Raw genomic sequence first — 576,716 nt, 5'->3', positions numbered from 1 at the left:
AAAGAAAAAGATCTGTTTTGTCCTAATAGCCCACATTGGTCAAGAACAATATGGTTCTTCACCTCATTAGAGATGGCGATGGCCTTTCCCACCAACCTGAAAATCAGGCCACATCTGATCACACAGAGCCAAGTTACCAGCCTGCATCAGAACCAGTATTCTCTTCCTTTTCACTATGGCTCCTGAGGTGGTGAAAAAGCTAGAGACTGAGCATTTCTGAGCAGGTGAATCAATGCCTTATAAGCTACTCATGTGGAGCTGGCTAAAAGGGCAGTTTAAGTAACAGGTTCATAAGTCTGGTGGATCGTTTTACATGCCTCACATGCAAACTTGCCACCTTGTGGACCTGTCAGAGTCTTGATTACAAGCAGTTTTCTTCAAGGGTCATTTGGAAGCTTTTTCAGCATTCCATTAATAAACTGAAGATAATAGAACTTTTTTGCAGTTCCATGTCATCAGACATACATAGGTCTTGTTGCATATGAAATTTCCATTAAAGTGCTCCCTGTGTCATTGGATATTGATTATGGTCCTGATTAAACTGACAAAACCATCTTTTGAGCCACATGGTACATGTAAACTCAACTGTCTTGTTTTAAAGGAAATTGTCTTGGTGTCAGTGGTGTCAGCATAAAGAGGGTGTGAACTTCCAGTATGATTGATTTGCTTTAGACTAAACATTTCAAAGACAAGGCAGTGCTGCAGATTATTTTAAATTTCCTCAGAGTGTGCTGACAGAGTTTTGCTTTATTCAGTCAGTAATCCCTGCCAATTATTTCCCAGGTTTACATGTCTATTCCAGAAAGGCCTTTAACCAAAAGCTTGACGTTACAATGTCCTTTGGATTTTATCTGAAGGGCACTAAAGCCCTTACGTAGTCCAGCCCAGCTTTTTGTTTCGTTTGACATAGATGCTGCAACATAGATTTTGTTGTGTCTAATGGCTGTCTGTTTGCATTCATTATTGTTACAGCTTGACAGGCCTGCAGCATGAAGGTCATATCAAGTCCCAGTTCATATAAGGCAAACTTCTGATTTATTTCCATTCAGGAGGTTTGCAAGACAGCCACCTGGAGTTCTCTACATACATTCAGTAAGGATTATTGGTTTGAATCAGATACTAGGTAAAAGTCAGGATCTGGGTAGTCTGTGTTACAGAATTTATTAGGGTGTGTGGACTTTCCTGCACCCTAGTAATTTTGTTTTGGGGATGACAATGTTCATTGTTCCTTCTGCTGTTTGTTTTGACAGGTATATATACATAAAAAAATCTGTTATGGGAGATATCTCCTCTCCTCCCATCCCTTCTTCTTGTTCCTTTGGAGTGAAGAAAAGGAATTTCACAGCTTCATTTTCATTGTTCAATATTAAGCGTTTAGCTTCCTTTAAGAAAAAAGGGCCTTGGAACAATTACTGATGACTCTGTAGCATCTGCTCTATTTTTAAATTTGCTTTTTATAGCACAGTTTGAATCCCAAGTACATTCTCTGAATTGTGGATATGGTCAGTTGTTAGTTAAAGGTGTTCATATTTTTGTGTCTGTTTTACTAGTCTAATGTTAAACAGGCCAGTGTAAAGTGGGTTTTATATTCACTGTGGATAAAGATTTTCAGTAAGTCAGTGTTTGAAATTTTGAATTAGTATTAACCACTTTGTTAAGGGAATTGTTACTATTAGAGCATTGGTCCAAGCTCTAGATCAATGATTTTAGTAACAGTGGCCTTCAAATAATCTTTGTTTTAAGATGGTCTTTTATTAAAATATTGCTTTACAATAATAAAAATAAGATTTAATTACAAACTAGACAAAAAAGCCCATCCCCACACACAGCAGTACTACCTAGTAATTTTTCTGACACATTGTCTGTTTCTCTTAACCATGAAGCTAATGTTTTTCTCCCTGCAGTGTGTTGCTTCTTCATATGTAACTAGAGAGGATATTTCATTAGGCAGCAACTAAAATTTTAATAACCCAGTTCTTTTTTGACATACACATTTGACTCCACTTGACTTCAGTAGGAGCTGTGTATGGTACACACACTGCTAGCAACCACAGAATTTGGTCCAGTAAAGAAAAGTGTACATATTGACTCCCCTTACTCCTTAGTAAGATTAAAAAAATGTTTCTCTTAATATAGCAGTAAGTCTCTTTGGGACAGCATCTTGACTCAGCTAAATCTGTTCGATGAACTCCAGTGACACACAACAGACTTAAAGCTGCCTTTAGGATATGCCTATACTGCAATTAGACTCCTGTGGCTGGCCTGTGCCAGCTGACTTGGGCTCATGGGGCTCGGCATAAGGGGCTGTTTAATTGCGGTGTAGACGTTGGGCTTGGGTTGGACCCCCGTGCTATAGGACCCTGCATGGTGGGATTAACATCTACACCGCAATTAAACAGCCCTTTAGTCTGAGCCTTGGGAGCCCAAGTCAGCTGGCACGGGCCAGCTGCAGGTGTCTAATTGCAGAATGTCCCCTTGAAGGCACTGCAGCTGGTACAAATTATAACAGCCTTGAGACTGCTCTTAGTCACACTGGGAGTCAAACTGGTCTCTGGTTGGCTCTAGGATTTAGGGATGGCTTTAGGACATAAAGGTGGTGTAAAGATACCTTTTACTTCCCTTCTCCTTTATATCCTGTGCCAAGAGGAGGTCTGCTGGACCTGAGAGCCTAGCCTTTCATTTCCACTGTTCAGTTACTGTTCACGTTTCAAAAATTATGTTTTAATACTAATATATATGAGAGCATTTCATCTTCAGAAATGATCACTGCTGCAAATGCAGGTCTTTTCTGCTTTTTCTTTACAAGAATGTCATATTATGTTGTTACAGAAAATAATCGTTATATATGCTTGTGTGAGGATCCGCTTGTTCTGCCATAAATAGATGTTTATTTTCAAACTTAGATATCCTGTTTGAGGCCCTAGTTCAAAAAGGCATTCCTTGTTCAGGAATGATACTTAAGTATGTGCTCAAGTCCCACTGAAGTCAGTGCTTAAAGATAAGCAGATGCTCGAGTGCTTAATTATCCTTATAGTTAGAAAGTTTGTCATAATATCCAACATAAATCTCCCTTGTTGCAAACTAAGTCCAGTACATCTTGTACTATAGGTCTATTTAGATTACAAGTTCCTCGAGATACCTAGTGTCTTAGCACTGAACATAACGTCAACTCTAAATAGATAATGATACTACAGAAGGTGAAATCTTGACCCTATGGACTCTAATGGCAAAACTCCTATGGACTTCAGTAGGACCAGGATTTAACCCATGGTGCCATGTCCCATTAGTGAATCCCAGTTTATTTTAAGAAAACAGTACTGATTTTCTCTTGCTTGCCAGAGATTTGGTAAGCTTGGTATTTGTTGCTAAACGGTGGATTAAACAAGCCACTAAAAAATGAAAACAAGTGGTTATACACTATATATTCTTAGTGACACTGCTGACAACTGTACAGCCACCTCAAAGTCCTTACTTATGGGCACCCTTTAAAGAAGAAACTAGGAAAAACCACCCATATAATATTAGGCAAACACGCTCGCTATATTTTTTAAGTAAAGGTACGTATATACCTAATACACTGGAATTGCTTCTTTCAAACGTTCTGGTTCTTTGGGCAGTTAATATTCTTTTTAAAAAAACAGTCTAGAGTGGCTCTGAAGGGAGGCCTCTATTCCAGTTTCTTGTGTAAATAGTGTCTTTCATATATTCCATGAAAGGCTTTGTGGGAACCAGGATCTTTTCTTCTCTTGTCTTTTATATAGGACAGGCATAACTGAGCAAAGAGCTACATTTAAATAGCATTGAGGTTTAGACAAAAAAAAAACAGACAAAATTCAGAGTTGACATTTGGTCATTCAGTTGTGTCTTCACTCTTCCATCTCTACAATGTGATGCATTAAAGATTTGGGGTCTGATGTTACAGCTAGAGCGGGGTGGATGACAGTTTTCCCATCCTGCAAACATTTTCAAGAATTTGGAAATTTGTCCCTTTCTGCACTGGGACAAAACTTGGACCTTTTGAAGTTTTTGAGAGAAAGAGGGAGACTTGCACTCACTTGGGATGTGGGAGACCTGGATTCAGATCCCACTCTTCCTGATTTGGAGCAGGGACTTGAACCCATGTCTCCCATATCCATGTGAGTGCCCTAACTACCAGGTGTTTGGTTAGTTAGAGGTGGGTCTCTTGTGGTTTCAACCAGTAATTCCATCATAGACCTGAGAAACCCTTCTGACAGAACTTTTGTTGAACCCAGTATGTTTCCCATGAACGGTTTCCATTTCCAGAAATAAGCATTGTCCGATGAAAAAACATTTTGTCGAAAAATTCCCCACCAGCTCTAGTTATTCTGTCCCCTGTCTTTGACTTCAGTAGGAATAAAGACATTGCACCACTGGATCTTCAGTGCCAAACACAGATTTGAGACTCCTCGCTTTTGTTGGTTTGTATCATGTAAATATAAGATTGCGGATCACATTCACAGATTAAGATAATTACAGAAAAAAGATTTCCTTTTTTATAGCCTGAGTCCAACAACATTTCTCATACCAGAGCACTTCATTAAAATGTTGACATGATGCCAAACACAATGAATATCTTTATAAGCGTGGTTTAGATATTCAGATATGGTTGTCTGATTTGCAAATGTTTTGCACGTAAGACGTCATGCAGCTGAAAAATTCCAACATTTCCAGAGTATCTGATAAGCATGGCATGAGTTCTGAAGATCTGTTTCCCCTCCCATTCTGTGCCTCTCTTGTCTGTTTAAACTGTAAGCTCTGTGGGGCAGAGACTGTCTCAGGTAATGTTTGTACAGTGCTTAGTACAATGGGGTTTTGCTCTTGGTTGGGACTTGTAGGACTTCCTGTAATACTACTAATACTACTAATAATAAAATAATAATAATAAATATGCCTTCAAACAGCTAGATGGGACATACTTTGTGTAACTAGAATTTTCAGTCATAAAGAGGGTGCCTCTGTATTCTCTGACAGCTACCAGAGATGAAAAAGGGACTTGAAAAAACCTGCAAAAGGACTTAGAGATTAAGCTACTAGTGGAGGTTTCATTTTCCATTTATTGTGAGTTAGATGATAACAGCTGCTGTATAACTAAGTTGAGGGCCTGGTTTCTCCTAGTTGTGACAAAGACTAGAAAACTGAGGGTATCAGGCAAATTGTCTCACCCCCAGGACTTCTTATGAATGACAGCAATACAGACTGTGTGCATTAACAAAGTGTGCTTTAGTATAGCAAGCTTGAGCCACAATGTCATGTTAAAAAAACAATGCATTTCCTGATATTCATATAAAGCTTTAGAGAATCTTAGATCTATATTAATAAGGTGTAATTTTCAAATATGTGCGTGCAAGATGCACACACAAAATATGCTTTGTCTTTGTATACATAATATTCTAGTAGCGCTACCTTTTTGCTTTGCTGAAAGGAGCAGGAAGTGCCAATCATACTACTTGACAGTATGCAGTGATTTCATGGCTGCTCTCTGTTCTTTTGCAAATATTGTGCAATTAAAGGTTAATTACACTACACATTCTTCCATATTATTTGATAATACGCTCAAGGTTAGGAAAAAACCCTCAGTCACTGTTTAATGTTTATTTTTCAGATCTCATATCATCCTGCCTGTCAGAAAATAGAAGATCCATGTAATTTTCTAGTCATTACATGATACGTATAATAAGAATTACAAGGTCACTTGTTACAGCATAAATATAGTGTCCTTTGAGGACTACTTATTTGTTAGGAAGATAAAAAGGAGGGTGCCAAATGTATTTTTCTTTGTTCTTTCCATTTGTTTGCTATCCTGACCTTTTTGTTCCTCTATTTCAACTTGCAGATAAATACCTTTTACTCATTCATTTTCATTTGGTGATTTCTGATTATCAGATTTTGTCTCTTTTGTCTCTCTGGGCCTTCAGGATTTTTTCCCATTATACTCTCTCCTACACCTTCACTCCCTTTCTCCCTAACTCCTCCTGACAGGCCACATTACTGCATTTTGCCCTGTAGTGACTGGACATAGGAATGGAGTAATTTGTTTATTCAGTTACAGCTCCCATTCAATGTGGCTATACAAACTGTCCTCTCAAATGCTTCCTCCTGCACAGCCTTCCAGGGAGAAAAGATTGTTGCATGGCATGGGATGTACCTAATGCCAGCAGCGCAGAGCAAACAAGCTAGAAATGATATTTCTCTCATTATGATGACCTACTGCTTCCTCTGTTTTCACCAGAGTGAACTTTTCATTGCATAGTTCTGTGAGCAATGTGGTAGGAAAGGATTTATTTATTTTTGTCATTCTTGAGATCTGGAACCCACAGCATATCCCAAACTGTGTCACAAGGCGAGTGTGCTACATGAAGTCTGTATTGCTTAGGCTGCAATCCAATTTTTATTTGGTCTTGCTGACTTCTAAAAGATTATTTTCCCTCCATTTTCTAACAAACAATGAGGCTAATAGCAGCAGTTCTACGACATTGTCATTGCTATTATTTTTGCTCTTTTTATTATTCTTGTGGCTAGCAAAGATTGATTACTCTCTGATATGATTGATATGATTGCTCTCTATAAATATATCAGAGGGATAAATACCAGAGAGGGAGAGGAATTATTTAAACTCAGTACCAATGTGGACACAAGAACAAATGGATATAAACTGGCCACTAGGAAATTTAGATTAGAAATTAGACGAAGGTTTCTAACCATCAGAGGAGTGAAGTTTTGGAATAGCCTTCCGAGGGAAGTAGTGGGGGCAAAAGATCTATCTTGCTTTAAGATTAAACTCGATAAGTTTATGGAGGAGATGGTATGATGGGATAACATGGTTTTGGTAATTAAATATTCATGGTAAATAGGCCCAATGGCCTGTGATGGGTTTTAGATGGGGTAAGATCCAAGTTACCTGGGAAAGAATTTTCTGTAGTATCTGGCTGATGAATCTTGCCCATATGCTCAGGGTTTAGCTGATCGCCATATTTGGGGTCGGGAAGGAATTTTCCTCCAGGGCAGATTGGAAGAGGCCCTGGAGGTTTTTCGCCTTCCTCTGTAGCATGGGGCACGGGTCACTTGCTGGAGGATTCTCTGCTCCTTGAGGTCTTTAAACTACAATTTGAGGACTTCAATAGCACAGATATAGGTGTGAGGTTTTTTTTTTTTTTGTAGGAGTGGTGGGTGAAATTCTGTGGCCTGCGTTGTGCAGGAGGTCAGACTAGATGATCATAATGGTCCCTTCTGACCTAAATATCTATGAATCTATGAATCTACTCAGACCTAACCTTGAAGTTAGTTAGCTTTTCAACTATTTGGATGGAGGATTGACTCTGTTTAGAACAAAAAAAAAAATTACAGGCAATTGTATCTAACATAGAGAAGAAACCCATTCTAATGTGCAAGTTTGAAATATTGCCACGTCTTTCATCTAGTAATAGAGGCTATCTGGTTTGGAAAATGTATGCTAAGGGATCCCTGAGGCAGGAACAATTGGTTGTGCTAGAGTGGACCAAATTAGGTTGGTACCTCTCAGATCCATGTACAGCACAATATACTTGCTATTTATTCCAGCCATTTTTATATTTTTTTCCTCCTGGATAACAGAGTAACAAAGTATTAGCTTGAAACTTAAAAACATCACATGTCCTTTTAGATTATGACAGTGTCTTTAAATGTTAACATTAACCTTCTTTGCCTTATAACATTCAGTTCAAATACATGTGTGAGCACAAGACTGAAAAAATGTATACTGAAGCTGTTGCCTCTTCTTTTATTTAAAACATTTTTGTTTGCCTTTAGAGCATTTTTTTAAGTTACAGAAAAGATAGGAAATAATATTACTAGAGTTGTTTGAGATTTGGTTGATTAAGTACATGACACCTGAATCAGTTTTATACCACAGCTCTTTTAAATTGATGGCAACCATGGCTCTTTTGAATTGATGGCAATCACGCAAAGTATTATTCTACCTTTTAGATATTTGGCAACTTGATTTAATATAATTTTATAGTCCAAATGGTCCCTAGCGTGTTGTGTTCTGGCAGCCCACTCAACACCCTCCTCTGAAGGTAAAAGGATAGGAGATAATCCTCCACAACCAAAAGGATAGAAGATAATCCTCCACCACCTTCAAACTGAAACAGTATATTTTTCCTTGAAAATACAGTTTACTGTATTTGAAGAAACTATTGAAATAACTTGGGAAAATACAATTTTTGTTCCTTGCTTTAAAAATATGCATTAATTCAGACTTGGTTAATCCCACTTCAGCAGAAAGATGTGGAATATCACAAAAATAACTGACATTTACATAGCTGCTTTTAATCCAAAGATCCAAAAGTGCTTGATAAAGTTTATCATCCAACTTTTGCACCTGTGGAGTCTGGATTTAAAACTTGTGGGGAACAATGACACTTCTCTTCAAGATCAGAAATACGTGATATATTTTGATCCTATGTCTCGTCATTCTCAAACAAATGTTGTTGTTTTTGTACAGGATCAGTTAATTCCCAATTGTTCATGGAGTATCCCAGGCCATTGCTGTAGTTCATTCAAAATCTTGTTTCAAATTGAGCAGTGTTTGTATTTGGTTCTCTTCAAAAGTCCATTGCCATACAAAAAGGGTGTCAAACTCTTGCAGTGATGAGGGATAAATGACTTAAATTCCTTGGGACACAGCCATAATGTTATATAGCAGTTTAAATGTATAGGGCCAAACTTCTCCCCAGAACTTGCTGCAGCAAAGTTAACTGTTGCATTCAGCATCACCTGATTACTGCAGGTATAACCTGTTATTTGTTTGCTTTGCTTTGTTTTAGCAATGTTAGTGACTGTGATGGGGATACGCTGGGGCTCAACCCTCTCTGGGGTGGCGGGGAAGCCACACCAACTTGCTACACACAGTTGACTTTGGGGGAATTTGTCCGGCCACCGGAGTCTCCCTCGGCAGCCCTTGCGGTAACTGGAACGAGCACCGTAGGCCCGGGTCCTGAGTCAGGGCGGGGCATCAAATAGTAGTTCAGGCCCTCAGGCAGGGGCTGAGCAAATAGCCCAATGTTAGCAGGCCAGGCCCTGGGTCAGGGCAGGGGGAACAAATAGTCAGTAGCTCAGGCCCTCAGGCGGGCTGAGCAACACTTCCAAGGACCTGGAAGAGGGGGAGACTGCCACCCACGAGTTGGGTGGCAAGGAGGGGGACGCACGCCCACCTACTCCACTGCGTCCCAGCCCAGGGCCCTAGCAACGGCAAACGACCTGCTGCTGGGTCAGCGGGGATCCTGACCGCAACACACTGACATGGGTCCTGGCAGAGTTACAGCCAGACTAAGGTCGGCTGCCACCGCGCTGCTTCCTAACTCCCCTCCTTCTGGTACCTGGGTCCCGGCAGTGTTCTCCGGGGGGGTCCAGAACCATGGGCTCCTCGGGGCAGTGGACAAGCAGCCAGCCTGGTAACTCCCCTGGAGAGCTGGCACAGGGCAGGTCCGGGAACTCCCCTGGAGAGCTGGCGCAGGGCAGGTCCGGGAACTCCCCTGGAGAGCTGGCGCAGGGCAGGTCTGGCCAGTCTTGGCGTGGACCTGGGGCTGTGGGGTTTTCCCAGTTGCGAGCTAGGCTGGCTACATCTGGCCTCCCCGGCGGATGGTCCTCTAATGGACAGTGAGGGCCTGCCTTTATACTTCCAGGTCGCGCCTTTCTACTTCCGGGTCGCTGCCTGTCCCTCTGAGGGGCGGGCTCAGAGCTTCCTGGCTCCGCCCACTCTGGTGGCTGGAGGGGCTCGACCCTCTCTTGGGCGGCGGGGAGCCACACTGCCTCGCTACACACACACCCCCCTCAAGTCTGGCTCCCGTTCGTCAGGGCCAGACTCTTCCATCCTTCCTAGGCGGGACAGGAAGTCTGCGTTCGCATGGTCCTTACCAGCCCTATGCCGGATGGTGAAAGCGTAGGGCTGTAAGGCCAGATACCGCCACAGTAATTGATTGTTGTTATTTTTCATTTTCGTTAACCATTGGACAGGGGCATGGTTCGTGACTAATGTAAACGGAGCCCCAAGAAGGTAGTACTGCAGGGTATCACAGGCCCACTTCTCTGCGAGTGCTTCCTTCTCGATCACGGCATAGTTCTTCTCGTGAGGGAACAGTTTTTGGCTGAAGTATAGGACCGAGTGGTCGTCTCCATCCACGTCCTGGGACAGGACGGCCCCAAGCCCCACCTCCGAGGCATCGGTGTGGAGGATGAACCCCGTGTCAAAGTCCTGATTGTATAGGACTGGCTCCTGGCAGAGACATGTCTGGTGTGTCCGGAAGGTGTCTTCACAGTCTTGGGACCATTGCACCCGCCGGGGACTGTTCTTCGTCAAAAGTCCTGTTAAGGGGGCTGCGACGGAAGCAAACTGTGGAACGAACCACGAATAGTAGCTGGCGAGCCCCAGGAACTGTCGTACTTGGCGTTTCATAGTGGGTGGTGGACAGGCTGCCAGGGCTTGCACTTTCCCCACAAGCGATTTCACTTGTCCTCCCTCTATGGTGTACCCGAGGTACGTGGCCTTCTGCTGCCCAATGCAACACTTTTTGGGGTTGGCTGTTAGTCCCACCTGTCGCAGGGATCTCAGGACCACCGCTACGCATTCCAGGTGGTCCTCTCAGTGGCGGCTGTATATCACGACATCATCCAAATAGGCCACTGCATAGGCTTGATGGGGTCACAACAGGTGATCCATCAATTGCTGGAACATTGCCGGGGCCCCATGGAGGCCAAAAGGCTTCCGGGTAAACTGGTAGAGTCCCGATGGGGTCGCAAATGTCATCTTCTCCTTAGAGGTGTAGTAGAGCGGGATCTGCCAGTACCCTTTACTGAGGTCAAGGGTGGTAATGAACTGGGCCTCCCCTAGGAGGCCAAGTAGTTCGTATACCCGGGGCATAGGGTAGGCATCAAACTGTAAGATGGCGTTTACCCACCGGAAGTCTATAAAAAAGCACCGGGTGCCGTCGGGCTTGGACACCAAGACCACCGGACTGCGCCACTCACTCTGTGACGACTTGATGACCCCTAAGGCTAGCATGGCTTGTACTTCTTCCTCTGTCTCCTGTTGCATTCAGTATGGCAGCGGTCTGGTCGTCTCCCAGATTATCTTCCCCAGCTCAGTCTGGATAGAGTGACGGACCAGGGTCATATAACCAGGTAGTGCCGTAAAGGTTCCCCGGAATGCCTGTAGGAGACATTGGGCCTGCTTGCGCTGTTCCTCCGTGAGGGTGTCGCCGAGTTAGGGGCTGGCAGGGTCCTCAGTCAGGGGCGCGCGGGGACCCAACTCTGGATCTGCCAGTTAAGGGTTAATCAGCAGACCCTCCTGCTCTCGCCACAGTTTCAACAGATTCACGTGATACTGTTGGGTCTTCTTGCACCGGTCAAGATGATGGATCTTGTAGGTGATGGGCCCAACCTTCCGAGCCACCTCATAGGGTCCCTGCCAATGGGCCAGCAACTTCGACTCGCTCAATGGCAGGAGGAGCAGGACCTGATCCCCTGGTTCAAAGGCACGCACCTGCGCTTCCTGATTATAATTTTGTTCCTGTGTCTCCTGTGCAGCCTTCAAGTTCTGGCGAGCTAGGATTCAAGCCTGAGTGAGGTACTCCTGCAGCTGGAGGACATACTTCAGGAGGCCCTGGGTTGGTGAAGGGAACTGCTCCCATGTTTCCCACATGAGGTCCAACAGGCCCTGTGGATGGCGTCCATATAGCAGCTCAAACGGGGAGAACTTGGTCGACGACTGGAGTACCTCTCAGATGGCTAGCAGCAAGGGAGGGAGCAGTTGGTCCCACCAGCGTAGCTCCTCTGGGGGGAACTTCCGCAACATCTCCTTTAGGGTCCGATTGAACTGTTCCACCAGCCCGTCTGTCTGCGGATGATAGACGGAGATGCGTAATTGTTTCATCCCTAGGAGCTTGCAAACCTGCTGTAATAGCCAGGAGGTGAAATTGGTGACTTGGTCCATTAAGATTTCCCAGGGCAGGCCCACTTGAGCAAAGACCTTCACCAGTTCACTGGCGATGGTGCGGGCGGTGGTGCTCCGCAATGGCACAGCCTCCGGGAACCGGATGGCATAGTCAACAATGACCAAGACATACTGGAATCCTGAAGCACTTTTCGGGAGCGGGCCCACCAGGTCCATGGCCACTCACTCGAATGGTGTCTCCACTATGGGCATGGGAACTAGAGGGGCCCTGGGTACTCATGCGGGAGCGGCTAACTGGCACTCTGGGCAGGAGCTACAATAGTTTCTCACCTCCTGGTGAACACAGGGCCAGAAGAACCAGGTCAAAATCCGGGCAAGGGTCTTTTCATGGCCTAAGTGCCCAGCAGCAGGGATGTCGTGTGGGAGCTTCATCACGGCCCGTCGGTGACACCGTGGTACCAGCAGTTGCATCTGTGGTTCCTTCGTGTGGGGGTTGCGGTCGATCCCATAAAGATGGTCCAGGTGTAGCTCGAAGTAGGGCCACTGTATTGTGCACTGGGGATCGACCATGGTCCCATCGACCGCGGCTAGCTGTTCATGGGCACGGCTCAGGGTGGGGTCTGCTTTTTGGTCCCGGCAAAAATTGGTGTCGAGTTGGGGTTAGACAGAGGGCCCGGTCCAGGGGCCGTCTGTTTCCTCGGTCCCTCCCTCAGGTTCTGGGGTCCCGTCCTCCTCCTCTGGCAGGACCTCGGGATGCTCTCCTTTTAGCGCTGGGGTCGAGCGGAGGATCTCCTCGAATGCGGTCCTATCCCACCTCAGGATCACCGGATATGCAATTCAAGGGGCCAGGCCGACAACGATTCGTCCGGTGACCCTAGCCACTGTTAACGGGATCCAGGCACTGGGGTAGGGCCGTACATCGCCGTGGATGCATTGCATTGAATTGTTCCCAAGTTGGGGTCAGCCCAGGGTCCCAAAGCCTGGCGAATCAGTGTCTGCTCGCAGTCGGAGTCTATCAGGGCCTGTGTGGGATGGTCCCCAACAACTACCGGAACCGTGAACTTGGGAGCCTGTGGTATCCGGGCCCTGGTTTCCCCCGCACAGACATGGCCAAAGCTGCAGTCCATTTCTGTACAGTCTTGCTGCAAATGTCCATGTTTCCCACATAGAAAGCAGGGCCCGAGTTCAGGGCGACTGCCCTGGGTGGGGGCTCCTGGTAGGCTCCTGGGTACACCCCGACTGGTCCTCGGGACATGCAGCACAGTGGTTGTAGACCCTTGTCGAGACGGGAGTTCAGGGCGTCTGGCCTGAAGCCCTGAGCAAGCCTCTTGCCCGCGGGGTAGGTTCCACCGCTCGGTCAGAGGGCCCCCCTTTCCTTTTGGCATTAGGGCGCTGTGGCCTGGGTGGGTGGGCTCAGATGGCAGGCCCCACCGGCGCTTCGGCCTCAAGGAAGTCTTCCATCAGCATGACGGTGGCTGCTAACATCGCTGGCCGATGGCAGAGCACCCCAGGCCCATCCTCGGGCCGGGAGGATGTGGACAAACTGTTCTAGAATGACTTGCTCCGTGACCTCTTCTGCCATCCTCCTCTCCGGCTATAGCCATCACTTGCATGTTTCCTTCAGGGCTTGGGCCACCAGCCAGGGTCGGGTGCCTGTGGGGTATGTCTGACTTCGGAACTGCTGCCAAAAGGTGTCTGGGCTGACATCCAAGGTGTCCAGTATCGCTGCTTTTACCTGGTCATAATCCCTTTCCTTATCCATAGCCAGCCCCCAGTATGCCATTTGGGCAGTCCCGGTCAAGTATGGGGCCAACGGAGTGGCCCATTTGCCAGGGGCCCACCCAGCAACCAGCGCCACCCGTTTAAACGTCACCAAGAAAGTCTTGGGGTCATCGTCAGGTCCCATCTTGGTCTCCCGTCTGCGGCTCCGTGAGGCGCAGTAAGGCCATCACGAGCTGCTGCAGCTGGGCTCCTAGCTGCTGAATGAGCTGCTGCTGCTGCTGGAGCTGGGCGGCAGCCTGCAGTTGCTCCTGGGTCTTTGTCAGGAACTTAATTAGTCGATCCATCTCCATGGCTCTCTCAGAGTGGCTCTCCCCTCAGACCCCTTCTCACAGGGGCCAAGGGATCATGCCCATGTTCTCCACTACGTGTAAAGGGGCTAGGCCGGGGCTCGACCCTCTCCGGGGCAGCGCGGAGCCATACCCCCTCGCTACAGTGACTTTTATAACTGCTGCCATAGACTGGAGAGAGTTAATGTTATCAGTCCTTTGGGGATGGGTGTTGAGGGCTCCCATGCATGCATGTAATATCAACACATTACAAACTGAGCATGTCAGGTGATCTGGTAATCCCTCTGTACAGCTTAGAAATTCTGGTTTATATTATGGAGTTATTATGAAATGTTACTGTAAAGAATGGTTGTATCATGAATGCCAATCTGAACATGTATCCAGCATGGGATAGCAGGGTTGTGACATGTCCTCCTAGAACAGATACAATGGGAAGGTGCTTGACTTTGAACAACCATGATTTCACCAGCAATAGTTATACTAAAGAGCAGCTGCATCTTTAGAAAACCAGTTTTATCTTACCCTTTTGGATGGAGGATGGTGCACTGGAAATTTACCAGGGGTTGAACAAAAGAAGCCAGGTGACCAGATGGGAGTTTAAATAAGGAACACTCAGGGTCAGAGGACAACAGGTAGGAAGAGGAAGTGTAACCCACATACCTCCTGGGTGTGGGGTTCTGTCCCACTTAGTGGCAGTGAGACCACTTAGAGAGAGAGATTGAGTCTGCTCTACAGCCTTAGCTAATAGCCATGTGGCTTTTGAGGCTCATGCATTTAGCTCTAGAGACCCCAGGTTTGATCCTGCCCACCAACGACCGGGGTCTGTTGGTGTTACAGAAGCATTGGGCAGGAGAGAGTATGATGGCAGAAGCTGGGGGAAGGAAAGAGTGAGAAGCCAGCTTGCAGGAGGCAGGGAAACCTGTCTTTCTTTATGGACGCAAATGACCTCAAGGACTCCAGAGGTAAGGGTGAGATAGAGAAGGGAAATACATGTAGAGTTTATTGTTTTATATGATCCGTACTCTCTTGTGCTTTATATGATTTAGTAAGAGAACAATTGTGTTACACTCTGGGCAAACTGTCTCTCTGTGTTAAATGCTTTGCACCTACCGTGTTGCTCCCTGGGAGGGAGAAGCTGTAAACCAGAAGTTTCACACATTGGGATGGAATTCTGGGACACAGTATGTTGAAATATGGGGGAGTCTGAAGGGTCAGCACTGTGTTCAGAGGGGGTAGGCAGCTGGAAAGCAGGGTCCAGCTCTCAGGACTATGTGCTAGACAGCAGGTCTGTGGCCTGAGAGTGTGCCTAGGGTCTCTGAGATTGGGGTCATGGCTGGACTCGGTTCTGACTCAGGAGACTTAAACCACTTTGGGCTCCAGAGATCCAGAGATTTGTATTCCATTGACAGCAGTCCAGTACGTGGCACGCAAGAGAGCAGCCAACCAAATCTGTGACAGCATAGCAAATGATTCTCATTGGAGCAACCATTAATAGGTGGGAATGTGCAGGCTTTGTACATGGCAAATCACAGTTAGTTGTGGAAGCAGAAGAATGAAAATGGCCAGGTAGAGCAATATGTCAGTAAAGCCATAAAAAAACCTGATTTGCTCCCTCCTTTACCCCCCATTTTCCCCAAAAGGCACCAGTCAGACTGAAATAGGATTTCGGCTGTCCAGTTTGTGTCTAGTACACTGACAAGAGACAGGAAAATCACTTCTTCCTGAATCCCAGCTAAATTACATCACAACAAGATTTATGCTGCATATAAAGTGTGTAAATCCAGTCAGAATAGAGCCTTTTAAGTGGAAACCAATTTTTTAGTGTGTAAGTATCATTGATTTGTTAATCTGAGGATTTTTTTTAACAAACTGATTTGGATTAGCTAGTTACGATTGTATGTCACCTGCAAGTCTCTTGAATGCTGGATAGCTTAGTGACTAAAGCACTAGAAATTAACCTTTAAGGCCCCTGTCTAGAAATTAAATTATTGATCTTTAAAAAGGAATCAGGTAATCTCGTTATATAGTGTTTACTGTAGTCTGAGTCAAAAGTCCTACTATATAGGGTAGTTTATCATAATTGGCAATTTTTGTCCAGAAGAGCACAGGAGCTGAGCTACAATAGAAAGTAAATCCTATAGACCAGGCAGGAGAGTAATGTGAAGAATCTCCAAATGACTTGACACTTCAGGGTAGGCTGTTTTTTCCAAGCTTCTCTAAGAGCCTTCAGTTTTTATGCATGAAGTTGTATTTGTAGATTCAAAGATTTGCAATAAAAAATACATTCACAGCTCTTTGGAAACTCATGTCCAGTGGGATTCTAGAGCCACACACCTTTTCAGAAAGGATGAATTTCTGTTCCATAGTAAAGCAAACAAATGTGGAAAATAAACAGCAAATACAAGGAATAATGAAAGGAAAAAGTAATAGGGTTCAGCATTTGCCATATGAAGTATTAGTCAAAAAAACACCCTTTGGAAATAATGAATAAAATGGTAGAACAGAGTAAGTGTCACACAGTGTGAGAACTACTGTCATTACATTTCATAAGTGCAATTAAATCATCAACAAAGCGAGCAAATATTTAATCACATAGAAGAAAGCCATCTCTCCACCCTATTTTGAGTTTAAATAACCAAAGTTTCCCTTTGGCACCACTTGGGCCTAAATAAAAAACAGACAGAAGGTTTATGTGTAGGTTCCATCTTTAGAACTGCCCCCACTGAAAAAAAAATAAGAGTGAAAATTAAAGAGGCAGTAGTTTTGAAATTACTTATCCGCATGGTACATGTATTAAGTGCTAGAGCCAATGTCTATTTAAGTTGGCCTCTACAAATATTGAGATCTCATATCTGCAGTTTGTAAAGTGGTTCATATTCTAGTACTCTAGTCTGGCTATGGACTCAAATCTAAAAAATTCTAAACAATAGAAAGGACCTGAACAAAGCTTGTAGCTGGATAAGAATATAAGAACAGCCATGCTAGTTCAGACCAATGGCCCATCTAGCACAGTATCCTATCTGATGGGCCAGTGCAAGATACTTCAGAGGGAGTGAAGAGAACACGGTAATTATCGAGTGATCCATTCCCTGGTATCCAGCCCTCACTTCTGGCAGTCAGAGGTTTAGGGACACCCAGAGCATGCGTCCCTGACCATCTTGGCTAATGGCTATCGATGGACCTATCCTCCAGGAATTGAACTAATTCTTTTTTTATCCCATTTATAGGTTTGGCCTTCACAACATCTCCTGGTAATGAGTTCCACAGGGTATGTTGTATGAAGAAATACTTCCTTATGGTTTTTTTTTTAAACCTGTTGCCTATTAATTTCATTGGGTGACCCCTGGTTCTTGTGTTATCTGAAGGGGTAAACAACCCTTCCTTATTCACTTTCTCCACACCATTCATGATTTTATAGACCTTTATTATATCCCCAACCTCCTTAGTAATCTTTTTTCTACGATGAACAGTTCCAGTCTTTTTAATCTCTGATCATATGGAAGCTGTTCCATATCCTAATTATTTGTGTTGCCCTCCTCTGTCCTTTTTCCAATTCTAATATATTTTTTTATGAGCTGGGACAACCAGAACTGCACACAGTATTGCAGGTGTGAGTGTACCATGAATTTATATTGTGGCATTATGGTATTCTGTCTTATTATCTATCCCTTTCCTTATGGTACCTAATATTCTATTAGCTTTTTTGACTGCTGCTGCACATTTAGCAGATGTTTTCTGAGAACTATCCATGAAGATTCCAAGATCTCTTTTTGTGTGGTAATCAGTTGGGATTATGTTTACCTATATGAATTACTTTAGACTTATCAACATTGAATTTCATCTGCAATTTTGATGCCCCATCACCCAGTTTTGTTAGATCCCTTTGTAACTCTTCACAGTCAGCTTTTCACGTAATTATCTTGAGTAATTTTGCATTGTTTGCAAACTTTGCCACCTCACCCCTTTTTCCAGATCATTTATGAATATGTTGAATAGTACTGGTCCCAGTACAGATCCTTGGGGAACCCTGCTATTTATCTTACTCTACTGTGGAAACTGACCATTTATTCCTACTCTTTGTTTCCTATCTTTTAACTAGTTACTGATCCATGAGACGACCTTCTATCTTATCCTATGGCTGCTTACTTTGCTTAAGAGGTTTTGGAGGGGGACCTTGTCAAAAGATTTCTGAAAGTCCAAGCACATTATATCAACTGGATCATCCTGGTCCATATGCTTGTTGACCTCCTCAAAGAATTCCAATAGATTGGTGAGACATGATTTGCAAAAGCCGTGTTGACTGTTTCCCAACACAACATGTTCATCTTTGTGCCTGATAATTTTGTTCTTTAATATAGCTTTAACCAATTTGCGTGGTACTGAAGTTAGGCTTATTGACCTGTAATTGCCAGGATCGCCTCTGGAGCCTTTTTTTCAATATCGGTGTTATATTAGCTATCCTCCAGTCATCTGGTACAGAGGCTGATTTAAGGGATAGTTTACAAACCAAAGTCAGTAGTTCTGCAGTTTCATATTTGAGTTCCTTCAGAACCCTTGGGTGAATGCCATCTGGTCCTGGTGACTTATTTATCAATTTGTTATCAAATTTATCAAAACCTCCTCTATTGATACTTCATTCTGGGACAGTTCCTCAGATTTGTCACCTAAAAGAATGGCTCAGGTGTGGAATCTCCTGCACGTCCTCTGCAGTGAAGACCAATGCAAAGAATTCATTTAGCTTTTCCACAATGATCTTATCTGACTTTAGTACTCCTTTAGCACCTCAATCGTCTAGTGGCCCCTCTGACTGTTTGGCAGGCTTCCTGCTTCTGATATACTTAAAAATTTTGCTGTTAGATTTTGTGTCTTTTGCTAGTTGCTCTTCAAATTATTTTTTGGATGGTCTAATTATACTTTTACACTTGGTTGCAAGAGTTTATGCTCCTTTCTATATTCCTGAGTAGGATTTGATTTCCAGTTTTCAAAGAAAGATGAAAAGAAAAGTGTACACAAATGGGTGTGTACAAAGTAATTAGCGTATATATTGTACCTTAGAGAGAAGAAGATTTATCATAAAAAGTATAAGGGCTAGATTTTTAAAGGTATTAGGTGGGTAAATTCCAATAAAAAGCTGACCAAAGTTGACCACTTTGACACTGAATTAGTTGTTAGTGAAAAAAGAGAAGACAAAAACTGTTACAAGATATTCCCCATGTGTATTTATGAAAGGGAAAAAAGTTGCATGATATTATACTGGATTATTTGAGAACTTTTATGTAATCGTATAATTAAAGACTGGGAAGTGAGATCCCTCTGGTATGGTGGAACAGCTGCTTTCCGCTGCTCTGCCAGTGTAATTTGGCCATAAAAGTGCATGAACCTGCTCAGGGAGGGTCATCTCAATATGAAGGTGAGTCTCTGATGGCATAGTGCTGATGTAGGTGTTCTTATCCATTGCCACATGTAGTACCATGCCAATCATTAGCTCTCTTTTTGTCCCCTTGTGGCCATTGCATTCCAGAAATAAGTTATAGCAGCCATCAGAATGCTGTAACACAATGCAAGAGGTACAGCCTTCTGAGAACAACCTGAGGATCAGGGAAGTGCAAAGGTGAGTCACCTTTACATATCACTACCTCATAGGTACTCGATAGCCAATGACCTGGCCCAGGATTGTAATGGTTGTGCACGAGGGACAGAGTTAAGGTTATGCATATATGTGGTATGATATATCTAAGCAGAATTGTCTGCAAGGAGAATATTTTTTTCAGAGTTTTCCAGGAGATGTCAGCAAGTGTTCAAAAAGAGATATGTACCCATTTGGTAGATAATATTCAGTATTCCTTAACTGATGTTTTTGGGAAGCCTGTTAAATGTTGCACCCTTTCGATTAAAAAAACAACAACCCCAAACTGGAATGGACTCTAGGTGAGCAGTAAAGACGATCAGTTTTTCAGTAATATTTTAAATGCATTGCAGAAAGAGAGCCGGATGTTAAAGTGTTTTGTTTATTTCATATGCAAATAATAAGTTGTGCTCCATAAAAATGGATAGGCCATCTTTGATGTTTATTGACAGATCTGCAGCAATGCATTCTTTATGAAATAGCATTGCATTGCTAATAAAGTGATCCCAACAGCCGAGCTTGTGCTGCTTAATTTGTTTGCATGGAGTGATATTATAATTCTGACACACTGAAAAATTGCCTCACAGAGACTCATATTGCATTTGTTGCTGAGTGCATCTTTGATATAACATTTGTTATTGCGGTGCTTGGGGTGTCTTCTGAGGAGTAATATTGTAAATGAAGCTGGGTGTATTATCCCCTTAATGTAGAATGGAGTTTTGCATCCAATTTTCAGTTTATATCAATTCTGCCTAGCCAGCTATTCACTGTAAGTGTTCTGTTCAGAAGTAAGGCCATCATATCAGTGCACAATCAGGAAAATCCCTAATTTTCTGCCGTTGGGAGCACTGATGCCTTTCCAAGTTTTCTCTTTGTCAAACCAGCCGCACTAACTATCTCCAGTATTTATTACTGCCTTTTTTATAGCAGAAACATGACTCACCGTTTGTAATATAGGATCAGCTTGTCTTGCACATTGTTACTAAAATTATTCCTGAGTAGAGAGAGACTTAATTTCTTTTGTCCTGTATTTAACTTTAGATTTCATCCCCACATCAAATTATGCACTCAGGGACAAATTCTGATTCTTTTCACGCCAGTAGAAGTACAGGGAGACTTCAGTGGAGTTTCTCTGGATTTACACTGGCATAAATGAGGGCAGAATCTGATCCTTTGTGGGCATTTGTGTTCTGAGCTGCCAGTAAAATGTAAAAAGATTGTACTATGATGTCCTATTAGACTAGGAGGCCGGAAGGACAGTTTGTATTGAACACAGACATTTTTCATAATTATGTTGCCTGCAGGGTTACCACCTGTCCTAATTTGATCTGATTAAGGTGAAATGCAAAACTGTCTTCATTTCACAGAGGGTGGAACAGTGCCAGGTTCCATCACAGAGAGCGATAGAATGTGAATATATATATAGAATGTGAATACATATATTGCTGGTGGGGAGGAGGAAGGGGTATATTAGAAATAGCTAACGGAGTAAGAACTCAGCAGCACAAAAAGAATGCAGGTCACTTGTAAACAAATGCTTCACTCTTGAAAGTTCGGAGGTGATCATCTGCCGTTAAGATCTCTTTAGAAAGGAGTAAACCATAGTCTTTTGTCCAAATATTTTTGAGCTTTTTTGTGAGACATTACTTATTCCATGGCTTATTAAAATTCTCTCTTGGTTGGATGGGTTTTTGTCCATGAGCGTTTGCGTTTAGAGTAGCATAGGCTCGTTTCATTTACAGTCTGAACCACTAATGTAGCAGTCTAAATATTTGTCTAAGCTCTCAGTGAAAGACTTATGTTGGACTCATAAATGTTGTACAGCTATAAAGGAATTGCATGTGCTTTATGCACTGTTTATATAGAGTGACATCATATCGGGCAAAAAAATCCAGATGTAACAAAAGAAAGCTTTGCTATTTCTGGGTCACTAAATCTTATTTGCCATTCTACTCTCCAACAGTAATTGTTTAAGTAATACTTTGTGTGTTTGTATGTATTTGGTTTCTTCTTTCAGATTTTTGGTGAACATTGACTTTTACTCTCCTGGTTACAGTAAATGACCTTTTTTATATTCCATTTTAATTTCCTTTACAACAGGTTTTGTAATTAGAAGAGGTGGAAATCTGTGTTTGTTCTTTGGCACCTGGCCACAATTTTCTTGATGGCAGAATGGGTTATTCCACATTACATGGCCTGCATTGTAGCCTTATTTGGTGCAATATAAAGTGCTCATGTGACAAGGGATTTCATTGCAACATGAATTGCTGAGACAGCGCTCTCTCTCTCTCATTATAGAAGGGAAGTTTTTAAGTCAAGTTTTAAGTGCAACAAAAAATGTTTCCACTCAAAATCTGATTCACTGGACCTGCGGTATTATAATATACTTCTATTATCAAGCCATCAGTGGAAAAACTACTGTGTGAATTTTGGTTTCATTTCTATTTTAAAATCCTTTTAGTGCCTTCTACATTGCACTTGTTTCATTCTGGCATTCAGAAATGACAGTCTTTTCAAGAGATGGCCTTCAATAACCGGAAATGAAATTCTTAGATGGTTATTTTTGCCCTGTGTAGACTTTTATTCAGCAATAGTTGGGTTTTCTCTGAGAAGACAATTTCCACTCTTATAAAGTCTTCACCACATGCTGAAAGCTCCTGACCTCTCTCTTGCTTTCTGAAAAGGACTGGATCATCATCAAAGGCCAGTGCCAGCATGAAGGTGGGAATTCAAAAGAACAGAGTTTGCTTTGGAGATTTTGACTACTTTCTGAATAAAAGATGAAAAAAACCTTTCATGAATTGAGCTGATTGAGCTAAAAACCTAGTACACCAACAGTGCAAAACTCCTTTCAACCCAGATTGCTGCGATGAGATTTCCACTCTAACAAAGTTTATGCAGGTGAAGCCAGTAGAGAGATTTTATTCCAGGGGAAGGAGCTTAGAACCACTCCATTGTATCTCAGTTAAAAAGTTAATATTGTGATGAGTTTTGCTCTTTCTTTTTTTTTTTTTTGTATTGGTGGCGCCAAGATGTAAATACCTGTAAAAATAGGTTTTATAGCAATAGGTAACTATAAAAATCAGAACCGATTGTCGGGGACCGTGTCTGCAAAGTGTCTCTGTAAAATATGCAAAGAATGACATCCAGTTGGCACAAGTTTAGTAACTTTGTCGAGCTGTTGAGGGTCCTGGTTTAGTGTTCCATTGTGGATGGACAGTATGGACTCTGTTCTGACCTCTGATATGTAAGCACTATGCTCACTGACTTTATCAGGAACTGCATGGGTGTGCTTGAGGATAGAATTGGAACCTGGGAATGCAACACGAGTTGGTGCAGTCTGCTAAGTCTGCTCTGGAGTCTGGTCACTACATGGTCTCATTCTACTGAGCAATATTGAGTTGTTTGTTTTTTAGAAAATTTTAGATTTTGAGGAACTATTTGGATAGTTCACAGGCAGCAGTGCAGAGCATATCAACTACATTGCCAAAAATAGCATCCTGGCATTCTATAGTTCAGTGATTTAAGTGACGTTAAATCAATAATGTTTGTCCAGCTCTGTTCTAAATATTTCCTTAAGCCCCCCCAAAAAAACCCCTCCAACACAAACCAGTTATCTGGCCAGTTATCTTCTTTGTTTGTTGCAATGGGGAGAAGTGGTCTCCCTCAATGTGTTTTGGTGTTTTGTTTTGTTTTTTACTGCTACATGCAGCTGAGTTAAAAATTAATCCAGCCCCAAGCTGACTTTATCGGGGATACAATACAGTCTTTATAAATGACACCTTTTATTTGACAAGATTACATAGGAATTGATCCAGTGTAATACTTTTAATTGTTCTCAAAAATAAATAAATAGCATAGCTAGACTAATTGAATGTCACACAGGGTGTTACAGTGACTTGTAGTGGATACATGTATATTTTAATAAGCCTCTGATAATCAGTATAGCTATTTAATTAGAACATTTCTGATTTCCTTAGGAAATGCAACTTAATAGAGGCGGTATTTAGTATGTGTACAAAATACACATTTGTTATGTACTTTTGCTGGATTGTCCTAGCACCCTGTCAGGGACTTTGGGTTTTGAATGCTGGTCATCAGGGCTCTTAAGCACTCGGCAGTTCCAACCTCCCACCCTCTTAACAGCTGCTAGAATAGCAGCTGAACTCTAACAGGAGGACTCCAGTCCTAGGATCTGATGGGTGGAACCCTGAGGGTCCTGATTTGTCCCCAGCCTCTATTTAACCCAAGCACAGAAAGAGGAAGTTGTCCATGTAACTGGGTTCTCCCTGCTCAGAATCACTTCTATTACTGATCTCCAAGTAACCTGACCAAGTATGAAACTGCAGAAAAACCTGAGAGTCTCTGGATTAAGTTTAGAAGCGTGAGCAACAAGGGTGATGTTGTGGTGGGAGTCTGCTATAGACCACCGGACCAGGGCGATGAGGTGGACGAGGCTTTCTTCCGGCAACTCGCAGAAGCTACTAGATCGCACGCCCTGGTTCTCATGGGCGACTTCAATCATCTTGATATCTGCTGGGAGAGCAATACAGCGGTGCACAGACAATCCAGGAAGTTTTTGGAAAGGGTAGGGGACAATTTCCTGGTGCAAGTGCTGGAGGAACCAACTAGGGGCGGAGCTCTTCTTGACCTGCTGCTCACAAACTGGGAAGAATTAGTGGGGGAAGCAAAAGTGGATGGGAACCTGGGAGGCAGTGACCATGAGATGGTCGAGTTCAGGATCCTGACACAAGGAAGAAAGGAAAGCAGCAGAATACGGACCCTGGACTTCAGAAAAGCAGACTTGGACTCCCTGAGGGAACTGATGGGTAAGATCCCCTGGGAGAATAACATGAGGGGGAAAGGAGTCCAGGACAGCTGGCTGTATTTTAAAGAATCCTTATTGAGGTTACAGAGGGACAAACTATCCCTTTGTGTAGAAAGAATAGTAAATATGGCAGGCGACCAGCTTGGCTTAACAGTGAAATCCTTGCTGATCTTAAACACAAAAAAGAGGCTTACAAGAAGTGGAAGATTGGACAAATGACCAGGGATGAGTATATAAATATTGCTCGGGCATGTAGGAATGAAATCAGGAAGGCTAAATCACACCTGGAGTTGCAGCTAGCGAGGGATGTTAAGAGTAACAAGAAGGGTTTCTTCAGGTATGTTGGCAATAAGAAGAAAGTCAAGGAAAGTGTGGGCCCCTTACTGAATGAGGGAGGCAACCTAGTGACAGAGGATGTGGAAAAAGCTAATGTACTCAATGCTTTTTTTGCCTCTGTCTTCACAAACAAGGTCAGCTCCCAGACTACTGCACAGCATGGGGAGGAGGTGGCCAGCCCTCTGTGAAGGCAGAAGTGGTTCGGGACTATTTAGAAAAACTGGACGTGCACAAGTCCATGGGGCCGGATGCGTTGCATCCGAGAGTGCTAAAAGAATTGGCGGATGTGATTGCAGAGCCATTGGCCATTATCTTTGAAAAGTCATGGCGATTGGGGGAAGTCCCGGAAGACTGGAAAAACGCTAATGTAGTGCCAATCTTTAAAAAGGGGAAGAAGGAGAATCCTGGGAACTACAGGCCAGTCAGCCTCACCTCAGTCCCTGGAAAAATCATGGAGCAGGTCCTCAAAGAATCAATCCTGATGCACTTGCATGAGAGGAAAGTGATCAGGAACAGCCAGCATGGATTCACCAAGGGAAGGTCATGCCTGACTAATCTAATCGCCTTTTATGATGAGATTACTGGTTCTGTGGATGAAGGGAAAGCAGTGGACGTGTTATTCCTCGACTTTAGCAAAGCTTTTGACACGGTCTCCCACAGTATTCTTGTCAGCAAGTTAAAGAAGTATGGCTGGATGGATGCACTACAAGGTGGGTAGAAAGTTGGCTAGATTGTCGGGCTCAATGGGTAGTGATCAATGGCTCCATGTCTAGTTGGCAGCCAGTATCTAGTGGAGTGCCCCAAGGGTCGGTCCTGGGGCCGGTTTTGTTCAATATCTTCGTTAATGATCTGGAGGATGGTGTGGATTGCACCCTCAGCAAGTTTGCAGATGACACTAAACTGGGAGGAGTGGTGGATATGCTGGAGGATAGGGATAGGATACAGAGGGACCTAGACAAATTGGAGGATTGGGCTAAGGGAAATCTGATGAGGTTCAACAGGGACAAGTGCAGAGTCCTGCACTTAAGTTGGAAGAATCCAATGCACCGCCACAGACTAGGGGCCGAATGGCTAGGCAGCAGTTCTGCAGAGAAGGACCTAGAGGTGACAGTGGACGAGAAGCTGGATATGAGTCAACAGTGTGCCCTTTTTGCCAAGAAAGCCAATGGCATTTTGGGGTGTATAAGTAGGGGCATTGCCAGCAGATCGAGGGATGTGATTGTTCCCCTCTATTCTACATTGGTGAGGCCTCATCTGGAGTACTGTGTCCAGTTTTGGGCCCCACACTACAAGAAGGATGTGGAGAAATTGGAGAGAGTCCAGTGAAGGGCAACAAAAACAATTAGGGGTCTGGAACACGTGACTTATGAGGAGAGGCTCAGGGAACTGGGATTGTTTAGTCTATGGAAGAGAAGAATGAGGGGGGATTTGATAGCTGCTTTTAACTACCTGAAAGGTGGATCCAAAGAGGATGGATCTAGACTATTCTCAGTGATAGCAGATGACAGGACAAGGAGTAATGGTCTCAAGTTGCAGTGGGGGAGATTTAGGTTGGATATTAGGAAAAACTTTTTCACTAGGAGGGTGGTGAAACACTGGAATGCGTTACCTAGGGAGGTGGTGGAATCTCCTTCCTTAGGAGCTTTTAAGGTCAGGCTTGACAAAGCCCTGGCTGGGATGATTTAGTTGGGATTGGTCCTGCTCTGGGCAGGGGCTTGGATTAGATGGCCTCCAGAGGTCCCTTCCAACTCTGTTATTCTATGACCCTGCCTCCCTCCTGACACCTGACTTTCAGTTTGCCCTCTGGGCTGTCTCAGATTCTGACATCCTGGCTATCTGACCAGCCTGACTCCTGCTCTGACCACTAGGTCAGACTGCCCATGTCTCAGTTGTGACACACCCTTACTTTACGGGTAACTGGATATTCTGGAAATAGCTCCATGTCTTGTCCACCATGCCTCCTGCCTCTCTTCCTTCAAGTTCCCGTCCAAAACCCACTTTTTTCAAAAGCCTGTTATGAAACCTAGTCTTTCTTCAAGAAGTAATTAAAAGAAATATAAGCATACAATCCCCCCCTCAACACACACAAAGAAAATATCTCCAAACCACTGTTGCCCAGTTTTTCATGTCAAGAGCCACCATTAGGAGGGGAGGGGCAGTTTAAAGTTGCCATTTTCCCCTTCCTGTCCTCTCTTCAGTTTCAAGTTGTAAAGAAAACTGAATTGGGTGTCTAAAACTGGCTCCCAAATCAGCTCTCACGCTAAACACTGACGACATAGCTGCTCTGCTGTATTTTCAGAGAATCAGCTGGGCCTGGAGAAGGTGAATGGTGGCTTTCTTTTTTGAGTCCTGCCTTTAGTGTCCCCATCCCTCCGAAACACACCCATCAAACTTTCCCAGCTGATCCCCTAAGAAATGCCTCTCCTCAGCCCCATTGCCTGAAAGAAACACCTGTTCTTTTCCCCCTGAGAGCCCCCAGCCTGGTCTCTCTCCAGTCAGCCCCCATGAACTCAGCCCATCTCTCCCTCCGCAAATCTCTAGTGTTCCTAGGCACATCCACCAACCACCAAATATTTCCCTCCTTTCCCTCTGACTCCTTAATGGCACTGCTTCCCCTCAAAAATTCCTTCCTTTCTGACCTGCTCTCCCTAACTTGCCCACTGCCCCAAGTCAAATAATGAGCCTCTATGGCCTCTTCAGATCAGCTCCCTGCTGTTCCCTACTTCTTTTTGTGGGACTTGAGCTGCTGGTGTCCCTTTTCCTAGTGCTCTGTGCTATGGAAGACCCAGCTCCTCCTGCAGCAATTGCTGGGGTGCTTGTTTGGTTTCCCTCCCCATCTTGTGAAGACTGTGGCTCCAGCCCTCACTACCCGCTCCATTTGAGAGGGTACTATGTCTTCACTCCTCCTCTTCTAAAGAAAGCTGTCAGGGAGCAAACCTTTCAATAAGCAATCACATGCACTTTTTCCTCTTAAAATGGTCCCTCTCCAGGGCCTAAGTTAAAGGGCCTGAGGACCACAAATGGACCCTGGGCTACTGGTTGGGCTCTAAATAGATGTTGTGGAACTAACAAGGCATGCTTCTCAGTCGCTTTGCTTTTTGCTGCATCTCTGATGACAGATTTCATTGATGCATTGTCTGTTTAGAACCCAATCTTGCAATCAGATTCTCAGTGTTGCCAGCTCTCATCAGTCATGGTATATCGTGTTTTTCTTACAGCCTCAGCTGCTAGATTTAGTAGACTGCACGAGAATCTCAGCTTTCATTTAAAATAAAGCCAGTTTCTAACCCTCATGGTTCCTGATAAAAGTGTGAAAATGTGAAGCAAGTGCACCCTAACAGCTCAGAAACCAGAAGACAAACCAAAAGAACCCTATTTTTTAAAAAATTCCATGATTTTTAAGCCAATCTTATGAGGGTATTTTTTGCCTTAATGCGTGATTTTTTTAACATTTGTGGTTCAACAATACTGGATCTTCATAGATGATTCTTACGCCTACATGGAAATCTACTGACTTCAAGAGCTTATGCAGATTGCAGGCTTGAGGCCTTAGATTGTAAATTGTTTGTGGCTGGAATTTTGGTCAGTTTATTTACCTTAAAAAGACGTATTATATAAATATTATCTATAAGTACAGGATGAGTCTATGAATTCAAGCAGTTTGAAGTCTGGCTACATTATGATATTGCATTACATAAGCAGCATTTGAAACAGGGGTGGGTAAACTTTTTGGCACGAGGGCCACATCGGGGTTGCAAAACTGTATGGAGGGCTGGGTACGGAAGTTTGTGCCTCCCCAAACAGCCTGGGCCCCACCCTATCCACCCCCTCCCACTTCCTGCCCCCTGACTGCCCCCCTCAGAACTTCTGACCCATCCAAACCCCCTGCTCCTTGTCCCCTGACTTCTCCCTCCTGGGACCCCCCTGCCTGTAACCGCCCCCCCGGGACCCCATCCCCTATCCAATCCCCCCTTCTCCCTGTCCCCTGACTGCCCCAACCCCTATCCACACCCTTGCCCCGTGACAGGCCCCTGGGACCCCCCCATCCAACTCCGCCCTGCTCCCCATCCCCTGACCGCCCCCACCAGAATCTCCACCCCATCCAACCGCCCCCTGCTCCCTGTCCCCTGACTGCCCCCCGAGACCCCCTGCCCCTTATCCAACCCCCATGCCCTGACTCTCCGCCCCCTTACCGTGCCGCTCAAAGCAGCAGGAGCTTGCAGCCTCGCCGCCCAGCAGGAGCCAACTTCCTGCTGCCTGGCAGGAGTGGCAGGCCAGAGTGCTAGCTGGGCAGCGAGATGAAGCTGCGGGGGAGGGGGAACAGCAGGGGAGGAGCCGGGGGCTAGCCTCCCCGGCCAGGAGCTCAGGGGCTGGGCAGGACAGTCCCGCAGGCCAGATGTCACCCATGGGCCATAGTTTGCCCACCTCTGATTTAAAAAGTGATATTCAAGATTTTCCAAATGAAAACTATTGTTTATTAAGATTTGAAAACTATTATAATGACCTTCTTTGTGTGGGCTTTCTGCAAATAAATTTTTAGACCTCTCAGCATAGGCAATATTTTAAAGATAGGCTTTTACTCTTAATGACTACGTATTATATGTCAATTACCTGTCACTAGATAGTCTTCATCACTCCTGTTTCTGTTTTCATAAAGTACGATATTTATTCCATAAAATGGGCTTTCCAATTTCCCTAACTTCCCCTTTGTTCATATTAGTACAAATATTGTGACTGAGAAAAGCTCTGTTGAAACATCAAAGATTTAATTAACACCAGTACAATGAAGTCACTAAATCCTTTGACATCACTGTCTGCTTCCATAAGAGTGATTACCGTATCACAGACTCAGGCTTCTTCTTCACTGGAAATGACACGAGCAGGATAAAGGTCTTATATTGTATCAGTATTCTAATTAGTTGAATAGTTTGGAAGAGAACTAGGAAAATGACATGACAAATGAATGGACATTTATTATAGCTTCATGTTATCCTTCTTTTCCAGACATTTATAATTCCTCTCCCCCCCCCAGTCACATTTTTCATGTTTGTACTCAGCCCAAATATGATTTATTTTTATTTAGAACATTAGAAAACAATCCATTCCACTGTTAGTTACCAAGCATAAAATTGTTTTGGGCAATTTTAATACATTTAGAACATTGTATATTTGCAAGCTTGTTATGTAGAGACCTGGAATCTTAAAACTTTACCTGCCCTGTGTGAGATAGCTTTGCTCTGTGGGAAGAATTCCTTTGAATAACATTGATTTCCTATATTCTCTTCCTGCTAGGGAAGTTGGAATTTTAAGGCTCCAGGACTTGAGCCCTCAAAGAAAATCATGTGCTTTCTAAAGTTCAAAAATGTTGGTTCAGAAATAAACTATAAGCAAGTGCAAATAATATTTGCTGTGCATAAGGGTTCAATCCTGCAAGATGCCAAGTGCTCTTGGCTATTCATCTGTTTAAAGTTAAGTGTATGTTTCAATTATGTGCACTGCATTAATGTGGTGCTTTGCTATTAATATTTTAAATAATATTTATATTTATGGATACTCAGTTACTCTTTAAGTAGCGGATAATCATTTAAAAACTAATTTAATTTATATTTTTGCCAGCTTATGTAATATCTAAGTTAAAAGAGTTGATTTGAATTTTCCACTGCTGTTTACAAGGGGGTTATATGAAGCAATAATTTTAAATAAGAATAAAAAACAGAGGCTAATTCTGTCAACTTGTCAGAGAAAAGGTAAAGATATGGGCAATTAAATAGGTAATAGTTGGAATCATGGTTTAATAGCAAATGTAACTGAAACTGTGTATTGTTCGCAGCAATGCAAATCAGAGGATTCATGATGCTTGTCATTTAAATTGGATTTTTTTTAATTTTGCTTGTTTGGTCTTCTCTTGGAGATATCTCCTCTTATGTGATCTAAATGAAAGTATTTTTATAAAGTGAATGCCGCAATGAAGTGAGATGGCAGTTCTGACAGTGTAAATTCCTGTATCTTAAAATGTACCTTTCACTCACAAATTACCCACATATTAGTTTGAATGAAATAATGACATGAAGCGAGAATGAAGTAACTTTGAAAATTACTGAAACAAATAAATTGGGATGAACATTGCAATAGAAACAAAGAATTATTTTTAGTCAATTTTTAAAAAGATGCATTGAGGTCATCTGTTCAGATGCTGGTTTTCTGCTCACTCAAATGTTGGTCCTGATTCTTCATGCTATCACACCAGGTTTATGACAGTGTAACTCCTTTGAAGTCAACATAGTCACCACAGAGTAAAAATGGCATAACAGAATAGAGAATTAGGCCAACTGTGTACTCATTGGATCCTATTCTGCTTCAGCAGTAGGCAAAAACCTGCAAGGTCACGGCAGCAAAACGAAGTATATGAAGGCCTCCATCATATAGACCTGAATTTAGTTGGAAGAAGGAACTAGTAAACATTTTCAGTGTTGTTTTACCAGCCTGCAGATGAAATCACCCCAGTGTTTTGGCTTCTGATGAAAGGCATTTGTTCAGTGCTTTTGTCTTACTTCCTTTGATCACACTAGGTTTTTATATTTTTTGTGTATGTGTGTGGTCATTTCATCTATGTCTGTGGTTCATTTTTCAAGGCATAGTTAAGTGAGAAGGAAGAGAGGGAGAATAGAAAGTTACTGTAATTGATGAGGCTACAGTGCATTAGGGATTCTGTACTACAGAGGGCAGAAAAAATAATCCTCAAAGCATTCCACACAAAATAGCAGAAATCTGCAAAGTGCAGATTATTTATGCCATGTGCTACTGCCAGGAGCACATCAGAGAGCTAGAAATAATATTGATTTTCCCCCTAAGCTTTGGTGTTCCCGGTTTGCCAGTGAACCCCATGGATACCACACTTGCACTGTGATAATTGATGAGAAATTAAAAGGAAAATGTTTGAAGACTCTTATGGTTTTAATGCTCTTCAGTAGAATATATTTTTCAAAAACCCTTTCCTTTTGGTTTACAGTCTGGTTACAGTCTTCTTTACAAGTCATAGTGCAAAAACTAATCATCCCCAAAAGTTTCTTCAAAACTATTGGACATTATATAGAAAGGGGCCACAGTACTGGAGCATGCTTTACTAATGCCCACTTAAAGAAAACAAGCAATTGAAGTGGACATTTGAAATAAAATGAAGACACCCGGAAACATCCCAAGAGAGCAAAATAGCTGTTTTTGAACTTGTTCTTTTTATTGTGTGCCATGTTACTTCCTTATTTCCATTTTTCTAAAATAAAACTCCATTTGATTTGTTCACACAAGCAACATGAAGTTCTGATACATTGAAAGGACTTTTCACCAAGAAGTAGCTGTATTTGAATACAACGATTTTCAATACAGTTGTCATTTCTGAACTGCTGGCCACCATCTTGCTAAACAGTGACATTCAATTATCAGTGAAAGATAATTAGTATATTAAGGAGTATGAAGCTAAATGAAGTCGATACAGACAGAGTATGGGGAAAATAGAGAGAGAGATGTCAAAGATAATGCTGGAGTTGCAAGCCCAGCAAATGGTAAGGATAAAATGAAAATGAAAGGGTTATAAACACAGTTGAATTAAAATTCCCCTTTAAATTCAGTCAAGGTCATTTGTAGCACTGTTGGGGGAATAACTGATTTTTCAGTTTGCTGGCTGTTTTGAAAAATGGGCAAAAAAATAGTTTTGGGTCAACCCCAAGTGATTTTTTTGAAATTTTGGTGACTCTAAAAGTTGGGTAGAACAATTCATTTTGGATTGAATGAAACGTTTTGCTCAACCTGAAACGTTTTGTATTGATTTCAAAATTTTGTTTTCAAAACATAACATTTAAACACTTTGTTCAGAAAATGACAACAAATCATTGTGACTTTTATAAAAAGGCCTTTTTTAAACTGAAACAATTTGGCAAATTTGACATGAATTAATGAAATGTTTTGGGCCGCCCAAATCTTCATTTTCTGCTGAAAAATGTTTTGGCGGATAATTTTTGCCCAGCTGTAGTTGTACGTGCACAAACCTCTATGTGTATGGGGAGGAGGTGGACAAGGAAGAGGGTTTAAGGTATGAATTATTTTTAATAAAGGGGAAGAAACAATAGGACTTAACAAGAAATTTGAGACGAGTGAAGAATTATGATTGTTGCTATATGTTACAAGTGCTGCTGGATGTTTGTTGCTATGAAGCTCCAGTGCTGACAGAGATCCTGAAAACCATCTTCAGCATTATCTGTAGCCCACTAATGCTAGTCGGTGAGGATGAGATTGTAACTCTTGGTAGCTGCACTGGCTCTGGGGCAGGCACAAAAAATTTTAATTCCTCCCTTGCCATGGGAGAGGAGTAAATTTCTTAACCCCTTTCCACGGAGCAGCTTCCTTCCCCCTCCCGCTCAGGAATCAGGGCCTGCGGTAAACTAGTCTCCAGGCAACCTAATAAGCACAGCTGGCCTGCAGCAGGCTGCCTGATTAGCCATTTCACCTGATTGGCTGGAAAGGCCAGGAGACTGGCTCTTAAGCCAGCAGCAGCAGCAGCTGCTTGCTGGCTGTTCAGCACTCATATTAGCCACTGTGACTAGTCCAGTGTTGCCTTGTTCCTGCTGCTTCTGCCTTGCCCGAGCCCTATCCCTGCCTGAGCCCCCATTTTGCCTGTTACTCTGCTTGCTCCAGGTGATTCTGGCTCTGACGCTTGGCTCTGCACTCTGGTTCCTGCCTCCGGCTTTGTCTCTGGGACCCAGTTCCTGACGTCCAGTTTGACTGTTACCTCTGGCTTCTGACTGTTCCCTCCGGCTCTCACCCTGGTTTCTGACACCCACTCAACCCACTTGGCCTGTCTATCCACCTCCCAGTCACCTGACACCCCTCACTTATGTGTCAGGTCAGATACCCTGGTCGTGAGCAGGGGAGCATTGCTGCTCTCTGATCTTTCTTGTCCAGATTCTGGACTTCAGAACCCTACAACAAGGAGTATCAGGGGAGTGACCTCTGTTCTCCCCACTGTGGATGGAGTCACAGTCTGAGCAAGAGAGTGGGGGTGAGGTGAGAGCTTATTCCTTTTTCCCTGTGCTAATGTGTAAGGGCTGTGACAATCTAGCTCTAATCAAAAGCCTGGTAAACCTCTCTTTTTCCTGTATTTGGTTTGTGTTTTACTCCAAGGAGTGATAGTTACATGTGCTAAGTGGATTATACTGGAGACAGCCAAAAAGTATAGTGGTATCTGAGGCCTGCAAAATCTGTGAAATCCTGCAGGGACTCAAGGAAAGCTTGTGTTATGCTTAGAAATGGGCCCAGGCCATTATTTGGATCTGAATTGAGTTGTGTTCAGTTCCAGGCTTTTGATGAGAATCCCTCTAATTACAATATGTTGACTCCTACACTTAGGGGCTGGCAGTATTTTCATCTCTCTCTCTTTCCTGTTTGTAGCCCTTTAGGAAAAGCGCTAAGATATACAGAACATGACCTTTCAAAGCATTCCTGTGTGTTCTGAAACGTGGTAGGATTCGTTTGGTAGCTGGTTTTCAGTGTTCAGATGCCTATAGAACTGTAGCTTATCTTTCTAATTTGTTTCATGTAATCTTTTTTTGTCTAATGTGATCTGTGTATCCAGTCCTCGCTGCATCTACGCATGGTATACTGCGGCCCAAAAATACGAACAGTGAATTCTAAAATGCATTTTTTTGTTTCTTTCCAACAGCTGGCTGTCCAGACTCCTTGATTAAAGAGCTTCATCACTTCCGAATTCTGGGAGAAGAACAGGTGAGTTAACATCTCAAAGGCAGCATCATAGTGTCATGAAAGATAGATGCTAATGAGACAGTTTCTTTTCTCTCCAGGGAAGCAGAGTATGTCTCATGGCCCCCCAGTGCCTTGAAATGGGGAAGAAAAACACACAGGAGATGTGTGTGAGAATATTTTTTTTAATCTATCCATCAGCCTTGACAGGTTATTAATTGGTACATCTGCTATCTGCCACAGCTTTTCAACTCAGGATTCCAGCAGTAAACAGTCTCTGTAAAGTGGCAGATAGGCAAACAAGAAAATACAAGGATGAAGTCTACCTAAGGGATTGATATTTAAAGCTATCTTTGATATTATCTATATCTTTTTCTGGTCCAGAACTTTTCTTTATTTTTAAAAGCCTATTATTCAAAACTATAACAACATTTTGAATGTGTATAGCATTTTCTATATGAGACCCTCAAAGCACCTCATAAATATTAAACAAACTAAGCCTCACAACACCCAGGGGGCTGCGTTTTATGGCAGGGGAGCTGATCACCTTATCAGCTCCCGCGCTGCAAAGCACAGCCCCTGCTGGCACCACTCCATGCATGCCCAAGACTTGCAGTTTGGTGGGGGCAATGTGGCCACCTTCCCCCAAACTACATTAATTTTTAAAAGCGGGGGGTATGGTCCCCCAACCTCCCCAGTTCCAACGCCCCTGGCTGGATCCCAGTCAGACCTTTTCGGGAAGCCACAGTGAAGTGAAGAGGGACTGTAAGCCTACGCTTTCAGTCTGGATGGTGAGAGACATGGGTCTGCACCCGAGAGAGGTGACAGCTAGGAACTGGAAACCGTAAGATGTTGCCCTACAGGAAGACTGGTGTGTGTGTGGAGGGGTTTGGGGGGTGGGATGCAGTTAACCCTGAAACTGTGACACACCTAAGTACAGAGATTACTGTAGTTATGTTATCTACCCACAAAAGCAAAATTGTAACAAGTCTAATGATGACTTTTGTAACACTGCCTGGAACTAGTGTGCACGTTTTAAAATTAACAGTTGGGAAGCAACTAATGAGAGAAAGTCTTTGGTCTGAAAAAAAATGAAGAAAATGAAAATACATCTAAATTAGGAAAACAGGTTCTACAAAAGCCAAGGGGAAGAAAGGAAGGACTCAGGGAATTTTCTTACCCACATGACCAGACAGCACATATTTTACTTTTTTCAGTCTTTAAAAATGTGTCTGTCATATGCTGTATTCATGTGTACAATAGAAAACCATACTGCTTCCAACTTGCCCATTGGGACTAACAGTTTCTACCCATCTTAACTCCTTACATCCTCTTCAACCCATCCCCCTCTTAAAAGCCTAAGGAGGTGTTGTAGTAACCAGGCAAGGTACTAACGAACTTCAACAGGACTTTATTTTTAAAGTGGAAACCTCTTTACCAAGCTGCTGTTACACCCTCGGTAGCTCTCACTCCGTCTCCTCAATTTCCACCCTCCCCCTTCCTGTTTCCTGTCCCAACAGCCAGTGCTCCTAGTTCTAATAATTACAAGCAGCATCTAAACACCACATTCCCTCCTCTCTTAAGAAACTCTTCCAATTAAAGTAAACATTAATATGAAACAAGACACTATACTGTTCGCAGAAATATTACACTGAAAACTCTGTAGATAATACATAACATAGTCTCTAGTCCAGACAGGTGGTCATCTGGGTCTGACAGGCCATCGCTCAAGCCCCAGTTCCAGTGCAATGTCTTGTTGTGTTGATACTACGGTGAAGTCATCCAGTGCAGACTGGGTGTTGCCATAATCTCTTCTTGGTGCATAGGCAGGTGCAAGATAAGAAGCATTCCATACCTGCCCATCAGAAAGTCGATCGGTGTAAGGTCCCTTCTTCTCTATGATTTTAAGAGGAACTGTGAATTTATGGTTTTCATATTCTAATGAAGGAACCACATTCAAACTTTGGTTCCTTAGCACCCCGTCGCTTGTCTGTGAAAGACTTATACTTTGCTTGGTTCTGTTCAATTGTTTTTCTCACATCATCCTCGATTGGGGCATCAGGTCGTGCCTTTAACAGTCCAGCAATGTTCAGTTTAGTATTCATCTGTTTCCCATGCAGTAACTCTGTGGGCGATCTTTGCATTGTTGCATGTTGTGTAGTCTGGTATGCTTGCAAGAAATCAGTAGTGAAGGTTCTCCACAATCGCCCTTCCAGTTTAGCCGTTTGCAAACTCTCTTTCAAACTTCTGTTAAACCGTTTGATTTCCCCATTGGCTTGAGGGTAATATAGGGATGACCTTCTGTGTAAAATGTTCCTCTCTGCTAGAAAAGTTTCAAACTCCAGGGAAGTAAATTGACTACCATTATCTGAAACCAGTTCTTTGGGGTTACCTTCCCCGCTAAAAACTGAAGAGAAGAACTTAATTACTGCAGCAGAAGAGATTTGCGATGTAAATGCTACCTCAGGCCATTTACTGAAATGGTCTATTAAAGTGATGGCAAAACGGCAGTCACTTTGAGCAGTATCAAAGGGTCCTACAATGTCAATCGCCACTTTTTCCCATGCAGATTCAGGAACAGGAACAGGCTGTAATGGAAGGGTACATTTCACTGCTGTCTTATCATGCATTTGGCAAGTGACACAGGATTTTAGTCCAGCCTGTGAAATTGTATGCCTCAGAATGGAGAGTTCAGTTTGTCTAAATTTGCATTTGGACCTATTGAGCTTGAGGCCTGCTTTGCTGATGCAGTTTAGTACAGACTGCAGGTTATTGTCATGCTCCTCAGAAGTGTTTCCAAACACGATAATATCATCCAGATAGCACTGAACTCCATGTTGATTCTTCAGAATCAATGACATCATTTTTTGGAAGGCACTTGGGGCAGATGTGAGACCGTATGGTACATGTTTAAAACGGAATAGTCCCTCATGTGTAATAAATACTGTGAGGTCTCTGCTATCTTCATGCAACATAACCTGGTAGTATGCGCTCTGCAAATCAAGAGTAGAAAACATCTTTGCTCCACGGAGTTCTGCAAATACTTCTTCTATGTGAGGAAGAGGATGGCTGTCAATCACAATAGCTTTATTTGACTCCCTTAAGTCCACACAAAGGCGAATGCCTCCACCCTTCTCCGTCACTACTATAGGTGAAACCAATTCTGAGGAGTCAATCTCTTCAATAATGTCCTTTTGAACAAGTTTTCTCAGTTCCTCTGAAACAGCTTCCCTGACTGAAAATGGTAAGTGCCGTACAGGCATCACATTATTCCACATTTTAACTTTATGCAGAAACCCATAAGCACAGCCGAGTTTCTATTCAACCTGGTGTTGGGTCCCAGCTGAAACTGGTGTGTGTACCGCAAGAGTGCTTTGCTGAGGAAGATCAATTCGTCCATTAACTACCCTGAGATTTAAAGCAGCCAATAAATCTCTGCCAAGGATAGGAGTGCCTTTGTGGACAATGTAGAACTCTGCAGTTACACAGCAATCCCCAAAAGTAACTGCTGCTGGCAGGCAGCCACGTACTGGAATATGGTTTTTCAAATAGCACACCAAGTGAAGTTTGGGTTCAGTAAGAGACACATCTTTAAAGTAATGCAAATAGATGGAATCAGGTAGTATAGATACTGCTGAGCCAGTGTCCAACATTAGCTGAATAGAGTGTGGTTTGCCTGAGGGTATGGCGGAAACGTTTACCGTGCACTTTATTCGTTCTGGAATATGTGCAGTAGTCCACGCTCCATTTTGTCCATTTTGTCCACGCTCAGCACAGTAACATCTGGTATTGTAACTGCATGCACCTGTTGATTGAACTGACTGCTGTGACATACTTTAGCAAAATGCCCAATCTTTTTGCAATGATTGCACTGAGCTACTTTTGCCGGACAACCTGTGTAGCTTGCAAGGTGTTGTGGGGATCCACAGCGAAAGCATGCTTTTACTGTATTTTGAATTTGCTGATCTGGTGGTTTTTCATTAGTTTTCCTCTTGGAGTCGTTTGTCTGCAGCGACAGAGAACTTTTCTGCAAAGGAGTCACAGCCTGGACTGAGCCTCCTGTATCCATGCTCATTATTTTGGCTTCAGCTGTAGCTGACTCAATCTGAGTAGCAATGGTTATTACTTTTTCTAATGTAAGTTATGGTTCTTGAAGTAAGTGTTCTCTTACATGAAGAATTGTTGTTTTCTCAATGAGCTGGTCTCTGATCATCTCATCTGCCATATTCCCAAAGTCACAAGTTACAATCAGACTCCTCAGGGAAGCAATATACTGCATTATAGTCTCCCCTGTTTTCTGCTCACGCTGGCGAAATCTCTAGCGATTAACTACTACATTCACTTTTGGCACAAAAAAGTTCTTTAATCCAGTGAGTGCAGTCTCATATTTATCATCTGCAAAGGGAAAAGTGTAAAATATATGCTACCCTTCTGCTCCAAGGCAGTGGATTAGCAGAGCATGCTTTCTTACTTCAGAAATTTCTGTAGCACTGATTGCAAGCAGATAAGTCTCAAACATGGATCCAGGCAGTAAAAGCAATTGGAGGCTCACCTGGGCTTTGCAGAAAGGGTGCAGGTGGGTTCAGAGACAGAAGATCCCATCCTCATCGCTAAAATGTTGTAACAACCAGGCAAGGTACTAACGAACTTCAACAGGACTTTATTTTTAAAGTGGAAACCTCTTTACCAAGCTGCTGCTGCACCCTTGGTAACTCTCACTCAGCCTCCTCAACTCCCCCACCCTTCCTGTTTCCTGTCCTTTCAGACTCCCAACAGCCAGTGCTCCCAGTTCTAATAATTACAGGCAGCATCTAAACACCACAGGAGGATAGATGCACCTTGCAATATGATTAGTGTAGATCGGTTTTTAATGTCTCCGACACTGTGGTATCAGAGCTCACAGAAATTCAAATAAAGCAAATGTGAAATTCTCTCTCTCTCTCTCGCTGTACTAACTTCTCCTCCATCTGGGGCTTGATCCTGCGAGGTGCTGAACATGCTGACCACCAATAGCCAATAGGAGATGAGGATGCTTGGCACCTGGCAGGACAAACTGTTGGAGAACATACTGACTGTGTGTGCCTGGTTTCTTTATCTAAACATGAACAGTGAGGGTTTAAACCAGTCGGAGAACACTTCAATCTCTCTGGTCACGCAATCACAGACATGAAGGTCGCTATCTTAAAACAAAAAAACTTCAAATCCAGACTCCAGCGAGAAACTGCTGAATTGGAATTCATTTGCAAATTGGATACTATTGATTTAGGCTTAAATAGAGACTGGGAGTGGCTAAGTCATTTTGCAAGGTAGCCTATTTCCTCTTGTTTTTTCCTCCCCCCCCCCCCCAGATGTTCTGGTTTAACTTGGATTTAAACTTGGAGAGTGGTCAGTTTGGATCAGCTATTACCAGCAGGAGAGTGAGTTTGTGTGTGTATGGGGGTGGGGGGGATGTGAGAAAACCTGGATTTGTGCTGGAAATGGCCCACCTTGATTATCATGCACATTGTAGGGAGAATGGTCACTTTGGATGAGCTATTACCAGCAGGAGAGTGAATTTGTGTGGGGGGGGTGGAGGGTGAGAAAACCTGGATTTGTGCTGGAAATGGCCCAACCTGATGATCACTTTAGATACGCTATTACCAGCAGGACAGTGGGGTGGGAGGAGGTATTGTTTCATATTATCTGTGTATATATAAAGTCTGCTGCAGTTTCCACGGTATGCATCCGATGAAGTGAGCTGTAGCTCACGAAAGCTCATGCTCAAATAAATTGGTTAGTCTCTAAGGTGCCACAAGTACTCCTTTTCTTAGTGCAAATAGATGTTTTTTACGTTTAATTTGGGAGGTGGTAAATTCTGTGGTTATGCTGGTATCTGGTGAAAAGGAGTTCCATAGCAATGGGTCACCCACCAGAATACTTAGAGTGGTTGTAGAGAGAGTTGAATCTCAATTATGTGAACTCCAGAGTTCCTGATAAGTGTAGCTATCGTGATAGGCATTGTGCGAAAAGCCTATATCCTTAATAACCTCAACCTGGTGAAAGGTAGCAAGTTTAGCTTGACTCGTATAAAACTTTATAAAATTAAGCAAAATTAAGAGACAAACTGATACAACCTGGATTTGTTTAAACTGAAAGAACTGATTAGGAGTCTTCAAGTTTCCTGATAAGGTTACAAAATTGCTTTAGCGACACACCAGGTCAGTGCAAGAAACCGAAAGAAGTGGCCATAATTTGGATCACCAGATAAGTGTTTTGACTGGAGACAGTTTTAATAGATGAGGTGTCAACTAGAGCTGGTCAGAACATGCTTTTTGTATTTGTTCCCTCCTCCACCTTCCCCACATGCAGAAAATTGTGAGTTTTCAACAAATAAAGTGAAATTTTTGCTAAAAAAAAAAAAAAACTTTACCCAGAAAATCAAAATATTTTGTTTTGAAATATTGAAATTTTCCATGGAGAGCGGACACTTTTAATGACAAATTTAGTTTAGTCCAAAACCCAGGTTCCTGTTTAAAAAAAAGAAAAAGAAAATCCCAGTTTCAACAGACATTTTTTGAACAGTATCATCCATTTTTTGCACATTGTTTTACTTGGTAACTTGTTCAGGACTGTGGGCTGAACAGTTTGAAGAAGCTAACTTGCAGAAGAGGGATTGATTTTCCCTGTCATAGCTATAATTGCTTGCTTGAAAGAAGTGTTGTGTCACCACGCCAGAGCTAGTCTGTGTACATCCACCCTGTGCTAGAAATCATCCTTTCCAGCTGTGGTGCAGGCACATACTTAGACTGTAAGCCCTTTGGAGCAAGGGTGCTCTTTTTATTCTGTGTTTGTACAGTGCTAAGCGCAATGGTATCCTCACCCATAGTCTGGGTTCCTACGTGGCACCGCAACACAAATAATACATCTTAACAAGATAAGCCTCTTACCTAGAGCAGGCAGCCAATTTTCCTTCTTCCTGAAATGAAGCCATCCAGATGTTGTCTACTTCTCCTGTCCCCAGGTAGAACCTCTCAGAGTGGGTAGAGGCCTACCTTAAGTATTGGTCCTGGTGCATCATGCTGAGGGGTTTGGCGGTGGGGTACAGGTGAGTAGTAGAGCTGCTGGGACTTGTGGCTCGACAGGGGCGTGCTGGCCACTTCTGGGAGCGGCATGGGGCCGGGGCAGGCAGGGAGCCTGCCTTAGGTGCAGCCCCACTGCTGTGGGAGAGAACGGTTGACAGGGAGCCGCACTTAGGGTCCAGGGGAGCCACCACTGGCTCGTGGGCCTTGAAGTGAAGAACACTGGGCTAGAGAGCTCTAGATCTTGCTTTTGAGTGCCACTCTGCACTGGATTTGGATCCTCTTTTGTAAGGAGCTGACCCTCTCCAGATTTGACAGGCCTCATAGGTGCACTGGGTTAGGTCTGATTGTGCCCAGGGGAGCTCTTTAACCCATTCCTGACTGGGATGGAAACCTGTCCCACCACACGGTATATTCATTTCACTGCTACATGCTGTGTTTTGTTGACTTTTTAACTTTACTACTATTAACTGGTTTATGAAACATTTTTTATTGAAATACAGAGTGTTGGTAAAGCAACACAAATGGATGGCAACAGATTACTGCTCTGCCTCATCTGTTATGCTTTGAGAGGGTTCCTCATAGTCCTTACTAGTAAAACGTCCAATAGACCTGGGTGAAACTTTTACCTCTGAAATGCAGATTTGGGTTGGCCAAAACATTTCACAATTTCATATTTATTTTGGTTAATTGTTTTGGTCAGATATTTTTTTAAATGTCAAAATGAGCTGTGTTGACATTTCTAAAAGGAAATATGTATTTGGGCTAGATTTGCAAGGGGGCTTGTATGCCATTCACAAAAATGGAGGAGGCACAGATGGTACTGGTGCCCCAATTGTAGCCCAGTGGTTAAGGAATTCAGAATGTGGGAGACCAAGTTTCAAATTCCTGCTCTGAATCCGGCAAAGTGGGGACTAACAGCTTTCTCACATAAGTATTAGGGGGATGCCACTTTCTTTGGTTCCAAATTTCATTTACTTTTAATGTTTAAAAAAAGCAAGTAAAACGTCTGAGGCAACTGAAAAAGAAAACATTTTGTTTTTTATCCGAAACGAAAATTATTTTCATTTTGTTTCCAGTTTGGCTAGTGAACCAAAAAATTGATTATTCATACAGCTCTAGTCTCCAAAGGCAATCTTCTTCAGAAACACTTGCAGGAGAAGGGACATCCTAGTGTTTTGGCTTTTCATTATCTATCTTCTTGTGGTTTCCTGGTGTATTATAACATGAAGAAAATGCAGCAAGAGTGGTTCTGGTTGGTTTGGGTCTTCGTTGTGTAAGTTCTCCCAATGTACAAAGCTCTTGTTCTGTACAAACCAATAAACATAAAGAGAATCTCCAGAACAGACTGCCTCAGCAGAGCCAAAATCTAAACTTTTGCATGTTACCACAATTGAGATTTTAGCTGTTTGGGACTTCACCCGCCTGTCCCTCCCTCCCCCGTGAAGTTTGATTTCGTCATTCATAATCCTTCATTTTCACTTGGATAAGGTTCAGCCCTCTATCTAACCACTTCACTTCATAGGTACATGACAGATGCTGAGGACTGGGAGGAAAGATTTATTAGCTAAGGACCCGCTGAAAAATAAAACAGTGTAAGAAAGTCAGTCTCCTACAGAGCAGCTATTTGTCCTATGAGGCTGGCTTTCTCTGTGATTAAATGGAAATGAGTTCACGAGTAATGATATTACAGGCTGCTTACAAAAATATGCTAAAGATGCAGCAAATGTAAATGTGGGATCTGTCCAAATACTGTATAAGGCAAAGGCGGCAAAGAGTCTTGTGGCACTTTATAGTCTGTTAGTCTATAAGGTGCCACAGGACTCTTTGCCACTTTTACAGATCCAGACTAACATGGCTACTTGTATAAGACAAGTAATTCAACAACAAGCTAGAGAAAAGAGAGGGTGTGCTTCGATTCAGACCTAAACACTACAGTATACTAACACAGTAAGATTACTGGCAATCTGTATGGAACTGTGTTATGGATTCTTCCTAATGACTCTGAGAAACTTTCTTCTTTTTTTCCCCAAGAGTGATAAAAAACATGTTTAATTGTTTAAATGGAATATTGTGATTCATGAATAAAATAGCTATGTGTGAGGGGCAAAAGAGAAAACAAATAATGCAGGAGAAATCTGCTGCTGTACCTGAGTGCCCCCAACAGGACATAGCATAGAGAAAGCAGATGACAGGCTAGTGACAAGGAAAGAAGCTGCTCAGTAATGTATAGCTAGACCTCTCTGCTATATTGTCAATTCTGACAGTGTTGCATAATGTATTGGCCAGTTTCTTGATATTTTGACAGTGGAGTGATCCATTTTAACAGATCTCTCATTAGCTGCTGTTGCTGCAACTCATTGCAGTCTTTTCTTTGGGAACATTTTGGATGTTGTATCCCTTGAATCAGAGTAAGCCTTCTGGGAGGCACTCCATTCTTCAGCAAAATTCCTTTGTGCATTAGGAGATTTTGTGCAAAGGAGCCTCCCCAGTGTTGGAATTTTGCAGAAGCACTGTCCCAGGATGGTGTGTATCTGAACAATCTTTTGCTATGTGTGGTAGCTTTAAACAGCTGTTTATGTTATATGAGGTGTGACAGAAGTGCTGAGAGAATTCTGGGGTGTGTGTGTGTGTAAATAATCATAGAAATGTAGGACTGGAAGGGACCTTGTCAGGTCATCTAGTTCAGTCCCCTGCACCGAGGCAAGACTAAGTATTATCTAGACCATCCCTGACAGGTGTTTGTCTAAACCGTTCTTAAAAACCTCAAATGATGGAGATTTCACAACCTCCCTAGGTAATTTATTTTAGTGCTTAACTACCCTGACAGTTAGGAAGTTTTACCTAACTAGATCTCCCTTGCTGCACTTTATGCCCATTACTTCTTGTCCTGTTCTCAGTGGTTAAGGAGAACAATTTTTCACTTTCCTTTTTATAACTGTGAGGGATCTTGAGCTTCGAATGCAGGCCCATGTGTCCTTTGGCCACAACTGACACCCAGCAGCTCACCTGAGTAACCAGAAAAGGGAACCAGTGAAGTGCTGGCTTGCAGAGGGCCCTTACCCTGAAGCTCCTGATTGAGGGAAACATCCAACAACCCTGACTGGCTGAGGAGCTCTGTATAAACCAGGAAGCAACACAGGAAGTTGTCAGAGCAATTAGAGAAATCCCTGGCTGGCTGCTACAATGGACCCCTCCTGTTTATCTGGTTCCTGAATCCTGCATTCCTGCCTGCTTATGGTTCCTGTCCTTATCCCAGATCCTCCTCTATTCCCAGTTCTTGCTTTCCTGACATACTCCCTGGTCCCTGGTCTGACGCCTTACTCTTGCACTGGCTCTGGCTCTGATGCCTGGCCTTGGAACCTAATATGTCTCCAGCTCTGACCGCTAGGCTTGACCGCCCACACCCTGGTTATTGTAATAACAAACTTTTACATACTTAATGTAACATTCATTCATATTTTAAAAGAAATTTGCTGAAAATGTGCTTGTGCCCTTTTTGTACTATATTTCCATCACATATAGTACTGAATGAGTTTGATGGTATGAATATTTGTGGAACCAGTGAATTTTAAGTGTATGTTGAATATTCACATGAAGTGAATTTTGAACTCATTATCACATTACATCCATCCAATCAGTAAACAGGAATACGTCTGACGAGTTTAAAGTAGTCAACAGTTTGGAGTTTGAATTTCAAATATACTACTGCAACAAAGTGGTCGTAACTGTCTATGTACCAAGAATTACTCATATAAATTGTTAAGCAAATAATTTCAGTTTAGAAATTTCAAATTGAGAAAATTGTCAGCTGCCCCTGGAAAATTCACAAACAGAGAAAGAAATAATATTCATTAGATAAATTATTTGCTGTGGAGAATTTGCCCAGGTCTTTCCAATACCTAGGTAACCCTGAGAAAATTGTGGGCTGTTTTGTTAATATGGAGTTTCATCCTCAAATCTTTCTCTTTCAGGAATATAAGTCTCTTCCTATCTGTTGGCTACCTCATTGTCTTGTCCTCTCTCCCCTTCTCTTTTCCTTTGTTGACTCCATCCATTCCCTTGGCTTCAGCTATATTTTTCTGCCAGTGACTTCTGAATCCACCTCTCAGCACCTGTCCTCTACTCATCTGTTCAGCCTCAGATCTCCATCTGACTCTCAACTCAATCATTGTGTATGCCACCACAGTCCCAAACTCACTCTCTCTCTGAAACTGAGATATGTTTGCACTCCTGATCCCTCCCTACCACCTCTTATCTCTGTTCCCATTAACTATGTCATGAGCTTTACAGTGTCCCAATGTCATCACCAGTGACTTTTCTCTACTCCCACCAAATCCAGTCACTACCTCCTTTATGAATATCTTCAAAACATGCTCTCCTGACTACACCTACAGCTAGAATTCTTTTCTGCACCTTGGCCTCTCCTGATAACTCTAACCTTATCCTCTCTGCCTTCCCCAATACTCTCTTCTCCTTCCACACAATGTAAAAGTTCACTGTTAAAGTCATCTTGCTCTCTTCTGTCACTGAGAGGGCATCATGATATTTCTTAAATCCTTTCACTGGCTTTTCATCTCTAAACTGGAGAAAAAAAATCCAGTCTCCTGAACCTCACTGTCAAGGCCCTACATGCCTCTCTTATATCTGCTTTCATGTCCCACAGCCCCCTTCTCACCACCTATATTTTTCATAGTCTTCTCTCCTTGCTTCTTATTTTATTTCCTTTTCTCAGCTTCATGCCTTCTTTCATTCTGTCCCATAAACTTAAAATAATCTCCCCTTTTTTCTCCATCTTGCACCCTCTCCTTCAAATTCCTTCTTTGCAGCAATTTTCATCTACAAATCATCCTGCACAGGGCTTATCATTGGCTTCTTATCTGAAATATTCTCTTATTTTTAAGGGCCAGATTCACCTTGGTCTTTATGCTTTTGCACAATTGCAGAGGGAGCCCAAGATGCCTTATCTGGCATTTCATGGCCCTCAAGATCCAGGCAGAATTCCAGCCCAGGAACTAAGAGCACAGTTCCTTTCCTGCTCCCCATGCCTGCGTGCATAATGTCCCAAAGGGAACAGAGAGGAGGTGGTACCATAGTTTCACCCTTCCCCATCCCAGCCAGCCAACAGTGGGTGGCCAATAGCACAGGAGTTGTAAAGTGGCAGAGTGGTCAGTACAAATGAGGAAGAGCCAGGAACTCCTGAATTCTAATCCATCATCTCCCTTTGTGTGAATGTCAGTTACTCCCTCACTTCCTATTTATAATCATACTTACATACCTGATAGATTTTTTTAAAGTATTTATGTTAGCACTAGGTATCTTATATTTTTTTGGATTTCGGTATCAAATAATTGCATTATGTACATTTTAGATATATATTATAAACATGTGACAAAAATTACCTAAAATGCTAAGTGCACCTATAGACTAGGAGCCTCCAAAATTAATTTTAAAATATACAGGTGATTATTTGATTTATGGGAATAGTAAAAACAACCTGACCCTAGCAAGTGGATTTTTTCCCTCTGAAACACCCTTACTTGGAGTTTTAAAAAGTAATTAAATTACCTTTTAAATATTAGAAATTCTTGATTTGCAGCTATCATTAAACTTTAGTCTAAATTCCCTGGGAGTTGTACTATCAGATGTTCTTAGATACGTAGAAAGAAAAAGCAATATACATAATTTTTAAAATACAGAATTACAATATGCTTATGCTATTTTAGAGAGCCCTGGCAAGTAAGTAATGTTTTCAGAAACATATTTCAGAATGGTTTTGTTCACCTAGGTATTAGAGGCTTGTTTAATCTCCAAATCTTAACGCAGCTGAGCAGATTCTGATCCCCACTTACACCAGTTTTATGCTCATGTCGATCAGGAGTAACTCTGTTAAAGCCACTGGATTTACACTTAAGTGAGAGTAAAACCAGGCCTAATATATGGTGGCTAGAAAATCAGGAACTGTTCAGAGCTCCAAGTGGATCCCATGAAGGAATGGGAAGTGGGAGGGGGAGGATATTATGATTGTCCAGCTTCCATCTATATGCCCCTCTCCATTAGGAGGTCCCTGCTAAATCTATAAGTGCCAAACTGTGCATACCTCAACATCAAGATGTGGTGGAAACTGCAGCTTAAGTTTGTCTTTTTCATAGATTTCTCTCTGGGAAGGAATGATCTGGACTTCATTTAAGTGCTAGATAACCACGCTGGACTTTAGAAGTTCTCTGTTTAGCCTAAGAATAGATACAGTTCAGCACTGGCCGGGGCACTAGAAGCTTCTGTAGTCTGCTTTTCCAATGTAGTTCTACCCTGATCTGAAGGCACTACTTCAAGTATATAAAAGTCTTAGGTTCATTAAATCATTGCCTCCCCCCCCCCCCACCCCGAGACTGGCAACAAGCATGACATTTAATACCATTTCTGATCAGAGGTTTCGTTGGTTGGTATTTTACATAGACCTTTCATAGAGTTTAAGGCCAGAAGGGACCATCAGATTATCTAGTGTGACCTCCTGGGTTACACATACCATCAGATTTCACTTAAATACCCCATTACTGAGTCCAATGACTTCTGTTAGAAGTATTTCAGACTCAGGAGATTCAACTGCTGTGTGCCATAGGCAGAGAATAGGAGAGACTGAGGTGCCACCCATGCTGAATTTGTCAGCATATCATTTAGAAAGCTATCTATTCTTGTCTTAAAGACTCCAAGCACTGGTGAGTTACACTGTTACACTGTTACAATTAAACTCACTGCTAGGAAATTGCATTTCATTTCAAGATTGTATTTGTCTAACTTCAGCTTCCAGCTAGTGAATCTTGTTATTAATCAAACTTGTTTCTCAGCAAGATTAGAAGCTACCTCATTCCAGTGAATATCGTTTGCACGTATAAATACCTATACATGGTGATCAAATCACCTCTCAACCTTCTCTTTGATAAGCTGAATAGGTTGAGCTCCTTAGGCTTCACATCCTGAGGCTTGTTTTCCAGCCCCTGGATCATTTTTGTGGCCCTCCTTTGAACTCTTTCATATTTCCCATCCTTCATGAAACATGAACACCAGTACAGGACATAGTATTCTAGCAGTGGTCTTATCAATACTGTGTATAGAGGCAAAATTGCTTCCCTACTTCTGTTAGATATTCCCCTTCTTATACATCCAGAAATTGCTTTAGCCCTTTTTGCCACAGCTTTGCACTGAGAGCTCAAATTCAGGTGGTTATCTTCACTGATCCCCAAGTCCTTCTCTGAGTCATTGCTTTCCACACAGTCTCCCCCATTCTGTAGTTACAGACCTTCATTCTTTGTCTCAGATGTATTATCTTGCATTTTGCTGTATTAAGATGCATTTTTGTTGGATTGTGGCCATTTCACAAGGTGATTCAGATCAGACCTGTCCTCCTCATTATTTAGTACTGCACCAATCTATGTGTCCTCTGCAAACTTTAACACCAAAGAATGTTATATAATCATCTAGATAATTGATACAAATATTGAATATTGTTGGACCAAGAACCAGTCCCTCTGGAACCCTGCAAGAAATTGTCCTACTCTTTGATGTCTCCCCATTAACACTACATTTCGAGATTTGTCAGCAAGCCAGTTTTTAAACCATAGAATAATGTGTGTCCTGTTAATTCCACATAATGCAAGCTTTTCACTCAAAATGTCATGGGGAATTAAGGCCTTGTTTAGACCAGAGGGTTACGGCAATGTAAGTTACGCAACTTAAGTTGAAGTAGTTTACATTGACTTAACACAGTTTCTACACTGCTCTGTGTCATCGGGAGATGCTCTCCCATCAACATAGCTTCAATCTCTCATTAAGGTAGAGTACTGAAGTCAAGGGGCGAGCACTCTCCCATTGATTTATCGCATCTTCACCAGACCTGCTAAATCGTTGCTGCTGCATCAATCGCAGCAGTGCCAATTTAGCCCACAGTGAAGACATGTTCTAAGTCAAATGCCTTAGAGAAATCAAGGTTTACTATATCACCACAGTTTCTTTTTTTAAAAAAATCGGACCTGTTATCTTGGTTTTTGGGTTTTTGTGGTTGTTTGTTTTTTTTTTTAAAGAAGACAACAGGTTTGTTTGATAAGACATAACCTTCCACGAAATTATGCTGACTGGCAAAAAATCTATTTTTAGCCTTTAATTCTTTATGGATAGAGTCCAAAATTAACTTTCCATTATTTTATCCAGTATCAACATCAGGCTTACCTGGGTTATCCTTTAAACCCTTTTTAAATATTGGAACTACATTGATAGGCCTCCAATCCTTTGGATTTAGTCCAGGTTTCCAAGATTTATTTAAAAAAATAACAATGATGCAGAGAGTTCCTCAGGTAGTTCTTTTAAGACTCTTACGTGGAAGTAATCCAGTCCTGTGGATGTGAAAATGTTTAATTTGAGCAGCTGCTGACTCACATCCTCCTTTATCACAGATGGTAAACTTTCTATTCTATCCACAACATCATATGGATACTTTCTCCTGCTTCATTTCAAATACAGAAAAGAAATATCTATTGAACATTTTCTGCAGCATTATTTACAATTTTACCATCCACGTCTAGCAATGGACTTATACCTGACCTAGGGATTTTTGTTACTTTTGTTTCCTAATATGTTTTTAAAATGCCATCTTATTGTGTTTAATCTTACTGGCCATTGATATTTCATTGATTCCTTTAGCTTCCCTTGACACCTACATTTTTTAACTTGTAGCTTATATTCATTGCCCTTTTCCCCTGTTTTTCCTCCTTTTACATATTGATGTTTTATGTTTTAGCAGCGCTTCCAAATCTCCTTTTAACCAGTATGGCTTTTTGGCAAGCTTACCTTCTTTTATGTCTGTGGAAATGTGGCTTTTTGGACATCCAGTTGTTATGTCCTTGAACAATACACAGTTTTTGTAAACACCCACACTTTAAATTTTGGTTCCCAGTCAGTTATGCTAACCATTGCTTTCAGCTTTGGTAAATTGGCCCTTTAAAGTTCCAAATATACTAAATCCCCAAAAACTTCAAATACCCTCAGCTTTGTGATTACTAGCAACCTTGCTGCATTCAAATCTGTGTCATAATAGTGATAGGCTACCATGTCCCCTTTCCAGTCCCCAGAATGATCTGGTCACCTTCCAGAACTCCTCAGCGGATTTTTCTCCTGTAGCATTAATATATTTTTCATGCAAAAGACTTAGTTGATGGAGTGCTTGTCACTTAAAATTAAGCACAATTTTAAGTGTATTTTAAGTAGGGTGACCAGATAACAACTGTGAAAAAATGGGACGGAGGGTGGGGGGTAATAGGCCCCCATATAAGAAAAAGTCCCAAAAAACGGGACTGTCCCTATAAAAAGAGGACATCTGGTCACCCTAATTTTAAGCATTTTTTTAAATACTGTTAATTGGGAAATTTACACAATACAAGTTTTTTCCATGTTTGTTTATGCATGTATGAAAATTGGCAGTCTCCAGTTATTTACTTATAGATATTTCTATGGCCTTCATCATAGCAATATCTGAATGCCTCACAAATTTACATCAGATTACTTTTAAAGCTAGTTTCTAACAATGGTAGAAGGCTTGTGGTTGATTCCTTCCATGCTGGATGTCATTATTAAATGGTGGTTTGGGGAAATTTTAATTTCTTTCTGTTTATATGGCCCTCATCACCATAGTACCTGATGATCTCTCAGTTATTAATGGATTTTTATCCTTGCGACATCCCTGTGTGGTAGAGAAGTATCACCCCCACTTTACAGATGGAAAATGGAGGTGCAGAGTAGATCAAGTGTTTTACCTGAAGTTACCCATAACGTGTGTGCCTGAGTCAAAAATTGAATCCAGATCTCTTTAGTAGCTGTCCAGTCCAGTGCCCCGTCCATTAGATCATTCAGAAGTCTGTCTGAAATGGTGGAATATACCTTTATCCTAAGTATAGTTTGTTCAGTTCCAATTGACATTAAAGATACATCCATAAATAATGTATAAGGTGTTCATAAATGATAAATAGATGGGTAATGTTTTCACAGGTGTCAATGTGATTTAGGATCCTAAAACCTATTGTCATGTGTATTTTGCCTATTTCTAAAAATAAGTTAGGTTCCTAAGTCACTTGGACAATTATGAAAATTTCACCTGTTGTAAACATGTTACAGACATGAGTTCTATGTGTTACACATAATGCTAAGTAGAAGGTGTTAGAGAGTTCTAATCCATGATTGTATGCAACTGTCACAGGGTGGTTGGCCCCAGAGAATGAAGTGGATCCAGCTCCCCTGTGCCAGAACAGGTGCTTCCATTTGGTCATTTAAGAGGTAGGGCAGCACCTCAGTACTTTAAGAGACCCAGTGAATCAGAGCTGCTTGAGTGAGAGTGAGGAAAAGAAGCAGGTGAGAGCTGCTAGATACAGAAGGTGTCTCTTGGGGGAAGGCTGAAGGAAAGGAGAGCAGCAAGAGGGGTTTGCTAGCTGGTGTCCCCAAGGCAGAGAGGTAGGGCAGATCCATTGGAAAGGACTGATGGCAAGAGTAGCAGCACAGGGAGGTGCCTGCTGGCTCTAAGCCAGAGTGCCAAAGTTGAAGGCTGGAAAGGGTTAAAGGAAGGGGGAGCACTGGTGTGATTTAGCAGCTGACATCTCTGTACTGGAGAGCTGGACCCAGAAGAACAAAGAGAGGGTCAGGAGGAGTGAGGGATGCTCCTCTTGTGACGAAGATCACCCATCAGAGATGCCGTGGGGGTTCCTGCTAGGAAGAGTGGGGTTGCATTCCAGCTGGAAGGGCTGTGGGGGCCATCCTGAAAGAGGGACAGAAGAGGACCAACAAAGAATCCAGGTGTGGCAGAAGACACCGGAATGTGGTCTGTGTTACATCAATGGCCCTGAGGATATGTGATTTTAAAGATTACTCGTTTATCACCGCAGTGCAAATTATGTTTTGGGAATTTGAATTTTGAACTATTTGCACTGTGTTCTTGTAATAAACCCAGCCCCATGAAGAGGTACTATTGAAGCAAGATAGCCTAAAGTAGAGTCTGTGGTTTACCTCAGGGGAGAAATGGGTGCACTGGTCATGCCAGGGCCTGTTGCAAGAGGGCACTGCAGTTAGGGCTGCCCTCTGACAGCAATCTGTTGCCCTCTTGAATTCTATAGCAAATGATTTAAACACTTCTTCATTGTGTATTAACCCTTTATAAGCTATTTATAAATGTACCCTTAATATAAAGTGAGATGTTTTGTTCTTTAACCTTAGAATACAATGTATATTAGAATATAACTGATTTTTGTTATGACAGTAGACTTGTACAGTTCTGCTGCTTCATTTTCAGTTGATGTCTGGGCCTTTAATTGATCTACAGTATAGACAGAAAAGAAAAATATTGGCAAATGACACCTCTGTAAATGTATCTGAGCTCTAGAGGTGGGAGACAGGTTTGTAAGTGGATAGCCGAATGTGCAAAGCATTTAGTAGGATCTTCTCTGTTTTCCAATTGATCCATTTGTTTGGCTTTTTATGGTATGAAAATCATTCTTGACAGTGCTATAATTGTATAATGATTTGGCATGATTTCTGTGCTGAACCAGTATAACATGTCAAATTCGTTGGACAAAATATGATGCTTTTTTCCCAATGAACCCTGTAAATCCATTTTCCTGCCTATAACTTATGAAGACAGAATTGATTTTTGTCATGAAAATTTTTTTATTACAGTGGGGGAAATCTTGCTGCCTTCTTTTATGTCAAGTTTGAGACTGGAGATCATTTTCTCTTTTCAGCTGAGGATTTATAATGGAAATGCTGACAGACCCTCAACTGTAGTATTGCTGGTGTTTTTGTCTATAATAGGAAGCTACTAACAATCAAACATTCAGCACAATTGAATGTTACCTTTTAAGACAGGGTAAGACAATCTCCCTCCTCACCTTCAGGTCCACTCTGTGCTTTTACGAAAAATGAGGTCCTCAGAGAGCTTTGCAGCTGTGATTACCAGCACTTCCGTTCAAGGCCAGCAGAATGACTCAGAGCACTCAACATATTTACTGCAAGAATCACAAACTTGGTTGAAAATTGATAGATTCCAACATTAAATATTTATCCCATTACCCTGGGATAAATGGGTTCATGCATAATAATGTTAAACACCATTTGACTCGTTGAGCCCCCACGTTCAAGGGGACCTTGCAGACACGTGTCATATATGCCTCTCTAAATGCTGATGTCTTCAAATTCCTTTCTAACAAGAAGGCATATAAGATATTAATCCCCAATTTCCAACTGATTTGCTCATGCCTCTCATACACTGAATGATTCTTCTTTAAAAGGGTATTTCTCCAATTAGCTTTTGTATTTTGCTTTGTTCAATATAAAGAGAGATGGATTTTTTTATAGATTTTTCCCAACTGTTTGGAAAAGATTTTATAAAACAGGATATAAGATTATTATTTTTAACGTGGATATTATGTAATTTGACTGTGGCTTTCAAAACTCTCATACTTGTTTTAAAAAATACAGCGAAAAAGAATGTGTTACTTGTAGCATGTAACTCCTGCAAAATGATGAGGGGCTTCCTAAATTGTACCTGCAAAATGTGCATAGGAGCTCCTGTGTTTAAAGAGCTCATTTGCATCCTCCCTGTGTGGGGGGTTGGATTCATTGCTTCATTTTTCCATAGTTTTGGTGCGGTTGTGTTTTTGGTAATCCAAAATTGTCATGAGTTATATATTAGGTAGAATTTTAAGAAGTACTAAATCTTTTCATTAAAGCTGTAATTTTACACTGTGTTTTGTGGTATTTGCACTCCTTCAGCTCATTTCCCCATCTTCTGAGAAAATTCATCCAACTCATTTCCCTCTTGCCTTTTAGTTTTTTCTCTTTGATTTATTCATTGTGCAATGGGCCAGATTCACTGAGACCTGCTCTACACTGGAGTTTTACCAACTGCTGGTAGAGCTGAATCAGTGCAAAACCATATTTTAGACATGATTTAACCTAGTGCAAGCTGATTTGTATCCGTTTAGCTTATCCCAATTTGAAACCAGGGTGAGCTAGACCAGTTACTGCAGTGGCATAAAGCATGACTACAGTAGGAGTTTATACTTTTGCAGCAGCTACACCAGTGACTAAAAACCAAATGTACAGATCAGAAGTGTGAGTTGGTGTAATTTAAACTTCTTCTTGCACCTGCAGTATGCATGTTACACCATGTTAGATTCCATCTAGACCAGAGTGCCAAACTCATTCAGCAGAGAGAGCCAAACTCCACTTATCATTGTGGTCTATGGCCTGAGGCCTTAATTTGGGACTGTGTACACTCCATCTTCAGCAGAAGGCCCACTGACATCACGGAGAAGTGTACTATAGTTCAAGGGTAGAAACGGGCCTTTACATAATAACCAAACTTCTAGTTATTATTATTTGTTACATACTTAATTGACTCACTGTCACTCAGTGGGAAAATATGCCCACCATTTGGACCACTGTTATTTCTATCCGTTGTTTCTCTTCCTTCTTCTCCATCTTCCTTTCTGTTTCTGTCCTTCTTCCCTGTCTTTCCTCTCTGCTCTTCGCCCTGCATTTCCTTCCCTGCAGTTGCAAATTCTCAATTCCCACCTCTCTCTGGACCTTTTTTCAATACCCCATTTCACCTTCTACAGTGATTGACAGTGCAATGATGACATTAAAGTGTCATTTACTTGACACACTCAAGTGATGTGGCTAGAGTTCAAACCTGTCTCCTTTATTGTTTCAGGTTCTCTGCAGACTTAAGAAGCAAACACAGAATTGGTTTACCCTCATGTAACATTTTTAAGGTTTTCTTCACAACCACAAGGGCTAGAATTTTACTTTTTAAAAAATGAAAGCTGAAATTCTGTGCAATCTGAATATGTCAAGAGGGCTAATGGCCACATAAATATATATTGGGCTGGACTGATCTAGCCCACAGGCTGTATTTAACACCTGGGTTCCATCTAACTGTCTTAAGGTCTGTCTACACTCTGAAATGAATGGTGGTTTTTAAATGTGTTAACTAACATGCTGATTAAAATATTTTAAAACTTGTTGAGTTTGTCTAAATTTTCCAAAGATTCAAAATTTGGATGAAAATGTTCTCTGCATGTTTTGGTCAATTCTCCTTAGCACCTACTGTAGACAAAGACAGTCATGTTTAAAAACCAGTTCGCAGGCTGTGATTAACCCCAGTGATAAACCAGAGAGATCCTTATATTTCTTTACTTAGGATCAGTTTCTGCCACGCATACTCTGCAAGCAGTCCTGAAGTAAGGTACTGATTAAAAGTGACAGAGATGGTCCAATTTATACTTCTTTCTTAGACACATAACAGAGTGGTGTCATGGCTAAGGCACTGGGCTAGGACTCATAGGATTTGGGTTTTATTTCTGACTCTGACACAGAATTCCTGTGTAAACTTGGATAGGTCACTTAACTTTCTGGTGACTCCATCTGTAAAATGGAGATTCTTCCCTCCATGGTGTTGTGAGGCTACTTAATGAAAGTCTGTGAAACACTGACACTACTATGAGAAATAGAAACACCTACACATGAAATTAAAATAGTTACCCACAGAAAGATTTTGTGGCTCAGTTTGTCTATCTGGAATATGTTTTTCAAAAGAAAGTTGTCTTGTGTAATTGTGGGATACTTTTGGCTCTGACTCATTATACTGTTAATTTCTGACTACAGCTCTTTGATTTCCTCCCCCCAATTTGTATCTAATGTGGAATGAAGCATTGTGGCATTTACCCTGTGTCCTGAAACAATGTGGCAGTACTTTGATGTCCCCAAACATCTGACAAATAACCTGATTTTACTGTGTAAAAGAAACATCATAACTGCTGATTTAATTGAGCAAGATAAACCAGAGCGAGACAGTTTGGGATTTCCCCCCTTCTCCCCAGGCTCTTTGAACTACAGTACATGTATTTTTCCTTGCAGTACGACCGCTACCAGCGCTACGGTGCAGAAGAGTGTGTGCTGCAGATGGGCGGAGTGCTGTGTCCTACTCCCGGATGTGGTGCTGGCCTGCTTCCTGAACCAGAAGTGAGAAAAATCATATGTGAGCCAAGCAATGGACTGGGCTGTGGGGTAAGACTCTGCACTTTCCTTATAGCTCACTGGGAATCAATTGAGATTGCAGGATCTAACAAGAAGCTTAAAAAAACAACGTATTTTCTTTTCACATTGATGACTCTGAATTACCATTCATACCACAGTGAGATTCAGTAGCTTTCAATAAACAATTTTAATACCGTGCCAGAGCCTAGAAATCACTACTTTGTCATGTAGAGTATGTCCATCCCAGAATCCTTTGCTTTAATTGGTTTGAGAAGTTGCTGATCTAAGTAGTTACAGTGAGCAGTTGAACTGTGCAAATTACAAGCCAGGAGCTTTGACTTTTTTCTCCCAGCACTCAGCAAAATTGAATAAGATCTAGTGCAAACCATTTATTGTTGTATTAGTACCACCCTTCTTAATTAGAGAGGGGGATGAAGGGAGAGAGAATGACCAGTCAATGATACCTCAGTGACATTGTGTGAGTATTTTAAGAAACATAATGAAGATTAATGCAGAAAACTCTGTGCTTTATTATCTCATTAAACCCATTTTTAACTAAGGATGTGCAGAATGAATGGTATTTTTAGGAAAACAAAATAAGCAGCATTTAAAAATATGTTGTGCTAAGAGGTCAGACCAGGTGAATCAATCAGTCATTTTCTTGAATAAAATTACCACTGTATCTTAAAAGACAAGGGCTGGAGGGGAAAAAGTTCTATACACAAGGCTCTACTAAATGATAGGTTGAAGTGACTAACTGATGCTGGTACTAGGGGAGTCCTCTTGTGCCTGATATTATTCCTAAATTCATGCAGGTGGCGGAAGGAGAGAAAATATATATATTTATAAAATATCAGCGTGCTGTTGCTGTTGTCTTTTTGTGGTGGAAAATGTACTTTTTTATTGTGGTTTTGATGTTGCCCAAACTGATATCACAGAGGAATAATTGTTTGCTGAACTAGGAAGTTACTGTAACTTTTCTTCTATGAGTAGGTTAGCATCTCTCGACCTTGGTACAACTTCCTATCTGTCCATGCAGTGGTGCATGTAAAACATTAAGTTCCCCAGCTCTCTGAACTGGCACAGGGCTACAAAATAAAGGGTGGCGGTGGAAAAGAAATGAGAAACAAGAACGACTAAACAAAAAGAAATACCTCAGATTAAATTTCAGGATTGGTTAAAAAAGAAAAAATGTAGGGCTGATGATTAATCGCAGTTAACTCGCATGATTAACTCGAAAAAATTAACTGCAATTAAAAAAATTGTGATTAATTGCACTGTTAAACAATAGAATACCAATTGAAATTTATTAAATATTTTTGGATATTTTTCTACATTTTCAAATATATTGATTTCTATTACAGCACGGAATACAAAGTGTACAGTACTCAATATTTCTGATTATAAATATTTGCACTGTAAAAATGATAAACAAAAGAAATAGTATTTTTCATTTCACCTCATACAAGTAGTGTAGTGCAATCTCTTTATCAAGAAAGTGCAACTTATAAATGTAGATTTTTTGTTACATAACTGCACTCAAAAACAAAACAATGTAAAGCATTAGAGCCTACAGTCCACTCAGTCGTATTTCTTGTTCAACCAATCACTAAGACAAACAAGTTTGTTTATGTTTACGGAGATACTTGCTGCCTGCTTCTTATTTACAATGTCATCTGAAAGTGAGAACAGGCGTTTGCATGGCACTTTTGTAGCTGATGTGACAAGGTATTTACATGAAAGATATGCTAAACGTTCGTATGCCCCTTCAGCCACCATTCCGGAGGATATGCTTCCATGTTGATGATGTTCATTAAAAAAAATAGTGCATTAATTAAATTTGTAACTGAACTCCTTCGGGGAGAATTGTATGTCTCCTGTTCTGTTTTACCCGCATTCTGCCATATATCTCATGTTATAGCAGTCTCAGATGATGACCCAGCACATGTTCGTTTTAAGAACAGTTTCACAGCAGATTTGACAAAATGCAAAAAAGGTATCAATGTGAGATTTCTAAAAATAGCTACAGCACTCGACTCAAGATTTAAGAATCTGAAGTGCCTTCCAAAATTTGAGAGGGACGAGGTGTGGAGCATGCTTTCAGAAGTCTTAAAAGAGCAACACTCCAATGCGGAAACTACAGAACCTGAACCACGAATAAAGAAAATCAACCTTCTGCTGGTGGCTTTTGACTCAGATAATGAAAATGAACATGCATCGGTCTGCTCTGCTTTGGATCGGTATTGAGCAGAACCCGTCATCAGCATGGACACACGTTCTCTGGAATGGTGGTTGAAGCATGAAGGGACATATGAATCTTTAGTGCATCTGGCATGTAAATATCTTGTGATGCCAGTTACAACTGTGCCATGTGAATGCCTGTTCTCACTTTCAGGTGACATTGTAAACAAAAAGCAGGAAGCATTATCTCCTGCAAATGTAACTAGACTTGTTTGTCTGAGCGATTGGCTGAAGTAGGACTGGGTGGTCTTGTAGGCACTAAAGTTTTACATTGTTTTATTTTTGAATGCAGTTAGTTTTTGTACATAATTCTACATTTTGTGAGTTCAACTTTCATGATAAAGAGATTGCACTACAGTACTTGTATTAGGTGAATAGAAATATACTATTTCTTTTGTTTTTTTTACAGTGCAAATATTTGTAATTAAAAATAAGCATAAAGATAGCACTGTACATTTTGTATTCTGTGTTGTAATTGAAATCAGTATATTTGAAAATGTAGAAAACATCCAAAAATATTTAAATACATATTTTATTATTACTTAACGGTGTGATTAATCGTGATTAATTTTTTTAATCGCTTGACAGCCCTGATACAATCACCAATAATTTTTGCTCTACTCTGTACCTTAAAGTGATAAAAATCAAACTGCATTCTGTAGCTTGATTCTTCAACATTTTGAATCTGTAGTTGCTCTGTAAATAAAATGTACTTAATTTAAAGGTTGTACATATTGACCTGTTTAGCAAGCTGTTATGTTTTCTTTTAAGGACTCTCTTCTTTAGTAGCTACTGACCAGATTATGAGACTTGAATTTTATCTGACCAGTTGTTTTGGGTTAAGAGAAGAGGACACACTTCACTGAAGCAAAGTTTGGATATTAGCAAGGTCTAATGTACCACATTCTGGACACTCCCCCAAAATCCACACCCAAGCGTGAGAGAACAGGGGAGAAATTGGTGGCTCTGAGTCTCTCTCTGACTCTGCAGAAAAATAAAGTCCTTAGAGAAGATTTTTTTCTGCAGAACCCCCATGGCAGGAGTCATGTGATGCATTCTATGCCATGACCTCGGGACCTCAGGGTGTAGTCTACATGTATATAAGTTACCTGATTTCAGAATCAGGACCACAGATAAGAAGTTTTCTTTACCACCATGTAAAAAAAAGGGACAAAAGTTTGGCACAAGTATCTTTGCAGATAGTAGTATACCGTATATACAACAATTTACAAGTTCAAAAGAGGGCCATAAGACAAATGGTTGGCTGTTTGTGCATTTTAAGAGAGAAAGTATTAACTGTCTTTTTATATGCTTCCGTACAGTGTCCATTGCAATCAGGCTTTGATCCTTTTAGAGTAAATAAGAGGAGCACTGTGAATCTGGAGCTGTTTGTTTTTGACTGGAGGAGCATTATGGAGAAATCTTTTCCTCAGTTATGAACAGTGCTCCGTATGTAGTGGTGCCACTGATTGACCTTCAATCTTGGCTAATCCTTCACGCTTTTTATTACTCATAAAATATTAATTAATTTCCCAAGGTATTAGCATTATGCACTGTTTTGCTTTCATTGTTATTCAACAGACCTATCTCTCTACTTTTGCTGCTCAGATGTAAAATGTTGACATATTTAATACAAGAAAACAGCAACAAAATATGAAAGACACTACAGATTGTACCAACTGGCCTGGGTACAGGAAAAGCCGTGGTAATCAAGGCCCGTGAAAGCTCTATAAATAAAACATCTTTGTCTTGTTTTGTACCATCCTAGGATATTACTTCCTATATATCAAAGAAAAGCTTGGCATTAAAAACTGAGAACCTGCTGAGGTTAGAACTGAGCTCAAAGGAAGAGTATATTACTGGCTTATTAAAATGGATGCTTTAGTATACACACACAGTTCACACACCTGAAGAATTCATACCACTCATCTTAATTTATTATAGTGAGAAGTAGAAGAGACTTTTCAGGTTCAGATTTTCTCATAAGAAATGGTCCCTTTGTATCACTCCAGCAGCAAAAAAGGTTTGTAAAGCCAGCAGATCCAGCCAGACAGGGATTCCCTTAAAATGGAGGGGAAATCCTTGGATCATGTAGAGCCAGCATAGCTATAATTTAAGCCATTCTCTCTCCATCTCCACCTTTGGTGTAGTGTGCATATTGGTGGCATGGCTAAGAGCAAGCGTACGTAGCCAGAGTACTACTGTGCTCCAGTGATCCTTGGTAGCAGACCTTTCTACTTGTGGCCAGAGCCAGCCAGCCCTAAAGCTGCTCTAATCTAAGATGGGGACTGGGCTGGCTGTATAAATGGCTACAGGATCATGGAATCATAATGTGTATCTTTGTAGCCCTTCCTCCTGCCCCCCTCAGCTAATTACAGAATCCACAAGTGAGAATCTCAACCTTACTGTGACATGTTAAGTGACATGAGAAATATTGTACACTTGAAACAACAATACAAAAATTGACTCTTAAAATTCCCTCTGTTTTTCAGCAGATTTCATGTTCTGTAAAGAAAGTCCCACTGAATAACCGAGTTCTTCCAAAAAAAAAAAAATTAAAAAAAAATGCATTCCCTTCCTGCAAGGCAGGTGAAGTTTTAAGACTGCAGGTATTCTCTAAAAATAAATTATATTCAAGCACAATGTCTTATTATTAGTATTCCTTTTCCATAAGCCAAAATAGCTAAGGCTATGTACTGCATGTATCAGTTTTTTATTCTGTTTATTTCCTTTTTGATTATTTTTCCATAGTTAAGGAAGCATACACCAAAAGCAATCAAAATAGTCTGTATATCATCTGCAGTGTATTCTCTGGGGACTCTCAGAGCCCAGGAAGCCTGGCAGCCTGCAAGGGAGGCAGCTGGGGAGTCTGGGAGCCAGGCAACTTGCCTCCCTGCTGGCTAGCTGGTGGGCCACCGGTCAGTCTGCCTTCCTGCCTGCCTGGTTTATTTTGAAAGTTTTGACTGAGTCAACACATTCCCCCCATTTTCTGTTAGAAAACTGTTCCACTGGAAAATTTTCAACCAGCTCTAATGTTAAGTATAATAGCGTCAAAATGCAACGTACAAAACAAAATACAAATGCAGGTAGTAGAAAACAGCTTTGAGTTCATATAGCTGTCACTTATAAGTATTCTCTTTGACAAAATTCAGCACAAATGCAGTGCATTTCACTGGTCGGCATGCTCCTTATTTGTGGGGAACCTACCATCCTTAAGCCATTTGATTTTAGGACAATGTTTCATATTCAGTACCTTGTCAAGAATGATTTAAAAATCTGCCTAAGGAAGAAGACTTTATTTGCAAACAGGGAGCTGTTCAGTTAAATCACATGTGCCTTTATACTTCATCAGTGGACATGTAAAATTAGACAGTTTTAAAGATATTTAAAAATATAAAGACAGTCAAACCTAGTATTGGTATTTCAGAAAAATACTTGCAAGCCACATAAAATGGATTTTTTCCCCAAAACTACTAAGCTCTGTAGTCAGATGAGTGAAAGATAATGAGTAACAAAGAACTGTGTGTGTGCAACAATCTGAAACTTTGCCTCAGTTTTAAGATGAGGAAAAAAGTGATAGTAGAGCCTGGTACCCTAGATATGATCTCAGAGAGAGAAGCATTGGGTTTGTGAAAATTATAAAACAGGAAAAATACCTCAAGCCTTATACATCATTTGTGAAGCTTTAAAGTGGAAATCAGGAAGACAGCCAATATCCACTATAAAATTGAAGGGCCACTCTTCATTATTATAGTTCATATTTCTGTTCTTTTCCTACATTTTATTACATTTGTGCTTTTAAGAAGGTCTGCCATAAATACATTATCATGGACAAGGTAATGTTTGAGGATATTGTTGAGATTAAGGAGCTGACTCACAGCAGAAGTGTTTCAGGACATCATATTGTGACTTTTTTCAAGGGCAATGAAAATGAGACAGACATTTTCCATTATTGCTAAATGCTGAGTTGCTAGCATTATGCCACAAGCTCTAGGCAGTAATCATGTATTGCTTTCTTCTATTGAGTGGGTACTCTAGCCTCTAGAAAGTGGAATTCCATCTTGTTGACACATTATGCTTCAGTAGCTAAGCAAGTTGTTTCATTGCTAAAATATGACAAGCTTTCATAGAATGACTGAAATTCTCTTTTTTCTTCTGGTAATGTCTAACATGGTTTGTAATGATCTGTAAAACATAGGAGTCTTTAACATGTGGTGGAATACTGATGAGTTGAAATAACGCCCTTATCCTATAACAACACACTGAAATTAACATGCCGTACCACTGACAAAGAACATCATTTCCAGTGGCTATGCCTTGCAGTATTGAGATTCATTGATCTTGTGACAGATATGAAATTCAGATGTCAGCAGTGACTGGATAAAGCATTCTGGAGAAGGTTTCCATTAACAATGGGGACGATATTAGTTCTTAGTGCTAGAAAAAGCAAAACAAATAGTTTATATAAGGAGAACAAATCAATTACTTATACTCAGTTCAGTATGTCTAAGAATACCTGTTTTTTCTTTTTCCTCTCAGCTGCACAGAGAACTATCTGATAGAATGGCAGTAGAAAACAAATGAGTGTCTCTGTGACCCTATTTGTACTATGGCTAAAACTGTGCTAGCCTCGTATAGTTTCCCTAAACACTGTGGGAAGGCTTTTGGGGGGAAGTGAGCGGGGAGCACAGATGAGAGTTGCCTGATAATTGTACCAGCCAGATGCGTACAGGCTACCAACCTGTACTTTTACAACAAAGTTCTGACATAACACTATATTCACACTGGTCAGGAAAATTGTGTTAGGAGAAACCATGATTAAGTCTAATTATTGCTAGAAGTGATAAATCAAAACTGGAACCTGCTATCCAGTACTGTGTTTGTGCATGTGGAGGTGCCGGGGTGGGAGGGAATAAAACTGGATCCGTTTCTGAATCCACGCCGTTTGCTTTTGCAAAAGAAAAATAGAGCCATTTTATCCATTTCTGTATGAAACACAAATGGGCCAAAACTGGCACCACTTATGTTGATCCATTTTTAAGTTGAAAGTTGAAATAAAATGGGGTTCTGATTTAAATCACCTTTTAATTTTGGTTTTAGGGCTGTTTCCTGAATCTCAGTCCTTTACCTAGGCCATTAGACCACAGTGCTCCCCTGAAAAGTCATTTAAGATCTGATTTTTGGAGGTGCTCAACACCCTGATTTGCCACTGGCTTAATTAGGAGTTCTGGGTGCTCAACCTGCCTGCTTCAGTTTCTCCACCCGTAAAATGGGGGAAATGACATTTACTGTAGATGAAATGTGAAAGTGAACATGATAGACAATGTTTGTGGCTTCCAGTAGATCATCTCAAGCATTTATTTTACAGATTTGGAAAAGAGGCTTAGAAAGGAGAAGTGACTTGCCTCATAGACACTGTGATCTAGTGAGCAGAGAGAACTCTCAATCCCCTTCATTCTGTCTACTCCAAGCTAGTTGAGCAGGGTATCCAGAGTGATGTCTGGAGGAATGGAGACAGTCAGAGAGGTCTTCTATAGCTCAGCCATTATATTACATAACATTAATGAAGTCTGAAGTCCAGGTTTAAGTGGCACATAAAGCTGTATGCAATTGCAGGCTTGGCCTCTTTCACCAAGAGAAACTCCACTGAGTGGGTGCGGAGACACTGCAGACCACCTCTGATGGAGAGAGGTGTCACTGTATGGCCAGTCAAGTAGGATGTTGGGTGTAAAGAAAGGGAGGTAAAATCTGATTGCAGGAAGCTCCAGTGGATTCTTCTTGTACATGAAACCAAGCCCTGTCTGCCGGATGAATGCATATCCTGATCCAGCCTACCATTTCTAAAATCATACGAAAAAGGGAAAAAAAGAAACTCCAGTCCTAAAGGACTCCTCTGAGACCATAGGGAACATCTGAGGCTCTCCCCACTCATGATATGTCCTTGTAAACTGACTACATTTTTAAAATAGATAAGGCAAATAAAAATGAATTTGTAAATTAACATAACTGGCGATAAAGTGGTGAGATTTTGCTGTGAATAAAGATGTACATCACTGAGCCATAGGAGATGACCCAATAATGCAATCAACTAAGAATGTGTTTTCTGGGATTAGAGGAGATGAAAGACAGGATCCTAATTATGTAACAGGCTTATTTGAGCAATCTAAAAACTTTTCACATTTGACCAGGAATCCAAAACACAAGCTGAATGCAGAAGATTATTTATATATGCAAAATAAATAAATAAAATCAAAGTAAGCTTATATAGAGCCTTTCATGTGGAGGCATCCTCAGGGATTTTGGAGTCACACTATTGTATTATTGCATTATTGTAAAATGCAGGAGCTGCTTAATCAATGAGAAAAGATGGAATAAAAAGGCAGGATTAGAATAAGATTTAAGATTAGAATGAGCCTATTGACCTAACATCGTGGTTTAGCCACGGTAAATTCAAAGTTCTGAATCACAAGAATTAAAAGGATGTCCTCCTATATCTCGGGCTTAATTTTTGGAATAACCAATGGGCCAGTTTCAGAAGAACTTAAAAATAATCAGAAGGTTCAGAGGCAGCAGCTCCCATAAATAGATGCATATAACAGGTCCCAATGTAAGCATTGTTTTCTATAGTTTTTATGGCAATTCTGATCTGGCATTGTTCTACATCTACTTTATACTCATGTAAATGACTGCACGAGACAGAGTGGAGAATTAGGGCCTGAATCCACTCTGCAAATTAAAATGTAAAGAGTAGTAACAGTTGTATCCGACAGAGTAAGTGCCACCTAGGACTGTCAATCAAGGCATCTGCTGTGTGACCTTTGTGGGTCCGTATGCGCACAGAGGGGACTCGTGGATGGAGGTATGCAGGTCTCAGAATCTTGTTTATGGTTCATGTGACAGGTTCCTGTGTACCTAACCAATCAAGAGCTGTTGTAAATCCAACAGGGCTCAGACTCCGTGTTTCATTGGTTACTTTGTTTATATGTACTATGTGCTGTTACCAGTTCTTTGGAGCTATCTGCTGGTCAGGTTACTCCACCGTGACTCGCCTTGAAGTAGAGCTCTGGTGCCTATAGCCTCACACCCTTAATAAGGAATGTGTTAAGTACTTACCTGAGTTCCCAGTAGTCAGTACCCGGACGGACCAGGAGGGTAGCAGGTGGAACCTGAGGGAATTACTGCTTCCCAGAGGAAGACTAGGGGGTTAGCTAGATAGACAGATAACCCCCAACAGCAGTTTGTATAAATGTAGAGTCTGTGAAGACTCGTTTCAGAGAAGCAAATAATATGAAGCTCTGCCATAATGTAACCTTTACAAAAGCAAGCACAGTCCCATGTAACACACTGAAAACATTGGTCGAATTCTGGCAATTTTCCACTGGTTGATCAGAGAAACCCCTAAACAGTTTCTCTACATTGTTGTGAATGTTAAACAGGATTGTGATATTAGGACTGATCCCTGTGGCAGGCCATCATTGAGCGTGCATGGCTTGGTGACCGGGTCATCAAGGAACACGTGAAACCTACAATTAGTCAGAACTTCTCGGAATAACTTTATCATTGCATGGCATAGGATAATCTTGCTGGTTTGCAGGAGAAGGCCATTCCTCCATACAGTGTCACAGGTGGCAGATAAGTCTAAGAAAGCTGCCCCAGTCTTAAGTTTTCACTGGAATTCTCACCTCAGTGTGTGGTATTAAGGTTAGTGGTTGGTCAGTGCAGCTGCAGCTTGGTTGGAAACTCACTTGTTCATTTGATAACATTGCTTCCAGAACCTGCATAATCCTTGCCAGTAATATTCTTTCCCTGAGCTTGTACATCATGCAGAGAAGTGATATGGGTCAATACAGTGGTGGATTACTGGTGAGTTCTCGGTCTTAGCACTGGCCGTAGATTCTCACCAGATCCTCTGGACAAACCCTGAGGAATGGATATCAGAGAACAGCATTGCCTACCATTTCTGTCTCTTGGCTCTGAGGTTTTTAAGAAATTCCGGAAAAGACACCTTCATGTCCTGCAGCTTTCCCAAGTGGGAGATCTTTGTTTACCTCTTCAGCCATGATGGGCAACGATGTGGGGAATGAACCGACTATTTGTTGGCGAACTCTATGCATTTTGTGCTTAGTAGATTTGTCCTCTACTGCTTTTGAGTTCATAAGAAGCATTCTTGTAATTGCATCAGCTAATACATCAGGATTTTGAATTTTCACTGGGTTTTCAGCCCCATGCTGATGCAATAATAGCTAAACTTTGCAGCTGGAGTGAGTAAAGTCCAGAGCTTCAGTCATCTTGCCCTATCTTCGATAGCATGCTAAATTCACTGATTCTCATAAGGAATTTCAGTGTTCAGGTCTCCAGACATTTGGTAGTTCTTTAATAGCCTATCTTTTTTCATAGCCACTGGAGATGTTTTTTCGTGCAGTTATTTGAATGAGCTGGGTGAAGCGAGTGAAATTTTTGGGCTTCAGAGGAATCACATTGATGGTGGCCTGAATTGTGGCAATGAATCCTGGCCTGTTTGCCTTTTGAAAGTTCACTCATGGTTTGGGCAATGACCTATTTACTGGGAGTTAGTCCCAATGTGAATTATCACTGATTGAGGCTGACTGTGCAGTGGCGGGCATGGATGAGTGTTCACGTTGCACTCTATCAGTACCCAGCACAGGCGGGGGAAGCTAATGGCTCCAATCAGTGGACCAAATTCGGTGATGAATCCTGGCCCCGTGCCACCTGAAGCATGTTGTGCATTCCCTAAGAAGGAGACTGTGTAGAAAGTTAGCAAGATTGTGCTGCCTGACCCATTTTAAGGTTAATAATGTTCGCATTGATGGCCAATTTATCTGACTGTGATAAGGTTCTTACCCCAGAATCAAGCAACACAGAGCTAATACTATGGAGTTCAATGTCTTGTGAGGACTGTCAGGGTAGATGACAGGGACACTCACACTGAGGTCAAATTAAAGCCTTAGAGATCTTTATTAAAATAATGAACAAAGCCAGAAAGGACCCAAGCCACATAAAAAGGCAGAGATAATACAATATCAGAGTTATCTGTGGTAGCATTCTTTGCATAAGCTTTTAGAATTGCATACTCACACCCTTCCTTGAGGACCTGGTGGTAAGAGACAAAGGGGCCAGCCCTGTCTCTGACATGCCAATGGATCAAGTTCTTCAACTAGCTGAAGGATCAAGTAGTTGAAAGCAGATAGTGATGGAAGAAGCCCAGAAAAAAACTGACCCCAGACCACATCGTGGCTGCCCTGTTATAAGGCCTGAGCATCATCTGCTCATGCTCAGTCCTCCATGCCCAAATTTAGCTTTTCACCCACATAATAATGCAGTGTACTTATCCTACAGGGTAACATATTGATATGTGTAACTTCCATCTTAACTCATTATCATACTTGTTACCCCTTGCTTAAGGAGATTTGCGATTATTTCGTCCATGTTTCTTGCAGTAACATTTACTGGTACTTTCTAACTCTACCATTGAGCAAGCTCTTCTTAGTTCCCAAAAATCTAAAGGTAACCATAGGCCATTTATCTGTGCCAAAGACTACGGCCTACTTAACCACACTTATGCTAATTTATGCGTAAGCTAACATTTATAGGATACAGGCCTGAAAGTTTCTTGGGGTACAGCTGAATATAATGAAAACCAGCTTAATATAATAAAGACAAGACATTACATATAGTAGACAAGCTTGCCCTATTGGGCTACAAATGGTTCTGGATGTGTTCTGATGGATTCTGAACTGTGTCTTTGGTGAGGAAGCAGAGATCTGGATTGTAGTCTCTGATACAGTGGGCAGAATGAAAAGTGCCTTTTTTTTTGGCATTGAAAAGAAGGTATGTCTTTGTTTGATGACCATTCTGCATGTGTCTTGCCCTGCAGTATCATTGCTTCGATAGACTGAAATCATATGGTCACTAAAGAAATCACAGATGTACTTAGCCAGAAAATAAGATGTGGGTATGGAGGGAGAAGGCCAATTTGTATTAGGAGACTTATACACATTAACTACTGTTATCTTGCAAATAATTGAGCTGGCAAAGGCTCCGGAATTGCTCCTGGACTCGATCATGTCATAATCCTCAATGCCCTGCTTGAAGAGGTATATGGCAAGTCAATATCTTGGGTAATGGAAGGAAGCCTCCAGATTGTAGCTGACAATCCAGCAGCATGATTCTTGAGTGTCATCTTTGATATGGGTTTCTTGCAGTGCAATGATGTTGATCATAATATGAGCTAGGTAGTCACGTTTAGATTGGGACACACCTTCAACAGTCAATTGGCAAATTCGTAGAACTGGGTGTACAGTTCTCTTAAAGTGACTCTGGGAGGAGTACTTTTTGCATGGGAGCCATTTCCATTGCTGTTCAATCCAAGACTTTGGTGAATGACATTGATTATGCCTTGGCGCACAATAAGGCAGACCACAAGAAGGTTGTCATCAATCTTCCCCAAACATCATGACAGAAATTTGTCTATGCTGATGACATTTCTCTGACCACACCGACATGGGATTTACCTATCATAGAAGAAATCCTAACCCAGAACTTTAAAACCAAGGAAGCATATTTCTTATATTAGTGGCTAAATCCAAATCCAGCAAGACTCTTGTGTCAACACTCAGTCAAAACAATTGAGAAGCTAAGGTAGAACTGCATATGTACTTTCGTGGCCAGCAGATAAGATAAGATTCCACCCCCAAAATATCTTGGTGTGATATTATACTGAAACTCACAAACCACCAACACCTGAAAAACGTCCATGACAAAATACAGATCCATGTAAGCCTCATCCAGAAATGGGCAAGAACAATCTGGGGACCCAATATAAAAACTCTGTGGATCTCTTCACTGGCCTTTGTCTACTCTACCACAGAATACAGCTCACCTGTCAGGACACAGAGCTCCCATAAATCACTTGTTGACTCTGAACACCACCACGCAGATCGTTACAGACATGGTAAAATCAGTGCCACAACTGTGGCTTCCTGTACTGGTGTACATCCCCCCCCCCCTTCAAATGTTCGGTGACATGAGAATCCTTTAGGAGTCCCAGTGTAGTTGAGGGAATGTAGTAGATTGCTGACTCACTGGCGAAGTGCCTCCTGCTGGTTGTCTGGGAATTAGCTCAATTCCAGCACTCAGAGAGCCTCCTGCTGGCCGGTGTCTCTCCTGCCTCAGGCCCCTGTGTCCCTCCTGGACCCTGTTGCCCCTTACCTTGGGGTGCTGCCCACAGCAGTGCCCCCACACTCTGGGTCTCCCTTCCCAGGGGAACTCCCTCCCCCTGTGCCCACCTTGCCTCAGTGGCTACTGCCAGTCCTCATCTAGCCCCCTTTCTCTGGGGCAAACTGCAGTGTGTAATGGCCACTCATCACTGGCAAAGGGGTTGGACCAGCTTCCTCTGCCTATCCCCGGACTGCACTTCTGCAGCTCCAATACCTGCTAAGGCTTTTAACAAGGCTTCAGCCTGGGGAGTTGCCAGGCTGGAGCTCCCCAGCTTGTCCTGCCCTTCCCCAGCACAGTTCTGCTTCTGGTACCCTGGGCTCCCAGGTAGCTAGGTCCTTCTCTCTCCAAGGCTGGAATGAGACTAACCCAGCTCCTCCCTTATCCTTATATCAGGGACAGTTGTGGCCTGATTGGGTGTGTCCACAGCTGTGGCTGCCTCCCCAAAGCAGCCTACCTCAGCTGCTTTTAACCCTTTTTTCCTAGTAGTGAGGTAACTGCCCCACTACAGGGAACAAGGATCTTTCAGTACATGAAGACCTAAATAACATACTGAGATTCTGACACAAAGTAAAGGTTACTTCTGCAACCTTAGTTCTAAACCCTTACACATATGTGTTACAATATATTTAACTACATGGTCCCGTATTGTTGTTTTCTCATTTACTGTCCAGATTGGATGGTGCACAGTGAATGAAAAAAGTTCCATGCTTCACTCTGGGCCACTGGTCATGTATTAAAGTAAGGGAGTCCCTTCACCCCACTGTGTTATCTGCTTGGATTGCAAGTCCAAGCACTGGATGGAAAGTAGGCTTCATGGGATGGCTATTCCCACTTGCGAGCAAGCAGGCAGTGAGGGGCAGATATGGAGCCTTGGCTGGAACAGAGCTGAATTAGCATGACTGGGAGGTAATTTACACCTTGTAAAAAACTGCAGTAAATCTTTCCCCAGAAGCAAGGGACTGTGACTTTCTGAATAACAGTTCCTTCCCAGGGCATAGCAGCTATGTGCAATTTCTTATAAGATCTTTGAGCAAAGGATCATCATTCTATCCTCAGTTTGCAATTAAAATTGTGTAGAGGTAGAGTAAATCAATTGAAGACCATGGATTTACTTTGCATTTGCATCAGGGTAAGAGGAAAATTTGGCCCTCAGTATACAGGTTACAATACTTAATATACTACAATATGATATTTCTAGGTATTCTATATAAAATTGAGATAGACTGGCTGGTGTGCAACGAATGAGGCAGGTGTGCACTCATTGAACAGCAAAAAATAGTGTTAAAAGGTTTACAGATAATCTTATTTATTTAAAAACTGTAATTAAATGAAATTACAGAAAACAAATCATCTGTTTAAATTTTGTAAGTAGGAAGCAATTGTGCTGTGCACAGCTTTTCTTGTCACTTCTATTTCAATAAGTCATTTAACAATACATGTCACATGCAGAACTTTATTTCAAAACTATTTCAAATAAATAGCAAAGGCACTATTTCATAATCGGAGATCTCTGTGCATCATTTTGAAGTGTTAAAACAAAGCTGTTTTTCAATTATCAGAGTTCAAAAGAAACATCTGTAAATGTCTTAATTGCTGAAAATGCATCCATTTAATGTTGGATAACTCAAAAATGGATGAAGAGATGATGTTTATGAAATGTCAATTAAAAATCGACTCCTGAATAAGAGACTAAGCATTGAAAGCTTTAGTCCAAAAGGGAACATTTGGGGAAAGCTACAAGTGAGTGAAAGTAGGTTTAGGACAAAAGTTGCAGCTCAGTCTTAACAGCAGCATTACAGTTGCAAAGCAATAATACAGAGAGTAAAGAAAATGGTCTAAAGTCACAAATGATTGGTGAAAAGAAAATAAATTTAAAATAATGTATTCCAACTAAACAAGACATCTTTTGCACATTTTAAAAAAATACTCTGAATTTGGAGAACGAACATCTGTAATTCAGTGAGAGTTGTGAGAGATAATAGAAAGCTACAATACAGCGTGTGCTTAAAAGAACATGATGAAGAAAAAATAAAAGGGAAAATTCTGATGTGGATAATATAATATATCACTGAATGTGGAGGCCTTGACCAAGGGCAGAGTGTCATGGTTGGATAACCATGTCTCTGTTAACTCCATTATATCCACACATTTCTCAGAAATTAAATCATTGAAACCACTGGCTTTTCCCCCCCCCAAGAGCTCTTATGTTAAATTGGGTGACATGCACTGCAATGATAGAAAATCTATTCTGCTGACACTTACAAGACATGAGCTAAGAGATAAAGTGGAAAGTGTTAAGATACTGGTGGCTCACTTGTTCAAATGGAATCAGCTGGCAAAATTGCTTGGTTAACCTTGCCATGGTTTTCCCCCACACACAAAAAGCACAGCACAGTAATATATATTGGCCTTATCTTTCTTAATATTTTTAATATTTTATTTGAAACCAATACAAAAATCAGATATCCAACATCAAGATATGACAGTGATTAGCTCCTTGTAATACCTAGAGTAGATACATTAAACATGATTGATCCTTGGAATACACAAAATCCTTGTATTTCCTTCACATGCCGTTTAATCCTAACAACAATGTACAATGCTGAAGATGATCTGCAAAGGAAAAAATAATGGTTTGTGCCCTGTTCATTAAAATATATAAAGAAGGCCAGACAGGGTTTCTTTTACAGGATTGGGATGTGTCAAAAATGACTTTTCCCACTTATTTCTCCCTTTCAATTAAAAGATATGTAAAGTTTTATCTGTCTTCCCTTTTTTTGCTGGAGGACTTCTTGTATCTTTTGAACTTTCTGAGCCCTTACTTTAGGAGGTGGGCATGAATTTCTCATTTTAGAAAACAAGCCAAAAAACCCCCAAACCCACCTTTCAAGCCTTCTCTATACATCCTAAAGAAGCAAAAGGCACACACCAATGTTCTTTTGCCTTCACGGATAATTATTTTAATGGAACATATGCAGTCTAATAAAAATTTGAAAATTATCTTTCTGGAATTATTAGAATTAACAATGAAATTAAATAATAAGGCTAAATTAGGGGTCAACTGCCCAGAGTAAGGGGCAAGACATAGCTTCACAGCCTCAAGTGAGACCTGGGAAGGAACTGTAATCTTGGTTCTGGATTCTTAAACTTGTAAGGCCAGGGCATGCCTAGCTGTAGTTTAGCCATGCAGTGGAGTAAGGACAAGAAAGACTCACCCTGATTTGCCCAGCATGGACTCTCCATATTTTAGCTTGAACATGGGGAGGGAGACCAGGTTCTGTGCCACTGGTACTATTCCTCAAGCAAATGGATGGGGAGAGAGTGAAACGTTGTCTCCACTCGCCCCAAGGGTGCTGAGTTGGTGCAGAGAGGAAAGTAAATTAGACCCAATCAAGTGCTGCCCAGGTGGCAACATGGAAGAAATACCCACTCTCCATTCTCTTTGGCCACCTGCTCAGCCACAGTGAAACAGCTTCTACAGCCTCCCATCAGAATATCTCATAACCCAGTGGTTAGGGTACCTCACCTAAGAGGTAGCAGATCCCTATTCAAATCATTTCTCTCCTCCCAGGTGGAGTGGGGACTTGAACCAAGGGTCTCCCAAATCCCAGGTGAGTACACTAAGCTAAAAGTAATGAGGAAGCTGCTCCTGTTGCCTGGCTTCTCGCAGGAGCAGTATAGGCACCTCACTCCAAGAGAGGGTCCCTAGTTGTGAATTCCTAGCAGAGATAAGTGCATCCCTGCATCCCAGGCTTTGGTGCCTGTTTCCATGAGAGGGGTGGAGCTTAGCACACCCCTCTCTGGTTGGCATCTCCCATTCTCTACCTCAGGCAACTGCCTGCCTAGTGTGCTGGCTTCTGTGGGTCACACTGTAAGGCCCCTATCTCTGCCCATGAGTTGCACAGGAGCCTAAGGACCTCGTTCATGCTTTGTAAATCCAGTAATTTCCTAGGCCCCTAAAAGTTAGGCATTGCGATGCTCAGTCTAACTCCTTTTGTACATCCAGGGATATGTCCCTTTCCCTAAAGTCCCCTGCTCTTTTATTTGAGATTAAGCATGCAGAGTCCTCTCTTGGTGCCTCCTCCTAGACTGGAAGTTGGGGAGAGAGAAGCAGACCCGTCCTGAAGGCAGTGGGATGGGAGGAGAGAGGCCTCTGAAGACACCATTGGTAAGGCCCTGGACCTGTAGTTAGGTTAGGGGGTTGGGACTGTAGTAGCAAACTGAGGGGGGTGGGGGTAAGCTTCATATGGGAGATGGGGATAGGAGTCAACCTATGGGGGAATTGAGGCATCAGCACAATGGGAGTATACAGGGAGATAGGGTCAGTATATGAGTGGATGAGTGCATCACATTTGGGCACACAAAGGGAGGAAGCTACCTTGTGGGGATGGCTGGGGATTCCAGTAGCTTAACTCCCTGACTTGGACCTCACTGGCTACAGAGAGCTCTCCAGTGAGGGGAGAGAGCATCTTCACCCCCTTCACAAGCCTAAGTAATGGGGCTGCTTCCATTGGCTGGGAACAGCAGCTTACACCTGGACATTTGTGGGGGTTGGGAGTTGGAGTTCTACCTGCTACCCATGCCGAGAAGCTAGACTTTCCATCAGCATGTGTAGTAGCTCTGATTGGCTACCCTTCTCTAGCAAGCAGGGGAATGGAGAAAAACAGCCAATCAGGTTTGGTTTTCTTCACAGATGCACAGAAGAGTCTGAAAACCCATAGTCTATAGGGAAAACTCAGACATGTCAAGTCTGAGAGTCACTATAGGTGCATACAGAATGGTTAGATATGTAGTGCAGGGATGGGTGCGCAGAATGATAGGCTATGTGTATTTGGAATGGGGAGTTTTGTGCATGCAGAATGGATGGGTAAATGTAGACTGAATTGGGATAGTTGTGGTGTGAGTTATACCTGCAGTGTGTGAGAGAGTGGGCAAGGAAAGAATAGGAGTAGGGTGGAATGAGTTGGTGTGAAATGAACGAGAGTTGATATATAATTCTTAAATGTGAGGGGAGTATATAAATGGGACAAACAGGAAACATGTCTATACCATTTTATGTAAATCAGCATATATTAATGTGCATTATTGAAATTTATGGTAATTGGGATCTACTGGATTTTTGTTTTCAGATGTTTGCAGATATGAAATTTTTATCTCACACTATGAAAAAAAGTTTCATCCAGCCATAACATAATGTAATAATTACCTAGATTTTTCCAGGAAAACGTTTCTTGTTTGGAGAAGAGAGTGCTTTGTTGGCTGTCTATGGAGTGCCATTAATCTGAACCAGTAACTGGCCACGTCTTCCAGTTGTAGGAATGATTATGGGAATGGAAGAGGTTGTAACTGATGAGTTAAATAAATCAGAAAGGAAATAAACTTAGCAATAAATGTACATTGAAATAATAGCTTTTTATGCTCCTGTGGTTCCCACCAATGGTGTTTTCATAATATACATCACAAATATTCACTGTCCAGGGAAACACATTAATGGTATTGTATTGTTTTTAGTATGAGCCAAGTGGTGCTTATCCCAGTGGGATATGACATTAACTATTAGCAAACAATTTCTTACATGATTTCAGTCAACAGAAAGCTGAAGAGTTCAATCTCCATTTCAGAGTGTGACATGTAACTATTCAAAAGTGCATTAAAGGACATTTAACCCATGCAGAACATTCCAGCTGAAGAAATGGCACGTGGCAGATATCAATTGCTCTAAAACCATTCACAAATGTTACTTGATTACAAAAAATGTTATCTGTGTAAAATTAACATTTTCTAATTCACTCATTCAGGAAAATTATCATCTGGATTTTTCCATATGGATGACCAAATGTTGGCTCCTGAGTTTAAAAAAAATTACATCTCTACAGACTGAGGGGGTTTCGCAGAACTAACAACAGTTTTCTCTACGCACAAAAAAGTTAAACAAAACACACAGTAAATGAAGTCAGATTATCATTATATTTCGTATCTAGGTAGATATTTTTTATGTACTAGGGGACATTCTATTTTGAACTCTATAATCTTTGCCTGAAGACATATATGAATGATGATGCCAAAGATTTTGTGTGAAAAGGTCACTGCTTTGCTAAGACAAGAATCATCTATGCCAGTAACACATACATTAACAATTCCATATACTGTTCCTAGAAAACTAGGTAGTCATATTAATGGCCCCACATGAAACCAAAGGAGTTGATGTAGCAGAACTTTGCACCAGTATTAGTTGTGTCCTTATCAATACAATCAATAGTTTTCTTCAAGAAGAGTTCTGTATTTTTCTTACTACACTCCCAACCCTGCCGGGTATAGTATACCCTAGCACTGTGTGGAATTTTCTGCCATTGCAGCTGTCATAAATATAAAGGGAAGGGTAAACACCTTTAAAATCCCTCCTGCAAGAGGAAAAACCCTTTCACCTGTAAGGGTTAAGAAGTTAGGATAACCAATGAGGAGACAAGATATGACCAAAATGACCAATGAGGAGACAAGATACTTTCAAAAGCTGAGGGGGAGAGAGAAACAAAGTCTCTCTCTCTCTCTCTCTGTCTATGTGATGCTTTTGCCAGGGACAGAACAGGAATGGAGTCTTAGAACTTAGTAAGTAGTCTAACTAGATATGCGTTAGATTCTGATTTCTTTAAATGGCTGAGAAAATAAGCTGTGCTGAATGGAATGGATATTTCTGTTTTTGTGTCTTTTTGTAACTTAAGGTTTTGCCTAGAGGGATTCTCTATGTTTTGAATCTAATTACCCTGTAAGGTATTTACCATCCTGATTTTACAGAGGTGACTCTTTTTACTTTTTCTTTTATTAAAATTCTTCTTTTAAGAAACTGAATGCTTTTTCATTGTTCTTAAGATCCAAGGGTTTGGGTCTGTGGTCATCTATGCAAATTGGTGAGGATTTTTATCAAACCTTCCCCAGGAAAGGGGGTGTAACGTTTGGGAGGATTTGGGGGGGAAAGACATTTCCAAACGGACTCTTTCCAAATTATATCCCTGCTAGACGTCTGATGGTAGCAGCAATAAGTCCAAGGGCAAAAGGTAAAATAGTTTGTACCTTGGGGAAGTTTTAACCTAAGTTGGTAAAAGTAAGCTTAGGAGGTTTTAATGCAGGTCCCCGCATCTGTACCCTAGAGTTCAAAGTGGGGAAGGAACCTTTACAGCAGCATACTTGGAATGACCACAACCTCACTTCTTTTCAAACATTCAATAAATTGTGCTACCTCACTTGGCAGAGCAGCCAATTGCCAGCAACCAAGAACCACCTCTTTGCCCTCGAGATGTGTGTCACAGTTATGGGGCTAACTGCACCTCTGATCCCTCCAGGTCTCTTCAGGTGCACCCCCAATGATGTCTTAAGCCTCGAGCCACCATGTCTCTCTTTGGGTGGAATCATACAGTTCTCCTCCTCTGAGACCAGGCCCTGATCTGTAGCCTCCTATGATCAACTGTGATTGCCTCAGCAGGTGTGATTTATCTTCAGTACCTGCAGTTTTGTTCCCTTGGGGAGCTATGGCAGTGGTAGCCAGTAAGCAAATATGCCTTTTTAAAGCAAAGTATTATTCAGTCAGAATAAAAGCATGATGTTGCACTTCATATGATTTTATGAAAATATGATAATGAGTGTGAATATAATGTAACTGGAATATGCTTCGTGCAAAAAGTCTCTTGTAAGGTATCATTACAAAGCTTATAATCTACTGAGTGTGGTCATCCTATTTGTATAAATGTATCATTCTTGTATCTAAAACTAGAAATATGAAATATAACTCTGAGGTCCTATTGTAATTATGCAAAGTGTGGGCCATTAATGGTGGTTTGGAAACTTGATGGCTCCCATCAACTAGGACAATTGGTTGTAAGTGGCTCTGTTTACTGGCAAGCCTTCCTGTGAGTCAGGCCAGGAGGAATGAAGGCTTGGGGTCTCAAGGGACATGTGACCATGCCACCTGTTACTGGAATCCATCTTAAATCTGGCGCTTTTCCATTTAGAAGAAGGGGTGGGGACCCAGAGAGATGAAGATTCCCGCCTTGTGCCAAAGCTATATAAGGGGGTGGAACAGAACAAGGAGGTTCCAGTCATGAGAAATCCCCTAGTTACCACCTAAGCTGGAGTTAACAAGAACTGTACTGGGGAAAGGCCTGGGCCCAGACTAGGAAGGAATCCAATCTGTGAAAGAAGCTTATTGAAACATCTCTGAGGGTGAGATTTTATCTGTAATCAGTTTCTTTGTGTATTAGGCTTAGACTTGCGTGTTTTGTTTTATTTTGCTTGGTAGCTTACTTTGTTCTGTCTGTTATTACTTGGAACCACTTAAATCTAACTTTTTATACTTAATAAACTCACTTTTGCTTATTAATTAACCCAGAATAAGTAATTAATACCTGGGGGAGCAAACAGCTGTGCATATCTCTCTATCAGTGTTATAGAGGGCAGAGAATTTATGACTTTACCCTGTATAAGCTTTATACAGAGTAAAACGGATTAATTTGGGGTTTGGATCCCATTGGGAGCTGGGTGTCTGGGTGCTGGAGACTGGAGCACTTCTTAAGCTGTTTTCAGTTAAGTCTGCAGCTTTGGGGCATGTGGTTCAGACCCTAGGTCTGTGTTGGAGCAGACTGGTGTGTCTGGCTCAGCAGCGCAGGGTTCTGGAGGCCCAAACTGGCAGAGGTAGTCTCAGCACATCAGGTGGCAGTCCCAAAGGGGTCTCTGTGACTGAACCTGTCACAAAAAGCATCATAGAGAGAAAGATCTTCAAACAATAAAACAGACTGTATGCATGTCTGGCTTACCAGGAATATCTCCATCTTCCGCACGGGGATCCTGGTAGGTCTAAGCTTTCTATAAATCCCTGACACCGTTAGAGTGTGGGTGACAATATTGTCCTTTAACTCACACGCAAATTCTTGTTCCCCCTGCTTTTGGGGAGTGTTGCTTTAATTCTTACCCAGTCCTTTGATCACTTCTCTTCTCAGCGATTAAGTCACTTTTTAACTCTTCATAGCTGTTTGATCCTACTACTGGCAAGAAAGGTTCGCAACTTGTTCAAGACAGATACAGGATCCTTGAAGATAATAGCTTTCCCTGTTGTCTTTCAAGTGTGTGCCTGGCTGTTCTTATAAGGGAACCATTGTATTGCCTTCCTGCTTATTTTTTCCAACAGCAGCCCTACTAAGCTAAATTGATACATTTATACAGGAAAGCCTAATAACCCGATATACAGTAACTGCACCTCCCTGACCAGGTCACATACAGTATTCTTAAAATTATGTATAGGTCAGTATTCTTAGATTATTACAGAGCAGTTCCATATCTGCCACAATATGCTTCCTTCATAGCCTTTGTATCTGCATTAAATGTGTCTGAACTTGTCTCAGATAGGAATACTCCAACAATCCTAAAATGTTCCAAGCAGCTGTAGGTAAATAGCTGATGCTTCATCACAGAATCCTTAAAGTGCAGAAATGCATGGTTTTCCCGTTCCATTTTCGTTCTTGGCCAGGCTCCAGCCATGGCGTTTCTATTAGGCCTCCAGATCTGTCTGGTCAGAAACAGTGACCATTCTAGCTATGAGACTGTGAAGGTTTGCTACAGCCTGGGTAAGTCCTGCTTGATCTTTAGAATCAGTTGAGCATCCAGCTGGCACTAAGTCATTCTCACCCAAGTGGATCACCACCAAACACGGCACTGACCACCGATCATGTACCAGCTTTCACAACATGTCAAAAGTTGATCCCACAGTCTCTCTTAGGGAATATCAGGAAGGATCCAAAATGGCTGCCATACTGAATAAACTATGAGCAAACCTGAGCTGTTGTACCCAGAATATTATTAATAGTCTACATATCTCTGTAAACAGTTCTCTTCCCTTTCTTGTGCTGTGACTCTTAAATAAACAAACTGAAGAAATGTTGACATGTCCATTTTAATAAATAATTCCTACCTTCACCTTTTCTTTTTTAACATTTAATTTAATTTTTTCTCTGTTTTTTCAAACCTTGACCTACCCAGCTTGGTTTTGATCAACATAAATACATTGGATACTGTGCTGATTGCCATTTCCGATGTTTCTAGATTATTTGTTCAGACCCATAGCAGCTTTTGCCATGATGACCCAAGTTCAGAAAGAATAAATTCCAAATACAAACCAGTCAAGACTGAATGTCTAATATTGTGTGCAACATTGCAGAACACTTGTATGCTGTCATTGGACAACCATCCATATATGAAATCAGAGTTCATCTCTGTAGCAGCCTTCTAAATACTGCCACATAACTTCAAAAAGAGAGCATATTTCCCAGTGTGAAACTTCATGATAACATTGTCTTCTCCTCTCTCGTATGTTTTGATCAACAGAATTTGAATGAGTCTTTCATTGCTTTGAAACAATCACCCTCAAATGGTACCTGCCTTTTACTACCAAGACTTTAGGGAAAGCTCTGAGCTATAATAGCCCTGAAGAATTCCACTGAGGCCATCCAAAATAATGTCAAAAGGCAAATAGTATACATCTGGCAGTGACCAAAGCTGAATCCCTCCATCCTGATTGACAATGAGTCTCTCTCATTCTTTTAGGAGTTCAAATTATTTAAGGGGTAAGAGAGGTCCAAGATCTTTCTCTGGAATGCCACTGTTGCCCACTGCATAGTGACACAGGCTAAGCCAACCCAAGCTTCATGAAATTCAGTAAGCATTACAACACCTTTTGTGGTAAAATAGACAGTCTACCTAGTCTATATGTAGTCTGACATTGAAAAAATTAGTTCCATGTGTGTCCTATGCATCATTTCAAAAGCCACTGACTGCTCTAGTTACCTTGAGGTCCATACTGTAATCAGTTTTTTGTTCTGGTGAGGATTTGGTTTCAAATTTGGATTTCAGCTCTGTGGGTTGTTTTGTTTTTAATATGCCGTGTGTACTTACTGTTGTAGAGAACATAGCTGTCTAGGTACTTCCATTGATATGCATGTTAATAAAGCAGTAAATGCAAATGGAATCACAGGGGGCCACAACCATTAAAAATAAATCACAAGCCGTATCAATCCCCTTTCACAGAAATTCCAGAGAGGGGAAAAGGTAATTCAGAATCTGTCTATTTAAACTCACAAGCATTCCATTGTATTCTACCCTGAGGGGAAAGGTTTGTAGTCAGGTTGAGAAGGCAGGGCAGATGTGGCCATGAGACCCCTGGATCGTTTAGATTTAGAGGCCTCTGCATAGCATACTGGTCCTTCCACGCTACTTCTCAGTCTTCCTCCCTTCCGACAACCATTCTCTCTCACTTTGGCATCATGCTGCTCTTGGCTTTCTCCGGTTCTCCCCCATAGCGCTATGCTGACCAGCACTTTGGGGGTTGGGGGAGGCCATGCAAAAACCACAAAAATTGAGTTAATGCTCAATCGCAGTTTATATTTATATATTTATTTATATTTGTACCTGGAAATCTGTCGGGCTACCCCTGCTGCATAGAGCAGCTACTCCCTGGCTCTGTTCACCACTTTGGCATAACTTGCTCCCCACAAAGCCTCCAGATGGGGAACTTGCCAGTGAGCTGCTCCCATTCAGTAGGGTTCTTAGCATTTGCTCTGGGATTTCCATATTCTTGCTCCTCCACACCACACTGTATGGAAAAGCACTTTGGAGCAAAGCAGTCATACAACTCTCATCAAATAAGTGTAGAAGAGTGATAGCCTTTCTTTTGTGAAATGAGTTCTACTAATTTTTGCCCTTAAAATCAGTTTTTCGGTATAGGATTTCACATTTATCTTGAAATATATGACTGCAGTTTGATTCACTGATGTCTTTCCATCTTTTAGTTATATTGAATCTGTAGCAGTTAGCTATTCACACGCTATTTGTGTCTTTTGTGTATGTGGTCTTTTGCCTTTCTTTTCATGTCATTTCTTTTCTCCACTTATAGAAAACTCTGAAATGTAGCACTCACAACACTATTATTATTCTGTTTTAAATAGAACTATTTCTGGCGCATGTATTCTTTGAAGATGTTTTCACTGCTTTTCTATTTTATCTTTTCATGGAGAATCTCAAGTGATTTTACACAGAGAACAATGTGTGGTTATATACAATGCAGCGAACAATGGCATTGGGAACAATTGCATAGTATACAGACCCCCATATTCATTTAATTGGTCTCTCTTAGTACTATTTTGTTTTCTATTGCATTTTAACTTGTGCTGCTCTGGAAGTTTTTAATGTCTACACAGTATTATTCCTTTCAAATGGTTCCATTTTTATTTTAGTGACATCCACTAGTACCATTATAGTTGAGGGCTCTGTAAACAGCTTTTGTTAACCCTGTTTTTCTGATCTCCATGTTCAGGCATTTCATTTGAAATGGCTTAAAAAGATATATGTGTATGGATGGGTAGTGGTGGTGGTGGGTATTACACTGGAGAGAAGAATGAACTGATCCAAATCCAAATTTTCTCCCAAGTGGGGTGTGGTTCATTCCTGAGATTCTGGTTCAGGACCTGTCATAAATATAAAGGGAAGGGTAACCACCTTTCTGTATACAATGCTATAAAATCCCTCCTGGCCAGAGGCAACATCCTGTTAAGGGTTAAGAAGCTCGGCTAACCTGGCTGGCACCTGACCCAAAGGACCAATAAGAGAACAAGATACTTTCAAATCTTGGGGGGGGGAGGCTTTTGTTTGTGCTCTTTGTTTACGTGTGTGTTCTCTCTTGAGACTGAGAGAGGCCAGACAGAAATCCATCTTCTCCAACCCATCCTAATGCAAGTCTCCAATATTGCAACCAGTATAGGTAAGCCAGGCAAGGCGGATTAGTTTATCTTTTGTTTTATGTGAATTTTCCCTGTGTTAAGAGGGAGGTTTATTCCTGTTTTCTGTAACTTTAAGGTTTTGCCGAGAGGGGGATCCTCTGTGTTTTGAATCTGAATATCTTGTAAAGTATTTTCCATCCTGATTTTACAGAGGTGATTCTTTTACTTCTTCTTTAATTAAAATTCTTCTTTTAAGACCCTGATTGATTTTTCATTGTTCTTAAGATCCAAGGGTTTGGGTCTGTGTTCACCTGTACAAATTGGATTATTATCAAGCCTTCCCCAGGAAAGGGGGTGTAGGGCTTGGGGGGATATTTTGGGGGAAGACGTCTCCAAGTGGTCTCTTTCCCTGTTCTTTGTTTGAAACGCTTGGTGGTGGCAGCATACTGTTCAAGGACAAGGCAAAGTGTGTACCTTGGGGAAGTTTTTAACCTAAACTGTACCCTAGAGTTCAGAGTGGGGAAGGAACCCTGACAGGACCATGACCAGTGTAAAACAATGACCTAGTGCAGTTTCATATAGGTTAGTTAAAAAAAAATTTAGGGAGTGATTTCAGTCATACTTTTTATCTACCAGACTTAGTTCGCTACCAGTGATGGGAGGTCTGGTATTGCCAAAGATAGTGTCACTAATGGAGAGTTTCAGAAAAACCTAAGATACATAGATTGTCAGATACGACTTTATGCCAAGAAATGTTTGCACTAAGCTAAAGAATATTCTTGTGTTGGTATAAGTACATAATACACAGAGAACAATGTGTGGTTATAACTGTTTGATGGAAGTTGTACAAGGGCATCAAAGGGAGAGAAGAGAGGCCCTGACTCGTTGACTTCAGTGGGACTAATCACATGCTTAAAGTTAGGCATGTGTTTAAATTCCTTGAATTAGAGTCTTAGTCCTTAGTATGGAGCAGTACCTATATTTAATGAATGTGTACTGAGTTATGCCTTTTCCAGTGGCTATGAACAGGTTTCATTTTAGTTACTAATGGATGAGTATCTATTTACAAAGGCAACCATTATGAGATCTTAGGCATATAAAATATTTCTCTCATGGTTTTTCTGATCATATGACTGCAATCCTTACTTTAATTTTATGTTGTCCAGGCTGAGGGGAAGAGCTAAAGTTACAGTGTGGATTTTAATTTGGAGTTTCCTTTTGCATTAATGTAGTTTTGGCATTAGATGTTTACATTTGTTTGATTTTAGATTTCTATTGTTCATTGCCCAAGGTTATCTGTGATTGATTCCCACTACACACATGCCAAGCTGAAACTCATACTAGTGATAGAACTTTCTTGCATACCCTGTTATTTTTGCTAATATAGGGAGACTGTCCTTAGGGATTCTGGGAGCAGGCCTTTTTTTAATCTATTTTTTAGTAATGTAGTCTCTGAATGTTTTTTCCCCTATGAACTGTTTCAGTTTTGCAAACAATTCACATATTGAAGAAAAGTTAGAACAGAAAAGTTAAAAAGATGGATTATTTTATTTCTAGGTTACTCTTTCATTTAGAAGCAACTTTTTTTAAAAAAAAATTAACATTCTGATGGCTTCAGGTATGGTAGAAGTGGACAGATCAAGAGGATACATGTACAATTGTATCACTGTGCAGTGTCACTGTGCAGGGGGGAGGGATAGCTCAGTGGTGTGAGCATTGGCCTGCTAAACCCAGGGTTGTGAGTTCAATCCTTGAGGGGGCCGTTTAGGGATTTGGGGCAAAAATTGGGGATTGGTCCTGCTTTGAGCAGGGGCTTGGACTAGATGACCTCCTGAGGTCCCTTCCAACCCTGATATTCTATGATTCTATTATCTCCACCAGCCACATTTTAATTGTAGTTGCAGTAGCATCAGGACTTCTTATACACTGTACAGCAGTGGTTCTCAACCAGGGGTATGCGTACCCCTGGAGATACACAGAGGTCTTACAGGGGGTACATCAATTCATCTTGATATTTGCCTAGTTTTACAACAGGCTACATGAAAATAGGGTGACCAGATAGCAACTGTGAAAAAACAGGACGGGGTGGGGGGTAATAGGCGCCTATATAAGAAAAAGTCCCCAAAAATGGGACTGTCCCTTTAAAAATGGGACATCTGGTCACGCTGCATAAAAAGCACTAGCAAAGTCAGTACAAACTAAAATTTAATACGGACAATGTCTGGGTTTATACTGCTCTATATACTACACACTGAAATGTAAGTACAGTATTTATATTCCAATGGATTTATTTTATTATATGGTAAAAATCAGAAAGTAAGCAATTTTTCAGTAATAGCGTGCTGTGACACATTTGTAATTTTATGTCTGATTTTGTAAGCAAGTAGTTTTTTAAGTGAGGTGTAACTTGGGGGTACGCAAGACAAAACAGACTCCTGAAAAGAGGGTACAGTAGTCTGGAAAGGTTGAGAGCCACTGTTGTACAGTACTTAGTTGTGTACTGAGGCACTCAAGTAAGTGACCAATGTAGTTAACTTTCTGCACAATTAAAGGAAAATGATGGGGAAATTAATCTGTATCAATATTCAGGATATTTGTTCTCTTCTTTCTGTGTATGTCTACCTCTAAAGATACACAGAGATAGATTAGAGCTGATCAGATATTTCCATTAAATGTTACTCACTGAAATTTAAAATTTCTGAAAAGTTGACAAAATTCGAGCAATTTAGCAAAACTGAAATGTTTTGCTTATTGAGAATGTTATGAATATGCAATTTTTGCTGCAATTTTTTGTATTACTTTTTAAAATTTCAAGATGGTTTTGACAGTTAAATTAGTCACATAATATTTTGTCTGTTTTCCTGATTACTGCATCTGTCCCATGGGTTGGGATAATAACCACAGTCCATTTTGATTTTCTCAGCAAGAGTGGCTTCATTCTCTGTACTTTGTACCAGTCAGAAAAGGTGTGACAGCATCGGCAACTGAGAGTACTCTGTGCTGCTTTGTGTTGTGGAGAGTGTGTTTGTGATAAGCACTTTTGAAGACTAGGTGAGAGATTTATTGCAGGAGTGGGTAGGTGAGATTCTGTGGCCTGCATTGTGCAGGAGGTCAGACTAGATGATCATAATGGTCCCTTCTGACCTTAATATCGATGAGTCTCTGAGACAAGTCAAGATTAAGGGAAGTGGTGATCATTCCTGGTGGCTCCTTGAAGACATAGGCTGGGGGAGATCTCTTTCCATCAGAAAAAATGCAGAAGTTGTAGCAAGCCCCACTCGTTAGTTTCCCAGAAGAAGACAATACCAAGAAGCAAAGAAGAGCTACCAGAAAACAGTCTTTTGTAGGACTTTCAAACTATGAATCTCTGGAGGTTTTCCCTATCACTAGATGTATATGTAGGTTGGTTTTTTTATGATTTAAAGGGTGGTTTGATGTGTGTCAAGCTGCATGAATTCTGTGGTTTGCATGATTTTTATTTTATTCCTTTTGTAATAAGAGTGTCAGTTCATAAGAGTCTGTAATAGTACATCTACATTGTGGGATCCTGAACTGGCTGTCTCACCATAACAACATTCAATATTAAATTGCCTGCCTCAAGCATGTATAGTCCATTACATCTGTGCAAAGTGGATGTGCGGTCCCTGGCACAGATGTAAATGACTGCCCAAGTTGCAAGACAGTGACGAGTCAGGCCTCTGATATGCAATGCTTTGGGAATTGTATGTGCTTAAACATCAGTGTAAGTATAACATCTCTGGAGTTGAACTAAGAGGGCTGGGTTTGGGTTCTGCAGAACTGGGGTCAGTAACAATCCAAGTTCCAATTTGTCTGAAGCACCATGGTTCAGAGGTTTCAGAGTAACAGCCGTGTTAGTCTGTATTCGCAAAAAGAAAAGGAATACTTGTGGCACCTTAGAGACTAACCAATTTACTTGAGCATAAGCTTTCGTGAGCTACAGCTCACTTCATCGGATGCATCCGATGAAGTGAGCTGTAGCTCACGAAAGCTTATGCTCAAGTAAATTGGTTAGTCTCTAAGGTGCCACAAGTACTCCTTTTCTTTTTGCATGATTCAGAGGATTCTGATAAACGATCCCAGTTTTGAACCATCCCTAGACATTTTTTTTCTAAAATGAGCCATCTTAAATCTGGGTTTGGATTAGATTTAATTAATAGAGAGGTTTATTACAGAACTAATAAATAATGAATTCTGCAAAGATAAAAAGTTGAACACATGCATGTGACTGTTTAAAAAAAAACCTCACTATCATAAGATGCATACCCAAAGTTTCTGTGTTCCTTGTAATGTGTAGCACTACTTAGTTACGTTGAAGCTGTCACTATCAAAGTTACCAAGGTTTTTCTCTTTGAAATTTCCCTCCTCCTGAAAACGAAATGCCTGCCACCTAGTGTTATTAATATCTTCACTTTTTCATTTTTTTCCTACGAACTTGGCTGCAGTTCTTTGCAGAAATGAAAGCCCTTCGAATTGAAACTGATGCTCCCAGACAGTACAATGCTGTTGTCATATATGCATTTACATTTTCCTTTCTCCTTGGTCTCGCTATTTACTAGAAATACCAGCTTTCCATAGCCTTAAGACAGTAAGATTGTCTTATGTTGTGTACTTCTAGAAGCTGTTGTAATGCCCTGTAGGGCATCCTAGCTGTTGTCCTAAATTGAGATGACAGTGTTGCTCATATTAAATTTCCTTCTTGCTTGGCTTGGCATGCTGAGATCCATATCTATTAATGCAGGAGTGTCCAAATGTCCTGCTAGGAAAGCAATTTGTTCCTCAGTAGGGTTCCAGAGAAGCAGCTGGTGTAAGAAGCCAACAGAGGTGATGTTAGAGGCAAGTTGTGTATTTTCTTGATTTAATGAAAGTTTTTACTGATCTGTCTCCTTGCTTGTCCCCACCACTTGTCAACAAGGGAGCACATATCCATCTTCCATCAGCTCCTCTCCATCCCAACAAGCCTGCCATATCTCTTGTGTCGAGACAGGCTTTCACACAGCCTGAACCTCATAATAGGCACTCCAACAATGACAAACATGTTATTAATGGATTTTTAAAAAATGTCCTAGGGAGACAGCAGAATTTTGGAACATTTTTGCTAAATATCAGTTTTAAAACCTCCTTATCTCTGAGCCAAAGTTTATGGTCACACACGCACACAATGAAATACTTTTAACTTCTTAGGTAACTTGTGGAGCAGACTGCTAGGGAGTCTTATCAGTTAGCTTTTTCTGTCTAAATCCCAAGTGTCATTGTAAGCTATTTATTGAAGGATGGAGTTGCAATTATTGAATCTGGTTTGGTGATGTGCTCGTGTTAATGTGTCCATTAGCTACTTTTCAACAGAATTGCCAGGGGAAGCCTACATATAGAGAGTTACTGTGTATATGTGCAGAGGCTCTTAGCCCTGGTCTGTGCTAGGAGTTGAGGTCGAATTTAGCAGCGTTAAATCGATTTAACCTGCACCCGTCCACATGACGAAGCCCTTTTTTTTTTACTTAAGGGGCTCTTTAAAATCGATTTCCTTACTCCACCCCCGACAAGGGGATTAGCGCTGAAATCGGCCTTGCTGGGTCGAATTTGGGGTATTGTGGATGCAATTAGACGGTACTGGCCTCCAGGAGCTATCCCAGAGTGCTCCATTGTGACCGCTCTGGACAGCATTCTCAACTCAGATGCACTGGCCAGGTAAACAGGAAAAGGGCCACGAACTTTTGAATTTCAGTTTCCTGTTTGGCCAGCGTGGCAAGCTGCAGGTTGAGTGCAGACTCATCAGCAGAGGTGACCATGCAGAGCTCATCAACAGAGGTGACCATGATGGAGTCCTAGAATCGCAAAAAAGCTCCAGCATGGACCGAACGGGAGGTACAGGATCTGATCACTGTATGGGGAGAGGAATCCGTGCTATCAGAACTCCGTTCCAGTTTTCGAAATGCCAAAACATTTGTCAGAATCTCCCAGGGCACGAAGGACAGAGGCCATAACAGGGACCTGAAGCAGTGCCACTTGAAACTTAAGGAGCTGAGGCAAGCCTACCAGAAAACCGGCAAAACGGCCACTCCGGGTCAGAGCCCCAAACATGCTGCTTCTATGATGAGCTGCATGCCATTTTAGGGGGTTCAGCCACCACTACCCCAGCCGTGTTGTTTGACTCCTTCAATGGAGATGGAGGCAACACGGAATCAGGTTTTGGGGACGAGGAATATGATGATGATGAAGTTGTAGATAGCTCACAGCAAGCAAGTGGAGAAATCGGTTTTCTCGACAGCCAGGAACTGTTTCTCACCCTGGACCTGGAGCCAGTACCCCTGGAACCCGCCCAAGGCTGCCTCCCGGACCCGCCAGGCGGAAAAGGGACCTCTGGTGAGTGTACCTTTTAAAATACTATACATGGTTTAAAAGCAAGCATGTTTAATGATTAATTTGCCCTGGCATTTGCAGCTCTCCTGGATGTACTCCCAAAGCCTTTACAAAAGGTTTCTGGGGAGGGCAGCCTTGTTCTGTCCACCATGGTAGAGCACTTTACCACACCAGGCCAGTAGTGCGTACTCAGGAATCATTGTAGAACAAAGCATTGCAGTGTATGTTTGCTGGCATTCAAACAACATCCATTCTTTATCTCTCTGTGTTATCCTCAGGAGAGTGATATCATTCATGGTCACCTGGTTGAAGCAGGGTGCTTTTCTTAAGGGGACATTCAGAGGTGTCCGTTCCTGCTGGGCTGTTTGCCTGGGGCTGAACAGAAATGTTCCCCACTGTTAGCCACGGGGAGGGGGGAGGAGCTAGCCACGTGGTGGGGGGAGGCAAAATGTGACCTTGGAAGAAAGCACATGTGCTGTGTATGTAATGTTAACAGCAAGGTTTACCGTGAAAGAGTGTACCCATTGTTCTATAAAATGTGTCTTTTTAAATACCACTGTCCTTTTTTTTTTCTCCACCAGCTGCATGTGTTTCAAGGATCACAGGATCTTCTCCTTCCCAGAGGCTAGTGAAGATTAGAAGGTGAAAAAACGCACTCATGATAAAATGTTCTCTGAGCTCATGCTGTCCTCCCACACTGACAGAGCACAGACAAATGCCTGGAGGCAGACAATGTCAGAGTGCAGGAAAGCACAAAATGACCAGGAGGAGAGGTGGCGGGCTGAGGAGAGGGCTGAAGCTGAAAGGTGGTGGCAGCGTGATGAGAGGAGGCAGGATTCAATGCTGAGGCTGCTGGAGGATCAAACTAATATGCTCCAGCATATGGTTGAGCTGCAGGAAAGGCAGCTGGAGCACAGACCACCGCTACAGCCCCTGTGTAACCAACCACCCTCCTCCCCAAGTTCCATAGCCTCCTCACCCAGACACCCAAGAACGCAGTGGGGGGGACTCCGGCCACCCAGCCACTCCACCCCAGAGGATTGCCCAAGCAACAGAAGGCTGGCATTCAATAAGTTTTAAAGTTTTAAACTTTTAAAGTGCTGTGTGGCCTTGTCCTTCCCTCCTCCACCACGCCTCCTGGTGCTTCTCTCCTCCACCACCCCTCCTGGGCTACCTTGGCAGTTATCCCCCTATTTGTGTGATGAATTAATAAAGAATGCATGAGTGTGAAGCAACAATGACTTTATTGCCTCTGCAAGCGGTGATCGAAGGGAGGAGGGGACGGTGGTTAGCTTACAGGGAAGTAGAGTTAACCAAGGGGCGGGGGTTTTCATCAAGGAGAAACAAACAGAACTTTCACACCATAGCCTGGCCAGTCATGAAACTGTTTTTCAAAGCTTCTCTGATGCGCACCGCACCCTGCTGTGCTCTTCTAACCACCCTGGTGTCTGGCTGCGTGTAGCCAGTGACCAGGCGATTTGCCTCAACCTCCCACCCCACCATAAATGTCTCCCCCTTACTCTCACAGATATTGTGGAGCGCACAGCAAGCAGTAATAAAAGTGGAAATACTGGTTTCGCTGAGGTCTAACCGAGTCAGAAAACTGCGCCGGCGCGCTTTTAAACATCCAAATGCACATTCTACCACCATTCCGCACTTGCTCAGCCTGTAGTTGAACAGCTCCTGACTACTGTCCAGGCTGCCTGTGTCCGGCTTCATGAGCCATGGCATTAAGGGGTAGGCTGGGTCCCCAAGGATAACTATAGGCAGTTCAACATCCCCAATGGTTATTTTCTGGTCTGGGAATAAAGTCCCTTCCTGCAGCTTTTGAAACAGACCAGAGTTCCTCAAGATGCGAGCATCATGTACCTTTCCCGGCCATCCCACGTTGATGTTGGTGAAACGTCCCTTGTGATCCACCAGTGCTTGCAGCACTCTTGAAAAGTACCCCTTGCGGTTTATGTACTCGCCGGCTTGGTGCTCCGGTGCCAAGATAGGGATATGGGTTCCGTCTGTGGCCCCACCACAGTTAGGGAATCCCATTGCAGCAAAGCCATCCACTATGACCTGCACATATCCCAGGGTCACTACCCTTGATATCAGCAGATCTTTGATTGCATTGGCTACTTGCATCACAGCAGCTCCCACAGTAGATTTGCCCACTCCAGATTGATTCCCAACTGACTGGTAGCTGACTGGTAGGTTTTGATATGACTGGTAGCTGTCTGGCATTGCAAGCTTCCACAGGGCTATTGCCACTCACTTCTCAACTGTGAAGGCTGCTCTCATCTTGGTATCCATGCGCTTCAGGGCAGGGGAAAGCAAGTCACAAAGTTCCATGAAAGTGCCCTTACGCATGCAACAGTTTTGCAGCCACTGGGAATCGTCCCAGACCTGCAACACTATGCGGTCCCACCAGTCTGTGCTTGTTTCCTGGGCCCAGAATCGGCGTTCCACAGCATGAACCTGCCCCATTAGCACCATGATGCCCACATTGCCAGGGCCCATGCTTTGAGAGAAGTCTGTGTCCATGTCCTCATCACTCTCGTCACCGCGCTGACGTCGCCTACTCGCCCGGTTTCGCTTTGCCAGGTTCTGGTGCTGCATATACTGCTGATAATGCTCGTGGTGTTTAATGTGCTCCTAAATGTCAAAGTGATCTGAGTGGGCTCCGTGCTTGCCGTGGTATGGCGTCTGCACAGAAAAAAGGCACAGAACGATTGTCTGCCGTTGCTCTGATGGAGGGAAGGGCGACTGACAACATGGCTTACAGGGTTGGCTCACAGGGAATTAAAATCAACAAAGGGGGTGGCTTTACATCAAGGAGAAACAAAAACAATTGTCACACAGAATGGCCCCCTCAAGGATTGAACTCAAACCCCTGGGTTTAGCAGGCCAATGCTCAACCCACTAAGCTATCCCTCCTTCTGGTATTTCAGGCAGGACTTCACAGGGGGAGGGAGCGGGGAGCAAATGAATACAAAACAAATCTGGTCTATTTCTTGTTTTGATCCACTCCATCTATCTTTTACATCTTTGGCTGGCAGCGGACGGTGCAGAAGGACTGCAAGCCATCCACATCTCCTGCCTGCTCACCATAAGATGGTGCAATAGGACTGCCTGCAGGACTAAAGAGAATGACCTGGTCGAGTCACTCTAGTCCCTGCACCCATATCTGCCCAGGCGCTCCTGACCAACCTTACCGAGGCGGCCAGGAGAACCTCAGATATGATGAGGATGGTTTTCAGGCCTATTGTACCAACTGCTGCCACAAGGCAATGGGTTGCTGCTGCTGTGTAGCAATGCAGTACCCCGTCTGCCAGCACCCAGGAGACATACAGTGAGAGTGAGCTGAGCGGGCTCCATGCTCGCCGTGGTATGGCGTCTGCACAGGTAACTCAGGAAAAAAGGCGCAAAACAATTGTCTGCCCTTGCTTTCACAGAGGGAGGGAGGAAGGGAACCGAGGCCTGACGATATGTACCCAGAACCACCCGCGACAATGTTTTAGCCCCATCAGGCACTGGGCTTTCTACCCAGAATGCAAATGGGCAGCAGAGACTGCAGGAACTGTGGGATAGCCACCCACAGTGCAACGCTTCAGAAGTCGACGGGTGCCTCGGTACTGTGGACACACTCCGCCGACTACATGCACTTAGAGCATTTGTGAGGACACACACACAATCGACTGTATAAAAACGCTTTCTACAAAACTGGCTTCTATAAATTTGACCTAATTTCTTAGTGTAGACATACCCTAGAGTTTCTGGCAATCTGCAAAGTAAGCAATGCACAAGTAGGTTTTGATATGATAAACCTTTATGGCTATGGTAGTATCATTATAATCTGTTAATTAAGGAACCAAGGGTGTGCATATTAAACAGTGTTTCTTAATTAGAACTGTATTTATGAGTCTGAGGGATCCAGATTTGTAGTAACAGACTGTCATATTAATGTATAGTTTAAACAGTAGCTAATTTAGCATTTGCCTGGCAAATCACAACCATATAAAGTCCTGTCAATGATCCCTACATTAAGGCATGCCAAAGTACTACTTCAAAGGCAGCACCTCAGAAACTTCCACTGAGAGCCAAATTCATTCTTTTGTGTAAGATATGAAAAAACGCTTCAACTTTCAAACTTTGGCCTTAACTTGCTCTTAGATATTTCTTAAGTCTCTAAAAGTTGCATGATCTTCCGCAAACTAGGTGCTAAGAGATCATGTACTACTGTAAAATGGAGTTTCGGACTCAATTTTGAATCCCCATTTAATAGATTTAAATCTGATCTTTAATATTACTTTAATGTTATTTTAGTGTTAATTTGCACATGTATTAAGTGAAGTATACTTTAGTATTGTATTCTCTGGACTAAATTCAGGCCTGAGTAATTGGAGCAACTCCCACTGAAGTTAAGTTTCACTCTCCTACATCAGGTCTGAATGTAGCTCAACAGGAATTTTGCACAATCACATCACAAGTGAACTTGGTCCCCACAGACTACTAAACTGGTTTAAGTTACTCTTGCTTTGCTCACCTACTGACTGCTATATTTGTGCATGTTACAATACACTGTTTTATGACTAACTTATTTACCCCACCATTTGTCATTGCTGAATTTGTCCCTGGTAGTTCTATTTTTAATATCCTTTGGAACAATGTTCTATTCTGTAACAGATTGCTTAAATTGAAGTTGCCTAAGGCACTTGTAAATTGTGTACCTGATATACTTTATTGAAAATTGTATTGTACACCTAAGACCTGGCCCTTCTCCACATGCAGTCATTGACAAAACTTTGATTGACTTCATTTAGATCAGACTCAAACTCTGTTTGGAAGTGTCATAAATCCTCAGTGCATGACATAGGAAAATATGTATTCTGGTGTACTGGGCAACAGCTGAGATAGCAAACAGCAGAAACTGAATTTTGCTAAGGTAGATAGGAAATTGCAACTTAGAATTTATACTCAATTTAGTGGGTTGACTCTCTTAAAGAGACATATCCAAACTTATGTGCATTTCTCTTATGTCATCTCTTCATTCTGCTTTACTGCTAAAAAGATCTCTTCCGCAATTTGTGATCTTGAAATCAATACTTTCCTGACTAATAGGCTTTCTTCATGATTGTTTTTTCATACTGCATTGTTTCTGAGTGAACAATTTATTTGCCTTGCTCAAGTCTTCAGAACAGTTCACTGTGTGTATGCACATAAACCTTAACTTTCTGCCCCCTTATGTGAATGCATTATGATAGTCTTCAATTGCATAATCACATACAGTTTCTCAAATATAATGTATCACATGTTTTCTACATCCTTGTAAGTGCATCTCAGAAGTTACACAATGAATCACACAAGGACTCCACAGGACCCATTCTGTATACATTACATTCATTGTTTGTATGTGTGAGATACACACAGATGCTGCACATGTGTATCTAAGGTTGCAGAAAAATAGTTGATATTTTATTGTATTATTTTAGAAATAGTATACAATTAGACTTTTTCATAATTCATTTGCACAGCAGAGCAGCCTTAACTGACATTTCTTGACTTCTGAGAGCTTAGCCAGGCAATCTTAACATTCATTTAATGTAGTTTATTTTTAGAGACAGCACTTGTAGCAATGCCCATAATTAAGATTGTCTGCCATTTCCCATTATAAGCCCCTGTTTTTAGTTGCTTATAATTTTGCCAAACTCACACCACTCAAGCTGAAATTTTCCATGCTCTCTTGGCCTCAGACGGTTTTTTGTTTTGTTTTTAAATCAATCATAACAGTTTAGGCTTTTCTGAGAATGAGATTAGGAAAAATAAGTAGTTTGCCAATGTTAAACTTTTCCCCCCATTTATTTCTTTTAAGAGCAATGGCACCTCCATGCTTTGGAGCAGGAACTAAAAATTTGTCAGAGGGATGGTCCTGGAGTCAGAGTAGGGTTGACAACTTTCTGATTGCAGAAAACCGAACACCTCTGGCCTGTCCCTTCCCTGAGGCACCGCCACATCCCACCCCTTCTCCGGGGCCCTGCCCCCACTCACTCCTTCCCCCCTCTCTCCAACACTTGCTCTCCTCCACACTTGCTCATTTTCACCAGGCTGGGGTAGAGGATTGGGGTGCGGGAGGGGTTGAGCAGTCTGGCGGGGCGTGCGGGCTCTAGGGTGGGGCTGAGGATGAGGGGTTTGGGCTGCAGGAGAGAGCTCCAGGCTGGAGCAAGGTTTTGGGGTGCGGGGGGGGTGGGCTCTGGGAGGAAGTTTGGGCATGGGAGGAGGCTTGGGGGTGGGGCAGGAGACTGGGATGCAGGAGGGGGTGCAGGTGCTGGGAGGAAGTTTGGGTGTAGGAGGGTGATCAGGGCTGGGGCAGGAGTTTGGGATACAGAAGACATGAGGGGTGCAGGCTCTAGGTGGTGCTTACCTGTGGCGGCTCCCAGGAAGTGGCCGGCATATCCCTCTGTCTCGTAGGCAGAAGTGCGACCAGGCGGCTCTGCATGCTGCCCCGTCTACAGACACCGCCCCTGCAGCTCCATTAGCTGTGGTTCCCAGCCAATGGGAACTGCGGAGCTGGCATGCAGGGTGTGGGTAGCGGACAGAACCCCTCTGGCCGACCCTGCCCCTAGGAGCCAAACCGCTTCCGGGAACCACACAGAGCCAGCTGCTATGGCCAATCGGACTTTTAGCAGCCCAGTCAGTGGTACTGACCAAAGCCGCCAGGGTCCCTTTTCACCCGGGCATTCTGGTTGAAACCCGGATGCCTAGCAACCCTAAATCAGAGGTGCTTTACACATGAAAATCTATCCAGATTGAGCTGAGTTATAAGCCTCTGAAAATCACTATTTATACATGTTCAGTAGAGCTTGTTCCAAACATCAGCAGATTATTTCTTTCTCTCTCAATACACACATTCATTGAGACACCCCTCTCTGCCCTGTCTTGTCTGTTTATCCACCTGATGTGTCTTGTCATAATCTTAGACTGTAAACTATGTGGATGGGAATTGTCTTTGTTTTACTGAGGGCTTAACAAAAGTAGGGGCCTTACCCCATAGGGTTGTCCCTATCATAACAACAATTGTTGTGTATTTGTAAATATACATAATATACCCACACATAAAAGTATCTAGCAAAGGCCACCCATGATAAATGTTCATACATTTTATCAAAAATAAAAAAAAAATCATTTTGTGACAAAATCTTTGGAGATTTTTGACCTTATTTTGATAGGACACAGATGGTGTGCATTTAAAACCCAATTGAATACCAAAATGAAGCAGACAAAATAGCTTTGATATGATTTAGTTCAAATATTACTGATTTTTTTTAAAAAAATTTCCCTGTCAAAAGTAGATTTTGAAATATTGAACCTCTAGTTGTGGAGCTCAGCTGCAGAGGTGTCATAGTATGTTCATAAGAAAAAGAAAACATGAGAAATATCTGCCCTATACAATTTTCCAGCTTACAGCTCCGTCACAGATGACATCTACCATATTACATAATGAATGTGTTTGCACAGACTTCAGCACAGCCAAGCCTCACATTTTGCTGTTTTTATCTTCACAATGTCAGCTTCAGTATATTCTGTTTTTTAAGGATTATTCTTGTAGTAGAGGTTGGAGCATAGTGATAACAAAATACTATAATAACCAACTTTAAATAACCTTTTACTCATATACACTTTATTCAGTTCTTTACAAGTTATTGGAATAAATCACAAGCCACTGAGCTTTTGTACCATAAGATCCAGAGGGGTGCATGGCTAGGAGGCATTTCAAGTATTACATTCAAATCAGAATGTTAATTCTTTCTTTTTAGAGGTGGTGTTCTGTCCATTTTACCTTGATAATGAAAATTGGAGGGTTGTTTTGCTTGCAATATAGTAGAACGTCTGCTGTGGGGATTGCCAGTGAAACTGTTTCAAGGCCTCTCAAGGTGACTCCTACCCAATCAGAAAGTCACTGGAGGCAGCAAGTCAGATACTAGGGCTGGATGCGGCAGGCTTCAGGCACTGACTGTGTGCACGAGCTTATTTATTCATTTTTATATTCAGAACAAAAACTCCAAAATGCAGAACATACATAAATTATCTCAGCAGACATGAATTTCAAGTTAGAAATCTGTTTGTAAGTGCCCTGTTCTTCTTCAGGTTCTTATCCCTTTGTGTAGTGGGCTTCAGGTTGCGCATGTGCTCCATGCACCCAGAGAATTCTTCCTACCAGTGTCTGCTCAGTCCACATGTGTGCCCCTGCTCACTACTTGCTTTTCCTCAAGGGCATGGGGCGGGGGGCTGCTGGACAGTGCTTAGTTTGTAATGAAAGTGTTCCCGGGGCTCAAGCTGGGCAGCCAGAGCGCGGTGGTTGCTGGCTGGGCACCTAGCTCTGAAGGCAGTGCCACTGCCAGCAGCAGTTCAGAGGTAAGGGCATGGAATAGCCTTGCTACCCTTACTCCTGCGCTGCTGCTGGTGGCCGTGCTGCCTTTAAACTGGGCAGCCAGAGAGCAGCAGCTACTGGCCGGGAGCCCAGAGGTGCTGGGGCTATGAACTGCCAACCTTAGAGTGCCAAGGCTCAGCCCCAGCACAAATTAAGCACTGCTGCTAGAACACCAACATTTCAGTTTCTTCTCACCACTCATGATTGGGGGGGAGGGATAGCTCAGTGGTTTGAGCATTGGCCTGCTAAACCCAGGGTTGTGAGTTCAATCCTTGAGGGGGCCATTTAGGGATCTGGGGCAAAAATTGGGGATTGGTCCTGCTTTGAGCAGGGGGTTGGACTAGATGATCTCCTGAGGTCCCTTCCAACCCCGAGATTCTATGATTTGGGATGGAGCCTTAGTGTTCATTGCGCTTCTTCAGCTTATCTGTAAATAGTTGGGTTTTTTTAATAGAGATAGTTAACATTTACTTGTTAGTGTAGCGTAGTTTGTTTGGTTCCTTCCTTGGGGGCCCCACCTCCTGGATAGGGGAGAAATTATCCACCGTCCATCTGTTCTTTCCTGGTGGTGGGAGAATATGCTAAGTATCCCTAGCTTCAAGAGCTGAATGGAATGCCATCCTGGTAATGGGCAATCACAATACCTGTTTGTACTGCCTGGGGGAAACCAACATCCCTTCCAGATGCAGTATCTGCTGGTTTGTTTCCAAGGAGAATGAGGTAATCAAGGGAGTTTTGGCTCAGAAGGTTCCTCATGGAGAAGTCCATGAGAGCAGGTCTGAACTCTGACTGGGAAGCCCTTCAACCCCACATGTTGGCCTGAAGGAGGTAGGAGCACCCCTTGGAGTGCAGCTTCAGCCAATTCTAGGACCTCCGCTCTCTCTTCAGCTCTGAGACACTCAAGTGAGCAGAGCCGGGATAGAAATGGGGAAGGGAGACTCAGGCATTCCCATAAGGACAAGAGGAAAAGTTTTTTCCCATCCAAGTCCATCAAGAAGAAGCAGAAGGTCCCCATCCTGTTCCAAGTTGGGGGAGGCCTTGTGCTGCGAATTGGTACTATCCGGTGCCATGAAGGACTAGCCCAGGACTTCATCTAAGAGCAAGACCATAGTTTGCCCTCCAGTACGTTGGCACCTCCTGTGACTGAATTTGGACCAGCGCCCTCAGCACTGACTGCCCATGCTGTGGAGGAGGAAGCAGCTCCATCAACTCTGGCCTGCTTCTTGGAAACTGATGATCTGATGATTCACCTGGAACCAGAGTCGCTAATGCTGGCTGAAGTCCTGCATCCAGCACCAGAATGCCAGTTGGTACCAAAACTGCTGTGGTGCCCTTCGCTGACCCCCTTACCAAGCTGGGGTAATGCCAGACTTTGACTGGTACTGTTGACAAGCAGAACTGGTCATCATTTCCTCTGGCACTAGGAATTTACCCATTGGACTTGGGCTTAGAATCACTGGACATGGAAGGGAATACCAGGGTCAAGGAGACCTGTTCTTGGACTGTTTCCTGAGTTGCCCCTCACAGAGGTTGAGCCCAGACAGAGCTTCAAAGATGTCCAGGGTGTTGTTGTATTCCCTTCCGAAGAGGTACCCACTCTGAATGTGCTAGTGCCCACCATCTTGAGGACCTGAACTGATGGGGTCTGAGGTCCCACAATGGCAGCATTGGGACCCAGAAAATCCATGACCCAGTGTACCTATGCTATGGGGCTGGGGAGTCTCGGAAGCGTAAGGCTCCCAGGGGGAGAAAGAGTGCCTTCCTAGGAGCTACAGCAGCACACAGGAGGGGAGCCTGCGCAGGAGGATCCTGAATTGGTGACCTTGTCCTCATCCTCTCTAGATGAGGTGGTGATGGAAGCTTTCTTAAACGGGGGATAGAGGCCCTGCAAATTTCCCTGGAAGAGGTCTGTTTAGGAAGCTCTGCACAGGTTACTGGATGTCCTGAACAGCTCAGGCCTGAGTAGGGTGGTGCTGACAATGAACGAAGCTATCTTTGAGCTGTCCAAGGATGCCAGCCACGAGTGCACTGGCATCCAGGTGGGCAGAGGAGAGAGATTTTTGTGCCCATGAAGGGGTTACTCAGTACAGTAGGCAGAGACAGGCCAGATCTATGCATTATGAGAAGGAAGCTCAGAGAGTGGAGCTCTTTGGGAGGAAGGCATACTCGTCAGCCTACATCCAGCTTCGAATTTTCAAACTTGTTGTTGGCCATATATAACTTTACCACCCACAATGGACTCATCAAATTTACTAAGAAGGTGCCTCAGGACAATAGAAAGTAGTTTCAGGCCCTGATTAGCCAGGGAAGGCTCATGGCCAGATCTCCCTCCAGGCAGTCTTTGATATGGTGGATGCTGCGGCAAGGTTCAATGCTACAGTGGTAATGATGAGGCATTCAATCTCTTCATCAGGGATTCTGAAGGTGGTGCAATCAATGGTGGAGGACCCTCTATTCAAGTGTAGCAAAGTGTTTAGCACGAAGAATGATGAGTCCCTCTATTCATTAAAGAATCCTGAGCTGTGCTCCTTTCCCTCTGCATTTAGGCACCCGCAATGAAGCACAAGTCAGCAAATCACAGTTTAGGCAGAGGTCAGCCCCTCTGGCATTCCACCATCTGCAGCAGTATGAGCTAGCCTACAAACATCATACAGTTTTTGTTGATCCCCAACTCCCCTTCCCTATCCTCATTCAGGGACGCTTCTCACAAAGCTGGGTCTTCTGCAGGAGGTAGAGTCCCTTCTTCAAGAGGCAATAGAACCTGTGCCTTCAGCAGCAAGGAGTAAGGGTTTTACTCAAGGTATTTCCTCATCCCCAAGAAGATGTGTGGGTGGAGACCCATCTTGACCTCAGGGAACTGAACAAATTTGTCTGCTGTCTGAAGTTCAGAATGGCTACTCTGTCTTCGATTATCCCCTCAGTAGGTCATGGAGGTTGGTTCAGAGCCCTCGATCTCAAGAGTGCCTATTTCCACATAGTCATTCATCTAGTGCACAGGGAGATCCTGAGGTTTGTTGCCACTCAGCAGCATTACCAGTGGCTGGTGCTCCCCTTTGGGGTTGCAGAGGCATTGAGGGTTTTTGCCAACATTCTGTCAGTAGTGGAAACACACTTTTATTGACAAAGGGTCGCAGCACAGCCCTACTTGGACAAATGTTTCCTAAAGGTGTTATCTTGACAGGAAGCCAGAGTCATGCTCTTGGGCCTGTTCGACAGGCTGGGTCTCAGGGTGAACCTGGACAAGTCCACCCTGGAACTGAGATAAACTAGAGAGTTTGTCAGGGCTGGACTGAATGCAGTGTCAGCCAGGGCTTACTTGCCAGACAACTGCTTCCTAGCCATTGACGGACTCATATAGCCAAGCCAGATGAGCCCCAGGATGTCCGTGTTGTCTTGCCTGGCCCTGTTGGGTCACATGGCTGCAAGTACTCACACGACCCTATGTTAAGGTTCCTTCCCCACTTTGAACTTTAGAGTACAGATGTGGGGACCTGCACAAAAGACCCCCTAAGCTTATTTTTACAAGCTTAGGTTAAAAACTTCCCTAAGGTACAAAGTTTGCCTTGTCCTTGAACAGTATGCTGCCACCACCAAGCGTTTTAAACAAAGAACAGGGAAAGAGACCACTTGGCGACATCTTCCCCCAAAATATTCCCCCCACACCCTACACCCCCTTTCCTGGGGAAGGCTTGATAATAATCCTCACCAATTTGTACAGGTGAACACAGACCCAAACCCTTGGATCTTAAGAACAATGAAAAATCAATCCGGTTCTTAAAAGAAGAATTTTAATTAAAGAAAAGGTAAAAGAATTACCTCTGTAAAATCAGGATGGTAAATACCTTACAAGATAATCAGATTTAAAACATAGAATATCCTACTAGGCAAAACCTTAAGTTACAACGAGATACAAAAATAGGAATACACATTCCCTCCAGCACAGCTTATTTTACAAGCCATGAAACAAAAGAAAATCTAATGCATTTTCTAGCTAGATTACTTACTAAATTTACAGGAGTTGTAAGGCTTGCATTCCTGATCTGTTCCCTGCAAAATATGATAGACTACAGCCCATTGCACATTACACAGAGAGCCCAAACCCTTTGTTCCCCCCGCTCCAGATTTGAAAGAATTTTGTTCCCTCATTGGCCATTTTGGGTCAGGTGCCAGTGGGGTTACCTTAGCTTCTTAACCCTTTACAAGTGAAAGGATTTTGCCTCTGGCCAGGAGGGATTTTATAGCACTGTATACAGAAAGGTGGTTACCCTTCCCTTTCTATTTATGACACCCTATATCCAAGGCTCTGCCTCAGATGTCAGCAACTGTGGTTATGGACTGTATACACCCCGGCCAGACACAGCCTTGACTCAGTTCCCCAAAAGATCTTGGATTCCCTTGGCTGGTGGGAGGACAGGGGAAAGATGTACATAGGTGTCCCATTCAGTTTCCCGTTCCTGATTATGACTGTGACCACAGACACATCCCTGATAGATTGGGGGGACCACACGGAGAGGCATGTGACCAAAGGGACATGGTCCCCTCAGAAGTTAATATTGCACATCAACATGCTGGAGATAAGGACGGACCTGCTGACATGAGAGCATTTCCTCCCTCTCATTCACAGCCAGTCAGGTATCATAGCCTGGTGCTATCAGACATGACAGCAGTCTGTTATATCAACAAGCAGGGATTGGACAGTTCCTTGCAACTCCGTGTGGAGACTCTTTGTAACTGGTGTATACCTCTGCAGATTACCCTGACTGATGTCCATCTGTCAGGAGTTCAGAACACCCTGGCAGACTCCCTTAGTAGACATTCCTCCAGAGACCACGAATGGGAGGCCCTACTCTGCAGAAGGTGTTTTGGGAGTGGAGTCACCTGGCCACAGACTTGTTTGTGTTGGACACGGACACAAAGTGCAAGGAGTCCTGCTCTGGGACAGGGGAGATGTTGTAACTCAGGTGTTACCCAGGGTTTTTAGAACCCAAAGCAGTGGTAACTTAGGTGTTTCTTTCCAGGTGGTGTCAGGAATAAATTAATGGGGACACAGCTCCTCTATCTGATAAATGATTAGTACAAACAAGAATGCTTTTACCTAAAACTACTCTTGAATTAGGTCTCAAATACACACACACACACTCTCTCTCTCTCTCTAGGTTCAGAACATTCCAAAAATTTATATTTAACCAAAGTCTGAGGTGGTTTCAAGTAATTAATAACCAGCCTTCCAGGGGCCCTCCTTCTGTCCACTTGCTGGGGAGTTTAGGTGTCAAATCCTTGCCCAAATAAAAGCTTCCTTGGACTGCTCCAAAGTGTATTCTTTTGCCTATTTTTATAGCTAACTTAAACAAAGCACATAACTCATAGTGACTTCCAGTGGGTTACCATAGTAACCCTTAATGGGTCACCAATTTGTTTAATTTTAGCGAACTACTTATTTTTTCTTAAAGCATTCCTAGTATTTCTAATCATAACAACAATTACATTTATATGTCGGGGCATTTAAAACCAAGGTTGACTATCGAAATATTCCTTTCATTCTCATGTACATTAACTTTTTGTCCCATCCTCCCATTCTGATTAGCAGAACTGCAAACATGGCGCTGTTTGGCCTTACCTCTCAGAGTCTAACATTATCTCTAGCTATTTTATATTTGGTAGCTAGACACACAAAATTGCCGACTGCAGTAATATCAAGTTCTGGGGTTACACAGGCTCTCTGGGAGATGCTTTCCCCATATGATTAATAGATTCCAAGACCAAAAAGGATCTGGCCATAGAATTTCCCCAAACAATTCTTAGAGCATATCTTTTAGAAAAACATTGTTTTGATTTAAAAATTGCCAGGGGTAAAGAATCCACCACAGCCCTTGAAAATTGTTTCAGGGATTAATTTCCCGCACTGTTAAAATTTTACACCTTATTTCCAGTCTGAATTTGTCTAGCATCAATTTACAGCCATTTAATCATGTTATTCCTTTTTCTGTTAGATAGAGGAGTCCATTATCAAATATTTGTTCCCCATGTAGGTACTTATAGACTTTAGTCAAGTCGCCCCTTAACCTTCTCTCTATAAAGCTACATAAATTGAGCTGCTTGAGTCTATCACTATAAAGCATGTTTTCTAATCCTTTAATCGTTCTTGTGGTTCTTATCTGAACCTTCTCCACTCCTTCTTGAATCGTGGACACCAGAACTGGACACAGTATTCCAGCAGCAGTCTCTCCAGTGCCAAATACAGAGGTAAAATAACCTCCACTCTTATTTTAGTAGAGTTTATACATACAAGGATTGCATTAGCCCTTTTGGTCACAGAATCTCACTGGAAGCTCATCTTCAGCTGATTGTCCACCATGACCCCCAAATCTTTTTCAGAGTCACTGCTTCCCAGGATAGAGTCCCCCATCATGTAAGAACACCTACTTTCTTTGTTCCTAGAAATATATCTTTATATTTAGCTGTGTTTCAAACGTGGATTGTTTGTATGAGCCCAGCTTACCAAGTGATCTAAATTTTGTGTTATCTGCAGACTTTCTCAGTGATGATTTTGTTTTCTTCTAGGTCATAGATAAAAATGGGCCAAGAACTGATCCCTGTGGGGACCCCCGTAGAAACACACCCACTTGATGATTCCCCATTTACAATGATATTTTGAGACCTATCAGTTAGCCAGCTTTTTAATCCATTTAATGTGTGCCGTGTTAATTTTTTATTGTTCTAGCTTTTAAATGAAACTGTTGTGCGACATCAAGTCAAATCAAACTCCTTACAGAAGTCTAAGTATATTACATCAACACTATTACCTTTATCAACCAGACTTGTAATCTTATTTTAAAAAAACAAACAAAAAAACATAAGTTAGTTTGACAGGATCTATTTTCCATGGTGAGTAACCTTCCCATTCTGATTTCACAATCGTGTTACACTGATATAACTCTGTTGGCTTTAGAGGAGTTACTTCTGGTTTAGTATTAGGCCATACAAACTAGTTCAAAGAACAGAAAGAAAAGCACCCTGAATATATTAGATCAATGTGTTTATGCCACTTCAGCACCAAGCTGGAGTAAATCCACAATCCATGTTTTAAACACAGCTAAATGTAAAGGTACTTCTAGGAACAAAGAAAGTAGGTGTTCTTACATGATGGGGGAACTCTATCCTGGGAAGCAGTGACTCTGAAAAAGATTTGAGGGTCATGGCGGACAATCAGCCAAAGATGAGCTTCCAGTGCAATTCTGTGACCAAAAGGGCTAATCTGATCCTTGTATGTATAAACTCTACTAAAATAAGAGTGGAGGTTATTTTACCTCTGTATTTGGCACTGGAGAGACTGCTGCTGGAATACTGTGTCCAGTTCTGGTTTAACCAGTGTGGAGGCTATTGAGACGCAGTGTAAATTAAAGCAGCTCTGATGCTGCTCTAATTTACACTCAAGACTGGCCTGGAGATGAACAGCCCTAGAATAGGGGAAGGAAAAGTCACCTTTTCACCTACTGTGAAGCTCAGGATCTGAGCCGTAATGAAAAGATTGTTGTTTGTGCACTTGTTTTGTCTAAGGGTCTGATCCCATTGGAGTCAGTGTGTCTCCTACTGTTATTGTCAATGGAAATCTTTAAAATGAAAATGATTTAGGACGGGGACAAATTCTTATTCTTTGTAAAGCACAGAGTAAGTTTCAGGTTCTATTTTAGAGATGACAAATAGGAAATGATGAAAGTACAACGCCTCACGGGCTCTGTCTTAAGACAACATCTTCTGTGTCTCTAAATTCCATTGGTGTGTGAGGAAAAAGAAATGCCTCCTAATCATTTGTCAGATAATGCTAAGTCTTGGATTCTTTAGCTGTATTTTTAAGGTGAAATGGTTGGGTAAATTTACCACATACTATCATATATGCCTTCATGAGTGCCAGAAGACAACCAGAGAGGCACCCTTTTGGGCAAGGGCAAAGCGTGTGTATTTCCTTTTATGAGATTTATTTCTGTTCTTTAGTAGTGAGCTAGTTAGGATTCTTTCTGCTAATTCACACATGTTATTTAGCATTGGACTCTATTGCTGGCTGTTGAAACTCACTGAGGATTTTGCATTCAGCCCTTGCATACCTTCTGGTTTAAGCACTTTTAAGAAATAAAAGTTTAAGCACCTTTAGAAATAAAAATGACCACTATTATTGCCCCTATCATGTGACTTATTTGTTTCAGAAACTTACACTGAATATTCTTTTGTAATTTCTTTATCTTCTTCCTGACCCCTTCTATCTTATTTTGTAGTACTACTGACTGTTAGAGAATTACTACAATGGCATTTAAAGTATAGGTAGGGGTGTGTGTGTGTGTGTGTGTGTGTGTGAGTGAGAGAGAGAGAGAAAGGGAAAGCTTTTTTCCCATTTTAAAAAGTTCTAGCCTTCCCATTGGCTCTCTTGGTCAGGTGCCCACTCCCTTTTCTTTACCTGGGGGGACTTTTTAACCCTTTACAGGTAAAGCAAGCAGCCTCCAAGCGGGACTTGATAGCTAACTGGCTGCCTTGGTGTTCATAAAAGGGAGCTCCACCCCATTCATTTATCACAGAAGGACACTAGTGCTTCTCTCACCTCTTTTCTCTTGATTGCACCATTCAGCACACAACAGAAAAGTTGGGCTTTCTCACCCAGTCATATTTAACTTCACAAAATAATAACCAGTGATATAACTAACCTCCTGCAGCTCCACCGAGCTCAAAAAATTTCCTTGCAAGCATATATCTTGTGTCCAGTGAATATCCCAAAGATGTGTAAGAAACTCAAAGGAATATCAAACGAGAAAGAAAACACACATTTGTTGCATCCAGACAGATGGCATCAACAGAGAAAGATCTTATTCTCACTCAACTGTAATGTTCTCAGCAAGTGTCTCCATTAGAAGGACAGAATGAGAAGGAATAATAATTGTAAGATAACTAGGAACCTATCAGCAAAGCCAATCTGGCACAGAGTTACAAACAAAAAGTGCCACTTATGTTATTTTGAGGCCCTCAGTGCATCAATCAGTATTTCTCCTTCCAGTTTTGTTTGAATGAGGAACTCATTGCATTAAACAGAGGGTATAGGTTATTGGATGAAATCTGTCCAGAAATAAAGCCCATTTGGTTCACATTAACCAGCTGCTTGGGAGCTACTCAAATATTTTTGGAGCAATTTGGCACTAATGTTAATCACCCACATTTATGAAGCATACGGAGTGGTGTGACTGGTAATCTAACTAATCATTAACAGATTTATTGGTCAAGGTGATAATAAAATGGGCTCTATTCCTTGGAATTAAATGAAAATCTATGAGAGGAAAAATAAAGAGCATTAATGAAGGTGATGGATAAAGTGAAAAATGTTTAAAATTAAATTCCATTACAAAACTACAAATATAATAGCCATAATAAACAAAAAAAATTAGTAGAGGGTTGGGTTTTTTAAAATAGATAATGCAATTCCTTTGTTGATGCCTTACATGGAAACTGATGTTGCTCACCCATAATGCCAACAATATATGCAAAAGATTTCCGGGCAACTGTTTTATTAGGCAAGAATTCGCTTGTATTCCTGATGGGATTTAAAAAAGAAAAAGCCCAATGCATGTTGTTTAAAAAAAATTTAAAAAAAATCTAGAGCTGTCACTGGTACTTACAAAGCGATCAAGAAATTATTAGACTTCAGATATTTTTCATGTCAACAGTATACATTTGATCCTGAACAATTACATTCGCCAACTTGACTTACCCGGTTATGTAAATGATGGTGCTGTGCAATCGTACAGATTTTGGCTAAATTGTCAAGATTGGATCTCTACAGCATTCACTTACTCTGTGCAGTTGGTAGTTAGGTTAGTTAGTATAGTTCATTAGTGTGCTCAGTTAATAGTTGTAACTTATTCCACTGACTAAAAACTTCACTAAGCCTCCTCAGTGAGCCATAGCGCTACACCCGAGCTCCCGAGCTCATTCTGCATCAAGAATACCAAACCCCTCCACTGCTGAGTCCAGCACAGATGTCAAGAACTCCTCTACCCAGCTGTTCTCAGAAAGGGGTAGTAAGGAGCATCACTGTCAGGGTAAATGCAGAAAAGTGTCTCCTTCCTTGGTGCCTTGTAAGATGAGATAGAAGACCCACCATGTCTCTGGATCAGCTCATGTCCCTCCATCAAAAGGCAGTTCGTGGCCCAGATCAAGTCTCTCTGATGCCTTGGCACTAGCCGCTCACCCAGTATTTGTGACCCTATCTGAAACTGCAGTCCGCGCCGTCCCCTCTATTGACTCTTCAGTGTTGACGTCAGCACATTTGGTATCAGTAACTACATCACTCCATCACTTCCCCCCTTCAGAGCATAGCAGAGAGTTGTTTCTTGCCCAGGCACCTCACTCTCCCTCTTACAAGCCATGCTGGTGTGATAGGGAGTCCAGGGATTGCCCTTACAAGCACGGACCACAGGGATCTTATGGAGAACCATTCTTCATCTTTGAAATTAGAAACAAGGAGTATTTTATCCAGTTCTAGTCCCTTCCTACCCCTTACCCATCCTCTCTCACAAGATACTGTTAAAATGGGAGATGTAATCCTTTCTGTTCCTATTTTTTGTTGTTGTTGCTATAGTGTTTGAGATCCCCAGTCATGGACCAGGACCCCATTGTGCTAGCTGCTCTGCAAACCCTGACAAAGAGACAGTCCCTGCTCCCAAACAGCTAATAGTTAAGTATGTATAAGACAAGAGACAACAGCTGGATACAGACAAATGGGAGAGTAGAAGGAACCAATGAGACAGTATAGTCAACCTGATCTATCAGTGGTCTCACCTTGCCAACAGTTAACTACTGTCAGGTTTTTTGTAGGCTTTGCAGGAGATGGTCATTTTAAGAAGAGATTTAAAGGAGGATAGTGAGTTTGTTTTGTTAATGTTTATGGGGAGCCTCTTTCCAGTGTGGAATTCAGAAGAAAGGAGTCTTACTCCCATTGCTTTTTAATCACAAAGATGATGCCCCATTCTAGATTTAAAATGTCTTAATGGTTTAATTTGTCATTTCAAATTCAGGTGGTGAACTCTGGCCTCCATAATTCCCTAGTTAGTACCCCAAGAATGGCTCATAGCTCTTGACTTGCAAGTTGCCTATTTTCACGTGTCTGTTTATCCTGATTTTGAATAGGCACATCACACTACCAGTACAGAGTCCTGCTCTTTAATCTGTCCACAGCACCCAGGGTATTCACCAAGTTCTTTGCAGTTGTGGTAGCTCATCTCAGAAAACAAGGGATTAGGTAAATCCATATTTTGACATCTGGTTCATCTGAGGGAGATCACCCCAACAGATGAACAGGATCATTAACATGATCCTAGAACTTTTTAACACCCTGGAGCGCAAGATCAGTAGAGAAAAAAAAATTGTTGCTGACACAAAGGATAGAATTAATAGGAACTCTGTTAGATTTGAGATCAGCAAGAGCCTATTTGCTACAGGAGAGGTTCCAAACCATAATAGACCACATCAGTCATCTACAGGTTCATCTGGGGACATCTGTCTGAACATGCCTCAAGCAGCTGGATAAAATGGCCTCCTGCACTTCTGTTGCACAGCATGCCAGACTTCACCTACACTCCTTACAAGGATGGCTAAAAATAATATATCCTGCAAACATAACATGGTTATAAAGGTGAAAGTCCTGGGAAACGTCGTCTCCTCATTAAATTTTTGGAACGACCTTCTTTAAGTATGCAGCTGAGTACCACTTTCTCTACCACTACCTACCAAGACATTAGTGACAGATGCCTCCACATTCAAATGGAGAACTCATTTGGACACCCTTCAGATTCAAGGCCTCTAGTCCCCCCCAGAAAACTCATGTCCACGTAAATGTCCTGGAGCTTGGAGCCATCTATCTATTATGCACAGCACTACTATCTTTGCTGTGGAGAACCATGGTCCAAATAATGATGGAAACAAAATGGCCATGCATTGTGTCAACAGACAGGGAGGAGCACAGTTATCCTGGTCTCTGCCAAAAAGCTGTTTGATCATCAAATCACACCAGTTACTCTGTGTCTTCCAGGCTTACAGAATACCCTAGTGGAGCAGTTCAACTGATAATTCTCAATCAATCACCATTGGACTGTCAAGGAATCAATTCTATTGCTGGTGGGGATGCACAAAAATAGAGCTGTTTGACACATACCAAAAGAAGAAATGTTCTGTGTTCTGCTCTATAAAAGTTCAAGCCCAAGTTCCCTGTCTGACTTTCCTTATCTCATGGACATTGGGACTCATGTAGGCTGAGACGGGGGATACTCCCCTCTCTTGAGCACCTCCTGTCAGCTGGATACAATCGTGTTCTTTTTTCCTTTGCTGTCAGTGCCACCTGTCAGCTGCAGGTCTTCAGTGGTTCAGCCCTCAGGCCAAGTCAGACAGTCAATATACATGAATAAACTCATTTTTGGGTAACAAAGGTCCAACAAGGACTATCACTGTGCCCTTGTTAGTGTCTTCAGCCCTGCCTCTGAGCTCAGTTCTCAGCTCCTTCTGGCCTAACTTTAAGTCCTTCCCTGCCCTGCTATAGAGCACTGCTGCCAGGCCTTTCTCTGTGGAGACTCTATTTTCACTGGTTTTCACTCCCCAAACTCTCCAGCCAGGTCATCTCTGAACTTCAGTCTCCTTCCAGGGGGGTAGCCAAGGGTTCTCTAGACAGTCTGTCTGCCCTTACCAACCCTGTCCATGAGCACTTTCAATTCTAGCCCTTTCCTTGGGCTTCTATGTGTGCCATCTCAGGGCTTAGCCCCTTTCCCAGGGACTGGTGGGAGAATCCAGGCCTGCCCACTACTCCAGGCGCAACTCAGGGACCTTATGAACAGCAGTCACACATTGCTTCCTTCAACTCCTCCAACTGGATGCTACTGTTTTCCCTGGGCTTTTTCCCACCAGGTTTCTTTCCTGTCACCTTTCCTGTCACCTTTGAGTTACAGTTTTCAGGTCTGCTCTCTCCTTGCAGACAGCAAAATGCAGCCAGAACTCAACTTCTGGTTATCTCTCAACCTCTTGTGGCCCAAGCAGAGCACACTTCTGTCAAGGTTCCTCCCCCACTCTGAACTCTAGGGTACAGATATGGGGACCTGCATGAAAAACCTCCTAAGCTTATCTTTACCAGCTTAGGTCAAAACTTCCCCAAGGTACAAAATATTCCACCCGTCGTCCTTGGATTGGCCACTACCACCACCAAACTAATACTGGTTACTGGGGAAGAGCTGTTTGGACGCGTCTTTCCCCCCAAAATACTTCCCAAAACCTTGCACCCCACTTCCTGGACAAGGTTTGGTAAAAAGCCTCACCAATTTGCCTAGGTGACTACAGACCCAGACCCTTGGATCTTAAGAACAATGAACAATCCTCCCAACACTTGCACCCCCCCTTTCTTGGGAAATGTTGTATAAAAAGCCTCACCAATTTGCATAGGTGACCACAGACCCAAACCCTTGGATCTGAGAACAATGAAAAAGCATTCAGTTTTCTTACAAGAAGACTTTTAATAAAAATAGAAGTAAATAGAAATAAAGAAATCCCCCCTGTAAAATCAGGATAGTAGATAGCTTACAGGGTAATTAGATTCAAAAACATAGAGAACCCCTCTAGGCAAAACCTTAAGTTACAAAAAAGATACACAGACAGAAATAGTTATTCTATTCAGCACAATTCTTTTCTCAGCCATTTAAAGAAATCATAATCTAACACATACCTAGCTAGATTACTTACTAAAAGTAAAAGTTCTAAGACTCCATTCCTGGTCTATCCCCGGCAGAAACCAGCATATAGACAGACACACAGACCCTTTGTTTCTCTCCCTCCTCCCAGCTTTTGAAAGTATCTTGTCTCCTCATTGGTCATTTTGGTCAGGTGCCAGGGAGGTTACCTTTAGCTTCTTAACCCTTTACAGGTGAGAGGAGCTTTCCCCTGGCCAGGAGGGATTTCAAAGGGGTTTACCCTTCCCTTTATATTTATGACAACTTCCTTGCCACTTAGGTCCCAGCCAGGAACGGACATGCTGAGGCTTGCAGCTCCTTTTATCTGAGCTTGTTGTGCTCTGATTAGCTGCTTCCCTTTCTAGGCAGGCCTGGAAAACCCACCTTCTTTGCTCCTTTCCTGATGTGGGGTGTGATAGGACTACAAGGCCTCCAGCAGGGGGCCTCATAGGTCCTGGTACTCCCCATCACATATGCCTATCTGTAAATCTCATTAATACCATGGGCCCTGAGAAGATTCAGACCCCAGGTTGGCCCAAATAGTTCTGGTACTTTGATCTATTGAACCTGTCAGCATAGCTCCCGATCACCCTATCTGTTCTACCCAATGTTATTTTTCAGAATGAAGCTCGGGTCTTACATCTGGATCCACTTCATTACATCTGACAGTTTGTATGCTGGCTGGTTAACTGCCACTTAAAGTAGCTCTTCTACAAGGTCCAGAACATTTTGGTTTATAGGAGAAAAACTTCCACTAGGCTGTGGAAGCTGGGTGTTAGCTCCCTAGCATCACCAGCCTGACAACCACCCAGGCACTCTCCTCCATGCTACGCCAGCCCTGATTTCGCCTTCCTGGTTAACAATAGGTGTACCCCATCTCTGAGTCCCTTTGTAACATTCCCCTGTGATATCCAGCCACTCACACTGGCTACTCACCGAAATACCAGATCCTCTGTCCCAAAGAAGCAGTGTACCCCGATTCACCAGTTTTACCTTAAATCCCTTACTCCTGTAGAACACACAGAACTTGTAGTAAAACAAAAGATGTATTTAAGAAAGGATAGAAGTTCTACTAGAAATAAGATGGAGTGATGAAAGCAAATGGTTACAATACCAACAAAATCATAAAATGCAATCCTGGGTCTACACTTATTAATAGTTATCTTTCCTGTATAATATAGTGGGTTCCCGCCCCAAAGTTCAGTCTGGCTTTACAAGAACCAGAATAAATTTTTCATGAGAACACACACACTCCTCAAGATGTCTCCTTGGTGAATGGAGCCTCCCCCAACTTGTGCTACACTAAAACAGTCTTTTTGTCTTTATTCATAGGCAGGGTGATTCTCTGTCTGTTGTAGTGCTTTTTGTTACCTCCACGTCATTCTGATTGTTTCCAGCTGATAGTTTTTCACTGGAAGTCTTGGGATGGAGCAAAACTAGACAATTGAGCATAGCGTTGCATCACTGGCTAACGAGGGCAGAGTGACAGCTCACTCCTGTTTGAAAGGGCCATCACTGAGACATATTATTCCCTGGTGAGTAATTTTTACTCCAAGTCCATAAAGTATACTTTACTTTATTCCATAAATAGTATCTGTACACATGCGTCTTACAATGATTATGAATATTGACAAGTTACAAGCTTTCTGTAGACAGCTTACATTCTCTTAATAGATAAATATCCAGCATGACATGTATTTGGTGTAGTGAGTTTATCAGGTCTGAGGTGCAGGTTGTTTCCAAAGAACAGGAGACCCTTTGCCAAGGAACCTGTGTCACACCCACCCTACAGTGGCTAGATTGATCAAGGGTCTCATTCATGTGTTTTGTCCAGTCCCAGTCTGGGAGCACCCTCCATTCTGGGATCTCAACATTGAAGGTGCTCCCATTTTTTTCTGGATAAAATATAGATGACCAGGGTGACCTGAGTGCCATCAATGCCTGAGGCTTCCTACAGTCACTATAATGTTGACTGTGGAGGAGACAAACCTTGATTTCAATGGATAATTACAGCCCAGCAATCTAGAAGACAAAATCAGTAACAACAACAAGATCCATAGCCTTTTTTCCCCCTCACCAAACCCCATATGGGGCAATAAATTTAACCCTGTGCATTCAAGCAAGATAATACTACATATGTACAAATGGCCCCTGGCTAGTATAACCATGACTCTTTCCCGTCTTTTTGTATTTTTAACTCAGCAGGCTCAGTGCTGCATTAATGGGTTTTTTAATCATTATTTATTTATTTATTATTAATTTAATTTTCTAAGACTCAATGCTTAGCTGTACTGAGATAAGGAGGCAAAGGTGGCCCAGAGCTATGTTTTTATATTCTCTGATCCTGGGGCTGTTCCGGGGCCAAACTGACCCTTAGTGCAAGTTAGAGCACTATCTTATTATTGGGCCATTATGTCAGGGAGGATCAGGCAAAATGTAGGGGAATCCCAACTTCAGGAAGTTTCCCAGATGCTTTGCATTGCCTGGGCAGTGCAAAGCAGTCAGAACCTGAGTATCTGGCCTCTATCTATTTACAAATTATCTCATAACACATTTTATATGATATGACCGTTAAGCTTTCCAATGTACATACCAAGAACCATGAACAGTATAAATAAAAAAATATGTATCACCAATACAGGGAAGAAATAACTGAACCATTTAACTGGGTGAATGCAAACACTTATTGTTGTAACCCTTAACTTTCTTCTCCCCATTCCCTCCCTTCTGTTTATCACTCCCATTCATTATGTTAGATCTAAGGGGAAGATCGTTGAGGCACTTTCTTTTGTCCAAAGTGCCTAGTACACTTTTGGCACAAATAAAGTAATAGTCATAACATAATGAGTTTACAGATGTGCCCTTGAAAGTAGATGTAATTATTACTGTGATATACTAATACTAGAGCTCTGAAAGCAGCGAGCTACTAGTCTTCCATCACTCTGTAAACTCAGTACAATTGCAATAATGTGCAATCAAACTTTAATCCTACAGGTCAAACATATTTCTTTAGCCATGTAAATGTTGGCCAGGTTAGATTATAAACTGCTTAACCATAATTTATCTCTTGCCTCTCTGTGCTGCTTTTTATCTGTCATTTTTCCTGATTAGTGCTTTATAATCTTTTTTTTAATGAAAGAAGATAATCCAGTTCTACTGATGACTATGAGATCTCTACCTGCATTATATACTTTCACTGAACAACAAATTAATCCAGTATAAACAAATGTTTCCTTTATTTTGTTGTTTTATCTGAATGAAGAAAAGAATTACTACTATTTGATGTGAATGTATTAACTATTTGTTTTAAGTGAGGACAAATTGGAAGTTGCTGTGAATGAACATAAACCTGCCCTCAGCTTCAGATTTTGTTCAAAGATGCTTATGGGACCTTGAAAAAATTTAACCTTGGGAAAGGAGGAAGCAATAATAGATACTGTATATTGTTGCTGCTGTGCTGTTTCCCTCCCATCTCACCAACAAAAGCCTGCCCCCCTGTCTTTTGCATTTGATCTGACTGCTCTCTCAAATGAAATAGGGTGAATGGGGTCAGCTGTAAATCGAAAGAGCAAGAACAGGGAACATCAGCAGCTAGAACCACATAGGGCAAAAGTTATAGAAATGGGCAATACTCTACAAATAGTGTATAAAAACCCTGGTAGTTGCATTATATAGAAACTGCTCCACAATTGGAGAGACATAAGAATTTTAGTCTCAAAACTGTTCTACGGTGAATCCAGAGCTTCAGAAAAAAATAGCATTTAACTATTACTTCTCAAAATATATTTTATTTTCTAGCTTGTTTCTGACAATAACAAACAAAATATGGTATCATGAGCTGTTAACTCAGTTTTAAAAAGGATAATGGATCATTCTTCTTCGAGTGATGGTCCCTATATGTATTCTATATGTTGGGGTGCACATGTGCGCCAAAAGTGTTTCTTAGGCGTGTACGTTGACCCATACCTGTGTAATGCATCCCCTTGTGCTCGCAGCCGAGGGTATGATAGGTTATGCAGGTCGATGCCTCTCACCGCTGCATGGCCTGAGTCAGAACCAGCTGTTCCTTCATGTTCTTAGTTTTGACGAAGAGAGTGACTTTGTCTGTTCTCGTAGATAGTTGTATATAGAGTAGTTTAGTTTAGTTATTGATAGTTTTCTCCTTATTTGGGGACCGTTTTTCCCACCCCCCAAGACTATGCCCCACATTCCGGGGTTTAAAAACTGTGTTTCCAGCCTGCAATCATCCTCCATGAGCAACGAGAACCAGAGGTGTCTTTACTGCCTTGGCAAGGCTCACATCACAGCTCGTTGCTCCAGCTGTAAGTCCTTCCTGCCCCAGAAAGTTCAGGAGCTCCACCGCTGTAAATTTCTAATGGAGGAAGCAATGAGACTGGGTGCACACTTGGATCTGGGACCGTTGGACCCTTCCACTCCAGTACAGCAGCCATCACCAGTAGCGAGCGCCCTTCTGAGCACTTTGCATGCCCCAGATCTGGTGGTACCAATGGTGAAGGACAAACCCAGACATGAGAGTAAGAAGCAATCTCACGAGCACAAGAGCAGATCCTTGCAGCGGACTGCTCCGCGGTGCAGCGTTTCCTCCCCGAGCTGAGCCAGGTCGGGGTGAGATGTCATACGTGGATCTGTCTGGACCAGCACCCAAGCTTCCACAGGTGGAGGGGAAAGCTTGATAATTTAATGGTACTGACAGTAACCCCAGTACCTATGCATGCAGAGCACTCATAAGTGTGTGCATCACCCATCCTGCCGCCACATCCATGCCGCTCAGACAAGCCAGTCCCACAGGCACCACTGGGGCCCTCTGGTATCTCCATGGGCACTCCAAGGACAGGCACTCCCAACCGCCCCATTCTCGACCTTCAGCTGCTGAACACCTTTATCAGAAAATCCAAGTTGCATATGGTGATTCTGGCATCAATTATCCCATCTCTCCCCTGTGGGGCCTGGTTTGCAGCTCTTGACATGAAGGATGCCTACTTCCACATGGACATTCAGCCGCTCCACCAGAAATTTCTACATTTTTGGGTAGGACACCACCACTATCAATTCTGGGGCCTCCCTTTTGATATAACCACAGCTGCACGAGTCTTCACGAACGTTTTCACCGTAATAGCACCATAAATATCCCATCTCGGCTACTCCATATACCCCTACTGAGACAAGAGGCTCCTTATCATGCTTTCCTGACAAGAACTCACCTTTGCCATCCTCACCCTCTGCACTCTCCTGGCATCTCTAGGTATTTGCATCGATGAGGAAAAGTCAGTATTCATTCCTGCATAGACGATCTCCTTCATTAGAGCCCAGGCTTTTCTTTTGGCAGATTGATTCGCAACACTGACAGCCATTGTTGCTCACCTGTGTCACAAGACACACAACACAGTCCACCATCGTCTTTCTCTCCTTGGACACATGGCAGCCTGCACCTATGTAACACTGCATGTATGCCTGCATATGCATTGCTTCCTGATTTGGCTCCTCTCCATCTACAGACCCAGCATGGATGATATGGAGGCCAGGGTCCTTATTCCCTGAATGGTGCTCGCTTCCCTCACACAGTGAACTGATTCTTCCAAGGTCATGGTTGGCACCTCATTCGCCCCTCCCACCCCTAGGCTATATCACAAGAGATGCCTCCCTTATGTGTTGGGGAGCCCATCTAGGTGGTCACACAGCCTAGGGGGTGTAGACTCTATGAAAAGCCAGGATTCATATCAATGTGCTAGGACTGAGGGCAGTCTGTTTCGTGTGCCAGGCATTTCTTCCTCTCATCCTGTCCTGCCACGTTAAATTGCTTTCTGATAACATCGCAGCAGTTGCGGCACCAAGCGGGGCGGCACCAAGTCTTCCCCCTCTGCTCCAAGTCCATCCACCTTTGGAACTGGTGCATCAAGCACCATGTGATGCTCCAAACCACATACCTCACAGGCACCCAAAATGCCCTAGTGGACACTCTCAGCAGGACATTCTATCTTATATGTACTCAACCATGAGTGGGAGTTACACAATGCCGTTCTCTGATGCCACTTCCACAAATGGGGCACCCCCTGATGGGACCTCTTCACCACTCAACAGAACTGAAAATTGCCCCTTTATTGTTCCAGGGGAGCCATAGGGGAAGACTTGCAGAGCAACGCCCTTCTCCTCCCCTGGACAGGCGACCTGCACTACTCCTTTCCCCCCATTCCTCTCCTCCCACAAGTGCAGTGCAAGATCCACTGTGACAAAGCGACCGTGACCATGCCGAAATGATTTGTGGCCATTGCTGACTTATCCAAGGGCCAAGCCCTCTCCTTCCAACAAATCTCCAAATGGGTCTCGGTGTATCCATGAATGCTACACCACAGTCCAACATACCACTGCCTCATGGAGTCACAGAGCACTCTGCACAAGTGCAAGCAGCCACATCTGCCTGCCTCACAGATGGCTTGTGGCAAGACATGTCCTGCAGCAACCTGGTGCTCCATCCACACGTTCACATCCCACTACACCATCGCTCAAGCAGTGGCTACAGACATTGCTGTGGGCCAAGCCGTACTGAACAAAAATGCAGTTCCTATCGCATCCTTGCACCCACCTCCATGCTGATCACTGCTCACTACTCACCCATGTTTGGAATACATATAGGGACCATCACTCGAAGAAGAAGAGGTTACTTACCTGTAACGGGAGGTTCTTTGAGATGTGTGGTCCCTATTTATATTCCAATACCCGCCCTGTATCCCCTCTGCTGCGGACTTCCCTGCACAGCGGTAAGAGGGACACTGGAGAGGCAAAGACCCGCACAACCTATTATACCCTCTGCTGCAAGCACAAGGGGATGCACTACGTACGTATGGGTCAACAGACACCGCTAAGAACGCTTCCAGATTCAGGTGCATGCCGTGCATGTGCACCCCAAAGTACAGAACACATATAGGAACCACACATCTCAAAGAACCTCCCGTTACAGGCAAGTAATCTGCTCTTACATGAATACCAGCAGTTTCTGAGGATAATAAAAGATTCTGTGATTAATTATGGCAATTCTTGCAATTAGGCTTTCCGAGTGTACTTGAGTAATTAGTATCAATGTGGTAATGTAATATGTACCATTACACTTACAGGCTGTGCAATGTTGCTGAGCTTGCAGTGCTGTTGGAACCTTGATTTTGAATTTCCAGACTTTCTATTATTTTAATTGTGCAACCGCAACAGAGTAGCTTTTTGCACATGCGCAAACACACTACATATGTCTGGACGTCTGAACTATTCGTTTTACTTGAGAGCAGAAAACCAGCTGAAAACCTCATGGCAAAATCTATTGTGTGTACGTTTGAAAGTACAGTGGAACCCTGTTTATGTGATCTAATTGGTACCAGAGCCAGATCAGATAATCAAAAATTTGGATAATCAGGAACATGATCTGGGCTCGGGCTGTCAACCCCAGGGGAGATGGGGCTTGCTGCCGGGTTCGGTTAATATGGAGATCCGGATAATGGAGGCTCAGATAAAAGGGGTTCCATTGTATACAGAAAGTTTTTGTTTGTTCAGGGAGCCAAGAATAATCCCAGTATGGCTTCCCTCCTCCTGTGGGGTGGGATGGGTAACAATGTGGAGTGATGTATTTGAGCTGTGAATGTAGTATCATTCAGACACCAGTAAGAAAGAGAGTACTTCTCAAAGCCAAAGCACTTAAGCCAGGGTAAATAAGTAGCAGGCTGTTAGTGTTACTGCATTCCATGGGAATCACTTCTTGTTTCTAAGGTGAAGAAGATTAATGAAACTTCAGGTGCTGATGGCTATTACCAGCTACCTTGTCCTAAGTATCAACTGCATCTGACAGGAGCTTGTGGAGAGCAGCCATAGGCTATTTTGCTTTTGCTGAGACTCCCCTGTGAGTCTACCACCACTGTGGAATGAACTAGTTAGTTAAATATACCACCAGTAGAGTCAAATCACAAACTAATGTTCCGTCTGTGGTGTACTATGTATTGAGCCAGCATTAACTTGCTTGGGTTCCCCCCGTATTCACCCACTCCAAGGAAGATGGGGAGGTTCCAGGTAGGTGGCTGTTACATTTTATGGATCACTCAGACTGGTAAGGGGGTCTGTCACCACCTGCCCTGAACCTTGGGTGTCTTAATGCTATGCTGCTATAGCTCACTGATATGAAGCACATTGATATGAATCCTGGCTTCTCATAGCATTTACACCCCCTGGGCTGACACCAATAGCCGGTCTACAAGCATAAAGGTCTCACCGTGGCTTCCAACAGCCTAGTTACTCCTCGCAGGGTGACCACAACAGCCCCAAGTTCTTAACTACCAGATACTCAGACTTTCCCCCTCTGGTTTGTCCCTTCAGGGAAGGAGTGAAATCTGCACCCTAGTTATCAGATCACTTTGGGACTCCCACTCCACACAGTTTGCACAAGAGAGTCCTGTTTGGGGTAAAAATAAACAAAAGGTTTATTTAATAGAAAATCACAGATTCGAAGATGAAATAGGAAGGGGAAGCAAATACATACAGGTTACACAGAAAATAAACTCATAGCCTCAGGTTTTACACTTACAAATTAGATACAAAATCCCTTTTGTGATACAAGTTACCTATTGCCTTTTCTCACTTTCCCAGCATGCCCTCCGTTGCAGAGGCAGTCCAGCATTTAATGGACAGTAACCCGCCTAGATGCTGGACCTCGATTTCTGGATAGCTTTCACTTCAAACCCCTTTCCTTTTAACAGGGTTAGTGTGTGTAGGGGGGTGTCTTTCTTTTGGACCATGAGTACTTGTGGCACCTTAGAGACTAACCAATTTATTTGAGCATAAGCTTTCGTGAGTTACAGCTCACGATGCATCCAATGAAGTGAGCTGTAGCTCACGAAAGCTTATGCTCAAATAAATTGGTTAGTCTCTAAGATTCCACAAGTACTCCTTTTCTTTTTGCGAATACAGACTAACACGGCTGTTACTCTGAAACCTTTTGGACCATGGTGATTCATGATGAGGAAAATTCCCTTTTTTCTTAGTTTTCCAAGACTGGGATTTTCTTTTCGGTTTCAAGTTGTTTCAGTGTTTCCCCTCAACTTTAGTAGCCCATAATTTGTCTTTTCTTGGGTTGTACAATGCTAGGTGCTTGGTGCTAGTCTCTTGTGTTTGGGGAGGCAGCCCCTTCCTGCCTGGCTGACTATCTCCCTGTTGTGAGGTGGAGCTGAATGTTGCACAGTCTGCATACATATCTCATAATGACCATCAGGTTCATAATATAACAAGCTTTTATAAAATATTTTACTTGGCACATTTTTATACACAATAACCCTGTATACTGCCAGTTGATTCAATTGCTTATTCTTTGAGCTGGTTCAACCCCCCTTTTCTTCCCTTGGGGTGTCTGGACCCTGATTGTCTCAATAGGTGGTGAGGTGAGTTCTTGTCAGCACAGCCCTGCTGGAGCCATGCTGCTATGAAGTCAGGGATGAGCCAGGGGACCAGGCAGCAGTGCCTCTGGTCCTTTCTATACTTTACACTTACCTCAGACAGATCTCATTTGATCTGTGGGTTCTGAGGGTGCCAAACCACCTGCCACTTCTGCAAGGAGGATGATCCTTGATCCCCAAGTGAAAAAAGATGATGAATTCCAAAGGTGAGAACTTGTGTATCCCAGCATGCACAGAGGAGCAACCTTCTTGGGATCCATAGCTTTTACTTTTAAGATCTTAACCAGAATCCCTTTTCCTTTGGTCAAGGAGAGAAGAATAGGTTAATTGAATTTCCCTTTATAGAAATAAAATTGTCTTTTTGCTCGCAAGAAGATCAGTTAACTTCAACAACAAGTGACAGTGTTCCTAGTGGGAGCTACCCAAGTGTGTTTCTCACGATACAGTGAAAACTGTCTACTCATTATGTTCCAGTTCTTTAAGAAGCTTCCAAAGATGATTAAAACAAGTTCTTGCCTGCTGATAAAAGTTTTGTTATCCTGGATCTGACTTGGTATAATCTTAAATAGTTAATTATTTTTTTTAATTCGTAAGGAAGCATTATGCTGCTATATAGCCTGAAAGGATATCTTCAACTTTGCAGAACATTATTGGGTGGATGTGTTTGTTCCAGGTGTAACAATTAATGACCAATTGTGAACTACTCTGAACAAACTTATTTGTTCAAATTCAGCCCAGGTGGTAATGAATGAAATTTGTTACCCTCTGACTATTCAGTGAACTATGTGATGTGAATAGATGGGCTCAAGTCCACCTCCTAATGGGCACATTTCTTAATGTGCTAGCTTTGTGTGTATGTGCTGGTGACTTTATCCTCTAGTGGCTCATCCACAGAGAATTTGAGAGACTTATTACTACTTCTGCTAGCTAACAGAGTTAGACTCACAGAACCATAAGGCTAAAAGGGACCACAGGGGTCATCTAGTCTAACCCCTTGCCACGATGCAGGATTTGTTGTGTCTTACTTGTGCTTTCCTAGATGTGTTCTGTCTCTCAAGAGCAAAGAGGAGATTTTTATTCGCCAATGAAGTCAAGTCAATATCAATCAAGAGTATTCCCAACTCCAAGAATTCAAAAATAATTAGTTTGTCTTAAAAATCATGAGATTAAAAAATACATTTTGGGTTATTTTTAATTGCATTTTGGTTTTTGAGCTTTTAGGTTACCCTCAGTTCACATTTTCAAGATTTTGTCCTTAGCCATGAGGGCTACATTTTATTTAAACGAAAATTGTAATTCCAATGCAATCACTAGAGTCCAGGAACTGGGGCTTTGAGATGAGCACTAAACATCATACGACTCACAATAAAATCACAAGAGTTAACCACACGGAGTAAAGTCCACAAGATTTTTATATAGAGAGAGGATGTGCCAGCTTGAGTGGTTCCAAAGCAGAAAGTTATCCGCTGTGTTAAACATTGTATGTTTTTTTCCCTCTGTCTCATCAACTCAACATCCATTAAGGGCTTGTTCTTATTAAACAACCTGAACTATTACTTGGGTTCCCATATTCAAACGTCCTTGCTTGTCGCAAACATAAATTATGGGGACCCTTTAGGCACTGACAATTCACTGATTCAAATGCTCTCCTGTTAGTCTAATGAGCTAATAAAGACTTGCAGTTGTACGTGTAGCAAACACACAAAGTTACTGATCCTTCAACAGAGGCACTAACAATGAATTCCCTTTCGGTGCAGCTCTACTCTGAATGTGGCTTTGTAAAAATGGCACTTTGGCATTCCTTGGTTAGCGTGGCTCTGAGCTTTTTGGAGCAAAGGATTGTGTTTTTACTGCATGTCTGTACAGTGCCTAGTGCAATGGACCTCTAATCCTTCAGTGGTGCCCCTGGGCACTACTGCAATGGAAATAATAACAAATGATTTCCATATCTGGTACGCTTGCTTTACAAATAAAAGATATTTTTGCACTACAAACTGAGCCTGGATAGTGTCAAGCTGAGCTCTCTCCTCACACATCATTCCCAGTAATGAAGGTTCTGCAAGGACAGATCCATTCCTCTTTTATACCAATGCAACCCCAGTGTCTTCAGATGGGGCCCGCAGTGACACTTGTGGAACCCTGTTGCCTTAAATGTGAATACACAGGTGTAACTAATAAGAATGCAGCGAACAATTCTGTTTATGATGCACAAGAAGAAATAAAATCGAGATCAGTGTCGCTTTGCTGTGTTGGCCCCTGCAGTGCTAACAGCAGTAAAAAGCAGTTAAAAACATATTTTTCCACTCAAGTCAGCAGATAGGACTGAATACACACAAGAAACAAGTCTGTTGAATAAGACAGTTCCATTTTTACAGCATCACTCTTCAGAGTAGAAAAGCACTTTAAATAGTACAATCAGAGGATTAGAGTTAAAGGATTTATTTATATGATGTACAAATCCAAAATATAAAACATAATAGAGGAAAAGTAAAATAAAAGAGGATTATACTGAAAACACATGGCTGAAAACTAGCTTAGAATATTGTGGTAGCAGCAAAAAAGCTCATAATGGAAGAGGTTTTATCTCTTATTAAGAGTATTAAAACTTGCATCCTATGGGAACAAATTTTAACCTGGAGAAAGCAGGTGCAGCTCCTTGTTCCCGCTTTCATGAGGTCTGAATTTGGTCTGTTATTATTAAGTCTTAACTAGACTTCTATTTCCCTGACAAATCTTGTATCTGGAACCTACGAGTAAGAGCAAGCTGTATGGACTGTGTTGTTAATACGGTTGTAGGACCACTTCTACCTGAGAGTAATGATTGGTCACATATCCCTTCCACTAATACGTGTGGTTGACTTAAAATAACCTCAACTACTTAGGTTATGTGATTGGCAATAACTGACTTACCAGCCATTTACTGGAATTTCCATAAGAAGTTAAACCTTTGTCATCAGAGGGCCTGATCCTAATTTACAGTTAGTGTCCGTTACCTCTCTTTTGCCAGGAAAAAAACTCTCTCTTAGATAATATAGTTATCCAGTAAATTATAAAGCTGAGTGGCTCACCGTATGCGTGCTTATATGCATGCAGGAATGTACTATAGTTTAGAAAAGTTTGAGATGTGGGGTACAGAAATGTAAACTAAAAATAAATTCTGTCACCTCCAGACCACTTGCGAGCAAAAAGATGCAGTAGCATGTCCATATAGTGTTTTACTGAAATTCTTGAATACAAAAAATAAACTGGAAAAAGTGATCAGAAATTGATGTTCAGGTAGAGCTGCAGTTTAGATGTTCATACGAGAAATAGAGCCAGCCAAAAATTGGTATTTCTGGTTTCCAAGAAATTTCAGTATTTCAGAACTTGATTTCATTCCAATTTATAACAAAACCAATTTTTCATCATGTGTTGTGAACTAGAAATTCCAAAATAAATTTGTTTAGGAAACACTGGCACATGGTGTTTTTGAAATGAAATATGGTTGCTCGGATTGGTAGCTGTGGATGGAATTTCACATTCTTGTCAGTTTCACTGCTATTAACAGGTTTCAGAGTGGTAGCCGTGTTAGTCTGTGTCAGCAAAAAGAATGAGGAATACTTGTGGTACCTTAGAGACTAACAAATTTATTTGAACATACGCTTTCATGAGCTAAAGCCCACTTCATCAGATACATGCAGTGGAAAATACAGTAGGAAGATATATATATATATAGATATATATATAGATATATACCGAGAACATGAAAAAATGTGGGTTGCCATACCAACTCTAATGAGTGTAATCAATTAAGGTGGGCTATTATCAGCAGGAGAGAAAAAACTTTTGTAGTGATAATCAGGATGGCCCATTTCAAACAGTTGACAAGAAGGTGTGAGTAACAGTAGGGGGAACATTAGCATGGGGGAATAGTTTTTAGTTTGTGTAATGACTCATCCACTCCCAGCCTTTATTCAAGACTAATTTAATGGTGTTTGCAAATTAATTCCAGTTCTGCAGTTTCTCATTGGAGTCTGTTTTTGAAGTTCAGTATATAAATTCATTCCCACATCTGTTTGCTCACAGTCACATAGTAGTTTATACTAAAGCTGTTGAGATGAGGGCGCTTCCCGCTGTGTGGAGAATACTTACAACAGGGGATGTTGACCTGTAAATATAGTGCAAACGTTATAGGCAGCAGCCACGAATGATTTAGGCCCTTCATAAGATTGTTTTTTGTAAGTTATTTGACTTATGTATGCTATACTTCTCTATTGTCTGACTTATGCAAAATGAGCATCCTTCCGCACAGGATTCTCAGCATGCAATAAGGCATTCAGCAAGCACTGTACTTAAGAAATACCCACTGCAAAGCATGTGGTCTATGATGATAATGATGGGGCTTCAGTTTGAATGAGTAAAATATACAGATTCATGAATGCAAACTAGATATTTTTTTCTGAAAAGTTGGCTGCACAAGTCAAAGAAGTCTGACTTTGGCAGCTTTACAGAGCTAATAGTTTCACAAGGATGAAATGTTATTGAAAAACGTCTTCAGTGTATCAGACACACACATTTTCCTTCAACATTAAGCATGCATGTCATCTCATTCTGTGTATATTATTTATCGTTCAACCACATTTATTCAAGGCTCCTCTCTTTGTTTTACATTTGAATTCTCCTGTGTCCCTTTTAGCGCTCCCCAGAGCGTCGATTAGTATGGAATTTTCTTCCACATTTACTGCTTGTTTTATATATTGCATTGGAGCCACTCTATAATCTGATTCTAGTGCTATAGAACAGGCATCAGACTTTCGTGAACACCTGAACTAGTAGTCTCTTTTTTAGGGGATTTGAAGAAACCTAACATGACCCCTCGAAAGAGTCTAGTTTCACCAGCGGAAGCCTAAAGAGGGAGTGCCAGCAGTGGTTTCTTTATTTATATATTTTTTAAATTTAATTTTATTCTTGGCTGCATCAACATGTTCTTTAAAAGGGGGAGCAAAGAGGACCTGGGGAATTATAGACCAGTCAGCCTAACTTCAAATTTACTAAACAACCAATTTGTAAGTATCTAGAAAGTAATGGGGTTATAAGGAGTGGTCAGCATAGATTTGTCAAGAACAAATCATGCCAACCAACATAATTACCTTCTTTGACAGGGTTACTATCCTAGTGGATAGGAGGGATGTAGTAGATGTGATACATCTTGACTTTATTAAGGCTTTTGATACAGTCCCTCATGACATTCTCATAAGCAAACTAGGGAAACATGGTATAGATGACATTACTATAAGGTGGGTGCACAAGTAGTTGAAATACCATACTCACAGAGTAGTTACCAATGGTTTGCTATCAAACTGGGAGGGCATATCTAGTGGGGTCTTGCAGGAGTCAATCTTGGGTCCGGTACTATTCAATATTTTCATTAATGACTTGGATAATGGAGTGGAAATTATGCTTATAAAATTTGCAGATGAACCAAGCTGGAAGAAGTTGCAAGCACTTGGAGGAGAGAATTAGAATTCAAACCAATCTTAACAAATTGATGTTAAATGTACAAGATGAAATTCAATAAAGACAAGTGCAAAGTACTTAATTTAGGTAGGAAAAATCAAATGCACAACTAAAAATGGGGATTAACTGGCTAGGTGGTGGTAGTGCTGAAAAGGATCTGTGGATTATAGTGGATCACAAATTGAATATGACTCAACAATGTGATGCACTTGCGAAAAAGTCTAACATATTTTGGGGTGTATTAACAGGACTGTGATATGTAAAACATAGGAGGTAATTATCCTGCTCTACTCAGCACTGGTAAGGCATCACCTGAAGTACTGTGTTGTCCAATTCTGGGAGCCACACTTTAGGAAGGATGTGAACAAATTAGAGAGAGTCCAGAGGAGAGCAACAAAAATGATAAAAAATTTTTTAGAAAACCTGTCCTATGAGAAAAGATTTTTAAAAAACTGGGCATGATTGTTCTTGAGAAAAGGGGTGGGGGGACCTGATTAGTCTTCAAATATGTTAAGAGCTGTTATAAAAAGGATAGTAATTGATTGATTGATCTCTTTGTCCACTGTAGGTAGGCAAGAAGTAATGGGCTTAATCTGCAGCAAGAGAGATTTAGGTGAGATATTAGGAAAAACTATAACGGTAGTTAAGTTCTGGAATAGGCTTCCAAGAGAAGTTGTGGAATCCCCATCACTGGAGGTTTTTAAGAACAGGTTGGACAAACACCTGTCAGGGATGGTGTAAGTTAACTTGGTCCTGCCTCAGCACAGGGGGCAGGTCTTGATGATTTCTCAAGGTCCATTCAAGCCCAATGTTTTTGTGATTCTGAGTGTTGGGGAAAGTGCTTACCCTTAATCTATGAAATCTATAAATAAATAGCAGTTCCTATTTATTGCGGCTGTGTAAACCAGGGTAAGGCTTGGTCCCTTTTATGCTCCAGATAAATGGAAACTTTCTATGCTTATTTGAAATCCATACTACTAAGAAAATCAGCCAAACCTCACCAAAATGCAACTGTCGATACACAATGTAGATATTCGCTTGACTGAATATTGTGCTATCCAAATCACATACCTAGGGCTAGGTTGTGATTTGCCCTTGTGTGAGTGCCAAGAGAGCTTCTCCCTCCCAAGTGCAAGGACACATCACGATAGCAGTCCAGGGAGCAAATCAGCTGGAGAAGGGTGGGGAGAAGGGACCATGGCCCCTCTACACTGGCCCACAGACCAAACCAGGGCACTGAGAGGAGCAGTCTGTTCTATCCTAATAGATAATGCAGCGTGCACATCCCTCTTGAGAGACAGTACCAGTCTGAGGCACACTATCTCCTGGTTCTCCTCTTGGAGCAGTGCAGCTCCACATTGCCCCCCTGTGTGTAAAACACACATGCTAGCCGATATAAAATTTGTACTTCGGCATGTCAGTTATGGACCAGCAGAGTTCTATGAATGGCAGTGTTTATCTTCAGAGTTGAGAACCGGGAACACTATGTCCCACCAGGTTCATTCAAGGGAGTTAAAAAAACAGACCCCAAAACCTGATTTTTTTTAGGAGTCATGATTTTTGAACTCTTGGAGCAGCACTACCAAGACTGTGTCTGCCCAAACCTCCTCCTCCTCAGCATTTCCCCCTATTGTGGGGGTCGGGAAGGAATCTCTCCCTCTTATGGGGCTGGTAAGGGATAGGGGGTTGGTCAGATACAGCCTGTGGCTCTTTTCCCTTTCCTGCGGTATTTGAGAGGATCACCCTGCTATAGTGAGTAGGAAAGCTAGTCCTTTCTGCAACTGGGAGTGAGTGAGGAAGATTGCCAGGTGGCAACCAGTATGGCTCTGGCTTTCCCAGCTCTCCATGAACCCCAGCGGTTTCCCCATAGCATCTAGATTTGCTCCCTTCTATAGATTTGTGGGACAACTATCTCCTCTGTCTCTGCTGAGTAACTCTGGGGAGGAGTTGCTGGTTTGTGTTTTGTCTATCCATCCATTAATCCAGAAGGTGGTTTTCTTGTTTTGGAGCAGGGGAGGGTGTCCTGGGGATCTCTAATCAATCCCCTCCCCTTTAAAAGTAATTTTTTAAATTACACCAATAATAGACAATTATGTACCATGATCTTCACTCTTTTACAAAGTGACGGTAAGAGAAAAATTGAAGACAACTGCTGTCTGATGCACATGGTTCGAGGAGAAAAGAAAGAGTCTGTTGTTTTCTCTTAGAATCACGTTAATTGAAATCCACACCTTACAATCAGAACAGAACAAAGATGCTGTTGCCCTTTTATGTTAGCAAATGTTTAGGCATGTATTTTAACAAACATTATATACTGTGGACCTGATTCCCCTTCCATCTTTGCTGGTTTTAAACTAATATAAACTTCATTGAATTCCTCATGGTTTGCACCAGTGTAAATGAAAGGCTATTTTTCTTTCTCATATGGCCCACACTACTGTAGTATCTGAGCACCTCAGATACTGTATTTAACAACAACCCTGTGAGGTAAGGAGTGCAATTACCCCATTTCTACAGGTGGAGAACTGAGGCACAGAGGGCCAAATTTTTAATGGTATTCAGGTACCTTCCAATGTAGATCAGTGCGTATTCGGTTTTTCAGGAACACACAGGCACTTAACTCCCATTGAAATCAATGGGAGTTAGGCACCAAGGTGCTTTTGAAAATTCCATTGGGTGCCTGTCTGCATCTCTATGCATCTAAATACCTTTAAAGAAAAGGAGTACTTGTGGCACCTTAGAGACTAACACATTTATTTGAGCATAAGCTTTCGTGAGCTACAGCTCACTTCATCAGATGCAACTAACAGACTAACATGGCTGCTACTCTGAAACCTAAATACTTTTGAAATTCTGTCTCTAAGTGACTTACCCAAGGGTACACAGGCTAGCAAGTCAACAAATGGCGCATCCTTCTCATTGTGACCGCCATAACCAATTGTCTGCATTTCTGCATTACTCCAGTGTCATGGTGCTAAACATGGATTAGATTATTAGTCCTGGGAGAATTCTGCATCAAAAAATTAAAAAATTTTCACCAAAAATTAAAAATTCTATGCACAATATTTTAAAATTCTGCACATTTTATTTGTCAAAACAATACTACTTGATTACACCAGTTTCAATTATTTTGGTAATTTATTTCAAAATACCCATCAGCAACTGTCTGTAACAATACCAAGACACACACAAAATTCCCCCAGGAGTAGAGAGTTAAAGAAACTGCTATGACAACCCAGTTCCTGTTTCTCTGCTCCCTCCCGCTCCCAGAGCCCAGCCAGGAGATCAGACACCCGCACCCCTTCCAGCCCCAGAGCTCACAATCTGCCCGTTGTGAGATTCATATGTGCTTCTCCCTGATTGCAAATAAGTGCCATTAACTAAAGCCACTCTGATATATCAGTTGAAGCTACAGTTCAAAGCCATATTATATTACTTTCTGTTCAGTTGATTCAGGTACTGATATACTGCAATACTCTAGGGAAAATATTAAAATAGTGTTCAGCTGAAGTGTATGGTAGGTTATTACTCTTCAACGATAGATGAACTCTGCTTGATTTCAAGGTTTACCTCATTTGCAGCATATCTAGTTTAATGTAGACTTCTTGGCGTTATTGTCATTAAAGTGTTCTGAAATGACACCTAATAGATTTAAAATGAAAGGGAGACCCTTAATAGGATTTTGCGACAACAAAGAGTTTAATAAATAGGACAATGGTCACTCACAGATCTATTGATGGCTATAGAATGGCATGATGTTGAAAGAGCTTCCAAAGAAAAGCGGCTTTTCTGATGCTAGAAAGAGTTCATGCTGATGTCTCTGCTTCCATTTCACTGCTTTCTTTGTAACTAAACATTGAACATTCTTGTATTTTTATAACACTAATCTCTGGAGTAGAAGATTTTCAAAGCATCTGTAATCTCAAGATTGGCTCCCTCCCTCCATCTTCAGCTGGTAGGAAGCCCTCAAAAGTTTGTGAACAACTGAGATGTAAAATTTCAACTTCTCTCACTCTCTGGAGGAAAATTGACAAAGGAAGAGAATTGGGTGGCCTGCATACATGCTCCATACGTCCATTGGTAACAAGAGTTCAAGTGTTCCAGCTGTCACAGTTCAGGGCAACTGCACCTGTATTCCCTTTGTGTGGTCCCTCAAGGGCTCCACTCTAGGCTCCTGACTCCTCAGCCATCACCTTTCTTGGGCAGAGACCCATAGCTCTGTCCCCCTGACTGGTTTTTTTTCCAGGCTGTATGGTTCTCTGTCTACACAGAATATTCCCAGCAAACCAGACTGCCTAAAAAGTTAGAATCTGTGTTTTGCTTTTTCTTCAAAGGCAATGACCAGGTACTTGCCAGCAGTTACATGTTACCACATGACCCTTTATAAGCAAGTACATTTCTTCTTAAGGTGAAAGCATTCAAGGAAAAAATTGTATGCTAACAATCTCATCAGAGATCAACCCAAACTCCAACAAGGGCTTTGGTAGGTAGCAGACCTTCAAACCCCACCAAAGGGATTCTCTGTGTTTACAGGTTCATCAATGCCTCAGCTCAGAACAAGCAACCCATGCATAAATTAGTCTTTCCTTTATATGCTTTCAGATTCCAGGAACACGTAATCAGTAGACAGTGGTCCCTTCCTCAGGGCATAGCTTCAAAAGGCTATTTTTTTATAATGAGCGGGAGAGGAATTTGCATTCACCTCCTCCTAGATATTTCCCAGGAAATCCACTTTACAGGTATTGTCCTAAAAGACTATTTTAGTATGCCACATTGTTCAGTATAGTCCTTTGATCATCCAGGCCCACAATAATACAAACCCTTTGCATTTAATACAGTGGACCGCAACAATGCTGAAACTTAATTCCGTAAGTTTTTTTCCAGTGATACTGCAGAACATTACCACATCTCTCACACCAACTTCTGAAAAACATTGAAGTGCTTTGTGGTGTTGGCATTTCTACTTCATGACACTGCCCCACTCTCTCTGAAGCCAAACTAGATTTAACTCTTTGGCAGTGGCAAGACTCCTCTTTTCTGCTGCAAACGGACACTGAATTTTGGCAAACAGGAGATTCTGTTGCAACTTCAAATGCAGAAAAGTGTTCCAAATATATAGAATCATAGACTTTAAGGTCAGAAGGGACCATTATGATAGTCTAGTCTGACCTCCTGCACAATGCAGGCCACAGAATCTCACCCACCCACTCCTGTAACAAACTTCTAACCTATGTCTGAGCTACTGAAGTCCTCAAATCGTGGTTTAAAGACTTCAAGGTGCAGAGAATCCTCCAGCAAGTGACCCGTGCCCCATGCTGCAGTGGAAGAAGAAAAAACCCCAGGGTCTCTGCCAATCTGCCCTGGAGGAAAATTCCTTCCTGATCCCAAATATGGCGATCAGCTGAACTCTGAGCATGTGAGCAAGACTCACCAGCCAGACACCCAGGAAAGAATTCTCTGTAGTAACTCAGATCCCACCCCATCTAGCATCACATCACATGCCATTGGGCAAATCTACCACTAATAGTTGAAGATCAATTAATTGCCAAAATTAGGCTATCCCATCATATCATCCCTTCCATAAACTTATCAAGCTTAGTCTTGAAGCCAGATATGTCTTTTGCTCCCACTGCTTCCCTTGGAAGGCTGTTCCAGAACTTCACTCCTTTGATGGTTAGAAACCTTCGTCTAATTTCAAGTCTAAACTTCCCGATGGCCAGTTTATATCCATTTGTTCTTGTGTCCACATTGGTACTGAGCTTAAATACTTCTTCTCCCTTTGTGGTATTTATCCCTCTGATATATTTATAGAGAGCAATCAATATAAATGGTTTTATTAGGTTAAATATTCAAACAAATAGTACACTCTATACTGTAACATGTAATTGGTATGTGAATGAAATGCACTGTGTCTCATGATGCCAAGGGATTTCCAGCATGCCACAGGTTAAAGTGCTGGCACATAACGGAAATCAGGAAAGCTGCTTTGCTGCAGAATGTAAGTCAATCGTTTTGTAGAATACACAGTTCTTCCCTGCTTCCTCCTTGCTAAAGGGGAGCTGCCTCTACCCTCCTCTTTCTCCTGTCTTCTGAGAGATGGGTGGGTAAGACTTAATTTCCCCCCACCACCTTCTCTGTGCTGCTGTCGAGAGTTTGAAAAGAGACTCTAAGAGAGCCCAATAGTTTTCTTCACGAGTGAGAGTGGCTATAGTTCAGCCTCTCTTGGTGGAGAGTGAAGGGAGCTTGGAAGGAGAGCCATATAGCCCTTTCCCTTCCAAATCTTCTGCTCTCTGTCAGCAGCTACCTCTCTGCCACTAATATTTGCATCTTGGGTCAAACTCTGCTGACTGTGCCTAAATAGATCCCAATCTCAATAATGTAAAGGGAGATGTAAAGCCAAGCAGAGTAGAACACAGACCAAAATATTTCCCAGTTTATTCTCAACCCTGCATGTCTGGGCATAGCAGGGAAGGTGATTTCTGGGGGGTCCATATGGAAAGTCAATATGAAGCCAGTTCCATGATTTCAACATCATAGAGAACACAAGGACTTGCACTATGTTAAATGCTAGTAAATATATTGTTTGTCACTGTTTTACATACTGGTTGTGGTTACCAGGGTATGACTCAGTAGAAAAATAAGAAATCTTTTAGGAACAGCCATAAGATTGTATTCCAAGATTTTAAAAACAACTTCACTGTTAAAAGTTAGCTATAATAGCAAAAATAACTAGTAGTCAATTTAATAATAATGCTTAGAATTTATATAGCACTTCTCATGTCCAGAGCATTCTAAAGGCATTACATAATTAATCCTCAGAGTGACTCTGTGACATATGTGTAGTACACAGGAGCGCTAGTAAGAAATTGCTTTTTATTCTCTGGCCCCAATCACTTGGCATAGTTGAGGGTTATACTCAGCATGTACTAACAGCAGTGCTACCGCTATAACAGGTAAGTATTATTCACATTCTTACAGATGAGGAGGTTGAAGCAGCGAGATGAGACCTGCCCAGCGCCTTTGAGGAAATCACCATCAGAGCTCGGATTAGAACTGAGTAGTTCCTCATTTCTACTGCTGTGATCAAACTTCATCCTCTCTCTAAAAAACTTTATGCTTTTCTTCCATGCAGAATCAAAGGGCTTGATATTTCTCTCATTTACAGATTTGTAAATCATGAGTTATTCCATTACAATCAATGGATTTACATGGGTGTACATGAGAGAATCAGGCTGACAATGTAATGGGAGATTTTCAGAAGTGCCTGATTGATTTAGGAGCATTGACTTTCAGTAGACTCATAGATTTTGCGTCCAGAAGGGACCATTCTGATCATCTATTCTGATCTCCTGTATAACACAGGAGGAATTGTGCTCCTAAATCCTGGAGGTGCTATTGAAACTCTCCCCACAGCAGTGTTTGAATACTGTATTGCCTGTTGCAAGATGATGAGTCGGTTAGCGTGGTGACCATCTTAAAGTCCAAAGCTAAACATACGGATCCTTCACAGTCACAAGGCACAGTACCTAGCTGTCCAGTGTATGTTAAGTTCTGCTTTGCATATTAAGGCAGAAACTTATTGTACTGAAGTGGTAAATTAAAGATGTCTGAAGTGTCCTGCTAAAGAGAAAAAAGTGTGTAATGGCTGTTTCAAAGAAGCCTAGCTTTGTCTCATTATATGTTAGGGTAACTTAGATTTTTTCCCCCTGCTTGCCCCTTCTAAAATCCTTTTTCAACCCTCTTGTCCCCAACCTGCACTTTGTGGGCTAAATTCAGACATAGGATAAATAGACGTCTCTCCATTGTCATCAGTGGAGTTGTACCTGCTTACCTGTATTTAGACTTTGTGCCTTATCTGTAAGCTTTGGTTGGTATCCATAGCTGAGGCCTCAGGGTTCTTGGATTCTGTGACATTCTGCTTTAAATTCTGTAGCCGCTTCAGCTAAATTCAAAAATTGAAGTTTGGATTAAATATGATAAATAATACAGTGAGTACAGTGGCCCTTATGTTATTTATTTTGAAATTTAAATTCAATCCATTTTATGCTGACCACACACTTCCGGAATGCTGCATATTTTGTATTGACAACACATAATTACATTATGGAGGATATCAGCGGGGAAGCTGGCGGTTTCTCCCTCTCAGTAGGGGACACTTTGGGGCTTCTCCCACCTGGAGCTCGATCCAAAGCCTAATTTCCATTGACTTCAATATGGTTTGAATCAGGTTGCTGTGAAGGTATAGGAGGCGGTCTGGTAATTTGGGATAAGCATAGTATTTGGATATTTCTGCTAAAATGATCAGCAGTGAAATAGTGAAATAGCAGTATTGTGCCTTAAATTGGCATGATTAGGTTTCACAGGTAATACCCTTTTGAGATGAATAGGGCAATTCATACTTGTTCAAATTATTATTTCAGGATACCTGCAATCTCAGGAAAATAACACTGTTGTTTACATTTAGTTTTCAAGGTTTTCTTCTTAATCATGAAATCTAGCAACATATTGGGCCGCAACTTTAACTGGTGTCAAGAAAAAATGCAACATATTTAGCACCATGACACTGGGAGTAATGCAGAGATACAGACAATTGGTTATGGTAGTCACAGTGAGAAGAAGGATGGTTCTGTTGTTAGCTTGGTAGCCTGTGTGTCCATGAGCTGAGAATCTGGGCTCAGATCCTCAAAGGTATTTTGGCACCTAAATGGAGTTAGGTGCTTAAATACCTTTGAGGATTTGGGCCCTGGTCCAGTTTTTTAAAATTAAATCTTATATTTTGGAATAAAGTTCTGCAGCTAGAGGTGAAGTCACTGGATGTGGAATCACTGAATTTGCAGGGCTCTATGAATAGGTGACATCCATAAAAGGAACAAGCCAGAGTATTAATAAAATAATACTTTTCTATGCCCCTATTTTATTTATATATGTGTGTGTGTGTGTGTGTGTGTGTATGTATATGTATAATATTGTGATTGAATCTACATAGACAATCAAGTTAAGCATGTTAGTCTAAGTGTCTTAACCACTCAGTAGCTGAGGAAAGAACATTGTGCGGGTCTTGGCAATGGGTGCAGCCTGCAGATATGTGGCCTACATCTTCTAACTGATCAGAGGAGCAAAAGGGGAAGTCATGTAGGCTCCACTTACAGTCATAAGTAGAACATCTAATCACTCCACGTCTGAAGCAATTGAGATTTACGCAGTGATAGCATGGAAGGTCAAAACCAGGGATCTGGACAGTCACAAGATACTCTGTGTTTGAAGCTTGTTCTTGCCACTTGGAGGTGATCTCAAGGTTCCTTAGGACCAAGGACCTAGAGAGTTTGTCCAAATGGGGTGCCTTGTGTTCCGTTGGTGGCTCAGTAAATTAAACCCATGTTTAAACAGGCGTAGGTGTGGCATATCTTGCAATTTAAGGAATAAATTCTGCAGGGCTACTTGTCGTCTGATAACAATGCTTGATAGAACCTGCTACTGGGCCAGGTTGGGCAGTCTTCTGATACCTGTTGTTATACCCATACTTTCATTCAGCTGAGTGTCTACTAATCTGGTGTAAAAAGAGCTAAAATACACTGGGGAGCAACATTCTGCAACAGAATAGCACAAGGCAAGCCCAGAATGTTTAATGTCTGCACATTGGAGCTCCAGGTAGAACCAGGTGGCTTACTGATCAGGTTGTTTCTTGTCTTCATTTTCAGCGAGGTCTTGGTAGAGTGTTCCTTGCAAGTCAGTGTATGGTCCAGTGTAACACAGGTGTTAGGTCATGGTCCAGTCTGTGTCCTTCCAGGAGGATGTTGAGCTGTTTGTTGGCCTTTGTGTGGTATGGATGGAAGCAGCTGGAAACTGCCTTTTTGGTACTAGCTTAGGGTCTTCACCTTTTACAAGAGTGGCCCATCTCTGTCATGTCAGCATTCAGGACTTTTTCTAGATGACAGATATGCTGGTCCTGTACTGCTGGACAAATTTCATCTGTGTAAATAAAACACCTGGCAGTGGTGCTGGGAAGTTCCTTTGCAAAGAGATTGAATGTTGTTGCTCCAACTGAGCCCTCAGGTTTGGCTGTTTTGAGACCTCCAGGAGCTGTTTTTTGGTCAAAGTGAAATTTGAAAATGGCAGCCTCTCAACAGCAGTTCCACAGCCAAGACAACCTGCTTCAGTAGAACCAATGGCCATTTGTACAACAGGTCTGTATGCCGGATTGTGTCATATGCAGCAGAAATAGCTAGGAACATTGTGTCTGTCTTCTGCATGATCTGGAAGACATTCACAGTGTAGGTGGTGAGTGGTACTGTGGGTTAGTCTGAAACTTCCTTGATCTGCACTGAAGACATCATCAATGGTGGGGCCAATTCTTTGAAGGATGAACCTTTCAATTCATTTGTACATGGATCCAGCAAAGATATGGGGTGGTAACTTATTGCAATTTGGTGGTCTTTCTCAGGTTTTGGCCAGGTTATTATTTTTGCTCTGATCCATATCTTGGATGACTAAAGATAGAAAGATGGCTAGCCATTGTCTGCTAGTTTTTCCCAGGTTATTCAGGAATTTGGGGTAGGTGTAATGAAGCCCACAGGCTTTATCTGCTTTCAGTTTTGATTGCCCTTTTTATTTCATCTGTGGTGAAAGTCTGGAAGTCTTCTTTGGTTTCAGGTATGCACTGTTTGTATTGCCACTATTTCTTCACATCTCCTTCAAACTTTTTGTCCTAATCCACCTTTGTGACATTTATCAGGTGGGTTGTAGTACTGTTCGGAGAGACAGAGTAGCGATGTCATGCTGGAGGCTTCTGAGAAGCACCAAGTTTGCTGCTTACTGTCCAGGCTTGTGACTGAATCTTGACATGTTAAATTTAGTTTTGCACATTCATCATATAGGCAGGGAATGTAGGTCTTATGATAACCTCTTGGATTTGGCTTTGTAAATGTGTTTCGTGAACCATATGTAAGCTTCTTCAGTAAAGATGTTATGTAGGATGCAAATGATGTAGCAATCGGTAGATTGTGAAAAACTGGGCCAGTTTGCTTTCCAGTAGTTCCAGAGAGGGTTTTTATGGTTGCTCACAATAGGTATGGTTACTCTAACTCTGCGATGTTGACACTGTAGGAAGTTTCTCAATACAATGCTGCTAGTTTGAACGGTGCTAGTGGTCCAGGTGAGGTCAGGGGAGTAGTTTTGCTTCCATCCAGCAGAATAAAAAGTGGGGGCTCTGGTGCCAGCAGACGTGTGGTGGAGGAAGATGAAGTACATGCTGTGGGGGGTGAGGGGACAGTGGGACTACTGGCTATTAATATCTCCACATAAATAGCAAGATGTAGAAGCTTCTTCACATAACACAGTCAACCTGTGGAACTCTTTGCCAGAGGATGTTGTAAAGGCCAAGACTATAACAGAGTTAAAAAAAACTAGATAAGTTCATGGAGGATAGGTCCATCAATGGCTGTTAGCCAAGATGGACAGGGGTGATGTCCCTAGCCTCTGTTTGCCAGAAATTGGGAATGGGTGACAGGGGATGGATCACTCAGCGATTGCCTGTTGTGTTCATTCCCTTGGGGCACCTGGCATTGGCCACTGTCGGAAGACAGGATACTGGGCTAGATGGACCTTTGGTCTGATCCAGTATAGCCGTTCTTATGTATGTTCTTTTTGAATATTTGAGGTAGGCCAGTGTTGGTTAGAGGGCTTGTAAACCTGTGCCACTCTGAAATGACCAACTCACAATATCAAAGAGGGCTGAATTTGATGGGAGTTTATCCATTTCAGCAAGATCTACAGAAACATAGATAGCATGGCCATATTTGCTATACAAAAACCTTTGAAGTAAAGGTGGCTGTCAGAAAGGGAGTCAGCATGTCTCCTATAGATGGATTGCATATGTTATGTTTGGAGGCTAGGGACTGGAGAACGGAGCATTTAGCAGCTGAGAGACCTTCATGTTTAGGTGAAGGATACTCCGTGATGGGCCAGTGTCCAGGGTTTCTTGATCATGCTTAAGATGGCTCACATCGCCTGAGAGTCCATGCTTGCCAGAATCTAAAAGATTTGGCCTACTAGTTGCACCTTTGCTTTCCCCTGCTGAAGCAGGGTACTTATGGGGTATATGACAGGAATGCAACTGCATTATACCCCTTTTTGCCCCTTTTGAGTCCCACCATTAAGTTGAAATATTTTAAGGAGTACATTTGTAAAAAATTAAAAGGAATTTTCACAATAAAGTTCTCATTGACTTTACTAACAGTGCCTAAAACTCCATTGTTGTGCTTTTAAAAAAATACCTGTACATGTATTAACAATAAAATTCTGTCAACATGTAGAAAATAAACTCAGTGAAAATTTTAAGTGGATAATTGGATAGTGGATGCTCAATGCCTGATAGACTTTGTCTTATGATGAATGGCTCTTAAAGCAATGTTGATGCCTCCTGATTTAAACCATCAATACAGTGAACAAGAAGTGTGATGTAAAACCTTCCATAACAAAACAAAACAAACATCCTTTTTTCTCTGTAATTAATCACTGTACTCAGTACAGGCTAAAAGACACTGAAGTAGAGTTCCTCTCTAATCATTAACTGCACTGGTATATTAGTGCCCTTGGCTTTTCCTCAGGATTCTTCTCTATCTAGCATCATCCAAATTAATTAACAGGCCTAATGCTTGCTTCCTTGTATGTCTTGCTGCTTAATTAGAGTTACATGGGCAGGTTTGTATTAAAGTGAGTTCACCTCAGCTCACCCAAGAGTTTCTCTTTTAGTAACTCCTTTAAGCTGACTCTTGGTTTTGGTCTTCTTATTCATCATCATTATTGTTGTTGTTGTTTTATTATTATTATTATTATTATTTATTTTTCTAAATACCATCTAAACAGATGATGTGAAACAGTGAAGCATGATTTCATTCCATTGCTATTTCAGAATGTCCCACTAAGAGCCAGGAAAAAGTGTAGTGAATTCATACTAATTCTGGTTTCTCTGTAGTGTACTCAGAATTGACCAGTGTGTGACAGACAGATGAGTGCCAGTGACAGTTCATTAGGAGTTCAGCCAACGGACTGTTAACAGCTTTTCATACACAGTAACGCAACCATTTCTTCTCAAGCTATTTTAATCACCTTTGGCAACAGTGCGAAAACTACTGGGGATTTTCTTTAGCCATTTCAATTCTGTTAATACTACAGTCGGTTTAAACTCATAGGGCTCTTTTTGTTTCCTCTTCACTGCCATGTTTCCTGTGGAAACCAGTATCTGCAAATAGGCTCTCTTTAGAAGGGGTAATAATGTAACATCTGCTTCCATAAAGAGTTGGCCTCCGTGCAGGTAGGTCGTCAAAAAAGGATATCTTCTGCTGAGTTTAGCTGTGGCTTTTCTTTGCTATTTAACTAAGGTAATTTCAAGGCCTTGTATTCACTGCAACTTTTAACCACTGTGACAATGCACCTCTTTCATCACTTCAGGGTTCAGTGTTTCTTTCTTTGGCATTGGGGGGCCTGGACTAAATCAGGCCTTGTGATGGAGATGTACTTCCCACACGAGCCCTGAGAGAGCTGAATTAGGTCAAGTGGGCCCAATCAGCCAATTAAGCAGCAAAGTGTGTGGTGGGGGAGGATTTATACTATGAGGAGGCCACTAACTGGAAGCAAGCTCACCTGTGAGGGAATAGGCAGGGCTTTCATAAAGCCAAGAGACTGGCAACAGAGAAGGGGGCTGTAGGGTGACAGTCCTCCCTGAGGGAAGAAGGGATAGGAATATCTGAGACCTAGTAGACTCTAGAAGAAAGGGGTCTGACTAGAATGAGTAGAAACAAGGTAGGAAGTCCAGGGGCAAGAGCAATAAGGTTAGAGAAGCTGCAGGCCTTGACTACTTGGGAAAGTGCTCTGAACTACCACCTGGATTAGTTAACTAGAGCAGGGGTTCTCAACCTAATGCTATAAAAACTTGAAGGACCAATGGGGTGGGGCGCAGGGCTTCAGCTGTGGTGGGGAGCTAGGGCATAGGCATAGTTTGACTTCTATATTTGAGGGGGTAAGGTCTGGTGGGGCTCAGGGAGGGAGTGCCAGCCCCTGACCTCAGCAGACCACTACATTTCCCTCTAGCTAAAAGCCCTAGGACTGGTATTCGACGACCTTCTATAGGTGGCTTAACATGCTGGTATTTTGCATTGCGGGGAAAAAGCCCTATAACAGTGCCTGCATAAACAATTTGGATAGAAGTCCTTCCCATCAACTCTCTGTGCAGTAGAACATACCAATGGCTGTTGCTCCATATGTTAATATTTCTGTATCTCTTTTGGGCAGTCTGTCCCCCAGTGACAGTGCATATGATCATAAAGTACTAATACAAACACAGACAGTGTGTAAGGTATGGATACACAAACAACGCTGACAACATATAGATGTGTCTTGAAAAATGCTGCTCAGTTCAACCGTGTATGTTGCCACTTGGTCAGATGTCTCACACTGGGCTATGGTGGCAGTGTGAATGGCCCCAAAGAGACCATGTTGTGATTCAGAGGCCTACGTGTTTTTTGCCATCAGACCCAAGCCACTGTGCTAAATACGTTGAATGGAGAACTCTTCTACCTACGCTCTTATTGCTTCAGAAGTAATGCAATACCACAAACAAGTTTTCTTTGAGGTTTCCAGTGCACATGTGGCAATGCAGTCTTCCTGATCTGTCACCAGGCATTTATTGCTGTGAATTATTAGGGATTTTTTGGGGGAGGTGGGGGTTGTTTGTTTTTTTACCATGTATGTGCCAACAGGTGCAATCACATGTTGGAAGGCACGCGAAGCCAATTTTTCAGCATTGTCAGAGAGGACAGGCTTTCTACAGAGGAGCCAGCATTTCCAATTTTGCGAATGCTGCCTGTCTAAGCCTATATGGTCACTTGGCACCTAACCCCCAGTGATGCCGGCCAAGTAATTTAGAAGGCACATGTGTTCAGATGGCACAGCTCCACTGAATTTCATGCTTAGAGGCAACCAAGAGATCATCTATGAGCATCAAATGTGACTGCAGACAGTAGGATTTCAAGCCAAGGAAAGCATCCAAACAGCTGTCCATCCCTATGTTATGTACCTATGGTTAAAATGGAATGTGATTGTTAATCCTGCTTTTGCCTGGATTATATTTCACAATAAAAAATAACTCCACATAAGTAGATGCGTAGGTCCTGTAGGACAGAGCTTAGTGTTTTGGGGGCGTGGAGGGAGGAATTCTAATACCTCGCTGCTCTTTCAAATAGGAAGGATCAGAATCCCTGGCCTCCTACTCACTTTCTAGCCCAAGTGACATGCAAGATTTCAGCTTAAAAAAAATCCCCACTGTTTTCTATCAAAAGCAATTAGCGAAGAATGCAGATGTGTAAAGATCCCTGGTAGCAAAGCTTTTTCCAGAACTCAAATTTTCAGCATTGTTTTAGTCATCTTTTATGTACAGTAGCAAGAGTTAATGATTTCATCAATCACACTGGTGCCTTGTAAAACAATACAGGCAGAAGAGATAGGAAAATGATTACCATGGGACACTCCATCTAACTTTGGAGAAATCAACGTATGATACCGTGGATTACTTTGCTGTGGAATACAAAGTTCTTCCTCTGTGTGCTGTGCTGAGGGAGGGATTTTCAGCCAGATCTGCAGATGATGGAAATCACTGTAGCTCCATGAGCTTCAAAGAAACTATGCCAATTTACACTAGGCAAAATTTCTTTCCTATAAATCCCAAAAGAGCAGTAAATGAGGAAATAGAGTAGGATCTGTCCCAAACTAACAATACTATATATTCTATATGCTAAACAAAGAACGTTGATAGAACATTTGAAATACGTTAGGGCAGTTGGCATTTAGGGTAGTAGTCAGCTCAAGGTCACAGTAACCATGACAGCTATTTTACAATGACCTAGTATGTCATGGTGAACAGAGCCATATGAAGAACTTTGCACACCACGAGAAAGCAGCAAATGTTCCTTTTTTAACATAAAGGTAAATATTATTTATTAATTAAACACTGTCAGTCTATTTAGTGTAGTACAAAAACCAAAGAGACAGACGTCTGAAAGAGTTTATAAAACCCTTAGGTCAGCAACTTCTGTCTCTGCATCAAAATGCTTCACTGTGTTGCTTTTCTCTGAAGGGAAGCAGCGTAGGGGGAAAAATTAAGTACAAGTATCTGAAAAGTCTTCTCTGTAGTAACTGTAAAAGGCTGAAAGAAAGATCAAGAGATGGGATCCGGAGCAATATGTCCATGTTGTTGTGCTACCAAGGGCCTCATCATTTCAAAGGAGCAGGAAGGAAGACCTGCAACTCTTACCATTTCAAAAAGACAAACCTCTTTGTTGCTAAAACACTTTGTTCACCTCAAGGCAAGAAGAGTAGTGAGAGCCACTATCAGCAAAACTAGTGGCTTTGGAAAGGTAAAATGGATATTCTAAAGTGAGATTTGGTGTGAGACATTGAGAGAGTGAAATTCATCAAGTGCAAGAGAGCATTGCTTTTCATGTTTTTTTTTAAAAATTCAAAACAATGGGGATTCCTGTGTAGTATCTTGATTTACAAGAGCTATAGAAAAAACATAACCTACCTCACCACCAGTGAAAAGAGTGAAATCCCACCCCATAAAGCTGAGTGAGTAGGTGGAATCCCACCCCATAGAGTGGGGTGAGTCTATTTTGTCATTAATCACAGTTTGAAAGAGAATAAGAAAGCCATGCATGTATACTGCAGTAAATGTTAGTGATTTTGAAAGTTTATTCAGTTGGGAGCTTTGGATTTGAAAATAAGATTTCCAGGTGTCCGTTTTTTGACCAGACCGCCCCGTCGGAAAGGGACCCTGGCATCTCCGGTCAGTACCGTTGACTGGGGCATTAAAAGTCCGGTTGGCGGTGCTGTGGGGCTAAGGCAGACTAATCCCTACCTGTCCTGGCACCGCTCTGCGCCCCGGAAGCGGGCAGCAGGTTTGGCTGCTAGGCACGGGGGCCAAGAGGCTCCATACGCTGCCCCTGCCCAGAGCACCGGCTCCGCACCCCCATTGGCCGGGAACCGCAGCCAATGGGAGTTGGGGCAGGGTGTCTGTGGGTGAGGCCTGCCTGCCCTCCTGCCTTCCACCCCCCCCCCACCCCCGCCTAGGAGCTGACCTGCTGGCCACTTCCAGGGCTCAGAGCAGTGCCAGGAGAGGCAGGGAGTCTGCCTTAGCCCTGCTGCTCCACTGACTGGGAGCTGCCCAAGGTAAGTCCAGGGCCCTTGCCCCAGCCCTGAGATTCCCTGAAACCCAGAGCCCCCTCCTGCAACACAAACCCCTGATTCCTGGCCCCACCCCAAAGCCTGCACTCAGAGCCCATACCTCCTTCTGAACCTCAACCTGCAGCCCCCTCAACCCCACTCTCCAGCCTGGAGCCCCCTCCTGCACCCCCAGCCCACACTCCCAGCCAGAGCCCGCACTGCAACTCCCTGCCCCAGCCTGGAGTCTCCTCCCTCACCATGAACCCCTCATTTCTGGCCCCACTCCAGAGCCCGCATTCCCAGTTAGAACCCTCATCCCTTCCCTCACCCCAACCCCCTCCCCCAGTGCACTGAAAGTGAGTCAGGGTGGGGAAGAGGGAGCCACTGAGGAAGGGGGAATGTAGTGAGCGGGGGGTGGGGCCGTGGCACAGGATGTGGCCTTGAGGAAGGGGCGGGGCTGGGGTGTTTGGTTTGTGCGATTAGAAAGTTGGCAACCCAACTGGTAAACTGAACCTGAAAATGTCTGGAGCATCATAAAGGGGCTCTAAATACCCTGGACCCAGCCTGGGGAGAATTCCTCTAGGAAGAAACTGAGGAAGACAATCTTTCTTGTCCTTCTGAGGATTCTAATGCAAGCCCTGGTATAGGGGACATGCCAAGTGCTGCTCTAAATATCTGGGTTTTATCAATTTGTTGTAAGGGAAATGCAGAATCCTGGACTTGGATGTTGATAGGAAAGTTAGAATAGTTAATAACGTTAACTTATATCACTGATTTAGAATCATAAGTACTTTTTAATTTATTTTTATTTTCAAGTGTTGCAGTTTACCTTTAAAGAATCTTTTTTTTAACTACAAATGTCATTGCTAAAATAACCAAGGAGCAGAACTTGGATTCAAGTATCTATTTCTGGTGACAATATATAAAGAAAGAGAAGTCTGATTATTTTCCCTCCACTCTTTTATAGGATTACCATAGAGGTAGAGGTAGCCATTGCAAAAAAAAAACAAAAAAAAAAACCTTTTGATCGGGGTTAGATATACTGCCAATGTAAAACCACAGTGTCACTTTGGTTAACAGGCTTTTTTTCCAGCAAGAGGTACTTTAATGGGTGGTCAGACATGTAAATCACCCTATCTTTGCCTTGGGCCTACTAACTAATTTAGAAAGTCATTAACCACTCAGAAATGGAAGAGCATGTGTTACATTATCCATTTAATATCAAATCAGGTAGAAACTTCTACTGTAACAGTAAACTGCAAAAAATGTCTAAATCTATTTATAAACCTAAATGGAAGGCAATTCAAGCCTCAGACCCTGTTACAGCATCTATGATAAAGATTAAGATCACACTCATACCTATTTGGTTCATGTATTTAATTTGAATGTGAAAGAAGTTCAGGTTTGCTGCTAATTTGCTCTCTTCAACTAAAATACACTTTCACTGCACCAAAGACATTCTAATATATCAAAGAACCTCACTGTACTTCTCAGGCTTTCTTACTTATGCTATATATTGAAAGATGTGGAGCAATGTTGTGTGTAGTTGCATCCTGGCCATGACAAGTTCATATCCAGCCCCCACAATAGCCCCTTTTGTTGGTGTTTAAAAACCTATTTGTAGATGGAGCTTTAATTTTGCCTTTACGTGGTGTGTAACTAGGATTTTCCTATGATTTTAATGAGAGATGATGCTATGTGATCCTCTTATTTAATTTTTCAAGTCTGCATTGTCCTTGATGGAGTTCACCATATTTCTTGGGAAATTTTCCCAACTGTAAGAATGGAAATGGGTTCAGGTGACCAAAATGGGAGGAACAAAGTAAAAGCACATTACACTTTCTTCTATAGGCATTTGAAATCATGGAAAAGTGGGTGAATAAGAAGCCCAGCAGGAAGCTTTAACTTGCCCTCCTGGAGCTTGCTTAGCAGAGTATTTTGGGACAGATTTTCACCAAAATATCTGGAAAGAACAGATATGTTTAAATCACAGGAACTGTTTGTAAACGCAAACTAATTTTGCAAAATGTAAAAGTAGATCCAGGGGTGCTGGAACAATTTTTATAGTGGGGGTGCTGAGAGGCACTGAACCAAACTCTAAACCCTGCATTTAACGAAAACCACTTCAATGCAGGGTGTGCTGCAGCAGCCCCCGCATCTGTAGTTCCAGCACCTATGAGTAGATCACAAGGTTCACGAAACCTTGACTCACCTATTCATAATCTCAAGGCAGCAATCTGGTACTACACATTCATAGATCTATTTGTGGAGGATCTCTTTCCAAGACTCGAACGTCCAAAACAAGTGCAATTAGTTGTCCAACGTGAGTTCCAAATTAAAATGGAATTTAAATTGATTTTCCTCAGCTTGGCATGTGAAGATCCAGGATATGTGTCAGGAGTTTAATACCTGCAATTGCTTATTGTTGCCCTCCATATTTATTTATTTTATTATGCAACTTAGATCCCAGAGTGCTTCACAAATTGTGGCTGTGATCCCCAGCTAGTGTAAATTGACTTAGTTCCATTGAAGTCAACAGAGCTACACCAGTTTACATCAGCTGAGGATCTGGTTCTACATACATAGGTCAGCACTGATATCTTCAAAGTGAAGAGTTGCAGCCTGCTATCAAAGGACATTTTACTTTTTACAAAAAGTACCCGCATCCCCAGACAAGGCCTTGATTTCTAAGCTCTTCACTGAAAGACCCACACACAGTAAGGTGCCGGGAAGTCATTTGTCTGAAGTGAATGCTGCTAAAATTTGAATTGGTACTGAGCTCACTGAACCTTTCACCTTGTTATGAACAGCATTGCTTTAAAAGTCATTAGTAATCCAGCATTGTACCAATCTATGGCTGGTCTGTGTGCAAAAACCTCATGCCATGCAGAGGATTCACAAGAAGAACTGATACTCCATCCACCCGCAGTGCAATAAATAATTATAGGAAGTAGACCTGGGGTAGTCAATAGGTGGACCATGGGCCAAATCCAGACTGTCAGATGCTTCTGAATGGACCCCAAAATCTTTTTATTTACTTATTATCAGTATTGTTATTTTTTATTTTTTTTTCTCTGGAGTCTGGACCTTGACCAAGAAATTTGAACTTTGACAAAAAATAATTGACTACCCATGAAGTAGACCAAGTAAATGGGCTATGCACAGAACATTTCCCAGGAGCTGGGGGATGGAATCTTGCCTCTATCTAGCATATTAGTTATAATTCCACTTAGACAGTTATTCCCCCACAAGCAGCTTCCCATGGCTGTTGTATCCCCAACTTCCAAGGGGCATGGAGGGGTATTTAAATTGATGCAGATTCACCAGCTTTATTATCCAACACCCTCACCCCATCCCTCGCATGCTGAGGCAGAGAGAGACATTGTTGAGCATAAGCTCTTCACAAACTCTCTCAATTTCCACTCAATAGAGCCCCATGAGATCTGCTACATTCAGGACCTTCTGGACCCATGAAGGGGATGAGGGCAAGCTTCTTTAGATGATTCTGCATTTGTAAGTTTTCTCAGTATTAGCAGCAGATCTGTAGTCTGCTGTTAGGGATCACAGTGTTAAGTGAGTTGATGCTATAAATTCTTGAGTGTCAGGTGCAGAAGGCAGGCTAGCAGGTGAATGTTATTCAGTGATTTGTCTTAAAGATTCTGCTATTATTTTCTTAGTAGCTTCTTTGGGTGATTGATTCTTCCTGTATGGGATCAAATTGATTTGGGAGCAGGATTGACAGGCAGCATATTTAATGAAACATGTAAAATAGAGGTATCAAATTGCCACGTCATTGATCTGGCTTCCCTGACAGATTCAAATTCAGCACATAGTTCCAGTTAATGTTAAAATAAAAATACAAAGTACATTTATCGCCCATTTGGGCGTAGGGGTAATTTTCCAAATGTGAACTAACAGAGAGCTGTCTTACACAAACAGGAACATTAGCTTCAAGCTCTGAATTGACCCCTTTCACTTCAGTGATGAGCTACACTGAAGCTTAATGATGACATTTTACAGGCGAGATTTTCTAAAAATTTAATGAGGCAACTGCTAATGCACAATGTAGATGTATGACTAATTTGCATGTACAGTTACCACAAATACATGCATGAGTGGCCAAACAAACATGAGAGAGGAGTAGCCCTGCATAATTTTTCCCCACTTAATCTGAATGGAAAATGCAACAGTAACTTTCCTAAAAGTTTAGTAACTACTGCAGGAGCCTTATTATTCCCTTTATCCCTCCTGTTATCATCAGTGGCAGGTATACTGTGGATCACAAGTAGTATACGATCCTGAGTTTGTAAGCCCAGCCTGTGATTTATTTAAAATTTAATTTAGCTCTCTACATAGAAAGAGTTTGACATTCCTGTTCTACAGTACATCATCTGCTACAGAGATGGAAGAGGAAGCTGGGCTGTAAGTGATATTTCAAAGCTTACGAAATGGAAACAAAAGAAGATTTAGAGAATTCCTAGTATTGTATAGCCATTTTCCCCTGTAAGAGTAAAATCTACTTACTAGGTCATTGTAGAGCTGTGACAGGTGCAACAGGATTGTGTGTGAGCATGCCTGTGGCATGTGTGCTATAGATCAGACTTCATGACTCCAAGGAGCATTATAGAGTATACCTCTCAAATTCAACAGCTGTGAATCAACTGCAAAATGATACCATAGCTGTCATGAGTTACAAAATGTTAGTAACGGCAATTTGGCAATGCTTTTAATAAGAATCCAAAGATTGGTTACGATGGGAAAAACAAATAATTAAAAATGTACTGTACAAAAGAATCATTTGACTTAGGTTCCCTGTCCATTTCATGTATGACAATAGACTTAAATTGAATGTAGAAAAGGGGAAAAAATTCTTTCCATGCACAGTATGTTTGATTTAGGTGTCATGAAGTGCGATAGCAAGTTTGCTGATCAAGCATATGCTGTCATTTTAAGAAAGTGGCTCTGGTAATAGGTAGGCTACTGTTTCTTGGTGGATAAGGGTCATAGTGCCATGATAACTTCCCGGCACCTCAAAGATTGTGTTAAAGTTCAGTGATATGATATCACACTATGGAGTGCTTTAGAACTTGCTGACTGTTTTGCATTTCTTTCTAACAATATTAACAATTAAAATTTCAATCCTATTCTCCATAAAATATTTAAAAAAAACATACTTTTCTAAACTCTGCAAACGTTGTCGAAGGTTTCTGACACTCTTTAGACTTATGTTGTTTTCATGTTGTCTGTTTGTGTCTCTCCGTTTTTACACCTGCTTATCACCATGGTATCTGAGTCCCGGCATACTAAAGAGCTAAGTGCTGCTGCTCTCTCTAGTAGGGTGATATTTTATTTATAAACATATCTTTTGAAAGCTTTACTAATAAGAATAAAATGCTTCCTATTTTTTCTGTAATGCATTCCGAGCTTTTCTGGTAATGCAGAAGGTATTCATTTGCCATGTAATAGTTCAGCCTATGTCAAATAATGATTTTACAGGTATTGAAATCTTGATTCAATATTGCTGTAGGTGTTTTTATCATTTTCCCAAAAAGCTTTATACAGGAATGACAAGATGAGCACACTTCTTTTGTTTTGTGGATGTGTGCTGGTCTCTGAATAATAAACCTCCCGATGCTCTTGGTTATAATAGTGTAATATTGCACATGTAGAGCTCAGGATTTCCAAACTCGGTTTTCAGTAGCAATAATAACCTTTCATGCAGAAAAGGATTTGCATCTAATCATAGAGTTGGGTGCGCCTCGTGGTTCTGCTGCTCTGGCCAGTTGAGATCTTAGGCATTTCATCTCTGACTTTCAAGTAAAAGAACCATTGCTAACATGTTAGTGAACATTTTTGACTTTTGTAAGTATCCAGTTACAGATTTTTAAGAATGTCTCCTAGGGGTTTAACAATTGCTAAGGGGACACTATTGGAATGATCCCTTGGTGGGTGGTTGTAGATGTTCCGTGGTGGTTTTGGTAGGATTTTTTTTCCCTTTGTCAGATTCCTGAAGGGGTGTCTCTCTGAAGTCATGAACTTTAACATGTAGAATGGAGCTGCTATTAATGTAGGAACCTTGTTCCCACAAAGTCCATAATAAATTAAACTTCACCTGTATCAGTTTCTGTTTTAGCTCATGAATTAAATGCAATAAAAGTCTTGCTGCAGTGAACCAGATTGCTGTTAAATGAAAAGCCCCTGCTGACACATCCAAATGCGCATTCAGGATTTGATTCTCTACTCCATTGATGTATTTATATTCCATCTCTGCCTTAACTATGGAGATGCGATTAGCATGTGTCTGAGTTTATAAGGTGTGTATGTGTACACAGACTTTGTCTGTGTCGCACAAAATGTGTATATGTAACGAACTGTGAGATTATTGTTGTGTATTTAAAACACACCATTCCCTTAGTTGCCTGCACTCAGCCATATATTTTTATTTTCCCTATTCCTTTTTTCTTTTTGCTTTGTTAATTCACATTATAAAACTATAGGTCCCCTGCATTAGCATGCATGAGATCTCTCCCATCTTTATCACTATGTTAAGGACCATTAACTGTTGTTCTGTGCTTTTCTTTTTTTTTTAACGTTGTCTTTATATATGCCTTTTCCCCTTTCTCATATGCTGTATTTTTTCTATTTCTACAGGTACCTAACTTGTAATTACAATTTATTTTTACTGTTTTGAAATGGCATATTGTCTTATTTGAATAGTAATGATTGTGATTATTAGCTGTTGATTTTTTATTATATTGAATAATCATATAAAATAAAGTAAATATGTGGCATATGTATATCATACAGAGTCAAAATATAGGTACCGTTGGTTGGCATCAATATCTGTCTGGCAGTGGAAAGAGTGTGATACTGTCTTATTGTGCTCTGTAGAAAGATTAATATACTTTATCTCTTCATCTCTTCAAACAGAAAATCAGATCCTAATCCTGCTTTCTCTCTAAGGCAAGAATATGTACTCAGCTATTAGGATTTCTTCTTTTAGATTGTCTGAATTGTCAATCTGTTAATACCACAAAATTTAATTAAATTGTGTTCTCTCAGAAAAGCTGCTCATGCAACTAGCTTATTCTCATCGTTCAAAACATACAAAATGACCTTCCCCTCAGCTCATGTTCCCTTCCACCTTCCTCACTCAACAACTCTCTTCTCTTCCTTTCTCACTGATGCAGATGTTTCTTATCTGCTCTCCTTCTCTAACCCTTCCAGGTAGGTGCCCCGTCATCCCATCCCTTCTTTTGTTATCCCTCATGCCTTCCCTTACTCTTCCCCTTCTCACTCTCCTCTGGCTTTTCCCCTCACAGTACAAGCAGGGTTTAGTCTCTCCCATCTTAGGAAACCTACCTTTGAGCCTACTTACCTCTCTAGCTGCTGTCCTGTCTCCCTTGCATCTGTAAGCTCATTGAACATGCTTTCTACAGACACTGTGGAGTTTCTGTCCTCTAATTCAGTCCTAGACCCACTCAAATCTCACTTCCATACCCTGCACTCCATTGAAACTGCTTTCGACATTCTCTAATGGCCTCTTCCTAGCCAAAATTCAGAACCACTATTCTATCTTCATCCTCTCTTCCATGTCCACCACCTTAGACACTGTTGACCATGCACCTCTTCTTTAAATCTTGTCCTACCTTGGCTTCCATGACTTTCTCCTCTCATGGTTTTCCTCCTCCCTCTCTAATCGCTCCTTCAGTGGATTCTCCCTATTGCTTCTACAGCTTTCAGTTCTTTGTCCCCTTTTCTTTTTCCTCTAAAACTTATCTTTGTTAATCTCATCTGCAAACACAAATTCAACTGCCATCTGTATGCAGATGACTCACAGATCTACCTCTCTACTCCAGACCTGTCTCCTTCTGTCTAAACGAAAAATCTCTGCCTGTCTCTCTGACATCTCCTCATAGATATCTAACTGTCAGCTCAAGCTTAATATAGTTAAAACCAAGCTTTTAATCTTCCCTTCCAAACCCTGCCTGCACCTGCTTTCTCAATCACGGAGGACATCACCACCATCCTGCCTGTTATACCTGTAAACTGGGCATCATCTTTGACTCAGCCTGAATGTGAGGACCTAGTGAGAGGTCTATGTCTATGTCCTCTAGATTCTAAGATATGGCTTTTCCAGTTCATTCAGACAGCTAAAACTCTTATCCAGGCTCTTGTCACTTTATATCTCGATTACTGCAATATTCTTCTCTCTGCCTTTGTCAAATGCAATCTTGCCTAGCTCATATCCATTCAGAATGCTGCTGCAAAGTCATTTTTCTAGATTGTCCCTTTTACCATGTCACCCCTCCCTTTGTATCCCTCTACTGGTTCCTTCTTCTCTATTGCATCAAGCATAACCTATTGTATTCATGTTCAAGGTTCTTTACAGCCTGTCCTCACCCTATTTGTTATCTCTAATTCACTATCAAGGTGTTAACTCTCATCTCCAATTGGCCCATGATCCCAGCCTTTATTGCCCACTCATTAAATTTTCAAACAAACACCTTTGTGCTTTCTCCCTGCTGACTCACATGCTTGGGAGGAGCTCCCCATTAACATCTCCAAAACAAAGTTATCTTCCTCCATAACCCTCCTTAAAACTCTTCTTGGCTATCATGCTTCCTATAACTCGGAGGCCACTTGTGTGCTGACACCATTGACTATCATGTTGACTGATATTGTTACATTGTTTCCTTGAGATCCTGTGTCTCTGTATCTATCTCTTGGGCCAAGGACAATCTTTTGTTCAGTGTTTGTACAGCACCTAGCACAGTGGGCCCCGGGTTCATGTCTAGAGCTCCTAGGCACTATGTTAATACAAATACAAATAAAATAATGACACATGCTGGAGAAATAATGTGTCATTCAATCTAAAAGTTGATTTGCAGGACATTATTCCGATGTATTTTGTTCATGTATTCCTTGTAATTCTTCTTGGATGAAATTAACATCTGTGTAGAGGAGCAACCACTTATTTTCTATTTTGAGGACTTAAATGAAACTTAAGTAGTGCATAGGACTTATGCTGGGCCCTGCACAGTGGTGAATTTAATCTCTTCTGCACTTCTTAGTAAGCATAATTTTTAAAAAGGATTTTTTGTGTGTTGGAGTGTTCTGCCATAGAGATCTATTCCCAGCCTTGGTGATGTACCTGAACAATTTTTTTTTTTTATAGGATCTGGGCTTAGCCTCAGAATTCCTGAACACAAGTGAAATTTTGACAAGATGTATGTGGATGGTAAAAGTTCAGCACTAGAATGTTGAGGTTGCCTAGGGCTTTCTTTTGGGTTTGGATAGCACACACAATGTCATTATTTGATATGATAAACCTTAGTGTTTCTCGAGCAAATACCGCTAGGTGACCTTGTTGTTTCAGGAACATTTTTCTTTGAGGTTTGTGAGATCTGTTTTCTTTTTCAATGTTGACCTGTAATGACAAATGTGTCTGAGCTTATGTGATAAATATTACTGTAATTCATGTGAGTTTGCAGCTAATAATTGTTGCTTTTTATTACCTCCTCCCCAAACCAAAAAGATGACCTGCAGCTGCAATACATTTTAACACAAATACTTAGGATAACTAGATACTTTTGATAATGTTTGCTTGCTGCATATTATCATACATGATTTCTTTTTCATAGCGCACTTCATGCTGCTTGGAGACATACTTTGAAAACCTTATTCTCAAGCTGAATGGATATATTCTATTTTTGAACATTAGTAGATGTAGTCTCACTAAATGAATGATAGTAAAATTGTATATTTTCGACCCTTTTTATTGCTTTGATGTGTATAGATGCTATATTGCAATATTTGAGCCATTAATTTTAAATTATTAAAATTAATTCAAGCAGATTTTACTGTTTTAAAAGCAGTGGTTCATGACACTAAGCCCCATTGTTTCTGTGATTTAAATACTCCCAAATCCTGAGTCTGCGGAATGAGAGACCACCACAGTATTAGGGAGTAGATGTATCTAGTGTTTACAGCAAAGGTCAAGGACTGAAGGCTTTTGGATAATGTTCCTGGCTTTTGTCACTGACTCGGTGTGTCAACTTAGCAAATAGCTTAGAATATATTTTCTGATGTGGGCCTTTAAAATTAGACACCAAAATCCATATTTCGGCACCAAAATCACAGACTTCAGAGGTGCTAAGTACTTATTTTGTTAATAAAATCAGTAAATATTTCCCAATAAACTTTTCAGTGGTACTCCTCACTGTGACATATTGACACATCATATACATTAATTGACTTATCTCCAAACACACCTGTGAGGCGGAGTAGTAATATCCTAATTTTACAGATGGGGAAAAATTAGGCACATCAATATTAACTCCCTTTTCTCTGTCAGAGCTGGGAACAGAAGTCAGATTTCCCAAGTGCCAGTCCAATACCTTAACCACAAGAACTTTTGCTCTAGGAAAGGCTTCTCTTCACTATTCATCTCTGAAAATCTAAGTAAGGATTTTGGTGCCTAACTTCAGGTACCCAAAATTTAAAAATACTCACCTTATCAAGACAGGTTTCAGAGTAGCAGCCGTGTTAGTCTGTATTCGCAAAAAGAAAAGGAGTACTTGTGGCACCTTAGAGACTAACAAATTTATTTGAGCATAAGCTTTCGTGAGCTACAGCTCACTTCATCGGTTGCATACTGTGGAAACTGCAGAAGACATTATATACACAGAGACCATCGGATGCATTCAGTGGAGAATACAGTCGGGAGATTTATATACATAGAGAACATGAAACAATGGGTGTTACCATACACACTGTAATGAGAGTGATCACTTAAGGTGAGCTATTACCAGCAGGAGAGCAGGGGGAGGACCTTTTGTAGTGATAATCAAGGTGGGTCATTTCCAGCAGTTGACAAGAACGTCTGAGGAACAGTGGGGGGTGCGGGGGGGAATAAACATGGGGAAATAGTTTTACTTTGTGTAATGACCCATCCACTCCCAGTCTCTATTCAAGCCTAAGTTAATTGTATCCAGTTTGCAAATTAATTCCAATTCAGCAGTCTCTCGTTGGAGTCTGTTTTTGAAGTTTTTTTGTTGAAGAATTGCCACTTTTAGGTCTGTAATCAAGTGACCAAAGAGATTGAAGTGTTCTCCGACTGGTTTTTGAATGTTATAATTCTTGACGTCTGATTTGTGTCCATTTATTCTTTTACTTAGAGACTGTCCAGTTTGACCAATGTACATGGCAGAGGGGCATTGCTGGCACATGATGGCATATATCACATTGGTAGATGTGCAGGTGAACGAGCCTCTGATAGTGTGGCTGATGTTATTAGGCCCTATGATGGTGTCCCCTGAATAGATATGTGGACACAGCTGGCAACGGGCTTTGTTGCAAGGATAGGTTCCTAGGTTAGTGGTTCTGCTGTGTGGTGTGTGGTTGCTGGTGAGTATTTGCTTCAGGTTGGGGGGCTGTCTATCTGACTGTGCCCCCCCAGAGGCCCCACCCCCTGCACAGCCTCTTGCCCGCCCCCCGCCCCCTATCTGCCACTCTCACAGTGGGGAGGGGGCAGAGAGGAGCAAGCAGGTGGAGAAGATGGAGAGGAGAGAGCGGCGGGTCGGGCCACAGGGAGGAAAAGGCCGAGCAGGTGCGGGACCTTGGGGGGAAGAGGCCAAGTGGGGAGCACAGGTGGAGTGGGGGGGTGGGCGCATTGTAAACCCGGTACCCACATGCCACAGTGTTGTTGCTGACAGTTTCACCCAGAAAACTATACGGAGACGTAGTGTCTTTAAACTGGGACGTTAGTGAAAACAGCTTGTAGGTGAGTGCAATTCTTTTAATATGTTGTAATTCATGATAATATAATTATGTAGTTCATTACTATTTGAATGATTAAATTGTTAAGATACCAATGATAGAGACACATTCAATAACTAGGATATGAAAGAAGTGTATCAATATGCTCAAAATAGTCTCCCCCCAAAACTGGCAGAGCCCCCACCCAAACACCCACACCTCTTCAAAAGCACCCCTCGGCAAAAACAAAAGTCAGTGCCTCTGACAGCTGTAGAGATTTTAGTGATACTTTCTGTGTAGGATGCTATATAAAAATTAATTATAACGTATCTACTAAGCAATATTAGAGCTAAGGCTTAACAAAGCAGTATTTAACATACTTTTAGGATTATTTATATATTCCAAGACTGTACTAATTTTCCATAAGAGAAGCAACAGCTTTCCCACCACAACCCATCTTACCTAAGCAATCCAAGGGCTAATTCTGCCCTTGCATATATATATGCACAGTTGTTCGTGAAGCTAATGGAAGCCACCTATACATTTCTGAGGGTGGAATTCAGTCCCAAGAAAACAATTCCAAGGTCCTCTATAAAAGGTTTTTACTCAGACCAGTGCACTGCTAACCAGTAATGGAAGTCTTAGGGACACCAACATTTTCAAGAGCTGGTTGAATCACAAGGATTTTGGTCAATATCTGTTCAGTAAGGCTAAAACACGAATCTCATTGATGAAAAAAGCAAATAAAGAAGTAGGCTGAGCATTTGAAAATCTGTACTACTTAGGCTCCTTTGAAAATCTCAGCACTCGTGTATTTATTGCATGAAAAGACAAATGGCATCAACTAAACATGGGACAAAAAAAATTCAATAAATCCTCTTATTTTCTATCTATCATATCATTTATATGGCCCCAGCACCATAGTATGGTTTTATCCTCACAGCACTCTGCGAGGTCTGGAAATATAAATGTATCTCACTAAAGAAACTGGTGCTTAGAACAGTCAAGGCCCAATGAAACCAAATTGGGAGGGGGCCGAGGGAGTGTGTAAAGATGCACACACATCTGTTTATTATGTCCACTAGAAAATCTTTCAGAAAAACATTTTAAATATTACCCTTAAATCAGACTTGAAGCTGTATTCAGTACAAATCTGCAAAATATTTCTATCTGGCTTCAAAACAAACTGCAGAACACTCATATGAATAACATTTCAGCTGAACAAGGGATAGATCCTTATTCCTCAGAATCGAAATAAAGGCCAACAACACTGTAAACACAATTTTGTCCAAAGGGAAGAAAGTGTTACAGAACAAACTGATTGCATGGCTAGATAATGATAGCTACAGTGAATGTAGTGGTAAAAATATGAAGGTGTAGCATATCCATTCATTAATTATCAGTACATAACATAAATGTTGCTTTGTCAATTTTTATCCAGAAAATACTCTCATAATGAAATAATATTTCCTTTTCTTTTGTATACCCTTCCGAACTGCACCATTTTATCTCATAATGGGCTGTTGTACAATACTAAATATTTTATTTCTCTGTGTAGTACCCAGAGAAGTCAGATTATATCTGTTTAGATCCCAATAGTGGAAAAAGTTTAATTTCTCTGCTATAATATAGTAGGTACAATAGGTCATACTAGATAAAATAACATTTTTTTCCTGCCACAGCAGTGCGATTGTATCAGGAGCAGGCATTAGCTGCAAATAAAAATTTAGTCACCCATAAAAGTACTTCTCTTATTTTCAGATGTCATAATCTTTTGTAAAGATGTTTTTGTGATAAAGGGAGACAAAGAAAAAGAGCTGTGTAGTTAGACGTGCCAAACAACTCAAAACTATTGTGGGTGTTTTCATGTCTGGTTCACAGAGGTTGGATTAAATACTGAGGACAAAAATGATGTAGCTAGTTGGCTCAAAATGATGGCTTATAAAAAAAGTTCTATGGAGTTCTTTCAACCCAGATCCCATTTCTATGAGTAGCCTAAACTAATTTATAGTGGTATAGCAGAATTTCACAAATTCTCATTTAATTTGACAGAGCCCAGATCATTGACCTTCAGGACTTATTTCAAGGGCCCTATCTGTTTTCTTTTGGTTTTTTTAGGCTTTTTCTATTAAGGGTGTCTTAAAAAGGAAGGGTTGGAATCTGAGATGTTTTGTAATTCAGGGAGCTTCTTCTTTTTCTTAGTTGATGTTGATTTAGTGAGTGTATGAATATGATTTTATTGTTATTCCTTATACCTCAGTGTTCCAGTTTCACAATGATGGGTGGTCTAGAAATTAAAGACAGGTATACTTATGTGCCATACTTTTTTGTACACTGCATAAATAACACTCACACAAAAAAGGGGGCAACCCATTGCGGATCACAGAATTTTATGAATTCAGGTTAGTGCATCGCAAAATGTACTTTGTTCAAATGTTTTCCCATTTGCTAGACATTGATCCAGGATCAATACATTTCTGAAATAAAACTTGGTAGCTTCATTATTGTAAACTGTCACTTCTACTTGTGGTAGTCCACACTGATCCACCAAAGAAATATCCATCCATTTTCCACTATTTTACTGGGAAAGGCAGACAGCAACTTGGCATGGATGGCTTTTGAGTATGAAGGATGTAGTGAACACTTTTGTGTCATCATATGCAGGAAATAGAGTCCATCCATGGGTGACAGATATCTGGATAATTCTTCTGAGAGAAAATTATGACACTACCAATATTATTACATTGCCAACTATACCTCAGGAGAAAGAGGGTCATCTTGATGAGTGCTATTGGGCAGAATGGTACTAGTGGGAAGAGAGGAAGAGCTCACTTTATTATACCATTGGTGAGGGTCAGAGAAGAGACTATTGCTTGCATTAGAGAGCTCAAAGTGACAAGTTAGGGATTTTGGAGGTTCCCAGCAGCAGAAAAGAGAACACCACCTGGTAAACAGCACAGGCCAAAGTTATGGTTGCTGTTGACAGTGGTGTCTAGCCTGTGTAACTTTATCACCAAAATGACCATAAATGGCTGGGTGCCTCCTCTCTGAGAAGCAGCATCAAGTACACTACTGAGATGCATAGGTTCAGAAAAAATATAAATGAGATGCAGCATGGCTTAGGTGGAGGAGAGCTTTGTTCAGCACTGTACAGTGGTTGAGAGCGTGTACATCCATTGATAAGAAGTAGGGCTAATGAAAATCCAGAATTTCCATCTTGTGGGAAAACACAATATTTTAACATTTGGTTTTGTCCCATATTGGAATGAAAAGTTTAAATTTTGAAAATTTTTGACAAAAGAAAATTCTAAAACATTTCAATTTCAGAAATATTAAAATGTTTTGTTCTGACATTATTGATTGAAATGAAACATTTCATCATTCCTGAAACTGAAATGCTTCATTTTGTTTTGTTGAAATGACCCGAATCACTTAGTTTTGAGTCATTTCAACATTAAAGAGCATTTTCCCACTGTAGCATATTGCCTTATGGAAGTTGTAGTTCAGGACCTTCATGTTCCCATTCTTCCTTTCAGACAGGCTCCTTGGCCAGACTACATTTCACGTGGTGTACCCAGAGTCATGTGACCCATGATGACCCATGGAGAGCTTGGTCAGAGAGAAATCCACATTACATCATGAGAGATGTAATCCTCAGGGAGCTCAGCCTATACGAGAGAATAAAGGCCTGAACCACAACTCCCATAAGGCAATGCATTGATTGGGAAATGATATTTAATGTTGCATTGAACTGACTCTCAATTAAACAGTTTGGGTCAGTTCAACAAAATGAAGTATTCCAGTTTGGGTCACACTGTCCTGAAACAAAATACTTCATTTCACTTTTCCAGATGGAAAATCAGAATTGTTCTGCAAAACTGAGATTTTCCTGTGGAAAATTTTGATTTTGTGGAAACTTCATTTTCCATCAGAAAATTCCTGAGCTGACCAGCTGTAATGGGGAAGCAGAGCAGTATTGCCAGCAGTCCCACCAACCCAGGCTCAGTTACTTTGCCAGGGCCAATATGCAGGTGCTTGACTTGTTCCCTTTTCCCTGTAGTATGTCTTCCAGGAGATCGCTGCCACTCTCTGGTAGTAATTACCAGCCCATTTCTTCCCCCCTCCAAAATGCTGTGCCAGAACTTCGCTAGGTAGTGGTTTCAGTACAGCTTATCCTTATAAGGGTTGGAGGGTACATCTGATCACAGCCATGTGGACTAATGGCCAAACCACTGATTACACATTCATCAACACGCTATGGGTTAGCCCTAGCAACAGCAGCTTTCTACACACCACAATGTGCATGCAGAGATATAACACTTCATTGTCAATACGGTAATATGTTCAGAAACCACATGCTGTCAGAGACGAGAGTCTGGTACTCTCCTTTATCTCTCATGGGTTCTTTGTATCAGACAACAGCCAACACATGTGTTAAAGCATTGAGTCTGATTCCTGACTGATGCTCCTCAGGCCAGTGGATACTGGAACTGCCAAGCAGTCAGCACATCCCCTTCGGATAGGGGAGAGAATGTCTTGCATTACTGGATAGTGCCCTTTGTGGCTCATTAAAGAGCAGCACCGTGGTCCCCCAAATGCGTTTCTTCTTATTTTCTTTAGTTAGAAGGGCACTGGATGTGGTATGAGGCTATGATGGGTGAAGTCTAATATGAGGGGTAATTTGTGGCATTTTAGGATTTTGAGAGGAATGTAGTTGTTCCCAGGAATTTTCAGGAATTAGTTTTATTATTTGAGAGCATTGTTGGATTTTTGCTAGGAAAACAACCGTTGCAAGTAAGAGATTGCCCTGCTGACAAATAGAAAAAAAATCTATAAACAATAAAATCTAGTTACAGTTCAACACACTTGGAAGCATATGACAGATTAAAGACCTTCAAGCCTGCATTACAGAATACATTCATTCAGAATCACCATTGAACAATAGGAACATCTACTGATCCAGAGCCCCATCTCTTCTGTGTTAAAGTGGGTTACAGTCACAAAGAGTCTTTCTGCTCCATCCAGCGCTTGCAGCTATTCACTGTCTCTCTCACAGGCACACAAGGGAAATTGTGAGGCTTTTATGAGTTTTTCACCTTTTTGACATGTCAGATGCTAACAACTCTGCACACATTTTGGGAAGAAATAGCTAGATCACTTTGAGAAAATTTTAGTTGCTTTTCATATATGATTCAAAAGAAGGGAGAAAAAGAAAGTGTTCATGCTGTATGGTGCTGGGACCAAGGTTTATGACATTTAGGAAACTGTCTGAATCATCCGTGCAAGACTGCAATGATTGCAAAACATCATTCATGATTTTAGTTTATGTCCAAACGTGGAATTTGATAGAGATGAATTCAGAGGTGCCAAGCAGCCACCATTTGGAATGATGGATGTTTTTGCCTCTCGCTGGGATGTGTCAAGCCCAAGTGAAATTGCCCATCCTAATATCCAAAACCCGAAACTCAGTTTGTAATGATTTGCGCTTCAAAATGAAGATGATAAACATCGAGGGGAAAAAAGTCTTTGAGTTCAGATAATTCTGTAACATTAATTAATTGTTCAGATTTATAAAGAACATATAATGATAAAAGCCTCCATCCCAAGCTGAGTGCATCCCTTACACAATTTTAAAATCACAAGAGAAATGGCAAGCAGAAATCACTGAACCACAACATATGCACACCTGCAAAATAAGAATGAAAAGAAGTGGGGATAAAATATCTAACAACCATCTCTGGTGCAACAGCTCTTAAATAATGTCAGTATGGAAAGCAATGTCACCAGCAAATCACACCATCCTGCAAAAAGTTGTAATTACAGAAAAAGTGGAACTATTTTGCTAGAAAATGTAGGTTATTGGTCAGCTCTTCACCAGGGCTTTTCTGTTCTTCATTTTTATTTAGCTATTTTTATGTACTTAACAAATGCCACCAATAGCATGACCACATAGGAGCACACAGTAATATCATAGGCCGTATAAGTAAGCCTTTAAACAGGTAACTCTACACATACAAAGTTCAAACTTCTTGAACTTGTCTTCAAGGCTCTGTATCGCGCAACTCCAGCCTGCAAATTTTCCTTTTCCCCTTGATGCCTCTCCCAGTGATATTTGCTTCTGCACCTCTTCATACAGATGCCTCTGTGCTTTATTTCATGGTGACCTACACACCTTGAACACTTTCTCCAAATCTGTTTCTCAATCTATTCACTTTTCTCAAATTCCTCCTAAAGATTTATCTCTTTGGCAAAAGCTAAAAGAAGGAAGATAATTCAGCCCCCAGTCTTAAAGAGGTCCTTATTAGCCAAACCCTTTGCAATGTCAGGTCCTAAAATAGGAAACTAAAACTTAGAAGGGAAAAATATATTCACTGAGAATTATACACAAACTGAGGCTCTACGTGATCTTATTTATATAACCTGCTCCTACCCTAACCTGTGTCCCACTTGTTTGTCACCCTTACTTGTATTTCTAAAGGCTAGATTGTAAGCAGCTTGGAGCAGGGTTTTGCCTATCTGCTCTTCTAAACACCTACAACACTTCTGGGGACAATGCAAGTAACAGAATAATACTAATTAATGCATGATGTGACATAACCTGCATACTCTGAGATGCCAACGTGTGTCTAGGTAACATGCAATACATTAGAAGTATGCAGGACAGCACAAAGGTCTCCGTCAGTTTTCTTTATAAATTTGTTTTTCCATTTTTTTGTGAATACATTTAGCGATCATAAAAGATACAAAGCTGAGAGCCCTGAAAATTGAATTCCTCTTTCCACTAAACAGGTACACTGTGATACGAGTAGCAAAGGAAGTTGTCCCTGCCAATGAGTCTCAACCCTGACCTAAAAGGACGTGCCTCGAGGAGTGAGAGGGTAGTTTTGTTTCCATGGCCATTCGGTACTTGGTGTGTCCTCTATATATTCCAACAAGGGTGCCAATTGTGTTGGTGTTTAATTATATGGATGGACAATGCATTCTAGGAACGGAGCTGTAACTGATTTAATTTAATATGGTCCTCCATTTACCAGGGGGTATCAACTTTAGGTAAAAACTAACACTGGCCAGAGATGATGAGTCCTTTTTCAGAGAAAGGCCCCATATCAAAATTTACCAGTGTGACACATTAACAATGTGCATAATATCATAGAATCATAGAATAGAATCATAGACTATCAGGGTTGGAAGGGACCTCAGGAGGTCATGTAGTCCAACCCCTGCTCAAAGCAGGACCAATCCCCAACTAAATCATCCCAGCCAGGGCTTTGTCAAGCCGGACCTTAAAAACTTCTAAGGAAGGAGATTCCACCACGTCCCTAGGTAACACATTCCAGTGTTTCACCACCCTCCTAGTGAAAAAGTTTTTCCTAATATCCAACCTAAACCTCCTCTACTGCAACTTGAGACCATTACTCCTTGTTCTGTTATCTGCTACCGCTGAGAACAGTCTAGATCCATCCTCTTTGGAACCCCCTTTCGGGTAGTTGAAAGCAGCTATCAAATCCCCCCTCATTCTTCTCTTCCGCAGACTAAACAATCCCAGTTCCCTCAGCCTCTCCTCATAAGTCATATGTTCCAGTCCCCTAATCATTTTTGTTGCCCTCCACTGGACTCTTTCCAATTTTTCCACATCCTTCTTATAGTGTGGAGCCCAAAATTGGATACAGTACTCAGACGAGGCCTCACCAGTGTCAAATAGAGTGGAACGATAACATCCCTCGATCTGCTGGCAATGCCCCTACATATACATCCCAAAATGCCATTGGCCTTCTTGGCAACAAGGGCGCACTGTTGACTCATATCCAGCTTCTCGTCCACTGTCACCCCTAGGTCCTTTTCTGCAGAACTGCTGCCTAGCCATTCGGTCCCTAGTCTGTAGCTGTGCATGGGATTCTTCCGTCCTAAGTGCAGGACTCTGCACTTGTCCTTGTTGAACCTCATCAGATTTCTTTTGGCCCAATCCTCTAATTTCTCTCGGGCCCTCTGTATCCTATCCCTACCCTCCAGCGTATCTACCTCTCCGTCCAGTTTAGTGTCATCTGCAAACTTGCTGAGGGTGCAATCCACACCATCCTCCAGATCATTTATGAAGATATTGAACAAAACCAGCCCGAGGACCAACCCTTGGGGTACTCCACTTGATACCAGCTGCCAGCTAGACATGGAGCCATTGATCACTACCCGTTGAGCCCGACAATCTAGCCAACTTTCTATTCACCTTATAGTCCATTCATCTAGCCCATATTTCTTTAACTTACTGGCTGTGGGAGACCGTGGGAGACCATGTCAAAAGCTTTGCTAAAGTCAAGGAACAACACGTCCACTGCTTTCCCCTCATCCACAGAGCCAGTTATCTCATCATAGACGGCAATTAGATTAGTCAGGCATGACTTGCCCTTGGTGAATCCATGCTGACTGTTCCTGATCACTTTCCTCTCCTCTAAGTGCTTCAGAATTGATTCCTTGAGGACCTGCTCCATGATTTTTCCAGGGACTGAGGTGAAGCTGACTGGCCTGTAGTTCCCAGGATCATTCTTCTTCCCTTTTTTAAAGATGGGCACTACATTAGCCTTTTTCCAGTCGTCCAGGACTTCCCCCAATCACCATGAGTTTTCAAAGATAATGGCCAATGGCTCTGCAATCACATCCGCCAACTCCTTTAGCACTCTCGGATGCAGCGCATCCAGCCCCATGGACTTGTGCTCGTCCAGCTTTTCTAAATAGTCCCGAACCACTTCTTTCTCCACAGAGGGCTGGTCACCTCCTCCCCATGCTGTGCTGCCCAGTGCAGCAGTCTGGGAGCTGACCTTGTTCGTGAAGACAGAGGCCAAAAAAAGCATTGAGTACATAAGCTTTTTCCACATCCTCTGTCACTAGGTTGCCTCCCTCATTCAGTAAGGGGCCCACACTTTCTTTGATTTTCTTCTTGTTGTTAACATACCTGAAGAAACCCTTCTTGTTACTCTTAACATCTCTTGCTTGCTGCAACTCCAGGTGTGATTTGGCCTTCCTAATTTCACTCCTGCATCCCCAAGCAATATTTTTATACTCTTCCCTGGTCATTTGTCCAATCTTCCACTTCTTGTAAGCTTCTTTTTTGTGTTTAAGATCAAGACTGTTAAGCCAAGCTGGTCGCCTGCCATATTTACTATTCTTTCTACACATCGGGATGGTTTGTCCCTGTAACCTCAATAAGGATTCTTTAAAATACAGCCAACTCTCCTGGACTCCTTTCCCCCATATGTTATTCTCCCAGGGGATCCTGCCCATCAGTTCCCTGAGGGAGTCAAAGTCTGCTTTTCTGAAGTCCAGGGTCCGTATTCTGCTGCTCTCCTTTCTTCCCTGTGTCAGGATCCTGAACTCGACCATCTCATGGTCACTGCCTCCCAGGTTCCCATCCACTTTTGCTTCCCCTACTAATTCTTCCCGGTTTGTGAGCAGCAGGTCAAGAAGAGCTCTGCCCCTAATTGGTTCCTCCAGCACTTGCACCAGGAAATTGTCCCCTACATTTTCCAAAAACTTCCTGGATTGTCAGTGCACCGCTGTATTGCTCTCCCAGCAGATATCAGGGTGATTGAAGTCTCCCATGAGAACCAGGGCTTGCGATCTAGTAACTTCCATGAGTTGCCAGAAGAAAGCCTCGTCCACCTCATCCCCCTGGTCCGGTGGTCTATAGCAGACTCCCACCACGACATCACCCTTGTTGCTCACGCTTCTAAACTTAATCCAGAGACTCTCAGGCTTTTCTGCAGTTTCATACTTGAGCTCTGAGCAGTCATACTGCTCCCTTACATACAATGCAACTCCCCCACCTTTTCTGCCCTGTCTGTCCTTCCTGAACAGCTTATATCCATCCATGACAGTACTCCAGTCATGTGAGTTATCCCACCAAGTCTGTTATTCCAATCACATTATAATTCCTTGACTGGACTTTCCAGCTGTCAGTGCACCTTGCAGAGGCCTAACTTAATAAGAGCTAAATTTGAATGAATTCATAGGCAGAATTATACAGTTTAAATAGCTGAGGGGGGGCATTAATCAATGTTGTGCCTACCAAATTTTAATTCCTACCTGGAGAAAAATTGATAGTGGAAACAAGTCTAACTGAAGTTGTGTTTTGACCTAATACTCATGCTGGTCAAAGATATTACAGGGTGATTGTATATCATATAGGAGGGGTTTTTTCCACCATAAGTCATATGGGAAGGAACCTTGTGATGTTTTTGTCTTTCTCTGGAGCAGTGAGCCACTTGTATATTTTGTTGTGAAATTTGATCCCTGTTCAAACAAAATTCAACCTTTAAATTTTTGAAAATCGGGGTTATGCCTGAAAATGGGACATTTTCAGTCAAAAATTGATCTGCTTTCCAGCCAAACCTGCAATATTTCACTGGCTTTTCGTGTAGTTGGAACGCTTTTTGAAAATTGAAATGAAATGTGAAACCTTCAGATTTTGAGGCGTTCTAATTTTGTTTTGGATACTTGGCACATCTCTATCCCTTAGGGTCACATGGGTATATTTTACAGTAACCCAGGCCCTTCCAGCTGTAACTCAGTTCTTGTCATTTTCATTTTTTTCTGAGCAATAGTGTAATTGACAGTGAAATTCATACTTGTAACAAACTGGTTGACTTTCAACTTGTGCCACTCTAGGAGAGGTAGGTAAAGCATATTGATAGAGCACACTTTGTGCAGTAAGCTTCAGCCACTGCTTGCCTTCATTTTTGGATTTTGTTAAGAACAAAGGTAGATTATTTTACTACCCACTCATATTGAGCATTGGACATAGATTATTATATATTCTTGTCAATGACATTTCAAGAATTGTAATTTGATTAATCTCTCAACAGACTTTGATAGTTTTCTTTAAACTAGAGTTTAGGGCTAGATGGCAGTCAGTTCTGTGTGCACACACAGGTGAGTAAGGGGGATAAGGAGCCCTTTTACTCCACTGTGCTTACTCTAGATCATGGGTAGCAGTGGGAAGGGCAGAACAGAGTCTCTGAGTCACAGTCTGTTCCTGAAGCAGCACCGCTCTGTGCTGTCCCATCCATGGAGCGTATTGTTATTATGTATTTAATTTTGTGCCATCCAGGGGTCCAGGCATCTTTGACACTTTCTTTTATGTAATTATATACTTTAACAAACACTCTGTCCAATTTCCCATTGTACACAGTACCCCAAGCAGCAAATATTGAAACAAAACTGTGTCAGATATGTTGTCAAACTATGCAGTAGTTTAAAGAGACAGTCTCTGCGTTCTTAAGATTATTCCCTATAGCCAGTGCCAAGCTCAGTTGTAGACTTTGTCCATCAAAATGCCTTACAAAATCCAGTAAGTAATACACCTTGTCAAGGTTCCTCCCCCACTCTGAACTCTAGGGTACAGATGTGGGGACCTGCATGAAAAACCTCCTAAGCTTATCTTTACCAGCTTAGGTCAAAACTTCCCCAAGGTACAAAATATTCCACCCGTCGTCCTTGGATTGGCCGCTACCACCACCAAACTAATACTGGTTACTGGGGAAGAGCTGTTTGGACGCGTCTTTCCCCCCAAAATACTTCCCAAAACCTTGCACCCCACTTCCTGGACAAGGTTTGGTAAAAAGCCTCACCAATTTGCCTAGGTGACTACAGACCAGACCCTTGGATCTTAAGAACAATGAACAATCCTCCCAACACTTGCACCCCCCCTTTCCTGGGAAATGTTGGATAAAAAGCCTCACCAATTTGCATAGGTGACCACAGACCCAAACCCTTGGATCTGAGAACAATGAAAAAGCATTCAGTTTTCTTACAAGAAGACTTTTAATAAAAATAGAAGTAAATAGAAATAAAGAAATCCCCCCTGTAAAATCAGGATGGTAGATATCTTACAGGGTAATTAGATTCAAAAACATAGAGAACCCCTCTAGGCAAAACCTTAAGTTACAAAAAAGATACACAGACAGAAATAGTTATTCTATTCAGCACAATTCTTTTCTCAGCCATTTAAAGAAATCATAATCTAACACATACCTAGCTAGATTACTTACTAAAAGTTCTAAGACTCCATTCCTGGTCTATCCCCGACAAAGACAGACTATAGACAGACACACAGACCCTTTGTTTCTCTCCCTCCTCCCAGCTTTTGAAAGTATCTTGTCTCCTCATTGGTCATTTTGGTCAGGTGCCAGCGAGGTTCCCTTTAGCTTCTTAACCCTTTACAGGTGAGAGGAGCTTTCCCCTGGCCAGGAGGGATTTCAAAGGGGTTTACCCTTCCCTTTATATTTATGACACACCTATTAAGTAGATGAGCACTGCGAAGTATATTAATGCATGTTCAAGTTCACACATACGTGACCTGTATTAACCAGCAAATGTATATTTCATAGATTCATAACAGTTAGAGATAGGAAAGACCTATAGGTTATTCAGGTTATCTCCTTGCCAATGCTTATTGTTCCCTACAGAACACTCCCATACATTTGAATAGCTTCAGAGACAATGATTATTTTTCTTGTTAGATTGTTCTATAGTGTAGTTTGAGGATTCTCAAAGAACGGGGCAGGGCCACTGGGGACATGCAAGGATTTCGTTGGGAATTTTCAGTACTTCCACTGAGTTCCATGGAGGGCTAGAGAGATGGCCATAACAACCTGTATTGAGGTCCCCAACCCACCTTCAGTGCATGTTGGAAGGAGCATGTTGGCTGGATGTGAGATCCAGATAGTCCCATCATGATAGTAAATAATTATATTAGGGCAGTGTCCAAAGCCCCCAGTCAGGAATGGAGCCCCATTGTGCTGGATGCTATGGAAACACAGAAAAGGTACAATCCCCACCCTGAAGAGCTTACTTAATGCATTTTTCATTCCCTACTGATAGTGGAAAGAGAAAAGTGTTGACACTGAGGATCATGCTATCTGTTCTTAGCACAGGGAGCTGGATGCCGTCATGTTTCCTATTCCCATTGGAGCACTGAATGTACTGTGTGCGAAGGGAGAGAGAGATCTGGGGTGCTAAGTCTGGAGAAAAAGGACCAGAGATGGTGAGAGGGGGCAAGTGGTACAAATGGAACTGAAGAGAAGGATCCAGGACTTTGTGTGTGGAGAAAGGATCAGGAGAGAAGAAACAACTACTAGCTGCAGAGAGAAGGAAGGAGAGGAGAAAAGTGGCAGTGATTAGAGGTTGAATCAGAAGTTGGGCAATCAGAGGTAGATTAATGGATAGTGTCGGTAAGGGGGAGAGAATAAAGAGGTTTGGGGAAGGAGGAGGTGGTGGAGATTGGCATGAAATGTAAGCAAGAGGAGGAGGAGACAATAATGGGGACTAAGGAGAAATTGAAGGAAAAGGAGGATAAGAGACATATATTACATTATTTTAACATTAATATAAAGTGGAGTTCAACAATAAAATCCATGTAAATAGTGTGGGGTTTGTGTGTGGGAGAAATGGAGGGGTACAGAAACATTCAACAATGGTGGATATGGCTGGATTCCTCAACAAAGAATTTATCCTTCAGACACACGCTCATTGGTAAATTACACATACTAGTAGGCTGGGCACAGAGCATCAATCAGACCATTCAACATCTATCATGCCTGCCCTGACAATAGTTCATGCAGGATTTAAGTTCTTCGCAGCAACCCAAGCAAGGCTGAAGTAGGAGGGCAGATGGGAGGACCCACTGTAGTTAAAAATCAGTAAAAGCTGTTGGCGGTGGGGGTTGTCTTGTGAATCCTATAAAATGGCAGCAAGTGGTTACGTGTCAGTAAATATGAGAATCCTACACTGTCCAAAAACACAAGGCTTGTTCCTGTCCTCTAAGGGACAGTATGCACTGATGCTATGCCTACCCATAAGATTTGTGAGTATGATTATGCTTGTGTAGATAGTAGACGATTGTACATCATAGGGAGGGAACGAGGCTGTAAAATGCATTTGCCAGATTTGAAAATAGATTTATTTTAGATATTTTCAAAATATTTATATGTTTACATGAGTATAAATGAGTATTATATAATTGTACTTGTAATAAAAATACACAATTAGAGTTACTTTAATGTTAATGTTTACTGATTATTGTACATGAAATATAATTCCATGTAAACAGTATTAGGTACTGGATGCTGAGTGTTGTATCAAAGTAAAAAGAAAAATCCATACCACATTTGTATGTTTATCAGTACAGTAAAGCTCTAATAAATTGGTTTCTTAATTGTTAGCCAATTTTGAAGGGTATTTTTATTGTTATTGTTGAAATTTTTAATTAGAGCTGATGAATTCTGCAAAATCTTTTGCACAAAATTTTGCTGAATTTTAAAAAGAATCTGCTTTGGTTGTGTTCCCAGTTTTACTTGCGCAGATGTTCATGGAAAATGCATGTTGAGTCATGTGCCTGAGTATTTTATAGAAACTGAATTTTAAACACACATGAGTGGGGGAGTATTGATTCCTCAAAATGCTTGCATGTTCATGCAGTCAGGGAACAGAAACAATACCATGTAACTTATCTGACCTCACAAGTAACCAACACAGAACAAAAAGTAAATTGTATGTAAAGAATACTTGACAGAAGCTGTTTGCACCATTTTAAAATAGCTTTAAAAAATTGTGAAAAATACATTGAGTAATCTTGAATAAGGAATACATATGATCTACTCATAGATATTCCGTAAGGCTACATTCTTCAGATAAATTTGTTGGGAATTATTTACTTTAATTACTGTAGAAAAATCTGCTGTTCAGCTCTGAATGAGCATAACTGTTCCACATTCCATCCTGAATGGAAGAGCACTATAATACAAAATTCATCATTTACCAGCACTTACTGGTTATTTTAGTTCCAGAGAACATATTTGTTGTTATATATCAGGTAATAATTCTTCCTTCCCTCTCCCCTCAATTATTATGTACTACCACTGAAAAACAACACCTACTGGTAGAGACTACAACACTATTCAGCTCCTGGGATTGAAAAATGCTGCAGTTTTTTTTCATGTGTCTTGATTGCAAATGGAAGCACACAAGATGTCTTAGCTGGAGAAAAAGAAAAGGAGTACTTGTGGCACCTTAGAGACTAACCAATTTATTTGAGCATAAGCTTTCGTGAGCTACAGCTCACTTCATCGGATGCATACTGTGGAAACTGCAGAAGACATTATATACACAGAGACCATGAAACAATACCTCCTCCCATCCCACTCTCCTGCTGGTAATAGCTTATCTAAAGTGATCACTCTCCTTACAATGTGTATGAAAATCAAGGTGGGCCATTTCCAGCACAAATCCAGGTTTTTTCACCCTCCCCCCCCCCCAAACACACACACACAAACTCACTCTCCTGCTGGTAATAGCTTATCCAAAGTGACCACTCTCTTTACAATGTGTATGAAAAACAAGGTGGGCCATTTCCAGCACAAATCCAGGTTTTCTCACCCCCCACCCCCATACACACACAAACTCACTCTCCTGCTGGTAATTGTTCATCCAAAGTGACCACTCTCCCTACAATGTGCATGATAATCAAGGTGGGCCATTTCCAGCACAAATCCAGGTTTTCTCACCCCCCCCCCCCCACACAAACTCACTCTCCTGCTGGTAATAGCTCATCCAAACTGACCAGTCTCCTTACAATGTGTATGATAATCAAGGTGGGCCATTTCCAGCATAAATCCAAGTTTAACCAGAACGTCGGGGGGCGGGGGGGGGGGGGTGGGTAGGAAAAAACAAGGGGAAATAGGCTACCTTGCATAATGACTTAGCCACTCCCAGTCTTTATTTAAGCCTAAATTAATATTATCCAATTTGCAAATGAATTCCAATTCAGCAGTTTCTCGCTGGAGTCAGTTTTTGAAGTTTTTTGTTTTAAGATAGCGACCTTCATGTCTGTAATTGTGTGACCAGAGAGATTGAAGTGTTCTCCGACTGGTTTATGAATGTTATAATTCTTGACATCTGATTTGTGTCCATTTATTTTTTTACGTAGAGACTGTCCAGTTTGACCAATGTACATGGCAGAGGGGCATTGCTGGCACATGATGGCATATATCACATTGGTGGATGTGCAGGTGAACGAGTCTCTGATAGTGTGGCTGATGTTATTAGGCCCTGTGATGGTGTCCCCTGAATAGATATGTGGGCACAGTTGGCAACGGGCTTTGTTGCAAGGATAGGTTCCTGGGTTAGTGGTTCTGTTGTGTGATATGTGGTTGTTGGTGAGTATTTGCTTCAGGTTGGGGGGCTGTCTGTAGGCAAGGACTGGCCTGTCTCCCAAGATTTGTGAGAGTGTTGGGTCATCCTTCAGGATAGGTTGTAGATCCTTAATAATGCGTTGGAGGGGTTTTAGTTGGGGGCTGAAGGTGACGGCTAGTGGCGTTCTGTTATTTACTTTGTTAGGCCTGTCCTGTAGTAGGTGACTTCTGGGAACTCTTCTGGCTCTATCAATCTGAGAGTGAGTTTGTGTGTGTGTGTTTTGGGGGGGGGGGAAGGGTGAGAAAACCTGGATTTGTGCTGGAAATGGCCCACCTTGATTTTCATACACATTGTAAGGAGAGTGGTCACTTTGGATAAGCTATTACCAGCAGGAGAGTGAGTTTGTGTGTGGTTTTTGGAAAAAAAAAGGGGGGGGGGTGAGAAAACCTGGATTTGTGCTGGAAATGGCCCACCTTGATTATCATACACATTGTAAAGAGAGTGGTCACTTTGGATGGGGTATTACCAGCAGGAGAGTGAGTTTGCGGGGGGGGGGGGGGCGGAGGGTGAGAAAACCTGGATTTGTGCTGGAAATGGCCCAACTTGATTATCATACACATTGTAAGGAGAGTGATCACTTTAGATAAGCTATTACTAGCAGGAAAGTGGGGTGGGAGGAGGTATTGTTTCATGGTCTCTGTGTATATAATGTCTTCTGCAGTTTCCACAGTATGCATCCGATGAAGTGAGCTGTAGCTCACGAAAGCTTATGCTCAAATAAATTGGTTAGTCTCTAAGGTGCCACAAGTACTCCTTTTCTTTTTGCGAATACAGACTAACACGGCTGTTACTCTGATAGCTGGAGAAAGACATTGAGCTTGCAGTTGCCTTTTTGGGCAGGAAAAGGATCTATAAAAAGCAAACCCAGAAAAGTCAAATTACACACCAAAATTCAAACTATACTTTGCTTGTCAGAGCGATTGTGATTTTCATCTATAAAAAGTTGCTTCTGGGTGGTGACTCAAGACCCCGACATTTTCTATTTCAGATGTAATTTCCCTCATTCTCTTCTTCTCTGTTGTCAAAATTATAAAAAGAGACATAGCTTTCACAGTGCCTCAGCAGAAATCCTGTGAGCCAACACAACCTTTTCAGAATTCCTCTTTCTGATTTCTTCATATTTTGGAGTGAATATATGTTGTTGTGTTAGTTAGGGTTTTTTTCCTGTGTAGGAAGGTTTTGTTAAGGGTATGCTGCAAATTTAACCAAAGCATTTAATGTGGCAGTTCTTTCAAAAACCTCTGCCAGCTGAAGCTAACTGAGCTGCCTCTTTTCTTTACCTTCAAAGCACTTGGTGGACTCGATGTCAAATCTTAGTCATCAACTTTTGTCTGTGTATTTAATGAGCTATGTTTCAGATTAGAACCTTTAGTGCTTCACTGGTATATAGGAAAATCTTGCAGAACTGAATCCTACATTAAAACAGCAGTGATATCAATTATCTTCTTCCCTTGCTCAAATAAATATTTTCATCTAGTGGTCCAAACTCATCGTTGGGGGAACTCTGTGCAAGTCAATGGAGTTCCACCAAAGATTAATTTGGCCGATACCTTTTCCTCATCATGCAAAGATACACATATCTGCTACAATGGATACTGCAGCCAGCTTTCAGCTTGGGGCACAACCAGACCAGCTACTGGCAGTAGGGGAATGCCCTGTCCACTGAAGTTCCTTCCAGTTTTTTCTGCCTCCCCAGAGGCCTATGGCTCAGCAAATCCTCCCCCCACCCCCAACTGAGAGCTTTTCTGAGGAAAATTTCAATTATTTCATTTCAAATTGTTGACTAATGTTTATGCTCACTAATGTGTTTATTCCACAGCCATATCCCAGGGCTGTGATTGCCATTCGGTATATTGTCCTGTCAGTTCTGCTTCTTGCTTCAAGGAGAGATCTACACAGAAAAAAGCTGGAAGTGAAAGAAAGTGTTCATGTTTCCTGGCCCCACCTCCCTATCGAGCGTTTCATTGGGTAGTATAGTCGGCCTTGTAGGCAGAGTGTGTTTGCCCCCAACAAGCCAGGCTGGGCAGAATTGCCTCAGCCCCCTTCTTCTGCACAGGAAAGCCAAGTTAGATTGCAATAGATCTTGAACAGGTCTCGAGCAGAAAATTACATGTCCCATCTGTACTGTAGACATAACCTGCAACTGACAGAACTGGTTCTTCCTCCAAGCTGTAAGCAGGCTGAAGTACCTCATGAAAGCATCTGTGGACCTTATTACTCCTCCCCCTTCCCCCCCCCCCAAAAATGGAAATTGTCAGGTAAGCACAGATACATTGTCCTATTCCCTGAGTGAGTAAATATCTAACATTTTATTTTGAGATGGAGAGTACGCTGCTGGCCACAAAGGAAAATATGACAGTACAAAACTGATTGCTTACAGATGATTAGAGTCTGCACCATTAGAGTTTGGAGATTTTGAGGTATCTTCAAACTGTGATGCCTTATGTTTTTAACAGATTTTCTTTGATCCTTTAATAAAGAGAGGAGGAGAATACATGAGAGGTATAGTGTGGGATAAAGGTTTTGAGGACCGCCACCTTACTTATGAGTAGTGAAACCATGAGTGAGTTATACAGTCTCAATATATGCCAATTATCCCTTTATAATTTTTATAATCCCTTTTATTATGAAATCATATACTCTGTGCCATGTGTTGTTTGAAAAATCTATTTTAGAAAAAATCTTTTTGGTATAACTTTTTTGGTGTTCCTCTACTTTTATAGCCAAGCTGTTTTATTACTAAAGTCCAATTATAAAGCCCTCACTAGGAGTGAAAAAATATAACCAATAACAGTTTTGAAATCTTTAAAAATTTCCCAAATTCATTTTTCTATATATAAATTCCATCTTAAAAAAGCTATGCTAAGACAACATTATGGTTGTAAAGTAAAGAAAATGTCATTTAAAATTGCTATCACAACCTTAACTCATATGCCTAGTTATAACTAATATGCACGCTTGTCGTCTTGGTCACAATCAGTGGCAGTGTGTCTTAAGAGAATGGGATACAAGTCTTTTTGTATGGTGGTGCTGTTGCAACTAAAGCCCAGTCTCTCCATAATGTTTTATTAATTATGTGAACAGTGCATTATATGAGATGCAGGTGACATGGCTGCTGTAGCATTTACAGTTGTTATGTGGAATGACAAGCTGTGTCATTAAATCAGTGAAGCTGTCAGATATTTTTAGACAAAAGAAAGTGAATCCCTTATATATCTCCTTAGATAAACTTAGTGAGTTTAATATTCTGTGAATGGTAAGAGAGTTAATATTTAAAACTAAAATCCATTAATTTACAGCCTATGCATAATGTAGTCTTTGGCAACTAAAGAATTTCACTATGGTGCTCTGCTGATATTCTGATCTACAGAGACCATCCTCTGGTGGATGAGAGAGTAATTTGCCTTTCATGCTTTCTCAGCCTTGAGCTTCATCTAAAAAAGATTACCTTGATATATATAAAAAAAAAACCAATTCAAACAACATGTGGCACTTCTGCAATGCTGAGTGGATGCGGTTTAAGAAAAGGAGTAGTCTTAACAGCCCAGCTCATTTAGCTTTTGGTTTGATCTGTATTCTAACAAGTTAAAAGGTCAATGTAAGTAACTGTAGGAGGTATCTAGATCTGGTCCGGAATTTTTCAACTGAATGCTTTGTGACAACCTGGCACCCCAGTATTCACCACTGTCATGTAATTAGGTTATGCCTTGTGAGGTATCATTCTAAAAGTCTCCATCTGCTAGATGTTAATGTCTCATTGGATTGTATGTGCTATTGTCGTATGTGAAGTTACGAAGTTTGGCTATGTATGTGTTACTGAAACATATTGTGAGGTTGAAAACAGCCACAAGCAGCCTTTCAGATACAACATTAAAAAAACTAAACAATGTTAATGGCTTATTGAGGAATGCACACAAGCACAAGGATTATTCCAGGAACTGTGTACAATAGAAACCTCTCAGAGATAGCACTACACAATGGGAAATGTTTGACCCAGGTCACAGTAAAAGAGCTTTCCAGCAAGTGGGAAGAAGATTTAAAAGGGGGAAAATGACATTAGGATGGTACCTCACTCTTCCTACAACAACACACCTGGAAACACCTGAGGAACAAGGACTGAACTGTGGGAAGTGATGGTCCCAGGCTAGAGGGATTTCTAGCCGGTGTATGAAAACCTAAGCTGCAGAGCCAAGGCAGCTTGTGCCTTAAGAATCTACCAGCCTGTTTATCACTCAGGATGAGAATTTGCTAATTCACATCCGACTTGTCTAGTGTGTTAAGATTAGTTTGCGATTTTGTTTATTTACTAAGTAATCTGCTTTATTCTGTTTGCTGTCATTTATTATCACTTAAAATGTATTCTTTTGTAGTTAATAAACTTGTTTTTATTTTGTCTAAAACCAGTGTGTGGAAATCCTAACTGGAGGCAGAAAGCTGTTGTATATCTTCCTCCGCATTGAGGGAGGGGGCGAATTTCATGAGTTTATGCTGTACAGTTCCCCATGCAATGCAAGACAATATAATTTTGGGCTTAGCCTTCAAAGTGGGGGGGGCAACTTGAGTAACTGGGCAGTTCCTTAGCGATCCTTCCCATGCAGAGCTGATCTCAGCATCTCTGTGTGTAGCTGCAGCTGGGTGTGTCCCTACCTGTATGTGTGCTGGAGGGGGCTTGAGAGCTTGTCAAAGCAGTACAGTGTAAAGGGAGTCCAGGCTAGTGAGTCAAGCAGGCTCAGTGGTATCCCAGTTCCAAGTGGCATCCCGGGGGAAACCCGTCACATGTTTTTTACCAGAAAGTGCTGATTTGTCAAAACCCACACTTTTCATGGAAACATCTCTGTGTAGACATAACTTTCATTGGGAAGGTTTCTCAGGTCCAAGATAGAATTTCTGGACACAGAGAGAGAGACACACACACCAGAATAGTCCATACCCCGGCAGAGAAAAGCTGCAAAACCAGAGAGGAAAGGTGGGGGGCAGGAAGTTTCCCTATGTAAGAGAAGATGTCTGGGATGGCACAAAATTGAACAGCTGAGAAGTGAAATCATAACTCTTGTGAACTTTGAGTTAAACAAAAACCGCAAATCATGGGTGGTGTACCTTGAACATTTTGAGCAATTTATAGCCTGCAGTTCCATTCCAGGAAGACTGCGAGTTTCAATATTGAGGACAATGATGGGTCTGAAGGCATAAGGACTGCTACATGATCTATTGTCTCCAGCTGTGCCCAGAAATGCCACATGCTGCAAGTACTATGGCAATACAGGAATTTTTCTCTCCTATCTCATTGATGATAGCAGAAGAATATTGGTTCCATCAGTGACAGCAGGGAAGTAGAGAATCTGAAGCATATTTCATTGCTGCTCTAAGGAAGTTGTCAGAGCGCTGTCAGTTTGGACAAACTTTAAGTGATGCCTTTCAGTTTGTCTCTGGATTATGCTATGGTCAGATCCAAAAAAAGATACTCATTGTATCAGCGCGTTCATTCAAGAAAGGTGTTGAGGTATCCATTGCCATGGAAACCACAGAGGAGGATTCCCTGGAATTTTGTGTGAACCAAGCAATACGCATCATGAATCAGCAAAACAGAGGACCATGGGAACATAAGGAATTTCTGTACGGCCATTGTGCAGAAATTATGCATGCTGAGAAGGATTGCTAGACAGGTCACTTACAGGAAGTGCCAGAAAAAAGGACACATAGTTGTGACCTGTCGGACCATTAAATGATCAGCAACGCAGAGCAATCGTCCATCCAAGAAGACACCTGTGAAGACTGGGCATAAGAAACAACAGAAGTCAGAAACTCATAATGTGGAAAAAGACGAGTTTTAATAACACTGACCAAAACGTAGCGGTGCACGTGTTACCAGAAGCTGCATCATGGGTCACATTCTTGATCGAGAGAGCTCCTGCAAGAATGGAGCTGCCATCTCACCGACTTCTGCATCTGGTTATCACCGGACTTTGTTACAATTTTCTCTAGAAGATACCTCCACCACAGTTTTGAAGGCTTATACTGGAGAAAAGTTAGTCCCAAAAGGGATATTCCAGGTGAAAGTTCAGCTAGATGGACAATCAATCATTTTACCCTTGTATGAGATTGAAGGAAAGTGTCCACTATTATCTGGTAGAACTTGGCTTGAGATGCTCAAGATTAATTGGTTCAAGAACAAGGCAATCATGAATGCACCTCAAAACCTTCAAGAAATACTGTACAGACACTCCAAAGTTTTTGAAAATGCTCATCTGTCCAAGCTCTATGTGTCAGTGAAGCTCACTATTATGTATGACTACTAGACAAAATATTGCAAGTCCAGAGTAATGCCTTAGGCTCCAAAGCTCTGGTGGAAACCAGTTTGTACTGTTTAGTGAACATTAGAGTCTTGGCCCTGTTTCACTGGGTGAGTGGGCTACACCAGTTGTACCAGTGATCTAGAAGGATGACTTCATCTTGTGGAGATTTCAGAGTGTCACTGAATTTAGCTTTATGTTTGTTTACTACTGTTAGATGTTGGATTTGCTCAGTTCACACCTACATATGGAGACTAATCCGGCTTCTCACATATATCTCACAATCAACTTGCAAAAAGGCTTATTTTGTTACAACAGGATGCCCTTTGATATCACATTGGCACCTGTCCTGTTCCAGAAAGCCATGTATGAGATCCTGAAGGGACCCAACAGAGTTTAGTGATATTTGGATTACATCCTTGTTACAGAGGAAAGATCAAGAGAATCATCTTTGAAATTTGGACACTGTCTTGCAATGTTTGGAAGACCTTGGACTGATAGTACGTCAAAACAAATTTTGAGTTTTTCAAACATTCATTTGAATATTGTAGGCATGTATTGATGCCAGGCACTTAAGGAAATAGCCTGATAGAGAAGGCGATTCAAAGAACATGTCAGAGTTACAGTCATTCTTAGGACTGGTTAACTACTACAGTAAATTTCTGCCCAATCTAGTGACAATATTGGCACCATTATGTGAACTGTTACAAGAAAGAAAAAAAGAACTGGGCAAAAGAATGTGTGTGTGCATTTAAGGAAGCAAAGAAACTTGACAACAGCCAAAATTCTTACGCACTTTGATGACTCACTATCATTGCAGTTGCCTGGTGATGCTTCATCATATGTAATGGGTACAGTTCTTTCCCTCCTTTTTTCTGACAGCAGGGAGAAACTAATTTTCTTCGCTTCACGAACACTTACCACCCTTCAGAAGAACTATGCGCAAATACAGCACACATCTCTCAGCATTATCTTCAGAATTTGGCAGTTCCATACCTATCTGTATGGTAGACATTTTACCTTGCTGACAGATCACTGCCTGTTTAATTTCAATTTTGGACTGAAACATGGAATTCCATCATTAGTTGCTGCTTGTAAGCAATGATAGGAATTGCTTCTTTGAGCTCATTGCTATACTATTCAGTTCCATAAAGGGATTCAGCACAGCAACGTTGATGGGCCGTTGGGCCTGCCATGCTCAAGCTCCTGTCAACCCAAAGAAACCTTGGACGAAGTGTTTTCTCTCAGTTGGGTGGTTACGTTACCCATCACTAGCACAGCCATCAACAAAGAAACTGTTAAGGATGATGTGTTTTCTCTTGTAAAAGGACTGGTACTACAGGATACAGTGTAGGATCATAAGAATCTCCAGTTCACACAATTCATGTCATGTCAATCTGAATTATCTGTGAATCCAGGTTGCATTTTGAGGAGAATGTGAATGATCATTCTGAAATCAGTTCAATCTCATGTTTTGGAAGCTCTTCTTGAAGGTCCTTTTGGCATTGTACGAATGAAGGCCATAGCCCGGAGTCATGTCTGGGGGCCAGGGATCAACAAAGACATTAAGAGGAAGGTGCAATGTTGTCCTATGTGTCAGCAAATACAGCTGTATTCTGGTCCAGCTCATCTACAGTCTTGGTCATGGTTTCATACTCTTTGGACGCATTTTCATGTGGACTTTGCTGCACCATTAGAAGGTTATATGTTTTTGGTCATAGGTCATTTGAAATGACCAGAAGTTTTTAGAATGACTTCTACTACAGCTACCAAGACCATTGGATATCTTTGTTGTTTAGCCAGTTTGGTCTACTGTTCTAGTTGGGGGGGAACAATGGACCTCAATTCTGTTATGAAGAATTTCAGAGGTTCCTAACTTCAAATGGAAGTCAACACATACATTCTCCTCCATACCATCCTGCTACAAATGGACTAGCAGGACATTTAGTACAGACACTTAAGCATGCCTTAAGAGCAAACAAATCTGTTTGGAGTCATTAGTAGAAAATAGACACATTTCTTGCTTGTCTGCAGGAATATACCACATGCTACTACCCAGGAATCACCTGCAACTCTTTTCTTGAAGTGATCTTTGTATATCTGTTGGGACCTGCTTCATCCTGATATTGCCTCATGTAGCCAAATCCCAAACTATTCAAACTGATCGATGATGGGAAATTAATCATCATTCTTTACATATAGGAGATTTAGTGTGGACTCGCAACTGAAATGAAGTGAGTGAAATGACTACAACTCCTGATTTTGACAACTTGTTGGAAAATATTTTGGTACCAAATGCAGTTGATCCCTTATTAGATCTAGTGGTTTCCTTACCTCTGACTGTTTCTGTTGTTCAGGACAATGCCGCTGCCACCACCACGTTATCCCAAGAGAGTGTGAAAACCAGTGGTACACCTAAATTTATAAATTGTGGAGCCAGTTAGTTGCTATTCCAGGGCATAATAATCCCTTGCAATTTAAGAGTCTGCAATAGTCTCACCCACGATTTTTAGTTTGGTTATATAATGTTTTATGTTAGCCATGTAAACGATAATATATATATGTATTTGGAAAGTATTTAAAAATAAAGTGGAAGAATGTGATACCCTGTCCCTTTAAATATTTTGGTGCTGTGCACTCACCCTTCCCAATACAGAGCCTCATTTTCATTTTGGTTTCTGTTTTGCTGCCAGAACAATAAAGACACTACAGCCAATAGCTGTGTTTTAAATTACACCCCCCCCCATGTCCATCTCCTTCACTGTTAGTCCAAATATAACTGTCATGTTTTCCATCTTCTTTGGTTTATCAACAAGCTTCTTGAATTGTGGATACCAGAACTGGACACAGTGTTCTAGTAGCAGTTGCACCAGTGCCAAACGTAGAAATAACATAACTTAGCTATTCCTACTTGATATTCACCTGTTTATACATCCAAGGATCACATTAGATGGAAGAAAACCCTTTAATCAGAATCAAGAGTAAATGGCCTCGTTGAAGACAAAGGGGCTACTCATAGAGAAGGGCACTATGTGGGAGGTACTGGTAAGGGTAGTAGAATCTGGCCCTGTATGTCAATATAAAAATGGGGGGAAGTAGCAGTTGGTCATGGGTACTGGGGGAACAGAGTAAGTGGAAGAATCCGATTGGCTGATGCATGAAATATGCAGGTATTTAAGGCAATACTTGTCAGGTGGCTGACGACACAATTGTTACTCATTGGAGATTTTATAAGCTTCGTAAGTCTTGAGGAGGGAAAAGGAAGGATTATTTGGCTCCCAAAGAGCATTCTAAAGGTTATGTGGGGCACAACAACCCTCTTCAGACTCATGGGGGATGAAGGATGGGGAGGGCCATGACAACCCCCTAAGGTTTGTAGTGCACAAGGAATAGAGGGGGCCCTCAGTGAGCATCATAAAGCCAACAAATTCAGAGTTAGGTTAAACTTACAAGATATCCAAACATCTGAAAGTATGGTAATCCATTTAATTTACCCAAAATAGATTAACTATTTTCCTTTAGTGATCCAACCCTGTCATTTTACCTTCTTTGGTTTTCTTATAGCTACTTTATAATATGTGTTATTTTGGGATAAAGGACTTTTTCTAAGGTTTTAAAGAGACCGTAGACTGTGCTTTAAATTTTGAATACTGGCTGCACTTGTAAAACTCATAGGTGGGGCATAAAATGTGCATCACAGAACACTGGTTTATAATTGATTTCATGTTTCCATTGGGGAGCCACTAACTGTTTTCTCCATCACTGATTGCCACCTAGAATCATAGAGCCAACTCCTGTCAGCTGCAGGATATTTGCTGGAACTTGCTGAGCATCCTTGCCACTGTGTAGGTTTTGGGTCCTTAAAGGGGAGTGAGGAATGATTGCCTTAAGTGTACTATTTGCCAGAGCATCACTAAAGGGCTGGACTTAAGGTAGTTTAGTACCTTATCAATGAATTTCCATGCTTTCAGGTGGTGAGTTTTCTTGTAATGTAACTTTTAGCTTGGAATTTCCTAGTATTTTAATGGTTTGGGGATTTGTTTGTTTTGGTTTTGGTTTGGGTTTATTTTTTGCCAATGTTCCTCTGAAGGCTTTCACCCTTCCTTTGCTGATAAGTAAAATCAAGTTTAACTTCACCTCCACAAAGACTTTTGTGTGGGCAATTCCTTGATTTTAATCAGTAAGGGAGAGAAAAGGGCTGCAGAGGAGGGGAGGATCATTCTGCTTTTCCTGCTCACTCTCTGAGGTCTGCTGCTGCTCTTGTGCACCTCCTAAGTTCTGCAGCAAGGATCTCCTCTCCTGCAGATATTAGGAGGTGCTTAGGGTGATCTCTTGAAATGTGAGGGAAGGGGGAGAAATGAGAAGAGCAAGGGACAGAATGGAGTCCTGCTTCTGTGGGCCTTAGGAGATGGAACTGAGGAGTATCACTCCTCTGACAAACATTGTAAGAGACATATCATGGACCCCAAAACGTCACAAGATTTAGGGGGCTAATCAGAGGTCCTAAACTTCCTCTCATAGGCATTGGGCAATACGGAAACTGAGATTTTGACTTGCCCAAGACCACGTAGTGAGCCCAGTCAAAGACAGAACCAGGATTAGACATCAGTGGTTCTTAGTTCCCAACCCCTAGTTCAGTTCTGTAGACCATTTATCCTCTTCAGTATGATTTCTGCCATGGGAAGTGGAGAGATTGGTTGGGAAGAATCATTCAATTGCCAGAGCTCTCACAAATACCTTATAGATTACATACGGATATGATTATTTCAGACTAGTGTTAGAAACATTGAGGCCATATGATTATGTCCATGAATGTCATAGAATTTTCCAGTCAACGTGAATATCATTCACAAATTTGCTGCTTTCAGAAACATGCCTCCACTTCCATTAATGATAACATCTGTCCTGGTGGCCTCCACCACAGAAGAGGTAGACCAGATTAGTGAAATGCGAGGCCTTTTTGCCATTTGATACATATTGCCTGACTGTTTCAGCTTCTCTTTCGAGAACTTTAAAGTCAGTGTGAAGATGTGCACTATTTGCTTTCTATGGTCCAAATAAAAGGAGACTAGAGTACTAAGGCTATATCTAGACTGCATACTACTGGTGGCATCATATAAGCTACGTATAGCTACATGCTGCTGTGAGAAGCAGGCTGCATCTGCCTTGAGATGTGTAGCTAAATGCATCAGTAAAAGACTTTGGCAGTGGGGAGGTAGTGGGGAAAGGCTCTGCCAGCTACCCGGTGCTGGAGACTTTCTCTTCCAAATACCTCCTGCCAGAGTCTTTTCTCACTACTGGAGCCTTTCCTTGTGGTGGGAAAAGACTCCGGCAGTGGGGAAGCAGTGGGACACCATACTGCTAAAAATAGCAGTATAGAGAAAGGAGGCAGTGCTTCACTATGTGTAGAAAGGTGTGTAGTCATAGTGTTCAGGGTTCACTGCCTAAGCAGTGTCTTACTGTCTACACTATGGTTTATACTCATGCTAGGGGTGTGCAGTGTATGTATGTGCTACCATAAGGAGTGTGCAGTGTAGACGTACCCTAAGTTTGTTTGCTTGTAAGCTTCTAATAAATAGCTGGGTAGTAAATTATTCTGTTACAACAAGCTAATAATTGCAGATGCAGGCAAACATAAAGTTGCATCTTGTTGAGTTACCACCACTCCTGTTTTTCTATATTCCCTGTTGTTAATTCACTGATTTCCCTCTATCTTAGACTTGGATTTCTGGACATGCTTCCCAAAGAAGTGCTTCCAAACTATAGCAACATGCGTACCTCATTGTATAATTATCTCTGGGTTATTTGGATTCACTGTGCATGGGTTGTATTCAAATCTGCTTCCTGTATGTTTAAATGCTTAAAAAGAAATAAATGATTTTAAAAAAAGAAAGAAAGAAACAGGAAAAAATAAGCTATACTTTACTATTATTGCATAGGCCAAAATTGCTAGCATGCAATATATTTTAAAATATATACAAGTGAGATTAATTTCTGCGCACAGTTGTTTAGTAAATTATTCATTAATGTCTGTTTTAGGATTTTATGCTACCAGTACTACACATCATTGTAGTAGCTAAGAGTCTCTAGACTTCCTGTTCTGCAGTTTATTACCGCTGTAACAGTTACTGCTCATCCCTGTTTTTACTCCAATTACTCCAATCTCCTAGTTCTCTCAAAGTTATATCACAAAGCTTGTTTACTTTCCAGTAGGTTTTTGGGGATTTGGTTTGTTTGTATTCACAGGAATACTATTTTGCTCAGTTGATATATAAGGTCCTGACCCTGCAAATACTTACACATATGCTTTACTTTACTCACGTGAGGAATCCTACTGAATTTAATAGGACTACTCACATACTTAAACACATACATTACTATTTGCAGGATTGGGGCCTAAATCACTAGGCAGGCTTTTTTTTTTTTTTGTTTCATTCTATTAAGTGAAATTATCTATAAACCTTATACAAAAGGCCATATTTAGATACATGTCATGGATTCATCCATTTGAGAAATAAATACCCAGATAAGAGAATAATAATAATAGCTGCATTTTAACAGGACACTGTCAGGTCAAATTTGCCCTGAAATGTAGGTTTTGTAAAATTCTGCTTAAGAGAAATTTAAAAGCAACAGAAACATTCCCTTGGTTTTTTTTTTAATTTGCAATGTAAAGTTTTTTGTTTAAAAAAAAAAACAGAAAAAATATTCCATTGTAGATCTTACAACTCAGAAATTATGGCATTGTACTAGTGCAGAAGATGTGGCGCATGAAATTGGTAAGAAACTAACTGGAAACAAAAGCTGCATTTTAAGAGAAAACAGGATAACCCCTACAAATGCAGTTGATTTTAAAATTTTCAGTATTGTAATCCAAGGGGATTTTTTGAGACATAGGTTAGGAACCTTGCGCGTGCACACACACGCACACCAGACACTTTAACCCCAGCATTTCACTTGTGTGAACTTTTATGATGGCAGAGAGAGAAGTGAAAAAACAGCAAAATGCTGCCTGGGGCTTAGGAGGGTCAGGGGAGAGCTGTACTGAAATATGTAGCATTCGTTTGGCTTTTGTGCCTGGTATAACTAAGAAAGAGTTGAATCTCCCTGTTTCAGATATTCCGTAAAATACTTTTCAGCTGAAAGGCAAGCTGGGGTGGATCTGCTACTCAGATTTATAAAGATACATAGCAGTTCTGTTGATCTGAGGGAACTGTAAGAGCCTGGTAATGACAAGAGAGGCAAACTGATGTCAAAACCTTCTGTTTCGTTAAGCCTATACTGAAGATTGTGTAATTTGCAACTGACTGGGAAAGGGAATTGATTTGAAGCACTTGATTTTAATTCTGGTTTTAAATTCCTGTGCCATATATTGCTATTTACTACTTAATGTTATGCCAGTCTTGTTTTTCTTAAATAGACAATGGATTACATATCAGGGGGTCAGATTCTGTGCTGCTCTTCCAAGAGGGGCAGCACAAAAGATGTAGCCCAAAAGTGTGTGAGGAGGGAGGGGAAGGTAGCAGTAACCCAATTGTCCATCTTCTCACTTCTAGTCTGCTCCCAGGGCTGAAATGTCAGCCTGCATAACTTCAGCAGCCCAGCAGATTGATATAAGTTGCATCAGCCAGCTTCCGTTGCCTATTGCTTGTGGTGCAAGCCAGAAAGGAAATATCAATGCACATGTACAGATTTGCCATCTGGCTCCAGCCCTCAATGTGTCCCCTATGCCAGAGCTTATTGGGAGGCAGGAGGGGGCAGTGTAGTAGAGCCTGTGTTGACCCAACACAGTGCCTGCACTAGGGAATTCTACCTCCACCCCTTGAGGGCGGTTTACAGGCTGTATAAGCCACCAGAGTTGTGGGCAGTGTCACTCCATAGATGTAATGATCTCATTGGACCTTAAGTACATACCAACCAAATCATTTTCCTTTGAATAGAGATTGCAGTATAGATCTGTGAGAATGTTAAGCTCATGCCAAAAAAACACTTGAAGGATCTTCCCTTGTTTTGACTCATCCTTTGTTTAGGTACTTCACTCATACCCACAAAAGATTGTCAAACATGGGCTGAGGTTGCTTGCACAACTGGGAGGCCAGTAAACCTTCTTCACCCCAGCTGGCCAGTCTTATTTCCCTCCCATCAGCAAGTCCTTGTACCCCTGAAGATGTTTGTAGATATAAAGGGGAGGATCCACGGGCTCTTGTGGGAGAGGAAATGGGCATGCATAGGACAGAGAGAGGGGAACCAGCTGTAGGAATTTCTCTTTGAGATTTGAGTTGCACTTCATCCTGCAGAGTGTGCTTTGCCTCCATCCACTGCAAAAATGGACTGCAGGATTCTGTTCACAAAACCGTCCCAAACGCAACCCAGAAGGGATTACACAGTCCTAGTGGTTAGTTCTGTTTTGATACAGAACTTTATAATTCATTTTAAAAGAAACTATCCCCCAAAGATTGGGCTGGTTTCAATTCCAATCATTTATTTACTAATGTATGACCCCCGCGAGGCCATTAGAAGACAGCGTCAGTGTGATAATCATTATAAAATGGTAATTACAAAAAGTGTTTCCTAATTGACATGGTCTCTTGATCCCCTGTGTTATATGACAACAAACATCATCTCGTAACAGTACTTTGGCGAGCTATTAAAACGTGTAATGGGAATGTACAGTAAATGGTTCTCTTCAGTTCAATTATTTTAGCCTTTGATGGGTAGTTATTGTATAAAGGCACTGTATGTACATATTAATAGGCTACATTTGAGTGTGTCTGTCTGTTTGTCCTCCCACAGCATGTACAGGTACCACAACTCTCACCTGTTCAAGTGTATTTCATCATTTTGTCCTCAAATGGCTAAATAAATAAACCACATTGCTGACACCTCTAATGTTTGATTATTTTGTCATCTAGTGGTTGTAGGATATATAGGTTATAAACTGTAACACTACTACATGAGCAAAATGGTTCATGGCTTGCCACTAGTTGTTAATTACATGAATAGGTACAAAGCAGCCATACTCATTGTTAGCTTTCTTCCATATAATTGGCTTCCTGTTGATTGCTTGTCTCAGAGAGATCGCAGTTGTTTGTGACATCATAATTCACTCTCTTGAAAGTATTTCTGATGGTGCTAACCATGTGTTGTGGCATTACTGTGAATGAATCAGTAGGAGAGGAGATTGAAAGAATAAGCTATTATTTACACTCAGGCACCTTGCTAATCAGCTCACGTGGAAAAAAGATTTTTGCCAGAGCATAATGGAGATGATTAAATGGGGGAGAGATTTGGGAGTTGTTTATAGAAAAGTCCCTAAAGCCTTTGGACTAAAATACAGCTGCAATGCTGAAAGCAAATCAGATGCTGGATTTTATTGCTAGGGTAAACAATGTGAATCAAAGCCTGGGAGGGGGTGTTATTGTTACATGTGACACCAGTAACATTACATCAAAAATGCTATACCAGTATTGTGGACTATACCTTAGGGTAAAGTTGCTCTTGGAAAAGAGCAGCTAACATGATAACAAGCTTCAACTATTTAAGTGCTAAAATGTTTGGAAATATTGTGCTTGCTTCTTACTGAAAAAGATAGATTACCAGAAAAGTATCTAAAGTGTTTAGATTTGATATACAAAAAGCTAAACTGGATCTAGGTTTACTTTCTTCACTTTTGCAAAGAATAGAAAATGAAGTTAAGTAATACAAGAATTAGAAAACTGGAACATGATGGAGAAGTTTGTGGAATAATGAGCACGGTAACGATCTCACAGAATAGGTTATCAAAACAAACAAAAAATCTGAGGATGCATTAGTGAGTTTCCTTTAAAGGGACCTTTCTGCCTTTCAGAACAAAGAACTGAAAGAGGTTAGAGAGCTATGGGAGCACAAAAGCAAATGATGGAAAGAGCAAAACAAGGAACAAGCATAACAATGGGCAAGTAGTTCCATGTACTGCTTGTCTCCTCACTCCATCAGCAGATTTGCTCTATCAAACCTTCTTTATGATGAACTTCACTTTTTTATTGTTTAACTCCTGGGAACTTCTAGCAAGTCAAAAATTCATTCAGCTGTGAGTTCTTTGTTCTGTGTAAAATAAATTTAATTCCCATGGACTATGTGTTCTTAGTTTGTCCTGTTTGAATGTTGAGGTATTTACTAATGCCATAGTCATGCGCACTTGTTTATTTTAGAGTTTGGTACATGAGGTATACCCTGATCATCACTCCAGATAAAATAAGAAGAAAACATTTTTTATGCAGACTTCTGTACAACTATGAAGCTGGCTGCAAGAAGACATTAAGACAAGTAGTCTGGCAAGATAATTTAAAATGTCTGAGTAACGATAGATAACTCTTGCAGCTCTGCCAGCTGAAGATAATATTTACTTACAGATGGGTCAGGAAGGCCAGGTTTTGGTTTTGCAGTTGGATGATCTGGATATAAGGTTCAAGTCTCATTATTTAGAGCATCAGTTGATTGCCCAAAAGAATCATGAAGGAATTTTTTGTTCCATGAACTACACTGGGAGAACTTGCTAACTGCATTATGCAGGAGTTATTGCTAAAGCAGTGTGTGTTTTTGCTGGTTTTGCTTTGCAAAGGATTCATCTTATTATTTTCTTCGGTATCAAGGAGCATACTTTTGTGTATACAAACTCACAAGGCCAAACTCTGCTCTCAGTTACACTGTTGTAAATCTGGAATAACTTCTTCAAAGTCAATAAAGTTACTCCAGGTCTATAGCACTGTTGCACAGAGTAGAGTTTTGGGCATATGAGCTGTAGGTCTGTTTCAATAACCAAAATGCTAAATAGTAACTTATTCAAAACTGCTAAGGTATACCTGGTGCCACATAGAAACCATGCAGTTCACATGATTTTAGTGCAAGATCATAAATTAGACACAATTTATTTAAAAAATGAGCCCAGTTGATCCATGGTGATCTTCGGCTTGTAAGGAATCTTTTGAGGAATTGTGAGTTCAATCCTTGAGGGGGCCATTTAGGGATCTGGGCCAAAAATTGGGGATTGGTCCTACTTTGAGCAGGGGGTTGGACTAGATGACCTACTGAGGTCCCTTCCAACCTTGATATTCTATGATTCTGTGATCTGAGTTTTATGTTTGTTTCAAAACCTGACCCTATTAAGCTTCAGGTATGCTGGAACTTAGTGGAAAACTGTTGCACGGCCATAGTTATCGCTTTCCTCAGAAACAATTTGACTGCAGAATACCAACCTAGATAGAACTATGGCTGGATGCAGGGTAACTCTTACAAAAAAAAGGTATAATATATATATATATATTTGAATCCACCTTGAAGGTTAGTAAGGTTCCTGAGAAAGAAAAAAACAAAACAAATGAACTCTTCTAATCTATCCATTCTGCCATTTAAAAAAAAAAGGTTTTAATGAAAAATCTTGTGGGGAAACTGTTGTACTCGAATAGCATGAAGAATGCACATGACATTTCATTTCACTCACCTGTGACCTACCTATTATTTTTCTCCGCAATCCAGAAATGAAACAATTAATAAACTATTTGCTCTTTACTGGCCATGTAATTATTATGCACCCTATTTCTTTTGTTTAGTTGTTAAATTGAAAAAAGTATTCCATTTTTGCAAGTTTGGGGCTATTTTTTAATTTGGTAAGATACTCCAAGGTGTGTGTGTTACTGCAAGATAACACTTGAAGGTCACTGAAGTCATTTGGCTTTCTCTCATATTTTACAACACCCGCAAGGCATGTGTTATCTCAGAATAACACACATCTTGTCAAGTCTTACTGTTTCTGTGTTTGATGGACGAGCTTGCAGGCAGGGTCTCAACAGAATGCTACTTCAAATGTTTATAGCTTAGCCATTGTCTACAGTTCAGTGCTAAGATGCACATCCTTCAAATATCAGATATGTATAATGGTAAATGTTATACCAGTGTCAAGAAAGGGTGAGGTGTACAGGACCCCTGCTGCTTTAAGGAATTGGAAAAACAAGAAGAGTAGCAGTTTAAATGTAGCTGCCAATGGGGCTGGTTCAAGGGCTTTGGTGTCCATTAACCACATTCAAAGCACCACCAATATTTCATACTTTTTACTTTCTTTCCAATGGAAGAGGCAAATTTACAAAGACTGATATTAGCTCAATTCATCAATCTTCAGGCTTAAGAGATCATATCTTGGAAAGGCCTCCTACAGGCAACACAATATTTGTGTTTTAGTTGCATGACTCCATGTGTCTCTAATACAGACTTTTGAAGATGAAACTGCACCTCCATATTTTATGCAACAAGTATAAATTTAGGCTAGAAGCTAAGGGCCTGATCCAGCAAAGCACCTAAACGTATGCTTAAATTTCAGCATTACTTCTATGAGACTACTCACATTGTTCAATTTAAGCACATGCTTAAATAGTTTGATTGATTGGAACCTAATTCTTCAACTCAATCCACTGGGATTTAGGAGTCATATGTCTTGATTTCCCATATATTGCAATGCAGCTATATCCTTCGGAATCATTATGCAAGCAAAAGCCTCTAACTGGATTTTGTAAAGACAGTAACACCGGTCAAAAATCAAAAGCACTTTTTTTTTCAAATGAAAATGTGCTGTCATAATGTGTCCAAAACCAGTGAATGTGCTCAGCAGTCATTGATTTTATTAGTAATCAATGTAGTAAAATCATTGTATTTTATTTATTCATTTGGAGTATATGGAAATAAGTCATTTGTCATGAAAAATCTTTACTTATTGAATGTGTGTGTGTTTGGATGTTTTTGTCAACAAAAAATGTGTATGTATCTATATTTGACATGTTTTGGCAAGGTGAAGAGGTAGATAAATCAGATGCCCAGGATCAGTGCACAGATCAGAGGTAACCCTTGTTGGGTCTAACTTTCTAACCTTAATTAACTGGTGGTGAACCCAAAACATAATCCTAGATCTGAACACACACAGACTTTGCAAGCTTAAGGGAAGAGGGCTGGAATTTGAATTTATAAAATGGGCTGATCCTAATCCAGGGATTCATCCCCAACTCTTCCCCTTAAATGTGAAAAGGCTCAAAATCCAGATACAAATCAAAATTTTGTATCTTGGGACCATTTTAAAAACAATGTAGCAGCTGTGAAAATTGATACACACACGGTTTTCTAGTGGGAAAATAGCAGCACACTGTAATTTATTGGGGTATAATAAAGTCATTTTCTATTTGACAAACACTCATTTTCCCAATATAACACAAATATACACGACTCTGCTTATTTTTGCTACTTACAGAACCATCCTGCCTTCATGTGCACCCAAAATGTATATTGAAGTCAGAGGGAGTTTAGGGCAATCAGTGAACCCTTAATAAAGTAAATAAACTGCATGTAGGTGTCCAGCACAGGTCTCAGACCAGGGTTTGCTAGTTATCCTTTTTTAATAAAATGCTACTGTATTACATAGTAAGAGTTCCAAATATTGCAAGAACACAATTGTGAGCCATAGTAGTTTTGACCGTTACTGTTGAATACTTTAAATATATTTTGTAAGGGTAACCTTTCTGTGTTTTCTGTGTATGCTGACAGGTTGCCTTTAAAGCAGCAGAACAAAAATATTCCAGGGTCATACACTAACAGCGGCTATTTTTTGTTTTTGGGGGTTTTTTTGCTTTAAATTCCGGCTAGCAGAGAGAATGGAATTTTGAAGAAAAGGAAATGAAAAGAAAAAAGATGACCTTTCCCACTAGATTATAATTATTTCAAGATAAATGAAATGCTGGCCTAAACTATTTATCAGTGACCGTGTTATATACATCTTTCCTCTTTAAATTATGCATAAAACAACCAAGTATTGTGTACAATATCAACAACAGAATAGAACCACAGGCATTTGTGCTCGTGTAGTAGGGATTTGACACTACTGGCAGTTTCCTCCAGCAGGGTTTTGTCTGAACAACACTAGGTAGAGCTGAGCGTCTTATTTTTTTCTTGAGTTATTTTTTTACTATTACACAAGTTTAGTAATCCTGATTGCAGAATTCAGATTATGTCTAAACAGTTTATCGTTGTTCAATTTACATATAGTGCCGTAAGTATACACGGTTGAGATACAGTAGGTAAACAGCACCAAACAAATAACAAAGTTCCTGTCCCCAGGACAGTCCAGTCATGTATCTTTATAAGTGTAATGCCTCACAGCATAATTGTGTGTTCCTAAGTCTTTTGAGAGGGGGGAAGCAATGATGCACAGTTACTAGGAGGGCGTTCAAAGTGTCATGAGCAACATGAAAGAAAAGCATGATATCAGGAGTGAGCAAAGAGAAAAGTAAAGGCACTTAGGTGCAGAGTGATCAGGAGAGAAGTTTGGGCAATTTGTAAGCGGAGTGGAAGTATAGGAGATAAAGGCACAGAGGTATACAAGGTTGGAAGCTCTTTATAAAGAGGAGAAGCTTTAAGCTGAGAGGGAGCCAGTAAAGAGAGTCAAGAACTAGATGTCATCGCAGTGGGAACAAAAAATTACTTTGGAGTTACCGTTTTGGATGGGCTGCATGGGAAGAGCAAAAAGAGAAAGTAATCAAATGTCTTGAATGCCGAATGTTTATCTATTAGTTATATTTTTATAGTAATTGCTGATGCCAAACGCTGAATGAATTCATACAATAGAATATAGAAATAAACAGGTAGGGCCATATCACTGAAGAAAAATTGGAGTTTTGCCAGTTTCCACCAGCTGAGGATCTGGCCAGTGTAGCATACACCTTTGTATAGAATCAGATCATCGGAACAAAGCCTAATTTTCATACTGTATGAACTCTTACATGCTCCTTTTTATTAAAACCAAACAAACAATAAGCCCCATCTTAACGTAGCTTCTTAGAAGCAATAATTAATAAGACAGCAGTTTATCAGGTGTATATGTTTGTTCTAAAGGAACAGATCATTTTTCACTACAGTCAGTGATTCCCAAGACCCCGAAGGAGATATGCTAGCTCAGACTCCTGTTGAAATCAATGTGGCTCCCTGTGGGCACAGGGATCTGTGGTAGCACATTTATTTGCAGGAATAGGGGCCAAGGACCTCCCCCTCCCATTCTTATTCCAGTGGTTAAATCCACAGTGGTGGATTCCCTATTTCTTGAATTCAAGACTTGGATACCTTTCTGGAAGATAAAACAATGAGGAGTCCTTGTGGCACCTTAGAGACTAACAAATTTATTTGGGCATAAGCTTTCGTGGGCTATAACTCACTTCATCAGATGCATGGAGTGAAAAATACAGTAAGCAGGTGTAAATATACAGCACATGAAAAGATGGGAGTTGCCTTACTAAGTGAGGGGTCAGTGCTAATGAGGCCAATTCAGTTAGGGTGGATGTGGCCCATTCCCAACAGCTGACAAGAAGGGGTGAATATCAACAGAGGGAAAATTACCTTTTGTTGTGCCAACGAGGCCAATTCAATCGTGGTGGATGTGGCCCATTCCCAACAGTTGACAAGAAGATGAGAGTATCAACAGAGGGAAATTATTTTTTGTAGTGACCCAGCCACTCCCAGTCTTTATTCAGGCCTAACTTGATGGTGTCACGTTTGCAAATTAATTCCAGTTCTGCAGTTTCTCATTGAAGTCTGTTTTTGAAGTTTTTTTGTTGAAGAATGGCCACTTTTAAATCTGTTATTGAGTATCCAGGGAGATTGAAGTGCTCTTCTACAGGTTTTTGAATGTTACAATTTCTGGAAGATGTGCTTTAGACAAACACAAATTACTTCAGGAGTAACTGGGTGAAGTCTATGGCCTTTGTTTCATAGGATGTCAAATTATATGATCGAATAGTCCCTTCTGACCTTAAAATATATGAATTGATGGGCCTTGTGGGTTCTGAGCACCATGCAGGATCAGACCTTAAATAGGCAAAAGAAAATGTTACAACAACTTTAAAGCCTGGTGAAAAATCTAGAAAGCATATCTTTCTGATTTTGCTAATTAATGGCAATACAGGAATGTAACATTGGATTGGTTACGCCGTAGACAAAGTGCTGAGTTGTAAAATTAATTTTCTGCAGATATGCAAAATTTATGGGGTTTCTTAGCAGTGAGGGAAAACCTTGCTACTTGTCAATATATTTTGGTTGTTGTCAATATTTGTTGATTCTATACCCTAATGTATTTGAGTTCTGAATATAGTTTTACCATTGCTAAAATGTACTCTATATTGTGGTGTTCATTAGCATGATGCTTCATTTGAATTGTATTGACAAAGCTGAGATTGGAAGAGTGCCAATATATTTGCATTGCTTGTAAATCAGCTAATATAAACTTAAACTTTATGGATAATTGTTCTTCCAATCTGGCTTATTTCTTTAAAAATAATCTTTTAGGAAAACAAACCACAGCAAGATCAGTGTAAAGTCATGTTATTTATTAAATATGTACTGTTTGAACACATTTGTCACAATCTGCCTACGGTTAAAAATAAGTGACCTGATCTTAGAACAAAATAATTTTAAAACCATACAAGTTGCTATAGAGTGAGAGGAACAAAAATATAAGTATTTTTTTCCTCAGAGGAGCCACAGGATATCAGAGAGAATTGGGGCCTGACCCAAAGCCTATTGAAATCAAGGAAAGATTTTCACTGACTTCAGTAGACTTTGGATCAAGCCTTCACTTCTTAAAATCACAATAAAAAAAAAATCCCTGCTCATTCAGGAAGCAGAATATAGCTACCTTCTCCTTCTTGAAAAATAAAATTCGATGTTTTCAGCTTTAGGCCAATCACTTTCTCCAACAGAGTTTAAGAAAAGTTTACCTAATATGATGCCCAGCCTGTTAGTAATAGGTCAAGAGTACTACTGTAGACTTCCTATACATCTAGTGATTTATTTCCCCACTCTCTTACAGATCACCCATATTTGGCTGTATACACTGTTGTTGTAGTCTTGTCATTCCCAAGGATATTAGAGAGACAAGATGGATGACATATCTTTTATTGAACCAGCATTTGTTGGTGAGAGAGACAAGCTTTTGAGCTACACAGAGCTCTTCTTCAGGTCTGGGAAAGATACTCCGGGTGCCACAGCTAAACAGAAGATTGAACAGATTAGTTTAGCATAAGTAGTTAGCACATATTCTATCTGTTCAATCTTCTGTTTAGCTTTGATACCCAGAGTTTCTTTCCCAGACCTGAAGAAGAGCTCTGTGAAGCTTGAAAGCTTGTCTCTTTTACCAACAGAAGTTGGTCCAATAAAAGATGTTACATCACCCATCTTGTTTGTCTGATATTTGACTTTATCATCCTTTCAGAAGTAGAGATGAACTGAATCTGTAAAGGCTGGTTCTGGATCCATACCTTCACAGAGTTCAAATCCAGGGTTTTGTCAGTCCATTGTAGAGATTGGACCAGTGCAAAGTTGTTGTACAGAATATTGTGTTCTTCTTTGAGTGCTTGCTCACGTTGGTTCCATTCTAGGTGTGAGTGCGCGCCCATGTTCACAATCATTGGAGACTTTCACCTTAGCAATATCCGTAGGGTCGGCTGTGGCACCCCATTGAATGCCGTACTCATGCATTGGTATATCAGGCGCTGCCGACCCTACGCCCTCTCAGTTCATTCTTACCACCCGTGATGGTTGGTCGGAGCTCCTTGTCTTGCATTGCAAGAGCATTAGTAGTTCTTTCAGAGCCATTGTTCTGTCTCCTTTGTAGTTAATTGTTAGGTACTTAGTTTGACCGTCAAGTTAAGTGGTAGATAATAGTTTTAATAGTTAGAGACCCATCTGGGACTTTGCCATGGAACAGGGCATGCCCTGTTCCCCAGGCTTTAAGCCATGTTCATCGTGTACTGGGCCAATGCCCATTAGTGACCCCCACGAAAGCTGTTTGAAGTGTCTGGGGGAATCGCACAGAAAAAACAAGTGCAGGATCTGCAAGAACTTTCACCCTTGAACTCAAAAGGAGCAGGATATCTGCTTGAGGGCCTTCCTCATGGAGGCTGTACTTCGTCCTGTCTCAGAGCCCTCCAGATCTGACTCCACGCCTAGTACTTCGGTGTCAGCACACAGTGCATCACTGGCATCTGCCCCGCACTGCTCCCCTTCACGGGTGCCCAAGAAGCTTCTGAAGCCCAAGGACCTGTCGGCACTGTACGATAAGTGGGCTTTGGGCAAAGGACCTGTGTTAGGCGTCATGCCCGCCCCGGAGCTACATGGGGATACTGCTGTGGTTGGACCCCCTAGCCCAGCCAGGGATCCGCCTGCAACTCCCGGGAGTGGCAGGGGATCCTGGCCCCTCATAGGGCCACCTGTGCCTGAGGTGGCCCTGGTGGCCAAAAATCAGGTAGGCCAGCCAGCACCGCAGATGCCAAGCCAGGCAATGGACCCAGTTAAGACCAGACCTCTAAGGGCAAGCCAATTATGGGACCTCCCGCTAAAGCAACTGAGCGTCCCCGGTCTGCAGGTGTCAAACCCTGTCACCACAGCCTAGGACACTGGCATTGCAGCCTCGGTCTCCGGTTAGAAGACCCAGGTCCCTAACACCGAGGTCCCTACCTATGAGTCACAGGATGCTCAAGTCATGCCACTGATCCCCATCCCTGCAGTACGGCTGAGCCTCCCGCCGGAGATCACTGCGGCATCAATCCCCAATGCCTAGACAGTCCCCCCAGCGTCTATCTCCCTTGGTACAGGATCATTCCTGGTCATGGCACTGGTCTCTGATTCTCCAGTACTATTCTTCGGGCAAGCACCATTCCTCACCCTTTCCTTACCAGACACTGATGAGGGTCAGTCGACTGACTCGGGCATCTAGGACTCCACCATGGATGTCGGAAGGGCAGTTGTCCGAGTTGGAGGGAGAATTCAGCTCCTCACCTAAGAGAGGCAAATCGCCAACAACCCGTGAGACTGGCACGGCCCCGGTAGTGGCTTGGCAGCAGGGGCAGTGGCCCGCCAATGGCAGTACTGGAGCCTGTTGGAAGCTTTTCTGCTGCCATGGTCAGGACCTCTCATGTACACCTTTCCCCCAGTTCCGTTGATCAACAGAGTCCTCATGAAGATCAAGCAGGACAGGGCGAAGGTGATCCTCATAACGCCAGCTTGGCTGCACCAGCACTGGTTCAGCACAGCGCTTGACCTCTCGGTGGCTGCTCTGTTACGGCTACCGCTCCAGACAGATTTGCTGTCACAAAACTACAGTGCCCTCCTGCACCTGAATCTGGAAGTGTTGCACCTGACAGCTTGGCTGCTGCATGGCTAAATGCGGAGGAGCAGAAGTGCTCAGCCAGAGTCCAGCAAGTCTTGCTGGGCAGCAGAAAGCTCTCCACTAGAGCGACCTACGTGGCCAAGTGGAGGCAGTTTACATACTCGTCCTCAAATAAGGGCATTCAGCCCGAGCGGGCTTTGCCGCAGTTGATCCTGGACTACCTTCTGCCCCGCAATCTCCAACACCTGTCCCTGTCATCCATTAAACTCCATCTGGCTGCTATTTCAGCTTTCCATCCGCAGCTTGAGGGTAGATCAGTTTTCGCCCACGACATGACTGCCAGGTTCCTCAAGGGCCTCGAGCGCCTCTTCCTGCATGTCTGGGACCCAGTCCCTCCATGGAACCTAAATCTTGTGTTATCCTTGTTCATGGCATCCCCCTTCAAACCTCTAGCTTCCTGTTCTCTCCTCCTCCTTTCTTGGAAGATAGCTCTCTTGGTCACAATAGCTTTGGCCCACTGGGTCTCTGAGATTAGGGCACTTACCTTGGAACTGCCCTATACAGTCTTATACAAGGAAAAGGTCCAACTGCATCCACACTCAGTCTTCCTGACCAAGGTGGTCTCCTGGTTTCATATGGGCCAGGACATTTATCTGCCCATCTTTTTTCCAAAGCCGCGTAAGTCGGAGGAGGAGCACTGCTGCATTCCCTAGATGTCAGAAGGATGCTAGCTTTCTACATTGAATGGACCAAGTCATTCTGCAAATCTATGCAGCTGTTCATCACAGTGGCCGACAGAATGAAAGATCGTCTGGCTAGCTTTGGTAGAACAGTGTTGCAAGCCGCTAGACTATGAACTCTGAGCCCACCTCCAAGGATACTGCTTGTGAGTCACCTAGAATGGAATCGACATGAGCAAGCACTCCAAGAAAAAGCAGTTACCTTAGTTTCGTAGCTATTGTTCTTCGAGATGTGTTGCTCATGTCCGTTCCATTACTTGCCCTCTTACCCCTCTGTTGGAGTTGCCGGAAAGAAGGAACTAAGCGGGCATAGGGCCAGCAGAGCCTGATATACTGATGAATGAGCGCAGCACTCGAGGGGGTGCTGCGGCTGACCCTATGGATACCCCTAAGGCAAAAGTCTCTCACGACTGTGCACATGGGCATGCACACACCTAGAATGGAATGGCCATGAGTAGGGCCCTACCAAATTCACAGTCATTTTGGTCAATTTCACGGTCATAGGATTTTAAAAATCATAAATTTCATGATTTCAGCTATTTAAATCTGAAATGTCATGGTATTGTAATTGAAGGGATCCTGACCCCCAAAAAAAAAGAGTTGTGAAGGGGTCGCAAGTTTATTGCAGGGCGGGTTGCGGTACTGCTACCCTTACTTCTGGGCTGCTGGTGGTGGCAGTGCTGCCTTCAGAGCTGGGCAGCTGGAGAACAGTGGCTGCTGGCCAGGAGCCCAGCTCTGAAGGCAAAGCTGCCCCCAGCAGCAGAGCAGAAGCAAGGCTGGCATGGTATGTTATTGCCACCCTTACTTTTGCACTGCTGCCGGAAGAGCTGGACCCTCAGTCAGCAGCTGCCGCTCTCTGGCCACCGAGCTCTGAAGGCAGCTCAGAAATAAGGGTAGCAATACCACAACCCCCCTAAAATAAACCTGTGACACCCCCCTCCCTCCGCAACTTCTTTTTGGGTCAGGCCCCCCAATTTGAGAAACCCTGGTCTCCCCTATGAAATCGGTGTAGTATAGGGTAAAAGCACACACAAGACAAGATTTCAGGGCAGCAGACCAGATTTCATGGTCCGTGATGTGTTTTTCATAGCTGTGAATTTGGTAGGGCCCTAGATATGAGCAACGCATTTCGAAGAACAACAGTTACCAAAGGTGGTTGGTAACTGGGTCTGTAGGTTTTTTTGGTTCAGAGCCACCTCTAGTCAGAGTCATCTAACGTGTCTACTTGCCTCAATTAGATTACTATCCCACAGCTAGAATTTGCACCACAAGACTTTCATGCTCACTCTCAGCTATAGCACGGGATGATATAGACTTCAAAGAGCACTCTGATCAGATTTGATTACTAGATAGTCATTGTTCTTTATTGTTAAATTGTTTCTCATGTTCATAGCTTCCAAGTAAATTAAAGGTAGAAGAGACCCACAAGATCATATAGTCCATCCCTCCACAATGAACAATTTTTCCTCATAGTATATTCTAGTGCTTTGTCCAGTCTGGTGTTATTAAAAGGACATGCATTCCCACAGAGTTCTTCTTGAAGCTAATCATTTTAGAAAAAATAGGTTTCTAAAAAAGGAAAATGTGCGTGCTTGCTCTCTGTCTCTCCCAAACACACATACATACAGACAGCATGAACTGCACTTCGGAGAGAATGTGAACAAAGCAAAACCCCTAAGAAAGTACCACAGTATCTAATTTTCTGTAATATATTATTTATGTTGTTTTAATTGCTGGATGATGATATTTAGAAGGTGATGGGGGGTTATGATGTTTCAGCTTGCCCTGTTCAGGAGTCTTAAGATGCAATATCCTTGAAATAAAGAGCTCCCTTTCCTCCTTTTTATGTGTTCCCTTGCATCTGAATTCCATTTCTTCTTTGAGACTGTCTTGTCAGGACTAGTTTTGCATGTATCAGCTGTTAGTAACCCTAGACTGGGTCCTGGCTGTTCAATATGATTTTTTTTTTTTTTTAAGAATTTATTCAGTTGCAGAAGCTTAGCAGAGCTTTCCCAGTGTTGATTCCTGTGTCACTGCTGCCATCTTCTGGGAAAGGTTTTTTATGTTGTTTTCTTTAAGATTGAATTTGGCAAGAACAACAACAGTAATCTGAGCAGCACAGACTAAAGGCTTATATGTAAGAAAGGTTTTGATGGTGATCGAGATTTTTTCAAAGGAGCACAAAGAAGATAGGTGCCATTTTTGTTGAAATTCAGTGTGAGTTGGGCACCTAACTCCCTTAAGCTCTGTTAAAAATCCCATACTGAATGTGAGAGTGTTTCAGACTATATTTTCATACAACCATGTTAATGCGCCCACCAGATTTCCAAGTCTATTTACATGTAAATGTACAGCTGGATGCTCAGATGCCTAGGTAGGGGTGGTTTCACATGCAGATTGGTCTGTCACAATAATTTTGTGGGTGTATTAACTGAAGTCCTTTGAAATTGTAGCCCTTTCTGCCATAGAACCTCAGAAACTGCTAGAGATAGAGCAGAAGGCAAACAGCCAAATTCATCTCTGATGACATCCCTTATTATTAGTTGTATGCATTCAACAACAATTGTCTTTCTTTAAACTTGGGAGAAGTGATAAATTAAAGGATAACTTTATGGAGCTCCTAGCCACTCAGACTGTGATACCTGAGTTGCAAAATGCAACCCGAGACTAGGTTAAAGTTGAAATTTATCTTAAAGTTATGCTGTTATGTGCTTTTAAAATTTCATTTTAAATACATTCCTAAATTATTAAATTTTCTTTTACTACTTAACTGTGCCTTCCTTTTACACAGAGCTCCAGCCGTGGTTCTGTCTGGATCCCTATTCATGCATGCATCCCTATTCATGTTTCAGAGTGGTAGCCGTATTAGTCTGTATCAGCAAAAACAACGAGGAGTACTTACTCCTCATTGTTTTTATCCCTATTCATGTACAGCATCACTTATAATGGCAGATCTGCTTTAGAGACATCCAGCCAGATTCTCATCTCAGCAATTCCAGTATAAATCCAACATCACTTCAGTGGCGTTAAATTGGATTTATACCAGTGTAACTGTGATAACAGTCTGGCCTGTGGGGTATTGTTTAACTTGCGCTTACTCTTTGCTGTGTCAGAACAAACACACTGTAGGCCGTCAGTAGTAGCTGTGTTTTTAGGTAGGCTGGTTTGTTTGTTCCTCAGTTCTAAGAAGCAGAATGCTAGTTTAAATAAATATTTCAAATCCACAGCATATTCCTCAACGGTTTTAAGGTACATCAAAATTTAGATGCACTCTGTAATTTGGATTCCCATTAAAATATTTCTCACTGTCCTAAATCATGTTTTCCTTCTAATCCTTTTATTGCCCATATTGAGTGCCTAAAATAATCCAGTAATGATAGGAAAAGGATAATTTTTGTTCAGAGTTTTCCCAAAGAAACGTCATGCCATTTATTATGGAAATCGTTTGCAGGAATCTGAAGTTTACCTGCAACCTCTTACATTTTCCTAGTCATCCAGGCATAAAATTGCTCAAAATTACATACTAGATAGCTAGTGCCTGTGGCCTTAGAACCTCATCCTGCAGCACTGGCTTTAGTTGCCGTTGACTTCAAAGGGAGCAGTCATTATACAAGTCATTATACAATAGTTCTTCTCTCCAGTGGTGCCAGCAGCAGCCTGACACTAATTTGAGTCACACAGAGCAAGCCATGCAACTCTGCCACCACCATCAGCCCCAACTCCGTGGGTGCTCCAGCCCTGGAGCACCCACAGAAAAAAATAGTAGGTGCTCAGGACCCACCAGCGGGCTCCGCCAATCAATTTCTCCCCCTTCCCCCAGCGCCTCCTGCCCGCCGAGGATCTGCAGCAGGCACAGGAGGTGCTGGGAGGAGGAGGGGGAGCAGGAGAAGGAAGAGGCGAGGTGAGGGTGGAGCCAGGAAGAAGTGGGACAGGTGTGTCATCCTGCCTCAGTGGGTCACAGCTGAGGATACCAGATTCAGGACAAACTGCTGAGAAATAGGGCTGACTTATACCAAACTGGTGGTGGTTCTATTTTAAGATATACTAAGCCATCGGAAACAAAAAGTAAACTTCTGTCTCACCACACTGGTTAACAAGAAGTCCAAACTACGGTCTCCTTAGACATCTCAGCCCTTGTTTCATCCCCCTAGACTTTATGCTGAGTGGTTATTTAAAATCAATTTAATCAAACAAAGGATCCTTCTAATCCCAAGAGATCAGCCACATAGCCAGGTCCGTATATAACTCAGATCTTACCCAATAATCACACTGTTGCCAATCCTTTAGTATCCAATATCTAAAGCTTTATTTATAAGAGGGAAGAAAAAGGAGAGAGTTAAAATGGTCAAAGAAATCAGATACATACAAACACTGCAAACCTCTTGGATCAGATCTGTAGCAATGATGGAATAAACTGGTGGCTTGTAAAGTCTCTGGTAACCTCCAAAAGACTGGAAGGTCCTCAGTCCTTTGGAGATCAGAGCAGGAAAGAGGCAAAAGGGAGATGTTTCCAAGGTCTTTTATACCTTTTCCCATGGGGAGGGAATGCACTGTCTTAGTTTGTGGAAAATTACAGGCACAAGATGGAGTCCAGGGTCACATGAGCTAGTTACATGCCCTTGCATAATTTGATGACTCATAGGAGTAGCCATTACCCATAATCTGGCTAAAGTGTCCACAAGACGGCTCGTCAGGTGGGGACAAGCTTCTTCTATGACCCACTGTGAGAACTAAGTATTCTTTGATGGGCATTCAGCTTGAATAGTTCATTCACAATGTGCTGGCCAGACTGGATATAAATTATCTGGTGGTTTTACCCCAGGAGTAAACACATTTGAAATACTGATACATAGTCAATATTCATAACTTTAGATACAAAGATGATACATGCATACAAACATGATAATCACACTCAGCAAATCATAACTTTTTCCATTGACACCTTACATGATATACTTTGTACAAGATTTTTTGCAATTGTCCAGCAGTGGCAATATTAATGATATAAATGGTCATGTTTCAGTTATACAGCATCGCATTGTGGAATGTGCTCATATCGTCTCAGACTCTAGTCAGAAAGCTAAGGACTAGATTGTGCTCCTTGTACACATGGGCAGGAGTGGAGAGCCGTGGAGGAGGCACTCTCCTCCCTCCCAGTCTCTTCAGCAGCTTTCCAAGGTCATCTCATGATAGTAGTCTCTTGTCTTCCCTGAGCTCAGGGATTGCTCACTCCTGATCCTCCCCTCTTCAGCCCCCCCCCCCCCCCCCCCCACCACCACTTGGGTAGAAAGCCAGTGAGGAAGGGGATTGAATGGGAAGGCATATTTGACCACCCACAGAACTCAGCAAGCAAAGGCTAGCTCATCAGATGCAGATTGCACCCGGCCCCCAAACAAAAGCAGAAGTTTTGAAAGAGATGATCTGCCTCAGGAGTAATCTCTTCAATGCTCCCCAGTGCCCCCTGTAGAGAACTGTGTTATAAAGGCCAAGATCTAGGTCTTAGGGAGGAATATACATACATTTTAATGTGTATAAGTCAGGAGGGAGACTTTCACTTGTATGTTTTATAGGATAACAGAGAGCTCTTGCAAACATTTGATGCTGTCATACACTTAAAGCTTTTAATGTTTATAGAAAATTGCCACTTATGATATTGATGGCAAATTACCCTCAGATTGCAGGAGCTGCACCGAGAGTGCTACTGTATTTTTGACACTGTTTTGACAGATTGTCGTACTCTTCACAAAAGTTAGATTTTAGCTGATGTATGAGTAGTAAGTATGCATGCTATATTTTAAGGGAAAAGACCTACATTGTTCTACCCGTACTAGCATTCTTGTGATTACTTTAAGCTCTAATAAAACAGCCTCATTAAAAAGGATAGTTACTTTAATATGGTACTCTTTATTGGGGTAGTTGCAGTGTTCCTTATACTGAGAATGGGCATTGACACAAATACTACAGTAAATGTAGGTATTGCAGGTTTTAGCTAACCAGTTTTGAAGGTACTCATAAGAATGGCCATACTGGGTCACATTGATGGTCCATTTAGTCCAGTATTCTGTCTCTGACAGTGGCCAGTGCCTGATGCTTCTGGCAGCTGGAGGTTTAGGGATACTCAGAGCATGGGGTTGCATCCTTAACCATCTTGGCTAATAGCCATTGACAGACCTATTCTGCATGAACTTATCTAATTCTTTTTTTAACCCACTGATACTTCTGGCCTTGACAACATGCCATGTCAACGAGTTTCACAGGTCGTCTGCGCATTGTGTGAAGGAGTTTACTCGCTGTAAACATAAATACCACAAAACGGGACATATGGTTGCAAAGCTAACACTTTGGTGCGTGGTATAACATGGTGCCAAAGGCAAAGTCAATATACCATTCCAGAAGTGTGGTTCCCAAAAGCAGCACAGCAAAGGAGTGTGCCATTCTATTTTTTTAAAAAGGTATAATTGGCTGTAATGGGGTGTATTGGGCCTTTAAGAATAAAGAGGGCCAGAAGACCCCATTCCAGGTGTTAGAATGCACAAAGGCCCAGAAAATGGCCAGGTGGTAGAAGAGAGGAAGTGGTCCAGAAGAATTAGGAGTTGGTAGGGAACCCAGGACACTTCCTTTAAGGGCCCACAATCAGGAGCTCTATAGGGTAGAGTGGGGTAGGGCTCCCCTTACTTGCAGCCAATCAGGAGGAGCTCTCTGGAAGAGGGCAGTATATAGACTTACCTTCTCCCTCAGAACATGGGAAACACTGAAAGAGAAGAAAGCGAGGGCCAGAGCTTCAGCTAGAAAGAGCTGAGAGTGGTGGCTTTGGGTGCAGCAGAGTGACAGAGGAAGACCATGGGGTGTGGCAGAAGAACCAGAGCTAAATTGAATTATGATTATGGACCTTATGGTGGGGACTCACTGAAGATTGTTTGAATAATTTTGTGGTTAAGGACTCTGAGGACTATGTAGACTTTATTTGCAGTTAAACCAGCCTCAGACAGGGGTGCTGGAAGTCACAACAGAGACTGAAGCATTTAAGGCAGTGGTTCTCAAACTTTTATACTGGTGACCCCTTTCACATAGCAAGCCTCTGAGTGCAACCCCCCTTATAAATTAAAAACACTTTTTTATATATTTAACACCATTATAAATGCTGGATGCAAAGTGGGGTTTGGGGTGGAGGCTGACAGCTTGCAACCCACTCCGCCCCCCCCCCCCCGCATATAATAACCTTGTGACCCTCTGAGGGGTCCCAACCCCCAGTCTGAGAACCCCTGATTTAAGGGGTCTGCAGGGGGAGGCTAATAGGCAAGGTGCCTGCAAAGTGATCCCTGGCCACAAAGGGATGTTCAATAAGTGGCCACCCCGTTTCTTATTTCCACTCAAAGCCAATGTAATAAGCACATAGTTCCAGGCTAGTGAGATGGTTCTCTCATAATAATGTAGGCTGAACTCTAATTAAGCAATCAGACTGCTCTCTCACTCCTGCACATTTCTGAAGTATAAATAATGAATGGTGTCAGAGTAACAGCCGTTAGTCTGTATTCGCAAAAAGAAAAGGAGTACTTGTGGCACCTTAGAGACTAACCAATTTATTTGAGCATAAGCTTTCGTGAGCTACAGATTACTTCAAGTAATGAATGGAATCCTTTATAATGAAGGAGGTGGGGGGGGGATTGGGGTCTTCTTTTTTTTTAAAACGAAACAGCTTCACTGTAAATGTTTCTCTGTAATTAACACTATAATATACATTTTGCACTAGAAAAAATGGTACTTTTATTTTACTAAACAGAAATGCACTATGCCTAGGTTACGTTGTATAGCATGTGTAGTTATTTTGTATGTAACATTGCCTAGCAGCTCTGATTTGCTTCAGGGTTTGTCTGTGTTTTCATTGTAAATCCCTACTTCAATCCACAGTTTATTGCTTGACTATAAAAACTGGACCTTGTGTTAAAACTTGGTGTCTTATTTTATGTTGTTTATATATTTTCAAAACAAAACTCTATTTTTTTGACCAATTGTTCATTTTATGGGGTAGCAAAACACAAAAACACCACAACAGACTTTTGCTTATTTGGTGCTTTCTTTGTTATTATTTAAAGGGCCACTCTGCAGATAAACACTATACTTAAAAAATCCTTACCTGTCTGACAAAAACCACTATACAGGAGAGAAATTGAATTTAGAACTCCTACATGCTTCCCAACATACTTGTGGTTTCTTTAGTAAGCATGGACAGTGAACATAGACTTCTAAATTTCATCCCATAACTCTAATGCACTAGCGGGTAATTGTGTTCAGGTGTTCAACAACTGTGGGAAATCTTTAAATAGCCTTCCCCTCCACCCACCCACACAAAAACAACATGTTTTCATTGACTTTCAAAATAAATTGTGAAACTATTTCTACTTACATTAGACTTTGGAAAACCATTTCTTCATTACAAAACCAGTTGTTGTAGCTTAAACTCATTGATCAGCCTGTTTAAAAAAAAAAAAAAAAAAAAGGAATGTTGCCAGTCCATAGACCATTATGCCCAAGAGGGATTTGGGGATTTTTGCAATATCTAAAGACAATATATATGTATAAATATATATACACACACTAAAGTGTATGTACTATATAACCAATGATATTAAAGGGCTGAAGAGGAAGGGTTGCCCAATGCTTAGGGCACTAGCCTGAGACTTATTCAGTTCCATGCTCCACCACAGACTTCCTGTGTTACCTTGTAAAAATCACTGAGTCTTTCTGTGCCTCAGGATCCCCACCCATACAATGGAGATAATACTTCCCTAGTTCACTGGGGTGTTGTGAGGATAAATATATTAGAGATTGTGAGGCAGTCAGATACTATCATGGTGGGGGTCCAAATAAGTACTGTGACTGGTTGGATCACAGAAACCCACTTGGGGCTGCCAAATGATGGGCCAAGACTACTTCTGCCCCTGCTTTCCTGCCCTGGCAGCTTGGGATTTCAGTGCCCTGCCTGGTTTGAGCCAGACCTGCTAGCCTGTTGCAAACCGAGACCCAGGTCTTAACCACGTCCCATAACAGCTGTAGGCTTGATTGAAAGCAGCTTAAGAAGTGTTCCTGTCTTTAACACTCAGATGCCCAACTCCCAATGGGGTCCAAACCCCAAATAAATCAGTTTTACCCTGTATAAAGCTTATACAGGGTAAACTCATAAATTGTTCGCCCTCTATAACACTGATAGAGAGCTATGCACAGCTGTTTCCCCCCCCCCCCCCGGTATTAATTAACCCAGAGTACGTATTAGTAAGTAAAAAGTGATTTTATTAAATACAGAAAGTAGGATTTAAGTGGTTCCAAGTCGTAACAGACAGAACAAAGTGAATTACCAAGCAAAACAAAATAATACCTGCAAGTCTATGCCTAATACAGTAAGAAAACTGAATACAGATAAAACCTCCCCTTCAGAGGAGTTCTAGTAAGCTTCCTTTTATAGACTTGTCTTCTTCTAGTCTGGGTCCAGCAATCACTCACACCCCCTGTAGTTACTGTCCTTTGTACCAGTTTCTTTCAGTTATCCTTGGGGATGGAGAGGCTATCTCTTGAGCCAGCTGAAGACAAAGTGGAGGAGTCTCCCAGGGGTTTAAATATACTTTCTCTTGTGGGTGGCTACCCCTCCCTCCCCCATGTAGAAATCCTGCTGCAAGATAGAGTTTTGAAGTCATGTGGGCAAGTCACATGTCCATGCATGACTCAGAACTTACAGGTAGCAGCCATGGTTCACATGCTACCTTGAACGTCCTCATGTGGACTTCTTATGTGGATTGGAGCTTCCAAGATCCATTGTCCGTTAAGTGCTTCTTGACTGGGCACTTAACTTGCACATTCTTTTCTCAATAAGCTGACCAAATGCCTTACTAAGGCTATTTAAAATCAAACAAGTATACAGCCAATATTCATAACTTCAAATACAACAATGACACATACATACAAATAGGATGAATATATTCAGTAGATCATAACCTTTACATAGATATGTTACATGGCATATGTAGCATAAAACATATTCCAGTTATGTCATATATACATTCATAAGCATATTTCCATAAAGCCTTATGGGGTGCACCATAACAAGTACCTTATATTTATCCATTAACTCTTGGTGTATTTGATCGATGTGTGCTGAATAGCCAATTGCTTTAGGATTCAACAAAGACTCTCTTTGGTCCTCTTTGTATTCGACCACACTTGGTTAGTTTCTGTTCTGTTCCCTATAGGTTCTTCTATTGTCCTCATTACTGTAGTATTTGAGTGTGTTCCATGAATGTATTAAGCAACATAACTAATACCTGACATGTGGTTCATTCTCTCCTCTCTCTCATCCTTTTCCCAAGTGTTGTTGTTTTGTTTGGTAGGTTTTTTTTTTAAAATGTACGTGCTACTCAGTGTTTATGCATTTGGAGTGGAAGGTGATGAGGTTTGATTGTCCTTAGTTCTTGAGGAAGATCATTCCACAGTTTTGGACTGGCCCCAAAGAAAGCTCTCTCTCTTGCACAGATGAGCTTTACCCAGGAAGTTCAGTTGTACTTGAGAAGCAGAATTGTTGACCGTGGTCTTCATCTTGGAGCTTTAATTTGTCTTGGTGTCTTCCATCTACAGTGGAGTCCCATCTTATGCGGGGGTTAGGTTCTAAAGTCAGCGCGTAGGGCAAAAATTGCATATAGTCAAAAAGAGAGAGAGACAGAAGAATGAAAGAATAAAAAAGGGAGCAACACAACTTCAACATTGTTGTGCACAAACTGGAGTGCCGTAGAGTGGCCAGGAGCATTGTCTACGATCAGCAACACTTTAAAGTCAAGTCCTTTCTCTTCGAGGTACCGCTTGACCTCCGGAATGAAACACTTGTGGAACCAATCCAGAAATAATGCTGCCGTCACCCAAGCCTTTTTATTTGATTGCCAGAACACAGGCAGGAGATTTTTGTTCTTGCCTTTTAGGACCCGGGGATTTGCAACCCTGTAGAGCAAGCCCGGCTTTATTAACTTCCCAGCTGCATTGCCACAAAACATAGTCACACGGTCTTTAGCTGTTTTGAAGCCAGGGGCTTGTCTTTCTGATTTCGAAGTGTAAGTGCGGTTGGGGATTTTTTCCAGAAGAGTCCAGTCTCGTCAGCATTAAAAACTTGTTCCGGAAGATAGCCCTTTTCTTCTATGATTTTCTTTAATTGTTTGGGGTAGGCTTTTGCTGCCTCTTCATTGGCAGATGCAGCTTCACCAGTAGCCTGCACATTTTTGAGGTTGAAGCAGTTCCTAAAACTGTTTAGCCAGCCTTGGCTGGCTTTGAATTCCTTCTCATCAGAAGGCTGTCCCTCTTTGGTGGGAGGTTTGAACAGCGCGTAGAGGCTAAGAGCCTTTTGTCGCAATGTGTTGCCATCGATAGGCACATATTTACAGTTCATGTCTTCCAGCCATAAGTTTAATGCCTTTTCAGTCTTCACTAAAGTCTTATCACGCACTTAGCTCATCACCTTAGTAGTTATTGGAGCACTTGATGCCACGGCTTGACGAATTTCTCTCTCGAATCTTGATGGCACAGATGCTAGATTCGTTGTGGCTATATTTACGCGCCACGTTGGAGACCGACATACTGTCTCCTCAATAAGTCCAACACAGCCAGTTTTTCCTCCAGCATTGGAACAGATTGCTGTTTCTTCGGTTGAGCACCAGATGAAATAGTTGGCTTGTGTTTAGGGGCCATGTTGTACGAAAAATACATATCTTTAAACACTAGAATCACACTCAGTGCGGCGACATGCTCACTGGATCGGCGGGCAGCGATCGATCCAGCGGGGGTCGATTTATCGCGTCTAGACTAGACGCGATAAATCGACCCCTGAGTGCTCTCCCATTGACTCCTGTACAGCACTCCACCACCGCGAGTTATTGTTATTTTTCTTTTTTTTTTTTGCCAAGCGCGTATATTTGAATTCGCGCAAGTTAAATGCGCATATGATGTGTCTCCACTGCATAGTGCTGGTTCTAAATTGATGGCACTGAGTACTTACAAATGAGATGAGGTAAAAAGAGCAAAGTAGAGGATCAGAAACAGGAGAGAGAGAGAAGTCTTTTCTTTTAGGACATCTTCCCCCCACACACACTGGAACCTAGAGTGGGCTAAATTCTGCTGTTTTACACTTGCATACTTTCAATGAATATGCCAGTCAATGTGGTTTTATGGAAAATAGGTCCTGTCAAACAAACCTGATTTCGTTCTTTCATAGATTTACAACTTTGGTTGATAAAGATAACTGCATAGATAAAATATACTTTAGAATTTGTAAGGAGTTTGATTTAGTACTGCATGACCTTCTGATAAAAAAAAACTAGCACCAGACAATATCAATAAAATACATATTAAATGGATTAAGAACTGGCTTAGTGACAGATCTTAAAGTAGTTGTCAATAGAAAAACATCATAAAAACAAGTGTGTTTCTAGTGGGATTCCACAGGGCGCAATAGTAGGACTGACGCTATACAATATTTCATCAGTGATCTAGAAGTAAATATAAAATCACTGCTGATAAAATGTACAGTTGACACAAAGATTGGGAAAGGGGTACATAGTAATGAGGTCAGGGCAGTCAAACAATCTGGATCACACAGTCTGTGTCAATTCAAACAATTCAGCCAAATGCAAAGTTTTCCATCTAAGGACGAAGAATGTGGGCCATGCCTACAGCATGGGGGACTGTATTCTGGAAAATGGTGTATCTGAAAAAGATTTAAGGGTCATAGTGGATGAGCAACTGCACAGAAGCTACCAGTGTGGTGCTCTAGCAAAACAGGCTAATGTGACTTTTGGATGTATTCAAATAGACTGTAAGGCCAGAAGGGGTCATTGTGATCATCTAGTGTCTCTTCCTGTGTAACATTGGCCATAGGACTTCCCTGAATTATTTCCAGTTTGAACTAGAGCATCTTGTTTTTGAAAAAACACCTAGTCTTGACTTAACAATTTCCAGTGATGGGAACTCTACCACAATCCTTGATAAGCTGTTCCAATGGTTAATTACCTTCACTATTAAAAATGTGCACCTGTTTCTAGTCTGAATTTGTCTTGCTTCAACTAGTTTCAACAAGATGAATTTTGTGATGCCTTTGTTAGACTGAGGAGCCATGTATCATTAAATTTCTGTTTACCATGTAGGTACTTACAGACTGTGATTAAGTTACTCCTTAATCTACTCTTTGTTAAACTAAACTGATTGCAGTCTTTTACTCTACCACTATAAGACATGTTTTCTGTTTCTTTAATATTCTTTTTGTTCATCTCTAAATCTTCTCCAGTTTATCAATATCCTTCTTGAATTGTGGACACCAGAACTGGATACAAACAGGGAAATAATGAGTAGGGAGGTGATTTTACCTCTTCATACAGCAATTTACATTGATATCCTTGAATATCCATAACGTGTTTGTCTGTGATTATACAAGCATACAGTAGAGAGCAGGCAGTGCGTGCAGAAATCTTTGACAGTAAAACTATTTGTAGGAAACACATTTGTAGTAGTAGTCATATATTATTATTTTATAGTATTTTCCAGAGACCCAATCAGGCTTGGATGAGGATGAGGGAAGAGAGATTCAATCAAATAAATGTGATTTTTATACACATTTCCTTTAACCATTCATAATGTTTAATAAAAGAACCAGTTAACCCCATCTATTCTCCCCTCCCGCTTCCCCAATCCATCTTTCATTGTCTAATGTCTTACTGGCATCCTGATAGAGGCGAATCTCAAGGAGAAATTTGAAGGGCATGATGGGTGTTACCTATTCATTCTGGGAAGGTGTTTCAGGTGTAAGAGGCAGCCTGGAAGAAGAAGGCACAAATATGTACATGTAAGAAGCCCAAAATGGAAGGGGACTTGAAGGTGACGATAAAAATCTCAGTCTTGAAGCATTGGAGAATGTGACGCTAGTACAGGGATTCAAAAATGGGAGTGCTGTGGTCAGAATGACATGCAAAAAGATTAATTTAATAGTTCTATTTTGTAAATACGAGAGGAAGACAATGTCAGCATTATGGGGACCAGGGAGGGGGAGGTAGTTAAGAAGAGAGATGAGAATTGTGTGCCTGGACCAGGAAATGGTAAATCTTCAAAGTATTATGGAGAAGTGGCAAAACTGTATTTCTGAAGTATCCATCACCTTAGTATTTAAGAGCTAAGCTTTTCTAATTAGATTTGCCTGAAGAGTTTGAAAGATTTTTTCACACACGGCTAAGTTCTGTTCTCAGTTACTCCTAGGCACCACTGTCAGAATCCAGTTGCACCAGTGTAACTAAGAGCAAAATTTGCCCTCCAGCATCATTTTTCCCCCAACACTACTTTTAGAGATGGGATCAAGCTGCAAATTCCGAACCCAGGCTTTGAACATGACAGCGTCCAGGTGTGGAGATGTGCACTTTTGTTTTGAACAATTATAAAGATAAGAACCCTTTATAAAATTGTGTCTGGATTGAGTTTCAGATTTTTAACACTTCTTAAATTTGAGCTTGTTTGGATCCAGGATTTTTGCTGAGGCCCATCTTCAATTATTTTGAGAAGCTTTCTGTATTTTTTCTTTTGGCTGCAGCCTCCTAGTTCTTTATGATTGAAGAGGAGATTTTCAGAAGCACCTAAATAGATTTAGGCACACACAAGTCTTATTGTTTTTCAATTAGGTTTGTGTGCCTAAAGCTCTCACTTGCTTCTGAAAATTTCCCCCTTAGTCCTCATGTTGTGCATGAACCTTAAAGGATAGATTTGAGACTTCTAGGATTTGTCTTTTTTGTTTTTTCCAAGACTAGTATCTTTTATGTGGGTGCCAACAGTAAATTCTAAGACATAAATAATATACTAAGAAATAGTAACTTCTTGACCCGTACTTATCATCAAATTAAACTGTCAGGCTCTTTTTATTTAAAGAAATAAAGGAGAGAAAGTGTGATTTCAATTAGCAATTATGTCACACGATAATTTTTAAACACTTTAGTACAAAATTTATGCAAAAGTGCTACATCCTAATTAAACAACTTAAATTCTTTTTCCTTTCCTGAGGCAAAATAGCTCCTATTATTATTATTAATGAAGCCATAAAATTCAGGTTAACTGGAGGAACTTTTTTGCCATATTTCATTTTCAAATCTTTTTTTTCCCTATCTGAAAGTTAAAATGAATGAAACTATTTTATTAACCACTCTTTTGTTTAAACTGATGTGCCTTTTTTTTTATTGCTCATGCTATGCTGTGAGTGGGGAGTACTTAATGAATTTGTATCAGGGAAGGCATATTTATTCTGATATAGCATGGAAGAACACCCTACTGATTGGTTTAACTGATTTTACATCTCATCCATTACCTAAGTTGTGAAAAGATTTTACAGTCTCACCAAAAGATCAGACTCATTTCTATAGAAAGCAATGGGATGAGATCACTTGCGGAGTTACTTGCAGCATATAAAATTACCATGGAAGGGGCCACACAGAATTGTAATACAACATAGTTTTGCGAATAGCATTGTTTCAACAGATATGGTATTATGTAAACTGCAATATGAGGGAAGCCAAATATTGTTGCGAGAGGGGGAGGGGATTTTTTGCAAAATTTCCGTCTTTAAGATTTGTGAAACTTCCACAAAATTGAATTAGAGTGAGATGAGAGAACCTAGGGAATTGCAGCCCTTTGTGGCAAAACATTGGGTCTAGCAATGTAAATCACATAACCCTTTCATAGAGATATGTGTAGGGACAAAGAAATATAGAGGCCAGGAATAGGTAAAGTAAAAAGAAGAAAGAGAGTGGACAGTATAACTAAGCATCCCCAGAATGCCTATTTGTGTATTCCAGGATGGGCAGGGATAGTGTCCCTAGCCTCTGTTTGCCAGAAGCTGGGAATGGGCTACATGGATCAGTTGATGATCACCTGTTCTGTTCATTCCCTCTGGGGCACCTGGCATTGGCCACTGTTGGAAGACAGAATACTGGTCTAGATGGACTTTTGGTCCTACCCAGTATGGCCATTCTTATGCCCAGCACATTGAGGCTGAGTCCTGACTGGGGCCTTTGGGTACTACCATAATCAAAACATTTATTAACAACAATACTGCAATCTCTCATACAGTTTGCCTGGCAAAGATACCTCCATCATTAAACAGATTACTAATACGCACAACTGAATTAACATAAGTGGCGATTAAACGAAAAATAAGAAATTACAGATAATAGACATGATAGCCAAAGAAAACTGACAGACAAGAAAGGGCTGTAACTTTGTTTGATCTGGACAAAACAAAAACATTCATTTCATTCCATTCCTTTTCCCCAGCGCTCCATGATGACTCCGATGTTACTTCTGGAGAGTAGAATCAGTCCTGTTGGCCTTGTTTTCTTTCACAGTGCTTCATTGCATAAAAATGTAGTTTCTTCAGCATGATAATAAAATGTGATTTTCTATAGTACTTACAAAATTGACAACAGAAGCTCAAAAGAGTTCAAAACGGAATTGCGGAGATGGAATTTGTGGCAGATAAATGTCCCAGTGTCAGGTTCCCCTGATATCCTTATTCATTACATCTGAATGCAGCTCTGTATCTAAAAATCAAGGCTGCTTTATCAGTCTTGCTTATAATGCCAGTCAGAATAGCTAACTGCTGAGAGGTCCTTCAGAGTCTGCAGGTGGGTCAAGACAGCATGGCTTCGGCACAGCAAGAGACACGCATTTTACATTATTGACTTTTCCTCTTATCCACAAGGACACAGAAATTAATGTGGAATTGATGGGTCAAAGATTTTGACACATGTCAAGACAGATATCTTCATTTTGGAGTATAAAAATGGAACAAGCTTGTTGCATATGAACCATTTTAGATAGCAGTTACAGCTCAAGCAACGCTACAGATGAAATGTGTTACTAGTCTGTAAAGGACATTCTGTGTGGCTGAACTCTTATGAAAAGACCTATAGAATTTAACAGGGATGAAACAAATACAATTCTAAAAAAAATTAATAAAATTCTACAGCAATTCCCCTAACAGCCAACACAACTGAATAGAGAATCATCGTCTTTCTATAGTGTTGTGGTTTGTTTTTGTTTTGCTTTTAGTTTTTTAAACCATTCTATAGAAATCTATGAAAGGATATAATATTATGTTTTGTGTTGTGGTTCGAGTGACCTGTAAAAAGTTCTCTTTTACTAAATAATATAATAGTTTTCCGAAAGGGAATGTGTTTGACTAGGTACTTTGCATATAAACTACTTCCAATATTAAACACTATAAAAAGCACTAAATTCAGCTTGTCCCCTTTTTGTATGAACAGATTTGCACTGTGAAAGAAAAACAACCCATCAGTATCCAATGATTTTGTATGTCCCACACAGCAAAAGCTCATTTGATTAATCAAATTTATTTTTATTTTATTACTTCTGTGACTGAAATCTGCTGGTTTTATCCCTAACTTGTTTTTATGATTTGTGGGTTGGTTTTTTCCAGTTCGTGTTCTGCCGTGAATGTAAAGAAGAATACCACGATGGGGAATGCAGCACTCTCCTCAGTTCGCAGGAAGCCATAGCCCAGAAGGTAGGGAACCCCATAACTCATTGCATTCCTATAATTAGCTTTGGCTCAGCTAGAGCAACATTTGTAGAACTGGTCCTAATTATAATTGTAAGTAAAAGCAACCCTGTTTGTATTGAATTGCTCCAATCACTGGAACTGCTGAATTGGCTTTCCCATAGGTTTCAGACTCTTTGATTCATACAGTCATTGAGTTCTGCCAGAAACATGTGGAGCCCTGCTATCAGTCAATAAAGAAATGGCCTCCCTGATGGGCCTTTGGGATTGTGTCAGTTCAACATGAATATCTTTGAAATGCTTTCTATGAAGTCTTGCTTACTGTAGCGCGATGACAACTCACCAGTGCAGCACCTCCTGCTGGTCGTCTTAGGAATTAGCTCTTTCCAGCCTTCAGAGCACCCTCTGCATGCCAGTGGTTCACTTACCGCTGGCCCCTGTGTCCCTTCTGGACCTCAGTGCCCTTTACCCTGGGGTTCTGCCCCAGCTGTACCCCCATACTCTGGGTCTTCCCTCCCAGGGGAACCCCCAACCCTCTAAACCCACCTTGCCTCAGTGGCTACTGCCAGTCATGATCTAACCCCCACTCACTGGGCAGACTGCAGTGTAATGGCCACTCATCAGCAAGGAGGGCTTGGACCTTCTGCCTCTGCCTATTCCCAGGCTACCCCTCTGTAGCCCCTGTACCTTTCCTGACCTTTTGCAAGGCCTGCAGGGTTTTCCAGGCTGGAGCTCCCCAGCTCCTCTGGCCTGCCCCCAGCCCTGTTCCACTCTGGGTACCCTGCTCAGCTTCCAGGTAGTCAAGCCCTTTTTTTCCCCTCTCACTCCCCCAGAACGAGTAAGAGAGACTGCCTGCCTGAACTCCTGGCTCTCAGCCTTTTATAGGGCCAGCTGTGGCCTGATTAAGGCATGGCCCCAGCTGTGGCCTGATTAAGGCATGGCCCCAGCTGTGGCCTGATTAAGGCATGGCCCCAGCTGTGGCCTGATTAAGGCATGGCCCCAGCTGTGGCCTGATTAAGGCATGGCCCCAGCTGTGGCCTGATTAAGGCATGGCCCCAGCTGTGGCCTGATTAAGGCATGGCCCCAGCTGTGGCCTGATTAAGGCATGGCCCCAGCTGTGGCCTGATTAAGGCATGGCCCCAGCTGTGGCCTGATTAAGGCATGGCCCCAGCTGTGGCCTGATTAAGGCATGGCCCCAGCTGTGGCTGCTTCCCCAATCAGCCTAGCCTATTGGCAGCCCTTTCCCAGGTCTGTTTTAAACCCTTCAGGGTGGGGCGAGTGACTACCCCACTACACTTACCCATCAGCTTATATTCAGCTCACCAGTTAGTAAATCAAGTGGTTATGGACTGAATCAGATTTTTACTGAATGTAACAAGTGCAGTATTGTCTTCCTAAGTCTGCAGACAGCCTGAAACAGCGGCCCTTGAGGGCTGCACTCCCCTGCCCCATCACCATTAAACTCATTGAGGTTTTAACCCTTGACCCTGTGAGGACACTTTAATGTAAGTATTAACAAATTCATTGGTTATTTGAGCAGATGGGATGCGGAAGGGGATGGAAGTGAAGCAAATAGGAGGAAATTAGGGGTCAATGTAGGGAAGAACTCAGACTACAAGACCACACTGCCTTTCAACCCACTAATGCTTGTGTAAGCTATAGCACACTAAAGGAAGTGGAGTTTCAGCCATATACACACCTCAGTTGCTAAAGAAAACATATGTCCCAGTTAAATTGAGATAATCCTGTTTTCTTATATGATGTCCCAGTGTCCCAGGAACTTCTTTCCAGGTACCTGAAGTGTTCCAGTTTTTCACTTCATTCATCAAAACGTTTGGGATTCTTATAATTACAAAATGTCCATTCAGAATATTTTGCTCTCATGAGTTAATCGTGCTGTATGTTTACCAGGAACACTCAGTCTACTGCAACCAAAGTTCAGTGTAATGAACAGTGTTTGGAGTAAAGAAAATAATCAAATAAGTTTGGATGTTATCAAAGCTATTCTTCAGCTCAGAGTGAATATTACTCTTGTTCAGTGTTTTCTGAATGAATTTATTCTGACATTAATTTATTGGGAAAAAAATGTCCACTCTGAGAAACTCACCTGTCACTTTTTAATCAGAAGCTGGCAGTAGCTACATCAACACGGGCTTTTTAATCCCCAAAGGAAAAAACAATTATGGTACCAAATTTCTGCTTCTTCCGTGCCCTGCTAAATTACTGGTACTGCTTGGATAGCCATATACGTGGGGCTTTGTCGTAGTTACAAGACAAAATGGTGTTTGATTGCTCTTGCCATGATCCTGCAAGCAGCAATCAACTTACACGCTGGTTTCCAATTCTCCCCTAAGGACAAAGGTGAAGGCTGTCATTGCTTCAGTCACTGGAGAAGATAGTACTCTCTCATTGTCCTTTAAGGCTGAATTTAGGCAAATAATGGCCATTATTTTTGGTATCTCAATATCTTGTTCCTAAAATAAATATTGTGTGCCATCAAAATAAATCCAGCATGCATCAGGGTTCCTGTTAACAGTCGACATTGCCTGTAGCCTTTCGGAGGCCTGATCTTAAAAAGGGTGCGCGCCTTCAACTTACACTGGATATATTGGATCCGAGGGCACTCAGCACTACCCACCAGGAGTTATGTACCTAATAGAGTCAGACCCAAAACATGGAGCAGCCTTAAGCCTGGACCTCCTCTACTGTTCCCCATTATTGTTTGTGATGATCTAACAGTACTATGTTAGATTGCATAGTACTGTCTGGAATCCTCTTGCCTGAATGGGAAGATCATAGATCTCTGTGGCTCAGCCGACAGTGAGCTATTGGTATTCAGGCAATGTACCACCAACTGGCATAATTAGCAGTGCTTGTATGGGGGGGAAATGAGGTGTTTGTGTGCTACCCCACCCTCCCTGGAGCCATTCTGTTAGACCACTGTCTGCCTGAAAATTATTCTCTCCCTATGATAACATTGGCCCAAATATTCCCCTCCCCCATGCCTGAAGAGGAACTATCACCCCGCCCCCACCACACACATCCTTTCAACTATCATCATCATTGTGGCACCTAGGAGCCCTAGCCATGGACCAGGTCCCCTTTGTGCAAGGCACTGTACAAACATAGAAGAAAAACACAGTCCCTGCCCCTACGAGCTTACAGTCCAAGTCTAATACAAGACTACAGATGGGAGAGAACAAGGAAACAATTAGATAATACTGGTCAGTATGATGGGTGGTGGTCTCAGCACACAAACAGCTTAACCACTGTTAGGTTTTGTTTTTGGTAGGGCTCACATCAAGGGAGAAATTTAAAGAAGGATAATGAGTTAGTTCTGCAGATGCTTATGAGGTGCTCCTCCCCAGAGTAAGAAGCAGCATGGGAGAAAGCACAAAAGTGTTTGAAAATTTAACAGGTGTGCGATGGAGGCTGATGTTGTGGGCCAATCAGAGACAGGAGTCAATCTCTTGATAGTGAATGACAACTGTTAGGTAGGGTTGGGGTGGGGATAATCTGACGGGCCTTGACAGTGAAAGCAAGTAGCTTCTGCTTGATGTGGTAGAGAAAGAGGAGTCAGGGTAGGGATGCAAAGGGGGGTGGTCGTCAGAGTGACAGGCTAGGAGAATGATCTTTGCAGCAACATTCTGAATGGGTCTGAGCAGGGCAAGATTGTATTTGTCAAGGCAAGAGAAAAGGATGTTGCAATAATTAAGACATGAGGTGATGAGAACCTTGAGGAGAGTTCTAGCTGTGTGGATGGATAGGAAAGGCCATATCTTAGAAATGTTATGTAGAAAGAATCTGCAAAACTTAAACATAGCAAGGATGTGAGGACCTAGAGAATGATCTGAGTTGAAGGTGACTCTAAGGTTATGGACCTGATTGATGTGTAGGATGGTGGTGTTGTCCACAGTGATGTAAAGAGGAGATGATGGGGGAAGCCCGTAGGGGCAGGGGAAGATTAAGGGCATTGTTTTAGACACGCTGACCTTGAGCTGATAGCTAGACTTCCACAGATGGATGTGAGAGAGAGGCTGAGAGTCTCGTTTGGACAGAAGGAGACGGTCTGGAAAGAGAGAGTCTCGTCCTATGTTATTCCATAACACTATTATATTATTAGCGTTATTTATTTGATAAACTTCAATGACATGCTCTGTGCTGTACAATAGATACCAAAATATAAAAATAGCCCCTGCCCCAAGGAGCTTACTTTGCCACACTTTGCACATAACTTCATTGATATTTTCCAGATTCTTCAACACCTCTTCAGCTTCCTTTTTCTTTTGTTTTAATTGATTAATTGCATTGGGAGAGGGGAAGGTTTGGTATTTTTTTTTTTTCAAACTGCACTTTACAAGTTCTCATCACAGGAGGTAGACCCCGATGATGCAGAGAACTCTGCCCGGGCACAAGAATCTATCCATATGGAGTTCTTTGCAAAATGAGAGCCGCAGGCTGCCGGGCACTGGGTGTTGTGGAAGGGATGGTCTTGGGTTAATCTCAGGTCAGCCACCACATTTGGGAAGGGAGGACAGGCGATAAATTATGTGGCCTTTTTTGTGGCCAGATAATCACATTGCACATAAAACCCAGGACACTACTGTATATTTTTTCTTATTTAAGGGTGAATGCATGAGAGGTGGAAGTAAAAGTGCAGTGGACAAAAGAGATGTAGGGCAAAGGGTAACAACCAAAGACATGGGAATCCCAGATGAGAGCTTTTGATCGCAGGAGAGACAATGAAATATAATACATTTTGCATGGTTTCCCATCCCTGAAATTTTGCTTTTTGCCAAATTTCAGGAGATTACAATTCTTCCAGAGGCAGGCATGCAAAACTTCCAATATGGGGGAGGGCAAAATTACTTTATAGGGTTTTGATAACCCTTAGTTCTGTGAATGTACATTGGCTCAAGAGTAGCGTCACGTTAATAACTGCTGTATTTCATTAGAGGACTGTTATGTGTATTTGCACATGCAGGCGATGAACTTGATGATCTCCTTTATCTTTTTTATCTCTAATTTTCATGATCCTGTAAAGCATTCTTTGAGCCACATTAAGAGGTGAATGTAAAGGAATCTAAGATGATGCAATTCACACCTTGTTTCCAGCCCCTTTGGTGTGTTTTAGTTATACCAACTGAGACTCAGATTCCCACTTTACATCCCCTTATACCTCATTTCTGAATGTGGCTCCATGAGCCTGAGTATACAAAAGTCAAAAGTGGTGTAATTTACATACTAAAGGAACAGAAGAGACGGGTGTAGGAGAGTAAAAATTTGGTTGGTTTTATGTAATAGTGTTGATGTAATATATTTAGACTTTTATAAGGCATTTGACTTGGTACCAGGTAACATTTTGATGAAGATATAAAATTAGCATGGTACATAGTAAATGGATTAAAAACTGGCAGGTTTAAAAATGCAATGAAAAATTATGAATAATCTTTAAGCCACTGTTTCTGGTGAGGTCTCACACGGATTGGCTCTTGGCCCCAGGCTATTTTTAAAAATATTTTTTTATCCATGACCTGGGAAATAAGATAGATAATTTCTGATAAAGTTTGCAGATGACACAGAGATTGGCGGGACTGGTAAACAATAAAAGGACATGTCACTGATAGAGTGATTGGATTGCTTGATAAGCTGGACGCAAGCAAACAATGTGTGTTGTAATATGGCTAAATGGAAAGTCATACACTTTGGATGGCCTATATTCTTTGTTCCTTACAGGATGGAGGACTCTATCCTAGGAAGCAGTGACTCTAAAAAAGATTCAGGTTGTGATGGATAATCAGCTGCACATGAGCTCCCAGGGTGACACCTTGGCCAAAAGGGCTAATGCTATCCTTGCATGTATAAACAGGGGACTCTCTCCAGATTACTCTCCCTGGACTCAATCAACTTCTGGCAGTTCTGTATCGAAGAGGACATCCCCCCCATCGCCGTCCACTAACCAAAGGTCACAGGGGTCACTTCTGCCTCCCCTACAAAAAGCAAGGATCAGCACTGCGTCGGCTCCGGCCCACAAGCCTCTGACCCTCCCTCATTACAGGGTAGGGAGGGCAGACACATCGTACCATGGACTCTGGTTCTGGCCTCTGGGCATCTATATACTGATGGGAATGATGCCGGTACCAACAATGTCAGTGGTGTCAGCATATCAGGCTACTCTGCTTTTCAGTCCCATCCTCACTGCTGATCCAAGAGTTCACAAGGCTGGCGACTGTGATGGCCCCTCAGTTGGAGCATGCCACTGAAGTCTCAGCCACACCGTGAAACACCCCTTCCTGGGTTAGTATGGATGTGGTACCAGAGATAGGCACTCCAGTACTGTCGTTTGCAAGAGGACCAACCGTGCCTATGGCACTAACCTTTTTGGCATCGATGGTGCTGGCTACATCAGCGGTACCAATCCCAAACTTATTCTGGGCCACAGATGAGTCAGATCACCTGTTGGCTCCCTCTGGATTTGCCCTTCCTAAGTCTCCAAGGTACCAAGCCTCCTTTGCTTCAGAGATGGGATCCTTGTCCTCCTGCTCTAGTTCACCTGAGGGAGTCTGGAGGCCACTGGTAGATCAGTATGGCTACCAAGGTTGGCAGGCACCTGAGGCTGGTCATCTCTCTGCTAGCATTGGGAGCGTTGGAGGAGGTTCTGTGAGAACACTGGGGTTGTGGGTTCTACTCCCGGTATTTCCTGATACTGAAATGCAAGGCTGGGATGAGGCCTATCCTCGACCTCCATGGGCTCAACAAGTTCATCAAACACGTGAGGTTCCACATGGTCACTCTAAGCTAGCCTCCTTGCTTTGTCTCAGAACAACTGGTTCACTAATCTGGACCTTCAAGACATCTACTTCCATGTGGCCATTCTGCCGAGTCATGGTAGGAGATGGCCACTTTCAGTACGCCATTCTCCCATTCAGCCTCTCTTCTGCCCCCTGGGTCTTCACCAAATGAATGGCGGTGGTCCTGGTGTACCTCAGAGGGAAGGGAATCCATATCTCCCCCTACCTCAATGACTGGTTGCTGCAGGGCGAATCCAGAGAGGAGGTGCTCAGCTCCTCCAAGCTACACTTAATTGACCATTTGGGACTCCTCCTAAACACCATGCGGTTGACCTTTGCCCCCACTCAGCAAATAGAGTTCACTGGGGCCATGTTAGGTTCCACAAAGTCAAAGGCAAGCCTGACAACCGACCATTTCCAAGCGATCTGACAACTGTGCCTCAGTTTGCAGTCACAACTATCCATGACAGTCTGCTTGTGTGTGAGCCTGTTGGTCCACATGTCTGCTTGCACCCAACTCACCAGGTTGTGCTTTCACCTTCTTCACATGTGACTCATCATGGTTTACCTCCCTGCCCTGCATTCTCTGGACAAGTTGGTACGCTTTCTTCCATTAGTCCTGGAGTCCTTGAGCTGGTGGGAGTCCCCACACAAGTGTGACAAGGGGTCCCCATCGTGCGGCCCTCTCTGACCAAGTCAGTGGTTTCCGCTGCATCTCTTCTGGGTTGGGGAGCGCATCTGGACTCAATGAGGGTGTAGAGTCTGTGGTCGGAAGAGGAGACCTCGCTTCACATCAACATGCTGGAGCTTTGGACAATCCACAACACGTCATGCCTTCTGGGACTTTATCAGGCATTCAGTGGTTCACATACTCACGGACAAAACCACCAGTGTACTATGTGAACAAACAAGGGGGAGCTCGCTCCACATCACTCTGCCTGGACTCAATCAACTTGTGGCAGTTCTGTACCGAAGAGGACATCACCACAATAGCTGTCCACTAACCAGAGGTCTCAGGGGTCATGTCAGCAGGATTTTCTCCCCGAGCCAAGAGTGGTCCCTGAATACAGAGGTCTTTCGGATGGTGTTCGCAACATGGGCATCCCTCTGGTAGGCCTCTCTGCGACAAGGGAAAACAGAAAGTGTCACCTATTCTGCTCTATGCGGGGACTCAACCTGGGCTACTTCTCCAACACTTTCCATTGCAGCTGGCAGTCAACTCTGCAGTATGCCTCCTATCCCAGTCCTTTCCCAGGTCATTGCCAAGCTCAAAGCAGATCAACCCAGACTCTAGGACATCTTGGAGTATCTATTATGCCTTCAGGAATTGGACCTAGCACTCAGTACCCTGGGAATGTGCTTGGCAGCAAAATCTGCTTTTCATCCACCTATCCAAAGGAAAATGGTTTTCTCCAATGCCATGGTGTCGAGATTTCTGAAAGGATTTCTCTGCCTGCATCCTCCAGTCCAAGAGCCAGTCCCCTTGTGGGACCTAAGCAAGGGTTTAGTGGTTCTAATGGGGCCTCCATTTGAGCCCCTTGCTTCCTGTCTGCTGCCCCTCTTGTCTCAGAAAGCTGAATTCTTGATAGCCATTACCTCTGCCAAGAGGGTGTGTGAGTTGCTGGGCCTCCTTGTATGCAGTTCCTCATGGACAAGGTTATGCTTCGGCCACACCCAAAGTTTGTATCCAAGGTGGTCTCTCAGTTTCATTTGAACCATATGGCAAGCTTCCTCCCTGAAGAAGCAGTGCCTCCATATGCTAGACCAGTGGTTCTCAAACTGGGTTGGGACCCCAAAGTGGGTTGCCACCCCGTTTTAATGGGGTCGCCAGGGCTGACTTATACTTGCTGGGGCCTGAAGCCAAAGCCTGAGCCCCACTGCCCAGGGCTGAAGCCGAAGCCTGAGAGCTTCAGCCCTGGGAAGCGGGGCTCAGGTTACAGGTCCCCTGTCTGGGGCTGAAGGCCTTGGACTTCAGCTTTGCCTCTCCCCACCCATGGCAGTGGGGCTTGGGCTTTGGCCCTCCCATCAAAGGCTGTAGGGCTCTGGCAGGCTCAGCCTTTGGTCCCTCCTCCTGGGGTTGTGTAGTAATTTTTGTTGCCAGAAGGGGGTCACGGTGCCATGAAGTTTGAGGACCCCTGAACTAGACATTAGATGCTGTCTAGCCTTCTATCTGAAGATGACTGAACAATTTCGTGCTTTGCCTTGCCTGTTCGTATCATATGTGGACTGCATGAAGGGTCAAGCAGTCTCTGCACAAACCATCTCTAGATGGATAATGTCTTGCATCAAGACTGCGTATGAGATAACATTGGCTCTGCCTCCTCAGCAGATATGGGCACATTCAACAAGAACACAGGCAACATCATGGGCATTTCCATATTAGACATTTGTAGGGCAGCCACATTGTTATCTGTACATACATTTACAGACCATTACATGACCACTGCTTCTTCTAGAGTGGACGCTAATATCGGAAGGGCAGTCCTACTCAGGTAGCGTCTGTCCCCCACTTTCAGATGGGGATACTGCTCACTAGTCACCGGCTTGGAATACATGTCTGCATCTACTTGAAGAAGAAGAAATTGTTACTTACTGTAACTGTGGTTCTTTGAGATGTGATGCAGATGTATATTCCACAACCCACCTTCCGTCCCCTCTGTGTCAGAGTCTTCCCCGGACGTCTGGTGTGAAGGTGCGGTGCCGCCGCATATAGCCAGGAGAGGGGCTACAGGCATGAGGCTCGAGTGCTGCCCCTCTACTGGTGGTAGTTTCCGGCTCTAGCACGCAGGGTGCACACACACACACCTACTTGGAATACACGTCTGCCTCACATCTCAAAAAACCACAGTTCCCGTAAGTTCCCATTTCTTTTTTTCTCTTGAGAACTAAGAGACAGGGAGGAAGAGAGCAGCAGTACTGCATTTTCTCCACAAGGTGGTGGTATACTACTGACAAAATGGCTGGTTTGTATTTTTGCGGTATGCAACAGAGGAGATGGAGTGCTGGCTATTGTACCCCAAACAAAATAATTAAGTATGTCATCTTTTACGTTGTCTTCATCCCATCTGGATCATGGAAAAACGAAGGAGTTTAAAAAAAAGTCCAGCAATATAGTCTTTTTGACAGTGTGAGTGCTATGACTGTTTTTCTTTTCCCTCCAATGCTACTGTGCAATACAACACTCGTGTATGGCATATGAAACACTTGTCTAAGGAGTATATGGAGTGAAATATGTATGGTGAGCCAATGTGGCTTACTGAAGATAATTTGAAGATTCATACCTACCCATCTTTGCTATCACATTTTGGTTCTGTTTGGCACTTTCCTTATTACAAACAGAACCCTATAAGGGAAAGGTTAATTTTCTAATATATTAATATTCACTAGGGTACTATCCTTTGAGAAATATTGTTTATCTTTGGTCTTTTGTTTCCATGTAGATTAATACAATGATGGTATTAAGTTTTCAGAGGTAGGGCAAGAATCATGCAGTACTGCTCCCATTTCTTCAGTCCCCCTCCCATTTGAGAGTCCTGCTACTCTAACTCCTCTCAGTCAGGGTCTTTTCCGTAGTCTTCTGACATTAAAACATATTTTATTGTCACTATTCCCCACCAACAACACCTTGGGGTCACCCAGACATAGTCAGCAGTTGCCAAGCCATTAGTAATTCATTGGGCTTTAATGGCTGGCCATTGCTTGTTTGTAACATTTTTAAAGTATATTTCATCATGCTGCAGAATACAGCCCTGAAAAATAGACTTAGAAATGTATTTTCAAACAGCGTGTGGGTGGGTCTTTACACCGATTTTCTCCTTAGCAAGAACACATTGTCCAGAGCTTATTGGCAATACCTATTTGTATATGTTATAATTAGTCTTTATCATATGCCTTTTGACTGCCTTTCAAGCCTGACCATCTTTTTCCCCTCCTTAGCAGGGTGGGGAAATGCACTCTAGCTGCCTAGCAAGGCAACCTACTGAAAATGTACCTTCAAAGCATTTTTCAAACTTTGCCCATCTTTGTAATCTTGTTGATCTTCCACTAACCCTCTTCTTCCTTCTCTTCCCTCCTTGCTCCCTGGCTCCATTCTCCCTTCCTTGTTAACCTTACCCCTCTACAGTTCTCACCAGCTCTACTCCTCTTCCCCACTCCACTCTGATCTTCCCCACCCCTCTTCCATCAGCATAAATCTAGGTCGTATATCCAGATCCTCTGGTGCTTGCTTGGGAGGGAAAATGGCAGTGGGGCTCCAGCAGTGGGAGGATAAGGATGAGATAGCTTTACATTCTAATTTCTCAAGGGTTTCCAGGTCTACGAGCAGGTGCTGGGCAGCTGGAAATCCCCCCTTTCCAACAGAATAGAGTTCCCATTTTGAGCCCTAGTTGGTCATTAGATATTACATCTTAAACACGTTACTGGTGCAGAACTGAAGTTTTCCCATTTTGGACCTCAGAGAAGCATAATTTTAAGGAAAAGAAGAAAATGTGACCCTGGCAACTTCATTCAAAAAGTTGCCTTTTTTAAAATATTACAGGTGTTTGAAGCTGTTCAGAAGTTTGGAATGTTACTAGTCCTGTTAAATCGATTAGTGGGTAGAGCACAGGTGAGGTAGTCAAAGGTATGTTGTAAAGACTATTTATATATACATAAGTATTGCCACCAAACTTTGGTCAGATGTGTTCTTCCTCACTAACCAAAGGTGAAAAAAAATCTGTGTAAATAGCCACATGCAGTTTGAAAATACCTGTCTGTCTATTTTTCAGGTCTGCATTCTGCATCATGACAATATGTACACTTTTAGGAAGTTGCAAGCAGGCAGTGGCCAGCCATTAGAGCACAATGAATTACTAATGGCTTGGCAACGGCTGGTCTTTTAGATCTTAATAGCTTCAACATGTGAAAATGTCATGATCTGTGCAAGTCCACAAGTGACTAATAACTGCCTACTGCTAATCCAGTGCATCTGGGTTTCTTTAGGATTTAAATAATCCAGGGGAAGAAGAGCTAGAGTAATTTCTGCTCAGTGGAATGAGTACTGTGCATCTCAGAAATCTTAACTGAAGAGAAAAGAAGGCTTTGGCCAATTCAGTTTTCTGGAAGAATCAAAAAATAGCCTTATATACAATGGTGTTGTACTTAGGTATTGAAAATTATGAGCCAATTAATATGTAAACTATGCTAGAGATAAATTAACCACACTAGTACTGCTTAAAATGCGAGGTATGTGGGACAAAATGAAATTCTCATGCTGCCCCTTATACCATACATTTCATCACCTTATATTTTAGAATTATTATTTTTAGTTCATTTTATCATTAAGTGCCTGTGTTGATGATGTAACTGGGAGGTGGATTATAGCAGAATCCGGTAGTACAGTGTTCATTATATTTATCAGTGAGCATATCCCTTATTTGGTGGTGTTCTTCTGAGAATCTAGATTCTTCTGGAGCCTGGCAAACATGTCTTTTAGTAACACTGGCAGATTGTAAAGCTGAACACTGAATAGAGTTGGGAAAAGAGTGAAAGCTAAATGCGTGGTGGCAGATCATGTAGTTTTTAGCATTTTCTTGTACTATAGTACAAATGTGACGCAAGAAGATAGTTCTCAATTTCCTGATAGGTTTCAGAGTAGCAGCTGTCTTAGTCTGTATTCGCAAAAAGAAAAGGAGTACTTGTGGCACCTTAGAGATATCACATAGTACCGACTGTGGAGTTTTTTGGGTGTGATTTTAATATATGTCCACTAAAAACTGGAACAAGATTAGATTATGAACTCATTTCAGCTGTGCCCCCAATCAGCAATCAGATGTTAATGGCCTTCAGATACTGTTAGCACCGGTGAGATATTTACCAGGGGCCTTGGGTGAAAAGCCCCATGTTCTATTACCAATCTCTTGAGCCATCCAGTCCTCCTTGTTCATCCATACATACTCCATACTTCTCTAAGTTTCTGTAAGTCCAGTAATTAAATTAGAAGCAAAATAAAAATTGAACAGATGTTTAACATTAAAGGTAGGGGTCCCAAATAACCACAATTTTAGAGAGCATAAAGTATTTGGGCTAAATTTCTGCTGTTTGTAACTCTATGAAAGCAAGATCAAAACAATTTGTTGTATTACTACAACATGAATTATTGTTACCAAGAGAGATAGTGAGTGTCGTCAAGCATTCTACTGAAATGTTTTGTAAAGCATTTCTTGGAAAGGCTAACATTAATGCTTATTGAGCTGCAAGCTAGTCTATAACGCTTCATTGCCTAGAATTTTTAAAAGCATGTAGATCTTGAAGTCACCAATAGGTGTCATGAAATTCACAGATAGTACTCACCAAGGTGTCCTTCATAGCCACTGAACAACATCTACCTAATCTGTTCTGCTGTTTTAGCTATAGATTCCCAGCTGGTATGTAAGATTGTGGAGACTGGTCTTGGTGTTGGTGACAGTTTGCAGTAATTATATGTCACTGCCAGCCACAAGCAGGTGCTATCTTCCATGCCAAAGAGGGGTGATGTCACTATGAGGATGGAGTAGTAAGAAAGAAATTCTAGGGGAGGCTCACTTTATGGAGAGGAGTAAAACGGAAGGGGATATATATAGAAACATCTTTGCATATGAATGTTAATATTTTAGTATTTTACCATTCTAATGATTGGCAAGGCAACCGATATGAAAGTGTTAATCATAAGAGAGGTCCAGGTCAATTAGTGGTCAATATATTGGCCCTTGATATTGCATATCCAGTGCACGGAGGCATTATGGTCTCTAAGTCTATTTCCACATGTAATAGTGGTGATAAATATATATGTCAAAATACTGCTGAGGATCTGATATCTAGTTCTGGGGAATATGAGGAAGAGAAGACAAAGCTCAGGTGTAGTACTGGACAAGCGGATCAGTGCAAAAGAAGCCATTAGTTCTTTAGGGTAAGGACTGCCATTGATATGTTTATACAGGACCTATCACAATGGGATACAGCCTGGATGTGGCATGTAGGAGCTTGTGTAATATAAATATTATAATATTAAAATATGCAAGAGGGAGCAAGAAGCTGGTTTATTAATAGGAAAGGAAGTGGCACATTTGCTTTTTGCTCAAATCTTCAAATGGGGCATGAATCATCAGGAGGAACATGTTGTTGGATTCCACACTATTATGACCTCTCATATAGGCTCATTCTCATGCAAGCTTAGATCCTGGCTTGATTTCTATGCTGAAAAACATTGCAAATATCACTTTAGACATGGGCAGTGTGTAATGGAGACTGGGGGAGTCTAAGCTTCCCTGCACCTCCGTTCATGGTGGGGCTCAGAGCTCCTCTGGGCGTCCTGGGCAAATATATCTGCATCTGTCTCCAGCGGAGTTAGCCGTATAGTACCATACTGCATCTTGGTCTTTCTCAGATCCTCAGCTGGTGTAACTCAGTGGAACTTTGTTGATTTCAGTGGAGCTATGCTGTTTTACAGCAGCTTTGGATTTTCCCCACAAATTCTTTGTTTCAGAGATCCTGTTCTAATTAAGCATGCCTTCTGGGTGTACTAGGAGAACAGGGATTTGATGCCTGTGCACATGCTCTCTTGATCTCTCTCTCAGTAAAACCTATATGAGTGTCAGGAAGCTGCAGCATTTAACACCATTTCAAAGACCATAAGGCAAGGAACTTCTTCAGAGCTTTTCTGCTGTGCACTAGTACCACTGAAGTCAATTTTGAAACTGATAAAAATGGGCATCCATCTGTTGGCAATGGATGGTCCTAGAGAAGGAGGAGGAAGGAAAATCCAGTAATTTTGCAGTATTCTTTATGATTTTTCTCTCTTTTGGCTCAGCCTGGTCACACAAACTGAAATTAAAAGACCAGAGTATGTGATAATGGACAAATCAAATGTATGTAAGAATGCTGTTGGGATGGAGACAAATAAGTCACAGACTAGCAGAAATGTTAACTCCACTGTGTGTGTTTTATCAGGCTATTTCACAGTATTATGTACTTATATTGTCTTCAGAAGCCCTCAATAGTTTTATAGTACATGAGACTGCAATACCACAGGGAGTTTTAATGATGTAAAACAAACAAAAAGCTCACTTCTTTTCCCTCACCTCTACTTCTATCAGTGAACTGCTTCTTTCAGACCTATTTTGCTACCATCTTGACTCCTTTCCCTGCCCCTTCCTGTCCAGTAAATCTCAAAGCAATCAGATCTTCTATTAGGATAATTTTCCTTTTGGCCACAGTGTTCTGCAGTACACTGGCAACTCCTAAGCCATGACTGTAGATGCTCTGTAGGGCTTCCACAGAGTTCGGTAAAAATATGAAGCAATTTCTGAAGGTTATTTTGCAGCAACAAAAGTCACTCTTCACATTCCATTGACATTTTGCCTGACTCCCCTGTTTATACATCTAAAGGTTGCATTAGCCCTTTTGGCTACAGCATCACACGGGGAGTTCTCAGGTCCTTTTCCACTCAGTAGTATTCCAGACATCATATTCTATCTGCTTGTTTACATTGTAAAAATGCTTCTTATTCTCTGCTGGGCCACTTAGAAAAGATGGAGTCAGTCCTTGGTATTTTACAGATATCCCCAATGCCATAGAAACTGTCTTTATTTTTCTATTGTTCCTCTTGTGGAATAAATTAGATGAAAATATATACAGTATGTATTCTAGGCTGAGGCTGACTCATCCGGATAGATATGATCTCTTTACTGATTCAGGAAGAACAGGGCCACTGTGTGCCATTTCTTCACATTTATTTCCTGTAAGAAGTGGTTTTTAACTTTGCAGTCAGAGAAGGGTAGGGAGGGTGTCTAAAGCTCTAATAGACTGAAATTATTATTCTGTTGCATCTGTTTCATAATAGACTCTTTGCAGTGGAAAAACACCAGTGTAATCATTGTCTTTTAAAAAGTCAGTTTGGTCTGTCTCATTAAATGGTATACATATTCAGACTTGAAAGTTAAGCTTTTTAATTACTTGTAAACTGATCCTCTCCCAAATTCAAATTTGTTTTCAAAATCAAGATCAAACACAAATGATACAAATCAAGTTAACAATTTGGCATGTGAGATTTTGGCGCAGCGCCTGGTATTATGAGGCCACAACAAAGAAGGCAGATGTGGGAAAAGGACACTTCCAAGCATTGATTCGTATAGTTTTGATTAGCTCAGTTTAGGTAAAACATTGCCATTCAAGTTTTGCTGGATTGAATCCAAAAATTACATGCGTTTCTCTTGCAGATATTAGTCTACACACACAATAATAGTACTTACTTATGCTGTTTTTTCATCTTTAATTGTCTCTACAGTCAGTAGGTAATTAACTCTCACTATACCCTTTGAAGTTATTGTCACTCTCATTTTGCAGGTCAGCAAATGGATGCAGAGAGGTTATGTGACTTTCCTTTACGTACTAAGGGAGTCAGTATGAGAGCTAGATTAGGACTCAGGTGTTCCTAGTTTCTAGTTCTGTGCTCAAACAAATGGTCCTTTCCGCTCAGAGGCAGTTCAGACTGCTGTCCTAGGTCATTCTACTTTAAAGAGTAGGCAGATGCAGGACTAATATAACATTTTCGTCACTATTTACAATCATTGCTTGTTTGTTTCTGAGAAGCTGCTAATGTACAGTTGTATAGCAGTCATTTTAGAAGTGCGTTTTAGCTGACTCCTTCCTGTAAGATGTTGCTTAGGGCACAAACAAAGCTCCGCCATTCCTGTCTATTCTGCATTGTTCTTTGCACATCCTCTGTGCATCTGTGCTGGGAACCAGCAACCCCCTTTTGAATTACTGAGCATTCTGAAAGTCCATGGAGTCTGAGAGGTAGCAAATCACCATTCAACAAGCAAGGGCTTCCTTGCATATGCTTAATGTTTGATTAACATGGGTGCCAAATATGGTCAAATGGATGCAGGTGCACTAATACCACATTCCATAACTATAGCCCGGCATGCTGCACTTGTGGCAGAAGGAAAAAAAGACAACAAATCTCCATGGAGCTGAAAAACATTCTTGGCACATTGGGTGTTGTGCCTCAATCTGTGGATGGATGATTACAGAAATGTTGCATGTTTGGGAGTAAACTGTTCATTAGATAGAGCCACAACAGTTTGGTGGAGTGGGCGCTTTGTGTGACTCTGTTTGACAGCGGGAAACCAAAAACTGTAGAGAACATTTGATCGGCTGTTATTCAGACACTCAGAAGATTTGCTATACGCAGCATTACCAACCAGATGGTTTTCGTTAGTGACCAGGGAGCAAACATGGTTGCAACTTTCAATTCCTATGTGTGAATAAGCTGCTCAGTGCACATTATAAATACCGTGCTTGAGCACACTACCAAACCGGGAAACCAGAAAGAAGAAGCAATAACCAAACTTATCCAGGCAAGCTGATATCTCATTACTTACATCAGGAGATTTGGACTTCAAAGCAGACTGCAGAAGTCTCTTGAAAGAAATGTAGAAACATAATGGAACAGCAAACTACTCACGTTTAAAACAATCGAGGAGCAGTGAGACAGAGTATATGAAATTTTGACAGAAAAGGAGGATACGCAGTTCATTGATAGCTTTGATCACAACACCTTGAGCATCTTAACAGACTTAGCATCAGATGCACTAGAGCAATCATCATCATAGTCCACTCGCCATGAAAGGATGAAAAAGCTTTTCCATCCTTCTACCACTGATGAAGATAGTCTAAGTCAGCTCAAATCCAAAGCCTTGCAATGTCTCATGAAAAAGTTTGAAATCAAGCCTATGCACAGAGTAGCAGTTTTCCTGCACCCACGAATGTAGGGGATGAAATTTTCACTAGAGAGGAGAGACAGGAAGTTGATCAAGAGACCAAAAAGCTTGTCTCATTGCAATCTTGTCTCAAACAATCTTATGCTGGTTTCGTCAGATACACAGACACCATCACCAGCGGAGACAAAATGGCCATATACAGAGTTTGAGAATTCAGATAGCGAGTGTGGAATTGACAATGACGACGAGTCTAACCATATCACCCTGAAGCTGACAAAGAATGAAGATATGCAACTGCTGAAGTAGTGGAGACAACACAAGTACAACATTCCCCTCCTCAGTCGAGTTGCACTGTTTGTGCATTCCATCCCCGCATCCAGTGCACCTTCCGAGAGAGCCTTCTCAGTCTCTAGTTATACAATTGATGAGAATCATACTTCACGTAAGCCAGAAACTGTACATGATTTAATGTTTTTACACAGTAATATTTCAAAGGAAATCAGCGATCTATTTTCCAAACCTTGAACTATAGAAATTTAATGACAATATCATCCCTTTTGTCCTTATATTATCATTTAAGGTCAAAAATTGCTAAGGCATTCTCAAGTATGGCACCTGTGTAGATTAGGTAATTTTATATCAATCAGAAATAGGACAAACACGGGAGTCACTTTTAATGCATGCTCCATGGTGGCTCTTGCTATCAACATTGCACTATTTGAGGGGATGTTTTCTTTCTTTGTTATTCATCGGTTCCTTATTATTTCCTCTCCAGTATTCTTGTACCTGTTCTCTAATCTTTATTAGCATAGCTTGTGCACGTAACCAGAAATATAATGTATTTGAATAAAATCCAGAACTCAAAAACAAAGGAACATGCTTCATGTTGCAAAGCAGAGGCAAATAGTTTCCTGCATAGGGACTGAGCTCTCTCCATCCTCCAACTGTACTGTACATGACTCAGCAGTTTTCCATCATCTTAATATTTTTCTCTGTCATACCAAAATGGGTTAAATTACGAGGCAGCAGGGGCAGAATTCCAGTTTTATTGAACTTTCAGACCCTCCTGTCTGTATCACTCTAGTAAATAGCCACAACCATGCTTCAGATCTTGATTCTCTGAGGAACTTGGCTATATTGTACTCACAGTTGCTTCTCTCTTTGCAGGGATATAAGATTGATGCGCATTCAGCCATGCAAGCACGGTGGGAGGAGGCATCCAGGGAAACAATCAAGAAAACAACCAAACCATGTCCTAGTTGCCATGTACCAATAGAAAAAAATGGTGAGTTTATTGGAGTGTAACTAACACTTGCAGTAACCTCCCTTTTTAAAATTAATTTTACAGTCCAAATATTAATGTATATATAGCCATGTGTATGATTTTGTACTTACCTAGAGAGAGAGAGGCACAAAGGGAGCCTAGTCTTCCCTATAATACGGTTTCTGAATCACTTAGAATAGCACCTTCCATGCAAGGATCACAAAGTGCTTTAAAACCATTGATTAAGCCTCAGAAGACTCTTGTGACTAGGTAGGCAGGAATTATCTGTTTTATAGACAGGGGAAATGAGGCTCAGAGTGCCTTAAGTGGGCTGCCCAAAATCAAACAGTGAGTCAGTGGAAGAATCGAGTGGTAACAGCCAGTTCCCTAAGCAAATCACTAGTCTGGGCATGGGTGAAGAGAAGCAAACATTGACACTAGTGTGAGTTGAGTGGGCACAGGGAGGAATGAACCGACATGTATTATTTACCACTGTACACAAGACCAGGATGTAACAAAGAATTAATGTGAATTACTCCAGAGTTACTATTCTTGCTCATAATGTTTGTGTTACAAACTATACTGAGGTATTTACCACAACCTAACTGAATGATGACATAGTGTTATGAGCTGGGATAAACCTTGTTGTAGGTTAATACAAAACCTCATTGAAATTGATGTGTGAATACACCTTTCACTTACAAAAATAATTGTGAGATAGTTAAGGAAGGGAACCAGCCATTGAGCTTTTTGTGACAAAGCTCTGTCCTTGCCTCCATGGGTCCCCCGTTTTCTGGTGGATTTCGCTAGCCTCAGAGGCTCACTGTGACCCTCCACATAACCCTTCTCTCTCTAGGGACAAGGGTCACAGTCTACTGAGCCATTTTCATCATAAGCCATCAAGGGAGGTGAGGAGAAGTTATCCTTCCTTGCACAGTCTCTGTTGTCTCCCAGTCTCAGTAATTAATCAGGGGGCAAAGGTTGGGGGGGGGCCCAGGCCCACCCTCTACTCCAGGCTCCAGCCCAGGGACCCTAATAGTATCAGCTATAGTAGCTGACCTTTTAGAAACATGATATGTACAGTTCCCTGGGCTACTTCCCCCACAGCAGCCCTCACTTCCTCAAGCTCCACTTCACCCTTACCTCAGGGCCTCATTCCTTGTGCCTGATAATGGTGTGTACTGCTCAGCCTCTCCAACAGTGCAACTTCCTCCCACAGCTCCTGACATGCACACCCACCTGACTGGCTGGGAGGCTTTTAACTAGTTTCAGCCAGCCCCTGATTGGCTTCAGGTGTCCCAATCAACCTAGCGTTCTCCCTGCCTTCTGGAAAGTTCTTAATTGGCCCCAGGTGTCTTAATTGACTTGGAACAGCTTCCATTTCACTTAACCTGGTACCAGGGATTTGTTTAGCCTGGAGCTAATATAACTATCTGGCCTTGCCCCATCACATTTTCTAGCCCCAAAGGGGGAAAAGACTGAAACTTGCACTGGACACCCAGTGAACTCTGAAGTGACTGTGATACTCCCAGCGCCCTGAGATGTAAGAGAGGCCCTGATCCTGATGGGAACTACCTACAGGGTATTTTTCCTTTCTTTTCTTTCATACCTTCACTTAACATTGTTTGCTGACTGTGGGCTGTTTTGTGGTTTTATCTGGGACCTTGAGAGCAGAAGAAAGGGCCAAGATGCCTCAGCTGGAGGGTTGAGTGTTCCCCACTAGCAAGACACCCCCCTGCAGCACCTGCTGGGGGATAATTGGACCCACATGCATGTGCTCCCCACATAGCTCCTACAGCAAGGCCTGATAAAGTCCACCCAGGAGTTTTGGATTGTGTGGCTGCGAGCATTTTTGCTGAGTATTGGGGGGGAGTTGTTTGTTTTGGGCAGGAGGGAGGAAGGCAGGCAGAACCCAGAAATAGAAAATAGACAAGAACAGAGAAGGCAGGAGGCAAAGGTAAACAGGAAGAAAGCCAAACAATGACCAGTAAGCACAGTGTGACCCTGGAAAAAGCTAAAGTGAGAACTTTGAGTCTAGTGTTGGCTGCAGAGGCTTGAGGTTGTAAGCTAAGAAACTGCTTTTTTGGTTCTTGGTGACCTCTGCACTCAGACATGCATTACTTTTAAATAAACAAGATTGCATCAAAGAAAGTACCAGACTCCATCAATTTTTGCTTCCAGCAGGAACATCTCCAGAACACTGAACTTTGCTGAGCTGCTTGGCTCAAAAAAGGAGCAACAATATGAATATTAATTACTACTGCTGCTGCTAATTGATTACACCAGTTATTCACACAGGGCTTTACAGTCACAGAGTAAGACATGCTGCCGACCCCAAGAAGCTAACGCTTCAGATAGAAAAAGGAGCGGAGAGATTATTAGAAAGGAAGTAGGAAGAAGGGGATTTGAAGAAGGAATACATAGGACACTTGTCAGATGGAAAGTGGGAGACTTATCCAAGCACAAAGAGCATCAGGAATGAAAGCACGAAATCAAGCGTGAGAAAGGGGGATAGGACTTGGAGTGTTGTTAGCAAGTGGGCCTGTAGGAGGAAGAGGACAAAGAGGTAGAAGAGGATTTAATTACTGAGAACCTTAAAAATTAGTCTTAAAAATACAGCTCTTAAATAGGTGTAGAAAAGATAGAAATCATCACCATAAAGCCACTGGCCACACTGGGAGCAGTGCTGAGGTCATGACCTTCTCATCGCCACTGTGTGCAACAGAATCTCTGTTTTAATCTACAGAAAACTATCTGTTCTTTTCTCTGCTAGATGCACGAAGAACGTATTTGTGTTACTCCCACGAATGGTCATGGACATTGCTTGCATACACCACTCAGATCAAGAAGAGAATAGACCCTCCTATTTTTACTGTGCACTACTGTAAAGAGAATTGTTCCACAAACTGGCTATGAACAGGACAAGACTTTCCCTTGTTTGTAACCCAGCCCAGGTCAAGGACAAGGGATGTGTCAGAATGCAAAATCCCCAAGCAATAGTAGCAAGTTAGGAATTCTTAGATGTAGTGGAACTGAAGTATAAAAAGGTGCTGTGCTTGCTTCATCCTCTGATAATGGGTACAGTACGTTCCAGCTTCTGTGCTGGTATTTGCTGACTGCTTGCAACCCATTGTTCCCAGTGTCATGTGACCCATAATCTACAGATTTATATTTTGGTCAAGTTTTTCTTGGTACAAAATCAAAAGGCTGCTAATGCATCCTTTAACAGTACAGCCTTATTTAACACATTCTGTTTTATCCCTATCAATGTAAGGAATCATTGATGTTAAAATATAAAGTGAGATCCCACCAGAGCTCTGCACTTTATTTTGTTCCGCTTCAAATTACTTTGCTGAAAAATGTAACCATTTTGGCAAGAAGAAATTTCTTACATTTCTCTACACTATATGAATGAGAAATATCCAAACTACCACCTACAAATTGGATGTTTCCCTACTGGCTGGTGAAAGCCAGAAAACAACAGTGTCCACTGCTAACAGAAATGATCAGTGCCTCACTATCAGTCTTCCTACAAAATGGAATAATCTGTCTAATTCTTTGAAAAAAAAATTTTTTTTAAATCTGATACCTCCTCAGCAGGACTGGCTGCTGTGATCACATCGTCCCTCTGCTCAAATCCCTCCACTTGTTCCAGCCCCACTTCCATTGTCAGTTGAAGGCCTTGATTTTTATCTGCAGAGCCATCAACAGGTCAAGATCCAGCTCCATCAGTTCAATCCACAACCTGTCAAAACGGATGCAGTCCTCTGGGACAATGGGACAGGATCAAATGCTTATGAGCTGGGAAATAAAACTGTAACCAGGATCCCAGGGGAGCCAGCTGAGGTCACTCAATTAGGGTGAACTGCAAAGCATGGGTCAAGCAATCCCGCAAACTAGTGGATATTCCAATACTTAGATTTACCAAGCCAGCACAAAACAGCTTCTGTTATACCTCACTGGTTACTCAGAAGTCAACAACATAGTTCCCTTAAAGTAACCCAGCCTCAGGCCTACACCTAGTCACCCAAATGAGATATGATGAGGATTAATGAAAATCTTATTCATCATATAAAAGAAAAGGTTCTACGAATCCCAAAGGATTGGACACATTACCTTCTTGGTTAATGAATATTCCAGATCTTACCCAAATACACGCTTACAGCCAATTCTTATTAACGAAACTAAAATTTATTAAAAAAGAAAAGAGAGAGAGTATGGTTAAAAGATCAATATACATACAGACATGAGTTCAATTCTTGAGGTTCAGATTCATAGCAGAGATGGTGAGCTTTGTAGTTGCAAAGAGTTCTTTTAGAATTTAGTCCATAGGTTATAGTCCAATGTCCAATATCATATTCAGGGTATTCCAGCTTAACTGGGATCTGAATCTTGCAACTCAAACTTCCCCAGATGAAGTTTAAGCATATCTGAGATGACAGGATCAGGATCCAAGGGTCTTTTGTACAGTTTTCTAGCAGCCATACAGTCCTGGGTAAACAACAGGCTTTTGATGTAACCTTCTGTTTCCTAAGCACCACTGGTAACTAATTACACAAATTAACATAGGGCAATTTATCCATTAGGCAGTCTATCACAAAGAGGCATATAGACAATGACATTATTTCACCCAAGATTCATCTAAATGTTAATACTCCCTTTTGATCTGTGAATTAATAGTTATAGTGGCAGACAGGAACTGTCTGTTTATATGGCTAACGTTTATGAGTACACACAGACAATTAGTATCACTCCTAATTTCTAACAATATAGGTTTGCATTTCAAAGTTCTAGCCAGTCTAACATTGAATGACCCTAATTACCATTTGCATACCTTTTTAACATGAATTTAAAGGTTGGCTTTGGGTCATTCAGCCTGCAAGCTGTTTAACCCTTTCTGGCCATGTATTATATAACAGTGGTAGCAATAATGATTTGCATAGTTATATTTTACTTAGACAAAGTCACAAAAGCATTTTGAGTCAAAGGGGTTCTGCAATGGAATGAGCTTCCAGAGGAGATTAGTCTAATGTGGGGCCAGATCATCTTCAAGGTGTGCTGTAAGACTCTCCTATTTAATAAAGCTTTCCCACCATAACTGGGATGATTTATAGCATTATATATATAAAACACTCATTGAGGATAGACACACACCGCAAGCAGCGTCTCCTGGAGCTCAGACTGAGGAAGAGCAGAAGACTCCCTGGAGTCCATTAGGAACCTTATTATACAGGTCTAAAATACTGCATCTCAAAAGTGCTTAGGTACTACAGTGATGTCCATGATAAGAAACCCTAATATAAATAGAATACCATCAGACACTGAAAAAAAAAATCAAAATAGTGTATGTTCTTCTAGGCACTGTCAACTCTCACTTGTCTACACTTTCAGCTGTCTTCTTTCTTTCCGCAGCAGTGATTTCAGATTGTCAGTTTATTTAAATCAAGCCATGAGTCTTTAGTCTGCCCTTTAAATTTTGTCCATTATCTCTGTTCAGTGTTTATCCCTCCCCATAGTACTTACACACACAACCTTAGACAGCAGTGTGTTGAAATCAGGAAACCGCCACACGCAGGATATACAAACCTGGCAAGTGTAAACCTCACTGTTAGAGCTGGTCAGTAAAAGTTTGATGGAACAGCTTTCCTTTAAAAAATGCAGTTTGGTTGAAATCAAAAACACTTTGAGAAATCCTATCAATTTCTCTGCAATTTCTTTTCTGGGGGAAAAGAATCCAAGCTACCACTTACAAATTAAATCCATGTTGACATTGTCAGAACAAAAGGTTTTGATTTTCTTTTATTTTCTTTTTGACTTTTCATTTCAGATTTTATTATTTGTTTGTTTATTATAAAATAAGAAAGTCAAAAATGCATTGTTTTGATTTTATTTGAACAAAATGTTTCGATCAGTCCAAAATTAATGTTTTTCTGGAATTTTCTTTTGCAGAGAATTTCACAATGTTTGGGTTTCATTTTGAGTCGGCATGAAACAAGATTTAGAATCTTGAAATCTTCCACATAATAAAATGTTCATTCTTTGCACAACTCTACTCACAGGTGATCGTGAACGTGGTTATCCTGTAGAACTATAGGTTGTCCTGAAAGAATAATACTAGTAAATATTTTGCTGTTAAATATAAACAAGGGTAGAAATATCCAGTTCTCTGTAGACATCCTAAATACCCAATTTATCCTAAAATGTGTCACATCAGTAAGGGTAATATACCTTATCTACACAATAGGCATCTAAATACCAAATTTTGGCTTTTCTGTGTTTACAAGAGATTATATTAGTCATCTGGAGTTTAATCTATGTACAAATCCAGAGATCATGATATATTGTCAGGACTTTCATTTTCAGCATTTGTTTATATTGTACATTTAGGCTTGAGTTAGATAGGAGATTTCATTTTATAGTTGACATAGTTACCATTTGACGTGCATTGCTCTAATGACCATTGGCTACTCTTAATGTATAGCCATTTTTTAAAAAAAAGTGATTGAAGGCAGGGGCATGGAGATTAAGTTATTCAAAGTACAGGGAAATGCAAAACACTTAACAAAAAAATAGGAAACATACCAACATGATTAAAAGAATCCTCCAGATGTAAAGAAGGCCATTCAACTTTAACTGCTAGTGCCATTTTGAGATAAATATCAATCCATCACTAAAATCTGTATATCTGGATGTATTCTGTTTGCAATTTCACAGCTGTTAAATCCAAACTCCAGTTAAGAACTGAATTTTGATGCACTCTTATCAGCTCTTCATCTAGTTGTGAGCTATTTCTAAGGACCAGATACAGTATCACTTAGTCCTTATGTGATTAGTTGAGGAGGGTACAAGAATCCTTCTCAATACCTTGCACAGTCTCTTTAATGACAGGTTTCAGAGTAACAGCCGTGTTAGTCTGTATTCGCAAAAAGAAAAGGAGTACTTGTGGCACCTTAGAGACTAACCAATTTATTTGAGCATGAGCTTTCGTGAGCTACAGCTCACTTCATCGGATGCATACCGTGGAAACTGCAGCAGACTTTATATACACACAGAGATCATAAAACAATACCTCCTGATCTCTGTGTGTATATAAAGTCTGCTGCAGTTTCCATGGTATGCATCCGATGAAGTGAGCTGTAGCTCACGAAAGCTCATGCTCAAATAAATTGGTTAGTCTCTAAGGTGCCACAAGTACTCCTTTTCTTTTTACAGTCTCTTTAAGGGTCAGGCAGAGCTGCAGTCCTTACTCCTCCAACCTGTGGAGTATGACCAGCTAGCAGCGAGGAGCAAGCCACGTCCCATAAAGGGATACAGTGACAGGTATTGGAGAGCTCCAGGAAGGGATTCAGCAGTTCTGCACCACCCCTTACTCTATAGATGAGCTTAATGGGCATAATCTAGTACTTAGAAATGAATTTCAATGACCACTGGTTAACCGGCTTATACACATTCTCCTTACATTGTTTGCTAAGGCCCAAAGACAATTCTGTCTTCTTTGCTTTTTTGCAGGTGGATGCATGCACATGAAATGTCCTCGAGCTCAGTGCAGATTTGAGTGGTGCTGGAACTGTGGTTTAGAGTGGAACAGGACCTGCATGGGAGACCACTGGTTTGACTAATAGTTCAGTAGTGCTAAGAACAGCCAACCACTTGATTGTTCTCTGGGTCAAATCCTGAACTCTTTGCTTAAGCTTAACTCCCATTGGCTTCTGGATCAAGGAGTTCAGAATCAGGCCTACTATTTGTTTGTTTATTTCCTTGTATATCAGAGCACACCAAAAATTGAGTTCAGGTAATCTTAAGAGTGTTAAACCCACAAAGGCAGGAGAAATTCAGATGGCCAGACTCACTAGTGCTGGCACAGGAGGGGTAAATTATATCTCCCTGCACCAGGGCATCCTACTGGTATATAAGGCAGGCAACGTCACCACCAGCAACTCTCCTTGGGTTTCAGTTCTTTTGGTTATGATCAGGGATCCATAAATCTCTCTGGCAAAAGCAGCAATGTGGGTATGCACTGAATCAGAGCTGCCCTTTCTCAGTTAGCACAATCAAATTTGGGGGAAATTGTGGCTCTTTACACCTCCCCTAGTGGAAGGGAGGCTGTGGCAATTTTCTGCCTTTGCAGTCTTCTTCCCTGACAGATTATCAGCTAGGGCCCTGACTCTGACCCAGAATCTTAGTAAAAACTGCAGACTGAGACATCCTAGTTGTGCCTGTATATTTGAAACATATGTTATGAAATATCACTCAGTATATTCCTTACAGATTCATATCATATGCAGCTATTACAGGATTAGTGAAAGATGCAGTTTCAGCCTTAACGCTGAATGTTTTTGCTGCGGTGGCTGCAAATCGGAGTAACGGTGTTATATGAGTGAGATTCCTGAGATTTTGTTTCTTTTGTTTTGCCTACCGCAATATTTTTGGCGTGATATTGGGGCAGCTTCTTGGGGCTTATTATCATGATGGTGGTTCTCTGGAGATTTATTAGGATTTGGGTGTAATTATGAAAAAGTGTTCCCTGCATAAACTATCAAGGCACCTGCATTCATTTTGGTGAGTGCATGTTAATAGGCGTGCACCAGGTATTTGCCACACCTCAAAATCTGAACATCCTTGTTAGCTCACCTGCTTTAAACTGTTTTGGTTTGTTTTTATTAAACACCAAAAGGCCGGTCACAGGCTATGTAAAGATTTGCACAACTCACTTAAATTACAGAAGAAGAATAAAGCAGTTGAAATGAGTGGACTTTTGTGCTTCTTATTGTACTTTCTGCACTTGAATATAATATAAATGAGTAAAAAGATTTTGGACCTGATCCTTAGCTGGTATAGATTGTTGATTTATACTTGTTGAGAATCTGGCACTTTGATTAATAACTTTGTTATTAGAAGAAAATAAATTCCAGGGCTAAGAACTTCATGTTCCAAGTCTGAATCAAAGGATTTTTTGTTTTTGTTTGTTTGCTTGCTTTATGGCTGGATTGTAGGCATCTGAAAAGAAGTGTTACTGTTATCAATCCATGTAGATCCAGGGAGCATGGGTTTCCTACTTGATCATCACTTGGAGGAAACACATGAGAGCATTCAATCATCTCTGGGGGTCATTACATAAAAAGTATGTGGGGCTGATAAAACTGAGTAAATGTAGAGAATAGAAAGAGCGAAAAGGCACAGAGGAGCAGAAAATGTGAGGAAAGGAAAGAGGAGAAGAGAACATTTAAGATAAGAGAGCAAAAGGTTAATTGTTTAAGATCCATTGTCCCCCAGGGCTCTGGAGAACCAAAATGTACATGAAACTGGCTGCACTGAAGTTTGGATTGCAGTAGTGTAATGCAGCCTAGCACGTTCAAATTGTATCATCTTAATGGGGTATTTTATTATTAAGATCTCTATACCTTGATTTGATTGCATGCACTAGGGTATATTTTGTAATTGACATGGCCTGTTGTTAACTGGCTAGCGATAATCACACTGCATCCAGGAATAGTACGTAATTCTTATTTTTATGCAGTGTGACTTGGGAAGTCATCTCTACAGTGCTTAATTTGTGCCAGGTTTGGCAGTTCATAGCCCTGGCACCTCTGGCATCCAGCCTGACGCATCAGTTATGAAAGTTTTAAAAAAAAGGTTGCTTGAGCCCGAGCACCTCTTTCAGTGCAAATTCAGCCCTGCGTCGCTCTCTTTCATACCAACAAAGATTTGGATTAAGCTGAGGCCCATCTCTTTGTCCCACATATGCTTAACATATTTCTTACAGAGGAAAGACAGCATGGCTGTAAAGTGAGTTTCACCAGGATAGCACTATCCCTCGAGAATTAATGACTCAGTTATAATGCATAGAAATATGTAATTTATGGGCCTGATCCAAACTCCTATTGCAGTCAGTGGGCTTCGGAGCAGCCTCTATAGTTATTTTGGGGGGTCCAGCAGAGGAAGTTTCTGAGTAATAAGATTGGAAATATCTCTTCTAGAAACAGACTTGTCAGAGGTTTGGGATTATGACATGTGTCCAAGATATAATCAGGGGAGGAAGGAGGATTGAAGAAAGGGGTACACGATTTGCTCTGCATCGTTTGTTTTCAGGGCCTGACTGTAACTGTTCGCCACACGTAACTCTCATTGAAATCAATAAGCCTTATGCACACATCACAACTGCAGAATTAGGCTCTAGGGACCAAATTCTGCTTGCCTTCCTCACTTGGAGGTTTTTAAGAACAAGTTAGACAAACACCTGTCAGAGATGGGATAGGTCAGGGGTGGCCAACCTGTGGCTCCGGAGCTGCATGCAGCTCTTCAGAGGTTAATATGCGGCTCCTTGCATAGGCGCTGACTCCGAGGCTGGAGCTACAGATGCCAACTTTCCAATGTGCTGTGGGGTGCTCACTGCTCAACCCCGTGCTCTGCCCCAGATCCTGCCACTACTCCACCCCTTCCCCCAAGGCCACTGCCCCTTCTCCTGAGCCTGTCATGCCCTCGCTCCTCCCCACCAGAACCTCCTGCGCACTGCAAAACAGCTGATTGTGGTCGGCAGGAGGCATGGGGAGGGAGGGAAAGGTACTGATTGGTGGGGCTGCTGGTGGGCGGGAGGCGCTGAGGGCTGCAGGGGGGGGCGGGTAGCAGATGGGGGGCTGCTGACGTATTACTGTGGCTCTTTGGCAACGTTCACTGGTAAATTCTGGCTCCTTCTCAGGTTCAGGTTGGCCACCCATGGTACAGGTGTACTTAATCCTGGCTCAGTGCAGGGGATTGGACTAGATGACCTCTTAAGTTCCTTTCCAGTCCTACATTACTGTGATTCTAGGTTCCCGAAACTACTGTTTCCTTGGCCTTGGGTGGAGTCTGGAACTGAGATGTTTCTGAGGAGGGTTGATTCAGGCAGTGTCTCTGTCCTGATAAGTGTCTTGTCTCTCTTGGTCTCTGCCCTGGCATTTTCCATGAAGTCCTTACAGGCAATATACGGGGTCTCATAGGTGCCGGATTCCTCATTTCCCTGCGGGTGCTCAACCCCCATCCTGCCCCAGGTCCCACCCCCACTCCACCCATTTCCCCAAGGCCCCACTTCCACCCTGCCTCTTCCTGCTTCACCCCTGCCCCACCTCTTCCCACCCCATTCCGCCCCTTCCCCCGAGCATGCCCCTCCCACCCCCGCACCTCCTGCACACTGCTGAACAGCTGATCTGCAGCAGGCAGGAGGCGCTAGGAGGGAGTGGTGGAGCTGACTGGGGCCAGCTGGTGGGTGGGAGGCACTGCGGGGGAAGAGGAGCTGGTCCACGGGACTGCCAGTGGATGCTGAGCACCCACTATTTTTTTCCATGGGTGCTCCAGCCAGGGCCAGATTAGCCTTTTGTGGGCCCGGCCCCAAACATATTTGTGGGCCCCCCCCCATAGGGGCAATTAAGCATGGCACGGGGCGGGGGGGAGTCAGTCCCCAGAGCAAGGGGCCAGCCAGCCAGTTGCCAGGCGCACAATGGCCCACCCAGCCCTGTACTGCCAGCATACCTCTTCCCCTCGGGGGTGGGCCACACAGCCCCCTGCCCAACACTAGAATACGCTCCCCCGGATTCCCTCTGGCCAGAGCCCCCCCGAGACCCGTGGCTGGCAGGGGCTCAGGGCACAGTGCAAGCAGAGCAGGCCGGACCCGTTCTGAGCATGGGCCCAGCTCCATGGCACCACTGGTGCCATTGTAAACCCGGCACTGGCTCCAGCCCTGGAGTTAGTGCTTATGCATGGTCTTGTATTAGCAGCAGGCCCAGGATTTTCCCAAGGATAGGAGCTCTGGCTGGCAGGGCCTGCTCTAGGCAACAGCTCAGGAAGCCGGTGCCTGGGGCAGCAAATCAGAAGGGGCGGCACTTTGGCCGTTCTTGGGGTGACACCGCTCCCTCGGCAGCCCGGCGGTTTATTTTTTCTTCTTCAGTGGCACTTTGGTGGCAGCTGTTTTATTTTTTCTTCTTTGGCTTCCACTTTTTTTTTTTTTTTTTGGCACTTCGCTGCTTGGGGCAGAAAAAAAGGTAGAGCCGGCCCTGCTGGCTGGGCACACTCTTCCCCCTTGAAACTCCCTCTCTAACTCTTTTCTTCAGCCTTCTACTCCCCATACTCTGGCGGGGGGGAGTATCTGTTTTCTGATATATTCAAAAGGTCTGTGGTGACCTTTCCTGGCCTCTATTTTGTATTTTGCAAAGAAATGCCTTTTTTGTTGCTCTAGCAATTGGGATCAAAACCATTACTTCAATCAGAAGGCTTTCAGGCCATTTTCTCTTCTGGAGTCCCAGTCGCAAGTGGGACGGGATTTGTCTGAGCCTCCTTGACTCTGTGGTGCCTTCTCTCTACACTGGTTATATGAACCATCTTGATCGTCAGGAATGAAATAGCAAACACCAGGTAGGTTACCCAGAAAATCACATCTTTCAATATACAGACTTTTGCTAAAACAGACTATTCTTTTCATTATTGTTTCCTGAAGTGTGGGCTGTACCCTCAGTAAGGGGGAAGGGAGTCTGGACAGATCTCTTAGTTGTTCTCCAGAGCGTCAGTTTTTATTTTATTTTTTTAAAAGTAAGTTTCTATCTGTTATGGTTGCAAAGAAAATCTTCAAAACAAGAAGTTCATCTGATACAGAGAAGCTGCCTGAATTTGCAGAGAGCCTAGAAAAAGTTCTCCAAGGTGAGAACTTAACCATTCATTTCAGTGAATGCTAACTCAGATCCCAGGAGGGATACTTTAAAGGTGAGCACTGTTAACTATTTCATTGCTATTTAAAGCATGAGAGGAAGTATCATATTGTAGATCAACCTTAACATTTTCCACAATGGGAAAAGATGCTAAGAATTATCTGAGGGAGGTGGGGAAGCAGAAGTGATTTCATTTCCCTGAAAGGGGGGATTCAACTTTCAAAAGTTTGGGGATACTGTTAATCCTTGTTTTCCTGACCTGCTGTGAGACCCTCCACTCTCTGCACCTCACTTTTCCCATCTGTAAGACAGAGATAATTATATTACCCACCCTTTGTAAAGTGCTTTTTAAATCCACAATAAAAATCTATATCTATATCTATATATATAAATGCCAAATATTGGGGGGGTGTTAAATTCATTTTCAATATTATTCTAACTCACTAACCTTCTCACCTTTCCAATATTTTCAATTATTTGGAAATCGACTTAAGTGTTTGGGCAAAATTATTTAGATGTTATGTGCCTTTTTTTGGGGGGGGTGGGGGGACATTAAAAGTACAATTTATTACAAATATTATTTTCAGTGAACAGATGTTCCATCTGGATTAACACTGCAATCACTCATCTTATTTTTAGACTAAGTACTCTTTAAATCTGACAGTGCTATTCTGAAACTTGAACATCATTGAAAGGAAGTAGAGTGGAGAATTGTCTGTCAGATTTTTTTTTTAATTTGCTCATAATAACAAAGTGATTTTTAACAACTATCCATCTATTTCAGACTTTGTAACCCATACATTACTTTAAGAGGTACTGTGGGAAATGATAATTATATAATCCTATATGAACATATAGTATATATCCTACAACTCCACTGAGCTGATGGTATAAGCACACCAGACCTGATCCTGATCTCATTAATGTTGGTATAACTAGATGGGCTTCAGTGGCATTACTCTGGATTTATACCCATGTAAATAAGGTCATTAGAATCAGGCCTAGTATATTACTTCCTTGTCTCCAGAAATTACCGTAATAATGAATGGAGAAACTATCCTTTCTATGCCTGTTGGTAATGGCAAAAAGCCAGATTCAAATAAAGAGAAACCAGTAAGAGTTTTTCCATTGTTTATATGGGCTTTGGATCAGTCTAATAGAGCTTCTCAATTCTAAAATAATGTTTCAGATCCAGCCAAGGGATCCAATCCAAAACCCACTGAAGTCCATGAAAAGACTTGGTGGTTTCCACACTGTCAGGACAGAATTTAGGACACTGGCAGGATAGTCTTGGCAATCATGCACTGCTACTTCCTATGTACATTTTGTCTCCAGAGCTGTCTCTTCTATCCTCTTCACAAGCACTAAATGCTCATAAAAATGTAATTAAAAAAATTAATCTGGTTGGAAGTATCACAAATATAGTCCCCAATATAGTGTGTGTCTAAAAGACAGCTGAGTATCATACTGACATAAACGAAGGGAAGAACTGTATGTTCTCTATTTTTTTAACGACTAGTTCGTTTGTTTTAAATTGAATTCTTTATTTCAAGTCTTCATCTTTCAAATTAAAACAACAGAGACTTGCTCTTGTAGTGCAGTGTGGATGCAATTTAGTTTGTGTTAAATGGATTAAGTACAGAATGGATAATGAAACATTCAATAATTATCCCTATACTCATTCAACCCTACAACAACAAAGAAAATCTCTAATACTTAATTCCAGTTAATTAGCAATTAAATCTGAACACTTGGTAGATTAAGAATCCAAAAGCTAGTCTCCTTAAGGACAAAGCATATCTCATACCTGAGCATAAAAAATATTTGGGTGCCATGATGTTAACTAAAATTGTTTTTATAATTAAGGTTGCCTATGTCACAAACTGCAAAACAAATAATTCCATTTTGAACTAACTGTAAATCTAATCCAGTATATTGTACTTCAGAACAATACTGCAGTCATAGTGGAAATACTTATTTAATGAAACCAAGGGAATACAGTGGAGTTATTCACTTTCACCTGATAGAAAAGAAAAATCACAGTTTCTCCAGACAGAAGACTTAAGATTCCTTGCATATGTGCAAAGTCATATGAGAGCAATGCATTGTGTCTACCATCTTTTATGCAAGGATCTCAAAGTATTTTACTGAATTGGGTAAAGTATTCTCATTTTGCATATGGGAGACTGAGGCCCTGAGACATTAAGGGGCCTCTGGGCATGGAGCTACCATTGACATCATTGAGTGTTCCACGTGTAGGAGGTTTGCAGGTTCATGTCTCCTCATGCCCAGTTTGCTGCTCAGACCACTAAACACAATGTGTTTACATCTAGGACACAAATATTATACAGATTCTATTGTACTGAGTATGATGTGTGTTTTATTATTTTTTTTTCACAATTTGTAAGCCAATATGTTATATCTCAGTGTACCAAATTTAGGAGAATGTACCTCCCTTTCCTTCACATGTGTTTGTCCATCACCTCCTGCTCTGCCTTTCTGTATATATGTATGCAAGTGTGCTTTTGCTAGTGTTGTCAGCTACTTTCAAAATGTGGATCATCCTGTTTTGCTAGATAATATACAGTACCTCAGCACAAATGGGGCTGAGGAAGATGGATAATACAATTATTTTCTAGTTTTCAAATAAAATTTACAACCTAGACTTCAAACCGACTAAATTATTTTTGGTGTCTTTCTTTGTGGGTACCTAACTTTAGACAACTTAAAATGCCCTGAATTTCAGAGGCTGGACATTTAGCTCTCTTCAAAGCCTCTGCACTTAGGCATACAAAGTTGAAGAAAACAAAATAATTTTGTTCCCTTTTAAAAATCTAGGTTTCCATGTCTCATCAATAGTGATTTTTTTATTATTATTATTCCTCTCTTCTGGGAAAGGGAGTACAGAGTTGTGAGTACAGTTTAGATTCTTAAGTGGGAGATATGGTCAGAGCATCCATTTTTTTCATGTCTCCATTCTAAATCTGTGCAGTATTTAGAGGCTAGTGGAGTGGCACACATTTACACCACGTATCAATTTGTCCATTTGATTCAACAGATATGAGGGATCATATTGAAATAGTCCTGAAACCCCTAGACTGTGGAATTGCTGTAGAATTGAGTTAGCATTCCCTACCTTGGATATTTGATGGTACTGTTTTATCTTCTGTATTATTGAGAGATAATGCTACTGAGATCTGTTAAAAGTTGTTCTCTCTTCCAGTTGGTGTTGTTTCCTATGGCAACATCATCTTGTTGTTATGAGTTGGTGTCATGCAGCATGTAAAAAAAAAAAAATCACGCTCTGAGCTGCCAGCTTGAAAGGTAACTTTTGTCTACACTTCAATATTTTATAAAGCACTCAAACTAACATACATTTTGATAGCCATGAAATGATCATATGTTACCACTTATATATCCTCAGGCACATTTCTTCTGGCTGCAGGGGTTTGGTAAGGTTTTATTTTTTTTAATTCTTCCTGTCACTTTTCTGTATTGTAGAACCCTTAATTCCTCTCCACCCCTATATGGGCTTTACAGTGCTCAGTGAGCCTTGAAGATCCTCCTGTAATATCACCCGCTACAATAGACAGAAAGAGATGATTCCTCAAAACAAAAATCAGTTTCTATGCAAATCTAGTTAGTCTTGCCAGAATCGTACTCCTTCAGAAACACGGGCTTCTGCCACGTGAGCTGCTAAAGGACTTCTTTTTAAGGGTCAGTTTGTGAAGACTCTATGCAGATGCAACGAGCCTGGGGGAAGTGTGTGGAGCCCCTTACCCTTTGCATGAGAAGCATTCCTCAGCACAGCCTTGGGAGCAGAGGGCCCCCAAGCGTGAAGGGAGGCAATAATGCCATGCCACTCACCAACTCTCCGACAGCCCATAAAGTGGGCTGGTCCCATCAGAAAGATAATATTAAAGGCTGCATCATCTTGTATAGTCTTGCACACTGGGCTACTTATGAATAGATTGTCTCTCTTTCAGAAATAATTCCTCTGTCACAGGGTGAATTTGGTCCTTTAAGAGGGAACTGGTCCAAACCACCTGTGCCTCATTAACAGCCTGAGTGAGGGCAGCTGGCTTCTCTGAAGAACCTGAGAGGAACAAGAAATGGGAGGAGGAAGTTGTAGCTGGGTTGAGGAAGTAGTTGTAGGTGAGTGCTGCAGGGAGTAAGGGGACAGTTGGGATTATAATGTGATCCTAAGAAGGAGGGCTGGGGACTCCTAGTCCAAGGAAAGAGAGAGACTGAACTGAACCCAGCTCTGGGAAGGAGAGCTTGGGGCTCCTGATTTAAGGAGACAGAACTGTTTGGATCACTGAACCAGTTTGGATCACTGACCAGTGGGGTGAAGTACATATGGACTAAACAAATTGGATCCCTCTCCAGAAGCGGAATGTTTTAAAATGATATATGCTGGGTGATGAGTTTTTGAGGAGCCTTGTCAGAGAGAGAAACTGAGGTAGGTTGCTGCAGAGCCACCCCAGGCCATGAGGGGGTGCCTGGGAAGTGGCCATCCATTAACACCCTCCTTGGGCTGCCCAGGAGATGGAGCAATTTCACAGCTGCCCTACTTGGGCTGGTAGCTAAATATCGTTATTTGGCCCTTTCCTTTTGGTAGTAGTAAGTCTTTTCCCCTTTATTTTGTGAGCCAGCCTCTAGAGAGTAAAATCACATATTCAAAGCGAATGCTTTTTGGCATAATCTGTATAATGTACAAAGTCAGTTAATTACAGATCCACCTGTGAGGAAGCGAAGAAACAAGTGAAAGACAGGCTGTATAAAGGGTGACCCCATGGTCCCTCTGTATTCTTTGTGTCCTATCCTGGGAGCATAAAGGTCTCTTCCCAGTTTTTGACTCCTGCTCTTAACTTTTCATTAGAGTCCAAGCTGTGGGGAAGGAGGAAGAGGAAAAATCAGAAGAAGACAGAAAGAAGAAGATAGGAAAGATCTAGGGAAATAAAAGGCTAAGAAAAAACAACTCGCAGTTGATAGAGAATCTCCAGAAAAGTCTCTCAGAGATCATCAAAGCAAATGAAAGCACAATCCTTCAGGCCCTCCGCTTCCAGAGAGGAAATGGCTTTGCAAATCAGACCCCTCACCTCTTTTCTTTAGCAGCATGGCTTTGACCTGATCTGGCTGGTCTTGTTTTTAGGTAAGTGCTAGACTGCTGTTGGTGTTGCAGCTTCTTCACGGCCTACCATGCAACCAGATCTCTCATTGCCTTTTTTCTGTTACTTTTTTCCTGCCACATTCCCTCCCTGCTCCTGACCATAGCTGAATGTGAATACCCTCTAGGAATGTGGGGGTCCCTTGTTTCTTCCTCCTTTTCCTTTACACTGTATGAGGCATGGATTTCCTTCCATCACTCTTTCTGGGGTCATATGTTATTTTATTAGCATTTCTTCTCTTTTAATTTGTCTTTTTTTATTTTTGTATTACATTCAGGTCTTTTTTTTAAATAATAATGAAGAATGGATTCTCCACCAGCAAATAAAATATGCAGTAGGACATCATCACCTACCTTATGTTTAGGCTTTTGTCACCAGAGAGCCAGAGCAATTCACATACATTTAATGAAACTACCCTCATGACACTCCTTGGAAGTAGCAAAGTTCTGCTAGTCTCTCAGTGTCTTAGCTCCCCATCTGTAAAATGAGTATAAGGATAGGATTTTCAAAGGCATTCAGCATTGTAACCTAACTTGGCTACTATTGAAGTCAATGGGAATTTTACCATTGACTTCAGTGGGAGCAAAGTTGGGCCAATTCTGAGCATTTTTGAAATCCCACCCAGCTCTACACAGGAAGTCTCTGGCAGAGCAGAAACTCCCAGTTTCCTGCATCTCAGTTTCATGCTTTGCCCACAAGACCATCTTTTCCCTCTCTCATTTTCATATACATTATGACATACCATTGACTAACATGAGTGCACCATTGAAAGACTTCCTAATTTACATACAACTGACATTGTGTTCCGTTTTATTCCTGTTCTCACTTGGTACCTGTTTATATTGTCTCCGTGGTTAAAAGCTATGCCATATATTCTGAAGTTCTTATCCCCTTTAGCTTAAGTGATGAGTGAGGAATTCAGGATATTTCTGTATATCTTTAAAATGTAAAACAGCAGTACACAAAAAGCAATAGAATTCAAACTCCTTTTATACTGTGTCCAAAAGAGATTATTATATAGAACAAAAGCAAAAGTCTCAGTAATAGGTTGCTTTTGTCTAGAACCCCAGACTAATTTAAACCAGGAAGAATTCTGAACTATTTTCTTCCCAAGGCAAGGAGATCATGATGTGGTAAATGAATCTGGAAAATAAAATTATATCCAAAGTTCATGAGTTGAAGTGTTGAAAAGACATCCCAGTCACTCACATCAAACTTTTTGCTGCGTTCACTGTCGCAATATGTAATAGACTTCATTTGCTGCCTAAAGGCAAAAATGACTGTGGAACATAAATTAAAATTACTTAATTGATCAGGGATGAAACTATTTTGATCTGAGTTGGTAAATGCTAGCAATGACCTTACTAAATCTAAATCTTAATCTTTGCCAAAATGTTAGTGTCAGGATTCATTTAGCAATGATAAGGGCATGCATAAGCTGCAATCACTGGGGTCTTTATAATATTTTAAAAGTACAGAGATCAAAGCTGTTTTTAATTATTCAGGTCAGGAGATTTTATGGAAAGCAAATACAGCTTTTAAAATAGGATCCCCAATAAGCCCTTTTATGGAAAGACATCTTCCACTGTAGTAGCAGTGTCTAAATATCATGTCCCCCAGAGAAAAGAGATGACATTTACAATGCACATGAATCAGAACAAGCGGTAGTGTTTTATTTTGGTTCTTCTTTGTGTGAACTCTATGGTAGCTTTCTTTAAATAAAAATATAAAGGCAGCTCTACACTAGAAAAGGTCTGTCATTATAGCTATTCTGTTACAGCTATGCTGACAAACTCTCAGACACAGTTAATACCAGCAAAGAAATGCTTTTGTTAGTATCACTGATACCCATGGGTAGGGCTTGCTAGCCTGTTTCTGCAGCCCAGGAAAGCTTAATTGCCATGTCCAAGCCTCTTTTGGGGCATAGTTCTATTCTTCAACATAGAATTTGTGAAAAATATCAAACAAAAAGCAATTCCTCTGCCCACCATGGGCCACAGCTCCTGGAGTCTTTTCCTCTTGTCTCTTGGTGCTGAAAGAGGATACCCCTTTGCCTTCAATCCCTCGGCTTCAGGGCCTATTGCAGGACTAAAAACAGCAATGTGAATGTTGTGGGTCGAGTGGCAGCTTGGTCTCTCAGTGCCACCCAACTGCCTGGCTCTGAACTTACGTGGCTAGGAAAGGGAAGTGGGGTGAAGGGGGCAGGGCAGGACAGGAGAGGAGAGGATAAGAGGATCAGGTGTGGAGTGAAGCTGAGGTGGAGAGAGGGTTGGAATTTACTGCCTTTCAGCACAGGGCAGAGAAAACCAGAACTTTCTCCAGTTTTGACTGGAATGTCCAGAGCTCCCAGCTTTGGCTGTTTCTGCTCTTAGCAGATGGAGTCTCTGGCTGGCTGCTCTCTGCAGTTCTTCCCCAGGGCTGTATGGTGGAGGGCAGGAGAAGAGAGATCTAGTGCTCCCAGAGTTGTGGTGCGGTCTCCCCTATACAGTTGTGGGTCCAGGGAAGGGGTAGTCCTGGCTGGGCCCCATTTTGCCTCCTCTCACTGAGTCCTGGCTTTGGCTGCTTCTGGCCCTACAGGATACTATAATTAACTTACCTTTCTAAAGTGCATTGAGATCATTGAGGGAACATAAGTGCAAAGAGTTGTTGTTTTATACAGAATCTGCCAGAAGTTTCCACTTGTCTTTGTAACACTAAAATAATAGTTACCGCTGAATTTCACATCCGAAGCCCAAGCTAAATTCAGTTTTGGCTGAGTTTATGCATGAGTTGTCCCCTCCCCACCAGTGCCTTTTGGCAGGTTGAGAAATGTTTACTTGATCTCTATATTTATTAAGACGACTTAAGTTTGAACTGTCAGAAGGCGTTGGAACAAGAAGGTTGCCTGGGCTACTGATATGCGTTCACTTTTGCTAGGTATGCCAGAAAACTTGGTAAGAGTCACTCCTGTAAGAAGAGGCCAGCAATGTTGTGGCCACGCAGAGACTGACTGAAGTGTATAAGTATCTACATGGGGAACAAATATTTAATAATGAGTCTTCAATCTAGCAGAGAAAGGTATAACACAATCCATTGGCTGGAAGCCGAAGCTAGACAAGTTCAGATTGGAAATAAGGAGTAGGTTTTTAATAGTGAGAGAAATTAACCACTGGAACAATTTACCAAGGATCATGGTGTGGATTCTCCAACACTGACCATTTTTAAATCAGGTTTGGATGTGTTTTTAAAAGTTACATTCTAGGAATTATTTTGAGGAAGTTCTACGGCCTGTGTTATACAGAAGACCAGACAAGATGATCACAATGGTCCGTTCTGGCCTTGGAATTGATTATATTATTCTGGTAGAAGTGAGTTTCATACTCATTGAGTAACTTGCTGCAGATGTCCTCCCGCAACCTTCCAGCCATAACAGAGAAACACTGTCATGAAGGTGGGACAGGAAGGAAGCTTAGAGAAACTCTCAATACAGTGGCATGCAAAGAGCAGAATTGCTATGGGCAGTGTCTATGGCTATAAATGATGTGTTCAGCATATAGGTGCTAAAGAAAAAACAGAGATGAGTGCATTAAAATCTGCACTAAGGATCAGCTCCACTAGGCAAGAAGAGCAGGAGTTCTTGGGCAAAATTATATGGAAACATAGCACGAAGCAAAAGAGATGCAGTTGGGCACGCTGATCAGTCTCCTATTTTATTTTTTAAATAATGAATAAATTGGAGCATGAAGCTGTTAACAATTCAGTTTTTATTTCTCATATAAAATGACAATGAGGGGGCCAAATGTGCACCAATATCCATGGAAGGATATTGTGAAAATAAACATCCAGAGCCCAGTTCTGTCCAGAGATTTGTAGGTATAACAACCTTTGACTTCACAGACCTGAGGGCAGAATTACTTTATTTAAATTCATGTGCAATGAAATCTGCACTAATGGTCCTCTCCATTAGGCAATCTCCTCAGAGGTTCTCAAACTTCATTGCACCGCAACCCCATTCTGACAACAAAAATTACTACATGACCCCAGTATGGGGGACTGAAGCCAGAGCCCACACAAGCCCTGCTACCCTGGGTTGGGGGGCCAAAGCCACAGCCCCTCTGCCCAGGGCATTGGCTTCAGCCCCGGGCACTGGGGCTCGGGTGTCAGCTTCAGTCCCGGGCTCCAGCAAGTCTAAGGCCAGCCCTGGTGACCCCATTAAAATGGGGTCACGACCAACTTAGACCCACAGTTTGAGAACCACTGCACCTACCTTAAGCAACCATTTCAGGATATCCTCAAGCTGTACTGTATTCAGCCACTATCTAAAGAGAGCCTGTATCAGACACCCAGATATTGAGTGGTCATGCAAGTGGAAATAGAAGTCACATGCCACTATACTTAAAATTGTGCTTGTTGAAATAACCTTATGAGAGTCAGACTAGGACATTGGGAGTGGGGCTATAAAGGTGGCTTTCAGTCACTTTTATGGCCCCTTGATCCTGGGGCTACCAGGCTAGTCCCAAGTGGTCAGTTGATGACTCCATATGAGATGAGAATGGCTGTTTGTAAGTAAGTTCCAAAATTTGCAATAGCATTAACTGCACAGTCAAGTTGACTGATATAGTTTCTCACAGTTAAACTTTTTAAAAAGTATTCTTTTATTCTTCTTTAACGCATTTGTGTACTATGCGATTGGCATGGTATAAAAATCTGGAGAGAGACAGACGTCTAAGGTAAAACTTTCAAAAAGGCCTAAGTGACTTAGAAGCCTAGCTCCAATTTTCAAAAGTGACCATGCTTCAGTATAATTGAAAGATCATCCAACAAGATCTGATTTAATGTTTCTAGAGATCTCAGGACTTTCATACTCCCAGAGCAAACATAAAATAACACCTTTTCATTTAAGCACAGATCCTTTGCAACTCATTCACTTCCTTATGGGGATAAAAGCAAATGGAATAATGATAATTAATAAAACAAATCAAATCTAAACAAAAACATATGTAATATTTTATCCAGCCAGTGACTTAGTTACAGACATTTGTAATTCATAATAATGAATTTTGACTACCCTGATTCTGCATTGCAGGCTGTGTGAGCGGAGTGCAGCTGCACCCACATGAATCTGCATTGAATTCACAGTGCAGGATGGGGTCTTAGCCAGGATTCTTTTATAAAATATTATGGGTCGACAGGCATCTTTAATGATAACCAGAGAAGAGTGGGCTAAATGTCTGATCATGGAACTAGGAACCTTAAATTCTAAACCCAGCCCCAAGACTGACTTCCTATGTGGTCTTGAACAAATCTTAACAAGAGTCTGCTCATTCAGAGCTTATTGCAGGATTGGGGTATATTGCTGTCAAACATCAGCTTTTTGCCACAAACTGGCAAATAATAAAGCCCGAACTCTCAAATATTTTATAAAGGTTGTTTTATAAGTGCAAAAATGTGGGGATTTTTTTTAAAAAAAACCTCCCCTTCTTTACTAAAAAATGACTGAACCATTTTTGCTCAAACTTTCCCAAAAAATTGTCTGTTGGGTGGAGAGCAGAAGAAGAAAATTTCAACTTAAAAAGGCAAAATTTTTGTAGAATTATAAGCCATTGAAATAGGCGAGTTATAATGGAAACACTTAGGCAGCTTGAACTGTTGTAGTCACTGTTTACTCCAGCTATAATAGATAACTTTCACAAATAACAAGCGTAGCTACCCTATCTAAAAGACAGTCTATTGACCCTGTATGTACAAAGAGCAGCATTATCAGGTTATATATTGTAGCACACAGGAAATAATTAACTAGGGTGGTAAGACAGTCTCATCCTCCCTGCCCTGCCACTGGTTCAGGTTACCTCTGCATACTTCAGTCTCTGCCAGCACGGAATCTTTAAAATTGTGACTGAGATGGGCAGCATTTTAGGATTATGCGAGCAGAAAAAGCACACAAGCTAATGGGAAGCCAATATTTGTCAATCAAATTTTGGATTTTGTTATGTATCTCCTTGGTTGACTATGCATTTTCCTCTTCTTTGAGCTTGTCAATGTCAAATTCACTCAATGACAGGGTTTTTGTAATGAGAAATTGACTCAACATTGCCAGTAAATGTTACATTTCTTGCATATACCCTTTAGTTTGGGTCTGGCAGGTTGCACTGACCAACCAGAACAGTGCGGATTCTGTAACCCAGTGCGATCACACAGACTCTGGGACCTGATTCTGCCTCCCTCATTTGAAGAGGGTGGCACCATTCTCCACGAGTACCCCCAACGATGGCAGTTTGACTAACTGCGGAGTTAAGATACTACTTAACATGAGTGTAGGTGGCAGAGTCCGGTCCTAGGCTATCTGTGTTGTTAGGATTAGATTGTGTCATTTAAGTCAGAGGCCCATATGGGGCTGATACAGAGCTGCCACCACATCAGGTGGAGGGCTAGGGTGGTTGTACATCAAGTAGGAGCAGTGTCTCCTGGGGTTCTCTGTGTGCATCCATGTGCACCCCCACAATCTGCTCCCTTGGGTGTGCCAGCTCCACCCTGTGTGTTGGTGCTGCGGGTGGAGTGGAGCCATGGTTCAAGCTCCCTTTCTGGTGCCTGCTCCCCCAGGGGTGATGCAGGAGCAAACGGTCCATGTGCTTCCCCAAGCAGAGAATGTGCTATGTGTGGCACCTGTGTCAGTCGTGGGGAAGAGGGAGGCCTCCTGCTTTTCCCTGCATCACTGCGCAGGGGCTGCATGCCATCCAGCCCTCACGGCTTGACAGAAGGAGCAATGGGGCTTGGTTAAATCTCATTCTGAGAATGGGCTGTTTTGCTTGAGGGAAAGAGTAGAATTGTATATAGACAGATTAATGGAAATGGGGATGAACTGGAGCTCCCTTGCTCCAGAACCCTGCTGCCAGCAGGTCCATCTGCACCTCTCATCTCTCCTCATGTCCTACTCTCCCTCACTGTCAAGGCCAGAAGACACAGAAACTAAGCTAATGCTGCTGCAAGCCTTTTCCATTATAACCCTTTTCAGTCTTCCTTTTTCAGTTGCTTATAACTTCAGGCCTTTCCTGTTGTTGTTTCTCAGGATTTGTGGGGAGCATCTGCTCACAGTGGTTGCTCTTCTGCTCCACCCTTTCAGCTAGACGTGGTCCACCCAAAGCTGTGACACCTTAATTGTTCTGTTTGCTTCTGGGGGCTTGCTAGGAGTGGGCAGAGAAGACTCCAGAGCCTCTCTTCCCTCCTTCCGGTAATTCTAGGGTCTTTCTGGCCCTTTTTCCTTTCCCTTACTACCTTCTGCACCATGCTGAAGATGGGAGCATCTGATATGAGAATTTGTTAAAGAATGGAAGCCTTGAAGAGGTTTTTAGTAAGAGGAATGATGGAAAACTGTAGCTTTTAATGCTCTGTTACAAGTATCAAAGTAGAAACCATAGAACATATTCCATTTTCACAAAACCCACCTGCCAAAAACAATCACACATTTGTACTACATTTGAACAAAAATCTTATGTTTACTCTTTGTAGAAACTCTTCTTGAAATGACACAATGTATTTCATCTTTACATCAGGGAAACCAAGCAACAGCACAGCTAAAATGCTCAACAGTAACTTTAATTAAGAGACTAAAAACTTTACTGCATCACCTTTGAATTGTGGCAGATGGGAGGAGGTGCACAGTCATCCCCCCCAACCACCAAATAAACATGGGAAGCTATGCAATAGGATAAAACAAACACACAAGAGCCCAGATCAGTTTCCCTACCTCGTTTTAAAGCCACACCTTCAGCAGCAAAGCAGTCTTGGACCTCATTTTAGCTCCTTAAGGTTCTCACATGGCAAAGATACATGGATACAAACATGGGGCCTGAACCTTGCAGTCCCTTATTCACATGTGTCAAGGTTCCTCCCCCACTCTGAACTCTAGGGTACAGATGTGGGGACCTGCATGAAAACCTCCTAAGCTTACTTTTACCAGCTTAGGTTAAAATTTCCCCAGGGTACAAATTAATTTTATCTTTTGTCCTTGGAATAACCACTGCCACCACCAAACTCTAACTGGGTTTACTGGGAAACGTAGTTTGGACATGTCTTTCCCACCGAAATCCTCCAAACCCTTGCACCCCACTTCCTGGGAAAGGTTTGGTAAAAATCCTCACCAATTTGCATAGGTGACCACAGACCCAAACCCTTGGATCTAAGAACAATGAAAAAGCATTCAGTTTTCTTACAAGAAGACTTTTAATAGAAATAGAAGTAAATAGGAGTAAAGGAATCACCCCTGTAAAATCAGGATGGTAGGTACCTTACAGGGTAATTAGATTCAAAACATAGAGAATCCCTCTAGGCAAAACCTTAAGTTACAAAAGGGACACACAGACAGAAATAGTCATTCTATTCAGCACAATTCTTTTCTCAGCCATTTAAAGAAATCATAATCTAACGCATACCTAGCTAGATTACTTACTAAAAGTTCTAAGACTCCATTCCTGTTCTATCCCCTGCAAAGCAGCATACCGACAGACACAGACCCTTTTGTTTCTCTCCCTCCTCCCAGCTTTTGAAAGTGTCCTGTCTCCTCATTGGTCATTTTGGTCAGGTACCAGCGAGGTTACCTTTAGCTTCTTAACCTTTTACAGGTGAGAGGAGTTTTCCTCTGGCCAGGAGGGATTTTAAAGGGGTTTAGCCTTCCCTTTATATTTATGACAACATGAATAGCTCCTATTCAAACATACAGTATCAATAATATTAAGTAGTCCCTGGGTCCCATCAGGAGTGGGCAGAGTGGGTTTCAGTATGGGCTAGCAATGTGAGTATGTACATGGGGGGCCAAGTGAGCCTGTGCAAGCCACACTGAAGCCCACATCACCACATCCTCATGGCTCTTTTTAGTGAGCTAGCTAGATTAAGGCTGGTGAAGGAGTGTTTACACAAGCTGCAAATTACACTTCTGGTTGCAGTGTAAAAGTAGCCCAGGTCTGGCTGGAAAAGGGGAACAGGATGAGATGGGAAGAGACAGTAACAGGGCAGGAACAGTTGATGGAATGGGGCAGAAGGGCTCAAGCTTGAGGGAACAGGTTGAGAAGTCTATAGATCCTGGACTGGAACCCAAGATTCCTGAGTCTCACCAGTCTTCTGCTGTTAGCAAATATCTGTGAAACCCACTGGCAGTGTGTTTCTCATCCCCTCTAGTGCTGCTTTACATAGAGGATGACAACTTATGTGAACATGTAATTAAAGATTGTATCATTATATATATATATACACACACACACACACAAGGGGATGAGTTAGGTTGTACAGGCAACCTTAATTCTAGCATTTCCTAACTTTTGAGTCTTTGGCTTTGAACCTTAATGCTCTTCTAATGTTTTTATTGTGTAATATATAAATCTGAAACAAAACCCTGGATCTGAAGACCTATCAGCTCTGAGATATTTGAAATCTAAATCTGGATTCATGTTTTGCAACTCAGAGCCAGCTCTAGTTGTGCTATTCTAGGGGAGTACCCTCCCTCTTTTCTGTGTGAGAACATACCCTAAGATTAAGAAGTAGCAAATTACTATATTTTCAATACCAGTTCATTCATATCCAGTTTCACTTATACAAGTGTGTAAAGTAGAGTTAATGGGCTTGATTCTCAACTGGTGTAAATTAGTGTAGTTCCATTGAAGTTAATGGAGCAATGTCAGTTTACACCAGCTGAAAATCTGGGCCCAAGATTTTTACTTCTTGGTTCAAATTTAGGTAGCAAAATAGCCTCTCCTCATGGCTCCACCTCACATTGACCAGAAGCACAGGGGAGAGTGTCCTGCAGCCTTCTGCAGAGCTGGAGGCACATTCCTTCCCCGAATTCTCTCTCAGCGAGTTCACCTGAACTTCACCCCCAACACATGCCATGTAAGGCTGCCACAATCTTGCCCAAAGTGACTTACAGTAATGCAGACAGCAGACTGAACACAACAGTAATGAATGCTATTCTTGCCTAATTAATAGGAGGTAATCAACTGGTCCGTGAATACTTAAGAATGTTCTTAATTACTCTATTTTTACCAGCCCAAGTGCCAGAGGCAACAGTGCAAGTGATCATTAGTCTTGATTTTTAAATTCTGAGGGCTGTAACATTAGTCACTGGATTTTGCCTCATTTACATTTGCTACTTTGATCCCTCTGCAGTTACCTTTCTGTCTTCCATTTGCTGCTATCATCCAGTTTAAAAGCTTTAGTTTATAAATTATTTTAAAAATACTGATTTCCATGCTTCTAAAATGACAATCACACTGTGGGCATAATTTCAGCATATTAGGAACTGAAAAATGGTTTAGGTGACTACAAGACAGGAGGCATCAGGAGGTTTTCAGGAGGCATTTTGGGAGGAAAATTCAGTTTTCTTACGGGATTATCTGTCTTCAGTTCATTAGTTTATATGGCAATTTGACTGTCCAAACTCCATTTTACAGTTAAGGGTATATATAACATAGAGGAGCATTTTATACACAAAATCTGTGACCTCTTCCCTCCATTAATGAGTAGCTTATTAATATTTGTATTATAGTAGTGGCTGCAGACCCCAATCAGGGATCATGGCGCCATTCTATTAAGCACTCTCCAACCATGTAGCAAAAAGCCTGTGCCAGACTTCAAGAATTTACAATCAAGGGTATGGAATCTTTTTTATAAGTAGATAGAGCGATACATCTTCATTCAAAGTATATAGGGCTAGAAGTCAGATTGAGTCCCCTGCAACAGTAGGTCTACCGGGGCCTCACAAGTGCAAACTTCTTCCAATCCTTGCTCCATTAAGGGAGGACCTGGAGCCTGATGGCGAAGCCCACAAAAGTGCATGAGGTAGCGCAGCAGGAAGCTGGGCCCAGCCAGCTATTGAAATATGTGATTGTCAAGGTTCCTCCCCCACTCTGAACTCTAGGGTACAGATGTGGGGACCTGCATGAAAAACCTCCTAAGCTTATCTTTACCAGCTTAGGTCAAAACTTCCCCAAGGTACAAAATATTCCACCCGTTGTCCTTGGACTGGCCGCTACCACCACCAAACTAATACTGGTTACTGGGGAAGAGCTGTTTGGACGCGTCCTTCCCCCCAAAATACTTCCCAAAACCCTGCACCCCACTTCCTGGACAAGGTTTGGTAAAAAGCCTCACTAATTTGCCTAGGTGACTACAGACCCAGACCCTTGGATCTTAAGAACAATGAACAATCCTCCCAACACTTGCACCCCCCCTTTCCTGGGAAATGTTGGATAAAAAGCCTCACCAATTTGCATAGGCGACCACAGACCCAAACCCTTGGATCTGAGAACAATGAAAAAGCATTCAGTTTTCTTACAAGAAGACTTTTAATAAAAATAGAAGTAAATAGAAATAAAGAAATCCCCCCTGTAAAATCAGGATGGTAGATAGCTTACAGGGTAATTAGATTCAAAAATATAGAGAACCCCTCTAGGCAAAACCTTAAGTTACAAAAAAGATACACAGACAGCAATAGTTATTCTATTCAGCACAATTCTTTTCTCAGCCATTTAAAGAAATCATAATCTAACACATGCCTAGCTAGATTACTTACTAAAAGTAATAAGACTCCATTCCTGGTCTATCCCCGGCAGAAAACCAGCATATAGACAGACACACAGACCCTTTGTTTCTCTCCCTCCTCCCAGCTTTTGAAAGTATCTTGTCTCCTCATTGGTCATTTTGGTCAGGTGCCAGCGAGGTTCCCTTTAGCTTCTTAACCCTTTACAGGTGAGAGGAGCTTTCCCCTGGCCAGGAGGGATTTCAAAGGGGTTTACCCTTCCCTTTATATTTATGACAGTGATTCAGCACATTTCCCTGGCAGCGGCTGCTGGCTGTAAAATAAAGCCATTCCCTCTAGGTGGAAATATGAGGGAAATGGCTGTAGTATCCTGGCCTGCCTTCATTTAGGGGGGTGAATACCCCCTTTATTGCAGCTGCAGGGAGATGCGGTTTGGAACCTTGTGCCTATGGAGATGAATGTGGCCAGGAACAGAAATATGGCCCTGTCCCTGCACTGAGCTCAGCACAGGAAGGCCCCTGTGCTCAGATGGAGCCTCACTGCCATAGTGGATCTTTGCATAGGTGTAGGGCTTGGGTTTGGATTAGAATTATATCATCAGTATTGATGTATATGATTAGTTTTAGGAGTTTATCTCCTTACCTGAACGTCACACATGTATCTTGCATTTTAATTGTCAGTAAAAGAGTAAGCAATTCTACGCCTACCAAGTTATATAGTTCAGTCTCCAGCATAACCTTTTTAAGTGGGTTGCTGCAACATCACTTCTGTGGCTGTTTCAAATCTTGTAACAGCATTAGAGTGTGATGGAGATTTTCTGCCACGGGTTATTGGAACTCTGATTGCCTTGTTAAAATAAATCTGGATTTATTTGTTGATTTTTTCCCCCCTTATTTAAAAAAAAAAAAAAGAGGACAAGGAATGGTAAGAGGAGGAAAGGGTAGAAGAGCCATTTTCAGCATATAAACAAACCTAGGCTGTGTTACTCACGTCTGAAATGCTACTACTCATTGTGGGTGGGCAGGAGAGCGTTGTGTCATGAGAGTAAGCAGCCACGAGTGGTGAGACACTGATGCTAATAAAATGGGATTGCTTTGTGTTATGCATTGAATGCTTCATGTAGACCCTGCTGGTGTGCATTAAAATTTCCCTAGTGTGCTTTAATAAAGTGCAGCAGTGTTATGTTAAGTGCACTAGGGAACTTTTAGTACAAGCCAGCAGGGTCTACATGGACCAGTTAGCGCGAAACACATTAGTACGCTTTGACAGTCATCCCCACCCCTGTAGTGTGCGTTACCTCACCATGTAGACAAGCCCATTAGTGTAGAATAAAATGTTCCCATAGGGAGTTAGTGTGGAATTGCTATTGCATTTTAAATTCATATCCTAACTATTTTGCACTAACTTCCTCATCCATTCCCTATGTGTACAAACTCTGAGTTTCACTGCATTCGGTGCTAGTATTCTTGATTAATTTGTGTTTTCCCATCCCTTTAAATCCATATGGTGGAGTGATTTTTTTCATCAATATATACTTACATAGCTTACTGCATCTTATTCTTCTGATGTGAAATCATAGCCACACAAAGTAATGCTGATTTAAATTATGACATGAAAATTATAAGGTGAATATCCATATTTTGGGTGAAATCCTGCCCCATTGAAGTCACTAGAGTTTTGCTGTTCACTACAGTAGGGCCAGGATTTCACCCACAGTTTCTTGCAGTTTTCGAAAAGACACCTGATGATTTAGCATAAAATGTTTTTTAGGGATAGTGCAAATCACAATCTGATTTCTCTCAAGTATACTGAATATTTTGAGCATGAGTTTATGAGAAACTGATTAGATCCCCACAACACCTTTGCAATGAAGAACGGGCTTTTATAGAAAATATCAGGATATATTGTGGACGCGGTGAGCAAAAGGTGACAAAGATATTAAATACCATAGCTTCATTCCCAGTTTCCTTTGTCACAGTGAGTGGCAGGTATTCTTGGCCAGTGACAAAATTAATTTATAGGAAGGAGTTGGTGCTAGGATTAGAAACCAAATCCTGGCATTTACTAATTGAATTTGTTGAATTAAAGGTGTAGGTTCACTAGCTGAAGCTGCCAGATGCACTTGAGGAGGCTATTAGTGGAGGAAATAAATTGGGTGCCAAGTGTGACTTTTTTAATGCATGTGAACATGTATCACTAGAGGCCATCCAAAGCATCCTTGAAATAAAATACCTGAGATTCATGCCAATTAATAAAGAAAATGGAGTTTAACTGGAATCTGAGGCCCCCAGGCACATTTCCTATGGATTAAGCTAAAGAAACAGCTTTAATATGGCTGAGAGCTTGAGTGGGTGGGTGATTGCAGGAGTGGGTGGGTGAGATTTGGTGGCCTGCATTGTGCAGGAGGTCAGACTAGATGATCATAATGGTCCCTTCTGACCTTAATATCTATGAATCTATGAAGAGAAACTAAGATTAATTGCACATTATCTTCAATAACCAATCCATTTTAAAACACCCCTCATTACTCTATTATTTCATTCTTAAAAGCTGAAATTGCCTGTTGGTTTGATACTTTTTTTTAATCTGTATAGTTTCATTTCAAGGACTTAATTATTTTTTGTTGTTGCCATTATTGACATAGAATTATAGAAATGTAGGACTGGAAAGGACCTTGAGAAGTCATCTAGTCCAGCCTCCTGCACCAAGTCAGGACCAAGTGAACCTAATCTATCCCTGACAGCAGTTTGTCCAACCTGTTCTAAAACCTCCAGTGATGAGGATTTTACTGTCACAGTTCAGTGCAATTGCACCTATATTCCCCCTCCATGGTCCAGTCAAGACACTCACTCTCAGACTTTTGCTCCCCTCTGTCACCTTTCTTGGGCTGAGACCTATGTCTCTCTTCCTCCAGACTGAGATATTTCCAGGCCACACAGTTTCCTGCTTACACTGTGAATTCCTCAGCAACACACCCTTGAATTTCTGAGTGACTCTTTTATACAGTTTGCATCTTTGATCTGGGAATAAGTAATTCATGGACTATGCATCTCTCCTCAGGGAGTAGCTTTAGAAGGCTGGGGTTTTGCATAACAAGAGTTACATTTGCATTCACCTCACCCTAGAGATTTTCTGGGAAACTCATTTAACTTTAAAAGTTCTCATTGTTTCAAATAGTCCTTTGATGCTCATAAGACTTCACAGGGGTTGCAATAGTAAAGTTTCCTTCCTAAAGATGTTACCTACTATCCTACTATAATACATACACACACACACGTTTCCATAGTACATACTGCTACTGAGAATCTGGGCTGTGATATAGCCTGTAGGCAATTATATGTCTGCCATAACTTAAAGCAGCCCCTAGGCTGCTCTGACTTACTCTGGGGGCTGCAGCAGACCCGAGGTAACCAAGAATCTGGGCAACATATGCTTTCTCCAACCCATCCTCATCCCATTTTTCCTGGGCACCAGGTTCTGTAGATATAACAGAGTCAGACTATATTAGGGTTAAGGATCCAGGATGAGTAAAAGTAAATAATAGTTAGAAGCACTGAGGAGTCTAATCCAGAAACTCCATCCCTATGCAGGTATTATACTTCATTGAGAATGATAGATTCTTTTTCCTGTAACGTTTGTTTTAAGAGGAGTGTTGTTTTTGAAATGGTCTAAGAATTAGGAGTCCATGGCTTTGCCGAGTTACTCAGTAGCTTTTGTCACAAGCAGCTTCTGTTTCTTTTCATTTCCTGGATCTTTCTCTGGACAATGTTAGCTCTTTACAAACAGCTGTACTGCTACTAGGTCATCAAACTCCCTTGTGATATTTCCTGAATTTTGTATTGGGATGAAAGTTTGATGTATTTCAAGCTTAGGTACCAGCACCGGGGAGCCATGCCCCCAGTGCTGGTAGCTAAACCCCTCGTGGAGGTGGGGGGTTGTTTTTTTTTTTAGAGCGCTGGGAGAGCTCTCTCCCAGTGCTGCGCCACGACCACACAAGCCATGTTAAACCACTGCCATGGCAGCGCTTTAGTGTTGCCAGTGTAGACTAGCCCTAAGGTATGAGCCTGGGCGCAGGATCAGATCTTAGGTTAGAAAGACATTTTGTTATATATTAACATAATATATGAATAAAGAATTACTTTTGAGCATGCCCAGTAGACATATGCTCATATTTAGAACAGACATGCCCAATGTTCCCTCTAATTTTTGACAGGCCGTGTGACTCATATCCAACTTCTCGTCCACTGTAACCCCTAGGTCCTTTTCTGCAGATCTGCTGCCGAGCCATTCGGTCCCTAGTCTGCAGCGGTGCATGGGATTCTTCCGTCCTAAGTGCAGGACTCTGCACTTGTCCTTCTTGAACCTCATCAGATTTCTTTTGGCCCAATCCTCCAATTTGTCTAGGTCCCTCTGTATCCTATCCCTACCCTCCAGCGTATCTACCTCTCCTCCCAGTTTAGTGTCATCTACAAACTTTGAGAGTGCAATCTACACCATCCTCCAGATCATTTATGAAGATATTGAACAAAACCGGCCCCAGGACGAACCCCTGTGGCACTCCACTTGATACCGGCTGCCAGCTAGACATGGAGCCATTGATCACTACCTGTTGAGCCCAACAATCTAGCCAGCTTTCTAGCCACCTTATAGTCCATTCATCCAGCCCATACTACTTTAACTTGCTGGCAAGAATACTGTGTGAAACCGTGTCAAAAGCTTTGCTAAAGTCAAGGAACAACACGTCCACTGCTTTCCCCTCATCCACAGAGCCAGTTATCTCATCATAGAAGGCAATTAGATTAGTCAGGCATGACTTGCCCTTGGTGAATCCATGCTGACTGTTCCTGATCACTTTCCTCTCCTCTAAGTGCTTCAGAATTGATTCCTTGAGGACCTGCTCCATGATTTTTCCAGGGACTGAGGCTGACTGGCCTATAGTTCCCAGGATCCTCCTCCTTTCCTTTTTAAAAGATGGGCACTACATTAGCCTTTTTCCAGTCATCTGGGACCTCCCCCGATCGCCATGAGTTTTCAAAGATAATGGCCAATGGCTCTGCAATCACATCCGCCAACTCCTTTAGCACTCTTGGATGCAACGCATCCGGCCCCATGGACTTGTGCTCATCCAGCTTTTCTAAATAGTCCCGAACCACTTCTTTCTCCACAGAGGGCTGGTCACCTTCTCCCCATGCTGTGCTGCTCAGTGCAGCAGTCTGGGAGCTGACCTTGTTCGTGAAGACAGAGGCAAAAAAAGCATTGAGTACATTAGCTTTTTCCACATCCTCTGTCACTAGGTTGCCTCCCTCATTCAGTAAGGGGCCCACACTTTCCTTGACTTTCTTCTTGTTGCTAACATACCTGAAGAAACCCTTCTTGTTACTCTTAACATCTCTTGCTAGCTGCAACTCCAAGTGTGATTTGGCCTTCCTGATTTCACTTCTGCAAGCCCGAGCAATATTTTTATACTCATCCCTGGTCATTTGTCCAATCTTCCACTTCTTGTAAGCTTCTTTTCTGTATTTAAGAGCAGCAAGAATTTCACTGTTAAGCCAAGCTGGTCGCCTGCCATATTTACTATTCTTTCTACACATCGGGATGGTTTGTCCCTGTAACCTCAATAAGGATTCTTTAAAATACAGCCAGCTCTCCTGGACTCCTTTTCCCCTCATGTTATTCTCCCAGGGGATCTTGCCCATCAGTTCCCTGAGGGAGTCAAAGTCTGCTTTTCTGAAGTCCAGGGTCTGTATTCTACTGCTCTCCTTTCTTCCTTGTGTTAGGATCCTGAACTCAACCATTTCATGGTCACTGCCTCCCAGGTTCCCTTCCACTTTTGCTTCTCCTACTAATTCTTCCTGGTTTGTGAGCAGCAGGTCAAGAAGAGCTCTGCCCCTAGTTGGTTCCTCCAGCACTTGCACCAGGAAATTGTCCCCTACATTTTCCAAAATCTTCCTGGATTGCCTGTGTACCGCTGTATTGCTCTCCCAGCAGATATCAGGGTGATTGAAGTCTCCCATGAGAACCAGGGCCTGCGATCTAGTAACTTCTGCAAGTTGCTGGAAGAAAGCCTCGTCCACCTCATCCCCCTGGTCTGGTGGTCTATAGTAGACTCCCACCACGACATCACCCTTGTTTCTCACACTTCTAAACTTAATCCAGAGACTCTCAGGTTTTTGTGCAGTTTCATACTTGAGCTCTGAGCAGTCATACTGCTCTCTTACATACAGTACAACTCCCCCACCTTTTCTTCCCTTCCTGTCCTTCCTGAACAGCTTATATCCATCCATGACAGTACTCCAGTCATGTGAGTTATCCCACCAAGTCTCTGTTATTCCAATGGTTTTAGAGCTTCTTTGTGTTTTTTGCAGGATTCTGTAAATTCTAATTTTGTTTATTTTACAACTCTGTTTTTCTCTATATATTTTAGGTAGGTGGTGGTTCTTTTATCTCTCGTTTTGGTAGTACTATAGTTAGCAGCATGTGGCATTTTTCCAAAGGTGCAATAGAGGTTTGGCAGCCTAAAGCAAACTGAACACAAGTCTTTCCTATTTTTCTCTTTGATCAAATAGACACTTGAACTTCTTTTCTGCCTGTCTTCCCTGTCACTGTTTGTTCTCTTCTGTCCTGCCTCACTTCCTCTTGCTTGTCTCCAAGCTCTTCTCCTCTAATTCTCTTTGCTGCTCTGCTTCCTGTTGACTGTTTCTTACACAATTTCTGCTTCTGCTATTTTGCAATTAAAAACGTCTTTTTTTGGTTTTGATTTTGTTTGTTTTGTTCCTTGGGATCTGCAACAGACATTGTCAAGAACTTTAAGCCTACTGGTCTTACATGCACGGTGTCTTCTTTTAGTTAATGAATGTCCAATTATGTTAACATAGTTTATTTAAAAGATCTTGTCAAACATTACAGTTTTATCAAAGGCATAAGCAGTGGAGGGAATAGGATAACCCAGTTATATAAATTCTTCAGGGCCCAATTTTGCTACCTTTGCTCACATTCAGTAGTATCATACTCTACATTATGTCCCATTGAATTGGGCCCTCGGTGATCAGGAATCAGATTTCCCTGGGTCCTGTTATGAGTGCAGGATCTGTTCTGTTAAGAGGATTCCAGGTGCTACAGTATAACTGAGATTAGAAGGTATCATGAGATGCAGTCCCTGGCCATTTAAAACAAATAAAATAAATCTTACCATAAGACTGGATTTCAATTATACCAGATAGAATGTAAGTAAGAGTTTAGCCTCTCGGTCTCTATAAGGTCTGCCATATAGGACCATATTGTATTGTTGCCAAGCCAGACAAATTGGGCCCAGAAAGTTTTTTTGGGAAAGGATAGCTTTCTATGTTCCTTTCAAATTAATGAATTTTTATTGAAATGACATCCAAGGGTGCATTGTGTCTGAACTTCAGAGGCTGAGCAAGGTGTGAGTTTCATTCCCTGGCTTTCAGTTTCAGTATGTAGGGTGTGAATCGAGAAGGGTATATGGGTGTACAATGTGCCTCCCAACCCTGAGTTCTGTGTGAGGATGAGTATTGTGCTCACCCTTTTAAAAAACATTTAAAATGATTTTTCCAGCTATGAGTATATTGAAATACGGACAGCAAAAAAAATGCTGCTCTCATTTTGTCATGCTTTTTGTCATGGAAATTAGTGTGGCCCAAGGGCAGTCTGAGGGCCAAATATGAACCATGGAGTCCTAAATTATGCCTTGCAGCTGCCCTATATTCTATGGTTAGGGTAAGTGGTCAGCTGCAGCGTTCATCATTTTTTTAGGACGCGGTTACTGGTTAATATTAAGGCTATTTAAATTTGCCCTATGGAACTCCAGGCAAGTGTGGGAACGTCTACCAAGCTCTCCCCCAAATTAACCTCAGGTAATGGCAGAAAAAGCAAGATGGGAAGGGACAAGGTCTGTACCCAGAAATTAACACATTAGTGGGCCCTAAGCAAACACTGCTGCCCCTTTCCGGGCTGACTCCCACATGCAGGCACTCACTGCAGCTCCCCATCCAGCATCTGGATGATGGTGACAAAGCTCCGGCTGGTCTGGTTCAGGTCCTGGTACAGGAGCCAGCCCCATGGCAGCGTGGAGGAGCAGCTGCACTGGCTGCCCAACTGCCTGATCAGGTTTGGCCCTAGTGACCTCCATCATGATGGATGTCCAGCAGCGCCAAACATGAGCAGTGCACCGGGTCATAATGCTACTTGCTTAGGTTTAGCCCCATTACTCCTGGACTCCATCCCCGTCATGACGGATGGCTGGTGGAGCCAAATCTGAGTGGGCAGTGGGGCAGCTAGCACTGTTCCCCCTCACCACTGCTGTGGGGCCAGCGCCTGCACCCATCCCTGAACCAGACCAGATGGAGCTCAGTTTGGGCTCCCCCCAAAATGGGGCCTTAAGCACGTTCCTAAGTTGCCTAACCCTCAGTCTGGCTCTGTCTGTACCCTGTGCTCAGCACCCTGGGCCAAGAGTATCAAAGGGGAAAAAGTGTTCCTTTTGCTCCCCCAGTGTGGTGGTACTGTGGTTAGAAAGCAGGCTGCCAGCCTCCCATATCAGGTGGATGTGGACAAAAGAGAGGCCCAGAAAATCAAGCTTCTGAAAAATGGGCCCAGGACAATGGGGCCTCAGTCTGCAGTCATTAACACAGGCTGGGCCCTATCTCTGGCAGAAGCGTGGAGACCTCAGAAGCGCCAGTCAGCAGAATCAATGCAGTTAAAACCCCCAAAACTCCCATCATCTTCCCTCCTCCCCTTCACCAACCAAAACACTGCGACAGAGGACTACCTGCCAATGGGCGTGCTGCAGTCAGGGCACTCCCTTCAGTCCTCAGGGGTCCCAAGAACCACTGGAGTCACAGAGGAATCGGTGTCCTGCCAATGCGCCCTCTTCCCATCACAGCAGCATCACAGTGGCTATTTTGGAGCTGGGAGCATGCATTCCACAGGCAGCCATTTGAGAACAGCTCCTGGCACTGCCTCCTCAGCAGCCATCTTACAGTCCTCCCAATGGCATCCAATGGAGAAAACATGACACGAGGAAATGTGGGTATAGAGGCTATTTCTCATTCGCTTCTCTCTCCTCCTGTCCGGAGCTCAGGTGAGGCAGGGAAAAGGACTAAAAAGTACAGGGACAGATTCCCACGTAGTCATAGGAGAGAGAACTCATCTTAGGAGCTGTTTTCCACTATTACTGCCTCCTCCTCCTCTCCCTGTGAGGTGATCAGACCCGGGGAAGACATAAGGATAGAAAGCATAGGCATAGGTGTTTTGCCTTGACTCTTATCACTCCAAATCCTCAGTCTTCTCTCCTGCTAGTCCTCCTTCTATGTGGAGTAGTGACCCCAAATGCAGACATAAAGCAAAAAAATCCTTTATGTCTAGAACAAGGGTGGGCAAACTTTTTTGGCCTGAGGGCCACAGCTGGGGTATGGAAATTGTATGGTGGGTCATGCATGCTCACAAAATTGGTGGTTGGGGTGCAGGAGGGGGTGCGGGTTCTGGGATGGGGCCAGATATGAGGAATTCAGGGTGGGAACATGTCACTGCTTCTGGGAGTCATGTGGAGTGGGGCAAGCCTGGTGCGAGCTCGAGGTCCAAATTAAAAGGTCTGATGGGCTGGACGCGGCCCGTGGGCCATAATTTGCCCATCAATGGTCTAGACACTCCTCCTGTTCTGAGGAAGAGGTGATTCTTTCAGAATCCAAAGTGGAGGTGACTTGTTCCCTACACAGTTTTTCTACATATATTCTGAGAATGACAGTTGCTTTCTTTAGTATCTCCCCTAAGCTTTCAGCCAAAAAGGATGAAAAAGAGGTTGGGGATGCAGGGGAGGTCAAAGGGACAGAAAACACTTGAAAATGTTTTCCAATGGGCTGTAAAACTCACCCTTATGTACCCATCCCAGCTGTCCTGCTTAAGGCTGCAAAGAGAAATGAGAAAACCCAGTGAAGGCCAAGCATTAGATCAAATGAGCCAAAAAATTCTATAACATCCATCAGTCGAAAGCATTCTTGATTGTTTTTCCTCAAACGGATGCAGCCTTGTCAACCCTTGTTAAGGACACTGTACTTCCCATCGAAAGGTATCATTGACAGAAGGGTGGAATCAGCCCTCCACAGGAGACTATGAAAATGCCTCAGCAATCCTCAGAGCTTTAGTGTTGGCCGCTTTTTTTTTTATGCCAGAGCAACATTTGCTTATACTCTCTGACATCCCCCCTCCAAAATGAAAAGCGCCAAAGGGTTGGAGTCCTCTTACAGAAAATGTCTAATATGTCCAAGGTTAGGGGACTGAAAGGTTCCAGGCCGTCCATGGAGAGATATATTAAGTTGGGAATTTCTGAGGCAAATAAAGCCAAGGGGAAAATGCCTCCATTCCAGGCCATTCCATGAGGGCACTGGCAGTCTACATGGGCCACAGGTCCAATACACCATATGAACAAATTTGCAGGACTGCAACTTGGCCATCCCTACATATGTTCACTAAATTTTATAAGAATGGTAGACTTCAGTAAGATGAAGCAGCCTTCAGAAGCAGGGATCTGCAAGGTGTAGCTCACTTGTAGTCTACCCAACAAGTGATAGTGACTGGAAGTGAGGGTGGGTACTACTACAAAAATTGCATCACTACTGAACTTATAGACCCATCCCCCACAGTAAAAATGAGAAAATTTGTCTGACCTGAACATTTCTGTTTTGGTACAAGGATGGGTCCATAAATTCATCCCATCCTGTACTTTTCATTTCCTTCTTTTGGGAGATTAATTTTCAACAGTGTTTCATGATGGAAAACTGTGTTCTTATATTTAATTGATGTGCTGAAGGACCATTACTACTTCTTATTGTTGGGCAGTGTTAGCTGTTAATGCATTTTGAAACAGTGTTTTATTCATATATAATAGTTACCAGCTTTGGAAGTGACTTTCTGGAGAGGCTCTTCAATGGAAGGAGTTATCTGGAGAGTCAGCCTAGACAATCAAAAACATCTGCCTCTGCCTCCTGCAGCGTGGGGGGAACTGAAAAATCCATCCCTACTGAATTTATGGACCCCTCCCCCTACCAGAATGATAATTTTCAGGTGAGTGAGACAAATTTCCTTATAGATGGGATCATGTAATTATAGGACCTAACCACATCAGCCACACCATTGTTCACCTGCACATCTACCAATGTGGTATATGCCATCATGTGCCAGCAATGCCCCTATGCCATGTACATTGGCCAAACCGGACAGTCTCTACACTAAAGAATAAATGGACACAAATCTGACATCAGGAATCATAACATTCAAAAACCAGTAGGAGAACACTTCAATCTCCCTGGTCACTCAATAACAGACCTAAAAGTGGCAATTCTCCAACAAAAAAACTTCAGAAACAGACTCCAACACAAAAACTGCAGAACTGGAATTAATTTGCAAACTGGACACCATCAGATTAGGCCTGAATAAAGACTGGGAGTGGTTGGGTCATTACAAAACCTAAACCTAATTTCCCCATGTCAAGGTTCCTCCCCCACTCTGAACTCTAGGGTACAGATGTGGGGACCTGCATGAAAAACCTCCTAAGCTTATCTTTACCAGCTTAGGTCAAAACTTCCCCAAGGTACAAAATATTCCCCCACCCCCCGTTGTCCTTGGACTGGCCGCTACCACCACCAATCTAATACTGGTTACTGGGGAAGAACTGTTTGGACGCGTCTTTCCCCCCAAAATACTTCCCAAAACCCTGCACCCCACTTCCTGGACAAGGTTTGGTAAAAAGCCTCACCAATTTGCCTAGGTGACTACAGACCCAGACCCTTGGATCTTAAGAACAATGAACAATCCTCCCAACACTTGCACCCCCCCTTTCCTGGGAAATGTTGGATAAAAAGCCTCACCAATTTGCATAGGTGACCACAGACCCAAACCCTTGGATCTGAGAACAATGAAAAAGCATTCAGTTTTTTACAAGAAGACTTTTAATAAAAAATAGAAGTAAATAGAAATAAAGAAATCCCCCCTGTAAAATCAGGATGGTAGATATCTTACAGGGTAATTAGATTAAAAAACATAGAGAACCCCTCTAGGCAAAACCTTAAGTTCCAAAAAAGATACACAGACAGCAATAGTTATTCTATTCAGCACAATTCTTTTCTCAGCCATTTAAAGAAATCATAATCTAACACATACCTAGCTAGATTACTTACTAAAAGTTCTAAGACTCCATTCCTGGTCTATCCCTGGCAAAGACCAGCATACAGACAGACACAGACCCTTTGTTTCTCTCCCTCCTCCCAGCTTTTGAAAGTATCTTGTCTCCTCATTGGTCATTTTGGTCAGGTGCCAGCGAGGTTCCCTTTAGCTTCTTAACCCTTTACAGGTGAGAGGAGCTTTCCCCTGGCCAGGAGGGATTTCAAAGGGGTTTACACTTCCCTTTATATTTATGACACCCCAATACTAATTTCTCCCCACTGTTACTTATACCTTCTTGTCAACTGTCTGAAATGGCACCTTAGAGACTAACCAATTTATCTGAGCATGAGTACTCCTTTTCTTTTTGCGAATACAGACTAACACGGCTGTTACTCTGAAACCTGTCTGAAATGGGCCACTCTCATTACCACTTCAAAAGTTATTTTCCTCCCTTGGCATCCTGCTGTCAATTGAATTGTCTCATTAGACTGACCTCATACTTGGTAAGGCAACTCCCATCTTTTCAAGTGTTTATGCCTGCTCCTATATTTTCCACTCCATGCATCTGATGAAGTGGGTTCTAGCCCACAAAAAGTTATGCCCAGATAAATCTGTTAGTCTCTAAAATGCCACAAGGACTCCTCATTGTTTTTGTAATTAAAGACTGTATTATATGTTTCACAATTTGAGCTCATGGTGTTTGGAACTCTGTATTGATGTTAAATCATGCTTTATTTTTCCATGTTACCGTTTTGTGTATTCTTGCTATTTCTCATTGTGTTCATTCATAAAATCTGCTTTCCACTCAACAGTCAAAGACTGACAGTAAATGTTTTGGTTTCACAGATGGTGAATATTGTGTGTCAGAATATTCAGAATTTGGAAACCTGCTATCTGAAATTTGTTTTTGTTGTGTCTAGATTAGTGTCCCTTTTTTTAAGTAATAGGTATTCTGTGTGTTTCCTCCCCGGATAACTCTATTGGACATCTCTTATCTGTCCTATATGGTGTTTATATTGATCATATGGCCACCTGTTCAGCTTGTCTCAGATCCACTTTTTATAAAACATTAGCTCCTTTAGAGTTCTGCATGGTGCTGAGCATTTTGTGCCAGGTGTCAAGCACTCTCAATGCCAATTGACGGACTCACCAGAATTGTTACCGGATTAAGTCCAGATGCTCAATTCCCATGTTCTAGATCTAACGCACAGCCTCTAATCAGCATATGAGGACACAACAGGTACAGTATGACCAGCAGCACTTGTTCTGATTAAAAAATGCTCAGTTACTGAAAAAGTATCATAGTATCAGATCAGCTGTGCTTATACTTAAATATAGTGTTCTTCTAAAAAGTTTTAGTTGCCTGTATATTTGTTTTTCTGCCTCACCTGTTGCATCTCCTGTGCTCCTTATCATTTAGAGGCGGAAAAGCTGCCGCTATTGCATTGCATAATGCAAATTGGTCATATTCCTTTTCAATGAATAATGATCTAATTTAGCCAATGTATTTAGGGCACGTCACTAAAACCACTGCTAGCATGGGAAGAAAGATGTGTTCCCTGTAAATGGAAGCAACAGGATTAAAGGGATAGAAAAAAAGTGATCTACAATAGGCTTTTGTTTGGGTTCCGGTAGGAGGTTTCCGTAGCAGTGTGTTTTCAAACGTGAACCACTTCCTTCTACTACTTGGTGGGGGAAGGAAGCGGGGGGGGGGGGGGGTCATAGTACAGCAGTAAGTAGCCATCTCGCCTTAACTGCTGACTTGTAGCTTTAAAAGGAAGTGACATGTAGTGGGGAGAGACGTCAGCTGAGAACCACTTTTTTTTTTTTTAATGGCCCACCCGAGGGTGGAGTCTGGCTTTCTTTCCAGTGTTGGCTGACTTACAGCTCATGCAAACTAGTGGGAATTTCTGAGTCTCAGCCTCTCTCTCCCTTTCTGTCTCTGCTTTCTAAGCACACATGTCAAGGTCCGGCAGGTACAAGGTATGTGATCTGATATTATTCATGCTACTTCCAAAGAACTTTACATTTGATTCTTCTTTACTTGGCTTGATTTCTTAAAAAAAAAAAAAAAGCACGAAGACAGTGAGTGCAGAGAGTCAAAGGACAGAAAGAAGCAGGCTGCAATGAGGTGTTTATGTGAGCAGCGTGTGATTAGAAGCGAGCAGCCGGTTTGCAGGCTCCTAGGAAAGAACTACTCTGATTATTTTTCCTTTTTCTTCTCTCCATTTGTGCAGTACCTTGGTTTCACATTTTTTTTATTTTTTTTTAAACTACATTTAATCATTTTGCTTGGAAAAAGCTGAAGCCGACTAGAATTTTCCTGCTACACATTGGCTCCCTTTGTGCCATGCAACATGCTCTTTCCTTTCTCTGTAGTGTTCCCATGGAAACTACAAATACCATGGACTAAATATAAATATCTCTACTCCTTTCACAATTTAGCATTTTTTGTACGTTTTAGATTGATATTTGCTAGGATGCAGCATGCAATTTGTTGTCTCCCCTCCACTTTCATTTTGGTTTTCCCCTATTACAATAGAGGAGGTTAGTGGAGGGGGGCCGAGAGGGGTAGTGTTGCCTTGGAAACAGACATTTGTAACCATCTATTCACAGCTGTTTTCATGAAGATGCTCTCTACATCAAGAGGACTGTATCATGCCTAGATAATTAGCTGTTTGACTAAAATGTAGGTATGTATTGAACTAAATGCAGTGTATTCATTTTTCCATTGTACCTAGAAGAATTCCATAAGCCAAAACAGTTTCAGAGCAATGTTTAGAAAGAGTGAAGATTAGGCTGTGTGCTTAGTGCTGGATATTTGTTTTAAAGTTTTGGGTGACTTTTTTTTGTTTTAAAGCTGTGGTTTTCTTTAAAAATGAATATATTCAGCCTATCAGCAGTAATAAGAGTAGGTCAATTTTGCCTGCATAACACTGCATTGGTTAGTCCAAATCTTTACTGTAGAGCAGAGGTTCTCAAACTGTGGTCCGCGGACCAGACTGGTCTGTGGATAGTTCCCTCTCAGGTGCGTGCCTGAGTAGCCGCACACGAGAGAATGAAGGGCCACCCACCTAATTAGTGGAGCTGCGCAGGCATAGCTCCACTCATTAGGTGCCTGGACCCTGGAGAAGAAGCACATGTAAAGTGAGGTGGTGGCCTTGGGGGGAATAGGGGGTAAGTGGGAGGGGGCAGTGAGGTGAGAAGAGGGGGGCTGGGAATTTGGGATGTGCAGGGCTGCGGCGGCCAGAGAAAGAGGCAACTTTCCCCAGTTCCAGGGCTGTGGCTGCCAGGGAGAGATGGCCCTCCTCCCAGCCTTAGCTCTGTGGTTGCTGTGGTGCAGGAGAGCCCCCCCCCCCATCCCCAGCGTGGGAGAGTGGGCACTTCCATCGCATTAGAAAGGCAAGACTACTGATATTAAAATATGAGTTGTTTGCTTTTATTTGTAAAACAAAAAAAGTTTATTATTATTAAGTTTTCTTTATATAGCACTTTTATCCAAAGTGCTTTACAATAGTTAGCTAACGGTACAAACAACATTTGGAAAGATCATCAAGTGGTCCTCTGAGACCCTCAGCAATTTTCAAGTGGTCCACAAAAAAAACAAAAAACAAAAAAAACGTTGACAACCACTGCTATAGAGCATTGTTCAGCTGTGAAATGATCCATAAGAGGATTTGATTCAACAAGTGAGCATTTACCCATGTGTGTACAAAACAGTAAACGGGGATTTGTTCCATTCTGACCAGAACTTTACATTCTGTGCATTTGTTTTTTGTCTCAGTCCATATTTATTTGTCTTGCATTTCCAACACCTGTACATGGTTAGTAAGACGGTGTATGCGCTTCTAAGAACTGTGATGCAACTAATGCTGGCAGTTATACCAAGGGAACATAACCTCACTCTGGACTGATAATCACTGCCATCCCAAACTGAATATCACTTGCAAAAGAAAAAATTAAGAGACCAAGAACCAAACTCTCTTCTCTTTGACACCAGAGCAAGCCCACTGACTTCTGTGTGCTTACTCCAGTGTAAATGACAGGAAAATTTGGCTTCAGGTGCCTATGGTTTCTGTGTGTATTCCTTACTTTGATACAGACTAAGGTTCAAAATCATGCTGTGTTTTTCTTCTTTATAAAACTGTTACCCATTATTCAGCTACTAGTAATTATTAAAAACCTGGGCATCATCTGTAAAATCATGTAAGGGGGTGAGGGGAGCCAAAAATTGCTGAGAACTTAAAAATTGCATGGTAACAGACTGTGAATCCAAGTGATAATTCAACCTGATGATATTCTGAACAAAAAGAAGGTAAAGAACTCTCAATTGTGCTTTTAGCTGTTTCCATACCTTCACACTGACTCAACAGACAGGCTACCCTTCAGAGTCGTATTTGAAGTTATTACGTCGGCTGGTTTGTGTTGTTTTATGTTTGGGGATGTTGTGCTAGGAGACTTGTGTTGATTTGTGTGGATGGCAGTTGGGCCAGGTAATCCACCATCTGTGTAGTCTCCCTCATACAACCAATGAAAATGATGCATGCAAATTAACTGTGGGGTGAGATTGGTGACTAGTTGAGTTACCTCTGATATCACAATGGTCTCCCTCATACAACCAATGAAAATGATGCATGCAAATTAACTGTGGGGTGAGATTGGTGACTAGTTGAGTTACCTCTGATATCACAATGGTCTAAGACTCTTGACATGACATAGATATATGCCTTACTGTAGCTGTACACCTCATGGGAGTAATCAGTAGAGTTCAAAATGGCTGAAAACTTAAAAAATGGATGGCAACAGACTGTGAAACCCAGTGAAGATTCAGCCTGCTGATATTCTGAACAAAAAGAGCTCTCAGCCAAGCTTGTAGCTCCTTTCATCGCTTCACACTGACTGAATAGACATTCTAGGCTTCAGAGGAACACACAGAATGTCATTACAGAGATGCTTTCCATCCATAGAATCTCCAAGTGTTTCATTAAAAAAGCTGTAAGGGATTGTATTTTACAGGTGTGGAAACTGAGGCGCAGAGAGGTGAAGTTACTTGCCCTGTGTATCCAGATCAGATCAGAGGCAGTCAATAACCAAGTTTCGTAATTCCCAGTTGAGTGCCTCATCCACTACACCACACTCCATCCTACTGACTATATTAGGTATTTTCCAGGCTACTAGATGTAGACTTCAGTTCTTGTCAATCATATTGCTTTGTATCATAGTCACAAAGTCCTGTTCAGCAACAAATTTGTGTCTGGCTGGGTCCTCTCTTTTCACTGTACTGTGCAAAGACCAGGAGTTACTAGAGAATTAGCCTGACTTTTTGCTTAAAAGAAATAAGTCATGGGAGTGTGGGGGCAATTGCGTAGTCTCTCTCATCTCTGATGAAGGGCAGCTGATTTGCGAGTGGGGGCTCTCCTACCTATGATCACATGCCTTAAATGTTGGCTGTTCCCCCATCTCCAGTTGCAGTTGTGAAGGAAGGGGTCACCTATTGGTGTGAGCTCCCTTCTCTTCTGACACTTGAAAACAGTGGAGCACTTCAGCATTACAGGAGCTACCTGTTCTTTCTTTTCTAAGGCTGATGCTCACAGCTCATAAAGGTGTTTTCAGGTGGGAGACAGTCTTCAGGCCTCTTTTTAGATGACTTTCAGTCGGCTAGGGAAAAACCTACCTTCTGCTGAGCTATAGGGAAGAACTGAGCATGATCAGCACCTCCTGCAATACTTTCAAGCAGGGGGAAACATGACCCAGTTCTGCTTTCTGCCACAGGGGTGAAGGTATTGCATAAGAATTTCTGCAGGATGTCTGACTGCAATACATCTTTGGAATATGAGGCAAGCTTTCCTGTTCAGGAGTATCACAGAGCTTCTAGTGCTGCACCCACTGTGGTAATCTGTGCTTGCGCAAGGCCCTTAAATAAAGTATGGTTATTGTGGGAAAACTGTATCCCCCTTGGAAATAGAAATACCTATGTGGACTGACCATTGTCTGTCGGTCATGTCGTACCACTTTAAATTTCTCAGTGCATTACAGGTTGCGGTGTCATAGTAGGGTAGGGATTCTGTCACAGGTATCTTTGAAAACAATTATGTGGCTGGCCTGGGCCCTACTAGGGGGAGAAGGGTGCAGTCTCATGTAATGTGCCCTGATTTTACTGCTTGAGGCAAGGTAGAACACTCTATGCAGCACTCCCCGATGAGGCTTTCTAACCCTGGAGGACACAATACCAGCTCTGCCACCGAGGTCCGTATAATGAAATCATGCATCACCACCAAGATATAATTACTGTATTATACACACATGCTACGGTGCTTTACATTCCCCCTCTCTCCCGCCCTGGCTAGGACTAATGATGCAACACCTTCAGCTTCAAAAGCACTTGTCTCTGCCACTTGAGCTAAAGGAGAACTCCCCTAGCTTATATATCTCTTATCCTTACTTTGGATCAGCACCAAGAGGGCAATATCAGCACACGCTAGCCTGTGTGTTGCATTAGGATACAGTAGACACTTGTGTTAGGCACTATGCCACCATCATGCGTAAAACACTCATTAACAACTGCAGTTTCCTGACTGATGGGTCCTAGAGACATCACTGTCTGCTTGGGTTTCGTTGCTTGGCTGAGTTACATTTTCACTGTTACTATATGAGGAAATCTTAGTTCATGGGTGGTTGGCCCCTTTAAGAGGAGTAAGGGCCAGTCTATCTGTGATAGGGAACAAACCTATCTCTGCTCACCTGTAAGAAACTAACTGCCTATGCAGCTAATTGGTTAATGAGCACCTGGACCTTGTGAAAGGCTACCAGAGCTCCCAGGGAGAGTAGTTCCTATGGAACAGAGAAGGTGAACTGTTAAGGAAAGGAACTCAGAGAAGAACATCTCAGCTAGCTGCAGGAGGCTCAGCCTGAAAGGAGTTGTATGCTGTCTGGAAAAAGAGCTGTAGCTGCCTGGAAGCCCCTGCAGAGCCCCTGGCTCCAGATGAGGAATGAAGGTTAAGTGCCTTGTGTTTAAACGGCCTGGCTGTGGAAGTGAAACTCAGATGGCTTCTGCCATCCTGCTAAGAAGCTTGGGTGAAGTTTTTCTTGTGTGTGTTTGAACTTTCTGTTAATATATTAGACTCCTGGAAGGTTGGGACATTTGATACATAAAAGCTTTGCTGAACTTATTGGTGACCCCACTGCAGAAATTAAAGCAGGGCTGCACCACGTGCCAGGAATGTGCAGGGACAGCACACAGCTGTTACATCAAAATACAGTTGGGAGCAGCATTTCAGGCACCCCCTGTAACCATAGCGTGTGGAAGCTCAACCTGCAACAGGACTTCCTGACAGTGAGGGCGTTATGTGGCCCTTCCCAGTTATGGTTTTTGGCACGGATATACTGATTTGATGCTTGATGGGCTTGAGCCTGCACTTATTTGCTACCTGGCATCAGGACGGTAGTAAGAGAGGGTCTGTGCCCTCCCCAAAAAAAAGTCTGTCCTGCTGTTATGCTGGAAGAACAGCTCTTCAGAACTTGCTGACTCACTTCATTTTCTCTGTACCTGGCTCTTCAGAAAAGAGAGATGGAAATGAAGTGAAGCGGAAGCATTGGGTTTGGCAGGGGTGAATACCTTATAGAGGATCACTTCTGGAAAAAAGCTTGTAGGAAATGGTTGCAAGGGTCTGAATTTGCAAAAAACAAAAAAACAAAAAAAAACCCCAAAAACCCTGTATTGGAATTCAGGCAGTTGTCTAGAGGGTAGGGCACTTGATTAGGGATCAGCAGACCTGGAGTCTCTTGTTGCCGCTGACTTGCTATTTCACATTGGGGAAAAATTACTTTAACTCTCTGTGCTTCTGTTTACTCCCCTCCTCCCCCCACATCTGATTAGACTGTAAGCTTTTGAGGTAGGGTTGCCAACCCTCCAGGATTGGTCTGGAGTCTTCTGGAATTGGCATTGATCTCCCAGTGACTGTTGAAAGCAATCTGGGAGACTTTAATAGGATATTTTAAGAAAATGATATCATGTTGGGGGGAGGAGGAAATCCCCCGGAATAGCTTCAGTCAGAGCTGGCAACCCTATTTCGAGGACAGGGACAGTCTTCAACTTTCTGTACAGCACCTAGCACAATAGGGCCCTGGCCTCAGTTTGGGCCTCTAGATGCTACTGTAATAAAATAATTTGAAAATGGGAGAGGCAAACAAGCAGAATTACTTATTACCAGCCAAAGAGACTGAAAGGCTTTTATAAACATATGAGGGTAAAAAATATGAGACAGAAAATAGCCCCAATAATCAACGAGAAAGGGAGTGAAATCAGAGAGTTTATTTTTCTTGCTAACGTTAAACTAAAGCCTAACCCTGAGTTTGGGTCCGCATGGATATGTAAGGGTTCATCTGTGGATCCGGTTGCAGGATTGGTGTCCAGGTCAGGACAATAAGAAAGGAGGGAAGACCTGTTTAAAAAAAAAATGTTGATAAAAAGCTAGTAAGAGCATATCTGAAAAACTTGAACAGCAACTGCTCCCTCCATTTCATGAGAGAGATTTCCAGGAGTAGCTGTATGATAGCTAATGCATGCCTCCCCACCCCACCCCACACACACTCAAACCATCCTTCCCCTTCCACATACAGTTACTCAAATGTCTGGAGACATCCAGGGATAGGGAGCCGGTGCCATTCGAGTTATTGCTTCCCATTTCTACATGGCAAGAGGGATTTGTGCACAGAGGGTCACATCTGCATGAAGACCCTGCGGGAGGTAATTGTCTGTGAATCGTCCTGACATTGAGGCTCATGTAGCTTTGACTATCTTGAGATCAATACAATGTTAAGTCTGAAGTCTAAAATAGAGACTGAAACAGTCTTGAATATCCACAAAGCCATGTATTTCTGATCTGATGGCAGGGGCCATCTTAGAAAAAGTAAAATCAATGCTGTCAAAACTACAGCTGAGTGAGGGGGAAATGGGAGGGCCACCGATGTAATGTGAGGTTTACTGCTGAAGTTCCAATGCTACATAGTGTTGAATGAAGAAAAGGAGTACTTGTGGCATCATGCTCAAATAAATTGGTTAGTCTCTAAGGTGCCACAAGTACTCCTTTTCTTTTTGCAAATACAGACTAACACGGCTGTTACTCTGAAACCTGTCATAGTGTTGAATGTGAGTTGTCTAATACTGGCTCACAGCTCTATTGACACAATTACTTGAGTGCCTAGGGGTTCAGTGTCTCTCCCCACACCGTCCAAAATCACAGATATAGCCAGGACACATTAGTCTTTCCCCCTTTTTCCCAGGAACCTGCTACTGACCATTCCCCTAAATATTTCCAAAAATACATGGACCATTTTTTAAATGTGCTACATTCTCTCTTGCTCTTTCCCTGCCCTCCATCTTAACAGGACCCAACACCTGGCAGTTAGTGTGACACAAGAGTTTGGGACAAGTGGAGTGTGTCACACATTGAAATTTGGGTCTACCAACCCTACTCCAAAGTTCATTAAAGTTGATGAAAAGACAGTCAAGGCTAGATTTCTAAACGTATTGTAGGTGCCTAAAGAGTTAGATTGGTGTTTTTGACAATTCTACCATGAGTGAATCTGCATCTTGAGGTGCCTAAATACCTTTTAAAAATCTGGCTCCCACTGACTTAAATGGGCTTTGAATCAGGCTATAATTGAAGGATTTTGCTGAAAGGGAGTTCAGATTGCTTTGATCTGTTCCTGGCTTTGCATTCTGAGAATGTAAGTACTTTCATAGTTACTCTTCATTCAGCTACTTTTGGGGGGGTCAAGTTTTCCAAGCTCTTAGGGTTTGATCCAAAACTTGTTGAAGCCAATGGGAGTCTTGTCTTTTAACAGACTTCACTGGGCTTTGGATCAGGCCCTAATCGATCGGGCCCTAAATGAGGTTTGTTTGGTGGTTTTTGTTTGTTAATTATTTCAGCTTTATCCTCTGCATCCCAGAACCCCTTCCAGGTGGGAATAATGAAGGTCTTATGTACATGATATTACTACTGCTACATTGTGGACCTTAAAGGCCCAGATCCACAAAGCTATTGAGGGACTAAACTGTGAACTTAAGTGCCGAAGTTCCAGTTTTGGCTCCACTGTGATCCAGCTGTGATCCTGCTTGACTGCTGCTAAACTTTATAGGCAGTCAACTTTATAGGCACTTAAACTCCCGGGGCCGGGGAGGCTAGCTGAGAGACTGGGCCAGGGACCACGGTGGGGGGAGGCGCAGCTCTGGGCTCAGGTGGGGGGGGAGGGCTTGGCTCCAGCGGGGGCAATGGGCGGAAGGGATGGGGCCTTGGGTGGAAGGGGTGAGGCTGGGGGCTAGCCTCCCCCAGCCGGCGGTGCATGTACCGCCCATGTTGTTATGTCTACACTGCAATTAAAAACTCATGGCTTGCCTGTGATAGCTGACTCTGGCTCAGGCTAATTGGCTGTTTAATTGTTCGGGATCCATCCCGAGCCCAAATGGCTACACCGCAATTAAACAGCCCCTTTGCCCAAGCCAGCAAGCCTGAATCAGTTGGTGTGGGCCAGCCACAAACTTTGAATTGCAGTGTAAACAAATCCTCTCTCTCTGGCCTGATGACTCTTTATTTATCCAAAGTGAAACTGCACCGGGATCTCTCGCATCTCAGGTGAGTTTCCTAGGCTCTTAAAAGTTACTCGCATTGCGGTACTCACAAAAAGTCCCTTTGTGGAGCCTGGCCTAAATTCATAACCTCCAAATCATAATAGAGACCCACCAAATTTACTGCTGAGTACCCTGGTTTTATTTCTGAGTGTTGGGAGGGAGAAGGAATAAGTTAGGATCAGGTTTTATACGGAGTGAGTGGACTGGAACATACTCTGTGTTCATACCTGCTAAGTCCATTGGCACCAACAGACTCCATCTACCCTAGGTTTCCCTCTGTGTAAAATAGGGATAGTAATACCTCAGGGGGTGCTGTGAGGCTTAGTTCATTTGTGTTTAAGTGGCTTGAACTCCTCCACTGAAAGGAGCTGTATAAATGCAGCAATAAATAAATTTTTAAAATCCTATCGTTTTCTAATTCTACACCTCAAAGGACCTGATCTTGTAAACACTTCAGTAATTTCACTTGTGTACATATATGGATAGTCCTGTTGCACTCAAGGGGGATTAGTTGCCTCAAAGCTGCTCGTGCATGTAAGTGTTTGCAGGACATTATGTGTTGCTGGTGTGGAACAGTAGTGTAAAAAAAACATTTTTAAATGGCTTTGTCATTTTCCTTTAAGAAAAATCAAGGGCTCCCCAGGGGTAGGGACTGGAAATAAATATTTAAACTCCAGAACTAAATAACATGTGAGAATTCACCCTTGTTCAAGACAGCAAGGACTACACTCCGTGAGATTCAAAGGCTGGAAGTGACACCTGGAGCTTGTGCTAACCCTCTGCTCAGAGTGAATTTCACTCATAGTTTTCATTTAAAACAAGATAGCAAAGATTTTTTGGGCTCTCTAGTCTCTTCCAAGTACTCTCAGCAAACCCCTTTCCAATATAAACTCTCTCTAAGCTTCAGTGCAGCCAAAAGAACTTCTAGGCCCAGAGAACAATAGAAAACTTGGAGCCATTTCACCTTTACTTACCCATGAATAATGCCCATTTCAGAACATTACCCTTTTAAAAGAGGTATGAACTCAGTGATGTTTGGCACCCATGGATCATCATCATGTCTTCTATCCAGTCCCATTGCCGGCTCCAAGCCCTTCAGAAATGCGGAGCTCCAAGCTCTTTGCACACATCTCCTCCTCCTGGCCACCTGCAACATTGCTCTCCATTCCCTCTCAATAACTCAGCATTCATTGTTCCATTCCCTGGCATTGTCACACTGCTCTGAACAATTAGTTGGATTTAATTGGTTCTTTTCAGAAGCATATGTGAAGCTGCTTCACGTATGGCTGCTCCCTTTGAAAATAACTCAGGTGGCTGCTCCCAATCCTTATTATTTATATTATTGTATTGCCTAGGAGCCCCTGTTACAGACCAGGACACCACTGTCACCTTCTCAGGTTGCCTTCATCCACTTATCTTGCTATACTCGGATATGTGGTAGCATGCACTTCCTTCTTACTAGAGAGAGAAGCAGCATTCAGGGTGATGGAGCAGACAGCAACATCCCTCTGCATTATTAGCAACAGAACTAAAACATATACAAAAAGCAATATGCTGTGGCAAACAACCTGGAGAGAGCTTGCACCACTCCTTTACTTCTGAAAGGGGGCAAAAGGCTTTATTAGTTAATGATTTCTGGGATTATTTTTGTTTTTGTTCCCCCTCTTACATCAGATGGGACACTGTCAATGTGATTATTTTAATGGACCAACTTTTTAAAAATTCCAATTTGTGAAGGAGCACTCTTTAAATAGTTCCTTTTAAAAATTATAAGTGTTTTTCTACTTCCTTGCTTATGTCTATAAAGCTCTTTCAGCAAAGGATGAATTGACTGTAAAGGGGAATTGAGCATAAAGGCCCTGGTGGAGGAAAGCATCCCTCTTCAGGAAGGTACTGCAGCACATAAGAACAGCCATAGTGGGTCAGATTGAAGGTCTGTCTAACCCAGTATCCTGTCTTCCGACAGTGGCCAATGCCAGCTGCTTCAGAGGGAATGAACAGAATGCTAATCATCAAGTGACCCATCCCCTATTGCCTGTTCCCAGCTTCCGGCAAAGAGAGGCTTGGGACGCCATTGAGGCACCTATATTCCATGAACTTATCTAGTTCTGTTTTGAACCCTGTTATAGTCTTGGGCTTCACAACATCCTCAGGCAAAGAGTTCCACAGGTTCATTGTGCGTAGAAATACTTCCATTTGTTTGGTTTTTTAAATGTGCTGCCTATTAATGTCATTTGGTGACTTCTAGCTCTTGTGTTATGAGAAGGAGTAAATAACACTTGCTTATTTACTTTCTGCACACCAGTCATGATTTTATAGACCTCTATCATATCCCCCTTTAGTAATCTCCGTTGAAGTCCCAGTTTTATTAATCTCGCCTCATTTGGAAGCTGTTCCATACCCCTAATCATTTTTGTTGCCCTTCTATGTACCTTTTCCAATACCTCTAATTATATAAAAAAATATTTTTTGGAGATGGGGCAACCAGATGTGCACGCAGTATTCAAGATGTGGGCATACCACGGATTTATATAGAGGCAATATGATATTTTCTGTCTTATCTAGCCCTTTCCTAATGATTCCCAACATTGTTTGCCTTTTTTTTTTTTTTTTTTTGGACTGCACATTGAGTGGATGTTTTCAGAGAACTATCCACAATGACTCCAAGATCTTTCTTGAGTGGTTACAGCTAATTTAGACTCCATCACTTTATATGTATAGTTGGGATTATGTTTTCCAATGTGCATTACTTTGCATTTATCAACACTGAATTTCATCTGCCACTTTGTTGTCCGGTCACCCAGGTTTCTGAGATTCCTTCGTAACTCTTAGTTACGTCCAAAGCAGATTGCAATCTTGAGTAGTTTTGTATCATCTGCAAATTTTGCCACCTTACTGTTTACCTCTTTTTCCAGATCATTTATGCTTAAGTGCTGATCAAGTCAATGATATTTAACCATGGGATTCAATGCAATCCTGAATTGGGACCTCAGGGCCTGATCCTATGCCCTGAAGTCAGCGACATTTTGTCAGTTGACTTCAGTGGGAACTGGATCCGGTTCTAAGAGGAAAAAATGGGAAAATAGAGACAATTCCTGTAAACTCCTTCAGTTATAGCTATTGTGGCATCTATTGGACTATGCTTTCTTGTGGAGATGCTTTAGTGTGAATCATGTACGCACTTGCTAACCACAGGGAAGAACAAAACAAGATTTCCTGTGACTTGCTGTATGTATGTATATAGAAGCATCATTAGAGGAAACTCTTGTACTGCAGTCATCCTTGTATTCATTCGGTGATGATTTGAAAAATAGTTTTAGGATAATGCTTATTTCTTGTTTGAATAAAAGCTTATTTAAACCCAGTACTGAGGCTGCTTTATTCTAGCCTGACTGTATTCTCTACCTCAGCAACTGGTTCCTGTTTGTGAGAGTCAGTTTCAGTCAACAGCAAATGTGGCAGTGTGCAGTGTCCTGTAAGATGTCTAGCTGTTCTAAACTTCCCCTGAAGCTCAACACTTTGGACTGTCATTCAGCAAAGCACTTAACCATAGCCCGGATCTGTAATGAGACTTAGACATGACAGTGCTGAGTACTGCAACACCTAACTTTTAGGCACCTAGAAAATCACCGGTGCAACAATGGGATCCATAAAGCCTGGGTTAGGTATCTCGGCTCTTTATACAATGCATAGACGCAGACATACCTAAAAAATGGAATCCACAAAAGCCAGCATGCTCAGCAGGGAACCCCCTAAACTAGCCAATGGGAGATGCTGACGAGGGGTGTGTCCTAAACCCTGCACCTCTCATGGAATTAGATGCCTTAATCCAAGATGCAGTGATCCCCAGCTCTGCTAGCAACAGCTGCAAATCCCTCCCCTGAAGTCAAATGGTTTAGGAGCCTAAGCTGCTCCTTGCAAGAAATGCAAGAGGTGGTGGTGCCTCAGCCTCTATTATAACTTTTAATCCCGTGGTTAGAGCCCTCACCTGGGCTGTGGGAGACTGGTTTAATTCCCCCCTCTCTGCCTGATGGGGGAAGAAGCAATTAAACCTGGGTCTCCCACATCCCAGATGAGTGCTCTAACCCCTGGACTAAAAGTTTTATAAGGAGGCACATCCTCCTCTGGATTTTGAATGGACCCCATTCTAACAGATCAGGCCCTACAGGCGAGGTGAGTGGGGGCGGGGGTGTGTGTATGTCCCTTCCCTTGAATGTCACCGTCCCGTGTCCCCTGCCGCCTCTTCCACCTGATTTAAGGATTGTGCTGGGACTTACATGGGAGATAAATGCCTGGGTCCTCTGAGTGAGGCAGCAGAGCACATGCCTAGAGGCAGGAACTTCTGCACCTAGGAGACTTTTGTAGTGAAAAATGTCGGTGCCTGCTGAGTCTGGTGGCAGCTCAGTGTGGGTTTTGCAGCGCCTACCACTGGGACTAAGAGCCTAAATCCCAGATTTAGATGCTTTAGTCTACAACAAATCCATCCATATGCAGCAAAGCAGTTTAAACCCATGCTTCGGTTTAAACACAGTGCTTTAAGGTAAAACATATCTTAGGTACTACTTGTAAGCATAGCAGGTACAAAATGCTCAGGCAGAAATGTGATTTCTTGTTGTGTCCCATTAGCGTAGCCTAGAGCCCAGAGAAACAGTGCAGTTTGACTGAATTTGCTGCTAGGGACTCTAGAATTCTGTTCCTGACTCTCTCTGCCCCAGTTTATGCGACCTTTAGGCAAGTCGCATAATCTCCTTGTGTGACTGTCATGGGCTAGCTGGCACTTTAAGGGGACTCAGCTCAGCTTTTCCTGTGGTGTGGCAGTTAACCCCCAGCTGATCCTGATCTGGTGACTCAGGGCAGGGCTACACTGGAAATTTCAAAGTGCTGTAAGAGGAGTGCTCCTGTGGCAGGGCTTTGAAGTGAGAATGTGGTCGCGTGCGCGTGTGCTGGTAATCCACCTCCACGAGGGGATTAGCTATGAGCACTAGGAGCCTGTTTATGCTAGTGCTTTGCAGCGCTCTGACTTGCTGCGCTCAGGGGGGTGATTAGTTAGAGCGCTATAAATGTAAGTGTAGCCAAGCCCTCAGTTACAGTTAGTGATCCCAGCTGTGACAGGATCAAGGTTCATCCGATGAAGTGAGCTGTAGCTCACGAAAGCTTATGCTCAAATAAATTGGTTAGTCTCTAAGGTGCCACAAGTCCTCCTTTTCTTTATAGGGAGGAAAGAGAGTGCAGTGAAGGAGACCCAGGAAGGAAGAGTGAGGGAGCTCTCAATCTCAGGGAAGGGTCTGGTAAAGGTAGTCTGAAGAGGGCCTTGTGGCACTGCACCCCATATTCTTCATAGAAATATTGTTATGATATTAATATGGCACAACTAAGATGTTTTATGCAAGAGGTATCATCAGAAAAGTTATGATCTACTGAATGTGTTTATCCAATTTGTATGAATGTGTCATTTCTTTATCGGAGGTTAGGAATATTGACTATGTAACAATTACAACTGTGTGTCTATTTGCCTACTGTCTGGTGGGCGTTCCCCCCCAATCAGCCTCAGTGGCCATTAGGAAGAACAACACGACTTGGAAGATACTAATCTCCTGCCTTCTTGAGAAGCTCCCCAGGCTGCCGCTTTAATGCTGTGGGGTCAGGTGAGCTGGTCACCTGGTACTAGACCCCCACCTTGGGCTTTCAGTATTTTTCCATTAAGGGGGTAGGGGGGGTCAGACTGGGAAACAAAAGATTCCTGCCTTAGGTAAATTCTATTAAAGGCTGGGAAGTAAGTCAATCAAGACTCTTCTCTATTGCCTCCCAGTCCAAGAGGGAAGATTGCTAAAAACACCTGAAGAGAAAGACAGGGCCTGAGTCCTGGAAATAACTGGAACTCTAAGCTACAGAAACTCTGCAACCTGCCTAAAACAACATTTAGGGTGAGAAATTACATTTTGTAACCTGTTTCTTGAGTGTATCAAACTTAGTTTGCATGTTTTGTTTTATTTGCTCAGTAATGTGCTTTGTTCTGTTTGCTATCCCTTCTAATTACTTAAAATCTACCTTTTGTGGTAAACTTTTTTTTGTTTGTTACAAATCCCAGTTTGTACAATTCATGAGGGCGGGGGCACAAAAAGCTATGCATATCTCCCTCCACGTTGAGGAAGGGGGTGATTTGTATGAGTTTGCAATGTGCAGATCTCTCTGTACAGTACAAGACAATATTATTTTGGGCTTACACTCCAAAGGAGGTGTGCATGTGAGTGCTGAGTAAATCCCTGAGCTGATTTCAGTCTGTCTGCAGCTGGGTGTGGCCTTACCTGTCTATGTGCTAGAGAAGGCTTGAGGGCCTGCTCAGCTAGAACAGGGTGAGGAAACCCAGGCTGGTAGAACGGGCAGAATCAGTGGGACCCCAGCATATCAGGTAGCACCCTGAATGGGGGGGGGGGGTCAACCCCGTCACAGGCCTATAGGAAAGAGGGAGGACCAAAGAAAAAACTCTACAATTCCCAGTAAGGGGGGAAGAGCAGGGAACTTCATAGTTTGAGTGGGGCCTAAAGCTCTTCTCTTTGGCAGTTGGTGTGGACTCTTTAGCTGGACTTTCCATTTCTGTCCCCTTCTGAGGTTCCGAAAAATTTAACCTCGCCAGAGGGCTAAGTCACTGAACATGTATTGAGAGAGAACTCATTTCGGGGCCAAAGAATTGGTCAGTAGGGGGCACTGGAGATAAACTACTGCAACAGCCTGCATGTGGGGATAAAAGGAATGTTTGGAAGTGGTGTAAACAGAAGAGATGTCTGATCTGTCTTGCTTCAGAGCAAAACTAGATGTCTCTGATAACTGGAAAGGAGGAGTGCAAAGTAATGGCTGCTATTTATGGTCCTGACCTTGTAACCCCTTAGTCAAATAAGTGTGTAGCCTTAGACTACTCACTAGACAAGTGTTTGGCCCTCTATCTGTTTCATACCAAAGGGAAATGCCCCTCACAAAGCATCCTTTTGTTTGTTTGTTTTTGTTTTGACCACTTTCCCCCAATTAATTTAAGGGTGTTGATAAGATGGCTGCCAAAAAAACTGTTTTCTATCTTAATGTCTTCTGAGAATGTATTGATTGGGCCTTTTGTTTTCAAACGGCTGTTATGGCTTTCAGTCATGAGCTGTAAGAAAATTAGTGTGTATGTTTAATAAATCACACTCTAAGAGTTATGGGCCTTATCCTCTTCTCATTTACACTGGGGTTAACTGTGGATGACTATTGAAAACAATAGGGTGACATTGGTTTAAGTCACAAGGCTTCATTGTCCCCTCAGTGTTTAAAAAAAATCAATGTCCTTGCCTGTGCTGACAACTGTACCTTTGATTTTATTAAAATAAAATTGTACCTTGCACTATTTGCCTTTTTATTTATACTGTTTCCCAGGCTACAAGAAGTGCATTTTTATTTACGGTTACTTTCACTCTTTCATGCACTTGTGGTGTTTCATGCACCAGTGCAGTGGTGTTTGAGCTGCAAACACTGTAGGGGGACGTTCTTAAATCCAAAACACTAGCTTGGATTGAATTGGGAGAGCCGGGAGAGAGGGAGAACCTATTGAAATAAGGCTTTGTAATTCCCTAAGCTTTTATTTATTTATTTATTTTTTTTTTACAAGAACAAGTGTCTCTACTTTGTCCTTATGACAAAGTTCCATCCCTAATTAAATTAACTATTTTTATTAAACTTAAATTTTGTGGCTGAGCTATGAAACAAGACTGACTTTCAAATGTACCATTGTGTCTTCATGAATTATTGCAATACACTGTTTTATCAGTGGTTACTGCTTTAAACTTACAAAGTTTAGCATCAAAGGCCTGCAGTATGTCATATGTTGAACATAAATGTAACGTGCTCAAGTTTAAAATTTTTCTTTGGAAAACTACTGTAACAGTGAAAAGAATGAATCAGTGGAGTAATGGTATATTCTTCCTTCTTTTGAAAGGCTTTTGATCAGCTACCCTTAATACATGATTTTGTTAATCATGTCAAACAGTGATTTTCCCGCCCACCCCCGGATGGCCTTTATACCAGACTCTGTTTTCATTTTATATTATGGGTTTCTTCTTTGATCCAGACCCTCACTGGTTTTTAGGAATTACATTAGATTAGAAGGATTCTGTGACATGGAATTAAAGAGGCTAGCTGGTTTTAATGAATGATTTTATGATAAGCCTAATTGCTGGAGTTTCAGTCAATGTACGGCATTCATTGATATATTTCCCATGCAATTGTAATTCAGTGCCTGCTATCTATGTTTATCTAACTTTAAACATGTAAGTAGTCCCACTGATGGATTGAGGAAGTTGGTCTGTATCAGGAGAGAGGGTTCCTGTGGTTTTCTCCATATACTTGTTTACTTTTGGCAAAACTTATTAAAACCATATTGAGGAAAAAGCATCAGTCCTATCTTGAGGTTCTATAAGATCAAGGGCTGGTTTGTGAATTGTAACTATATCCAATCCTGCTCAAACATAAAAACAAACTTAAAAAAACCCTTGGCTCATTGACCAAACTAATAAACTTGTGGTCTCAAAAATGATTTTTTTAATAACACGTGTGAAAACAGGGATGTGATTAGAGTGTTATACTAATTGTTTTCCAGCCTTATTGATAATGGCTGCAACCTGCAACTGCTGCAATAAACATGCCACATTGCCACTTTCCAACCTACAGAGAAGTGTCAACCTTAACGTGTCTTCAGGCAGTACACAGTATAACAAGTAGAAGGAAGCAAATCTTCGTTACACAAAGGGCATATATTGCACACTAAGATGGGGATCAATACCACTATTAGTTCATTTCATGTAAGTCACCAGCAACTATGAGATTCGGTGTTTTAATTACAGGTTTCAGAGTCACAGCCGAGTTAGTCTGTCTTTGCAAAAAGAAAAGGAGTACTTGTGGCACCTTAGAGACTAACCAATTTATTTGAGCATGAGCTTTCGTGAGCTACAGCTCACTTCATCGGATGCATACCGTGGAAACTGCAGAAGACATTATATACACATAGAGACCATGAAACAATACCCCCTCCCACCCCACTGTCCTGCTGGTAATAGCTTATTTAAAGTGATCATTAAGTTGGGCTATTTCCAGCACAAATCCAGGTTTTCTCACCCTCCGCCCCCCCCCCCCCCCCCCCCCCCCCCCCACACACACAAACTCATTGTCCTTTTCTAGCTACAGCTTGGTCAAAAAAACAACCTTCTTTAACCTCTGGACAAATCACTTCCTTATTGCTTCACAGTGGTGTCAATCCAATGTATTCAGAAACAGATGAGCCATTAAACATGGGGTATCAGGTTCAAGTTGATTTGGATCTGGATTGTTTACTACAATACCAATAAAATAGTACAGTTGTGTTTAGGGGCACTAACTCAGGATCAAGGCCCCAGCGTGTTAGGTACTGCCCAAAGTCAGTCCCTGCCTCAAAGAGCTAGCAATCCAAGTAAAAATACTGTGGGGTTACCAGATCCCACTGTGTAACTTCCTTCGACATAGAAGATCCAGGAACAGGGTAAGCTATTAAAGGAACACTTCGTTTTTTCTATTAGTATGAAATTTTATTAGTGTTAATTTTTCCAATTAGTGACCTTTGATTTTTATAGCAAATGAGATGGGCTATTTTTGTAATGGACAATTCACTAGCATTACAGCACAATGCAATGTGGGGGCTCAAATGTTGCTGAAATCAATGGAGGGAGTAGTTCATATATCTAAGACCAGAATTCTGCCTCACGAGCATGGGCCCAAATATGCGCTCCTTATTCAGGCCGAACTCTCACTGGCATCAGTGGGAGTTCTGTTTGAGTAAACACTACTGACTTGGGTCTTTCATGTCTGAACGCTAATGTTTATACTGCTTCCTGTGTATATTGTGCCCAGTGAGAAAACTGTGAAAACATGAAACAGTTGAGCAAGCTGTACATATTGAATGCTGTGACAAGCAAATTCTCTCTCTCTCTCTCCAAAATTTTGATAGGTCCCTCACTGAGTTCAAATGACAACAGGCCAGCAAAATGATGTCTAGAATTGAGGGTCTGCTTCCTGCAGGAGCAGGTTTGGGCCTAACTGGGGAAGAAAAACACAAATGGTAGATTGAGGGTTTAATTTGAATATACCAAAAAAGGCATGTTTATGTATAGTGAGCAGTGACGTAAATATGCCCTGAAGAGAGGTTTTTAACAATCATAAAAATGAGATAACATACTTTCTTTTGCAGTGTGGCAGAAAACTCCTAAACTGCTTACTTTAATAATGGAAAGGGTAAATCTAATGGAAGGTTTGTTTATCCATGGAAGCATGCTTTGTTAAAATTAATCCATATGTTACTTATACAAAATGCAAATTTACTTGGATTTTATTGGTAACTTTGCAGTGATGCTCCTGGTAATGTGATCGTGTTAGCTACAGTGATGATCCCAGCTGACTGAATTCAGATTTTTGTTTAAAAAAAAATGCTTCCAACCAGACAACCATCACATTTTCTGCCCATGAAGTCTTAATAGTCAATCTTTGTTATTTTTAGGGTCTCTAGGGTTGGTATAGGTATAAATAGCTATTCAGAGCTATAACCTTCCATTGTTGATATCTGTCAAGCAGGGTTATTTCCCTTGTCAAGCATGTCAGCACAGATGGGAAAGAGAGAACATTTTGTATTAATGCTACTGACTTTGAGTAATAGACTGGATCTGTGATAGTTCTTGCTTTATCTATTCAAGGGACATTGGCAGGTCACCTTTTGGGCCTTAACTTCTATCTTAAAATTGCCTAATGGTGGTAAAAAATTTTTAAAATGTCACCACTTGGTCACACAAAATTCCTTTACAAGGGATCTAAAGGCTATATTGTTGGGGTGCCGTTTGCTGGCTCTGTAGCAACAGTTGCCTAACCAACACTAGTCTGAGAGCTCTGCAGCGGAGATCCCATTGAGGATGCCAGTGCATAAAGAAGTAAACCAAGACTTGATAATTGCATTATATTAGAATAGCAGGAGAAAAGCCGCATGCTATTTTTAAAAAGGAGGACTACTTCTCCTCATTTTCAAGCTTCTGATATGTTCATTTCTAATGATCGAGAATGGATTTGATGTTTGATGGTCCTTTGAAGCTTTTGTAGGCTTAAAGGTGAGCTGCAAAATGTTCTGAGCTGGTTCACTTTTTCAGCTTCTCTGCACTACTGAATAAAGACTCAGTCCTGCAAGATGATCAGCTCACTTGCTCTATCTAGCAAAATACTTAGTTATGTGATTAACTGTAAACAGCTGGGTAGCTTTATTGATTTCAATGGGACTGCTCACATGCTTAAATTTTAAGCATGTGAATCATAGAATCATAGAATATCAGGGTTGGAAGGGACCCCTGAAGGTCATCTAGTCCAACCCCCTGCTCGAAGCAGGACCAATTCCCAGTTAAATCATCCCAGCCAGGGCTTTGTCAAGCCTGACCTTAAAAACTTCCAAGGAAGGAGATTCCACCACCTCATGTGCTTCTCGTCTCTACTGCACTGAGCCAGAATGCTTAGCACCTGGCAGAACTGAGTGTCTTGTAGAGGGGGACTGGGCTTCCAAAGCAAAATAAGTTACACATGCAGGTATGTATGTAGTACCATTCACTAGCAGGGACTAAGGACGCGTGACCTATCAGCCACTTTCTCAGAGTACCTTGTGGACCTTGATTAAAACTGCTGTCCCTGTTTGCATGAAGCAAACAGTTTTTCTTTGTTTTTTGTCTTTAATTTCTCAAGACTGTACAAATGTAACTTTTGGGGCTCATCATGAAGGTAAAGTTCAAGGAATATATCTTATTTTGAATGTAATTGTCTGAACACCATTCTGTACAGTTATTTCATACTTTATCAATAAGGATCTGATTCAGCAGAGCATATGAGCATGGTTGACACTGAGTACCTGGGTAATCCCATCTCTATCCAGCAAAGCACTTCATTCTTGAAGTCAGTGGGATTTAGGCATAGGAGCACGTGTTCATCACCAAATGATGTAAATTGTTTGAAAATGTGGCTTTGTTTTTCAGTGTCTGTTTTTGTAAGTATTTGTAACCAGGTCTTTCTCTTAAGAATAGAAAAAAAGATTTAGTAGGAAAGCAGTGACTTCACTGCTAACACTAGTCGTGAGTTATCTATGTATTCAAATTTTTATTTCTATTTAACTTTAGTTCTGTTTACTAACAGCTGCTATTGTTGCTTGATTTTGCAGACTATCTTCTGAATTCCTGGATTTTCTCTTTCTGGCAGTTACCCTTCCATTCTTAAAGAACCATGGACATCATTGGCTTTCTGAAGTCTCAGTTCATTTGCCACCTTCTTATCTGCTACATATTTATAGTGTCCGGACTGATGATTAACTTCATTCAGCTCTTCACACTTGTCCTCTGGCCAGTCAACAAGCAGCTTTTCAGGAAGATCAATTGCAGACTGGCTTACTGCATTTCAAGCCGTAAGAATTTTTAAAAAGTTTTATTTCCATATCTTGACCAATGAATTATTTGTTAGGTAGTAATCTTATCTATGTTTGCATATTCATGCATATAAATCCCTACATTTTGCTGTGAGACTATATGTGTATTGGTTAAAGTATGTGAGGTTCTTTTTATCAAAATATGCTAGAGTGTAACTTTTTCGTCCACTCATACTGGGGCATTCATTTGACACAAGATAATATAGATATTGGATTCTTATGATGAGCATCACGTTTGATTGGCCAAAAAAGTAAATACTAACCAAGGAATGATACAACTTAATATTTACAGAGGCATACTGTCACTGTATATAGTTACATACCATTCTAAATGGTTTTCATCTGGTATATCTTCCGATTTCTCCATTATCCTGAAGAGATTCATGGACACACATGACTTTGTTTTTTAAATTGGGTAAGTGTTCCAGATTTCAGTAGTGTTGGCATGAAAAGATGATAAATAATACTGGCTCACAATATGACTCTTGCATACAGTACTAGCTTGATTTGAAACTATTGCGTTTATTCATTGAATAAACATGTCAAATTTTAGAGTACTGTATCTATGCCAGGGGTGTAGCCACTGGTGGGCCTCGGTGGGCCACAGCCCACTCACTTAGCATCCTGGCCCACCCAAATCTGACCAGAGGTGTAGCTTTGCCACAGTGGCCCGGAGCATCACTCAGGCACATGAAATCCAGGATGGAGCTGTGTGTCCACCCTTCAGAAAGCTGCGCTCCAGCAGCTCTGCCTTGTCATTGTCTAAGCCACCCCATGTGCATGCCCATCTTGGCAGGTGCAACCCTGTGTCTGGGGGCACCAGGGCTAGGAAGAGGGCATGGCGTAGGGGGAGAAGCTGAGCTAGCACAGTCTGTCATTGCCCGTCCACCTGAAAGTCGGGGCCCACCCAAATTTCCACTCCTAGCTACACCACTGATCTATGCACAGTATTTAGGTGCATATAATCATAAGAATGACCATACCAGGTCAGACCAATGGTCCATCTAGCCCAGTGTCCTGTCTTCTGATAGCGGCCAATGCCAGCTGTCCCAGAGGGAATGAACAGAACAGGTAATGATCAAGTGATCCATCCCCTGTCGCCCATTCCCAGCTTCTGGCAAACCAAGACTACGCTAGGGACGCTTCAGAGTTTGGTTTTGCATCCCTGCCCATCTTGGCTAATAGCCATTGATGGACCTATCCTCCATGAATGTACAGTAACTCCCCACTTAACCTCCTCTCATTTAATGTTGTTTCGATCTTATGTCCCTGCTCAATTACAGAACATGATCCGTTTAAAGTCGTGCAATGCTTTGCTATAATGTCATTTGGCTGCCTGCTTTGTCCATAGCTAGCAGCCTTCCCCCTCCTCCTCCTGCCCATGGCAATCAGCTGGCTTGTGGTGTTCAGGAAGCGGGGGAGGGAGAGGAAGCCTGCAGGCAGTGTCCTCGCTCCTCCCTTCTGCCTCCTGAATGCCGCAAGCCAGCTGATTGCCGTGGGCAGGAGGCGGAGGGAGCGGGGAGGAGCAAGGACTCTGCGTGCGGAGTAAAGGGGAAGCGGGGAGAAGAGGAGGCGGGTTAAGGGGGAGGGCTTGGGGGAAGGGGTGGAGTGGGTGGGCCGAGGGTTGAGCCCCTGCCTCTGGTGCTTGCAGAATAGGGGAAGCTGCCGGCGCAATGTGCTTATCCTAGCCTACAGCACCTTCAGCCTCCTTGCTTGCCTCATTGTCTCCAGTGCTAGTGGGCAGTGCCTGTGTGGGGTAAGGTGGGGGCACCTCCCAACTGTAGTACTGTACTGTATGGCAAAAAAAAATTTCCCTGGAACCTAACCCCTTCCCCCCCTTTACATTCATTCTTATGGGGAAATTGGATTCTCTTAACATCGTTTCACTTAAAGTCGCATTTTTCAGGAACAGAACTACAACGTTGAATGAGGAGTTACTGTGTATCGTTCTTTTTTTGAACCCTGTTATAGTCTTGGTCTTCACAACATCCTCTGGCAAAGAGTTCCACAGTTGACTGTGCGTTGTGTGAAGAAATACTTCCTTTTGTTTGTTTTAAACCTGCTGCCTATTAATTTAATTGGGTGACCCCTAGTTCTTGTGTTATGCGAAGGAGTAAATCACACTATTTACTTTCTCCACAGTAGTCATGATTTTATAGACCTCTATCATATCTCTCCTTAGTCATTTCTTTTCCAAGCTGAAAAGTCCCACCCAATCTTATTAATCTCTCCTCATATGGAAGCTGTTCCATACCCCTAATAATTTTTGTTGCCCTTTTCTGTAGCTTTTCCAATTCCAATAGATCTTTTTTGAGACCACGTCTGCACGCAGTATTAAATCTATGGTACGCCCATATCTTGATATAGAGGCAATATATTTTCTGTCTTATCTATCCTTTTCCTAATGAATCCTAATAGAGAATACAATAGTTAGACTGCTCATCTAGCACCAAATGGGAGCTTTGTTTGAATAAGGGCTCCTGAATTTTTGGCCTCTTATTTTATTGAGGAAAATAATGTTCAGAATATTACTAAGAGAAAGTTATAGGGCCAGATTCTGGTACTTACTCATGTTCAGTACTACTTTGCAGCACATCTGGTTCCTGTGACATCAGTGGGTCTAGTTTTACAATAAGATTGCACTCAGGGAGGAAAAGGGTGGCAGAATTTGGCGCATAAGTATCTATTATTGCCTGTATTTTTCTCCAGTACATGGTAAAGTGTTTATGCATGTTTAATAAAAATCAAATGGCTGTGATCTCATTGGTGTAAATCAGGAAGAAGTCCATAGAGGGGAGAAGAATTCTACTAGCATAAAAAACAGTTGTGATCAGAATCGGCCCAAAAGGAGAAACAATGTAACCTGCCCATTTTCAATAGCAGCATACGGACTGTAGAATACTAATGTGTTCCCAGCTGTCACTGTTTCTAAAATCATTGGGCTAAATCTTAAATCCATGTTCAGTTTTTACAAAGTCCTTGCTCAGCTAAAACTTCCTTTGACTTCAATGAGCAAGGAGTTAAGGATTTGGCCCATTGCTGTTCGACCACCTGGAGCCATAAATCCAAGTTTCACTTGGTGGTGACTCACGCTGTCGGACAGGTTGGCTTTTCGGAGTTATTGTAAAAGTGCATACCTTGTGAGGTGCACGGAAGAGATCCGCGTACGACTGTTCAAGTGCTCTAATTGCACAGCTCTAGAAGAGAGGATATCCTCATTCTATCAGAAAACTGCCTGAACGTGAGCCCCTAGAAATGCATTGCAGTGAAGTGCAGTAACAAGGGCTTGCTGAAAACAATGTTTCAGTTTATCCAGGTCTAAGAACCTGAGACAGGAAAAGGCTTGATCCTACCCATCAGTGCCTGATGAATCACTGTGCATTTTGGAAAATCAGCTATACTTCTCTGCTCATAAGCAGCTGCTGGTTTTCCACAACACATGACACACTTTGCTTGTTGGGAGTCAAAATGGAGTTCCTCTTCCCCCTCTCGCTCTCCACTATCCACAGAGTCAATCAGTGTAACCACAATCTTTTAAACTGGTAACACTGTCATTTGAATGGACTCTTTCATTTTACACCTGAGAGCAAGAACCCATATGCCAGGGGTGGCCCACATGTGGATCTTCAGATGTTAATATGCAGCTCCCCGACTCCGGGGCTGGAGCTCCAGCCCCGAACTTTCCAATGTGCCCAGGGATGCTCACTTCTCAACCCCTGGCTCTGCCACAGGCCCTGTCTCCACTCCACTCCACCCCTTCCCACCCTCTCCCCTGAGCCTGCTGTGCCCTCGCTCCTCCCTCCTGCCCCCCCCCAGAGCCTCCTGCACCCCACAAAACAGCTGATCAGGAGGAAGGGGGAGACACTGATCGGGGGGCTGCTGGTAGGTGGGAGGCTCGGGGGGAGGGGGTAGCAGGTGCGGGGGGCTGCTGACTTATTACCGTGGCTCTTTGGAAATGTACGCTGGTAAATTCTGTGTCCTTTTCAGGCTCAGGTTGACCACCCCTGCCATATGCAGCTCTGTGACCAACCTTGGGCATGATGTAGATTAGACTGTCTTAAGCTCTGATGCATGGAGAGCGAGGTAGATGTCAGTTCATTCAGTGCCTCTTGAAGATGTGTTTAAGGGCAGAGACATTAGTGTCTGTTTACTGGAAGGCACTTGGTGGAAGATGAGCATAGGAATGATTTAGTTGGGAGGGGTCCAGTGGCAAATGACTCTCAGAATAAAGAGAAAGGGAGCCCCTTAGAATCTCATGAAGCCATCATTGGATCAGGGGAAACTCCAAAGAAAAGACACTTGATGTCTGATAATTTCCCCTCACAGAGCTGTCACCAGGCCCATTCCACCAAAAACCCCAAGTTCACTTTATTTTCTAGAGACTAGTAGGGATAGACTTTTGAGGTGTTTACTTTTTTACATGGTTTTCATTTACACCAGGGTCTAAGCATTTTTTTTTTTTTTACAAGAATAGTTGCAAAGGGACACTTACCACACCCTCTGCAGTCTGCCAGATGATCTTGTTGATTTTTTTTTTCAATGTCTTGGGCCTTAAGCCATGTCAAAAAGTCCAAGGGAACCCCTTCCACGGTGTTAGACTGTTTATTGGATTCTATTTTCCCACACTAGGATCTTCAGCCCTGGCTCTGGGCCCTTTAAATTCATTCCATGTTCGAGCTCCCAGATAAGCCATGCCTCCTCATTGAGGTTTATGTCCCTTTACCTGTGGCTGGTAGGAACTACTCTGGGTTCCAACTCAGGGACCCTATACACACCAGCCATGTGCTGATCAACTTCAGTCCTTCACTGCTATTTCCATGGGCCTCTTCCTACCGGCCCCTCTTTCTAGCCATAAGTCAGGGCCAGTGGCCTCAGGTTCTTCCCAGCTGTGTACCTCTGTCTGATTGCCAGGCTCCTTTGGCCAGAGAGGAGCATCCTTCACTCCACTGCTCCCAGCCTGGAACTGAACTGCTAAGACCAGGCAGCCAGCAGGCCCTGATTGGTGGCTGCTAGCCCTTGGAGTGCCAGGTGTGTCGAGCTTTCAAATTGGATGCTCTGGAGAGTCTTCTCTAGGCAAGCTTGAAGGACCCACCTTCTCTTCTCTGTTCCCCTCAGCTCACTGCTTCTTGAAGTGGGATGTAGCAGGACCGTGGGAACCCAAAGCAGGGAGCCACAAAATTGAATGCACCCTGCCACACCAGATTTCAAAGAAGCCTCCATTTGTATTTCAGGCAACAAGTTTTGTCACTTTAATGTGTTTTAATACTCAGATTGCATTTGTACTCTATTTGTATCTGAACATGGAGTGTTTTGCTTGCAGATGGTATTCACTTGTGTGCATAAGTGACTCCATGCATAGGGCCAGATACTGGAGCTGAGCCAAGGCCAGTGGGGCAGTGTAGCACTAAAGCCAGCTTAGTTGTCTACTAGAGAAGTCCCCCTGCGGAGAGGACTTGTGTGGCTGGCGAGCCACAGCTGCTTCTGTTCCACCCTCATGCATGATTGTGACTGCAGGGGCTGCAACCTGGTGTTGTCTTATTTGTGGATGGGAGTATTGATTACTGATTGATCTCTTAGAGTGCATTAGTTAAAGATTCTGTCTCCTGAGGGCAATAGCATTCTTAACTACACTGGGATCCCCCAGCTGCTCACAAGGCCCCTAGAGGCTGGCAAAATTGTCCTAGATGAGAACAGCTGTTAAAAGAAAAGGAGTATTTGTGGCACCTTAGAGACTAACAAATTTATTTGAGCATAAGCTTTCATGAGCTACAGTTCACTTCATCGGATGCATTCAGTGGAAAATACAGCTGTTAAGATTCTCTAGTTTATGCTAGAGGCTGGCCTACCATCTGGATAGACCTGGGATCAGGAGTGGTGGCCATTGTTGCACACTGTCCTCAATTATGCAATGCGCTGCTTCAGCCACTGTTGCACATCTGGCCCACAACGTTGACTTGGCTGAAAGAGGCCTTGTTTTAAAATTTTGCCATTCATGCCCAGAGCAAGCTAGCTGTAGGGTAAGAGTGATTCTCTCCTCCCCCTGCCCCCGTGTGGTGCACTAAAGGTCAGCAAGCCTGGAATGAGTCATCCATATGATGAGTTATCCATATGTGCTTGGTGTTTGAACAAGGGGAAAATGGTATTAAGGTTAAAACAACAACACAATCTGTATTTGAAAGAAACTGCATTAAACTAATCAGTAAAAATTAGTGTTTTAAAAAGTGTAAGCAGTAAAGTCTTTGGAGCCTTGGGGTATTGATTAATAAAACAGCTTAGGTTGGGTCAGTCCACGTGTAGATCTGATGGAAGTCTTTGCAGGATCGGGCCCTTGGTTTATGCTTGGAGAAAGTAAAGAAGAGTACTTTGAAATGGTGATAACCCTCATATTGCTTTGCGCAATTTGTAATAGCATGAATCACAGAGTCAACCAAAACAGTGAAATAGAGCAGGAATAGTTGGCATAACACCAGAGCTAAGTGAGGGCAGCATAGCAAATTCCATTAGATCAAGCAAGCACCTCCATTTTGATGTTGAAGGTAAAGATAATTTCACAAAATTCAGGGGAATTGTTTCATCTTCCACACTACAAAAGTTCTCATGAAGTCACAAATGCAAAGGGTGGTAGAGATTGGTTTTGCTTTATTTTCTGCTTTGGACATACAGTATTCTCACTCGTCCATTTTCAGCATCTGCTGTCATGGTAGCTTATCTTCCTTTATTCCCTCATCATGACTAAGTACTGCTGGCTTCTTGGAATAGTCCGTGAATTTATATGTTCTCATCCTGACTCTAATCTCTCCTGCACCAGAAAAGAGTGATCATAATCAGACCTTATATGTGCTGTTAGTTTCAAGAGATCATTGGCTTATTTTTAGTACACCCCTCCCCCATCCTTAAAACAGGAAGAGTTATAGATGGCAGCTATATGAGCTTCCCTGCATTGCCTGACCAATGTTCCCAATGCCCTGAGAGGCCACCACCCTAAATGAAATAATGCACTTCAGTCTTCACTGACCAGTTTTTAAAATACGATCAAATGCTGCAGGAAAGTTTTTAACTTGAAGGGGGTTATTACAGCTGCAATTTGCTTCTAACTCCAATGGGCAGAAGTAATTTGTAACTAACTTAGGCTACTGCATGCTGACCCTTCATGCTCACACTGTCTCCGTTGCAAACCACTAGTCAAATCCTGATGTGGATCTGGCAAAGTGAGTTTAGTGAGAGTCTTGTTTGTCCACATCACTCCCTGTTGGCTGCAAGAGCAGAAGGTGTTCAAGAGCAGAACTGTATGGGGAAGTTTGTACACTGCTAGTCTGCATTATTCTTGGCTCAAGCCCGGTATGTGATTGTTAGTCACTCACTTTAGTGAGTAGAACATTCTATCCCAAATGAAACAAAATATTGGTACAAAATCTTTGCTCTGGGCTGATAACACTTTTATGCCAATAAGGCTTAGCTTCAAACATGTGTTTAATAATTTTGATTAAAATCTCTGTTAATTCCCCTCTTTAAAATGACAACGCCGATAAACCCTCCTCTTTACTGAACTGCTGGGTGCTGCTGTAATATAATATCAAACACTGTAAAGTTCAACAACATGGAGCTTAAAATAAATGTGTGCTTAAAAGCTGGTGTTGGAACATAGATCTGGCAAACCACCAGATTTTTATAAAACTACATAGGGATAGACTGTGCTCAGCCTTTGCATAGAAGCTGAGAGTACTCAAGAATCAATCTTTCTTTCCCCCCCCCTTAGTGTGGGGTGCAATGGAGCCCTTGGGGGGGCAATCACAATTCTTGCACTTGTAGAAGGACTGTTTCCTCTGAAAGAAAAGGAGTACTTGTGGCACCTTAGAGACTAACCAATTTATTTGAGCATGAGCTTTCGTGAGCTACAGCTCACTTCATCAGATACATACCGTGGAAACTGCAGCAGACTTTATATATAAAGGAAGATGATGTCTGTCTGTATCTGTGCAAGTTTTTTCATGCAGTTGATAGATTTCCACTACATACGGCTAAATGCAGTGCCTTGCATAATGACAGGTTTCAGAGTAACAGCCGTGTTAGTCTGTATTCGCAAAAAGAAAAGGAGTACTTGTGGCACCTTAGAGACTAACCAATTTATTTGAGCATGAGCTTTCGTGAGCTACAGCTCACTTCATCAGATACATACCGTGGAAACTGCAGCAGACTTTATATATAAAGGAAGATGATGTCTGTCTGTATCTGTGCAAGTTTTTTCATGCAGTTGATAGATTTCCACTCCATACGGCTAAATGCAGTGCCTTGCATAATGACAGGTTTCAGAAAGTCTGCTGCAGTTTCCACGGTATGTATCTGATGAAGTGAGCTGTAGCTCACGAAAGCTCATGCTCAAATAAATTGGTTAGTCTCTAAGGTGCCACAAGTACTCCTTTTCTTTTTGCGAATACAGACTAACACGGCTGTTACTCTGAAACCTGTTTCCTCTGTATGATCTTGGGGGGGCTGCAAACCACCACAAAGAGGATGATGCAGAACCTTGCCCCCCACCTGTGCTGGTCTGTGGAGCTGGTCTAGTGTAATGTGGGGAGCAGTCTGGACCCCTTAAAGATAGGGTATAGCTTGGGTACTCCCACAGCCTACATGAGAGCTGAGAGAGGGACTATGTCTTTGTGATTGTTCTTGGGATGACCAGGACTGACAGTGACATTGTTACATCCCCCTCCAGTGAGAGGGAGACTTGCATGTGCTTAACTGGGTGTCAGCTCCCTGACACCTCTAGCCTGTTAGCCACCCAAACAACCTCCTCTGGGCTGTGCCAGCCCTTACTTTGCCTTGTAGGCTAATAATAGGTGTACCCAGTCTCAGAGTCCCTTTGAAACATTTCTCTGTAGTGTCCAGCCCCTTACCCACTGGTTACTTACAGAAAAAAACAGATCTGCTGTCCCCAAGGGGTCAGTGTACACACCAGCGTGGTTGATTCAACTCTGGATCAGCTCCTTATATAATACCACAGCACTGAGCTACAGTTATAGTAAAAACAATCATAAGTTTATTATCAACATTCAAAATGTAAGAGATAGTGAGTAAGGACAATGCAAACAGAAGGGTTACATTAAAAAAACGGAATCATAACATGATTCCTAGAAACTAAACTTAAGTTAACCTCCAGTCTGAATAAGTTTTTTTTCACCCAAATGTCCTTTGCAGCATTTCGAGCAGGGCAGGTTGTGATCTGTTTTCATTCATGTAATTGCACTGCCTGATTACTTCCTAGGTGCAAAATGAAGGAGTATCTTCCTTGCCTTCTCTTATCTTCTCCAGAGTTGCTTGTTTGTTTGTTCTCCGTGTCAGGACGACTGCCCGCGGCTTATTCTCTGGTGTGCTGCTTCCCGCACTGCTGACTTCGTATGTGAAGGACCTTCCGGTTTTGTTAACTTTAGACTGAGGGAGACAGGTGAATAAACATCCTTTGTCTGGCAGAAAGTTGTTTGTCACCTCTGCCTTGACCGTCTTTATGAACATATTTTCTGTATCCAGCGAACTCTTTTACATCGTTTGTGTACATGCATTTCACAATGATATTAATGACCATTGTGACCTTGTCTTTCATTTAAGATCTCATTTGATTTTCTTTGGTGGAACCAGAATGTACATACTAGCTTCAGGATATTCTTGTATCAGTTGGCACTGAAGGGTTCTTAAGATCACAGTCTCTGTGGCAGAGCTCTGACTGGGGCAGCGCTGACCCCCAGCATGGACCAGTTTTTGAAGCGGCCCTTTAGAATGTAGCTCTGCTACAGAGAGATTCTTCTCCGCATTAAAAATTATTCTGCTGAAATAAACCAGAATGTGACTCCAATGATTGGGTAAACATCATGCTCAAGGTGTCATTTAGTGCCATGCAGAGGGTCTTCAGTGGGGCCATCTGCTCAGGGGAGAATTAGCTCACGCACTTCAGTGCTCTTGCAGGCTCTCTGCATGGGTGAGTAAAGTTTGCCCTATGTAGTGACAGTGCTGCTTCACAGTGGGTGCACTTGGCTTTCAAAAGGAAACTGAAGAATAAAAGCAGTGGTACCGTTGTGTGAACAAATGCTTACTTGTAAAATGTCTTGGCTCCTAATCTGACGTATAAATAAATGAAAGCAGTGCTAAATAACTGTTGTTGTGCTTTCAAAGGGATATTATTACACTTCTGGGTAAAGTTACTTTGCAAATTACGACTTACAAATGACTGTTTGGGGGATATGAGAGCCGGGGATAGGGGGTGCTCCTCACCCTTATTTGATGAGGGAGCAGAAATGAAATGGAAAAACAATGGATCCACTAGCCCAGCTCTCACCTGCCATCATATACCCCAAGACCTCCCTTTATTCCAGGGTATACATAAACCACACAGAACTGCACTCTAGTGCATAAGACATGCATAGCCCTTGCATAGGTGCTCTGCATCCTGCCTCCCTCGTTCAGTGGAAGGAACAGAGCTAGCTCTGCCAAGCATGGGGCCTTGTGTCCTGGGGGTTGGGTAGAGTTTGCCCCTATGTGCAGACAGTAAAATGTACCCTTTGGCTTTCTGTGGATTTAAATTTTCTGTGACCCTAAGAGACCCTTTATGTCAACTGGCAAAGGGCCCACTCAACCTGCTGTTGTCCGAGCGTTTAGCCAAATGGCATCTTGTAAGGTATCATCTTAATAGCTGGTGATAGGCTGGTAATGAATATCTTTGCGTGGTGTATGTATAGATGTGTGTGCAGAGGTATGTATGTATGCTGGTAATATGTTCTTAAAACACGCTGTGGAGGCATGTTGTTAAACAAAGTTGTCCTAGACAAAAGAACGTTGTTTTAGCTAAAAGAAAAGGAGGACTTGTGGCACCTTAGAGACTAACCAATTTATTTGAGCATAAGCTTTCGTGAGCTACAGCTCACTTCATCGGTGAGCTGTAGCTCATGAAAGCTTATGCTCAAATAAATTGGCTAGTCTCTAAGGTGCCACAAGTACTGCTTTTCTTTTAGTGAATACAGACTAACATGGCTGCTACTCTGAAACCTGTTGTTTTAGCTGTTTGCCCATGTCTGCATTGTAAATTGAGTAAGGTGATGCTGGAGACAATGAAGGAACATCGACGGTATCCAAAGTAATTAAAGAGAGCAAATTAAAGAGAGCAAAGTAATTAAAGAGAGCAAAGACAGCCTGGCATCTGCACACCAGTCGGGGGAAGGAACTTTGTCTGGGTTCCATTTTAAAAGACCATGGACTTTGGGAAATATAAGGAGAGCAAAAGACTTTCTAGTTCTCCATCACTTACAGGACAGAAAAGAGAGCACCCCCTCATTCTGTGAACGTTGGATCCTCCTACCAGAAGGGCTGGTGCTGCTGATAACTTGATGGACATGAGAGAGCTGTTTCGGCAGAGATTGTAGCTTGCTAAAGTTATCTTAGGCCAAATCTACACTCTAAATTTACATCGGTATAACTGCCTGGCTCAGGGGTGTGAAAAATCCACACCCCTGAACAATGCACTTATACCAACCTAACCTCCAATGTAGACTATGTTGACAGGAGGGCTTCTCCCAGCGACATAGCTACCGCCTCTTGTAAAGGTGGATTAACTACCCCGACAGGGGAGAAGCTTTCCCATCGGTATAGTGGCAGCGTCCTTGAAGCAATACAGCATTTTAAGTAAAAAGGAGGACTTGTGGCACGTGAGCATCCGATGCAGTGAGCTGTAGCTCACGAAAGCTTAAGCTCAAATAAATGGGTTAGCCTCTAAGGTGCCACAAGTACTCCTTTTCTTTTTGCCAATATAGACTAACACAGCTGCTTCTCTGAAACCAGCATTTTAAGTGTAGACCTGCCTTTAGAAACTAAAAAGCGTGTTATCTTGTTTTGTTTGTAACCCTTTCTTTGTTTGCCTTAGTGTCACTTAATAAACATTCTAGCATTGAGAGAGGTTTACTATATTTAAGGTACAGTGTGCCCTCAGTGAGCCAACAGGCTGGTGTGTACACTGTCACTTTGGAGGCAGCAAACTTGATTTCTGTGGGTATCTTGAGAAGGACTGGACACTGCAGAAACACATCCCTGGGAAACTGGGGACCACTGAATGTTACCTACAAGGCAGGATTAAGAATGGTAGAGTCTGAAGGAGTTTGGTGCAGCAGACAGGCTGCTGTGACAGCCTAAATCCTCAGGTTCAGTTTCACGTCCCCTTTCACAGGGTGTGCTTTATTAATAACAGAGATGGAAAAGGCAGAAAGTAACATGCACAGTTGTGTAACAGACTTTTCTACTTTGCATAAACTTGGCAGGGAGAAGATGCATCCTTCCCCCGAGGTCACCCTTTCCTGGTTATTATCAACAGATAGCTTACTGTCAGTCACATGCATGCTTGCTCCTAATCATGTGCCCTGTGACTACAGCTCAAAGCATGCTGAGGTGTACATATGTGCGCCAACGCCCAGTGTCCTGTTAGAGGTGTAAGGAGCCCTCTTACATCCTTATACTTGCTACCTGTGTGAAGGGAAATGGTGTGGTGGGGAGAACATGACTTCCTTCTCCTCTTGTGCAGGTGGATAGGCAGGCATGCACAGGAAGCGAGATGAGCCACGAAGGTCATGGCTTACTTTCCCCCATAGAGCAAGTAAGCAGTAGGGATTGAAAGGGAAAGGTTAGGCTTAGGGCCCTACCAAATTCATGGCCCATTTTGGTCAATATCACAGTCATAAGTTTTTAAAAATAATTTTCATTTTTTTCAGATATTTTTAAATCTGAAATTTCAATGTTATAATTGTAGGGGTTCTGACCCAAAAAGGAGAGGGTGCGGGTGGGCGGCGGCGGGGGGGTCGCCAGGGGTTGCGGTACTGCTACCCTTACTTCTGCTCTGCTGCTGGCTGCAGTGTTGCGTTCAGAGCTGGGCAGTTGGAGAGCGGTGACTGCTGGCCGGGAGCCCAGCTCTGACAGCAGAGCCGCAGCCAGCAGCAGCGCAGAGGTAAAGATGGCGTGGTATGGTATTAGTGGTGTATTGCCACCAGCCGCCACGCTCCAGCCACCCAGCTCTGAAGGCAGTGCAGAAGTAAGGGTGGCAATACTGCAGCCTCCCTAAAATAACCCCCCCCCCCGCAACCTCCTTTTGGGTCAGAACCCCCACTTTGAGAAACGCTGGTCTCCCCCTGTGACATATGTGTAGTATAGGGTAAAAGCATTCAAAAGACCAGATTTCACGGTCCGCGACGCGCTTTTCATGACCATAAATTTGGTAGGGCCCTCGTTATGCTGCAGCTGAAGGTATAGTGTCCGGCTTGGGTGGACATACACATGCTAGCTTTGATTGAGCAAACGTGCTAAAAACAGAAATGCAGCCACTGTGGCATGGGCAGTGGATGGCCTAGCCGTGCAATATCTACCCAGGGTCTTGGGTGAGATTGGACTCAAGGCAACCAGTCCTGCCACTGTGGTTACACTGCTAATTTCAGCACGCTACTTCGATCAAAGCTAGCACGTGTCTATCCACCCAAGCTGAAAATTACGGCTGGAGCTGCAGTGTAAAGTACTCGGAGTTACAGGTAGAGCCCTGCTCTGCTTGTGTGGGCAGAGCAACTACATGTTCTCCTTTATGCTGTGTGAATTCTATTACAATTTACCCCGAAGAAATTCTCATGTTATTAATTCATACACCCAGTAACTTTCTCCAAAGCTAATCAAATAATCTTGTCCCACTTTTCAGCAGAGATTTAATAGCTGGCAGCTGCAATGAGATCATATTACAAAGACTTCATTATTTTTACAAAATATACTACAGTGCCTTTGTTAGTATTCTGGGAGGTTTTATCATTTTAGTAATTTAAACGACACTTACCAGAAATGAACAAAAGCCTATCACGGACCCAAGGAATGAACTGGCCCGTAATTTATATAACTGATTAGTTGTCTTTGAGATCCATTCTTAGTAGAACGTAATTTTATTAATGAATGTTTACATTTGGATTTAATCCTTCTAAGAAAGATGGTAAATGGTAGAGCATGGTACATTATTTGCCATAGCTCTTTGTCTTATGCATTAGATTTAAAGAGATGCACTTATAGCAATGCTACAGTGGATTTTTCCATATTGCACAAAGCTTTATGGCCAAATTGCAAAGTTGTATGTGTCATAACCACTGTAATACATAATGTTCTAAGTTGCCTTGTGTTCCTGCTAGATAAACAATCCAGTCACATACTGGTATTAGTCATGAAACACTGCATTACATAAAACTTAATGACAAATCAGCAAAGTGATGAGATCTGACCTTTCTATTGAGAACAAAGGTAGTGAACTGGGGGAAAGGTGTTGATTTAATCACTGTCAGAATAGGGGGAATATGAGGTCTTTCCCAAATGGAAGTATGACAGAACAGAGCACATCCCCTAACTTGGGATGGTAGCAATTTAAATGTTAACTTGTTTAAAACACACACAACCAGAACTCTTGTTGACTTTGGTTCCTTCTTATACTAATTAAAATATCTAAACTCTGTTCTTCAGATAATGTAAATTTAACTTACAAAAAACCTGGGTAGGCTTTTTTAAAATGTGTTGCAATCATAGTAATATTACACCTGAGAGTGAAAAAGTAACCTTCACTAGATAATACTCCCCAATCTTGCGTGGAGCTGAGCTCTGTGGTCATCACCAAACATAATGCATGGCCTAATACCTCACTGATCTGGAGCTAGTGAGGCCTGGTCATAGGGGACCTAAAAGATGCATTTAAATTTTTTAACCAAATGTTCTCCTCCCCACCTATCCGTTATTGGTATGTGGGCCATGAAGCAGATAACATCTGTTCACCTTTTATTTTTATTTATTTATTTTTTTTAAAGGTGATGGGCAAATATTCATAATGCCTTCTGAAACTAAGAAGCCAAGGGATTAGGGGATGGCGAAGAAACTCTTTGCTGAAACTCACCCTTACTTTGGTCCAAATAAGAACCCCCTCAGAGAATCTGAATAATTGGGCTTTGCCCAGGGTTCTCCCTGACAGTCCAGGAAGCACCAGTAGAGTTGCCCCGCAGTCACTATTGTAGCCTCGGGTCTCTGTACTCTCCCTTTAACAGAAGGGTTTTCACTGACATTGGCTTAACAATGAGAAGAAAAATAGGCAGTTGTCTGTGATGTCCAGTAGTTGTGAAACCCCAAAATATTATTTGGTTTAGGAGTCATTTACCAAAAGTAATGGCTTGAGAGGTTAGGAATATGGTTCTGTTAGCAAAGGCTGAGATCTGACAGGTTTCAGAGTAGCAGCCGTGTTAGTCTGTATTCGCAAAAAGACAAGGAGGACTTGTGGCACCTTAGAGACTAACCAATTTATTTGAGCATAAGCTTTCGTGAGCTACGGTCCACTACAGGCATCCAATGAAGTGAGCTGTAGCTCATGAAAGCTTAAGCTCAGATAAATTGGTTAGTCTCTAAGGTGCCATAATTCCTCCTTTTCTTTTTGAGATCGGATAGTGACAGCAATTTACTCCCCTTTTCCCAAACTGCTTACTATGCTGATGATAGTACTGTGCATCCCTGCTGGTGGCAAAGGGGCAGAAGGAGGACTATGTGCAAATACCAGACTCAACAATGAAAGGAAAGAAGGAAGTAAAATACCCTGATATGGATCTCATTTGTATGACTTTTGCCCTACTGAATTTATGGCAAGGTTCCACTGGCTTTCAAAGCATGTCCCTGGTTTACTGATACAAGCAGAATTCATTTTCCTGCTAGGACTTCCCCTAGATAGTCTGTTTGTTCATTATTTACAGTTGCGCACACATACCTTCTTCATAAGGATTTTAGTAGAGCTGGGTGAAATTTTTCTAACAGGTGTTTTGTTTTTGTTTAATTTGAAAAATAGCCCTCTTTAAAATATGCTTTCTTTTTTTTAAAGTTTTTCATAAAAAACATTTTTGTGATCCTTCTGATCAAAATAATTATCAGAATTCTTCACTTACTGAAAACCATGTTTTGTAAATGAAAAATTAGAATGCTTTTGATTTTAAAATTCACGTTTTGTTTGTATAGTTTTGTTTAAACTTGCAAAATGGAATCGATTTCAAAATTTTGGATTTTTTTTTTTTTAGGGCACTTGTTCCATTCTACTGACTTATTTACCTATTTTTTTTAGATCTTGTGTAAAGACGCCTCTTAAGCCTTTGTATAATAACAAACTTGCTAATATGCTCCTGAAAGGGGCTCAGTTTTATATATTTGGTTTTGCTGCTGCCTCTTTTGCCAATTGCCTTGTGATGATACAGGGTCATAGTATCTTCTTTTAGAGTATATAGCGGGAAGAATTTACTCAGACTTTTAAGGCTGAAGAGACCATCCTAATCATCTAGTCTGACTCCTGCACGTTGGAGGCAACAGAACCTCACCCACCCACTCCTGTAGTAGGCCCATAACCTGTGGCTGAGTTACTGAAGTCCTCTGATCTTAAATTAGAGACGTCAAGTGACAAAGAATCTACCATTCTCTCTAATTCAAACCAGCAAGTGACCCATGGGAACACTGCAGACGATGACCAAAAAAACCCCAAGGTCCAGGGGCAGTCAGGGAACAGAGGGCAGGGGTCCCGGAGGGGAGGGGGGTGTCAGGGAACAGGGGGTTTGGATGCCGCAGGAGTCCTGGGGTCTGTAAGGGTTGAGAAGCAGGGGGGGTCAGATGGGGGCTTACTGCTGTTTGGGGAGGCACAGCCTCCCCTAACCGGCCCTCCATACAATTTCTGAAACCAGATGCGGCCCTCAGGCCAAAAAGTTTGCCCGCCCCGCCTTAATTGCTTTGTGTATTAGGACCAAGGCTTTAAACTGGCATCAGAAGCTGACTGCAGTTAGTAGAAAGACTTGAGTTACAGGCCTGATATGCTCATGAAGAAGGAGCGAAGCCAAATTCTGTACCAGCTGGAGCCTGTGCCACATCTTCAGATACAGTAAATTATTGTAATCCAGCCTGCAGGTGACAAGTGAATGGATCACTGTGGCCAGGCCCTCATCTGGGAGGAAGGGACAAAGTGTCCTAGCAAGCTGGTGGTGAAAGAAGGTATGGTTTAAGATACTGATGCTACCTCGTCATGCAAGCTTAGTGAGGTGTCAAACAGGATCGAGGCTTCACACCACTTCAATGAATGGAAGCTGTATTCCTTTTGAGAGGTTGAGACGTTTCAGCTAATTCTTCAGAATGTTTCCTCTTTTATACTAGCATCACTTCAGTCTTGCCTGGTTCAATCTTGAGCCAGCTGCTCTTCATCCAAGAGCTGATTACTTGTAGACATTCTGACAGTAGTGTTGGTCTAGGTTTCAAGAGGACTCATAGCCTTGATTTTGCTACCACTAGAATGGTGTAAATCAGGAGCACCTCCACTGAAGGTGAATGGCATTGCAGCTGTGTGAGAGGAGAATCCGGCACTGTGGCTGGGGTTATGCAAGAGGAGTCTGACTCTCACGCCCAACCTCCCTTTCCTGTGCTTGATGATAGAATTCAGTGGCCAGACAGAAAAGGGTAGGGGACCGAAGGCAGCTATATCTCTTCAGACAGCCAGGTCCATCTGCTTTATACAGCAGAGCAGAAGAGGAAGCCAGGACCTGTAATGGAGAGGAGACTTCCCAGCTCGCAGGAGGAGATTGTGGATGCTCAGAGGGATGTTTCTGGTTTTAGGACAGGTTGTGCACAGGAGGTAAAGAACTTCATGTCTGGATCTGGGAGGGTCTGCTCTATGATGATGTGATAATATCCAATAGGATTAGTGTATTCTGTAAGGGAGGGCAGCGGGCAGGGCATAAAGCCTGGGCCATGGAATAGGCCTGAGGCAATGTGGGTTACTGACAGATTCCAGGCAGCCTTTGGCTGCTACCAGTCAACGTCAAGATAGTGCCTGTAGTAATCACACTCTTGTCCTCCATCTGCCCTTCTGTGTCTCCACCATTTACTATTGTGGCTCAGTCAGACTTCTGACTGAATTGTAAACACAGTTCCCTGCTTTATGAGCCTTTAAAGGGGGTGCAGTCCATGCACAATTGTCTGGTGTCTGCATCTCTGGGTGAAATAAATCTGTTAGCAGCTCTTGCTAAGCTGGCGAGCCAGTTCACAATCTGTAGTGTCTTTGGGTCAAATTCTGCTTTTCTTGACATTGAATTCAGTGGAGGTTCTCTTGTTTTACATTGGTATAACTCTGAGCAGAATTTGGCCTTGCGATTATATGATCAGCTGCTTTTTTAAAAAAAAAATATTTTATTTTGTTTTACTGTTAAAACATACTAATACAATGATATATTTTCTTATTTGGTTTTGGGGTGGGGTTTTCTAAAACCCTTAAATGATTTAGGAGCACCGTATCCCTTGAAAGTTACTGAAACTTGAGCTCCTAAATTATTTGCATGCTTTTGAAAATCCCACCCTTAATCTTCTAAAGACTGAAGAGTGGATTCAATAGTGTAAAGCACTACCAAACCAGAATGGCATTGTTCTTATACCCTCTTTGCATCTTGTGTAGCTGTTGTACAAGGGAGTGGAGAACTGGGCCTTGGTTGTTCGTGGCAAAAGACTAGCACATAAAAATTGGACTCAATTCTGCATTGGAGGTTATGCAGAGCTCTAACCATATGTGATGCTATAGGAGGAATTCTGTATTTCTTCGGGTGTTCTCCAGTGCCCGAGGGAAGGGCACCTTGAATGGATGGGGGGGTGGGGCATACTCCCCTGTGCACTGTTTCTGTTCACAGGGCTGGTGCAGTGTGTGTGTGTGGGAGGATGGAGCGGGTGAGAGTGGGGCACACACCCATCTTTCTCCCTGCCTTTTTGAGGATAACGTGCACGGCCAAGCACAAGGACTGCATCGTGACCTGCAATGGAGAGGTAGACTTCTTGTACACCCATACTAGAGTTTAGTTCAGAGGTGGGCAAACTACGGGCTACATCCAGCCCACAGGACTGTCCTGCCCGGCTCTTGAGCTCCCCACTGGGGAGGCTAATCCCTGGCTCCTCCCCCGCTATCCCCCTGCCCCCGCAGACACACCACCATGCGGGCAGCTCTCTGGGTGGCGGGGGCTGTGCGCTCCTGCAAGGCAGCGTGGCTGGCTCCGGCCGGGCAGCATAGCTGTCAGACATGCTGCTCTGAGCGGCATGCTAAGGGGGCCGGGGCCAGCGGGTCCCAGGGGGCAGTCAGGGAGTAGGGGGCAGTTGGATAGGTTTGGAAGTCCCGGGGGGCCTGTCGGGGCGGTTGGATGAGGTGGAGGCTCTGGGGTGAGGGGGCCTGGGAACGAGGTGGTTGGAAAGATGTGGGAGTCCTGGGGGGCCTGTCAGGGGATGGGGTGTGGATAGGGTTTGGGGCAGTCAGGGGACAGGAAACGGGGGGGTTGGATAGGGGCAGGGAGTCCCAAGGGGCTGGTGGTCCCAGGAGGGGGCAGTCAAGACAAGGAGCAGGGCGGGTTGGATGGGTCGGGGGATCTGAGGGGAGCAGGAAGTGGGAGGGGGCGGATAGGGGGCAGGGGCCAGGCTGTTTGGGGAAGCACAGTCTTCCCTACCTGGCCCTCCATGCAGTTTTGCAACCTCAGTGTGGCCCTCGGGCCAAAAAGTTTGCCCAGGCTTGGTCTAGTTATTAGTGTATTGTCCCATGTTTCTCCCTTGGCGATGTCTTCCACAGGGCTCTTACCCAAATCAGGTGATAAATAACATTCTCTTCTATTACTACTTCATATCTTCAACTCAGACTACTTCGTATCTTCAACTCATCATATACCATGATGCTCATGTGAACAGGAAAGTTTCTGGACTCTCTCCCCACTCTGCTTATCTACCCATGAGGAAAGGAGGGTGGTTGATGGCTTTAGCTCCCCTGAACCTGCTTATGACCCTCAGGATGAGGCTCCATGCTGTAACTGAATGTAGATATTCAGGATTGTGTTGTCCCTGTCTCTGACGAATGCTGCAGCAGGGAACAAAACGCCTTAAAAAAAACCCTGTTGGCAACACAGCAACACTTGCCAAGTTGAATTTCCTCTGTTATACTGTTTGTAAATCTGAATTTTTTTTTCTCTCTCCCTCTCCCCCCACCACTGGGGTCACAAGTTCTTTATTTCAGGATGGAAAAACAAACTGAAACACAAACAGCTCTGCAGGCCATTTGCTTTCTGGTAGGCAGTTGGTCTTACAAGTATCCTTTTTGTCCACTGTGATAGTGTTCATAACTTAAAATAGGAAACTACAAAGCCAACACAGCATAAGAGATTCCTTCCAGTCTGACTGTCTACTGGTAGGTTGTTCCTGCCTTCTCATTGACAATTTTAATTAGTATTTGTGTTTGTATTCTCTCCCTCCCGCACTAACACAGTGGGGTATACATAGTTAACGTTTCCTTTAGTTCCTGGTGCTAGAGGAGGGAAGGGCATGCTTGAACCTGATTATTACTGTTTCTAAATTTTTCCTGCTTTTATCTATTCTGTATTTAAGCAGTTTTTAGTTGGAATCTCAATACTGTGTATTTATGACTTGGAAAGTTACGTTTTGAACAAGAAGTCTCTTCCATACATGGCTAGGACCTTTTGTGGTTTTGTAGTTAGAACCAAAGTCCATGAATCAATGTGCAGTACTGAGGAGAGATTCTGAGGAATGGATATATTTTAGTGTGCTGGGCGAAGGAATGTGGAAATTTCTGGCAGTCACCACTTAAGAAATTTACCTGGGTTTTGGGAAACTAGGAGGGTTCTAGCCAGAAGGAGTTTTACACTGGCTCTTGTTAAAATGTTTTGCTGCACTCTGTATCTTTTCTGTACCTTCTTCTAATGCTGCTTTTAAAATAATCAAAAACTGATTACATTTTCCAGCCATTATTGTTGTCCTGGGGTCTTATCCAAGCAAAGGTAGCTTTATAGTACCCTGTACTTAGTGGAAGCTGCTATACTGGAAAACTGGCTTTAGAGCAAACTTAAATAGTCTAATTGAATTTGAAAGAACAGAATTGTAATGGCTTCTTATCTCAAGGGTCTTTCTGGCCTTGCATTTCTTGATGGTATTTGTTCCACACAGACAAAGGACAGAGGGAGAGAAATTTTAACACAGCTGTATTTAGAAAAATGCTTTCATTGTCTGAATTCAGCTACATCTTCAGAGCTTGATCACTGCTCCTCCCAAGTTGTCAATATAATTAATCTGTGAAGTGTTATATCTGACATATCTATGGATATGGTTTATTATTGTCTGAACATAAACTCAATTCTGTGTATATGGTGCTGATTGCTTTTGTGATACTGATATCCAATCGAGACGAAAGATTATTGCCTTCATGTGGAAACAGAAATCGGTCACCAGCTCGTAGATAAATATGCTGTTCCCATTTTAAGTGTGAACGAAAACACGTGCACACTCACATATGAAATTTCAGATTAATTTCCAGACAGACTTAGTTAAACTAGAGTTGAGGTTGAGGATATGTTACACTTTGACAAAACAATACTAAAGATATTATAAATACCCTGAATGCTAGAAACTCAATGAAGTCATAGTTAATGTCCCAATGACAACTATAGCTCTGTCCTCCCCAAGTCACTGCCCAGCCTCAGTCTAAACGAATACATAATTTCTGCTGGACATCTGTACTGTTGTCATACAAAGCTCAAGTCTGCCTGCATGACTGAATTCCCAGAATAAGGTCTCTAGTTTTATGCTAGAAGCTTCTAGTTGTATGCTGAGTACTGTGATAGTTATAGCAATGTCCTGCAATATCCTGGCAAAATCTTATTGAATTAAGTTTATCTTTGGAGTCCATTGTATAAAATGCAAAAGTTATGTATTATTGTGGGCCTGGGTATATTGAATGATGTGGCAGACAAGGATGGGCTTTTGGGACAATTCATGTGAAGTGGATTTCCTGGGAGCTGTCTAGTGGGAGGTGACTGCAAATTCCTCACCCCTGGTTATGCAAAAATCCAGGCTTTTGAAGCAACACTTTGAGGAACAGGCCTCTCGTCTGCTCATTGCCTGTTACATAAGGCCAAGATAGAAGGCCCAAGCAGTATAAAGGAAAGACTAAAGGCTTGTCTACACTGGCGCTTTACAGTGCTGCAAGTTTCAGCACTGTAACGTACCAGTATCGACCGTGCACCAGTTCTGGGAGCCGCTCCCCTCGTGGAGGTGTGTGGGGTATTTTTGTTGCTTTTTTTTTTTTTTCTCCTAGTGCTGTGCCATGACTACACAAGCCACGTTAAAGCGCTGCCGCAGCAGTGCTTTAATGTTGCCAGTGAAGGCGTGCCCCAAACTATTCATGGGTGTGCTTGTTTTGAGCAATGGCTGTTATGAACTTTTAACCACAGAAAAATCCTTCGGTGAGAGGTTTGAAGTACTGTCTCCTACCAGAGGCCGTGTTGGAGCTCGGTTGATCTCTGTGTGAGCTTATTAGCATGTGTGTAGGTTCTTTTATTGTCTCTGTTTTCTTTGTAATGTTTCCATTTTAAGAATAAATGCTTGCTTAGAGAAAGCTGTGGGGTAACTTGTGGCTGCTGGCAACTACATTGTTCAAAGCTTTCAAAGAGAAAGCAAAGCGCAGATGCTGGTCTTTTTGGGTAGTTAGTCTTGCTAGGCATATCTCAATGTAGGCAGGGAGCTGTGTAGCCTGGAAAAACTCTGGTCAGGAGGTAGATGTGGCTTTCTGCCCAAGAGAGCTAATGGCTGAGGAGCTGGGAGCCTAGAGTGGGTGCCCTTGCTGAACCATGGGGAGGGAATACAGGCATAGTTGTCCTGAACTGACAAGTACATTCAGCCATTAGCTAGGAAGGTGTAAGGGTGGATTAATAATGGCAGTTCCATGTGTCCTTGGGATCTGGACCTTAGGCTGAAAAGAGGCCCTGAGATTGTCAACAAGTGGTATAGAGGTGGTTGCTGATGGCCCTTACGTTGCTGATGTGTTTGCATCTGAGCAGAAATAACAGGCAATAGACAAGGGGTGTCCCACCCCCTTTAGGTCACATTGCATGGCTTGGTGATATGACCTGAGGGAAGGGGAATGGAATGGGCAGACAGGAGCTGGTAACTGCATGCTACTTGACATGGAAAGAACTTGCCAAGCAGGGCTGATATGTGTGCCATACTTGATTCTGTCAAGAAGAAGTAAAGCCTCCACTGAAGCATGTGGGGTATTCCAGGATTTGCCTGTATTGTGCAGAGAATAGATGGGCTAATGGTGGATCTCTTGCACTGAATCTGGAAGGTGAGCTCTCTGAAACACATCAGGAGGGTGTATGGAGTAGACTGAGTACCTTGATCCACACCAGAATGGAGGATTAGGGGAGGTGGTGGTGTCTCTGGACTGTATGTGAAAGGTAAGAAGCCAGATATGTTGTGTTATGCTTTATAGCAGGAAGGTTGAGTCTGTAACCCAGAGGGAATCAATTTATTTTTTGTCAAGGGATAGTCAAGGTCCTGACTCTAGAGAAAATAATACAAAATAATTAAATATATAACGACGACGATGATGATGAGTAAATAAAAAGGTTTTGCGGTCTGGTGGTCTGGATTTGGCCCATGGTCCACCTATTGACTACCCCTTCTCTAGCCTATAGAGCAGGGAGAGTGTGGTCTGAGGCCCTGTGTTCACACCCCTACACACTACTGAGGTATCATTTGCAGAGCCATTGGCCATTTTCTTTGAAAACTCGTGGCGAACGGGGGAAGTCCCGGATGATTGGAAAAAGGCTAATGTAGTGCCAATCTTTAAAAAAGGGAAGAAGGAGGATCCTGGGAACTACAGGCCAGTCAGCCTCACCTCAGTCCCCGGAAAAATCATGGAGCAGGTCCTCAAAGAATCTATCCTGAAGCACTTACACGAGAGGAAAGTGATCAGGAACAGTCAGCATGGATTCACCAAGGGAAGGTCATGCCTGACTAATCTAATCGCCTTCTATGATGAGATTACTGGTTGTGTGGATGAAGGGAAAGCAGTGGATGTATTGTTTCTTGACTTTAGCAAAGCTTTTGACACGGTCTCCCACAGTATTCTTGTCAGCAAGTTAAAGAAGTATGGGCTGGATGAATGCACTATAAGGTGGGTAGAAAGTTGGCTAGATTGTCGGGCTCAACGGGTAGTGATCAATGGCTCTATGTCTAGTTGGCAGCCGGTGTCAAGTGGAGTGCCCCAGGGGTCGGTCCTGGGGCCGGTTTTGTTCAATATCTTCATAAATGATCTGGAGGATGGTGTGGATTGCACTCTCAGCAAATTTGCGGATGATACTAAACTGGGAGGAGTGGTAGATATGCTGGAGGGCAGGGATAGGATACAGAGGGACCTAGAAAAATTGGAGGATTGGGCCAAAAGAAATCTGATGAGGCTCAATAAGGATAAGTGCAGGGTCCTGCACTTAGGACGGAAGAACCCAATGCACAGCTACAGACTAGGGACCGAATGGCTAGGCAGCAGTTCTGCAGAAAAGGACCTAGGGGTGACAGTGGATGAGAAGCTGGATATGAGTCAGCAGTGTGCCCTTGTTGCCAAGAAGGCCAATGGCATTTTGGGATGTATAAGTAGGGGCATAGCGAGCAGATCGAGGGACGTGATCGTCCCCCTCTATTCGACATTGGTGAGGCCTCATCTGGAGTACTGTGTCCAGTTTTGGGCCCCACACTACAAGAAGGATGTGGATAAATTGGAGAGAGTCCAGCGAAGGGCAACAAAAATGATTAGGGGTCTGGAACACATGACTTATGAGGAGAGGCTGAGGGAACTGGGATTGTTTAGTCTGCAGAAGAGAAGAATGAGGGGGGATTTGGTAGCTGCTTTCAACTACCTGAGAGGTGGTTCCAGAGAGGATGGTTCTAGACTATTCTCAGTGGTAGAAGAGGACAGGACAAGGAGTAATGGTCTCAAGTTGCAGTGGGGGAGGTTTAGGTTGGATATTAGGAAAAACTTTTTCACTAGGAGGGTGGTGAAACACTGGAATGCGTTACCTAGGGAGGTGGTAGAATCTCCTTCCTTAGAAGTTTTTAAGGTCAGGCTTGACAAAGCCCTGGCTGGGATGATTAATTGGGGATTGGTCCTGCTTTGAGCAGGGGGTTGGACTAGATGACCTCCTGAGGTCCCTTCCAACCCTGATATTCTATGATTTGAAAACTAACACACTTGTCAATAACGTTGTGAAACGTGTACGACAATCCTGTGTGTGGAATTATGGATATTCACTGATATTCTTCAAAGTCTATGACCAGGGGGAGTTGATAAAGAGGTTTTCTCGAGATAAAGGAAAGAGGCCAACACCTCAAACCAAGTCTCGCCAAAGTCAGTGTGTCATTTTTATTGGTGATTGCCAGAAGAGAATAATTTTATGTTGTAAAATTGAAGCAGGAAGCATCACAGTAGAACACACCAGGGCCCCTTAATCAAGATGGATTCATGCTCCACCCCCTTCAAGAGAGACAGGATACTAAACTCCAGGGGATCATTTTGACCCTTGAAACAAAGGCAGACCTTGAGATATAAGAACACCATAAAAAAAGACTTTGGCTTTTCCTTCACCCGAGGAGACAAAGAAAACTAGTGCCTTGGACTCTGTGGGGATCCTTGCTAAGAGTTAGCTAGCTGTTGCTGGAAAAGGAAGATTGGTGAGGAAACTACCTTGAACAAAAACTGTAGCTTGTTAAGTTAGGTGTTCGCCATTAGAATGCATATTTTTACTTTTGTTTATTGGTAACCATTTCTATCTTTATTCCTTCTACTTGGTACCACTTAACCTATGTTCTTTTATGAATAAACTAGTTTTATTTTGATTACAAACAAACACAGTACTTTGCTTGAAGCGAAGGGTGTATTTACCCCGGTTATGTTAATAAGCTGTAGTGTACCGACTCTTTAAAAGAGCAGTGTACTTAATATGTTCTGTAATTGTTCAGCAATAGGGGCTATGCATTGCAGAGAAACATCTCTGAGGAGCTTGGGAGATGGAGTTCACTGATTATTACCTGCCAAGCAAGATTTGGGCTGGGAGAGCCTTAAGGAGTTTGGTGAGGAAGACAGAGTTGTGTGGCATTGAGCTGTCAGTGTCTAATCTCCTGCAAAGCCCTCTCTTGCTGAGGCAGAGAGCTAACACTGGCTCACAGCTCCAGTGTGTTACACCCCTACGTAGTGGGTGGGTGGTTCACCAACTGGTATGTAGGAAGAGTGGTGGTCTGAGGCCTGCACTGGAAATACACCCACATTCAGTGCCATCTGTATAACAGTCTCTGACCTACAGGTAGAGGTTGGACAAAGATATGAACCTTAATTGTTAATCTCCTGGTCTTCTGGCATTACTCATTTTGAAGACAATCTTTATATTAATTGTTGTAAATTCCACTCTTCCTATGGGCACATAACAGGAACTGGCAGACAGAGTTCTGTAGAAGTAGAAGAAATTTGGAGTCCAGAACTGCTGTGTGGGTCTGAGTGGAAAATGGTGTCCCCAGATCGTAACTTGACCTAAGCCCGTAGTATAAATACATTGAAAACACTGAATCTTATTTTCCTCATACCCAAAGAGTGTGACAAGATCTGACATGTAGAAAGCTGGACTGAAATTTCTCCTTGCTTTCCAATGCACTCTATGTTATGCCGACATTGACACAGAAATTGAATACAGGATGTGCTGTGCCAGCACATCAGCATTCTCTCTGCAGCCAACATCAGCAGTATAGAAGCACGGGTCATGAAATACAAACTCCGCTGGGCTGGCCACTATGCACGTATGCCTGACACTCGCCTCCCAAAGCAAGTACTCTTCTCTCAGTTAAGTCAGGGAAGAAGGGCTCGTGGAGGGCAGCAGAAGTGTTTCAAAGACGTACTGAAAGTACATCTTGAAAAGGGAGGCATCAACTCAACAAACTGGGAGGACTCGGTGCGGAACAGAACACAGTGGTGCCCCACCATACACCAAGCCACAGCTCATTTGGAGGAGAATAGACATGCTCATGAGACAGAGAACGACAAAGAAGGAAAGAAAGGACATAACACTCCAGCCAACAACTTTATGTCTCCTCCAAGATTACACCTGTCACTTCTGTGGGAAAATCTGCAGGGCAAGAATTGGGGTCCTAAGCCACTTAAACTCACCAATGAGCCCCCTTGGCAGACGACATCCTCGCACTGAAAGATAGCCGAAGAAGATGATTATGAAACTATGTATAAGCATACTTTAACAATCTAGTGCTAGAGACAGAGTGATCCAGTGGAGAGGACAGTGAGCTGGGACTCGACAGGTGCTTTTTCCCCATTCCTGCCATTGAGCTGCTCTCAACCTCTGAGCAAGTCACTTCATCTCTCTTCCATTCCTTGTCTTGTGTATTTAGCATGTAAGCTCTGTGAGACTGTTCCTTTTCATGACTGTGGCTTGCTGTGTATGAGCAGTGCCTAGCACAGCTGGCCCTCACTCTTGATTGAAGCTTTTAAGTGTTACTAAATCACAAATGAATGAGATGTTAGCTGAACAGAGGTGAGCTAGGGGAGCTACTTTATCTTAAAGGGACAGTGTGTACTGTCATTTCACTTCTGTATAGCAGCTGGAAGGTCATTACTAATACCTGCATTTGATGCCTCATTAACTCTTTAACAAGAATTCACATCTGGGCCTTCAGGGACAGTTGTGGATGACATGTGAGGCAGGAACTGTGTGCTTGATTCTTATCTTTACCAACCAGTCACATTACCATTTGGAAGAGGATGTTGGCTTGCGCAAATGCTCGTAAAAGTTTGCTGAGGTATTGCTAAATTCCTTGGGGAGGAGAGAGAAGGGAAGCCTTCAGATAGGAGATAAATATGTCCTGTGGACTGCTCTATTACATGATGAATTCCCGAAAGGGGTCAAAAAGGGTATTTCAAATCAGTGCACTACTGTAGGCCTGTGTATAGTATAGCTTAATGTACTTGAGTACTTGGCTTTGTTTCCACATACTCCTATAATAGAGTGAAATAATTGATCTATAAGAGGTTCCTGTAAGGTGGGAAAGGGAGGGGGAAAAAAAAAAAAGCAGTGAAACTTTAGACTGAGAGCTTGCAGCTGTTTTAAGGAGAGCTATTTAATGCACATCTAACATCACTTGGGGCAAGACATTTTACATGGAGGCAATGGCTACATTGGAATTAGACACCTGCAACTGGGCCATTGACTCGGGCTCCCAGCGTAGAGGTGTAGACGCTTAAGCTGCAGCCCAAGCTCTGGGACCCTCACACTTCACAGGGTCCTAGAGACCAGGCTCCAGACCAAGTCCAGATGTCTACACTGCAATTAAACATTCCCCTAACCTGAGACCCACGAGCCCGAGTCAGCTAGCACGGACAAGCCACCAGTGTCTAATTGCAAAGTAGGCATACTTAAAGAGGAACAAACTTGGTATGTTTGCCTATCTGGTTAGCCCAGTGCTGTAATTATGATTGAGATAAACTGATAGTATCAAGCCGCTATTTTCTGAAATGTATATTTCAGGCTAAAATGCTCATGCTTGCTCTCCCAATCAAGATGTCTGTTTACTTTTTAAATAGTTTTTGTGGGAGTTGGGGAGAAGAAATTCATTTGGCCAATTTTGAATGATCACAACAGAATGGGGAGGACACCTGGTATTTTTCAGAAGATTACAACACAGTTTTTAGTAGAGATGGGTATGAGTCTGGATTTCGGTGTGAACTTTCCCAAAGTTCAGTGATGATTGCATCTGGGGTTTTAGTTCAGCTCATTGAAGGAAGAAGTCGACAATATTCAGGTATGGATCCAAACTTCCCTGACTCTCAGGGGCCTTTTGAAGTAAATGGGAAGCAATGTTAGCTGTATTTGTTTTCAGTGAATGCACATTATGATAGTCATACTTATGGCTGAGATTCCCCACATAGAAAAGTCAGGTAGGGTGGCTGTAATGACACGCTTGGAAAGATTACCTACAGAGATTGAATCCGGCACAAGAGTCATTAGCTCAAAGCAGTGGAGACTTACGCTATAGATCCAAAGGTCCTTTGGTTCAGTCCCCGAAATGACCTAGCTGAGGGCATCATTCATTACATGTGATGGCCTGTGAGGGGATTTGAACTGCTCTGGACAAGTGAGTGTGTAACCCATGCTACCACAGAGTGTGACTTTTTCCTCCCCTTTAGCAGTGAAACTTTGTGTAAAGGTTTGAGTCTGCTACTGCCTCTAAGCTAATAGACCTGGTCCTAAGCTTGAGTATTAGAGGCTCATGCTTGTAGACATTGGGTTCAATCCCTGCAGATTACTTCAGTCATAGTTCACACAGCACCTATAATTTGGCTACATCACAGGAATATAGGCATTGCACGTAGGTCAGACGAGGTCTGTCTAGTCTCATGTGTCTTCTCTGAAGGAGACCAGTATCAGATATCTTCAAAGAAGGTGCACAAAGCTTTATAATAGGTAAGTATGGAATAAAATGCTCAAATACTTCTATATAATGGAGATTAAAGTAACACAGATTAATGTGATAATTGAGATAAACACAACATTCACAGAGACCGAGTTGTGGTTGCAATGGAATCGCAATTTTGAATTTCCTCCATTTGTGCATTTAAAATATCAGTCTCAGGCTATGTCTATACTACCGCGGTAAGTCGACCTATGTTATGCAACTCCAGCTACGTGAACAATATAGCTGGAGTCGACATATCTTAGGTTGCATTACTGCGAGGTCTGCACCGCAGGGGTCGCCGGGAGAAACTCTTGTGTCAACATACCTTACTCTTCTCATGGGGGTAAAGTACAGGGGTTGACTGGAGAGGAGATCTGCTGTCGATTTGGTGAGTCTTCACTAGACCCGCTAAATCAACTGCCGGTGGATCAATCTCAGAGCGTTGATCCCAGCTGTAGTGTAGACATAGCCATAATGTTGCATTAAAGCAACACTCTCTTTATGTAGTCATTAACTGGTCAGTGTAGCAACTTGGCAGGGGGAGGAAATTGGCTGATGGCCATTCATGATTTCAAAGCTTTTATTAAAAGAACAGAAACATTGAGCTCTGTTAACCTCTGTATAATCACAGTGTTGCAGGAATCCATCTTTTCCAATTACAGTAGAATCTCAGAGTTTTGAACACTTTGGGAATGGAGCTTGTTTGTAATTCTGAACAAAACATTATTGTTCTTTCAAAAGTTTGACTGAATATTGACTTAATATAGCTTTGAAACTTTACTATGTAGGAGAAAAATTATGCCTTTTTTTAACCATCTCAATTTAAATGAAACAAAAGCACAGAAACAATTTCCTTGCCATGTCAAATCTTTTTTTAGACTTTCACTTTATTTTTAGTAGTTTACATTTAACACAGTACTATACTGTACAGTATTTCCTTTTTTTTTTTTTTTGTCTCTGCTTCCGGATTGCGTATTTCCAGTTCCAAATGAGGTGTGTTGTTGATGAGTCAGTTTGTAACTTGGAGATTCCATTGTACCATTGTTTGTTTCCCCATAGTAACAGTGGTTTCTGGCCACTGCAGTCCAGTGATGTGTCATCAAGTACTTAACTGCACCTCCCTTCCTGCTGGCTTGAGAATTGATATACATCACTGTAATAAAGCACAAAGTTCCATGGCTGCCATGTTTGTAGGGTTCACTCTATCAAGTAGGTCTAAATGTGATTTGGAAGCACCTTGTGTGGGTCTTAGTTTCCTCTGTGGGGTGAGCATTTCCTTCTGCCCATGTAGCCTTTCTTGTTGCTAATGTTCATCAAGAGAGGATAAAGGGTCCAATCCTTACTCATTTAAATAAACTCTTTATTCATGTAACTAAACAACAACCAAGGAGAAAAGGGTTTGTGTGAGGATCAAAGCAGTAATTAAGCTTTAGTTTTGCAACATATATTTCAAATCCGATCCTCAGCTGGTGTAAATCAGCATTGCTCCACTGTAGTCAATAGTGTTACATTGATTTACACCAGTTGACCAGCTGGCTCAGCTATGTAAATGTTAGTTGTAAAGAAAAAAACTCACTTGCCCATGTGTACTACAAGAACTGGTATCTAATTTTGACGGTTGCAAAAACACTTTTCTCAGTTTTTAAATTACATTCAGGTCTTTCATTTCTAAGTGTGGGGTGTTTTTGTTTTGTTTTTGGTTTTTTTGCATTATTTTTATAATGATCACAGTGTGGCTTACATAGTTTGATTAATTTAGTTAAGAAAATGCTGTTTTTTTCTCTCATTTCATTTTAAATAGCAGGATAACTTGTATTCTAATATTCCAATCCACTTTCTCATGTCAGAGGGGCATTTCATACAAAACAATACCATATACTTTTATTATTATAGGATTCTCTATTAGCATGCTGCTTCCTCCTAAAGAATCTCTGTATAGCGGCATCCAGTTCATAACACACACCTCTGCAGTACATTCATCTTTTTCTGAAAATTGCCTCCTATTGAGGAGGGAGCATACTTAACGTTTTTGGTTTCTTTTAAAGAAAATCTGTGGTGTGCATTCTTTGGGTGTCATAAGGCAACAATACTTTGTAATTTTAGGATAGGCCTCATGCTACTTGATGTGAAATTTGATAAGGGATGTTGCTTATTTGGAAAGAGACATAGGCCAGGAGTACAAAAAGTTGTGTATTTCTCTTTTCAATTTATAAAAAAAAATTTTCTATAACTTTTTTAATTTTCATCAGTTTGTCATGACATTTTTTAACATTCTTAATACCAATTAAGTTTCTCCATTTTCTACTGACACTAAACAGTCCTATATATAATTATATTCCTTTGAGTCTTAAAATATTTAATTCTTAGTTTCTCCTGTCTCTGTAATCCCCTTATATTCACCTCTTACACAGGGTGTATTTACAATGAACATGGGGAGGCGGGGGGAGGCCAGCATGAAAACGTTTTCCTGTTTAACACAGTTAAGGTTATTGTGTGGTGACTTCCTCAAGCTATATTGTTACTTCTGGGACAAGCCAATGCATTTAAAGGAAACCAATAGCTCTTCCTGCTAAGGCTAATGGAAGTGGCATGTCTGACTGGCTGCTCAGTTTAGCACTGAGTGGAAAGAGGACTCCATTACAATTATAACAGGCAAATACAATACAGTCCTGTTCTCCAGAAGGAGGCAGCATGCCTTCTGGTGCTGGCATGGTCTGTTTGTGATTAAACAGGATGCAGCCTTTAATCATTATGACCATATCAGATTGCAGTTCACCACATAACCCAAATGATACAGTTTGCTAGGGAAGCTGTTCAGTGCAGGTGCCTTTGAATGTAGGCATACCACATTGTGTCTCAGGTAATCATGCAGAAGGAACAGGCAGGTAGTGGTACCATGCATATTATTTCTGGAGCTGTTGCATTGTCCCATTGAGAATACAAAGTGGGAGGCTCATAAAGCCCTCTTGCAGGTTCTTTTAGCCTGAGCTGTAAAAGGTAACGGTTAGATGAATTAGTGGAGTCTCAACATGCGAACATCACTTGCTTTCGGGTTTTCCAAACACATTAGTGTCTCTCTCTTCTGGTTGCACTCATGTAAATTTTGGGGAGGAATTAATGGAATGCAGTCAGGTTAGGCAGATTTTTTTTTTTTTTTTTTTTAAACCAAGTGTCCTTACCTATGGTACAAAGAGTGGCTTACATTAAAAATGAAAGAAATATTACATCATTGTTTTTCACCACTTTTACTGTATATATTCTTTTGGCATTTCTTTTCAGTGAGGAAAAGAGACTGCTTTTTAAATATCTAGTCAATTTGAAGGTTTTATGTACTATGCACAAAGCTGCAACATTTAGGTTGCAATTGTTTAAAAGGATTTTTCTTTTTCTCTCTCTTTTTTTTTTTGTATGCATGAAAACCATTTCTATTGGTCTCAATTTGAAGCCAGTTCTGACCTGACAATGTCCATTTAAAGAAGAATTGGTAAAGATCACTGAGTTTGGGGTGGGGGACATGCTAAGAAATTAAAATAAACTCTGGACCACAGTTCTGGTCCCTGAGACATGTGCTGTAAGATGACAAGCCAAGAGTCTGGGAATCCAAGAAATCTAAATAAAAAGTGGGTGGTTGTGCTCTGAGCAGTGTTTTCAGAGTGGCAGAGGTGGAATGATTATTCTGCATTAGCTTAAATCACAATTAAATCCAGTGTAAACAGTGCAGGTGCTAAGATGCTTTAGTTTAAAATACTGTTGCTACAGCACAGTTCTTGTGATGAATCCCTAAAGCACAATATAACATGCTGTGCATGAGAAGCCAGATCATAATGCTGCCTTCTCTTGTCTCCCAAAAAGAAATTATTTGTAGCATTTCATTATATCAAGACTTGAGGATTTATTAGGAATACATACGATACATAGAAATGATGGCATGTCGGCAAACTAACATGGACCGTGAAAGGAAGCTTCTACTGCCCGCATTGTTCCTGTTCTACAGATTCATGGAAAACTGTGGTCTCTGTCTGCCAATCCTGCACATCTTACCTGTGCTGAATTCATTCCAGAGGAGAAATAATTTTCATTTTTCTCTCTCTCTAATCACACCTCCAAGATACTTACACTATTGCACATTCAGATAATGGGCGATAATCTGATTCTTTTAATCTCTCTGTTTTTATACTGGTTTAGATATACTTTTTAGAAACATAGGACTGGAAGGGACTTCCTAGGTTATCAAGGCAATCCCCTGCTATTGCACCCATTAATAAAGTTAAACCACCACACAAAAACCCAAACCACAAATTGTCGTATTACAGACTTCCCTGGGCTTTTATTCCCCTGCCACCCCCCCGCCCCCCGGTTCCATAATCAAACTATCACTCTCTTCCCATAGCCAGTCTCTGTTCCAGACTGCTTTCTATACCAATCCCTAGTCTCTGTTCTGCTCTCTATCCCCAATGCTTGTCTCCTAGCTGAATTGAACTATCACTTCCCCTCAGTCACTGAAGGGTCTGGTTGAGCGCCACTTGGGAGCAAGACAAGAAACTAGCTGCAGTGAAATTGTTTTCTTGGTTTGAGGTTTCAGAAGATGTGGAGAGAGGGGGAATGAATGGCTAGGAAATGGAACAGCTACTGTTCCTCCCTTGTTCAAACTAATTTCTGTTCAGTTTTGATTAAGCTGAGGAGGACAACCTACTTTTACACAAAAGCAATGAGTATTTTGTAAAATCAGGTGTGGTGATAAAGGCTAGTTTTAAAAAAAAAAAAACAAAAAAAACCTTGAAAATGCTGATTCCCACTTCCTGGAGTGTTTTGTTTTAAAGCACTAATGAAGCATTTTAAATATCAGCTCCATGTGGGAGGAGATGTTGAATGCGGTGTTGGCCAATAAGTATTGCATTCTTAGAGAAGCATTTCATGAGGCACGAAAACATAATCTCATGAGGGCATACCCTGATACCCTGGGCTTTTGCTCATAATAATGTAGGTAACGTAATGAACTACAAAAACTTATTATTGCAGCGTTAAGGTTGCACAGTCAAAATCATCAACCAGGAAATACAAACATTAAGGGTCCAATAACACCATTAGTTTGACCACAGTACACATTTTGTTTGTTCTGTGGTGTACACTTTAGAAGACCAGTTTTTCAAACTCTGGTCTATGGTCCACTAATGGATGGTGAAATTACTTGTAGATAACTGGCTGATCTCATGGTGCTGGCTCCAGCTGCTCAGGGGCATTAAATATGGCCTTGATACTTATATCTTCCTGTGAACACTTACTGTAGTTGCCACAGGGTCCCTGTGTAATCACAAATAGGGGTCTATTATCCAAGCAGTTGTGGGTGGGTCTGCAAAGCAATCTGTTTTGTCAACTTTCATTACTTTATTGTAAATCTTATTTGTCTTCTCTTAAAGAGCCAGCTCTAAGAGTCATGTCATTATGTGACAATCTCAGCTTTCATTTCAAACAAAAGAGTAAATTTCTAGCTCTCATAGTTAAGGCTCAGATTTTGTCATGGATATTTTTAGTAAAAATCACAGACTGGTCACAGGTGATAAACAAAAATTCATGGGAGCCCCTGACCATTCCGTGATTTTTACTAAAAATATCCCTGACAAAACGGGGAGGGAGGAGAGTCCAGCACCTACAGCAGCTGGGCTGCTGCAGGGTCCCTCTGCCTTCCCTCTGCTGCCCACCACAGATGGGCAGCTGTGGGGAGCCCAGCTGCCCACAGCGAGTGGGAGCTTTGGGGGACCCCCAGGGAGCTCCGGGGTCCCCTGCTGCCCAGTGGCTAGAAACTGGTGGGGGCTTCTGGTAGCAGCAGCTGAGAGCTACAGGGCTACTTGCTGACAGCAGTCTGACCCCAGGGCAGAAAATGTCATGGAGGTCTCTGGAAGTCATGGATTCCGTGACCTCTGTGACATAATCGTAACCCTACTCATAGTTGCAGAAAAATGCTTGAAAACATGAATCCTAAAACCTCCAAAACCAGATGGCAAATACATTTAAAAATATATATATATATTTTTTCTGAAAGCTCATAATTTTTATGCCAATCTCATGACTTTTTAGGGCCTGATTTATGATTTTTTGAATACTTGGGATCTGCAACACTGTCATCTCTCCATTAAGATAAGTCCACACTGTGAAAATGTTTGAGAGCTTCTGTTTTAGGACTTAAACAATATTAAATTACGCTACACAGTGACCAGAAAAACACAAACTGGAACTACCACGTATGTACCGTGTGGTCAGGTTAACATTGCTGTTGAAACCCTAACTTCTGCATGTCTTGGGCTATAAGTTTTTACACACAGCTCTGGGTTGAGTGATGCAGAGCATTGCCATCTTAGGAGGAGCCCCAGGAGAGAGTGCTCTGAAACCTCTGGGTTGGATTGTTCTTTACCAAGTTCCAGTGAGGCTTGCCTTTGTGTTATAATATAAATGAGGAGAAAGTAGTATTGGCTCTTTTATGTAGCTGGATGGGTGAAAATCAACCAGCGAGACTTGCTGAGCAGTGCCATCAAATACTGTGTTCTTCTTTGAGTGATGTCCCCAGGGATGCTCCACTGCAGGTCTGGCAGTGCCTTTCTGGCTGGAGTCTGAGATTTCCAGTAGCAGTGCCCGTTGGACCGCACATGCACACCTCCCCTCCCCCCGCGCTGTGCGCAGGTAGTATAAATAGCGCTGAGTAGTCCCACCACCCTCAGTTCCTTCTCTACCACCTGCAGTGTGGAACGGAACAGTTAGCAGAGCCCACTTTGTTATTTAGATAGACTCTTACCTGTTTTCCTCCTCTCGTAGTTAGTTAGCCGCTTCATTTTCTTTTCTTCTCCTTCATCCTTTAAAAAAAAAAAAAGGAAAAATTAGGTTTTTTTTTTGTTTTCCCTAATTCCCATCAGGGAAGCTACTCCCTCACCCTTATGCCTGGCTCCTCCGGGTTTAAGAAGTGTGTGTTGTGCAGGCTGCATTCTCTATAATGGATGGCCACACACGGTGTATCCATTGACTGGGAGAGGGACATGTTTCCCAGAAGTGTTCCTGCTTTCTGGGCTTAAAGTCAAGAGCAAGGAAAGACGGGGACCTTAAACTCAAACTATTCCTTATGGAAAGTCCCTGCGACCAGCGTCGGACCCCGGTGCTTACTTGTCACCGGAGAGACCCTCACGCTCAAAAGGTCATCTGCCGACCCTCCCTCCCCTTGTCCAAGTAAGGGAAGATCATCCTCTGACCAGGCTGATGCCAAGAAGAGAGCGGTCCCTCCCTCAGCTCCTGAGGCGCAAACTGCAGGAATGCCGTCTCTGGCTAAAGCAGTGGTGCTAACGGCTTCTGACAAGAGACATGAGGCTGCTCCTAGACCAGTGGTTCTCAACCTATTTACCATTGTGGGCTGCACCCAATGCTACCTGTATGGCCCTGAGGATGTCACATGGGCCACAGCTCTGTGCTGATTGGGCCCTAAGTGGCCTATGGGCCACCGGTTGAGAACTACTGTCCTAGACTGACAACCTCAGCACCTGAAAGTAAGTCTAAGGACTGTGCCAGGGCGAAGCAGCAGTTATCGCACCACCTCCTGTTGTGGGTGACCGAAGTGAGCCCTTTATCTCCTCGGCAGCTCCGGGTCCATTTCTGGCACCAAGGATGCAGTTGGTACTGGCAAAACAGCTGGCTCCAGTGAAGCCCTCGGCCCCGATGCTGCACACAGCACTGAAGCTCTCCGCTCCGAGAGAGACTCTCTAGCAGGATTACAAACTCCTACTAAAGGTACGACTCCGAAAAGCTCTCTGGCACCATCTGCTGACTTTTCCATATCACAGCTTGGCACTGTGCTCAACGCAGGCACTGAAGAGAGATCACCCACAGGAATTCACACAGCTGTATCTGACACTCCGGATTCTCCACTCCTCAGACAGGAGGTGTCCCAAGTCTCACCCACTTCTCAATCAACACACTCTTCGTGCTCTCCCACAGGGACAGCACCTCCTTTCCTTAGTCCCTTGTCCTCATCGACATCACTATCAACTCGCTTGCCCCATCAATATCAGGACAATTGACATCAACTTACCAGCCTTACCCTGCTGCACTTAAGGGCACCCAGTCTTTTCAGGGCCCACCATGGATGCAACCATATATTCCCCCCCACACACCATTGGCCATATTGGGGCCCCTGGGCCATGTATAGGGCACAATTTGGTAATCCCCCATCGCTGCAAACACGCGGTCTCCATCAATCCCCTCCTCAACAATCTCTCGACCTCCAGAACCACAGCCACCACTGGGGGAGGAACTGGAAGGAGAGCAGGATGAAGAGGTATCTCCAGTCCTCCCATTTCCTTCATCTTCACCTGATTTGAAGTAGTCATGCTGCCACCTCCCACAATGGCTGATGATTTTTGTCACTTTCAGGAGTTGTTCCTTGACCACCTCAAGTGGAATGTTTAGGGAGTCAGCCACTCTAAGAAACAACAACACAAACTGATTGACATTCTCCATACCTCCTCAACAACAAAAATTGCCCTACCTATTAACAGTATACTACTTGAACCTGCAAACCTTCTTTGTCAGACTCCAGCCTCTGTCTTCCCCTACGTGCAAATGGGCAGACAGGAAATATTATGTACCCGCAAAAAATGCGGAGTTTTTATTTTCACATCCTGCCCTGAATTCCCTCATGGTGAATGCGGTGCGAGAGAAGGGCCATCAATGCCAATCCCAATCCGAAGATGCTCCACACGTGGGGCACCATTTAGTCTAGGGCCGGCCCTGGTGTCAATATGGTACTCTAAGAGTAGCTGCCCTCTGAGTCAGTGTCAGAACTGAGTACAGTGGGTGAGCTCAAATAGAAATTGAGTGGAATAATTCCCAAACTTTCACTTACTAATTGGCTTTCAAGGCACATGCCACAGAGTAGCTGCTCCTTCACAAAATGTGTGCAGTATATTACACACATAGGAATTCTATATTGTTAGGGGCATGGAGAAGGAGTTAGAAAGGTCAAGCTAAATAAAAAGGCCAACATTACTTTATCTGCTAAAATCAAGAGGGAGTGGTGGGGATACTGCTTCAGATCAAACTGCTTTGAATGTCTTCTACAGAATCAGAGAAAGGAGGCTGTAATGCCACAGAAGCAGCACTTCACCATCCTACCCTCCCACCACTTGGATCTTCTGGGTTTCCTTTTCCGTTCTGCCCACAGATGATGGGTCCCAAGTAACTTGTTTTCAATGTCCCATGTAAAATTTTAAATAAAACTTGGGTGGGGGAAGGGTGGAATCTACAGAGAACAAACTCTCTAGAATTGTACGTGGGTATTTCTCTGAAAGTAACCATGTTATTCTCAGTATTTCATGAGGTGTCACTATCTCTTATGGAAAGAGACAAGTAAAACAAAGATGACCACTTGAAAGAGGAACTCCTTAATTAATTTTCTCTTCAGTTACCACTTGTGCCCCTTTCTGTGCTACCTACTTTTAGGCCTTGAGATCAACTGTTTCTTTGCGCATATTTTTCTGCACATCCTATTTAGCAGTCCCTTTGGAGTGTGGACCTCAGACAATGCCTATTTATCTCATTTCAAAGGTCTTCGTCGCTGACCCAGTGTGTATTACTTCTAGGAATCCAGTTTATGTTTTTAGAGTAAAAATATGAGCCACCAGCTTGAAGCAGTCACAGTATCAACAAGAATCTTAACCTCACACACAGAGAGAGAACAGTTTTCTGTCTGTTTTTAAAACTGGTTCTCAAAAAAATAAGAGCCCAAAATATGAAACCGGGTCAGCTCCACAGCTGGTGTAAGTCCATTGGCGTCAGTAGAGCTATGCTGATTTATCCTGGTTGAAGATCAGGACCAGATTCTCTGTTATATTGGGTCCCATGTACCACTCAGACAGCATAAAAGGAATGGATTCTGACTGTGGCTGGGTGGCTGTTTCCCCACCCAGCAGGATCCCTGGGCTACTCTCCTGGAAGGTAGGTTGGTGGGCTTCCCTAGCAGCTTCCCTAGCATTCAGAGACTTTTTCAGTATGTCTACACTGCACACTCTATACGGCGGCATGTAGAGTATGTATGCTGCACACCCCTAGCATGGGTATGAATACCAGGGTACACAGTGAGACACTGCTTAGGCGAGTAAAGACATGCCTGAACTCTGTGGATATGTACTCTACATGGCTCTGTGCATGCCCAAGCAGTGCTTTCCCCATCTATACTGCTGTTTTTAGTAGTGTCATGTGCTGCTGCTGGAGCCTTTCCCCACACAGCCTGCTTTCCACTGCGGCGTGCAGCTACATGTAGCCTATAAGTCACCACCAATGATGTGCAATGTAGTTGTAGCCTTTCTCTCCATTCCGCTATGGAACAAAATCTTTTTCAAAAATCTCCGACGTTTTCGTGGAACAGAAATCCCATTCCAGCTCAGCTCTAATTATTAATGTACATAAGCACAACCTTAGAGCCTGAAACCCAGGGCTGCCTTCATATTCGTATTGCTGATCCTATGGTGTGGAATCTCCTTCCCTGTTTTCTGTGCCATGTATTCATATCCTGAGGAATTAACATAGTACTAGGCTTTATGAATGGCTCTTGCTACAGCCTTGTCTGCTAGTTTTGCCTTGTTTTTAATTTTTGTTGCAGTGTAAGTGTGTGGTAACTTCTGCTTTAGCAACAAACCCATGGATAAACCAAATTAAAACTGTCCTCTTTCTGGGTGTCTTCTTAGTACTCATGTTAGATTAAATGAAGCGCTATGTAAAGGAAAGAAGTGTTGCTGAGTTTTAGAACAGGCCATGTGTTTGCAAAATCTGCAATTATAACATTTTTAAAAGTTGAATACGCTACTAAGATGGATTGCATACCCATCATTTTCCCCTTTCATTATTGAAAACAATTTCATATGGTTAACCTAATACGTAAGTATTTCTGTGACTTATCAAGCATGTCTCATGGAACAGAAGTCTTTACTAAAGGTAATCTACACATACAATACAGTTCTAAATTATTTTAATAGGACCATCTTTTTAAAATGCATTTCTTTGAAATAGGAAATAGCAAGCATAAATAGACTGATTTCCCCCCACCCCTTTAAAAAAAATTAAGTGAAATTAGTTCTGGGTAAAGCTGTCCTGGAGACTTTTAAAAAATGTAGGAATGTGAGCTGGGTAGGATTGAAATACTACACGTCAAGGGGCCAAGAATCTTTATACAAATTAGTTACTACCCTTTGGATCAGTGCAATGAAGTGCTAGAGAAAACAGAAATAGCATCTGTCTGTCATGAATGTCATGCTTGTCACTCTACTATCAGAATTTTGTAAAGATTATCACGAGCATAGTGTAAAGATCCTCTTGTGTTCTGATTTCCTTCCTCCTTCCCCAGAGACAAAGGGATTTCTTTTCTTTTCTTCTTTTTTCTACCTTTTCTCCTTCCTTCCTTCCTTTGCTGTTCATGTCAGGGTGGAGGTGGGAACGTTTTAGGTTAGGAACCACAGTGAAAGCTGGAAATTTGAATTTTGCCAAGATCGATTGGAGTATTCAGGAACTGAGTGGAAAAAAGCACAAGGGTTTTACAGAAGCTGTTTGTTGGAAGAGGATGTTTATAACAATATGTGTTAGAGACAGCTATGAGGAATAATATTTCAGGTTTAATTTTGTCCAACGAAGAAAGAGTAAGTGAAGTAGATATTAGGTTAATCTGAGATCACCGCATAGTAAACGTCTAAATTTCAGTCATTGTAGGAATTTTAGATACAAATAAAAGCATATTGAATTTGAGAGAGGTTCAGTTTTATAAAATGTTGAATATACTTTGGGCTCAATTGTGTAGTCCTATTTACATAGTCAGTGCTATTTATTTTACTGTAATTTAGTGTAATAAAAAACATGTATCTATATCTGTCTATCTCTATGTATACACACACGCGCGCACACACGGGGTGTGTGTGTGTGTGTGTGTGTGTGTGTATATATATATATAACCAATTATTTAAAATTACAAACTCCAATGTGCAGTTGTCAGTTCGCCTCTGTCACCAAACAGTGGCTCTCTGAAATCAGACTGACTGCTTGATTCAGTAAAAACTGCAGGATTCAGCCCTGAATGAATTTGATTGGTTATATTTATTAACAGGTGTGGTATTCTTTATATGAACACCGGCTAAAGGATGAAGAGTTTTTGGAGTTGGCTCAGGGGACATGTATATCACTTACACAAAATTAAATATCAAATTTTAAAATAATTCATAGAATCCTAGAATATCAGGCCTGGAAGGGGCCTCAGGAGGTCACCTAGCCCAACCCCCTATAAGTTTTTAAGTTGTGAGCACAACTAGAACTCTAAAAGCATTACAGGGACACTGACTGCAGCACTGGTATAATTTTATAAGATAATATGTAGAGGGCCTGATTCTCTGTTGCCTTACATATTTTATAGTCACTTACCCTAGTGCGCAGTGGGTGCAAAATGCTCCGAAATCCTATTACGCTTGCTTTGTACTGGTGTAAGTGATTGACTGTGCAGGGGAAGAACAACAGAGAATAAAGCCTAGGGAACGTAAAGGGTTTCCAAAGAACAAAAGGAAAAATGAAGATCAGAGATGGGTATTTCAGTAGAAAATTTCAACTTTTCGGTTTAAAGAAATCAAAATTTGGCATATTCCTATTCTGAAATGCTACCATGATGCCTCATGGGAGTTGTAGTTTGGATGCTTCATACACCCATTTTCTTCTATAGACCTGGCTTCCTTGTCAGACTGCATTTCCTGTGACCTATCCAGCTCTTGCCTTTTGTGGAGGGAAGGTGGTGCATCATGGGAGATGTAGTCGGGGGGGACCCCAGCCTATAGAGCAGAATGGGGACATGAAGCAACAAACTCAAACTCTTGAGGCACTGTGGCAGCATATCCTATCTGAAATATTTTGGATTTGGGGCATTTGATTCTTTTTATTAAGAAGTGTAAATTTTCTGTGGAAAGCAGAAACTTTTTGTTGGAAAGACCTTGTAAAACAATTTAGTCTGAAAATTTTCAATTGGCGCTAGCTGTGCACTTGAGAAAAAGTTGATGTGTGGTTTACAGCATGGCTGACTTGCAAAAAGAATGCTTAATTGAAGGGGAGGGTTACAGCTAATTTGCACTGGTCAGCAGCAGTGCAGAGGAGGTGGGCAGAGTGAGTGTGTGTGTGTGTGTGTGTGAATGACCTTGTTCTGTTGAGCTGCCACAGCAAGTTGCCAAATAATAAATTACTATAGCAGTCTGTGGGAGTAAGCTGGTAGCATGATAGTTTATTGAAAACTGGCACTAGGGAGTGTCACATGACACTCACAAAGAGAAAAAGGTCTAGAGGAATTTAAAAAAAGGAGTGGGAAGAATAAGGGGGGGGGGGAATGTTAAGAACTTCAGAGACTGCTTTTTTTGCATTTAATAAAAAAGCATACAGTGTTACTGTGGGGCATGTTTTCTGCAGCAGCTGAACAAGTATGTCAATTATAAATAACTAGGCAAACAGGAGGCAAAAGGTTTAATCCTGCAGTATTTTCTCAGGCAAAAATCATACAGGATCACACCAAGGTAGCACAAATGGAGTCTTTCTGCTATGGAATGTATTTGAGGTTGAAAACATGTAATTAAAATGCTACATGCATGTGAAGTACCTGTATAATGAATGTCCTGATGTATTATTAGCTCAGTTCAGATTCTTTAAAAAAAAAAGAAAGTGACATTTGGAATAAAACAGGATGACCTTCATTAAAAGGTTCTCATCTAGATAAAGTGTAGTTTGTTTGGAGAAGTCGTACACAATTATCTGTTCCCTTGAACTTCTTAAATGATTTAAGTGATGAATTGGGTAGCAAAAGAGGATAAGGGAATGAATTAACAGATTTCCCCCCCCCTTCCTCAACTGTATATAAAGCTGAGCAAAACCCCAACCCCCCCCCCCCAAATTTCCTTCCTCTCTGTGATCCTTATTGTTCTGCCCCTGCTACATAGTCTTAGAGATGCTATCAAAAATTACTCAGGCTTTAGTTTCAGTACTTTTTTAAATGTTTTTTTTTTAATTTGAGGAAAAAGCTAATAGAAAAATGTAAACTACAGGAGATGTAGGATTTCAAATTATAATAAAGAATTGTTTCTCATAGGGAATTTCTTAGCGGATCATTTCTGGAGGCTTACCCGCATTTATTTTACTCATTTGTGTATCTTCATAGCATTCTCTCTCAAATGAAATACTTTGGTCCTTGTTAGAAACTGATGCTTTCCGAAACAGTGACATTTAGAAGCATTTTTTCATTAACATGGCTCAGACCTACCCTGCAATGATAACCGCCACCTCTAACCATTGCAACAAAAGTTAGCAGGACGTTTCCTTGTCCTTTTCTGACAGAGAAATAGTTATTTGCTGTGATTATGAGTAAGCAGGAAACATTGGGAAGTCACTAGTAAACTGTATAAGACACTAACTAGTCTTACCATGTTAAGATACTGCTGTCTGGATGGAGGATCCTATTAATCTGAGTTTAACATTAGCACATATAACGTGGCCTTTCTCCCCCCAGAACGATGTCATCCCAAAGTTTCAGGCAATTAATTACCAAAGGATTACTGAAAAAAGGAATATATTTGTTCTTGGCTATTCCCAGTTGTCTTGGTTTAGAAAACTAAACTGAAAAGATTTCAAAAGTGTTTCAAAGGCTGGCCTGGCTCCAATTTTTGCCTGAAGCTGGGACTGGACGACAGGGATGGATCGCTCGATAAAGTGTCCTGTTCTGTTCATTTCCGCTGAAGCACCTGGCATTAGCCTCTGTCAGAAGACAGGATACTGGGCTAGATGGATCATTGGTCTGACCCAGTATGGTCATTCTTGTGTTCTTATTGTATACTAGTGTGGTTTTAATTAATTTTTTTAATTGATCCAATTTTTCTCCTTTGTTTCCAAGACAACCACTCCACACTGTTCTTGGCAAGCGTTCTTAGCTCTAGCATCTGTCCCTGAGAAAAAACACCAACACGGGACCTAATCTAGCTCTCACTGAAGTCAACAAGGGTTTTGTCTTTGTGTTGCCAGTACCAAGCACTCAAAAATGAAACTATAAAAATAGATAAATGTTGGGGTTTTTATTTGCCTTCTAGTTTCTGAGACGTTAGGGTGCACTCAGGTCACATTTTCAAGCTTTTTTCCACACCCAGGAGAGCTAGAAACTTTTATAAATGAATGTCAAGATTCTCATGCAATCTTGTGAATCCAGCATCTTGGGCTTAAAACAGAACACCAGATATTGAGACCCATGATACAACTGATAGTAGGCAACACTGCAATGACTTAAGTGCAAGCAACGTTGGACTAATAGATGGAAGCAACCTAGAAGCAAATAGCTGTCCCTTTTATTTACAGCCAAACTCTAGTCTTCACTTCGGATGCTTGCAAGTGTATGAAAGCAATGCCAGTATCTGTCTCTGGGCCAAATTCCAAGCAGATGTGTATATGATGATCAGCACAACTCACTCATTATGTTGATGTTGTAATCTGTGTTGATGTGAACTAGGTACCTTTTATAGCGTGCCAGCAGGGTCTGTGCAGGGCAGGTAAAGCCCAGCATGTTTGTGTGGTTTAAAAATCTCACACCTCTAGTGTACTTTGGCATCATATAGACAAGCCCCAAATGTAAAGGTGTCTAAATTCATGTAATGGGGTTGAATTGACATTTCCCATGCCTCTGACTATGACCCTCTTTCTCTAACTACATCTTTACCTATGCACTCTGAGGCCAGGAGTAAAATTTTCAGAAGTACCTAAATCCCATTATCAAAAGTAAATTAAGCACTAATGAGTCTGTCTCATTGGAAGTCAGTGGAACTTAGGCACTTTTCAAAACGGGATTCAAGTGTTTTTGAAAATTTTACCATAGGCCGATAGTAGAAAACTCGCACTAGTGTCACTAAATTGATATAAAATGACTTCATTTGTACCAGTGCAAATCCTTAAGATGAACGTACTTCACTTTAAATCACACTTAAACTGCTTTAGTTTAATGTGGTTTCAAAACCTGCTCCTAATAGAAGTGTTCTTCTTGAGAATGAAACCAATTGTTTGCACTTAAACATTTCCACAAAGAGTTTGCAACCCAAACATTGTAGGGTTAGGCCTCTCCATGGGCACCAGAGTAACTAACTGTAAACCAAAGTGAAATTGACTCATCTATTTTCATCGTCCAGGCTGAGAGAAGTTCAGAAAGTAAACAAATATCGTAAGTGGGGAATAACCAATTAAACAATTACTTTTTTTTTGTTTTAATAACATATGTTAGTGAAGTAGGAAAGGATTTTTTTTCAAATAAATGATTTATAAACGGACAGTGTCCATTTAAATTTCACTTCCTCATCATTTCCCTTCATTTACACCATCCCATGCTATTGACTTGTCCATCTAGGGCCTGATCCAACTCCCATCAAATCCAGAGGGAGCCTTTCCATTTAGTACAGCAGAAGGTGGATTGGGTCCCTAATTCTGATCCAATTACATGGAGCGGGGTCTTCTGAGAAAGCTGCTGTTTGAGTAGCAAAGTGTGCAGCCTTAGACAAAGCTGGCAACAGAGTGTGGTTCTATGAAATGGGCACCCTGCCATAGAATGAGCCTTCCCAACTGACAGCTGTTCCAGTGTGTAACATACTTGATGTGCAGCTGCTAACATAATAGCTGACTGGCCCCTCCCTCCTCAGTATTAGCCCTGTTGGAAGGAGTGCCTCCTGTCTGTCAGCAGTAGGAAGGGCCATATTCAGAGAGGGTGCTCTGGCCCAGCAGAGAGTGGGGTCAATGCTGCTACTGCCGCCTGGTTTGGACGAGTGCTTGCAGTGACAATCGTCACTGCTCATTTCACTCACATCAGTCTTTTGGGCTGGGCCTCAAGTGCCCATATTAACCCAAGGGGAAAACATTGTGGCTTTGATCCCACCTGTCTGCCTCTCTGCCCAGCACTCTTGATTTGGCTGCCTGACCAGGAGGATAAACCTCTTGGTGAGTATACAGAAGTCACCTGTTACCAGACAAACTACTGTTGTGTATTTATAGGGATATGATCTGGGGAGTGGGTATTCATCCTTCTCTTCTTCGTATCTGAAGAGGCAGAGGGTCAGGAGGTGGTTATCATGAGTGGTAATAATGGATGGTACCTTATGAACACCCTAGTACAAAATAATTGAATATGCAATTATATTTTTTTCATATTGCAGATGAGATTAAGAGCCCTAGAGTCTAAGCCTGATCTAGCAAGATTCTGAACACCCCCAGAAGGCGGCTGAGATCAGGCCCTATGTGCTATAGGTAGACTTGGCCAAATGTGATTTATTTTTTTATTTTTATTTTTGTTTACAATTTTGATGGGTAATATTTAAATTTTTACAGTTGTGGGAAATTATTGGAGGGGAGGGTCAGATGATGACTGGTTTAGACGATATTTAATGACAGTAGATATTTGAGATTCAAAAAGTTAAAGCTTTATAACCATTAAAGTGCAAATTGTCAAATCACATGTCAAAATATACAAAGTAAATATCCTTAAATCAAACTGTTAAGTTCTCTTCAGCATTTTTCTTTGCATATCTGTAAATTTTGTTATTGATGGAAATGTTGTTTTTTTAATTGGGTTGTGTGTGTACAGTGAAATTGACATTTACTGGCATTTACCGATAAAAAATCTAATCCTTCCAAGCCTAACTATAGGTTGTTGGTTAACCTCAGCCTTCAGAGTTGCTAGAGTGCTGGCAAGATCTCCCACAAAATGGAAGCAGATTCCTGCGTTCCTTTCAAAAGCTTTTTTTAAAAGAACTTGGGCACTGTAGAAAGTATTGTTCTACTTATCTTCCATCTAACCCTGTACCCCCACTCTCTGCCCAACTGCATGAGTGTGTGACTGATGTTTGCAGATTCAACCTAGATGAGCTGCAGTGATTTCTTTTGCTACATCCCGTAAAAGGCAAGTGATGCTTTCGGCGCGTGAGTGATTTGTGAGTGCACATGTAATTTATATATTCATTTATTTGTTGTTGTTTGTTCCAGAGATGGTGATGTTGCTGGAATGGTGGTCAGGCACTGATTGCACCCTCTACACTGACCCAGAGAATTACCACAAGTACGGGAAAGAGAATGCCATCGTAATCCTTAATCACAACTATGAAATCGACTTTCTCTGTGGTTGGAACTTTTGTGAAAGATTTGGGGTTTTAGGGGTGAGTTCTGATTAGCATTTAAACCAATTAAATTTCACCTTTAACTTGTACAGAAAACATTCATATTTTAGTAAATAACCAGATTTGTGTGCAAATTTCATACAGCTCTTTTCAGGCATTACTTGATCTTAGTGTTTTCCCCCCTCCATCTTGCTGTCTTTCCTAGTTTGGAAAGATTTCCATTGGAGGAGAGATTGACCGGGTTAGGACTATCCAGAGGAAAGATGAATAAAAGGTGATATGATGATGGTATACAGAAGAATGAATGAATGGTGTGGAGCGGGTCACTTAGGCATCCAAAAAAAGGCACCGTTTAAACTAATAAAAGGAAATATTTTTAATGTAGAACTTAATCTGTAGAACTCATTGCTACCATATTTCATTGAGCTCAACGATTCAGTAAGATTTTTAAAAAGACTAAACATTTTTATATGGTTAAGATATCCACAATTATTACTACATGGGATATTAACCTTCGTGATTCAGGCCAGAAGCCAACCACTTAAAGTATGTCTTCACTGCAGAATTAACTTGAGTGGTCAGCACATGAGTCTGGGTCAGCTTAGCTTCGCCTGGATGTGAGCAGCTCCACTGCAAAGCCATCCTCAAATTACTGTGTCCTCACTGGTGCTGCACTCCCCTGTCATTCACTAGGATTTTGGGGGGCAGTTCCCATGGTTCTTTGTGTTGATGTAAACCGAAGTGCTCTGCAATTCTTCCCCAGTGAATTGTAGGAGATTTTGTCTGTCCTGAACACACACAAGGGCATTGTGGGAAGACGCTGGAGGACTATTAGCATTTGAGACATTTAGCTTGCGTCCTCACTGCAAAGTGGGTGGGTTACCAGCATGAGTGAAACCCCGATTCAGTGTTTAGCCTACAGTCCAAGATGGCCAGCTAGCCCAAACAGAAAACCTCTCCAAATTCAGAGAGCATTTGGTTTGTTTGTGGTGGGAGGAGATTAAGGGCAACATCTGAGTCAGAAATTGAGTTAACTCTGCAGTGAAGATGTACCCTAACAGCTAGGGGTTAGGAAGATAGCATCTATCTCCCCCCACCCTCTGCCTCCCATAAGCATGTTACAGTAGTCCATTACATTTATCTTATATCCTCCTCTTAAGCATTTGCTACTGACCACTGTCCAAACCTCGACACTAGAATGGACTAGTGTTCGTCTGACATTTCCTTTGTGCTGGAGTATGGGAGATGGGGTTTCCATATTTTCTCACCTCAGTGTTATTCCCTATGTTCTGAGCCTCTGTGGGGCTTTACAGGCAACAGCACAAATCTTGTAAAATTATGATAAAGGGACCTAATAATAAAAATGCCCTTGTCACACTCAGAGGCAGGAAAAAATGGGGAAAATTATTACCAAAACTCCTCAGACTGTGCATTTTACTGAATCAGCTATAAGCTTCTTGCTGCTCTGGAAGAGTTTTTTATAACCTTTTCATCATGCTTGGGACTTGCTGTGTTCTCAAGGAAGGTAATGGATGTAAGAAACCGTAGAAGAAAATTGTCACTTTATATATATATATATATATATTTGTCACTTATATATATATATATATATATATATAGTACAGGGAACCTTAAAAAAAATGAAAAGAAAAGGTTAGAACAATTTAACAGATAAATATCTGCGAAACAGTGGAGATAAGGCATTTCTACCCCTATTGATTGGAACTCAGGAGATCTGGGCTCTATTTCTGGCTCTGACACTGGCCTGCTAGGTGACAATGGGTTTCATGTTCTCTGTGTATATAAATCTCCCCACTGTATTTTCCACTGAATGCATCCGATGAAGTGAGCTGTAGCTCACAAAAGCTTATGCTCAAATAAATTTGTTAGTCTCTAAGGTACCACAGTCCTCCTTTTCTTTTTGTATAATATGTGGTGATGGTGGTGTAGTCCGAATGCCAGTGGACTGTCTGCCTCAGCAAAGCATCAAGTTTGGACTGGTGTACATTATCCATTGAGCAATTCATAATATTGGCTGCAAAATAAATATATTTCAAAAAAGGGGGGGTAGTCATAATTTTATTGAGGTTGATCATCTGGGAGAAAATTCTTCGGTACAGAACCATCATTTTAAATTAATTTAATTTTAATTTTCTTATTTTAAAAAAAACAACACCCTATGGCGTGCAGATGAGTCAGATAATTCTTCTTAGCCCTGGTTAATTGTTCTAAATCTCTGCACATGGCAATAAAAATGAAACATGAGGAAGTTACTTTTTGAACAGTTGTGATGACTTTCAAAGGCATTGAGCATAATTCTAGACTCAGACATGGGGCTAGGTACTTTTTTGTGTTACCAGGTCACTGTCCAGTAGCGACCCATGTCTCACATGAATGTTAATTGCTCATTTTTTTTGAGAGCACTCACTTTTTATTTATAAAAGCGAATTCAGGAAATAAAAGTGGGATTTGTGCAAGCAAGTTTGTGCAAGTTTTGTCACTCAGATCTCTGTGTGTGTGTGTGTGTGTGTGTGTGTGTGTGTGTGTGTGTGAGAGAGAGAGAGAGAGAAAATATGATTGCAGCATTAACTTTGAAGAATTACTGAATTCAGGAAAGTAAAGCCTTATAAATTAAACATACTTAAGGTTCTATGAGGACTGCTGTGGGAGCTAAGGAAATGCCCCCTCAGGTCCATTCTAGTACCCTCAGATTGTTTTAGATTTGGGGAAATATATTTCAAAAACAGAGCACTCCCAAATCCAACAATCAGATCATCAAAACATTTCACAGCAAATAATTTATCAGTCAGATTTAGCCTATTTGCTACTAGCAGTTTGAAGTTATGAAACAAATTGTTGTTGGCTCTTTAAGTGGTTTAGTTTTCTGTCAGTATGTGGTGTTCACGGTTTAAGCTGTGTTGGTTAGCTAGCTGGGACTACACAGATAAGTAACGAGGGGTTTTCTTTAAGTGGATAAGTATGCAAACGCTTGCACAAATCTAAAATTCAGTTGTTGTGGTTACTCATATGTATATGTAAAATTGAAATTTGCTTTCTGCAGCCATTCATACAAGTGGAACTTGATCACACAGGTGTTTGTAACTAAACACACAAGTGCATACACAACCAAAGCTAATTCATTTCCGAGCTGGATTGAGTATATGAAGAAATATATCCTTTCTGTTATCATCCAGCTTTAATCCCTGCAGGCATCCTGGTAATCACATATGCGATTGTCATATAGTTCTGGAGCCTTAAAATCCCTCCTTTTCTGCAGGAAGGCAATATCTTATGTGCAGTCACCCAGTGGTGGTCAATGGAATTTCTCTTGCAGGGAAGGTGAAATTTAAAGGCTACAGAAGAGGATTAGTATGTTACAAAGAAACAGTTCATTAAAAGGAGCGATAATGGGATAAAATAAATTCTGTGGAGGCATGCTTTCCTCCATTCTTCTGCATGTTATATATGCACAGAGCAGGTTCTAGTTCTATATACTGGGAGAAAGGAGGGGATAATTTGTCTATTACAAGTCTAATTTATTCCTCCCACAAGAGAACAGTCTTGCTAATGTATCTCATTGAAAAGCTTCCTTCCTGTAGTTAGTTCTCTGTAATTAGAGAGTTCCTTCTACACTTAATGCAGACTTCTGGCACAAAATAGCATAAGATGCTTTAGTTTCTCTTCATATGCATCTAAGAGAGATTATCCACTTCAGTGCGAAAACGAAGTTTTGGGGGAAGCCGTTGGCAGAAGAAAACAAGAAACAAATCCAATATTGCCTTGAGTATTCGCATACTGGGCAGAATTCAAGTGTCCAAATTGCCTCTGCATACGTTCCTTATCTCTAGCATAGATATTCACTTAAATACTTTTAAACCATCATTCCAGCATGTCATTTTCTATTTAATCAAAAATGGGGGAGAATAGAGAATTTACCACCGCATGTAACTGTCAGAGTTTTTGCATATGCTAAGACAGCATAATTAAACAGTAGATGGTGACAAGAAATGGTTAGAACCTTTATTGTGCTTTGGAGGCATAACCTATGTAGACTCAGATTACCGCCAGAAGGGATCATGAGATCATCGACTTTGACCTTTTGCATAACGCAGAATTTCACCGTTACCCTTGTATTCAATTGTCGTTGAAGCTGTGCTGCAGTGGCCCTGTTGCAGGTCAATCTTATCTTTTCTGCTTTTCGGTACAGTACATATTGACTATTACCGGTGTATTACAAGACAAAGATTGTTCCCTCTTTTGGGCAACATGTTTGCCTACCTCAAGGGTGGTCAACCTGAGCCTGAGAAGGAGCCAGAATTTACCAATGTACATTGCCGAAGAGCCACAGTAATACATCATCAGCTTCCCCACCTCACCTGCTCCCTGCGTCTCTCACTCACCGGTGCCTCCCGCACCTCCCGATCGGCTGTTTTGTGGCATGCAGGAGGCTCCAGGGGCTGAGGGGGGAGGAGCGAGGGCACTGCAGGCTCAAGGGAGGAGGCAGGAAGAGGTGGAGTGGGGGCAGGGCCTGTGGCAAAGCCAGGGGTTGAGCAGTGAGCACCCCCCAGCACATTGGAAAGTTGGCACCTGTAGCTCCAGCCCTGGAGTTGGTGCCTATACAAGGAGCCGCATATTAACGTCTGAAGAACTGCATGTGGCTCCAGAGCCACAGGTTGGCCACCCCTGGCCTACCTAATTCTGGTCTGGCTTTCTTTTTGCTTCCAGCTGCAATTCAAGGTGCTTGGTTTTGTTCTGTAAAGCTGTGTGGCTATTTGGAATACCACATCGTTCTTCCCCACCTTATGGTTGTAGCAGCTGAGAATAGCTGAGGCACCTGAGTTAATGGTTCCTAGATTTAAATATCTGGGGTCAGGGTACTGTCAGGGAGGGATCTTAGCTGAAATTTTCTTCCTTTGCTGGTGTGAAACAGCCTGGATTTGTTGATCTTTTGGCACAGTGCAAGGTCCACTTTGAGTTTTTGCAGGGGGAAGGGGGAATCTTTAATATATTCATGCAGTACAGTTGGCTTTCTGCAGACACCTTGACAATACCCAACAGGCATGCTCTAAATGTGGATATATAGCTCTGTAACTGTTTAGTGTGAGGCAGTGTATAGTTTGTGACTGCTTCTAATTAATGCATAATACAATACATCCCATTTCCTTACACTGCACTCTATGCACCCATGAGGTTTCTTTCCCATTTAATGCTGTGGTCCTTCGCACTTCTATAGCATCTGCTATCTGAGGATCCCAGAATGCTCCAAAAACACAAAGTAACCCTCGCAGCCTTTCCTGGTGAGCACTTGATTGGAAACAAGAGGGGCAAGTATTGTTAAAGGAACAGAGTTCAGGTTGTGCAGTTGACATATGACCTTAACTGTGCATTATTTTTTCTTTTAGACGGTTTGTTTTTTGTAAGAACTGTAATGTTATGTTAAAGAGACGCAAGCAACTTGAAAGTCACGCTTCCATCTGAAAATAGTTACTGTTAGAAGTAACCACTAAATATACTATAATGAAAGACGAAGAAAAATATTTGTCTAATTTTTTCTGTTTGTTTTCTGGTACTTGGTGCATTTGAGACCACTTAGTGAGTTTCGCTGGTTTGTTGATGTATATCCTTCCCAGGCTCTGCCAGAGGGTGTTTACTAGTAATAGCAAAGCAGAAACTAAAAAGGATGCGGCAAGAGTGGGGGGTTGGGGGGCAGGCGGGGAGGAGAAGGGAAGTGAAGCTCAGCATGTTTGTTACTGTTGCATGCTCAGGCCCATTTTAAGAGACTGTTCTGAAAGTTAGCAGAAAAACCCTTATTTTTTCTAACAAATTAGTTAAGAAATCACCACATTTAAAGGGTACTCTACCTGAAAACTGAACTTAAAAAAAAAAAGAAGAGCGTCCCTTTAAAGTTAAATATGTTAAGTATGTCAAATGTTTACAATGGGTTTTTTTCTTTGGGGCGGAAGGGTTTGTTGGTTAATGATTATGAAATATTGTAAAGTGGATTTATCATTGTACCTGGTTCCTGGCAATCCAAATAACATATACCTAGGTAGTAGGTGATGAGTATTGGTGGTAGAAAGGTATCCTAGCAGGTGGGAATGGATGCAGGGGTATCCTGAGACTGAGACAGAGACAAGGGAGCTATCAATTATACGGGAAGGACCAATGCTAGGGGCAGGAAGGGCCCCTGGAGAGCTGGGCCATGCTCAGCATAGTTGCTGCAGCGTGGTAGGGCCTATTGTAAGTATCAAATATCTGGACTGATTTTTGGAATCAGATTTGTACAAATATGAATGAGACAAAAATGGCCAGATTCATGAACAAATTGATTCTTAACCGGGTGTTCATCAGATCACTGATCAACAGAGCTGGGCCTCAGCCATGAAGTTCAGATCCTGATGGTAAACCCCCCCACCCCAAGCTGTGAGGGTAGAGGGTTCAGGGTTCTGCTTTGGGCCCATCACTACTAATTAACTAATAGAACTGAGAGGGAGGGAGGGAGAGTGGGGGTCTGTGTGCTGCAGTCTGGATGACTGGAAAAATTTAATTCCTATTTCCAGTTTTTGGAAGTTGACTTCCCCACGTTTGCTCTCCTTGGCTTCTGTGTGGCTGTTACTAATAAAGCTAAGTGACGTATATTTGCCTTCTAGACTCATGAGTATTGTATGTAGCTTAATTACTTACAGAAATTTTCTAAGGTGGGGAGAGCAGAAAAGAAGGATGAGGCTAGAAGACGAGAACTAAGTTGTCTCTATAGCCATAGTAATGAAAAAAGCAAATGTATCTCTGATAGTCATTACTTGAATGTCGAGTTCACCCATTGTCACTAGTCAAATCTGATGTCCAAGCACTTGGCTACAGCGCTTTATGATGATAGAACAAATGCACAATGGACCCCCTTATTGCTGCATCTACCCTGTAGAAAATGGAACTTATTTCAGTCAGTGCTGGAGCAACATTTCACACAGCTTTATTCTTCATTCTGACCATTAAATAACCAAACAAACTGCAAGACCGTTTAGAGTTGAGCTGGTTAGGAAGGGAGGAAAGGAACAATAAAACATATTGTGGAAAGGTTGTTTTGTGAGAGGAAGGAAAGTATTGCATTTAGGGCCCTGGACTGGGACTTGAGAGTAGTATTACTGACTTTAGCATAGACCACCTGCATGACCTTGGACAAGTCACTTGAATCTCTTTGTATCCCATCTATAGAATGGAGCCAATGCTTCCTTTCTCTACGCGGGTATTGTGAAGAGAAATTCATTGATGTATGAGTGGTGCTGAGGGAATACGGTGATGAGTGCTATAGAAAAGCCTATACGTAACTAAATTTTTCCCCATGAACTCTGTAAGTTGTATGGGTAGACTGCTGATTGTGATGCAGACAGTCAAAAAATTCAACAACAGATTGTTCAGATTCAATAACAAAGACCTGCAAAAAGAAGTTCTCTTTCCCTCATAACATCTAATCCTGTTAGCCCAGCATGGAAGCATATTGGCAGGATCTCTTAAAGGAGCTTGTGCTGCCACTGCCCATGCTGTACTGGTTCTCTGGATAAATCAAGAATTTAATTCTTTGTGACTGGCAGCCTAACCCCTTGCATGAGTTCCTCGCTTTCCAAAACAATTTAGCTGATGTGGGTTTTTAAAATTGTATATAACCTCCTTTTATGCACATAGTTGGGGCCAAATTCTGCTCCCTACCTGATGTTGTGAAGAACCTTTGAGTGTTAAAACCAATGATACAAGCTGCACAGTAAGATACTATTCAGCGTGAGTCAGTGTATTGGCATTTGGCCCTTTGTGTGTCATGTACCCATAAAATTCAATAAACAGATGTTATTTTTTTTTAAAAGAAACAATGTAATGCTTTTCTTATGCTCTTCCTTGCAGAGTTCCAAAGTGCTTGCAAAAAAGGAACTTTCTTATGTGCCTATCATTGGTTGGATGTGGTATTTCCTAGAGATAGTCTTCTGCAAGCGTAAATGGGAGGAAGATCGGAAAATTGTCATGCAGAGCTTGCTCAATATCCGGGATTACCCTGAAAATTTTTGGGTAAGTGGTGACAGGGGAGTGGAGTTTAGGGCACTGTTGTTTCTCGGGGGACAGAGAACATAATTGCAACAGGCCTTCACTGGGCCAATGCTGTGAATTTGGTTTAGTGTTTCATGAACTTCCCAGAAAAAGTCAGAGAACAATGAGGAGATAGGAATAGCACCTTGGATACAGAAAGGAAACCGGTTAGACCTGCTGAAAGGATTTTCTCATCACCTTCTGAATGCTTCATCTGCATATTTAACAAGATGTGTATACTGCACGAGCATGGTGCATTGGGGGTTAGAGCAGATGATCCATCTCTAATTTCTGTGGGACAAATCCTTGCTCTGTGTTACTAGTAGAGTTAGTCAAATGCCACAAAATATTTCCTTTCATTTAAAAATAAGCTCACTTTGGCAATGCTCAGCCCCTTTGTGTTTACTTTCCACTAATCTTCCAGCAATCAATTTGTTCTCATGCGTGTGCTGATGGGGAAATTACATTTTAGGCTCTCATATCTGAATAATTTCACCAGAAATGGTATATTTTATATAGGATGGGACACTGTTTAGTGACACTGCATTTATGGGTCTATAGTTTTCTGTCCTCACCACATTCATAGATGAAACGTAATTGCATCTGCAGCTGGGAATCATAGAAATCATAGTAATGTAGAGCTGGAAGGCACCTCAAGTTCCATAGTTCCATGGGGGTGCTCAACCCCCACTCCACCCCTTCCCCCAAACCCCCGCCCTGCCTCTTCCCGCCCCCAGCACCTCCTGCATGCTGCTGAACAGCTGATCACGGCGGGCAGGAGGCGCTGGGAGGGATGGGGAGGAGCTCATCTGCAGGGCTTCCAGTAGGTGCTGAGCACCCGCTATTTTTTTTTCCGTGAGTGCTCCAGTCCTGGAGCACCCATGGAGTCAGTGCCTATGGCTCAAGAGGTCATCTAGTCCATCCCTTTGACTGAGACAGCATGCAGTAAACCTAGACCATCCCTGACAGGTGTTTGTCCAGGCTGTTCTTAAAAGCCTCCAGTGATATGTATTCCACAATCACCCTAGGTTAGGTAACCTTCCAGTGCTAAATTACCCTTTTAGTTAGAAAGTTTTTCCAAATATCCAGCCTGTATATCTCTTGCTGTAAACTAAGCTGCTTGGTTTTTGTCCTGCCCTCAGTGGATATAGAGAACAATTGATCACCATCCTCTTTTTATAACAATCTTTTATGTATTTGAAGACTGGTACCATGTCCCCCTTCAGCCTTCTCATCTCTAGGCTAAACAAGCCAAGTCTTTCAACCTTTCCTTCTGGGTCATGTTTTCTAAACCTTTTATCATTTTTGTTGCTCTCCTCTGGACTCCTGCCAGTTGGTTCACATCTTTCTTTAAGTGTGGGTGCCTGAAACTAGACGCAGTACTCAAGCTGAGGCCTCACCAGTGCTGTGTTAAGTGGAAATATTACCTTCTGTGTCTTGCATACAATACTCTTATGAAGAGTGTAGTCAGATTCTTAGGACACAATAGAAGGACGGGCTCCCCTAAAGACTTGCCAGAACCCTTCCTATCCATTCTAGATATTTTATATGGCCCTCATTACTGCAGTATCTGTAGATCTCACAATCTTTAATGTACGTATCCTTGAAACACCCATGTAAAGTAGGGAAATGCTGTTTTCCCCATCTGTAAAAAGGGGATATGAGATGGAGAGAAACTAAATGACAGTCATACAGGCAGTCTGTAGCAGAGCACGGACTTGAACCCAGCTCTCCCAAGGCTGGCGCTCTAACCGATGGATGGGCATATACTTCCTCTCTAGCACCAAGGCTATTTAAGAGCCAGGATTTGTTCACACCCATCTCACCACTAGGAAACATGCATTTAAATGTAATTACTTGTGCTGTAGCCGGGGGGCTCTACAGGGCCATGATGCAGGTTAGTACAGCTCCTCTTCTCTATGGAAATTAAAATAACTGATCTTTGTTATCTCATTGGGAGCACTGTGTCATGACTATGTTCAGGTATCAAACCCTCAGGCTATATGGTTTATATTGATGGAATGTGAATGGGATTATTCCCCAAAAAGCTATTTCCTCCTCAGCATCTTACAGCCCATGTATCTTTGTAACTGTCCGTGCTATTGAACTTTAAAAGGTGGAAGAAAATGACATCTTGGTGGAAAATTAGTGATGATGGTGTGACATTACCCACGGTACAATCTGGACTGTTGAGCAGCTGTGTCCTCTTAATTCTCTAGTCTGAGCTGCCTTTTAAACTGTTATGCTGTCAGAACATCCACTCCTGGCCTGCTCTCCCAGCCTTCAGCATGCAAATTCACCCCCAGCTAAATACAGGAGCCCTCTGACCAGTCCTTCATGAATTACATATAAGGCAACACCTGCACATCCTTAGTCCCAGCCTTGTTCCCCCATAAATGTGTCTTGTACTGTCTAGCACACTACTGAGCAATGCAAGCTCATAGAAAGTCCATTTCAGCAGTTAATGATACATGCAATAGCAGTGTTATCCCAAATGGAGGTACCCTCACACTTTAATCCAAACACACTGGTTAAGATCAAAACAATAAGATAAGTTTATTAACTACAGAAATAGATTTTAAGTGATTACAAATGATGAGGCATAAAAGTCAGGATTGGTTACAAAAGAAAATAAGAGGAAAATGCAGGCTAATATCTTAAGCTAAGTGAATTTAAAAGCAAAGGTTTTGTCTCGCCATACGCTGTTGTAAATTTCACAAGCTGAGTCTCCTTTCAGCCTGGGACCCTTCCCGCTTAGTTCAGTGATTTGAGAGTCAGTGATGCCATGGAGGAGAGGTGAAATGAAGGCCTCTCTGTCTCTCTCTCTCATACCACCCTCCCCTCTTTGAGAATTACCCCCGACTGGGGTGCAGGCAACAAGTAGTCTTTTGCGGATGTGAGGGTTGGACCATCTCTGTGACTAAATGTAAATTTCTTATTTGCACCTTCCCATTAGTGAAGAATGGCTGCTTAAGCCGGTGATAACTCTTTAACACCTGGCTGGGCCAGTGAGTTTTTGTCTCCGAAAAACTGGTTCATGGGTGTTACGCAGAATTATAACACACTTCAGTAACAATCATACAGTAGACTCTTATAACCTCTCATATAGTGTTGCTACACATACTTTACTAGGACAATAATGTTCAGCAGGCTGATGTTTCAAATGATACCTCACAAGGCATACTTTGTACATAATTTATCGTAGTCTTGTAAAAGTGGTGAACATAATAGTATAGACTGTCACAGATGGGTCCCTTCTGTAAATATTTATTGGGAATGGGCCTGAGAGGCCAACCATGAAATATGGATCGAGATCTAGATTTGAACTTTCCCATAGTTGAGGGGAGTTGGAATCTGAAGTTCTGGTTTGGGCCTGTCTCTAGTACATCCCCTTTGAGATGATGATGATATGTATACTACTCAGTCAGAACAGAAGTCCTAGTGCACTGCCTTGGTGCTCCTCATGGTAACCAGCCTCTGTATTATCACTGGAGAACTTTTTTTTTTTGTCTGCTGTGATGATATAAGAAAGGGAGTGGTTTTATTGAAAGAAACACTTGCATTTCCTGCTCAAAATTCCACAGATCACAGTAGTCTGAGCTGTAATACCAGACAAAAGAGCTATCAGGAGGAAAGTAAGGTATTTCAAGATTTGTTTCCTTTCACCCACTTCATTCCCAAAATACAGCTAAGAAGAAGGAAGGTTTAAAGAAACCCAAACTAGTGACTGCTTGTTTTGTGATCAATGTGTGAGCTGGTTTTGTAACTACAGCCCTGTCTTGCTTTCAGTTCTTGATACACTGTGAGGGCACGAGATTCACAGAGCAGAAGCACCAAATCAGCATGCAGGTTGCTGAAGCCAAAGGCCTGCCTAAGCTCAAGTATCATCTGCTGCCCCGGACAAAGGGATTTGCTGTCACCGTGCAATGTTTGAGAAATGTAGGTAAGGAAAGTGTCACAGAGCAAATTCTAAATGATCATTTCAGTCTCCTGCTGCATCCTGCCTTGTTCTTTTTCCTCTAGAATGTGTGTCTGTAAAATTAAACTAGAATCCCCATTGATCTATATTTCTACCAGCTCACAAAGACTAATGGATTAGGACTGTACAGCAAAATTCACAGAGGCGGCTCTGCTAACTTGTTTTTGCTTACTCTGGAACTGGTAATCACCGTTCAATGGCCCTGTCCTAAGGGCATAGCTTCAGAAGGTTGGACAGGAAACCCACTTAATGCTTATTGTCCCCAAAGTCCATGCCTGTCTGGCACATTTAAATCTAGTTGTTTGAACTACTTACACTTCCAAGTCTCACATCTGTCTCATCTCCCCCTTAGACAAGTGGACATTAACAAGGGTGGCTGTCCAGGACACCACAGGGACCCACTAACTTATTTCCTGGACAGAGCATTAGTGACCAAATTTGCATTCCCTTTAACCTGAAGCATTTCCATATCATAATCTTGGGACACCAGGCTCCATTTTAGCAACTAGGCATTCATCTTTTCATTTGATGCAACCAAGTGAGTGATCAGTATACACAGTGAAACCTCTGAAAAGATAGGGCTGCAATTTGTTGAGGGCCTTCTCTCAGGGAAGCAGTTTCTTGCTCAGATGCATAATGAGGTGTCTCCCCCCTTTTCATCCCTTTGCATGGGCACAGACCTATGTCAAAGGTGTCTCTAAAACCCATAAATGATGTGTCAAAGATTGGGCTTACCAGAACCGAGTCTGTACTCAGGGCTTTCTTCAGTTCGCAGAAGGCCTGTTGACAGTGTTCAGATCCTGGTTCACCCTTTTTACATAGATCAGTGATGGGGCAGTCAGGGTTCTGAAGTGAGGGACGAATCTCCTGTAATATCCTGACATCTCAATACACAATTGTATCTTTTCTTCCTTGTATTGGGAGTGGGACAATTCTTAATGGCTTCCACTTTTGTAGGTTCTGGTTTTATGCAGCTCCTCCCCACTCTGTGACTGAGACCCCACTTCTGCCATTCCAACCTTCCATTTCTCCATCTTCACAGTCAGGCCTGCTGTTTGAATGCTGTGAAGCATGCTCCTTACATGGTCGCATTCTCTTCCCATGTCTGGCTGAAGATGCAAATATCTATGTGTGCCAGGTCAAACGCCCCCATCCCATGTAGTAACTCATCTACCAGTTGCTAGAAGGTAGCTAGAGCCCCCTTGAGGTCAAAAGGTGGGACCAAGAACTCAGAGCCCGATTAGGGTGGTAAATGCTGATTTAAGCCTAGCATCTGAGGCCAGTGGCCCCTGCCAGTAACTTTTACTGAGGTCAGTTGTGGTCAGGAATTGGGGCTCCTCCCAACTTGGACAGGATCTCCTCTGTTCTAGGCATGGGGTATGTATCAGATGTTATGATGATACTGAGCTTTCTGTAATCTCCACAGACTCTGACCCAGGCTTCTTAGGTACCAGTACATTTGGGGATGCCCATGGACTATTGGCCATTGGATCATCCCTGACTCCAGCATATCGGCAGTTTCTCTCTCCAGGCTCTGGGCTGTTTTCCCAGTAATCTTGAAGGATGAACTTTTAATTGGACAGCAGGCAAGACGTGTATAGGCTTATTGGAAAATTCCTAGTGGTAAGCCTGCAGCTTTGCTCTGAGTTCTGCTTGCTACGTGGGGGTTAAGTGATCAGAGAGAGATAAGGAGTCCAGGGAGGGGCTGTCCCCTGTTTCTGCTACCAAATCTATGAGGAGAACCTCCTCTTTCCCCTCCCAGGGCCAGATTCTCTCTGCCGTAATATCTTGTCATGTTCACACATACACTCAGTGTCGATGGGAGCGATTTAGATAGCTCAGCCACATGGTTTACTTCATTGAAATGTTTGATTTAAAACAGTCCTTCCCAGGCAGCATGGAATTTATTCTTGTGCACTGAAATGAGCACCATAATTTTCTCAGCTGTATCATATGTCCAAGCATATGCAGTGTGATCATATCAAACTTTGTTTGTCCCGAGTTTAAGCTAGATTCTCCTGGGTGAAATGCAGGGACTCAGTGAGTATTTCCCGAAAGGCCAACACATGCTTCATTATGGACTCCTCGTCGGGAGAGGTTGTACTTTCCCACTCTTCTCTCATTAGGGCCAGGGGGCTTTGTACTCTCCTCCCATACAGAGAGCAGTTCAAAAGGGGAGGATCCTGTGGATTTCTGGGGAACCTCCCAATAGGGAAACAGCAGCTAAGGTAAACATTTAACCTAGTCACTGCGGTGTGGGTCCACAAACATTTTCAACATTTGAAGGGTTTCTTTAAATCTCTCGAATAGCCTGTTAATCTGGGTGGTAGGAAGGTGACCAGAAGTGTTGAATCCCACATCTCTCTCTCGTCCCTTCATGTAGGACAGATGTAAAGTTTGCCCCCGATCCGTCAAAACCTCATGAGGAAACCCTACCTGGCTACATACTTCTAGCAGGGCATCAGTCATTTTGTCTGCCTTTATAGAGGACAGAGCTACCGCTTCTGGATAGCGGGTAGTGTAAACTACTACTATCAGAATATATTTTTTCTCCATCTGGGTAACTATGCTAAGGGGCGCCCCAAGGTCCTCCACAACCGTCTGAAACGGTTCCTCTTTGATGGGAATGAGAATTAGGACAGCCTTACCCTTGTCCTGGCCCTTCCTTACTCTCTGGCATGGGTCACAGGACTTGCAGTGTTTTTGCACTGCCTCAGAAACCCAAGGCCAGTAGATATTCTGGAGTAAGTGCTTTTTAGTGTTCTGTATTCCCAAGTGCACTGAGAAAGGTATATCATGGGCTAGGCTGAGTAGCCTAAATCAGTACCACGAATTGTCTCAGTATTCCCCATGGCTCAACATTCCCAGGGAGCATACACTCCCTGTAGAGTAGCAGCTGATCCCAGAGAAACCTTTCCAGGTGACCTCCTGTCAGAGGGCTGCCAGGAGAGTCAGCTGCAACCCTAGGTTTTCTGGAGAGGGGTAAGTCAATTGTTACTGTTGGAATTCCCTAGCAGGAGCTGGGCAACTTGACTCAGCCTGGTCACTGGAACCCACTTTCCCTCGGGTTCATCATAGCGTGACCAGATGTCCCGATTTTATAGGGACAGTCCCGATATTTAGTGCTTTGTCTTATATAGGCTCCTATTACCCCCCACCCACTGTCCCAATTTTTCACACTTGCGGTCTGGTCACCCTAGTTCATCAGCTGGATTCAGCTCAGTCCCAGGGCATGTATTTAGGTTGCCAGGCAGCAGCTCAGAGCTGCCTCTCTGCCTGTTAGCTTGCAGCCCAGGGTCAGAGCCAAGGGCTGCTGCTTTCTGTTTTACACTCCGAGTAACCACACAAGTGGCCTTGAGCCAGGATTCTAAGTCATTCGTCAGCAAGACCTCTGTCAGTAGCTGGGAGTGTATCCTGACATCCTTAGGCCCCTGGTTTGGCATTATTCCCTGAATGGTCATGACAATATCAGGGATGATTCTTGAGCGGTCCACCACCTCTGGGTGTGCCAGTTATTTGGGCTCCATTGTACTCAACCGCTGGGCCTTTTCCCCATCCAACTCCAATGGGAAACTTTTGATTCTCCTTTTGCGTCTGAAATAATCAGGTTTACTGACTGTCAGGGCTGGATCTGGGTTTTCCATTGGTAGAGTCACTGCCCCCTGGACCCACTGTAGGCTATCACTAGCCCCTGGTCTCTCCAGCACTGGACAGTGTAACATCTTACGACCTTTTTTGTTACAGTAAAAGCATTTCAGATCCCTATGTTCCTTTGTTGGGTCCAATTAGGGTTTGCCTCCCTTCACAGGTCTGTGTTTAGCCCATTCTCCTTCTCCATTCAGCTTTGTGCCACTGTCCCTTGAATTTTTTTTATCAAACCTGGGCCAGCTATCCGCATATTGCCCACTTCCTGGCTACAGTTATGTCTCTTGTCCTTGTCCGTTAACCACGATTTTAGGTCAGAGGAGCGGAGTTAGTAGAATTCTTCTAAACCCATTAATTTGTGGGCCTCATCTTCCATGGGAACTACCCGACTAGTTCCCCCATTTTCTTACAAAACCCCTAATTTGGTTTGATACCTCAGTTTAGGTCAGATCCCCTTTCTTCTGAACTCCCCAAAACGGTTTTCTTTACATTTCAGGGGTTCACCAAAAAGCTTGTTTACATCACCCATAATCTTTATACAGTAGAACCTCAGCGTTACGAACACCAGAGTTATCAACCGACCAGTCAACCACACACCTCATTTGGAACTGCAAGTACGCAACCAGGCAGCAGGAGAGACCAAAAAAAAACCCAAAACCCAAAAAATCCAGGCAAATACAGTACAGTACTGTAAAAAGAAAAGGAGTACTTGAGAGACTTAGAGACTAACAAATTTATTTGAGCATAAGCATAACCCTTCCTGTCAGCGTAGGTAATGTCTACACTGAAGTGCTACAGCAGCCCAGCTGCAGCAGTGTTTTGAAGTGTAGACAAGCCTTGATTGCATCCATATACATATAGGCTTTCCAGGACACAGTATGTTTATGAGAAAACTTAATAAAACCGTCTACAATTCGGAAGTAGTACAGACAGAATGCTCATGCTCAAATAAATTGGTTAGTCTCTAAGGTGCCACAAGTACTCCTTTTCTTTTTGCGATTCATCACAGTTGTCTCTTTGCTGTCTCTTCTTTAGTTGGTCTTGGTACAATGATTACACAACTTTGGAAGTTATTTTCTGGGGATTTAGGTGCATGGCAGCTTGTAGCAAATAAAACTGTTGTGAAAACCAAAAATGGATAGAGCTACTTATTTGTATATTGATAGCTAGCCCAGACCTAGCAATCCTTTTGGAATGGTGGATATGTGTGCAGTTAGACCACTAACTCATAGGTAAGACAACCTAATTCAGTTCAAAAGGTCCTGACCCCATTGAAGTCAATCTCAAAATTCCTACTGACTTCAACAGGATCAGATTTTCACCAAGCATATCTTGAACAGTTATCTGTAACAAAATATTCTGCAGTGAGTAATGTGCTAGGTATCTCTCAGATTTTGTAGAGCTTTTCACAAGAGAGGCAGATAACATGACTGTTTAGCTTTTATGACAGTGATAACCTTGTCTTTTGCAAATTGGGCAGCACAATGTAGTCCTTTTCAGTTACATGAAGGCGAGAGGGGGTATGTGTCCTATGTAGGAATTGACCAACATGTGCAATGAAGGACTAAGGAACACAATGAGAACACTGTCTCCTCAAGGAAAGTAGACAAGGGCCTGAGCCATACAGTGCTGATCAAGATTTAGACTTCCCCAAAGCTCAGGAGCTCAGGGATCTGGGATTTTGGAAAGGGCCTGTCTCCAATTTTAAAACAGTCCTTGGCCTGATTCACTCACATTGTTAAGCGTTGCAAAGCAAACAGCGTTTTGGACAGAAGAAACCTCTGTTAAGTGTATGGTTCCAAGCTGGTCAGGAATTTTTTTGATGAAACATTTTTGTCAGAAAATAACAGTTCATTGAAACTGAACCTTTTCGTGGGAAAAGGTTGGTGTAATTGGCTGGCCTTCTCCCCAGCTCACAAAGAACTCACTGTCGCACGCACAGTCTTTCCAGGCAGTTTTATTTCTCCAACATAAGCAAAATACCCACACAGTTCCTTGGCCCATTTGGGCTACAGCTCCCAGGGGATTTTCCCCTTTACCTCTCTGTCCTGCTTCAGGGCATCCTGCAGGAGTCTTCCATTCTCAGCTCACTGAGGACCATCCCCAAGAATTTCCTCTTGGAGGCCCTTTTCCCCCAGAGGGTTCCCACTGCCTCCTCTCCCAGGGGACTCTGGTAGCCCCTCCCAGAGAACTTTCTGCTTCTTGCAGCTCAGTGGTTCAGACACACTGGTCTGTCTCTCTCTCATCTCTCTTCTCTTCTCCCCCCCTCCGCCCCCCTTGTCGTTAAGCCCAGGTGTCCTTTTTTTAAACCTAATTGAGGTCAGCTGTCCAGTCACAGATGCACTGACCCAGCTCCTTCTTAAAGGGACCCTGTGACAGTTTCAATGGCAATTTCTAAACCTTTTTCTTTTCTTTTTTTCCAAAATTTAAAATGGGAAATTCAGTGTCCTGTTTCAACATTTTCGAAACAAAATTCTGTTTTTCAGTTTGAAAATGCTTTGTTTTGAAATGTAGGTAAATTTATAGTAAAAGAAATGATGAAATAAAATAGGACAGAATCAAAAGAAACACTTTTACTATATGAAAAAAGGTTTTGGATTGGGTCAATTTCAATGTTTTCATTTCAATAATTTCAGTTTTTGAAAATTGTTACTACTTTGATTTTTTTTGGTCCCAATTCGGCATGGGAAAATTGTTTGAAACCTCCAAAATTCACATGGGAAGGGAAAACCACTTCCTGCTGAACTCTAGTTATGGATTTTTTTTAAAAAAAAGAAAAAGTAATACCTGTTTCCCATATTCTGCACAAACATGACCAATTCTTGAATAAGAAAACACAACTTGTATTAATGCCACCTTATTTATAGAAACTTTCTGGCAACTTCTGGTCTTGTTCAGTCTTTTTCTGACACCTCTATTTGTTGTGTTTTATAAATTTACACATTGTGCATTGTCTGTGCTTACCAAGTGGAAAAGCTTTGAACAAACAGAATTAATTTGAACAGTTACTTCACTTCCCAATAACAGTGTTAATCCAGAGTACAATATTAATTATGTCTTTTATTTGCCAGTGTCGTGCAAGCAACAAATGAGCTTATATCCTTAAAAAGTATTCCCTTCAGGACTGATTATCATACTTTAGGTTAGTCAGACGGAAAAGGAATCTATTTTCTTCCTCTGAAGACAAGCGCTAACTGTTATGTATATAGGGTAAGACAACAGAATGAATGTTGGGTAAATCCTGTTTTTATGGTTTCTGTGCTGCTAAGTAATGATTAACCTAACAGACTCCTTATTGCACAAGTCGCATTAAACTGTCTCATTACCACTGTTTTTATCCTTTAAGATGTAATACAGGGATTAATAAGCACTTTTTACCCTAAGAGGCTTTTAAAATATGAGACCTTGAAAAGATGGATCCTTCCTATCTTTAGTGTGCAAACATGCAACTAGGACTGTGTTTCAGTGGGGGTTTCGTGTTTTTGTTTGGTTTTTATTTCCAATAATAAGTAGCAGCTGAAAACACCTTGCAAACATGGACATTTAAAACCAGGGCTGGGCTGGATTTCAGAGTGGAATATAAATAGTCTGCATATGGTGGCTGGTTATTGCAGAACTGTGCCCTGCAGTTCTATACTAAACTCTAAAAGATCAAACCAAACTTCCTACACACGATGAACCCAGTTCTTTTCTCAACTGGTTTTACGTCTATTGACTTAAGTGGAATCACTCTGGATGTATCCAGGGGCAGGGATACCTGGGAGGAGAATTGGGCCATGTTGTTTGGGCTTGCTGAGCAGGCGTTAGGGTTTCCAGCTCAATATCTGTTCATACAGGATGTCTGATCCCACAGTTAGAGGAAAAATTCTATACAGTGCAAAGTCAAAATTTGTAACATGTTTCCAGGAGAGAGAATTAACAGATTTAGGGCTCGTCCACACAGACACTTAATTTGTGGCAAACTGGGGTGTAAATCCACCCCACACTAGCCTGCTACACATTGTGTCCCTGTGAACCCCGTTGCTGTACACTAATGGTTCCCTAGTGCTTTTTGACCTATCCCCTCCCCTTTCAAATGGGAGTAGATCAGGTCAGGAGAACCAACTGCCGTTCGCCAATTCTATGACCCGGAAGAGAAATAAAGTGTGTCAAAGGCTAACTCATGTATGAATCTACAGTAGTACCTCAGAGTTATGAACAGCTCAGGAATGGAGGTTGTTTGTAACCCTGAAATGTTTGTAACTCTAAATGAAACATTATAGTTGTTCTTTCAAAAGTTTACAGCTGAACAGTGATTTAATTCAGCTTTGAAACCTCACTATGCAGAAGGAAAATGCTGCTTTTAACTATCTTAATTTAAATGAAACCAGCACAGAAAGTTTCCTTACCCTTTCTAATCTTTTTTTAAACTTTCAATTTTTTTAGTAGTTTAACACCATACTATATTTTATTTGCCTTTTTCTTTTTTTTTTTTTGGGGGTGGGGGTGGTGGTCTCTGCTGTTGCCTACTTGTATGTTTCCAGTTTCAGATTAGGTGTGTGGTTGACCGGTCTTGTTTGTAACTGTGAGGTTCTACTGTATTTAGCGTCTGGACTTCTGAAGTCTCTTACTCTTCAAAATAAAATAAAACTCCTCCATCTCTGTAAACTATTCCTGTGCCCTTTCTCTCCCTCTCTCTGTCTCTAAGCTCCATAGCATTTTATTTTAATGAACTAGCAATATCCTTTGCCTTTTTTTTTTATTGTTGCTGGGAAATATTCAGGCCATCTGTTGAATTACAGAAAGTTTTATTCCCTAGTTGTTGAGAGTTTGGCTGCAGTTTAGTTCCGTGAAATGCATATCCCAATGATTCTCATCTTAGTCATGTGTCTACATAGGAATTGCCAGATTAGATCAGCCTATAGTGAGTCTAAATTGGTATTCTGTCTCTGACAGTGGCTTGTAGCTAATGCTTCAGAAAAGGCTGCAAGAGCCCCATAATGGATGGAAAAACTGTGAGGAAAGTTTGTTCCTAACCTCTTGTATTGTAACGCAAGAGGGTTTGTATCCCAACTAAACTTCTGTGTTTTCTAGATCAACTGTGGATGTCAGTCACTTAAATGACTAATTTATTTTTTAAATGCTATTAGGCTTTTGACCTCACTATCTTCTAGCAGTGACTTCAACAACTATTCACTTAATGCAAAAATGTATTTTCTTTTATCAGTTTTAAATTTGTTACCATTCAATTTCCTTGGGTGTCCTCTCGTTCTTGTATTAATCACCTCTAGTTTCTTCTCTTTCCCCTCTCTCACCCACCCACCTGTTCATTATAGGAGACAAAGATAACCCTTTTAAAAGTAAATTGTGTTGGTACTGGTCTTGAAAAACATGCTTAGATGCCCTGCTTCTACTAATGTGTATTTGAATTTGTCCCTGTCATCTTGACATTGCTTACAACTTTAATTATGTCAGCTGCTGCTGGAGGCTATATGTTTAAATATACCCACTATCTGAGAGAGAATGAATATGGAAAATTGAAATTGTTCATGAAATGTCATTTCAAAGCACCTTAAATATAACCAAGACCACCCTATTAACTTTGAAAATTGATTTTACAAACAGTAAAACTGCTTTTTTTTTCCTTGTAGTTTCAGCTGTGTATGATTCTACGCTCAATTTTAGAAATAATGAGAATCCAACTTTGCTGGGAGTTTTAAATGGGAAGAAATACCATGCAGATTTATATGTAAGGCAAGTTATCCATGCTCATGTTTTTCCATATACAGTGGTGTGCACTTTACTAACAAGCAGGGAAATGTTTTTTCTTGCAGGTAATTGATTATAAATTCATGTAAAACTTTCTTCAAAGGAGCTCAGGTGAACATTTATAGCTGTAAGTTTTCAAATTGTGTCACTATATGATAGGAGTCTTCAGAGTGCAGTTCCATATAGTTTTACAAGTTTGTTTTTCCTTAGCACAAAAGCATTGTTTAGTCTTTGATCAAATGCTGGATTGTTTATCTTGTGATGCACTTTCATTTTGGGAGAGCTGTTGTAAGCCATGGAAGAGTTTGTCCATTGCCTTAGTCTCTCTGCCCCAAGAATTGTATCTAGTTAGTTGCTACCAGTGGACATGTCATTGTTGTTTTGGGTGAGATCCTGAAAGAGGGGTCGGCCTGTGTTTTGTGAGACCACTTCTGTGTAGGTACTAGTACATATCGTGTAAATAAAACAAGTTACAATAAGACATACCTGGACTCCATGTCCCGGATTTCTCTACCAACCAGCAAGGTCCCATAATTTGCCATAACTTGGCGGAGGTGTGATTATATGTAGGACCTTATTCACAGTCTCGGTTCCACCAGCAGAATCTAGGTGACAGGTCACTGAAGCTAGAGAGTCCACCAGGAGTGGAAGTATAATGCTCTAATCCCTGCTATACCGGGAAACCTACAGCACTGCCCACAAAAGGGAGATGTGCTGATTCAGATGCAGCTTCCAAGCAGCAGAATCTGAGTTCTTGGCCACAATATGGAGCTGCCATCTGTAGCTGGAATCCCTGTGAATTGAAACGTTGTGTTAATTCAATTGGCTAATGCTCCTTTGTTTGTGGTTTGGGGGTTACTTTCATGAGCACAGAACATCAGCTGATAGGTACCCTGCTATGCTTTTCAGGTGTTTAATGGCACTTGTAGCACAATTTTTTCCCCTCAAAATTCAGAATTTTTCAACTAGATCTAATAGGAAGCCACTGTATATACACACCCCTGAGTATCCACACAGTGCCAGTGGAAAATATCGAGATAGCTACAAGCTCTCGAGAGAATTTGAGGGGAGAGGTTGCTACCAAACCCATTAGCACGCCCTAGAATCCCTGTGTGATGCCTGAAGGATGTGATCAGGTGGCCAGCTCATATACTGCTCACAAGTGAGCAGCTTGTTCTAACCACAGGTGTTCAACAGTCCTTCTAAAGTAGGATGTGTGCCTCCCTGCATGCGTCCCTTCTCCTTTTCCTCCAGGCTGTGAGCCCTGTATCATCCTGAGGGTGGCTCTGGAAACACAGATTAGCTGTACATGGCCCTCACTAGTCCACCGTTCCTCTGCCTCTTTGAACTTCCTGCATAGATCCTGAAGCAAGCGCAGGATTGGGCACTAAACTTCTCCTTTCCCGTCACTGCTTCAAGATCAACGCTGATAAGTTTGATCCTGGAAGCATCATATTTGCTCAGCAAAGTATTTCAAGGTCTTGCTGATCATGAGACAATTTGCATTTTTAAGATTCTGATCTTGTTTCTGATACCTGTTTCTACTTAAATTATTGTATCACTTTAACAGCTGCTGTCTCATGGATTTCTAGAGAAAAAGAATGTTTTCCACTGAAAGCCTGCACTCCAGCTTGCCAAATTGTGAAACAAGTATTAGTTTCTATTTGTAGCAGTTCTCAAGATGGGAGAATTGGACTTTTGAGGGGACGGGAATTATGTTAATCATAACGTTTTTTCTAATATCTGGTATCTTGTGAATTGCTGGGACTTTTGAATGGCTGCTTCGTACCATTACAAAGCCCAAAAAATTGCAGCTTTTCAAAGACACAGAACATGCATTTCTGGTGGTGGTGGTGGTGATTTATGGGCAATTCGATTTTAAAATTTTCACTGGTGCCTTAGGCTAGCAGGTGCTCTGGGTACTGTTCTAGAAGTGAACATTGTCAAGTCCTTGTCCAAGGCCAATGTAATTTTCATTCCCAGAGGTGGTTGTAGTTTTTCATAGGTATCTCCTTTTCTTACTGGTAAATTACAATTGAAATAAAGCAAATGTTTTTTATAAAGACATTTTAAGCACTGGGAATAGCTGTTCCAAAAGCACTAAATATGATTGACCCTAATTGCAAAGGGAAACAAGTTTTACCTCTGAGTGCTCAGTTGTTAAACAAAATCTTGGGATGACTTAATCTGTGAGGTAGGAAGTTAACCTATTTGAAACTTTTATGTAGAAATATAGAAATGCAAACCATCATCCTATTAACTGGAAGAAGTCTTTATTGAGCTGCAAGTTTTACAGTATATTTCTAGCTCCAGATATTTCTAAAGACTGTTTATGGCTCTTACACTTAAAACTACACATCACTATGTCCAAAATTTGTACCTCAAAAGGCAGAACTAAAAGGAAAAAAATAATTAGTAAAGTAAATGAGTAGTAGTTTAATTAGATAGCAGTTTTAAGATCCACATTAAACAATATGAGTGTACTTTTTCTTTACTATCTCTTCTTTACTGTTTGCAGACGGATTCCATTAGAGGAAGTCCCAGAAGATGAACAGGAATGTTCTAAGTGGCTTCACAAACTCTATCAAGAAAAGGTTGGTTTATTATTTGGAACCACTAGATTAAGATAAATAATTTACATTAATATTATCATGCATACTGCAGCAGGGCTTTTTAGTAGGGCAGGTGTTCTTTTTCCATACACAAAAAGCAGCCTTATACTGTCAGTCAGTCAGGATCACCTTTATTTTAAATTAAAAGAACATAAGTAAAGTTTCAATGAGAGAACAGAGAAATACAAAATGGTAACTGCCTCTAAATCATGGAGAAGGCATTTAAAAGTGCTGTATGCAAGAAAACCTCATAACTGATTCTCTCTGGGTACACTGCAGATAAAAGATTCAATATTCCCACTTGTGAATTTGGGAATATTTTTTTTAACAGAGTCACAAAAATAATTTTAGAATGGGCTGAGCACCTGTCTCTGCTACAGGATGTATAGGAGACACACACTTTAAAAAACGAATATTAATTTAGGACATGTTAATGATAAAAATAGGTATGTCAGTGTTTTTCTGCTAATGGAGTGTGGCATCTTTAGAGTGGCAGAACTGCTCAGCTTCTGGGTTTTCCTAGTCTATAAACATAGGAGGCAATGTTTTGCGGGTCTATTAGTTACGCACCCCAAACTCCCATTTCAGTCAATGGGAGTCAGTATGTGCAAGGAATATGGGTCTAGTCTGATTAGCCAGGAAATGTATGAGTGACATCTTTTGATGTATAATAATATAGGACTTTTCAGACCCAGAGATGGCTATGGGGTCTGCCAAGACCTGTTTCATGTACAAAGTATCGATGGAATAGTAAGCCACCTGCTATACCACTTATTGTGTTTCTGTATTCAAACTGTTTGTGTAAAGGACATTTTTCCTGAACTGGTTAAGTTCTAGCCCCATTCTTGGCTTCATCCATAACTCCCTTAAGCAGTTTATTAATACGGACATACAGTATAAATTACTTTCAAGTCTTGTAGACATAGTTCTGTCAGCTTTGTCTTTGGGCTCCTCCCCTCCTCACTGGCTCCAAAGTCATGGTACTGAGGCCTGGTTTGAGGGGGACATAAATGGTATATTTCCACAGTAAGTATATTAAGTCACCTTCTGCCTTATGACCTTGTGGAAGGTATAAAGTAAACACACGTGGTCCTTTCATGGGTCACTAATATGCCACTTTTTACTACTCTCTACCATGTGGTGGCTTCTTCCCTAGAATTTCTGTCCCCAAGATAATATCTAGTCAATTGACAGTAGAACACTTGAACTGAACAAGGTTGTGATTATTGCTTTCCAGTTCCTCCCCTACGTCTGTCTCCCTGTCACAGCCTTTATATTACTTATCAAATATCTTATTGATCTCTTTCTTACCGGCTAATGTTCAGGCAATGCCAGTAAATAGTTTAAAAATATCCTGTACTAGGTTCACAAATAGGCTGGGTATGCAGTATAATTTCTTCTATGTAATATACGCTGGGCTACATCCAGTTATTTATAAAGCCTAATATTCCATTAAGTATAGGAAGAAAGAATATGCAGCTCTGTGCAGCCAATTCTTCCTCTGTCTGAGGGGAATCCTTAAAAAGATTAAGGTCTGAGCCTGCTCCCACGCCTCTTGTACTCCAGTGAAACTCCACTGATTTCGTTGCAATTATTCCGGACTCTCGCGAGTGTATGTGAGAGCAGAATCAGGCTCTTACTCAAAATCCATATTCTCCCCAGAGCTGGAGGCAGAGAGTTTTGAGAGAAAGGAACTCTTGATTGCTTCTTCAAGAAACAGTGGAGGAAAAACCATAATTCTCCCTAATTTTTTTACCACCATTTTTTTTAAAGTATATATTTTTAAGTTGGATAATAAGTAACAGAGCCACGTTAGGGATATTTATATTTTCAGATTATTTATTTATTTTTGAAAACTTAACAAATGATATATTTAAAGGGGCAATGATGCGCTGCAAGATATGTACTTATCAGCCAACCTATGTATGAGTGGGATACCTTTAAAAATGAGGTGAGGCACCCCAAGGTGGGCATCTGTTAGCTGCTGAGTATATTCCCTGTTGCCTGTCCTGTGTTGCTGGACATACTACTGTATGTTGTTGTGTTTTATTGCCCTTGAGGCAATGTATTTCTTTGGCCTGTTGCAGTGTACCCGGGGCATGCCAGAATTACTGTTTAAATGTTAAGGACTCAGTCCTGCAAAGTGTTGAGTGCTCCAGCCATGATCCAGCAAAGCACCAAAGCAGAGGATTTACTTTAAGTACTTGAGTAAGGGGTTGATCCTGCTTCCATGTAGTCAGTGGAAAAACTCCAGTTTGACTTGAATGGTGCAGGATCAAGCCCTAGTTTCTCCTAAGATCACTCTACTATGCAAGTGCTTAAAGTAAAGCATGAATCAAGTCCAGAGTAATGTTTGCCTTGCAGGATCCAGGCATAAATCCACACAATATTGATAAATGTCCTCTATGTTGTTTGGATTAATGGGTTTGAATAAATGAGGGAATTTTCAGGGTAGTTAATGGAAACCAGTGGACACAATCCTGTTTCCTTAGACAAGGAGGTTCTACTGCATTATCACCTTCTTGTCAAGTTTCAGTTATGCATTCTCTAATCAGAGATGCCATTTGTTGCATTCTGGGATGCAATCCAGACCAGTGAGGGGTCATCACTGTCTGCACTGCAACTTTGGGTGCCTCACAATGCTTTGCTGTTGTAGCTCCCAACCTGCGCCGCTTACAAATCGGCTTCCAGCTTGCAGATCACACCCTGAGTGTCTGTGTGTAGCTACAGCCCTGGTCCAGCAGCTCTGACTTCAGAGCCTGTCAGCAACACTCCAGTCACACTCTGGCTTCCACCTGCCTGGTTTACGACTTGCATGGTGGCCCCAGCGCACTCTCAGTCCTGGATTTGGCCCCAAACATGTGTTCTCCATTGTCCAGCCCTCTCCAGATACTAAAGGTCTGTTGCCCCTGCCCAGTTCGCTATTTTAACTGGAGTTACCGAACAGTTAAGTTTAAACTCAACATTGGATTAGTTTTAATTTTAAAAAACCCAGATTTATTTAACTACAGAGTGAGGTTTTAAGACAGTACAAGTATAAGGCATTAAAGTCAGAAATAGTTAAAAGAGAAATAAATATCAACATTTTTCTAGTGGCTAAAACTTAACCAGCTAGACTTGGATCAAGGTAAAATCTTTACCGTGTGTTCCCAGCACCAGTGATGACCAAATTCTCAGGTCAGGATCTCCCCCATCATCAAAAGGCTGGTTCCTTTATAGTCTTAGGTGAAAGAGAGAGGGATGGAGGTTTTAAGAACAGGTTAGACAAACACCTGTCAGAAATGGTCTAGTTATTACTTAGTCCTGCCCTGAGTGCAGGGGACTGGACTAGATGACTTCTCAAGGTCCCTTCCAGTCCTACACTTCTATGATTCTATGGAGAGATGCCTTGGGGTGGTTTTGCCTTCACTTTTACAGTCCAGTCACCCTTTGAAGTAGATATTTCTGGGACTTACCCCTTCAAACAAAGTTTATTCAAACAGTGAAGAAGGTGACATGGAGTTTGGTGGTGAAGGTGGCTCCAGGCTCTTTCTTCTCCCCTGTGTATGCTGAAATGTAGATTTGCCTTGTGTCCTGTCATTTCCCCCCTTTCTGACTCAAGGACCCTTTTTACTACTTGTATGTAAATTGAGGTAAACACACACTCCTTTGTTTAGGATAGACCTGTTTAACAATTTTTGCCTACTCAGGGCAATGTGAGTTTGAACATGTGCTAACTATATCATATAGGGGGAATTCATAATTTTACATATAATGTTGCTTCATACATTTCTCCGTGATATTTACCATCAAGTTTAGTTTTCAAATGATACCTCACAAAGCATATTTTGTACAAAGATTTTTGCAGTAGTGTGTAGAATGTAAATGCAGGGGTGTGTTCCATTTCAGTTTGGTTCATTTTCTGGTTTAGCCATTATAGCAAACCTAACAAACACAGCCTTTGCAGATAAATGGCCCTGGCAATGGAAACAAATATCACTTATTCCTAGCAGAAACGCTTTGCTAAAAATTACGAATGTATTGGAAATAATGTTGAATTTGTCCTCCACACATACACCATGTAGTAATATGAATTATCAGTATGCTATTAGCTTTTTATTGATATTTTACATGACACTTTTAAATACAGGCTATGACCTTAGTGAGTTGGGGTATATTCAACTGTCCAGGCCAGCTGAAACTCACTGCCCATACCAGTGAGCATTGGGACCTGTTAAGGTCATCGCTCCAACACAGAATGCAGATCAGAGGAGCCCCAATATATACTATTTTTTAAAACCATGATTTTTGAGTGCTGACCAGACATGCCATACCCGTGGGGAAAAAAATACAGAAATTGGCCTTAGTTTTGGCTTAATTGGCTTGTGAGTTGCTTGTTGGCTAGTTTTTGGCTTGTTGCTTGTTTGGCTTGTAGCCTGTTGCTTCTTTTTTTTTTTGATTGGCTCCGGGAAAGAAGGGGAGAGAGTCAGGGGTGCCCAGAGGGCCCACCACAGTCCCAGACTGCACTTCAGGGGGATCTAGTCACACAGTGTTGGGGTTCTTAGGGATTGTTTTGGCCTTGTTTTAAAATGGGATTCGCTTGATTTTTGGCTTATTGTGAAAGTTGGGGTGCTTATTTACCACATGAAAGTTGGCAACTGTGGTACTGACTCTTTCTTTTTAGATGCTGTGAGTTGGCAATATGGCAGTCAGCAAAAAATTTCTTTTCCACAGCAAACATTCCACTCTCAGTGAGCACAAACACAATTTTAACTCTCAACAAACACACTGTAACCCCAGAATCTTTCCTCCACCAAAACAAAGGAGTGTGCTTCAAAATGGCCTTTTATTCTTCTGACCTTTTGCTCCTTCCGCTATATGCTCCTGTAGATGCTAGTCCCTGATGAATGGAACCCATTTTGTTATACAAGAGTGATTGATTGTGCTTTCCTATTTCCTGGGTAAATTAACTGAGGGGTTAAACAAATAGGCAGCAGCTGTGGCAACCCAATTATCTGAACAAATGGGAAGTTGAGTGTAATTCAGATGAAAATATGTTCATATTATTGAGCTCCAGTAAAACATTCGATTTTTTTCAACTTCAACTTTCTAATTGAACTATGTACATAGCTAGGAGATAGAGACAGTAATTCCATCCATGGGACACATCTGCATAGTGGAGCAATCTGTTAATCAAGTTTGAAGAGTTGGTTCTTCTGAAGTAGCAAAATTTTATATCTTTCGTCGATATGGCATATTTTGCTAATGGACTAGGTGGCACAGAGAATTAATGCAATGGTTTTTCAGCCTCTGAACACCAGAGCGCACATGGCATAGACCCAGGTGGACGTTGAATTTATTGGTCTTGCCCCAGTCCTTAGTGAACATGCTCCCACAACACAATTTGGCATGACGATCGATGACAAATTGCCATGGAGATTAATGGTGGAGTTAGCAACGTGCATCTATAGGAGAGTGGGAAATCCACAGGAGAACACTATAAGTAAGCGTACAAATATTATATTAACAGCATCTTTTCCTCTCTCGTGGGTTTCTTCATGTGTAGGGATACTTGGGGCCCCTAATCCTGGACTTCCCTTAAGCAGATATATCTTTCAGCATGCTCAGAAAGTCACCAAATTTGGGCTGTTGTGACCTTCAAATCCCCCTCTTGGTCTGAAAGTTCCAAAATCTGAATCCTGTTTGGGTTAATCAGAAATAAAAATTGGAGAAAAAACATATCCAAATCTTTACATATTTTAAAAAAAGATTTGGATATGTTTTTCTCTCCAATTTTTATTTCTGACTAACCCAAACAGGATTCAGACTTTGGAACTTTTAGACCAAGGGGGGATTTGAAGGTTGCAACAGCCCAAATTTGGTGACATATATATTCATAGGCTTCAGGACAAACATTAGTAGGCATTTCTGTTCTGATGTAAAAACAATCACCTAACGCACTTTAGCAACTGGAAATAAAAGGAAAGCAGATAGAGCAACAAAACTCATGTAATTCAAAAATTAGCAGCTGATCCTGCGGAGTGTCTCCTGGGAAGTGCTGAACACCCTTGAGTCACTGATTTCAGTTGAAATTGAGAGTATTCAGCTCTTTCAAGGGGGTCGGGTTCATAATTTCATTGTACACAAAATTGTGATTATTTAAACAAATTTCGGCTCATTCAGTTTGACTTTTCATCAGGTAAAGTTACTTTATTGTATTAATGACACCAGCATCTGAGGGTCAAAGTGGAAAATACATTTTGGGATAATAAAAGGAGCAAGATAAATATTTTTGATAGTTTAGACCCCCTGAGCCCATTCCTTATCTCTCACGGGTATAAATCAGGAGTGACTCTATTGAAATCAATTAAGTACCTCCATGTAGAATTAAATCCACACAATTTAAAAGGACATAAGTACGCATGTGGATTTTGCTGGTAGCTGACAGAAAGATACCAGTAAGGGTTGCCAGAACAGACACACGGTTTCAGTAGTGGTGTTGCACCAATGCCAAACAGGTAATACAACTTCCTTACTCTTACAAGAGATTCCCCTGTTTAGGCATCAAAGGATCACACTAGCCATTTTGGCCACAGTGTTGCATTGACAACTCATGTTCATCTGATTATCCACCATTACCCCCAAATTCTTTTCAGACCCATTGCTTCTCAAAGTACAGTCCCCCAGCCTACATTCTTTGTTCCTAGATGTATGACGTTACTTTTAGCCATACTAAAACACATTTGTTTGCTTGGACCCAGTTAAGCAAACCAGATGGCTTTGTATCAGTGACTTGTCCTCTCATTAATTATCCCGTCACCAATATTTGTGTCACCTCATACTTTATCAGAAATGATTTTTATATTGTCTTCCAGGTCATTGACAAAACTTTTAAATAGCATAGGGCCAAGAACCAATCTTTGTGGAATGCCACTAGAAACACACCCACTTGATAATTCCCCATGTACAATTATGCTTTGAGACCTATCAGTTAGGCAGTTTTTAATCCAGTTAATGTTTATTTTTAATTCATTGAAGAGGGCTCAGAGAAGAGTCACAAGAATGATTAAAGGATTGGAAAAGGTGCCTTAGAGTGTTGGACTCCAGGATCTTAATATGTTTAGTTAACAAAGATAATCTTAAGGAATGAGTTGATCGCAGTCAATAAGTGTGTGTGTGTTTGTGTGTATATGTGTGTATATATATGTGTGTGTGTGTGTGTATATATATATATATATATAAGGTATAAACTTGTTTAAGGTATATATATATACACACACACACATCAAATTTCTATGGAAAAGAAATTTGATGGCAGAGGACTCTTCCATCTATCAGACAAAGGTATAATAAGAGTTGGACGTTGAAGCTAGACAAAATCAGTCTATAAATAAGATGCACAGTTTTAACAGTGAGGGTAATTAACAATTTATCAAGGTTTGTGGTAGATTCTCTGTCAATGGAAATCTTACCATTCAGATTGGATGTTTTTTCTAAAATATATGCTCCAGTTCAGCGGTTCTCAAACTTTAGCACCCCAAGCACCCCCATTTTGATTTAAAATTTTTCACTGACCCCCCAAGTCCCCTGCTCTGCCCCAGGTCCTGCCCCCACTCCAACCTTTCCCCTCAGGCCACATCCCAACCCCACCTCTTCCCTGCCTTGCTCCTCTCCTTCCCTCCCAGTGCCTCCTGCATGCTGCTGAACAGCTGTTCCCTGGCGTACAAGAGGCACTGGGAAGGAGAGGGAATAGTTGATCAGCAGGCCAGCAGCCCCGGACATGATTCTACCACCTCCACCGAGTGTGCCCCATCCCCACTCCTCTGCCTCCTTCCCAGCGCTTTCTGCAGGCCCCAGGGAACAGCTGTTCCCAGGTGTGCAGGAGGCACTGGGAGGGAGGCAGAGGAGTTGATCAGTGGGGCCTGCGGGCCTCCTGGAGTACACTCACGGACCCCGGTTTGAGAAGCGCTGTTCCAGTTCACACAGGAATCAGCTCAGATGAGTCCTATAGCCTGTGATATGGAGGAGGTCAGTCTAGGAGATTATTATGGTCCCTTCTGGCCTTATGTCTATGAAGAGCCCTATCCAGCACTTAGGTAAAACTAGATTTGAGTTGGAGATTTGACTAAGTAAAAAGTGCTGAACTAAGTAAAAGGCCCTTTAATTAATGAAATGGAAAGAGATGCACAAATGTGACAGTGTTGAATTATTTCTAATAAATGTGCTTTAACTGATGAAGCACTGACAGGAATCATCCTGAAATGTGGGAACAAATTACCAAAATAAATTTCAGTAAATGTTTGCTTTAATAGATTTTCTTTTTTTAATATTCTCAGTGGAGATTTTTGCTGAATCACATCACTTGCATCAGGCTGACTTAGTGCTTCAGGACTTGATGTAATATTTTTAACAAATTTAAGCTACTCATGGATGCCATGGTTAAAGAGTGACCTTATAAAAACCTAGAAATCTAGGCAGACAGGTTGGCTCAAATTCCAACAACCTTATCTGCAAAGTTCTGTGAAATTCCTCACAGCAAGAAACTTGGCTCCATAACTGAATGGAGGCAATCCAGCTTAACCAGGCTATCCATGACATTGTGGATGCACTGGTAAAGGTGAAGAAATCTGAGTCCTTGCACCTATTATGTAAGTCAGTCTCAAACCTCTTGCGGAGAGCAAGGCTAAACACTTGCTTTCGTAGTGCAGAATCCCCCTAGTGGTGATGCCTATAACAGCAAGGGAAAATTAAGAATTCCTGACTAATGCTGGTATTTAGAAACATAACTATATGTGACATGACATAAGCCACTCATTATTAGTATATTTAGGTTAACCTGCTCATAAGCCAGACCTTCAAGGCACTTAAAAGGAAATTTCAAATTTTGGGTAATTTGCCCAAGACAGTTAATTGACCATAATGATTCCAGTTCATTCTAATTCACAGTCAAGAAAAGGCGTGTAATACAATTCTTTAATCTCCCTAAAAAGAAAGAGTAACATTTTAAGTATTATATAATCTTTTGAAAGTTGTATGTTCACCTGGAGTTAGATAAAACAGCAGTAGCCTGTAATTGCTCAAATTATTATTGATTAAAGAATTACTAGAGTAAATTAGAGTTTAAGAACATGTAAAACAACAGAAATTAAATGACCTTTACTAAGTTGTTTGGGGCAATGCTGGCTACTGAAGAGTTATTAATTAATTCTGTCACAAAGCTAGCTAAGTAACTTGATGGACAGGGAGATACGGCCGCATTCTGACTTCTCTTACAATGTTTTTCACACTGGTGTAAATCCATTCACTTCAGTGAATTTTTTCTCCTGGTAAACATTGCTGCAGGGGCTGGATGCTCCATCCCAAAGCCAGTTGGAGGGTTTTTTCCATTGACTTCAGTGGGAACAGGTAAAGTGGTGAGCTTGAGCTGAGAAAGTAGCTAAGGGCCACATGCTTCTCTCTGTTATATTATGTAGGGGATGGCCTTGGAATTAAGACCTTCACTGCTACAAGCACAACCCTCTCCTACTAACGGTAACAGGAAAAAGTCCTCTAGTTGAAAACCAGATGAGATTCAAACCTCTTATGTGGACAAGTCTCTACAGCAGTGGTGGGCAGCCTGTGGTAATCCGCTAACAGGCCGTAAGACAGTTTGTTTACATTGAGCGTCCGCAGGCACGGCTGCCCGCAGCTCCCATTGAATCTGGGTTACGCTGGCAGCATCAGTCTACTGCCAAAAAGGTGGGTGTTGAGGAAAAACATTCTTTGGAGGACGAGGCCAGCTGGCACTACCCTGAACTCCCATTTGGAATGTGGAAACCGTTTAGATACAAGTTGCAGAAAACATTAGAAAATGGAGGATTTGGTGACGAGAGCATTCCTAGACATTTCTGTGATGTACCAAGGGTATTTGTCTGATGGCTATCACTGTTGTCTGTAGGTACAGCAGTCCTGTACCTATTGGTGTAAGGATGTACACAGAATTGAGTACAGTCAGGCTGGATGCTCATTAAAACTGCAGACTTGCGGGAATGTAGAGTCATCTAAAAGAGCAAAGGAAGGGAAGGGAACACTAATCAGTGTGTACTCAGGAGCATGAACTTTCATTCCCTAAAAAGCACAAGATTTCCAGCCATCACTTGGTGTTTGATCTTCTTTTCAGAATAACTACTGTTCAGCAAAAGAAATATCAGAATTATAAAAGGCTGCTTCTATTATCCAGTAGGGATTCAAATGTTACGTTTCTTTGTTCTAACCAGGATGCCTTTCAAGAAGAATACTACCGAACAGGAACCTATCCAGCTACTCCCATAGTGCCACCTCGGCGGCCATGGACTCTTTTGAACTGGCTTTTCTGGGCCTTATTGCTGCTATATCCTTTATTCCAGCTGCTTATCAACATGGTCAGCAGTGGATCATCACTGACGCTGGCTAGTTTTGCTTTTGTCATCATTGTGGGTAAGTTGTTTGAGGATCACTTGAGGAATAGCTCTTTAAAAGGGCAAAGGCCCATCTTTCATTTTTTTGCTGGGTACCAGTTGCACTTGCCTAATGAATTTCCAGATGCAAATCAGATGTAATTCCCTGGTGCATATTTGCACTTACAATCAGGTAATTAGGGTGCAGGTCTCCAGACTTACACCCACAATTTAGTTGCTAATGTAAAAATGTGGGTGTAGATTTAAAATGTGGGCTGTAGACAGACCAGTCCAGAAGCTGTGCTGTTCCAGTGCATGTGAGAGAACTGGGGTTTGTGGATGTGGGCACAGCTGCACTGCACCTTAAAATAATAATGAGTGAATCTCTGTACGTTGCTTCTCTGAACTGTCTAACCTTCTGGAGTCTGCAAAATTGAGCTGGAAATTTCTCAGGAAAATCCTGTTTCTGAACTTCCAACCCTGAACTGGGTAAGGAAATGGAGGGGAGGGGAGTAAAAGTGGAAATTGTTATTCATACTTACACAAAACTCCAGAGTTTGGAAAAATGATTGAATTGCTTTATTTCATTTAAACCAGTTTGATTGGCCCTACCTGGCACTGAATAATTAATGGAATATATTTGTAATTAGCACTCAGAGAGCGTTCCTTCCTGCCCCTCCCCAGACTCTCATTATTGTGACTAAAGATAAAATTATTTGTTGGTGGCTGTGAGGTTGTAACACGCAATCTGAAAATGTCATTGTTTTAGTATTGCCTGATATCCATGCTACAGAGCCCTGTCATACACAAAGAGTATTCCTATTGACTTTTGTGGAATCCCTTGTGAGGAAAATGAGCAGGCATTGGGCCACATTTCATTACTATTTTTTTTTTTTAAATTAAAGATGGCTACAAACCAAAACTTTGGTGCCAAATTCCCCTGAGCTTGGGGGAGTGTAGATGGAGTTTGAACTTCGTGTCTCAGGTCTGATTTCATAGAATCATAGAAATGTAGTGCTGGAAGGGACCTTACTAGTCATATAGTCTGATGCTCTGTGCTGAGGCAGGACCCAGTGTATCTAGACCATCCCTGGTAGGTGTTTGTCTATCCTGTTGTTAAAAACCTCCAATGGCTTCCCTTGGAAACCTATTCTAGTACTTAACTATCTGTATAGTTAGAAAGTTTTTTCTGGTGTCTAACTTAAATCTCCCTGACTGCAAAGTAAGCTGATAACTACTTATTGTACCTTCAGTGGACATGGAGAACAATTGATCACTGTGCTCTATAATTGCCCTTAATGTATCTGAAGACGTATCGAGTCCTCTCTGTCTGCTTTTCTTAAGGCTAAACATGACCAGTTTTTTTAACCTTTCCTCATACGTCAGATCTAAATCTTTTATCATTTTTATTGCTCTCCTATGGATTCTCTCAAATTTGTCCACATCTTAGTGTGATGCCCCAAACTAGACACAGTGCTCCAGCTGAGGCCTCACCAATGATGAGTACAGCAGAATAATTACCTCCTATGTCTTACATATTACTCTCCTGTTAATACACCCAGAGTAATATTTGCCTTTTTCACAACTGCCTCACATTGTTGACTCCTATTCAATTTGTGATCCACTCTAACCCCCAGATCCTTGTCAGCAGTACTACCACCTGACATGCATCTGAAGAAGTGGGTATTCACCCACGAAAGCTTATGCTCCAATACGTCTGTTAGTCTATGAGGTGCCACAGGACTCTTTACCACCTGCCCAGTTATTCCCTATTTTGAGGTTGTGTGTTTGATTTTTCCTTCATAAGTGAAGTACCTTGCACTTGTCTTCATTGAATTTCACCTTGTTGAAGTCAGGCCAGTTCTCCAGTTTGTCAAGGTCAGTTTGAATTCTAATCCTGTTCTCCAAAGTGCTTGCAATCCATCCCAGGTTGGTGTCATTCAAAAATTTTATAAGCATACTCCCACTCCATTATCCTAGTCATTAATGAAAATAGTGAATAGTACCAAACACAGGACAGACCTCTGCGAGCTCCATGAGATGCATGCTACCAGTCTGACAGTGAACCATTGATAACAACTACTTCTTGAGTATGGTCTTTTAACCCGTTGTGCACCCACTTTATAGAAATTTCATCTAAACCAATTTTTAAAAATTTGCTTATGATAATGTCAAGTGGAATTGTGTCAATGCATTACTAAAATCAAGATATATCATGTCTACTTTTCCCCCATCCACTAAGCTAGTAATCCTGTCAAAGAAGGAAATTAGGTTGGTTTGGCATGATTTCTTCTTGACAAAGCCATGCTGGCTAATATTTATATAATCCTCTCTTATCCTTTAGGTGCTTAAAAATTGATTGTTTAATAATTTGTTCCAGTATTTTTCTAAGTATTGAAGTTAGGCTGACTGGTCTGTAATTCCCCAGGTCCTTTTTGTTCCCATTTTTAAAGATAGGTACTATGTTTGCTTTTCTCTAGTTCGCAGGACCTTACCCATCGTCCAGGAGTTCTCAAAGATAATTGCCAACGGTTCTGAAATTGCTTCAGCTAATTCCTTAAGTATCCTCAGATGAATTTCATCTGGTCCTGTCAACTTGAATACACCGTACTTACCTAAATATTCTTTAACCTGTTCTTTCTCTATTCTGGCTTGTAATCTTTTCCCCGTTAATATTAATTGTGTTAAGCGTCTGGTCACCATAAAACTTTTGAATAAAGACTGAAGCAAAATAGACATAAAACACCAAAGCCTTGCTGATATAGTCTGTTATTGGCTCTCCTTCCCCCACTAAGTACTGGGCCTACATTTGCCTTCACCTCTCTTTCTCCTAATGTATTAACAACAACTCTTCTTAGTGCCTTTTATGTCCCTTGCTAGGTGTAACTTGTTTTGTGTCTTAGCATTTCTCATTTTGTCCCTACATGCTTGCTAATCCGCGACAGTGTGTCCATATTTCCACTTTTTGCAAGATTCTTTTTTGATTTTGAAGCATTCCAGTGCTTACCACCCTCCTAGTGAAAAACTTGGTTGGTTTTCCTAGGTTGGCTATTAGGAAAACTTTTTCGCTAGGAGGGTGGTGAAGCACTGGAATGGGTTACCTAGGTGGGTGGTGGAATCTCCTTCCTTAGAGGTTTTTAAGGTAAGGCTTGACAAAGCCCTGGCTGGGATGATTTAGTTGGGGATTGGCCCTGCTTTGAGCAGGGGGTTGGACTAGATGACTTCCTGATGTCCCTTCCAACCCTGATATTCTGTGATTTTTTCAGATCATTAGAATCCCTGATAGAGACCTATTGGCGTCTTACTATTCTTCCTATCTTCCCTTCGCATTGGGATAGTTTGCTGTTGGGCCTTAATATTGTCGGAGAAACTTCCAGCTCTCCTGAATTTCTTTATCTCTTAGAATTTCTTCCCAAGGGATCTTACCTACCAGTTCTCTGAGTTTGTTAATCTAATTATTTTTGAAGTCCATTGTCCTCATTCTGCTGCTGTCACTCCTTCCTTTCCTTAGAATCATGAAATCTACCACTTCATGATCACTTTCACCCAAATTCCCTTCAAACTTCAGATTTAACAACCAATTCTTCCCTGTAAGTCAGAATCAAGTCTAAAATGGTTGCTCCCCGTCTCCCCTGGTTACATCTTCTGTCTTCTGAAACAAGAAATTGCCTCCAATGCATTCCAAGAACTTAATGGACATTCTGTGTTTTTTTCTGTTATTTTTTCCAACAGATGTCTGGGTAGTTAAAATTCCCTGTTACAACCAGGTAGTTTGGTTTTTGTTCTTAAAAAATGCCTCATCCACCTTTTTGATTTGTTGCTCTAGGCCCCTACCATTATGTCACCCCTGTTTTTCTTCCTCTTTTATCTTCAGCCAGAGACTTTCAACTGGATTGCCTTTCACCTTCTTCTGGACCTCAGCTCTCTCTCTCTCTCTCTCTCTCTCATGAAAAGAAGCTTAAAATTGAAATGAGAAAATAAAGAAACAAAGCCTTTTCAGACCCCCAACTCAACAATATTCTTAGAGGTTATGTACTTGTGTATGAGCATTGCATTGTTGCCAGCTACCGAGATCATGTTGAGTACATTGATGCTAAAAATGTAGGCCCAGAGCCTCTGCTGGTGTAAATTGGCACAACCCTGTTGAAGGCAATGGAGCTAGCTACTGAGGATCTGGCCCATTAAGTATAAAATCATTGTAACGAATAAATCCAATAGAGTATCAATTGTATCTCCATATTATCTGTTGTCTTATTGCTCTAAGTCTGGTGTAGTTGTTTTTTTTTTGGAGTGTCATTTAATAAGGTGGTGGTTTTCACAGAAGTCATAGAATCAGTGATGCTTCAGATTGCTGCCTACAGGTTTATGAAGTTTTCTCTTCTTGTAGAGTGTGGGATTGGGGACATCATGAAAGCCCAGGAGAGGAATTTAATGCTCATTCATTCTGTTGAGTTATGCATCCAGTGACACTAACTGTTGCAAATACCTTCTCCTGGTCTCGGAGTTTTACAACAGGTCCAAAGAAATGCAACATATTTATTGATTCATGGACTTTTAAGGCCAGAAGGGCCCACTGTGGCCATCCAGTCTGCCTTTTGCATGACACACCGCGGTTCCTGCATCTAATCCAATAATTTGTGGTTGGAACTAGGGCATCTCCTGTAGAAAGCCATCCATGTTCAGTCAACTGCTCAAAAGGGGTGAGGGAGATGAAAAGAGAGGCATGAGTCTAAGAAAAGAGAGGCAGAGCCACCTCAAGCATTCCTTCATCCTGGGGAGGACTTGACACTCTGATCAAGAGGTAGTGGGGTTATTGTCTAAGTGGATGGTGCTTGTGTAGTCCTTTGCAGTAGGTTATAGCCTAAGGCATTTGACACCACTCTATTATCTATATGAGGTACTTATATGGCCCCCATTACCATTATATCTGAGCTCCTCACCATCATTAATGCATTTACCCTCTCAATACCCCGGGGAGGTAGGAAAGTGCTACTAGCTCCATTTTACAGGTGGGGAACTGAGGCACAGAAAGACTAAGGCTGGATTTTTAAAGGTATTTAGGCACCTAACTGCTACTGAAATGAATGGGAGTTAGGCACCTAAATACCTTTAAAAATCTGGGTCTTAAGTGACTTAGTCGAGGGACTCCCAAGGTGAAGCCTAGTGCCTTAACTACTACATCATTTTTTCTCCCTGAACAATAAGGGAGGAAGGGACCAAAGAAAGCTGATTATGGTACGACAAATTCAAAATAAGCCCTTTGCTTTTCTTTCCTGCCTCATCCTCACTAGAGCACTTTGCTGGTTCCAGCAATTTAATAGGCTAGTTTAATAAGCAGGTTGCTGAGACTGTTTGAATGTGATGCTCGTCCACAGGACTGGTTCTTAGGTCTCTACTTTGGAAGTTTGAAAAAGTAATCTACAATCGTTTGCTGCAGCCAAAGCAAGTGAGCAAGCTCCCAGGACACTGAGATGTGGTTGAGGGATGCAGTGAAGCTAGCAAGATTAATGAATTGTTGCATACCATACTCGTTGCTAGTAAGTGCCTGGCAGTCACATTTTGTGTGACGCTGCAGAGTTTAACCTTCAACAGGGATTTGAGAACCTATTATGCTTCACAGCAGCTCTGCACTCCTCTGTGTTTTAATGTTAAAAGAAACCTGAAATTCAGGGGAGTTACGCACCCAGTGTTGTTGAATTGCGGTGGGAACTGAGGGACTAATTCTCTTAGGTTCCTTTGAATAGCTCAACCTTGGAGCTTAACCGATAATTAATGACAACTTGCAACCACTGCGTTTATTGTGAGGAGGGAAAAATCCCGTAGCATGTGAAACATAGTATCAATCGATTTGGGGCGGGACTGGTTCATCGTGCTGTTGAGACACCCAAAAGATACTGGGCCACATCTGAGCCCCAAAAGGTGCAAGCTTCATGGTTCATTAGGAAACAGCAAGCTCATTTAAATTGAGGGTTCAGAAAGGGACAGGAGTAAAAGAATACTGAGCCTTTACAGGATACAATACCACCGGTTTTATTTTTAGTCAGTTACTTTTGTTTAATTTACAGGGCTATACTTTTCCCTACAAATTCCAACATGTATGTATTTTATCTTTAATTGGCAACATCTTCAGTCACATTCTGCTGGGACACCTCAATTTTAGCTCATCTGGTCACACAAGCTGTTATAGCCAATAGCAGAGCTCCAGTAACAATCCTGGAAAAACAGTCCTGTTGTCTGTGTATTGAGGATCTCTGCTATGAACTCGCTACACTTGCTCCTATGGAGAGGTGCCCTAACATCACATAGCTGTGGGCCCCTATCTTTTGCAATAGCTAAATAGTCAGCAGGGTTTGGTTTGGTTTTTTCCAAAAATTTACTAGCCAAGAGATGATGGTGGAACAATATAAAACTACATTAAATCTCATGACCCTCTGCATCAAGTAGAGCTGTTTATTTGGCAGATCCAGTATGTAATACATCCATACTCTATTTGCACAATCTTAGCTTCTCTGCCTTCATTAGCAATGTGAGTCAGAGCTGTAGTGCCCAGCTGAGTTAACATATCTCAGCCAAGGGAAGCTTATATTATTGTAAACAGGGGTTAGTGGAATGTACTGAAGGCAATTTACCATTGTTCATAGCCTAATGCTAGAATAGACTTTTAAAATTGATAGGTATATTTCATCCTAGGATGCAGTTCTTTCTTCCATTCTACTAATGAAAATACCTTAGATCAAAAGGTGGCATCCAGGATATGCAGGTGTATTTTTTGTGTTTATGATTGTTTTGTGTCCCATATTTCACAGATAAGCTTCCTGATTCTGGACCACCCAAGTCCATAATATCTGATCATAGATTTACTGCACTCTGTCAAATCAGAAATTTCAGAGCCAGGTTTGTCATGTATTTCTGTTTTATGGGCTGAAGGTAAGAGAGCTAAAGTGAACAAGCATCCTGTGAGGGAAAAGAGATGAGAGGTATTTGAGTGCTTCTCTTGCCTGTAATCCTCAATTCTGTTTCAAACCTTTCCCTCTTTCTCTTCCAGACAGACACTCTCTGACCAATCTTATTATAGAGTAATAAAAGTATTTGCTTGCAATCTCAGCACCTGGTGTTTTTGAAGAAAAGAATTGTATAAGAGAAATGGCTGATTCTATGGTTGAATCAGAGCAATAATATCATAGTAGACTAGCAATTATCTATTGCTCCCATCTACCCAAGATAATTATAGTATCTTTAATTATCTTGTGTAGATGGGAGCAATAGATAACTGGACTATATTTAACTACATCAGTTCAGCTTGAACTCTTCAATCCCCCAGTGTGATTTTATAATTCCATACTGTGAATGCTGAGCCATTCCCTCTCACTGTTACACAAAAATAATAAATAAATGATCTTGGTGTTATTTGTATGGGAGTCCCTTGTCCCAAAGAGCAAGCATCTGAGTGACTTAGGATCCCAAAACACCTAAATTGTATTTTCAAAGGTGACTAGGAGCCTAAGTCTCATTGACTTTTGGTGAGACTTAAGCTCCTGAATTACTACGGCACTATTGAAAATTTTACACTTAATTCCTATAGTGCATCTACTTAATGGGTTAGATCAAGAAATGAGGGCTGATTAAACCAAACTCTGGTAACTCTATTGGAAGAATTCAATGTGGTTATTGACTTCAGACAGAACACAGGACTGGGTCATGTTCTGGATTTCTACACTTGGTATAGAAGAGAACAGTTCTTGTTATATCCAAAGTTTACCCTTTGTTAGTAAAGAAGCTGTGAACAGTATTTCAAAGGGGAAAGTTGATTTCATATGCAGGAGAATAAAGGATTGCTCTTGGGTTTTAAGGGGGAAAATAGCTCTTAAATGTCTAATGCTAAAAAGATAACATTTGGGCTTTCAGACATGGCTCCAGTCCATAAAGTGTCTTTTACAGGCAAGAGAATTATACAGTTCAAAACAAGCATGAGTAATAATGAGATCTCTTAAAATCTGCATGAGCTTGTGTACATTTCTATTATACGTGTGTGAGTGCTGTCACAGGACCTGCTACCATTGCCTGCAATGGAAACAGGAGTGGCTCGCTACTGACAGAACTCCCAACAGCTCCCAATATGAACTGTAACAGGGTTTTAAAGGTTAAAATAAACTGTTCTATGTGGTAAAACTAGTGTTGTCATGAGTGTACCTGAGGGCAGAATGGGCCCCTAGTATTGTCAGTAAATTAAAAACCACCTAGTCTGCAGAAGTGATTAATTTGTGTCCGAATGAAAACTCAGTGTGTAGTTTCACTTTCTGCATGTGTAGCTGCATGTTTTGTGCATGCAACTTAGCCACACAGCTTTGAAAAAGTTGCCCTTCTTAAACTCCCTGATTTCTGTATATGTTAACTTTTTTTTATACTATTCAGGACTAGACCAAGTGGAAATCTTGATGAAGCAGCTTTGGTTGTTCAAATGCTGTTGCATGTCAGTTATGTAAGCTGTATGACTTACATATGTATTGTAACATAAATATGGAATTTCCCTGTACCTACCGAGAATGCACCGACATGTTGCTTACAGCAGTGGTTATGCTGAGGAAACGCCAGGAATTAACTGATGAGGGGGGAATTAACATATTTTTAAATACTGTATATTACTGAATAGGATCTGTACTGAGACTCTTTTCTTAGTATTAGAACCAATTGCACAGAGCAAAGATCACAGAATTGGCTCAGTCTGACACGCTTTTCAATCCCTGTGAATAGATTCACTGGCCAGCACCCTGCCAATCAAGAGCAACTCCCTAATGGCCTCGTAAATTGGTCAATTGGTCTGGGGCCATAGCCACCCAATCTGAGCCCGGCTCCCTCCTTAACACTGCTCTGGGGCAACCTTGTCCTGGTTTACATCCCTTCCACCTCCCCGCCAGTTGGTTTCTTGGGGACCAACTAGCCATAGGCTTCCCCTCTATCATCTTCTGAGATAACTTAAACTTTCATGGCAAATTAGAAAGGCTGGAATGACATAGTAGCAGTCACAGCCTGGTTACTCCTTCCCCTTCTTTAATGAGAGGCATGTGTTCCTATCATTGCAGCTGGGATTTTTTATTATTATAACCTTAAACATGACTGAGTCATAGCAAGGTTGGAAATACCCAAGTTAGCAATTTTCTTTTTCACCGGAGTGTAGTAAGTCAATAAGAACGTTCTGCAGGAGAACAATAAAAACACCTTATTCCACCTCTCCTTGACACATAAGGTATAAGAGAGAGAAAGAAAAGATGACTTCAAGTGTTACCTTTGAAACGTATTGCAAAGATTTGAGTCTGTAAGACCGACCTTTTAATTTTATTGTAACTTTTGCTTGTAGTTTTGAATTGACTCAAAAACCAGTGTGGTGTTATCAGCTACAACAGAGTTCAGAGAATGCCAAAGAATTTGTATTTGTAGTTGAGAGCTCTGTTAGAGAATCCTTTTCTGCGAGTGCAGCACATTGCACTGCTGGCTCGGTTTTAAATTCTGGTTGCTGTGGTTCACATTCTGCCTACAAAAAGCATATCTTAGAACTGTCAGAGTTGCATCTTTCATCCCTGGTTGTCTAGAGCACTCTCGCTGTAAGTGGAAATTTAAGAGAAATGTGAAGAATAATCTTACAATATGTGAAGGGTATTAAAAAGAAATTGCACAAACGCAATTTTTTCCCCCTCTCCATGCATGCACATCATGACAAATGTATAATAGTTTGGAATGGCAAGGTTCTTTTTTGTAGAATTGTTTTTAAGTCTCTCAAAGTTTGGGTGGGGGGGGGACTATAGAATATAGCATAAAGGGGAAAAGTCAAAATCTTAGATAAAATATTTGTAAAATCAAACTTAGGAACAGAGAAATTGCCCTACTGAATCAGACCAGGGGTCCATATAGTCCCATGTCCTGTCTGTCTCAGAAAGTGGCAAGTTTGAGGTGCTTCAGAGGAGGGGATGAGAGATGTTCCATAGGGGAAGTTTCTACCTAATCCCATTATAGCCATGAAATTTCAAGTCCCCCATGGGGAGGAGAATGGGGACAGGGGCTAACTGTGAAGCTGTAAGTTACCGTGGATTTGTTATAATACCATGGTGGTTGTACCGCATATTGCTGCCTTTGGCAGGTTCTCCTCGCATTGACAAACTCTTTGAGCCCAGTCTTCCATTTCTTATTCTTTCAAAAGTCCTTCAGTTTTGCCTGAGCGAGAACTCAGGCTGCTTAAATGGACATTTTAGATCTTAAAGCAACTGTTTCCTTGCATGAAGAGGGTAAAGCGTAAGAGGCTGCACTCCCTTCGCACCATATCCATAGTTTATAGTGGGTGGGGGACCTGGGAACAAAGTTATCTGTGTGGCTAGAGCTGGAACTCTATCTATAAATCCAGGCCATAGGCTGGGCCGTAGTCGCAGCTGTACCCTGTCTCTGCATGCTCCTGGTGCTTAGCCTTCCATGCCCCGAACTTAAATAGAGTGTTTGGACAAAACCCTTTCACTCAGTTTGCTACTGGGCTCAGGTTGAGAACTTCAGTAAAGAGAATCTGACCTTTTGGGATTAAATATGAGCCCCTGTCCATGCAGCATTGCCTTCAAAGGTTCAAGTGCTGTGCTATTATTTCTTTTCCTTTCTGTCCCCTCCACCCTCCCCAGGCAGCTTTTGGGATCCACCTCCTCCACATAAACCTCAGAATTGAGCACTTCTTAATACTCTCTTAAGCGTGACTACCTCAACCCTGTCCAGCCCTGTCATCCTTCTAAGGCCCATCTGTTGTACCTTCTTCAATCTGCAGTAGCCTTTCTGTAGCAGGTACTCTGTAAAAGCCCTGGGATTTGCTTGGTTGCCATAACAATCGCTCTGATTTGTTCTGTTTTTCAGCTCCACATGCTGATTTCCTCTTTTTCTGTTGCCAGGCACTGCGGTGATGGTTTGAGTTTCTGTCTTGTTGTTATCCCAGCTCACATGTCCTACTCTGGTTCTTCCTCTCCACTCTCTTTCCCATTTGAAACCAAAATCATTGTTGCCATTTTGTTTTTGGTTGAACTGAGTCCTCGTGTTACAGGCTTTTTCCAGTCCAAGTGAGAGTGCGGCCTCTCTCTGCACGAGTGAGGCCATCTCGAGGCAGCTTCTCCCTTCCCTGCCATGTGCTGCTGTGCGCAGATATACAGCAGCATCACTGAGGACCATGGATCTCACTGTGGGCAATAGCTGCCTGAAAGGGAGCAGGAGGAGGTGGGACTGGACATTTCATTCCACCAGCCCTTCACTTGTGATTTTGCTCCTGTAATATTTTACCCTAGCACACTCCCTGTATACAACATTTTAAAAAGAAATACTTTGGCCTAACTTAGCCTTTCATCCAAGCAGCTCAAAGTATATTCTATAACATCAGTGAACCTTGCTACACCCCAGCCAGGTGTATTATTATTTATTGGTAATCTGTTTTACAGATCAGTAAGATGAAGTGCAATGGGCCAAATTATCCTTACTCTCCATTACTTCAGTGAGGGTGTAAATCAGCGTAGACTTTGGTTACATGGTGAGTTTGGGGGAAAGCTGGGAAAAGAACCAAGCAGTCTTACCTTCACCTGATCCAACTACTACAACATCCTTCCGCTGTTGAAACCTGTTTTGAAGGTTCAGGTAGATTATGTGTGGCTTCATCCTTGGAAGATCAAACTGTGTTTGAAAGGAATTAGTTAATCCTGACCTTCCCTTTGAATCCATATTCACTATCGTGGTGCTTATACGTGTCCAGCTATTTTCCTATTTTTGTCTGTAATCAATGACTTTACAGTCTTTCCCACTACTGAGGTTAGCTGTAAAGGTCTGCAGTTTCTGATCTCTTCCTTTAATGCCTTCCTAAATGAGGGTGTCTTGTGAGCTTATTTCCAGCCTATAGATCCCTCTCCTGAAGAGGTTTGGAAAAATCCCTATTGTACCTTATTTTTTTCCTCTGTCTCTCTTTTGAAATTGAGCCTGTAGGCAAAATACACCCTTTTGACTTTCCTATGTGTCTTTCTCAACATTCTGTAGTTTGATAACGCGGCTCTTTCAAATTTCTTTTCTTCTTCTTCCTATTAAAAAGGCAGGTGGGTATTTTAACAAGCCAGCCAGTTCACCTCCTTGGAACAAGTTGCCAAGGGCACAAAACAGGAGCTGCTGTAACAATTCAAACCTTTTAGCATTTGCCAGAGAGGCCTGATACACAATCTCAGTGGATTGCACGTTTAGTGGCTTCTGGCTGTATACAAAAAGATTTTACTTCATTCAGCTATATTTCAAATGAGCAACTCTTGTGAACCATTGTTGGCCCTGTCTTGCCTACTTGGGCAAACCAGTCAGGGAATACTTCCAGCAAAGAAGAGACTGGTTATTTTTAATTACTCCCCATCAGTGAAGTTACTTGACTGGAATGTGGACAAGAGGTAGCCACTGGTTTTGGTCATGCTGGTTGTATTTTCTCAGGTTGGTTAGGGATGTGCTGATGCTTTAGGGAAGAATGCTGAGCTATTTCTTGCTTTCTTCAGATTGGTACAAAAATCATTAATTCATAAGCAACTTGGTCAGTATTTATGGTGTCTTCCATGGACTTCAGTGGGTGTTGGATTGGGCCCTCGCAGAGCATGAGAGCATGTATTTCTAATAAACTGTGCATGAGTGTGTGTGGATGTCTCTCTCTTTCTCTGTTCCTCTGTCTCTCCTTCTCTCCTAGACTCTGCTTGGTGGCTAAAAGACCTTGATGAAGGCTTGACTATAGTAAGTGAAATCATGTGAGCTCCCTAGGGTTGCCCATAAGACTTCAGGAAATTATTCATGTTTGGGCTGGCTGGTTCGGGATAGGTTGGTAGTGTTGAGCTTTTCATCAGAGAAGCCTTTTCCCCCTTGTGGTGATGCTTCTCATAGGCTTAGTGCTATACGTTTGCCACCAACTGTGCTTTTCAGTAAAAACAAAACAACCCTTGCTTGGAGGTTCATATTCTGATATGAGAGGAACTAATTAAATGCACAGGCACCTGCTAATGATTTGCCTTTGAATGATCTTAATGAGGGGAGGTGTCCAGAGAAGATTCCAGCTGAATAACAGTGCATAAATCCCAAGAAAAAGGGATTTGCAAACAACTGCATGGATGCTGGAGAGGGGAAATGGAATCATATCTGTCATTCTGGAAGTAGGAGTTTGAGCATTTCCTCCTGCAAAGTATCTGCAGGAGCAGGCCAAGGGTGAGGACTCCCCTGTTGGAGCTTGTCCCTAGTCTTTTCAACGGGAGGAGGAGCTTGTGTGACCATGTAAAGGCTGGGTTGAATTGCCATCCCTGTGCTTGGGGAGCGGGAGCCAGGGGGAATAAGGTTATTAATCAGTTGACGATTTGACAGTAGGTCAAAAATAAACTTGTGCTTCTTCCTGTTATAAACCATCTAGGGAATTTCTGACCAATATGTCCAGTTTTCTAAGACCCTGATCTTATCCCCACGGAGGCAAATAGCAAAACTCCCCTCTAGGTCAGTGGTCCAGGAGCAGGAGCTTGTTAATGATGTAACTGCACACTCCTGTCCAAGAGACAAAGTGAAGTCTAACGTTTGTATTCAATACCTCCCTAGTAATGCATATCCCATCATAATTTCGGATGGGACATTTCCAGGGCCCTGTATCAAGAACCTTTAACCTGTTCTGCAAATGCTTTCCTTTCACTGCACTGTGTAGGACACTGGGAGGTTTTCTTTACACCTGGCTGGCATGTTGTGACAGTGGGGGAGATGTGATATCTGTATCAAATGGCTCATTTATCACTCCAGTAAAGGGAAACATCCCCCATGAGAAAGTCCCTTGTGTTGTAAGAGGGGAAATCACTTTTTAAAGCTGGTGTTGATTAAAGTAACGTGGGAAAGTTTCCTCAGCTTCTGTTTTTCTTGGTTGATTTGACTGCTGCTGCAGCATCTGATGGGACCAACCCTGAGAAGGCCTCCTATTGACTTTGGGCCCTTTAAACACAACTGTTAGATTAAGTATGACTGCTTTTCTTTTATATTCTGAGATAATGGGCCACTTGCTCTATGCCCAAGGGTGCCCCAGTACTGGCCATGATCTGATACAAAGCACTTGAGAGTCTGGCCTCTGCTACCACGTGCAGGATGTTTAGACTTGGGGAATTTGTTCAATGTTAATTCTTCTGGTGAAATACATAAAATGATGATAGAAAAATAATGGATACAAAGAATGTGCAGGGGCTTCCCCCTTCACTCTCAGCCAAAACCACAACAGGGGCTGGGCTTTTCAAAAAATCAGTAGGAATAGTTTCATGATTGCAGTAGGCTTTGGATCAGGCTCCAAGGGCTGTGCACGGAGACTTGTGCTCCTATGGCACTTGAGCGTTAGCCACCGAGATATCTTTATGAAGCTTGCCCTTTTATAGACAGATTCCCCTTTCTACAATGAGCTATAGCATGTAGTGATCACATCTGAAAATCTTCTCAATGCAGCCTTTGATAACCTATCAGTCTGCAAGGGATACCCAGAGAACACCACACAGTCGAGAGCAATGTTAGCTGAAAAAAGTAAGGTATTTAGCAAAGTTACCCCAGTGTGCTTATTATTGAGTGTGAGGGAATGAGGGTTTCCAATGCACTTTAAATAAGTCTAAAGAACGAGGAGTGCTTGTGGCACCTTAGAGAATAACAAATTTATTTGAGCATAAGCTTTTGTGGGCTAAAACCCACTTCATCAGATGCATACAGTGTAAAATACAGTAGGAAGACAGATACACACACACACACACACACACACACAAGAACATGAAAAAATGGGTGTTGCCATACCAACTATATCAAGAGTAATCAGTTAAGGAGAGCTATTAGCAGCAGGAGGAAAAAAAAACTTTTGGCCAAACCGGACAGTCTCTACATAAAAGAATAAATGAACACAAATCTGATGTCAAACATTCAAAAACCAGTTTGAGAACACTTCAATCTCTCTGGTCACTCGATTACAGACCTAAAAGTCACCATACTACAACAACAAAACTTCAAAAACAGACTCCAAAGAGAAACTGCTGAATTGGAATTAATTTGCAAACTGGACACGATTAAATTAGCCTTGAATAAAGACTGGGAGTGGATGTGTCATTACACAAAGTAAAACTATTTCCCCATGTTTATTTTTCCCCTACTGTTACTCACACCTTCTTGTCAACTGTTGGAAATGGGCCATCCTGAGTCACACTACAAAGGTTTTTTTTTTTTTTTCTCCTGCTGATAATAGCCCACCTTAACTGATCACTCTCGTTACAGTGTGTATGGCAACACCCATTTTTTTTCATGTTCTGTGTGTAGATATATCTTCCTACTGTATTTTCCACTGCACGCATCCAGTGAAGTGGGTTGTAGCCAACGAAAGCTTATGCTCATATAAATTGGTTAGTCTCTAAGGTGCCACAAGTCCTCCTTTTCTTTTTGCGGAAACACGGCTACCACTCTGAAACCTGTTTAAACAAGTCTGTTCACTTTTTGTGAGAAATGAAATTCCTTTCTGGTTCAAATATTGCAAATGGATCATATTAATACACTCGCTCCTTCAAATGCAGAACATTGAAGCTGACATTGGACTTTAACTAGTGAAATGTGGTTAGTTCTTAGCACATTCGTAACTGTGGCGCTCATTAGTGCAGGAACAGCAGTAGTGTATTTATGCAAAAGCGTATAAAGTGTCTTATGGACTGAAGCATGTCCAGTGTTTGCAAGGGCTGGGTTCTATTTCCACAGCTCCTGCTGAACTGTTGTCTTCCCTTGGGCATGTCACGGCATGTTTCTGGCTCTGATTTCCTGTCTGTGAAATAGGGTTAATAGTTACCTTCCTTTGTAAAGCACAGAGATCTATGGATTAAAAAGTGCTTTATAATTACTATTGTCAACAAGGTAATACAGCAAGTCTCATGTTACCACCACTAGCCTTTTAAAACCTCTTCTGTGTGGCTTACATGGTAATCGCTACCTGGTGGCAGTCAAGTTTTACGTAATTTTTTTCTTCTTTCGCTACAGCTTCTGTTGGTGTCCGATGGATGATAGGGGTGACTGAAATTAACAAGGGCTCTACCTATGGCAACAATGACAACAAGCAGAAACAAATGTAATATCTCCAGAGACTGCTTCAATCCAGAGGGAACAAATGCAACTTCTGAAAACTCTTTACTTGCATATCATGCTCCTTCAAGTGAGGGTGGGGGTGAGCGTAACTGAATTTGTGCTCCCATTTTGTTTCCTTGGAGCTGGGGCTAGATTTCAGACTCGCTGAAAGGTGTTCTGCATCTCACCTCTCCAAAACAGGTTGGCCTTTGTTTGTTGGTTTTCATATGAAGTGTCTTACATTTGGAAAAAAAAAAATCTAGTGTGATATAAGTGGTTGACTGTTCGGGGATACAGGTTTTTCTTAACATGCTGTCAGGAATGGATCATAAATGGTGGTATGAGAAAATTAAAATGGAAATTTTGTATGTCTAGATCATGTTATCAATTTAATGACCATAATCTGTTATTTCAATATACTCTGCTCAATTAAAGAAATGACAAATTGAACCAAGCCCCCTGCAGAAAACAGGTCTTAGCAGAGCTATTCCAATATTGGTCCTAATTGTACAATGAGATCCACTCAGTCCCTGCACCTATTAACTTGAATGGGACGGAGTATGAGGGTCTGTCCCTCCAGCTCAAACTGCAAGAGTAGGGTCTTTGTGATGTAACTGGTAGTAGAATTTGACCCAGGGAATTTTGAACAGAGCCGTGGTGTTGAGACATGACAAATGTACCTACCACACCACCATTCCTTACAATTACTAAGCAGTTTTGGATTAACTTCAGAGCACTGATGTATGCAATGATTAGACTGAATGCTGTTTACATTTTGGGAGAAGTAATAAGATCATTTTTAGCTTACAAAATACTTATACATATGGGCCTTCATACAGTGGTAGGAAAGAAAAGCAGCTGTATGTCCTTCAACAAAACAAGGTTGGGGAATCATTTGCTTTTGTCTCTTCTGAGAAATAACTACACTTTGCCTCAGAGGGTGCAGCTTAAGATAACTTGAAGCTAGATGATTTCCTTAGGTGTTAATTTTTTCTGGGCATGCCTTCCAGTTCACAGTCCTACGGAGTTGATCTAGTTTCCAGTGACAAAACCTTACTTCCTGTAGCGATTCCAGTCCCTTGCCCTGTGGAAAGAATTCTGTCCTTCATTAAGCTAGGCTTGTTTTTATATCCTAGCTCTGCTGCCTTTGTGGCCTCTTGGTTTTTAAACATCATAACCTGTGGAAATCGCCTCCTTTAAAAAGTTTTTTGTAACCAGTGAATGCCTAAAGGTCACTTGTTCTTCTCCTAGATTTTGGCGTAGTGCATTTCACCAAGCCACAGCTTCCAGCTGTATTTGAGAATTTAGTGAAAGCTTCTCAAGCAGGTTTATTTGTACCAGATAAGAGTGCAGTGGGATACTCAAAGAAATAGGGCTAACAGTGCAAAGAAATCCATGAACAAGGTATTTGCTGTTCAGTAGTTGAAATGTTACTTGAGATGAATATTTCTAACTTAATAAGAGGGCAGGTAGTGCTATTTTTTAGTAGAGGGGCAGTTGCAAGGAATGGGTTTGAAACTCATGGTTGTTAGTCTGAAGAAAGGAGTCTGAATGTCTGAGGCAGATTGATTTTGCTGGTATCTAATTGCTGAGACTTCAGGGTTTCCTGCCCACATAGCCTTAACTAGCTCTTAGTGGGAAAGGGTCTTTCAAACTCACTGCTAAGGCTAGCCTATTCCTTCCAGATTCTCAATATTCAGTGAAATGAAGGTGAACTTTAGGTGAACAAAGACGACATGACTGCAGGCTTCCTTTGGCCTTTTCTACATTATAGAATGGAGTAACTAACTTTCTTGGAGATACTGAGAATAAGGCTGCTCCCATGCTTTTGCCACAGTACGTTACTGGTGTAGAGGAGGAGAACAGAACTAACTGGAACGCTCCACCACGGGAGAAACACAGCCCAATACAGTACTGTACAGAAACCCCTTAGGGGATGGCTTGACATGAAGGGGACTGCTGACACCACCACGCAGAATCCTGCACAGCCTGTCCCGGTCATTTTGAAAGTGAAGGCAGGAAGTGAAAACTCTGTTTAAGCCATTTTACTGGTGCAGATAAAGTGTATGGTTTGGTAAAGTAGGGGGAGGGTCTTTTTCAACAGGGGCTCACTGCTGAACAGCAAATGTGTATTAGTTCAGAGGCACACATCCCTTGTATTTATTTTAATGTTAATATGAAAATGTTTATGTAACTGTGGAGTGTTTCTTCATACATATCAATTATTCTGAGTGAGAGAATTAAAATAGATTAGATTAGGCTAAAGCACTTAAATCTGTCTCTTTCATTCCATGCACTCCCAGAAGTCCCATTGCTTTAACTGGGAATTTTAGATGCACAAGGAATGTAGGATTGGACCTTCCAAAACTCTACATAAATTTAAGTGATTATCCTGCCCTTGCTGCTGAAATCAGCATTGTACCTCTTGTGGCTTTGCTGGAATGCCTGTAAAAGGTACTTGCCAAAATTAAAAAGTCTGGTTTATTGTATTAAAAGAATGACATATTGTCTTGTTAGACATCAGTGTTCACTTCCCCTCCCCTGAGCAACTTATGTTTTACAACTGCCTTAACAAAAGTAGTCTTAAGTTTGTTTATACAAAAAAATAAAGAGTTAGAGTGCAAAACTTGTCTTTGAAATGCAAGGAATTTTTAATGCAACTGATACCAAACACACTCTAGCTGAGGGTTGCTTCAACAGCCTGGGAAGGAAAATGTGAAGGCTGTTAAAGTGAAGCAAAATCAATTTTCTTTTGTTTGTGTTTTTCAAAACACCTCTATGAGCTTCAGGTGGGTAGTGTGACTTTATAGGCTGGCCCATTGTTTGGTGATGGTTGAGGGTGTCTTCACTGATGTTTCAGTACAGCTGTGGACACTGCACCACTGGCCTGTTTAAAAGGTATATGTTTAGAGTTGATTGGCAAATGTGGAGGGTTTTTTTATTAGGTTTTAGCCACAACTGGCTTTTCTGGGCTAAAGAGCAGATTAAAGAATGTAAAACTCTACCTCCTATATCACCCTCAAGGAAGCAGAGCAGCCAAAATGTGAACTTCCCGTAGCCCTAGTTGGTTGTGGAGAAATGTTTCAGGTGACAGCTGTTGACTACCCTCAGATGCAACAGACTTGTAAAATGTCCGCTCTCTATAGTGGATCCTAGTGCATCTGGATCTTTCTTCCCTTTTGTCATTTATATGCAGTCTTGCCTGATTAATGTACTGTGTCTTGAGACCCTACATAATTTTCTGCAGTCATTGTGCTTTTTTTTAAAAATTAATTATTCACACTTCTGGTTATGCAGCATCACCAAAGCTCAAATCCTCCACTGGAAGTATCCAGCTCTCTCAGCCCTACAGGAGGGTTGACATGAACAGCTTGCAAAAACTGCACTGTTGTCAAATTAAACTACACATCTGTGTTAATCTCTTTAAATAGGGAAACTAGACACGAACAATCAAGAGATGGCTACATCATTCACTTGTTTCACCACTTGACCATCGAGATACACTGTTACACACCATACCTTGCTGTGTTGACTTTGTTTTCCTAACATTGATCAGCATTCTATATTTCTTGCTGGCAGTCACAAGTATGTTCTGAAATTCAATGCAAACTAGGAGTTGGTTGGTGTATCTTACACTAAGCAGGGCCTAACATCAGTGGTCTTCTAAATATGTTAGATAGGCAGCAAGCCTTCATATGTGATGAAGGCTGTTCGACTATCATGATCTGTGGATACACTCAGGGGGAGATGTTGCTGCCTCTGGGAAGATTAGCCAGAGGGGGTACAAAAATTAGGTGATCACTGACATTTCAGAGACCCATACATATATCAGGAGGTGGTACACTGCTTTTTAAGAGCACAGAAAGAAAATCCAGGACCTCCTGAATGAAAGGAAATGCCCCACATTCTGGTAAAAGATTGCTCTTATGTTCCACAATACTGAGTTCTAAGGTTTTAAAAAGTACTTGTAGGAACCCCACCCATGTAATCTGTGCCAAAAGCTCTAGTGATTTTTTCCTCACTGCAGATGCTGTGTACTTGCAAAAATGCATTGGCCATATTGAACACAGCTGTAAGCACTGAACAGTTCATACTTCCTTCACAAGCAGCATGAGGGGTAAAAACCTTAACTACTCTTGCTTGCATGTTGATGAACTCAACAGGCATTTGTAAGAGTAACTGATCCAGAAGAACTCACTGGCACAGAAGGCTGTGATTTTAGTCCATGCTTTGTTGCTTCTCAAATGCTTCAGGGTGGATGTTTTATCCCAGAATGTCTTGGATTTGTTATATATATTGGCATCTTCAACCACAGAGAGAGAACTGCACAAAAAACTTCCTAAAATAAACCATTTATTGAGAAAAACTTTTTTTGTAATTTCATTAATCAGCCTTTTGCATAACAAATCTGAAGCTGGGCAAAAAAAAACAGAGTAAAAGTTCACAGTCAGTGCACTCAAACGGGAGATTTAAAAAACAAGGTCCAGAACGCCTGATAACACTACAACTTTTTTCGAACCTAGAAAGTCCAAAAATACTACATATTAACATTACAGTTCTCACTTAAATGAGAAACATTTAAAGAAAGAACAACAAAAAGGTAATGGTCCATATACAGTAGTAATGGCACTTTCACTGAAACATGCAGACACTGTCACATGAGCAACATGTGCCAAGTAAAACATACAGGAGCAGCAGTAAAAGTGACGCTTGTCACTTGTGCAGTCTTCAGTCATGGTAAGTTTAAATTTTATACTGTTTCTTAGCACAGTCTTTATGTAAATATTACATACAGTAGTGATTAGCAGATACTTCGCCAGAGTACAAGTGGCCACATATTGAGTAACTTCATTCTTCATCTGTGCAAACCTGTGAAAGGAGGACACAAGACACTGTCAGCAATTAAAATGAGTCTAATTTGTACAGCCTGCAGTAAAGAAATCACCTCTTCTTCCCACTCACCAAGTGGACAGCGTTTTTACAGTTTAACTCCCTCTTTTTTCATCACACTCATTGACAATATTATGATACAAGCTAATGCCTCTGTAGGCTATCCCTACCCATCAAAAAAACTTTCCCGTGAATAATAGTGCTTTCTGCTGACGTGACTGATCCAATTTCATTACTCTAATTCCGGTAAGACGAACGCTCTTCTTGAAGCATTGCTGGCTATACGGAGTAACACCAAGGGAAAGCAGCCGGAGTGTGTGGATTATGCATAGTTGACTTTGTTGTCTGAATTAGCTTAAACAATCTTGCAGTGACTGAGGGGGACAGATGGCCTGCTTTGTCTTTTTTCTAATACATTTTAAATTGTACATTAAAAGATCTTTAAATAATGAAAAAAGTTTAACATTTATATAAGCTGTTCCAATCTTTGAAGAACCAAACAAAATCTACATCCCACTGAACAACATAGGCTTTGAAATGGACAGAGCACTTTCATTTCAGGTGCCTGAAAACCAATACCAACCCCAACCCCTCGAAAAAACAAAACACAACTAGAAAGTAGTCATTAAATAAAACTTAAACCCTGTCACACATAGTTCTCTGGCATAAAAAAGTTGAAATTGCTAGGGAATGGACTGTCATCTATGCAATACTCAAGTCATTGTAAATGTGCTCTCTAAAGTTTTAGGTCTGACTCCCATTAACAGCCCAGCTGGTACTACCACTAAATTCTCACTAGAGGTTTTTAAAATTTAAAGATAGGTGTCAAGGTTGCTTTATTCTGTGTTTAAGTTACATATGTACATAGTAACAGCCCTTAAAACTCGATGATGAAAGTGTACTAGAAGATGTACAGAGACACCAGTGCAAGTTTGCTGCAGCCACACTCCTTTAAGCAGGTAATGTACAAACCTAAGTTATTAGCTATGAAAATAACTGAAGATCTTTTCATTCAGATATCTGATAGTGAAAATATTAAGCCAATACTATGCAGAACACAAAAAGTAACAAATTTTAAAACACACATGGTTTGCAGGCACTATCAGGAGACGACACCCTACAGTTGTACATGCATTCAGTGAAGTTACATCTCTCTCATTCCTATCTACTACGATCCTGACACTAAATCAACTTGACAAACCTTGACAAATGGATGATCAAGGAGCTGGCTAGCTGTCCATCTCATCTTTGGATCACTTTCCAGGCAGTGAGAAAGGAAGTCTTTTCCTTCTGGGCTTACCCTTTCAGGTATAGGAGGCTTATGACCCATCCCCACTTTATACATGATCTGAAAGTTGTGCTCATATTCATGCCAGGGTCTCTGCAACAAATAATAGAATTGCTGAATGCAAGGTTTGGTAAACTGGTCTGTTTGTTAGCCAATAGTGAAGGGAGCATATATTTCTCTAGCTCCAGAAATCTACTAAAAACCCCAGTGCTCGTGGACTTGAATTGCGCATTGTGGGTCTAAAGCCTTTAAAACAAACTGCTAAGAACACAGTAGGCCTCGGATGAACACGTGCAGCTCATTTTCAGACAATTCATGGATGCCAGTTGTGTTGCTTAATGCACTACTGGAAGGCGTCCAGATATTACAGTGATGAATGCTAAATTCTGTCCTCAGACTTTGCATTGTGTCAAAGTGAGCAACCAAAAGAAAGTCATATCATTTAGAGCCACACTTCTATGCTCAAGCTGTGCTTAAACAGAGCAACTGCTGATGCCTAGGAAGTAAGAAAGACAAACACGCTTTGACTGGCACTCAGTCTGAAGCAAGCCTAAAATTGTGGAGGGGGAGAGATCATTATTCTGTATTAAACAGCACACGTATGGAACAGTAGTACAAGTTTATACAGCACAGAAGACAGACCAGGGGAAGAATGAATAAGAAACTTAAAGTGGGACACAGGAAACAATCTGCAGTTACATGACAAAATGCCATTTCTAGTGGTCAGAGTAGACGGCATTTCCTAGTGATTTTATTGTGAAATTCCTGAGAGGTTGAGAATATGGGGAGCGAATGTCACACACAGGTCTTGAAATGATTGCAGGACATAGCTGAATGATGAGACACACCCCAAAAATTACACAGGAGGAAGAGAAAATGTTATGGTCAAGAAGTTATTAAACCTTTAGACCCAAGGACCAGAAAGATCTCCCTTGCTCTAGGTCAACAAACAAATGACTGTTCCATCCCCCAAACGTTAATGTATCATAGAGTCATAGGACTGGAAGGGACCCCAAGAGGTCACCTAGTCCAGTCCCCTGCACTCATAGCAGAACTAAGTATTATCTAGATCATCCCTCACAGGTGTTGGGCTAACCTGCTCTTAAAAATCTCCAATGATGGAGATTCCACAACCTCCCTGCAACACCAAGTCAGTCTTAGTCATTGGAAATAAAAATGTATACAAGTCTGCAAACTTGATTTTTCTTTGGGGAATGCCCGCTAATAAATGAATATCCATTTTACGCTGTTCAACGAGGAGGATTGCACCAGCCTCTTTTACAAATAGCTGAGCCTGTATTATTGAGCATTTAGAACCAATCTGGTATGTGAAATGTTCTTACCTTGCCAGTGACCATCTCTATTACAACACAACCCAGACTCCAGATGTCTGCTGCACGTCCATGCCCTTCTCCTTTAGCTCTAGTAATTACCTCGGGTGCCATGTATGCTTTGAAACAACACATACGGTGGTGTCAATTTATACAACAGAAGGAACAGTATGTATCTAAATAAAGTGATTAAACTGAGCAATCAAATGCTTTTCAATACATCTGCAGTCAATTAATACTGGTTATTCCTTTCTGTTCTAGGATGTCATTTACTGGCTTCTTGAGTTCTCTGAAATAGTTCAGCATAAATGTTTTTCATCTTCAAGGATAATACTTAACAGGGCTGAAACAGTACATATTTTTCAGTTATTTTCCTTTGCTTAAAAAAAATTTAACACCATGCAAAAGAATCCTATGCCATTTCCATAAGGGGGCAGAGGAAGGTACCTTCTTAAATAGAAAAAAGGTGACACTCCTGTGAAATGTAGTTACACACTCTTCCTGTGCAGATGCAGTCTTACCTCTCTAGAATTCTGTAACCCAATTAAGCCCAAGTCCTCCAGGTGCACTCAGTGGGAGTTCACACACAGGACTGGGCCCATATTCAGTACACAGAACCAAATTCAGAGCTGATATAATTGGGACTTCTACAGAGTTGCAGCTACTTACCCTTGGTCTTAATTTAGGCTATCTTGTTTAGTCATAACAGGGATGCAAAAAATCAATGTGTCAAGAATAGAAAGTATGACAAAGATATTTGATGTTTATCTAGTCAAAGAGAACAGTACAGCTACGTTCACTTTCCACTGAATATGAGTGAAGTTTTCAGAAGCTATATACACATCTTTTGTTCCGTTAAACTTTTGTTTGTTGTGCTATACTTTGGGCCTTCCTCTCTCTATACACTCTACCAGTTAAAGTTGCCCCAGGCATCCCTCCCCGATAAGGTCACACCAAGCTCTACTCAAATTTGTCCCCAGCACTGTTTCGACAGAAGTTATGTATCCGCAAAAAGGAAAGAAAGACTTGTGGCACCTTAGAGACTAACAAATTTATTTGAGCATAAGTTTTCATGAGCTACAGCTCACTTCATCATTCCCCCCCCTCACTATTTCCCCATGTTTATTCCCCCTTCTCCCCGCACAGTTCCTCACACGTTCTTGTCAACTGCTGGAAATGGCCCACCTTGATTATCACTACAAAATGTCCCCCCCACACATACACACACTCTCCTGCTAGTAATAGCTCACCTTTCCTGATCTCTCTTGTTACAGTGTGTATGGTAACACTCATTGTCTCATGTTCTCTGTGTATATAAAATCTCCCCACTATATTTCCACTGTATGCATCCGATGAAGTGAGCTGAAGCTCATGAAAGCTTATGCTCTAAATTTGTTAGTCTCTAAGGTACCACAAGACCTCCTTTTCTTTTTTCGACAGAAGGTTTCACTAGTCAGTGCTAAACATGTTCATAACATGTCAGCATTTTAGCACATTCTTCCTCACCTGCAGTCCCCAGAGTACTGTTCACTTCTCCAGGCATTGTCTGTGTGTTGTTCTTTAATTTTACTGAGCAACCAAAGTCTCCCAGCTTAATCAGTCCTGATGAGGTAAGGAAGATATTGGCTCCTGGGAAATGCAAACAAAACAAAATAAAAATTACACCACTTGTTAAATTTCTGCTTAATTGAGAGATCAGGACATCTCAGCATAGTATGCTAAGACAAATGGCGTATAGTAAGTGATGAATGTGTAATTTGGCAGTACTCCAGAGATGACGCATTCTTCGCACAAACTGGCCTTTTGCTGGGCATCTTCTGTTAACACTGAGCCTAGGCATACCCATGAAGTCCACAGATCAAGTCAGTATGATCCAAGAATTAAATTTCATGACAAAGCAAAACAAAGAGTCCAGGGGGGCTAGGTGGCCCAGTGGGTTAATTCATCTGTCTTACAAACGTTGGAGACCTGTGTTCTTGTGCCATTTTAGGGCACAAGGAATCTGGGGAGTTTCATTCTAATCTCATAAGGGCGTTGCCTCCATATGGCAAAAATCACCACAAAATCTGCCTCCATTGGTAGGCCCAAGACTATCAGTCAGGAATGAGATGCAGCGGCACAGCTGTGTAGGGAAGCCCAGAATGGTCATTTCTACTCAACTTTTTATAAACATTATGAAAAATTCAAACTATTTTTTTAAAAGTGTTCATTCTCTTCTGAACAAAATATTGGGTGTTGACAAGAATTAAACCACCCTCCTAGGAATACAGGAGTCCTGGTCCATTATATTCAATATAAGTACAGAATTCCTTTTGGCAAAGGAACAAGTGCTCCACTCCTTGCATATGTCACAAAATCACATTCACACTCTGTCCCTAGGAGCTATTTTTGGTTGGATTTTTAAGATTTTAACTGATCTAACACTACTTTTAAGAAGCCCTGTCATGGTTAACGGATTCAAAATTGGCTCCATTAAGAATGTGAAGGAAATTAACACTGTAATCCTATGCCTGAAATAGTTATCAGAATGTCAAAATGAGAGCTGCATAATTGGACAGCTGCCAGGTGCTCTGTTAAGTGATTGCTCAAACTCCAGTATTATGGGTTTCCTTGCAAGCAAGGGCTCATACATGCTCATCATGGCATCCCTCACTGTAACCATCTGCTCAGTTTGAGTGAGCTAGATAGGACACTGCAGTATAATCGAACCCTGCTATCTAAAGCACTTGGGTCCCAATTCAATACTATGGCCAACCCGGCTAATGGAGCTTAGACCACTGCGTTATCAGTAGGGCCTTACCAAATTCACAGCCATGAAAAACGTGCTACGGACCGTGAAATCAGGTCTTCCCCATGAAATCTAGCTACCGTAGACCAGGCTCCAGCTGCTAGTCCCAGCAAGGCTGGGGAAGGATGGGACTTCCTCTTCCCCTGCACAACCACTCTCTGTGGGAGATCAGACCCATCTCCCAGGACTTCCCCCAGCTACAGGAAGCTCCGCAGCCCAGAAGTGAAGGTGGCAATCCAATATCACCCTTCCACCCCCACCCCAAGTGCTTTGTGACCCTCCCCGTCCAGGATTACACCACCATGAAATTTCAGATGTAAACATCTGAAACCATGAAATTGACTATTTTTAAAATTCTATGACCATGAAATTGACCAAAATGGACCATGAAGTTGGTAGGACCCTAGTTATCAGGGATAGTGGAGTTTTGTACCACTACCCCTACCCCACTCCTGATACAGTCCCTTTTCCATTGCCAGAAACGTTGCTTATTTGTAGCAAGTGACTACTCTGCCACCGCCACCTTAATGTGTGGAGATTCCCCCTACGGGGTGTGGAAGAGTTCTCCAGGAGGAATCACTGGTCATCTTAAATTCACTTTGCTTCATGTAGGAGCTGGAAAGTGAACTTAGTGGACTGGAGAACCTGGCCCTTGGTGACCAGCATTCTTTTCCATTTCAATATTGTGCCAACCCATATGTTTAGAGCAAGCAAGTATAGAAGCAGCAGAACACTATGCAAGTCATGCAAAATCTTGACTAATAGTGAGTAATCAAAATGAAGCTCTCGCTTGGTTGGTGGTGGGTCTCCCAGCAGAGATGCTGAAACCTTAATGCTGTGACTTTAGTGGTGGCTGTTCTTGATGCAAAATGAGTGGCACACATGGATCAACAAAATTGCTCCCTGCAAATGGTATATCCCAGCATTGTCTCAGGTTTATCCACGCTTACTAGCCTTCTATCCACATCACACAAAGATATTTTTGTGCTCGTCTAGGCACTATGTCCTCCCACCAGCTCCCCACTTTTGCTCTGTATTGCACAGGGGGCAGTGCAGGACCTTTGTCTCCTATGCCCTTCTAAAATATTCTCCAACTTCCAGTTAGTGCATTTTAGCTCTTCCACAAAGAAACCCAAGAAACCAGAAAGGAAATGTAAATAGTCCTTAAAATGCTCAGTTTATGGAAAGGGAGTGCAGCCCCATGAAGTTGGGACTCTCCTTCTCACTCAGAGGTTCCTTGACAGCTATCAAAGCATTTAGAAACAAAGTTTAGATATTATTTAAAATAAGGGAGGCAGAGAAGTTATATGCTTAATAACACTAAAAGGAGAAAATGAGTAGCAGGAATAAATTCCATTTATAGGCTTTTTTTGATTCCCAACAGAATCTGTACCTGTTGGGAAAGAACGGTAACTTACCTTACAGTAACTGTGGTTTTTAGCAATGTGTTGTCCACATGTATTGTCCTCTGGCTGCACATGCCCCTTAAGATTGCAGTTTTCTGGCCAGCTGTATCCATTGGGGCCATGTCTATGGGGCAGGGCAGGGCCAGCCATCCCTCAGTTCCTTTGCCAATACATAATTCAGGTGTTACCATCTCCATAGTAGCAGGGAAGGCGCATAGGTCATGAAAGATGTGGACAACACATCTACAGAACCACAGTTACCGTAAGTTACTATTCTTTCTTTTTTGAGGGACTTGTCCATATGTATTCCACTTCTGATGACCCTCAGCAGTGACCTGATGTGTAGGAGGTGAGTGCTTGGAGTCTACCCAAACAGTGACTGTAAGACAGCTCTGCAAAAACAAGCATGATGCCCCTACAAGGGAATAGTATTCTATAAATGTATGTTATTGATGCCAAGGTAGCTGCCCTTCAAAACTTCAGAGATGGCTACACTTCTCAAAGAAGCCACAGAGGCTGCCTGTTGTAGTAGAAAGACAGCCTGAGATACAAGGCCTTGTATCAGAGGCCTGAACTAAAGTAGTGGTCAAAACTTTGCTGATATAAAGCAAAGTCAGGTTGTGAGCAAGAGGCCGGCCCTGCTCAGAAGAACAGGGTTGACGGTGCAGAAACATACATTCCTAAGGAGTGCTAGGCACAATACTCATGCAAACACATTCCAGAAGGGTAGTACCAGAAAACCCCAATACCAAGTTGATACAAACACATTCCCCCAGAACAGGAACACTCTTAAATATAAGTTGACCTCTCTTAAATATAAGTTCAGGATGATGGATAGAGATGTTGTGATCAAACCAACACGTACAAGGTAATGGGTGGTAACAACCCACGTCAGAGGCGCAATACTAACTTGTTTGTATTGCTGTATAAAATGAAGCATCAAAGGAAGTGTCTCTGTCTGGCCAACGGGATAGTGGACAGTCCTGCCACTAACTGAGCCAGTCCATTGGCACGAGCATACACGTTAGTATTCCTGTAAGCACTGAGCCAGGGCATTAGCACCTTGCTTCGTTGGCAACAAACCTGAGCAAGTTCTTTCGCTGAAACCCGAGTCTGTGGATTTATTGGGCAGTTCAATCAAAGTCTGCTATCTGCACAGACCAGAGCAAACACACACACACAACCAAACATCTATCAACATCTGTGTTCTAGTCAAATGAGCTCTGACCTGACTTGGGTTGCCAACTTTATACTTGCACAAAACCAAACACCCCGGCTCCGCCCTTCCTCCAAGGCCCTACCCCTTCTTTAAGGTCACACCCCCCGCTCACTCCATCCCCCATCCCTCTGTCGCTCCCTCTCCCCACCCTTACTCACTTGCTCATTTTCACCAGGCTGGTTCAGGGCATTGGGGTGTGGGAAGTGTGCGGGCTCCGGGGTGGGGCCAGAGATAAGGGGTTTGGAGCGCAGGAGGGGGCTCCAGGCTGGGACAGGGAGTTGAGGTGTGGGGGCTGTGAGGGCTCCAGCTGGGGGTGCGGCCAGGGATGAGGAGTTTGGGGTGCAGAAGGGTGCTCTGGGCTGGGATCGAGGGGTTCAGAGGAAGGGAGTGGGATCAGGGCTTGGGCAGGGGGTTGCAGGCTCCGGGTGGCACTTAACTCAAGCAGCTCCCGGAAGCAACGGCATGTCCCCACTCTGACTCCTATGTGGCGGCACTGCCAGGAGGCTCTGCGCGCTGCCTCATCCACAGGCACCACCCCCGCAGCTCCCACTGGCCATGGTTCCCAGCCAACGGGAGCTACATAACTGGTGCTTGGGGCAGGGACAGCGTGCGGAGCCCCCTGGCTGCCCCTATATCTAGGAGTGGGAGTGGGGACACGCCGATGCTTCTGGAAGCCGCATGGAGCCAAGGCAGGCAGGGAGCCTGCCTTCGCCCCACCGTGTAGCCGACCAGACTTTTAGCGGCAAGGGTCCCTTTTTGACCAGGCGATCCGGTTGAAAACTGGACACTTGGCAACCCTAGACCTGACTGGGATGGAGTCTAAACTAGGTAGCTGTTAACATAATTTAATACCATCAAAGACCCATTTAGAAAACCTTTGGATGATATTGCTTGACCTACCATTGACTTTACCCTATCTTCAAAAGCAACAAACAGTCTAGGGGATACCCAGCGTGTTTTGGTTCTATCAAGGTACAAGTAGAGGGCTCTGGGTACATCCAAGGTGTGAAGTCTAGCTTCCCCCTACTGGTGTGTGGTTTAGGGAAGAACACAGGTAAGCGGCTTATCTGATTTAGACGAAAGTCTGAGATCGCTTTAGGTAAAAAAATTTCGATGGAGTCTTTGTCCTTGTGGAAGACAGCGTGTTTGCCATGACTGACTGCTTCTTCCCTACTCATTGAGCTAACATGATCGCTAGTAAAAAGGCTGTGTTTACTCAAAGATGGTCTAGAGAGCATGATGCTAAGGGGGACCTATCAATCTCTAGCTAAAACGACATTGAGATCTGAGGAAGGAGGAAGCTCCTGTATTGGAGGAAAAGCATGAATTAGGCCCTTGAGGAACCCAGCTACCGTTGAGTGTGAGAATCTCACGTGGCCCTGGACTAGCTGAAACTGCTGCGAGGTGCACTCTGATATAAACAACAGATAATTCAGAGTTCTTGAAAAATAACCAATCGTCCAAAACACAGAGGATCAGATTTTCCAAAGGAGAGGCTGCTGCAGAATTGCCCAAATAGAAATCTTTTGCACTTCGCTGCATACATCAGTCTTGGGCAGACTTTTCTGCTTTGTGTTACAGACAGGCCCTGACACTATTTGTCAGTTCTCTTGGATGTAAGTGGAATTGATTATGGTGTCTGTCATAGACGTTGTGCTGGCTCCAGCAGGATCTCACTGATTGACAACCTCTCCAGCATGAAGGAGCGAAGAATTCACAGAAGCTTATAGGACTTCACCAAGGGAAAGTCATGCCTGACTAATCTAATTGCCTTCTATGATGAGATAACTGGTTCTGTGGATGAAGGGAAAGCAGTGGACGTGTTATTCCTTGACTTTAGCAAAGCTTTTGACATGGTCTCCCACAGTATTCTTGTCAGCAAGTTAAAGAAGTATGGGCTGGATGGATGCACTACAAGGTGGGTAGAAAGTGGGCTAGATTGTCGGGCTCAACGGGTAGTGATCAATGGCTCCATGTCTAGTTGGCAGGCGGTATCTAGCGGAGTGCCCCAAGGGTCGGTCCTGGGGCCGGTTTTGTTCAATATCTTCATTAATGATCTGGAGGATGGTGTGGATTGCACCCTCAGCAAGTTTGCGGATGACACTAAACTGGGAGGAGTGGTAGATACGTTGGAGGGTAGGGATAGGATACAGAGGGACTTAAACAAATTGGAGGATTGGGCCAAGGGAAATCTGATGAGGTTCAACAAGGACAAGTGCAGAGTCCTGCACTTAGGACGGAAGAATCCAATGCACCGCTACAGACTAGGGACCGAATGGCTAGGCAGCAGTTCTGCAGAGAAGGACCTACGGGTTACAGTGGACGAGAAGCTGGATATGAGTCAACAGTGTGCCTTTGTTGACAAGAAGGCCAATGGCATTTTGGGATGTATAGGTAGAGCCATTGCCAGCAGATCGAGGGACGTGATCATTCCCCTCTATTCGACATTGGTGAGGCCTCATCTGGAGTACTGTGTCCAGTTTTGGGCTCCACACTACAAGGAGGATGTGGAAAAATTGGAGAGAGTCCAGCGAAGGGCAACAAAAACGATTAGGGGTCTGGAACACATGATTTATGAGGAGAGGCTGAGGGAACTGGGATTGTTTAGTCTGCAGAAGAGAAGAATGAGGGGGGATTTGATAGCTGCTTTTAACTACCTGAAAGGTGGATCCAAAGAGGATGGATCTAGACTATTCTCAGTGATAGCAGATGACAGGATAAGGAGTAATGGTCTCAAGTTGCAGTGGGGGAGATTTAGGTTGGATATTAGGAAAAACTTTTTCATTAGGAGGGTGGTGAAACACTGGAATGCGTGACCTAGGGAGGTGGTGGAATCCCCTTCCTTATAAGTTTTTAAGGTCAGGCTTGACAAAGCCCTGGCTGGGATGATTTAGTTGGGGATTGGTCCTGCTCTGGGCAGGGGGTTGGACTAGATGACCTCCAGAGGTCCCTTCCAACTCTGATATTCTATGATTCTATGATTCACCTGTACAAGTTCCAAAGGGATTTCCAGAGCATCTGCCATCCTATGCAAGAAATCCTGAAAAGCTTTATAATTGTCAGGATAGGAGGAAATACAGGAGCCACAGTTTCATCGGGCTATGAAGAAGAGACAGCAGCTGCTATCTGTTGAGGTTCATCAGATGGTCGTGGTTGTTGCTGAGGCTCAGTGTGAGGCCCTGGGGACTGATGAGGATGTTGCACACTAAGGGATCTTACTGGAGACTAGGCCCTGCCCAGAGAAAAAGCTGTTGAGGAGAGTTTCCTTGTTGCGTGTAACCCCTATGGGGTCCAATATGGCCAGGGTTGGGAGCCACAGGAGGAAGGAGAAAAGGGCAAGGGCGGGGGGGGGGGGGGAGGAGGAATTATACCATGAGGACTGTCTTTCTATAAATCCCCTTTGCACGCGATAGTTAACGGGACCTAGAATCCCTATCAGATGTGTATGGGTTTTAAGCAGACTAAGATCTTCGGGAGTATCCAGGACAGGCTCCTTTACCCTCCCTGTCAGCTTCAGAGGAGTGCTTCTGAGTTCTAGTGAAGTTTTTCTAGGTGTCCCTTGGTGTGCTATAAGGAGTTCCCTCATTTGTGCCCCGGAAACACTCAGTAACAATATCAAGCCAGCAGTCAGTTCAGAGGGGTACCTTCACCCCAGATGTTAACAGTGGTGACTCAGGAAACACTGATACAGTGAGGTCACTTGGTATCGTGAATCTCTGTGCCAAGAAAGTCAGTACCGTGAGCACCACATTGGAAACAGACAGCACTAGAGTGGGAGGTGCCAAAGATGTTGGTACTGAAAATATTGGTGCCAGCACCAAAAGTCCCAGCATCAGTACTAAGAGCCCTGTTGATGCTACTGCAATTCCAGAAATGGATGCAGCTTGAAACTGTTTCTTGGTGACCAGAGTCCTTTATGCTGCCACAGGCCATATGCTATGCTTTGATAAGAATAAGTGAGGCAGCTTTAGCTGCCTCTTGTTACTCAGACCCTCGGAAGATGACCTATGCTTGCACTCTTTTGTAGAGTGGCGTGGTGCTCTCTCCCACACCTCTCGGTAGTTGATGACAAGGACCTGAGAGCAGGAAAAACAGAAGAGGTCTCTTTAGAAGGAGATACATGGGAGGTAACAACGGAGCCACAGCTCACTGGAGCACTCTTAAATGAAAACTGCTCTGTCCCTGGAGGGGCCTGTTTACCAGGATCAGAGGCAGGTCTCATCGACTTGTCAAATAAGCAAAGTTTCAGGGGAGCTTCCCCTCAGCCATCTGAGTTCGTGTTGAAAATGATCTACAGACTGAACACTTTTCAGGAATATGCCTTTTTCCCCAGACAGAAGAGGCATCTGGTATTCCCATCATCGAAGGGGTTAGCTCCCTCCCAAGGGGGACAATATTTTAGAGAGGGAGATTCGGTTTCAGCCATAAGGGCTGAAGTCTAGTACCAGATATAAACACGCAAAAAAGCACCCCCAAAAACATACCTACTAATATTAATTAACTGCTGTGTATGCCAAGATATGTAGCTGTATTCAAATAAAGCTAACCAAGTGCAAGAGATAGAGGCGTTACGTGCAGTTCCATCTGGCAGCCATGTGCAGAAAGAAGGAACTGAGAACCTGTTGGCCCCACTCTGCCCTTTATATCTTCAAGTGGTGGGGAAGAGCAGGGAGGCACAAGAGCAGTCAGCGTGCAAGCATTGCTCCAAAGGACACTAGTGGCAAAAGATTCCAATACAACACCAAGAGTGGAATATATATGGACAATCACTCAAAGACGAACTGGGTGTTTATTGCTAACAGAAAGATTCACCAAAAGATGATGCCAGTTGGGCACTAGGGATCTAATACTATGGGAATGTGCTGTAGCTCAGCCTCTCCGTTATATGATTTTTCCCCCCTCTACATAAAATTAGAAGCATTTGACCACTTGATTTGTTTTATGGGGACCCTGGTAAGACAACAGAATAGAGTCTGTTTCATTGCCCTGAGTTTGAGAACATGTGTATATAACATGAGTTTGGGGGAGATGATTTACAATGTGCCATCTGGCAACCTATATAAATCCCTAATCTGATTTATCCAAGGAAATTACAGACTAGGAGTGGTGCAAAGATGCCCCCTTTGTATAGCTGACCTTCCTGCAGTCACCATGTGAGCACTACTTTAATATTAAGGATTAGGGAAGTTCAAGCACTGACCCTTATCTGATATAGCTTCAACATTTGAAGCTGGAATGTTCCCAAGGAACACTCCTGTAATACTGGACATTAGGAAGGTAAGCTAGTGGAGATCCTATTGGATGATGTAGTGATACAGCTCCTGAATTGCTGGATAAAAGTTCTCACTTCAGTGTTTCTCTTAGACAAGAGGAAGACACCCTCCTTGTCAGCTTAGAATTGCGTCCCAACGTTAATGAAACACTGCACCGGCGCTAAAGGAATCTTGACCCTGTTCATGAGGCCCAGTTTCCGTAACAGGCCTTGGGTTTTGTCACAGCTAACCTGGTCTTCCACGAGGGAGCAACCTTCTACTAAATAGTTATTTAAACAAGAAATGATCACCATAGATATGGGGTTATGGGGAATACAGAGCTGAGTTCACACCTGGACAAAAAGCCTTGGCCAGCAGGGAAAACAGGAAAGGAAAGAATGCTAGGGGAGGGTAGTGGAGAAGAGGAGAGAGCAATTATCTCCTAAAAAAAGCCAAAGCCAACTCAAGAGTGGCCTACCTGGGTGGAAGGCCTCTGGGTCATGGACAGTTCTTTCCCAGCTGAGGAGCACGAGGCCAAAGGACCAAGAGCAACTGGGAATCTCCTAGACTGCTGCGATGATTCAGAACCCTGCGAGCAAGAGGGACATAGAAACCCAGCATGGTTGGGTTGCATTGCCTTGTTGTAAACTGAGCATTTACAGGGAATAATTTGTGTGAATTTTTTTCTTTTCCTTCTCTGGTTTCTCTACCATTGCTGAGGAAGACAAGTCACACTAAACAAAAATAGAACAGCTAGACTAGGAGAATGTTTTGAAAGGAGAAGGAGACAAGAAGCCGTGCTATTGATCATGTGGGAAAAGGAGTTAAACTGGAGATAGAGGAGGTTTCTATGAGCATGACAAAGAATTCTGCAGTTTTTGTAGCTCCAGCCTGTTCATTGTAAGAGACGGCTGAGAGCGAAATGTGTGTAGACTAACAAACATCAGAGAACCACTGGATAGGTCTAATTTTAAACCTATTTGTTTTCATAATCTCTCTAACATAAAACAGCAGCCTTTCACCACTATGATGACTCTATCATCCCTTTGAAATCCTACAATCCTTCTTGGGCCCTGAGAACCACAGAGAAAATATTATGATCAAATTATCTTTTTGATACTCTTCAGCTCCCAGAGAATTCCATCATTTCTTGAAAAGCCCAGAATAAAAATATACCAGATAAGTTACAGTAATACTAGTGTTAGAAGTGTAAGGACCAAATTCTGTCCCTGGATGGAGCCACAGGGCACCAGTGAACTCAAAGGAAGTTGCATAAGTGCACCCAGGGGCAGAATTTGTCCCTAATTTTGCAACCCTGTGTGCCAACATTTCAAGCTCAATGCGTTAAATAAAAGTGAATAGCCAGTAATGCAAGCTTATCAACTGTCCAGTGCTAGGGCAGGGCATGTTAACATAATTACTGCTCTAGAGCAGAGAACTTGCCTTAAATCCCCACAGATGCTTTAGGCAATACCTTACTTACAACACCGTAAAGCAACATTACCTTAACTTTTTTTAAAAAACAATTTACCTTTAATGTCCCGATGAACTATACCATGTTCATGTAGTACATTGATAGCAATCGTGATTTGCTTCGTGTAGAGCCTAATGACATGTTCCTGAAGGCCCAGCCTTGACACCTCTTCCAGAGTGCCCTCATCACAGTACTCCATGAAGATATACATTTCTTCCTGTTGTGGGAACCAAATTAGATTTCTTTGATGTCTGTGTTGGTTTTATTTCTAATCTTAATTTCTTTTCAAATTTTAATGTTTACCCGTAGCCTCCTCCCACTTCCTTGCTATTTGTGAAACAGGGTCACAAGAACTGCCATACTGGGTCAGACGAATGGTCCACCTAGCCCAGTATCCTGTCTTCTGACAGTAGCCAGTGCAAGATGCTTCAGAGGTAGTGAACAGAATGGAGCAGTTTATTGAGTGATCTATCTCCATCGTCCAGATCCAGCTTCTAGCAGTCAGATGGTTAGGGACATCCAGAGCACAGGGCTGCATCCCTGACCATTGTGGCCAATAGCCATTGATGGATCTATCCTCCATGAACTTATCTAATTTTTTTTTAACCCAGTCATACTTTCAGCCTGCATAACATCCCCAGCAATGAGTTCCACAGGTTGATTGCACATTGTGTGATGAAGTACTTCCTTTTGTTTGTTTTAAACCTGCTGCCTATTAATTTCTTTGAGTAATCCATGGTTCTTGTGTCATGTGAAGGAGTAAATACTTCCCTGTTCACTTTCTCCAAACAAATCAAGATTTTATAAACCTCTGTTAAATCTCCCCTCTATTCCAAGCCGAACAGTGCCAGTCTTTTAAATCTCTCCCCATATGGAAGCTGCTCCATGCCCCTAATCATTTTTGTAGTTTTTCCAATATCTAATCTTTTTTGAGATGGGATGACCAGAACTCCACTCAATATTCAAGGTGTGGCCATACCATGGATTAATACTGTGGGTTTATATTTTCTGTCTTATCTATTCATCCATTTCCTAATGGTTCCTAACATTCTGTTAGCTTTTCTGACTGCCGCTGCATATTTAGTGGATGTTTTCAGAGAACCGTCCACAATGACTCCAAGATCACATTCTTGAGTGTAACAGCTACTTTAGACCCCATCATTTTGTATGTATAGTTGGGATGATGTTTTCCAATGTGCATTACTTTGCATTTATCAACACTGAATTTCATCTGTCATTTTGTTGCACAGTCACACAGTTTTGTGAGATCCCTTTGTAACTCTTTGAAGCCTGCTTTGGAGTTAACTATCCGAATAATATTGTATATCTGCAAACTTTGCCATCTCATTGTTTACCCTTTTTCCAAATCATTTATGAATATGCTGAATGACACTGCTCCCAGGACAGATCCTTGGGAGACCCCTTTACTTACCTCTCTTCACTATGAAAACTGACCATTTATTCCTACCTTTTGTTTCCTATCTTTTAACCAGTTACCAATCTATGAAAGGACCTTCCCTCTTTTCCCATGACAGCTTACTTTGCTTACGAGCCTTTGGTGAGGGACCATGTCAAAGGCTTTCTGAAAATCTAAGTACATTATATCCACTGGATCCCCCTGGTCTACTTGCTTGTTCACCCCCTCAAAGAATTCTAGTAGATTGGTGAGGCATGATTTCCCTTTAAAAAAGCTCTGTTGACTCTTCCCCAACATATTGTGTTCGTCTATGTGTCTGATCATTCTGTTCTTTACTATAGTTTCAACCAATTTGCCTGGTACTGAAAGTGGGTTTACTGGCCTGTAATTGCCAGGATCGCCTCTGAAGACTTTTTCAAAAATCTGTGTCCCATTAGCTATCCTCTAGTCATCTGGTTCAGAGGCTGACTTAAGCAAGAGTTTACATACCACAGTTAGTAGTTCTACAATTTCATATTTGAGTTCCTTCAGAACTCTTGAGTGAATACCATATACCCCTGGTGACTTATTACTGTTGAATTTATTCCAAACCCTCCTCTACTAACATCTGAGACAGTTCCTCAGAATTCTCACATAAAAAGAACGGCTCAGATGTGGGCATCTGCCTCACATCCTCTGCAGTGAAAACTGATGCAAAGAATTTATTTAGCTTCTCTGCAATGGCCTTATTTTCTTCCCTGCATATGTCTACAATGCAATTAGACTTGGGCTTGCGGAGCTTGGGCAATTGTTTAATTGCAATGTAGACTTCTGGGGTTTCTAGAATCCTGCGAGATGGGAGTATCCCAAGCCTGGAATTCTGCACTGCAATTAAACAGCCCTGCAGACTGAGCCCCGCAAGCCTGAGTAGGCTGGCACAGGCTAGTGCAGGTTTTTATCTGCAGTGTACACATACCCCCTTGAGTGTTCTTTTAGCACCTCAATCATCCAGTGGCCCCACTGATTGTTTGGCAGGCTTCCTGCTTCTAATGTGCTTACATTTTCTGCTGTTAGTTTTTGTGTCTTTTGCTAGTTGCTCTTCAAATTCTTGTTTGGCCTGCCTAATTATACTTTTATACTTGACTTGCCAGAATTTATGCTCCTTTCTATTTTTGTCAGTAGTATTTGACTTTCAATTTTTAAAGGATGCCTTTTACTTTGTTGTTTACCTGTGGCCATGTCTTTTTTAGTCCTCTTGCTGTTTTTTTAAAATTTGGGGTACATATATAGTTTGAGCCTCTATTATGATGTTTTTTAAAAGTTTCCATGTAGCTTGCAAGCATTTCATTCTGATGACTGTTACTTTTAATTTCCATTTTACTAGCCTCTTCATTTTTGTGTAGGGTTCCCCCTTTTGAAATTAAATGGTACTGTGGTGGATATCTTTGGTATTTTTCCCTCCTACAACAATATTCAATTTAATTAAATTATGGTCGCTATTATCAAGTGGTTCAGCTATATTCACCTCCTGAACTAGATCCTGTGTGCCGCTTAGGACTAAATCAAGAACTGCCTCTCCCCTTGTGCGTTCCAGGACTAGCTGCCCCAAGAAGTCATTAATGGTGTCTAGAAATTTTATCTCTGCAACCTATCCTGTGATGACATGCACCCAAGTCAATATGAGAATAACTGAAATTCCCCCTTTATTATGGGGTTTTCTGGTTTGGTAGCCTCTAATCTCCCTGATTATTTCACAATCACCATCCTGGTCAAGTGGTTGGTAGGATATTGCTACTACTATACTCTTACTGTTCAAACATGGAATTTCTATCCACAGAGATTCTGTGGTACTGTTTGTTTCATTTAAGATTTTTATTATACGTGGCTTTATGCTTTCTTTCACCTATAGTGCAACTCCCCCACCAACGTGACCTATTCTGTCATTCCTATATATTTTATACTCTGGTATTACTGGCTAACAGATTATCATTCTTCCACTAAGTTTATGGGATGCCTGTTATATCAATATCCTCCTTTAATAGCAGGCACTCAACTTCACCCATCTTAGTATTTAGACTTCTTGTATTTGTATACAAGCACTTATAAAATTGTCAATATTGTTTGCCTTCTGAATGGGACTCTTTCATTTCACGGTTTCTCTTCAGTTCCTACCTGTGCTTTTTCAACTTCTAGCCACTCCTCTTCAGAAGATAGGCGTATCCCCTTTAATAATTCCTCCCCTAAGGGATAGGTGTGTCTTAATCATGTGCTCCTTCGCATTTGTCAGCTCTCCCTCAGTTTAAAAACTCCTCTACAACCTTTTTAATTTTACATACCAGCAGTCTGATTCTGTTTTGGTTTAGGTGGAGCCCATCCTTGCTGTATAGGCTCCTCCTTTCCCAAAAGGTTCCCCAGTTGCTCCTGTGTTCCTCCTCCAAACACCATTGTATCACCTATGCATTGAGACCCTGCCGTTTGCTTGTCTAACTGGCCCTGCACATGGAACTGGAAGCATTTCAGAGAATGTTACCATGGAGGTCCTGGACTTTAATCGCTTACCTAGCAGCTTATATTTGGCCGTCAGGACCTCTCTCCTACCTTTCCCTATGTCACTGGTACCTTCATGAACTGTGACCACCAGCTCCTCCGCAGCTCTGCACATAGGTCTATCTAGATTTCTTTAGAGGTCCACAGCCTTCGCACCTGGCAGGCCATTTGCCATGCAGTTCTCCCGGTCATCACAAACCCAGCTATCTTCATTTCTAAAAATCAAACTCCCAACTACTATTACCTGTTTCTTCCTAATAACTGAGGTTCCCTCTCCCAGAGAGGTATCCTCAGTGCGAGAGGATACCATGACATCATCTGGAAGGATGGTCCCAACTATGGGATCATTTCTCTGCACTCCAGCTTGAGATTCTTCTTCCACGAGATTTTCATCCTCCTCAACAGCACAGAGGCTGTCAGACTGGGGATGGGACTTCACTACTGTGTCCTGGAAAGTCTCATTTCTGTACCTCTGTCTTCTTTAGCTCCTCCAGTTCAACCACTCTCTCAAGAGCCCATACTTGGTCTCTGAGGGACATGAGTTGCCATCGGCCCACAAGGCAGTAATCATACATGCTGCATTCTATGCAATAAATCAGATAGCCCCCCTGCTGCTGGACTTCTGCCTGCATTATTTTTACACTGGCAGGGTTATTTATTTATTTGTTTGTTTTTTGAGAGGGGTCAGTTTCAATTGGGATAACCTGGACAACCAGGCCTTCATGCAAATTTCATTGTACTTTTCTAAGATTACAGACTGAACATCTGTATCATAGAATCATAAAAATGAAAGGCTGGAAGGGACCTCAAGAGTCCATCCCCTGTCATTGAAGCAGGGCCATGTATACCTAGACCATCCTTGACACGTCTGTCTAACCAGTTCTTAAATACCTCCAGTGATGGGGATTCCACAATCCCACTCAGTAACCGATTCCAGTACTTCACTATCCTTGAGTCAGAAAGTTTTCCCTAATATCTAACCTCATCCCTTGCTGCAAATGAGTTTTACATTCTCTTTGATATATGCATAAGATCTCCCATGCATGTAATTCTGTAACTATAAAGTTAGTTGTGACACCAAATACTACAAGTTATAGATGAGGGGTTCTTGGTATCGCCCAAATAGCAAGTAGAGCACTTTGTAATACCAGAATAAGATAATATACTTACAATGTTTCCATAGCTTAAGAACTACAGTCACATTTTAAAAAGAAAATTTTGTAAACTAGCAAGTAGTAAACAAGATTAGTAATTTTATCCCCTCTTTTGCCGGTTCTGCTATGATGGACTGTTTCAACTGCTCTGTGGGCCAGCTTCCAGTTTCTGCACCTCTACTAAGGATGTCTCAGTTCTCTAACTCCTCACTATTTTGCAGTTTTAGTTTCTCATGAAAAGATGCTGAAAAGTCTGTGGTATGGTCACTATAGGTAACAAATGTTAGCTGTTTGAAAATGTTGTCTTTTTTGAAGTGTTTACATACCTAATTTGCACATGAAGATTTCACACAAGCTAACATGCTTTTGGGGGGTGGGCAGGAGTGCTAAGACACTCGTGTGTCCTTTGCTGTTTCTAGTAGGGTGAGTTTTAGTGCTTCGATGTCTAACAGCTTTCTACAACTTACGTTTCAGGAAGAATTCTAGAGTCAGGGAAGACAGAAATGATGCAGTTCATAGAGATTTCCTGGATAATTAGGCAAAATTACAGTTCTCAGAAGTGAGATAACTTGTGGTGTAGAACACACGACTCCATTTCTGAACTCCTAAAGGTTCTCTCCTAACTTATGAAAATCCAGTGATGAACGTTTGCTTACCCTGTGGAGCTCCACACCAAAGTAACGAACCAGATTAGGGTGCTTGATCCCTTCAAAAATTTTCAGTTCATCTGCAGTTTCTTTGATGGTTTTGTGATCGTTCGGTTGAAATCTTATCTGCAAAAGTGATTATTTTTCATTATTGCTGCTATTAACGTAAGTGTGAAATAGAAAAACAACCAAGAGAGGAATAGCTAAGAAGCCATCTACAGACGTCTTTTGATATTTCTGGGAAAAGATTTGGGGATATGATGATTTATAGACATCTATTGGGATAGGGTGTTGTCACTTAAAAAAACCAACAAAAAAAACCCAAGACCTTTGCTCTAAGGAGCTTGCAACCTGACTCAGACAGATATGATCTAGAACACAACAGGTTAAATACAAGAAGGCCTTGAAACAACACCGGTGAGATCAGTGTACAAAGGCTTCATGAAGAAGCAGGCTGCCAAGAGGGATTTGGAAGAGGAGTTTCCTTCATATCATAGAATATCAGGGTTCGAAGGGACCTCAGGAGGTCATCTAGTCCAACCCCCTGCTCAAAGCAGGACCAATCCCCAACTAAATCATCCCAGCCAGGGCTTTGTCAAGCCTGACCTTAAAAACTTCTAAGGAAGGAGATTCCACCACCTCCCTAGGTAACGCATTCCAGTGTTTCACCACCCTCCTAGTGAAAAAGTTTTTCCTAATATCCAACCTAAATCTCCCCCACTGCAACTTGAGACCATTACTCCTTGTTCTGTCATCAGCTACCACTGAGAACAGTCTAGATCCATCCTCTTTGGAACCCCCTTTCAAGTAGCTGAAAGCAGCTATCAAATCCCCCCTCATTCTTCTCTTCTGCAGACTAAACAATCCCAGTTCCCTCAGCCTCTCCTCATAACTCATGTGTTCCAGGCCCCTAATCATTTTTGTTGCCCTCCGCTGGACTCTCTCCAATTTTTCCACATCCTTCTTGTAGTGTGGAGCCCAAAACTGGACACAGTACTCCAGATGAGGCCTCACCAGTGTCGAACAGAGGGGAACGATCACGTCCCTCGATCTGCTGGCAATGCCCCTACCTACACATCCCAAAATGCCATTGGCCTTCTTGGCAACAAGAGCACACTGTTGACTCATATCCAGCTTCCCGTCCACTATAACCCCTAGGTCCTTTTCTGCAGAACTGCTGCCGAGCCATTCGATCCCTAGTCTGTAGCGGTGCATTGGATTCTTCCATCCTAAGTGCAGGACTCTGCACTTGTCCTTGTTGAACCTCATCAGACTTCTTTTGGCCCAATCCTCTAATTTCTCTAGGGCCCTCTGTATCCTATCCCTACCCTCCAGCGTATCTACCTCTCCTCCCAGTTTAGTGTCATCTGCAAACTTGCTGAGGGTGCAATCCACACCATCCTCCAGATCATTTATGAAGATATTGAACAAAACCGGCCCCAGGACCGACCCTTGGGGCACTCCACTTGATACCGGCTGCCAACTAGATATGGAACCATTGATCACTACCCAGTGAGCCCGACAATCTAGCCAACTTTCTATCCACCTTATAATCCATTCATCCAGCCCATACTTCTTTAACTTGCTGGCAAGAATACTGTGGGAGACCGTGCCAAAAGCTTTGCTAAAGTCAAGGAACAACACGTCCACTGCTTTCCCCTCATCCACAGAGCCAGTTATCTTGTCATAGAAGGCAATTAGATTAGTCAGGCATGACTTGCCCTTGGTGAATCCATGCTGACTGTTCCTGATCACTTTCCTCTCCTCTAAGTGCTTCAGAATTGATTCCTTGAGGACCTGCTCCATGATTTTTCCAGGGACTGAGGTGAGGCTGACTGGCCTGTAGTTCCCAGGATCCTCCTTCTTCCCTTTTTTATAGATGGGCACTACATTAGCCTTTTTCCAATCATCCGGGACTTCCCCCCATTGCCATGACTTTTCAAAGATAAGGGCCAATGGCTCTGCAATCACATCCGGCAACTCCTTTAGCACTCTCGGATGCAGCACATCCAGCCCCATGGACTTGTGCTCGTCCAGCTTTTCTAAATAGTCCCGAACCACTTCTTTCTCCACAGAGGGCTGGTCACCTCCTCCCCGTGCTGCCCAGTGCAGCAGTCTGGGAGCTGACCTTGTTCATGAAGACAGAGGCAAAAAAACCATTGAGTACATTAGCTTTTTCCACATCCTCTGTCACTAGGTTGCCTCCCTCATTCAGTAAGGAATTCACACTTTCCTTGACTTTCTTCTTGTTGCTAACATACCTGAAGAAACCCTTCTTGTTACTCTTAACATCTCTTGTTAGCTGCAACTCCAGGTGTGATTCATGTGCACAGTTTAGCTGAGGCTTTTCCAAGAGTAAGATGTGGAATGGAAGGAGGCACAGAGTCAGGAGGCTTTGACTAAAAGAGCAGTTTTCATTAATATCCCAATGATGCCTTGTCATGGTTTTTCTTTTTTTCTTTTTTTTTTTTGCTAATACAAATTAGCAAAAAAATTTCTTCTGAAAAAGTGATTTACTCTTTTCCTAGTCAACATATGACTAAGTCAAACAAAATGCTTAGTAAAAATTACTTTTATTGTGTGGTCAGAGATCAGAAAAAACTTAATACACCAAGTTAGTGACAACCTTAAGAAAAAGTAAAGGTACATAGTGTTGCAAGGACATTATGATTGGTTGCTTCCGTATAACAATTTCAGAACATGAGGTTTTATACTTTGGTAAACAGTGATAAACTTAATTATAAAAAGGTAATAACAGTGACAAAGAAAGTTCATATACTTTTCTTTGTCAAATACTTCTCTCAAGTTTCAAAATTATGAAGGTATGATGTGTATTTGTAAACAAGCACTCCCCATCATTTTTACTGATGTTAGTGATATTTGAGATATCTATTCTAACCCTTATTTCAGTGGTTTATGAAGCTTTGCTAATAATATATTTTGGACTGAAGTTTCAAAAGTTTCTCCTTTACTCAGATAGGCTTTCTTTTTTAAAGTCTGAAGAAACACATAGACGGAAAAAACATTGTTTTTCAATCAGTATTAAAAAAACAAAACCAAAAAAACCTCTGAACTTTTTTTATACTCAAGGAGACTCTGTACTGAAAAGTTCAAACATAGCTTGTACATAAATCCCCAATGAGGAATGAATATTTTGAAAACAATTGGTGAGGAATAAGATTCTAAGTGCTAGAAAACAGCATAAGGAAAATAATATACCGGTACTAAATATTTAACCCATCAATGTGAGGTCCATCAGCAGGTGTGAGTCTCTCTTGCACTAATTGTAGTCTTTGCTCAATGCACTCTCTTGAATGAATATATCAGTTGATATCTAGAAAATTAAATAATTACACCTAAGGCTAAGAGGGACAGGGAGAGCTCCTGATGGGAAAAAGATAACCTCCTCTTAAACAACATCAGGGTGAACTTCTGGGAGTCAGTGTTACAAGCTCAGTGGATGAATACTGGAATAGGAACAATAGAAACAGGGCCTAATTCCACCCTTTTATACAAATGTTAGACAACAGCATTGTACATGTAAATCTGGGGACAGAATTTGGCCCCAAACCTGTAATTTCATTAGTGTCAAGTGGCTGTCAGCGGAATTGCTGGAAGCCAGTCACACCAAGGCAACCTTCCAAATGTAAGTATAAGGATGAATGCAAAAAAACTAAAAAGACTGGTAAATATCTTATCAAGCAAAATGTAATACAAGACAGACAGAAGGTCTCAATTCATACATAGATTTACTTATGTATATACTGATCATTTAGGACTAACCTGGACTTTACAGAAAAGTTCTATGACAGCCTATCTGAAGTAGGAACTCTCCTTCCCATTTCCTCTGCTCTACCCATCTGTCAACAATGCTCTGACAAGGAGACCTGCCAACTAAACTTATGCATACATGGTTATAGAAACAGCATATGCATCATTAAAATTAAATAGCAGTGGCACTTGTAGGTAATGTACTCACTTCTTTCATGGCCATCAGTTCACCAGTGTCAACACTGATACACGTATAGACTTTCCCATACTGGCCTTCACCTATAGAATTACAATAAAAACAATTAACAGCTCAAACACACGTCTCAGCCTGGCAGATTTTCTTCCTTGATTTCCTTTTTTATTTCAAAAATATTTCAACTTGTAATGCTTGTTCAACATAATAAAGCAATTATAATCCTATGCTCAAGTTGATTAAAAGGTACGCATATTAACTCTATGCTTTCTCAGGAGTAGAACCTTCTCATGATTATGCAGTAATAGTCTGAGACATATACAGTCAGAATCAGTGGGGAAATAATCATCTCTCTCAAGTGTGGCCAATAGCGACTACATCAGTAAGTGAAACTAGTCTACTGAAGTTACTACCAACATGTGTTGCACTTAACCTCGCAATCTTTCCATGTGCAGAATACCCTACAACAGTGGCTCTCAACGCATTTTATCATTGTGGGCCACATATGCAGCTCTTTATGAGTTATGTGGGCCGCACCCACACAATATATATATACTACCTGTATGGCCCTGAGGATGTCACATGTTCAGAGATTGCAGGATCAAGCACAAAATGAAGCTGTTCAGCACATGCTACTGAATTAATTCATGTCACATATCAATTTTTGTTTCTAACTACTTGACCAGTGACGATTTCGCAGTAAATGCTATATAGGAAATGCTAGTTCCAATAGTATTCTGTGTTTAATATTCTGTAAATCTTCCTTGTGTAGTAAAACAAACTTTAATATCTACACCAAGATGCAAGATTTCAAATGTAAATCTTAAGGTGAAACAAGGTCTGAATACAGTATTTTAAGCTACATGACAAGTCCATTACAGACTTACCAATTTTGTTTCCCCTCTGCCACTTGAAGGTCACCTTCCTTAGACCTACATGCATGATATTATCATAAGATTTGGGGGTATCACAGACTTGGCCAATTATGTTCTTTCGCCTCATTTCTCTGTATCTCTTTTCTTCAAACAATCGGACAGACTTCTGAACAGCATCAATAGGTCCTTGCTTGGAAGCGGTGTCTAAAAAAAGCAGTGCACAAATTCATTGATTCAGAGACCTACACCCCTACGTTTGAATGGCATGTCTGCTCCTTTGCCACTACTGTATTATGATGAGACCACGTTGAACAAGTGTTATGATGTACAATGCAACTATTTTCTTAACAGAAGTTCAAACAATAAGGAAGCTGGAACTAAGGAAAGCAGAAGATATATGTTCCGGTTTCATATGAAACTTCTTACTTTGCAACTTAGATGAAAATACTGAACTATTTTTAATTCCCACTAACATAATTTTAATTCCCACCAACATAATTCAAAGAAGATAGCTGCACTGAAGTAATAAACTTACAATATGATTTATCTTCGTTTAGCCTTTAATTAAAGCACTGATCGTTAGTTTGGATATTAATACAGTTGAGGTCATTACCATAATGAAACAGGAGAAGGAAGAAGTTTAAGATTTTACTTCATGTAGATTTGAGAACTTTTCTCAAGTTTAAATAATTCTGAAGTTTTGTGTGAACCTCTAACTTCTTTATGAACCTCTAGATCTAGAGATTTCATGTAAACTCAACTTCTCAAAAATGTCTTCTATCAACTGATGATAATAAGTATGTTGGCAACTATTAATACTAATTTTGTATATCAAGAACAGTAAATAATGCCTCAAAGACGACATACTGTTCTTTTTTTAAACTCAGATATCAGAAATTAGTATTTTTCTGAAATACAACATTAAGGATTTTTTTTTTAAATATACAGACTTAGCTAAGCTTGAAATATACTGCATTAAGTAGTGTTCCTTTGTCTCTTACCTTTGGTCTGATTGATGAGAGTTCGAAGCTCCCAACTCCTTCGGGCTGATCCACTCAAGTCTCCTTTAGGATACAATGGTTCTATAAAAACAGTAATGTGAGAAATTATATTATATTGCCTAAAAATTGTTTGTTTTCATACTACTTTTAAGTTATTAACAGTGTTGCCATATTCAACAACAAAATCTTACATTTTACATTTCAGGATTAAAACACCTGATAATTTAACAACTCACACTGATCTTCGTTATGGTATTTGAGGCAACACTACAGCTAGTTACATTCTTTGAACTTTAAGACAATTTAGTATCTTTAGAAATAGTTATATATAACACACAGCAGAAATTCAGCATCTGTATACATAAAAAGTGATTTTGCATTGGAAAATTGTTTATAAATAGTCAATCCAACCTAGTTAGTCTCCCCTTCAAAATCAGGCACAGGTAAAAGGCAATGATCAGGCAAACCAAGCAAATCAAAAAATATTCTTTAAAAGTTCAATTGTTTGTTAAACGTTTCTTCCAATTTGGAAACAGACAACACAATCTACTATACTCAAACTCCAGTCATAAGTGATGGCTGAAATACTGGAGAAGTCCATTGTCTGTCATACAAAATATAAAATGAAACTTCTTAATGAACAAGTTTATTTTCTAAGGAAGGTGTTTAAATATATTTCACTTATATGCCTAAGAATATGAGGGGTCAGAGAAACCTCCTGAGGAGGAGGAGAGGCCCAGATCAATCAATCTACCAACATGTGGATCCAGTCATTTCTCCCCACTAGTGGTGGGTGCAAGTACTGGCTCTGGGGACTTACCTGTAACACTGATGCTGCAATAGCAGCTACAGTCTTTGCTTCTGATCCACAGCCTGAGAAATCCTCACCTCACAGCCAGGTTACTGTGCTGAGAAGGTGTGCGAGAAGAGTAGATCTAGTCACTGATACAGGGGATATTCCAACAAAATGTCACTATGGTATCAATCTCATTTTGAATGCTGTAGTGCAGGAGTGGGCAAACTATGGCCCGCAAGCCGCACCACTCTGGCCGGGGCACTGGGTTGGGGGCCGCACCACACGGCTGGGCCCCGCTCCTGCACTCTGTCTGGGGCGCAGGGGCTGCACCAGGCAGCTCCTGGAATCCGCACCAAGCAGCTCCCAGAAGCCACGGCATGGCTCCACTCTGGCTCCTGTGCACTCCAATGGCCCCCTCTGGCACCCCAATGGGTGGTGCCTGCAGGCAGGGCAGCGTGCAGAGCCGCCTGGCTGTGCCTCCATGTAGGAGCCAGAGAAGGGACATGCCATTGCTTCTAGGAGCCGCATGAGGTAAGCGCCGCTCGGAGCCTGAACTCCTGAACCTCTCCCCACGCCCCAACCCCAGCCCTGATCCCCCTCCTACCCTCCGAACCCCCTCGGTCCCAGCCCAGAGCACCCTCCTACACCCTAAATTCCTTATCCCCAGCCCCACCCCAGAGCCTGGACCCCCTCCCACACTCCAACCCCAATTTTGTGAGCATTCATGACCCACCATACAATTCCTATTCCTCGATGTGGCCCTCGGGCCAAAATATTTGCCCACCCTGCTGTAGTGGAACACCCCACGGGTTTATTAAAAAAGCCAAACAAGCTACATACGAAAAAAACCCCACACATACATATTTGGGAAAACGTAGGCAACCTAATTTGAAAATTTGGTCATTAATTTAAATCTAACATAGTAAAGACCTGTTTAGAAATAAAGAGTTGATAAAGGAATTCTATGGACCTGGGTCAGGAGAGAGACAATACGTTCATTAATCACATGAATCATTTGCAGATCCAGATCACAATCTGTTATCGAAATAATCACCTTCTCGATCCTCAGTGGGACTTGAGTGACGGCTCAGGGACCTAAACTGCAACTCAGCTGCTATTGAAGCCAGTCGATCATTTTCAGGGACACTGGAACCCCTGTTAAAAAACAGCCACCGTCCTAATTAGCAATTTAACTGCACTTCTGAAGTGACAGAACCTCTAAAGCTTAGGAGGCAAGTGTGATCCCATTAATGAAAACCACACAAAGGCAAAACCAGTTCTTGGGAAGTAAACTGAAGTACTGTGTATCTTCAGCATTTTCTTTCCTGTTCTTTCCGTGACATTATCTAAATCCTGGATGGAGAAACTGTCCCAATCCACCAACCTAAAGGTTGGATCTTATGTAGCGTTAAGCACCTGAAACGCCTATTGATTAAAATGGGATCTACACCCTTACCAGATCAAGCTCAAAGAACTTCAGAGCTATATTCCGCTCAGAGTCCTATTTAAAAGATAAATACTGCTGGAAGACAAAACAGGAACCCGACCTTGCACAAATTAATTATGAGCCTCTGTATATGCAAATTATTAAACAGGTAAAGAAACAGTGAGAAAGACTGAAGGAAATCTGCTCAAATACTAGGTCTGGGTAAATACAAAATGACCAACCACAACCTTCTCCGACCTTGGACATTCAACAACTAAATTGGAAAAATTAGTATAGAAATAGCACAGCCCCAAACTGTCAAAAAGCTCAATATAAACTAATAGATTAAAATTGCTTTGCATTTAATTTTCAAATTACATAAAAAAAAGAATATTTTAAGAACAGCCTTGAATGAACTATGGTAGCATTTGTGCACCACACATTGCTTAGTGCAACTGGTTTAGAAAGTTCTCATATTCTATAAATTGTATGCACCTAATGCAAAGGTTTAGAACAGATTAAAGCTTTGTTTCTACGCTATTCCAGTGGCTAGGCCTCCATCCTCTTAAATACAATAGAACCTTCCTTAGTGAAGAGGGTTTTTTTCCCCATAGAATAACGTCACTATAAATGAGGATAACTATAATTAAGACAGCAGACTGAGTTAGAAATGTTTGGGACATTCATTCTACTTCATTACAAACTGAAGTTCACTTTAAGTGGATTACACTCTGCACAGAACATTATAGTCATTCTTGAATGACAATTCTCTTCAATGCTACTACAGATTTCCCGTTTCCATAGTTAATTTTTAAATATAATTTATTTAGTTCATGGACGATCGGAGTTCAAATTAAAAATACAGATTGTGCACATCAGAATTCACTGCCTCTGTTGTAGAAGAAAACACGGCAGTTTGTTATTTCCAACTCCCAAACGAGTGGCAAAGTAGATGACTCCAAGAACAGCATGCAAACTTCTAGGGAATTATTTCTTTAATGAACAGAATACATAGATTTCTGTACCACACTGCAACCATTCCAGCGTTCTAATATTATTGGCCAAAATATATATGTGGATGCTCTTAAGAAGTGAAGTCCCAGTTCTTTGAAATGTATATTTCTTATTTCTTTTCCTTCCATCAACTATTGTTGATCATTCCATTCTTTTGTAGTTTGACAAACATTTTAATTCTTTCGTTTTTAATCTGTTTTAAAAAATGAAAACAAGAAACACACACAAGGTAACTGTTACAGATACCACAATACATGGGTTCGCCATCACACATGAATTACAAGTCTGTCCCAGTTGCATTCAATAGTATAACATCACACCAAAGCATAAGATAGTCAAAAATTGTATCCCTCTGTGGTGCCTGTTCAAAAAGCAGCTGCTCAGGCACCACTTCAAGTAACTCACACGCTCCAGGGGAAATTTGAAGGAGTGGGACAGAAGGAGCTGGGGGCAGAGTAGGGGAAATCTGTTTTATGTGGTCTGTAACATAAGAGGAATATTTAAATAATGGATTGATTCAATATGTGTTTTTAGAAACCACAAATACTACTCAACCACATCTCTCTTGATTTCTGAAACTGCTAGAGCTCCTAAATGAAAGGTATAGTTCATGCGTTATTTATTCTGTTTGTAAACCATGAAAAGGATCTGTAAAGTGCTTGGCACTGCTGATCACTACTACTGGGTCTTCTGTAATGACGGTCTTAAAATGGAAGTACAGAGAATGTTTGATAAACACACAAATAGCATCCAGAAGTATTCTTCCAAAGACCAGGACTGTTCTTTTAGTGAACACAGAGTGTACTGTACAGCCAGCTTCTACATGTAGAGACCATTTTGGGATGCAAATCAAAACTTTTAGCATAAAAATCACAGAACGTGAAGTCACAAGATACTTTGGAGATATGCTAGTTAGAGCTTTATGTCAAAAGAACTGCCACCTTATGCCTGGAACACTCCCCCTGAAATGATCTGTAAGGTCATAATCCATTCCTCTCCAAATATCTCAAAACCTGCTTCTACTGTGCCACCTACAACAAATCAGCTAACCAGGATGGTTGGTTGAGTTGCAGTTGCAGATAGCGGATATTACTTATTAAAAATAACAAACTTCAAAATAGTTCAGACTAATTAAGCTGTGTGCATAGTTCATCTAGGTAACCATGCAATCTTATTACTGTTGTCCTGTTCTTTCTGCCTCCCCTTCGCCTCTTAATGTTTGCTACATTTTCTTGTCACGTTTTATTTCAAATGAGTTTGTAACCTCTTTAGAGCATGAACCAGGTGCATATGATGACTAGCACAACAGAGCTCTTGGCACTATGATCATACAAATAAAAGAATTGAGATCCATAATGTATTTAGAAATCTTAAAACTTCATAGTCACCATTTGACTAGTATAATTAACAGTATTCTAACAGCATAAATCCTCTTAATGTCAAAATATTAAGAGGTCTTAAACAATAACTGCTATTCATTTATGAACTCATAATCATACCTCTGCACAATTACTAGCCACTATAATTAAAAGCGTGTCTCATGTTTTTAACAGATGTTATTTCAAAGCATGGCCGTGATGAACATTTTAGTACCACAAAAATGTAAGTTAACAAAATTGCTAGAAAATTGCTGAACAAATAAAATTGAAGTTCATTTCTTTCCCACTCAACTCACACAGGAAGTTAGTTACAGTCCTTATATGAATGTTCCACTGACAGACTGTTCCCTTTCCTAATTTTTCCCCCCGCCCTGAACTATAAGGAAGGTGGCAACAGTAGAACACTAATGAGATTGCTGAGTATTGGCACAGTGCTCAGAGCTGTGGAGGCAGATGTGGTCTCAGCCAAAAGGGGCTTACAACATTAATTAGATAATAATCCCCCTTTGTAATTGTAATCCAGCAAGGGACCCACTTTCAGGCATTTTATATTTCTTGGGCAGAGACTGTGTCTCTTTCCCTCCTCACTGGGGTGTTTTCCAGGCTACACAGTTCTCTGCCTTCACTGTGAGTTCCCCATCAAGTCAGACTGCCAAAGCAGGCCTGATTTGCTTTCTCTTCAGAGGCTGTCAATAGCATAATTATCCACCGTTATAAACCACCACACAGCTTTTCCCAAGCAAGAACATTTATTCTTAAAGTGAAAGCATTACAGAGAAAACATAACAATAAAAAACTACATGCATTCTAATAAATTTACCAGAGATCACCCCAACTCCAACAAGGGCTCTGGCAGGTGAACAGGCCTTCAAAACTGCACCCAGAGGTTCTTCTGTGATGTACATAACCACCTTAGCTCAGAATAAGAACACCCATGAATCTGTAAGTCACTCCTTTGGGCCTCTGATCTTGTCCTCATGTAACAGGTTATTAGCTGATAAAGGTCCCTTCCCACTGGGTGAAGCTTCAAAAGGCTAAGTTCTTGCAAAACTGGAGAAGTTATATCCGCTGTCACCCCCCACTAGAGATTTCCTGGGAAACCTGCTTAACTTTAGAAGTTCATTCTGACGCATGTTTCAAACAGTCCTTTGAAGCTGATAACACTTCTCAGGGTTTACATTAGTCATGTCTCCTTCCTAGGGACGTTACATACAATCCCACAGTAACACAAACATTTGCATTTTTAATAAAATGAACTTCTAAATTACTTAAACTTAATTCAATAAGGTTTGTTCAGGATATTGCAGGAAATTGCTATATCTGTCACAAACACAATTATGATGTAATACAGCCGGTCTAAACTCAAAGCAATGCAGGATTTTTGTGGGGATAAGGTGTGGTCAATTAGCATACAGTACGTATGTGATTACACCAGACACAGGAAGCAAGGGGAAAGAAGCCTGAACATGGACATGGGAGAAATATACGAGGGGAAAGAGTGGAGGGGAGAGGGATGGAAAGGATATAAGAAGGGCTTGAATGGAAGGTACAGAGAGGGAGTAGAATGACACTTGAACATGAGAACAAGGAGTTTAAACTTGATGCACAACGCAAGGAGGAGCAAGTGACAGCAATCATAGGAGAGGAGGACAACTTTAGCAACTATTTGGATGGACTGCGGGGGAGTAAGGAGAGGCCAGAAAAGATAAGATTGCGATAGATGAGGCAAGAGATTACCAAGACATCAACAAGGATTTTTGTGGTCAGGATGCAGAGGAAAAAGCAGACTTAGAAACCATGGAGGAACAAACAGCATTTGGCAGTGGCCAGATGTGAGGGGACAAATTAAAATGTGACACCAATGTTGCAAGCCTGATAATGGGAAGGTACTGGAATAGATTTGTCCAGCAATTTATTGACATTTTTTGAAAATGTCACTGCTCTGAAACATGAAAGGCATCTTTGGTCGTGTTCTTATTCTGCACAGGTATAAGAAACCACAGGTAGAAATCCACCCACAAAACTTATTTGTAGTACTCTGTATTTGCCACCAGGAAACTTTCACAAGTATTTTTCTTCACTAAAAATAATTTCCTTCCAGTTCTGTATTATATTAAAAATTCTTACAGTTTAATTGTAAACAATAAACTGATTAATTTGCATATTAAAACCTCCTTGAGAAATACATGTGCAGTGGAACATTTACCAATTACTAATAACCTATCAAAGCTAATTTACTGAGGAACTGAATGGCATATGTTAACTGCATGAGTATTTTTACTGCATGAATTAATGTATAGTCTTTTGACCAATATGTAAGGTCAAAACTGTATGTTCAAATTACCATCTTGTGCATCTCAGTGCAGACTTATAAACATGCACTTCTATAGTATAATAATTTCACATAAGTCGAACACAGATGAAGAAGCCACTCGAACAGAGCACATGACGGGATGGACTTTCACTGTTTAAATTATCTAATGGAATGTATTTAATGGGAGCAATTTGCATGGGTGATGTAAACAGAAATGAGACTTCTGCGTTGCGGAGTGGAACTACCTGGTATCATTTGCACTGCTGACAGGTTTTGGTTGAGCTGAGTCGCTACCGATGGGAGCGGGGCGACTGACAGCAGCGCTGCAATGGTTCCGTACATCACAAGGGACACTCCGCGTGCTGCGATGAGAAGAAAGACTTCAGGAAACAGTTGAAAAAGTGGATGGAGTTGAAAATTTAATTTAAAAATAAGATAGTGAAACAATCAAAAACAGTGTCGATTTTTAAAGTTTATTCATGTGGGGGGAAAGGGTTTTTTTTGGTAAAATAAATTTGGTCCCAAAAGTTTTAGAAGCAGAGTAGTCAATGGGCAAACAATCACCTAATATGTTAAGAGACCAACATTTCAAGTTACCTCTAGAATAGCTCCCAATTTGTGTGTGTAAATACCAGGCTTTGAAAAAATGTGGATCCATATTCTGAGGCTGGGCAACATCCCCTTTGAAAATATAGCCCTTTATTTTGTTTATGTGGAAGGCTCTATGGCAAAATTAGTTTGGAAGCTTTTCAAAAATATTTTAGCCCTATTTCGAGACCAAAACTTTTAATGGGGAACAATTATGTGAATATAGTTTAAAAATTATTTAACACTAAGATACAGAAATGCCACCATATTCAAGGGTGTTATCTTTGAAAAATCTCATGTAAACTAAACTACAGAAGCAAAGTCAGAGGCATTACACGCTCGCTCGCTCACTCACTCAGGGGAAGGGGAAAAGCTAGTTAACTACCAGTATTTAAAATACTGAATCTCATTATAAAATATTCTTTTCCCCAAGCAATTTTGTAAAGAAGGAAACAAAGAATGACTTTAAAGTTGGAAAGCATGCAGCAATAAGAGCATTAAACAAATGAGAAAATGCATCATCTCCAAAAGCATGCCTTGAAAATACAGATTTCTTTTACTCTTTTTTAAAAACCTCCTTGATTTTCCTCTTGCAAAAACAGAAGTATTGGCTTTATCAGAACAAATTTTTAGAGAAACTATATTCAGTTTCCTGAGTTAAACGAACAGCTTCAGTAACATCAAACTTTCAGTGAAAGAGGAGAAAGCTGACACTTAAGAATCTGGACAAGTGCTGAATACCTGAACCCTTCAGGAGTTGGGATGATAAGATGGGGATTTGGTGGATCACTGTGGCATCGAGGTACCTTCACAGGACGAGGACTGTTTCGATGAATAGCTGCAAATGGTAAAAGTCAACACATAGATATTATTATAATGTCAGAAAAACACCTGTTATGAAAAATTTTTAAAAATAATACTGTTGTGATTTTGTTAAAGATCCCCCCACAAATTAATCAATTACATAATATAAGTTCAGCTTCTATTTACATCAAAATATTTTATTGATTTTGTATATACAAAACCCAAAAAACTCATTTAAAATAAATCACTTATAAAGTAATACTAATCATACTAGTAACTTTCAGCATCAGATTTCTAAAAAATATAAACAGCCATTAAAAACAATCAAGGGAATGAAAAAATAGCTGTAACAGGATGTGCATCTAATGAAAATACTGTAACTGTATTTTCATTTTTTCAACTTCACAGGAAAGTGTTAATTTATTACTTTTTTATGCAGTAAATAAACAAAATGTTAAAAACTGAATAATGCCAACACTACTGCTTTATACGATGCTCTTGGCACCAGAAATATTAATTTTCTGGACAACTATAAAAAGTAAAGCATGCAAGTCAAATGCCATGCATATATGCAGTAAGCTAAATAAATAGTTTGATCAGTACTGTGCATTCAGTCATGGCTAAAGCAGCATTTGCAAGTGTTTCAGTATTTTGGGCTCATATGCATGCTAAAACCATTGTTTTAACCAAAATGAACATTAGTCTCATCTCTAAACTAGTTTCACTGTGAATCTAAGAGCTTATACGAAGAGCACAGAACACTTCACTGGGTTATTCTAAATAGTATTTATTGTACATTAACTATTCCATTCTAAAGGAAAGCACAGAGTGGGGTAAGGGTTATGTGGACAGAAAAGTAGCTGACTCCCTTGTAAATTTACAACCCAAACTGTTGGTGTGATGTATAATAAAATGAACCCTAGCTCTAGCCTCGAGAAGGACACTGCACATTATTCTTTCAAACTACGTATTTGATACGTGATCTGCAGACAGGGGATCACAACAGGAGAAAGCTACCCTGCCAGAATAAGAAACATACCTCCCAGCAACCAAAATGAACAATTAATGCTGTGCAACTGACCAGAAAGTTGGACACTTCCTTTTAAAAAAAAAAAAAGAAAAAAAAGAAAAGGAGTACTTGTGGCACCTTAGAGACTAACCAATTTATTTGAGCATGAGCTTTCGTGAGCTACAGCTCACTTCATCGGATGCATAGCGTGGAAACTGCAGCAGACTTTATATATACACAGAGAATATGAAACAATACCTCCTCCCACCCCACTGTCCTGCTGGTAATAACTTATCTAAAGTGATCATCAGGTTAGGCCATTTCCAGCACAAATCCAGGTTTTCTCACCCTCCACCCCCCCACACAAATTCACTCTCCTGCTGGTGATAGCCCATCCAAAGTGACAACTCTTTACACAATGTGCATGATAATGAAGTTAGGCCATTTCCTGCACAAATCCAGGTTCTCTCACTCCCTCACCCCCCTCCAAAAACCCACCCCCATACACACACAAACTCACTCTCCTGCTGGTAATAGCTCATCCAAACTGACCACTCTCCAAGTTTAAATCCAAGTTAAACCAGAACATCTCGGGGGGGGGGGGGGGGGTAGGAAAAAACAAGAGGAAATAGGCTTCCTTGCATAATGACTTAGCCACTCCCAGTCTCTATTTAAGCCTAAATTAATAGTATCCAATTTGCAAATGAATTCCAATTCAGCAGTTTCTCGCTGGAGTCTGGATTTGAAGTTTTTTTGTTTTAAGATAGCGACCTTCATGTCTGTGATTGCGTGACCAGAGAGATTGAAGTGTTCTCCGACTGGTTTATGAATGTTATAGTTCTTGACATCTGATTTGTGTCCATTTATTCTTTTACGTAGAGACTGTCCAGTTTGACCAATGTACATGGCAGAGGGGCATTACTGGCACATGATGGCATATATCACATTGGTGGATGTGCAGGTGAACGAGCCTCTGATAGTGTGGCTGATGTTATTAGGCCCTGTGATGGTGTCCCCTGAATAGATATGTGGGCACAATTGGCAACGGGCTTTGTTGCAAGGATAAGTTCCTGGGTTAGTGGTTCTGTTGTGTGGTATGTGGTTGTTGGTGAGTATTTGCTTCAGGTTGCGGGGCTCTCTGTAGGCAAGGACTGGCCTGTCTCCCAAGATTTGTGAGAGTGTTGGGTCATCCTTTAGGATAGGTTGTAGATCCTTAATAATGCGTTGGAGGGGTTTTAGTTGGGGGCTGAAGGTGACGGCTAGTGGCGTTCTGTTATTTTCTGTTAGGCCTGTCCTGTAGTAGGTAACTTCTGGGAACTCTTCTGGCTCTACCAATCTGTTTCTTTACTTCTGCAGGTGGGTATTGTAGTTGTAAGAAAGCTTGACAGAGATCTTGTAGGTGTTTGTCTCTGTCTGAGGGGTTGGAGCAAATGCGGTTGTATCGCAGAGCTTGGCTGTAGACGATGGATCATGTGGTGTGGTCAGGGTGAAAGCTGGAGGCATGCAGGTAGGAATAGCGGTCAGTAGGTTTCCGGTATAGGGTGGTGTTTATGTGACCATTGTTTATTAGCACTGTAGTGTCCAGGAAGTGGATCTCTTGTGTGGACTGGACCAGGCTGAGGTTGGTGGTGGGATGGAAATTGTTGAAATCATGGTGGAATTCCTCAAGGGCTTCTTTTCCATGGGTCCAGATGATGAAGATGTCATCAATATAGCGCAAGTAGAGTAGGGGCTTTAGGGGACGAGAGCTGAGGAAGCATTGTTCTAAATCAGCCATAAAAATGTTGGCATACTGTGGGGCCATGCGGGTACCCATAGCAGTGCCGCTGATCTGAAGGTATACATTGTCCCCAAATGTGAAATAGTTATGGGTAAGGACAAAGTCACAAAGTTCAGCCACCAGGTTAGCCGTGACATTATCGGGGATAGTGTTCCTGACGGCTTGTAGTCCATCTTTGTGTGGAATGTTGGTGTAGAGGGCTTCTACATCCATAGTGGCCAGGATGGTGTTATCAGGAAGATCACCGATGGATTGAAGTTTCCTCAGGAAGTCAGTGGTGTCTCGAAGGTAGCTGGGAGTGCTGGTAGCGTAGGGCCTGAGGAGGGAGTCTACATAGCCAGACAATCCTGCTGTCAGGGTGCCAATGCCTGAAATGTTGGGGCGCCCAGGATTTCCAGGTTTATGGATCTTGGGTAGTAGATAGAATATCCCAGGTCGGGGTTCCAGGGGTGTGTCTGTGCGGATTTGATCTTGTGCTTTTTCAGGAAGTTTCTTGAGCAAATGCTGTGTGTATATATAAAGTCTGCTGCAGTTTCCACGGTATGCATCCGATGAAGTGAGCTGTAGCTCACGAAAGCTCATGCTCAAATAAATTGGTTAGTCTCTAAGGTGCCACAAGTACTCCTTTTCTTTTTGCGAATACAGACTAACACGGCTGTTACTCTGATTCCTTTTTAAAGAAGTTAGATATCTGTGTATCTCTATCTATCTTTCTGTACATTAAACCCAGTGTTTTATCCCAATACTGCAAAGACTTACACACACACACTGAACCTTGTACCGTTTACAGTCACAGTCATTTGAACACAGATACTGTAATAAAGTTTTTTTATTTTTTTTGTTACTTGCAAATAAGTGTTCTATTTTGATATTAAATTCACTGAACTTAAAACAAAGAGATAATGCTTTTTCTTCCAGTTGTACTACTTTTGCTTCCCTCCCTCCATGTATGATATCTTCAGCTCAACCCTGTTACTTTCTCTCTTCCCAATGCCACTTCTCTGTACTTTACACAATACCCACACTTCTTCCTTCTCCTGTTTTTCTCTGATCCCTTCATTCCCCCTGCCATCTAAACCCATTTGCCCTCATTCATCATGGCATGGAAGAGCTGCTTATGATTTCAAAACCAACAGGTGCGCCCCACTCCATGTTGTCCCTTAACACGTGTGAAGTGTGTCAAGACTATGTGAAAACATGAGGGACCAGTATGCAACTTCAGGAAAAATGAGAGTTATGAATGTCTAACAATGACTCATTGCACTGGCAAGGAGGTGGGAAATGAGAGAAATTACTAGATCGCATTCCTAACCACAACAATGGTGCTAAAATGAAATAATAATTGCAGTGTGGGCAGTAAGCAGCCAAAATGATTTTGGAAGTTATATCTTCCGGAATCTAACAAAGATACTGAAAGTACTGCACCGGACATCAGCACAGAAGTCTCCTACAAGGACATAAGACAGAAACATATGTATGAAAAAAAAGTTAATATTCCTCATGCATGAAATCCCACAACACAGAAGTTTACCTTTTTAACAAAGGACATTTTTAACCTTGACAAATCACAAGAAGGTTACAAGAGTTCCAGGTACAATCAGAAATACTCTGTTGGCAAGGCAGTTTGGTTGCATTTAAAGCCTAACAGAATGTCACATCTCTATTGTTGTAGCAACACTACTGAATAGAAACAACAAAGAAAAGCTTTGCAATTAACATTTGCTTAATTCAATTTAAAGTTCTGAGTCAATAATATAGTTGATTATAATTTTAGATGCACTGAATTACATATTTGGCAATTCTTCTTCTAATCTACATTTTAAGAAAGAATCACACTGCTTTTTCCTAGGCCATACAATTAATAAAGATATTCACAATAGCCTGCAGCTACAGTATCAACATTTTACACAGATTGACATTTAACTTCGGCTCTTTCAGATGGTTTCCAACCTATTTCCCCTTGTAGATAATTACAAACGTATTGCTGTATACTCTTTATCCAGAATCATGTCTGAATATGATTATTTTAACAAATAAATAGAATTCATTTTTAATACTAAACCAAAATAAATGTAATCAGACTCATTCATTAGTCATTAGATAATCTTATTTATGAAAATATTTAGAACCAATAGATGTTCAATGCAAACTAATGTAATATTAACATTTGTCTTTTAAAAAATAAATTAACTTAATTTTATGACACTCACTACATGGAAATATATATCTATTGGGAATGAAAATAGTAACTTTAGGCAAGAAGTAGATTTGTAAACAAGGATACAATGCCATATTTAACACTTCAGTGGAGGTTATGAGCCCACATGGGAAGTAGCTCATTTTAGATCTAGTAAAATTTTTGTTTTGTGTTAACGGGGATCAAGCAACAAGGAACATTTTAAAGCTTCTTTTCAAACAGTTTTAATATCTGCATTATCACCTGTGTCTACAGACCTTCAATGTAATATAAAAATAAACAAGTCAAAAATGCACTGCAAGGAAATTGATCCACAGAACACATCAAATCACTCGAGCTTGTCTACATGGCAAGTTACTGTGCAGCAATCCAGGATATAAATCTACAGTGTACCAGCTTGCCGCACAATAATGTCACTTGTGGACATTGCTACAGTGCACTAACGTCCTGGAATATGGCTTGGCTTTCAATGCATTTTAGCAGTATCCACACAAGACATTACTATGTGGCAAACAGCTGCTCTGTAGATTCAGACCCTGACTTTCCACGCAGTGACTTGCCATTGCAGACAAGCCCCCCAACTGGATAATACACTGTATTAGAATAACTAGCTTGCTCTTACAAACATTTGCCTCTGACTTGAATCTGAAATTCTGCTGTAGCCACCCTTTCACTTTTCTATTCTTATCTGCAATGGCATCAACTACAGTGAGGCCTTTATACAGCCCTGACTTTCCCCAAAGCTATAACTCCTCACAGCCATAATATTTTCTTCAGAAGACTTGATGGGACTCTATTGGGAGCCATTTAAGGACACTAATTAGCCTTGGTCTACACTACAGGCACCTTACATCGACCTAACTCTGTAAGTGTCTTCACTAAAATGTAGCTTCCACCAATGTAACTCCCCCATTACACCGACTTAATAACTCTACCTCTGTGAGAGGCGTAGCACTTAGGTTGATGCAGTGTCAGAGTAGACACTGTGTTGCTTACATCGACTGTTGCTGCCTTACAGAAGCTGTCCCACATTTACAGTTAAATCGGTGCACTGCTCCTGGTGAGAATGCACACTGCCAACACAAGGTGCATAGCATAGACATGCAAAAGCGATTTAATTACTGCAGTGACTGTATGTCAACATAACTTAGGTCTACTTAATTTTGTAGTGTAGACTTGCCCTTAGTCAGAGGAATCACCTGAGTGATTTACTTTATAAAAAAAATTACTTGAAAATATGGACTGTTGTCATTTTATACATTACTTGTGTTAACACTTCCACAGTTTAATGATGACTCAGACAGTAATAAGAAAAGGAGTACTTGTGGCACCTTAGAGACTAACGAATTTTAGTCTCAAAGGTGCCACAAGTACTCCTTCTCTTTTTGCGGATACAGACTAACATGGCTGCTACTCTGAAATCAGATAGTAATGTTCATATAAGAACAACCAGGAAAAGCTTTAAAAGTACCTTTTTATTGTTAACTTTAATGTTTTAAAATGAACTTGCAATCAAATTGTTATTTTTCAAACTTATTTATACAAACTACAGTAGCTAGGTTCCAGAAGTAATGCCAGTAACTGCTGTCTTACCAATGTACAAACCTGTAACAGGACTGTGAGGTTTTCCAATTACATGGCCGATGCATTCATTCATCAGAGCTTGTAAACTCTAGGAGAGGGAAACAACAACAAAAAAGTTATGATATTGTACACGAAACAAGATAATTGCCCTCCCCCCCAAAAAAAGTCATTTATCTAGATTTGAAGAAAATTTGGCTTACTAGTTTTTCCAATTTTGATCAAGCCTTTAAATTTGTCTTCAGACATAAAAATCCGAAATCTCCAAAATTTGTTTCTTCACCACAGATATGATCTATATAGTTATGTATGCTGCTAACTGAAATATATTTGTAAATGTATGAGGTAGTTTAGACAATGACTGCAACATGATTTCTCTAACAGGCAATTATCCTGGGGTGAAGTCAACACAGGCAGGGTGTTATTGCTTAAAATGTACTAATACATGCATAGTCTGTCACGTGCAATACGACTCTTCGATCTATTCCATTAAGTTAAATCTCTGGAGCCAAAAGTTAGGATTTCATTGCTAGACACTCCTCTCTGCAATAGACTTGCCAGAATTAAGTAGTTAAAAAGACTGAACAATGATAGAAAGAAGCTGGGTGAGGTAATATCTTTTATTGTACCAACTTCTGTTGGTGAGAGAGAGAAGCCTGCAAACTTATACAGCACTCTTCTTCAGATCTGGGAAACCTGACCAGACCTGAAGAAGACCTCTATGTAAGTTCAAAAGCTTGTCTCTCTCACCAACAGATGTTGGTCCAATAAAAGGTATTACCTCACCCATCTTCTCTCTCCTAATATCCTGGGACTAATATGGCTATAACAACACTGCATGAACGATATATAACAAAACAGCCCCTCTACACTATAATGCTAGTAGGAATTATATGCAAGCATTGACAAAGACCATAAAATTAAGTATCACGTTTACTGAATAAACTGCTTTATTTTCGTTATCTTCTTAAAAAAAAAAAGGGGGGGTTCTATGTCACAGAGATAAGCATTAGACCTGGCTGACATTCAAAGATACTGTTCACTCTGAGATATAGTGCTCAACACTGACCCAGAAAAATTGCTGTTGTTAGCATAAGAGGAGACCCTCTTCTGTTCACCCACAACATCAGCAATTCTCTCGAGAAAGGATGGTCTTGTGGGACTAAGGTACTGAACTGGGATGCAGGGGATTGAATTCAACTCCCAGCTTGCTACACACTGTGTGAGAGAAGTTGGACATGTTACTTAATCTTTCTATATTTCAGTTTCCTCATCTGTAAAACAGGAGTACTAATGCTTCCCTATCTTACAGGTATTTTCTGGGGATAAAATTATTAATGTTTTTAATGTGCTCAGTTACAACTGCGGTGAGGGTCATAAATATAGACAAACATTCTTCCACCTTGCTAAAATTCCTCTTGCAATTCAAAGGCATAATAATGGAAACTGAAGCTAGACAAATTGAGACCCCAGTAAACTGATGTATTTTAACAGTAAGGGTAATTAACCACTGGAAGAAAATATCAAGGAATGTGATAGATTCTCCATCACTTGAAGACTTTAAATCTTTAAATCAAGATAAATGTCTTTCTAATATATATATATAAAAGCTCAAAACAGAGAGTTTGAGGTTGCCACAGGGATTTCTCTGTGAAGTTCTATGGCCTGTGTTATACGGGAGATAAGACTAGAGCATAATGGTCCCATCTGACCGTAAAAATCTATTAAATTGAAACCAGGTGTAAGATGGCACAACCTCCACTAACTTCAACTCAGTCGTTTTCTGTTTACACCGGGTCTGAATTTAGCTCAGCTATCCTGAATGTTACTGGAGTATTCTTCTGATGTTTGTGTGCAGTTCCCATTGCAAATCCCACTTTTTGCAAAACTGCCAAGTTATCTTTCAACGACCAAAAGTGGTCAGAACCTTGAGTTTAGGTTTTATCACATAAATAGCTCTCACACTATACAATGCTAGCTGAGGTGTTGGTTCCATACACATTCAGAGGAAAGAATACTATGATTGTAAAGCACAAAAACCACTTTATATTTATTTTCTCAAAGTCTCTGAGATTCACCTGAGCTTGAGAACTGAAGAGATCACATCAGAAGGTGCCAGGACTACAATTAGATTATTTAATAAAATATTTGTACTATCCATCAAACTGTTATAGATACTTTAGAAACTGCATCAAAGTTGGGAAAAAAATAACAGGCTGGGGCTAGTTTTTAAAGCTAGAACTTTACATCTTATCTGCCATATCAGGCACAATACTCAAGCTTATTAAGATCACATTTAAAGAACTGGAATTTTTTAAAAGCCCTATGTTTCCCAGCAATGCAAACATTGGAAAATAGTCCACTTCAGGATTTTTGTGCTAATAGCCAGTTTAGTTTTAAAGATAATATTAAAGGAAAAGGATGAATGCTAGAGTTTCAGTTTTATTTATTTAATAAGATTACTGTACCCTAGTATTTCATAATGTATCTTTAATTTGTTCATAATGATCTGCCTCCTAATTAACAGTGGCTCAACTACAGCGTGTTGCCACTAGGGATCAATGCTCTTTTCCCTCCTGAAACAATAGAGCTGAAAAATGCTGCAGTGATAGCAAAGTACTGACTGTGGGACAGGCTTTGAGTAACCTGTCCTTTTCTTTAAATAAATGCAGACACACTAGTTGAGAGACGAAATATTAACTGGGGAAGTATCTGTCAAAATTCCAAAGAAAAGCTGACTCTAAATAAAAGTGAACACAATCAATTCCCATCAATATTATTCTCTGTGTTCTGCTACTTTTGTGGGGACTGTACTTTCACCTCTACTGCAGACCTAGAACATACCACATTACAGAACTAAAGCTTTCAGGATTCTGTTTCACAGAAACAAAACAACCCCTGCCCACCAAAACCAAACACAAACTATGCTCTACCATATAATTTAACAGTAACAAGGCAAGATTCAAATTTTAAATCTTGTACTTTAGTATGATTTAGCTCTAAAGAAATACAATTAGATTGTAATGTTTTAGGTTTGCTCCATACATGAACTAGGGCTATTAAAGATACATTTCTGATCATCCAATAGAAAGCAATATTAGGTTGAGTGTAAATTAATAGCTCATCAGCAAACTGCTGCCAAGTATCCCAGGTCGTGAATGTAGTTACTATACAAAGGTTTCAGTACTGCAGAAACCTGACATGACAATTTTAATATTTTTGTATATTGATGTCATTAGCATGCACTATTCAGAATTTTGCAAGCTAAATCAGAGTAATAGGCATTTAGATTTATATAGAACAGTCTCGGAACAATAATTAATCAGACATAAGAGCACAGAAAACAGATAACAGACAGACAAATACACTTTTATTGATTGAAACTGAACTGAAAGCAGGTTGGGCTACAATGGGAGAACAATTAATTCCATACCAAGAAATCCTCTTCAGGCAGAGCTGAAATAAAGGCTGGCTCGATGGCTTGAAGAAAATCAAAACCTTGTGTTGCCCACCTGTCAAGCAGAAGAGAATTGTTCATTAGCCAAAAACAATTACATAAACGTCACATGAGTTCTAGTGACTTATCCTAATATACATGGTTAAGGGTATGTCTACATTGAGGAAAAAAAAGAAAAGAGGAAAAAAAAGACCCATGGCAGCAAGTCTCAGAGCCCAGGTCAACTGATTTGGGCTTGCAGGACTCACACTACAGGACAGCAGCACAGATATTCCGATTCAGGCTGGCGCCCAGGATCTGAAACCCTGCAAGGCAGGGGTGGATCTCAGAGCACAGGCTCTAGCCCACGCGCAAATGTCTGCACTACTATTTTGACCCCATAGTGCAAGCCCAAGTCAATGGACCCAGGCTCTGTGGCTCACTGTTGCGGGTTTTTTTATTTATTTATTTATTGCTTATTTTTGCAATGTAGACATACCCAATGACTGCTGCTTACTTGCTTATATGTTAACAAAATTTCTGTATAACAGTTTGGATTTATGCACAGAGTGAAGTATCTGGCTTTTGCCAAGGGGTTAATCTTTACCCAGGTGATAAATGGACATGAAATTCTGAGTTCTGGACTTTTAATACAGACGTCCCCAAATGAAGATAGTAGGCTACCTTCCTCAGGCCTGGTTATACACCTCAGCCCACTAATATCTTAGGAAATACATATCAATTCCCCATAGACAGCTGTAGAGGCACAGGAGCTAGCTAGGAGAAGGTATTTGTATTTGGGTTTGTATTTGTATTATTTGTATGTGTGGAGGCTTGCAGGGGCTTTGTGCTGGGAGAGAAGCTGAGCCCTGATTAGGGGGCGGGGCTTCTCTGACTCGGGGTCCTATAAAGGTAGCCAGCCAGTCAGGCAGCGGCATAGACAGCTGCAGCGGCACAGGAGCCAGCAAACAGAGATGTAAACAGGGGAGTTTCAGTGGGAGTTTGTCTTGCGGTGCTTGTTGGGGGTTTGTTCTTGCTGTGGGTGGTGGTGTTTTGGTGTGGTTTGTGTTTCCCAGATTAACAGGATTTAGTGGGAAGGCAATGACAGATACAGAGGCAGCAGTGGGAGTGACCCATGTAGCGGAAGACACAATGAAGATGACTGGATGTGGAAGCTGCGGTATGTACATGATCCTGGAGGGGGTACATGGTAAGAGTTTTGTCTGCATGAAATGCTGTCTGATAGAGCTGATGGAGGAAAAGATCCGAGGTTTGGAGAGGCAGGTGGAAAGTCTGGTTGAGTTTAGAAAGGGGTTCGAGCAGATTATGGAGCAAAGACATGAGGTATCTGAAGGGAAAAGCTCAGACTTGCAGATGGAAGCAGGACTGAGGAATTCTGAGGGCAGACTGGGTGAGGAAAGTGGTCAGTGGAAGCACGTGACTAAAAGAACCAGGCAGAAGAAAAGACAGCCAGTGAAGGAGAAACAGAGCTCAAGAACAAGTTTGCGAGTTGGAAAATGAAGAAGGGGCTCAGCAGGTGGTCACTGAAGGTAGAAGGGCAAGGAAGAAGAGAAGAGTGGCTAGTCCTATAGGAAAACAGGAAGAGTCAATGGAGACTACACCAAATATGAGTCCCAGGAGGATACAGGATGGGTTGAAAAGGATTACAAGGGAGAATAGGAATGGAAAGAACTTGCAGCCAGAGGGAACAGGGGATAGACTGGAGAATAGCACCATCACCAGGAAAAGGCAGCTCTATGTGATCGGGGACTCTTTACTGAGAAGAATAGACAGGCCTGTAACCAGAGCTGATCCAGAGAATAGAAGGGTGTGCTGTCTTCCAGGTGCTAAGATACGGGATGTAGACCTGAGGCTGAAAAGGATCCTAAAGGGAGCAGGAAAGAATCCCCTAATTATCCTTCATGTGGGAACAAATGATATGGCTAGATTCTCGCTGGAAAGTATTAAGGGAGACTATGCTAGGCTGGGGAAGACGCTTAAGGAAATCAAGGCACAGGTGATCTTTAGTGGGATTCTGCCTGTTCCTAGAGAAGGGCAACGAAGGTGTGACAAGAGTATGACTATCAACAGATGGCTTAGGCAGTGGTGCTATAAGGAGGGCTTTGGGATGTATAGCCACTGGGAGGCATTCATGGACAGTTCTCTCGGGATGGACTTCATCTGAGCAGGGAAGGAAATAGACTTCTAGGATGGAGGCTGGCACAACTGATTAAGAGAGCTTTAAACTAGGAATTTGGGGGAGATGGTTGGGAAATGTCTAGGTAATCTCCATGCCAGATTTTAGCATTGAGAGGGAAGAAAATGAAGTAAGAAAGGATACAGCCGTGCGTAGGAGAATGTATATAAGGAGGAAGGGCAGCGTGGATACCAATCTAATATGTTATACTGGCTGTAGAATGACCGTGCCTAATAGGGTACAGAATGTGAGCGAGGCCAAACAGCAAAAATTAAGATGTTTGTACACCAATGTGAGGAGCTTAGGTAACAAAATGGAGGAACTAGAGCTACTGGTGCAGGAAGTGAAACCAGATATTGTAGGGATAACAGAAACATGGTGGAATAGTAGTCATGACTGGACTACAGGTATTGAAGGGTATGTGCTGTTTAGGAAAGACAGAAATAAAGGTAAAGGTGGTGGAGTAGCATTGTATATCAATGATGAGGTAGAATGTAAAGAAGTAAGAAGCGATGGAATGGATAAGACAGAGTCCGTCTGGGCAAAAATTACATTGGGGAAGAAAACTACTAGAGCCTCCCCTGGGATAGTGCTTGGGGTGTGCTATAGACTGCCAGGATCTAATTTGGATATGGACAGAGCCCACTTTAATGTTTTTAATGAAGTAAATACTAATGGAAACTGCGTGATCACGGGAGACTAACTTCCCAGATATAGACTGGAGGACCAGTGCTAGTAATAATAATAATAGGGCTCAGATTTTCCTAGATCAAGGGACGTGATCGCAGATCGACCAACAGATCGAGAGACGTGATCGCTCCCCTCTATTTCACACTGGTGAGGCCTCATCTAGAGTACTGTGTCCAGTTTTGGGCCCCACACTACAAGAAGGATGTGGAAAAATTGGAAAGAGTCCAGCGGAGGGCAACAAAAATGATTAGGAGACTGGAACATATGAGTTATGAGGAGAGGCTGAGGGAACTGGGGATGTTTAGTCTGCGGAAGAGAAGAATGAGCAGATAGGTACTGTAGTTGTAAGAATGCTTGATAGAGATCTTGTAGGTGTTTATAGAGACTGGGAGTGGATAGGTCATTACACAAAGTAAAACTATTTCCCCATGTTTATCTCCCCCCACCCCCGTTCCTCAGACGTTCTTGTCAACTGCTGGTTATCACTACAAAAGGTTTTCCCTCCTCTCCCCCCCTCCCCCCCGCTGGTAATTGCTCATCTTAAGTGATCACTCTCGTTACAGTGTGTATGGTAACACCCATTGTTTCATGTTCTCTATGTATATAAATACATATATACAAATATAAATCTCCCCACTGTATTTTCCACTGAATGCATCCAATGAAGTGAGCTGTAGCTCACGAAAGCTTATGCTCAAATAAATTTGTTAGTCTCTAAGGTGCCACAAGTACTCCTTTTCTTTAGGCATAGGTGAGAGGTTTGCATCCATTCATCAGTCCAAGAACAGCAGCACACCTGCAGGCACACAAATCAACACCTCGAATGGGTCATGAGCTAGGTAGTACACTGACTTTAACCAGGCTTACAACCTTCTGAGACGAAGTTTGGCATGACAGAGCATGTACATGCATGAGGCCACATTTCCAGAAGTCTGAGGCAGTTCCTTGCAGCTATGGTTGGATGGACTTTCAGATCTGTGGAAATCGTTAACATTGCCTGGAATCTGGCTTGAGCTAGAAAGTCCTGACTACTGTAGAAACCAAGAGTGCCCCTATAAACTCTGTCCTCTGAACTCAAGACTGACTAGCTCTTGTTGATCAACAGACCTCAAAACACTGAGTTCTGCTACACCGAATTCCACCTGGTTCTTGGACTGACACCGTACCAGCCAATTGTCAAGGTAGGAAAATACTTGCACTTCTGCTTTTTTGAGGAATGCAGCCACCACTACCATGCATTTTGTAAATATTCAGAGCACCAGAGAGGCCCAAGTGCAGGACTGTAAACTGAGAATGGGTATTGTTGACCAGAAATCTTAGGAATAGCATGTGGCTTTGATCAATAGCTGCATGGAAATGTGTGTCCAAGTCCATGGCAGAGTACCAGTTGCCAGGATCGAGGGAGGGGATAATGGAAGCTGGGGTGGCCATGTGAAACCTTATATTCCTTAGGTATTTATTCAGATTTCACAAATCTTGGATAAGTCTGGGATCTTTTTTTGCCTTTGGAATCAGGGAGTAACTTGAATAAAACCCTTTTTTCTCAGTAGAAATGAGGAACCTCCTCCATGGCTCTATGGAGGAGAGACTGGACCTCTCAGAGGAGGTCTCTGAAGAGGGACAGGGAAGGACTGAAAATCTGAAGGGTTTATCCCAGTTCCACTGTGCTTAGAACCCACTGGTCTGTGGTAATGTAGGCCCAAAGCACACTGAAAGTGGGATAAGCTGTTGTGAAAAACAGGGATAGGAGAAAGTCGCCCAAGACATACTGATATTTTCCCCTCAACAAGGTAATCAAACACATTGTCTGGCCTTTCTGGGTTCTCTAGAAGGACTGGATGAAGACAAAGTGAGGAAGTGGAGGTCTCATCCTGTAGTTTTTCCCTTTGCTCCTGGAGTAGTCAAGCTTGTCTAGGCAGGAAAGGTGGTACTGTTGGTTCGACTGAGGGAGAAATTAATTCTTTATAGGGAATGGAGTGTAAATCCCCAATGATTTCAATGTAGCCCTGGAGTCTTTGAGACTGTGAAGCTTCTCATCAGTCTGCTGCGAGAATATGGTGGGACCCTCAAAAAAGATCCTGTATAGTCTGCTGGACCTCCTGTGGAAGACCAGAAGATTGATGCCATGAACACGTGTGTATCATTATTGCAGATGCAATAGTTCTGGTTGCCAAATCTTCCCCATCTTACGTAGTTTGGCGAGAAGTCCTAGCTATGAGTTTATCCTCATCCAAGATGGCCAGGAACTCTTATCTAGCATCCTCTGTTTACTTGTCCCTGAGAACATTATCCCAGAGATAGTAATCATATCTTGCCAGCAAGACTTGCTCTTTAGAGATACGAAAATGTAGGCCAACAATGAAATAAATCTTTCTACTGAAAAAGTTGAGTCTTTTTGCTTCTTTATCCCTTGGGGTAAAAGATGGCCATCCCTGAAACGCTCTTTCATTTACTGTCAAGACAACCAAAGAACCTGGTGAGATATGAGTGTAGAAATGTTCAGAGCCCTGAGAAGGGACATAATACCTGCACTCAGTTCTCTTGTCAGTGACAGAGAGAGGGTGTTTGCCACAGCAATCTTGTAGGTTCTAGTATGGCTTCATTTATAGGTAGAAGAAGACAGGAAGGCTCTGCTGACCCCAGTACGTCCACCAGTCTATTGGAACTCTCTTGCACTACCTCAACCCAGATATCTGGAGAGGAAGCAACTCTCTTTTTAAGAGCTCTTAGTAGGCCCTGCAGTCATCCTGGAGAAAGGAGGACAATCCAGACAACACCATCTCATCAGATGAAAAGGAGGACAAGGGTAAAGAAGGTTCAGCTGGAGTTCTCCTATACCTCCCCAGGTGTAGGTTGTGGCATGGAAGGTTGTTCCTCAGTACTGGCTTGGAAGACTTCCTGAGGCTCCTCATGTGAGTCATCCCATCGTTTGCTCAGAGATCTGGAGAGCAGAGGAACTGGGGATGATCTGTTGGTGGTGGGGAAATCCCATGGTAGAGTATTGGAGCCTAATCTCTATCAGCCCAAGGAGCCATGTCCCTGGACCACTGTGGCACCTGTGTCAGATACCAGGGGCAGAATCCTCTCGATGAAGGTGAATGACACCTTTTATCCCAAGAGTGAGGGGCACAGGAGCCGACAGCAGACTCTGAAGAAAAACCCGAGTCACCCAACTAGGGAGACGTGGTATTATGCAATGCTGAAGACTGCTGATGTGTATCCAAAGATGTTGATACCAGGGACAGCATACTTGGCTTGCCTCTAGATGGCACCAAGCAAGGCAGTACTGGACTGTCTGAAGTTGGCTACTCCAGTACCAAGGGTTGGACCTCACTGGCAGGTAACTCCAACAAAGACTGAAAATATATCAGTACCGGATGACTTGTTTCCTGTACTGCTGGAGCACCCAGTACCAAGAGACATAGCAGATCTCATGCCACAGCATAAGCCTTCAGTGTTGTCATTACCACGACGTTCCCCCCCGAGGCTGTGGCATTGAAGGGGTGATACAGCAGTAGGGGTCAGTCTCAACACCACTGGTGATGGAGCCAAGAACCCTGGACAAGACGAAGTTGGTAGTGGGACCTGTCAATCATCGGAGGACACTCTACCTCACCGTCCAGCTTGCTTGCTGGCAGATGGTACCAGAGACCTCGATTTTGTGGAGGAACCAGACATACTTTTGAGGCACGGTTTTTATGCTCCTTCCTGGGCTTCAGGGAAGGGAAACAGTCCTGAGACTATACTAGGTCTGGAGGAGCACTTCTGATGGAAGAAGTGCTCAGTACTTATCCTAAGGGGGAAGGTTCAGATGGTAGATGCAAGATGGACTCCATGAAAAGGTTACGCAGTCTCACCTCCCTACCCTTTCTAGTCCAGGACTTGAAGTCCCTGCAGATCTGACAACAGCCACTGATGTGATCCTCCCTGGGGCACTTTAGACTCCTGGAATGAGGATCACTCACCAGCATAGACTTATTGCAGCTGGTGTAAGCCTTGAAGTCTAGAGATTGAGGCATGCCCAGGTACTCGGAGTTAGTACAGAACATTTGGGAATCAACACACTATTAAAATTAAGTAAAATAACAAATGAAATTTACTCTAAATCTCTAGCTAACTATAGATGAGTACACTAATTATATACAAGAGAACAAATTCCCTGATGGGGAAAACACTTGCAAAGCAAATCAACACACTCAGACTACCAACATGGGCAGTAAGAAGGAACTGAGAGGGCTCAAGGGTGGTACAAAGGGCAGAGGGTGGTATAAAGAGAAATACATCACACAGCAGTACAAGGCCACAAAGGGCGCACATATGCCACTAAGGGAAAATTTCCGACTTTGGTATACTGGGCATGCACACAACTGAAGCGGAAAGGACACGTGAAATCGCTCCAAGAACAATGACCACACCCTCATACAAAGACACCTATCATCCGATATTCAAAACAGTACATAGTCCCAAGGTCTTAGCAGATTTCTCGTTGTTCCTGAATATCAAACAATGGCAAAATGCTTTCTATCATTGTCATCTAGTCAGAAGACTGCCCAACCTTTCCTGTTAGAAGAAGATCTAGTCACTTGTGAGCCACATTTTTGTCACCTTCAGGCTGGATTAATACAAAGAACTCTCACTGAAGGAAAAAGTCATCAGATGCTGCACATGTAGTAATTCACCACGCAACATCACCACCCTTTTAAATAGGACACCCCAACGAATGCATGCTGCACTAATGCTCTGCCATCTTTACTGATTCCTGACCAAACAGTAATTTTTCATCAAGGTGTCAGCCCTTAATTTGAAAGCTTTGAATGGTTTGGGCCCTAGTTATCTCAGGTATCTCTTCTCTCTCTCTTCCATGACAGCTAACACTCAGGGCAAGGAGTCTGGAAAGAAAAACTCATTAAGTAGTTTGGGTAGTGCTTTGCTATGTACTTTTACTATGGAAAATCTCACGGAAATAAAAGGAATGGAAGCACCAATCATTTATATGGGAAGTAGCTATTATTCGTTAATCAACGCAGAAATATCCTGCATTATATTTAAGAAAAGAGCAACACATCATATTATGATAAGGTGCCCAATTACCTGGGTCTCGTGCCTCGACCGCTCTCGCATTTTGTTAGCACATAATTCATCCATTTTCGGGCAAAGTTGATATACTTATCTCCAATTTTCTGCCTGAATTCTCCAGACATCAGGCGAACAACTTCTTTATGGTACTACAATATATTAAAAAATATCCTTCAAGTATTAAAATTAAAATAAATCCATTATATATAATATCTACTGAAATATTTGCTAGCTAATACAACATTACAAGGAAGCACGATCACATCTCACTCTCATATAATTAATTCTATCCATACAATTTGCATGATTATTTATTTAACAATATCTTAAAGGGAAAGCCCCAAATACAAGACATTTAGTGCAAAAGAACCAAGACAAAAAGGTACCATTTCAGCCATATAGCATACTATGTGTGAGCATGCACTACTTTTAAACAATGTGCATACCAAGAAAGAATTATATTGTCTTGGCAGGAACAATACGCAGCTCTGCTATCATATAGAGCAAGTCTCAAACTAGCATTGAGTAATATTCATACCTTAGAGGCAAATTTAATTTAAGTACTACATGGAAAGAATAAAGTCTTTGGATATGTAGATATGTGCACTAAAAGTTTCAGTAGGAACATGGGCTGTTTTAGAAGACTGTTCTTACAAGGATTCTGTACATAGTGAAGTGTGTACTGTCTCAAAGGTGTATTGAAAAAGGGTTTGAAGGAATCAAACAAGTGAAGATGTATCAGAAGTGGCCTGAAGCTGACATTTCCTGGTTGGCACACTAAGACAGGCATTGATGAGCTGCATCCACTGACATGAAGGGTTTAAAGAGAACCTTAGAATAAGGGCTCAACATTAAAAAATTAAAATATTTTGCATTTACATAGTAGCTTGTATGGGCTTAGGAAGAAAAAATGAGGCAGAGAAAGATCAAGTGACACAGCTCACATCAAAATATTTCTGATCTCCTGTAAAAATCTGTCAGTGGGCAAAGCCTGAAAAGACTAAATTTAAAATTCAGACTGCCAACTAGGAATGCCTTGCCAAAGTAAAAGTTTCAAGGAGTTTAAGAGTTTGGCAGATTCAGCAGAACTACTCTCTCTCTCTTATGTAGTCTAAAGTTTTAATTTTCACACCATTTGCACAGATTGATTTTAATTTTCACACCATTTGCACAGAAAAGATTTGCACAGCTCCTATAAGAATTAACAGAATTCACTCAAAAGCATAATTCACTAATTTTTGGAAGTGAAAGAGTGGATTTTATCAGTTTACCCCCCAAAATATGTTAAAAACATTCTTTTCCCACAAAAAATGCATATTCCCTTTTGCTCACTTACCTCAAACCCAAAATTGTAACTCTGAATCATGGCTTCTCGGTAGTACTGCTGCAGAGTGACAGATTCAGACTCATCAACCTCAGCATCAAATTCAGACGTGAACATGCGATCAACTCTGTCAATGGCGCAGCTTATCTTATTGCACAGTTGTAATGCATCGCTCTGAAGAACAAAAAGAAGTCAGCTTCAGTTGAAGAGAGACACTGAATTATTATTATTATTTATAGAACAGTAGTACCAAAGTCCCAAAGTAGTTGGGGTCCCGCTATGCTAAGCGCTGTAAGGAGACACAGTCAAAGAGTGGATAAAACAAATGCCTGAGTGAAGATGAAGTCACAGGAATAAGAGGATGATTGTATAAGAGAGCACACCCACAGATCTTTTAAGACAATCACGAATTACAATTATGTGACTTAGCAGGTGATGCGCTTTATTCATATAAAACAACAATTCTTAACTCATACAGATCTATACAAACCAAACAGTTGCTTAAAATACTGTTTGTTGGCTACAGTACTATTTTATCAAATTCTGACCAAAATCTATAGTTTTGTGGGAAATAAGTAAATACATGACTAGTTAATAAATGCCCACATTCTCAGATACTACATTTCACAGTAACAGCTGGCTGAGTTAGAAAAAGAGCACTACTGTTACTATCTATATAGAACATAACCCAGAGTCAAATTCTATCCATGGGTGCGTGGGCATGGGTGCCACTGACTTCAGTGGGACACCTGGGGACAGCCATGACTCCTTCAATTAGTAAATCCTTGTTTCCGTGGGTCCTGTGGTTTTGTAGGCCTACCCACTTTCATGTCACATAAAAGCATTTTAATGTTTGCTGTCCACAGTTTTGAAAATTCTCCTCATTTTTCCATCAAACTTTATAGATGATGGAAAAATGAGGAGAATTTTCAAAACTGTGGACAGCAAACGTTAAAATGCTTTTATGTGACAATACATTAGATATAATAAATGAAGTCTGGTTTTTCTGACATTTTGAACACAGGAAGTTTTCAAGAACTAGCAAACGTACTTCATTTCAACTCTGTGCTCCCTTTCTATGAAACTTTTTGTTTTGCCATGGTTCATGTGTCTACTGTACTACAGACTGGCTTCCTATTTTTTGTGTGTAGATTCTCTGACTTGTACATGCACATGATATTGCTCAAAAGTTGCATTCACAAGTGATTTGTGTGAGCGCAACGGATACTGAACAGAAAACATGGCTTACAATGACTTGTACAAAGTACAAATGCAGAGTATTGGTTTATTATCATCACTGGAATCAAATCACGTCAACAGCTTTTGAACCATTTGTGTTTTAATTTATTTCAGTGAATGAAATGCAAATGATAAAACAATAAACAATCCTCATGGAAATAAATTAGAAGGCTGCTTACCTTTAGCTGCTGCAATGCTTTGGCAATGACTGGCTGGCTGGATGTCTGTTCATGATGCAAAGATACAAGCCCTTCAATAGACTGTTGGAAAGCTTTTCTCTGACTCACAAGATGGGCAGATTGCATGACTACAAAGAGGAGGTTGTCAACCTAGGAATACAAGATTAAACATACTGCCAAAGATGATACTCTCAAGTTCTTACAGATACAATAGGCTCTGGTAGCCATTTTTATGAAAAAGCTGTCTCATAATGGCAATTTTACTGTTCCCAAATGTTTTCTGGAACCCCCAAATATTATAAGTCTTATTCTTTGATACTATAAGGATACTACATTTATACAAAAAGAACGAGCACCTTAGAGACTAACAAATGCATTTGGGCATAAGCTTTCATGGGCTAAAACTCACTTATACAAAGAGGAGCTCTTTCGCAATTGTGCTTTGACGAGTAGTATGTTTCCTCAATCATTTTTATAAGCGTAAGATACAAAAATTAAGATGGGTACGGCTTTAACACCACATGACTGGGTTTCAAGGGAGACATAAAAGGTTTCATTTCCTGAAGGGAAGCTAAGATTTCAGAAGTTTGGGAAACTGTGCCAAGGAACCAACCAGTTACACTTGCAAAAGTTAGCCTGTTAGCAAAATAACTACACTGTCACCCAAAATAGGTGATAAATGCCAGGAATAAGCAGACTTCATCCATGCTACAGAAGAGGCTTTAGCAACATGAACAAACATTTCCTAAGCAGGAAAAGAGACAGTTACCTTTTTGTAACTGCTGTTCAAGATGCGTTGCTCACATCCATTCCGTTGTAGGTGTATGTGCTCGCCACATGCACCAGTGCCAGAGGTTTTTCCCTCAGTGGTATCGGTAGGGGACTGGCTCTGGCACCCTCTGGAGTGGTGCGTGTATGCACCAGTACAAGGGGCGCCGCGGGCTCCCCCTACCCTCAGCTCCTTCCTGACAGAAACTCCAACAGCGGGGAAGGAAGGTGGGTCATGGAATGGACATGAGCAATACATCTTGAAGAACACCAGTTACGAAAAGTAACGGTCTTTTCTTTTTCGACTGCTTGCTCATGTCCATTCCATATTAGGTGATTCCCAAGCAGTGCCACCAGAGGTGGGCAGGAGTTTATGGACATGTCGATTGCAACACAGCTCTGCCGAAGCCATCATCATCTCTGGCCTGCTGAGTGATGGCATAATGCATTGTGAACGTGTGTACTGAAGACCACGTCACGGCCCTGCAGATGTTCTGGATAGGGTCACACGCCAGGAAGGCAGATGAAGACACCTGAGCCCTCGTGGAGAGAGCCTTCATTATCGGTGGAGGCACAGCTTGTGCCAAGTTGCAACAAGTACAGATGTAGGTGGTGATCCTCGAAATCATCTGAGAGGACACCAGACGGCCCTTCATCCTGTCAGCTGCCACGATAAAGAGCTGGGCCAATACGCGGAAGGGATTGGTGCATTCCAATTAGAATGCCAGGGCACTCCGGACATCCAGAGCGTGTAGCCGCCTCTCCTCATTGGTCGAGTGAGGCTTTGGACAGAACGCCAGGAAAAAGATATCTTAGTCAACATGGAAATGAGACACCACCTTCAGCAGGAAAGCCAGATGGGGCCTCAGCTGGACCCTGTCTTTGTAGAATACCGTGTACAGTGCTCCGAAGTAAGGGCTTTGATCTCAGATACACGCCTCGCTGAGCTAATCGCTACGTGGAATGCAACCTTCCACGACAGACGGGAAAGGGAACAAGACGCTATGGGCTCAAAGGGGGAACCCCTGAGCTGGAGAGGACGAGGTTGAGGTCCCATTCAGGGACCGGGTCCCGGATCAGCTGAAAGAGCCATTCAAGGCCCTTCAGGAAACGGATCGACATCTCATGCGAGAATTCCGATTTACCTGGACACAATGATGGAAGGCCGACATGGCTGCCAGGTGCACTTTGATCAAAGAGAAGGCAAGGCCCTGGTGCTTTATTTGAAGCAGGTAATTCAGGATGGATTGCAAAGAAGACTGAGTTGGGGAGATGATGTGCTCTGACGCTCAGCAGCAGAAACGCTTCCGCTTTGCCAGGTAAGTCACTCTGGTGGAGGGCTTTCTGCTTTCCAAAAGAACCTGCTGTACCTGACTAGAGCAGGCCTGGTCCTCCAGATTCAACATCCAAGCCGTGAGGTGGAGAGAGGTAAGGTTCGGGTGCAGGAGCGAATCATGATCCTGCAAGAGTAGCTCTGGGAGGCTAGGCAGTAGCCACAGAGCTACCCCAGCCACTTCCATTGATCAGAACAAATGCCGGCGAGGCCACGCTGGGGCAATCATAATGACTCGCACCTTGTCGCTCTTGATTTTTGAGAGGGCTTTGCTGATAAGCGGAATTGGCAGGAACACGTATATCAGGTCTCCCAACCATGACAGGACAAAAGCATTGGAAAGGGAACGCCTCTGCCGAAGCCTTGAAGAGAGCAGAACTGATGACACTTTCTGTTCTGTCTGGTGGCGAACAGGTCAACTCGGGAAAGGTGTGGAAGGAAGACGCCACAGGCTAGCCGGATGGCCATAAGCTCCTTGATGTTTATATGTAATGTGAGCTCCTCTCAAGACCATGTCCCTTGAGTCCACAGCATACTGAGAGGTGCTCCCCAACCGATATCAGGGAGACCGTGGGTCATGGACTTTCGAACAGCACTCCTTCCAACACCAACTTCAGGTTGGTCCACCAATGCAGAGTTAATTACCCTCGGAGGGACCACGACAACCTTGTCCAGGTGATGCCTGGCTGGGGAGTAGACTTAGTCACATTTGAAGGGGGTGCAGCTTGAATCTCGAATGGCGGACAACATATGTGCAATGCTGCCACGTGACCCAACAGTCTGAGAAAGACCCAGGCTGTGATGAGCAGATGTGCGCGGATGCTGGCAATTAGATGTGAGACTGCCCTGAACTTGGCCTCTGGTAGAAATGCTCTGGCGCGGGTAGAGTCAAGTACCGCCCCGATAAACTCTATCTGTTGGACTGGGATTAAAATTGATTTTTGTTCATTTATCAGCAGGCCCAGAGTTTGACAAGTGGCTTGCAGCATATTGACGTTGCTCTGGACCTGGACCCTGGAGCAGCCCTTGATGAGCCAGTCGTCCAGGCACAAGTAAACCTGGATACCCCGATGCCTGAGGTAGGCCGTAACTAGCAACATGCATTTTGTAAACACTCTGGCGCTGTTGCTAGGCCAAGAGGGAGCACTGCATATTAGTAGCGGGCGGTCCCAACTATGAACCATAGGAACCACATGTGACTATGGAATATCAGTATGTAAAAGTAAGCGGCTTTCAAATCGAGGGCAGAGTACCAGTCTCCCAGATCCAGGGAAGGAATGATGGAGGCCAGGGAGACCATGTGAAACTTCAACTTCTTGAGGTACTTGTTGAGATTCCGCAGGTCAAGGATGTTGTAGACCCCCTTTGGCCTTAAAAAATAGCGAAAGTTAAACCCCTTGCCCCTTAAATGAAATAGGACTTCCTCCACAGCTCTCACTTGCAGAAGGCCCTGCAGCTCCTGAGCGAGCAGATGCCTCTGAAAAGGGTCCCTGAAGAGGGACGGAGAGAGGGGGAGCTAGAGGAGGGGGACAGAAATAAACTGGAGAGTATATCCCCCTGCTACTGTGCTGAGGACCCACTGGTCTGATGTTATAGAAGCACAGGCAGGGAGGAAGGGAGACAGGTGGTTGGAAAATAACAAGGGAGCAGGATCCAGGACACAGGCTGGAAGGTCACGCTCGAGTGCACCCTCAAAATGCCTGCTTACCACCCAGTTGGTTATGGGTGGAGCTCGAGTGAGCAGAGGATGCTGGCTGGTGGCCTTGCTGGTGCTTACAGCCCTTGCTCTTCTTATAGAAGGTCTCCCAAACCTATAGGTCTGTTGCAGCTTCAACTTCCTTGACGGCCCCATCGTGTACAGGTTCAGGGTGCACAAGGTAGCCCTCGAGTTTATAGGCCATGCAATTTCTTGTCTCTTTGCTCAGAAAACTGTGCCAGGTCATCAAATGGGAGGTCCTGGATGGACTGTTGAACCTCAATCGAAAGGCCCAACAACTGCTGCCAGGGTGCCTGCCTCATCGAAATGACCGAGGCCATAGCTCGGGCCACAGAGTCTGTCGCATTTGAGGCCACTTGGAGTGCTGCCCTGGCCACCGTCCTGCCCTCATTGAGGATAGCCAGGAATTCCTTCCTAGGTTCCTCTGGCAGCAAGTCTGAGAATTTGGCCATTGACTGCCAGATGTTAAAATCATAGTGGCCAAACAAGGCCTGATGGTTAGCCACTTTCTGCTGGAGGCTGGATGTAGAATAAATTTTTCTACCAAAGAAATGGAGCCTCTTTGCTTCCTTGTTCCTAGGCGTCGATCCTGGCTGGCCCTGTCTGTTGTGCTCATTGGCTGCCGACAACCAGTGAGCTTGGGGCAGGGTGGGTATAAAGATACTCATACCCCTTAGCAGGGACGTCGTATTTTCGCTCTGCCCGCTTGGAGATGGGAGGCAGTGAGGAAGGTGTCTGCCACAGGGCCTTAGTGATTTTCACCACTCCCTCGTGCACTGGCAATGCCACCCTGGCGGTGGCTGCCAATCTCAGTACATCAAACAGGGAGTTCGAGGGGTCTGCCAGCTCCTCAGCTTCCAGCCCCAGGTTTGAGGGGACCCTCTTCAGGAGGTCCTGGTGAGCCTTGGCATCGTCCTGGGGAACTGGGTGAGAGGGCCCTGCTATCCCTCATCAGGCAAAGAAGACGAGGAAGCAGGTACAGGCAGGTCTCCCAATTGCGCCATTTCTGCCACGGGAGCCTCAGCAGAAGCTGGCTGAAGCTGGGGAACTTGCTCTGACTCCGCATCCAAATCAGGGGGCAGGCGGGTGACTGTCGCTGACCATTTGTCAGATGCCCCCAAGGCTGACATATGCCCCTGCAATGGTTGGGGAAATTCCCAAGGGTTCCAAAATTGCCAGGGGCAGGCCACTGGCCCTGGGGCCATGTTGCCACTGGTGACCCAGCAGGGAATGCCAGCGCCTTGATGGGTGCCCTGGCCCACAGGCAAGCTTTCCTCCTCGCTGTCAGAGCCCGAGGAGGGGGATACATGCCTGAGGGACCAGGATGGCGCCAAGGCCACCTGTCTACCCCAATCCTGTCAGCTCTGGCCCCAGACCTCCGCTGAGGTTCTGTAGGAGGGTGATGGTTCTTGGTGCGGCAGTGACGTTCGGCGGATCGGTGACGGTACCCCTGTTATTGACGCCGTACACTTAGCAAGCGGTGCTGCTCCACAGAGCAGGAATGTGAGTAAATTGATGTGTTGGAGACTGTCAATGCGCTCGCGTTGCAGCGGTACAGTGATCGGGCTCCAGCGTCTTGACCCTCCAGAGCAGTACAGTGAGCTGGGAAAGTGGCTTGGCTGCTTCTGGCACTGGGTTGCCGGGGATTGGTGCTGCACCTCTGTGCCAGCCCACTGGCGACCGCTGTCTCAAGCCCAAGGAACACTGCCCCGAGTCCGGGGACCGACTCCAGGAACTCTGGCTGGCAAACCAAGCTTCATCCAGATGGCTCTGCTCAGGCGAGCTCTGGCACCCCCAGCGGCAAGGATCGGTGCTGCACTAATGGGGACCGTTGGAAGGGTCTCAAGGCAGGTTATCCCTAGAGCGGGGTATCTCCGTGACTGGCATAGGCTGCACCGGCAGGGACAAAATGTCCTTTGTGGCCTGAAAGGTATCCGATGTGGAAGGCACTGCCAGGTGCCGAGTGCCTCTGCTGCTCCCCGGGGTAGCAGGCAGGTCTTGGATTGGGCTCAACCGCTCAGTGGGAGTCAGAGCCCGACCTCTGTCTGGAGGGGAAAAGCAGCCCCTCACAGGTCTTTGCTCTCCTCCTGCCCTCTCCTTCCCTTTACGGGACATAGAAGAACGTCCCCTCCCAACCTTTCTTTGCTTTGTAGCTGGTACCAGGATGGGGATCAGCACCAGTCTGAGGCCAGTACCAGCGGCGCGCTCCACACTGATGCTGCAGTGCTAGAAGCAGAGTCCGATTTGGTCGGCTCTTGATTGCTTAGAGACTAATGTCCCGCTGGTTTCTGGTCCATGGTCTGAAGCTCTTGTCACTAACATAGGTTTCCCCTAAGCACTTCAAACGTCTTCTATGGGGGTCACTGACTGCCATGGGTTTCTTGCAACAGTCACAAGGTTCGAAGCCCAGGAACCAAGGCATGCCCCATCCTTAGGCTAAGTCCTATTCGGGACTAAAACTAATACTAAGGCCTGGTCTACACTACAAGTTTATGTCAGATTTAGCAGCATTAAATCCGAATTAACCCTGCACCCGTCCACACAATGAAGCCATTTTTTTTTTTTTTTGACATAAAGGGCTCTTAAAACCAATTTCTGTACTCCTCCCCAATGAGGGGATTAGCGCTGAAATCGACATCGCTGTTTCGAATTAGGGTTAGTGTGAACAAAATTCAAAGGTATTGGCCTCTGGGAGCTATCCCACAGTGCACCATTGTGACCGCTCTCGACAGCACTCTGAACTCGGATGCACTGGCCAGGTGTACAGGAAAAGCCCCGGAAACTTTTGAATCTCATTTCGTGTTTGGCCAGGCGAGCTCATCAGCACAGGTGACCATGCAGTCCCAGAATCGAAAAAGAGCTCCAGCATGGACCGAACGGGAGGTACTGGATCTGATCGCCGTGTGGGGAGAGGAATCCGTGCTATCAGAACTACAATCCAAAAGACAAAATGCCAAAACATTTCAAAAAATCTCAGAGGCCATGAGGGACAGAGGCTACATCAGGGACGCAACACAGTGCCGCGTGAAACTTAAGGAGCTCAGACAAACGTACCAGAAAACCATCCGTTTGATGCTCCGGGTCAGAGCCCCAGACATGCCACTTCTATGCGGAGCTGCATGCAATTCTAGGGGAGGCTGCCACCACTACCCCACCCCTGTCTATGGACTCCAAGGATGGGATACTCTCCGTCATGGCTGAGGATTTTGCAGATGGGAAGATGAGGAGGACGACGAGCTTGGGGAGAGCACACAGCACACCGTTTTCCCCAACAGCCAGGATCTTTTTATCACCCTGACTGAAATACCCTCCCAACCCAATGAAGCCGGAGAAGGGACCTCTGGTGAGTGTACCTTTTTAAATATAATACATGTTATAAAAGCAAGCGTTTTTTAATGATTAAGTAGCCCTGAGGACTTGGGATGCACTCGTGGCCAGTACTGCATAGGGGAAATAGTACAAATAGGGGAATTTGATTAAGGGGACATTCAGAGGTGCCCGTTCCTACTGGGCTGTTTGCCTGTGGCTGAAAAGAAATCCTCCCTGCAGTTAGCCACGCGGGCGGGGGGGAGGGCATTGGCGCTGAGCTGTTCACGTTTGGCTAGCAGGGATCTTCCCTGATACCAGCCACACGGTGGGGGGAAGGGAAAAGTGAACATCCCAGAGAATTGGACGGGGGGAGGGGTTAGTTTAGTTTCTGCTGCTGCACGTTAACAGGAAAACTGCAGCAGTAAATGGCCATCTCAACGGGCTTTGCTTGATATGGGAAAGGGGAGGGGGCTGCTGCTATGAAGGTTGCAGAACCTGAAAGACTATGGCTTACCATGGCCACCTGCAAGCCGAATTCTGCTGCCCGGCCCTGCGTGTGTGATCTCTCACACCAAAGCCGCAGGCACTCAATATAAGATGCAAAATGCGACCTTGTACCAAAATCTCATGTGCTACGTAATGTGAATAGTGTTGTTCACCGTGAAAGAGTATAGCCATTGTTCTGTAAAATGTATCTTTTTAAATACTTCACTCCCTTTTTTTCCTCCAGCAGCTGCAAATGTTTCAAGCCTCCCTTCTCCATCCCAGAGGCTATCTCAGATAAGGCAGCGAAAAAAACGCACGCCCGATGACATGTTCTCTGAGCTCATGCAGTCGTCCGGCACTGACAGAGCTGTATGGAGGGACACAATAGCAGAGTACAGGATGGTGGCCAATGAACGTGAGGAGAGGTGGCGGCAGGAAAATCAGAGGAGGCATGAGGAAACGCTGGGCATACTGCGGGATCAAACGGACATGCTCCGGCGTCTGGTGGAGGTTCATGAACGGCAGCAGGATCACAGACTGCCGCTGCAGCCCCTGTTTAACCGCCCTCCCTCCTCCCCAAGTTCCATAGCCTCCCCACCCAGACGCCCAAGAACATGGGGTGGGAGGCTCCGGGCATCCAACCATTCCACCCTAGTGGACAGCCCAAGCAACAGAAAGCTGGCATTCAACAAGTTTTAAAGTGGCCTTTTCCTTCCCACCCGGGCTACCTTGTGAGTTATCTCCCTATTTTTATAATCAATTAATAAAGAATACATGTTTTTTAAACAATAGTGACTTTATTTCCTTTGCAAGCAAGCTGTGATCGAAGGCAGGAGGGTGGGTGGCTTACAGGGAATTAGAGTCAACCAAGGGGACGGGTTTTCATCAAGGAGAAACAAACAGAAGTGTCACACAGTACCCTGGCCAGTCATGAAACTGGTTTTCAAAGCTTCTCTGATGAGCACCGCTTCCTGCTGTGTTCTTCTAACCACCCTAGTGTCTGGCTTTGCATATTCAGCGGCCAGGTGATTTGCATCAACCTCCCACCCCGCCATAAACATCTCCCCCTTACTCTCACAAAGATTGTGGAGCACATAACAAGCAGCAATAACAATGGGAATATTGGTTTCGCTGAGGTCTGAATGAGTCAGTAAACTGCGCCAACGACCCTTTAAATGTCCAAATGCACATTCTACCACCATTCTGCACTTGCTCAGCCTATAGTTGAAAAGCTCCTGACTACTGTCCAGGGTGCCTGTGTACGGCTTCATGAGCAATGGTATTAAGAGGTAGGCTGGGTCCCCAAGAATAACTATTGGCATTTCAATATCCCCAACGGTTATTTTCTGGTTTGGGAAGTAAATCCCTTCCTGCAGCCGTTTAAACAAACCAGAGTTCCTGAAGACGCGAGCATCATGAACCTTTCCCGGCCGTCCCACGTTGATGTTGGTGAAACGTCCCTTGTGATCCACCAGTGCTTGCAGCACCATTGAAAAGTACCCCTTGCGGTTTATGTACTGGCTGCCCTGGTGGTCCGGTCCCAAGAGAGGGATATGCGTTCCGTCTATAGCCCCACCACAGTTAGGGAATCCCACTGCAGCAAAGCCATCTAGTATGACCTGCACATTTCCCAGAGTCACTACCTTTGATAGCAGCAGCTCAGTATTTGCGTTGGCTACTTGCATCACAGCAACCCCCACAGCAGATTTGCCCACTCCATATTGATTCCCGACTGACCGGTAGCTGTCTGGCGTTGCAAGCTTCCACAGGGCTATTGCCACTCGCTTCTCAACTGTGAGGGCTGCTCTCATCTTGGTATTCTTGTGCTTCAGGGCAGGGGAAAGCAAGTCACAAAGTTCCATGAAAGTGCCCTTACACATGCGAAAGTTTCGGAGCCACTGGGAATCATCCCAGACCTGCCACACTATGTGGTCCCACCACTCTGTGCTTGTTTGCTGGGCCCAGAATCGGTGTTGCACGGCATGAGCCTGCCCCATTAACACCATGATCTCCAAATTGTGGGGGAACGCGGTTTTAGAGAAAAGTGTGTTCAGGGCCTCATCACCGCGCTGCTATTGCCTCCTCGCCTGGTTTTTCAGGTGCTGTTTCTGCATACACTGCACGATAATCCACGAGGTGTTTACAATGGTCATAACTGCTGGGGTGAGCTGAACAGGCTCCATGCTTGCTGTGCTATGGCATCTGCTCCTGCTTGGGCAATCCAGGGAAGAGGGCGCAAAATGATTGTTTGCCGTTGCTCTGGCAGAGGGAGGGGCAACTGAGAACATGGCTTACAGGGTTGGTTTACAGGGAATTAAAATCAACAAAGGGGGTGGCTTTGCGAGAAACAAAATGGCCCCCTCAAGGATAGAACTCAAAACCTCAAGGATAGAACTCAAAACTGGGTTTAGCAGGCCATTGATTTCACAGAGGGAAAATGAGTACAAAACAAATCTGGTCTATTTCTTGTTTTGATCCACTTCATCTATCTTTATACATCTTGCTGGCAGCAGACTGTGCAGTACGACCACTAGCCATCGTCATCACCTGGGTGCTCGGCAGAAGACGGTGCAGTATGACTGCTGGCCATTGTCTTCTGCTGGCTGCTGATTAAAAGACAATGCACTGCCGGTAGGACCGAATCACCATGAGATGAAACTTAAAAGGGAAATGAACTGGCTGAGTCACTCCCATGTTTGCCCAGGCGCCCCTGACCTCATCGAGGTCGGTTAAAAGAGCACCCTGGACTACGTCGACGACGGCTACCAGTCATACTGCACTGTCTGCTGCCAAAAAGCAATAAACTGTTGCTGTGTAGCAATGCAGTACCACGTCTGCCAGCACCCAGGAGACGTACGGTGACAGTGAGCTGAGCGGGCTCCATGCTTGCCATGGAATGGCATCTACACAGGTAACTGAAGAAAAAAAGTTGCAAAACCAGAGTCTGCCCTTGCTTTCACGGAGGGAGGGATGAAAGGCAGGCCTGACAATATGTACCCAGAACCACCCGCGACAATGTTTTAGCCCCATCAGGCACTGGGATTTCTACCCAGAATTCAAATGGGCAGCGGAGACTGCAGGAACTGTGGGATAGCTACCCATAGTGCAACGCTCCGGAAGTCTACGGTTGCCTCGGTACTGTGGACACACTCCGCCGACTACATGCACTTAGAGCATTTGTGTGGGGACACACATAATCGACAGTATAAAAACGCTTTCTACAAAACCGATTTCTATAAATTCGACCTAATTTCATAGTGTAGACAAGGCCTATGTCTACACTAAGGGAACTATAAAACTAACAAATTTCTAACAACTATATACAGAAAGTTCACAACTAGGCACAGTTGAGAGGAGTAAGCTTGCCAAGGCAAGAAGACGTTCCAGTACCGTCACTGGCGGTAAGAAGGAACTGAGGGTGGGGGGAGCCAGCAGCTCTCCTTATACTGGTTCATATGCGTGCCACTCCAGAGGGCTCCAGAGCCGGTTCCCCTATGGATACCACTGAGGGAAAAACTTCCAGCACCGGCACACACACCTACAATGGAATGGACATGAGCAAGCACTCGAAGAACTATGTTATACTTATGAATTCCTAAAATATGCATATATCCTTTAGGAACCAACGTTCAGCGTTTCAGCAAAACCTACAAAGATAAATAAGATAACAGATGGTCCCAGAGCAAAGCCAAGGTCATGATTCACACTGAGCTGTTAATGACAAACTGCAAGAACCCAGTTGTAATAATGTATTAATTACAGCAGATCAAGTCCAAATTCAGTTACATGGTTAGTACTCCAGAGTCATGACTGTCATTCATAATGTACTTCAATATAGAACAAAAACTGAATGTTAGATTCTAATTGAAGGGACACTATCAATTATTTTTAGGATTAAACTTTTTATATTAAAAAGAATTTTACAAAGCTTAAGATTTAAAGACATGTTTTCAGAAATACTGCTTTTAATTTTCAATGAAAATTTATAATTTTTAAACATTTCCCTGCAGTTTAGAATATAGAAAGTGTGGAAGATTTAGTAGGTCTACATATATTACTTTAATTTTTTACTTTCTTACTTTTTAAACATAGCCTTTCAAAAAAAATCAATAATGCTTTTTACATATATATAATATATATATAAAAATAAAAATAAAAGATGGTGGATATAATTTCCAAACCAAATTCTGTGTCTTGTGATTTTCTTGAAGAAATAAATACTAACTTTAAAAAAGCCTGATGTTTTACAATATCTGTAAAAAAAAAAAATTAACAAGGACATCATCGGAAACTAGATTAGCTATCATTAGTGTATACTTATCACTGAGCAGTCTGTAGTATTAACAAAACAAGAAGCAATGTCTGTATATTACAAACAGCCGTATACATGAAAGAGGTATTCTAACACTTAACTAGTGGGTCAGCCCAGGAAGTCTGAAGGCAAGCCAAAGCTGGTTTAGGAGCTAAAAAAGCCAGGACATAAGGGAGCTGAATCAGGGTAGGGATGTGAGGAAGCGTAGAGAACACTGGAAGGAAAAATCTTACTTGGCTCTGGTGGTAGGGGTTGTGGGCAGAAGGGAAGGGGAGTCCTGGCTGCATATAGTGAAGCAGAGGGAATGGTGGAAGGAACCCCCGGCTGGCTCAGAGTACGAATGGGAAGATTTCTTCCTGCAGAGCTTAGGAATTCCTATATTTAGGTACTCACAAGTTTCCTATCACTTTAGTATCTGTGCACCTCACAAACACGAATGAATGCCATTGCACATCAACCCAGTGAAATAGTGAACTGTTAGTTCAGTTTCTACACATGGGGAACTGAGACACAGAGATTAAAGCCAAGATTTTCAAAAACAGGTGCCTAAAGTTTCAACCTAAATAACAGGTTTTAGAGTAACAGCCGTGTTAGTCTGTATTCGCAAAAAGAAAAGGAGTACTTGTGGCCTAAACAAGTGGCCTGAATTTCAAAAATGCTGAGCATCCAGTAGCACCAACTCAAGTTTAATTTGAGGCACCCATTTTTTTAATTAATATTTTGGAATAAGTGATTTGCCCAGCATCAGAAGCAATTTGTTTCATGACATAATGCACCCAAAAGAAACACCAATGGCCTATCAGTTCACAAGATATGATGGCTTTTTGGCTAAAACAAAACACTATCAGTCCAATTATACACCTGATCCTGAGCAGCTCTGTTGTAGATAATTTATTAATTATTTTGATTTAATGGGGAAGGAACTGTTTTTGTAAATAAGAATGTTGCTTTCAAAAATAGTCTCGTTCAATTCCTAAAGTAACATATATTTAGAGATAAAATATCAAAGCAAGAACATTTTAAGTAATTGTCCTGGATAACTATTACATTTCCAATACACCTTAGCCACAGAAGGCAGAATGTCTCATTTAATGTCTGTGGTCATTATTCTGGAAGCACTTCACCTCCAAGGAAAAGTAGACTACATAAAATGGAAAACACATACCTGCATACTACTTAAGGTATCAACAGTTTCCACCTGAGGCACTATTTTGACTGGCTGTCCTTCCCATGTGTTCCAGCTGTCATCTAATTCATGGTCTTTATCACTGTGCTTGGTCATCAGTAAGTAGGCCTCATATGCAACCTCCTCTGAATCTTTAGAACAGTCCTTTCCTGCAGCTGCGTTTAGTAGCTGTAAAATCACAGATTTCTCCGCTGCAAGATTATCTGGGACAAATACGTGTAAGTTTTCAAGTCCAGGGATTTGCACCTGCAGAAAGAATAAAATGACATTCAGTGAGCAAAACTGCACACCACTACTCAGCTTTTCAGTATGTTGCACACACAGCAGAGTCCGCTTAAAATGGTCATTTCAGCTCTAGACATATTCTCCATTTTAAGCATAGAAAATATCACTAAACTGGTAATATCTCTAGAAGTGCAGCCACTCTAGCAATATACTCACTTTTAATCACATCACACCACCTGTGCTGACAACTTATGTGCTAAAAATCAAAGTAACACACTGTAAGTATGGTGATGCCACAGCAACTTACAATACAAAGCTGCTCCCGCACACATCTTCAAATGATTATTTTATATGTATCATTTAAAAAGATGTCCCTTCCCAATGTTAAAATCATTATAAGGAACAAAGAAACAAAGTCAAAGCTGCCATGACATTAAATATTAGTTCCCTTTTGCTTAAACAATGGAACATTTAAAAAAAAAAAAATCGGGGAAAAAGTTCACTCTAATTCTGGAACTATTCGTATAACTTTCCTCGACAGCCCATGACAGAAACACATACTGTCTTGGCATGAAAGGACTGATCAAAACAATGGCTTGTCTCTTTAGTTATTGCTGACACACAAATTTACAGAGGTTAATTTGTTTTGTATTATTGTGATAGAGTCCAAGGACAGATTTCCATTTTAAGTGAAGTATTATTTAAGGAATATTACATATGGTAAATAAATTTCTTATTCAAAAAAATGGTGCCACAACTCTTTTTACGAAGTTAGGAATTCGTGTTGTCAGAAGTTAAACATAATGGATCTCACACATTAAGGCAATGGGTAGAGAGAAAAGAGCAACATCTCTAAGGATGATGCTATTCAAGTGCCCAATGAAACTTAATTCTCTCTTCTCTTGTTCACTGTAAAACGGATCTTCACGGATAACTACATTTCTGACTACACTATTCAAAAAAATAAGACTGCTGCCTCCCTTCCTTGCCACATCTTAATAACTGCTTAATGGCAGAAAGCAAGGAAAATTAGCTATCATGTATAACCCATTTTTAAAGTTACATCATTAAGCCATTTACATAATTTTTTTTCACAACACCAGAATTTGTCCATTTTCTTTTCCCTCTTTATCATGATCCCTTCAGTGGTTTTTGAACCTCATAAATGAGGTCTCAAAATCCTTCATTTACTTTTGCCTGTTAATGCCTTCTCCTGCCCCCTAGGCCTAACATGTCAGTCAGCATTTTTCTAGCTGCAGAAAAGACAAAACTCTATTCAGAGTCTGTCAGGACCCATCTACACTAGTTTCCCTGTGCAAGAACACAGTTTCTATAAACAGCTTTTACAAACACAGCTGCATTGGCTGGAATGTGGCAAAACATTAAAAAAAATTCAAGATTACGAAGGTTAGTTAATTTTACTAGTTTTTCAGTTTTCATAGCTAAGCCCACACTCTCCACCACATCTGCAATCACACAAATCATTTTAAACAACTATGTTTACACCAATTTCCTGGCACAGAGGATAACAGTGCAGTAGGTATCCTCAATATGTCAATGCCTCTCTGTCGGGAGGAGGGGACACTGCAAATGTCATTTAAGGAATTTTTAATCCCCTAAACCCAACTCTTTAGGCTAAATATGACCTCTGCAAGAAGGCTAAATTCAAATACTGCACTCAACATTTTTAAAATTACATTTCTTAATTTTACAATTTAAACCAGTTTGATTAGAGGCTGGAACTTAAAACTACAAGGTTGTTATTGATACTTTAGAAATAAAAAAGAAACATTTTGTGAAACTAATTTGCATCTGATCTGACTAGGCTGCCAACATTAAAAGTCAAACGCATTTTCAGAAGGCCAAGATGATAAATCCCAAAATTCATTTTGGGAAAAGAAAAGGAGTACTTGTGGCACCTTAGAGACTAACCAATTTATTTGAGCATGAGCTTTCGTGAGCTACAGCTCATTTCATCGGATGCATACCGATGAAGTGAGCTGTAGCTCACGAAAGCTCATGCTCAAATAAATTGGTTAGTCTGTAAGGTGCCACAAGTACTCCTTTTCTTTTTGCAAAGACAGACTAACACGGCTGTTACTCTGAAACCTGTCATTTTGGAAAAAGAAGGTTAAAAGATCTCATTACAGAATAGATGTAATAAAAAACCATTTCAAACTAACGATTTTATTCTCCCCTCAAAATGTATATACAACTCTGATTAACATTAACTACACTTATGCTCACATATAGGATAACAGACTACTGTCAAGGAAGAAATTTTATATTATACGTTTTACACAGCAAAGACAAAAGGACACAGTAAGAAACTCTATTACCATAGTATCCGAGTAACTCACAATCTTTAGCATATTTATCCTCGCAAATAGGTGAGGTAGAGAAGTGCTATTTTGTGAGGTAGGGAAGTGCTATTAATCACATTTTACAGATGGGGAACTGAAACACAGAGAGACTAAGTGATTCGCCCAATGTCACACAGGAAATCTGTGTCGGAGCAACCAAGTGAACCTAGGTCTCCCAAGACCTAGGCTAGCATGCTTGCCACTGTAGGATTCTTCCTCCAAGTACAAGATATACCAGGAATACAGACTGGAGATTTGGCCCAATCTTGTAGATTATTTGAAAGCTGTTGCAGCTAACACAAATGCTGGTGGTTTTAGAAAAGCTGCACTTTCAAAATAGAAGAAATTAACTTGATTGCCACAGCTCAATTCTAAGAAGTTGATAATACAAATTCAGCAAGAAATAGATGCACTTAAGTCACATACAGCTTTGTTTTGGATACCTTGTTTAGCATTAACCATATAAGTGTGATGTCTCTAAATGGATTTTACCTTCACATACTGTTTTGTTTTCAGGACATTCAGGAACTCTTGCACAGGGGCCGACAATGTGAATTCTGCTGCTATTTCAAGGTCCTAATGACAGTTATAAAAAGAAACTCTTTACTGAATTGAAGTGTTTTAAGCAGAGAAATAAAAATGAACATTAGTAAGTTAGATCAAACACTACTGTTACTTTACCTTCCTCAGCATCTTAGCAAAGCCAAGAGCTTTGGAGGCCCTCTCTCTAGCTTCATGAAAAAGCTCTTTCAGTGCCCGACTGGTCTCTATAACAGACCTCCTGTAATGTTGATTAGAATGACGTTACTACATTTTAAATACACAATAGTATGAACAGTCTGAAAAAATACAAGATAAATGTGCAAACATTTCAGCAAACTGAAATGAACTTACATCGCTCAGACACATATGTCACAGGAATATAAAAACAACACAGAGAACAGTATATAAAATGTTTCTCATGCCCTTAGCTATAACCAAGGTTATTAGCTTTCACATACACAAAACAAAGATGAATTACTAACTACAGACTGAAAATCCCTGAGATGGTTTGGGCAGTTTGTTTTCATGTGCTTCAAAAAGTTTCAACACTGCAGCTTGTCCATGACAGGACTAAAGGAGCATCAGAATAAGAGAGACCAGATCTTGAAGGCTGGAATACCTGATTTCATCTGATGCAGTGCTGTCATCAGCACTGGCCCAAAATTCATCACAGCTGTCTTGCAGACCAGAGTCTAGAAATTTTCCCGTAGATTTCAGCAGCATTCCTGCAATATCACTGAAACCAAAAGAAAATGGGGAGAAACGTCACTTTCATTCATGCACTACCACTCCTTTTATTTCCTCTTTATTGCATCCCACATAAGAGAGCCATGCTGCCCCGTCTCAGCATCTTGTGGGGTCTGCCCTTCTTCTCAAGAAAGGGTGAAAGCCCAGTAAGGCAAGCAAGGCCAAATAGTCTTGCCACAGAAGGGGCCACGCCTGCTTCAGTTATTGCAGCAGCATGAGTACCTGTTGTCTCCTGCCACCAGAACCACTACAAAGTTTTCAGCATGAGTTTATCTCACTTTGACATAGCAGAAGACTAGAGCTGAACAATGGTTGATTGAGGGAGAGGTTATGCTAGGCACCAAAAGCCTAGCAATCATCTATGGAGCCTAGTTACCCACAACAATGTGACAAGAAGAAGCAGGAGTCCAGATTCCAGACTGAGGGGCTCCTCACAGAACTGATGTCTCTGGGCTATGTGATGTTATAGTAGTAATAAGAGAACTGGAAATTTTGTAAATATGGCAGCAGTCATACCCTGAAAGAATTAGGCACCATGAATTTGCTTTGACTCATTCATTCAAGTTGAATGGAAGCTACATAACTGTGGTACTTTTCTGGAATTTTAGCAGGTCTGAAACCTTCCCCAGTAACTGCTTACATGGGATGTGGACAATCAAAACAGCTACTTTAATTGGAGAAAACTCAGGAAACAGATATTTCCTATTAAACTGAGCAACTATTCTGCAGTTTTAATTGTAGTTGCTGAAATTTGTTGTTTGTTGAGATGATTTCTGGCCTACTTGCCCTGTACCCTTAGAGGTGTTAACATGTCCACTGAAGGTCATATAGGTTATTAGCATTTGCTCTCTGCAAAGGGTGCACATCATTTAAAACTGCTTTAAGGGATGGTTAAGGAGCCACGCCTAAAACAAGGCATAATGGACTCTACCCAGAAACTAGCACCATGTGTACACAGGGTTCCACTAGGTATTGTTTTGACCATGTGGGCGGGTGTCTGTAGGTTGGGAAAAAAAGTCTACCCGGGGGCAGAGAGAAGCAGACAAGAAACAGAGAGACTCAGGATATGTCTACACCACAAGTGCTACAGTGCAGCAGCTACACTGCTGTAGTGTAGACACTTATACAGCGATGGAGGATTTTTTCTGTCAATGCAGTAAATCCACTCCCTTGAGAGGCAGTAGCTAGGTAGATGGAAGAATTCTCCTCTCAACCTAGTTGTGTCTACACTTAACTGTGTTGCCCTGGGTGTGACGCTTTTCACAGCCTGAACAATATAGCTAAGTTTTAGGTGTAGACCAGATCTCAGAGGCAGCAAAAAAGCCAAGCAACTGCCTGTAAGCACAGTGGAACCCTAGGAGAAGCCTAAAGGAAGATTTGAGGTCAGGGGTGCAAGTTGAAAGAAGCTACGGCTGTAAGCAAAGCAGCTATCCCCTGATTTTCATTCCTTCGGCCTTCAGAAAAACAGGTCTTTGTACATTCCTTGTACATAAACAAGACTGAATAAAAAAATAGCAAACTACATTATCAATTTTTGCTCCTAACTGGAATATCCCCAGGGCATTGAACTTTGACTGCCCACTCAGGTTAAAAAGGGGCAGCAGTACTGTTTGGCACTTTGATATTTTTAAAATGGTCAGAAATTGAAACTTAATTTTGTCCAATAATAAAAAGGTATATAAAGTGTAACCATGTTTCTTTTATAGTGAGTTCAACTGACACAAGTTTGAAATTTGAAAGTCCTCTATAGGAGGTCAATTTTAGGGGTCATATACGTTCTATTCACCATGTCTTATCTATCTAACTTCCATGATCCTAGAATATATTAGCCGATGCTAACAATACTTGGATAAATTTAGTTAAAAATAAGATGGTCATTTAAAACTGCATGAACTGGAAACCGCTCAGACATTCAATTAAGTAGCTTCTAAAGTCCTATTTATAGAGTTTATGTATTCTTTTATTTTTGGATCCTGATTCTGCAATTAAAATAAATCCTGGAACTGATAACAACACACAGAGAAAATTGTGTGTGTCACATTAATCTGGAGCATAATAGAAATTACTTTGAAAGATCAGGTCATTAGAATTATACAATGTGACTCTAACAGGCCTAAATGTCTGGAATAAACTTACAGGACAACAAGAGTGATTTAAGAAGTCCTACCAGAACAGTTTTCCAGCTTGAGCTTCACCTCCTCGTATATAAGGAGTTATTTCTTTGGTGAAATTCCATTCTTCCTCTAAGAGATTTTTTAAACTATGAGATGCTTGAGGTAACTGCTGTAGCATTTGGATCCAGCTTCGCATATAATCAAAATAAACCTGCAAATGGAAAAAAAGTCATTTAAATTGTACGTGTTATAAAACCTGTAATTAAGGGGCCTAATTTTCACACCCACAAAAGATTCCACATAATACCAAGGAGATGGAGGGAACTATCTGTAATATTCTGTTTGCTGCAGCAGAAAATATGCTGCAAGCTTCTCTGCTATTTGTGGCACTGGAAGATGAATGACACACCAAATTATTATTTTGAGAAACATATGCAAAGAAAGACACTGGAGACTGCAGATCTCTTCACAAACATGAGGAGCTCCACTATACATGCACTCCTTCCCAAACCCTCTCCCATATGCAAACAAGTACAGTCAGCTCCGCTGTCATTCACTACTGACAAGAGTGTCGTTGTCGCTACAAGTTGTCATCCACTACTGACAACAGTGAATTCCATGGCATGCCAATGGTGGGCTTACTGAGTGGAGGGAAGAATTATTGCCAATTTAAAGGTATCTTAATAATAGTGGTGTTCTCAGAGATTCTTTCTTCTACATGCATCCCACTGTCAGTGTGCACAGCCTACCCACATAAGCCAAGAATCTTTTAGCAAGGAATGTCCACTGGGGTTGCACATGCATTGTGCGCATTCTCATGCCCCCTTTAGTGAGGGTATAAAGGGCAGAACAGCCACAACCACTACTCAGTTCCTTTACTAATACAGAAATCCAGAAACTCCTTAGCAGTGGGAAAGGAACATGGGTTTTGGGATCTGTGTGGACAAAAGCATCTTGAAGAATTTCAGTTACTTAAGGTAAGTGTCTGCACTTTGTCCACAAATCCCTTTGTAGGAGAGTGACTAGAAGTCCTTTCCAAGGAGATAGGTGATAGGATTCCCATCTAAATTATCACTAAGAATACCATTTTGTCACTGAGGTCATGGATTCTATGACTTTCACAGAACTCCGTGACTTCTGCCCACTGCAGCGGCGGGTCTGGAGCAGCTGTCAGCCCCCGGGACTGGAGCGGAAGCCGGTGGTCAGCTCCTGGCAGTGGGGCTCGGACTGTTAGTCCACTTCCCACCCAACCCCCCGGGTATTTTTAGTAAAAGTCACAGACAGGTTGCAGGCTTCCGTGAATTTCTGTCTATTGGCTGCTACCTGTCCGTGACTTTTACTAAAAACACCCGTGACAATATCTAATCTTAATTATGACTGTAGGACAGTTCTTCCAAACTGGGCATCTGTTCTAGAAGTTGCCACAATGGAGTAGTGATTGGTAAACATATGAACTGAACTCCAAGAAGCCACAGTACAAATCTCAGAAACAGGGACTCTCCTAAAGCAAGCTACAAATGTTGACTGAGCCCTAGTAGAGACTGTGCCCTAACTTGAGAGGGAAGAAGTAGTTTAACGAGCAGGAAATCTTAACACAGTCTGTAACCCATTTAGAGAATCTCTGAAAGGAAACAGCTTGTCCTATGATTTATTAGCAAAAGCCAAAGAGTCTGGATGACCTATGAAAGGACACAGCCCTAAAAACATCTAGTGTGTGGAGTTCAGAGTCTGAAGGCGAGCCATAAGATTTAGAAAAAAAATATCATTTAACGTATACTTTGATTTATATGAAACTCTGAAACCACTTCTGGTAAAAAAAAATTGATGCAGCCTGAGAGTAAACCTGTTTTTCTAAAAAATTGTGTATGGAAGACTTCTCATCAAAGCCTGAATTTTACTCACCCAGCAAGCCAAGGTGATACCTACCAAAAAAGTCAACATAACGACAGGTTCATAGGGACAATCCATTAGAAACAGGAGCACAACATTCAAATCTCATGTAGGCAATGCAATGGCTCTTTAACCAGAGGAAATACATGACTCGGGCTTTTTAAAAAGTGCAGAAGGACTATACCTAATACATCCAGAAATTGGGTGAGGTCAGAGAGAAAAAACTGATATGTTGGTATACTAATGTGATGAGCTTGGGCAACAAAATGGAGGAACTTGAGCTACCGGTTCAGCATAGGAAACCGGATATTACAGAAGTAACAGAAACAGGGTGGAACAGTTAGCATGACTGGAACCAACAAGAGGTGATATTTTACATTTGGTTTTGGAAAGCAGTGAGGACGTTACAGACAAGCTAGTCATAGAAAACAACACTGGATAGAGCAATCAAAAGTTGATTTAGTTAAAATTAAAAATGGAAGGAGAATCAAAAACATTTTCAATTTCAAAAAAAGCAAACTTTTGGAAATGAAGGGAACTAGTTAGTGAACCCTCAGGATAATTTATTAGCTAGTAATCTTTCTAGATAATTTCTTAGCCCTCTGATCAGGAGTAATTACAACCTATGAATCCACAAAAGAGAAAGGTGATTGCCAACGGGAGAAAAAATAAAGATCCTCTACACCTGGTCCAGGAATCTCAACTGCAGCCTCAAATCTGAAACCTCTAGTCAGATGAAGAGTGCATTGTCACAGAAGTTTAGAAGAGAGGCCTTTTTCTAAAGGAGTCAGGAGCCTTTTGGAGTACAGATATGAAGAAGATGGAGAAGGAGAAAGGTTAGGATCTAATTTACTACTACTTCTGCAATGGAGTGTGAACACCTACAGATGTCCTTCGGGTCCTTCAGAGAGTGAATTGCTTTGTCAGTTCCCCAATTAAAGGGGCCATGGCCTTTCTAAAGGAAGGTCTTGATTGTGGCCTGAACTTCTTTTGCAATGGCTGACAGATGCAATCATAATGTTCTTTGCATAATGACCGCAGTGGCCATTGACCTTGCCACAGAGTCAGGGGCATCTAATGAAGTCTGCAAAGCTGTCTCATCACCAACCAGGCTTAGGTAGCCACCACCTTTATTTAGTCCCTGGTCTCCTGAGGAAGTTTTTCAGCTACCTCTAAAACCTTGTCCCATTGCAGAAAAATCATACTTAACTAACATGGCTAGATAGTTGGTTATATAAATCTGCAAACTAGCAAAAGAGCCAGCTTTTCCCCCTAGAAGATTCATCTTCTTGGTCTTAGCCTTGCTGTCAAAACCAAATACCCAGGGACCAGGTGGGTAAAAAAAAAACAAAACTTAAACCCCTTCAGGGGAACTTGATACCTGGCATTTGCCATTGGTCCTTGGCAGGCTCAAGAATGACCTCATTTATAGGCTAGACTAAATGACCTTGGGATAGTGGGTACAAAATGTCAAATAATTTATGAGATCCCTCCTGGATGACCATTAGAGAAATTTCTAAGGTGTCCACCATTCTTTTAAGAAAGTCCTGAAATTCTCTATTGTGGATGTATTAGATGGAGTCACAGCTTCACCAAGTGATAAAGATGATATAGCCAGTGGAATAAGTTGGTCCTCATATTCCTCCACAAGATCTTCCTCCTCACTATGAGGTTCTTGCTAATCACTCTGAAGGCACTCCTGAGGAGATGAGCGTGTATTCCTAGAAGATTTTTTAAGAGGAAATGACAATACTTACTTACCCCATATAGAAAGGGAACATTGTATCAGAAGTGGAACCAAGGAACATAAGTAGAGCCCAGCAAATTGCAGGTGGATACAAATCCAAATTTTATATCTAGAGCCCTGTAAATCAGCAGATATCCACCGTATAGCCACATCCTGCACCCTGGCTTCTTGTCCAAGCTCAGTCTCCCCACTTCCCTGCCACTGGCTCCCAGTCCCAGTCTCCCTGACTGGCCAGTCCCAATCTCCCTTTCTGCTCCCCCAAAATTCATCTAATCTCTGTCTACCTCCTCCCAATTCCCTCGTACTCCCTACCCCCATTTCTCTCCACCGGCTCCCAAACCAAATCACCTTGGTCAGATGGTCCCAACTCCAAATCCCAATCTAATCCCTTCACTAGGTCTGACTCTCATCCTCTCTCCTCAGTTCTGCCCAAGCACTGAGAACATAGGTGAGAGCCCCTGCTCTCAGCTCTAGTACCCAGCACCACAGCAGCCAGGAGCAGCATTTTTAACAAAAGCCCTGCTCATGTCCTGTGCAGCCTGGGGCATGTCCAGTACACACAGAATCTTTGAAGTATTTAGCTGCCAGACTAACAATTCTCTGGTGACTTTTTTCAAAGGCTTATTAGTTGGCCCAGTTGGGGGGGGGGGGTTTTCACAAGAACAGCAGAAGACCCATTCCTAACACAAAGGCAAGCCTGCTGCCAAATTTCAAGCCCTTGCTTCAAAGCATGGAGGCACTAGAACTTCTCAATGAAATGGTTAAAAGCGGCTTCTTTTTTTTAATTAATTATTTTTTTTAAACATGGTCAAAACATTTTTTTCCTCTAATCTAGTTCTCAGAAATGGCTGAACCACTTTTGCTGAAAGTTTTCAAAAAATTCTGCCTAAGGCAGATGGGAAATTTCAGCTCCAACGGTTGAAGTTTGGCAACGTTATAAGACTGAAAACAGGGTCTAATAATGGGAAGTGTCAGCTAACCTTAACTATATGCAGCGCTGTCAGCTCTCCCTATCATCAGACACCAAAATCAGAGTCTTCCTGAGCCTCCCTTATTCTTTAAGCTACTTAAAAAAAAAAAAAAAAAAAAAAGCCACACAATGAAAAGATATCAAGCCACATTAAAGAAATGAGGTTTTAATTTAAACTCTCAAAAACAAAACAACTTCAGTTACACTCACTGGAGACCAGCAGTATATAATTAAATCAGCCTTCTGTGTTTAGTTATTGCCGTACCAAATATACTAAAAATAAGACATGCTTCTAGGATGGTACAATATCAAGGTGAAAATTAAAGCAAAAAGACGTTAGCTAGACAACTGTTTTCCTTGGTTTAATTTCAAACTTAATATTACTTAAATTAATTTAATTTTATTTATTATCACATTTATGATTCTATGATGAGCTATTTCATAAACAGAGGCAATTTGCCAAAAAAGCATATTACTGACTCTCTTAGCACCTAAGATAATAGCATTCCCACAATCCAGTCATCAAAAAAAATCAACATTGTCTCTCACATACTTTTACATCTTTTGATAAAATTTATTAGAACAATGACCATTATTGCCATTTTTAAAAAAGGTAATATAAGCAGGCTAGACAGTTACTGGCTAAGGAAGGACAATCAGAAATGATCCCAAGACCTAGAATCAAGCAAATATGTAACAGATTTGTACTGGTAACAGAGTAACGCTAACACATTTACCAGGACACCAAAAATATTCCCTTTTTTGCTACTCACCATTAACATTTTATGCAGGTCCTCTTCAAAAGAATCTATGTTGTAGTCAATCTTCTGTAAGTCATCTAACACCTCACGTAACATAAACTGATAATATTGCTTCATTAGCAGGCCACCCTTCAGGACCTCTTTACACTCTCTTGCTAGCTGCAATAGAAGAGACCACAAACTGCAATCAATCTGCTATTCTCAAATTTCCTCTGAGATTTGGGAATTAAAGTTTATCTTATTTAAATAATACATTTGTGTCACTAGTGTGCTTCTCTAGCTTTCACAGACTAGTTGGATTGTTCCTATATCTCCTGGGAAGTTTTGAATAAGTTCTCCTGAGACTGTAATACCACTCAGCAAGTTACTGCAAGTAGGGATGGCAGCAAATGCTTCAAATTTTATTTTTGCTATTTGGAAAACCATTGTATGCAACTGAATGGATAGTTTAAAATTTTATAACTGGACAAGGAGCTTCACACTATTAGATCAATGGTTTAAATCCACAGCAAGTCAGTAGTAATAGGTCATTTGACAGTTGTCAGCTGTTTGGAAGCCTATGTGAAATAATTTACTATACTGGTCTTGATCCTGTTCCTACTGGGCAGATATCCACAACATGAAACACATCACTACAACTGACAATGACTGGCGCCCTCCCTTGTTGACAGTTTGGGCAAAAGAAGCCAAGGACTGAATGAATAATCTACTTATTCACAGAAGTGATCACTTCAGGTCAAGCCATGGGCACATCAGTGTGGCTGGCCATTCCATACCTGCTCTAGGAAGCATAGGTTTTTAAACAAGAAGACACTAGAAGCACACTGTAGGAATCAACCATGCACTGGCAAAGAGATAGTCTGGATGAAATAATAGGAATTTTCCATTCCCAAATCTGTATTATTCCAAACCTAACTTCCATCCATAGGTCTGACTATGCATCACTGTCCTTGAGTACCGATTTCATTAGATTTAGGTTTAGGAGTGTTTTTTTTTTTTTTTTTTAAATTCTATGGAAAATGTTATGCTAATTTTCTTTCTGAAAAAAAAAAAATCACTACACTGAACCCTGTGTATGAGAAGGCTTAACAGAATGAAGTCAAGAAATACAAAAAATAGAATCCTGTATTATTATTATTATTAGGGTGCAGAGCCTATGCCGTCCAACCATGGACCACAACCCCATTCTGCAAGGTGCTGAACAAACAACAAAAAGACAATCACTGTCTCAAAGAACTGAAACAAATAATCACTTATTCTTAGGCCTTGTCTACACTTTTAAAAATTAGATCAACCTAACTATGTCACTCAGGACTCGGAAAATTTGTGTGTCCTGAGTGCCATGTACCACCTACTCCAAGAGTAGATGCAGTTACATCAATGGAAGAATTCTTCCGTCAACCTAGCAACCGCCTCTTGGAGACATGGATTAACTGCATTGATGGAAAACTCCTTCCATAGACATGGAGTGTTTACACTATGGTGCTACAGCGGCACAGCTGCTGCATGGTAGCTGTGCCATTGTAGCTTAGACATGCCTCTGTGTGAACTACACTCGTCATGTATTACTGACCTGGTGTATTAAAAAAAGTATATATACACTGTGTCGTGGATAAAGGAAGAAAGGTTGCTCTGATTCTACAGGTGCACCAAATGCAGCTCATTTTACTTTGCACAACTAAGACTGTTGAAACAGATTTGGAAATCAGGCAAAAAGAATAACTAAACCCCTAGCATATCACATATTTTAAAGAACAAGCCCATTTTCTTTACTCTCCAGTCACTCATACAATATGCACCCTGCCGATCTATTGACTTGTTATGTCCAAGGAGCAGTATATCAGCCCTCCTTCACATGACATATACCATATTATTCAGCTCTTAAGTAAGTGTAGTGGTGGCAGTGGATGCTTAGTGACCAGCTGAAAGCCTTTTATTTGCAAATTGGCTAACACTCACCATTGCTGCTGACCCATTTACATAGGTTTGAGGGGTTGTTACAGAAGTTCTCAACTGATTTATGCTCCTGAAGAAAACTAAGGACTGCCTTAAAATTGCTAATATTAGTGCAAGATTAGTGACTGTACCTACATAATTCAGGTAAAAGAAAACTAACTGCATAGTTTACAACAGGGCCTATGGGTCATTTGTTAAAATTATGACCCTAATAGTAGGGTTCACGATTAGAAATAGCTCAGTTACCACTTTATAATGGCCTTTCTAAAAGTTGTTAATAGCTGTTCCCATAGTGGCACATACTGTATTTTACATGTTTAACATTTAATTCCTTTTTTTAAATAGATTTTTAAAAAATCATATCAAAAATAAGTAGTGAATTGAAATGTTTATAAACTTCATCCAAGATTTTTGTGTGACAGTCCTAGAACAAACGAATATTCCATTTGGTGGCGTTTTGCAATAATGCAGCTTTTACACATAAATCCAAATGAAGTATCCATATTACAGCTGCCTCAAAGAAGTTTAACTATACGCATTGTTCACTGAAACACTGAACCTGTTCCATAATTTGTATCAAATAGTTAGGCAGACTGATATTGCACATATGTGCAAGTCACTTTTTGAATACAGTAAACTAAAAATTTCATTAAAAAAATAAAGCAGATTATTCACTCCAAAACCTTAACCCAGCATCTAATATTACCACATGCAAAAATAACTATTTGTACTTCATAACAGAACAATTAAATCCAAGTTTTATAGAAAAAACTGTAACTGGGCTAAAAAGGTTGTAAGTGGCAGTTTGATAGGAATTTAAAACAACAAAGCAGTGAGCACCTCCAAAAATATGGTCTAAACTATACATACTAAGGGATGTCAACGATGGTCCAATCTACACGGACCGAAAGTGCAGCTGCCAATGCTGTTTCTCTGAGGAATAAGTACAGCAATTCAAGGATTCTTTTCTGAAAACCATGCTGGACATATAACGTAATCTCCAAATTACTATAGTCTACAGCAGTTTTATAATATGATTATTTGTCAGAGATTTTCTTCCCCTGTAAATTAGGCTTCTGCAACCAAGCTTTTGACAAACTGAACCAACCAATTTCCCTAAGCTGTTCAGACTCACTAGGCAGTGACTAATCACCAGCTTCCAAGGTTAATCTCCCCACCCAGCTAGACTTTCTTTAATTAGATTTTTCCTTAGTCCTTAAACACACCTTGTGAAAAATACTAACTGGATAGCAACAAACATGTGGAGAATAGACAATTTTTTTAATTAAGTATCTAACTACTAGTTAATCATAAGGGTCAATTTAAAACAACCTGGGATGGCTCCAAATTGTAAAATGTTTCATCCTAGAAACCCAGTTTACAGGGAGGGAATCCTCCCTCTCTCTCTGCTCCTAATCAGTCTATAATATGAATCAAAAAGCTATAAATTGCAGTGCCCCCTGGTTCCCCAGTGAAGGAGGGGAAAAGATCTTACAAAATGACAGAACTCAGCACTCACCTAATAAGGGTGCAGACTGATTGTTCAACCTGTAGTGCCTGAAAAAGGTATGTAGGACCAACAGGTGGCAACCTTACACAAATCTTCCTTTGAAGACCTTTCCTTCTCAGCCAGAGAAGTGGCCATGTACAAATAGCTGATTTTCTGGTTCAGTGGCCAGGCCAAAAAAAAAAAAAAAAACGGAAAAAGTTCATTTGGGCCAATCCAAAACAAGTTTAATTGGGGGGGGGGGGATGAAAAATTTGAAGAAAAACACTAATTTCATTTTGGTTTTTTGTGGGGAAGAAGGGCTGGTGGTGTTAAACTTTTTAAAAACATAAATGACACAAAATTCTAAACAATCATTTCAAATAGAAAAACTGCCATTTTTGGAACAAAGGGACTAGACTTTTTCCAGTGGTTCCCCCCCCCGGACAAAACAATTCAGCAAATTCACCAAGAATTTGTGAAGTGTTTCAGTGGACCCAAATATGCATTTTTCAGCAGCAGAAAGTTTCATCCAAAAGATTTCACCCAACTCTAGTAGTCACGGCCCTAAGAGACATGGGTTATGATTGCTGCCAGGAGAGAAGACCTGCAGCTTTAAATGGGGGGGGGAAGGGGGAGGGGGGGGAAGTTGCCTATAACCCTGTTACAGAATTCAGAAGGGAATGAACATCTATTGGGTATTATGGTTCTAATGACTCAACTGATAACCAGGGGTGCTGGAACTAAGCATGCTGGGGGGTGTGGTAGCACCCCCTGGCTTGAAGTGGTTTCCATCATGTACAGGGTTTACAGTTTGGTTCAAAGGCTCTCAGCACCTCCACTATACAAACTGTTCCAGCACCACTGCTGATAACCCATAAACTTAGCAAGGGACATAAGAGACAATAAGAAGGAGGTTTTATAAATTAATTAAGAACAAGAAAAAAGGAAAGTGTAGGTCCACTACTAAGTGGATAAGCAGAACAAATGGATGACACCAACAAGGCTGAGGTGTTTAATGCCTATTTTGCTTCAGTTAAATAAACTGCTCATGTTCAGTCTTGAGACAAGCACACCAAGGGGGGACAGGATAACCATCTTGAAGTATGTTTAAGGATTGCAATAAGGAGGATGGTGATCAATACAAGACTGGGCTCAAAGAAGGGGGCAACGAAAAGGAAAACTTGAGATTATAGAGGCAGGAGTAGGAAAGCCAAGATCTCAAAACTATGCTGTGGTGATGAGTATGCCAAATACCTCCAACTTTAAAATAAACAAAAAAAAGAAGCACTTTTGAAAGACCCTTGGGATGATGCATATTTCAAGCTCCTGGCCCACCTGATGGAGAAAAAAAAAGTGAGATGAAAGTACCTGGCTTGAACCTACATAGTTCATTCAGTTAGCAAAGAGATCTATTTAAGAAGAACCTCTGAACTACAGGTTCTTAAAAATACTGATTGGGACACCTCTGGCATTTGTTGGGGGTGAATTCATTCTCTCTGATGAGTCAATTAGCCAGAATATTCACTGTTCATCCTGTCTCTGCCAGACGTACAACTTTGACAGCAAGAATTAGTCACCTCTACCAAACAGTGAAGAATGCTGGTTTACAAACTAAAGGGAAGGAAAACGAAGAGACAGCACCCCCCACCCCTGAAGGAGTTTGAAAAAGAGAAACTAATGTGCAACCATATTTTTTAAATTATGGAGAGGACCCATCAGACTGAAGTGGTTTTCTCCCATGCCCTCCAACATAGGGACATCCAGATCCAAGAGAGATGAGAGGAATGGGCTCAGAAAGTGGTCTTAAGAAACCTGTCAGTCAGTCAGTCAAGAGGTATGGAGCTCAATTACAGTTTGGAAATTAATCTTGGGTATCTAGAACCAGGATCTAAATCAACCTGAGAACTTATGAAATGGTGGTACCTAAAAGGATTTAGATGAGGAGGCCAAGAGCTTTTAGGTTGTCTGAAGGAAGCGATGTCTTAGGATCAGCAATCAATGCAGGCTATCCCAAAAAAGTCTATCTCCTGAAAGGAGAGGGCCATAAAAGAGGGCCTAGATAGACCATTACCTCTGAGTAGGCGAAAGAATTATATTTTTACTAGTAAATGTCAGGAAACATCAATTTCACCAAACACACAAAATCATTTAAAAAAAAAATTCCATCAAAAATCAAAACTTACAGATCGCCAAAGTAAAATACCGCTTGAGAACTTAGTTTGATTTGAGGATATTTACTTTGTATATTTTGACATGTGATGTTGGCAATTTGTGTTTTGATGGCTATAAAGCTTTACCTTTCTATATCTCAACATCTGCTGTCATTAAATAAATTGTCTGACCACACCCACATAATTTCCTCCAACAGAGAAAATTTAAATCAATAAAAATCAAAATATTCTTAAAAATAAACATCAATATTATCCACTGACATGATAAAAAATAAAAATAGAGTTCAGCCAAGCCTACCTATCAGCCAGAATTACTACACTGCCTGCCATCTCCCAGGCCAGTACCTGAAGCAAGTCTCTGGTGTCACATACAAGTTTGGTTGGCAATGAGAGGTAGTTTTATTTTAATTTTTCTAGTCATGCTGCACTGAACGTCCAGGTTTTGCACAGGTCTTGAATTCACAAGAAAGACCAAAAGGAAAGTGAGGAAACCAGCAAGTAGAGGGAATACTTTTGGATGGGGAGAAAAAAAAACAAAAACTTGGAAACAAGCGACTGGTTACTGCCTATCGAGTATAAGCAGTAGAGAAGAATTCACCGGTTCAGACTGTGGAATGAGGAGCAGACAAAAAAATCCTAGTCTACACTGGTGAAGGAAACCATACTACACTCATACTAGCTTATGCCCACATTCAACACAACTGCTGGTAGACCTATTTCAATCTTACTGCAGATGACGTCTACAGCCTATAACAGCAATGGAATGCTATTTATTTATTTATTTATCCTTAGTGTCTCATAATCCTTTACTCAGACATTTTGATTCCTGGCCGCATAAATCAAACAGGTATATGTGACCAGTTGTTTATTACATAAACCTCATTTCCATATGCAGTTGAAGACAATTTAAGGGACACATAATGTACTATCATTTCTGTAACAAATTCTCTTTAAAACAATTAAACAGACAACATTATAATTAAAGAATAGAAAGCAGTTTTTAATAAAAACTCTTGAAGCAAACCTGCTTAATACTCAAGAGAGATGGTTCCCCAGCGGGCCTTTGTTCCAACCTTAACTTGAGACATTCATGGATAACATTGAGAAGTACTCGGCAAAGGACCAAGAATGCAGGTTCAAAAGATGGTAAATCCATAGATTTCAGCTCTTCCATTGATACAGTGCTGCATTTTTGCTCTGAGGAAAGTGAGGAATTTGACAACTGCACATAATCTGAACACAACATGGGATCTGGGAACTCTGAAAACTGTAACAAAAAAATAAATAAAACAAGTATTGTAACAAGGATTTTAAATAATCTAAAGTTTAAGGAAACTGCATGCATGAAAAAAGAAATTGCTTTTAAGAGCCAGGCTATTAATCCACTATGATCTAATATCCTGGAAAGTCTGCAACACTATGATTTCAGATTAAGTCTTTTTTAAAAAAGCTAAAATTCAGTTTCCTCATAAAGCTGCCAGACTGAGGACAAATAATTTAACAACAGGTGTGGACACTTGAGAGTGAACAATCCAATCTTAATTTATTTCCAAGATCAGAATATGATTAAACTATCCAATGAAGCAGAATATTCTCTGTATAGAAAGAAAACTGGATTGCACATGAGAGCCTGGAATAGTGTTAAACCTAAAACAACACTGGAACATCTATTCAGATCATCCTAGGATACTTAAAGGTAATTTCAAGATTTAAGCTTTTTCAAAAAACGTTCAAGGGTTTTATACTAATGGAGTAATTCTGGAAAAGCAAGGTGATACTGGGCTTTGTCAAGCTGTGTGTTGCATCTGAAAGGTAGCATTACCGTATTTCCTCCAACTGTTCTATTAGAAATAGCACAGTGGGGAAAGTGCACAAAGCAACAAATAGGAGTCATCACACAGCGAACCAAAAAAAACCCCCCAAAACCAAAAGAAAAAAGAAATCTTGAAAGTGTCCTCCTGCAAGGGTTTGTCAAACTTGGTTATGTTTCTTAAAGCAGCATTGTGGTTAAAACAAGTAATACAAAATGGTAAGTATAGCTAGTATGTTTTCAAATTAAGGAAGTTAAATTTATATTTAACATCTTAAGCTGATTGCATTCAGAGATATTCTCAATGATGTTATCTAAACTATGCGTGTACCCAAATGTAATGTGTGTTTCAGGCACAGTTGCACATGCAAGCTTAGTGAGTGATAGCAATTTAGAAATCTGTCCTTTAATATGCATGCAGTGCTCACTAATGTTCATGGGAGTTGTGCATTATCCAAGGACAAAATTTGTCCTTAAGCTCTTTAAACTCTAATCCAGTTCTTATATTGCACCCATTACTGTAATATTTGAACACCTTCCATTGATGCATTAAGAGATGTGACTAGCATCTTTCATATGTAGTTCTCTCGTTTTTCTTCAGTGTCAGATGCATACAACATGGATTAACGTGAAAGGTAAATAGATTAAGAATATAAAGTAGATCAAATGATCAAGTACAGTTATGAAAATTAAAAACTTTAAATATGCTAACTATTTTTAGGCTCACCAGCTAATAGAAAACTTGTTTATTCCTTTACACCCACATTCACATTTTTGACATTTTGTTCCTACTGCATCAGGCAAGTTCTGTTTCCCCAGAACAGTCACACAGAATTATTCTGCCTGACAAAGTTAGGCAATGTACTTTTCCAGCAACATACTGTGTTCATTGCTTTTTAGCAATGGCACAAAACTAGTTGGCAGGCGTAGATTCTAAAGGGACTTTAAAAAGCACTAGCTTGATAGAACTGCTTGATAGAAAAGCACTGTTTGATAGAAAGTTCCTTGAAGTTGACCAGACTAGTCACCTTAAACACAAAAAAGGGCTGATATGGGCTTCTTTGCATTATACACATCTTATAATTAATAAAACTAATTCCTGTGCATATAATAGGTAGTATGGTGATTCCTTACACAGAGTTTCCACCAACCCGTGAAAAACAATATGAATAGAAGGGATTTCTGTGTTCCAACAATCTATCCATTCCAAATTGAAACTTCAAATCCTGCCCCCTTCAAGGTTTATGTCCCAGTCATCACCCTCATTTCCTCTCTAGGACGACCAGGGAAATCACCTTTACAGCTAATCAACTGTTTCTCAAGTGAACCAGCAGCTTTAAAAGGCATGAACCCCTTCTCCTCCACCCAAAAGGTGGAATGCACTGGATAAAATCCTGGTCCCACTGAAGTTAGGGATTTTTGCCACTGACTTCAATGAGATAAAGATTTCACCCACTGTCTCCACAGAACTCCCAGTCTCTGCTCAGACAAAAATCAAGAGACCAAGATGAATCAATCAGCATGTATCTGTGATACAAAGTGCCTAACATTTCTGCTTATACATGTATAAAATGTAATGTAAAAAAAAAAATCAATGATTTATTTCAACACTACTCCTGTGTATCCCTGCGACTCGATGGTCTGCTACTGCAGTAATTAATCTTTTCAAAAGAAAACTCACTACACCTTCCTTTTACCCCGTTCAATTTTTTTAAATTAATCTATTTTCTGGGGCTTTAATGGAACCATAACAATAGCAGTCAAGGCTTTTTAAAGAGGACTTTTTCATTAGCAATAAGCCATACAAAAATTAGTAAGGATGAATTTTACTGCCCATGTGCAAACATCTGAAGGTTAAAGTCTTTGTTTTAATATAAATACATTTTTTTCCAAACACACTTTTGCCAACAATGTTTTAAGAACTACACTAGTAGCAAAAATAACCTAATGAAATTTAAATTCTCAACCTGGAATATAGCTAATGAGAATATGGATTTTAGTGTTTGTTCAGTAAATTTTTAAAAGACTCTTTCAAACAACGTGACTTTTCATAATACTGGGGAATTATTTTTAGGAATACAGGATTAAAATACAAAATAACTAAAAATGGTATTTTCTAATACTAGAGATAATACAGCAAGACTTTCAAATACAGGGCATCTATTATTAGACACCTAAACCCCTATTAAGCCACTTAAGATGCCTGATTTTCAGAAGTTCTGACTAGCCACAAATTGTTCTCTGCAGACATTTTTCCAGCAACTCTGAAATATCGCACCATTTAAGTGCCAAAATATGGCCTTCTTAGTAAAATTTACAAAAGTGCCTAAACTGCTTACAAGCCTTAGTTCCATATCTACACAAGTTAGGTAACTAAATACTTTTAAAAATCTGGGTGTAAGGCACCTAACTCTTATTGAAAATGGGACTTAGTCATTAGGGGTATGACTGCACTGCAATTAAATCCTGGCATCTGGCCTGGGTCAGCTGACTCAAGCTCACTGGGCTCGCACTGCAGGGCTCTAAAAACAGCAGTGTTGAGGTCTAGGCTCAGGCTGGAGCCCGTGCTCTGGGAGCTCACAATGGAGAAGGGTCCCAGGGCCCAGGCTCCCCCAAGCCCAGATGTCGACACTGAAGTTTTTAGAGCCTGCAGCTTGAGCCCCACAAGCCTAAGTCAGCTGACACGGGCCAGATACCACTGTTCAATTGCCATGTAGACATAGCCCAAAGCACTTTTCAAAATTTTACCCCAGGTCTCTAATTTTGAAACAGACATTTGAAAATGTTGGCCATAATCTTTAAGGCCCAGGTCCTACATGACTTTAATACAGATGAAGCCTTTCATCTGCATGGAGCTCATTGTAGTACTGGGTCATAAGTGTGATGAATATCTAACCTCAGTTTCATACTGCATATAAACATTTTTATTCAAACAAATTAAATTTCCTGAGTTTTTAGATATTAATGTTTAAATTACATAAACAATTCATTTTCAAAATAGGAGAGTTCAGGAAACTTTTTTTTTTAAAATCAAAGCTCATTTTTAAAGAGCCACTGCATTAAAATTTTCTTTATATTTTGTAAAACGTACATGTGTATACTCAAGCACACAGGCAATATATAAAAATTCTTTAACGAAAAGTAACACAAAGGTTTACAATGAAACACCAATGATTTCAATTATTATAGCAAGAATGCCACCCTGATTTACAATAAGACTCACCAACCCACAAAAGTAAACTGTAACAGATACAACTATATAATTGGTAATATTTCCAGAAGGAAAAGAAAACAATGTAAGGACATTTGCACAATCACTGCAAGACTTTAAAGTTATACATAACATACACATATGTAACAGAACTACTTCTGCAAGTCTTATCTGAAAACAAAGTACTACAGGTAGGATAGTTTTGTTACAACAAGTGTTCTTGTAGATTAGCAGTGCTGTCATTGTCTCTAACAGCTAGTCTAGAAGGGGAAATTATTGTGGAATAAATTTGGGTGTGAATTTAAAGCACACTAGCTACTCTGCACTAACTCCCCCTGTGGACAGTCTGACGGCACACTAGGAATGCCTTTGTGCTCATTAGTTTAACACGCATTCAAAGTGTATTAAGCTAATTTGCACAAAGGCACTTCTAATGCACAATAAGTGTCCATGTAGAGAGTTAGTACAGAGGAGATTGTGCACACCAGCTACACCATGATTTTTCCACTGTGTAGACAAGTCCTCAGACTGAAGAGCCAATATCACACATCCAATATATAAAATTGTGCATTAGTCTAAATTTTACTTTTGTGTTTTCAATACAAAAAATATCAGTGAAATGTCACAATTTTAATACTTTTACAGGAAACTAATAAAACGAAAAACACAAAAATGGAAGTGAAATAAAACCCACCACAATCACAGCCCTAATCAGCATTTGAAAATGTGTTCCAAAGTTTAGGACAAAGGAGGCTGAATATAAAACCTGGAGAAAACAAAGTCTGCTAACACTGGGTAAAATTTTCAAAAAGTGCTTAAGTTACAGTAATTTAGGAGCCTAAGTCCTATTTTCAAAAGCACTTAAGTCCCCATTGGGACTTCGGCACCTACGGCATTCACGCATTTTTAAAAATTGTACCTATTATGGTTTGATTCTCAACACAAGTACATTTGTACACTAACATGATACACATACAAGGATTAAATAAAGTATAAGAAAAAACAAAATTCGCAACAAAATATATAATTACATAATGTTTCCGTTATAGGTTGTTTTGGGGAAGGGAAAAGTGGAATTACTTAATGTATATGGTCTGCAGTAATAAAAAACAACCCTGCAAAACTGATAAGATATTTACAATAAACAGAACCTCAGAGTTGCATACGTACACTTACAAAAAAGGAAATTATACCTTAATGTTAACTGGAATTTTTCTTTGAAAGGAACTTTTTAAAACTGCAGTTTCTAATAGACTCTAAAAGTTAACCCTTTTAATAGCAATCCCTGAATTTAAGTAATTTTTTTTAATTATAAAAATTATATTGTTATTCCCTTTTGAAATCTACAAAAGTTTTTTCAGAAAGGACAATGGGACTGACTTACAAAGGGAAACAGTGAAAACGACTATATTCAGAGTACTGTCAAAATGCAAAAAGTAGGCAAACTGAAAAATATATTTGCTGTATTCTCTTCGTTAGCTGTAATCTATTACTACTGTAGGTAAAGCATTTCAGAGAAATGTGATTTCCAATTTGATAATATCCCATTATTTTGGGGGCTAGCACAGGAAGTTTACAAATGTTGTTTCAATAGTCCAAAAATGATGGAACAGCTTAGTGAAAATGAACACCACTGAGTGCTACGAGGTCATAAAGGTGTTCTCAATTATTCTACAAAAAGATTAATGATCAGTGGGTCTTAGAAGTACTCCTCTGTTTGATTCTCAGAATGTTTAATCACAGGGACCAGCAAGGGTTCTGCCAACTATTGGTGGTTCACAGTCTGTGGTCTGAGAACCATTGCTCTAGAAAGGCATGCAGCTGTATTTGAATAGATAAACAGGAAAAAAATATGCAAAGACATTCCTTCAAACCTTGGAATTATTTTTCATTCCTATTCATTTTTAAAAGTATGCTCTACCTATCGGGCTAAACTTTCATACATAGTTTCCATTTGTTTTTAGCCTATAAAAATGTGAATGCACATTTGTTCACTAATACCGAATGGCACACACACATCAGCATGTACATGAACTAAGATTTTGCACATGCATATGCTTCAGAAATGCACAAACATATTCTCATACAAAATCTTGGAGAACATAAGTAGAAGCCAGTTTGAAGCTGGCTGCAATTTCAGCCAATAGTTTTAATATATTTTTTGTAGAGAACAAAATGATCTCAAGATCAACAGTAGCACTACTAGCATGATTCTTCACACCATCAAGTTACTTATAAACGTGAATTTATTAATCCTCAAAAAACCCTTGTGAGGTATATAAATGTTATCCTTTTACAAATAGGAAAACAGAACCAAGAGGATCCAGCAACTTGTCCAAGAGCACAGAAGGAATTCATATTAGAGCTGAGATTAGAAAGCAGAAGGATCCCTGTGTCTCAGGACTAGTCATGCCACTAAACAATGCTACCTCATGATGGAAGAAAAAACCTTGACTACTAGTATTGCTAAATACATATTGTCTAAAACTTGCGTAACACTGTTTATGTCATGATTATTGAAGAACATATGGTAGGAAATGTTATTTTTGTTCCAAAATACAAACATGTAATAAACAAATTCCATAAATTAGCTATGCTTATTTCAGTATTAAGTGTCAGGAGAGTTAGCAATTCATGAAGGTACATAACTAGTTTACTAGAAGGGATTTCTCCATGGAAAATTGTTGTTTCTATCAAAACATTGTTCAGGTTATATCATCAATCACAACTAAGGAAATACTTATGCTACGTTGAATAGCAACTTAACTACATGATCAGATGCCATTTCTAAAATATAAGAAAATACCCTACTTTTTCTTCTTAAAGTTATATACAAACGTAGACTCTTGCAAGATTATTTCCATTCACGTACACTTACACTACTATCATGGTCACAATGGTTCGCAGCATCATTAACAAGAAAGAAAATATACACCATAGAACGTTTTAAGTTTAGTCAGCAGCTGGTATTATGCAATTTCTTTTCAACAGCTAACAGATTTTCTTAAGTGAAGTTTGTGGATAAAGCAGTTAACACTGAAGTGACCAATATGCCTCAAAGTTTTTTCACTATTGCTCAGTGTTATACTAAATTTGTAGTATGTTGTGTAAGAACAGTTTACTGTGTAGTTAGGATTAGATGAAGTGAAGCGTTTGCATATACTGTCCTTACATGTGCGGTGTGCTGAAGTCTACATCTACAAAAATAGACGGTAAACCATAAATGGCATTGTGGCTTAATTCACCTCTGGAGACCTGAATTCAGATCCTGTTTGGGCTACAAATTCTAGCCATAAAAACTTCAGAAGTCCATAGCTAATTATCCTGGATCTTAATTACTGCATGACATTTCAACCAGTACACTCAGTTTATTGCTTCCATCATTACTTTCCATTTAAATCACTTATAATTTTCTTTATTTAGTGTATTATAACCTGAAACAAAAAAATGAAAACAAATAAGAGCCAGTGGAAAAATTTAATGGACTTAAGCTGCTTTCTTTCATAGATTTTAAGGTTAGACGAGACCATTAGATCACCTACTCTGACCACCTATATATCAAAGGCCATAGAATTTAATCCCATATTGAGGCCTATAACTTGTGATGTGGCAAAAGCACAGTTTCCAGAAAGGCATCCAGTCCTGATTTAAAGACAAGAGATGGAGAAGCCACCATTTGCCCCTTGGTAGTATGTTCCAATGTTTAATCACCCTCACTGTTCAAAATGTGTGCCTTTCTTTCTAATTTGAACTTGTCTAGCTTTAACTTCCAACCATCAGAACTTTACCAAACAATAATGGTGCTTATAGTAAACACAGTTTATACTACATGGAAGGTTCATTCTTACTTTTGCTGAGGTCAACAGAAACATTTCTTAATTTCATTGTTAGCTCTTGTAGGCTCTTAATGGTAGTGCACCTCCTTTCTCTCATAAAATGAAAAGGATTAACTCATTAATATAAAGTTATCTCAAACAAATATGGCAATTAGAATGAGCTACTGATTCTTGGAATTTACCAATTATTACTATACTTTAAATAATGAGAGTGAGACACTTTATAAATCAAATTGCAATACCTGAGAAAACACCTGTTTCTAATTAGCAGAGATTACATACCAAAGGTAAGAAACAGGTGTGTCCAGAATGAAATTTTATTTTTATTTTTAAGAAGGAGAAAAATGTAAGTCAGAAAACTGGTTTGTCAGGTGAAAATAATTGATGCTTTCCAAGCTCTTGATTCAACTGTGGTAGGTAACATTTGAAACAATACTGAGGGGGGGGTGGGGAGCCGAGTGAATCTACAGTATTCCCATTTATGCCAGCAAGGAACCTACCTCCAGCTGGTGATCACCGTTTACCAATGCCATACGGGCCCTTTGCAAGGAACCATGCATTAGCTTGTGAAGTCTTAAAATTAGTTTCCTCAACCCCATTTGCTTCAGTGCTTTGTCTACAAATGGCCTGTAAATAGAGGTCAAACAGTGTCTGCTGCAGCCTGCCTCGGCACTGCACTCTGGAATAACCCAACAGGCCAAGTCATCCTCTGATTCAAGCCTGTCAAGCTTCCTTGAAAAATGGTCCTGTAGCTGAAAATCAAAATTTGGCTTATTGGTAAAATTGTTCTTGATGGCTTGTCTGAGTTCCTCAACATTCTCCTCAGAGATTTGTTCTTCATCTTCACTTTCCTCAATGCATGTTCCTGAGGATTCTTTTACTTCTGCTTCCCTACCATCTTCCTCATCCTCTGGATCGTTTTCCTTGGACGGTTGAGGGGAAGGAATTTCAAACACTGGCCAGCCAATGTCAGACAGATTCTTGATGCCCAAAACAGTTCCCATAATCCTTAGTTTCTGGTTTAAGTCTTTTGTAATGTTTAACCACAGACAGAGTGCCTGCACCCTGTCTTGGAAGTCCTTTGCAGCGTACTTTTCATAGTCCTTTTGAAGGGCCTGCAGAGATGGATAAAGTGCTTCTACATACTCTAGCAGCTCCATTATCCTCTTTACTTGCTCAAAGGAGACCCGCTGACGATGGAGGTGTTCATAGTAACTTGTGTAACCCACAGCACTAGTTCCATGGGCTGCTTTGCAATGTCCTTCTCCTGAAGTACCATTGAAACTGGCTTCATTTCTTACACAGGAGAAGCCTTCATACTTCACTTTGAAGGTGAGGATTTCATTAATAATATCTGGGATGGCTTGACGGGCCGTATACAGATAGAAATCTTGGTCATTAATGCTCCGGCCTGCATGCCACGCTTGCAGCTCAAGCCAGATCAGTTCATTGGATCGATTCAACCAGACAGAGGAGGTGTTTTCCTGTCCTCTCTGTTCCCGGTCCTTTTTCTTTGAGACTGAGGTAAGCTTTAACAAAAGCCGCAGGGTTTCAAAAAATTTTAAGCGGTCTGCTGGGCAATCAGTCCTAGAAGTCTGGCGTGCAGTTCTGGCTATAGGCATGGGCACAGAGACTGGAAGCTTAGCATTGCTACAGCCAAGGCTGAGGTAAGGCTTATTGAGATCAACATCTGGAATTGATTTTTTTGGCAAGGACCCACCAACTGAGTCTAACATGAATGAGCACTGCACATTTTTCTTGAGATCTCGTTCTGTTGTCCTAAGGGTGGCTCGAATCTTTTTCCCGTGCTTATAGCTGTGCTCTTCCACATTGTCAGTGGTTTTGCCATTATCTTTTTGTGGAGGCTGATTTGGTGCACTCATCTTTTCTGTAAAAGAAATTGAAAAAGAATTTGACTACAGCAACATGAGGACCTTTTTAAAGAACACTGCTCCTTAACTACATTTTATGAGTCTTATTTTATTTGTACTTTCTATCCACCCAAATTTTGTTTTATTTATATCATATGCTAAATAGATAGAAAGAAAACAGTTCCATAATTAAAAGTAATAGCTGCATTTTGATTTTATAAGTTTAGGTGGCATTTCCTTGTTATTTACAGAATGCCATAACCTCCACTAATAGAATTTATACGGTAGTTATCATCATGGTATCTGATCAACTTACTGATTTTAAAGGTTATATACATAGTGATACGTTACTCTAAATCTCCATCTATGGGAAATTAAAAAAACTGAACTGGGAAAAGCTAAATTAAAAAATCTAGGTCAAATATTAGGTATCTATAAAATGACCAGACAGGATTTTTCTACCTCTGAATATCCATCAATCTTAATCCACAAATTACTGGCACAACACAGTAGCTCCAAAATTTGCTCTTTTAACTACACAGTCACTTGGACACCAACAATTCATATACACAAGTGAAAACCCTAGAACACATATAATTCCCGAAATAAAGAAATGCTGAATCCACTTAAAAATGAAGAGCACACCATTGTATTGTGGGATTTTCTAACAATAGGTTTAACTCTGCAACCACTGGTAAGAACATTTTGCAGTACTAAATAAAATTGTAATAATTGACTTCTAATTATAATTACCTCTTTTGCTGCATGTGGCAGCTGGAGTCAGTGACTAAGCAGCAATCCAGAGGGCACAGAGGGACTAACAGCCTGGACGCAGATTGACTGTAAAGGTTGGGGCCTGCTTTAGTTTCTTGCATACAGTATTTACAAAATGGGGAAATCAGCAAGTGATCAAAATGTGAAATTGTCAAAGTTACACCACCAAGCATTTTGTCTGATGCAAGTAACTCTCCTTTCTTTACACTGAATACATTAGAAGTGTAATAAAGTGGTAACAGTCAGAACAGTGTACCCAACCACCTAGATTCTCACATCTCAGTAGTATCTTATTGAAAATATTTCAGCAATGATGGAATGCTAATTACAATTCAGCACTTTTAAAAATATATATCTAGTAGCTAACACTAACTGTATCCACAAACAGATGGAAACAAATCAAACTGTTATTTCCCTAGAACAGAGGAACAATACAAAATGCTGTAAACATCCCACGTTGCCAATGCACGATTATTCCCTATATTGAGTACATTCCCATACCTGTCCTTACAGAAAGTGCCTTAATTATAACCCTGATAGCAAATCAGGGAGGTGGCCACTAATCAAGGTTCTCCTCAAACTCTGTGCTTGCACAGCCTCTGCCAGAAGACACTCTTCACAGACTGATGCCTGCTGCATAAAAGTCCAGCCACTGGTCTCCCCTTTCACAAAACAGCCAGAGGAAAAAGTGGTGGTGGTACCCCTCCCCTTATCAGTTTTAGCCCAATAGTTAGGGCACTCACCTGGAATATGGGAGTCCCTGGTTCAATTCCCCCCTTTACCTGATAGGGAGTTAGGAATTTGAATTTGGGTCTCCCCCCACTGCAGGAGACTGCCTTAGTCATAGGTACAGAGGAATTTCTCAGTCTCTCCTCTCAAAGCTGTTCCACTTTTTATAAAATAAATAGTCCTTGAAGAAGGGATTTTAAGGGCATGTCTATATGGTGATTTAGTATACGGCAAGCTGGGATGTAAATCGACAGTGCTCTAGCCTGCCACACAACAAGTGGCTATACGGAGCCTGCTGCCTTGCGCAGCAGCACTACCTTCTTCTCTGACTGTTCTGTGGGCCTTTTGTTTGCTTTTGTCAAAATGCGTGAAAGGCAAAACAAAATGTTTCAGAATGAAATGTTCTGTTTTGACTTACCAAAACATTTTGACTTTTTTCGTTTGGTTTGGCAAACTCTATACAAATTTGCAAATAGTTTTGGTCAACCCAAAACTGCATTTTTCAGTGCATTGTTTGAAAAATGTCAGACAAGTCTAGTGGTAAGTTTGGGGAATGGAATGAGTGAGGAGGAATGAGGCCTGGTCTACTTATGAAAATAGCATTATGTCAGCAACTGATTTTGCAGAATCAATGCTGCTCATGGATATAAGTGTAAGTGCAGAGGACAAAAACTGTGTTTGTACTCTGTTCAGCTATACCTGTTACTAATGCTACACTATTTCCCCATGTAGACAAAGCTGAATCAATAGAGAGGCAGAAGAGCGGAACAAGTGACCACCATGTCTGCTGAAATCTTCTCCATCCAGACCTGCTGCTCTTTTCATCTTCATTAATTGCAGTCCCTGTTTTATAGGCTACCCAGGTCCCAAAGCTCCATACTCTATCACAGGGGTCGGCAACCTTCCAGAAGTGGTGTGCCAAGTCTTCATTTATTCACTTTAAGGTTTTGCATGCCAGTAATACATTTTAACATTTTTTAGAAGGTCTCTCTCTATAAGTCTATATATTATATAACTAAACTATTGTCGTATGTAAAGTAAACAAGTTTTTCAAAATGTTTAAGAAGCTTCATTTAAAATTAAATTAAAATGCTGATCTTACGCCGCCAGCCCATTCAGCCCGCTGCCAGCCTGGGGTTCTGTTCACCTAGGCCGGCAGCAGGCTGAGCGGGGCCTGCAGCCGGCACCCCAGCTGGCAAGGGGCTGGCAGCCAGAACCCCAGACCAGCAGTGGGCTGAGTGGGGCCGGTGGCCAGGACCTCAGACTGGCAGTGGACTGAGCAGCTTAGCCCACTGCCACTCAGGGATCCCAGCCCTGCCCACATAGAGTGGATACCTACCTTCTCCCTGATTCTAGCCCATTCTCTTCCTCTCTCTCTGCACTGAGCTGAGGGTGGGAGTGCACTGAGCACAGGGCTGGGGGTGAAGGAGCAGGCTGGGGGTTGGGGTGCAGGGTCTGGCCAGGAGCTAGAATGGGGGAGGGGGCTCAGGGTTGGGGCAGGAGGTTTGGGTGTGGAGTGCTTATCTGGGCAGCTCCCATTTGGTGTGAGGGGTGTAGGAGCTCCTGTTTGGTGCTCAGGGTGGGGGTGGGAATGTGGGGAGTGCAAGAGTCAGGGCATGGGGTGTGGGGGGGCTGGATATGTGTGGTGGGTGCAGGAATCAGGGCAGGGGGCTGGGGGTGTGTGAGGAGGGTGCAGGAGTCAGGGCATGGGGTGTGGGGGGCTGGGTATGTGGGAGAGTGCTGGAGTCAGGGCTGGGGTCGTGGGGGGTGCAGGGGTCAGGGCAGAGGGCTAGGGGTGTGTGGGGGGAGGTGCAGGGGTCAAGGAAGAGGGCTGAGGTATGGGGGGAGGTGCAGGGGTCAAGGGCTGGGGGTGTGGGCCAGGGTCATGGGGGTGCTCCCAGCCCCCGCCTAGAGCAGCACACGGCAGGGGGCTGGAGGAGATATGCCCTGATTCCAATCCCCTTCCCCAAGGCTCTGTCCCCACCTTGTCTCCGCCTCCTCCCCAGAGCAGCAAGCACGCTGCGGCTCCGCTTCTCCCCCTCCCTTGCAAGGGCCATCAGCTGATCGGTGGCAGAGAGGGAGAGGAGGGGCAGGAATCCAGCATGCTGGGGGAAGAGGTGGGGGAGAGGGAACTTGCCTGCCCTGCAGCAGCAGCCAGCAGAACCAAGCTTCTTCACCCTGCCCCCTCCCGCCCTGGGAGGGGGGTGGGTGCAGAGAAGAGCGGGCCGGGGCGGGCAGGATTTTTAATGACATGCTGCTGCCTGCCGGGGTCCCAGCCCCGGCCCCGCTCAGCCTGCTGAGCGGGGCCAGTGGCTGGGACCCAGCAGGCAGCAGCGTGCCATTAAAAATCAGCTCACATGCCACCTTTGGCACACATGCCATAGGTTGCCGAACCCTGCTTTATCAAACACAGAATGCTACCGCCCACCTTCTCATGCATACAAAGAAGCATGACCGCATCACTCCCTTCTTCAAAAAATTCATTCATATGGATCTAAATTTAAAATGTCCCCTCCACTGTACAGATCTCTCCATGGATAAACTCCAATCTACTTATCAGAACCTGCTCTGACCATCCTACGTTTTCCTTACATCACCCACATATTCTCTGTCCTACTGCACAATCTCACCCCTTCTTTACCAGAGCTTCTGCCACCAGGAACAGCCTTCTTTTGTATCTCAATTTCACAGACTCTCCAGCTCATTTTAAAAGTGAGCAGAAATTAATTTTTCTTTCTTTCTTGCCTCTAGCAGAATGTCTCTCTATTAATGCTAATAAATATTTAACTTGGTATTTATATGTAATGATGAAGCAGCATTTTTGGATGTAGTTTATATGACAGATGCTGAAAAATAGGCCTTACATAGAATAAAGTTGTGTTGTCTTGGTTACCAGATATTTTATCAACAAAACTTTGGCTTTGTCTTTTTCCTTCCCTGGAAAATGTTGACATCTTTGGAATGGATGTAATTTGAGGACTTCAATAGCTCAAACATAGGTCAGGGGTTTGTTACAGGAGTGGGTGGGTGAGATTCCGTGGCCTGCGTTGTGCAGGAGGTCAGACTAGACGATCATTAAGGTCCCTTCTGACCTTAAAGTCTATGATTCTGTGAACTGCTGCTTGGTATGTAAATCATTCCTTCCTCTTTTTCTGCCTCTGCTCCCACACCCCAGCATTCTCCCACATCTGCCCTTTTTTGGGCGGGTGAGAAAGGGAAATGAGGAGACCCTACACTATATGTCTATTCACATTCTTATATGTCCTGTATGTGGACACTGGCTTCTTAATTACAAATCATCTTTTTTACTGTAGTATCACTGAATTCTACTATAGTATTACTGAATTATTTTTTAGGCACTCATTATAAGGAATTCCAGCACGTGTACTTAATGATCAGATTGTTCAGCAACTGATATCTTCCTTTTTCCTTGTCCAACTATACAGAATTTAATTCTGAAGTGCAACATTAAACACTTTAAAAAATCCACCAAAGATGCCTTTTGCCCCTGAACCTTACTAAAATTTATTTCGGGACAGGGAGCTTATTTCTTCATTGTTCAATTTGCTTTGTGCGTTTGACATCATGTGTGTGTAGCTAGTTTCACAGATTCTTCTATATAGTCAGTCCATTATCCCTTTTTTCTGGGCAAGATTCACAGCAGCAGGGTAGAGAAAACACATTTAAAAAACAAAGAAAGCCATTGTAAAACCACAAAAGGCCTGGGGAACCTAATTGCAGATGTAGAACATGACATTACTTTCAACTTTTTTTTTTAAATTGACTAGATTTCAAGTTGATATGTGGTTTTTATTTTAAAGGACAAGAGAAAAAGATAGCCCAGGTTTAAAAATGTTAGCATTTAATCAACCCCTATTAAGCTTTGACATTCACATCTCATTTAGGCGAGTTTACAGTTATTATTGTTTGGTCAGAGACAGATTTTTTCAAGGTTCAGTTTGGTTAACTGGGCAGTACAAAATTGGTTTACAGAAAATTGTGGAATGTAGCAAAAAAAAAAACTGAGGAAGACTGAAACTATAGGAGACACAATTTGTTTAATTTCTGTAATTTTCTCCTGTGGTCAATATTAAAAAGTGCAATTCTACCCTCAAATGGGACTTCTAGGAAGAATGACAGGGTGGATAAAAATCAATGATTTTTAAAAAAAAAAAAATTGGATTTTTTTAATTTAAAATCGGATTTGTTTTTATAAAAATGCTTTTTTGAGGAAAAAACCCTATCTAAAGATAGTTTTAATTAAGATACATTAAAGCTTAAAGATATCTCATCATGGAATAGGCTTTATAAATTCTAATTCTATAGTATGAGACAATATAGTCATGTAATATTTAAGAAAAGTTTTCTAAATAAATTCCAATAGTTCATGGATTAGGGACCCAATTTTATGGGGTTCCACAGGCTTCTGTATAGATTATTTAGGTTAATCTTCCCATCTACCCAATGCAACTCAGTGCTCCATCTAGAAGATACCATCAGAGATGCTTAGTTTTGCAGTTCTCAAACTGTGGATGTGTGTCTCCAGAGGTAACATGCTAACAGCAAAAATGTTTTTAAATAAATAAATTAATATATAGAGGTGAGAAATAACAGACCTCAACTCTACTGTCCCTCTGCAAATTTGTGTACACAGAGTCAATCCCTTAGCTCTCTCTAAAAGTGCAAAGTTTCAAAAAGTTCAATGAATAGAAGATTGTTGGGGGCTGAATAGATCTGGACAAGGAGAAGAAGTCTGGAGATAAATGTGAGAAGTGAAAGATATATTTTTTTTGTTAAAATATTATATGTTTGCTGTTGAATACTTAACATTGTTGTTTTAGTTAAATAAAACAATTTAAATGTCTGTCTGGTGATGTTCTCTTCCTAATACAGCATGGCAAGAAAATCCTCCAAATATTAATGATTAACCTGTTGAATTGGAGATAGTCCATCTCCCAATGACTTCATAAATATCAGCTTCACTTACCTTTGATAAATGAAATAACTAATCATTAATTTTCTGATACAGCTGTAAAACTAATCTGAAAAAGTTTTCAAAATAAATCACTGTTTAAAAATGTATAGTGTGTACCTTCTAAAAATGAAACCTATATACAGACTGCTGAGCTGGGCATCACAACATGGGAAGTAGATGGCCAGCCCTCTGTGGAGAAAGAGGTGGTTAGGGACTATTTAGAAAAGCTGGACGTGCACAAGTCCATGGGGCCGGACGAGTTGCATCCGAGAGTGCTAAAGGAATTGGCGGCTGTGATTGCAGAGCCATTGGCCATTATCTTTGAAAACTCGTGGCGAACGGGGGAAGTCCCGGATGATTGAAAAAAGGCTAATGTAGTGCCAATCTTTAAAAAAGGGAAGAAGGAGGATCCTGGGAACTACAGGCCAGTCAGCCTCACCTCAGTCCCCGGAAAAATCATGGAGCAGGTCCTCAAAGAATCTATCCTGAAGCACTTACACGAGAGGAAAGTGATCAGGAACAGTCAGCATGGATTCACCAAGGGAAGGTCATGCCTGACTAATCTAATCGCCTTCTATGATGAGATTACTGGTTGTGTGGATGAAGGGAAAGCAGTGGATGTATTGTTTCTTGACTTTAGCAAAGCTTTTGACACGGTCTCCCACAGTATTCTTGTCAGCAAGTTAAAGAAGTATGGGCTGGATGAATGCACTATAAGGTGGGTAGAAAGTTGGCTAGATTGTCGGGCTCAACGGGTAGTGATCAATGGATCCATGTCTAGTTGGCAGCCGGTGTCAAGTGGAGTGCCCCAGGGGTCGGTCCTGGGGCCGATTTTGTTCAATATCTTCATAAATGATCTGGAGGATAGTGTGGATTGCACCCTCAGCAAATTTGCGGATGATACTAAACTAGGAAGAGTGGTAGATACTCTGGAGGGCAGGGATAGGATACAGAGGGACCTAGACAAATTGGAGGATTGGGCCAAAAGAAATCTGATGAGGTTCAACAGGGACAAGTGCAGGGTCCTGCACTTAGGACGGAAGAACCCAATGCACAGCTACAGACTAGGGACCGAATGGCTAGGCAGCAGTTCTGCGGAAAAGGACCTAGGGGTGACAGTGGACGAGAAGCTGGATATGAGTCAGCAGTGTGCCCTTGTTGCCAAGAAGGCCAATGGCATTTTGGGATGTATAAGTAGGGGCGTAGCGAGCAGATCGAGGGACATGATCGTTCCCCTCTATTCGACATTGGTGAGGCCTCATCTGGAGTACTGTGTCCAGTTTTGGGCCCCAAACTACAAGAAGGATGTGGATAAATTGGAGAGAGTCCAGTGAAGGGCAACAAAAATGATTAGGGGTCTGGAACACATGACTTATGAGGAGAGGCTGAGGGAACTGGGATTGTTTAGTCTGCAGAAGAGAAGAATGAGGAGGGATTTGATAGCTGCTTTCAACTACCTGAGAGGTGGTTCCAGAGAGGATGGTTCTAGACTATTCTCAGTGGTGGAAGAGGACAGGACAAGGAGTAATGGTCTCAAGTTGCAGTGGGGGAGGTTTATTAGGAAAAACTTTTTCACTAGGAGGGTGGTGGAACACTGGAATGCGTTACCTAGGGAGGTGGTAGAATCTCCTTCCTTAGAAGTTTTTAAGGTCAGGCTTGACAAAGCCCTGGCTGGGATGATTTAATTGGGGATTGGTCCTGCTTTGAGCAGGGGGTTGGACTAGATGACCTCCTGAGGTCCCTTCCAACCCTGATATTCTATGATTCTATGATCTATCTCGAGTTGTGAAGAATATGCATTAACGTTATAACACCCAACAAGAATGCACTTTTATGTAGAAAACCATGATTAAATTGAGTCTTCCTGACTAGTGATTTAAATCAAATCCACCCTCAAGAATGGCATCACGGGGTTTCATGTTTGCTGTTGCTCCATGCATCCAATTTGCTCAGTTTGCAAATACATACATAGTTTTTCTGAGCACCAGTGTCACGGACTCACCCTGCTTTGACAGCCAAGCTGAGTTCTTCCTCTCTCACACACCACCATAAGTTAAGGGTCTTCCAGGTCAAGCTGTGACCTGTTATACTTGTCAACCGTACAGTTTTCAGTTCAGGCAGAGGGTTTCTCCATGTTACTTTCTGCACAGTCTCTGGGGATAATGCTCTGATAAGTATGTTCATTAAGGATGGGAGGATTTACTTTTAATAATAATCTACTGTCCAAGGCTAAAAACAGAATTGGCACCTGACCACTGTGTTAGCAGCCACAGCTTTTACAGTTACCCAAGTCCACGCACTAGTTCACCACAAACTCATTAGCTGGAGATATCTTTGGAACAGACCTGAATCAGCCATGGTCCAGAAGGTCAAGAATAAGTCATCATACCAGAACACTGGTTCTAGTGAAGCAACTGGCAGCCAGTAAAGTACTAAGAACCATTGATGAAGCTTCCAAGTCCCTCCCTTCTAAGAGTGGCTATCTTCCTGTCCATGGAATCTTTTCAGAAAAAAGTCTCCCTCAGCAAAAATTATCGTGTCCTTTGCCAGGGATACTACTGCTCTATCAGCATTAGGGAGGATAAAAAAAATGAGAGAAATGTAGAGCTGGAAGGCTCTCAGGTGGTCATAAAGTCCAGCCCCTTGTGCTGAGGCAGGACAACATATACCTAGACCAGTGTTTGTCCAACCTGTTCTTAAAAATCTCCAATTCTGGGGATTCCACAACTTCCCTTGGAAGCATATTCCAGAGCTTAATTACCTTTGTAGTTAGAAAGTTTTTCGTAGTATGTAACCTAAACCTCCCTTGCTGAAGATTAAGCCCATTACACTTCTTGTCCTACCTTCAGTGGACATGGAGAACAATAAATCACCATCCTCAACAGGCCTTAATATATTTGAAGACTGTTATCCAGTCTCCTCTTGGTCTACTTTTCTCAAAAGACAGATACCGCATCAGAGTTTGACAGCGAACAATGGATAACTACTTCTTGAGTATGATCTTTCTACCATTTGTGCACCTATCTTATAGTAATTTCGTCTATAATACATTTCCCTGGTTTATTTATGAGAATGTCACATAGGACTGTGCCAAAGGCCACACTAAAATCAACAGATATCACATCTACTGCTTCCCACATCCATTAAGCCAATCACCCTCTCAAAGAGAAAATTAGGTTGGTTTGGCATGATTTGTTCTTGATAAATCCATGTTGGCTATTCCTAATTATCCTCTAGGTGCTTACAAATGAAAATCTGAAAATTTGTTCTGGTATCTTTCCAGGTATCAAAGTTAGACTAATTGGTCTTTGCATTGTAGGACCCTGACAAGTTTCAGAGATTCCCTACAAAACCTTCTAGCTTTGTTGGGTATTTTCTATCATTCTTGAGTGATCTGTTCAAAGGAGGAATTAATGGGTATGGTAAATTATATTTTCAATTTTGAATGAAAGATCTCATTGGTGGCCAGCACCTCCTCTACATGGTTTCAAAAAGGTCTGGAAGCAAAATAACCTATACTGTTTCTCTTGCTCCGAGTTATCATGGACCAAATTTGAGAGTTCTCATTTTTGAGGTGAGAAGCTAGAGCGCATGGAAGCAGATAATGTCCTGAGTCTTTTCTTGGGTTGGTTGTTTGTTTTGGTGAGGGACGGACCAGCAGCAAAAGGTCAGTTTCTTCTTATCTTTTGGGTCACAACTCACAAAGAAGTCATGAGCCCCACTTCTCATCATCATCATCATCTAATATCCCTAGGGGAGCCCAGATTTTCCTATTCAGAAGGAGAGTCCTAAAGGATGTTAGATTCTTTACGAAGTGACTCAAAAACCCCTTAAAAAACAGGGCAGGGACCATGGAATTTTTTCCTTTGGAAAAGCAAGTCTGGGACAGGGAATAAGAGGCATGTGGATATGACCTGAAGAGTCCTTGATTACTGAAGGAGGTTCAGTCTGGCTGGCTGAAGAGGATTAAGCTGATCTTCTGGAGGTGTCTCCAGAAATGCAGAGATTCCAACAAACCGTCCAGACTCTAAATTCATTCCCCTGGCTAAACAAAGGTCCATGCCTGGGAACTACTGTAGCAGAGCTCCCTTTCTGTAGCTCTTGAGGGTTCTCTTGCCCTTCAAGCTCCCTGCATTTGGCCTGTTGCATCACAATGGAGGAGGGGAGAATAAATGGAGAGAATAAGATCATTGGGCAGTCCCATTTGGGAAACAAAGTTCCAGAAATTTCAGACCCCTGAGGAGGAAGAGAGAGATGAGATGATTTTTTCTTGATGCAATCCCAAAAGTACAAGTACAAAAGTACAAGTACAAGAGATGAGATTTCAGTGGCTAAGTAAGGAGCACTGAACTGCTACTCTTTTTGCACCACCGGAGGCACAGAAGCTGGCAAGGGTGTGGAAGGGGCACTGCTCAGCCCAGCCTTATGGACAAGTCTGAACTGCAGTCATCATTTACTGGAAGAAAGGTGCACTGCAGATGTTTCAGAGTGGGGGAAAGGTGACGATCCAGAAACTAATTAAAGAGGTAGAGTTTGTCATGTCATCTTTTTTGCTTCTAAGTACACGGTAGTAAGAAATCCAGTGAGAGAGCGATTAAATAAACAAACACTGGTGACACCAATAACTGGCCTTGTTCTCAAAGCTTTGTTAATTCTCGGTTAACTGCAGGATAGAAGTAATTTCGTGTTAAAGTAAAATTTAATCAACTCAAGACAGCCAAATAAAATGCTTCATGATCTGTTTCAAAAACAGTTTGTTTGGTGCTTCATTTAAAGCAAATATTACACAAACTCAGCCTAACTAGAAAGCATTTGTTTTAGTTCAGAAATAAGGAGAGTAATTTCAGTTAGTTCTTTAGTGACAGAAGACTTTAACCCCTCCATCAACTTCTTCAGACTTCCTGCCTCAGCATATTATCTGTATATTCTATAACAAAAGGGAAAAAAGGCCTAATAATTTTTAAAATATTAATACAACTAAAAATATATTGTTATATTCCAGTGAACTTACAATGTGCCAGACATCCCCCCGCCTTCCACAGACACACATGACAGATCTCACTCTACACAGCTTGAAATCTATCAGCAGAACTTTACGAACATAGATAAAGTTAACCAACAAAAGAAAATTTGTCTTAATTGATATAATACTCCTCTCTCTCACAAAGATACAAACCCTCGGATATATACTCTTGGTATTTCAATTCCCTAAAATATACCAAAACTGCTATGAACTACAGCTGCAGTTACTCTGACTTATATTTTCTTAGTTCAGAGACTGAAGTTTTGTTACCATGGTATTAAAATCACATGAAGGCAAGAAAAGCTATTGATAAATTGCTATGTGCAAAATCAGACAGGCTTTAATATTTCACAAAATAGAGTTTAAAAAGGCAAAATTAAAACCCAGTAAAATGAGTTTAACAGCTCAAATGACTATGCAGCTAACAACAGATACAGTGTGCCTTCTTTTAAGTTCTACTGTAAAGAAAAGGTCTTTTGGGAATGATACTGTAAGGATGACCTTACACAGAAGATGCCTAAAATAGTGGGGAATCAAAACTTCTGGAACATGTTTAGTATAAATACTCCATTATTATGAATAGTTTCATTAGACAGCTCCACTCCCACAATTATTCAATGAAACCTGTGTATATCTTTGATTCTGCTAAAGCATTTACCTTTTTTTCTATACTATATTCTGGCAAAGCAATCCTTTCAGTAAACATACATTCAGTGTTAAGATTTCATATATACACTAAAAAAACTGCTTTAAAAACAAATGTCAGCTGGTGCAGTTGTGCCACCACTGTAACTTTACTAGACGTCATTCTAACATTTCTAAAAAACTGTAGGTATATTCTTTACGACAACAACAATGAACCAATCATTATTCTTAAAACAGCTTTAACAAAACTTTGCCACCAATATGAACAACACAAACTTTAACCAAAAAAAAAAGGTAAAGTGGCACTTTCAGTAGAGCAGGTGTTCTGATGAGGTTTTCTATCAGACGTCTGACTACTAATGATACTTAACATGAGCAAAGAACATCATCAACTTAAAAATACTTCTGGGTGAAAATGTTTACCTATTGTTGTCAGATAACATTACTTATGTATCTGTTGTTATCTAATATTATAAATGATTACGGGACATTGTTTTTTTTTTTATCAACTTGTTTATGCTGTGTCTTTGACAGCTCTTTCTACATAGTTAAATTCACTGTATAGCCAGTCAATTTCTCCTAGTTTGTGTGGATCTTTCACACAGCAAAAAGGGGGAACAATTAAAGAAACACGATAGTGTAAATGTAAAACCACAGAATCTCAAGCATTTGAAAATATTTTTAATTCAATTTCTTAAATTGGCTAGAGTGAAGAGTGTCCCTTTAATAATTTTCTCACTTTAAAGATGAGTGTTTGTAAAGCACCTTTGAGATCCTTGAATGGAAGATGGTATAAAAGTGTAAAGTATAATGAGAAAAGCATGTCTGGCTGCCTGATACTATAAAATGCTATCAATTTAATATTACAGGCAACAACTTTGAAAATTATTACTATTCTGAACCCAGGTAATAGGATTCCATTCTCTTAAAATCGCTCAGTATATAGTAGTAAAAGAATCAGTAGATAAGAACAGTTCCAAGAAAGCCACTTCTGTTAATGACAGGTTTCAGAGTAGCAGCAGTGTTAGTCTGTATTCGCAAAAAGAAAAGGAGTACTTGTGGCACCTTAGAGACTAACAAATTTATTTGAGCATAAGCTTTCGTGAGCTACTGAATGCATCCGATGAAGTGAGCTGTAGCTCACGAAAGCTTATGCTCAAATAAATGTGTTAGTCTCTAAAGTACCACAAGTAGTCCTTTTCTTTTTACTTCTGTTAATGACACACTGGTATTCAGTGAGATCCTGCAAGCCAGTTTAAGGACCAGCAAGTCTGGAACCCAGGTCTGGAGAGCTCCCAGGAAGCAGATAGCTCTATGCACACAGGTAAGAAGAGAACTGTTAAGTTCACTGAGAAAACTTGGACAAAAGTGACCAGCATTTCCTAATAATCAACTATTCTCATGTAGTCCATACCAATGGGAACTTCCATGATTCTGAACCCATGTTTCTCTGTGCAATACCCTCCCGGGAAATATGTGCAAACACCAAGTCTACTTGTAAAACTGATTTACAGTAAAAGGGGTGGGAGGAACCTAATAGAACAACAAATAGCAAAGAAACTGGTTGTTAGTCTCTGCCTGAAATTGCATTATATCATGCACAGAAAAAATGTTGTCCATCATTCACTGAAACTGTATAATAAGTTGAATAATTTTGCTCAAAATGCTTGCTTGCTTCCCAGTGTATTTTCCTATTCATTTTGTAACAATGGATGTACCTGTATGTACATTTACTAGTGTGGTTACCCAGTATCTATAGTTTGTTAATAGAATAAAAAATTAATAAAACTAAATGGTCTGTAACAAAACTAAATGGTCCGTACAATTTACAAAAACTGCTTTTTTGATTGCTGACCACCAGAAGGTAAACAGGTCTGTCTGAAACTGAACTGCAATTGGGAATATACAATGGCTGCTATGATTTATTGCCCAATGTACATTAAATAGAAAGGGGGAATTACTGCAAATCTATATTTCTCTATAAAAAGGACCTATGAAAGTTCATAGACTACTGAATGGTTACAAAAAAATATCATATACTACTACTACTACTTTTAAATTACAGATTTTTTAAAAAAAGTCACATACCTTTCAAAGTGGAGCGGCTAGTAGATTTCCCAAGGTTATTTTTCTGGTGCTTTGTTGACATACGTTTCATCTGTCGGGGTGTGCTAGGAGGAGAGGTCCCATAGAAAATGTCAGCACTGGCTTCATCTGATAATTCCTCAGGTTCAGATTCAGAAATCTTGCAAGCAACATCCTCTGACTTGCACTCTTGTCTGAACAAGGGAAAAGAAAGTCAAAATAGGGAGTTAAAAAAACTTTGCTAATTACTTTAGAAAGCCCACCCATTAATATGTCACCTCCCCATCTCTCTACTTTCCTGCCGCTCCCATGTAACAACTCTTTTTACCAGCAAACTTGCTGGTAAACACAGCAAGTTTGCTTTCACCTTCCACTAATGCACAGTTTTGTTACCATCCTTTGTGCAGTGTATATGTAGTACTTGGCATACATGTCAATAAGAAAACTTTTACTGGAAATAACAAAAGTTACCATATAGGTCTACTATACAGGTAAGAGAACTAGGCATTTTAAAAAATATATATGTGTAAGAAAAAATTGTCAGAAACCAAAAATCAAATAAGGGATGGATGATTTTAAGCAAGGCTCAAAAAACGTACTGAACTACTAAACACTACCACAGTTAAATTGATCACTGGCCAACTCCAGTCCTCCACTACACTTTGATACTCCACTACCTCTCAGAGGCATTGCCTAAGTCCATCAAGCAAAGCACTCCACTCTGTCCAGTACTCACACATCAGGGAGAGGGAAGTTCAGTGCCTATTCCATCAATTTCAATATAAAATACGTTTCTTCTTGGCCCAGTCTCTTGTTTCCTCCTTGTAGCATGAAAATAGTTACCTCCTCATAGCAGGTTTTATTTTGCTTGTTAACAGGTTTTTTTGTTTGTTTGTTTAAGTCTACCTTGATTTTTAGGGATAGCTTCATATATTATACACATCTTCCCAGCTCTTTTGAAGTATTACTTGTATATATATATATTGCACATATACACACACACAAACACATTAAAATGAACTAAGACGACAAGCACAAGCTCTTCACAGAAGGAGTTGTCTTTTCTCTAACCCAATCCTGTAAACTTAGACATATGCTTAGCTTTACCTCTGTGAGCAGCCCTATTGATTTCAATGGAACTACTTATGGGAGTAAATTAAACACATGCATGTTTGCTGGATCATGGCCCACGTTAATCTAGAGCACAGCACAATGTGGTCCCAATCCCAATTGGTCTTTGGGGGCTTCCATAATATAAATATTACAATAGGTGAAACAAGTAACACTGCCTGTAGTTAATGGTTCCTGACACTTTTGATTATAAAATACCCCACTTTCAGTTGCTTATAATTTTGCCAAATTTCATAGATCCAAAGGCCAAAAGGAACCACTGTGATCATCTAGTCTGACCTGCTGTACAAAGCAGGCCATAGAACCTCCCCAACATAATTCCTAGAGCATAACTTTTAGAAAAATTTCCAATCTTGATTTAAAAATTGTCACTGATGGAGAATCCTACACAACCCTTGGTAAGCTGTTCCACTGGTTAATTATTTTCACCTTTAAAAATTCACACCTTTTATTTCCAGTCTGAATTTGCCTAGCTTCCACTTATGCCCATTGAATCATGTTATGCCTTTCTCTGCTAGACTGAAGAGCCCATTATTAAATATCTCTTTCCCACACAGGTACTTACAAACTACTCAAATCACCCCTTAATCTTCTCACTGTTAAGCTAAATAGATTGAGTTTCTCCTTGAATCTATCACTGTAAGGCATGTTTTCTAATCCTTCTGTCATTCTCGTGGCTCTTCTCTGAACCTTCTCCCAACTTATCAACACCCTTCTTGAATTGTGGGCACCACTACCAGACACAGAATTCCAGAAGAGGTCACACCTGTGCCAAATACAGAGGTAAAATAACCTTTCTATGCTTACTCAAGATACCTGTTTATGCATCCCAAGGATTCATTAGCCCTTTTGGCCACAGTGTTATACTATGAGTTGTTTTGACTACTGGGCCTACAAAGCGTATCCTTATTGTGACCTCAAATGTAAAAAAAAATATGTGAATGTTCATAAGATGTTACAATAACGAGGGAAAATAGGTCAAGCTGTTTACAATGCTGAATGTAATAACAAGCGCAAGAGAGCCAGACACAAAATGTTGGATTAGTCTAAAACACAGGTTCTCAAACTGTGGTCCGCAGACCACCTGCGATCTGCAAGCTCCATTCAGGTGGTCTGCAGATAGTTCTCCCTGAGGTACGCGCCTGGGCAACCGCACACAAGAGAATGAAGGACCACCCACCTAATTAGTGGAGCCACACAGGCGTGACTCCACTAATTAGGTGCCTGGACCCTGGAGAAGATGCACATGTAAGGTGAGGTGGTGGCCTTCGGGGAATAGGTGGTAGGGGTAATGGGGTGAGAAGAGCGGGTGGGGGGAATTGGGGACTTGCAGGGCTGCAGTGGCCAGAGAAAGAGGCAACTTTCCCCAGCTCCAGGGCTGCGGATGCCGGGAAGAGACCCTGCTCCTTCCCAGCCCCAGCTCGGGGGCTGCAGCTGCCAGGGAGAGATCCCCCCTCCTTCCCAGCTCCAGCTCGGGGGCTCCCGCAGCAGGGGAAAGACCCCTCTCCTTCCCAGCCCCAAGTGGCAGGGGAGAGAGGGCACATCCATTGCATTAGAAAGGGAAGACTACTGATATTAAAATATGAGTTGTGTGCTTTCATTTGTAGAACAAAAAATGTTTATTACTTTACAGGTTTTTTTATAGAGCACTTTTCTCCAAAGTTCTTTACAATAGTTAGCTAATGGTACAAACAACATTTGGAAAGATCACTAAGTGGTCCCCCAAGACCCTCATCAATTTTCAAGTGGTCCGCAAAACCAAAAAGTTTAAGAACCACTAGTCTAAACCAAAAAGGCCAAATGGATATAATCTGAGGACTGTTCAAATCATACTTGGTAAAAAACAGAAGATGTGGAACCAGAAGTTAATAGACCAAAATTGGTGTGATAGATATTACTCCCGGTTGGTGGACAAAATAATGGGGGGGTGGTGGAGGAAGGGGTTGAACTATGCTGCCTACTTTTTCCCTTTTGGGGTTTCTTAAAGAGAGACTTTGAAAAGAGATCCATTCAGTTCAGCTCTCTCTCTCTCTCTCATCTCCTGTCCCAACTTGCATCCCAGCTCACCTTATCTCATCTTCCCCTATCTCATCCCCATACCTGCCAGCACTACAACGCTTCTCGCTCATCTTGACTCATCTAAATGACTTTCTTTCTGAGGAGGATTGTCTTGCTCCTGTTTAAGGAACTTTGTTTTCACCTGGGAGCACTGAAAATCATCACATTATCAATACATCCAGTCCTTAGCCCACCAATGGGGATACCTAATTAGCAGCACTGCAAAGGCACACAATATCCTGTATTGCATTTCCCTTCCCTTGTTTTATTTTCTGCTCCACTATTCTTTTCCTTCTGTACTGTCTCACTCTCTTGGCTTTTCATCGAATCCTGAAGTCACCTATGCCGCTATCATTCAAAACTGCCTTGTCTAAAGAGTAAGCTCCAACCAGATGACAGCCCTGACTAGTTCGTAATTAACCAACGTTCAAGCAGCAGGTGTCATGGTTTACTTGCCAGCCAAACCATCCACTCATAACTACCCACCCAGTAGTGCAATGTTCCAAAAAGCCATATTTTACCCATCTTTTCTATCCTGTCTCTCGTCCAACTTGCATCTGTCTGTTTATGAACAGGATAAGTGAATGCCCTTCTCATCAGGACAGAGAGTAAAATTAACCTCCTCCTTCTCAATAAAGAAAGGTTGTTCAGAAAATAAGAGACTGGTATTTTGACTCCAAAAGGAAAAAGAGACTCTGATAGAGTCTTGCTGTCCATTTTGCACAATCACTCAACCACAGTTTCAATACACATGCTTATTTTAACTTCTTGTGTTTAACTAATAAACTTTCAATTTGTATGAATGTTTGTGTGTGTTTGCCAAGTAATGAAGGGCTCTGTTTAAAAATAACCCCAAACCTATCTATCACCGTTTAGTGTTGGGACAGTGAGAGAGTTTATAAACACCTTTAACTCTTTGTGCCTTTGGGATCAATATCTATAGAACAGAGTTCATGTTCAGCTGATTATCCATCTCCTCCACCCCAATCATTTTCAGAGTCACTGCTTCCCAAAATAGAGTCCCCCTTCATGTAAGCACGCCCTACATTCTTTGTTCCTAGATGGATACATTTAGCCACATTAAAACCCAGTTTACCAAATCTTCCAGATCCCTCTGAATCAGTGACCTGCCTTCATTACTTACAACTCCCACAATTTTTGTGTCATCTGCTAACTTTATCAGTGATGATCTTATGTTTTCTTCTAGGTCATTATTTAAAATGTTAAATAGTGTAGGGCCAAGAAAAGATCCCCACTAGAAACACTTTTAATCCATTTAATCTGTGCCATGTTCATTTTATCTTTCTAGTTTTGTTTTGTTTTATGATGCGGTACCAACACAAATGTCTTACAGAAGTAGAAGTATATCACATCAATACTATTACCTTAACTACCAAACTTATAATCTTGTCTTTAAAAGGTATAAAATCTATACATATTAAGTGTTCAAGTTGAAATTTCTCATGATAGTTATTCAATTTCTATTTATCTTCAGAAACCTATCTATTCATTGAATGATGCAAAAGTCCTGTAGAAAACAAAACACTAAGTGAGCACGTAACAAGATTATCAATTTATACACACAAGGAGGCCAAATGAAGGTTGCACAAGGAACCTTAATTCTGGCAATACCTAGATTCTGAGAGCTTGACTTGGCAACCTTAAAACTTTCTTTGAACGTATCTTAGTTGGCTATAACTGTTGTTATATGCCTAACATCGCTCTCATCACTGGGCTTCACTATTTTATCCATATCCCCCTACCCCTCTATGTTTTGCCTTTAAAATAAGAAGTTTGAGGCAATGATTGTCTCTTATATTTGTATACAGCTAGCAACATGCTATTTCTCTTATAACTGGGAACTTTGAGTACTACCATAATGACAATATTAATATTCTTTCATGTATATGTTCTACTGTAAAAACAGAAATAAGGCCATTTATTTCAACATCAGCATGCAAATTCTGCAGAAACTGGTTTGAAAATAAGCATGACTCCTAACACTGAATCGCATGGCTAGCAAACAGACAATTAAACATGAAGAAGTCAACAGATCAGATCATTTTCATATGATGATAGACTCTCAATACTGCATAAATCATAAAGCAATCTAAAGATGAAGGTGAAATTAAGAGATATTTTCAAGAGAGGAGACATCAATCTTGTGGCAGTATTTGAATACACCTATAACAAACAATGTAATTGAGCATGAGCTTTCGTGAGCTACAGCTCACGAAAGCTCATGCTCAAATAAATTGGTTAGTCTCTAAGGTGCCACAAGTACTCCTTTTCTTTTTGCGAATACAGACTAACACGGCTGTTACTCTGAAACCTATAACAAACAATGAAGTGCCTGATTTTCAGCTCAGCCTCAATGCAGACTATTTTGGCACAAATAGGTGTCAATGTGCCTACTCTGCACCAGCAAGTTTGTTAGTTAAAATGACAATTACTAATACTTAAGGGCACAACCATTTGCAGATGCAAAAAAGGAAACTGCTTTTTAAAATCAAGTCCTACACAAGGTGAACAAAAATGATAAAAAAATTAAATGATTTTTAAAATATAAATGATTTTTATTTAAATATATATTTTAGTAACATTGCTAGTTCTTTACTTTCTTCCCATTTTATAGTCTTAAATTTCTGAAGTGGATGTTTTATACTTCTTGATTAGAATCCTAATTATTAGAAGGATTTTAGATTTTACATAGAGATTTTTTCTACTAACAAATTTCATACTTAAAATGATCATCGATGCTGAAAAAGACCAATTCAGGGCTTCTTTAAAACTGTTACTGCAAGACCACCACAAACTTAAACCATTAAATCCATTTGCAAATAGACCATGCTATATCTGTAACTTACACTACATTCTGATATATTGAACTATCACAAGTCAAGAAAGCTTCAATCAGGCTATGTCCCTACAATCTATATCCTTCCATCAGAATCAGCAGTTTGAAATCAGTAGGACTCATGCACCTAAACCATTTAGTGCTTTTGAAAAATTCCACCCTTCAGTGCCTAAAAATATGCTAAGGAGGCTAACTTCAGGCTATTTTTGAATTTTTTTCCTTTGTGTATTAAAAAAGTTCAAAATAACTTTGCTAACCTACTAAAAAAAAATCTAAACAACATTTCATTGTTAATACAGAAGCAATTTGGTTTTGAAGTGACAAGGAGTATATGCCACTAAGAAAAGTTTAATTATATGTTTAGCCTTTGAAACTGCAAACATTTATGCACATGCTTACCTTTAAACACAAATAATCCCAATGAAGTCAATGGAATTATTCATGCGAGTAAGTTTACTTACCTGTTTAAGTGCAGCATTAGGGCTATAGTTTAACATTTTGGTTTTTGTCTACAGCAATTTTGTAAAATTCAAATAAAATATCCTACAAGTAGTCGCACTGAAATACTAGGTTTGTTTATAAAATAGTCTAGTTCATTACACATCTACAACTGCAATAGCACAAATTATCAAATAATTTAAGCCTCAATCTTATTTTTTTTAAAAAGTTATTTAATCATTATTTAAAATTTGCTCCACCATGGCTCTACATCTACAATAATTTCATCCAAATGTTTACTGCAGCAATGCCATCACTCACTATACTGTTGGATTTGGACTAGCCTAAACAATATCTCAAACTTAATTACAACGATGTGATACTTGTGTGCTTCAACCAAAACACGAATCCGTACAATATCATTTACAGTTATATATAATGTGATTACTAACTAAAGTTTCATTTTTACACTATCAGTAAATTTGAAACAGCAATTTCACTGTTCGGTACACAGTCCATTTGATAAAATGTGCAAAAATGTCATTTGTCACAAGGCATTGTAGTGTTTTTAAGAAAGCAATATAATGAAAAAGTTATAATTTATCAGTTCAATAGGACTACTCATGTGGGTAAAGTAACTCAAGTGTGTAAGTGTTTAGCGGATTGGGTGCAAAATGCCCCCTCAGCTAACAAGGGAGGGGAGGCTGCAAGGGAAAAAAATAAAAGTAAATTTTATTCTAGAACAGAAGAGAGTTTCACATAGTAGGACACTGATTTCCACAATCTACATTATATGTAAAGAGACTCCTACAATTGCTAGGAAAATATACAGGTATTTTCCTACTTCCAAAAATTCAACTGTTTTGAACATACCTCAAAATCTGACTGTGGCCTAACAGAAACAGATAGTAGAGCAAGTGCTTTCTTTATACACGTCTGAAAGCAAAAAACAAAACAAAACCAGTTTTTTAAGTCACCATCTGTCAGGTTAACAAGAAAGAGTGGAACAATGCTCTCTTCTACCATGACAGGGTCAGATGTGAAGCAATAATGTGGAATGCAAAATATACTTACACTTCAATGAGGACTGCCACGAAAAAATAAAAGATGTCTGAAGAAATTAACTAGTAATTGTTCCATGAGAGGAAAAGGCATTCAAAATGTTAATTTCACTGCATTTAAAACTGTGTATGATAAAATAAGAGTCCCAGAAAAAGAAAAAAAGTGATTATATCCTCACTCCAAGGATCTGAAGTATTTCACCCCCCCCGTCCCCCATCACATTCCACCAGGCTAAGATTTTAACTAAAGTTTGTGTGAATATGAACCCTATTCCTGTGCACGGGCCAGATTCTTTTGTTTGCTTGTAACCTTTAAGCTGAACCCCCAAAAAAGCTATTTTGGGTGCTTAATTTTTGTAATAGTTTCTTTTAAGATCTAGCAAAAAGCCTAAATTCCAGATGTATTTTTTCCCTTTTTGTTTTTAATAAAATTAATCTTTTTTAATAACAAGATTGGATTTTTGGTGTCCTACGAGGTTTGTGCATGTTGTTTGATTAGCGGATAGCCACAGCTAAACTCCAAGAGTCCCATGTTTTCTGGGAATCAGGTCCCTTGCGTTTGCAGATGATCCAGGTGGGATCCCCAACATGTGCCTGATGTGTTCATAATTAATTACTGTCAGGTAGGGAACAGAGAATAGTACCTCTTCCATGCATATTTCTGAGTTACATTTACCATCTCAGTTCTGTGATGATGCAAGGTGCAACCACAAGCTCCTTGTCCATCTGATGGTTAGGTGGGGAACAGTCTGCCCTAAGCCAGAGTTGGAGCAGGCACAGGTGAAGTCTGGCAATTGGCATCACATATTTGCATGCCAACATATGGCCTAGCAGACCCAGACACATCCATAGTGGCATAGTGAGATTTGATTCTATCCCAACACTAGCAATAGCATTGACAGGAACCTGTCTTCAGGAAGGTATTCCTTTGCTGAACTGGAGTTGATCAGGGGTCCTATGAACTCTTTCATTTGTGACAAGCTAAGAGATGATTTTTCATAGCTCACTCACAGGCCTAGCCGAGAGAAGAGAGAAAAGGCACATTCTAGGCTTGTTGCAATCTCCAGGTAAGGGTAGACACGAATGACCTGTGTTCCTAGGTGTGTTACCACTATTGCTAGGCACTTTGTGAAGATTCTTCATGCCACAGAGGATCTGAATGGCAGTACTTTGTACTGGTAACGGTTGGGCCCGCACTATGAATCTTAGGACCTTCTTGTGGTGAGACAGATCGTTACACCAAAGTACGCACCCTTTAAGACAACAACTGCGAACCAGTCTTGAGCTGGAGAAATGGGATGAAGATAAGTGTTGCCTGAATTTGAATATATATTTGTTCAGTCTCCTCAGGTCTAGGATAAGATGAAGACCAACTTTCTTCTTTGTGATATTAGTACTGGAAGTCTCTTGCCCTGTACTCCTGCGGCACCTCTTCTACAGCTTCTAGACTAAGCAATGAGGCCACTTTTGTTTGTAAGAGGCTCTCGTGAGAAGGGTCCCCTAAGCACAGTGGGGGGAAGAGGGTTGGTAGGCAGGAGGGCATAGAATGTATACAGTAGCCTTGGGCATGATGTCTAATGCCCATTTTTCCACTGTGACAGTAACTCAGGCCAGATGGAAAGGGATAAAACAGTTCCTGAAGGGAAGGGAGCAGGCTTCAAAACAGCTCCAGCATGACTTTCTACACTCCCATCAAATCTGTTGCCTTGGGGTGGCCAGACTGGAGAGGGAAGATGGGAATCCCCCGGAGTACCTGGGTTTGCTTCTTTATTGGCACTCCGGCATCTGTCCCAGGAGCAGAATAGCACACTCCTGCATGACAGGGGTTGCACATGACTGGGGTTCAACTTTGCTGGTTGAACTGGCACTGGTATTTGTATGGATTTCTGTAGATCATTTACGTCTACATTGCCACACTTAGTCTATCCTCTGGTTAAAGAGCTATGTTCCTTTAACAGGCAGGTCTTCTATCATGGCCTATACTTCGTGCGATATGTCTGATCATTTCTGTCCCCCACCACTTTCAAGAAACATCCTTAGTTGACAATATGAAGACAAGGTTTCTTCACCAATTTGAATAGAAAAGAACAAGTTTAAGGTCTCTGAAGAGAGTAACCAGTCAGACACTGACAGAGGGTCCTGGCCGCTATGCCCTTGCACAGGAGCATGAAGTATCACAGAAAGCATCTGTGACCCCAACAGACACGTATTAAAAAAACCTGAGGCACATGTACACCCACAGCAGGATCCACACAGTAAAATAACGATTGACCTACTCAGAGTGGTTGTGAAAGAGTTGTGATAACTTGAGCTGTAGCCAACATTCCCCTCACAGGACAACCAACTCAAACTAAAAGCAACGTAAGGCGTTGTGTGTGTGGATGGGGCTCAAGTTAAGGGCAACACTCGAGTCATAACTCAAATTAATTCTGCAGCGAAGACAAGCCCTTAGTTGTGCCAGTGCAAGCCTCACTATGCACGAGTGCATTCTGCCTACTTTGAGGATCTGAACAGGGTAACTGCACCAGTTTAGTTACATGGCACACATTTCTCTAACCTAGACAAGTCCCAAGAGCCTCAGCTAAACTCTCGCAGCAAGACTCCTGCTTAAAAGAAACAGTTACCACTATCACAGAACGTTGACATATGGTCAATGTGCTGTTTATAAAATGAATGGCTCTGTTACATTTAACGCTTAAGAAGGCCAAGGGTGCTAAACATGAAGCTTGCGGATTCATAAAATGACCCCTGGCAAACATAAATCAAGGTGTGATCTAAACTGATCAACTGTTATTTGCTAGGAAAAACTGTAGGTTTCCACAGCTGTGAAGACCAACAATAAACATTTTCTATAAATCATCAAGGAGGATTCAAGTATCAGTACAAGAAAATGTTACAGTACAGTACATATATATAATTTTTCAGAAGTATATAAATTATAAACAGACTAGATGTTGCCATTTGGTGTTAATTTTTGGTGCCCCTGATATACCTGCAGGAGTCAAATTATCCGGTGACAGCCAACTAGTATTCAGCAATGTGCAGTTGTATCAGTTATCTTTATCCCTCTCTATATATATACTTTCAAGAACCTGAGAAGTTAAGGGATCTAACATAAAATTTTATAATTCATTATCACTGAAAAAAGTCAAATATTTTCAATGTTTTGATTTCACATATTTTTGGGGACAAATACAGGTAGAAACACTGATGGTAAAGTTAAAACCTTATTTAGATATTATAGCAAATGCAGTACGCCTCCCTTACACTTCTCTCCAATTATTTCCAGCTCATGTTTAAATGGAAATTTTAATGAAGGGATGTTCCTTTTTAAAGTTTATCTTTACAGAAGATTTTCTTTCTTCTCATTAAAAAAATAAAATACTAGCCTCACAGGGCTCTTGTTCCACCGCCCATATGAAAACCATGGGATCTGGCTCTTGAAAATGTACCAGTGAGACACTACACGCTTCTGTTACTTCCTACTAAGAAAATTCAGGACTGATGAACCAAAAGTGGATCATCAATCTAATGGAGGATGGTAAAGGTACTTTAAAAATCACCTTTTATAAAACAGTCTGATTTTCTTTTCTTAATTTTAAATGGTAATTAGATTAAAGCACCATATGTCTATTTAGGGCAATCCAATGGCCATTTCCATTGGAAGAAGAATGGCAGCTGCATCGTAAAAACTTTTATATGACAAAAGCTGAGACTTGGGGCATTAATGAAGCTAGTGGAAGATCTATAACTCACTTATGATGGTATTAGGGAATTCAGGCCTTTGTGTAGACTAAAAGATACTTTTTGAAATGGATAAAAGGCTTTGGAATCACAAAATTTATGTGATTTATGTAGCTTTTGAGAAATAATGTGTTCTGCCTTGGTGGCTAGAATATACCTTGACATCATATACTATTTATTTTCTAGAAAAATCATGGATTATTTATTGTGCGATTAAAAAGGGGAAAAGACCCATTTTTTTTTCAAACCCTCCTGAAACTTTAGCAATGCTCTTGATCTATGCATCCCAATCCCTAAATCTGAACTACTATCTAGAGTAAAATTGATAAGAAACATTGTCCATAAAAGCTGAAGGCAGGTGCTGTATAAATTGAAAGAGGTGTGAAAGCTATGTATTCCCTACTTTCCCCCTAAGTAATATTTGGCATCAAATTTTCTGTAAACCTGCCACCAGTATATTTTAGCCTCTTTAGTAGCTGTTCATTTTATCACACCCTTTATTTCCTTAGTTGGCTTAATCTTTGATTTTGTTTATTTTAAAAAATTTCTAATGCATGCTGTGCAATATCTGGCCTTGCACTTGTTCAACATATTCACTTTCACACTAATTTCCTACAGTTCTCCCTCCCTTAATCATTGTATTCGTTGACTCCATAACTGTCTTCTGTTCAACATACTACTGCTCTGAAGACACTACACAAGGGTTAAAACAGCTGTAACTTCACCTTCTGTTTTCCACAGTTCAAATGATTAACACTTCAATTTTGTAGCCTCATTAAAATATGTCACTAACCTCTCCATACAGCTAAGCTTCCACTGATCCTGGTTTTTGTTGTTGTTCTGTTTTTTCCTCTCTATCCTCTCAAATACTCAAGTCAAGTCCTTTTTGTTGTTACATTATGTGTGTTCTTTGGCCAACAGATAATCACCTTGGATTTGGGCAAAGACTAAGTTGTGGTTGCTTAGGATAGCTGAAAAGGGGTAGCATAGGTGGCCCTACAATTGGAACTGAGTAAGGATCTGCTGAGTAAGCTGTTCCTGTTTTCGCATACTCACTCAAACTGCAAAAGAAAGTCTCTGAACAAAATATTAAGTTAACAATTTCTGTGACAGGTTTTCTTCTTGTTGGTAGGAAAAACACTACAGAAACAAGCGGCTGACAATATTTATCTTACATAACAAATATACAAGAGTATAAGCTATTTAAAGAGAAAAACTAGTGTCCTACTTAAATCGTGTTTCACAAAAACAGAAATTATAGCAAGATAAACATTAGCATGTACATTAGATCAGGTTTTTGTCAGCCAATGCTTGCCAACCTGTAGCAATGCACATCTCCTCAGAAGTGGCACAAAAGCCTACAAGCAATCAGATTAACAGAGTTCAACTGGTTAAACTTTAGGTGCAGAATAATAAATTCAGATCTGGTGACTATACTATAGCAGACTATACTACAGTAGCTAGAGTAACCATCCACGAAAACAGTCACTGAGATGTGCATTTCACACACTGCTGTTGTAAATAGCTTCTGGAAGTTTCAAAAACATTACACAAAGTGGACAATAGAGACCTCGGTATAGAAGCAGCATTGAGAGAACAATGTAAAAAAATCTCAAGGAAAAAAGTACAAACAACTCTCTGGAGACGTTCAGTAAAAAGCAACGAACAAATCTTTCACTCATTTTTTTTAGATGCTGGAATTTTATGAAATGGCAGCAATACACTCAATTATTTGGTATGAAGAGAAAAACAGACTGTAAGCCCCCTCAGGCAAGGGCCTTCTTTTTGTTCTGTGTTTGTACGGCATCTAGAACAACAAGGTCCTAGTCTATGATTGGGGACCCTAGCACTATGCTAATACAAATAAATAATAAAATAATATTATATACTATGCAACTTTCAAACTGCACGCTCATGAAAAGATAGTGGCCTGAGTAACAAAAAATATGCAAAGTTTGTGACAGCCCTGTACATCCCAGGGATAAATTTCTACTACTGCCTCCTATGCAAAACTGCAGCATGTCCTTTTAGGGTATTACAATAGGCTATTCAATATTTCCTAATAAAGATTCTCATTCATGAAGGATCCAAACATAAATACAAAATAAAGTTACTATGCCTTCTGTATCCAGCATTTCTGAGCAGTTTGTATGTGAAAACCTAGGACACTAATATTTTCCACATTAGAAACACATACCTCTGAGGCCAAGAAAAATACAGAGATCATGACAAATCTGTGACACAATTTGCATTAAAGAAGCCAATAACGTGCTCAATTAGAGGTAAAATACTATTGCCTCTTATCAAGCATATTATCAAGCATATTAAAGCCTTATCAAGCATATTAAAACTATTTTCTACCTGCATACAATTGCGAGGAGATATAATGAAGCAGTGAACATTGTTTCATCATCATCCTTGTTAAATCACCACCAGAGACCAAGTGTTACAATGGTCCTCTTGGAAGTTTTTCTTGTCCTACCTAGAGACTGTAAAAAGGAGTCAGAGAATGAAGGGTGGAAATGAGCAAATTTGTTTGAGAGAGGAAAAAGAAAAAGTGTCATGAGCAGACTAAGGATTGGAGCTCAAGGTAAATCCCTGCAGCAGAAAACATTCCTGGCTTCTTCTTCTTCTTTTTATTTTTTCTTTTCTTTTTCAGGCAAAGGGAGGGGACAGGAGGGACTCTGACAACTGAAATCTCATGTTTTGGAATAAGGGCCTGAGAGAAACGTCCACTACTCATCTTTCCTCATAAGAGCTAGTGAGAACTGGAGCACTGAGAACCATCGTATGTCCCAACTTCAGCACAGAAAGCCCACTACTGACTTGAGTTGAAGGGGAGAAATAGGGCTGCAGGACTGAGTGATGTGATGCTCCAGGTTTCCAGGACTGGAATATCTTCTAATCACTACTCTGTCCCTGTGAGAAGAAGAGAGGTTGGAACAATAAAGCTGTAAAGCCACCTGAAGCAACGTTTGTCCTGGAGCACAGAGAGAGGGCTGCTGAAGCATGGCAGCCATTGAAGCACGGCTCAGAATATCTTGCAGGATGTACATCCACCGATAGCACAAACAATTCTTACAGAATTACGCTAATGCAGTAAAGGAGGCAGAAAGTGTCTTCTACTCTTCTGCCATCAATGCAGCAGAATCACAGCAGACAGAGCTATTCTGCACAGTAAACTAAGTAATCAACTAAGACCTTGGACGCTGACCAGACTGCATTATCCATCTCAATTCCCATGACAGAGTTCAGTCTCATCACGCTTGCAGAAACTCAAGTAGTCATGAAGAATATTAGAACCTGTGAAACAGATCCATGTGCCTCCTGGGCAGTGAAAGACAGTGAAATACTATGCCCACTAGTAAAGGATATGTCGTCTTCTGCGAAGCACACTTACCAAACTCCTTGAAAGAGACAATAACCTACCCAACCCTCAAAAAGCCATCACTCAAATCAAGGAGACATCTCCAACTACCATCCTGTCTCCAGTCTCCTATTCTGGGAAAAGTAATTGAGAAAGCAGTAATCACCAACCTTCTACAACATGTGACATCAGCCAATTCCTGGATGCCTCAGAGCACGGCAGAGACAGCTCTAGCAGCACTAAAGGACAACCTCCACATGACCATGGATACAGGCAAGATCTCCCTATTCACAATAGTGGACCCTCTACTGTATTAAAAACTGAGGATCACAAGATACTGCTAACCCATTTACATGACACAGCAGGAATAGGTGACAGAGCATTACAATGGCTCCAATCATTCCTTTCAACAGAACCCAGAGAGTGGTGACTGGTAACTTCCTTGAAGGCCCTCACGGATCCCTACTAACTCTGCTTCTCTTTGACAGCTACATGAGACTAGAAGAGCTAAAGAGACATCCTGGACTTAGCTTCCAATACTGAACTGTATATCTAATTCTCCACTCATGCTACCACAGCCACTGTTTTCAAGAGATCAGCTCTTGGATCAACACTACCTGACTCAAATTCAACCTAGGAAAGACCGAAATGATGCTAGTTTGCAGAAGGAAATGCTTTGAAAACTAGTCAGCACATCATCTCCCTCATCCTCCTTTAAAGGCATACAACCCCCATTCATCAAATCGGTGCAAAGCTTCAGGATTCTCTTTGACTCCTCATCAAGCTTGGATAATCAGATAGCAGCAGTGCCTAAAAATGCCTTCTTTCATCTCCAGCTCCACCCTTTGCTCCCTCATGAGAGCCTGGCCACAATAATCCATGCACCTATTTCCAGATTGGATGAATGTAATTCACTGTATCTGAAATGGAATATGAAAACAACGAACAGGTTCAAAATGCAGCTGCCCACTTCCTTACCTGGTTCAGGCTGCCATGAATACATCACGTCTGTGCTCCTGTCCCTCCACTTGCTCTCAGTGCAGTTCCAATTTCAGTTTAAGGCCTCAGTCCTAACCTTCAAAGCATTTAACAGACCAAGCCCCATCTACTTTAGACACCAAATTTCATAGGAACATAACATAAGAATGGCCATGCTGGGTCAGATTAATTGTCCATCTAGCCCAGTATTCGGTCTTCCAAGAGTGACCAATGCCAGATGCTGCAGAGAGAATGAACATAACAGGGCAATTATTGAGTGATCAATCCAGTATCATTCACTCCCACCATCTGGCAGTCAAAGACTTTGGGAAATCCAGGACATGGGGCTGTATTCCTGACCATCTTGGTTAACAGCCACTGATTGACCTATCCTCCAGGAACTTATCTAATTCTTTTTTGAGCCCAGTTATACTTTTGGCCTTCATAACATCCCCAGCAATGAGTTCCATGGACTGACTGTACATTATGTGAAGAAGTACTTTTGGTTGTTTTAAACCTGCTGCCTATTAATTTCACCCAGTGACCCTTGGTTCTTGCGTTATGTGAAGGGGAAAATAAAACCTTCATATTCACTTTCTCCACACCATTCATGATTTTATAAGCCTCTATCATATCCTCCCATCCCAGTAGTCTCTTTTCGAGGCTGAAGAATCCTAGTCTTTTTAATCTCTCCTCATACGGAAGCTGTTCCATACCCCTAATCATTTTTGTTGTCCTTCTCTGCACTTTTTTCAATTCTAATATATCTTTTTTGAGATGGGGGCCCAGAACTGCATGTAGTAGTAAAGATGTGGGTGTTCCAGGGATTTATGACATTTTCTGACTTGTCTATCCTAATGGTTCTTAATATTCTATTAGCTTTTTTTTTCTTTTTGTCTGTCGCTGCACATTGAGCAGATTTTTCAGAGAACTATCCACGATGACTCCAAGATCTCTTTCTTGAGTGATAACACCTAATTTAGACCCCATTATTCGGTATATATAGTTGGGATTATGCTTTCCAATGTGCATTACTTAGCATTTATCAACACTGAATTTCATCTGCAATTTTGTTGCTCAGTCACCCACTTTTGTGAGATCCCTTTGTAAATTTTCACAGTCTGCCTTGGACTTAAATATCTTAAGTAATTTTTTTTAAAATCTGCAAACTGAGTGTGTCAGGTCACTGTTTGCCCCTTTTTTCAGATCATTGATGAATATGTTGAAAAGCACAGGTCCCAGTACAGATTCTTGGGGGACACTGCTATTCACCTTCTCCACTGGGAAAACTGACCATTTATTTCTATTCTTTGTTTCCCATCTTTTAACCAGTTACTGATCCATGAGAGAATCTTTCCTCTTATCTCATGACTGCTTATTTTGCTTAAGAGCTTTTGATGAGGGACCTTGTCGAAGACTTTCTGAAAGCCAAAGCACACCATGTCCATTGGATCACCCTTGTCCACGTTTGCTGACATCATCAAAAAATTCTGATAGATTGGTGAAGCATGATTTCCTTTTCAAAAGCCATGTTGACTCTTCCTCAACACATTATGTTCATTTATCTCTCTGATAATTCTGTTCTTTACTATAGTTTCAACGAATTTTTCTGGTACTGAAGTTAGGCTTAGCAGCCTGTAATTGTCAGGATCAACTCTGGATCCTTTTTAAAAACTGGCGTTACATTAGCTACCCTCCAGTCATCTGATACAGAGGCTCATACAAGTAATAGGTTATATGCCAGAGTTAATAGTTCTGCAATTTAATATTGCAGTTCCTTCAGAACTCTTGAGTGAATACCATCTGGTTCTAGTGACTTATTACTGTTTACTTTTATCAGTTTGTTCCAAAACCTCTTCTACTGAGTGATTCTACCTCAATCCGGGACAGTTCCTCAGATTTGTCACCTAAAAAGAAAGGCTCATTGAATGGCTTCTACATTCTAAAACCCCTTCTACCATCTAAAAAGAATGGCTGTGGGAATCTCCCTCTCATCCCCTGCAGTGAAGATCGATGTAAAGAATTAATTTAGCTTCTCCAAAACGGCTGGATCTTCCTTGAGTGCTCCTTTAGCACCTCGATTGTCCAGTGGCCACACTGCCTATTTGGCAAACTTCCTGTTTCTGATGTAAAATATTTTGCTGTTAGTTTTTGAGTCTTTTGCAAGCTGTTCTTCAAATTCTTTTTTGGCCTGCCTAATTATACTTTTACGCTTGACTTGCCAGAGTTTATACTCCTTTCCTCAGTAGGATCTGAAACTTCCAAAGTTTTCAGGATGCCTTTTTGCCTCCAACGACCTCTTTTACTCTATTGTTCATACACAGACCTTTTTTTAGTCCTCTCACTATATTTTTTATTTGGGGCATACATTTAACTTGAGCCTCTATAATAGTATTTTTTAAGTTTCCATGCAGCCCGCAGACATTTCACTCCTGTGACTGTTCCTTTTAATTTTCATTTAACTTTCACTCTCATTTTTGTGTAGTTCTCCCTTTTGAAGTTAAAACTACTATGGTGGGCTTCTTTGGTATTTTCTCCCCCACACAAATGTTCTATTCAATCTATGAATTGCCAAGGAAGATGTACTCTTCTGAGACAATGCAGATCATGAAGTCCAGCTCAAAGCATATGCATGCTGGGGGACAAAACCTTTTCATTTGAGAGTATCTGGCTGTGGAACAAACTTCCAGAGGGGATCAGGCGAAATTGGAGTTTTGTCCATCTTTAGAAAAGGCTGCAGAACTTTCATTTTTAACAAACTCTTTCCACACTTAATGTATGACACTAAACACCCCTTCTACTTGTCCCTTCCCCCTCCTTAAAACAAAAAACAACCTTACAACTTTTTATATCTCAAGAGAAAACCCAGAGATTCCATGAAGTTCATTACATAATTTGCTATTGCCAATCAATTTTACATGGAACGTGCTCATAATACTACATCAATGGTGAGCAGCATAAAACTTTCCGATGGATAATAGAAGTGCTTAGCAGTGCAAACAAGTACATAGCTAGCAAACCCTGCTCTAACTTCTCTGCTAAAATGTTTAATCCTAAACCACTGAAGGAATGATTTGACCTTGATAGGCAACATAGCGCAGTTAGCCTGATTAATGATTCCAGCTGAACTAACAGTTATCACATAAATAAAGTCCAAAAGTAAAATCATGCTTTATACCATTTAAGCTCTAGTACATTTTGACCAACACCATTGCCGATTCTCACCTCTTCCCTAGCCTTTGGGTTTCTCACCTTATTTTCACAGATCACAGCTTAATGGCAACAAATTTCATTGGGAGAGGATAGCTTTGTCCATCTCCCAGTCTAAATTCTGGGGGGTGGGGGGTTAGATTACAGAAATGCTTTATCCTTCAGCACCTTTTCTTAGAGGTTACAGGGTTTTCTTCCTCTGGGGACAGATGTCTGAGAGAAATGACTTATGCAACAGTAATCTTAAGTACTCTCAGCTTAGTCACAGATAAAAACAAGAAAAGTGAACTGCACTCATCTCTTGAAAGCAGTACGCTCCCTGACCACTCTGTCCAGACTGCTTGCTGGCCAGCTACCAACTCCTCCACTCTTGCTCTCCCAGAAACTGTTTTTCAAGCCCTGTCTTTGGGTCAGCTTCCATGTCCATACAATCTACTTTAGATCTGTAGCATTGTTCTTTTTCTGTAAGAGCTAACTCACATCCACTGGCTGAATACACTCAGTCTCCATCTTGGCTGAACACAGAGACACTTAGATGTGGTCCTTTTCTTTGATTAATTTCTCTTCCAATAAAATAAATTCACAGAACCTAGATATTATGTCACACACACCGAAAGGCTCCGACTCTACCACTGAGAAAACAGCCTTGAAATTTATCTTTAAAATGAAGTGAAAAGCCATTATGGCTGATCAGCTATTTAAAAAGATTTATATAAATTAGCAATGGTCTGTAAAAGTTACTGTTGAAATGTAACATAAGCATTGCCACCTTAACGCTTACTCCTAAGTTTAATGTATTGCAACAGTGTTATCACACAATTTTGTATATTTCCCAGACAGTCCCTGACCCAAAGACATTACCATCCAAATAATTACTCTGTAGGGTTAAGTAGTAACATGTAGGGCTCTGGGTGGAACTCAAGCAGATCAGAATATTAAAAAGTTAATCAGGAGGCAACTAGAGATTTGGGGAAGAAGTTTGAAAAATATACGAAATCTGGTACTGAATACCATAGCTCCTACCACCCAAGTCATCTACCCAAATATGCCCTACTAGTGGGTGTTCAATAAAAGTTAACAAGCAAGATCACTATCAAAATGAAAGCAATCAGTATTAGAATTAAAAAGCAGGGCCTGATATACAGAATGAGCTATATAAGCCACAAAACTCCTCTGTACATGCCAACTTTTTCTGAAAGGAGAAAAGGAAACATGAAGTTGTAAAGATAAGGCCAAGAAGTGAGTCAGGAAAAGAAATTCTCCTTCATCACATTTTCATCTTTTAAACTGTCTTATGGCAGAAATCCAAGCCATATTTACTTTTGTAATTTTGATTCAGTAAACATTTTTCAACTACCACTTCAAAAGAGAAACAGAAGTAATCCCACAGTTTTTGATAAATATTTCTGACAAATATTCTAAAGAGCTCACAAAGTTGACTTCAATTTAAACTGAGAGTTTTTAAAGGAAATATGCCATTATTTCTACAGTAAATGTTTGTGAATGGACTCCTAACAGTCACCTGATGAAACAAATATAAAACAACTTTTACTTAAGTATTATCTCTTTTTGAGATGACAGCATTTATCCAGATTGTGATGACTTGGAAGGGAAGGAACTAAAAATTTCCCCAAATAAATCATTTATATACAAGTTTTCAGAATCTAAGCTTTCATTAAAACTAATCTTCACAGCACAAATGTTATAAAAGTATACTAAAACTAAATAAGTGCTAAGAGTATTAAAGTACCCAAAATTGATCAAGATCATCTATAATTTAAAAATAAAAAATAAAATAAAATAAAATAAAATAAAATAAAATAAAATAAAATAAAATGGGGAAACAGCAAAACTTAATATTCACACACTTAAGCCATAGGCACAAAGTAAACAATCAGGAAAAAATACATTATTTTGGTTCCAATCTTAGATGTTATTTGTAAAAAACAATAAGTGAAAAGTGTTCACGCAGATACAATAATTTACAAAGGAGACACCTGAAGACCATAACTGCATGATGTGAACAAAGGCTCTTCAGTAAAGAAAGTTACATAAAGACTAGAATTTTGCTTAGTAATTTGAGACAATCGTAAAATGCTAATCATCATCTTTGGGTCCTCCTAATGCCTTGTCTATACTGGGCATTTGTCCTGGTTACAGCCCTTGAAGGTCAACCCCCAACGTGGCTGCACCAGTGCAAATAGGCACAGGTGCTCTAAGCCATGATTTGCACCAATGCAGCTAACCCCTGCTTGACACCAAAGTAAAGTGCACCAGTGCCAGTCATGATTTACAGTGGCTTTCCTTGTCTGCACTAGGGGCTTGTGGCAGTGCAGCTAGGCTAGCAACCTGCCACCAAGGACTGTAAATCCCCAGCACAGGTAAGGCCTTAAGAGAGAGATGTGCCAAATAAGTACTTCTGCTGCATGACCCTGATAAAATTTCTGAGAGTCTAACATTTTCCTCAGAGAGATAAAATACTTTTCTGCAAAATACTGCAGGGGGAAATAGCTATTTTCACTTCTAAATGGGGGCTCAAAGCCAAATAGTTTTCTCTTTAACGGAACTCCATAGATACTGTACCTAGAAAGAGGGAAGATGTCTCTCACCCACTAACGCCCTTTAATAAAAATAAAAAGCCATCCCAAACAGAGATATCCTGAGGCTATAGTATAGTTCCTTTCTCCAGGATATCTCAAATAGAGTTCTCTAATTGTAGTCAGATCCTTTCCTGTTAAACTCTTCACAGTCCTACTAATTAATCAAAATCATCTTGGGAAACTGCGGAATAACTACATTTAACTAAAAAATTATCCATGATCTGACTAGCTATATCATTGCACTATTGATACTCTGACACCTTATCCTAACTTTTCATAACATCCTGGGAAGAAAACCCCAAAGCACACTATTATAACTATTTATAATGGAAAAATGTATGGCCAGAGAGTGATGAGGCAAAAACGATAAGTGTAAGTGAAGTGCGTTCAAGTACATTGTGGCTGAAAGTAAAATCTGATCAACATCAAGAAAACAGAGGGTCAAAAGAGAGAATGAATTAAGGAAAATGCAAATAAATTTTCAATACAATATGTCTGTTTTTGTCACAAGCAGAATTCACAACTGTTGCAGACTATTTAAATGATCTACAGAAAAGGACTTTTATTCTGCAAGTGGTACCAGCTAGAAATAAGTACAAACAAATAAATAAATAGAGCTCTAACATCTTTGGCAGCCCTTCATGTTCTCACCTCAGAAAAAATAATAATCAGAACTCCCAGTTCTTTGTAACTAGTAAAACTGGAAATAGAAAAATATTAACAAATTTTTTCACCTTAGATTATATTGTTTTCAACTCCAGCTTGAGCTTTGTCACTTTTGTAGCATAATATGTAAAGGTGAGTACGTTTAGAACTATGAGTTTTATTCCTTCACAAAAAGCTCATTTGAATAAAACTGTTACTGTTCAAAGGTAACCTACAAACGGAAAAAGAAACGGAGCTGTACCTTTTTTGGGGGGTGCGGGGCATTTCTTTGTGACCTATAAAGAAGGCCTGAAACTTTTCGTAGATTTTGGCTGGCTAGTTTGCAAGCTACAAATCCTCCTCCAACAAACTATGAGAGTATCAGCTTGTCATAAATATAAGGGGAAGGGTAAACCCCTTTGAAATTCCTCCTGGCCAGGGGAAAGCTCCTCTCACCTGTAAAGGGTTAAGAAGCTAAAGGGAACCTCGCTGGCACCTGACCAAAATGACCAATGAGGGGACAAGATACTTTCAAAAGCTGGGAGGAGGGAGAGAAACAAAGGGTCTGTGTCTGTCTGTATGCTGTGCTTGGCCAGGGATAGACCAGGAATGGAGTCTTAGAACTTTTAGTAAGTAATCTAGCTAGGTATGTGTTAGATTATGATTTCTTTAAATGGCTGAGAAAAGAATTGTGCTGAATAGAATAACTATTTCTGTCTGTGTATCTTTTTTGTAACTTAAGGTTTTGCCTAGAGGGGTTCTCTATGTTTTTGAATCTAATTACCCTGTAAGATATCTACCATCCTGATTTTACAGGGGGGATTTCTTTATTTCTATTTACTTCTATTTTCTATTAAAAGTCTTCTTGTAAAAAACTGAATGTTTTTTCATTGTTCTCAGATCCAAGGGTTTGGGTCTGTGGTCACCTATGCAAATTGGTGAGGCTTTTTATCCAACATTTCCCAGGAAAGGGGGGGGTGCAAGTGTTGGGAGGATTGTTCATTGTTCTTAAGATCCAAGGGTCTGGGTCTGTAGTCACCTAGGCAAATTGGTGAGGCTTTTTACCAAACCTTGTCCAGGAAGTGGGGTGCAGGGTTTTGGGAAGTATTTTGGGGGGAAAGACGCGTCCAAACAGCTCTTCCCCAGTAACCAGTATTAGTTTGGTGGTGGTAGCGGCCATTCCAAGGACCACGGGTGGAATACTTTGTACCTTGGGGAAGTTTTGACCTAAGCTGGTAAAGATAAGCTTAGGAGGTTTTTCATGCAGGTCCCCACATCTGTACCCTAGAGTTCAGAGTGGGGGAGGAACCTTGACACAGCTGGTGAGACACAAATGGATCACCAGCTGGGACTGCAGCAGAAGGAGCAGACCTGGTAGCTGTGCTCCACTCAGTCCTTCAACTACCACCTCTCCTGCTTCCCTCCATGCCCAGGATGACAGTTATTGAAATTGACAATGCATCAATTGTGCCATTGTGTTGCATCCTTTGGCTAGTAAGTATGGTGAATTTTTCAAGCCCTGATATATTCTAGCCCAAACTCACAAAATTCTACTTGCTCATTCACATGAGCCCACTACTTTCTTTTTTGTTAAATGACATACAGCCAAGATATTAGCTTTTTCATCATGACAGCAAGAGTGACCAAGCACGTTTCAGTCTAGATTTGCAAATTGTTATAATGATTTTACAATGCTGCACTAATGTATTCTTGTGCAGAATCAGAAAGTATCCTATAACCACACAAAAACTTTTAAAGGATTTAAATATCTCTTTAATCGATGTCCCCCACAAAAGACAACCACCATTTACTCTGCCTATATAATTCTATTCTATACACTAAGGGTTTTTATATCACTGCCATCACCATATCTAAGCACCTTCCAGCAGTGCATTAAGCAACATGACTAACATCTGTCATGTGTCTGTTCTCATCTCTTGCGGGGGGGAAGTGCATGCAGTAGTGTGTTTCGTTTTTAATTTTAAAAAACCCTCTACACACGTATGTTGCTATATTTTTATGTTATAGAAAGCAAGGTCAAAGAAATCTGTCTTGCTCTTTGAGTGCAAGGTAGTGAGGTTTGTGATCATGCTTGGTTCCCGAGAGTTCATTCCAGTTTTGGGTTGGGCTCCGAGAAAGCTCTGTCTCCTGCACAGACAAGATTCTAGTAGAAAGTCCCATTGTGCCAGAGGAATGACTTTACTGATCACAGTCTTCACCCCAGAGTTTTAGTCTATCTTTTAGATATCCTAGGCCCAGGCCATTAAGTACAGTACCTTAGGGGGGAAATAAAGGACTGGCATTGAACATGATTAAATATTCTATAGAAAGCCAGTGTAGGGCGCAGAAGAGGTGTTCAAAGAAGCCAGCATTACTGAGGCGATATCCTGCAGCAGTCTGTATTATCTGGCGTTTTCTTAGCACTGAGGGCTTCATGCCTAAGTATACTGCATTGCTGTAGTCCAGTAGAGAGGTGACGAAGGCATGAATAACTGAGGTGAGGTCACAGTTCACTAGGATAGGATGAGTCTCCTAGGTAATGGGAGATGACAGAAGACATTTCTCATGGATAATGGTAAGGGAGAGCTTAGCATCAGTGAGAAACTCAAGAACATTCCTACACTAAAGAAAGAATTGACCAACTGCAGGTGTGCACTTTCAACCAAAGGAGACTGCACCAGGACTGTAAACTCCTCAAAATGCTATCCTCTGCCCAATCAGCATAACCTCTGTCTTGGTCAGTTTCAACCAGCTGTCCATCAATGAGCTGATTTCATCAAAGCACTAGGCCATCCTGGTAGTAGTGGTGTGGTCATATGCCGCAGAAATGCATTTCACCTGCATATTGCCAGCACTGGAATGACCAGTTCAACTAGTGGCTGCATGCAGATGTTGAATAGAACTGGAGACGGAATTGATCCTTGTGAGACTCCACAAGTGAGGGTTCTAGTAGTGAAGATGTGGTTTCCCATCACTATTTGTTGGGTTCAGAAGGATGAGAATGGATGTCTGCTCCTTACCCCTTGACAGTAGGAGATCATCCATCAGTGCCACTAAAGCGGTTTCAGTTCCATGTCGGCCTGAATCCAGACTGATGCTTATAACCTAGACTCAGCACAATTAGATGAGCCTGAAGTTGGCCTTTGGCTAATGGGAATGGGAAGTTTGACACTGGGCAGTAGCTGGCTATTCTAGATGCATCCAGGGTGGGTTTCTTAATGTGTGGCACCAGTTGTTCATGTCTCTCTTTCAAAAGCCAGGAAAGGCCTGGGTCAAATTCACAGGTCTTGAGTCAAGGCTCCTTTACTGTATCCAGAATTTCTGGCTGAGTGAATGTACTGGACTCTGGGAATGCAAACAGACTACTGGTTGGTGGGAGCAGACAAGGCGGATCAAGGTAGTTTGGGAAGCATCCTCAAATGTGCACAATCTCTTCAGCTAAGTACAATGACCATTCTTTGCAGAGTTTAGTACTCTGTCCTGTACCCTGTGCAAGCTGTAGACATTCAGACGTAATGATGCAGTTTACTATCCTGGACAGCTCTTGGGGCAGGATTTGGCAGATTCAATGGAAGCTGAAAGGAAGGTGCTATTGGCCTGTAATACAGCCACAGCATTGACTTGGAAGAATTCATTTGGTTTCATCCTGCCTGTATTAATCTTCATTTTCCACCACTGGTGTTTGAGTTTCCACCTCTTTCTCTTCATCTAGAAAACCAAGGAGATCTGTGTTGATGGTTAAGAAGGGGCCATCTGGGGGCCAAGATGTCAACGGTTGAAATTAGTATACAATGATAATGACTGGCCAGTTCCTCAACTCATCCTGTGGGTGGGGTACTGCTGTCCTTTAGGAGGCTTTGAAATTTGCTATAGTCCATGAGTCTTCATGATTGAATCAGGGTCACGGCTCTTTCTTGTTGCTTGCAAGCTGGAAGAGCTCTGATCACTAACTTAAAAAGGTGATGGTCTGTCCAAGGCAGTGTCTGGATCATGATGTCCTTGCTATTGACATCTAGGCCAAAGATCAGGGCCAGGGTGTGACCAGTTATGTGGGATGCACCAGAGTTGACCCATGAAACTTCTTGGGAGGCAAGTGAGGATATGTGTTTTGGGACTTTTGCATCTGTGGCCTTGTCAACATGCATGTTGAAATCTCCATGGACAATACTACCATCAACAAGGTATCAGTGAGCTCCATTATGAACTCTTTAGCCTGTGACGACCTGTAAATGAGTATAAAATCTGCTAGCATTGACTCTGGTTTCTATTGTCAGATGAGAAATTCAAATGAATGTCTCTTAACTGAGGCACCTCTTTTGGAAATAATAAAAAAAAATGAACACAGTGCCCCAGACCTTCTTGGCCTGTCCAAGTCTGTGATGTACCAAGTATCCTGGAGGGACAAAGGGGGTTAGCAAAGGACTCACATCATCATCTAGCCAGGTCTCTGGGATGCAGGTTATATTGGATGCATCATTGCTGATTAAATTGATTGTTGTTGGTTCGCAGCAAATCTTGCATTGTTCAGCATCAATTTTTATTTCCATTGATTTCTTCTATCTGCTTCAGGCCCATGCATAGGTAGTTGTCCTCTGCAGTGTAAAGATATTAGCTATCCAGAATCTGAATTCTTATGCCTGTTTTGTTTCCTTGGACAATTCCTTTCGATTTGGACTATGATAGGCAAGGAGTGGATTGTGCCAGGAGATAATTGTTATCAAATGGGTACTCATTTAAGCCAGAACCTTTAAAGTAATTCTTGCAGATTTAGACCTGGTCTACTTGTACCCTACATAATGCCGCATGTAGCTACACACTGCAGTAAAAGGTAGGCTGCATCCACACTAGTCACTGTGGTGCTACACGTAACAGCAAAAGACTCCAGCGAGGGCAGGCAACAGGAAAAGGCTCTGGCAGTGGGAAGGGAGTGGGACACTACAGTGCTGTTTTTAGCACTGTAGACATGGGAGACCCTGCTTAAGCTTACAGAGAGCCATGTAGGGTGCATGGTCTAAGGTTCAGGCACCTAAGACACTCTACACGCCTAAGCAGTGCCCCATTGTCTACACTGCTGTTAATACTCATGCTAGCTGGGCATGCAGTGTCCGTACACTATATGCCACCATAAGTGTAGATGTACCTTTAGAGGAAGAATGTAAAAGTTCAACCCAAAGAGCAGAAAAAATAAAATTGACAAAACACGGGTCAGTTTCACAGCTGCTACTAAGAACCCAGTAGGTACAGTAAAACAGACACAGATTAAGTCACTTTCATTTTGTTGTTGCCTGGGAAAGCTATGAGAAACAGAGAAGTCAAGCGCTGAAGTAATTCTCCAGAGAAGAGTCCCCACCCCACACCCTTCAAAAAAAGAGGCAGCTAGGAAAGGGGTAAAGTAGCAGAAACTGTCTAATTCCCCTGGAACAGTCAGAAGGCTAAGGTAATGGGAGATCCACCTACTCCTGCACAAGTCAGAAGAATCTACTATCACTATTAAAAAGACACAAAGCTTCTCTCTTCCAGCAGCCAGTAAGAGTGTAGGTAGTGTAAAAGTAGATTCACATTAATCCCTACTAATAAGATTGAAATGTCAGGCCCCAAGTAAGGAGTATGGGCAGCACCCTGGTAAGAATCCCAGTACTCTTGCCTTTCCCAGCAGCTGGAACTGGAGAGAGTCTGGGCTTCTCATCAGGGCATCGCCCTGACACTTCACTGAGCCAGTCACCCATATCTTCCACATTGGCCTCTGGATAAAAGATGCCAGGTAAAGCTTTCAATCCCCATGTAGAGAATATAATACAGATGCTAGTTTTTCTTTATTCTAAACTACATGATGGGTTTCCTCAATCCTTTCCTGAAAAGTATTTTAATTCAGAACTTATGTATCAAGCCAGGCAAGCAACAAATAATTTTAAAGCAATTAACATGTTTTATGGACAAATGCTGAAAACCTGTTGCTCTGCAGATCTATGTAGCAATGAAAGTGTTTTGTGTGTGTAAAACAAGCTAAGTCACAGAGATGGAGAAAGAAGCTGAGCTAGCTGTATCTTCTAATATCTTCTAGAAGCCAATATATTAAATATTCAAGTAAGAGGGTTTTTAAAAATAAAAATGCACTTTTAAAAAGAAGAAAGTTATGAATTTTTAAAGTTAGTATAAAAATATTTCACAGGATATGTCTGGATGGAACTTTTTTAAATTTTCAGGTTTCAAGGGAGCAAAGTGTGAAGACTAATTAATATTACTCATTAGATTAAAAATTACCAGTATACCCCTAATCTTTTCCTTCTATAGTCAGTGGATCTGTTTTTCACAACAACATGGCTTGCATTCCACAAGGGCCAACATCACCAGCTTACATAACAATAAAACCAACCCTGACACAGAAAGCACTAATTAACAACCATGAAAACAACTGAAGCAGCCACACTCTGCAAACTAATCCTTGTTGCTATGAATGCCAAAGACATCTCACCTAGCACTCCATATGTGTGTGGTTTGGGGCGGGGGGGGGGGGGGGGGGGAGGGGGTGAGGACAGTCACTCACTGATCCCAGTCTCGAACATGTAAACAAGAGACTATGGTATATAAAAGTGGAGTATTTTTTGTCTCTTTAAATACATGAAAAACAATAGATGAAGCTCTTTCAGATTAATTTTCCACTTGAAAATATAATCGGGAATAGAAAATTAGTTTTATATTCTTTTCACTATCAGTCCTACAAATGACAAGTTTCAGAGTAACAGCCGTGTTAGTCTGTATTCGCAAAAAGAAAAGGAGTACTTGTGGCACCTTAGAGACTAACTTGGTTAGTCCTACAAATGTAATTTATCAGCGTGAGAAACATACTGAATTCAATTAATGAAACAACACTGGACTTCCCAAAACACTAGATTCCCCAATAGATTAAGCACTCAATTCATCATTGCCCTATGGCCAATAAATTTGGCAGCTCAATCGCTGGGAAGTTTCCCAGCCTCCACATGGTACATAGCTGGCACAACAGCTTCAGATGCCTCATTGGCAGCCCTATTCCTTGCTTCCCCACCCAATCCCAAGTCCTGGCACCAGAGCTGTGACAGGAGAAAAAAGGGCTACAGAAACAAAGTGAAAGTTAGGGAATCTCTAAGGCTGTTCTCCCCTTTGCCAAGGACCAAATTGGCATGCAAATCAACAAAGTACAGGTGAACTAAGGACACCTTTTCCTCTATCTTGGATTTTGTGCCAGGCAGTTTTTGGACACACCTGGTAATTGGGGCCTACCAGTTTAACATCTGCAGCCAAAGCTTCTAAACTCTCAAAAAGTGCTAAGCAATTGAACACTTTGAACAAGTATTCTCATTCATATAAGTATGCACATCTTTTACCTTTAAAAGTTTAATACAACCATATTTCATTTGTCTTTAAAAAAAAAAATCAAACAAGCCACCACATATGAACTCCTGCCCAAACCCCACTAGCAGCATGATTTCACTTGATGCTCTTAAGTGCTCCAGTCTGCCCAGCATTCACTTTTTCTCTTGCTCAAAAACTCTTTATTCTGAGGGGGAGGAGGGGAGGGAGTGGTATTTTTTAGGAAGAAGGAGAAGGGTTGGGAGAAAATATTGTTTTTGGAGAAGGATTCTCAATCAAATATTTTGGAGTATCTTGTAGTAAATACTGATTTTATGTAATTCAAACAAAATGTGACTTTGCACTGTGTACTTATCTTGATCCAATAAATATATTGCTACAATTATGCTCTGACAAGCTATGGAATCCTTGATTTATTTCAGTAGTTTGCTAGACCAAGACAATGTTTCAGAAATGACAAAACGGGTCAACTTATATTTTATAAATGCAAGTGTATTGTTTATGCAAAATGCACAGAGCCTCACGTCATTGTTTATTCCAAAAGAGAGTACAGTATAAGCACAACAGTGAAATGTGCCTCAACACAAACCTGAAGGACCGGTAATAACGGTAAGAGAGCATCTTTGTGCTCTTATAACTCGACTGGAAGTTCTCAGTTTGTGTCATATGTCATCAAGTGGCCTTCAAATATTCTAGCGAAAACCCTACATTTTAAACACAAAATTTGACAATTAAGTGAAGGGAGCACTGATTTAAAATATCTTGTTTTCAAAACCAAAGGCTCCAATCAGATCCATATGGGCAGACTCTGGAGTCTGTGCAGAGTCTAACCAACTTCAACAGGGTTCTTCAACTTCAACCTCTCCCCATGTAAATCTGATTGTGAGATTGAGGTCTAAATGTACCAGCAATGTTTAAATCCACTGTAATTCTGCTACAAAAACTTTAGCGTACTCTGTTCATTTTTTAAAAAAATAAGCATAAGTTTCCTATAGAACTATGGAAATCATTTTACTCTAAAGGTAAGTCAGTATCTACAGTTCGTATGGAGGTGAATTACAGTGGAGAACAGGCAATTTCACTATACAAACTAAGAATACCCAATTGTTTTGAGACACCTCCTACCCACTCTGAAAAAATTAATGTAAGTATTTAATTTTCATTTGTTGGAAAGAATTGCCACCACACTATCTACACCAGAGGTGGGCAAACTACGGGGAGGGGTGGATCTGGCCCGCGGGACCCTCCTGCCTGGCCCCTGAGCTCCTGGTCTGGGAAGCTAGCCCCCGGCCGGTCCCTCCCCTGCTGTTCCCCCTCCCCTGCAGCCTCAGCTCACTGTGCCGCCGGCGCAATGCTCTGGGTGGCAGGGCTGCGAGCTCTTGCTGGGCAGCGAAGCTGCAGAGCCTGGTGCTCTGGGCACTGCAGCTGTAGTGCCGCCAGCCACCGGTGCTCCAGGCAGCGCAGGAAGACGGCGGGGGGGTTGGATAGAGGGCAGTGGAGTTCAGGGTGATGGTCAAGGGACGGGGGTGTGGATAGGAGTCAGGGCGGTCAGAGGGCGGGGAACAGGAGGGTTGAATGGGGGCAGGGATTCCGGTGGGGGGGGAGACAGTCAGGAAGGAGTGGGGGTTGGATGGGGCAGCAGGAGGCAGTCAAGGAGGGGTGGATGGGGCAGGGGTCCTGGGGGGGCCATCAGGGAACAGGCGGGGTTGGATGGGGCAGGAGTCCCGGGGGGGCATCAGGGGGCGAGAAGCAGGGGGGGTTGGCTAGGGGGCAGGGGCCAGGCCATGCCTGGCTGTTTGGGGAGGCATAGCCTCCCCTAATCAGCTCTCCATACAATTTCAGAAACGCCATGTGGCCCTCAGGCCAAAAAGTTTGCCCACCCCTGATCTACACCCACATCCAGCTCACAAACTGGATTTTAATAAGCAGGATCCACCAGAGGTCAGAAGTGGCCCTAAGCAGGAAATGCACGGGCATGCTCTATTCGTGTGGGAAAGTAATCTACTGTACATGAAGACATTAAATTTGACTCTTAGTTTGGGGTCTTGATTATACCAGTTTTGTTTTTAAGTCTTTTTCTGCTTAATCTGAACTGCTACTATTAGAAGAACCTCTGAAAAGAAACTGGGGAACTTCTGAATTCATTTGTCCTATTTGCATTTACAGAGCATAATACTCCTGTTAATGTCAATGTGAATTAGTATGAGACAAAATTATTAACATATTAACAATCACAGGCTTTTATGACAACATTTTTTAAAATTATTTTACTTAAAAGATATTAAAGCAAATCCAAACTAGTTGCCATCCAACTTCACAGCCTTAGTCCAAACTATATCTAAAGGTAAATAACCATGTCCCTCTCAACACATTACAGTAATGAAAGAGTCACTAGCAACATCCAAGAAGGATCTCATTAATGTGACTGCACTTAGTTCTTCTTTACAGTGCACCTGAGATGGAGTGTGCCTGACTCTTCCCCTTATGTTACTAATTGTACACACTTGAAGGGTTTTAAAAGAATGTTTCCTGCATGCCTCCTGGTGAGAAGTAATGTATCAACAGGATGTTATTTTAAAGAGAGAAATAATTGCTAGGGAATTAATAACTTGAAGTTATGCAACAGTTCTGCAGCTAGTTGGAATCATTAAAACATTACGTTATTTGCATACTCATCTCTCAGAGGGGCTGAGATGGAGACTTGCAAGAAGCCAGTTTGAGTTCAGCATGTTCAGCAGGCAGAGGTAGTAATAAGAAGCTTGAGACTGTAGATAATGTTTTAAAATGTTTTCTTCTATCAGTTATCTATTGCAACATTGCCAAAAGCAATAATTTAAGGAAGAGGTGCTTTCTCTGAGACACTGCTGTTTTCTCTAAGAGCCACAGAGATCTAACTATCTATTTTTATCCAGAACAGCTACAAAATCCCCAAACCTTCTTGCATGCCTATATTTCGGTCGGCACGGATAGGTCACCCTGTGCCTCCTTCACTGAAAAACAATAAGTGATTTGAATGGGTTTTCTTCTCCTTTTTGATCTCAGGGAATGTGCCACCTCCATAAAACATTGCCAGTTTGTAAAGCTTTTCGGGGGGAGATGGGAACGGGGACGCCTGTTTCTTTTGTGAATGCTTCAGAACCCTCATCCTCTCCTGCTGCTCCGGTGCGTGTTGAACGATCACAGATCTACCCACAAAGCGCTGCTTTTCCCCACAGCCGCCGCGAGAGATTTGCTGTCTAACGAGTTTCTCCTCCGGGGCCGTTTGCAGAACGGCTGAAGCAGCCGCAGCTGCGGCTTTTCCACCCAAGGAGGAAAAAATCCCCAGTGCAGCCGCGCGCGAGCTGAGTGCGGGACGCGGGGGGCTGGGAAGCGCCCCGCCACGGGCGGGGGGAGGTGGGCAGCCCCCAAATCCACGCCCCAGCGATGCGCGGCAAGCGGCTCCCAGCTCCCGCAGGGGAGAGGAGGCTGCCCCGCCTGTGCTGATCACGAAGGCGCCAGCACCAGGGGGCAGTGGGTCGGGGGGGCAGGTAGCTGCTCCGGTCCCCGAGGAGGGAATCAGGGGCGGCCGGGAAGGCTGGCTCACTATGTGGCAACCGGCGGGCCGGGCCCCTGTCTGTGTGTCGCTCGTTATTTGGCAGCGGCGGTCACTGACCTCCCCGGGCTCAGCCCCGGCGGCGGCGGCTCCTCCATGGCGGCGGCAGCAGGGAGCAGCTCGGCGACGTCTCTCATGCATGCACCGAGGTCGGCATGGCAGCAGCGGGCCCCTGTCTGCAGCCCGGCGCGGAGCGGCGTTTTGGGGGGGGGGGGAAGGAGAGGAGAGGAGGGGAGGTGTCTCTACCCGGCTGCGGGGATCCGGCCGCGAAGAGCCGCCCGCGCGGCCGCCATCTTGCAAACAGTCCCAGGGGGCAGAAGCCGGGAGCAGCGCTACGGCGCGCGCCGAGGGACAAGGGCAACCACAGGCGCTCGCGCCTCCCCGAGCGAAAGACGCGGGAGGGGGTGGGGCGGTGTTAGAGCTGTCACTAGCCTTTCCCAAAGGGCCGCCTGCATCCCAATAAGGCTGGGGGGACCGAACGGGGGGGGGGAGTTAATATGATGATGTCATTGATAAATACGTTGTTTGTTAGTTTTAGTGACCCACATTTTCTCCTAATCGCCCTCGCCGCCCCCCCCCGCCCCGGTTCCCGCAAGGGGGTTGAGGCGCGCAGGCTGCAGCTTTTGGGGTCAGGAGATGGGGGACACGCTCAGCTCTGCTATGGGCAAAGGACGTTTCTAGCTCTCCCCGTTACAGAGAAAAGCCCGAAACCTCAACCCTGAGGTTGAAAAGCCGGAAGTCAAATAAAACGAACCCACCCTTCATTACTTTGTAAAAATCTCATGATTTTTTTTTTAGAATGGGGGGGGGGCGGTGTCTGACTGATTTTTAACACCTAGGGATGGTGATACTGAATTAATACCAAGGACGTGGTACCAGCATCCTTTCATCTAAGGAAGACAATGGATGCTGGGAACATTAATTAAGCTCTCTCCCCATGCCCTGGGAGGCAGGGATAGGAATCACTCAAGGAGTTGTCCAGGAACAAACACATGAAGTGACCCTGAAAACTGACTATTCTAGTGGCCTTGGAGGAGACGGGGGGCTTGCTTTTTTAAACAGCTTTTGGCTGTCAGATAAATTTACAGTAGGCTGGCTAGGCACATACGCACCTCAAGGAGCACTTCTCACCAGACTTGGCAGATGTTATCAGCCCCTCCCCACTTCTGTAGAAAACCCTGGTCTGTAGAGTGTCGTCAAATGGATAGGATGGCAGAGGAGAAGGGGGAGGTGCATAGTTTGACAGGGGTGAAGCAATCACCTAATTCTCTCTGCTCAATTGACAGAGTTTCTTGTGCACCGTCTGTCAACAAATCTATCCTCTGCAGGCTCAACCCCTGCAATAGGTGTTCTGGTTTTTCATTTTGGAAATCTGGTCACTTTAAAGCCCACTGCAGAATTTTCCACCAATTTCGAACAAAAAGTGAAGTAGAACCGCATTATCCATTTGCAACTATAGATGGAATATAGGAAGGAAAAATGCAATTTCCTTAATTGGAACTTGGCTAGCATACATAGGTTAACACCCTTAACATGTAGAGAACCATGAGATGGTTCATCACTTTGGGCGGTCAAGCCTTCCACGTTTAATTATCATGAAAGCAGAGCAGGCCCCCTAGCACTAGTGCTGATTTAGAAAGAGTGCTACATATTGTATCACCATCTCCACTTCCCATACCCAGGAATAATATCTATATGGTATATATTATATTTCTTTGTAGGATGAAATACAAAAAATAAGGGATTAGAATGAGAGCCACTGTTTTATGCCAAGATCCTCCATGAAATTAACCGTACACTAGATGTGCAAATCTATTTAAGATCCTACAAATATTGCACCAGACTCTACAACAGATTCTTAATTGATGTAAAATTATTGACATGTTCCTGTGAGTCAAAGAGAAATATCTCAGTACGTTTAAAATACTTGACCTGTTAATCACAGTTAAGCAGTATGTACTATTTATGTTAGTAAGAATCTTTCTGTGTTGTATTAAAATTAATTTTGAACATTAATAATCCAGAAGATATTGCTAATATAAATTTATCAGCTTTGTTAAATAGCCAATGCCAAATGTCTGGAGCCAGATCAATGGATTTATGCAGACTTGCATTTATCATTATGATAGTTCACCATCAAGAGAGAATATTACTGTGCACATTGTATACTTTCCAAAGTAAAATGATACAGTTAACAAAAGCAGTACTGAAGTGAATGAGTGTGAATGAGTGTGAAAGATTCTCTGGCTCAAATATGTAAATCTGGAAACAAAAAACAGTTTCAAAAGCCAGGTAAGTCTGTAAGTCTGTCATGTAACAACTAAAATTTATGTCATTAACAAAACCCAAAGCACTGAAAAGCAAAGAAATTGACATTATAAATCTTACCCTATTTACCCAATAAATAAGTACCTTATTTTTATCCAGTATATAGAAATACATGTACTCTAAATGGAAGTATGGGTCTCTCCCACATTGCTTGCTTCACAAGCTGTACTATTTTTCAATATGTACATTTGGTTGCTGCAGATAGAAAGAACTAGATGTTGTGTGACAAAAATTGTAGCTATACATAAACTGTTGGAATTTTTGTGTATTGTATTGTGGTATCATTGTCTGATACCATCTCCTTGGGTATTTTTTGTCAGGCAAAGATGTGGTTATGCTTAGCAGTCACTGTGGAAGATTTTGAGTTCCATAGCACCATAATAGTCTACTAGAATCACACTGATTTTATTATCTAGTGTAAAAATTTCTGATGCCACCTTTTGCCATGGAGATAATGTCATGTTGTGACTATGCTTGTGGGAGGCCTGCAGAGGATATACTACTGCCTCAGCTGAGTGGTCAAGCAAAGTGGGATGTCACACTCAACTTGAGAGATTACATTTCTCTATTTGTCTGAGAGGGACATAGAGGGCACACGAAGGCCCTGGCACAGAGGAGAAGGGAGAAATGGGGATGCACACAGAGTCCCTTGCATGAGGGAGGAGGTGGGGATTCCAGACAGTTGCTTAAATAGAGGGGGATAGGAGGGTGGCCTAAAGGGAACTTAGGATGGGGGGAGGGGAGAGAATGCAGGGAGCCCCTGGTGTGTGCCTGGTGGCCTCCACAAGAAACAAGGTGTGTGACCTTCTATTGGATATTCTCTTTTAGCTCAAGCAGTAAGGGCATGGAGTTCCTGAGTTTTTTCACATATGGATGGCCATTAAGTATATCTACACTCAGCCATGATATGTGGCATAGTTGGTGACCTAAAGATCTATGTAGCAGTGAAATCTATACATAGGTTAGGCCTCACGTTTGATTTTTCTTTGCTTGCTTTTAAAAACCAAGGATCTGCAGACCCTAATATGAATAAGATTATATTAATGATTTTTTTCAATACAAGTATTCTCTCCTTTTAATTCAAAGTGTTCCCCTGCTAGTTTGTGATTCCAGACACAACACTGTACTAATATATGAGGTCCCACAAGTAAAACTGACCAGTCTGGTTTCACCGTTGGTGCAGAAGGAAGTGCAAAAAGAAAACAAAGCTTAGGGAACAGTAAATGAGATTTTTTAATCTTTCTCAATTTACTCAGGTATTCTTTGCAGTATTGCCAACCTCAAGCAAAGAAAAATCATGAGTTAGCCCCTCTGCCCCCCCCCATACCATGACTGGCTTAAAAATCATGATTTTAAAAAAATACGAAATTTAAGATTCTTTCTATTTGCCTTCTTGTTTGACCTTTTAGGGTGCAGTTCATGTTTTCAACTTTTCTCTGCAACCATGGGGGCTAGAAACTTACTTTAACAAATGTGGAGATTCTCATGCAATCTCTTCATTCCAGGAATTGGGACTTTAAGAAATACACTGAAATTGTGGGACTCAGATGGCAACGCTGTCTTAGTAACAAAAATAGGGACATAGTTGTAGAATAGCTATTTGAATTTCTACCTTGAGTGCTCTTTTAAATCCTTTGTATTAAGGGCATATAGGGTCAGTTCTCCCCATGCCATCACAAACATCAGATAGGCCTACATGTCTGGTTTTGTTACTTCTGGATTAGATATGTTTGCTCTATCCACAACAAATACTAACAAAGAAACAGTTAAAAAAAGAAAAAATATATGTCCAGCAACTAGATGGCTATAAGTAAAGTCAGAGAATAACTTTATTAGACTTCTTCAGTTGAACATGGTCATAGATTCAAACATTTATTTCATTTTCTGTGTCAGTTAGTCACAGGAAGGTAAGACTTATATCTCAACCAAATGCACTTACACAGACTAATGTCAGGCTTTTTTCATCTCATGAACATTTCATGTATGCATTGAAAAACATTTTTTCAGGAAAATAAGAGTGACTGTGAGTTTAGTTATCCTCATCTCATAACTATTAGAGAGTCACAATAAATAAGTTTTAAAAACTGGAAACAAAGTAAAGTAAACAAAATCCTACCTTCATTAGGCACTAGAAAGCACTGAAGTGCAAAATCTAGTTAAGAATGCTGAAGAATGGATTTGCATATTTCCTTGGTCAGAGATTAAAACAGCTCTTCTGTGATCCAGTGGAGTAGTACAGGATATATGATACCTGTGTCTGAGAACTAGTAAACCTCATCTGACAGTATTTATTCGTTATACAGATCTTTGTCTTGTTCCAGAGTCCAAACAGGGTACCAAGACAAATTTCCATGTGAAAACTTGGGAATTCTCCCATCTACAGTTATGTTTTTTTCATAATAGTTATAGTTCAATAATAGCATGACAAAGGATCTCTTTTTAAGAAATAAACCTCAATCTGCAGCATGGAATAATTTGAGCCTATCTACAATTCATTTAATATATGACTCTCTGTGGCAAATTAAGGTATCATCTCGTATACACGTCTGCTCAATCAGCTGTTAGCCCTGTGATTCATTCACTGCAGCAGCCTGTCTAATAGCTGCTAGACCTTGCTCAGCTGCAGCGTTCAACAGCTGTGCTATAATAGGAGCCAGTCAACTTGACATTTCTGTCTAAACACTGTCAGCCCACATTCTGCATGTCAGATCATGCTGGTCTTTGGTACCATTAAGTCATCTCTATTATAGGAGCGTTTGTTAGTAATAGTAACATGAGGTCAGAAACATTCTTAGGATTATTGGCCTGCCACTTCAACTGGATAAGGTATTCTTCTCTACTTCCTGTACTAAATAGTGATTGTGCAGGGTTGCTGATGCCATTAATATGACTGAATTACCCATGTAGGAGGCATATGAATTTTGGTGGTGGATGAAATGGCATGATCTTAATGGGCAAAACCCTGGCCCTGGGCCCATTGCCTGTACAGTAAAACATTGCTAGCTATTCTGCTTTGGGTATCATCATCCTGCCATGGCAGGATAGGATTTCACACATAGGATCAAGTTCATTGCACTGTTTTTTGCTCCATTTTGTGGCAGCAATGTATTCGCTGCAGTAATTGCCTGTTTACACATCCTCTGGATCTCAGCATTAGAGCATATTGAATTTTGGCCTACCCTGCCCCTTTATCTGACTGAAACCATATCTTTCGTAGGTATGGCCTATGTCCAGTTGTGTTGAGTGTGTCTACCTGATTACACAGTTCTGTGAACGCAATTGCAGAATTCTCTCTGACATGCTACATGGTCTCCTGCAGCCTGAACACCCGGGGTTATCTGAACCCTCCCTTTTTCCAGGTCTCCAGATGGTTACAAAGATAACCTTCAAAATATGAACCATGTGTAACCAGTGCAGTGCTATCTATATGAGCAAGCGCCAAAAGAGTTGTGAACAGCCCCTATTCATCTCAATGGAGTGCTGATTATGAAGCATAACAGCTGTGATTTAGATACAACCTTGTCAAAGGAGGTGCTGTCGTCATCATGAATAGGTCAGAATATGAACAAGAGGCTGCTAAGCAGCTCTCTAACACCACTTTCTACAAGCCATTACCCTCTGATCCCACTGAGGGTTACCAAAAGAAACTATACCATCTGCTCAAGAAACTCCCTGAAAAAGCACAAGAACAAATCTGCACAGACACACCCCTAGAACCCCGACCAGGGGTATTCTATCTGCTACCCAAGATCCATAAACCTGGAAATTCTGGATGCCCCATCATCACAGGCATTGGCACCCTGACAGCAGGATTGTCTAGCTACGTAGACTCCCTCCTCAGGCCCTACACTACCAGCACTCCCAGCTATCTTCGAGATACCACTGACTTCTTGAGGAAACTACAATCCATCGGTGATCTTCCTGAAAACACCATCCTGGCCACTATGGATGTAGAAGCCCTCTACACCAACATTCCACACAAAGATGGACTACAAGCTGTCAGGAACAGTATCCCCGATAATGTAACAGCAAACCTGGTGGCTGAACTTTGTGACTTTCTCCTCACCCATAACTATTTCACATTTGGGGACAATGTATACCTTCAAGTCAGCGGCATTGCTATGGGTACCCGCAATGCCCCACAGTATGCCAACATTTTTATGGCTGACTTAGAACAACGCTTCCTCAGCTCTCATCCCCTAATGCCCCTACTCTACTTGCGCTACATTGATGACATCTTCATCATCTGGACCCATGGAAAAGAAGCCCTTGAGGAATTCCACCATGATATCGACAATTTCCATCCCACCATCAACCTCAGCCTGGACCAGTCTACACAAGAGATCCACTTCCTGGACACTACGGTGCTAATAAGTGATGGTCACATAAACACCACCCTATACCGGAAACCTACTGACAACTATACTTACCTACATGCCTCCAGCTTTCATTCAGGCCACACCACACGATCCATTGTCTACAGCCAAGCTCTACGATACAACCGCATTTGCCCCAACCCCTCAGACAGAGACAAACACCTACAAGATCTCTATCAAGTGTTCTTACAACTACAATACCCACCTGCTGAAGTGAAGAAACAGATTGAAATAGCCAGAAGAGTACCCAGAAGTTACCTATTACAGGACAGGTCCAACAAAGAAAATAACAGAACGCCAGTAGCCATCACCTTCAGCCCCCAACTAAAACCTCTCCAATGCATCATCAATGATCTACAACCTATCCTGAAGGATGACCCATCACTCTCACAGATCTTGGGAGACAGGCCAGTCCTTGCTTACAGACAGCCCCCCAACCTGAAGCAAATACTCACCAGCAACCACACACCACACAACAAAAACACTAACCCAGAAACCTATCCTTGCAACAAAGCCCATTGCCAACTGTATCCATATATCTATTCAGGGGACACCATCATAGGGCCTAATCACATCAGCCACACTATCAGAGGCTTGTTCACCTGCGCATCTACCAATGTGATATATGCCATCATGTGCCAGCAATGCCCCTCTGCCAGTACATTGGCCAAACTGGACAGTCTCTATGTAAAAGAATAAATGGACACAAATCAGACGTCAAGAATAATAACATTCAAAAACCAGTCAGAGAACATTTCAATCTCTTTGGTCACTCGATTACAGATCTAAAAGTGGCAATTCTTCAACAAAAAAACTTCAAAAACAGACTCCAATGAGAGACTGCTGAATTGGAATTAATTTGCAAACTGGATACAATTAATTTAGGCTTGAATAAAGACTAGGAGTGGATGTGTCATTACACAAAGTAAAACTATTTCCCCATGTTTATTTCCCCCTTCCACAACTGTTCCTCACACGTTCTTGTCAACTGCTGGAAATGGCCCACCTTGATTATCACTGCAAAATGTCCTCCCCAAACACACACTCTCCTGCTGGTATTAGCTCACCTTACCTGATCACTCTTGTTACAGTCTGTATGGTAACACCCATTGTTTCATGTTCTCTGTGTATATAAAATCTCCCCACTGTATTTTCCACTGAATGCATCCGATGAAGTGAGCTGTAGCTCATGAAAGCTTATGCTCAGATAAATTTGTGAGTCTCTAAGGTGCCACAAGTACTCCTTTTCTTTTTGCGGATACAGACTAACAGGGATGCTACTCTGAAACCTTGTTAACTGTTTCACAGATGATCAGAGCAAGCCAGAAAGGAGAGGGAGGGTCATATTGTGAAGATCATCAGACTCTGTTTTGTGTGACATCTTGGTTTTTACATCTCATGTGATTAGAGAGTGGACCTTGGTTTGCGTGTGCAACTTTATTTTTTTGCACAAACCTTGGGAAAGTATCACTACTTTTCCTCCATCAATCCATTTGACCTGCACCTATTTGTGAAAATGTGGACATAATTTAAGAAATGGAACCTAAATCATAAAGAGTGCATCCAGGGATGGCAAACAAAAAGTGGGCAGGTGTAAGAAGTATGAGGACACAACAATGAATGCCATATATGGCTTGTATTCCGCCATAAATCATTTTTAAAAATGGAAAATGTGTTCAAGTTTTGCTAAACAAGATACCTTCACTACAGTTGTTCAAATATAATGGCTTTAAATAGATATTAATCTACAAACAAAAATAAAAAATGGACATGGAAATAGTTCTAGCTGAGGGGTAAATCTATGATCAATTTGAAAAGAATTGAGTGAATAAGCTATAAATGGCTGAAAAATATCACATTGGAACACATGCAGCAGACATCTGCTATCATGTCCATGTATATGAAATCCATATGAAAGTTCATCTCAGTCTAAGGTTGTTTTATTTGGTCTTCTGTAGTCACTCTTAAACATGGAAAGAGAAGAACAGCAGGCCAAGAATGAACTTCATTCCTCCAGCTGTGAAAGAGATACTAAGCATAATTTGGGACACAGCACTGCCAGCTAAAGGGTGTTGAATTCTTATGCTGAGGTTTACAGGAGAAAATTACACAGGTGCTTTGATAAGTATTTGGCAGAGGTTGCAATGCAGATACCTAAAAGTCCGTCACACTTAAGAGCTAATTGCACAATATGTAGAAGCGAGTGAAAATAACCAGAATAAGGCCCCCAACTTTACGGTTCATCTTTATGGTTCTACAATTAGCCTTGACTACTGTAGCTCTGCTATATGTAACGTTTGTGTTACTGTTTGACAATGTTTTCTTTGACACAAAAAAACAAAGAGTTTTTTAAAGCTGATATTAATGAGCATTGTTAATTTTTTATATTAAAGTACTATATAGCCTGAGCCTAGCTTTCATAGCTATATTCTACAGTTATTGCTAGAAAGTGAAATACTTTTGATGATGTTCCAAAATGGTGGATAACACAAACACGTCTGGGAAGATTTTACTAAGTTATGTCTCTGATGGTAAACAGTTTTTTAAACTAAAAAGCAAGTGGCTACTTTTAACTTTGTTACTCTGTGAATTTGTGTCATAATGTTACACTGCTATGATTGGTAATCACAGATTCAAATATACAGGCTACAGATGGAAGTTCTGAAAGTTAATTTAGTATGTGTGAAAGGTACTGGTTTGCCAATCAATCCGTAGCATCATGTAGGCTGGTTAGTGAATGGGGCTCAAGGCGCTGACACAATGCAGATCCTTCTTTCATCCCTTGTAGATGCAGTAGGGCCTTTGAATAGCATCTCTACAATTAGGGTTGCCAACATTGTATTTCAAAAATAAGGGACTGTTTTCTGAGCACCCGGGGCCACCCTTCTTCCTGATATTATTAATTATTATTTAATAATAATTAACAAGTGGTACACACCTTCATTCGCTGGGGTATTTATTGTTGCTTTTTGCAGCACTCAGCAACTCCCGATCTTGTTGTACAGAGATGAAAAAATAAGGGAATGATGGGTAATAAGGAAATGTTGTCAACCCTATCTACAAGGCATGCACAGATATTCCATGGCTTGGAAGAAGAATTTTTTTCTCCTTAATCCCTAGTGGAGATATTCAGCATCCAGCCCTATTACTTAGGCTGTCCCTGGATTGGTCATTAATGAATAGGTGATAATATATATTACAGAGGGCTAAAAGAAAAATGTTAATGCACTGATTTCACCACCCACTTTTTAATGTAAGGAGTTCATGCTATTCTCTCAGTAGCAGCAGGGGAGGGATTGCTGACTGGAGCTAGCTGGCTGATTTGTCAAAGGCATTTGGTATCATCAGTTACAAAATTTTATCACACTAGTTAGATAACAGTAACTTGCCTGGGTGAGGTCATAAAGTTATTTATCTTCAAGCTCTACCTCATTAGTTAGGCATATAAACTCTAGCCAGACTAATCTGAAACTATCCAGTTTTGATCTTCATCTTGATGTGCTGTAAAACTAGTTTTTATAAAAAGAACAGGAGTACTTGTGGCACCTTAGAGACTAACAAATTTATTTGAGCATAAGCTTTCATGGGCTACAGCCCACTTCATTGGATGCATAGAATGGAACATATAGTAAGAAGATATATATATATATACATACAGAGAACATGAAAAGGTGGAGTAAGAGGCTAATTAAGATGAGCTATTAGAGACTAACAAATTAATTAGCTATTAGCTCATCTTAATTAATTAGCCTCTTAGTCCATGTTCTCTGTATGTGTATATATATATATATCTTCTATATATATCTTCAATATATGTTCTATATGGAACATATAGTAAGAAGATATATATATATATATATATATATATATATATATATATACACAGAGAGAGAGAGAGAGAACATGAAAAGGTGGAGTAAGAAGCTAATTAATTAAGATAAGCTAATAGTTCACCTTAATTAATTAGCCTCTTACTCCATGTTCTCTGTATGTATGTATATATATATCTTTTCTTACTATATGTTCCATTCTATGCATCCGATGAAGTGAGCTGTAGCCCACGAAAGCTTATGCTCAAATAAATTTGTTAGTCTCTAAGGTGCCACAATATTCCTGTTCTTTTCGCGGATACAGACTAACACGGCTGCTACTCTGAAACCTAGTTTTTATATATGACTACTCACAGAATAAGGAGATATTATATACAATCATGCATAAAGATTATTATTCATATGTTTAAGGGACAGTTTACATACAAATGTAAACTTTAAATTTCCTTATTTTTCTGGATTTTAATTTTCAAATGTAATACTTAATGTCAGTTTTTGCATTAAAATATAGTGGTAGACTTCTACACATTTATAGAGTACCCTCCATACTGAGGAATTTCAAAGCACTTTCAAGTTATATACGAACTACAGTATAGAAGGATCTTTTAATTCATCAGTGAAATGCAGCTACTGAGAGGATGAACCACAGCAGCTGTTTAAAAGCACACAGCCTCATACAGATATAAATATGATAAATGTGTAGTGTAGGAGTAGTGTAAAATAACTGAGTAGTGTAATAACTAGTGTAAGATTCTGGTCTTAATTACCATGATCTAAATCTGGAGTAATTCCAGCTAAAAATGCTGTTAGTGTTATTCCAGATTAACAGCATTGTAACAGACAGTAGAATTTGCCATTTCTTTCACGTTAGAATTTACTTCAGAATTGCCTACATGAAGAGGCTGCATGAAAACTATTTACAAAGGTATTAGAATAACTTTATGGAAGAATCTATTTTCCCTTACTTTGAATAATCAATTATATTATTCTATACCATCTTACATTATACCAACTCAATAATGTTTTACAGCCAGCCTGTGCTATACTGATTTATTTTTGGAAAACTTTGATACTATATTTAGTTAATGCTGGATGTAGTCCACAGTATTTTGAGAAGTTCATTCAGGCAAATTGTAATTATATTGTATTTTGTTTGTTTTTTTACTTTTTGTTATTATTGTAGGAAATATGTTATTCTTAATGTTTGGACTTTAAATATAGGGACTTAATGAAAGTGAAGACATATATTGTTTGTATTTGGTCTGTTCTAGATCATGGAAATAAACAGTGATTACACTGCCCCCTGCTTACTTGTACAGGGTCAAATTCTGGAATTCTTACTCAGTCCTTACTCAGGCAAAACACTTGTAAAACCAGTGTGAGTTTCACCTGAATCAGCTGCATGACATCCCCTACTCAGCACATTGAGCAAAGGTTCAATGGAACCTTAAGTGATTTATCTGATATGTTGTAACCAAGCTACCAGCTGCATTTTAGAGGAAATAATAAGTGTGTGTGGTGGGAGTGTTCGGGAAGTGGTTTTAATCTATTTAATCTATATATGTTTGCAAAGTAACATTTAGTGCCACATTTACTACAGCCATTCTAAGTACACTCCTCAGATATATGACAGTCTGCCCACCAGGGTGACCCAAGTAAGAAGTTTCTACTGTATATGGATCTACTTGGGGTAGCTGTGTCACATGGTCTGTTGAAAGGGAAGTATTGCCTTCCTCATCACTTGTCTATAGAGGATAAGGGCAGAGCAATCAGATTACCCTCTGATGCAATCCTACAAGCATGAGTCTCCTAGAAAGTTTAAACTGGAGGTGTCACAATTATAGCTTGCTAAACTATCTTAACAGAGTCAGATTTTCCTGTGGTCAATAAGGTTAGATATGTCATTATTTGTTTTAAAGTTTTCCACTTAGGAAGCAACAACTAAAAACAAAAAAATTCTATTAGTTTTGTGTTGTGTCGCTATCCTACTTGATCACAGACATTTTGTTCCTCAGCTCAGCAACTAAAATTATACTCACAAGTTGTCTGCCTGCAGTTTTTGGAGCTGAAAAAGACATATTTGCATTTACAAATGTATACTTGCACATGCAAATCAGCAGTTAGACATGTAACGACCTGACTAATGTGTGCAAATACCCATATTCATATGCAAATCTGAGGATTCAGTGTGCAATTGTTTACACATTTGTGGGCACAATGTTAGAGGCTGATTTTCAAAATGTTCCCCTTTGCATCTATAAATAGTCAGAAATAAACTATTTAAACATGTGAGCTCTATAATAACCATCCTAAAGAATCAGTGGGGTCAGCTGTTTAAAAAAATAATTTGGCTGGTCTGTTCTGTTTTCTAACTTGTCTATTTTTAGCAAGGCTTTTTTAATATGAAATATTTTGGTTCACATCTTTTTGCTTATATATATATATAAGAAAGATTTATGTAGAATAAAATATACAGGGGAAAAAGTCAAATGTTTAAATAAAAATATAAACACTGCAGGGTTTTAACCCAACAGGACAAAGTCAGATGTGACTTTGGTAAACTGAGCAAAAGTAAACAATATGCATTTTAATATGGCTAAATATAAACATATGCATCTAGGAACAAAGAGTGTAGGCCATACTTACATGATAGGGGGACTCTATCCTGTGAAGCAGTAACTTTAAAAAGATCAGGGGTTCAGTGCATTATCAACTGAACATGAGCTCCCAGTGTGACGCTGTGGCCAAAAGAGCGAATGCAATTCTGGGCTGCATAAACAGATTAATCTCAAGTAGGAGTAGAGAGATTATTTTACCTCTATGTTTGGCACTGGTGTGACCATTGCTGGAATATTGTGTCCAGTTCTGGTGCTCACAATTAAAGAAGGTTGTTGATAAATTGGAGAGAGTTCAGAGAAGAGTCATGAGAATGATTAGAGGATGAGAAAACATGGCTTATAGTGATAGAATGAAGGAGCTCCATCTATTTAGTTTAACTAAGAAAAAGTTAAGTGGTGACTTGATAACAATCTATGTAGGGAACAACTATTTAATAATGGGTTCTTCAATCTAGCAAAGAAAGATATTGTTGTGTATTTGGTTGTCATGGTAATAAAATCTTGTTGGTGCTATGGCAATAACACAATCCAATGGCTGGAAGTGGAAGCCAGACAAATTCAGACTGGAAATAACATGTATATTTTTAACAGTAGGAGTAATTAATCATTAGAATAATTTATCAGAGTTCCTGGTGAATTCTCCATCACTGACAATTTTTAAATCAAGGTTGGGTGTTTTTTCTAAAATATATGTTCTAGGAATTATTTTGGGGAAGTTCTCTGGCCTGTGTTTCCAGGAGGTCAGACCAGATTGTGATGGTGTATCTAGTCCACATAGGTGTAAAAGGGATTAATCCTGGGTGTGAGCAGTGGAGGGAAGTCCTCAAGCAGCTTAGAGAGGCTGTGCTGGGTGCAGCCAGTCAGGGAAGGGCTGCTGGGAGCAACCAGTATCAGGGCCCAGTGGCTAAGAAGTTGCTGGGGCAGAGGCACAAGGATTCAGGACTGTGTCTCTTGCAGGTACCATGGACAGAGCAGTTGCTGGCAGGGACCGGAGGAGTGAGAGGGAGTTCCTAACTGGCTGCTAGGATTGACATGCTGAGGCCCTGAGCTAAGGGTGAAGCTGCTGGGGCCACCGGGAAGTGGCCAGGGAAATGTACATGGCTGCCATCCACAGGGTCCCGGGCCTGGGACCCGGAGTAGTGGGTGGGACTGGGTCTCCCCAACTTGCCACTGGGGAAGCGATACTAAACCCTGGAAGGGGGGCGGGGGGAACACAGATGGTGACACAGCCAGACGGCTGAGTCATGAAGTGGGTGCTGCAGTTTCTGAGGCTGTGAGAGGGGTTTCAGGCAGCTGCAGTGATGGTGTGTAAACCGCAGACAGGAAGGGGTGGCCTTGAGCTAATCCCCAGAATGACCAGGAGGAGGAGGCACCAGTCCGGCAGTGAGTGATGTGCCCTGTGACACAGATGATCACAATGGTCCCTCCTGGCCTTGGAATCTATTAAACTGAGCATAAATGGTGGTGTGTGTCACACATTGGTGAGTTAGCAAATGAGGGGATATATCACATACACAGAGAAAGAAATACTAAAGTTTAGTTAAAAAAACAAAACAAGGAACCGGAGGGTACAGCTAAGGTTAAGATAAAACAGCACCTGCCTTGAGTCATGTTTTAGGCTGGTCTACATAGAAACTTGCACTGATTTAACGGCATGGGCCTGCTAACATCAATTTAGTTATTTTGGTGCTAGTCTCAGTGTGGGTACCTATTGTGGAATAAAAGTGGTTAGCGAAATCAACTTTAGCCACTTTTCTTCCACTATGTAGGAAACTCAGTTCTAGTCCCTGCTCCAATGAATATTTAAGTATTATACAAAGTGGAGCAGCTTCAACAGGGGAGATGTTCTAGTTAGGAGACTTGGATTTAAGTCCTTGCTGCACGTCAGGCAGAGTGGGGATTTTTACCTTGTTTCCCACAATTCTGGGCGAGTGCTCTAACTATTGGGCTATGGCGCATTGGGGCGGCCGCACCACTACCCCTTCCTCAGCTTTTCTTGACAAAGGGCTGACCTGGCTTAGGCACCTAACTCCAGGAGAGGATTCATGCCTAACTCCCTTTGAGGGATGGGTTTTAGGCCATGCCCCTCTCGTTGGCATTTCTTACTGGCTAGCTTATGCAGTTTACCACTCAGCTTGCTGGATTCTGTGAATCCCTTTTTTCAAGTATCTAACTTTCCGCATGCATTGTATAGGGAGACTGGGGGCTGTGAATTCCACTAGGTGGCAGGGCACCTAAAAGTTAGGTGCTGCAATGCTGAGCATTGTAATGCCTAAGTTCCCCTTGAATCTAGCCCTAGAGCTTTTACCTGCATAGCTGTATTGGCACATAGGCAGCAGGTACCAGAATCTGGGGGAGGCTGTGCCTCCCCAAAACAGCCAGGCATGGCCCTGCCCATGCTCCAACCCTCAACTCTCTGCTTCCGCTCTACAGCTATGGCCTGGCTCCAGGGGCTGGGGCCTTGCCGCCCAGGCTCCTGATGTTCCAGGGCTGGGGAGACCGCAACCATGCTGCCCAGGCTCCCTCCTGGTGCTCTAGGGATGAGGGAGCTGCGGCTGTGCGCCGCCCTCCCTCCTGGGGGTGGGGAGGCTGTGGCCACCCTCCTTCCCAGGGCTGGAGAGGCGGGGGAGACTAGCCTGGGGTGGGGACTGGTGGCTGCAGTAGGGGGCCTCTGGTGGGGGTGGATGGGGCAGGGCCTCAGGCAGAAGGGGTGGGGCTGGGGGCTAGCATCCCCCAGCTGGAGGTTCACATGCCGCCCATATGTATTGGCAAAAAGATCACACCTCTAACGGAGATAGCTGTGCCGACAACACTTTCTAGTGTAGCTCTGCCCTTAGTTAACCTGTCAATTTTTTCCACTTACCTGAGATGCAAGTTGACAAATGTGTTCTGACCAGTAAAATAGGACCCAAGGCCTAAGGGCTGTAAATTTCAGTAGCTAAAAACTTACACATTTACTAAGTGTAACGGATTCTTTGCTGAATGGGCTATATATTTTTGCAGAATTTTTGCATTCTTTGCTGATCCAGCTGCATATTCTCTTTGCCAAAAAGATGATCACAACAGGACCCAAATTCCACTGCTATAAACAAAAAAGTCTGTCCACTTTGTCACTAGTGACCCTGTATTCCTAAGGTTCATACTGGTCATTTTTTTAAAAGAAAGGTGCTAAATATGGTTGTTGAAAGCAAAGAAATCTTGGAAAACTTATATAATGGGCTCTCTGTATGAGCAAGAAGTGGCAACATTTTTCAGAGGCGGGTGTCTGAAGGAAGGCAAGTGGCCTGTTTTTCAAAGATACTGAGCATCCAGAGCTTCCAGGGATTTCAATGGGAATTACAGGTGTGCAACATCTCTGAATGTCATGGCACTTTTAAAGGTACCTAAATGTGGATTTATTCTGAAAATTTTGAGCCAAGCCTTTAAAAAAAGTTTGTAGAACTGAACAGCTGTAGGCTCAGCAAGGTCTTGAGTGGAAATCCATGCAAGTTTACAGCGAGGGTGATATCAGAGCATATAGCGATGTTCTGGACCAAACGATTTCTGATGCAGGCCACCTAGCTCCTGAACTGCAGAGCTCTGTCCCCCAATGTACTTGCAGAGGGGCTTTTGTAGGATCATGCTGCAGAGCTTTTCTGCATCAGTCCTTTGTCCCAATGGGGTGGTGCCTTCCCTAAAAAATAACAAATGGAAGAAAGGGGACGTTGACAGTAATGAATATAAATCAGAAGCTAGGAATTGTAGAAAATTGATAAGGGAAGCAATAGGACACAATGAAGTCTGTGGCCAGCAAACTTAAGGACAATAAGGAGTTTCCTAAATATATTAGGAAGAAAAAGAATCCTGAGAATGGTATGGTCCAAGGAAGATATTCTGCTGTACTACTGTCAAGGTTCCTTCCCCACTCTGAATTCTAGGGTACAGATGTGGGGACCTGCATGAAAACCTCCTAAGCTTACTTTTACCAGCTTAGGTTAAAACTTCCCCAAGATACAAACTATTTTACCTTTTGCCCTTGGACTTCCACTGCCACCACCAAACGTCTGACCAGGTTTATTTTTGAGAAAGCGTTGTTTGGAAACGCCTTTCCCCCCAAAATCCTCCCAACCTTTGCACCCTACTTCCTGGGGAAGGTTTGGTAAAAATCCTCACCAATTTGCATAGGTGACCACAGACCCAAACCTTGGAACTTAAGAACAATGAAAAAAAGCATTCAGTTCTTACAAGAAGAATTTTAATAGGAGAAACAGTACAAAAGAATCACCTCTGTAAAATCAGGATGGTAGATACCTTACAGGGTAATTAGATTCAAAACATAGAGAATCCCTCTAGGCAAAACCTTAAGTTACAAAAAAGACACACAGACAGAAATAGTCATTCTATTCAGCACAGCTTATTTTCTCAGCCATTTAAAGAAATCATAATCTAACGCATATCTAGCTAGATTACTTACTAAGTCCTAAGACTCCATTCCTGTTCTGTCCCTGGCAAAAGCCTCACCCAGACATACTCTTTGTTTCTCCCTCCTTCCAGCTTTTGAACGTATCTTGTCTCTTCATTGGTCATTTTGGTCAGGTGCCAGCGAGGTTATCCTAGCTTCTTAACCCTTTACAGGTGAAAGGGTTTTTCCTCTGGCCAGGAGGGATTTAAAGGTGTTTACCCTTCCCATTATATTTATGACAACTACTGTGTCTAGTTCTGGAGCCCACAATTCAAAAAGTATGTTGATAAATTGGAGAGGGTTCAGAGAAGCGCCACAAGAATGATTAAAGGATTGGAAAACATGCTGTATAGTGATAGATTGAGCTCTTTGAATTTATTGCTTAACAAAGAGAAGGTTAAGGGGTGACTTGATTACAGACTATAAGTCTGTACATGGGAAACAAATATTTGATAATGGGCTCTTCAGTCTAACAGATAAAGGTATAACATGATTCAATGGCTGGAAGTTAAAACTAGACAAATTCAGACTAGATATAAGGCATAGAATCATAGAAGACTAAGGTTGGAAGAGACCTCAAGAGGTCTTCTAGTCCAACCCCCTGCTCAAAGCAGGACCAACCCCAACTAAATCATTCCAACCAGGGCTTTGTCATGCCAGGCCTTAAAAACCTCTAAGGATGGAAATTCCATCACCTCCCTACATAACCCATTCCAGTGCTTCACCACCCTCCTAGTGAAATAGTTTTTCCTAAAATCCAATCTAGACCTCCCAAACTGCAATTTGAGACCATTACTCCTTGTTCAGTCATCTGCCACCGCTGAGAACAGCCTAGCTCCGCCCTCTTTGGAACCCCGCTTCAGGTAGTTGAAGGCTGCTATCAAATTCCCCTCCCCCCCCCCTTCTGCAGATTAAATAAGACCAGTTCCCTCAGCCTCTCCTCATAAGTCATGTGTCCCAGACCCCTAATCATTTTTGTTGCCCTCCGCTGGACTCTCTCCAATTTGTCGACATCCTTTCTGTAGTGAGGGGCCCAAAACTGGACGCAGTACTCCAGACGTGGCCTCACCAGTGCCAAATAGAGGGGAATAATCACTTTTCTTGATCTGCTGGCAATGCTCCTACTAATGCAGCCCAATATGCCATTAACCTTCTTGGCAACAAGGGCACACTGTTGACTCCTATCCAGCTTCTCATGCACTGTAATCACCAGGACCTTTTCTGCAGAACTGCCACTTAGCCAGTCGGTCCCCAGCCTGTAGCACTGCATGGGATTCTTCCGTCGTAAGTGCAGGACTCTGCACTTGTCCTTGTTGAACCTCATCAGATTTCTTTTGGCCCAATCCTCCAATTTGTCTAGGTCACTCTGGACCCTATCCCTACTCTCCAGAGTATCTACCTCCTTCTAGCTTAGTATCATCCGTAAACTTGTTGAGGGTGCAATCCATCCCATCATCCAGATCATTAATGAAGATGTTGAAAAATCTAGCCCCAGGACAGACCCTTGGGGCACTCTGCTTGATACCAGCTGCCAACTAGACATGGAGCCATTGATCACTACCCGTTGAGCCCGACAATCTAGCCAGCTTTCTATCCACCTTATAGTCCATTCATCCAATCTATACTTTAACCTGCTGGCATGAATACTGTGGGAGACCATATCAAAAGCTTTGCTCAAGTCAAGATATATCATATCCACCGCTTTCCCAATATCCACAGAGCCAGATATATCATAGAAGGCAATCAGGTTGGTCAGGCATAACTTGCTCTTGGTGAATCCATGTTGACTGTTCCTGATCACCTTACTCTCCTCCAAGTGCTTCGAAATGGATTCCTTGAGGACCCGCTCCATCATTTTTCCAGGGACTGAAGTGAAGCTGACCGATCTGTAGTTCCCCGGATTCTCCTTCTTCCCTTTTTTAAATATGGGCACTATATTTGCCTTTTCCCAATCATCCGGGACCTTCCCTGATCACCACGAGTTTTCAGAGATAATGGCCAATGGCTCTGCAATCACATCGGCCAACTACCTCAACACCCTTGGATGCATTAGATCCAGACCCATGGACTTGTGCAGTTCCCGCTTTTCTAAATAGTCCTGAACCTGTTCTTTCACCACAGAGGGCTGGTCACCTCCTCCCCATACTGTGCTGCCCAGTGTAGCAGTCTGGGAGCTGACCTTGTCTGTGAAGACCGAGGCAAAAAAAGCATTGAAAAAAAAAGCACACTTTTTTAACAGTGAGAGTAATTAACCATTAGAATAATTTACCAAGAGTTGTAGTGGAATCTCCATCACTGACAATTTTAAAAATCAAGATTGGATATTTTTTGAAGAGATATGTTCTAGGAATTATTTTGGGGAAGTTCTCCAGCCTGTGTTCTCCAGGGAGCCAGACAGGATGATTATTCTGGCCGTGGAATCTATGTGTAGTAGCAGAGGAGAGTGCACCGTCTCTCGTTACTTTAGAATGTATCATTATTGATCATGGGCTTGACTTTGCCATAGGATGGTGTGGAGTAAACCTTCCACCCCTCCAGGAGAGGCTGGGGAGGGATGGTGTCTCAAGGAAGCCAAGGCCTTCCCTCAGCTGTCTGGTATCTATGGGGGAGTGTACAAGCTACACCATCCTTTGTGAAAGTGTAACCTGCTCCCCTGGGCTTGCCTGGCTGGCTCAATAGTCTGGAGCAGGTAGGTATGTTGTCAAGGCCCTACCCCTGCCCTACTTTATTTGGGGTGATTTGTGCCCCAAGGGGCACCAGGAGGAATCAGTTCTCTGCAAAGGTTTCTAGCATTGTAAGGGGTGTGCAGGGAGGGAAAAACTCCTCTTGCTTTCTCCCCATTTTCCTGTGCAGCCAAGCTAGAGCCAAGGACAGTCTGGCCCCACTACAACATTTTTTGCAGAAATAGCATTAACAGATTTGCTTATGTGAAAATAGAGTCCAACAAGAGTTTATTATTTCTGACAATTTTAGTGAGAACCCAAGAAAGACGCCATTGTAACCTCATATACTGAAATTCAAGATAGCAAGAAGCTGACAGGATGGGACATTTACTGAATCAATGATAAACAGATAATGAAAGATTATGGTTCCAGAAATCAGTTTGCGAATTTAAAAGAATTCAGTAGAAAAGGGAAAATGAGTCTAAAAATAGTTTATAGAACAGGGGATTGCCAATGTGCACTGATGAAAACAACATCAGCCTTTGTACCAATTCATTGTCAGGCTGTTTCCAGGAAAACTACAATAATGAAGTAAACACTTTATCCACAAACCAGAGTTTTAAGTGCTTTTATAGACGGAACAATTACAGGCTCTTGTGATGCTCATTTTCTGAAAATGGACCCTTAAAAAGGAAAGAAGGGCAACTGTGACATAGGCACCACTGTATTCACATCCTACACATTCAGTATTGCCAACTTCAAGAGATCAAAAAAATCCTGAGTCTGACTCCCAAAAATCACGAGATTTTTTAAAAAGATGATATTGTATTTTTTAGGTCAGTCTCTTGATTTTTGAATTCCCCCTGCCCATCCCCCAGGTGTGCGCATGTGACAATTAGTTTTGCCCACTCTGCCACATGTACTGGATAAGGTGACGTTGGCCCTTGCTGAAAAAGCTCTTGCTCCCACATCTGCCCCTCTCCTGCCCAGGAGTGGCTCTTGCTGTCAGTCAGCCCTGGGTGGCCAGGGCTGTCATTGGGAGCCAGGGCTGTCTGTGATTTCTAAGTAAAAAAAAAAAAATCCTGACATTTGAGAGTTCTATCGTGAGAGAGGCTTAATTTTACTTAGAAGTCACATCTCTTGTGATTAATTTGCAAGAGTTAGCATGTCTGCACGCTACTGTAATGATCTTGTAAAAATTTGCCGTGGGAGGTATCATTTGAAAACTAATAACTCACTGATTACTAATATACTTCTCTAATACATGTATTAAGTATTATGAATATACACTGGAATTATGACTAAAGCATAAGTAAACCTGGTATGTCAGAGGGAGTTGGTAAACATGTCTGCACTAGACAAAGGAATACATTTTCCCCACCTGAAAGTTACATCCAAGGAAGTACTGTACTTTGAAAGAATGAGAGCATATTTACATATCAGGTAACAGATCCACCAAGCTAACAAAAGATGGAGGCAAACCTCAAATTAACAAGTGGGGGAGAAGACAGCATAGCATCTATACCCATCAGGACAGAGAAGGTTGGTCTAGGTTTTACTTTTTGATAAATACATTGCAAAGGTTTACTGGCCTATGATGGGAAGGGGCAGGGGTTGAACCTCAAGTGATAAACAATTTAATCTAGTGACTGTATACACTTACTGAATTATAAAAGTGTACAGAATGAGATCTTTTCTGAAAGCCGATTGTGACAGGGTGTGACACACCACTGCAGCACCTCTTGCTGGCTGTCCTGGGGATTAGCTGTGTATGACAGTGCCCCCTCCTCTGGTGGCATCTTCCCACCATCACTTCTGCTCCAGGAACCCACATCACTCCCAGGTCCGCAGCATCCTCTTCGTGACACAGCCCTCCGCCGTGCCACACTCCATATTTGCCCCTTCCAGGGGACAGTATCGCAGTTCCTCAGTCCAGCCACTTCCTCAGTGGCAAGTGGGGGCAGGGGGATCCAGGCCCACCTACTACTTCTGGTCCCAGCCCAGCCCAGGGACCCTGTAGGTGGCTGCCACTTGCTGCATCCCCACCTACTCCTCTGTACATCTCCCTGGGCCACTTCCCCACAGCCCCAGCACCCTCTTTGCCGTTGCCTCAGGGCCTCAGCCTGCAGATCCCTGCAGCCCACCAGGAGCAGCCTTTAGTTCCTTGGGTCTCTGCCTTCAGCACTGCTATGTGCAGGATACTTGCTGCCCTCTGCCTGCAAGGCAGCCAGTCCTTCCTCCTCAAGCTTCTTATATGGGCCAGCCCAGCCCTGATTGGCTGCTCCTATAAGCCTTTCTGTGATTGGCTGCCTCCTGCATAGCCTCCTTCGGGCTGCTTTTAACCCCTTTTCTGCCAGTGTGGGGCAGATGCCCCATCACACCGATGACATACTAGTAATTAATATCACTGTTAAACATGGATACTTAACCATATTATGTTTTAAAGTCTGTGGTGAAACAGGGAAAAACAGGTTCTCTACTAGACAGGAGAGAAGGCAGCTATTTACCTGTTTTGAAAGTAAATTAAACATGGTGGAATCAAAACAATGGAAGCTCCATTTTCATAAAGGGCAATGGGAAGCCCACAGGGAGGGAAGAACAGCAACAGGTCATTCTGCCTCTTGAAACAAAGTCATTGAAAGATACAAGCAAAGACAGAAGTCATCTTTGGCATGCATCACTAGACAGACACAAGGGAACAGAGCTCTAGCAAGCTGAGAAAGGTGGGTTCTTCAACCTATCAGGGTTGAAGTCTCTGGAAACAGAATATAGATGAAAAACAATCATGAACCATGCCTGTACCTTGCTAGACTAAGGCTTGGTCTACACAAGGAAATTAGGTTGGTATATCGACCTCGCTCAGGGATGTGCAAAATCCACAACTCTGAACAATGCAGTTAAACCCACCTAACCCCCAGTGGAGACAATGCTAGGTTGATAGGAGAATTCTCCCGTTGACCTAACTAACCCCTCTCAGGGAGATGGAGTATCCATGCCAATGGGAAAACCCCTCCTGTTGGCTCAGGTAGCATCTTCACTGAAGTGCTACAGTTACGCTGCTGCACCTTTTTTAGTGTGGACAAAGCCTACGTTTTAGACTTTTAGACGTGTTTCCACATTTATTTACTTGTAACTCTTTGTAACTTTATTCCTTTCACTTGGCATCTCTTAACCTGTGTCCTATTAATACATTTGTTTTATTTTTACTACACACCAACTCAGTGCTGAGTTTAAATGAAAGGGTGCATTTACCTGAGTTAAGTTAATAATCTGTGCTGTGCTTTTGTGTCCTTTGAAGAACAAACAAAACTTATTATTTCTCTAAACTGTCCAGGAGAGGGCTGGAAATTATAAATTACATGGTTTGGGGGAAATTCAGGACTGGAAGAGTGTGGGGGTCATCTTGGTAGTTGTAATCTAGGCTGGAGGAAACCAGAGTGGGGCTGTAGACAGGCTGCTGGGATCTGAGCTGCTGAACCAGGCTGTCTTTCTAGCACACAGACTCTTCAGGGTGTGACCTGCGTGATTGTCCCAGGCTGGGAGCCACCACAATAAAGCAGTGTCAGGCACCTAGGGTTGCAGGGCAAGTAGTGACACAACCCCTCACTGGTCTGGATTGCACCCCAAACCCCAACCCAGTAATAATTAAAATATTTTTGCTAGAAAACTCTGTTGTCAACAGCAACACTGATTAAGTTTAAAACTTGCTGTAAAGCAGTGCAGAGGATGTGCAAGATCATGTAAGGTTTAAGGCCTCTGGTTAAAACTAGGTATACAATTTGCTATTTACAATTTATCGGGCAAATGTAGCCCTTTTCATGTTCATGAATTGTCCATGAGCAGACTGGGGTTGTGATGCGTTGGTTCATTAATCAAAATTGTTTCATGAATGCTTTGCCCAAATAAATTCCAGCCTATGTGCTCACAAGTTGTTTGTTGCAAGTACTCCTTAGAGCAGGGGTGGGCAAACTTTTTGGCCCGAGGGCCACATCTGGGTATGGAAATTCTATGGCTGGCCATGAATGCTCACGATATGGGGTTGGGGTGTGGGAGGGGGTGAGGGCTCTGGCTTGGGGTGCAAACTGTGGGATGAGGCCAGAAATGAGGAGTTCAGGAGGGGCTCTTGGCTGGGGCAGGTGGTGAGGGTGGGGTGGGGTGGGGTGGGGAGGTGAGAGCTCTGTCTTGGGGTGCAGGCTCTGGGGTGGGGCTGGGGATGAGGGGTTTGGAGTGCAGGAGGGTGCTCCAGGCTGGGGGGAACAGCAGGGGAGGGGCCAGGGACTAACGTCCTGGGCCAGGAGCTCAGGGGCCGGGTAGGAGGGTCTTGTGGGCCAGATGTGGTCCGCGGGCCATAGTTTGCCCACCTCTGCTCTAGGGGTTATCACAATATCGATGTTAATAAAAATAATGCAGATCAACTTTTCTTCACAATTTTACAGTTCCTATTATAGCTTTGGGACAGGAATGGGCATTAAATAGTTTAAAACAACCAGTCAAGACCTATTTACATGAGATGTCCTTATCCTAGAACATACCTATGTTTTGGGATGTTTGTAAATGACATCCAGAATGACACTGTAGATACGTTTTTCTTTGCTACTACCTTTGCCTTCCTCCAGTTAGACTTCAATATTGATGCAAAGTTAAGATGCTTCTCTAAAGTAAATTAAAACTATTATAAAAGAAAATTGGATCCTTCTTGCCATGTAGAAGCTCCTAAAATAGTCTGTTCAATCCAAAGCCCATATATGGCTACTTTAATTACAGGGTGAGGGCCAGACAGTAGTTGGCCCTTAAACAAGAGTGCAAGAGGAGAGAGCAGACTTTTCCCACCGTTGGGAAGCTTGCACAAAAGCCAGTCACAACTACTCCTTCTGAGTGCAGGGACTGCTCCCTGCTAGGCCCTGCTGAGTGCTAGCCATCCCAAAAGGATCAAGCTACACCCCTACTCCTCTTCTGTACTGGCCAATGGATCTGGTTGGCCATGGAGGGGAGTATGTGCTATACTGTCCAAAGGGTGTGGTGTCCTGAAGGCTAATATGTTTTCCTGAGGCACAATACCTCCCAGAGCTCTCCTGGAAGCAATGCTGCATGTCACTTTCCCTTATGCAGGCCTGTGCCTTTATGGCGAGGGCCCTAACAAATTCATGGTCCATTTTGGCCAATTTCAGGGTCACAGGATTTTAAAAATCATAAATGTCATGACCTTAGATACCTTAATCTGAAATGTCATGGTCTTGTAAGTGTAGTGGTCCTGACCCAAAAGCAGGTTGGGGAGGAGTGGTCTGCAAGGTTATTGCCATCCTTACTTCTGCACTGCTGCTGGCGGCAGCAGTGCTGGCTTCAGTGCTGGGTGGCCGGAGAGTGGTGGCTGCTGGCCGGGAGCCCAGCTCTGCAGGCAGAGCCATCTCCAGCAGCAGTGCAGGAGTATGGGTGGCATGGTATTGCCACCTTTACTTCTGCGCTGCTGCTGGAAGGGTGCTGCCTTCAGAGCTGTGTGCCTGGCCAGCAGCCACCGCTCTCCGGCCACCCAGCACTGAAGGCAGCGCAGAGTAAGGGTGGCAATACCATGACCTCCCTACAATAACCTTGCAACCCCCTTTTGGATCGGGACCCCCAGTTTGAGAAACGCTGGTCTCCCCCAGAAATCTGTGAACTTGGTGGTTTGTTTCCTGCTTAAAGATTTCCCTGTAAAACCATCATTAGCTCTAGTCACACAACAGCTTTTGTACAAAAATTACTTTTTCTTCACTTAAAAATTGTGAAGGAGTTTGGTGTTTCTGAAAGGTGCCAGATTGACAGCCTTGAAGATGGATGTCCCCCTTTTAGCCAAGGATGAGGTACAAGGAGGGCAGTGGCAATGCAAGTTTCCACAAACTACTCTGCCAATATCTCAGCTCAGATCTAGAGAGTCCTATCTTTAGCAAAAAGAAAAGGAGTACGTGTGGCACCTTAGAGCCTAACAAATTTATTTGAGCATAAGCTTTCGTGAGCTATAGCTCACTTCATTGGATGCATTCAGCTCATGAAAGCTTATGCTCAAATAAATTTGTTAGGCTCTAAGGTGCCACACGTACTCCTTTTCTTTTTGCGAATACAGACTAACACGGCTGCTACTCTGAAACCTATCTTTAGCAGTAATAGGATAGTTCAGTCTTCGTGCCTATTCTTTGCTGACACTACCTTGAGCTGCAAGTTTTTGTGGACACTTTTCTACTAGAAATTGGAGAATTGTTTCACATAGATGACTAAGTAACCTTCATATGGTGATGATTTTGGCTCACATTCTATGGTTCTTACTGAACTGAAACGCCCAGTGACTTCAATGGGACTTTTGCTCCAGCCAGGAACTTAAAATTTGTCCCGTAAATCACTAGTGATGTGAGTCAGTCTTGAACCACTGAAAGTTGTAAAGCAATCCATCCACCCAATCATCCAAATCCCCCCTAAAATAAATGTTACATTAAAAGTCAGGGATTTTCTTGGGGATTTTACTAGCTATCTTTGCATCCTTGCAAAATAATTTTAACTTGGGAAGCAAACAATCAAGATGTCAAGTTATTTCAAGTTGTTTGCAATTTTGCTTTGCTCAGAGCACCTAAGCCATCTTCTGTAAATTCTTCAATATTAAATATTGTATTTGATGACATTGTATCATCTTGTTTCAAAATTGAATGTGATGTTACTTGGACTATCTAATCATACCTGTTCATTTTAAGTTTCTGCACAAGAGATGAGAATGCAGATTACATGTATGCTTTGATGGGAGACAGTGGTCAAATATACTGGACTATACTAAATGATCTTCTAGACAGTATAAAATAAAACGTAGAACTTTAAATGAAAACCATACCAAAAAAAAAAAAAGGACTTCTGATTACTAGATCAATTGTAGTCTACTGTACAGTGATGTATGTTGGTGGTATTGGTATCAGCAGCATAATTTCCCACACATTATTGGGCAATGTCCTAGTGATAGAAACTATTCAGATGTTATAGAAATGGTATGGAATCATACCTGATTTTCATCAATATGTAGGAGTACAAAGTCTTTTAAAATTAACTGAAGTTACCCTGGGTTGTGCAAGAAGATTTGAACTTTAGAAGGTGTCTCCACTTTAAAAGATTTGTATGTGGATATGAGAAAAGCTGGTTCAGATGAGCATCTATTTTGTAAGATTAATGTCAAAACTGAAGAACTCCACGTGATAGAGGAAGAAAGTAACTCTTATCTAAAGGAAAGCATGACATGCAAGTGAAATGTTAAAATGACAGGTAAAAGACATTGTGCAAGCAAGAGAAATATGAGATCCCTTGGGAAGTGCTGTGGCAGTGAAGTAGATACAGCAGTCCACATCGTACATTGTTTATGTAAAATATTTGCTTGCATTTTGCTTCTTCATAGCTTTTGATATTCTTATGGACAGTTTTGTGACATTACTTTAAAAATCAATAAAGACTAATAGTAATAGTACTATTCACTTGCCTAGTGAAATGCTTCCTAGTCAAAACCAGTCAGCTCTTCCAAAGGATTTTAAAATGTAATAGTAATACCCACTTCCTTTGCCAGTCGAACTTTCAACACTGCACAGTCCAGTAAAAGTCACAATGAACGTAAGCATGGAAAAAACTATGTAAAAGGTCTTCACTAGCATTACATTCGTGCGTCTGCAAGGAGAAGCTTGGCACTCAGTCAAGTGCTATGAATGTTCAGTTTCTCCATTAAAAGAACTTGCCTTCACAGTTTTCCCTCTACAAAGACGCCTCTTAGCTTGGATTCTTTCCTATGTTACAGAATGCCCACTAGTTCTGGAAAGAACAGGACATAATTTAAAAGCACAGGGAGTGAAGGACATCTTATAAACAGATGGGCATTTATAACAAAAGATTATTTGCCTTATGCATTGAAGCAAGATTTCTTATTTAGTTACAATGTGCATGCCACAAAGTGAATTTGGTTTCTATTAACTAATTTCTCTGGTTTGTAACCTCCTTCATCTCTCATTTAAATGACCACTCTAATTGTGAAATCAGGTAACTACTGCAATGATATAAAGAGGCTCTGATATTAGTGATATGCTGTAACTGAATTTCCCTGCTGCACCGAGACCATATTAGTTGGAAGGGCTAGATAAATTGCAAGAACCTCCTCCTCTGCAGCTCTCACCATCTGAAAAAGCTTTGTAGTGTCCGTCTTACTGAGTTTCTATGCCTCTTTAATTTCTCTGCTCCTGTGGTGTTTATTGTTTAACTCTATGAAGGAAAGATTTGGGGTAGAGTCCGCATAAGCGACACTGTACAAACCAAAATGTTATTGTGTAAGTGGAACAGCAGGACTCATCTGCCCAGTTATTCCACTGAACTTTCTCTGGGGCAGTTCATCACAGCTGTCTAGCAGTTTCCGTTTCAATCCATAGTCAGAATGATGGCTGTTTTTTTCCAGTCTCATTTCCCCCCTCTTTCTTTTAGAATTAAGTTTTTCATTTGATGCATTTAAAATGATACAAAGTTACATTGATCAGCGACAGATTAAATAAACATGAGGGTACTTCACAGCTGGGCAGAATGCTCCCTTCCAGTTTTGAGAGCAGGATCTGTGGTGAGGTAGAGGAGAAATATCCAGTCTAATGAGGTAGCTGCAGATCAGGACTCTGGGCTTGACCTTGCTTTCGTGGAAATCAATGGCATCACCTTGAATGATGCAAATTCAACCCCTTCACTTCCTCTTGCCCAGTCCCATAGAATTTACTCTTCAGATAGCTGCTCTCTGGTTTGGGAGGGCACCTCTCAGTCAGACAGGGGTACTGCAGTAAATATCTTCCATTGATTGATTCGCCCTCCTCGCACTGAAACTTCCCCACTGAGGAGGCCTTGGGGAAACTAGTGATAGAAGACCCATGGGAGCATAGCTTCTTAAAGATCTGAGCTTCCTGGGTGGAATGGGGGAGAAGTGGGGGTACTCCTGGATAGTAGTTTAGAGGAATTGAACCACTGCCCAAATGCCCCAGACTTCTTGCAGGGTCTTGAGACCTGTGAGATTAATAGATTCCAAGGCCAGAAGGGACCACTGTGATAATCTGGTCTGATCTCCTGTATAACACAGGCCATAGAACTTCCCCCGAATAATTCCTAGAACAGATCTTTTAGAAAAACATCCAACCTTGCAACCCTTCCCGCCACTCTCCATGTGTTTGGAAGGCCAAGCCTTCAGTGAGAGTGTCCTGGGCTGGATTAAGGCAATCAGGGCCTCCTGTGGCTCCACCCCCAGGGTGTTGAGTGGTGGTAGCAGGGGCCTCCCTCTCCTCTAAAGGGGCAGGGTCAACAGCATGGGGTTCCCTGTCACCCCCTCAAGGACAGCAGCCGGGGTATCTTCTTCCCCTCAGAATGGCTGTGGTAGCAGTAGGGAGTGCTCCTAGTATTTATCCCAGCATGTGGGGTGTACTTGAGTGGGAAGTTGCACTGGGCCTACTGCATTTTTCTCCTGCCACCTGCAGAGCCCTCTCCTGTAGTGGCATTGGCAGGGCCCCCCAGAGCAGTGGGTCTTGGAGTTATCAACCCACTGGCCGGTGCAGTTTACTCCCAGAACTACAGCTTCAGGCTCTCTGCTGACTCAGGCACCAGCTAGGCTCAGTTCACTTTTTCAATTTTTCTTTGCAACCATGACAGCTAGAAATTAGGGTTTAAAAAAAAAATGGAAGGTGAGATTTTTCTACAATTACCTGACTCCAAGAGCTGAGGCCCTAGATAGAGGTCCACAGTGCCTGTACCTTAATCCAGCACTGTCTGAGCCTGTTCCCTAGTAGCCGCAAGACTTGCCTTCCAGTAGACTGATCTAAAGGAAACTGTGCAAGCTAAAACTCAAGAGTTTTCTGGCCCTTACATGGCCTTATCCTGCATAGAAGATTATATGAGTCAAAGGTAGGAAAAAGGAATATATACACATGAAACTATTTTAGTTAACTACTTTTAAAAATTAATTCATAAATTTCCTTTTCAAACCCTACTGATTATATCTTCAAACCAGAATTATTTGGTTAAATTAAATATCTAATACAATATATATACTGGACATAAGTACTAGAAGAAATTAATACTCAGTTTGTGTGTCAGACTTATTTAGTGAACATGTTTAGTTTATATATGTCAAATATATTTATTTAATGCTCAGACACCAGAGTGATTTGCGTAAATCTGGGCTGTCAAGAAAATATGTTCAAACTTGGGCTCTAATATTGCAAACATTGAAATCAATGGGGATACCCACAATAGTAAAATTAAATACATGCATAAGTATTGGCAGAATCGGGGGCCTCAGGTCTGAAGTTAGGCTCTAATATCCACAAAAAAGGTGTCTGAAATTCAGCCCCCCAAAATTGAGGAATCCCCATAGAAGTGGATACCTTTGAAAATGTGAGCATATGTACTTCAATTTAACTTCTTTCCTCTTCCCATCTCATTGCCTTCCCTGAAAACAATAAATAGGTAAGGAAACAGTTGCTGTTTCTAAAGCAGAAATGCAGTCAGCTGCCATAATAATCCTGCAGATCATTCTATAACCCAGCTCAGTCAACAGAAAGGGTGTTGTATAACTTTTCCTAGAGATAGCCTTGAGATATTTCAAACCTGCATGTATTACATTTAGTCTGCCTGCAATTCCAAAAGGCTGCCACAGGGAATCATATCAGTATGGCTTAGCTGTCTTTGCAAGCACAATTCTTTCATGCTGTGTAGATTCTGTTAGGCTCTTGCTGCATTGTATTATATTAGGTGTCTCATTAACTGTTTCTTTCAATATCTGTATAAACAAAAAGTGCCTATCCAGATTCTAGGCTCTGTAAACAATTGTTTTAGAACACAAACCATACAAAAGAATTTAAAATCGACAAATTCAACTGCTTTTCCTCACTGACAGGAGAAAAATGAGAGAGCCAAACAATTAAACTAAAAGACTGAACCCCCAGCCCCATCCTCCACAAAGAAATGAAGCCTCATATCACTCTTCCCCAAAAGCCCCTCCTCAGGTACACTGCAGAGTTGGCACCCCACAGTTTGGGAGGGGTTGGGCCTTGATAATCAAGAAACTATAGCTGTTTCAGACCGTGAGTGGGAAGTTCGTTCTCCACTGAGAATGCTCTGTCAACAGCTCTCTCCCTTTTAAATTAGTC

At 41.7% G+C, this 576,716-nt stretch overlaps 3 protein-coding genes across 14 annotated transcripts in view; 2 read left to right on the top strand and 1 right to left on the bottom strand.

Annotated features, from left to right (window-relative positions):
• PRKN (parkin RBR E3 ubiquitin protein ligase) overlaps positions 1-242,934 on the top strand; it is a 1,248,399-nt gene extending 1,005,465 nt beyond the window's left edge. For 5 of the 6 annotated variants that reach the window (XM_077813311.1, XM_077813307.1, XM_077813309.1 and 2 more), the window contains 5 exons: positions 34,522-34,583; positions 56,570-56,719; positions 215,313-215,399; positions 234,091-234,208; positions 241,697-242,934. In XM_077813311.1, coding sequence (XP_077669437.1) covers positions 34,522-34,583; positions 56,570-56,719; positions 215,313-215,399; positions 234,091-234,208; positions 241,697-241,806 — 527 coding nt within the window. In that variant the 3' untranslated portion in view covers positions 241,807-242,934. The remainder of the gene's footprint in view (positions 1-34,521; positions 34,584-56,569; positions 56,720-215,312; positions 215,400-234,090; positions 234,209-241,696) is intronic. The other variant, XM_077813310.1, reaches the window with a different exon arrangement.
• A 34,610-nt stretch (positions 242,935-277,544) lies between these two features.
• Positions 277,545-399,919, top strand: AGPAT4 (1-acylglycerol-3-phosphate O-acyltransferase 4). 2 transcript variants are annotated; one of them, XM_077813304.1, is made up of 10 exons: positions 277,545-277,695; positions 292,152-292,266; positions 298,578-298,817; positions 346,257-346,426; positions 354,281-354,442; positions 358,250-358,403; positions 367,715-367,817; positions 370,351-370,426; positions 380,680-380,878; positions 396,877-399,919. In XM_077813304.1, the coding sequence occupies exons 3-10, from the start codon at positions 298,640-298,642 to the stop codon at positions 396,966-396,968; spliced, it is 1,134 nt and encodes a 377-aa protein (XP_077669430.1). In that variant the 5' UTR covers positions 277,545-277,695; positions 292,152-292,266; positions 298,578-298,639; the 3' UTR covers positions 396,969-399,919. The 2 variants fall into 2 exon arrangements, with proteins under 2 accessions (XP_077669430.1, XP_077669429.1); XM_077813303.1 differs by lacking the exon at positions 292,152-292,266.
• Positions 399,920-401,296: 1,377 nt separating this feature from the next.
• Positions 401,297-545,491, bottom strand: MAP3K4 (mitogen-activated protein kinase kinase kinase 4). Of its 6 annotated transcripts, none has more exons than XM_077813299.1 (27): positions 545,359-545,483; positions 512,271-512,461; positions 496,666-498,053; positions 488,333-488,575; positions 481,705-481,851; positions 476,378-476,535; positions 474,083-474,199; positions 473,602-473,701; positions 473,413-473,496; positions 470,312-470,578; positions 457,222-457,371; positions 455,816-455,977; positions 454,495-454,628; positions 446,514-446,592; positions 443,093-443,171; positions 436,451-436,547; positions 435,367-435,483; positions 430,043-430,143; positions 428,193-428,273; positions 427,204-427,395; positions 426,332-426,402; positions 422,362-422,478; positions 416,666-416,825; positions 405,976-406,098; positions 404,482-404,588; positions 403,052-403,231; positions 401,297-401,829 (listed from the first exon to the last, which is right to left on the bottom strand). In XM_077813299.1, the coding sequence occupies exons 1-27, from the start codon at positions 545,433-545,435 to the stop codon at positions 401,809-401,811; spliced, it is 4,743 nt and encodes a 1,580-aa protein (XP_077669425.1). In that variant the 5' UTR covers positions 545,436-545,483; the 3' UTR covers positions 401,297-401,808. The 6 variants fall into 6 exon arrangements, 4 of the variants coding, with proteins under 4 accessions (XP_077669425.1, XP_077669426.1, XP_077669427.1 ...); XM_077813300.1 differs by having other exon boundaries at positions 443,105-443,171; XM_077813301.1 differs by lacking the exon at positions 435,367-435,483 and having other exon boundaries at positions 545,359-545,482.
• Positions 545,492-576,716: the final 31,225 nt, after the last annotated feature.

Source organism: Eretmochelys imbricata, chromosome 3 (genome assembly GCF_965152235.1).
Source record: "Eretmochelys imbricata isolate rEreImb1 chromosome 3, rEreImb1.hap1, whole genome shotgun sequence".
Lineage (NCBI taxonomy): Eukaryota > Metazoa > Chordata > Testudines > Cheloniidae > Eretmochelys > Eretmochelys imbricata.
Note: the sequence above shows the minus strand (reverse complement) of the source record. Positions and strands in the feature narration are given on the sequence as shown.

Excerpts from the sequence above, each read along its gene's own strand:
- AGPAT4 (XM_077813303.1), top strand. The coding sequence starts at position 298,640 with ATGGACATCATTGGCTTTCTGAAGTCTCAGTTCATTTGCCACCTTCTT. Across the intron at positions 298,818-346,256 it reads GGCTTACTGCATTTCAAGCC|AGATGGTGATGTTGCTGGAA; the intron begins GTAAGAATTTTT and ends TGTTTGTTCCAG. Across the intron at positions 358,404-367,714 it reads GCAATGTTTGAGAAATGTAG|TTTCAGCTGTGTATGATTCT; the intron begins GTAAGGAAAGTG and ends TTTTCCTTGTAG.
- MAP3K4 (XM_077813299.1), bottom strand. The coding sequence starts at position 545,435 with ATGAGAGACGTCGCCGAGCTGCTCCCTGCTGCCGCCGCCATGGAGGAG. Across the intron at positions 488,576-496,665 it reads ACGGTGATCACCAGCTGGAG|TTTTCAGAGTTCCCAGATCC; the intron begins GTAGGTTCCTTG and ends TTTTTGTTACAG. Across the intron at positions 430,144-435,366 it reads AGCAGTGCAAATGATACCAG|GGGTTCCAGTGTCCCTGAAA; the intron begins GTAGTTCCACTC and ends GTTTTTTAACAG.